At 37.9% G+C, this 455,000-nt stretch overlaps 9 protein-coding genes and 4 non-coding genes across 16 annotated transcripts; 6 read left to right on the top strand and 7 right to left on the bottom strand.

Moving 5' to 3' along the window:
• Positions 1-26,889: 26,889 nt before the first annotated feature.
• botv (exostosin like glycosyltransferase 3) lies at positions 26,890-79,478 on the bottom strand. Its single transcript, XM_071584460.1, has 20 exons — positions 79,306-79,478; positions 78,407-78,650; positions 78,202-78,328; positions 76,063-76,214; positions 72,837-73,046; positions 72,153-72,426; positions 67,488-67,708; positions 65,974-66,114; positions 59,568-59,729; positions 58,759-58,970; positions 52,364-52,487; positions 49,151-49,267; positions 45,706-45,799; positions 44,895-45,025; positions 40,834-40,959; positions 38,507-38,634; positions 37,308-37,432; positions 36,762-36,910; positions 33,583-33,687; positions 26,890-33,096 (listed from the first exon to the last, which is right to left on the bottom strand). The coding sequence occupies exons 2-20, from the start codon at positions 78,569-78,571 to the stop codon at positions 32,992-32,994; spliced, it is 2,868 nt and encodes a 955-aa protein (XP_071440561.1). The 5' UTR covers positions 78,572-78,650; positions 79,306-79,478; the 3' UTR covers positions 26,890-32,991.
• A 662-nt stretch (positions 79,479-80,140) lies between these two features.
• On the top strand, positions 80,141-87,268 carry LOC139687311 (mitochondrial nicotinamide adenine dinucleotide transporter SLC25A51). 2 transcript variants are annotated; one of them, XM_071584457.1, is made up of 5 exons: positions 80,141-80,353; positions 80,455-80,696; positions 80,781-81,047; positions 84,598-84,844; positions 85,884-87,268. In XM_071584457.1, exons 2-5 carry the CDS (start codon positions 80,460-80,462, stop codon positions 86,111-86,113), a joined length of 981 nt encoding a protein of 326 aa, XP_071440558.1. In that variant the 5' UTR covers positions 80,141-80,353; positions 80,455-80,459; the 3' UTR covers positions 86,114-87,268. The 2 variants fall into 2 exon arrangements, with proteins under 2 accessions (XP_071440558.1, XP_071440559.1); XM_071584458.1 differs by lacking the exon at positions 80,141-80,353 and having other exon boundaries at positions 80,404-80,696.
• A 12,145-nt stretch (positions 87,269-99,413) lies between these two features.
• On the bottom strand, positions 99,414-240,377 carry REPTOR-BP (REPTOR-binding partner). 3 transcript variants are annotated; one of them, XM_071584455.1, is made up of 5 exons: positions 240,249-240,377; positions 114,498-114,588; positions 112,878-112,999; positions 102,097-102,256; positions 99,414-100,080 (listed from the first exon to the last, which is right to left on the bottom strand). In XM_071584455.1, the coding sequence occupies exons 1-4, from the start codon at positions 240,312-240,314 to the stop codon at positions 102,158-102,160; spliced, it is 378 nt and encodes a 125-aa protein (XP_071440556.1). In that variant the 5' UTR covers positions 240,315-240,377; the 3' UTR covers positions 99,414-100,080; positions 102,097-102,157. The 3 variants fall into 3 exon arrangements, with proteins under 3 accessions (XP_071440556.1, XP_071440555.1, XP_071440557.1); XM_071584454.1 differs by having other exon boundaries at positions 240,207-240,372; XM_071584456.1 differs by lacking the exon at positions 240,249-240,377 and adding an exon at positions 116,380-116,475.
• Positions 240,378-240,598: 221 nt separating this feature from the next.
• Positions 240,599-245,244, top strand: LOC139687270 (stromal cell-derived factor 2). Its single transcript, XM_071584409.1, has 5 exons — positions 240,599-240,704; positions 241,255-241,450; positions 243,228-243,352; positions 243,466-243,562; positions 244,555-245,244. The coding sequence occupies exons 1-5, from the start codon at positions 240,620-240,622 to the stop codon at positions 244,721-244,723; spliced, it is 672 nt and encodes a 223-aa protein (XP_071440510.1). The 5' UTR covers positions 240,599-240,619; the 3' UTR covers positions 244,724-245,244.
• A 16,054-nt stretch (positions 245,245-261,298) lies between these two features.
• On the bottom strand, positions 261,299-264,463 carry LOC139687308 (elongation factor 1-alpha 2). The gene is made up of 7 exons (XM_071584453.1): positions 264,353-264,463; positions 263,437-263,617; positions 263,177-263,356; positions 262,667-263,095; positions 262,305-262,580; positions 261,939-262,226; positions 261,299-261,850 (listed from the first exon to the last, which is right to left on the bottom strand). Exons 2-7 carry the CDS (start codon positions 263,578-263,580, stop codon positions 261,779-261,781), a joined length of 1,389 nt encoding a protein of 462 aa, XP_071440554.1. The 5' UTR covers positions 263,581-263,617; positions 264,353-264,463; the 3' UTR covers positions 261,299-261,778.
• A 144-nt stretch (positions 264,464-264,607) lies between these two features.
• On the top strand, positions 264,608-294,059 carry mRpS14 (mitochondrial ribosomal protein S14). The gene is made up of 3 exons (XM_071584408.1): positions 264,608-264,720; positions 264,863-265,003; positions 293,633-294,059. Exons 1-3 carry the CDS (start codon positions 264,655-264,657, stop codon positions 293,813-293,815), a joined length of 390 nt encoding a protein of 129 aa, XP_071440509.1. The 5' UTR covers positions 264,608-264,654; the 3' UTR covers positions 293,816-294,059.
• A 15,986-nt stretch (positions 294,060-310,045) lies between these two features.
• On the bottom strand, positions 310,046-310,912 carry RpLP1 (Ribosomal protein LP1). Its single transcript, XM_071584406.1, has 4 exons — positions 310,705-310,912; positions 310,480-310,633; positions 310,290-310,397; positions 310,046-310,116 (listed from the first exon to the last, which is right to left on the bottom strand). Exons 1-4 carry the CDS (start codon positions 310,774-310,776, stop codon positions 310,103-310,105), a joined length of 348 nt encoding a protein of 115 aa, XP_071440507.1. The 5' UTR covers positions 310,777-310,912; the 3' UTR covers positions 310,046-310,102.
• A 69-nt stretch (positions 310,913-310,981) lies between these two features.
• Positions 310,982-314,475, top strand: Tango11 (transport and golgi organization 11). The gene is made up of 6 exons (XM_071584405.1): positions 310,982-311,116; positions 311,293-311,410; positions 311,490-311,594; positions 311,770-311,864; positions 313,202-313,404; positions 314,044-314,475. Exons 2-6 carry the CDS (start codon positions 311,293-311,295, stop codon positions 314,246-314,248), a joined length of 726 nt encoding a protein of 241 aa, XP_071440506.1. The 5' UTR covers positions 310,982-311,116; the 3' UTR covers positions 314,249-314,475.
• Positions 314,476-316,851: 2,376 nt separating this feature from the next.
• Positions 316,852-325,100, bottom strand: bys (Bystin). The gene is made up of 7 exons (XM_071584404.1): positions 324,884-325,100; positions 324,600-324,800; positions 324,380-324,527; positions 321,289-321,438; positions 319,997-320,223; positions 317,773-317,981; positions 316,852-317,122 (listed from the first exon to the last, which is right to left on the bottom strand). Exons 1-7 carry the CDS (start codon positions 325,013-325,015, stop codon positions 316,879-316,881), a joined length of 1,311 nt encoding a protein of 436 aa, XP_071440505.1. The 5' UTR covers positions 325,016-325,100; the 3' UTR covers positions 316,852-316,878.
• A 9,389-nt stretch (positions 325,101-334,489) lies between these two features.
• Positions 334,490-334,561, top strand: TRNAP-UGG (transfer RNA proline (anticodon UGG)). Its single transcript has one exon. It is a non-coding gene; the product is annotated as a tRNA-Pro (tRNA).
• A 331-nt stretch (positions 334,562-334,892) lies between these two features.
• TRNAP-CGG (transfer RNA proline (anticodon CGG)) lies at positions 334,893-334,964 on the top strand. The gene has a single exon. It is a non-coding gene; the product is annotated as a tRNA-Pro (tRNA).
• Positions 334,965-370,663: 35,699 nt separating this feature from the next.
• TRNAP-AGG (transfer RNA proline (anticodon AGG)) lies at positions 370,664-370,735 on the bottom strand. Its single transcript has one exon. It is a non-coding gene; the product is annotated as a tRNA-Pro (tRNA).
• Positions 370,736-420,443: 49,708 nt separating this feature from the next.
• Positions 420,444-420,516, bottom strand: TRNAA-AGC (transfer RNA alanine (anticodon AGC)). Its single transcript has one exon. It is a non-coding gene; the product is annotated as a tRNA-Ala (tRNA).
• Positions 420,517-455,000: the final 34,484 nt, after the last annotated feature.

Raw genomic sequence — 455,000 nt, 5'->3', positions numbered from 1 at the left:
CCAATAAATGAAAAAACAGCAGATTTTAATTTATTGCATTAGAAAGAGACTCGCACATCGCAGAGAAGTGAGCACGACCAGGTCAAGCTGAAGCTTGAGAAGGATTGTACGAGGGATTGATTGGTTGAGAGAGAATCGTTTTCCAATATCGACCGTGGATACAAAAGAAATATTGAGGTGGTGACATAAATGGACATAGACACTTATCAGGTGTATGGAGTAATTTTGAGCGAATCCACTAATATCGAGCATATTCATTAATATACATTTAGCATATCGACTCTGACGGAAATATTGTCTATCAACAATATCGTCAAGTGTATGGTCATCGCCTTTCGATGATTAGAGTATACCACAGTTGTCAACCCGAAAGTCGGTTTGATAGGTGAGGTTAGGTTTCACCCAATATAAAGCCCAAAGGTATGTGATATTCACACATTAGGCTAGGGGGGGGGCAGTTCCTTTCTCTGTACCGGTTATGGCTTCCCAGGAAGATCTGGTAACCGAAAAATCACATAGCTTGGGTGGAGCTGCAGGTGCCCTGAGGCATGCCCAGAAATCAAACACGGGCCTTCCGATGAGTAGCCCACCGCTCTATCTACTGGGCTACCACTTTTCTACGCTCATAAACTATGGAGATTATATATTCATTGATAATGATTTGGACGGTGCTCTTCCATATCTAAAATCATATTTTCACACTGTATGTGTATATATATATATATATATATATATATATATAATGGGCTGACACAACATAACAAATAGAAAAGAATAGACACATATAAAAGAACACTTACACGGTAAATTACTCAAGAGTCTCTCTTGAAGAAGGCCCCTGAGAGGGCCGAAAGCTCGAACAATTTACCGTGTAAGTGTTCTTTTATATGTGTCTATTCTTTTCTATTTGTGTTATGTTGTGTCAGCCCATTATTGTGCCGCTCGTATGAGTTTTTCCGGACAATCGTTATATATATATATATATATATATATATATATATATATATATATATATATATATATATGTATATCGTAACTTCACATCTTCAATATCCTTCGTTTCCTATGCTGACTCCTTCGATCATCACTTGTTTTAACTAGATCGTCCATGTTGACACATTTAAAGTAATTAGGGATTCTCGATACAGGAGTTCCGTATGAACAACAATCAGCATGATTCCGATACATTCCATCTCACGCAGCCCTAATTCTGTGTAAAGTTTGACCACGTCTTATTTGATCCTAAATTACAGCTGGCGGAAGTAAAACAACCTTCTCCCTCGATCCTTGTCCATGATTACTATTTTTCATTCCAGTTTAGTCAGTGAAACTCGTTTAAACCATAGCAATATGTTTTTCGGTATCTTTTTCGATCACGCTGAAATGAACGCCTAAAAGAAGGCTGAATGGAGTAGGACGAACGTACTGATGACTTTGCGCAATCAAGGCCAAAAAAAAAGAGAATTTTTCGAGAAATCAAACGATTCAAACGCTAAGATGGTTGGAAAAGTCGAGAAGCAATAATAGCTTCAATGAAATCTGTGAGGCAGTTGTTTGAGGGAAAGAATGACTGTGAGACAAGGGTGCTTCAATAAGACGGCTTCAAATGAGATTTCAAATACGTAAGAAAACGAATGAGAGTCCTCGGGGAAAGACAAAAGAAAGACGATTAGTGGAAGCCACAAGGAAAGAGTTGACGAGGAAAGTGGCTACCAAGGCAAAAAACATTAAACCAAGAGAATAAAATAATTTGGACGTCAAAGCAGAGAATAGAAAAGTAATATCCAACATCATCTCCTCCCTCACCCCTCTCATCAAGTCAATTTTCTTCTAATAAGCCTCTAATGATTAAAACTTACAAAACAAAATACTGCCATGGATTGATGCGGCAATGAGCTTGATCTGACCAATGTAGAACAAGATTTTGTAAATATCAAAAAGACATATGATAACGCTAACAATTATCAGCTAGGTTGTAACGGATAAATAAAATTGATTGATTTACATTACCTCTCACTGATTATGACTGACTTACCATCACTTGATGATTTCTGCATAGGCACCATAAAGATAACTAAAAGTAAAAAAAAACTGTTTGGAATCCTATAATCTGTTTCAAAACGTCTTTAACTTGCTTATGAGTAGAAATAATTTGTCGCGGGAGAAAGAAATAATTGGCCAAAGCACACGGCACATGCACAGAGGGAAAGCAAAGACGCAAATACCTTTAATCTTTGAGCCTCAAAAAGACGGTAAAGTTATGGCGTTTATATGCAAACGAAGCCAAGAAAAGACAGGGGCGTCAAAGAAGCAAACAGGATGGTCAAAACTTACGGTTGAATAGTTTAACGGCATAACAGAAAACAGCATAAGGAGAGCCGATTTGCAGGAATGACTTGGTGCCAGTTTTACCGAACACTAGACTATGGAAATAGAAGAGCAGAGGAGTAAAGGCGAATAGCAGCAGTCTCATGGAAACTGTCCGCTCCCATGAATAAGCCATGAATTTCCATAATGGAGCAGTGGACTATTATAACAGGAGCCACTTTGAAGTGGAAGATGCGATTCATAATGAAATGAAAACAAGGGATTCAAACTGCAAGCCCTGAAAAATAAATTCACTGCTACTTGAAACACCAAATTAAAAGACAGCCGAGCCTAACAAATGTCTCCATATCTTATAAGAATGAGGTATTAAAAGAATTCGTAATATATTAAAATTAACTGAAATATATCTCATAGCGCAGATGCAGAGGGTCCAATTAATTAAATACAATTATTCAAGGCAAAACATTCCATTTTCTCATATTATAATAAATTTAAAATGTAATGTAAAGCTACGTAAGACAATATTTCATTTTATTTTCAATCAATTAGCTTGTCAACAAAAAAATCCTTTATCCATGTAGGAAGGATATGATGAGCTATTGGAAATATTGATTGCTATCGATAAGAATGGCACTCAAATCTGGCCATCTTTAGATAAAACTATAACGATTAGTCTGGATGAAAAAAGAATCTGATTTTAGAGCAAGGTGAATGAATGCTGGAGTGGTATACACATCCCATCATGCTTAGAATGGCTCAGAAGTGCTTATGAAGTAGCTGCTTCATTGCCATTGCCATTAATTACCTATACAAGGAGATCAAAGGAAAATATATTTGGATATGAGCCAAAAAATCAATTCGATCGTCAATTTTCTTAAGCATGGAAGCATGAACGAATTAAATACACACCCTAATACAAACTACAAAAACTATATCAGACATATGAAAGGCTGATTATTAAGGAGTGCTTGCCCTTGGCTATTTTTTTAATCCTACATACATTCATTGAGGATTTTATCCGACATATATTTTTACTTTACTCAGAATACTGAAATATACTTTCACCACCGATATTTATGCACCGCGAAGCAGCGAAGGAGATATGATGTATTTAGAAGCTCCTAACTAAAGAGGACGGCTATAGCCATTCATCAAGGAAAACAAGTTTTGAAAGCTGAAGAAGACTGGTGGAGAATAGCTCCTCATTTTAGACAGGTTTTATTTGAAAATGTTCATAATTCCCATCGCATTAGATTCCAACATGATCAGGAATTTGGCTAAATTGAAGAATACATAAGAAACATGGATTCAATGATAGCATGTACCCCATATAATTACACAATATGGTACTTCAAAAAATGATGAAAATAAAATATATATACAGGATAACAATTGACAAATTCCTTCAAAGAAGAATTGGGTGAATGAGATAGCTCAAGGAGATCAGTTATAAAAAGGGAGACATTTATTGGAAACATCCTAAGGCACGATAGCTATCTGAAGACCTTCCTTGAAGAAAGCATAGGGGGGAAGAACTACAGATGAAGGCCAAGGATGAACTGCGAGGAGTCGGTTGGTCGGTAATAGAAAATGACGGTGCAAGGAGCTATGATAGAATCAATAGATTAGCAGGAAACAGAATCGTTTGGAGAGCTACAAGAAACCAATTATCGAACTAATTACCCATGGGGACGATAATTATATGGGATCTTGCAAGTCCAATGAATTTTGAGCAAAAAGGGAAGGCGAGAACGCCAAGAACTTGGATGACCGTAAGTCAATGATATACTACCTTGAACAAAAAGTTCCCGGAATAACCACCGTGTGGCGCTCCCATCGTTCCGATTTGAGTTCTGTTTTTTTTGTTAAATTGGTACATCTGTTGTTGATATTCCCTTTAAATCTTAGTGTCATAACTTGACATTTGCAAAAGTTACGTAGCCAAGAGTACATCTATCTCTGTGTGTGTTGGCGATTTTTTACAATTGCAGAAATGGATTTAAATTTGCAACAACGAACTTGTATTAAATTTTGCGTAAAAAACGGATTTAGTGGCGCACGGACGTTGGAAATGTTGGAAAAGTGTTTCGGCAACGATTCTCTAAAAAAAACGGTCGTTTACCAGTGGCACGAGCGGTTCAGAAGTGGTCGTGAGTCAATCGAAGATGATGAACGCAGTGGCAGACCATCGACATCGAAAGTCGGTGAAAAAATTGATAAAGTAAAAGAAATGTTGGTCAATAACCGCAAATTAACCATCAGAGAAATAGCGGAGGACTTGAACATTGCCTATGGATCCGCCCAAGACATTGTGGTTAATGATTTGGGTTTCCGTCGTGTAGCATGCCAAAAGACCTCAATTTCATGCAAAAAAGAGACCGTGTTGACGTCGCAAAAGACATGATTTGCGAGGCTGAATCCGATCCCACATTCATCAAAAGGATCATTACTGGAGACGAGACGTGGGTTTATGAGTACGACACGCAATCCAGACATCAGGCAAGTGAATGGCGTTCACCAAATGAGCCGAGACCAAAAAAACCACGTCGTTTTCAGTCAAAAAAGAAGGCAATGCTGACGGTTTTCATGGATTACAACGGTGTAGTGCATCATGAATTTTTGCCAGAAGGCCAGACAGTAAACAAAGAGTATTATTTGGGCGTTATGAGACGTTTGCGTGAAGCAATTCGCCGAAAGAGACCAGAAATGTGGGCAGAAAACTCGTGGATTTTGCACCATGATAACGCACCGTCGCACAGTGCTATCATTATTCGTAATTTTTTGACGAAAAATGCAACAAATACCATCCAACAGCCACCGAATTCAACTAATTTGGCTCCCTGTGACTTCTTTCTGTTCAATCGAGTTAAAAAACCATTACGGGGAACGCGTTTTAGCAGCCGAGAGGAAGTAATGGAAAAATCGCAGGAAGCACTGATGGACATACCGAAAACCGACCGTAACTTTTGCAAATGTCAAGTTATGACACTAAGATTTAAAGGGAATATCAACAACAGATGTACCAATTTAACAAAAAAAACAGAACTCAAATCGGAACGATGGGAGCGCCACACGGTGGTTATTCCGGGAACTTTTTGTTCAAGGTAGTATAATCGTGAAATGCACACTAAATTTTATTCACTTCAGTGAAGTTGCACATTTTCTGTTAAATTCCAAAAATCTCTTGAAGCCAAGGGACAAACTTTGAAGTACCACGTCACACCCAGAAAATGTACTATTATGAAAATAGAGACAAAAGGAAGTCCTGTGGCATTTAGTCTATTTGTTCTCCCACAAAGGTAAAAATCATTGGAGTTACCAAAGGTTGAGTGATAGCCTCTAATGGCCTTCATTCCGGCAACCAAGCATCCATTACCTTCCATTCTATCGCAGATTAAGATAACCATGCACTGTGAAAGGTAAAGAGACAACGTCAAAGTCGCAAACAAGGAAACTCCTAATTAAATATGTAGTTTCCCGAATCAATAAGATAAGATATTTCAGTTTGTCTTTCGGAAGATATAGTCCTCAGCTTTTATACGAATATTTAGTTTTAAAATTACCATGAAACTATCTATACAATCAAAAGAGGTGTTGCATGTACTAACATATGTTTTAAAATGCATGAAACGTATACGTGTGTCCGTGTGTACATACATTGATTTCATGTGAACAGATAATTTAAAACGCAAGAACTCGCAGAATTACAAGTTTCAAAATGATTATAAAACTTAAATTTGCTATGATCTCAGAAGACAGAATGGCTTATGACTCTACTTTTCAAGTTCTTCAATTTGCTGGGTATTGAGATAAAAACGTACGAACCGAGTAGATTGGTATGGTGGTCACTCAAGTGCGATTTGAAGTGTTGTCATTTTATGACCAAAACTCTTGGCAGTGGGGAAGAAAGTGAAATGTGATTGCAAATCTAAGTAAACTCTTCCAACCATATCATATTTTTCAATAGTCTATACATCAAAACAAATTTATCGGTATAAATCATACTTATTGAGGGGTCAATAGAAACTAGAACAAAAAAATTATGAAATAGCGATATCATGAAAAATAATAGAAATCAGGTTTTTTTTAACGCAATTATTCTGAATTAAATTGATTCGATGGGCACACCGAACGGATTTCATTCAGAAAGTATTCAAGATTACATCAGAAAATAATGGAAAATACTCAATCATTCAACCTGCAACAGAGGTTCTGTTGGCTTTCAACTCCTTGATAAGAGGAAACCTTTCCTTTCTCCCAAAAAAATTTCATTCAGAAATTATAAGAATGGAAATGTATTTCATCACAATAAAGAGATTCTTTGCAATCATGGTAGCGAGATTCAGGGTTTTTCATTCGGAAATTCTTGAGGAAGAAATATGGTATGTTATGCCACAGACCAGAATCAGACTTCAACAAAACGGAGAAAACACTATTTTTAAGTATTCTCAAACCTGAAGCAATCTGCTTCTAAGGTCCAGAAAGAATATTTTACCAAAAAAATTCAAAATTTCACCTTAAAAATTGAATTTAGTTTCTTTCGAAGGTTCCCGCGGCGTGGATTAGATGAGATCTGCATGCTTAACGGGTTTTCACCGCGTTTGCCGACTTAGACTGATGACAGTTTTGCCAGCATTCCAGCTGGCATCTTCAGGTCGAAGGTTATATTTTGCAATTTTGGCCACAAAGATAGCAAAAAATGCAGAAATCTACCTTCGATCTGAAAACGCCAGCTGGAATGCTGGCGATACTGATGTCAGTATAAGTCAACAAACGCGGTGAAATACAGAAAGGCATGCATAGCTCAATTGGCATTATCATTATTAAATTACCAATGATTGCATGTAAGCAACCCATAAGACTGACTTTTCGTGTACGTGAGTAATCCCGATTATGTTTTAAAGACTATTAGCTGATAACCATCAAAATAAACATAAGTATGCATTGTTTCTGAAGAAAAAGACAGTTTTATGCCTTAGCTCTTGGCTTCCAACTTTAACTTCCAAAAATCATGTTTCACGACACATTGAAAGGATTATTTTAATTGCCGAAAGATCCCATCTCATCTAATTATGTCCTTACGGATGACCCCAAATTAGTGATCACAGGGTGGTGAAAAACATCATTGACAAGGAAATTTATAACTCCGACCTTATTTTTCGATGACGCAAGGGAGGTGCCCCTTTGGATCCAGCAACCACCTACGTTATGTTGGTGGCATAAGCTTAGGGATGCGCGAATAATCTTATACCTACGCAGCAGATCCGCTCAACGCACCGGTATTGCCTCGTTAATTAGCGCCCCTGTAGTTAGCGACACGGTTACCGCTGGGGTGATATGGGGTGAGTAAATGAAGGAGGGAAATGTGGCAAGCACCCGATTGAAAATGCACTTCCCGTGTTACCCAAGAAAGGGCCGGGTGAGCCACTGCAAGGACACAGCACACATAAAGGGCACGATTAAAGGCGACGATCCACAGCGTGCAGTGGAATGAGCTGGATAGAGTTTCAGCTGGTCTTCATTGCTAGTAATCCCTGCTGCACTCAACTCTCCCCCGTTTTTACACGTATTCAAGGGGACGCTTGTCTTCTCTTTACCAATTTACCAAAAAAATAGGCACATGATAAGCCTTTCAATTAATATTTATTTCATTGGAATGTCATCTTCATGTTATAATTAACTGGCCTGTCAACTTTAAAATACTATTTCCCTTCCCTATTCAGGATCATCGTAAATAATCATTAATCCTTGAATCGGTATGATTCAGCTCTCCACAAGACTTTCTACTTATCTCTCACTCTTACTCTTTTCGAGATGTACTTTAAATCTAATGAGAAGATAAACCCGTTTTCAGCCACCCAAATCTCATGAAACGAGAATAATATATTTTTAATAAAGCCAGACATATTTTCATTCGAAAACTTCGAATAGTGTTTTGTTATTTTTATTTTCGGAGGAGTTAACCATTATATAATCTATATATATATATATATATATATATATATATATATATATATATATATATATATATATCGAATAGATAAACTCAAAGTTTCCCGTTACGTAGTTGTTAACATTATAAAAATCCTAGGATTGGATTTAGGGTAGTTTATTTTAAAAGCGTTATCGCGACAAGAGCCGTGATACCTTGTGATTAAGTTGTACAAATAAAGTTTTACCGAATTTTCCCCGAGTTTACATTTCTCTCTAAAAATCCCAAAAAATATATTATTCTAGAAAAATTCATAGATTGTCAATTCAAACTAATTTTTCTCACATAACTGATCAATTATAATGTATCTAATTTGGTAAAAACAGTCAAATTTTATTCAAGAGAAATTTACACTAGCACATAACACAGACGAAAACCCCGCTGAGGAGGTCAAGACTTTGTATTATACCGAAGTTATCAACCCGATGGTCTGCAATAGCATTTCAAAAGACAAAATACCTTTTTTGGTCACGGCAACATTTCTTTTAAATCACCATCATTCACACATACATATACGCAACTTTCCTCCTCCAATGAAACAGACTTCACCTCAACTCTAGAAAATATTCACGAGGATTAATGAAATGCTTCGCTTTAAGAAATAAAAACACTCTATGACACTTGCAAAAACATTTAGAACGAAAAAAGAAAAAATATGGTCCCAAACCAGATTTTTCGTTTCCTCAAATAGAAAACGGACCAATTGGTAAAAATTCCATTCTCTAGGTCAATCAAAAACAAAGTCACTAACGCTCATGAAAATGAGCACATCAAGCAAGCCTTTTCTAAAAAACTTCGCGATAAAAACCATATATGCAATAATACATATGAACCCACCAATTTATCTAAATCTGGCATTCATAAACTCGAACCAATGTTACGGAAAGAAAATTTTTTAATTTGTAATTTCACGTAATGTTTTAATCTTACGACCCGGGTTTCAATACATACAATAGTATAGCCTTCGGGTACATTTTCAAGCTTTACTTTCCTCAAATATATACATTCTAGTCATGGGGCAAATATATGGGGGCAAGAGGATGAGTTTAGGGATTGGGCAGGAATGGAGTGAGGGAGTCTCCGAGGAAAAAGTTTTGCTCATCACATAAAATTGAAAAATCCATACTGCATTGTTCTTTTGAAGACATTATTAAATTACACTGTCAAAGATTAAAACATTATGTGGAAATAACAAAGTTGCAATTTATCTTTCCGCAATAAATAAGCTCCACAAAGCAAAGCCTGAAATACCGATTGTATTCGATCTACTCCTGAACTTGTACATTTTAATTAGAAAGAGTTAAATTAGCCATCCTGGAAGAGATCGAAATCACCCAATGTCATTTTGACCCTGAACACATAACTACTCTCCTTGGCTCCTCCTCACGAGTTACTTAAATCTATCCAGAATTAATTCAACCCAACTATAAAAAAATCCACCTCACCGTTTGTTACCCACCCTCTGCAACTCGTCTTCCTCTCCGTCCCAAATAATTCCCAGAGAAAATACGCTTGCCCTTACGGCAATATATTTATCAGATGGCAATACTCTTTTGAACTGGTGGTGAATATTGTTATGGGGCAATACGACGAGTCATAAATACACTAATACTTTTTCTGAGTACAAACGCGGGAATAACTTAAACGAAAAAGGCTAACAGTAACCTTATCCTAGTGCTCCATTAGTGAATTTTTTCTCAGCAATTACCATAAATAAAGACAACTTTACATTGAGTGAATCGACTCCTGAAGTGACATCGAACTCGCGGTTTTAAAGGTAGTCGATGAAATATCCCATAGATTAGCCGAACACTTATATTTTCTACATCTAGAAAGCAGTAGCATTTTATAAACCGTAATTGAAGTATCTATTTGCATCTCAAATGTAGAAAATTCATATTTGTCACGTGTTAAGAGTCTGGAAGCGGAAGAAGCCAGCGATAGTCCTATATACTATATACTCATGCCTCGCATGAAACACGGTCTGATGCTTGCTCAACGACAATATAAGGGAAATATATCAATATGTTAAAGCTTAGACACTATATATACATACTCCCGAGATCGCCGAACATGAATTTAGCAATTATCTCAATAGTTTCAGCCTCAACTTTGTGGAAGTTCATTTATTAAAATGAATTTAGCGTATTACAGCGAATAAACTTCCCAAATTACCCCGCTGAATCTCTTTTACTGCCGTCATATTATTAGGGATCGTAATTATGGTGTTGAAATGGTCTAGTATTGCAGAGATAAATGAAATGAAGAATAATACTTCCTTTATTGCTTCGTAATAATGAAGTATTAAACTAAAACAATTAATTATAAACTAAAAACAAAGCGCATCGTCAAAATTTTGATAGATTTCGGGCATTGAGTTCAAGAGTTCCAAAAACAATTCTTTTGAAATTGCGCACTTGTCCATTCCATTTGTTAGGAAAATATTCTTAATAAGTGCATAATTAAAATGGTAAAGGCAGCGATAAAATAAATCAAGTGACGTTTATAAACGATTAGCATTCTCTTATATAAAATATGATATACATTTGAAATACTTATTTATCAAATGTACATATAGCTGATAAAAAATTCCTCTTCTGAAAATGTATTATGATTATTAGTAACGGTTATCGACTAAAACGCTGTAAATTTCAGATAATATTTTTTCTACGCTTTGATAAATTTTAAAAAAATTTACATCCGTGTAAAATATAATGCATTATGCATAAATATATACATAGATACGATAGATTCGTAACTTTACACTTAAAATATTCTTTCTTGCTAATTAACATATTATTATATATTATAAAAATATACATACATACGATAGATTCGTAACTTTATACTTAAAATATTCTTTCTTACTAATTAACATATGAATGTTGACAACGGATGACTGTACTTCTAACAGTGGAACTCATTAACTACAAATTACATGACATTATTTCAGTTTAAACCGATATCAGAACGCATTTTAATCTCGTCTCTTGGCATATTGAAAATGATATACGAAAAAAACTCCCATTTCCTCGAACATCGATAAATTGGTCATCACAATCGATTGACGTCAATCCTAGAATTGGCTCAATGCTCAACTCTCCAATTAATCCTCTAGCCGCTTCATGAATTAGGTTTCTTCGCTTTTACATCTTCCTTTAATATGTACGTAGGTTTCTTCGCCAATTGTACTTTCCAATTCCTTTGCCTTCCGCAATTAACATCAACAGTTTTCGTGGCTCTAATTTCCAGTGAGTGAGTTCTTCCCTTTTTCAATATCTTTCATAGGTTATTTCATCTACCACCATTCATGAAATGTTTTGTTATTCACTATGTCCATCTCTTTGATCTGTATCACTCTCCGGTAGCATTGTTTTTTCAATGCTTTTAATGCTCTTTTCTCTGCAGTAGCCCATCTATCACAACCGTGGGATACACATCGGATATGACTCCGTACTTCTTAACATTATACTAGCTAAAGCCGATAGGAAAGTTTTCCTCTTGTATAAATCCTTTTTATCTTAAGGTATACTGAAAAATACTTCCTTTTTCCCATTGCTAGAAAACCTTGTTTCCCAAATAGCAAAGTAGTTCAGCCCGTGCTAACATATCTTCGCCCAGTTTAACACTTATTTTGGCATAATTTCTTCCTTTTTTTAAATAATTTCTTCCGTGGTGGCTTATCCTATCCGTTACATCCGTTTTGCCTATCATAAAGTCTCCTTTTTCATTACCATCAAATTAACAAGGATTCTCTCAAGGCTCTCTTCTTTCATAACCATAACAGTAAATTGCCTGGAAAACACGACAGTCTGATTTTGTTCTCTACACTTATAACCTCATAGTTTTCATAAACTGCCTTATTGATGGCGACGACTGCCTTCATAAAAAAGACTTGACAAATTTCATATCTTTTCAATATCCATTTATTAATTAATTCTCCTATATGTTCTATTTTTGCAGCCACATGGTCTTCCAGGACGTTCACCCCTTTTCCGTCATTAAAACACCCATATATCCTTAAGAATATTTGTATTTATTTCCGGTCAATGTTATCGATTTCTTTCACCGAAACCACAATTGTGATGTAACTTAATGGGCGTTTTCCTTTATTCTTCTGTGTAAGAATATTAAGGGTTAATATCACTACATATGAGTCTCTGTTTTTTCTAAATCTAAAATAATCGTATCCAGGAATTCCTACCATGCATTGCATTTTTTCGTACGCGGTTTTTTGCCGGATTTTCGAAGAACGTGTCATCATCCAAATAGCCTGAACATCTTCGCATTTACCTGGTCTCTTCTTTTCAAGGATAGTTATTATTATCCTTGGAGGTCCACGGGTATAATACGTTATATATAGGTTAGAATACGTGGCGCATTATTTTATACAGCTTGATTGACTTTCTCTCTCGTGGAATTCCAGTAGCTCCTCAGGGATTGCATTAATACCTGTGTCCTTGTTTACCAGCAAGTGCCCAATCGCGCTACCACATTCTATAGTCAATTCATCTCCTTGTTCTCACGTCCTCGTCAACAGCAAATCCCTCGTCAATTTGGCCTCGTAGTTAAGCTCTTTGCAATTGTAGATTCAAATTTAATCTTTCCACTTCTTCACTTTCCTTTAACCTCACCTTATAAATTCAGATACCTCATTTTGAATAACTCTGTAGCTTGAATTATTGACTTTGAAGTACTTTCTCGCTAACCTTTAAGCTTCCCTCAACTTTCCCGTGGAAGATTCCATTGCGTGTCTTCATTGAAAATTGAATTTTCTTTCATTTCCTCACACATTTTCATTAATCATTCATTCCTCTCGGGCTTTCCTCGTCTAGGCCTTAATTTTGCTCACACGACATTAACCTTATTATGTATACCACCACCAAGGACTTCTTCAGTTCAAGTTACTGCATCTTTTTCTCTCCCCGGTCAGCTGCAGAACTTTCTCAAATATCCAAGCCTCTCTGGAAATTGTTTAGCTGATTTGACAGCTTGTAGTAGTCCACTTATAATATTTTGTCGTTTTACCTTCTATTGTTTCAGTGTCATCAATTTAATTTTCATTAATATTTTACAGCACTTTGGGAATCTAGTCATCATTATGAAGGAGTGGTCAACGCTGCTGCACCTGAGTAAATTTGAACGTTTTTGAATGTTTTAGATAAACTCAAAAAACTACACCCGACCATCTTAAGAGATATTTTCTGCGCGTATTAAAATTTTCATATATCGGAAATGGTAAGGACATGATGCTAACCTATTTTATACTCGAATTTAAATTCATATTCAAAATGAATTTTTATAACACGTTCAATTGTCGTGACATTTCACAGCTTGAAGTAACAGTACACCATCCATAAAACCTCCTGGAATACATGCAAAACCAGCAGAGCGATGAGATACGAGTGATTCGATGAGCCGAGCATCCAATTCACGGGTCGTACATTATCGGGATCACCTCCTATCCCGTTCGTCAAAAAGATTAGAGAAAACTTTTACCCCACCTCTTTCTCCTGCTCTCTTAGTACACCAGTCCAAAGCTCAAGGTCTTCCTCCAAGTCCCTCCTGCTTTTTCTTCAAATTGTATCAACTTGTCCACTCCATTTAGACATTTCAAAGCAAGCAGGGAGCACCATGACTCCATACAGCTCCTCTTTGTCGTCATGTTCACTTGTTCATTCTGAATTTATTTCGGGCTTTTAATTTTCAGGAACCTGTTTCGAGTTGTAGTTCAAGAGGGTAGCCAAATGCATGTGTTATAAGAAGGGAATTACAGGGGCAAGAGTATTTAGATTGAGGCGAATGAGGTGAGGAATACCCCGAAGGACGGTAGCGGACTCTGGAAGGACTAGTAATTTTATCTATATTTTCATAGCTCACAAACGGATCGAGTATTCCTTCACACCCGTAATGAGGGCAAGGTATAACGACACATTGTGTAAAATGTGAGAAGAGTTTCATTGTTTGAAAATAGTCTCATGTTACTCCAGCCCTTCTAAAAATACCCAAAGCGCTAAAGAGACATGGTCTCTCCAGGGCGCAATGAGCAGACATAGTGCTCGAAACACGTTTATTTTTTTACAGGAAACTCTCGCTGACTCCGGTGGTTCAGCCAGTAGCTCAAACAATTTGTCATGTTCTGTCTTTAAATGATCCAATTTAAGAACTAGAAGGAATTTCTGCAAACAACTGTATCGCAATAATTTTTATGGCATATTCATGCATCATTAATCCACTTCTGTTTACCACTTTAGTTTCCTTTTAATAATTGTTATTTTTAGCTATTTGGCATAAATCATCTCGAGAGCGTCGAAATATTCACTCGTTTATTGACTATGAACTATTTTGCTTTCATAAATTTTATAGAATCGGTTAAAACGAGAATACTGAAGATGGTCGGGGAAAGCACAAGAATTTGGTAAAACATTCATAAAAGTTTAATCACATCAATACTGAAAAATATTTAGCCCTATTATTTTGTTCATTACTTCAAAAATTGGCGAGTACAGGCATTCAGGGTGTCATGAGGTGTTTTTGTTTCATGGTGTAGCCGTGACCGAATTAGGCGTCAATCCTCTTTGAAATTTAATTTTAAATCGTGCATGCAAACCCTTTTGGAGACTGCTTCAGGGTAAGGAAGTAAGTATACAAATATGGAATTCCAAAGAGAGAGAAATTATGTGAAAGTGTACGATTTTTAGAAATTTTTTCACTCTTCCTGTCAGAATGGTAAAATAGAAAGGGGCTTTCATGCAGATTTTTCTCAATTGAATTTGTAATTTTAATTGTTATATGTTAAAAAATTACTATCAATATTACCTCATGAGACATATCTTCCTGTTTTTAGCTCACTTCCCTCATTCTTGAATTCATTCCTTATTTCCAGCATCTTAGTGCTTTTCCGTTGACAGTGCTGTGACATTGGTATTGGCAGTAGGGAGTTTTTTAAAGGCTATGGTGAACTGATGGCTTCAGGATGTTCTCGGCATTGGCATCTACATATTACAAAGATACTCTCTTAGGGAGGTCTAAAGATCAAAGTTACATTTGAAAAATAAAAAAATTTGTAAGTTCCACTAAATTCATTGCAAATTTTCAGGCATGATATGGTGGAATTTGAACATTTTTTTTTTTAATTTTTATCAGAATTACATTGAAACCAGCAATGGATTAAATCAAAATCTAATGGAAAAGTGTTTTTTTTTTGTTCATAATTCCTCCTCCCAAATCTCCTCCCACCAAATACATGCATATATATACATATGGCAAAAATTCTGTATTTCGTACCTGATGATGTTTACTGCTGTTTAAAAAAAACAGCTTTTTTAAATAAAACTCTGTGGAACTTACTTTGTTTTTATTTTTCAAATTCCATCACGAAGTTCCATAAATTGAGCTGAGTACCGTAGCATTTGTCAAAGTTAAATGCCTTTTGCATTACAACAACATCCTGGAAACACCATAAGGCTAAGCTTATGATGCAATCAACATTTAGAATGGCATTCACACAAAATATTTTATTGTTGCAACCTATTTCTGGCTTGCTCTACTTCATACCTTTCAACAAAAATTGTTCTTGGATTTCCACTGCAATACGTTAACTTTTAATTTGTAATTTATAGCAATAAATGAAATGAGAATAATAGTACCAGGGAGATACCTGAATTCATCATAGCAAATTCCATTCTCATAATGTAATAAATCTATATCCATTCAACTCACGGCCATGCATTAAATTTGTTGGTGACCCTTAGAGAATGTGTTTACTCATGTACCCAGCTAACAAAAGCTTTCAACGCAATTATAAATGTATTCTCTCATTAAAATTAACAGTTTATTAGAAATATTTTAAGTTATTTTTTAAGGAATAATGCACTGCTATTGTCTCTGGGGCTACAATTGAACAATTGAGTTACCTCCAACAGCTTTTATGCCTTAACACTCAAAACAAAGCTGATTTGGGACATCATTTCATCAAAGCAAAAATGAAATCTACTAAATTAAGAGCAAAAATTTTTTCATTCTCAACAAATAAAGGAAGTTTTAGAAATTTAAGAAAAATCACATAAAATTTGCATTTTTAAACATTTACATTTAAATATTTTCAACCTCAGTTTTTCTATGGTGATTCTAACGTAACCAGAAAAATAAGAACTAATATTAAGCAAATTTTAGAAATGTACATATTTGTTTAAAATATATAGATAAAAAGAAGCTATGTAATAAGTAATGTAATAATCATGAAATAATGTCAATCAATTTTAGGTTCAAAAAAATTAGACCTAAGGGCTCAGCACAAAAGAGGAAATTTCAAAAGAAATAATAGTTAGGTGAAAGAGAAATACAATAAATTTATGCAACTCAATTAATAAGATGTTAATTTTAAATTTAAAGTAATAGAGAGACAGGGTACAAATCTAGTAACTCTAAACTTGAATTGCACATGGAGGAATATTTGCATAATTCAATAAACGCAACCTATAGGCACTGGGTGCTTCCTCAAACATTTTAGATGGATTTCCCCTTGATGAGGAAAAGGCAGAAAGAAACCAGTGTGACATTACCTTTAGCCTAATGTCTCAGTAAAATAGACATGCCAAAGGATTCACAGTTTTTGGCACTCATTTAGGAAAGAACCTCTCAATTCCAAAATCAGAAGTTTGTGCTGAAAGTTAGAGCTGCCATTGTTACTGAATGTGAAAACAACTATGAAAATTTCATTTTCCTTCAATCCATTCATTCATGGGTTTCTGGGTACCGCCTTCCTTCCAAATACACATCTTTCTACCTATTTCCTGGATCCCAAAATGCAGGATATTTATTTATATATAAAAAAAATATATATATACATATATAAAACCCATAAACACAATAATCAACCCGAAGGTCGGTTTGGTAGGTGATGGTGGTGGTAGGTGGTGCCAATTTCACCTGCTGTTGGGCTTAGTATTGGGTGGATTCTAAAGCCCTGCGGGCTTATTGCTGTTTTATAATTTATTTTATATATATATATAAACCATAAACACAGTAATTAACCCGAAGGTCGGTTAAGTAGGTGATGGTAGAGTTCATCCAGTACTAAGCCCGACGGCGTGTGAATATTCACACATCAGGGTAGGAGGGCCAGTTTCTTTCCCTGCGCTGGTTATGGTTTCAAAGGAAGATCTGGTACCCAAAAAATTACATAGCTTGGGTGGAGCTGCAGGTGCCCAGAGACTTGCCCGGGAATCGAGCCCAGGTCCTCCGGTCGGTAGTCCAACACTCTACACCCTGGACTACCGAGACCCAAACATATATACATATACACACACAATAATATATATATATATATATATATATATATATATATATATATATATATATTAATATATGATTTCGTTAACGTAATATGGAAGTGCCGAATAATGAATTGGACAGCAACAAACAATATAGACACATAAAAAGATCACTCATACGTTAATTCTTGATCATTTTTACGGAATTCCGCTCCATCTTCATCGGAAGATAGAGAAGTAATGACTGCTGGAATAGTAGGGGTGAGGGGTGCAAGAGAAAGGGGAGGGGGCCAGGGGAAGGGGAGAACGGGAGGCGGAGGAGGGGTGAGAGGAATGGTTGGGGAGAGGAAAGGGAGAGGAGAGGCTAGAGGGGAGCAGAGATAGGGAAGGAGGGAGAGGGAGGAGGTGGAATTGACACAAAATCGGAAAAGAAAACAATCTGCTCACCACAACTATTGCAACATCTGAGGCCCAGGTTTCAACTTACCAAGTCGTGATCAAGACCCTGCAAGTTGAAACAAAGGCCAAGCACACCAAAACTCATACGGAAAAACAAAGTATTCAACTCTCCGATATGTATCGCTTCCACAAAGTAACAATTTTAGGCCATTCCCATCAGTGAACAACATTCAGGCCCGGATGCCTATAGGCCATACAGAGGTAAATGAATGCCATTTCAAGAGTTTTTAATTCTATAGGGTTATCGGATGTGGGAAGGGACGCTAGCACGGAAACATTGTAACACTGGTTGAAAGGGGTATTATGATGGGAAGCATGTTTAGGGATGGGGAGACCCGCGGATGGGGAGGAGGGATTGCATGAGGCGCGGTGGTTGTTAATCCTAAGGTTCAGTGGTGTGGAACATTGGTCTATGTAAAAGGCCGGGCAGAGTTTACAGGTTAGAAGATAAACAACATTCTTGGAAGTGCAAGAGGAGTGGGAGAAGGGTGGGAGAGAGTTAAATGGAGGGATGGAGTGGGGTGGAGTGGTGAAAATAGGGCAGGTTTTACATCTTCCTGGATGACATGGAGTGGGTACGGCTCTGGGGATGTGAGGGGATTATGAGAGCAGCTTGGTGGATTTGAGGATGATTGCCCCTCTGTCACCTTCAAATGGCCTGCTAGGTTGGCAAGGAGGTTGGAGGAAGTATTGTGATTTTTGAGGATGGGGAATAGGTCTTTGAGGATGAATAGTACAGATTGAGAGAGGCTGGGAGTCTGTGGTTGAGGCAGGCTTGCCCTGGGTTGTTGGGTTTGTGGATCTTAGGAAGGATGTAGAAGTGAGGGGTGTGTGGTTGGGAAGGGGAAAGGAGGGAGATGTCCCTTGGGGATAGATTCTCATTAGGGCCATTGTCTCGGAGGAAAGCGATTATTTCTTTTTGGAATGCGGGGTTAGGGTCAGCAGGAATATATTGATAGGAGGAAGTGTCAGAGAGTAATCTGTTACACTCTTGTAATATATATTTCTTTAGAAATATTCAACTAGATTCCTCAGCATTCTGAAACTTGCCAGAACTAGAGAAAATATAGCCAAGCAAAGAGCTAAAAGTTAGTCTTTAACATTTCAATACTGAAAGAAATTGTGGTATTATCACAAAATATTGGCTGTATGCATAGATATGTATTTTAGCCTGAGATTCAAAATGTACAGCAATTGCCACTTGTGAGTTTGATTGCTTCTCAGCATTATATTTGAATGTAACTATTTGAACGAAATTATCAAGTACCCTATGCAGTACTCAGGAAATAACTGATGCAACAAATGTAGTAAAAGTGATGCATGATGCAATAGCAATTTCCCTAGCTTGTTTTATTCACTACCAAAGAATCTAACTGCAGTCAAGGCTGTCATTAATTACCTAAGATCTGCTATCTCAAAAAGTATTAATGATGTGCGAAAAATTCTAATAATAATACTTTAACAATTCATGAGTCTTTGAATTGAAACAAAAAATGAGTAAAAACATGACTTACACCTTGTATACAGGCAGTAAAAGTCCAGAGATCATCCTATGCCTGTGCTGAAGATAAGAGCCATTTGCTGCAGAAATCACCTCGGGAGAAATCAGCAGTTAACGGGCAGTAGCACGAAGTCTAATCAGCAGGAATCCTCTAGCTCACTTTGAGTCTGTCCAATGAGTCCAAACAATGCAGGAGTTTCTTCAAATTGATGTGGCCTTTAATGCTGGGTATCGATCATAGAAGATGGTGTTGACCACTGTCATCAACCCAAAGATCAGTTTGATAGGGGTAGGTAGATGTTGCATAATACCCAGACCAGCAGGGTGTGTAATTCACACATTAGAGTATGGGACTCAATTCCTTCCTCTCTATTGTTTTTGCTTTGCCATGTGGGTGATACCCAGAAAATTACTTAAACTTTGGTTCAGCTTGGGATATCCAAAGCTACCACCTGAGAATTGCTGCTGGGCTCTCCAGTTCTTTTATCCTGGCACTCTAACCCACACCCAGATAATGATGGATGAATGATGCATGATATTATGATCATGTACTTTGCCCACTTTGATGGCTGACCACACCGTGATGGCGGGAAAGGAAGAGTCATCCTAGGCACCCAATCCTGAATTCCTCAAATGGGTGAGGGGTACATCCACTTATCCAAGGGCCCAACCTAATGAACACAGTTGTCAACTTATTCTGAAACAAAATAAATATAATGAAAAAGAATGGATTCATGGGAAAGAATGAATTTTGTCATTTTGAAATTAAACAATAGCACTTTTTAAATGTTAAGAAAAAATAATTTGTCCTAAATGTATTGTAACTAGAAGTGATACAAGGATTTGCAATTACTATTCCTTACATTTGTAATACCTCATTTTGCATCTAAATCTTATGGGATTCAACCAAAAAGAGTTTCACCTGAAATAAGAAGAAGATCCAACTTATAGGAATCATATTTATTAGGAATTGCTAAGAGAAGATAAAAATTGTGATTCATTGCAATGCAACGATTCCAAAGGAATTAAATGCATCAGAGGAAAATCATTCACTTGAACTCTCCTTGGCAAATGATTTATGCACTTTGGAATTTTTACATTTTAATTCACATTAGCGACTCAATTTAAGTATTATGACTCTGTTAAATTTACTGCCATGGCATCTCCTGCGATTCTTATAATTGATATTTCTTTCAGAAATGGGGTGGAATCATTGAAGAATATTAAATGTAGATATCACTGAAGTTAGCTTGAAGTAGGTGGGATAACATACAATCAATAGATGGCTCAGTGAAATGCTACCCTATCCCATACTTAATCAAAGTTGAAAAATATGTATTTAAATGATAAAAAAAATCATAAATCTGGTTGTTCAGAAAGCCCATCCACTCATCTTGTAAACAGATGAGAATATCCACAAGGATTCTTTAGGCTTGAATTGTTTCATTCAACTAATGCAGGTTTGCGACAAATCAATACTTTTTTCATGAAATTGCTTAATTAAGGCTAGGGGTATACCACACCCAAGGTTTTAATAGACACTCTTTAAACAATTAGGGATTTACCCGCTTGTGTTACTTCTTACAACATTTGCACTTGTACAAGAGTCATGAGGATGGAATAAGTAAATATTATCCCAATGTATCAGTTATATAATTGGTTATTATAGATACTGCCCCATTTTATTGATTTCCTTTAAGTCCACAGTTTATACTGTGTGACATAAGGAAATTTTCCTAATGAAAGAGGTATCCTGAATCTGTGCTGATTGTTACTTAAAAGGTTAATACTATCGAGGTATCTCATTATCGAACTGACAATAATGTGTTCCAAAATTTTTCAACTAATAGAAGTGAGAGAAATGGGTCTGTAATTACTAGGGTCCTCTCTGCCACCACTTTTAAAAATACGTGTTATCTTGACGGTTTTCCAATTCTTAAGGACTTTGCTCTATGCGAGGGATTTATTAAATATAACTTCAAGATACAGAGCTAAATGTTTTAACACCCCAGCTAGAATATTGTTGGGACCCAGGGATTTGTTGGGTTTAAGCTCTTTGATAATGCCTTGTTCATCTGCTGTAATGTTAGCCATGAGTTCAGTACGTATTGTATCTGTGAGATCCACGGTGGCAACATAGTTCATGAAACTGCTTTGGAAGGATAGGTTCAACTAAATCTGTGGGAGAAAAATTATTGGATTTCAAATATAAAATGGCTTTAACAGTCATCAGAAAATTGAATGCATCAAAAATATTTGAAAAAGCCTTTGTGGGATCAAAACAATGGAAACGATGAAGAGGAGGCAGAGAACTTATGAGTCATACAGGCTAGTGAGGGGTATTTTGCTACGAGATGGAATAGTTCAACTTGGTGAACTACTGATACAACAAAACCATAAGAATGTAGATAGATAGATAGATAGATAGTGGTCTTTATTTGGGCGAAATGTACAGATATAAGAATGTACAGATTAATGTGACGGCATAAAATGCCCATTCAACATAAATTTTTGATTTAAGGTTTCTGCCATCATAATAATGAAATAACAAGAATAATGCCAACATGAAAAGTGGAATTCACTACTTTCAACCAAGGCACTTAGAACAATGACTCACCATGAAGAATCACTGAATGAAGACCAAATTACTCAGTTCCACAGAAAATGACATCCAAGGGATTTTTAAGTAAACTCATTTCAGAGCCTTGCATGGCTTTGAAACCTGAGTCATTGAGGAAAGAGGATAAGGGAGAGTTTGGGGAAGTGGAGATGGAGAAAAATGAAATAAATAATATAGGCAGAAAGAAAACCAGCGATGAAGTTCTAGTCTGGATGGGAGAAGATAGATGGCTGTTGGGAGAAATTCAAAGGAGGTACAAGTGAGTAAGTGGGATACTAAGAGGCAATGAGATAAAGATGCTAACATTGAGGATAATATTGGGAAAGCAAAGTTGAAGGAGGAATAGAATGGAAGTTAGGGATGTAGTAGTATGCAAAGCTAAAGAATAAGTTATTGCAAATTTAACATAACTTATGATTCCTTCAAGCAAAGTTTTATTGTAGGAAACGAATATTCATGCTGAGATGACAAACATTTTAAGGTTGATTCTGGCATATTAGATACCGGCAAAGGAATGTCCCATATCTTTTATCATGATTGCACCATCATGTAACACGATTTAAAATGTAGTAAACACATAATGAGACATGTATTTTTTGTGGTGCCGTAGTAACCAACCCAAAGGTTGGCTTGATAGGTGAGGATAGAGCTCAGATAATACTATGCCCAATGGCAAGTGAAATTCAAACATCAGGACAGAGTTCCCTTACCTGTGATACCGACAGTTTCCCGGGAAGAATCAATTCCTGAAAAATCACAGCTTAGGTGAAGCAGAGGGTGCCCAAGGATCTGCTTGGGAATGGAACCTGGGCACTAATGTAAGAAGTCCAGCATTCCATCACTGGAGCAGTATGTCCCATTTTTGTGGTAAGCACATATTTTAGAAGCACATGAAAATTACTGTGTGTTAAGTCCCTTGCTTGGAAACTGAAATGATACAGCATCAATGCCATTCTCTCGCTCATGCTTAATGCCCTTTCACTCATGCCTAGTTACAATCATGAAGAGCAGACAGTAACAAATAAAAACTATTGATGGGAAATACATAAAGTTAATCTCAGATGCTTCTTGCCCTCAAATTAATGCACAATGGGAGCATAAAGACTTTCAGCTCCCAGCTGCAAGCAGTCTCATGTTCGAGTATGATTCCATATACTTTCAAGTCATTTCACATTTATAAATTTTTTTTATTGCAACTCAAAAGTATTGAAAATCATATAGAAACATTTGATAGCAACAAAACGTTAAGGGAGGTCATTATTTGACATTTGTAACAAATACTAGTACTTGCAAAATTCACTATTACAAAGTGCCGATAGTATAATATAAAGTTGGTTTCCATCCATAAAGTTAAATTTACGAACAATGTGATTAATTCAGTTCCTCATGAGCAGATTAGGATTTAAATCATAAGTTAGAACTAATGAAATGCAATGTCAGTTTCAAGAAGACAAAGTGGTAATATGAAGATGGTATGAAATGGGAGAGGATATGGAACGTACAAAAATTAAATGGTACAAAGAAAGGAATGCCAGGAGGCAGTGTAAAAATTAAAAAGTTAGTACATGGAGGTGGGTGCAGTAGAAAAAAGACGGGAAGACACCTAAAAAGGGATACTGAAAGCTAAAAATAAAATAGGAGCAGTTGATTGAAGAAGCACTAGGAAATTAGGGATGGCATATGAGATTATGAACTAGATAGAGGAGAGAAGAAAATGAGAATGCACAGAAATAAGTAGACAAAACAAAGTATAAAGAAATAAATAATAAAATGAGGCAGAAAACTAATAAAGTGAAAGAAAAGAGAAGGAAGACAGTTTTCAAGGATTTGGAGAGCTTACAAAAGAAGAGAGAAATGGGTGTGCAACACAAAAATTTGAAAGCATTTACAGACAACAAGAAGGAATATCGAAGCACACTATTAAAGATAAAACCATAAGCACAGTAATCAACCCGAAGGTTGGTTTGGTAGGTGATGGTAGAGTTCACCCAGTACTAAGGCCGACGGCGTGTGAAATTCACACATCAGGGTAGGGGGGCCAGTTCCTTTCCCTGTGCCGGTTATGGTTTCCAAGGAAGATCTGGTACCCGAAATATCACATAGCTTGGGTGGAGCTGCAGGTGCCCAGAGTGCCTTGCCTGGGAATCGAACCCAGGCCCCTCAGGTCAGCAGTCCAACGCTCTACCCCCTCGACTACCACAACACGATTAAAGATATGGCAAGAAAATTAATTCAGCAACAAAAGATTCAAAAGAGATAGAAAGACTTCTAGGTAGAGTACCTCCTATCTAAACCCCCTTCCCTTTCCCAAGCTCCATTGAACCTCAACCCATCCCCCCTCACCTCTTTCCCCTCCATCCTTTCCTCCTCCAGCCTTCACATATAGATATAGTCTACATCTACATCTACATCTACATAATACCCCGCAAGCCGCCGCAAGGGCGTGTGGCGGGGGGTGTTAGGTCACCAACCGTAAAAACGAAAAATACCACATGCAAAAAACAACACGGAAAATTACACCCCAGCAGCGCACACACTCATGCAAAACTCCCTCCATCCAATACTCATGCAAACACATACACCGCCAAACAACAAAAAACTGCACCCCAGGATACAGCACGAAAGCCATCCTAAAACACGCAAGCCAGGACACAACAAGCAAGAATGTGAAACATCACTACCACATGAAAATGCACCACAAAACACTCAACCCCCCAAAGAGACAGTAAAAGGAAGGGAATTCGACCCAACGTTGCAGGTAGCAGGAATTTCCCCCCGCCGGGAGGGAAGAGGGACTGAAAGGGAAACTTAAAAACAGATGAACAGAACACGAATGATATCATGCGGAAAGAATGGGTTATTATAACAAAACACATAAGGTTAGTGGAGGAGCATGCATTTAAGTAGAACTAATTATTTTTTAGACACTGAGGGTGGCAAGTGGAATTTTTACTATCTATAATCCTACAGTAGTCTTGCGTGCTGTAAGAAATTTGTATATGAGTAAGTCACCTAAGCGATGAAACTGGTAGTTTCATATTAATAAATTTTTGTGAATTTACGAAGTTTAACTTATTCCTTACAATGAATTTTCATGAGGTTGAGCTCGATATCAATGAAATACTATGAGGGTCTATATTGTAAAGATTATAGGCCAGCCAGGTTACGCATAGAGAATATGGTGTAGATGGAGATAGCTTAGGTCCAGGCATACTTGAATGCGAGAGAGGAGCATTGAGAGAATTGAAATCACAAAGTCATGGGGATGAATTAAAATCTTTGAACAGCTACTTAACGGTATACGAAAAAGTGGATGGAAGAGTTTTTCCGGTGGCTAATTCCTAGCATTTATGAGGGAGGAATTGGATCAGAAGATTTCATTAAATCAGGTTTAGTTCCATCCCTAAAAGGGAAAGTACGAGGGTACATATGCTGCTATAGCAGTAATGAGGTCAATAATTAAAAGGAACACCAGAGTACAAATCAGGATGCATTTGTTGGCTTCATAGACATGGAGAAGCATTTGATATAGTAAATGGGGTACAATTAATGAATATATCACAGAAGATAAGGTTAAATTAGAGGGATGAAGCACTTCATCTGCAACCTGTTCAAGTCTATGACTGCTTAAGTGCATGCGGCAGATTGCGTGCAGCGAGAGTTTGAATCAGCAGTGTTAAAAAGAAGAGTAAAATAGGGTTGTCATTTAAGATCCTTAGTTTTCTAAGTATACATAGAGGAAATGGTAAAAGAGACATATAAATACCTTGAAATAGAAATGTTGGTCAGGGGGAAATTCAAAAATTTCAGTTAGGTTTGCAGATAATCCAGCTTGAGATGACCAGGCAGCCAAAGGGTTACAATAATTTCTGTGTGGATTAAGGAATTTGTCTGAAGGATATGAGATGAGAATAAATGTAAACAAAGTAAAGGTGTTGAAGTTTTTGAGAAAGAAGATGGATAGTTAAATCTTTAAATACTAGGACAAATACAGTTTACCTATCTTTGCAGTGTTTTGGACAAATATGATCAAATAAGTAAGGACATTAAAAAAAACTGTATTAGGCAAAGATGCTTTCACAAGGTGGTAATTTAGGATAGGGACATTACATAAGATGCTAACAAAAGGCTCTAAAAAAATTAAATATGGATCACGGTTTTGTTTTACATGAATATGACCATTAAAACAAGATATTAGGTGTAAATTGGAGGATTTTGAGAAGGATGGAAAAAGCAAAATGGACAGAAAGGAAAGCAAAGAGGGTAGTGCCAGGCATGGTGGTGGAGGAGAGGGGATTGGTGGGAGAAATCCAAAGGAGGTAGGAAAGGTTGATGCAGAGGATTTTAATAAATGGGATGTTGAAGACTTTGATTTAGGGGAGAATTTTGGGCAGCCAACTTAGAGATTGGAAAAGGATAGTCAAGTTGGATAGAATGAAGATAGATAGCTAGGAAATATGTAGAATTGAAGAACAGCTGAACATTGTTTGGGATTTCAGGATGTCTCTTGTAAGATAGAGTAGAGAGGGATGTAGAGATGTTCGGTCTGCCTGTATCCAAAATCTGTCTTAATGGCAGAATATTTAAAATAATAAACCTTCAAATTAATATGACTCAGTTTTCCCAAAATTAAAAAAAAAAATGAATGACACTAAGGATTTCAGTAAATTATGATAAAAACATAGCACAATTTCCATGTGTACAACCATTTATTGCCATTTCATTTATATTATCTTCATGTTAACAAAATGGCCTCTTTATACACTCAAAATCAGAGGAAGTCCAGCTGAAAAAATACTAACGACTACATTAGGATTCACAGACATCCAGGACATCCCAAGATTTTGCATTTTCTGTCATGATGCTCATTAAATCCCCAAAGAATTTCCCTGAATGCAATGATAAAAGAAATTTTCTACAAATACTTTCAACTGAAAAGGTAACAACTTCAATTAATTAAAAAGGAAGTGAAAATATTTGAGGTAATTGAAAAATTATGCCAGCAACTGAAAGCCACTAAAGTAGCCCCATTGGAGCTACAGAGTGACAACTTCCACTCCCTCCAATGCCCTCTTCCCCACGGGATATTTTGAGTAGAAAAATGTCAGAATTTACCACTCCATAAAAACACCTTCATTTTTGTTTCAAGTTATCAATCCCATTCATTCACATAAACACTATGCATATTTTCCCAACAGTTAAGATTTATTCATGTAAACAAAAAGAGGCCATTGCCTCCATTATGTATATTAGAACAATAATTGGTTCTTAAAAAAGTATACTTTAAATAACAGGGCAGGCAGTCACTTTAAGTAACAGAACTAAAAAGAGTAAAAATGTACTAGAAATATTTAAGAAAAGGACATTCTATGCAAGGCCACCACAGTCATGAGTCATCTCAAACGTGGATCCTTACATGTTCTTCGAGAGAGCAAGTATTTACATCAGAGATTTACAAAGTAAATAATTTATTACAAATCACGGAAATAAAATATAACATAAAATTTGCAGCAACCAACGGTTCTTTAAAACTTAAGGAAGTTACCATTGTTACAATGGCAAAGCTTCATTTGTAAGAAAACAATCAATTTGCTTGACGGTTAAACGCTAAAATAAATCTGGTTTCACCAACCCACAGGCCCACCATTATTTTATCAGCAAACACTACAATTGTTATAAATTGTTACAAATTAAACCCAATTTCAATCAGTCAATGATTCTTGCTTTAATGGAAATTTTTTGGCAATTAATTGGACAAGTTGATCGGTTGCTATTGATTTCAACTGATGGAACACAAGGAAAAGTGCAAAAATCAAGCACTGGTTGTAGCTGGCACAACCAGGCTTTATTAGCACTTTCCTTTCGAAAACAATCATTCAGTATTAACTTAGTTTATCTTTGTCACGTCGAAATCTGCCTTGGAAGGGCATAAAAGTTCAGGAATTATAAATTCGTACACCTTTTCCTTCTGACTTTTCCAGACCAAAACTTAAATTTTAACACAAGATGTAATATTTTCATGTTGGATCCTTCCAGCAGGAATTTGACCTGCCACTCTTTTAATTAGATTACTGACACAAATCCTTATCAGTGCAGTTTATAGAAGACAGGAACATATTTTGTAACACAAACAACTGCATTTGCTGCACTATGTCAAAAATATCAGTCAACCAAGTAGAATTTCTTGAATGGTCACATGTGAATATTAAGGATTTTGACGATTATATTCATAACATTTTCAGAATTTCAAGTTATTCAATAGAGTCACCTGAATTTCCACAAGTCCCAGGTCTAATATTTATTTTCCCATGCTTGACCCATATTTCCAGGCTTGAGGCAACCCAGCAGTTATTTTGCAGCTATTATTGGAAACAGTACTGAATAAACAGCAAAGAGTAACACATAATCAGAGAGAATATGGTGATAATGGGAGCTAGGCATTCATTTAACCTCGTATTTTAATTATTGGCAGAATAAAAATAATAAATGTCAGCACGCAGCATATAAAAAAAATATTGTAAAGAATACAATTAATGAAATCAAAATTAACTTATAAAATTTGAAACTCACAATATTAAATTTTTTTCCGATAAATGATATTTCAAAGGTATGACATGGCCAACTGATTTTTTCTACCAACTGAAGACTCGAAGGACATCATAATTCCAGCTTAATTTTGCAGCTACTGGATGTATCCGCTAGAGGAACAATTGGTTTATACAAGTATTCATATCTTGGACACCTTTGATACAAAATATTAAACTCCCTGGATAATTAATATTCCTTTATGTACAAACACTCAATTAACATAGTCAACAGGGCACCTCAAATTGCTATTGTTGTGCCTAATGAGCTTTGAATAAATACCTTATTCACTACCCTAGAATGCAAAATTAATAGCTTTTTTCAACTTTGCAACAAATTCAATAATATAATTCTTCAGTATTCACAACACATATCATGTGAAATAATGAGCACAGGGCTAAAATTTACACAGGTATACCCCAATTTATATTGGACTGGTTCGCATTCCTCTACTCCCGGGATACATCATATTGCATGACTCTTTAAACATTCAGGAAAAACACGAGTAAAATGAGCACTATTCTTTACATCAAATGAGCATAAGATATCTACAATCAAACAGGTCTGGAGCTTTAATAATTATTATTTCCAATTCGATCAAAAATGCAAAAGTAGAATCATTGTATTTCACTACGGCTCAACATTTTTGATGCTTGGCACTAAAAATATAACGCCTCATAACACCAATAAAGGTATGATTAAATGCACATAACTCATCCCTCTTTGCTGATAATTAATAGTATTGTATAACTTCCCACAAAGCTTTCCTACTCTGGCCATGGATCATTAAAAAAAAAATTCACAAAACCTTTACAGTTAAAAACAAGGTTACAATCATAGATTGCAAAAATGGCACCAAATAGTCACCTGCCATCATTTCATGCAGTGAAATTTTAATAATGGTGATTGAACCATACAATTTCACAACACAATGTATCTGAAGAAAATATAGTGCTTCAAATTATTGGCTGTTTTAAGTTAACTAGTTAGCTATTAATGTTGATATTCCCGATGATTCCTAGCAACAAAACTATTTGATAAAAAATCCTATGGACAGATATTGTGATCACATTTGTCGCAAAATAAAAAGTTAATATATATTTGATGCTGATCACAAATGAACATTTTACAAATTTTCCTCTGACAACATCTAGTTTGCTAATTTCCTCCATATTTTCAGGGTCCGTAGTTCTATAATAATAATTAAAATTGAAAAAGTGAGGAAGAGCACCTCTTGTAAACATTTATGAAAAATCCTTTGAAAAAGTTGAAATGGATAAAACATTCTTAAAATCAAATATGATATCAATGACAGCTCTCACTTACTGGCTATTTTCTTGCATTTCTATTGACTTTGCCAAAGTTCAACTCCTGGCCAGGTCATTTTTTTCATTTATTTAAGTTTGCTGAAGAGCATAACAATTTTGCTTGGCCATAAAGTTGACCCAAAACAATACCTGGATTGGGTCTTTCTGCCTTAAAAAAAGTTTTCAGTGCCACTGCATAGTCCTCGCACTCCCCATAGCACAAAACCAATTCCATTTCTAATTCCTGTTTAATTAACAAATCTTCATGGCCCTAAAATGCAATTTTATTTCCCTGCCCTGTTTAAGTGACATTAAATAACCACAGTAATTGACTCAAAAGGGTGGCTTGATAAGTGAGGGTAGAACTCACCTAACGTACTAAGCCCTACAAAGCACGTGAAATTCACCCATCAGAGTATGGAGGTCAGTTCCTTTCCTGTGCCCCTTGAGGTTTCCCAGGAAGACAATATCCGAAAAACACAACTTCAGAGGTATCCTGAGGCATTACCAGGCATCAAACCCAGGCTTCTGACTTTCACCTACCTAAATAGTATACATACTGATAACAGTAAAACCAAGTGCAAAAATTAATCTCAGCAATCTTTTCATGATCTGTAGAAAAATAAAATATAAAAAATATTTTCAATGGGCAAAGCCCCACCCATGCAAAACCATACCACTGGACCATAGCCAAACACAAGAGCAATTATTTATCAGAGGTTTAAGAAATCACATTTCATTTTTAGAATTAATAACCAGCTCTATGAATTCATATGGCTTTTACTAATCTCTATCTCAAAATTTGCATGGACAGGTGCTTTTTCACTTGGCCAGTTTCAATTACAGGTAGACTTGTCTTCCTAAGCCTCCCCTTTTACATGCGAGACTCTTTAAGATAAACCTTTTGCAATTAGATTCTTCTTTTGTGATTTATATAAGACTGAGGAATATGTGATTATCACTTCCACCACGTGACTTTGTAATAAAGATCCGTGAACATTTGTAAATAAAAGATTAACATTTCTGATCAACAAGTGAAGAAAGCATACCAAACAATGGGCCAACTATAAATTAAACTTCCTCACGACAATCATGAACATCTTCATCCACATTACTGCAAGTTTTTCATTCATGGCTATTGGCAACCTGACGTAAATTCATTTTCTTATTTTTATGTGTCATTATACTGTATATTTACTGGAAATATTATTTTTCTATGTTCTATACATTTCAGTCTGCAATGTTTGTCCCTGTGAGTTAGGAATTCACCAACTCTATTCTCCAATTTTAATGCATGTAAATTTTAAATCCATTTTATTACCTCTATTTCATTAACCATCATTTTACTCTTTCTTTATTTTGAAGAGCCCTTCCCTAAGAAGAAAAATTACATCATATTAATTTTCCAGTGGGTTTGGAATTAAACCCTATATTTCCCATACCATTGGTTACTTCTCTTTTGCGGTTTTGTTTTTCATGGAGTTATAAGGAAGATAACCCCATGAATGACAAGATCTACTTGTGTATAGTCCTTAATACACAAACGCTGCAAATAGTTATTCAATCATACACTCAACCCTATTTCCAATATTCATTCTTAAATGGAAATTTCATTAATCCAGTAGCTTTATATTGCATATACTCCACATAAATCAGGGTATACCTGCACTAGTTATTTGATATTAGTGAAAAGTATTAAAGGACCCCAGAAGTATGGACAGTGGGAATGAAGTATGCCATAGAGAATAATCTTGGACCGTATTAAAATGGCAAAGATTAATCTACATCACATAACAATAAGTATGAATAGATTCCAGAATTTGTAACGGACTGCAACATGCTAATAACTGATGGGCTAGATGTCTCTATATGATGATAAAAATCCACATATCACAAAAGCTTTTGATTGCTCAACATAAATTAGCAATGCAACCACACGGTACAAATGTCATCAAAATAAAAACTAAAAAAATACAAGGTCCCTGGAAAATTTACAAAATGTTATGACCTTTGGTAATAATATATGTAAAGCACATACATTAACACAACAAATTTTTACACACTGCACTCGCCATTGACTTGAGCACATATCCTTGAAAAGCAGATGTACAAAAAGAAATTATGCTTAGCATTTTTATGCATACACAAGATTAAAAAAGAATAAAAACTATTATAAACAAAATTTAAACTTTACAACATTAAGATAATCTTTGAAATTAAAATAATTATAAAACTTTAAAAAAATATCTACTGAGAATTTGCAAACATTCACTTTCTTTGGTTTTTGTTCGCAGGAGTTGATGGATTCACTTGGCTGTATGTGCTGTCCACATTACAAAAAAATGCAAAGGATATTTTATACCTAACAGAATGAGACATGAAAAAGGCACAAGGTCATTGAACACAATGCTTTTTCCACTCATTTCATCTCCAATATAAAAGGTAGAATAAATATTAAAAGTAGAATGAATTGTAATTTTCCCACCCACAATGACACAGAAAGCCTTGGTCTCCATTAACTCCCACCTCACTCCAATATCCTTACATGAAAAGACACTCAAACATCCCTAAAACATGTTAAATCATCACCCCTGTTACACTCATGCATACATACTACATAGCACCACCATTATCTACCTGCATCAATTACTATTAATCAGAATCCAATTCTTTTCATAGAGCGAAAATATTTAGAAGCCTCTCATTTTTCGAAAAACTGTGAAGGATGAGGCTCTCTACTCTGCATCAAACAAAGTCTCACAACACTTAACATCCATTGCTTGTGAGGTAGGGAACTTTCTTTCGCATGAATTGTTTGCTTTTGCTCACTAGAGCAACACCAGGTCCTAAGGCCAACTTTGTTGAACCATTATGGGATATAAATAAAGGTAAGCAGAAGTTACCCACATCAGCACAAGCTCAGATCATATGAACTTGAAACACTTCTGTTTATCATGAGGAATGCGTGTCTTGAACAATATGGAGTCAGCTCGAAACTGCGTGTTGAGCAAAGGAGTGTAGCCATAAACCTGAACACCATGGGGAAACAAGATATTAATTACAATGGACAGGTCATTCACAGATTCAATTTGCAAGTAAGCATGCCAGCATTGACTATGATAATAGAAAAACTAGAAAATGTGCTCCAGCTACTTCCATAGATGACAGCAAGTATTAATCAATTGGCTCTGTTTATAGTTCATTCATTTCACAAAACCTCAAGAAGTTACATTTATGACTGCCAGCAAAAAATCCTTACCATGTACATTTCATTTAACTATGACAACAAAATTATAATTGGAAAACTTCAATTAACATGCATCAAATCCTCCGTACTTCTTCAATTTCACTGCCTGGTGAGTGTCAACATGTACGACCATGTCTCAAACTATAGACTAATGACATACATACATGCATGTGACATTAAATTACCTGCCACAAGTTGAAATTCATCCCAAGCCAAGGATGGATTAGCTAATATCTTTTATAGATTACAAAAAAAACAAAATACAAACCTCTGAGAAAAAATTTATACATTTATGCCTCTCTTGGAAGTGAGTGTCATCCTCAGATAAGGAAACAGGGCAACCGGGGCACCGGAATGTCCAACGGGAGGTTACCTTAAAGATATCAAAATTCAAAGTTTTAATGCATACATGCAGTTTGTTCAAAGTGGTATTCTCCATTCTGAAATACACAGCTTAATAATATTAAATAAAAAACCACCATTGTCACCATACTCGCAATTTAAATTGGCTGTTTGCACCATAATTTATTCATTTCTGTGGAAGTTGGCTCATTGGTTGACCAAGCAGTTCTCAGGTGAAAGACAATCTCTCTAAATAACCTGATCTGAATCTGTAAGTTTCGATCATCAAAGAGTCAATCAAATTTCTCTCCCCATGAACTAAAAGCTTGATGCAGTGAATGGGCTTTCTGATTGACCCTTAATTCTGATGACCCCTAGAAGTGTGCAGGCAGGAGAAGTGGCAATTTCTCATCACAGACACACCCATGCCAAATTGCTCAAAGGGTGGGAGCCAGACGAAAGATCTGTTCCTTAGTGATACAATCATAAAAGGCATCTGTCCTAAGTGATGGTGCCGTTTGAGTGACAGTACTACATTAAATACACCATTGAGGATGGCAACAGGAAATGAAATTAATTAATTATCCTACAAAATAATCATTGACATAGATTTGAGCATGATTCCTGACAAATATGGGATTTGGCATGCTTGGCCATGCCCATCAAGATTCTGCGGTTGTCATCCCACAAAATCCTTGCAAAGAAGAATAGATATCAGAAGCAGTGAAAAAAGCACAGATGAGGACTCTACCAGTTAGAATAGGGACTTAGAATGCTAACAAGATAGAAAATGGGAGATAGAGAGAGGAAATATAAATATTTTTGGGCTGTCTGAGGTAAGATTGAAGGATAGCAAGATTAATAGTCATAGGGTGATACACAGCAGAGAGGAAGAACACCAGTGAGGGGGGAAGGGCAATAATATTGAACAAAAATGTAAGCAGATGTTTAATGAACATAGAGTAGGTCAGTGATACTACCTTGATCAAAAAGTTCCCGGAATAACCACCGTGTGGCACTCCCATCGTTCCGATTTGAGTTCTGTTTTTTTTGTTAAATTGGTACATCTGTTGTTGATATTCCCTTTAAATCTTAGTGTCATAACTTGACATTTGCAAAAGTTACGTAGCCAAGAGTACATCTATCTCTGTGTGTGTTGGCGATTTTTTACAATTTCAGAAATGGATTTAAATTTGCAACAACGAACTTGTATTAAATTTTGCGTAAAAAACGGATTTAGTGGCGCACGGACGTTGGAAATGTTGGAAAAGTGTTTCGGCAACGATTCTCTAAAAAAAACGGTCGTTTACCAGTGGCACGAGCGGTTCAGAAGTGGTCGTGAGTCAATCGAAGATGATGAACGCAGTGGCAGACCATCGACATCGAAAGTCGGTGAAAAAATTGATAAAGTAAAAGAAATGTTGGTCAATAACCGCAAATTAACCATCAGAGAAATAGCGGAGGACTTGAACATTGCCTATGGATCCGCCCAAGACATTGTGGTTAATGATTTGGGTTTCCGTCGTGTAGCAGCAAAGTTGGTTCCGAAAGACCTCAATTTCATGCAAAAAAGAGACCGTGTTGACGTCGCAAAAGACATGATTTGCGAGGCTGAATCCGATCCCACATTCATCAAAAGGATCATTACTGGAGACGAGACGTGGGTTTATGAGTACGACACGCAATCCAGACATCAGGCAAGTGAATGGCGTTCACCAAATGAGCCGAGACCAAAAAAACCACGTCGTTTTCAGTCAAAAAAGAAGGCAATGCTGACGGTTTTCATGGATTACAACGGTGTAGTGCATCATGAATTTTTGCCAGAAGGCCAGACAGTAAACAAAGAGTATTATTTGGGCGTTATGAGACGTTTGCGTGAAGCAATTCGCCGAAAGAGACCAGAAATGTGGGCAGAAAACTCGTGGATTTTGCACCATGATAACGCACCATCGCACAGTGCTATCATTATTCGTAATTTTTTGACGAAAAATGCAACAAATACCATCCAACAGCCACCGAATTCACCTGATTGGGCTCCCTGTGACTTCTTTCTGTTCAATCGAGTTAAAAAACCATTACGGGGAACGCGTTTTAGCAGCCGAGAGGAAGTAATGGAAAAATCGCAGGAAGCACTGATGGACATACCGAAAACCGACCGTAACTTTTGCAAATGTCAAGTTATGACACTAAGATTTAAAGGGAATATCAACAACAGATGTACCAATTTAACAAAAAAAACAGAACTCAAATCGGAACGATGGGAGCGCCACACGGTGGTTATTCCGGGAACTTTTTGATCAAGGTAGTAGAATATTATTGGTAGAGGTAAAATCTGAACCTTGGTCATTTTTCCGGTCTACATTCCACCAGGCAATCACGGAGAGGAAGAAGTCAACAGGGCACACGGCATTGGAGGAAATCATTAGGAAGAGTAGCTGGGAGAAAAAATTGATACTGATGGGGGACTGGAATGCATTGCTGGACGAAGGGAGAGATAGGAATGATGCGGGGGACAAGGAACAAATGATGACTGGGTGAGGAAAGCAATAGAGTTCTAAGGTGACATGGTTTAATAATAATGAACCCTTTTTTCCTTGGTTTAAACACCTTGTAGAAAGAGAATAACATGAGATGCATATTTAACTGAAAGATAGAAAGGAATCGTAATCAAATAAGGCTGTCAGGATATATAACCTTCCATCAGAACTACTTAAGGTTCTCTTCCCAGGACTGATTTTTTTAAGGATTTCAAGAATTTTAGGACAGCAGGCCACAATGCTGAAATTTCAAAACTCAAAAGTTTGCAAATACATCACAAAGATAAAACCCAGAATCAAAGCCAGACCTTCACGTCAGTAGCCAAGCACTCTACCCATTATATTACCCTGGCCCCTGACCACTCAAAATCTAAACTGGGCACCTTTCCATAACTAGGTCATTTTTTTATGCATTGTAAAACTTTCAAAAATGTCCGACAACTTTACCAGGGTGCACAGGATGTTCCAAGCCAGCATACTCTCTCGTTGTAATTCCATTGTAGGACCACGTAAGATTTACAATCACCAAAATTTGTCAAAAATGGAGTTAACTACTGAAACAACTTACCTTAACAGGAGGTTTTCTAGTAACATGGGAAACAAGGAAGTTCATGGCAATGTCCTCACAATTCATGTATTCGTCCACTTTGTCTCGAATTGCCTGAGGCATGCCATAACTGTACAGGTACGCGAAGTATTTGTGAAAAAAGGCTGCCCCTAAGCAAGAAGAAAACCAAAAATAATATTAGAAAGGACTGAAATAGAAAATACAGGCACTTTTAACACAGTTACATTTAGGTTTAAATAATTCTGTTGTCATATTAAATATTGAAGCAATTATATGGTCATTAACACTTTTATTAGGTATTATCAAGCTACCAAGTAATACTGAGGCAATGATAAATATTAAATTACACTCGTAGATAAAATACAGCATTTTAAAAAGTTCACCAAAAGTAATATTCATGTGCTTTTTAAAATGCCACAAAATTCTCTTATTACACAATGGAGTTTTGTTGCAAATGCCGGCAATCCTGCCTAGTAGTCTCCTCAACAGACAAATTAATAATTACACAACTGTCATTATGTTTTCCAACATGTTTACCGTACTTACCTGTAAGTACCATTGATAATTCACAAGAATAATTTGAATTATACAGCCATCCACCATATTTTAAATCCCATGCATGAAATCTTCCAGGAAATCCAACAACTCTGTCCCTTTGCTCTCTCCATACCCTGTGCAAATTGGAAAAAATATTATAAAAAATCACATATCAAAGGATGTGCTCATGGCTTTCATTAAATCAATGAAATTAGTAGTCACTTTTGACGATACAGTAACATTTTTACTTTTTAAGAAGGCTGGGTTGGTTCAGTTTTTCAGTTCCCAGTTCCATCAGTTCTTGAGAGAAGAACTAGATTGGAATCTTAAAGTGTATCAGCCCGTCTTAAAGAATGTGCTCAGAAACAATGAGGCAGCTACATGAAAATTACTAAGTGTTTGCACTCCCATAGCTCCCTAACAAAGGGGTTTCCCAAGCATATGTTCATATGAGAAAAAAATGTTCACATTTTAATTGATAAATGATTCTGAGGGTTATCAGCCAAAGCATGTTCTTAACTCTGATGAGACGGTGCTCATCGCGAAGAAGATGCTGAGGCAAACTAACATTTGGGCACATAACAGTAGAAGAGAATGCATTGCCAGACCACAAGGCAATGTAAGGCAATCTCACGCTGCTATTTTGCACAAATATGAGTGGTGATTTGAAAACCAAACCCTTAGCTTGTTGACCATTCCGAAACTCCACGAGCCTTCAGGGAGGCTTAGAACAGCAGGCTAAATGTGATGTGGAGGTCGTGGGAAACTTTTGCATCCTACCACGGATACAAGGCATCACCCTAATATGTAAGGCAGTGGCAATGGGTGCCATAAATTTATTTAACGATCATCCTGAGTCACATTATTACCAAATTTTGAAACATCGGTGAAAATTAATGTCTCTAGACAATTTTCTAGTAAAAAGGAATTAAGTACATATCATACATGGTTAACAATTTATTAAGATTCTTTTTTGCTTTTACAAATCGAGTTCGCATTCCCAGTTGCTCCATTCCACTATAGAAGAAAAATTGGACGTGATTCACGATCCTAAATATTGCATGCATTATCACATTTTACATTAATTTATAACCAAAAAGTTGTTTCACTAAATTAGTGCTCATAAAGCCCTAGGCTGTACCAAAAGAGAGAATAAAAAGTTTGTCAGGACATTAACCAATTAGTCCTAAGCACCAAAAGTAACTCACCGAAATCCGAACATGATCTCATCATGTCGAAGATGTGCATCATCATCCACAGACAGTATGGCCTCAGTTTCAATGGCATCAAATGGAAGGAATCGATTATTGAGACTATTCCGACTGGCTTTGACAACCTGAAAAATATTATTTGCAAATATAGAGGGCAGCCACTAAAGAGATAACTAACTGCATTAATGATCAATTAAAAATGAAAACGAAGGAATAAGAGTCATATGCACATTACATGAACCATTTCTGAGTTGAACAACTATTATAGCAGAGTACAATTGGATATTTTTAGAGTGTGGATGGCTATGATCTACGTACATATGCCAGGGATGAAAATCACAATAAGGCCAACAGTCACAACATCACAATCATACTCCACACCTGTGTTGAATTAACGTGCATATTCTCTGAAATGTTTTCTAACAAACTAGAAAAATAAAAATAGGCTATAAATAATTATAGAATAGAAATAACTGTAGGATATAAATAAAAATAAAGGACATATGAAATATAAACATTAATATAATTAGATATAAACAAAAATGTCTGGTCCATTTCAAAGAATGTTTTGGAATTATACCATCTAATGGAAATTATGAAGTGTACTTGATGAAATGTTTGTTTTGTCAATGCTCTGAGGGTTTATGAGGATATGCTAATTTGAGAAAAATATACAAAATCACATCCTCCATTACATCAAGAAGTTACCCATCTTCCTCCTGAATCACCCTGTATGCCACATCATGTCCCTGTTACATCACGCTGAATTGTGCGTTAATATTTCTGGGGGGTAATTTGAACAATTAAGGTAACTTAGCTTTGCCAATTTCTCCTTAAATAAATATATCATTTACTTACAAAAGTCATGGTCAATGCTATTCTTAAAAGACATTGTAACTAGATTCTCTATTATGTAAATAAAATGACCCTGAGTCCTATGAGTATGCTGAGGAATATAGTTCCTATTGGAAAATTGTCCAAATTCCCTTTGAAAACCCAATTGTACTCCCTTCTTAACAAAACTGATCAAGAATTGTTTACGATTGGGGATATAATCATAAAATTAATGTTAAAGAATATCATAGAAATGACAATATTTTTGTTTTAGACATTTATTTTAGCAGGCTTCACAGAAAATGACAATAATATTTATACCAGGTAAGATATATAACAGGTAAGTTCCAACCCAATATTAAATTTACCTAAAAAACGGCCTTTACGGCACAGGAAATTTAAATGAAATGAAATTATCAGTTAAAAACAAATCATATTTTGCTATACCATTTGGAAAGCGTCACCATACGTAGAAAACATTAATGTACAATGAATCAGGGACATAAAAGGATTGATATCAAAATAAATATGATTGAATTTTGTTTAGCAAGTATAATAATTTATTTAGTAAGAACCTTGGATAAAATATTCTTTTCTGAACAAAAAACACAAAACACATCATTAGTCAACCACACAATCATATGAAATTCCTTTATTTATTTGGCAATAATAAAACATAATGATTGTTTTGGTGAATTATAATGCCTACTTAAAATGCATAAAAGACAAAACCTAGCCAGGGTTGCTTTTTATTCCCAAAAAGAGTAAGTCACTATATTTTATCAAACTCTTTACATCAGTCTTAATCACCAAGATAAAATTGATAAGAACTATTGCTTTACATTAAATAATTTAGGCATGGCACCTTTTAAAAGTATTTTTAGACAATTAGGGCGATATTTTATTTTTATCGCCTGACGTTTCATCCTGATGGATAAAGTCATCAGTAATTTCTTCAGTGTAAAAATATGGGACAAAAATTTCAATATTTTACCCATGTGGCAAGTAGTATGCAAGATATGGCATATTCAAATGAGGATTGGAGCGATAAACACAAATATTAAATTCCAGATTCTATTACAACCAGAAGACCAGGTGTAATGCATCATGATGAAAATCATGATGCTTGGTATTTTGGTCAGTTTAATTCCATAAGATTTAACATATAGCTGTCATTTTCCATAAGCTTTTTCCGAAGTGATTCCGGCATTTAAGACAATCAAAATTCACTTGTTTCAGCCATTGAACAAAACTCATTCATTATAAAGAATCATTACTAGTCAAGAACCACTTTACGCTAATATTATTAGAGATTGGAAAAAATCTCAAAGGACTCAGTTTTTAGAGAGAGAAATGTGCCAAGTGGAATTAACTTGGAAGCAACTACAGAGATTTCCACCGTGAAAACATGATAAAAATTTTATTCAGAATACTGAAATGGGTACATGCTGCTTATAATTTTTAATAGGAGTAATAATATAGTGACTTACATGTATTGGCACACCTATATCTGGCCACCGTAAATCTTCCAACGGTGGCTTTGGAGAGTTCCACACCACAACTACTTTATTAAGGTAAGGAAGTCCATAGAGGCGACTAAGGGAATTAATAAGTACCTGGAAAATTCAAATTTACAGAGATAAAATTTTCTCTCCGTCACTAAAAATCCAACCCCTTCCTCCACAACTTATACAAGGAGCGGCAACAAAACTTCTTTTCTCACAAGGCAAATTGAATTGAAAAATGGAAGTTATGTTGCCGCACCCTATACTTCCCCTCAATTAACATTAAAATTTCCATAAAACATTACGATAATAGTAATTTTATCATCTAAAATACACTATCAAAATATGTTTCCTGCCATACATGTAGAACGACATATATGAAAGATGGTGGGTGTCATACCATTCACAGCATGTGATGAATGAGAGTGTGATCATATTAATATTAAATCTCATTATTTGAGAGTAATGCAATACATCATTAGTAGCTATTTCTACAAAATATGCATAAAATTTTATTGAATGTAAGTGTTATCCAAAAACAAAGTTAATTATAAGTTGCCATTCACTTATGGTTTGACAGAGCATAGTAGTGCATAAGGTATTAAGGAGTAACTTTATATTAAACATGGCATATAAACAGGCAGGAAAAACTTTACCACAATTAAAATAATAAGTAGATAAAATAAGAGTGTGCAATGAGTTAATTCTCCCTAATATAGACAATATATCACCCATTACAAATGCACAATAAGGGTCATTTAAAACATCTAACCAGGAATCTATTAACATTTGTCAGGAATTACCTTGTGGTACCAGTAGTGACAACATTAATGGAATATTAATGTTAAAACTAGAGATGTCATGTCACTGAAAATAATGAGTGAAAAATTAATACTCATTTCTTTCATGTTTAGATGATGATGTTCAACGTCAAAACCTGGGTTGTGTTTAAAATAAAGTGTGTGGAATTACAAAGTCAATAATTTCAATTCATTTCAAAATGTTGTGTAAATTCTATAAACTTACATGCAAAAAAAAAACAAATTTTACAACAGCAAAATTGACAAAATTAACAGACAAGTATCCGCAGTTTGTTGGTGATAATAAGTGGTTTGCTCATGAGTTTTTTGGATGAATCGGTAACAATTTAAGAGGATTCTTCAACAAACAAAATTAGATCAAATTACTTAAATGGGGCCTAATCCAAGTATGACTCAAATTAGTTAAACCTCAAAAATAGTGATGTTTCAATGCCATAAAAAAAGCCTCATTACTTCATTGATATTCCCTAGGTTATTTTGGCTAAGGAAAATCTATGCCCACACAGAAGTTGGAATTGATAGAATCATCTGAAAAGATGAATCAACACCGAACACATCTGGGGTTTTATTTACTGAAAAAGGTATTTTGCTCAATCAACAAATATGCAAACATACTTATCATTCATGGTTATTGGGCATCAAGGTGATTTACATACTTTATGGTTCCAAGTCAAAAGTGTTTAGAAATGTGCACAGACAGTTACAAGAGACTGGGCCATTCTGAATGGCATCAAGATGCAGGAAGACTCTTCAGGAAGGTATTATTCCATTGATACAGCTTTCCCTTCAATGACCACTGAGGTTTTCTGCATGCCTATCAATGAGTATTATTTTTTGTTTAGATGTGACTTTCTGTGACTACTCATTAAAAAACTAAAAAATTAATATTTTATCAATACCACAAGCTCAATTGATGCCCTAGCATGTGCTTTCCTGACAAATTTTGTTAGATTCCTAACCAAAATTCATGAAATGGCTTCCTGAAATCTTGGCTTGCCTTGTGTGCCAAGTGATATTGCTCATATTGTGCAGAAAGTTGTGTTGACACAATAAAATGCATTCTAAAATCCAATTCTTCCAGCCTCTCTACCCTAATGTAGATGATATATGAGGGGAAGGTGAAAAGTTCTTGGCCTGCTACAGAGATGACGTTCCAATAGGTGAAAATTTATGATTCCTGCCTGGGTGCAGGTGTCATTAGTTTGTAAAAAAAGTTTAAACTTTTTCTCTCAATTAGTTCGTTTATACATATTGTTGTAGTAGATGCCTTTCGTGTTTTTTGTTAAAATGGAACAACTTCAATTTCATGCAGTCATAAAATTCTTCGTTTTCGATGGATTAACCCAAAAGGAAATTCATCCAAAGTTCACAGAAATATATGAGGACTCGGCTCTTTCAATGTCAATCGTTAAAAAGTGGGCAGCTGAATTTAAATGTGGTCGACACCTCTAAAAGATGACCCATGTAACGGACAGCCAAAAACCACAAGCACACCGAAAACCTTCAAATAGGTTCACAATATCGTGTTGGATGATAGACGAGTGAAGGTTAGTCAGATAGCTAAGGCCATGGTGATATCAGAAGAAAGTGTGGGAAACATCTTGCACAAAGAATTAGGGATGCAAAAGCTATGTGCAAAGTGGGTGCCCCATTTGCTGAAACCCGATCAAAAGTAAATGCGCAAACGATGCAGCAATGTTTGGACTGATTCAAGAGGGGAACCGACCAATTTCCTGCAGCGATTTGTCACCATGGATGAGACATGGGTCCACCACTACACACCAGAAACAAAACAGCAGTTGATGCAGTGGGTGGAAGCCGATGGTTCAGCGCCAAGAAAGCAAAGTTGATTGCAATTGCTGGAAAGGTCATGGCCAGGGTATTTTGAGATGCAAAAGGAGTCCTGTAGATTGATTACCTTGAAAAAGGCAGAAAAATTACAGGCGAATATTACTCCAACCATCTTGACCAGCTGGATGCCAAAATATGCAAGATTAGGCCAGGCTTGACGAAGAAAAAAATCATCTTTCACCAGGACAACCTGCTGTCACCTGCTCAAAAAGGTGTGTTGGAGATGGGAAAACTATGGGATTTGGGGTACGATTTTCTCGGCCATCCTTCCTATTCTCCTGATTTAGCACCCACAAACTTCCATCTGTTCCCAAACTTGGAGAAATTTGTTTCTGGAAAGCACTTTGCATCCAATGAAGAAGTTGAGAGGGCCATAGATGGATATTTTCACCGCCTTCCAGACTCACTTCCGGAAAGGCGTACTGATGTTGGAGAATTGCGGGACCAAGAGTGCTGAAGTCAAGGGAGACTATATAGAAAAATAAAATAATTTTTTAACTGAAAATAGCAGTCTTTCACTTGGACCTTTTCACTTAGTTCACTTTGCCTTTCACTTAGAGAACTTTTCACCTTACCCTCGTATTTGGTTGTGTCATCCCAAGACTTGAGATGCATACATTTATAGAAGTAATGAAATATTCCTTAAAAATAAATAAAGACTATTGCTTTAACCATCAGTGGAAATGAAACTGAATGTACAACAGCAATGGTAAAATATTTTTCATACATTTGAAATTACAATGTCAATAACTGTCTCTGTCAATAACTAGCATTTTACGAAAAAAGAAACAACTAGTGATTTCAGAAATATTCAAAGAACTGAGGGAGATACCAAGACATTAACTTTAGCGGAGTCATCTGTTAATGTGCATTAAAATTCAACAATTCCATTATGTGAAAATCATTTGCCTTGGGTGCCATCTTGAAACTAGTGAATCACAGAAAAAAGTAACAATTTATAAAAAACATTCATGTTTCCCAAAATGAATACAGTTATATCATCCATCTCAAAGGCTCTTTGCAACATTTAAACACCTTTATGAAAAGTACGGAATGTGTTTGATGATGTATTTGCCCCACTGTAACCCCCTACAAGGATTTATCAGCATATGTTTATAAAAGAAATAATGTTCACAATCACATAAGCTATTACCTCCAGTAGTATTGCACCCACCTGGTGGGAACACCCAGCGTGTGCTCATGAATGTGCTCGCCATATGCACAAGCACATAGTTGCGGATAACAAAAGCAATATTTTTGATTAATGATTTCATAAAAAAGGAACAAACAATTTTACTATAGTAAATGCAAAAAAGAACTGATACACATGCAATGTCAGGTGGATCCTCATGGTAAAACAATGCAACTGCTCACCTGTTCTCTTTCATAAGTTAACATCACAATGGTAAACTGCTCTCGTGGTACATTGCCCCCTAGGCTCTCACAAAATTCCTTGCCAGCTCCCCCAGCACCACGACCAATTGGTCTGAACCCAAGACCAGATCCTGGAGACCAAAAACATTAGAAAATAACAATTCTTCAAAACAATATTGAAAAAAGATGTTTTCAACATAAAAATTCCACATAAAGTTATGTATGTAGACAACTATCACCACCTCCGTGACTTTCATGCTGGCATAGACCAAGACTTTCGTATCAGCTAAGATTAAATCTTTTGTACCTCAATGCTTCCTCATGTCACTACACTCGTACAATGAAAAAATTAGCGGGATTAAGTTTTTTTTCCTTTTTAATCAAGGTAAGATCAAGATTTCTCTTACAATACTGGAAACATGAAGTAATTTTTAACCTTTTTTGCAAGAATAAGCTTCAAGAAGTTTTAAGCTTTCACCATGATGTGGCATATGAATTAAGATCAATCACGATTTTTCTGTAGTTACTTGCACACTGGCCTGGTGAAGGCTCTGGTGCCTAACATTTGTTTCTGACACTGTGTAATTACAACTAAGTTAGTTTAATTAAGTATAGTTGATACTATCAATAGATATGACTACGAGTTTACTCCTATCACAGATTTCAACAAGTAATTGGCGACTATTTTAAATTCATAAAATTCTAGTCAACAAATGCTGTACACTTGATTATTGTACACACAGTCATTTTAGAAAATAGAAATTCTTGCCATCTCAATCATTAGCTGAGAATGCAATCAGTAGATACTGACCTATGAACTTAGCATCAGATGGCAGCACAATGTCAAAAGGAAGCTGGGGATAAAGTCGAAATGGATCAACCCATTCATTCCATACTTCATGCCCCTGAGAAAAAAAATATCACCATAATTAAAAAGTTTTCTTGCAAGAAAATATTTCTACCTTGAATTGAATTTTATAGCACATGTTTCACATTTCACCCGAGACAAAAGTTATTTGACAATCATTAGACATCAAACATGATTTATATGGTAAAAATGCATTTGTCACCGAAATAGAAGCCAAGAAAGAAAGAGGGTTTTACATAAATTCAGTTCCTTGGCTTTGATATCTCTACCCCTCCTATAAGGCAGAGCACACGAATACTTGTTCAAGGCCATCAAGCTTTAGTTTTCAGTCTTTTACATCAATTTCTCACAGCCATTTATCACATTACTGTGATGAGTTTACAAAGGTGTAGGTTTCTGAGATTGGGGCAATGCCTAGGTGGACAACAGGCACACACACTACCTATGTATGCATCGCCAACCTAGACATGTATAGTTTCCAAAAATAATTGATGTAAAAGTTATTGTCTTTTGCTAGTTCAATAAAAATTACAATTATTGCATCGAAGATAATAATTATAGTTTGGTGACAAAATATCTTTTTCATACTTATTGTTACCTTCTTCTCCATTATTAGCCATGAGATACTTTTGAAATGGCTCGGATTGTGAAAATCATTTCACTACCTGCCAGATGCTGTCAAAATTAAAGTCAAACCTTGAAATTAAAAAGTGGCAAAGGACTGAAAAAACAGGGTGTTCATTCAATGAAGGTTCTTAGTACATATCAGCAAAGTAAATTGCACAATTACTGGGCCAGCCCATTCATATGCGAGTGAAGCGTACGAAATGTGCTCATGCTACAAGACATAGAGCTAATTAATTGAATATGCAAGTTACACCATGAAAATAAATGCACATATTTTGATTTTATCCATTTTGTGTGCCATTAAAAATGTGCTCAATATATGCAGTCAATGCCCATGTTTTAAGTTTAACGGGTAGCTTACATATTCCCTTAACTTTATAAATGATTAATAACGATAAATACCAATTTCAACCCATTATTAGATGAGCTTGTATGTTTTTCCAAACAAAGGTACAGCAAATCCTACATTTTCCTGAGATGAATCCAGAAATTCAAGAAGGTAACCAGGAATGAAGTTTATCTTTTAGAAGGTAAAAAAAAAAAATGTTCAGTATTCCTACTGACAGAACATTAATACTGTTATTCCAAAATACACTTGGGAATAGTAATCAAATTCATCTGGGGTAAAATTAACCTTTCATTCATTTTACACTGAAATCTCATTACATCAATTACACTTCGTTCAAAATGTGTAATTCAAATATGAGATCCAAAAAAAGCATAGAACTTTACATGATTTTTAATACAAACGGATCAAAAAAAGTCTACAGTAAAATTCAAACCCATGACTTGCACAAATGCAATTTATCAAAAAAAATGCTTTTGATGCATTATGCTGTCTGAAGTCCAACTGAACGCAGAGCATGTTGGAATAAGAAGAAGCCAAAGTCATGCCAGTCATACCACTAGCCATCATTGTGATGGCACTTTATTGTACCCCTGTCTTTCTCACTCGAGCAGATTGGAAGGCCAAATGAGGGGTCAAGGTTACAGTTATATTGATACTGGGATTTCAGAGGGAGGGCTGACAATGAAAGCAGAATTGGTAGCCTCTTGAGGTATGGGAGATGAAAAGTAGAGGTTCTTAATATCCAGAGATGAAGAATAAACAATGAAAACTGTTTACAATGTCAAACTCTCACTCTTCTCTTGAACCCCTTTTGCTCCCAAGCAGAGCGGAACTAATGCCTATGTCACCTGGTGCAAACATACATTCCAGCACCATCCCCTGGTTTCACCCTGCCACGCCACCACACAAATTTTTCATTTCATGGAAATTATATTGACTGCCAAAAAAGCATTCAGTACGCAAGTAACTATTTTGCCAGTATTTTAGTACCACAGAACTCAATTTTGCCAGTGTTTTGGTGACTCCCAACAGAGGCCACGTTTCCCCCACTCCACTTGTGGCTCCATGTATATTCTGGAGTGTTACCATTTAGTGTACGGAATTTTTTGTATTGCAGTTCCCCTCATACTCTCTCCTGGGAATGCACATCAGGAACAATGCAAGGTAATAAGAGTCATGCAATGACTTTTGTCCAAAGCTAGTCTCCTGCCTTCCTCCCAAGTCCAACAATGATCATGAAAAAAGTAATTAATACTAGAACAAAGTTTTAACAGCCCACACAAGTGGTATTATGGGTAGCATTTACTGGATGCTCCAAAGGTTGAAGTCACATCACAATTACTTAATTATGGTGGGTGAGATTAATACGAATGGAAAATATATAAGGATGTGGCAAATCAAATATCCCCCCCCCCCCCATGTGAACCCCACTAATCGCCTTTCTACATGCTTAATACCCCTCTCCTCCTTCCCATCAATGCTGATAACAACCCCTCCTCTTTCCCCCATCTCCTTGCCCCTCTTACCCCTCTCTCGCCCACCCCTTCCCCCACAAGAATGGTATATAAATGGACCGCAACTTGACTCATTTTTACCTAATGATGGCGCCTAAGCATTTAAACTAGTAGAACCAAAATAAAGAACAGGGGAAAAATACATTGTGGTCTACATTTTATCTCGTACAGTTCTTTGAATTATTAATAACCTTAGTTTTATTTGCAATTATTCTCATCTCATACCTATCACACTGATTTTATTTCAGCAATTAAACTCAGCAATTTGTAACCACTTAGCTGACTAGCAAACTAAATCTTGATCATCCGCAAACCTAACAGATGGTATGAACTGACTCACTGACTTTATTTCTTATCTCCAGTTCTTCCCAAGCCTCCATTTCTTCTGCACACACCATGAAAAGCTCAGGTGATATGGGACATTTCTGTCCAATTCTATCTTACCAAAATTTCCCATCCTCTTTATCCACCTCTCACTCCTGAACTGTCAGCGACATACAGGTTGATGATAATCCTCTTATTCCTCCAATCTACTCCTACTTTCTGCAATAAATTCATTAATTCTACCCAATTTACTCTATCATATGCCTTGTTGAAATCTATAAAACAAAATAATAAACCCTGATGGTACTAATTCTAATATAATTGAATAAAGATAAAATTTATGTTCCTTTCTATAAGTGATCTCACTAAAGCTATAGCATCACGTGGGTCTCTCTCCACCCTTCAACCAAAATGAGCATCCTCTATTCAATCATCTCCCTTCCTATACATTCTCTTATTGGTGATCCTAATAATTATCTTATCTATGTGTGATATCAAACATTTCTCTGTAGTCCTCAACAATTAAATATGGCCAGTTAAATATTCAACAGTCAAAAATAATCAATCAAAATACCTGAGAGACATAAAATGTATAATTCCTCTTGAACTTTGGTGAAGGATAAGGTGGTTCAATTGGTCCAAGGCTCTCATCAGGTTCAGTCTCTGGCAGTACAGCATCCATTTTAAGTGGCTGAAACAAAATGGGATACTTATAAATATCATCTAAAAAATATATACTAAAACCTTATTTCAATTCATCTTTGAAATTTGACAAAATGATTATTCAGAATTCCACTGTAAAAACATATCAGAAAAAAGCAATATAAGCTGCATACCAAACTCACTTTTTGATACAAATATTCATATTGGAGTGAATTATAATTATTAATCACAATCTATTCATTATTCAAAAAATGTTCTATTGAAGTCAAGATCCCCAAGTCCTGAGAATGCACACCCACTAGAAAACCTGACCCATTCGGATTGAGTTCAATTTTTTAATCAGCCAAAATTTCATTACACAATGTGTCTAAGTTAAAAAGTGGCTTCTAAAATAAAATGTATGCAAATATAGATTGTAAAGAAAGATCCCAAGAAACATGGTTAGTTAACATAGTAGTTATCTTCCCTCCTTAATTTATGTTCCTCTGGAAGGTTTTTGGCCAACCATCTTAATAAAAAAGCATTCACGATATAATTCTTCTAGCACCTGTTAATTTCAAATAGCTGGATTTTTAAATACCAGTGATGACACATTTCAATGTTATTACTGCCATAAAACAAGCATTTTTCCCTGAGGAAAACCTGTTAATACCCTTGGCCCAAATGCTCATCAACTGTAGCTATGGTGGTAAACAAAATTGATACAGTTATGAGAAGATGATGCTTCTTGCAGCAAATATTGTAGTTTTTGTTTTTTTTAAATTTATGTTAATACGAAATTCTCGCACAGATTTTGCCTCAAACATAATGGAAATACTTTACAAGGAATGAATATACATTGAGCCAGGCTTGCCCTGATATTGTGTACTCAAGAAAAATCAACTTTGATAATATTAAAAAAAAATATTCTTTGTTAGTCTAAGCTAAAACAAGATGCCATTCCTTGCAATGTATTTTTCTAATTATGCCAACTCATAAAAAACTCTCCCATCAGAAAATAATAGTCTTTCTGAGAACTCCTACAAGTAATTTACCAGTTACTTAGCCACTGCTTCATAAAACACATTCTCTTCCACATTCTGCGGAAAACTAACAAGTTATGTAATGAAGTAACCAGCTATTGAGTACTCATACCATGCTATCCAAAAAGAACCCTTTTTTGTTGATTTTTGAATTCGTCAACCCACTGTAGTGCATCTGTTGCTGCCCCTGTTTGTCAGTGCTATTTAACTTTTGGGCAATTTGGTAAAATTTCTGCAACTTTTGAATGCCTCAAAGATGAGCATGAAGGAGTCTCCCTAGCAAGCAGGAAACTTGAGTTGAGGAGTGTGCTTAATTGCTTTTAAAAGTCTTTGAGATGGAATAATTCACTGTGCATTTCAGGAAGTATAAATTTAAAAAAAACTGAATTCTTTTTGTCTACAATTCACTATTTTCCACAGGACACCCTGAAATTCTATGTCCTTTCAAAATTTGCATTTTACAAGAGCTAAATGTCCAGGTCAAAATTTTGTTTTACATATGTATTGCATTGACTGCCATATTTTTTGCCATTGCTTACAGAAAAAACTTTAATTACATAAATGTATGTATCATTGCAATATCCTACTTTTAGCATTACTGTAATGAATACTAGTGCTGATGAATCTCAGAGATAGCCAGATGGCACATAATAACATGATTTGAGAAACAAGATATTTCAATCCACATTCTCCAAGGAAAGAAAGGCAGGCAGGGCTTTTCTGCGGTTACTACCACAACCATCACTGTAATTCCAGCAGCTATCCTTGAGGAATCATCTTATGAAGCAAATGGCCAGGGGCCAAGGGAAGGGGGAGGAAAGAAAGAGATGTGATGTTACCAGATCTCATCCTAGAAATTTGACTGAGGTAATATAGTTGAATAAGTCAGAGGACAATAGGCCACTTAACAAGTGCACCCAAATAAAGCACGTGTATTATCAGAAAATATTATGAACTCACCCATTTCCCTTGAATGCTATACCTCAATCACTCTAAAGTAGGTTATTCTCTTGCTAAATGCTGTGAATACATGGGCAATTTATCCTTTAAATAAACTTTTCATTTAGCAGCACCCTGTTGCATCTTAATTTGTGAATCCATTATGATATGTTTATGCCAGTTTTGTGATGTTACAAAACTTTAAAACTTGTAATTCATTGGATTATCAATATCTTTAATGTTGAAGAGACTAAAAGGGTCACCAGAACATGTGTGGATGTTAGCAACTCTCGGGCACTATATCAATCTACTCTCAAGATGCACACTTAGCCACTTCTTTCTAAATGGGCTTGGATATCATGTTGCTTGGGGATGATGGCAAAAGTCAAGTGCTATAAATTTTTATTTGCACCATAAAATAGCTCTGTGCAACCTCAGGATTACTGGCCCTTTGAACAAAGCAGCATCTTAGACATGAGAGGCAATGGCATAAGAAAATGGACATCTATTGGTTTTAGTTTTAGCATCTAGTTTTTACCCTGTTATCAACACATTTACAGATTCTCATTTTGAAAAACTTCTTTAATGTTTGCTACTATTTAATGGTGACCTTATGTTTGCAATGTTTGTTTCATATTTTAGAATTGTACATTTTGAAACAGATGCAGTATGCTATTTAATAGTTACTTATCGCTTGCGATTAGATCATGAAGTAATTGGGTTGAATTTACTCTCCTCATCAAAGCAGACACTGTCTATAAATGGGGGAAAAATTAAAAAAAATACTCAATAGACGGGGCTTGAAAATGTATATTACCCATGGTGTCATCTCAAACAGAAATAATTAATTATGAGGAATAAATGGGGAGAGTATGAAGACAATTTAGAATTCTACAGCCCGAGACATTTAAAAAGAATTGAGTATGAAACCACCCTTACAATGAAGTCATTTCTTAGGTTTACTTTAACTCTAGGACCAGAAAACAATTCACTATATTGCACATAGAGGATCTGACATACCAAGGTCTTTTTATATGCAAAGTCCCATTACCAGACATTTGATTAATTAAAATATGGATCAAGGTTTTAATTTAATTATCTTAACTCTAGAGCATTTTCCATGTACATTCCTAAGCGTAAATTATCACTTATTCCAGACGCACCACAAAAGTGCTGTTGAAAACACTGGGTGATGGTTCATCATCAACAGGTGCAGGGGGAACTCCAGCTCTGCATCGAAGTGCTGCAATTGCTGCATCAGTGACAGCTTGAACAGATGCCAGGTATCTGAGGGAGAGAGAGGGGGGGTTTATTCAAGGAATATTACTTTCATTACTTATATTTTACTTACTTGCTATTAAAACTTGAAGCAACTTTACCCACTGAAGATTTTAGCTGGACCTTAAAGCTCCTGGATTTACCTATATCCCTCAGGTTTTCCAGATGTAATGAAAACTTTCTCATCCTGACCCTGCCATTCTAGGAGTTTCGAAACAGTTGAACAAATTAACTTTTTGCCTTAAACTCAGAAATTCATTGTTTTCTCAATGTATCATTGCCCAAGAGTATATTTACTAGCGGGGTTAAAAAGATGAAGCAGAAAGTATTTGCCAATAACCATGCTGCCAGCTTTCTAAAAAAATTAATTTTCGAAGAAGAAAAATTGCAGAAATGTGTATTTTTTTTTTAAGGTAATCTACCGGTTAAGGTAGGTTTTTGGATGGACACAACTACCAAACAAACATTTTATTACTCCCAACAAAACACAAAATCCATCATCCTACTCTATATCAGGTCCCTCTTCATCTCTGAGTACTTTCTTCCTACCTTCATCCCGCCCAACATCCCTATCCTGTTCCTTCCCTTTCCTCGTTTGCCTAACATTCTCCCCTCTATTACAGTCTTCAACATCCGACTGCCGGTCAATACCCCCTTCAGCCACTTATCCTGCCTCCATAGGATTTCTCCCAACAAACCCCTCTCTTCGCCCACCATACCAAGTACTTCCTCATTTGTTTTCTTCTCTGTCCATTTTACCTTCTCCATTCTTCTCCACACCCACATTTCAAAAGCCTCCAGTCTACGTCTATCCTCCTGCTTCAATGACCACGTTTCCGCTTCGTATATAGCTACGCAATTCCTAGCGCAATTCTTCTCCTTACGTCCCTACTACTTTGACCGTGTTGGTCAAAAACACTACCGTTCTACATGCTCTAGTTTTTGCCCTCCTATTTTAATGTTAAGCTTAGCCTTTTTCTTTCTAGAAAATCGCATAACCTTTGTTTTATTAATATTGATTCTCATCCCATACCTGTCGCACTGAATTTCCAATTCAGTGAGCAATGCTTAAAGCCCCTTGGCTGACTGACAAACTAAAGCTTGGTCATCAGCAAACCTAATTGATTTTATGAATTCCCCACCCCTACCTCCAGTTCTTCCCAAGCCTCTTTAATCATTTCCTCTGCATACAGGTTGAACAGCAACGGTGATAATGGGCAACCCTGCCTTACACCTCTTCCTAACACTGCCCATCCTGACTCCCCGTTTCCCACCCGCACCTGAGCAGTCTGAGACATGTACAGGTTGCAGATTAGCCTCCTTTCCCTCCAATCTATTCCTATTTTCTGCAGAATACTCATTAGTTTTTCCCAATTCACTCTATCAAACGCTTTTTTGAAATCTATGAAACAGGCAAATACCTCCTGATTGTGTTCTATATTCCTCTCGATTAATAATCTCATTACTGCAATGGCATCATGCATACCTCTCCCCTTCCTAAACCCAAACTGATCATCCCCTAAGTAATCATTTGCCCTACTCTCTATCCTTTTGTTTATGATCCTAAGAACAACTTTAGCTGCGTGGGATATCAAACTAATTGTCCTGTAATCCTCACATGACGTGGCCTTTACCTTTTTCGGAATAGGAACTAAAACTGATCTCACAAAGTCTTCCGGCCAGATTCCCTCCTCATAAATACTACGGATCAGCCCATATAGCCTCTTCCTCCCACATTTTCCTAAACATTTTAAAAGTTCCACGGGAATGTTATCTACCCCCACGGCCTTATTTAGTTTCGTCTCCCTTAATGCCCTTTCTATCTCATTGTCTAGTATGCCTGGACCTAAGCTGTCTTCCTCTACGTCATTTTCTTTTTCAATGTCTAACTTTGTTGGTCTGAGTTCTTTACTATACAGTTCTTCTATATACTCCCTCCATCTCTCTTGGATCTTTCCTGCGTCAACTATTACCTTACCCGCCTTATCTCTAACGGTTAGCATAGCTCTTCCTTTCTTACTTCCCGATAACGATTTAACTTTGCTGTACAGCGCACCAATTTCACACTTCCTCTGCAGACTTTCCATATCCTCGCACTGCGTCTTCCACCATGCTTCCTTTGCTTTATTTGTTGACCGCCTCAATTTATTGTTCAATTCTTTGTACTTCATTTTGCCTAATTCTGTATTGACATTCTTCCATTTTCGCCGCTCATCCATCTTTGTAATCATCTCATCCGTGATCCATGGCTTCCTAGTCCTTTTAGCATTAACGGTTCCAATAGTGTCTTTTGCGGCTTTAGACAACCCTTTCTTGATACTTTCCCATTTTTCTTCGATAGTACTTAGCTATCTCGACAGTACTATCTCGATAGTACCTAAGTACTATCGGAGAAATGTGTATATATTCTAAATAATATAAACAGTTATTACAGTGATAGAATGGTGGGAGAATTGTAATAAGGTTGGGGGAGAAAAACAAGAGGCAAGTTAGACGGAATATAGGGAGGAAGGTATCATGCAGAATTGAAGAATTCTAATGCAGTGTAGAGTGTCACTTTCTGTCTTGCTAGGCTAAGCTTAAAAACATTGTCATCATTAGTCTATGTATATGCTAGTCTATGCGTATATAGTTTATATCCCCAAACCTGCCTTAAACATTATACTACCATAATAATAACACAAAAAGGATGACTTTCTTTCATATGGGAAATCAAAACTTTATTAATGTGGTTTAATCAGCATTTCTAAGAATTTTGTGGGTAGAGTCTGTTTATTTTATTTTGGGATTCCAGAGACGCCTATAAAAAAAATTGCTTTTTCTCTATTTCACTGAAAAATGATGTCCCAGGGAAAGTTGTTTAACTTCTTCATGGTTTCACATTTGTCAGGACTTTTATCAACTGGCCACTTTGTTAGCCTTGGCATTGAACAAAAAACAGTGAAACCTCAGTTTTTGTAATTTGGGATAATTAAAAAATTGGCTTGTAAATTATGGGTTTGAAATAAATATACTCAAAAAATAGTCTTCCAGTTTAGTACTTGGGCAGTAAAATTGCAATGCCTTTTTCATTATATCTGACCTTAAAATCCTTGGCAAATTGACTTGAAAAAATTTTAATTTGATGTTTTCGATATACAAACATATTTAGGAAGGTAGCACTTCCTGCAGTAAGCATTTAGTAAAAAAAATAGGGAAATGAAAGCCTATCCATGGGTATCAACCACCAAATTGTAGACTTATATCCACTGGCCACAAAATCAGTTTTACTGTTTTCGGGGCAAATATTGATTCACCATATCTGGCCCAAAATGACTTTTTCTTCTTTCCTAACCTTTAAGTTTCACTTGAATGACAGAGATTTTCATTGTATGAGGAGGTTATTTGATACATAAATGCGTATTTTGCAGAGAAAGATGTCAACTACTATTTGGAAGGGTTAAAAAAGTTATCGGTGAAAAAGTGTATCGACTATGTTGAAAAATAAAAATAAATTCTAAGAAAAAATGACTAGCTTATTTATTAGGTCAGGAAACTTTTTTTTAGACTACCCTTGTATGTGAGCACTGATTATAAATAATAAAAGAGAACTAAGTATTACGTGATTTTCCCTTTCTTGTAAAAATTAACCTTTCCATTAAACTTATAATAATAATAATTTATTTCCCCAATTGGCAAATACATAGTATGGTACAGAATATCATACATTATGTAATCACATAAGGTACGTCAAGAAGTACAGTAACTTAATAATTACTAGCCAGAAAAAATAAAATTACACCTACATGCATAATCATGTGAAAAATATAAAATTCAATATTACCCAGAATTCAATCACACTGTAAAAACATTTTTCATTTAAGTACATGAACAATTTCTTTTTAAAAATAGAGAGTGATTTCTCATTTTTTAAACTAATCAGAAGCTTGTTGAACATTTTGATGCACAGGGAATGAGGGCCCATGGTCATCATTGTCATGCTAGCAGATACTACACAAAGATGATTCCTTGTCCTAGTCTCAGAGGTGTTTGCGCCATTATTTGACATGAATACAGCAATATTCTTTTTTACAAAGATTACTGAATTATAAATTAACACACAAGGGACTAATAATATGGTAAGGCTTCGAAAGCATGGTCTGCAGTGAGCTCTATAAGGTTTATCGTACATGGACCTAAGCAATTCCTTTTGAATAATAAATATTTTAGTTAACTTGGTTGATGACCCACTTCCCTAGATTATGATACAAGAGAATAAAATAGGCCATAGTCGAGTGTTTTAAAACATCCATACTAACAGTATGCTTCAGAATTGAAAGAAGATAGTACACAGAACTTAATATTTTACTTAGATGTGTGATGGTCAAGTCCCATTTCAGGTATTTATCAAAATATATTCCCAAAAATTTATAGTCATTAATAACTTTACAATTACTTGTCATAGGCTGAGAAGTACTTTTATTAGAATGGCAGGTTTTTGCAAAGAATATCATGACCTGAGTTTTAGTTTCATTAAGAATAAGGTCATTCTCATAGCACCACGTGCCATGAATAACGGATTCGCCCAATGCCATCAGACCTTCAAAGGATTTCTGATACAGCACAATGCTCACATCATCTGCAAACAAGACACAGTTACTGAGAGGATTTACACGTAATTTTCTAGGTATATCGTTTATACATGAGAAATAGAGTTGGACCCAACATTGATCCTTGAGGAAAGTCTTGATCAACACCTAATGGTGAAAAGAGGAAGGTATTCCCGTTCTTCTGGACAACTACCCTTTGTTGACAATTTTTGAGGTATGTTCTCAACCACTGCTGTGCTGTGCCTCTAATACCCATTAAACCACATTTGTACAAGAGTTTATCATGCTCAACCACATCAAACGCTCTGGATAAGTCAAAGAATACACCCATTACTTTTTGCTTGGAATTAATGTTGCATGATGGTGTCAACTGCATTGAAAATTGCCTGCTCTGTAGACTTTCCTTTTCCAAATCCAAATTGTTTAGGAGATAGCAGGTTATTCCCTTCAAGGAATTCCATTAATCTTTTGTTGAACACATACTCAAATATTTTTCCTAGCAGGGGTATTATTGGTAAAAGTCGATAATTTCCCACTTCATTTCTTTCTCCTTTGTTCTTATATATTCGTATTACCTTGGATACTTTGAGGGCGTCGGGATGGACACCATATCTCTGATTCTGATTTACAAGTGACAGTGAGGAACTTAAAATATTTCTACACAGTTATGTATTATTTTTTCTGATATACCGTTTATATCAGTGGAGGCTTTCTTCCCTACCTTGGTAATATGTAAGCAAAGCTCTGATATGCTGCACGGTTTAAGCAAAATAGACTTGAAAGACCCAGCAAAGGAAATATTGATATCATAAGGATCTTGTACATTTACCATTGGTAGCTACTTTATTAGTAGCTGTACTTAATTAATATTTTATGAAATTACAATTTCCAAACTCCTCAGTCTTTAAAGTGCATTAACATATTAATTTTTTTCAAGAAAGTACAATAGAACTCATTAGTTTTTTCTTGGTATTTGTTCATACATTGAGGATCACTAAAAGCCTAATTCCTAAGCTTAAGACTACCAGAGCATTTTTCAGTATGTTGTCAGAAGAATGTGATTCTTTTCAAAATTTTTGCCATTCAATTTTGCTATAGTAATAACTTGTAATGAGGGAAATGAAGAAAAGTTCTGCGATCTGCACACAATACTTTAAAATGGGTAAAAATGTCAAAATATTTCATTTAATAAAAGTTAAATTGTGGATGAAAAATTAAATGTGTCACAGCTGACTTAACAGCGGCTCACGGATTTTACTCATAACTCAAACATCAAATGATTCTATGATGGAAGTGATTGTTTACAAAATTACTTTCCAAAAATAACAACTAAAAATTATGTCAATAAAAACTTAATGGATAGCAAATAATAGCATCAGACAAAAATGAAGTTCGGTTTGCATAAATGACGGAGACAAAATGAGTGGCAAAGGAGGAGGATCAAAGAAAATTAGAAGGTAAAAAGAGCACGGCAGGAATGGACAGCATGAGGAATTTGGAACAGGCCAAAGTCAGGGAGACATTTCATCATAGCTGGGTTATTCCAAAGTGGGTAGTTTCATAGCTTGGTTTAAGAGACTTGAATTTGACCCATGCTGAAAATAAATTCACATTAACACCTGAATTTTCCTACAAACTAATTTATTAATCTTGATTTCGAATTAGGATGAGCATATAATGCTATCACACACCTTTCACGAAGCAGCCTTCCCTGCCTTCGAAGAGCAGCCAAGTCAGGGTCAGTAACAGCCCGAAGCAAAAAATGGAGTTCTGGAAGGCGAGCAGTGGGAAGTAAGATGGCAGCCCTTGCCCAGTCAACCCATTCACCAAATGGAAATGATAACCTATCACCACCAAGCATCACAGGGACTGCTCCAGCACGTAATGACTCCCACAGACGAGTCTGTAAGCATTATCAAAGAAATACATTTTCAAAAAGGCTGTTGATTCACTACTACTCATTGAATGCTGACATTAATCATCCATCAACATCAATTAACTTTCTTCATGCTTTCACTTCCCTTCTGAAATGTATACAACAAAGACTATGGATCTTATCAAATTAAGCATGCCATTTTAAGCTTCAAATTACCAATTTTCAACCTTCTGACAGTCAGTAAATTTACAATAAGGCGATAAACTTCCTTCAAGATGGTGCATTCACGTAGTTGCTAGGTTAATTTTGACATTTATAATGCATTACTTTATCATTACATTCCTTCAAAAATTACTACGCTTAATTACTACAACTATATCTGAATGTAATGGAATGGGATTGGATAAATCTTACAGAAAAAAATCATCACTGAGTAACAATGAGATAAATTTTTACAGTGGCGTAAGCTGTTAACATATCCATAAGATAATAAAAAAACAGGATGAGTTAAGGGTTTCCCTATTTTAATACATTCCATTCAATTGGGGCTAAACCTTTGTTATGATATTATAAAGTTATCAATGAAGCCAGGTTCATTATACTGTTTAATTGCATTATAATTACCTGAACAAGAGTGGTTGAAGCTATGGATGGGTCACTAGGTGCAGGTATCAGGGTAAAAGTTGAAACAGACAAGAAAGCCATTCTGGAAGAAGATAAGCCACACAATGTCCACTCTCCAAGGCTAGGGTTTTTCTCAGCTTCCATGTCAGGACCATCGTCTCCCTATTCCAAATGGAATCAAAATTCATGAGTACCAGAAATTTTCACGTGTCATCTATCTAAATAAACTGTAAATTTACACAATTTGAACACAAAAGGTACACGAGACAACTAACTAAGCACAGTCAACTATAATTACTCAACTTAAGATTTATCATTGTCCAACACAATAACAACAGAATTCACACAAAAGAGGATGCAATATTATGAATGGAAGGGGTATTTTTTTTACACAGAAAAATTCTGTGTAAAATTGTACGACAATTTTCAAAAATGGACAAACACAAGAATAGAACTATGTTCTCTTACAAAATGTTTTCCCCTCCTCAGAATTCCCATTAGATTACATTCTTCTAAACAATATAGGTTAAAAGAATTTCCATTACAAATTATAGCAACAGAATACAAACATGACAAAATATTGGCTGATGCATGAATGAATAAAAAATTAATTTGATCAGCAAAATAAAAGCAGAATAATTGTTTAATGATCTTTTTAACACATTATGATGATTTTTTTATTTAACTGTCACTCTAGAATTGTGATGACTTGTTCAATTACTCAAGAAATTTCTAAAAATTTGTTATATAATATACAAATATGGATAAAAATATCAGGGTTTTCTAGTGACACCCTTGCTAAACCCAAGATGTGTTATTTACAGAATATCAAAACTATCAGAGAAACTGTCGGTAGCACAGGGAAAGGAACTGATATATATACTCAGCATGTATAAATTTTACATTCCAACATATTCAGTAACACTGAGTTCTACAGTAGTCTCTACAATTAATGCATCAATTTTACAAAGTGAAAGCTTAAGCAAGGTGGCTTTACCCTCCATGATCAATTCAACCCTAGATGATAACTGTGACATCGATAAATCAAATTTTGTGAAGCTGTGCAGCATCTGAAAAGAATCATTCCAGGACTTATCTTTCAAAATAGAAACAATGGATTCACGGCAGGGACTCTGGATGGGGACTACTTAGAAGGTCAAAAGACTGAGTAGCTTCTGGATTATTCTATTTTATGAGTTTGCTAACTTTCCAGACGGGACTAATTTTCTAAGATTGTTTTCACACATGTAAATCTCATAAAATATGGTAATAACCATCTAAGAGTATCAAAGATCCATATAAACATAACAGTTTCAGGTTTAACTTTGTGGAATTTCTTCATGATGTGGGTAAAAAAAGAAACTTTGCACTTCCAAATAAAGATTTGTGGGCCCACCTGATGGTGATAACCAGCATTGAAACCATGGTCGTGTGAAGTATTAAATCTTTATGTGGAAGTACAAAGTTTCTTTTTCCACCCTCATTATCACAGATCCCATGAAACATTTATACATCAAAGTGTGATACCAAATTACCCTTTATAAATAGCCTCTAGATTGAATGAAATGCCTCCAAAACAGAGCTAATCTCGTAAAACTACACAACAATTTGGTGCCTGAGAAAATGATTCATTAAAATCTAATGAGGCTATTATTATCTATAATCATACATGCACAGTTTCATTTATCCTGTCTGTGAGGGAGATATTTCTAGTATTTATTATGCTCATATTTTAGTCGTAATATTTCACATTATATGCACTTCAGACATAAAAAGCATCTCTGACTGCAAGCAAACAATTAGAATTTTGAAGGAGGCACTGAGAAAGATGTACAAAATCCAACTGTACTTATATGATTTCATCTACTCAATGTATGATTGAGTTAAGCATGAACTTACTATATTTTATGAGCATCGTCCATAAGAATCACAGAGATTGCACATAATTACCTAATATTGTTTCCTATCATTTCAGTTTGTGTCTGGAAAGGTGGTCATTAAAAAATTGTGTGCAGAAGCTAAGTCATACCATACCTATCTATATTCTGGTTTGTCAATTTCATCATCAAAAACACTATGAGAAGGAAAAAGTGTTACATCACAGTGCACTTAATTGGTATAAGGAGCTGGTTTTTATGTTGAAAAGTTCAAACCCAAATACCACTATTAAAAATAGATAGATGAAAATCAATTTCCTCTCATGTATGCAATCTGAATTAATTTCATTTCATTTTTAAAAATACGAGGGTAATCCCAGAAGTACCCAACACTACAAAGAAAACACAAAAATTTTGGAAAAAATTATTTATTTTTCAACATAATCTCCTTTCAGCTCAATACACTTTCCCAGCGATGTTCAATACGTTTGATACCCTTTTTATCATAAGAACTGTCTTGCTCCTGAAAATAGCCATTAACTGCCGACATCACTTCTTCACATTTGGGATATCTTTGACCACCGAGCCATTTTTTAAAGTTTGCGAACAGGAAATAATCCGAGGGGGCTAAATCTGGAGAATAGGGTGCATGAGGTAGCAATTGAAACTATAATTCATGAATTTTGGCCATTGCGATAACGCATTTGCAAGCTGGCGCATTGGCTTGATGAAACAGCACTTTCTTCTTAGCCAAATACGGCCGCTTTTGCTTGATTTCTTCCATCAAACGTCGCAATAAGTTAGTTTGCATAATACTCGCCGTTGATAGTTTTTCCTTTTTCAATATAGTCAATGAAAGTTGTCCCATGCATATCCTAAAAAGCGACGCCATGACCTTGCCTGCATATGAAACGTTCTTCGCCTTCTTTGGAGCTGGTTGTCCCTTGTGAATTCATTGTTTTGATTGTTCTTTGTCTCGGGTGTGAAGTAATGGACCTATGTTTCATCCATGGTTATGAAAAATTCTGCTTTACTGCTATGAAATTTTGTTAAACACTCAATGGAAACATCTTCACAATACTAGTTTTGCTCGAGTGTGAGCAAATGCAGCACCCATTTTACACACAGCTTTCTCATGTCCTAATTTTCAGTTAATATGCGATGTACCGCACTTTTTGAAATGCCAACTAAGTCTGCTAGCTCGCGCACTTTCAGTCAACGATCATCCAGTATCACTTTGTGTATTTTCTTCACCGTTTCCGGAGTCATCACCTCATTTGGTCGACCAATGCGATGCTCGTCTTGACAGCTCGTACGGCCTCATTTAAACTCAGCTATCCAATATTTTACTGTTTTAAATGAAGGAGCAGACACCCAGAGTAGAATCACAGAGTTATATTTTTTGAACAACAACCACCATCTCTAGGTCAAGCTGGGTACTTATGGGACCACCCTTGTATCATCTTGCTTCAATAACCATGTTTCTGTATCATACTGAACCATGCCCCATATAAACTTTTAATGAGTCATTTCTCAACATCATTAGGCAATGCCCATAATTCATTCTCTCCTCTTTGTGGAAGCTTCTTTGCCTAACACTTCTCTGTCTCATGATCTTGCTAAGGAAAAACTTTCTCGTCCATTCAAAGAAACTGCAGGATATACCGTGACAGCCAGTCCATTTTATTAATTAATTAAATAATATAATTTGAGTCACGGCAGTTTTAAGGAACATTAAACCCATGCTATGGATTATTGTATTATTGTCCTCAGGTGTGCAGATTTATTTGCCCAGTAAAGGTAATACCTATGCAATTCATAGACTTCAAAGTATTTTTTCAACAGCAGAAAAGAGAGATAGTGTTTTCTTTGTTGGGTGGGGTACTTCTGGGATTACCCTTGTAGAATAAATTGAAAGTATTGGAGGTGTGGGTCTGCAGAAGGATGATATACATAAAATGGACACATAAGAAAATAAACAAAGAAGTACTAGGTATAGTGGGGGAGGAGAGAAGACAGTCGGGAAAATCCAAAAGAGGGAGGAGAAGGGGTTGACGAGAATTTGGATCAATGATGGAATGTTACTGACTGTGATGGAGAGGATAATGTTAGGCAATCAAATCAGAATAGCAAAAGGATAAGCATGTTGTGTTGTTGGGTGAAGCTAAGTAATAAAGCAATGCTCAGTCTGTGTCCATCCAAAATCTACCTTATATGGTAAACTACAATATAAAAATTAATAATTTGTATAAAGGCTCTTAACATGAGTCTAAGAAATTGACATCAATCTGTCATTCATGCTAATTTAAAAATGTCTTCGCAAATGTTTATTTACAAATTTAAAAGCATAATGAATAAGTTTTACTGCAATATAGTAATCTGCCACTCCTTTCCAGCCAATTTCATGCATGACAGAGGCATAAGATATTTATCCCACTTAGCTGCAAGTGGCCTCATGTTTTGGTATCATTTCAAACTCCAAGCTTCCTATTAACTTTCTCCATGCATACAAATACATTTATTACACTTGGATGTGATAGAAATAGAGATTACATTTGCTAATTTCATTTTATAAAATGATCCGTACATATTATAGTGGAACCTTGTTTAACGAGCATCTTGTACAGAGTGATGGGCACAACAAACAAAAATATGACAGAAAATGATTCGCTTAAAGAGTAATGTTTCGAATAGTGAGTGACGAGGAAAGGGCCATTCCCGGATTCACTGCATTCCTGCTACTGCAATTTGTCTCTAGCACTTGTCCCGCTAGCATCTTAGCATTGCTAATGATCTCACATTTTTCCAAACTTGTGTTCAAAAATATGATTAGTGATTTTTTGGGTCAGAGTTTATTAATATTTTGTTCATAGTTTTAAAATTGACCCCAAAGAAAAAATTGTAAGAGGAAAGCCATAAGAGAATAAAAATAAAAAATAACAGTAGAAATTAAAGTAATATCATTGAAAATTGGGGACAAGGTGTGAGCATGGCTGATCTAATACACACATCAACAATTAGTCAGCATCAATGATTGGCCTTTTCTTCAAGAACACAGTCAAGACTTAGGAGACAGGCAAGAGTATCTATGCAAAGGTTACATATTCTCAATGATGTTAAAGGTTGCTTCTCACATAGATAAACGAAAAGCATTTGCAATCCGGCATCATTAATTAGAATATAATTTGAGAAGGGGAAAGTGATTTTCGCTGATCTCGTTAATACGATGTCAGGATCATCAATGGCCAAAAAAGTATATAAGGAAAGTCATGCGTGGTTAGAGAAGTTAACGAGAATCATCCACGGAATTGTGAGGCATGGTGAAGCAGCAAGCTCTGAGTCAAAGGCAGCAGAGAACTTCATTGGTGACTTAGAAAAGCTTGTAGATTCTGAGGGTTACTTCGAACAGTATATTTTTAACAGTGACAAGACTGTTCTCTTTTGGAAGAAAATGCTGATGCCAACCTATATTTGTGCACATAACAGTAGAAAAGAATTCATTGCCCGGACACAAGACAATGAAAGGCCTTCTCACGCTGCTATTTTTGCTATCTTGCTATTGCTATCACGCATTTTTACCAAATTTTGATTCATTTTTGAAAATCCATTGTTAAAAAAAACTGCTTTTTTCAGTCATGTCAGTACCTAAATAACAAGTTTTCTGTGCAACACTTTGAATCAGAAAACTAAATTGAGAAAAAATTAAGAGAATTGCACTCTCATATAAAGTAGTTGGAGTAGCTTTGGGGAAGGTGACCGACAGCTGAGGTCATTTGCACCATTTGGGATGGATGGGAAAGGAAAAAGGGTGGAGAGAAATCCATCATCAGCATTACCCTACTCTTAATGAAAGGCGCCAAAGGATCTGCAGCTTAATGTCCTATCCAACAGATGGTATACTCATTAAGAGTGCCCTCCGCAAAGCACTTCAAATACAGATCAGGACACCATCTGCCATCTACAGGATTCGAATCCAGGCCCTCTGGGTGGGAATCAAGTACGCTAGCTACCACACCATCTTGATCATCTCACTTTCAGATGAAAGAAACTATGATGGATTATTCATGTTCAAGCATCCTCATAATTGGTGATGACACAAACAAATTGGAATTAATTGGCAGAAAAAAGTTGCTAATTTATATCAAAGCAGTATTTTTTACTTTTTAACTACTGTTATTTTGGTTTAATTTTTGCATTTATTTCAAGGTCATGGTAGCCCAGAGGATGGATCTCTAAGCTAATGACAGGAGGGTTTCAGGTTCAAATTTACCACAGACCTCACATCATCCCAGGCTAAGCCAAGTTATGCAGTTATCAGGCCAATGACCTTCATGACAAACTGCACGTGGCACAGGTAAAGAAACTATCCTCCTTACCCTGAATGCAAAAATACTGCATGTCAATCAACTAAAATAAGTTCTGGATGAGCTCTTCTATCAATTATGAAACCAACCTCTGGGTTGCATAATGTGCTATATTTTGATGCTAATTGTTAATAACCACTCTTATCATCAGTCATTTTCACTAACCTTATCATCATCATTCTCCCCACAGTCAAACTGAAAGAAGAATTCATCAGATGTGGCAGACCTGGACATTGCTCTAAGATGCATATCAAGCAAGGCAGGTTCAGATGAGCTTGATGTTGCAGGTCCAGGAATATATTCCCCCTAAAACAATAAGGGAAAGATTATATAACTGCAACAATTCAGAAAAGTAAAAGAATAGTTCCGTATAATGCTTTAAAGCACTAATTGAAATTTTCTAACCAATGAATTTAATAACTGAGATTATGCAGCTTTTACAAATGATCTCTGAAAGACATACTGAAGATGAGTTACGGGGGAGTTCTGGACATTATTTTCAATGTGAAAGAAACAATAATGTCAAAACTGCAAAACAATCTGATGATAAGTAAAAACAAATATACCATGATTTAGAGCTAGTGAATTCAGGTTGCCAATGGCAGCCAAAATGAAAATTTTCAGGCATTCATAGATAAAAATGCCAGATTTTTCAATATCTTTCCTTTTATTTGCTATACTTTCACTACAATTATTGTGTTGTTTCTCATGGGCATCTGATTGCACTCCGCTTACATTTTCTGGCATATGCAACTCGGAGGGCTATTCTAGTGATACTTGATGAAATAAATGTTACAAGCAAATACTGAGCATCAGGAATGAAGAAAAGCACCTCGTCCTTCCCCATTTAGATCAGGAAATTTTATATTCATATTGTTACATACTTCCTTATGTTGAATTAGCAGCTTGAAGAATTCCATTTCAAAGCTATTAATAATAATTGGTCAACTATTTTTGAAGGTTTGCCCATCAAGGTCAAAAATATAGTAAGCCAATCCCTTTCAAAATTTTATGTTCACTCAAAAAGCCTAATATTTGATTCTGAAAGTGTATGTCATGCCCTATACACTTTATATTGCACATTTCAAAGGTAGGTAAACCAGTAATGAAGATGTAGAGTAAACAAACAGAAAATGTAAATAAACATTCACACTACTTGCTAAAATGCAATAATAAGATACGGCCACACAATGGATTTAATAAGGAACCATTTCCCCCTTAGGTGTGAGACATTTTGTTTTATTGGCATGTTCACTAACTGTTGGTCCAAATTTAATAATTTTCCAGTTCAATTAATGAAGTCCAAAGTGGTTTCCCTATATTTGTACAACTGAAATATTACTGAAAATTTACAAAAAAACTTTATTATATAGCAATTCACATCACTTCATACAACCTCTTCAATGACAAATCCTATCTCCCAGGACTTCAAAAAATGAATCAATGAAAAATATGCTTCGAACGATGAAAATACAATAATAAGTCTTTTCAAATTATAGTACATATGGATATTGATACTTAAAAGTGATTAAAAGGATTACCAATCAAGACAATTAATCTTGATTAATAAAAATACAAAAATTGAGAGAAAAACTTAACAATAATATATTATATTCATTATTATAAATGATTGAACTAAGGTTATAATACATTGTAAATTTTTTATTCAGAGTATTTACTTGAAAGGATAGCAGAAACTGTCTCCTAGCTGGAAGAACAGGAGGGACTCCTTGCCAAACATCTCCGCCCGGGGGTCCAAGAAGAGGAGGAAGTACTAAATCAAACCGGGATCGAAATGTTCCAGGTGAAAACTCAGACTGAGCCACCATTGCTCGACCAGTGTTGACCCCTTGGAATAAATCTCCAATAATCCTTCTTTGTCCTGTATTGTGGATAGAAGCTGAAAAGTTGAAATTTGACATTATACACTTATGATGGCATGGATATTCGGAAATAATATCAAAAATCTAAAGCAGTTTATCAATATTATTCAAGAAAAGTATTTATTACTGCATTTTAACCATTACTTGTATTACCCTTATGCCAATTACTGGATTTTCCTACATTCCACAATAAACGTGGATACATGGGTACAACCAAGCATTTTCTCTCATATTTCTTGATTCATTCTCATTAACAATGCACCCTTGCATAGTATTTAACAGCCAAAGAGCAGATATTAGTACTCAAGTCATTTATGTTCCACCCCAGCCCATAATGCTGACTAATCCACTTAAAAATCAATATAACAAACCTTCACAAACTCCTACTGTGGTACCCCTGGTTACTGCATATATTATTATACTATGGTTATTATGTATAACTTTACCATCAATAATCACAAAACTTCCAAAACAATGAATGAAATGATAATTTACAAAAGTATTCAAGGGCAAACTTTGAATTTTGCCTTAGATTTGTCAAATTACGAGATACAATCAACGGAGCTCTATAGCATCTTTCTGAATGGTTAAAGGATATTGAGGAGCACATCTCCAAGTGTGATTACCACCTCGATGATCTTGAACAGTACTCAAGAAGAAATTGTCTTCTTCTGCATGGTATCAAAGATGAAAAAAGTGAAGACTACTTGCATTTAGCCGCATGTTTCTTCATTAATAAACTAAAAGTAAGCGTGAACCCGATGTCCCTTGACCATGGCCACAGAATAGGTCCATTTAAGGAATCGAACAAACATCCTCAACCCATCATAGTCAAGTTTGTTTCATATCAAGACAGAGATCAAGTGGGAAGGGCAAAAATAAACCTAAAAGCAAGTGGATCTCTCATAACAGAGTGACTCACAGCTACCAGAAAGCGTCTACTACTACTTGCCATCCAATATCTCACCGGGCCAATGAATGTATGGACCCAAGATGGGAAGATAACTTTCTTAAAGCCTGATGGCTCTAGGATTTTTGTCTCAAATGAAGGAGACATGCAGAAGGCAAGTATTGATTATAACTCTCGCAATATTTCATCAAGGAGCAGATACCGCTAAACCCAGTGGGTGAATTGCCTTCCTTGCCTACTGCAAGTATTTTTGACCAACTGCTTGCAGATAGCATAAAATAATTTAATACAGTGATTTGTGACCTGCCAGTGCTCTCTACACTACCGCAAAAACATTACTCCCTTGTACCTCACCGCACTGTGCTCTTATATATCTGTGCCTCTTGCTGCTCGAAATTCCTGCCTTGTGTGCTTTGTGTCTCTACCTTCTTGTGGTCCACTATCCAGTAATTGCTCCTGATCTGCCGTCCTTGATTCTGTGCACGTGACTTCCCACCCTATCCTATTCCTGCATCTCTTACCTTCTATATCCTGCGCTCATGTATCCAGCTCACCTGTTTCTGATCTACATTGTGAAGTCAATTATTGAAAAGTGATTTAGTGCCAGTGCCCTGTGCTTTTCCCATAGTTACGAGTATCTTAAATGGTGCATCCCAATTAAATAGCGTATTCTGTTCTTTTCCCCATTTGCACGATCATCCCATAGTACTGTGTTTAAAAAGAAGTTAGTGAAAAGTAATTAAATGCCAGTGCCTTGAGCTTTTCTCACATATCACCAATAGTGCCTTCCTTTTCAATAGAGTTTACAGGAGTTTTATTTATTAGTTTCCTGCAATTGTTTAGTCTTCCTGCAGTGCAGTGCTTAGCAGCTATCCCATTTGCGCTGATTAATAGTGCCTCTCAGTTCCTTAGTGTTTTATTGAAAGATCTCGTAGACTACCTCAACAATTACAGATTATCGCAGGTAATTAGTTCCTGGAATTATCAAAAAAATTAATTCAGATCTTGCTGCTTTGTCAATCTGGGGTATAAAAAATTTACTGAAAATAAACCCCATCAAAAGTCAATTCATTATTTTCGGATACCATAATCTACATTCTAAAATAAGCATTGATAACCTTCCACCACAAACATTGCAAGGATCTATCATACCATACCTAAGTACAGTAAATATTTTAGGTGTAACCTGAATGAAACATTATCTTGGACTGATCATGCAATTGCTATCTGCAGAAAAATAAATTCATCCCTGAATTCACTGAAAAGGCTAAAGCACATTGCTCCCCCCTCCTTAAAGATGCTTCTTGTATTCTCTCTTCTGATACGCCATTTTGATTATTGTATTGTAGTATACCAAGACCTTTAAGGCAAACTGAAAACCAAACTCCAGAGAACCCATAATTCCTGTGCGTGGCTCAAATGTGATCTTAGAAAATACAATCATATTTCTGGCTCATTTACAAGAATATCCTGGTTAAAGCTAGAAGGTCGCAGGCATTTACATATTCTTTCAATTTTCTACAGGATATTTTCAAACCACAAACCTAATTATTTCTGCAAAAATATCCTCCCTATTAGCTCAATCCACAACAGGAATACTAGGGGTAATGATAAACTTCTTGTCCCACTCCATCGCACGGAAATCTGTCACAAATCTTTTCATGTTACAGCACACCATCTGTGGAAGTCTCTCCCAGATGACAGAAAACTCTCCATCCACAACAAGATTTAAGAGAGCACTTCACAAGTTCATTTTCCTCAGGTGCAAAACTTAACTAGTATACCCTCCCTCATTTCACTCAGCTGCTATATAGATCACTGCTTCTACTTTTTCTTTTGTCATCTCCATTAGTGGAATTTTGCATCATTCTTTTTAGTTAATGTTATGTTTCTCATTAATCCTCATGTGTTGTCAATATAATTAATTTTTTCATTTCAATTTCAGTAACTTAATAATATGTATACTATGAGAAAAATGATTGTTACAATGTATATGTATCTTCCCTCTTATTCATAAGGTTTTCGCAGGTTTTTGACACCCCCCCCCCCCCATCTCTTCGTGGGTATTTTCCTGCATGCTTTTTTACTAGGTGAGCAATGCCATGCTCTCCCTAGCTTTTCCCACGAACCTCATTCTATGCTTAGACTTTCCCTATTTTATTGTTCTCTTCCTTCACTGTCATTTACTTTGAGTACGTGTGTGTGTTGAGGTGCATCCTTAATTTATACATGTACATGTATATATGGATTATATCACCATTGCTGTTCAACCTGTATGCAGAGGAAATGATTAAAAAGGCATGGGAAGAACTGGAGGTAGGAATGAAAGTGGGCAGGGAATTCATAAAATCAGTTAGGTTTGCTGATGACCAAGCTTTAGTTTGTCAGTCAGCCAAGGGGTTGCAAGCATTGCCGAGTGAATTGGAAATTCAGTGCGACAGGTATTGGATGAGAATCAATATTAATAAAACAAAGGTTATGCGATTTTCTAGAAAGAAAAAGGCTAAGCTTAACATTAAAGTAGGAGGGCAAAAACTAGAGCAGGTAGAACAGTTAACATACCTCGGTAGTGTTTTGGACCAACACAGTCAAAGTAGTAGGGACGTAAGGAGAAGAATTGCACTAGGCAAAGAGGCTTTCACAAGGAGGAGGGAGTTGATGACAGGGACGTTGAGTTAGAACGTTAAGAAAAGACTCGTAAAAACTTTGATATGGAGCGTAGCTATGCACAGTGTGGAAACATGGTCCTTGAATGCTGGAGGATAGACATACCTGTAGACTGGAGGCTTTTGAAATGTGGGTGTGGAGAAGAATGGAGAAGATGAAATGGACAGAGAAGAAAACAAATGAGGAAGTACTTGGTATGCTGGACGAGGGGAGGGGTTTGTTGGGAGAAATCCTATGGAGGCAGGATAAGTGGCTGAAGGGGGTATTGACCGGCAGTCGGATGTTGAAGACTGTAATAGAGGGGAGAATGTTAGGCAAACGAGGAAAGGGAAGGAACAGGATAGGGATGTTGGGCGGGATGAAGGTAGGAAGAAAGTACTCAGAGATGAAGAGGGACCTGATATAGAGTAGGATGTTATGTTTTGCTAGGAGTCACAAATTATTTAATTAGTAATTATGTCCATCCAAAAACCTACCTTAACTGGTAGATTACCTAATAAATAAAAATATATATATATATATATATATAAATTTTTAAATGTGCAAATCTGTGCATAATGAATGTGTGTCTATCTATATGTATTTTTATGTGTATGCATGTATGTAATTATAAAGTTTATGCCTAATATAGTACAAACATGACAATGGTTTAAGTATATGCAAGTATAGTTTATTATTTTCTAAATATGTTAGACTTCTGTAGAAGCTACAGAAAGTGAATAAGCCAAACCATCCTTTAATCCAGCATGGCAGAGGGTTTTTCTAAGACCACAAGGACATGATATGATTTTTCTTAGTGTAAAAAGTGATACGACCAGAATATATAGCTTAAGGATTAGAAATTACATTTACAAAAAAATCAGCCTTGGTCCCTAACCACCTACCTTCAACAGTAGCTCTGGCCAGATTTAAGAGTATATGATTTCTTCCATCACCTGCCCAGTAAGGTAACTGTGCCAACCGTTCTGCCAACAATATTTTAGGAAGAGTGAGATTGGACTGGGGAGTCACAAGGCCTATGTCCATGTCAACAGCAGCTAGCTCCCCAACAAGAACAAAGAAAATGCAGGCAGTAGACGGGTCATCAGTGAAATGTGGGTTGTAGCCAAGAGTTTGGCGAACAGTTGTTTTCACAAAACTTTCAACTTCCCCAAGAACCTGCAGAAAAAAAGTCAATACATAAAGGGTTCAAAAAAGATAATAAATTCCAATATAAATTATTAAAATTAAATGATTGCCTATCTACATTTTATAAAAATTGCATTATGTATTAGAAATAAGATCAAAGTTCAACGGGGCATGAATAGTATCATAGCACTTCATGGGTTCGTCAATGGCTATACCTAGCATAAGATGATTGCACTTGATATTGGTAATGACTGGGTTCTGAAACCTCATTTATATTGCTTGTAAATGCATTTATCTTTATATGATTTGCCATTTTAACCTGCTGCTAGTTCATTCAAGTTCAAATTGTGAATAAATAACTTCTCAAATGGTAAGAAACCTACACATTCTACAGATATATTAGATACAGCATAATTGTTAATGAAATGTCAAAGACATACCTGATGCTCATCGGGGTCATAGAGGTATACAGGGAAACCAGAAGTGAGGGAGCATCGGGAGTAATCAAAACAAAGATGCATTGTACAAGATGACCTTTCCTCCAAGCCAGGCGGTGAGAGTTTTGGTGCTTTAGAAGATGGATACAAGCGATGTGGAAGTGCTAGGTCAGGGCTGTTTCGCTCCATTGCTTCTCTCCTTGCAACTTGAGCCTGGGAAAATAATAAAAGAACATATTACTTACCACAACCCACAGAGACACAAGAATGCCCTTCAACACCATTAGCATTTACAAAAACCGTTGAGAATCAAAGAAATTTACTGGTACACTTGTAGTAACTACATTAATGATAAAAACATGGATGGATCACAAAATTTGTGAGGATATTATAAAGCTTAGAAGATGAAACAGATATGTTTCATATGGCATCATTTTTTTCCATTTTCATCCTGATATGTGATGAAAATGCCTATCCAAATATCCAGGGATGCTAATCTCAATATTTGAAAATTAATATGCATTTATTAAGATTAAATAAATTTTAAAACACTACTCAATATATATTAACTATGACCAATTTTCAAATTCCTACTAAATACAAAATTTTGCCATAGTGAATGACAGCTGTCTTAAAATTAGTGGTTACTAAGATCTCAATCATTTATCAGTCAAAAGAGCAACAGACGGCTACATCGAAAACATTAATAGGTTGAATCACTAGTTTTAAGACAGCTTTTGCTTGAAAAAATAAAGAGAATACGAGGGTTGCTACAAAATTTTTTAGAAAGACCACCATGCAGTCTATAATTGCCTTTCCAAAAAAGTGAGCTGACAGCGGTTTCCTTTCCGAGTAATGCACACAAATTGAAACTTGCTCGGCTTATCGCTGTCAATAAGTGACCTTTCTTTGTTTCTGTTTACATGACAGGCAGGTGTTGCGGGAATAGAGCCGTCAATAGCATTTTTGGGCAATGATTCTTTATGACTTTAAAAGTAGTTCAAACAGATCTGAGAGCCTTGATCATTTGCAATGGGCCTTCAGGGACCTTTGCTCCTTCCCATGCAGAATTTTTTGGTGCTTTCAAGAATTTAGACGAGATCAAACTTGGCTGAAAGATGAGGAGAGGAGAAGGGGTCCAGCAACTGCAGTAACTGAGGAAAACAACCTCGCCGCTTTAAAATAACTGGGGCACGAAAATAATTGTGTGACATCCAAGGATATTGAAACAAACTTCAAATCAGGAAATCTTCATCCTGGTGGGTGTCGTGCACTTTGACAGAAGCACAAAAGGGCATCTGGGTTAAATGTTGCAAAGAAATGTTGAAAAGATTTGACAGAGGCAACTCTAAGTGCGTTTCTGAGATAGTTACTGGTGACGAAACGTGGATTATCAGTTTGATCCTGATAATAAGCGCCAGTTGAATGTATGGATTTTTACCGATGAATATCCACCAACAAAAGTGGAGCAGCCTCGAAGCATCAGAAAGAAAATGGTAGCAACCTTCTTATCCAAAATTAGCCCTGTAACTGTTCTCCTGGAAGAACAAAGAACTCTTACTACTCTGTGATACACAACAGTGTGTCTACCGTAAGTTTTTGGAAAACTTCAAGAACAGCAGCAGAACACAGGACTGCAGGAAATTATCCTGCACCATGAAAATGCATCTGCGCACAAAGCGAACCTTGCCATGCAGCTCCTGGAGTCCACAGGGGTTAATGACTCACCCACCTTGCTGTTCTGACCTGGCCCTGTGTGATTATTTCCTCTTCCTTACAGTCAAAAATCGCATGCATGAAAGGAGGTTCTCCAGCCCTGAAGAAGCCATTAAAGCCTACCAAAGTAAATTTTCAGCACTCAAAGAAAATGAATGGAAAAACTGCTTTGAGAATTGGTTCGCAAGAATACAAAATTCTATAGAATATCATGGCAAGTATTTTGAGAAAATGTGGTTGACAAAATTATTTAAAGTTTCTTAGTTATTGTGTATCTCAAAACTTTCTCAGTGACCCTCGTACTTTTCTGCTTTCTAAGCATCTACTTCCCAAGTTTTAGAAGGCAAAAGGTACGTCCAAAACATTGGAGTAACCTTGCCACAATGAACCTCACTTCAGAAATATACTCTTTCTTCTTCTTACTCTCATCCAAGCTAAATGGGCAAAGAAACTAAATTCTGTGATGATACCAAATAGTCACCAAACTTGGAAGTTGAGATAGAAGGATAAGCATAGTTCAAAGGCCTACAGTTATCAGATGAGGAAGTGAAGAGGAATGCAAAAACTTATTTGATGGAAAGGAAAACAAACAATTAAGTTCTGGGCACGGTAGGGAAAGAAAGATGGCTTTTGCCAGAAATTCGAAGAAGGCCGGACAAATGACTGCAGACAATACTAAAGAGCCAATGGGCTTGCGAAGAAGGTAACAGAGGGCAGGATGCTGTGAAAGTGAGGGAGAGAAAGGATAGGAGAAGGATGTGGATGGATGTAGAGTTGATGAAATAAAAAAAATTAATTATTGTAACATGGGTTTCATGGCTATTTTGTGTGATGCTAGATAGGCCTTAGGATTCAAGTACTGTATAGTGCCAGGGTCCGTCAAAATCATGGCCTAAGGCAGTAGACCATTACTAATAATAATTTTATGATTGAATGAGCCATCTCAATATGTATTATGATGCACTTTTACTAGGAAAATAGAAGTACAAATCATTGATGCACACCACTTGATGCAAACGCTAGATCATTCACACTCACACCTCATTCTCATTATTCAATGATTTTACTTTTCATTTCTACAGTTATTTTAATTTTTTACTGGCTGTCTTCCATTGGCTTTTTCTTTTAGAACATTTTTAAAACTATGCACAAAATATTATTAAGCATAGCACAAAAAAATCACATCTACTACATCTGAACCTAAGTTAGGTAAAATGTGTAATCACTTGTGAGACTAAGATGCTAGCAAACAACTGCTAAACACAAACTGAAGCAGCAATAATTCCGGGAATTCACCTCTGATTAGCCCTTGCAATGTGAAAAGTTGTTTGTTAGGTGAGTAATTTTGTATTAAATATTTTTGCGCATTAAATAAATTACAGGCTATGCCAGGTGCTCATTAAGCAAGGTTCCACTGTATTAGATGCCCTAATTGCATCACCTATTCTTTGGAAATATAACAAAGTTTTCCAAGAAAGCTATATCCAAAAATGAAAAGCAAAATAACACCTACCTGTTCCACAGATATCTTCAGCCTTTCTAATTCAGTTTGCTGTCTGAGAAGTTCACCTTTGAGTTCATCAATTCTCTGACTGTAAGTTACCACTTCCGACTGCAACCGCTGCCTCCTTGCCTCCAAATCTCTCAACTCCATGCTCACAGACCCTTAAAGTAATAAAACATTTTCCATTGTCATTTGCAATTTCAAATATGTTCATATTCTGATAAACTAATTAACAGAGCTAAACTAATGTATTTGCAAGTAAAAGCATTTTTACTTTTTGGGTGGCCACAGGTCATCATCATTACATCTCAACCAAACAAATATTCCAGCTTAATTTCACAACAAGCATTGAAAGAATAAGTCAATAAGTTGGTAAATTAATTTACAAGGCACATCCTAGTCTAATAACAGTTTCAATATGCATGCATAATTGTCAGAGGACTCCAAATGTATTTATTTATTATGTGTTCCATGTTTTTATTTACTTCTTTGCCCCACCTAACAGAACACAGCCTTAAATTGGGCCCTACTACAGTAAGCCACTCTTCATATCTGTATACATACATCCTTCCTCCCTTCATTCCATTCAGATCCCTGTTCTATTCCTTCCCATTTCTTTTTGGCCTAATGTTCTCCCCTCTATCACAGTCTTGGACATCACATTGCCAATCAAAATGCTTTTCATCCATCTTTCCTGCATCCTTCGGAGTCCTCTCAACAATCCTCCCACACCATGCCTAGCACTTTTTATTTTCCTTTCTATCTTTTTTACCTTTTCCATCCTTTTACACACCCACATTTCAAAATCCTCCAGTCTACACCTAATGCCTTGTTTCAACTACCTTGTTTCCATTCTGTACAAAACCAAGCTTCATATCAAATGGTAGGGGGGCCAGTTCCTCTCTTTATTCCACCTATTTGTTACCACCAGATGATGTTACAGTGTAAACTAAACTAGTTGACGAATAAAGTTTATTTTGTAGAAAGCAAAGATAATATTATTTTTCCTAAGTTTCTAAATCAGGTAAACTTTTTTTGTTTACATTTATTCTCTTCCCATGCTGACTTTCCAATATGCTCAGCAATGCTTGTAATCCTTTGGGTGAGTAGGAAACTTAAGCTTCATCAATTGCAAACATAATTGATTTTATGAATCCTACACAGATTTGCATTCCTGTCTCCAGTTCTTCCCATGCCTCTTAACTATTTCCTCCAGATATACCGTTTTCATGGTTTCTTTGGATTTCTCAATCACACCTGAGCAACCTGAGACAAGCACAGATTGCAGATAAGTCACTCTTCTCTCCAATCTACTCCATAAATGGAGTAAAAATGGGAGAAGCATGCATTATACCATATGATACCAATGATAGAGAGAGGAACAAAGAATACAATGCAAAAAGGTTCCATATTTTTTCAAATATTTTTCCTGATTTCAATAAAGCATTACATAGTGTCTAGGTTAGAATTAATGAATTTGTTGTCGAAAACAGGAGTAGACTGGAGGGATAGGAGACTTATCTGCAACCTGTACATGTCACAGATTGCTCAGATGCGAGTGGCAGATGGAGAGTCAGGATGGGCAGTGTTAGGAAGAGGGGCAAGACATGATGGGTGCCCATTATCCCTATGCTTATCAACATAAATGTGGAGAAAATGTCCCAAGAGAAATGGGAAGAACTGAAAATAGAAATGTAGGTGATATATTGCTTTAGGTTTCCTCCCAAGATTCACATCCAACTATATGAACAAAGTGCATATTTGATGAAGCTGGAAGTTTTGTAAGAAAGTGTCATTACATAATTTCTATAGTGCTCAGACCACCAAAATAACAAAGGTAATATGGTTGTGCATATTACAATCAAAATCTTCAGAAACATACTTTATTACTCTTTCCTTAATAATAAAGAATCAGAAAACATCTTTTGAATTTAACTTGCAGCCTTGAAAAAGTATTCGTAATTTCAGACAATCCAGTAATTTTTCATTCAAAAATTTAAAACCTGCAGAGGAATTTACTGTGTTTCTAATTACCCTACTCATGCAGCACTTTTCCCCGGTAATGTACAGTTTACATTTCTTCTAATGAACTACAATGAACCAGAACAAGTGAATATACATATCACTTGATTAAGAAATGTTAGTTACCTCTAATCCTTAGCATTTCCTCAATTCTAAATTTCAAGTCCGAGGCTTTGAGGGATGAAAAATCTTCAAATGCTTCCAGTTTAGACCTCGTACGATGAATGTCCGAATTAGGAGCATCATTTTCCACCTGCAAGTATAGGATATGCAATTAGCCCTTAATAACATGGCTAGTTGTATATGCATATGAAAGTGCTAAGATACCAACCTTTGAAAGGTAGTAATAATTAACGAACACAATGGCAAATAGTATGAAAGGAAACAGAATTAGTATGCGAGATAGCTTCACATGGCTGAGAGTATGGCACATAATCTCTCTGGAACCAGCCGCAGAGGTTCGGTATCCAACCGAATCAAAAGATGCAGTTGTCATAATAATAACCTCGCTGCATACATCTGCTCAATTCTTGTTTTCCGCAGACGTTTCATGGAATGTATCTCATTTTTAGTTCCTGTAAGTCAATTAATGAGGAATTTATTACCAGTCAAAGTTTTAAAAATAGTATATTCATAGAACTTTGCATGCAAAGATGTTTTAATAGAGTTAAAAATAAACCAATAAACTAATTAGATGATCGTTCGTCAGTTACTGAGAATAACAGAATGGAAACAACTACTAGTGGACAATTTGTTAAATCATACGGTCAATTTAAAAATGTAGGTGGAAATCAAATTACGAGACAGGATATAAGTAATGCATGGGGAATATGGTTATTCTTTGGAAAATTAACTATAATACAGTATAGTATCGAAAAAATGTATGCACAGGGTACCTTGTTAAATGTACTCTATGCCCGATGAAATTATTCATGTGGCGTCCCCATTGCAAGAAATGTAAACAAAACTATTAAACATTTTCCAATGCATTCTGAATTCATTGATATTTCCATAAGTGTTCCCCTTCTTCATTGAAATTAAAACACATCATCATACACATTTTGGCAACTTCACATCAATGTTGCCCAAAATTTGAGATTACTCCAAATATCCGACATTGACCGAAAGAGTATTGTTTGTTGAAAAGCAAACAGACATATGTTAAACAAGAAAAAAATATAATTCTATCAACCAATGCCTGGTAAAGTTAAATTTATAAAATGTGCTAACCAGAAAATACTGCTACGGTATCAGGCTCATTCCTTGGTGGGAATGCTATCCTTCGTGTAGAACAGAGATAAATTATCAAATACTACATTTTAAATTTGAGTGCTTTATGCTTCAACATTGTGAAAACACAAAGAACTATTAGAAGTCGAACTAAACCTCATTCCGTGACAGAATGGTTCTTCATTGCCGGATCTTTCGTATAATCCAAAAACAACAACGACCTTCGCTAATAAATTTTGTCTGTCAATTGTTCTCATACAAAATATGTTGACGTTGTTCGCGTGTACCATCGGTATCGTCATTAAAATTTGCGAAAATAATATGTAATGTTTGGAAATTCTTAAAATGGGAGAAGCTGCAATTTTCTTGCTTCAGTCTTAAATTAAGATAAACTTCCGTAAAGGTATTTCGTTGAAAGCCATGATTAGGCGGCAGCAATACTATTGACATTTTTCAGCGTCATATGTTGTTAATATTAACGTTTCATGATAAAATTTAAATTTTTATTTTCACGCATTTTTTAAATAAATTTTGGGACTAACAAATATTGGAAACGATGTTAACGCTGTGATATCCACCGAAAAATGTTACAGATTTGTCATTAGATGACATTAAGGCAACTCTGAGAAAATCGCCATGTTTCAGTGGACTCTAAAAATTATATTTATGTTTCTCGTAAACAGCCGTGGACGAATTTCAAATACTTCAGATATAGCAGCACAGATTTTTAGGCTATTCTCCGTGTAATTCATTTCGAAGATTCTCTTGCGAGCAAAGCACTGGCGTGAGAAAATGTAGAACTAATTATTGAGTTGTTTCCACTTGTGCTGCCATCTATTGTCGGCTACGAAACAATAACAGTGGTAAAATGTACGATCTGCAATTATCGCATGAGAATAGGAGTGTAAGAAGTCGATGGGCATCGGAAGTGGTCGAAGCAATGAATTTTGCTTCGTTGTTTTGTTCGTGAATATTTGAATTTCATCCTGTAACAACCACCCGCTTTCTGAAACTGTAATGGAGGACTTCGGTGTTTCTTAATGATAAGGTTACAGTGATTAAATCTTTCTGATGGATACCTTTAAGTGCGTCTTCTCTATTTTGCCTTCATATTAACGTACTTATGTTTCTCTCGTTGGCTGCATATAGGCAAAATGAATTTGGCGGCTTCCTCCTCAGAAACATGCGAGGTAATTACGCCTACCGAAACAAGCAGCCATAAACATCATCATGCACTGGGAACTCCTCCTATTTCTTCCTTCGGACCAAGTCCACCGATATCGAATCCAGGATTTCAATTGAAAGACTGGAAAGAATTTGCTTGCGGTTGGGGGGCCGCTTTCATTAATGTGACCGTCACCTACCCAATTAATAAAGTAATGTTCAGACAGGTATGTTTTTTTTGTCGTTAGCCGCTGTGTAAATGCATTGGCCCTGTTGACTGAAACAAATAGTGACATGATTTTCTTCGCCAGATGCTTCATGGCGTTAAAACTAAAAGTGCTGTTAAGCAACTTTACACCGAGGGTTTTTTCTACTTGTATCGTGGAATCCTTCCACCCCTGTGCCAGAAAACTGCTTCAGTTTCAATTATGTTTGGTTGCTATGAAGATTACCAAAAACGGGTGCCTGAGGAGATACGGGAATCTTATCCAATGATGACTAAAGCAGTGGCTGCTATTCTTGCCGGGTGCACAGAAGCTATACTTTCGCCGTTTGAAAGGATACAAACACTAATGCAGGTACGAATTTGTCTTTTTTCCACGCTCTAATGTAAACATTTAAGTTTTCATAGCAGTTCCCTGTGTTTCTTTGAAGTCGTAACAAATTTCACAGCACAGTGCCACCTCACTTTTTTGAGAAAGTTAAGTCTCAAAAAATATATTTTTTTGCATCTCAGATTCCACATGAACCTCGTTTGATATCTTCTGCCTCCCTGAATCCTCGTAAGCTCTAATTGGGTTGCATAACGTATACAATGCGGGTATTTTGAGACCATTGATATTTCAGGGACGCGGTCATATTCACAGCTGAACGATATGACGTAATGTGCGTTTGAATATAGAGTTAACGTACAACTGTTGTAACTCTATGTGGATCAGATCGCCAAGAAACTGTCAACCAGAGTTCGATCTTTGTTGAACTTACGTTTGCATCTTTGAGCAGCGATTAGGAGTCGGTTATTCATAGTAACCAGGTGCTTCGTGACCACACTTAACAATTGTTAAAATACCGTTGATTATATTTGCCACTAAACTTTGGGTAGAGCCAACATTGTGAGTCGGCATTCATAGCTGTTCTTGTAATGGATTTTTATTTACGCTCGCTCATCCGAGGTTCGGCAAAGCTTCGTCTTTTGGAGTATTGAGAGAAGGATGAGATTAGTTTCCAAAATGCACATACATCGTATCAAGATTCTTGATGTCAAAAATTCCAGTTTGCCGTTTCAGTAATTCATTTCCCGGTCTATTGTGTCATCTATCGTTGGCGACTGCATAAATGTTGTGATTATCCCCTGAAAATCAAGCATATATTTCACTTTTTAATTCTTAAGATCGCTAGATCATTTAGTTTAAATTTAATTCGTGAAATACCTTACCGCACATTTTTTAAATTGAAAATTACTCAATCCTATTTTATTCCGAATACCACAATTGTTATACTTCAGTCTTTAGATAGCAGAGGGTGGTGTCTTTGGCAATTGACTTTGTGCGGCCCTGCCACCATGTGCCGATTTATTCTTGTTTTAATGCCAGCAAGTTTAAAGCAATCCTTGAAAATGCGCAAGAAACATTCGTCATGGATGCCATCGAGTTTTTGTCGCTGTGGTTTTCTTTTAGCTTTTCCAACCCCAACCAGTATCTTGAATTTAATCCAAATTACCCTGTGATTATAAGCTGAGGAAATGTGCAAGTTAATATCCTTACAATCTAAAGAATTGTTATAAGAATAGCCTCATGTGAAAGTAAGTTTTTTGTGTGAATGAGGTTATGAACATGGTTTTCATTGGTGTATTGAAACACATAAGTGCTCTTAAGAGAGAATCCAAGAAGCAAAATGAGGTCAATTCATCCACATCACATACTCTGTGCATTTTAATATGTACAGGAAAATCAAGGAATTAAAATCGACAAGAGATTAGATTCGTGAATCAAAAGATAGATACAGTATACCTAATCCCATCGGAGTTGTTTCCTAGTTGCCGGCTGATGGCAATCAAAAAATAATGTCTACAAAAAATTAGTGCATACTTTTTCCTTTCAAAAAATTCCATCACTCGAACATGAGGGTTGTATTTTTGAAAAATGCCATAGTTGGTGTGCCAAGGTTACATGGTAAACTATGGATTAAGGCAAAACAAAAATTCAATGAGTATATGTTTAAATCATATTAATGTTCAATTTAGATTGAATGTTGAGGAATATCATGATTTTTTTGCAATTTCCCGAAAGTGGATGCAGATTCAGGTCATAATTTAGCGCGAATGAAGTGTAACATAAGATTCAAACAGATCGAGCAGCAGTAGTGGAAAAGGAAATAGGATGTGGCTGCTGCTTTACCTGGGGTAAAAAGAAGGGAGTACCAGGAGGCAGCAGAAAAATAAAGTTGGGGCAGTAGGATAAGTACCATAGAAGAAAGATGGAAGCCTAAAAAAAAAAGAGCTTGGAAGAATGTAAACACAGAGGTTGAAGAAAGTACTCATAAATAGTAAACTGAAGCGGGAAACTAACTGTGTTGAAGAAATATGGTGGAAGACAGTGTAAATATATGGGGACTTGGAAGAGGTTGATTGAAATGGGTTTGCTGATCAGGAAGGTGAAAGGACTAACAGGAAATAACAAGGGAAAATCAATGCAAACTATCAGCCAGTAGCAAACAAAGCAGAAAATTATTTATTGACACAAAGAACTCAAGATAAATGGAAAGAATGCAAAGAGAATCTCTATGGTAAGGAAGATCAGGAGGCTTACACAAATAAAGAGAATATGGCTAAGATGAGGATAGCCGAGGCATGTAAAGGAAGAAGGAAAGATGGAGAGAGCGTGTATTGAATGGCAATTGGATGGTTAAGACAGTGATTAAGGGGAGAGGGAAGAATAGTATAGCCATGTTGGATGGAATGAAGAGGGGAAGGAAATATGCTGAATTAAAGGTTGTATCGCCATGTTGTGTGTCAAGATGAGATGCAGAAATGCTTTGTTCTTCTGTCAGTATCCATTATAAACCTATCTTAAATGATTGACTACCTAGTAATAATAGATTGGCTCAAAATATTTAAAATTGGCTTTTGTGAAGAAGACTCGACAAAGTCAATGAAAAATTACTTGTTTTTAATTTACACGATAGCCACTTATTTCTAAAAATGCTTGCTTATTTTCAAATCATTATGTTTTAGCAAAGTCAAAGCTTGTGGCATGTATGAAGGGAAGCATGTGTTCCAGATTGATTAAATGAAACGGGGTTCTTTCTTGTGCACTTGGAATGGAAACATTGACCTACTTCTTAAGCCAAATAAATAATCTGCTCCAGCAATTTGCAATTGGAAAGCATTTTTTCATTGTTTCTTCAATGACTCCTTTGAGTTTTTTAAATGCAGAATACTTTTTGCTTAATATTCTACATGAACACCAACATTCAGATTTATTACTGAAATGGTGTACTTTTGTAACTTCCTCGTTATTAAGCATGTGTCCAAAAATTCTTTTGGATTTCTTCTGTACATGACACCTAAATAACAAATGGAAATTTAAGGGAATCCTACAGTTTTTCTCTTTTCAATCCAAAATAGTGCAGCCTATCTATGAAACCTTTCAAGGCTGCAAAATGTCCATCCCTTCCATGGGTAGATTAGAACCTGTAGGTGTATGTACATATTTACTTCCATGCCATCCTATTTAACAGTTCTCAAAAAGCACATTATAAACAAAAAGTCACTTTAAAAGTCTAGTCCTGTGGTTGACAACAAAATATTATGACATAAAATCTGTTAATTTGAAATGGGACTTTTTGGACATTGATGTGATAAAAAACATAAAAATATTGGTGAAATAGCTTCAGTCACCGTCAAGTCTTTCATCTAAAGTTGGGTTAAAATATCTGCTGATAATCCAACATTACTTTGCTGTTGGGTCACAAATTCACTCATCACTAGCTTTATTAGTGCTTGGAAAGTGTTTGTCATTAATGATCAGTGGGAAAATTTTAAGGAATAGTTCATGTACAGTCAGTAAATGTTTCACAAAAAACATTTCACAGTCATGTTCATTCTTTCCTTTTTATTTCACCCTGTAGGACAAGTCGTACCATGGGCGATTTGTAAATACTGCTCATGCTTTTAGAGAGGTGGCTACACAATATGGTGCGAGGGAGTTCTATAGAGGCATTGTCCCCATATTATTTCGAAATGGGCCCAGCAATGCAGCATTCTTCATACTGAGAGAAGAAGCTCAGAAACCAGGTGTCTTATTTTGGCTCTCTTCTCCCAATCCATCTCCAGCTGCTCGTGCACTGGCAGATTTCTGTTCTGGGGCCTTAATTGGTGAGTTCAGAATGGTTTTCTAAACACATATTTAAACAGTGCAGTTTGAATGGACCAGTGACCGATATGAATTTTTTCCACGAAGAAATTTACTAAATATTTGCCTTGGTCTAAGTAAATACAAATTCTAATGCTGATTAATGCTTTTCAATTCTTTAAGTGACAAGTAAAGTTGCAAATTGTGTATTGTTTTATAAAGATCTGTCTTATATTGAATTTTCTTCCCCTTGCATTGAATATACTATAGTGATGCATTAAGATGACTGAAGTTGAATTACAGTCAAATAATGAACATTCCACTTACCACAAAGCTATGTAGTTCAAAAGATCCCCGTCAACACTGGTTCCCAAAAGAAATCTTGTTTAAGACTTCATCACTACCATTTACAAGGATAGCCTCCCAGTTAATCACTCCTTCTTTTGGAATTATCGACACTGAAATATGAGAATTCATAGAACATCGGGCATCGGAATTTAAATGTTTATGATTTGGCCCCAAAAGATATTTTTTGAGGATGCCCAAAAAATATTGCACCTGACTTTTTTTTAATATTAAAAGATCAAGAGCTTACCTGGAATATGAATGTTAAATTTCAAGGGCAAGGCCTCAGTATATTAGCAATTAACATTTTTTATTGCCAATAACAGCTCAAATATAACATTTCCCTGACTCATGCATGAGAGAGAGGATCTTGCAGTTTGCAGTTCTAATTAGTAATAGTTATACTGCAGTATAATTTGCTTTTCATCATGTTAAATAGTACAAAATTAACTGAAAATCCTATATTTTTTTAACTTCAGAGTACAAAATGTCACTATAAGTGTAGTTCATTGTTAGTCTCAATCAACTCAATCGTCAGTTACCCTTTACCAAATCCAACACTAATTTCACCTAATTTTCCTCAAAGTGTTAGATTAGTTTGAACTTATACAAAGATGGCATGTGGAAAATTAGTTTTATTCGAGAGAATAAAATAATTGAAGACTAATACACTTGTGATAATTATGTCGGCTAACTAAATCTTTTTTTTCGTTACAGGTGCTTTTATATCCACTGTCTTTTATCCTCTTAACGTAGTCAAGACACATATGCAGATTCGTCTTGGAGGTCCATTTGTGACGCTAAGAGAAATATTTTCCGAAATATACCATGAACGACAGTCATGGAGGAAGATGTACAGAGGGGTTCATGTCAATTACACTCGTGCCCTAATAACATGGGGTGTGATTAATGTGTCATATGAAGCTTTGAAAAAAATGCTCACATAATGAAAAGTTTGCTTTATGAGAATGATTATGTGATATTGAATTTGAACACAAGTATAGGTGGATGTCATTGTGATATATCTCGCCTTGGAGTTGTCCATTTCACATTGTGGATTCAGCCAGAAACAATAGCCAGTGGTAGAAGACAAATGTCATTCCAATTTCTTCACAGTTTTATCAACTCGTTGCTTACAATTGATGTACAACCTAAGGAATTGAATCTTTGCTTGCATGAAGTTCAAATCTTCCAATTTCTAATTGCAGATAAGCTACAATTTTCAAAAGCACAAGAATATTCAGCATTTGATTACATTTGGTAATACAGATTTTAGCTCAATCTAACAAAAAGTCCTGATTGGTGTACAATGAAGTCTTTCAGTATATATTTTGATGTTTAAACTTCCTAAATTAATTTATGCATGAATTAAAAGTAAATTTGTGTGTGTTTGATTGTACCCTTTTACTACTCATTTTGTGATACTTTTGTTATCCATGTTGTGATCATGTTGTTCATTTGGATTGTTGGGATGATGAAGTTGTTGGTTGTTTTTTTTAACATAAATTGTGTAATGATCATCAAACTGTGAAAATCGTGACTACCTGTTATGAAGTGTTATTTATTTTTACATGACACTTGAAAGAATGTTAAATTGCTTGGCTAATAAACTTGTAATTTATATTTTTGAATGGCTCACTAAGTTCATTTGTTGAACAATGTCATTTTTCATAGTTTTTACCAAATACTTTACAGTTGTTTTATTTTCATAGCAGCTTCTCATTGTATTCGAAGATAGTTGTGCGTTGTCAATGATATGGACCAATGCAAAGTGTTAGTTACTCTGCTGTTCAAAGGCAGAATAATGTGTATGGAAGGGAGAGACTTGACTTTCAATAAAAGGGTGAAACAAAAACTGTTGTGGTGATTAAAGGATGCACTTATATATTACGTTGTTCAAGTTCTTAAAGTGCATTTGTGTATTGAATATTTTCTAGTCAGGTTAGTGCTATGTGAAGAGTGTGAACTTTTCCTTAAGAATTTGGAACATTGTATGAATAAGTTTTTATTCTGTATTCCAATTTTTATGAGAGAATCACAGACAAGAATGCTTCAAAATGGTTTTAATGATGTTCTAATAAAAGAATTCTGTTTTAAAATAATTTAACTTTTTATTTAGAAACTAAAGGTATTTTACAGAACTGATTCACATGTTCAGTTGTAACAAATGTGAAACAAAATCTTTGATTTCATCGAAGTTATTGGACATTCCACATTTAAATCTATCCTATCCCAAACTATTTCAAAATAGAGTACAATTTTGATGTAATTAAACAGTTGCATCAACTACAAATTAGGTGTTACCACTTTCATTTCTCTCAATTTATGATACAACCTTCCATCTGATTTTTCATGGGAGTGCTGGCATTGCATAATCATCAACTTACCATTATGAAGAAAAACAAAAGATCTTAATTTTAAGCAATACTAATTGTTGTCATTGTCCTGGCGGCTACGCATCTCTCTCAATCTATCATTCATCATTCATACTTTGTAACTAGCTAAATATAAACATTCATTATTCCAAAGAAACTGCGGGAGATGCCGCAACAGTAACTTTTAACGGAGTCATCCGCTAATGTGCATTTCAATGCAACAATTTCAGAGCGTAAAAATCATTCGCCTTGACTGGGACTCGAACCCAGATCCCTCAATATCCGGTCGAGTGCTTTAGCCACTTAAGCTACCGAGGCGTCCTCTTAAACTCTGAAATTTTGGGGCTTTTAAAGGAACTAGATGTTGTGACGAAATACCGTACATACAATGTCACATGTATTCGTAGTCGTGCGCGAGGCGCCACTGTCCACGAGGTTAAAGCCAACTTTAAACACGTATGGTGTTTTCCCTTTGACAAATTCCAAAGAAACTGCGGGAGATGCCGCAACAGTAACTTTTAACGGAGTCATCCGCTAATGTGCATTTCAATGCAACAATTTCAGAGCGTAAAAATCATTCGCCTTGACTGGGACTCGAACCCAGATCCCTCAATATCCGGTCGAGTGCTTTAGCCACTTAAGCTACCGAGGCGTCCTCTTAAACTCTGAAATTTTGGGGCTTTTAAAGGAACTAGATGTTGTGACGAAATACCGTACATACAATGTCACATGTATTCGTAGTCGTGCGCGAGGCGCCACTGTCCACGAGGTTAAAGCCAACTTTAAACACGTATGGTGTTTTCCCTTTGACAAATTCCAAAGAAACTGCGGGAGATGCCGCAACAGTAACTTTTAACGGAGTCATCCGCTAATGTGCATTTCAATGCAACAATTAAAAGTTACTGTTGCGGCATCTCCCGCAGTTTCTTTGGAATTTGTCAAAGGGAAAACACCATACGTGTTTAAAGTTGGCTTTAACCTCGTGGACAGTGGCGCCTCGCGCACGACTACGAATACATGTGACATTGTATGTACGGTATTTCGTCACAACATCTAGTTCCTTTAAAAGCCCCAAAATTTCAGAGTTTAAGAGGACGCCTCGGTAGCTTAAGTGGCTAAAGCACTCGACCGGATATTGAGGGATCTGGGTTCGAGTCCCAGTCAAGGCGAATGATTTTTACGCTCTGAAATTGTTGCATTGAAATGCACATTAGCGGATGACTCCGTTAAAAGTTACTGTTGCGGCATCTCCCGCAGTTTCTTTGGAATTTGTCAAAGGGAAAACACCATACGTGTTTAAAGTTGGCTTTAACCTCGTGGACAGTGGCGCCTCGCGCACGACTACGAATACATGTGACATTGTATGTACGGTATTTCGTCACAACATCTAGTTCCTTTAAAAGCCCCAAAATTTCAGAGTTTAAGAGGACGCCTCGGTAGCTTAAGTGGCTAAAGCACTCGACCGGATATTGAGGGATCTGGGTTCGAGTCCCAGTCAAGGCGAATGATTTTTACGCTCTGAAATTGTTGCATTGAAATGCACATTAGCGGATGACTCCGTTAAAAGTTACTGTTGCGGCATCTCCCGCAGTTTCTTTGGAATTTGTCAAAGGGAAAACACCATACGTGTTTAAAGTTGGCTTTAACCTCGTGGACAGTGGCGCCTCGCGCACGACTACGAATACATGTGACATTGTATGTACGGTATTTCGTCACAACATCTAGTTCCTTTAAAAGCCCCAAAATTTCAGAGTTTAAGAGGACGCCTCGGTAGCTTAAGTGGCTAAAGCACTCGACCGGATATTGAGGGATCTGGGTTCGAGTCCCAGTCAAGGCGAATGATTTTTACGCTCTGAAATTGTTGCATAAACATTCATATTATTCACTTCATCTATCATATTGCATATATCTATTAAACATTCAAACTGAAATGAGATGTAGTGTGTTTTAGACTTTGCCATTGGAACCCTGATAAGATCATTTTCAGGAACATCTACCAGGATCTTATTATATAACATTTTATTCAGGAATGGAAAATCACACTCGACCTTGAATTACTCATAATAATAGCCTCAGAAGGGTTAGCTTTAGGGGTCACACTTTCAGTGGCCCCAGTACATGTAGCTATGTCCTCATTTGGGTTGATTGCCTACCAAATAATGTTTACTCACTAATAACCATGAGATATTCTAAGGACTGTACCCAAGTTGTTCTGAGATTGGTTTTAAGTGAATTAATCCATTGAATTACAGTGAAAGTCTCAACATATGTGTAAACAAAAATTTTGAAGAGATTAATATACATATGGGCAGGTTCCCAATTTATGTTAAACATACAAAATTTGAAGTAATTCCTTATCAAAGTAATCCCAGGACAGTAAGTATCAAGCCAGCTGGGTTAATATTAACTTCAATTCTTTTTGATACATTTCCCCAGACCAAGTTCAATGAAACTGTTACGGTATATCATTCATCAAACTCAATATTTAATGGGCAGTAATTACATGCAGCAGCAATAAATCAAATTATCTCCAATATCTTGAATAAATCCTTGGGCAAAAATTTAAAATATTTCAAGTTAAATTACTAGTTCTACAATTCATAAGTAACCTACACTATATGATAAATTGTGTCTTCATAAAAACATATAATTCACAAACATTTACCCAACCTTAGCTAGCAGTTGCTCAAAAATTGTTCAATGAACAATATGTTTCCGAATGCATATTACTTAAGGGCTTTCAATTTTTATAGCTACCTTTTTAATAACTATTTGTAACTCTCCGTAGCATCATTTGGACAAAATTGCTTTTTGTAGTGACTAATTATTACATGTCTAATTTCAAGCCATTTGAAACTACATGACAGGGAAGGAAAAATTCCTTCTGTCAACAGATAAACACCAATCTTCTATCGAATAAGTAACAGCTAGCTCAAAAAGTGCTGAATCCAAAGAGTCTGACTTCTGATTACATGTGGTATACCTTCAGGTAATTGGTTTTAACAGCAGCACATATTGGCAATGATTAAATTTTTGGTGATATTTTAATTTGATGAGGAAATTTAAAAATATTTGTTTTATTAATTACCAGTCCATTCAACGTGATCATTGGAATGAACTCAGGATTTCTTATATTGGCGTTTATCCTTTGCCCAGTCATGCACATCAAAGTTAAATTTACACTAAAATCAATTCTTAAGAAGTTAATGGTGCTTTTGTTTCATGCCTGGCTGTTCAGTTAAATTATTATTGGAAATGATATGTCTAGTAAAATCCATTTATGCCTTTATACAATGAAGCTTAATAATCACTGGCACAATTTAGGGTTCTGAGGGCTTTCAAATTTCTATTGGTAAGAATAATGAAAATGAAAGAACCATTTTGATCAAATTAGCAGCCTGGGCATTAGTTATTATAACAATATCCACCACAGTGCCACCAAACTGGGTTTTAGTTAATCGTCTGCAGGTTTACGGACTGAATCTCCATATAACATAAATCAATTAATGTATTTGAACCCTTCACAAAGCAGTCTGAATAAGTCACTACACTTGATCATTCATTTACTTTGCCTGTATGACCTCTTGTCATTATAAGGTAACCTGTGACCTATTTTATTATCTTTAGGTACAGCGTTTAGTAAAAATCCAAAAAAGGTCACAACCCTGATTCCCACTTAATTATGGCCTCAAGCCAATAATAATACATCCTTCATTTAGGAACTTTTAACATAACAAAATTAAAATAAATACTATTATCTTGATATGACTTGTTATAGGGTATTATGGCATATTTAATCATATTCATGAAGAACTATACCAATAATGAACATTTTATATGCTTTTATTTTATGAACGGATAATAATGTTAAGGACTAGCTTTTGAGTCATGGAGAATAAAAATGATTTATCAAGAGAGATAAATTATATTGGGCTGATGGAATATTGCTCGAGTTATTTAGAAAAATAGTACTCCCATTGGTATAACTGAAAATAAATGTCTTTTTCTTAAAATTACAAATCAAAAAATGACCATGTCACAAATATAAAATATGTTATCTTAAAGGCAAGAAAATACAAACTAAATACCGAAGTATCATTCAAACTTGTGAACAGTAAATATAAAGGGAGGATAACTGTAGCCCTAAGGCTAAACATCTGAATTTCACACACTATTAGTTTTATTACCAGTGTAGGAAATACAAGCATTTAGGCTATTTATCAGACAGACCTCGAGTCCTAGCTGATAAATGAGACTGGTTAGTTAATGATACCATTAAGTGTGGCTGTCTACTATTTCCACCTACACAGCAAGCTTTTAGTGAAGTCTCACAGAAAAGTTAAGCAAAAAATAATATTTACTTTATAAATAATTGTTGAAGATCAAAATAAATCACATGCCAAGCCAAACTATGATGCTCTAAATGTGATATAGCATTATAGTGTTAAATAGTTCATATATAGACATTTTATCTCCTTCCATGCACAGAAATATGAATTACCAACATTTCGTGATGATAGCAAACTGCATTTTGTTTGCATCACTATCATGATGCACTTACCAAATGAATACATTGTTGAATTAAAAATGTTATGTGGTAATGGAGATAAGATAATCAGTTGTATTAAAATGTAATTAGTAATCCAGTAAATGCACTCTGGACTTCAATTGCATACTTAACCTTAGCTTAGAAGGAAACTTATATGAGAACAACTAGAAATTGTGTAACAATTTCAGAACTTTTCATAAGTATTATTTTTAAAATAACTGAATTTGTCTAGCTTCATCTACAGAGAACACCAAAAGCTGACATTTAAGATCAGTCAGATTGCTAATGATTGCCATTAAAAGCCATTTCATATTATCCCTTGAATATATTCTAAGAATGCACTCACATATCTGGCAATTTTAAGGACTGCTTATAATATAATGGATAATTAAAAGTTTGTATAGCATTCTTATTTGTTCATACAAGCAAATAATTAAGATACAATCAGAAGCTGATAACAAAACCAATATATTAATAAACTAGGCATAAAACTAAACTAATTGGTATTAATATTGGCCAATATTCATTTTTATTGTCATATTTATGTACAATATTTCAATAACAAAAAACCTGAGTTGCGGCTGAAATACCTACACAAAATATATGTACACTTTACAGAATACAATTTTGTATTAGATATGTATATATTAATTTTTTTAAGAACATGCACTAGAAAAAAAATTATAAGACAAAGAAAAACCATCATGCTTTAATGAATAATCATGATAATCATACCATATTAAATTGCAATATCTGGCTAAAATTCTTCAGCAATAAGCAGTGAAGTTACTTCATGCATTAATACATATGGCACATCAAAGTGCCTGAACCAAAGCTATATCTATGCTGAAATTTTAATGCCAGTCTTATGAAACATTATGGTATTTTCTCTTCTTAACTGACTTGACCGGATCTCCAATCCAATTGCGCTACAGAAAATGTCCAAGAATGATGAAAAATTATTCTCTGTTCCCCAGCCAGGTGTGTGCACAGGAGGGGAGAGAGCATTGTAAGGACCCATATTTTGAGACTATGATATTTTCCTACTTATCACTTCTCAATAAACTAAAATAACAGGGGAGCACCAGTGGCTCCTGCAGTGTCCAATCCTATCACTTCAGCAATGATTCTAGTCTCAACATATAAATTTGTAAGCAAACCAGAGAAGTCAGTTTTACATTTGTTTTATCCCTTTCATGAAGACTGCCAAGAGAAAAGCCCACACTTGATTAATTTTTTTTTAATTACGGCCAAGGAGGGAGAGAGGAGTCCTGACATGTATTTTTGAATCCCTTTGATACCTCTGTGCCCCTCCACTGACAGCTTGTGCATACCTACAAGCAGAATGAATTTGCCCACTTATACATTAATGTATTAGTTTGCATACATAAATAATGTGTGCTTGCTGTGAAATCATGAAAAATAAACTTTGTATATAAAATTTTCATATTACACTCTCTGACAAAAAGAATTTTCTCTCCCTCCTAAACTTCGTGTTAATGCTAATGGGTATAGAAAACTTACATAAAGGGGTCAGGATACCAGATACATGTATTATCTTTTGAACTGTTACAAGACCCATGCTTGATTTAGGGGAGTTTATTATAATTTATCCCCAGTAACTTACTGTATGTATTACTTGGTTTGCTAAGAGTAAGATGTCGGTGGGTGCATGGGTTTGTCAAGTTTTAGTAATGGCCAAAATTTTTGTGAGCATGATTAACAATTTTCCCTTTTTAAAAGAGTTGACAAGATGTAAAGAATTATTATATCATGATAACTTAAAAAGAGGACAATGCACGTTACCGCACAGCCTGTTAGCTTGTCATAAAAGTATTTAATGAGATACTGGCTATACCTTGAGGCAATACCAAATGGACTGGACACACTTTGAGATGTATTGAATCAGTTATGAATACAATATAGACAGGAAGTCAAAATAAACAGCTCAAATGAGAAAAGTACAGTGGCAAATTCATTGGCCTAGAGAGGCATAATACAGTACTATTAGGGCTAATAAATAATTTAAATTTGGCAGGAAAGTATGTAGGGTTGGAGTCAAACAAACTTCAGATTTAAATACTGCAGATGCAAATTATTTGACAAGGAGAATACACAGATGCCAGCATGCCTTGGATCTACCCCGGAGAAAAGTAGTGACAACTCTGGAATCTTCTCCTACATTCCCCTCTTCCCCATTTTATCACCCAAACACAACGGCAGAAGTGAATTCGCCTCATGAACACACTTAACAATGCACAATACTGCTATTATATCAATTTTGAAATAATTTAACATACCAAATTACTGGTGGCATCTATCCCAAATCATTCAAGTGTTACAGTATATCCTACGAGGGGGAAAAAGAGAAAAGAAAGGAATGAAGGAGGGCAGAATAGGGCAAAGAAGTGGAAGAATCAAAAGTTCATCCAACGCATGAAGATGGTGATATTGAATCAGAATATGGCTCATGGAGAATGGGTTCAGAAATCAAATCTCAACATTCCAAGCATAGGCAATGATCAAACAATTCAAGTACATACATATGTACATCCAGGTACATATGTATGTACTTGAATTTTATAATGCTATTGTCCAGAATCAAAACATGCTTAAAAATATAATCAAGAGCAGGGCTATACCTCAACTATGAAACTTTAATGTAATCAGAATTTTTAAGACTTTTAAAATGATACAGAGGTGAGTTAGGCATATTATACATGCACTACACATTTAAAGTAAAAATAACTGCACTTTATCATAGATGTACTAACATATTGAATTTTTATCGAATGCCTTCATATTTACACATGCAAATACGTATTATGCAAAAAATGCTTATTCAGATAAACTGGCATGGCTAATTGTATTATTAATTCTACTTTGGTTCATAAAGATTAATTACTCATTATGGAATAAGAAAGCTTTAAAAAATCCATAAATATTCGATTAATTTTCAGAATATAAATCCACATTAATACGAGCAAGCCAGCTCTGCTTGCAATAATATATGAAATTGTATTTTTCTTATATCATTCATAATATACACCTATTTTACAATAATTATCCGTCAAAATTGCTACGAGATATGAAATTCACATATAATTAATAGAAATTAACTATACAAATCAGAGATATATATGCTATCACATACATTAGTATTCTAACAAAAATCATTAAAAATGCAATCCACTGCAAATTAACTATAACAACAATCTTCCTATTAATTATTAAATTTTTCACAATCTTTGAGCAACTGCTATTTGATTCAGTTCCGGTACTAATATATATAGACCTATTTTATGTATATATATATATACATTTAATGCACGTATCACATCAAAGTAACTGATTATTAAAATTACTTAACCGGCCATAAATTTACACAAACCTTCCCATCAAAGGAATACAATTAAATATAATAAAAGTCTTTGTTAAAGGATATAATCAATAATGAGAGCAAATATTATAAGAATACATGCACAACATGCAATGTACAGTGATTCCTGAACAAGTACCAATTAGACATTATCACCATCATTGAAAGGGTCAGGCTTTCAATTATGGTACACGATGATGAAACGCATTTGCTGCTTGAACTTACAAACTATTTAAGGCTGTGGTAATTCTGCACTACATTTAATTCTTATGCACATCAATGTTCAAAAATCTCTTATTAAATTTCGCCAGAAGTTGAATTTGACAACATATTTCTCTTCAATGTCAACTGTACACAATATTATCCTTCTGAGAGCATTATATAAGAACACCACAAACAAAGCATTGTGAGCATTAAAATTTTATGAAGGTAGCAGACATGTATATTATAGTGGAAAGCCCACCTTTTACAGGAAGAGACTTCTGAAATTTGGGCTGGTGCCAATTGAATTATTATTTATGAATAGATAATGATTCTGTCCTAGATTAGAATGATAACTTCACACTAAGGAGGTTAAAATATACTATTTACAAGATCTTTCGGAGGTAAAAGGGACTTCTTAAACTTGAATAAATGGATTTAGTTTGTTTGGCCATAAACAATTACCTATTAATTAATTCAAGCAATAATCAGGGCCACACAATGTATACAGAACACATAAGTAAACTTAATTCTACACAAATGGACTAAAACCATCTCATAAACTCATTTTAAAACTTTTGTATAAAATATTCAACTATTTTTGTTAATGAAGTAAATAATTCTTTTTGAAACTCGAGTTATTTCTAGCTCAAGTAAGCTGGTTGACTTGATATGCAATTTGATTTCATATGCCTGTAAATCATTCCATAAAGAATTACTTTTGTACCAATCTCAATGGAGAACTTGAGTGTTTGCTCTGGACAACTAAATATATTTAGAAGATGCGACATTTTTCCTGTTATTATTTCCACTTCATTCCAAGTACTAACCTATGATAAAAGGCCTACACAAATGATTTCACGTATGATTTCAACAAACTTGAGAATTGAATTAACATTAAAAAGAGCTCAACTAAGCATAAAGCAAATAATAGCATAACAAAGACTACAGTAACAGGATTACAACATTCCTGGGTTTATGAATATCATTAGATGGCCATGCCTTTTAGGCCAAATTTCAATTTTTCCCAATGAAAGTTTCAGCAAGACCAATTAATCAGCATTTAAATTTCATCTCCCAATCCTCTCATTAGTCTATACTACAAACACAACTTTTAAAATCAGGGCTGATTTTGAAGGAAATGCATATATGAAGTGGCAATGATTATTCCAATTAAAAAACTTCTAGCAACATATTGCCACAAAATTCTTATAAATCACAAGAGCTGCAAAATTCAATGTTCACAATCGTAATAATTTTAAATATTTTCATGGGAATAATAAAACTCTTTCATCTGTGTTTTTTTCAATATTCAAAATGTCAGCAATTACATCCTAATATGCAAAAAGTAAATCATATTTTTTAATACTTATTATTGAAGCACAGTAAATAATTGAAGTTGAACAATTTACATATGAACTTTTTTCCTTAGAATAATCACTACCACCCATCAGAATATTTATTGTTCCTTCTGCATCAGCCTATATTGAAGTCAGATGAGATGCCATGTAAGTATACAATAACATTCCTGGCCAAATCCTGGCATCATGAAGTGCTTTCTAAATATTTTCCTCTAAAATGTTTTGATACTTTAAGAAATTCAGCTAACTTTCTAATATATCCAGTAATAAACCTTTGAATGTCTTAATTTTCCAGAGTTATTCATATTTTCCAGGACTGCAGCAACCTTGTCCAAAACCACAGAAGCACATGACCTAGCTTAATTCTACGTGGATTTTAAACTTACGATAGCTCTTTAGCTATCAGGAAGAATCCACTTTACAGTAATTAATTTTGCGCACCAATGATTAGCAAGTACTTGCATACAATTTACAGAGAAATGTTTTACATTAATAGTCGTTATAGGTTTTAAGAAATTGAATCCATTTAGTAGAATTAAAAATGGGTTGAACGGCAATGAATTTAAACAAATCACATTAATATATAATATCTGCACAGTGCTATGGTATTAAATAGATGAAATCCATAGAGAAACTTTAATTGCCTAAAGCTAACTGCCATCTAAGGGCCAACATTTGCTTTTGAATTTCAATGCCCATTGCATAAAATCTATGACACATCACTTGAAAGACACATTTCTATAAAAATTATCTGCATTTTGTTAATTTTTTACATGCATATTTAATATTCAAGGTCAATTTGTGTTACTATCACAGCCAATATGCATATTTTTAGCAATAATTAATTGTTTCAATTACTTAAATGAAAGTTGTATGGTATAGATGACAGAACATTTAAATCTTAAAATAACCTATGACATAAAATCTACACATGAGGTAATAGTATCAGTTAGTAGAAAAATACATTTATAATTTCAATGGAATACCATAGTTCTGGTGAAGTCCTTCAAATTGAATATTATCTATTGCTATAAAAGTTACTGTCTTAAAAGACACTTAAACCTACCTTATCATCATTTTTATTCATATGGTAAGATACAGTAACAACGATAATTAGAGCAATGCCAGGACCCTCACACACACTCACACAAGGACATGTAAGGTACATTAAAATATGTGGATTATGCACATTAGGGAAACGTTGAACATACTTACACCTAATGCCAAAAATTATGCTCATACATAATTGTCCACACAAAGACATTTAATTACTAATAAATTAAAATTATGTGATTTAAAGATTATAGAAAACCTTATTTGAATTTTCAAATTTTGAAGAGCTGAATGGCAAATTAACATAATCATAAGCATAAAAGTGCTACCAAAGTAATATATAACTTTCACAAATTAAAATTTAAGAAATGTTATGCATGCATGTGTTCATGTACCTTACTTAGTGGGAGAATGATGAATACTAAAAGCTGTCTGATCACATGTCAACCTAATAATAGCCTGAAGAGCTGGTTGAGTAATCATACGTAGCAAAAATATCAAATAATGAAAAAAGTTGCATTAATAACAATATGAGTGTTTGACATTATTTTGGATGAGATTCCATCAATGCTGACCACCTATACTACATGTTTAATTTAGGAAATATGATGAATATAAGTTCAACTAATTAGTGCATATTTAAAGAATTAACATAAAAAATAAGCAGAATCTTAAATTCAGAGTAAACAATTTGTAACTAATCCTCCTTGCCTCCACAAAAAGCTTTAAAAATAGCTGGAAAGTTCTTATCTACTCGGTTTTGATTGAAATATCACAACATTAGAGATGCATAATCCCTAGAGTCGACACTCAGTTTGTTAAAGAGTTAATACCTCCTCTAACTGTGAGAATATTACTATCACCATTTCATAAGACTGACTATGGGCAACATATTATATGCTTCTGTTTATAGCCAGAATTTGGCAAAAAAAATATTGGCAAAGAACTGCCTTCCTTGTGATAGACACTGAATATGATCTAATAAGATAAAAATATAATCTAAAATATTATAAGATCTGAAAGTAATAATCAGAGTCTAATGAGGGTAGGACACTTTTCTCGCATGCTAATTTTAACAATGGGTTAATGGGTAACAAATGAAGGAGATTTTGAATAAGACTTGCCAAAGGGAGGGCACCAATATTTCATACACATATATAATTTAAAAATGATAGCTCAAACTTAAAAATCACAAAATAATATTATCTAATATAAGATTTTGTAAATAGAAATATATGAACATTTTAGTTCTATGTAAAAGCAGAAGAAGAGAAAAGATTAAGATATTTAAGCATGTTACACTCAATTAAGTGAAAAATAGACAACAAATACTAGGTAAAAAATTTATTAAGCTAATCAAAAGTCATGATAAATAAGTGGAAAGTAGGTAGGTACAGAGAAAAATGCAATTTTTGTCTTAGAGGCACTACTCAGTAAAATTAAAACAAAATTTTCTAGCAAAACATGAAGTGGAAATTACAATAAGAAATAATATTATTATTTTGGCAAACTTGAAAAAACATCAAAGTAAAACCTGCATTCACCCTCGTTTTCTCAAGTCAAGTGAGATTAAACCTGAACACACTCCACAATATCAATAAATCTTAATTTTTGCACACATTTATCTGCAAATACACATCTCATAAAATATGTTCCATATCACTTAAAAATAGACTGCATTTAATAAAACTTATATGCAATTTCATGGAAAACACCAAATATATTTTTGTACAAATACACAAGCCACTTTGTGTAAAAGATAACTTCAGTTTAACAAAATCTGGATGACTTAACAATTATTGCAAATAAACTATAAAATAATATTTCCTCTAAAGTAGGAATTGTTCACATTTATCACATCTAGCCATCACCTGACACACTAACATATGAACTAATAATTCATTCTCTCAATTAAAACACAATCACATCCCCATCCTTCCATTCCCATCTCCTTTTCTTCAATCTGCTCCAACTTCTTAGTTCCTCTTGACAGTGCCTGATGAAGTAATTTTAATGTGTCATATTATTATAAAGTGATAAATAAGCAGAAGTGTTTGCTCAAAGGAATGATAAGCAAAATAAATTATTTCATAGCAGAAACGTCCTTCACAAATATTATAATACAAATAAAGCATTTTCTTGGGTTGAACCAAAATTTGATTAATTATTAAAAATTGAAAGTAGAATTTAACTCCTGAATATTTAACTTATATGATTCCTAAAGGAAATAAAATGAAAACTTTAAACTAGTAATGAATAGTAAACATATCACAAACCAAAATCTTGTTCAATTTTGCAAGCTCTGATCAATGATAGCACAAATTATAAGCACACTAAGGTCACATCCTCTAAGTCCATAACTTACACCATGGCGTGAAATACAAGATTCATTTCAATGCATGTATATAAATGACTAGCACCATTGAACTCCCAGAGAACAGCAAAGGGAGTACCCAAATTTATTAACATGTAAAATTTTCAGAAACATGCACAGTTTGCTGAATTTAATTGTATTGAGTCAAAAGCTACTTCAAAAAGTGCAACTGAAAAGTGTATTTATTTTAATCCTAACCCACTATTAAGGGGAAGACAAATATCACTGCAGTTAATACCTAAAATTTATGTATCTCAGTTACAAATGTGGGCAAATTTCTCTTATTCATAGACTAAGACCCATAATTATTCCATGATTAATCCATATTTTAAAGTATATATGTCACTTTATGTCATTTGCTAAATTCATATTATAACAAAATACTAAAAATAAATGAGACTTAACAAATAAATTAGTTATTGAAGCATAATATAATGAATTCCTCAGAAAATGTTCACAATTCAATTACCCAATATAAATGTTACAAATTTTTATATCTTTTTCTAATAAGAGTGGATATTTCATATTTTGTTAAGTGATCCGTAAACTTTTAATATATATTAGTTTACTATTTAAAAGATTTGATTTTCAAAATTTTTTATTTTACTTATAAAATGGTATGGAATTGAAAATTGAGTAGATGTTTGAAATGATTTAAGAAGAACAGACTTAGATTTTTACTTCCAACAGTTGAGATTCAGAATTAATGTTTATTTCTCGGCTCAACAAGTCCAATTCTATCTGTTACATACAACTATAGTCTGCCAAAACTCGTGCACTTGAACCCACACGCTAAAACATGCAAGTGAAAATTTAGGATTTACAGTTAAATTACAGCTTTTAAGGTATTTTTTTGTCCCAGAGTTTGCACTTTTTGATTTAATGAAACACTATTCCATAAATCTTCAATCAAAATTCAAATTAGACTTATCAATCAGGAGACAATATCTAATCAGTGCTAACAACCGAATCTAACTGCCAAATTTCTCATTTAAAAACTTCTATTGGGTGGACTTCTTCATTGGCATAACTTCTATTAGGGTTCTTTCAAAGTTCATCTTAATTTTGAATACCAGGCAATTCTTTAAGTTAAGCAAATACTGAAATTTGATGGTAAATTCTTTAACAAATTACAATAAAAATTAATATAATATGATGGTGTTACCGGTAAAATGAAAATCTTCTAAGGCTAAAGTAAAAATATGGCATACTCTCAGTAAACACATTGTGAGAATTTTGGATTATCAATTAAAATTTTTTGAAATATCAGAGACCAATCCAAATTAATGACATTCATTGATATAGCAATTAAATAATTTAACAAATTTATAAGGATTTGGTCTGAATGAATTTAGTGGAGGATAAGCTCACCTATTGCAATTCATTGTTAAAACCGACCAGATGATCTACTCATTGCCTTTCAGGCATTTTTCACTCTTTCATCGAGTACTCATATTATCTAAACATATCAATTTCCATTAAAAGCACGACCTTTGTCAAATATAACAAAATATCATTCGAATATTTAAAAAAAACATCAAATAAGCCTATTTACTTCTTAGCCAAACATAAAAAAGAAACTAATCATATTTAATCACTCATTATCATATGCACTTCTATTTTATTTTTATCACATACCTGTATCTTGAACTTCCAAAACCCATTCCAGCTGTTCATGGCTTCAGTTCACTGAACCAACTCACTGTTTTTCCTGCTTCATCCTTCCCACCTCCTCCAATAGAGCTTCCATTTCTTCTGGCATTTTGCCTTCATCCAGGTCTTTGCTCCACTGCTTGTACTAAGGGTTGAAAAGAAAATCAAAAACAGTAATTAAATATCTTACTCTACTGATTATGATAATCATCAGCAATAACAATGAATATTTTTATGCAATGCATTAACATCAAAGTATTTCTAAAGAGGCTTGGGACTTGAACTATGGTACTACAATAATTACAATTTAAAACGTTGCCATTCCAATGATAAGAAAATATAAAAATTAATTTTGTTGAAAATTTTTTACTCCTGTAACTTCAATAATGAACCATTAAGTCATTTATTTCCCAATTCCCTACAGTATTACACCAGCCAGGATTAAACATTTCCTCCCTTCCAACTGAAATGCCCTCTTCGTTTTTCTTTTTAAAGAACTGTCAAAAACACTTTTTTTTAAATCTTGCTCAATCTCATCAAAATGGACAACAAAAGATACAAAAAAATGAATCACATATTTTCCCCTGATGCTGACATTTCCTTCACTGTTAGCAACTAGTGAATAGGCCGTTACATATAAGTACACAAGCTGCTGACTCAATTTTATGTTTGTAAATGCCTAAATGCATTTAGCTTTATCTGGGAATCATTTCATTTTACCATTGCTTTAAAAAATGATCCTGATCAATTTTCCTTCATTTTAAAAGAAATGCATGAAAAATCTTTAATGCAATCACAAACATCAGATTTAGTCAAAAAAATCTGTATTGAATCTGTATCTGAATAATAACAGGGCTCTGTGCTTGGCCCAGTACTTTTCATTATCATGATTAATGATTTGCCCTGTAATATGAAACCTAGATCTGTTTTATATGCTGATGACACTACTTTTGTGCAAAAGTGTCAACATCCAGAAGATGCAAAGTTACGATCTAGCGCTACCCAAAAACAGGCTAAGGAATGGTTTGATGTTAATCATTTACAATTAAATACTAACAAAACTCAGCATATTGTGTGCAGTCTTAAATCAAAAACAACTGATATTGAAACTGCTAAAATACTAGGAATTTATATTGATACAAAACTTAATTGGGAGACTCACATCAGTCAGACCTGTAATAAACTTAGTAAAGCTGTTTATATGTTAAGAAAGCTCAACTTTATCATTTCAAATGAGTATCGTTTAACACTTTACCATGCCTTCTTTCAATGTCATTTGAATTATGGTGTTGAGTTATGGGGTCATTCCCCTCATGTTAAACAAATTTTGCTACTGCAAAAGAGAGCTATTCGCTCTCTTGCTAATATACCACCACGTGATTCCTGCAAACCTTTTTTTATTAGGCATAGAATCATGACTGTATTTTGTTTGTATATCTTTAAGGCTCTGATTCATGTGAAAGTTAATCTAGAAACTTACCAATTAAGATCCAACCTCCATAACTATTCCACAAGAGGTAAATCGAATCTAAATACTACTTATTGTAGATTGTCATCAACTTACAACACATTTCACAATATGAACATACGACTGTATAACTATCTGCCTACTCAGTTGAAATCAGATGGTATCCAGAGTTTCAAGAATAGGGTATATACCTGGTTACTTGCTCACCCACTTTACTCATTGGATGAATTCTTTTGTGACAACCTTCATCACATTTAAGAACTTATGTTTATATATTAAGTAATATTATGATTGACGACATTTAATATGGTTGTACCATTTTTAAAATGAATAAAGTATTATTATTATTATTATTATTATCTAACTTTAATATAGATTGAAAATTCACCGAAATTAGCCATAAATGAGGATCGCTAGCAGGAATCTAACTGGGTGATAACACAACTTGCCAGCAATTGTGATACACAAGTTTAAACTTTTAAGATCGGCAACAAGGACGAAGTGCTGATCTATAAAAAACGCAATTTTTTTCTATTACTCTGTTCACAAGCCATGGCATATTCTTTGCACTGAAAAATCTTACGCCCAAGAAAAAAAGTAGCTCACAGCTATGCATTCAATTTCACTCACATGTATGCATTATTTGCAATCCCAGCTTTTAATGACAAGGTACAATTTTAGTAACGCCATAAATATTTACGTCAATTATCACTTTTATCATCTAGTACATGTAAATATATACAAAAAACATCAAAATATTTACTCGTGCATCGTCAGAAAAGTTGAGAATCCAAAAAAAAAAATAATCATAAGTTTTATGAATACTGGTTGCCAAACAAAGGGGACTAACCTATCATATTACCTATTGTTGGTACACAAATAAAATAAAATAAAAAAATAGAAAACATGAGTTTTCACAGTGAATCACATCAATTTCATTGGGCTCTATTTGTACAAAAATTGAGTTTGTTAGGAATTAGGTATAGGAATTATCTATATAGAACCAGATGAAATGTGATGCCATTCATTTTTTAACTGGTCATTATATTTTCTCAATATAAACATCTAAATTGGGAATATAATTCAGGGGAAAAAAGTAACTATACCGCAAAAACTACTACTACACATACTTAGTTAAAATATTAATTGCTTTCATGAAGGTAATAATCAAAACAAATATGGATAAAATATGTGTACTAGAGTTTTATTCAGTTTTAAGACAAAAAAGTGTGAAGGAGAGAAGCGAAAGTATACAAGCATTTTTTAGGCAAATCCTATAAATTAATTTTATTAATTTTTCAGGATTTTTTTGTGGTTTTTGTGCCTGTTGCCTATGTGAAATAATATTTTGAGATTCATGCAACACTGCCACAATTAACCATTGCTCTAATTCACATGTACAAAAAATGCAGCTAACATTGCTTTGGTGTTTATCACCTAAAGATATGAAGTTAAAACATATGACAGATTCAAGATGCATGGTAAACTAAGAATAGGTGTGCAATAGAATGTTATTAGAAGAAGCTACAACTTAACCAGTGAACTTGGTCGCTATTCAGGTCTACATGCCAACAATCAATTAAGAGTACATAATTGCGGGTGTTCATGGAGGGAAACATTCGATAGTGATGGAAGATTGGAACACAACAGTATGCAAAGGAAGCAATGGCGGTGAGATAGTGGACTATGGTTTAGGAGGAAGGAATGACAGTGGGATTAAAGCAATGGAGTTCTGCAGGAGACAGGAATTAACCATAACGAACACTTGGTTCAAACACCCCAAAAGGTAGGTACACGAGGACAAAATTAAGAACAGCGTGATTAATTTGCACAATTTCCTGGGAGAGGATTTAGATTATAAATTAGTATTAATGAAGACTAACATCCAATTGAAAAAGATAAAACAGGGAAGATGTTTAACGAAATAGAATTTGGAAGCGTTAACAGGAACGACAAGAAAGGAGTATCAGCAGGTGTTAGAGAAACTTATGAGTTAGAAAATGGAGATGCATATTACACAAAAAAAATAGGGGAACACACTGAAATAGGGATATTGAAAGCCACAAATGAAACTATAGGAACAGCTAATGGGAAAAGGAAATCATAGATTTAAGATAAGATGGTTAGAAAGATAGAGTAGAGAAGGAAATGGAAGAATGTAAATACAGAACTAGACAGAACGAATTATTAAGTGACAAAAATAAACTAAGGCGGGATACAAATAGAGCAAAAGACGCATGATGGAAGATGCAGTGTAAGGAAAGTTTACCACAGAAGGGTTAAGTTGGTGCACTGCACAGGAAGGTTAAAGCACTGCTAGGATGAAAGAAGGCAAAAACCATGCAAGCAATCAAAGATAAGTCAGGCAAATTATTTACTGAATCCCATATAAATTCAAGAGAAATGGGAAGAATGTATATAGGATTTACATAGTAAGGGAGGTCAAGATGGTTAGAAATAGGAAGAGGATATAACATAAATGGGGATAGCTTAGATCTAGATCCAGAAAAAATTCTGGCAGAACTACTTATGGGCCTTGTGAAATATGGAAGGAAGAGTTTGCGTGGATTAATATGTAGCATTTATGAGGGTTGAAATTTGGCTGGAAGATTTCATCAAATCTACAAAAAAATTAGATCAAAAAAGGGCCTTAGGGTTAGTTCACAACCTAAAGCAGGGAAATACAGTCATATTTGAGAACTATAAAACATGTTTGATTTCACAAAATATCTAGGCTGATCAATAAAAGATGGAGAGGAGGGCAAGTGGCTACTTAGGGCATGATCAGTTTGGACCCCAGAAGTGGAGAAGTAAGCATGTTACCATAGCAGCAATGAGGGTAATAATATAAAGGAACAGAGTGCAATCAAGATTTAGGTGATTATTTCATGGATTTTAAGAGGATTTCAATAGTCTAAATTCAGTAAAATTAATGAATGTATTGCTGAAAATAGGAGTTGATTCAAGAGAGAGATAACTTATCTACATCTCAGACTGCCCAACCTCACACAGCAGAGGAGAGTGCCTGTCGGATGGGATGTTAAGCTGTGGACCCCTTGGTGCCTTTCAATAAGGCTAATGCTGATGCCAGGTTTCTCTCCACCCTTCCTCTTTTATCATCCATCCCTAATGGCGCAAATAACCTCACCTTTCGGTAGTAGTAGTGGTTTTTATGGGAGGCAACCGACAGGCTAAGGTCATTTGCACCATTAGGGATGGATGGGAAAAGAAGGGTGGAGATAAACCCGGCATCGGCATTAACCTACTCTTGTTAAAAGGTGCCAAGGTGTTTGCAGTTTAACGTCCCATACCACAGACGATGAACTCACTCAAAGTGCTATCCAAAAAGCACCTCAAGTAGAGATCATGATAGGGGAGTAAGACAGGGAATGTCCAGTATCATCTCTTTGTTTCAATATACAAGTGGAAGTAATAGAGGCATGGAAAGGGTTGGAGGCAGCAGTGAAAGTATTTGGGAAAGCCATAAAATCAGATTTGCAGATGATCAAGCTTTAGTTAGCTAGTCAGCCTATGGGTTAAAACCATTGAGGAACAGATTAAAAAAACAATGTGATAGGTGTAAGATGAAGATCAACGTAAACAAACAAAGGGTATGAGGTTTTCAAAAAGCAGATAAGTGAAATGTTAAAATTGGAGGGTGAAAACGAGAGCAGATAGAACAGTTTACATTATCTTGGTAGTTTATTGGACCAAGTAGAGACATCAGAAGGAGGATTGTTTTGAACAACAAAGCTTTCACAAGGAGGAGGGAGTTGATGAGATACGGCAAAGGATAAAATCAATGTTTTGACGTAGCTCTTACTACTCACTCCACCCATACTTAGGATAATGATATCAGAATTTTTAAAATAATTCAAATTGAATATCTGGAGATGTTTTAAACTCATCACCAAAATCTGGGGCACGAACCACCAATGGACAGTTAATAACACGCCTCGAAAGAACAACAATTACATTGTAATCCTTTAAAGCTGGTCCATTAACATACCTAATATACTACCAAAGATGGTCTGATTGCAAATACAAATTTCAGATAAAAATGGAAAAAGTTCACTAAAATGTAACTTTTGCAAAGTTTATGATTATAACATCAATCTCTCCACTTGGATAAATTCCTCAGCTGTTACTCTGTTTTTACTATAATTATGGATTTATGAATCCAATTACTTTTGGAGGCTGACGTCCCTTGTAGTAAAAATTATCATTACTCATAAACGAAAAGTCCTCAGAAGGAAAAAAGTTTCTATAACCACATACTTCAAATCCTGAGAATTGCATAAGATATCTATTTTCTGTCATAAAAGATTAATCTTAAATCTAAAATCATACTTTAAGGTTTAAATGCTTAATTAAAGATGTTTATACAGGGTAGGGCATTAAAGGTCACAAAAATAATAAGTTGCCACTTCTTTTTACGCACTTCACCAAGCACTTCTGGCAAATAAATGCACGTGTACCATTCAGAATTCCTGGTTCTATGTTGCTCTAATCGTACAGTTTCCACATGTCCAGTTATTCCAAAAAAACAGGCAATCATTTGCTTCAATAAGCTTCGTGCACGAATCACTTTGTTGGATTTGGCTCGTCTTGGATGACCCATAGAGGGAATTGCAGCTTTGTTTTGGGCTCATATGCATAGATCCAAGATTCGTCACCCGTGCAGATGTTATACACAGCTTTTGATGCACCACGATTGTATTTCTTGAGCATTTCTTCGCACCAATTGACACGACCATCTTTTTGAGCTTTTGCCAAATTATGCGGGATCCAATGCGAACAAATTTTTTTCAAAGCTAAATGTTCATGCAATATCTTATTGATGTTCATCATACTAAGCTCCAAGGATGCCTCAATCTCACGATAAGTCACATGACAATCTTCCTTCACTAGTTCTTGCACAGCATCGATGTTTTCTGCACAACTGATTTTGGACGACCTTCACAACTTTTGTCACCGAGCAAATGGTGGCCATGATGGAAATTATTACACCAGTGTTTCACAGTGGCAAAGGATTGGGCTTCATCGCCATAAATAGAAGTAAGCTGATCGATGCACTCCTCTCTTGATAATCCATGTCGAAAGTCATAAAAAATCATTGCTCGAAAGTGTTCACGAGTTAACTCCATTTTTTCACTGAGACAAAACTTTCGAGTCACTGTACACAACACAAGTTATGATCAAATAACAAAATGTACTGAAGTAAGTTAGCATTAAAAGGGTCAAACTTTCAGATGGCGCCTAGGCACTTAGTGATGTGAAGGCTCAAAACATAAATAGTAACCCTTGTAGGTAATCCTTTAGGAGAAAAACATAATGTGTCATTGCTATGGGAAGAGATCTGTACATGCATTTCTGTTAATACTCGCGTGTAGAGATTGGTGAAGAAGGAAAAAATTGGTATTTGAGCAGTGATTAAATACTTCGTAAAGAAAGGCATGAAGGCAAAGGAAATCCATGCAGACCTTTAGAACAAACTGAAGGACTCTGCTCCTTGATATTCAACTGTTACCAAGTGGACAAACGAGTTTGGTCAAGACAGCTTAGATGATGATCCAGGAAGTGGTCAGCCAGCCCCAGATATTATTACAAAAGTTCATAAAATGATCATGGAGGATTGCTGACAAAGTACGAGAAATCGCTGAAGCTGCGGGGATGTCATCTGAACGAGCATTTCACATTTTAACAGAGGAATTGGATATGAGAAAATTATCTGCTAGATGGGTGCTGCGAATCTTGATGCAGAATCACAAACGCATCAGAATGAAAATTTCCAAACGATGTTTGACTCATTTTAAGAGCAGCCAACAGCATTTTCTGCACCCGTTTGTGACCACAGATGAAACTTGGTCACTTACTATACCTCAGAGACCAAACAACAATCAAAGCAGAGGAAACTTGTTGATTCACCACCACCAAAGAAAGCAAAGGCAATACAGTCGGCCGGAAAGGTGATGCTCAGTTTTCTTGTATGCAAAAGGGATTCTTTCTGGTGATGAAACAATTACTGGGCAATACTACGCTAACCACCAGGGTTGTAGTATCAGACTAGAGCTAAATATACATGAAAAAAGGCCAGGTTTGGCAAGTAAGAAAGTTATCTTTCATCAAGACAATACACACCCATACACAATTGTTGTTGCAATGGAAAAAATAGGTGAACTAAGATACAAATTGTTTCCACACTGCCATATTTGCCCGATTTGGCTCCATCAGATTTACAACTCAAACTAAAAATTTTCCTCGGTGGATGGTAATTCCCTTCAAACAAAGGACTAACAGACGAAGTAGAGGAGTTATTTTGCAGACCTGAAGGAATCTAATTTTTGAAATCGGAACAAGACATTGGAACATTGCTGGACCAAGTCAATTAGTGTCCAAGGAGAATAGATTGAAAAATAAAAAAAGTTCACTGTGGTAAGTCATTTACTTCTATTCCATTCCGAGAAGTTTTCTAATTACCCTCGAACATAATTATTAAAAGGATTGCGGTAATCCAGGGGTAGAGCATTGGACTACTGACCGTAGGGCATGGGTTCAATTCCCAGGCCAGCATCTCTGGGCACCAGCGGCTCCTCCCAAGATATGTGATTTTTTGAGTACCAGATCTTCCTGGGAAACCATAAGCGGCACATGGAAAGGATCTGGCCCCCCTACCCTGATGTGTGAATTTAACACGCTGTCGGGAGTAGTACTGTGTAAACAATACCATCACCTAGCTAAACAACCTTCAGGTTGATTACTGCGATTATGGTTTTTTAATTATGAAGTGCTACGTTCAAGGACCAATGCCATGACTAGGATATCATTATAATCAGGTAACACGAGGAACTTCTCCAATTTCAGCACATATCTGACTATGCCTTCCCCAAAATAATAGTGTCATACCAATATTAACACTTTTGAGAGTTCAATATCCAATGCCTACATGATTAAACCCATTAAACTGAATATTTTGGTGTGGAATATTCATTTGAGTCATATTTCTCATGAAAACTGCCTAAGTCTACTGGACTTGGCTGTAATACATAGGGGCTATTGCTAACTCACAGAGCATATTTGTCATTGTTATTAAGAACATAATCTTATATTTTTTGTGCGCAGTCATTACTGTAATTTATTTAGTAAAGCAAAAAAAATCCAAGTTTAGTTTAGCCTTTTTCTTTATAGAAAATTGCATAACTTTCGTTTTATTAATATTGATTCTCATCCCATACATGTCGCACTGAATTTCCAGTTCACTAAGCAATGCTTGCAGCCCCTTGGCTGACTGACAAACTAAAGCTTGGTCATCAGCAAACCTAACTGATTTTACGAATTCCCCGCCCACTTTCATTCCTACCTCGAGTTCTTCCCATGCCTCTTTGATCATTTCCTCTGCATACAGGTTGAACAGCAACGGTGATAATGGGCAACCCTGCCTTACACCCCTTCCTAACACTGCCCATCCTGACTCCCCGTTTCCCACCCGCACCTGGGCAGTCTGAGACATGTACAGGTTGCGGATTAGCCTCCTTTCCCTCCAATCTATTCCTATTTTCTGCAATGTACTCATTAGTTTTTCCCAATTCACTCCATCAAACGCTTTTTAGAAATCCACGAAACAGGCAAATACCTCCTGTTTGCATTCTATATTCTTCTGAATTAATTATCTCATTACTGCAATGGCATCACACATGCCTTACCCCATCCCACACTCCAACTGATCATCCCCTAAGTAATCATTTTCCCTACTCTCTATCCTTTTACTTATGACCCTGAGAACAACTTTAGCTGCGTGGGATATCAAACTTATTATCCTGTAGTGCTCACATGACGTGGCCTTTACCTTTTTCAGAATAGGAACTAAAACTGATCTCACAAAGTCCGCGGCCAGCCTCTTCAATCCATTTAATGCTTCTAAATTCCATTTCCTAACCTGTCGCCCCCGCCTTATCTTTTTGAAACGGACACTACATTTCATAACAACTAAATTGTGGTCAGAGTCCACATCCGCTCCCATGAAGCTGTACGAATTAATCACACTGTTCCTCAACATGTGCCTAACCAGGATATAATCTAGTTGATACCTTTCTGAGTCACCTGGCATTTTCCATATGTACCTGCGTCTTTTGTGGTGTCTAAACCAAGTGTTGGTGATGACTAACCCCTGTCTCCTGCAGAACTCAACTGCTTTCTCCCCGCAGTCATTCCTCGTGCCTAAACCAGGGTCCCCCACATCATCACCATCTCTGCCTTTGCCTACTGTCGCATTCCAATCCGTCATCACTATCACATGTTTCCCTGCTGGAACACACGCGATTATGTCCTCTAACTGATCGTATATCCTATCGTCCTCTTCCTCCTTATGGTTGATCAGGGGCATGTATACCTGAACATTAACCAAGTTTGTCGTTTCTGCTTATATCTCTACTATTAATATTCTATCTGCTGTTTCTTCAATGCTGACTTCACTTCTTCCTACCTCTTTATTTAATATGAAGGCAAACCCCTTGTTGGCTCTTGTCCCCACCACTGTATATTATTCTATAATTATTACTCCAGTAATCCTTGCTATCCTTCCATCTCACCTCGCATAGACCTAAAATATCTAAATTTCCTCTTTCCATCTCTCACTTAACGTTCTCCAATTTCCCTGTCCTCATCATTGCCCTAACATTCCACGTTCCTATTCTAACTACTTTGGTCTTCTTCTCCTGGGTCTTCTGTCCTGCTGCTGCTGGTTTTCCCTTGCAAGGGTTTCGTGGGATGACCACCATGGAAGCCTTGCCTCCCCCGCTGCCGGGCACGACACACGGCCGATTGGGCCAAGCCCCGTAGTTGCCAGGACTCAAATTCTCTGTATTGTCCATCATTTAAATGTTGGGAAGGATAACTGAGGTGGTTTCCCATTGCCTTCCATAATAGTGTTTTTAACGTGACACCATCACTCAATGGCCACCCCACTAGGGTCAGATGCCTTCGCAGCCACCTCACTGAGGAACAGATGCTGCGTGGACTACCTTTCGTCGGCTCCTAACATTTGACCTATCTGGTATGGGTGAAAAGTATTCCTTAACTAAAATATGCTAGAAATCTCATTTAGCAGATGACATGTTACTCAGAAGTTAACTATATTACAATTCATAACATGAAACTTGACTGCTAGCAGTAAAAATTACATGAGAATATTAGACAAACTAAGACCAGATATTTGCATTTGAAAATTTTCCATAACATGCAACCTAAATTTTTCCACCCAGAAATGATGGGAAAACATGCTGCAATATATAAATATTACCTTTTCCAACTCCTTTCGTAAGGCAAAAACAGCTTTTTCTCGATCAGCCACCAACTCCTCCAAATATTGGTAACGTAACTTCTTCCTTGCTCTGCATTCCCGGGCACTTTGCCTGCTTCGTTCTATTCTCAGCGAATCAAATCAGCAACAGAACAGTAGTGAAAAAAAATTAAAAAGAAAAATTAGCAACTCAAAGAGAAAATAAAGAAAAAAGATTCATGCATTATTGATAAATAAGGAAATTAAATAAATGATCTTAGCTACAGATCATTGATGTAAAATGAACAGCTTAATTATTAAGATTTGAGAAAATTAACGAGAAAAATAAATTGAATTTATATCTTAATTTTATAATTACTGTTTTCAAAGCATGTTATCTTCCAATAAAAAGAACTACCTATCAAAAGTAAGAAAAAGCACACAAAATGGGCTAAAAGCTCTAAAATGACATTTTGATCAAGAAATCATCAACAACCTTCATCTAAAAGAGCAGCGTAAAAATACAAAACATGAATTTATTTCACTGAGATGCATTGCAATGATATCATTGATTGTATCCTACAGTTTGATATCACAGCGGCTTTTGATGGAATAGTCTATGGGTCAACATCGCCATCATTTTACACCAAGTGACTACCCAACTGACCAATCAGAGATTACCACTGGGACCAGAATCTCAGATGTGAGAAAGAATGTATGGCAGGTGGCCCAGCAAGGGTTTCCTCGTTTGGCACTTCTTTCCGTTACTTTCCCTAACTTCCCACAATCCCCTTCTTCCTTCTCCTTCCATCCCCACATTCCCTAACGTTCCTTACTCCCCTGCAGCATATTTCAGGGTCATTAGCCTAGGTTTGGTCTATTCCATTTTTTTACCATTGGTTTTAGCAGTTTTTTTTTGGTGTTCACAGCCATTTAGCAACATCAGAAAAGGATGTGATGAGGCTGCAAGCATGTTAACAATGACAGCTACAGCCAATGGTCACAAAAGATGGGAAGGGGGCACAGTGGAATGAGCTGCAAAAATTACCTCCCACATGAGGATGGTTGTTGTTCCATCAGATAAACACAGCTCGGCAAGAAATGCTCTACACAGAACACAATGCAAATGCTAGACAAGTACTCACACTATCGATGATTTGTTACAGAACTATTCCCTTAGAGGAAATATCTCATTATTACATTAGTGTCCGAAGATCGCATTACTATTTTTTTCAAACCTTTTCACATTCCATTAATAACAGTGGTTAAACAAATATCATTCCGAGAATTTCTTGCGATAATTGGCAAATACTGAGATTCTCTCGTAAAAATAATCATGTATGTGTGCAAAAACCGGGTGTTAAAAAATACTATAAATTCAAATTTTACTCTCCCATCACAAATATTCTCATTGTAAGTAAAAGTATTGGTATCAATATTTTCTAGTGACTTGAGAAGGAACTCTGCAACCCCAGCTTCATAAAAGCTAGTGAGTTAACCGCCTAGAGGACGGATAACTGATTGCATGGAATTATCATGTTACCGAATAATTATATTTTTCGTTTCGAAATAACTGCACGAGAAGAAATCAAATATGAGAAACGACTATTTAATGTAAAATTAATGTATTTTTCCACTTACCAAGTTTTGCCTTCATGTCAACCTTATCTGGCTTCCTTCCCGGCTTCCGACCTCGCTTCCCCCCCTCCTTCCTATCTCCTCTGGAACCGTCCTGTATTACATTAAAAAGACAACATTAATATTAGCATCTTTAAATGAAATAATACATCCAACATCTATACCCTTAAGAGTTCATTTCTAAATGGAACCATCAATGATTTAGAAGAAATATACTTTTTATCAATAGTTACAAGTTAAAAAATTACATTTAAGTTCCACATAATTCATAATTTGATTTTTTTAAATTTTCTATCAAGGCAATTACCTTCCTGCTGAATGTTTACATGTGTATCAACTTTACACGTGATTATAAAAGTTATTTTCAACAATAGCCTTGGTTAGACCCAATGAAAAAATGTCGTGGAACACGAAAATTTTGTACTTCAAAATTCAACTTTAAAAACTTCAAAAGGTTTTCTTTCCGTCTTTCCTTCGATACAAGGGATGATTTGGCTCATCGCGTACTACTAGATAGGCAGATACGCCGTTAGATAATGTGACACAGGCGTTGCCATTGTCACTGCACAGACTTCGGCTGCCCCTCCGGCTTAGCCTTTCCCCAACTCTCACTACGAGTATTCTCCCGAAACGCTTGACTTTTCCGACGAACCGTTATGGGATTAATAAGAACGGCACATTAGTGCTACACGGCAATCCCTCATACGATCTATTTGTAACATTTCTATAGTTCCAGAAAAACCGCTCGAATTTCTTAAGTATTCGGCTATATTTGTGTACAATTATTCCTAGTATATTGACAGTTAAGGCACATTTTTAAATGGATACAGCAATACAGCATAAAATAGAAACCATATTCATATAATAGAAATAAAAAGCGTCGAGAAGAAGATGAAAAATTATTTCCCGTATAGGGAGCCGCAATAAATATCCAGACGGATGCATTTCGATAACTCGATCGGGAAAAAGTTGTCTGCGCAATCAATTCCGGCTACACTTTCTTCCATCACAGTTTTCTGGTGGAATATTAAAAAAATGCTCTAAAGAAAAAAATGCACCAGCGACATTCCGTCATCACGCAGGAGGACTCCGAGAGAAAGCGAGGGAGAGTGGACACTTGTAGTGATTTACAGTTACCGCTTCACGTAATAGCCGGGGGACCGTTTGCGGAGTGGGCACTTGGCGTCTCCGCGTGAGGAGAATCGGCGGCACGTTCGACGCTCCGGTGGACCCGGAGAGGCAAAATAAAAACTGGCACGCAAACCCAAATTAGAATCATCACCCCAAAAACTTTCCACGAGAAACCGGCCCCGAAGGACAGCATAAACGAGCAGAGGATTGCGGTGGGAGAGGAAGGGGTGCGGGGGAAACAATTAACCCTCACGTCATAAGAACGAAGCCCCGCAAGTCACCCACTCCCTAATTCAACTTTGAAACGGGATGAAGCATAAGAACGAAGAGAGCTCGCGGTTAGTTAATAGGTATCAACCGATTTCCCTGACTGACGAAAAGTACGACCGAGCGGAGGGAATATAATCACGCGTATTGGAGAGTGAAAAAAAACGTGCGGGGGTGAGGGGTTCGGGAGGAAGGAGTACACTGAGGAAGCATCGCTGCGGACAGCTTTCTTTCTCTCTCACGCAGTCGTCGGCCAGAGAGACTGGAGAGTCTGGAGCGCGGAGAGTGGCCGGTTGGTAACCAACAAACGAACGGCTCGCTCACGCGACGGCTAGCGCTCACACGCAATTAACGGGCTCGTGACGGAACGCCGGAGGAAAAGACACGCCATTTCGAGGCTTGCGCTGGTGCCCCCCGGTAACTTGCGTCGAATCGAAAGAGATAGCTCGCTTGAGAAGCCGGTACACGGGACCGAATAGATACTTACGTCCAACCTCACCCTGCGCTGCCGCCAGACAGACAGGAGACAACTGCGCATGAAACGAAGAGTCGGTCGCTGAGGGAGAGGGGCGAGAGGGGAACGGAGGGGGGGGGGGCGGGCTCCGAGGGAGAAGAGAGAGAAGCGGAGTGGAAGGAGGGGAGGGGGACCTACGAGGGAAGAGGGGAGCGGAAGGGAACTTGGACAGGTCGAAGAAAAAGCCAGTACCTACCTACCTACTACCTATTGCTATGGGCATGTGGAATCATGGCCGAATAGATCGGGTACGGTGAGACAGAACATATTAAAAGTAGAGCACGAAACGCAACACAGAGAGAGAGAGGGGGGAGGAGACGAAGGAAGGTAGATCACGCGCGATAAAAAGATCTGCATGACTGACTGGCCGGTAACCGGTCTACAGGTGACATAATATCTTGACCGGCGAGTTTACGTCCAAAAATTACACTAGGCGCAGAGCTCCACGTGTATAAAAGACAGCGTAGTGATATAGGGCTTTACATCTGTTGAGGATGGTATCTGATCCGGAATGAAAGTTAATCCCACCAGTTAAACACCCGGTGTGTAATGCGCAATAGCAGATAATCTTTGCTCAATTTCGGAATGGTATCCAAGATAAATGCCACGGCGCATTCTAGGCCATTTCAGAAAGAAATATGAGCTAATTATGAATTTTAACTGAAGAGGATGACATTCTGTTAATAATTGGGGGGGGGGGAGATATATTCTCATGCAACATACCAACAAAGCATTGAAAAAGTCATAACAGCAAGTTAATTACCGAAATGAAATGGACCATTGGGATCGTCCATCTCACTATCCTACGAAAATACTCGTTAAATTAGACTTAATGAAAGGCTGAGAATTTTCGGTGGCTAAAAATTGTCGTCACAATAAAACCGATACTGCCTGTCCTATAAAGGAGAGGAAAATGAATCTAATCGAAAAAAAGAAACGACTCACCTAAAGAGGTGCCGGTAGAGAAAAATTGGCAATTATGCACCAACATCAAGATAGTATTCGAAAAAGAAAGAATCTTTGCGGCGCACTTGGGTGGATATAAGACTTCCCACAACGAGGAGAGAAATTCTTTCGGAGAGAGATACCATCAATCCGAGTACCTCTTTGTCAGATTAGGCCTATGCATTAACTGCGTTCCGGCAATCAAGGATCCACGCGATGAAAGTCCACTGGATTCCCGGAATCAAAAGGTAGCGTTTCATGCACGGTCAAATGTACCATTCGAGAAATTTGAGGCGGATAACTTGATGCGCACAATTGGAGGAATTTGGAGCAGAATATTTAAGGTGCTGTGCGGCTGTTATCAAGAGAGAATTTATAAAGACTTCTCACATGACTGACGAATTCCGCTATAAAAATTACGGCAGAAAACAAGTAATTTTCAATTATCTTCTTTGCACAACCTACTGCAAATACTCCAGAGCGTTGTTAAGTCAATGAATTAAAATCGTTACCACCAGGCATTCCGCAAGCACAATGAGTGTATCGAAATAAATATGTTCATCACATTTAACTGCGCATTTTAACTGCGAATAACTAAACAATGAAAAAAGAAATACAATGGAAAATGAGAAAATTTAATGTATTGTAGGTAAATTTAATGCATGTATTTTTATTGATTTTTAGAATTCATAAATACTTATTATTGAATTGAGGGCGAAAGGGATTATTTCTAGCCAAATGGGAGTAACATTAGGTAGACGGGTTGTCGATTGTCAATGGCATTATTTGCCGTTGGCCATCGGCAACCCGTCTACCTAATCTTATTGAATAAATGGTACTTTTCAATTCTACGTCATTGTCTTTTTATTTATAAAACAATGGAAAATGTAACAGGGTGTCCATTTAAACCTTAACATGCATTAATACCCATTCTGAAAGATGTTTCTCGTTACCAGACCTACTAAACTTCTGTAATCTCCCACAAAGCGAAACCTTATTAAGAAGCCAAAAGTTCAAAAGACACAAGGGGCACCCGATGATCACTATTAATCGCAGCCTCTTGAACTCAAAATCTTTACCTGAAACTTACCCTAGTGTAGCATTCGTTGCAAGCTATTCAACGGAGTAGGACACCATTGAAAAGGGAAAGGTATTGCGAAAGAGTGGGAAATACATAGATTAGATTAAGAGATGGAAATTTTAAAGTATTGATATTACTCGGAAAGAAAGCATCCTTAAATCTACTGACCTTGGAAGCGAATTGCCTTATTTTATGCCGCGGTAGGATCGCAAAATAAATGCTGGGCGACGTACGTTTGATTGAATTTCAGAAAAATACATATACACGCCCGTTCTATACGTCAGATTAATTTCCATTGTGAGCTGCATTTCCTTTTTCTTTGATGAGTGTTGGAAGGCGAAAGGGATTTTTGTTGACTAAGCATTAACGATTTCCCATGCATCCTACTGAAACATTGAAATTGAGTTTGTACATCAATCGCGGCGACTCATCAGCCATTATACGACATCTACTTCCCCCATCTTTTTGCACATTAACGGAAGCCCATATACGAGGTCGTGAAGTATGTGAAGGGGCCTTCAACCATGACCACGCCGCATGCAATATCGCATGATTAGGACACTTGCCATTCTGCCTGGCATACAATTCCGTTACGGATACGCAACTTATTTATGGCTGCGCTCGGAAAAAATCGGCGATTAAACTTTTCAGGGCCAATGAGCAGACTGTGGGGGAATTATGCGCTGCGAGATAATCAAATAATATGAACTACCGTTCTTCCTTGAGATGAGATTGACCAAATCTCGACGGAAAAAAAACAAGTTAAATTATTATTCAAATACATCTGCGTAGCGCAAGCTTGTTTTCATCATGAAGATGCTCGTTGCGACGCGTGAGATACTTTTGAGTCACAGATACCCCGCGACTGAAAGGCAACCTCAATATCATGCGAATTCCCGAGAAAGTCAACAGTCAAAATGTTATCAAAATGTCTAGAATATTAAGGCGCGACATCAGTGTGTTTCATCCACTCTAATACCCTTACAAAAAACCTGGTTCTACCATTTGTGACAAATGGGGGAATAGATTCGGGCAAATCATTTTCCAAATAATGCCAACAGAAGTGCCTGCTGGAGACCTCGCTGCGAGTATTCTCGCTCGGCAAATCAGAGAGAGAAGTTCATCATGAAGCCTCAGTCACCTGTGCTTGTTTCCGTCGCACTCACAGCTCAAGCGATAAGGAATGCGATAAAGACGTCTCGGTCCATCTATTACGACGCTAACATTCGCCCCGAGTGGGCTCACGCGTTAGAGACTTATAAAGGAGTGGAACGGGTTTTTAACGAGTTAAAAAAACCGAAAAACAAAATCTGAAGCGCTACGAAACTTCATTGTAAGAGTTATCTACGGGGCACTTGAAAACACGTCGCTGTAATTCCTCCTCAATCTAAAGAAAGCTGTAAAATTTTGCGCAGTATCTCAAAAACTATCTAAACTATGAGAATGAAACGTACTTGAAAAAGGCTGAGTGCCTACCCGTGAGAGCACGAGGGAAATGAATCACTTGCCAGCCCCAGTAAACTTGTGCACGTAATGCAGAGATCTTTGCGTCTGTGAAATGGATGACATGTTTCTTCAGGACAATTTGATGGCATCCGGAATCATTGCGGGTCGCATCAAGCAAAACACGAACGTAAAGGCAGCAAAGGCAACCGCGGCATAGCAGAAACAACTTGTACCAAATCATACAGAGCAGTACCATTACACATTTTTTGTGATGGTAGCGTCGGCGCAAGACCGTTTTGTCACGATACCTAAAGCTCATGCACTAATGTTTACTCGAAATTGTATATTGCTAAATATGATAATAAATATGAATCAATATATACTCAATTCACCGTTTTAAAAAAATATTCCAGGTGGTTGATATTTGAACCATTTTTTCATGAAAATTAGTTTTAGACTACTGGTATAATGTAGCTTTTAGATTGTCCTATTCAATGCCCTGGTTTCCTAAGGAAGTTAAATACTTCAAAGAACTGTTTAATGCCATTTGCGATCCACACTAATTCATTCTTCTGGATTAAATATATTTTATAGCCCCATTCATATCATCCATAATCCCTTTTTTCCACCCTACAAGCATCTGCCTAATATTATTCGTTCGTAATCTTTAACATCATAATGGCATTTCGTAAGGATTAGATTTCGGGTTCACGAAAGCTGATTGGCCAAAATGTCCACCAAAATACTCGAATATCGCCCTTTGCTTGTCAATCTTAATGTGGAAATAGTACACGAAACACCTTAAATAAAGGTTGATTCAAATTTAAAAAAAACTTTGGTCAAGAAATGAAATCAAAAACTGTCGGCCACTCACATCAATTCCGAAGCATGACCTTAATATATAAGTGACAAAATATTTCGTTCAGAAGCCTAAACTAATTAAACTATAAAAACTCGAATACTTCAGGCATTAACGGGGCATATGCATCGTACTGAAGGCTAAACAGACGGTTCGGTAATAGTTTCACTCGATCCTCTTAATGGGGCGGAAAATAAATCAAAAACAATGGCGTATTAGTTACTAATTAGCCGTCGGCGATCGGGTGGAGAGGGAGGCAAATCACTGCGAAGCCCACGCTGCCATTGCGTTCACCGTTGCGAGGTGAAGCCACGCCAACGAATATTATTACGACGCACAGCACCCGTTTTCCAAGGAGCGGGGGAGAGGGTAGCGACGAGGCCAACGGGCGGAGAGGGGGATTTTAGGGTTCGGCCCCCAACGTACGTTCGCTCGGTCCTATCCCCGGCTTGAGATACACGCAGATCTATAAAGAAAGAGACCGATTTGAGAGGGGCGGACGGAAAAAGGACAGTGGCCTGATGGGGGAGGGCGACTCGAAGCATGATGTATCCCTACCCCGCTGGGTCTTCCGCGTCCCTTTTAGGCTTCCCTCCTCCACTGCAACGTGGGGCTGCCTATATCACGTAGGAAGGTGAACACCGCTCAAACCATTAAACTTTCAAATTTTCAGTGCCGCAGGGAACGAACGTGGATCCACTCCAATCGAACGGGGCTTCACCGAAACGCGCGCATTGCGTAAGGGAGGCGAGGTTTTTGGTTGCTGTGGCAGCCGGCTTTTCGGGAATTAATTCGGCAAATTCCCGCCTTTGCAATTTCCGCTCCGAGAGGTATTTTAGTGGCGTTGAGAGACGAATTGCTCAATCCAGTTAACAATGTAGAGCTCTCCCCATTCTATTGTTTTCTATGGTCAAAGATTGTAAAGGAAAAAGATCTGTCTCTTCTCACAACCCACTAATCAGTTTTATTCGTATCAATCTTCCTATTTATACTTCGCCAATATTCAATAAAAGAAGTCCTGCTAAAACTAAAGTTATATTTTTCTATTTACCCACTTCACACCAATGAAATTTAAATATATCTTAACAAAATTTTTAATAATGCATTGATCATTGAGGTCACTTGGCGCTGATTATTCAGTTACCTGTCAATTTAATAAGCGAAGCATTAATTTTAAGGGTCAAACTAAAACACTAGAAGATGAGAAACGTAACTCTGATCTATCGACCCCCGACAATTCTGTCGGCTATTCTTTATTATCTCGATTACATTCTTCCTATTTTTAGGAATTTTTACGAATATTTTCGGAAGAATACGGCGCTTAAATTTCGCTGCGTAACATACCATTTGGTGATCAATGGGAAAAATAATTGCAATAATTCTGATAAAAAATTTAAAAAAATATATAACCTATGTAAATTAAATGAATCTCCACAAAGTTGAGCCGGAAACAATTGAATATAACCTATGTTTATCCCTAGGATTGGAATGCAGGTGTGAGTTAAATTTTAGGTTTGTCGCAGACGTATATATTGAATAATTAATAGTATTTATTAATAATTCCTTGGCAGTAGAAAGAACTCACTTAAAGATGAAAACCCCACGAAAACTAAAACACATCAACTGGAATGCAGCAATGCAATTTTCACTCCTCACATATGGATCACATATATGGATAGAAATAATACAACTCGCGACAACTTCAGAGAGAACTTCGGACAGTAAGACATACACATGGGGATACGCTGTACTTCTCCGTTGATTACAACACAAGCACACTCGTATGACCAACCTGCTTTCGGCACTTTCATTAGTTGCCGAGGTTAGTGATTAGCCGCAAAGCTCGCATTTAACACGAGGGCACAGGAGACAAAATTAACAATTGGGGAGTGAAACCAATAAGAGTATATTTAATTTTTCCGTTCGCACACGCCCAAAATCTCCCATCTGCGCACGCCTTTCGGGTCATCCAACACCAAGGTCCTTCGTCTGCTGCGCAGTAGGCGGGGAGCGACGGTTGTATGCACGTACACCGCGAGTGTCGCATTATTTGCGAAAGAAGCCGTTTGCCCGTGAAACGGAAAGTACAGAGTAGGCGGGCGCGGATTGCAACGCGAGGGCCCGCGACTTCTGCACCCACCGAGTCCACCACGACGGCGAGGGAAATAAAAGGAAAAAAATGTATATGCCCGGTAAAAAAAAAGTATCGGACGCGCCCATAAAACAGGTTCTCGCGAAACAATGGCGCGGGCACGCGCTACGGGTTCATTCACACGCGACGACGAAATATTTCGACTGGTGAATGCTTCGCCGCCGACCGGCGAGTAGTGCGCAGTTGGGGCAGATGGGCACGGAAGGTCCCCGCCGCCGCCCCTCGCGAACAACCGACCTCGGCGATGTCTCGAAACATCAGAAAGGAGCCGGGAGACAAGGACTCGAATCCCAAGGGCCCGTCCCACCGCGATTACGCCAGTCAATTTGCTCTTTTCTTCTGTTTCCACACAGCCACAAACTATCAATCAATCTAGAGACAAAAAAAATCTGCGAAATCCTGTTTTTTTTAAGTTTCTATCCGTTCCTAATTATGCAACTGAGGAAGGCATAACGCAACAAATATGAAAATAGATTATTTATTATAATTATTTCATGTACCCTGCAAGCAACCGCTAGAGTGTGTGGCAGGGGGGTGAATACACACCAGAATAATTTTTACCCGAACATGACACTACCGCGGTCGAACAATTTTATTATGATCCCCTATCGTTCGTGGAAAAAATTACATCTTAAATTAATCTCTTCTACACTTAATCTCTCTAATTTTATTTACATGATCTGTCCTACCGTAGTACGATGGGGGTAATAATACATTTTCAACATCACTGCTGAAGAGATTCCCTTCAAATTTATTCAAGAGCTTCAAACCGTAATTTAACCTTCACTCCGAGAGTGATTCCCAGCCTATGAACTGGCTAAAGCACTCGACCGGATATTGAGGAATCTGGGTTCGAATCCCAGTCAAGGCGAATGATTTTTACACTCTGAAATTGTTGCATTGATTTTGGATACGATACTAAGTTTATCATAACAAAGTTTTGCAAATCTAGCTCCTCTATGCTGCACACGATCCAATCCGGTAATTAATGCAACTTTATGAGGATCCCATATACTTGCATCATATTCTAAATGAGGCCTAACCAACGACACATAAAATTTCTCTTTGACCTTTTCATCACATTTACCAAGTACTCTTCCAATAAATCTTAATTTTTTGTTAGCTTGTCCACTTATTCCCCGTATGTTTTTCACCCAGGAAAAGGCGAGGTAAGGGTAGAGGTAGATAAGAGGTGAGGATAGATATTTATGATTCCCACACAAAACGGATTCACAGTGAGGACAGAATAAGAAGGCACGAAAACAAAAAAAAACATTCCCATAGAAACTTGCAACGTAAATCGTACAAATTTTAAAATATAAATTGCACATTCATCAATGGGTAACCTAAAATATCTGATTAGACGCTTTCCCTAATCCTTGGTTTCCACAAATCTTCCCAAAAAGCCTTTTCAAGGAAAATATCGATGAATAGATACAAAAGAGATACAAAATAAACAGAAATTTTTGATTTGAAATATTTAGCAAAAAATTTAAAAAAAACAGACAGTACAATTAATCCCACGACGTATCGTAAGACGAGGAACTAGATAATAAAGATCGAAAAGTTTAGGTTGGTTCTTCACACTTTCCTTTTCTTACTATTCGGCGCCTCCCTCCCTTCACTAACCCCGTTTTCTTCCAAATGTCATCCGTAGCAGCATTTGGATTTTTGCTCCTCCAATTTTGTGTGTTCCCCACTTTTAGAAAATATTATGAATAATCATTGGCGCATTCACAATTTTTTAGAACTAAGGCACACTCCTTTAATTTTTTTATTTTTTTCAATCAAACAATAAAAAAAATAATGAGTTCTGCGAGCGAAGATATTTCACAAGCTCTTCTGGCCGAAAGAGCTGTGACGACATCGCCCATCACTATATTCTCACTTTTTATCAGCCCCTCCTCTCTCAATGCCTTGACATGCAACGCGTAAAATATCTTTCCCCGCCATCAAGTATTATTTTTTTTAACAGGAGAACTCCCCATGAAGACTTTTATACATCACTGCGAATTTCTAATCTGAAAAAATGAAAACACCTTTTTGATCTTAACATCTACTTCGATATAGCTCCTTCAAAATAGATTAACATTAATTAGTAATTGCATTTGTAAATTTACCCTCCGAGTTTTCAAAACCAGGAGAGAAAATAACAGACATAAAATAAATACATTAAATTCCCCTACAATTGCATGAAGGACTAAATTAATATTATCGGTACGCAGCTATTGTAAATGTTTTTCTGAGCAAACATTCATTAACTTTTGGACGTGGGAGCTCACCTATCACGATACTTTGAATTTTCTTACACGGGATAATCTCACAAATCTGAGAAAAAAGAAATTAAAAGCAAGCGTTAAATAGCAAATCATTTCTAAAAAGGTCGCAGTGACTTTGTTAAAGATGTCCAATAACAACTTCCACCTCGAACGACGAGACGAAAGGAAGTTTCAGTGGACTTCACTCAAAGGAAGATATTGACTACTTCGAGCTAAAGAATTTACTCATATTTCTTTAACATTTAGCCCAAGGAAATGTAATTACTTTTGATATTCCGTTGGGAAAATTGTACGATACGTATGAAGGAGAAATAATCGCTGGGATGACGATACATTTCTTAAGAGGAGGGAGTCAATCATAACTTCCATTCCGAACAAATGAACTGAAGCAACATTTCATCCGCGAAGTACGTACGGTAATGGGTAAGGCGTAAGGGGGCGGGAGGGCGGTGCATAGAGCAGAGTGTGCTAATGGAGTAGGGGGAGTCGCATGTTGCAGAATATTAGCACACCAAATTTAGTTTTAGGCGCCACTCCCACCTTAACATGCACACCCACATGTTATCATTCAAGTTTTTTTTTTACCGCTTAGTTAAGAAGGCGTGCTCGGTGCTTCACGAGTGCGCGTGTAAACTTGAAACTTTATGAGCCCGGTAGACGATATGAGGACACGATTGGTGGTGCCTTTACTTTGGAAGGTCGAACCGGTTTCGTGACAACTTTCTACACCTCTGACCCGGAGTCTCGGAAATGTCCAGGACCCCGTTCATTTCTTAAGAACGCGGGGACGCGAATAGCGCGGACTCGTCTGGTCCAAACATTTCATCTCAGAGTTATGATTTACTTAGATGATTCCGGAATACACTAGCAAACAAATTCACTGTAACTAGCGCGCTCCGGCGAGTGAAATTTTTTCAGATATAAAAATCACTCTCGGGTAGGAAATCCCCCGGAATTGATGGCATTGGCGGAGTTCTTCTTGAAAGACTTGAATGTCTAAGGGGCCCCCGTTCTTAACCACGAGTACAATGACTTCCGATGGTGCATTTCATCCAGATCTTATAAAAGCAGTGGTCCTCCAAATCCGTAAAAAAGGTATATATGATAAGACTGGAAAACTACAGACCAATTTCTCGCTCCCAATCCTCTCAAAAATCCGAAAAACTGGTTAGAAAAAGAGTGATAATATCTACTTCTACTCAATACCCCGCAAGCCGCCGCAAGGGCGTGTGGCGGGGGGTGCTAGGACACCACCCGTAATTAGGAAAGAAAAAAAAAGCATGACACATGGAGGCACACCGTGTCAATATCCTTCAACACTACTAACTTCCTCACCCCTCGGCAGTTTGTATACAGGAGGGGTATGGCCACTGAAGTTACATCAATTGAACTTTCATGCAGAATAGATATTTTGCCGTTAATCTTAATAGACACCCGACTAGTTAATTCACAGATGTCAAAAAAAGAGTTCGGTAGACTGAATCCAAACATTTGGGAACAACTATTTGGGAAACTGCAACGAGCTGAAATTCGAAGCACCGTTTCGGACAGGTTTGAGCGTTTCTCAGGTTTCTATCGTAAATTCGCCCTTTCAACATATGTGCACCAGTTCAAAACTGCAACAGTACACAAAACATTAATACGGTCCCACAAGAATTCGACCTTGGACTCCTTTTGTTTTTAGTGTACATTAATGATTTATAACATTATAATTTTATGGTTATCTGCATTATCAGATGACATAGCCTTAGCATAAAAATACATCAACGGCATGTTGTGAAAATGAAACTATAGAAATACGAGATTCTAAGCTGAATGGTTTCATTTTAATTGGTAGAAAATATGTGATAATACTATATGTATACTATAAAACTTACTTCCCCGGAATAATATCACGGTTCTTTGTAAGATAATTGCCAATAAATTTTACTACAAGAATGGGGTAGCCATTCATTCCCATTTTGCGGGTACGACCTCATATTACAAGTAAACATTACCTTCTGCGAATAATTATTAAAATTCAAGTAGAAGTCCGCAATTCGCCAATTTGAAGTCAAATTAATAAATATCTGGTAATGATATTCATATATATATATATATATATATATATATATATATATATATATATATATATATATATATATATATATATATATATATATATATATATTTTTTTTTTTTTTTTTTAAAGGTAATTTACCGGTTAAGGTAGGTTTTTCGATGGACACAACTACCAAACAAATATTTTGTGACTACTAACAAAACACAACCCTAAATTCTACTCTACACCAGGTCCCTCTTCATCTCTGAGTACTTTCTTCCTCCCTTCATCCCGTCCAACATCCCTATCCTGTTCCTTCCCTTTCCTCTTTTGCCCAACATTCTACCCTCTATCACAGTCTTCAACATCCCACTGCCGGTCAACACCCCCTTCATCCACTTTTCCTGCCTCCATAGGATTGCTCCCAACAAACCCCTCTTTTCGCCCACCATACCAAGTACTTCCTCATTTGTTTTCTTCTCTGTCCATTTCACCTTTTCCATTCTTCTCCACACCCACATTTCAAAAGCCTCCAGTCTACGTCTATCCTCCTGCTTCAATGACCACGTTTCCGCGCCGTACATAGCTACGCTCCATATCAAAGTTTTTACGAGTCTTTTCTTAACATCCTTACTCAAAGTCCCCGTCATCTACTCCCTCCTCCTTGTGAAAGCCTCTTTGCCTAGCGCAATTCTTCTCCTTACGTCCCTACTACTTTGACCGTGTTGGTCCAAAACACTACCGAGATACGTAAACTGTTCTACCTGCTCTAGTTTTTGCCTTCTTACTTTAATGTTAAGATTAGCCTTTTTCTTTCTAGAAAATCGCATAACCTTTGTTTTATTAATGTTGATTCTCATCCCATACCTGTCGCACTGAATTTCCAATTCACTAAGCAATGCTTGCAGCCCCTTGGCTGACTGACAAACTAAAGCTTGGTCATCAGCAAACCTAACTGATTTTACGAATCCCCCGCCCACTTTCATTCCTACCTCGAGTTCTTCCCATGCCTCTTTGATCATTTCCTCTGCATACAGGTTGAACAGCAACGGTGATAATGGGCAACCCTGCCTTACACCCCTTCCTAACACTGCCCATCCTGACTCCCCGTTTCCCACCCGCACCTGAGCAGTCTGAGACATGTACAGGTTGCGGATTAGCCTCCTTTCCCTCCAATCTATTCCTATTTTCTGCAATATACTCATTAGTTTTTCCCAATTCACTCTATCAAACGCTTTTTCGAAATCTACGAAACAGGCAAATACCTCCTGGTTGTGTTCTATATTCCTCTCGATTAATAATCTCATTACTGCAATGGCATCACGCGTACCTCTCCCCTTCCTAAACCCAAACTGATCATCCCCTAAGTAATCATTTGCCCTACTCTCTATCCGTTTGTTTATGATCCTGAGAACAACTTTAGCTGCGTGGGATATCAAACTAATTGTCCTATAGTCCTCACATGACGTGGCCCTTACCTTTTTCGGAATCGGAACTAAAACTGCTCTCACAAAGTCTTCCGGCCAGATTCCCTCCTCATAAATGCTACGGATCAGCCCATATAGCATCTTCCTCCCACATTTTCCTAAGCATTTTAAAAGTTCCACGGGAATGTTATCTACCCCCACGGCCTTATTTAGTTTCATCTCCCTTAATGCCCTTTCTATCTCATTGTCTAGTATGCCTGGACCTAAGCTGTCTTCCTCTACGTCATTTTCTTTTTCAATGTCTAATTGTGTTGGTCTGAGTTCTTTACTATACAGTTCTTCTATATACTCCTTCCATCTCTCTTGGATCTTTCCTGCGTCAACTATTACCTTACCCGCCTTATCTCTAACTATTAGCATAGCTCTTCCTTTCTTACTTCCCGATAACGATTTAACTTTGCTGTACAGCGCACCGATTTCGCCCTTCCTCTGGAGACTTTCCATATCCTCGCACTGCGTCTTCCACCATGTGTCTTTTGCCTTATTTGTTGCCCGCCTCAATTTATTGTTCAATTCTTTGTACTTCATTTTGCCTAATTCTGTATTTATATTCTTCCATTTTCGCGCTCATCCATCTTTGTAATCATCTCATCCGTGATCCATGGTTTCCTAGTCCTTTTAGCGTTAACGGTTCCAATAGTGTCTTTTGCGGCTTTAGACAACCCTTTTTTGATCATTTCCCATTCTTCTTCGATAGTAATAAGCCCTTTACCATCCTCCATTATTTTCTCTACCGCCTGTTTGTATTCCTTCCTTTTCAACCCATTTAATGCTTCTACATTCCATTTTCTAACTCGCCGCCCCTGCCTTATCTTTTTGAAACGTACGCTACATTTCATAACAACTAAATTGTGGTCTGAGTCCGCATCCGCTCCCGGAAAGCTGTGGGAATTTATCACACTATTCCTAAACCTGTGTCTAACCAGGATATAATCTAGCTGATATCTTCCTGAGTCACCTGGCATTTTCCATGTATACCTGCGTCTTTTGTGGTGTCTAAACCAAGTGTTGGTGATGACTAACCCCAGTCTCCTGCAGAACTCAACTGCTTTCTCCCCGCGGTCATTCCTCGTGCCTAAACCGTAGTCGCCCACCTCGTCACCATCTCTTCCTTCGCCTACCGTCGCATTCATATCCCCCATCACTATCAAATGTTTCCCTGCTGGAACACACGCGATCATGTCCTCTAACTGATCGTATATCCTATCGACCTCTTCTTCCTTATGGTTGCTCGGTGGCATGTATACCTGAATAATAACTAAGTTCGTCGGTTCTGCTTTTATCTCCACTAGTAGTATTCTATCCGTTACCTGCTCTATGTTGACTACGCTTCTTCCTACCTCTTCATTTAATACTATGGCAACCCCTCGTTGGCTCTCGTCCCCACCGCTGTATATTATTCTATACTTATATCACTCCAATATATATATATATATATATATAATTCTTATAGAATTTTTAGCAAAGTCATCCAAGTAAAATCAGCGATAAGCAACGTAGGATGCATAGGCTGCGCAACTCTTTTTTTTATTTATTATGAAAAAAGGAATATTATATCCGACAATGTTATGCAGTTATGTAATGTTTTTTGTTTCTAAAAAAAATGACAAATAACCTATAGGTCGGGTATGATACCTCTTCTTTATCGCATGAGGGCGATTTCATTTTTAAAGCCTCATCCTCATTCCAGAAGGGCAAAATATGGCTGCTACAAACAAAACCAAAAGATCATACGCAAATAGCGAATTTTTCGATTACTACCTTGAAAATAAATGCACTGAATGCGCAAATATAGTTTACATGAGCAAAACATTTATCATTTCCTACCAATATGGCTAAAAATATTTTAAAATAGATAAATACAATAATGTGAATGGTCGTCATTAAATCTAAGTCAGTGACTGTTATGGAGGAAATACGAATCTAGTATCCCAAAGAATCTCCGATAAGCAAATTGATTTCCACCGACGAGGAAAGAGAACAAAATAAAACTAAATGTCAACACGCGGTGGATCTATCAGTGTTTGGTATGTATTAGAATGTCGACAGCGGAAATGCCATGCCTCTTAAAGAATGGAGTTCGTTGTTTTAGGCAAGGTTCTCTTTCAACATCAAGTGGCAGACCTTGTTCAGTTGTTTATGTTGAATATTACGAAGACACTATGGTACGCATGGCCTATTCGTCCGCGGGGAAGTGACAGGAAGTCGCTTAATCCAAAGAATATTAATAACGAAGTCATCTGAGGGTCTACTGTTCCAGCTGGATAACCTCGGGGGCTCGATGCTGACACTAACGCTGACGAAGAAAACATGTCCCTGGTGACTTTACTTTAGACTGAGAAGTTGAAAGGCGGATTAAAATTAAATGCATATTCTGTAAAGGAAATTCAGCTTAAAAGGTGAGATCATACTCGAATATTTCGCCATTGGGATATGCTTAAATTACGTTTGTAGCAATTAATTTATACATTAGACTGCAGTAAGAAAATCAGGAATTGCTCAATTTCACTGTACACTATTTTACAAAAAAGGTTTTCTAAGTTTTCTCAACCCAAAGATACGCCATATATTGTTTATTTTCTTCCTCATGCCTATTCAGCTTCTACACGCGATTTCATACAGCTGTAGTAATATCAAACAAAACCTCGTAGACGCGCAATCCATCAGCGTGATGCAGTTGATACATCCGAATCATATGACTTTGATTCTGATTATGGAAGAAATATTCTAGCCCCACATTACATTGACAGGAGAGACCACAGAGAAAAGCTTAAGGAACTCCACAGAACGAACTGTACGGCAAACCGACATCAAGAATCATCCTGCATTCGCGCTATGTAGAAAACGATAGATGAAACAATTCAACTTAGATGAACATAAGATTATACCTGATGGCCCTCTATATTTCCTAACTAAAATCCACGGACGACTTAACCAGTGATGAAAGATAAAGAGGGGATTGTTTCTGGCAATTCGATGCGCCCGTTTATGAACGGTCGGGGAATTATGACGAAAAAAAGAATGGAGACGCGAGGGACATCTGTGGAAGCAGTCTTCAAAGCAATGAATGCAGCAAGTATAAAACTATCATTCGCCTTGACCGGGACAAGAGCTCGGATCCCTAGATTTGTGATCGAGGACTTTTAAACCAATAAAGCTACCCGAGGCGTTCCTGACACCCTGACCCACGTTCGAGTCGCAGTCACGGCGAATAATTTTTTTCCACTGAGAAATTCCGGCATTACGGCGCATATCCGCAGTTGACTCCATTGAAGCAGAGACCGCGGCATCTCCCAGCAGTTTTTTTTACTTAGAAGCAACCTTCGGCAACTACCGTCTCTGTCGTATTTTAGATCAGTTATATCCACCACCGAGAAATGCACATATAATTTTACCTATATCTCACGAGAAATATGAGATTTGGGCCCTCCTCAATGCCCTGATACAATCATCAAGAAGCGAAAATGCACGCACCTGTTGCACTTCTTAGCTTCGTGAACTTCTGTCCAGAAAAAATAAATGATGCATCCAAAACCCTTAAGGTGGACGGCAGGAGTAACTGGGCGAAAAATAAACTATTTTCGATATGATTCACGATCGTGACATCCAAGCACACGTCGAACTCGCGGCGCTAAACACGCGAAACACATAATTGAAATTTCATCAGAGAAAATTATAAATTAAAGAGTGACTCTCAAGAGTTCGGTTTAAAAAAATTCTCAGCATCCGAATAATTTGCTGTCGATGTTATCACAGATATGAACTGTGTCCCGATTCATGGACTTTTTCTTGCGGTGCATCGAGGTAAATTTATGGGTCTAGGATTCCGGAAAAATTGATAGTGACGGAATAATGCCGAAGGTGCAGGAACGTGACACGAAGATGGTAGTTGAATGCGCGAGTTTGGAAAGCTGCCAGGAGGTAAGGCAATCGAAGGGTCAAGGCTAAAAATTCAACCGCTGCGTTTAATAAATGGGATGCTGCTCCTACAAGATTCGATGAAGACAGTTTATGCACACGTCAAGCTCATTATAAAAGAAGTTGATACGCCATTGAACTGGAAGTTAACAATTTAAAAAAAAAACACAAGTGTGACTAAATATCAGCGAGCGTTCGAGCTTTAATTCCCACACAAAGCAGACAGACAATGCATTTACGACGCTTAAGTACCGAGACCTTGACTTTTTGTTCTGCTTCTGCATATCCTCAGGAATTGCAGGGAGAAAATGATATTCGCGTCGGTTTGCATCAAAACGAATAACCGCATGAGCACAGTGTTCCACAATACCAATTGTTTTCTAACAGTAACATACAATACCGGAGACATCTTTTATTACAGCCTACCGTTAAATAAAGGCACTTGCAATGTGAAATAAAAATTCGCACGTGGTATGTAGCTTCCAGGACGTACCTTCATTCGTAAGATAAGAGGCTCTTTTGAAACAAAAACCAATTCCATATTCTAACAGATACCTTGCGTCCAAGAAAAGTAAAGCTATAAGAGATTTAAGACTTTCCTCTCACAATACTGTGATGAAAAGGAGATAATGAACCACACACCTATGGTCACGAAACACTAAGAAGCGACTAATATCATATTCAGGAATGGTTCAATCAAAGGGGGAATTTACTTTCACGCTAAAATTGCACGGTAACATACGTCTTCCAATAAAAGGAAAAAAGAAAATACCTTTTCTTGATTACTCGACAACGTTAAAATGAGCGTTTTCGACATTTCAATATGACTAAACGTCAACAACGCCTTGTACCTCACATGGAAAACAAACGCTTGTTGATAGTATGACACTCAGTTCTGCCTCGACGAAGTAAGCATTTGTCAAACACAAGAGTAGGAAAATATAGCGACGAAAAAGTAAGTGATGGAGACATTCCGAACCTCATTCTTTAGATTCCACATCGAATGAGAGGCGAGCATTTTGAATCCAGGGCAGAAAACATTGACTCAAGAATTGATTAAAATACAGAGAAATTCCGCATGGTTCGTGAGTAACTGCTATTAAAAACAAAGCGTCACACGAATAACAAAAATAACGCCTTTTCAGTCTCTGGATCAAGGATAAGCCTAAGCTAGATTAAAGGAACAGAAAAGCGTAGGGGCCATTCCGACGGTTTTAGTTGCGAAACCGAGGAAACAATCGAACCTCCGCACTATAACGTCCGTTATGACGGTTAATGCCGAATGAAGAGCGAAGGACGGTGGAGGATTCAAGGATGGGTCGTTCCTTTACAAAACGCAGGACCATACTTGTATACACAGTTGGAAACAACAGCACGTTGAAACTATTTAAATCCGTTTTTCAGCATTTTCCCTAGGCAACTGAAATAAACCACTCAGACACACGCATTCGGGGGCGGCGAGCGTTCGTAGCATCACGTGGATGCCAACGTGAAATTTCGGTTTCTAAATTCTTTAGGGAACAACTCCGCCCTTGCACCACTTTTTGGACCATGCTACTGTTCTCATTCCGCGATGCGGTGTTCCATTCCGACCAAAAAGGAACAGATCGAATAGTAATTGAATCGCAAATCTACATAAATTTGCAACCAGGAGAGGAAATCATCCAAAAGGTGCATCAACCGTTGCGAACTAAGGCAAAATTGAAAATTTCCTCTCCGATGCCAAAGGAGTAGAGATAAATACTGCCTAAGAAATGACTCTTCGATAGAAATATAAGTACTGAGTTTATATATAAATTGTATCAATATAAAGCTGCTTGAAGAACTTCTAAATAATATGTTCGTGGACCAAATCATGGTAAAAATCCTGTAGAGCCGTTTCATTTTTAGCACGCGGAAATTAAGCACAATATTATCATTTTAGTAGATACATATATATTGTGCCATATAGTACTTTTCTTCAGGCTATCATGAGAACCCACACACACGTCGAATGACACTAAGAGGACAACTAAAGCCTTTTCGCCAGATTGCCTTTTTAAATAGTTTGAATGCATTGATAAAGCCCTTCCCTCCTCTCAGAAGGTGAACTGTTTCTTAAATTTCCGAGGGCAAGAACTAAAATGAAAAAGTGTATTACACAGCGATTTTTACCAAAGCGATCATTTTCTGTTTGCATGCCTCGTATCACATAACGAGTTTGTCTATACTATGTTCAGCACTGCGGATAGAGCGGACTACCATTAGAATTATGGGAGAAAACAATTAATGGATGTATTTTTTGTAACCTTCATTACATTTTTGAACAAAATAGACCTGACAACTCCGGAAACTATTAGATGCTGACAATTTCAAAACTTTTCATAGTTTTTTATTTGCCTTGGACTACTAATCGAATTCAATGATGCGACCCAAACAGAAGGAATCCTGAGAGATTGCCAAGTTTTCTATTAATTTCTTTCCTCTAATTTCATCACGACGAGAAACCACTGTCCAAAAGCACTTGTGACTAAAAACTAAGAGGGCGTTCTGTACTACACAGATCAGGTACCAAATTAGGCAGAAGTAGAGAAAATAGACGAGGGCTGAAGCCTTAAAAATCGGTGAATCGCCACGTGACCCACACCATAGAGAAGAGAAAATGAGCGTTCGGAAAAAATAAGGAGACCAAGGCTATGAGGACGACGCACCTTGGAGCTGGCGTTACGAAATCTCTCATCCTACCTGGACGTCTGTATCTTTCACATCGGGAACCACTGAGCTACGCTTTTGAAGCCAATCCGAAGAATAGCCATGGATTGCGATGGCCGTGTCACTAACCGTGAGGCAATACTACCACATGGTTTGCAGCCATGGTATGATTCAATCCAATCTCGAAATAATACAGAAGGCCCAACTATCAATTATTATGTCAGCATTTTCCCAAAAATTCGTAATTGCGGTAGATAAATACAATTTTAAACCTCGGTAAACATTGGCAATTCCAAGACAATTGTGATAACTTAAAGGCATTTATCACAGAATAACCAACAGTCATTAAGTTTCTGACTCTGACTAAGAGTTGGAGATCAGCATGAAGTCTCAAATTAGCATCAATGCCGAGGCTATTATTAGTCAAGTGTTTCCGGTTAATGCACCAAAATTGTACGAGGGTCATCCGGAAAGTAGTACCCGTTCGTGCCGCATGAAGTGCTGACGACGCGAGTAGCCGCTGGACGAGGTCAGATAGCTTCAGTGGCTTGTCTGCCTTCTCTGAGCCAAGTTGCGTGACGCTAGCATTGCCTGTGTTGTTTCTGTGATTGTTTACAATGTTTAAAAAAATTGAGAACGCCGCCAGTTGTGAAGTGAGGGCAGTGATTAAATTCCTCAATGCAAGAAACGTTCGCCCATGTGATATTCATCGCCAATTAAAGGAGGTGTATGGAGACAATGTAATGGACGAGTCGTCTGTTCGGCGGTGGTGTCGCAACTTCAACATGGGGAGGGGGAACACACACGACGATGAGCGTTCGGAGAGACCGTCTGTCATTACAGACCAACTGGTGAGCTCAGTTGACGAATTCGTGAGGAACGATCGGCGCGTCACAATTGATGACATCTGTGAGCATTTTCCCAATGTTTCTCGAACAATTGTTCATGAAATTGTTAAACACCATCTGCATTATGCAAAAATTTGTGCAAGATGGGTCCCTCGCGTATCTCAATGAGCTGGCGGCGAAGGACTATGCAGCAGGAATACAGAAACTTGTCACACGTTATGACAAATGCCTTAATTTGCTTGGAGATTATGTTGAGAAGTAGTTTAAAGTATCCTCTTTCAAATAAAATTTTTTATGTTTGTTAATATTTACTTTTGTGTCTTTATTTCACGAACGGGTACTACTTTCCGGATGACCCTCGTATAAATGAACTGGGAAGTTAAAAACAAAAACAACAGGTAAATCATTGATTCTTCTTTTTTACTATATATACGCTCTTAATTACTTTTAGAGAACAGGTATTCTTAATTGCTGTTTCTGGGGACTTTACCCGTTTTATCGCCTTGACGTTCGGAATGAGAACCTTCACATTCCAGTTGCTATTTTCAAACTCAAACTCGGAAGCTTACAGTGACCAATGAATCTTATAATTAAAGTACTAATGAATTGGAATATCATTAAAGGTTCATTTACGTGAAGCTACGGTTTCACGAAAAATCCTCAACATTTTTTAATCCAGCATTGCATCCCAATCTTAGCAGACTTTTTGATTTGTGCACAAGCAGATATGAATACATAATAAATTTTTGGAAAGTTGCTAGTTTTTTAATAATAAGGAGAATCATGAATACGTAATAAGTACTCAATTGTAGAGAATTCATTGTTACTTTCAGCTGTGCAGAATATCCTGGAAATTGCATTGATCACGATGAAATTGAAAAGGTTTTACATCGAAATAATTAATCATATCAATAAATCAACTACTGTTTCAATTATTGATAAAAAATATACATAGAAACGAAATGAGCGCGGTTTTTGCTTCATAATTTTAAGTACTGTAATAACCCCTACAATCTACTACATTTCACAATTTCATTTCATGATGTTTTGCAAAATATATGAGCAAGGTAAAAGTATCGTAATCACTCATTTTTACCCATTAAAAACGGATATTTTGGGAAACTTTCCACAATCTTGGTTGTTCTTAGGGAATTTGATATGTTTTTCATTTTAAATATAATTATTAGAATACGTATGAAAGACTTGCAATTTTTATGAAAATTCATTACCGTCCTTGACACAAATCAACAACCAAACCACACAAATCAACCCAAGGTTGGTTTGATAATGTGACAGTAGGGCTCACTTAATACTAATCCCATTGCCGCATGATATTCATACATCAAGGGATTGGGAACCATATCTTTTTTCCGTGCCGCCTATGGTTTCCCAGGAAGATATGGTACCCGACACACAGCTTGAGTAACACTTAAGGTGCCCGGAGGCGACCCAGGGAATCGAACACGGGTCTTCATGTAGTGGCCCATCCATCCACCCAACCACCACCCACCCCTCATTCATCAACAGCACATCCAAGATTTCTCAAATGAGTATGGTGAGTGATATTCACTTATGTTTCGTGGATCGGTAGATATCATAAAAATTAAGAAGAAATGAATAAAATTATCGAAAAGCCGTTTGAACTGGCATTCGACAGCTATCATGAAATATTTGCCAAAATAACTTCAAGAAATTTATGAATACTCACTCTATGAGTAGTCCCCACAAACTAAGAGAAAACATTAAAAGTTAAGATAAGGGGAATTTGCGTGAATATACAGTTTTTCGAAAAAAATACTTAAAAATGTTCATTGAACCTATTAAAATACTCCAGATATACTAATTAAGAAGCCGTTATGTTCTTAAGACTTTTTATAACAGATTTCAGTATGGTCTGACCTTTATAAGAACACAGCATGTCACCGCATTAAAAGGCGCCTATTTGAATATTCATAAGGCAGTGAAACGCGGGTAATGAATGCTCGTCATCATCACATCAGTGCGCCTTTTAAATATTCCGTTGGCAGCAATTGGCATATCTAGGTACGGTGATAGTTAGCCTATTGCACGCTAATCTTAGGAGGCAATCCCACCCGTTCCGCGCAGGATATGCAATACAAACTATCAACACTTGCATCATTTACATCGATAGGAAAATGCCTATTTACGATTGAGGCAGACGTGACAGGATTGCTCAATGTCTATAGTCCCAGGGTTTTGGATCGGAAATCATTTGAAAAGTCACCTGTTTCTGTTTGTGAAAATAAAGCTGTTAGATCGACTTCAAGTTACGGCATTAGATATTTAAGAGCCCCTCCTCATCAAAAGAATTTTCCAAGGCTTCAAATAACATCCGACAGAGTCTATCTTTTAATTATTAATATACATATACAGAATTCTACTAAGAATCGAATGTGAAGAATTCAATAAGCCTCAACTGCTTGTAAGTTTGGACACACTACGTTACAAATGAATTCATCGGCATTGAAATTATAATTTAATTTTTGTTCATCTGACGCCTGAAATCCTTTCGTAACTCTAACATAGTCGAAGAAAAAAATATGAAATTACATAAAAAATACAATATCCAAGACCGATTCGGAATTTTAACACGAAGCTGCAACCTTAAAGTGACGAATGCGGCGCTCATTGGACGACTCTGGTCGGCGAGCGTGCTCCGTGATTGAAAGCACGCATCCGCTGCCAATGAATCAGTCCCGGGGGGGCAGGGGAAATTGCACTCGTTGAATAACGAAGCAGTTCGGGATATGATTGCACTCTTCCCACACAGAGACTGCCCAAGGGCCACGTTTAATATGTCCATCCTCACACACAGGAAAACATACGCGCTTGCACTTTCGAGGGCTAACAGTACATACGTAAAGCATCTTCAAAGAATGGTTGGGAGAATTGTCGAAGCAAGAAAATACAGATGTAGGTAATCACCATCGAACTGGTTACTCTGAAAGGAACTATAGTATTCTCGCCGACTAACCTAACTCTACGCCTACAATTAGAATTCCTCCTATAGACAAAGACGTTTTTCTCCCTATAACATTCTGAAAGACTTTTTACGTTACGATAGCCGGCCATGTGTCTCGATCAATCGAACGACAAAACAAAAATACTATACTCGTAAAACTAAGCGATTGCTTTTTGGCAAATCTCCCTCGCGTTAGTTAGTGTTTAACTTCCACTAGAGCGAGTGAGTGCGTTGCGGGCTCCTTGGATGCATTTCCCCCCGGTTTGTCGTTTCTTTAATACATTCCAAAGTTTTGTACCTCATAGCGAATTGGGTAGTGCAGCATACTTGGGAGAGCTTGTGCCGCTTGTGCTGTAAGGAATTTTAGGCAGCTATACTCTACTCTTCATCATTACTTATTGGGCACCATTACAACATGAATTTATACCTTAGCTCCATACAAAAGCAAGTACTTCATTGAAGGCAATAGCTATGAAGAAGAGCGTTCGAGGTCAGAGTAACACTCACTCTTGCAATCCCCGTGTATGACTACGACGCAACAACCGTAGAGATATTAATAGAACCATGGCTCACAATTATAGAAGGAGTCGGCATTTGTCTGACGCAAATACGACATAACCCAACAAAGAAGAACGCTACATTAATAATGGATTGCAGCGTCATTAAATCTGCTTCAAGGGATTTTACATGCAAATATGCACAACGAGTGCATGATCGAGCATTCACAATTCTCACAGAATGCCAGGGGAAGTCCCTTTTCATCCACACATTTAGATACGGTTTTTTTAAACTAGGGTAAATTTCCAAACAACAGTTCCAATGATCCCAATACTGTTCACCCCTTTCTTCGATATTTATTCATATTGTACAATGAGCAATGGTAAATTAAATGGCAGGTTCCGTTAGGCAATCCCTACATCCAAACCTGTACGGACCATTATTTCCCAGATAGAGAACCAAACTAGAAACACTTCAGTTAGGTAAAGGGATGCCTAAAGCCATAGGTTGAACCAGAAGCCCGGACACTATAGTCTAAATGATACGTGGCCACGTCATTATTCACTTACATCCCTTCTTGAAGTAGATCATTTACTATTTCAGGAATTATGTCATATCTTGTCTATTGGCCATTCGGACTTGTATGTACATGGCACACATGCCCATCGATCACCATAGATACCGTAGCTTTTACTACTCCCGAGTAATATATATGTGCAATGCAGCGTCGCGTTGTAAGTATAAGGTACAAAAATCCCATCCATATATCAATCCAGTCTAGGTGCTCCCCATAATTGTGGCCGAACAGGCTAGATGCGGCTATCGTTCGTACTGTGAACCTGACCAAACGGTACACTCGAAAGAACAATGCTGCAGAGGGAAATCATGATAATTTCTTGGTCCGTAGAATTTTATCAAGCTTCTGGTGGCGGCACGCCCTGCCCGAACCCAATCTGTTTTGTGACTGCCCACGCACCCGCCCAATATATGTCAGCGATGGCCAATGTGGCCAGCGCGCACATACGACGGTCATCCGGAAAGTAGTACCCGTTCGTGCCGCATGAAGTGCTGACGACGCGAGTAGCCGCTGGACGAGGTCAGATAGCTTCAGTGGCTTGTCTGCCTTCTCTGAGCCAAGTTGCGTGACGCTAGCATTGCCTGTGTTGTTTCTGTGATTGTTTACAATGTTTAAAAAAATTGAGAACGCCGCCAGTTGTGAAGTGATGGCAGTGATTAAATTCCTCAATGCAAGAAACGTTCGCCCATGTGATATTCATCGCCAATTAAAGGAGGTGTATGGAGACAATGTAATGGACGAGTCGTCTGTTCGGCGGTGGTGTCGCAACTTCAACATGGGGAGGGGGAACACACACGACGATGAGCGTTCGGAGAGACCGTCTGTCATTACAGACCAACTGGTGAGCTCAGTTGACGAATTCGTGAGGAACGATCGGCGCGTCACAATTGATGACATCTGTGAGCATTTTCCCAATGTTTCTCGAACAATTGTTCATGAAATTGTTAAACACCATCTGCATTATGCAAAAATTTGTGCAAGATGGGTCCCTCGCGTATCTCAATGAGCTGGCGGCGAAGGACTATGCAGCAGGAATACAGAAACTTGTCACACGTTATGACAAATGCCTTAATTTGCTTGGAGATTATGTTGAGAAGTAGTTTAAAGTATCCTCTTTCAAATAAAATTTTTTATGTTTGTTAATATTTACTTTTGTGTCTTTATTTCACGAACGGGTACTACTTTCCGGATGACCCTCGTATTAAGCGAGTAAGGCCCGTGAGGGCCCGTCGGCCAGATTAAGGTCGGACGGGACGTACCAACACGTCACGTCTTGTGAACGTATCTCATTTGTTACCCTGAACTACAAGGCCAAGAGGACCGGAGCCATTGAGAACATAAGACCATTGCCTTTTCGTAGAGCATCGATATAATGCATGTAAAATTTCCTTTAAAAATAAATCAAATGACAAGAGTAATGATTTGTTGCACCATAGAAAGCCGCGCATATCTCCGCTGAATTAATTGACATTTATGGGTTGATTCGTAGTGCCTTGCGAAAATGTTGTCGAGTCTACACGCCACGGGCAAAACAGCTTGAACTAAGGCGAAAACAAACAACGACAAATCAATCGAGGCAGATTGAGACATTTCTATTCACACGGCAACTGAGATGAAGCACTTCCTATTCCAATCAATCCTTTGCGCTGAAAACAACATAATTATCTTTCAGTAACATGGAGAAATAGTTTTACACAAACCTAAAGAATCTGTCGTTACAAAAATATGGCCACCATGAAGTTAGTTAAAATTTAAATTGTCCTCAATTAATTTCTTCAATGATTTTTCTGAGATAAAAAGGGGAGAACACAGAACATTCACCATTATCTTCGTCGACCGCACCTTCTCCGACGTGACGGATTGAGAATCGGAATGGCCCCAGCGAGCGATGCAACATTCGAGAGAGGATCACGGATTTGAAACAACCCATAGCATACGGCACCAGAAAACATTTAAAACGATTTAACATATTATTGGAGAACGTGCCTTAAAAATTAGGAAAATTTTATCCCCCAGCCCGACAGAAAACCCATTACGTTCGTGACTTTGAGAGATTTCAATGTATGACGGACTGATTGGTTGAAAAACTACCAAGATAAAATGAAAAATCCAAATTATACATTACTTTAAGGCCAGAGTTGGGAAAATTAGGAGAATTATTGAAGTTAAATGAAAAATTTTGAAATATTTCGTAGCAGGTAGGTTCACTGAAGGCGTAAAACTGAGCAGTCGAAATCTAACGAACACTTGCCAATTGGACCACAAACACTATATGAAAAATGAAAATTTCTCGCGCAAAAGTTTCCGCACCAAATAAATGAATTCGTTTCACAAACTATAGAAATCAAGTGAGACGGTGATGTCGGGCACACTCGGAGAGTGATCTAATTTCTTTCCCGCTGCCCCCCTCTTCAGCCCAAGCCCTTCCCGCGCCCAAGGAAACAAAAACTTACGCAGAGGAACATCAAAACCTATACCCTACAGCTTCACACCATTGTATAATGCATTGTGTTGCTAACGCATCGTATATGTGTTATTTCACACAGTGTTTTTCTGTCAATGTTTTTCTCGATGAACTTTTCAATAATTTATTGAAAATGATGAAAAATACGCATTGCAAAATTGCATATGTGTAAATAAAATCATGTAAAACAGTTATTGTTCATGAGAAGGTTATCAGTACCAAAATACGTTACGATTTCCTTGTATGCCGACATCGCCTAAATTATTAACTATTTCATACGAATCAATATACATCACTCGAACCAATATTTAAAATCCACGACATCACGAAAAATCACAAAGGCACGGAGAGCTTATGAAAATAAACATATCTGTTCAACTAAGGATGAATTGCCTAATTAAATACACTGAAATGAATATGAATGACCTAAAAAGGGTAAAAGAACAATTAATACGCCTAGGCTATTACAGTTAAAATTCTAACTTTGGCATTAAGAATAAGAGAAAAAGACTTAACTAGTTTCTTTTTTGTTTACAATACCATTTTGACCTACGAAAATGTCATTGAGTAGTTCTACCACAAAGGTTACGTTGAATAGATTGTGACATAAAAAATTCGAACCCGTGACCTCTGGGTTGCCAGGTGAGTACGTTACCTCACGATGACTGGGCCCGGCTAATTCATGGTATCAGAGATTAAATATTTTATTAATTAATCATAGTTTGAAGTTCAATTAGCGATTAGAAATGTGAACTGTAACTAGTAATTAATAGTATTTTTACGTTTAATTAGAAGTTGATAGTTATTTGAATAATTTTCTATCTAAACCATTCAATAACATTCCGTTAAATCTATATTAAGTTAGATAATCATTGTGAGTAAAAATATGGAACCGCTTGACAGCTACACGCTTAATGTAAACCACGAATTTACGCAAAATACAAATTGCGATTATCCCACTAGTTTCTACTATTCCTCTCTATCTGATTGAGATTCGAATTCGACGAAAACTTGTTTCGAAATAATTATTTTTCATTCATAAACTACCCCACCCCACTTGGAAAGTGCATAGCCCCCCCCCCCCACGAAGCCACTCAACCCTGCCCGGGCGTGAGTGGCCCGGCTGATAGCAATTTTATGCTAATGAACATATTTCACGCGATTCAAACCCTATTAAGTGGAACGCCTAGGGTAGCATTCCCCAATCCAATTAAGTGGAGCGTGTATGGCAATATCTTCCACGTCGAGGAATTGGGTTCTTCTCCGGGAAAGCAAGGATCTTTCGATGAAAATTCAATCCTTTGCAAGCCGTGAGCGCATCGAGTGCACTCTACCGTCCGCATGAATTAAATCTCGTCCCAACCAACGCCTCTCATTTGAAGTAGGCTTATGTTAAATCCGGATTTCCTCTTCCAGCTCAATCTACACACACACACACACCCGTATCCATACCGCGCCCTGGTTGCCAACTACCATGTCGTGAATGTGAAAAAAATACTCGGGACGCTTCACGCCTCTCTCATATCCAGGGATTCGTTACTTTAATAAGTGAATATTTTGCTCCTCACATTAAACGCCACCCACCATCGATCCTGAAACACAACGTAATCGCCCGATACTGTATACGCCATTCGCGTCAAGCCGTAAGAATGAAAATTACCGCAACCTTGGACAAGATCTGATTTTAAACGGACGCGAGCTGCGTGGGTGGACTGCGCAAAGACGGATTTCAGGTGAATTTAACAATACGTAGTTGTCACAGAAAAAGTAATTTTTCGGATGGCGGTTCTCATGCCCCAGAACTTGGAAACCGTTTAAAGAAATTCAATATTATCTCTCAATGAATATTACGAAAATATGGAAGTTTCCCGTCGCGGCCGGAACAATTGAATGTCAAGGCTGAAGTATACCCGCGGGCTTTATCACTCTCTACATGCATAAACCTCATGCCTGCCTCTCTTCTCAGCGGAGCGCGGACCTTAAGACTGAATGAAGTCACCCGCTTTCGCAAAAGGTGTCACTTATTATTTTCATGCAACGGGGAAATATTTGCCATTTATTAAACAATGAGTACAGCAGTGACCAGATGTGATGACCTCGCCACAGAGTATGAAATATTGAAACCATTTCCTCCACTTCTGCAATCCTAATAGATCTCTCTCTCTCTCTCTCTCTCCCTTCTGCCTTGACAGTTCGTTTTCATGAAAAAAATCAGATCTAAGGAACGATATCGAGATATCTGACTTACGCAGGAAAGTTTTGAACCAAATTTTTTTTGCCAACGTAGATGATCAAAATGGCCAATTTTATTTATTATATAAAAGCCAACGACTTCGCATTCCGCAGATCCGGATTAATTTAAACGTGGCTCGGGTTAGGGCATTTGGAAATATGTGCTCACATTGCGAATGCGAATAACCGTCAGATCCATTAATAGGCGCGGTAAATATTCCCGTATTTCCTGTGAGCCCGTTCCCTCAGAGAGCATCGCTGCCTCGGGAGGATATTCATTCAGGGTGAAAAACTTCCTGACCAGACATCATAAAGAAATTATCTTCATTTGCTGAGTTCTTCAAGAACTCCACACGCAACGAGTTCTTTTTCGGTCCCACAAACGTTCAAGTCGCTGCAAAATAGAACACCAAAGAAAATGCGATAACGCATTAACTGACGAAATATAACGTGAGAATAAACTTCACATTTTATTTCCATAAAAAGTCATTCCAGTTATTGTTCTTCATGAGATTCATCTCACCGTTAATCGAGAAAAAAATATAAGTCGCAAAACGCAATCGAATAAATCAGTAGGTATCTTTTTGAGGAATCATTAGTCGCCGACGCCTCATCGTTTCACTATATCTCTCGTGAAAGAGAGCCTTAGCAAGAAGGTAAAAAGAAACATGGAATAAGGTTAACAAAGTTTAAAAAAAAATCAGAGAAGACGGCGTAAACTAATTCCAAGAAACGAAATGGCTTGGTGTCTGAAATTTAATTCAATCAATTTTTTCATAAAGACTTGGGGGTTTTACGCACTCGACGGAGCAGATTTAATGTCGTTCTTTGTGCCAAATTTACAAAATCAACTGTTACTAAGTGGCCACAAAGAGCATACTTGAAATAAGCTCATTTTGACCATCGGTCACTTCAAAGTATATAATTCGATATAAGTACCTGACAATGGATAAATTTGTGGAATAATTACAACCCTAATTAAAGTTGCAATTGTGTGTTGGTGGGATAGTCCAAAGACACTTAAACAGACTTCATTTAATTGATAGCAACAATGATAAGTTGCACAGCGAGAACTCAAAGACAGCATGAGCTGAATTTAAGACGCAAATGATGGCAGGCTTAAAAAGTTCTCTTTAATTCAATATAGTTGGAGGCCAGACGAAGTGACGTAATAAACTCTCCCGTGACATTTTAACGCGGACGCCCAACCGAGCCACTCACGTACGAAGTGTCTTTTTAACCAACACAATGGGTAAAAAATTTTGATTTTGAAAAAATAACGTCTTTTGAAATCTAGTCCGACCCAGATTTCGGCGCATTGATATACGTAGTATAGCGCTTCTTAGTCATGTCGAAGTGATGTTGGGGAATATTGTCCGTTCTTTTTTGAGCAAATATGCAGAAACGCAATTGGGAGCTTTTAGCTAATAGTCACGTCATTCCACTAGTCTCTGCTGGCTATGCGCCAACTGTTCTCAATTTAATAACAGAGAAGTTGTCACTGGGGGGCTCAACATTTTGTTAATTATGGTAGATGTGAATATTTAAGTGTGAAATTTAGGAATGTCTATCTTAACTCTTATATTTTTTAAACACAATTACAAAAAGCTAAATGCACCTTGAAATTATCCAGTTGCATAGATCATGCGATTTTAAAAGTTACCTGGACAAACAATTCCAATTCCATTACTTCTTTTTCGGATGAAATACACTTATGCTTCCATGGACAAATGTGCTAAAAATCTAGCGAAATAGCGTAAGACTTAATATAAATGAAGGACCATAACATTTTTCATTCGGTATTATTAATTTTACTCTTGAGTCAGCAACCAATTAAGTGTCAGGCCATACATTATTGATGCATTTATCAAAGGTTGATTTTATTCGCCACCTATAGAGCAATAATTTGGTAAAAGATGGAATGTTCTCCTCTTCATTGAACCTCCTTCTGGGGATTCTCTCAATACGGATATTAATTACGTCCATTTCTAGTTTTTAACTAAGTACCATGCAGAGGTCACGCTGTGGCCATTATCACATATAGCAATGGGATCCACGTGTCTACCCATGCATCACGTATCACGGTCGATCAACTACGATAAGGAATGAAACCAATACCTCTGATATGGGAGGATTAAACCCCTAATGTATGGTACATCACCAATTAATTGATTTTGACAAGTAAACAGCTTTTGCTATTCTACTTGCTTTATTGTTGGATAGCGAATATTTTATAGTCAGGGAGCCAAAACTATACTTCATCGCGGATGTCGCTCGAAGTTGAGCGGAGTGTGTAGGAGCCAATGCGGAAATTCAAATTTGAATGCGTCCCCCGGGGAAGAGGCTAAATTTGATTTCTCATCAATAATTTATAACTTCATTCCGCATAAATAATACCGCACACACTCGGACGCAGCGTACGAGGCTATCTCGCTGGTCGTGGTGGCCGAAACACCAGCCAAACAGCATACGCGCATCATCGAATTTTAACGAGCCCTCCCAACTAGTAATCGCAGAGCGATCTTGATTGCATCTCCGTACGACGATTCCCCGCGCATGTGTTCGAAACTTGAGGCGACGAGGTTAGGTGACTGTAAATCTGGAAGTGGATTCTGAACTTGGCGACGCCGACCAGAGCTGTGCGACTTTTAAAACCTTAGTGCGACGCACGAGCGACTATGCTTTCTTATTGGGTCCCTTTGATGATATTTATGCTGATTACCAATTTTCAACGCCCTCTACTCGGCTCCAGACACAATTATAGAAATTTAACGTGTCGAGATAACTTGAAAAATTCATCTTCCGTACAACTTCATTAGTCGTACGTTCTTTGTAATAATAAGTGAAAACCTAAGATTTCGGGATAATCCTGACCACATCGATGAGGATGCACAGAAGTGCATATATATATATATATATATATATATATATATATATATATATATATATATATTGCACATCGATGTGGTACAAATCAGCACTATCCCATAATCTTACGTATTCACTTATTATTACAAAGAACGTACGACTAATGAAGATATATGACTATATATAAAACATATATATATATATATATATATATATATATATATATATATATATATATGTTTATATGTATATGTATATATATAGTATATATATATATATATGTGTTTTTATATATAGTCATATATCTTCATTAGTAAAGATATATATATATATATATATATATATATATATATATATATATATATATATATATATATATATATATAGAGAGAGAGAGAGAGAGAGATAATTATACATGATCATGATGTCGATTTCTTTAATTTGTGGGTCGAATCAATTGGAAATCTTAATATCGCAAAGTTTATTCATTCATGTTTACGAGAATCAAGACATCACATTCCTTTGGGATCGATATTTGACATCTCGGTCGATGCCTCGAGGCGCAATATCGCACGGGCCTTCACTCTTTCATCGCGCAGACATATCCCGGACACGCGAACTCCTGAAACACAAGCGCCGTCGTCCGACCCATTGTTTACCCGGCCGGTAGTAAAAGCGTGGCCCGTCGCCGCCCGCCGTTCCGGGGCGACGGAATCCCTCGCCGTGAATGTAGGTCAGGCCGAGAGCGCGCGAACACACACACACACACCTCATCCGAGTTATAACGCGATTTTTTGGCGATACACGACCGATTTTCCCACCTATTATCAATCGACCCTAAGACTTGTTTTTCTTTTATAATTCTGTAACAGAAGACCCGTCGCCGGTGGCATCGTCACCCTCTTCATTCCCTCCCTTAGTCCTTCCGCTCTCTCTCATCAATTTATCCCACTCCACCGCGATCCCGAGACCATGAAAACAGAAACACCAGTCTCTCTCTCTCTCTCCTTCTCTTCCTCAACTCCCGGTGAACCGCTCGAAGAAAACTTCACGGCACCTCAAATACGTGCGACGCAGTAGTTCCCCCGAGTTTTTGAAAGGACGGCCGTGATTGGTCGGCTTTCGCCGGCTCGATATTTCGCCGCATCCGTTCTTGTTTCTCCGCCCGCCGCCATGTTGGAGAGCGGCAGTCGAGAGGGGGAGGGGTGTGGGGATGGAGTGCGACGGGTGGACGAGAGGGGTTTGGGGGTGCAGGAAAGAGGTTTAATTCGATGGGCCGGGGGGATGGGGAGGTAGGGCACCGAGAGCTGGGTGTCACAGGCCGAACAACATGACGCGATCTCCCACTCATGCCCCCTCGGCTCATCCTCAAATCCAAACGCACAACGGACCCGTCTGCGTTCAAATAAAGGCCCATCTTTCTTTCTTTCTCTCTCTCTCCAACGCACACACAAATTTCTTCGTCCCCACTAACCCCTCCGCCTCCTCGCCCCTCCCCGTCTGGGGTCTTGGGTGGATGGATGGGACGGGACGGAGGGTGAAAGCCGAGCCTTCCCTCCCACTCCCAGCCCCAGGGCCACTTGGTGACATAACAAATGCGGCGGCCGCCCGCGTGTTTTGAAGCGACCATGGAAATGGTCCATGTTGACACGCGAAAGATGGAAGCGAAAGTCCTCTCTCGTGGCTCTACTGCGGACGGCCACCCAGCTGCGGCCCGGCGGTTGACCATCTACTGCGACGCGCGCTCGGGTAACTCGAGATATGGGCCGAAGAACTTCTGTTCCCGGGGGGTATGTGGGTCGGTCGCCCTGTCTGCCTTTTGTTTGGGTTGCCTTGACCCCTTCAATTATTACCGCACGTCGTTGGTGCCCACAATTGAGCGTCGCGACTCGAAGGGGAGGCAAGGCATTGAGGTCAGGAGTCACAATATTTACATCGAGGGTAATTTGAAATGAAAATCCTAGAGATTCTAATATTTTTAATATTGAAGTCCCATTCCTAGGATTCGCCGTTGGATTTAGTGTCTCTGAGTGAGCGCTTTCTTCGCTTTCTTTTATTAATAAGTCCATTAAACACCTGTGACATCGTTTTAAATCGCTAAATCAACTTGGAATAGATTTCTAAAAAATTATAAATCCTCGATACTTACAATTATAGCATTCTTTATTTCGCAACTTATTATTTTGTTACCAAAAATTTCGTAAACCTACTTAAATATTTTATTGCCAATCTGCGCAAGACGTCGGGTTTCTGGTCAAAGGGAGTCAGATTCGTAATTTGAGATTTCCAGTCATTAATAATGAATATCGGAGACAGCATGAATTATTTATCTTATTTTAAACGCAGCCAAACATTTCTTGATTCTCTCGAGAGATGGATAAACCGGAAAAAATTGAAGAGCAAGTATTGAGTTGTAATATCCTCCCCGACCACGACGTTCCCTTTTCACCCTGTGACTCAGAACCTGAACTCAATTACCCCAGTCCCACACCCTGAATTCCAATTCGAGTTTATAATACTCACGATTCTAAAAACCACAGAGACATTAGCCGCGGCCATAATAACAGAAATCCTAAAAATATACCGCACATGGGTTTTTCCAAATTTCCCAGGGTTGGATCTCCCTCATCCCGATCGAAAATTGCCGATTCCTTCGCGTCCAGCTGAACAAAAAGGAACTGATCATTTCAGATACGCCGATTCCGGAGCTACTTCCGTGTCGTAACAATCCCCTCAAACTAGTAAAAACGGTCAGGGCCACCGAAATTACGAACAATTTCAATCAGAATAGTCGCTTGTGAATTTTCCCCGCTCCTCATTCCGTTGAATTTCCTATTTTATGGTAACTAGAAAGCCGATTAAAACTGCATGAAGCAGAAAACTAACTTGGCATAATTGTAATCGTAGTTATTAGGGGAGACAATGAGGTCATTCGTGTCATGATTCGTGGATTTTCACGGAATGGAGAAAGGGTGGAGAGAAACCCGGTACCGACATTAGCCGACTCTTAACGGGTCCAGTTTAGCGTCCCATCGGACGGACAGCGTACTCACAGTGCTCCAACCATATGTGTATAGAACTCCAAGTAGGGGGATCGCTAGCAAACGTAATAGAACGAAGAGGGTGTGAACTACTATTGCCTGTGAATCTGTAAGGTGCCAACCTATGGTCAATATTGATTTTTTGTAGAACTCTATAACGATATTTCTGTCAACTAGGTGGTCATCAATGGGAGAGGGAATTTAACTACGGAGATAATAACAGCAGCGAAATACTGCCCTTGACACTTGAACCCGGGCAGTACTTGACTACTGTTGCTACCCCGTTGTCAAATTCTCATTCCTGCTCATGGCCACCTAGTTGAGTTAAATATCAGTAAAGAGTTTTGAAAAATCACTATCGGCTACATGATTAACACCTTACGACCTCGAATATAGATATATTGTTTTTTGTATCTTACCAGCTAAGGTATGTTTTGGATGGACAGTCTATGTATACTATTTCTCTTAACCAAAACTGCAAGTACGAGTACACCCCAAATCGGGAAATTCCCTCTTCAATTCCGCATATTTATTCCCTCCCTTCATTCCGTCCAAGATCCCTACCCTATTCCTCTCTCTTCCACGTTTGCCTTACATTCTCCCTTCTATCACAGTCTTAAACATCCCTGGCTATCAGAATCTTCAGCATCCATCTTTCCTGCCTTCTTTTGATTTCTCCCAACAATCCGCTCTCCTCCCCCACCATGCTATAACTAGCATTTCCTCGTTTGTTTTTCTTTTTGTCCATCCACTTCACCTCTTCCATCATTCTCCACACCCACATCTCAAAAGCCTCCCATCTATGCTAAAAATCCTGCTTCAATGGCCACGTTTCCGCACCGTACAAAACCGCGGTCCATATCAAAGTTTTTAACGAGCCTTTTTTTAACATCCTCGCTGAACGTTCCTGTCATCAATTAGCGATTTGAAAGCACCGCTTTTGTCCATCTATTTTTCGAACATGGATTATGGATATTTTTCATAATTATGGCAAATGCAAAAAATAAATCATTCTAGAATTTATTAAATGGCAATTTCAGAGAATAGAGAGTATATTCTAGAGACTATTTTATTTTTATAGTTCGATAATTCCAATACATAAACTGGACAGCGTACGAATTAAAAGTATCCGTCCTTCATTAAGTCGACCACGATGGTGAAAATGTAGCACCAAATAATTATGGCAATCACGGAATGGGACCGGACATTTTCACCACAGTTCGTCTTCGTGGAAACCTACAGTAGTCACTGCATAGAGAAAAAGTTAAAATCGATCCCAGTCCTTTAATAATAATTTTTAGGGCAATTCAGTTTTAAAGAAGTTTTATTTGTTTCATGAGATGATTGAAATGTGACAAAAAGCACCATACAACGTCGACTTCATGATCCTGCCTCACCTCACACAGGGGCGGGTTCTGCAGTGGACGTGGGAGAATTTGCAGAAGTCCAAAATAAGATGCGGCGATAGCAGCATGGAATTGGATCGCTAGACTTACACGGGTCATCGGGCGCTCGTATAGAACAACACCCGCCATGCATTGGCGTAAGGGACACAAGAGAGTACGTAAATATATCTTCGGCAATCGCATTGATCGAAAAATGCCGTGCCGTTATCTGTATTCAAGTTCGGCAGCAGTTTGGCGTTTGAATTACTGTACTAATCAATTCAACAGAATCAGTCCACAGCCTTGAACGAAGATTCGCAAGAAAATGGGACAAGAGCGTGGAAAATCCACCAATCCGGGAAAAATACCCTGCTCGTAGTAAGTTCTTTTTTCGATGGCATAATCATTCTTTATTTTTTTCCTTTTTTTGATATTCCATTCTGCAAATACAACTTAATAAAGTTAAATTAAGCTAGCATGATGGATTGGGAAAGTTTACCTCAATACAGTGTATGGAAAATCTACGGCGAAGGCAAGAAAAATCACACACATGAAACGAAGGTCGACAGCTATAACAGTCGGCATGAACCCACGTGATTCCTCAACTCGCTATTATTCAAAATTTTCTGCCCTTTCCCTTACCTTCTCGTAATTTATATCGATGCTAGACGCCCAGAAAAAAAATAAAAATAGAGGCGAAAAAAATTAATTAAGGTGGGGATTTGGGGGGGGGGGTAGCGCGCGGGTAGACGAAGACACGCCCAGGCGCGATAAGGACGCGGGCAGACACGCAAGCGGACCAGCCAATGGAAAAAGTAACGGAAGGTTTGTCGATTAATTTTAACTCTTCGGTAATTAACATCATCCGAATTGTAATGCAGATAACTATGCGCCGCATTTACGACGATGATAAGTACGAAACGACAACGCAGCCTATGAACTACAGTAGAGGCGTGATAAATGTGTTACTGTGCCACTAAAACACCGAGGATAGGATAGGAGGCCTAGAAACCTCAAGCTGCAACATAAGTCACAGCTCAGATCCCGATGTGGGTCAGATGCTAGACCTTTGAAATTCACGCTGACACTGTTTCTAATCTTTTATTATGCCTGCAACGCGGTCCACAAATAAAAGATAAGGAATCCAGTAGCAATAACACAATTCCGAAACCTCTAACGTTGATAACTTCGTTTTAATGATATAAGCATGGCTCACCTTCTAACGTTGATGAGACGCAGGTGCACGAGTGTTTTACTATGCATTTATTTTAGTGTAAGAAGTCCTGTAGTTCCTGTTCACAGTAAAATAAATGTCATTATTGCTAATTTCACATTAGTTTAAGGCACTATAATCAAGAAAAAAAACTTAAACACCATGGCTTAAAATCAGAGGAACTGGTCAGTTGTAATGCATAAACACACTCTTCCCCGACTGGTTGTCCCTCCTGGGCAAAAAGCCATAGGAAGAGAAAATTTTCAAAATAATTACGAAGGAAAGAATTTTCTTAACTTGAAATGGGATAGCGAAAACGGTAATTAAGAAAACACCTTCCTTCTAGATTAACATTGTATTTATCTGAAAAGTGCGTGCTTTTTATTGAGGGTGTTTTTCTTCTTTATGAAAAGGGTAAGGTCGCCTACGATTCCAACCCACATAGGCAACTTTTACCACTTCCTTGCCAAAGAACATTAGCCAATAAAATTTAATAGACACTTAACCTCGGTGAGAAAGACAATGCGTAAGAATTCAAGAAGTCAATTGAAATTTGACGCTAACTAAGGACGTGATTATTACAGATTTTTTAAAAATATCGAAGTTGTTACTTGACCGTTTAATTTACGCCAATAAAATACAAAAAAAGGGAAAATAATACCAAAATAATCGTCGAGAGGATACCTGTGCTTAAAATTAAATATCAAATTGGATCCATCATTTTTGCATTATTAATTGAAGTGAAATATTCAAGATGCATCGATAAAATTCAATTTCCACAGCCCGACTAAATGATTTTAATAAGAAAAACGGCATAAAGATTGACGCCACTTTCCCCTGTAATTATACCAGCTTTTGGAAAACGGTGATTAAGAAGATGTTTCATCTTCGTCAGAAGAAAATTTCTCTCCATTACTGATTAATGATACGTTCCCGACGAGAATGCAGTCGTTAACTCTAGTCCACTTTCTATCGGCCTTGTTATTTCCACTAAGTTAATCTTGAAATGGAAATGAGATTATTTTCTTTCTTGTTGAATATTATTCACTTGCCTTCCATTAGAGCTGCGTTTTTGAGGAAGTAAATCAGTGAAAAATATACGCCTTATTGATACGAGTTCTTTTAAATCAGGGGGGTTTAGGCTCTAATAACTATTCTCTCCGTACATTCCCCCCGTTACATGGCGATCGACCGACAGCCGGCAACTCAAAGGACCTCGTGGAAATAATTGCAGACACGTCGAGGTGAGCACACAACGACCGAGCGTCTTGATATCAGTAGGCTTCGAGGATTGACTTTCACTGCCGTGTCTCACAGAACACGGTACGGCCACGTCCCCGCTTCAACCGACGCAGCGGGAGGGAGAAAAGAATTTGGGACGGAGGGACGACATGTCGGTGAGGTGGGCGGCAGGCGCGCGGAAGATAAACGTTGGTAGCTGCTAAGGAGCAACGGCCAATGATTACCCATGCGAACACTTGTAGAGCGATACCACCCTAACGGATACCTACGCGCACGTGACAGAAGCCTAGTTCAAAGTTGGTGCAATATTCCTCTCTAATCGTTTTGAGAAAAAACGGCTAATGTACGACACAAACGGCAATGGTGGCCATCGAAATTAATGTGGAATGAACCCATTCTTCAAGCAATAGAGAACGGGAAGTCTTTTCAATCCTATAAACTAGGCGCTTCGACGAATTAAGTTATCTTGAAGTATAAAAACCGTTCTGCCATTCATCGCACAATTGAAAGCAAGGAAAAAGAGTATGCTATACACCGGAAGTGAGAGCACGGGAATTCGCACAATGGAAAGTGTCCACCAATCTCCAAAACAGTATGCAATCAGTGTAAGTAAATAATCACCCCACGTGACAGAGCAAATGTTCACGCGGGTTTGAAGCTTCAGTCTTTGCGATAGTAGACTTTGTATTAAATTGTAGACATATCAGGGAAAAAAAGAACAACCGTTTGAAGCCGAGAAATTTGTTCTTAGGGGGAATGCGAGGGATTCTCCGCTAGTTTTACTGAAACCACCCGACCATGTTCAATTCTTTCTGTTCTTCCTTCGACAAAATCTTCGCTTCGTCTAATCTGAGACGGTGACGAAATTCTCGTCATATCCAGCCAGCGATCGCAGTGCGAACGCGAAAATGTAGAGATAATCTGATTGGAGTATCGAGAACGCCAGAAAGTGGTTTTATCGCATGTGAACGGGGACACACAATACCACTACTACATAGAACTTATAAAGAAACGCTAAATTACGCGTGAACTTAGCTAAGTAGAATCGTTCAGACTCAAAGAGTCCTTAACTTCAGGCTGGTGGTCAACATGCTCGGACCGTTCTGCCTAAACATTTATACGACTAAATAAATGAGCCGTCTACGTTGAAATGGTACAGGGAGACTTTAACGATTGCAGTAAACAAGTTCAAAGATAGCCTATTGCCATCAATCGACTCTTAAAAAATCAATTAAAGCAATTAGCAAGAAAGAATTCAACGGGAGAGAGTGAAGTTATTTTCTTGAAAATCCCAGGAGGCAATACCAGAATCACTCTCTTTAATCAAGTACTAAAAAGTTAAAAAATAAAAAAATCACGACAAGAATGCATATTGAATTTATCGTCTCGTGAAACACTCGGAGGAAAGTAACTGATTATTATTTAAATAGCACTAAAGAGTATTAATCCATAAGATGTTGTGCTACTGACGTGACATGATTTACAAAAAATAAACCAAATAACAATCCTTTCGACGATCAAGGGCCGCAAATAAAGTAGAATGGAATGGAGTAGCATGAAGGCAAAGGCCTGATAACATTAACTACACCATTAGTCCGAATCTTCATGAATACCAGGATGCGATACTGTATGGATCGGAAATTTGGCATTTAGAGTAACACGACAGACCAGCTAAATCGACAAAGCTACAATCTCGGAGCACGGTGATGCAAAAAACGATTCTGATAGCCAAGCGAAAACGATGGGCGTGGGGAAAAGTATGACATTGAGAGACTTATTGATGAAGAGAAGGGAAAACAATATAAAACATCTAACGGCGGGGAAGACACCTAAGGATTGGAAACGCCAAGAGACGCAATTAATTCTCAAAGACATATAAAAACACCACAGTTATTAACCCGAATGCCAGTATAATAGGAGCATAATGGAGGAAAATATTATAGGGAAGACTAAAGAGAAAAAGGTGTAAGGATAAAATCGATAAAATAAAATTCATCATTTAGTGCGCGCAATGCAGTGATCAATGAAAATGTTGATTGATAATCACGGTTAGAGATCAACTCGTACTAAGCACACGGCGCGGGAAAATAGGACATTATGAGTAGGGGACAGCTTCTTCCGCTTTGCCGCCTGTGATTTCTCAACAAAATCTGGCGCCCGAAGAATAATAGAGCCTGGGTGAAGCCGAGGATACCTTGGGCCATCACACGGGAATTGAACCCGAGCCCTTCGAACGCTCTACCCACGGGGCCACCAACTTCCCATACGAGGTGAAGGAAACGGGAATCATGGCTGCAGGGAGTAGATGGTAGCAGTAAACAAAATTCCAGTGGACAACTTATGATGACGGAATGAGATCAACGAAATCTCAATGAAAATGACATAACCACTGAAACTTGTGGATGAACTGTCACCAGTTATCAAATTAGTAGGGCTCCCCTGCAGCCGCGGGTAATGTGGAGGAGAGGGAAAAGTCTTCGCAGGACGCCAGGGGGAGGAAGTCGCCGAAAGAAACGGTGGGTGGGGGTTGTGGTCGTGGAGCCGAGTAGGCAGTGATGCGAGGAGGGAGAGAGGGGGGAAGAGAAATCAACGAGGCAGCGGCGCTTAAGTTTCTCTCCGATCCGAAGCCATAGTTCACGGCTCGACGTGGCTCACGCCCGCTGCAGCCGGGCACATTTCCCTTCCTTAGCAACAAGAAGGCATTGTTGATGCGGGGGAGGGGGAGGAGAGAGTCGCGAGAGGGGGGTGGGGGAGAGAGATGCAAAGAGCCGTTTTAACAACGGTTTGCGCGACGAGGGACGACTTATCCGGGAAACGGGGATTGCCTTGGCACGGACGCGGCCGCCGGGGGAGGGGAAGGCGGGGTGCAGGGGAGGAGTTGAGGGAGCGTACGGCACTCTTGCGAACGTGGCGGCCGGGCTATTGGTTCACCCGAGTCCCAGGGAGTGCGGTAGGAATTCTCTCGGAGATGTACTGTGGCTGTATGTGCCATGATCAAGACCGAGCATCACCGCGCGTCGGGTGAACCGTACGATATATCGCACAAAGTGTCGGTTTCCTTCGCCGTGCAAATGGATGGATTGGTAATTCATATCGTTTTTTTTCCAATATCGACCGAATATAAAAAAGAAATAACATCGAAACGGCGATATGTCTACGTGACCTTAATCACTGGTACGCCGAGCAATATCGGGTCCAAATCATCCATTTTTAATTTCCAATTAATTCATCGACATTATGGTTGGTTATATACTACGTACTAGGATAGTACGTATCTCCACGGTGGCAACATGAAAGGGTGCTCCTATTCCTCCCATTACGATGGGTATATTTGAATCGCCCGAAATTGTCAACATAGTTTCGATCACCAATATCGGCCATATAGTACATTGATTGTATCTTCCACATTATCAAGCAGAAAAACTCATTCATACTGATAACAGTCATTAACCCTTCTGCGTTTGCCAGCGAGCACAAAAAAGACCCAACTATAACGCCACGAAGCATAAAAACAGTTTTCCCATACATATTACTTGAGACGACATTCTCAAAGTCTCCATGATTTAGTTATAACTTAAAACACACAAAAACTGGCCCTCACCTTCTCCACATGCCGCAGTGGGAACCCAAGCGACGCCTTCACGCGTCTGATACAAGTTTTCATTGAAATGCATTCATAAGTTAACCACAACCAAGGCACAAGGGAGATAAGTTTGAGTTCATCATTTTCATTATGATGGTAGCAACAAATCATACGCACATTATCTGAACGGGATGATGAATATTACCTGCTGAAAATAAAAATACATATATATTTAAATTAAAGTGGATGAAGGGGGTGTTGACCGGCAGTGGGATGTTGAAGACTGTGATAGAGGGGAGAATGTTGGGCAAACGAGGAAAGGGAAGGAACAGGATAGGGATGTTGGGCGGGATGAAGGGAGGAAGAAGGACTCAGAGATGAAGAGGGGTCTGATGTAGAGTAGGGACTGGATTTTGTATTTTGTTAGGAATCACAAAATATATATTCAGTAGCTGTGTCCATCCAAAAACCTACCTTAACCGGTAGATTACCAAATAATAAAACTTAAATTCAAGCTAAAGTGATTTTTCGGGTACCAGGTCTTCCTGGGGAACCATAACCGGCACAGGGAAAGGAACTGGCCCCCTACCCTGATGTGTGAATTTCACACGCCGAATAGGGCTTAGTACTGGGTGAACTCTACCATCACCTACTAAACCGACCTTCGGGTTGATTACTGTGTTTATGGTTTTTTTAAAACTTAAATTATTCGAAAGTAGACGAAGGAGAAAATTTATATAATTTCATGAATCATTTGGAAGATGTACTGAATGCACTGAATAAATGTGGTCGAAATATTTATCATTTAAATTCATATACGTATATTTGCCTAGCGTACTAGTGGTTGTAGCTCATTTTTATTATACTCTCCTTTTTGGTACACCCGAGAACTTCTACATACAGTAGGAGTGTTAACATTTGTTTGGAACTTAAATTTTCCACTTGCATGTAATGTAAATGTATTTGCGCGGCTTTTGCGGGATTTTTAGTGAATATTTATTTCCCTTTTCCTAACCCTTCGAACGCCCTTCCTCCCTCCACTAATACCGATACATGCACCGCAAACGTTTGCATTCGGCGCAAGGAAGGCAGTCATGTGTCGCGTAGCTGGCGATAACGGGTGATTGGAATGCATCCGGGACAAAAACAGCTCATTCGGATGTAGGAATCTTTAAGGCGAACTATGAAGTCGGAGCGCCAAGCCCTATTGATAGGAATGGAAGGGAAAAGTCAGGCAGAGTCTTATCGTACTAATAATAGGTCAGCCGCGTAGTTTTTGAAACGAGTAACAGCACTTCCGCGCCACTTTTCATTTCATTTTCTCGGAGGAGAGAATGTGTGTTGGTGGTTTATGTATTAAGTCTTTGGAAGCAGTTATTTATGTGCGCACATCAAACCGACAGCGAGACGTTATGAAGACAATTTCCGCGAGAGTGGCAACTATTTATTGTACGACACCCCAGTACGTCGTAGCAATTTAAAGAATCATTTAGCGAGAGTAAGATTTATAAAAGATAACACCACATCGTTCAAGTAATGATTGAATTTCAGGGTATGGACTTAACAGAGTAGTTTCTTTAAACACACTCTTGATACTTCATTTTACTAAAGGAAAAAACGAGCAATTACTAACAACTCGTATACACAGCCGGATGGCACACCACATAGGGAAAAGCTACTGTTTATCGACCCATACAAATTGAATATTAGTTCACTTTTTTAATTAGATGTCATTTTTTTTAGACGATTGAGCAGTCGAGGTATTTGGGTCCGCTTATTTCTAAATCAAAATGATCGATCCTAACGAATTAACAGTAGAAATAAATGAGTAAATCTATCTCGGTAACACAGGTAAAGTCATAAAGATGAAGAAACGTCTATCGGTACACACATATTATCACAAAATCCAAAAATGTCAAAATATATCAAGGTTTCATCGATTAACTTTGAATATTAAGTCGCCTTTCCACCATTGAAATCTGCAGATCATACAAAAAAAACCACATGGCATCCCAATCAGGGAATTTTTCCGGCTTCCATGTCGCTTTACGTGTTAATCTTCGACTAGATTGATCCGCTCCACTACACTAACTCTGCATACAATATATTTGCAATTACTGTTTTTTTTATAATTGTGTCATTGACTCCGACGATGTGAATAGAAAGCAATAGCTAATGCCTCACATACAACCCTTCATCATGGGTGGTTTTTTAACTACTTTTCCCAGTTGGTACTAATTTTAATCAGTAGAAGCATTGGGTTGTATGGTAATCTTCGATTTTCCAGAATACGTGAACTTATAAGGATGATTTTACTCATGGAAGTCACTCAAACGGCTGTATTAGAAGTAGTCAGGCAAGTAAATATGAAGAACGTGGTCCCACAGAATTAAAAGATATCGCTGAAAAAGGAAAAAAATAGATGTCTTAATGATAGGGAAATCCAATTTAAACGGATGGAAATCGGGATTACAGTGGATGGCAATGATTGCAATTTCTTCAGGTACGTACTCTTTTAAAAAGACCAGCACAGGCATAATCGGAGATGGAATACGGGAACATTTACTACGTCACACATTTATCACTGGATGGAGTCATTCAATTTTCATGTCCACTTTGATAAGATGTCTTCCACATCTTGCTTTCAATTTAAACTATCATTTGAATATCTAAAACCAAAATCACAATATTTTAAGATCGTTATGCGGGGAGGTACAGGTTCCTCAGTGAATATATAACTCGTCTAACTTGAAGCGTTGTACCATCGTTTATGGTATTTTTTGCATAACTGGTGTCACTGATACGAGCAACGGTTATGGAGAAACAAAAATGTTGAGGGAAAACTCTATAAACCAGAAAATAACGGGTTCGAACACCGCCTCGGACGTAGCTGTGTTGCCATTTGAGGGACTGCCTACACATGAGTTCAAAACGTGATATGACCTCTGCCATGGGAGCCCATGCAAACCTAACCGCTAATTTTAAAGGAAAATTAATATATTTAAATCCTTAGATAATTGCCATTGCTTAAATTTATTTTTTATAATTCGATAATATTTACGGTGAGTATCAGATGAGGATGATTTAACACAGCACATAGTAGCATTAAGATACTCCAAATTCCACATTGTTACGTAAGTTTAATTAGAATTTAAACTATTCAAATGTCAGTTTTTTTATGAAACGGAGCCTCGAAATTTAAGTTGATAGTAATTTCATCACCAACCTTGCTCTTTCAAAAACTGCTCTCTAATGACTTTCGTAGCAAACAGAAATGACTGATTGATAAAAACTTGAAAAAGCACTAAAAACGTACGCCATCTTCGTTGAATTTTTATGAAATTAAAGAAATAACCGGAATCATGACTAATGAAGCTACTCCGTTTTCATGAAGAAATATCGACATACTTCGCTTTATTTCACAGATATTTCCATCAACGCAAACCAAAAGCTTCAGTGGATTGTTTGATGCGCAATTCACCCAGCCTTTCGAGGCGGAAGAATCGGAATACTTAATCACACTGGCTCAACTAAGGGCGTTGTAATTCTGCCAGGATATGCCTCTGAGCAACGCTCCGTACGCTTCAATGCTTTCCTTTCGAATGGACTCTTTTTATCTTAGGCAGTAATTGGGAAAGGTGAGGGAGCATTCAAAGCCAGGTCATGAGTAAAAATGCAGAATAAAATATTTCAACGCTTCACTGAGCCTATTGAGAAATGGATAAGGAGTCAACCGGTGGAACACTCTCCTTCCTCCAAGTTCCGTAAGCGTGTCATGGGAAAGAAATGAACATTTTGAGACACTGCCTTTTTAAACAGTTTTTCTCCCGAGCTAAGACGAAATAATCTTTTACGATGCGTGTTTAGACGTGAAATGAAGCAGAATTTGACGGCTGAGGCATAATAATTCATCACATCAAGTCATCGCAGTAATTAACGCTATGGTTGGAGCTGATGGGTGAGGATAGAGCTCACCCCAGGCTTCAAGCTCCAACACGTGTGAAATTCACACATTCAAATTGCCATTCACTTCCTCCTACCACCACTTGCCTTTCGACTAAGCTCTATTAACCAAATAAATCGCATCGCTTATGAGTTTTACGTTGAGTTGTCAATTGGGATTTGAGCCCTATGCCCTCCAAACAGCGACTCCGGATACTCTAATCGATTGAACTACGTGGCATCAAATAATAACTAACCCATAAACATGAAATTTCCGCTTTTTTTTAATAATCACAGTTCTCAGATAAGTTAAGAATCAAGAAGCTTTAGAGAAGAGGATTTCCCGTCAGATTCAACCGGGCGAAGTCAATTTGTTCGACACAATCACACTACTACGCGTAAAGAAGGGGAGGTCGGAAAGAGAGGTCGTTATGGATGAGATCTGACAGTCCAAATCTTCAAGTTGTGGAAACATTTTCAAATATGATTCAAATCTGACCAAAAGTTTTAAACAACAGAAATATCAAGTACGATTCCAACTCTCAAAAGACTTAATCGCTGAAGAATTTCTAAGTGCTTTGAGGAAACAGGCTTCTTGCAAGAACACAGCATATATCCCAGTTGATTTGCGTCTAAAGAATTGGAGAAAAACGTAGATACGCGACGGTCTCCCGGGAATATAGACCTACGAAAGCGAATTCATTCCAATGTTCTGAAGAGTCCCAATGCGCTTTACTCTTCTTGACCCATCCACCCACCAATCGGCAGACATTTCAACAGTGAAATATCATCGAGTTAGCTCATTACATTTCTCATACAACATATATCAATTGTGAATTTACTATCGGTATCACTCGACACAGCAGGCTTACATGATAATGGCGATATACTCCAGTACTAAAGTTTATCGGAGGATCAACACTGGTCATGAAATGCCGCATAACTGTTTCAGGTGTGCCCCGCGCTACACGCGAGAGAGGAGGAGTATGGGAAGGTAAGTGCGGTGGCAGTATTTCGATTGTTTTACTCAAATGGACTCCATTCCTGGCCCAGAAAAGAATTCAATCTTGATAACGTTAACATTTCCACCACATGAAGACCGTTCCCGTAATTCTTTTATCATGAAAGGAAAGGAATTTTCCCACGCTTCTTAGGCCCTTGACAACGACAAACCCAGCAAACCAACACATGTAAGTATTTTGATTTCCAATACTGACTTTCGACAGGAAGTAATTATAGTGGTCATGACGATGTAATCGTGGTTATGGCGATATAATCAAGGGTAATGATTACTATCGAGGATGTAATCAGAGGATATAACAGTACTATCTTCGGTACAGTTCACGGAGAGATGCGGTTATACAGCAATTAACACGTGGGAGTTGGCTTCTAATGGAGTCCACGTATTCAGTCGAAGTTTTCTGTATTCCTCCATGCAGCCTTCTCTCATACAGTTCCTTTACGAGTTCACTATCGACCACTACCGCGTGGATGCTCTCTAGCCTTCCATCGTTCACGAACGCCGTCCAAGTGATTTCAATTATATCGAGGACATTCACTGAATAGGATAGTTTAAACGGCGCACTTTTTGTCTTATTCGAGCATCTAGTTAAACATTAATAATTAATTTTATGATTATATATTGTAGGAGGTGGTTTTGATGTTGCTACCACTGCAGCTATGTTAAAAACATTTTCGGAAATATCGACAAAAGTGATCTTTCAAACAGAGCCGATTATTTATTCCAACTCGATTAAAATCGATATTACTACGAGTAAAAGGTCATTTTTTATCAATTACCACAGCCTAACTCCATATGTACATGGGAATCTTGCAATAGTTCGTAATAATTTCCAACATTGACGAGATAGGTGGGAAAAACGTGCCTCCAACACGCAGGAAAGGTAACAAAATTCTTCATATCGATTTTTTCATCCGCACTCCATTTATCAGTTTTTCTCAACGCTCGATATCGAGTATTGGGGGCAAATTATCGAGATAATGTCTACATTACGGCATATCACACGGGCGTGACTTAAATTCATCGCCGATGCAGTCACGTCCTCCACTCCCAAGTAGATTTCACCCGTTTAAGCCAGGCGAAGGAAACACGGCAACCGGCAACACTTTCATTGCGATAAACATTTCCGGAAGTGAGGGAGGGTGAGACCAGAGGTGGGGTTAACGGGGGGGAGGGGAGGGGGAGGAGGAGGTCGGGTGGAGATTACGAGTGTGCGAGGCGTGGATGCTCTCTAGCCTTCCATCGTTCACGAACGCCGTCCAAGTGATTTCAATTATATCGAGGACATTCACTGAATAGGATAGTTTAAACGGCGCACTTTTTGTCTTATTCGAGCATCTAGTTAAACATTAATAATTAATTTTATGATTATATATTGTAGGAGGTGGTTTTGATGTTGCTACCACTGCAGCTATGTTAAAAACATTTTCGGAAATATCGACAAAAGTGATCTTTCAAACAGAGCCGATTATTTATTCCAACTCGATTAAAATCGATATTACTACGAGTAAAAGGTCATTTTTTATCAATTACCACAGCCTAACTCCATATGTACATGGGAATCTTGCAATAGTTCGTAATAATTTCCAACATTGACGAGATAGGTGGGAAAAACGTGCCTCCAACACGCAGGAAAGGTAACAAAATTCTTCATATCGATTTTTTCATCCGCACTCCATTTATCAGTTTTTCTCAACGCTCGATATCGAGTATTGGGGGCAAATTATCGAGATAATGTCTACATTACGGCATATCACACGGGCGTGACTTAAATTCATCGCCGATGCAGTCACGTCCTCCACTCCCAAGTAGATTTCACCCGTTTAAGCCAGGCGAAGGAAACACGGCAACCGGCAACACTTTCATTGCGATAAACATTTCCGGAAGTGAGGGAGGGTGAGACCAGAGGTGGGGTTAACGGGGGGGAGGGGAGGGGGAGGAGGAGGTCGGGTGGAGATTACGAGTGTGCGAGGCAATACTGAGCGAGGCAAGGCATCCTATCTCCTTACTACTGCGCCGTGAAGAAACTCCGCAGTTGAAAGTCGGTTCGCGCAAGATGCGGGGCAAGGAACTCTGCCGTAGGAATCCTCCGAAGACGCTCCCTCGGAGACTTCCTGCGGCCACCGACGCCTCTCGCCGCGCCGAAGCGCGTGATTCCATGCACAACGGAAGGGGCATTACGATAGGGAGAGACAAGACAGGGTGGAAGTAGTGGGTCCTCGCGCAGGGCCAGCCGTATTTTGATGTTCTGGGAATGGCCTTCCTGCGCCGCCTTTCCTGGAGCAAGGGGTTCTCCTCACAAGGCAAAGTGAGGGGCGGGGGAAGGTGCCCGACCAACCATCCGTCATGTCAATTCGGAAGTAACATATTTTACTCGAAAAAGAACTGGACCGGAAGCAGGAAACTTTTTTAGTGGAGGCAGGTGTCGCAGTGTCGCAGGTGACAACGTGGAGAGGGAGCACCAAAAACGTATCACAAATTTGGTAAAAAATCTTGCCTACTTCTAACCCTTGGAGAAAAAGATGAGAAATTTCACCGATGATCCAAAGATAGAGTAAGAGATTTGCGACTGTTAACCTGATAAATGAACCGGAGAGCAATTAATAATATTTTAAAGGTCGAATACCTTATTAAACTTCCTGTCAGAATAAAAATGTATACGGCCCCAGCTATCAATAAATACAAAAAAACCATAAACACAGTAATCAACCCTATGGTCGGTTTGGTATGTGATGGTAGAGTCCACCCAGTACTGAGCCCGACGGCGTGTGAAATTCACACATCAGGGTAGGTGGGCCAGTTCCTTTCCCTGTGCTGGTTATGGTTTCCCAGGAAGACTTGGACCCGAAAAATTTCTCAAAGGAATGCGCTCGCAGCATTGCTCTATTAGAGGCGACGAAGTCGATATCTTCGTGCCTCTTATCGATGATTCGTCTGGAACAAGGAACAAAAACCGGAAACCGAAATTCATTCTCTTTTTAGACTCCCGACTAAATTTTTCCAGAAAAGTGGTGTAGATACACGGGGAGTACCAAAACACCACTCAATCAAGGCGAGCCATTAACACACAAGGATATATCAATGCGTGGAAAATATCAGGCACTTTGAAGCCAGGACTCCATTCCCTGAATACGAGCATTCATTGGAGTGAATTGTTGGGATCCTTTGGGAAGAAGGACTGCATTTTTGTATTAATGATGGATGAACTTAAATCACCGCCATTGAGGTTTTGATATCACTCTTATCCGTTTCTTGAAATGAACTGAATGAAAACGGAATAATTAATTACGTCTTGGTAATAAAATAGTTCGACGAAACGTTTGCCATGATTACAAATGAGCATCCTTTTCTTATTGCAGTTATTGTCATTGAATCTTGAATTCAACATAAAATACATTTGCGACGGATAAACCAAAAATCATATTTTTAAATATGTTCCCCTTAACAAACAGCGAACTAATGACAACCGTTATGATTTCCGTGGTGGTTTTCTTACTTTTACCCGCTTGGCATAAATACACTGCGTCGGAAAGGCAGGCCTTATTACGCGCAGACCTTTTTTTTAAATAGGGCAACTAAATATAAACCAGGAAACAGATCTTCCGTTGTGCATTTCGATTCAAATATGTTTACCACCGCAGCGACTACGGCTTTTCCTCATTTGGAAATATCAGCATAGGCGCTGAGTTCCGCGTGATCATTCTAGTGGCATCAAGCACATTGTTCTATCGTCGTACCTCCCTTAAACCAAGGATAAACAGTTTTTAAAGAGCAATGTGAAATTATCTGTTTCGACCGACATTTCATAAAACAACCGCCAAGTTAATTTAACACCGAAATCAACAATATTTATACATACTAATTACAATATTTGCTCACGACTTTCGGAGACAAACTTAAAAGGTAAAATGCGCCTCCACACGTTAATACTTATACGTTTATATTCACAAATACAACTAATTACGATGAATTCTTCCATGAACGAATTACGCTTTAAATTTAAGTCAGAGATTTTCTCAAGCTATTCTTTGGTGAAGTACTTTGTTTCAAGAATCACAAATGACCCCGTCATAGTCGTAAAAAGACATGCGACCTTAACCGCGAGCCTCTTCAAGAGATTATTTTTATTAGATGTGGTGTAGAAACACGTAATGCGTACCAGGTGTGGAAGAAGAAGCGCAACGTCAATCTTGAAAACAACGAAGTGATATACGTTTTGCCATCTGCCGCACTGAAACAGACGGAATTTCTGCCATAAAAATCACGTCTCAGTAGATAGAAAGCACGAGTGTACGAGATAATTCTTTCCCGATTTGGTGTTGCGTGCTGACATATTGAAAAAAAAAATGAAAACGAAAAAAGGCGGGAGAGAAAGAGTGCACGAGAATAATTCAATGCACATGGAAGTTCAAGATAAATTTATTCTCACCGCACTAGGAGGCCACATCGTATGTACTATACATTTCCTTAGGTACTTAAAGGAAAAACTGTACCAAGTTATTTATTGTCTGCCGCACGAAAACAGCCTATGTTTTCGCTAATGCGAGGGCTTCGAAACTAGTACTGCACCTGTGACCCCAAAAAGTTGTAAGAAGAAAACCGTACCACGTAATCCACGATATGAAACTCTTATAAAAAAACAAGATTAAATTTTCTGCTCCTCCCTCAATCGAGGATTTGGGTTTTGGCAATTTCCTCGTGGAAACAGAAAAACGCTCCGGCAGTCTCTCGCAATGAATTGCAAATCGTCTCTCCACATCCTGAATCTAAAAGGGCAATCGGAGGGCAAACCTCGATTCGTCGTCTAGGACAACTCATTCCTGAGCGCCACCTGACGAGAAAATTCCCCACCCCTCTTCCGGCGGTTTTTTTAATCAAACGAAGGAATCTCTCCAAAATAAATAAACCAACAAATTTATCCAACCTTCGCGTCTCGAGAAATGTGAGATTGCCGAAGGTTTGCCTGACATGCTAAAAAAAAAGATCTTTCTTGCAATTCTTAACAAGTGAATTCATCCAAGGAATCAAAGGCGATAAATTAAAAAAATACGAATGTATCATCAAGGGGTGTAGCCAAACGTATCAGACGAGAGGAAGCCTCTACGATACAGAGGTTACTCCTCATCGAGCAGCGAAACAGCCGTGCGAAAGAAAACGCGTTCAAGTGGCTGTCCTCTTCTGAACCTGGTCCACAAGGACGAATATTTTCGTAAAACCCGCCGGGAAATCACCTCGATTGCGAAACTTTTCTTCTAGTCTCTTCGATTTCCAACCGAACCAAGAGAAAGGAAACAGGATGACCCCACACGACGCTGAAATTAAGGACCACAAGCTATGCAATCAATATACATAGTGATATTCACCGCGGGGTGAATAAGTCAAACAACCAATCTGTTTAAGAAATCCGTCCAAGTTTAGTTGGAACTATTCGCATCTTTGCTAAAAGGAAAAAATATGGCAATCTCTCCTTCGGGATTTTTTCCGGACCTGCACTCCGTCGCGCCGTTCCAGATAACAGCGAAGCTAATTGCTCGCGCTGAATTGCCCGGGAGTTTTCTTCCTCCGCGAAATCCATTGCCGTTGCATATACTGCTCGGGTGACGTAAATGTGTTACGGGCGGAGCGGTGTTGCCACGCTGCCTCCAACAGGTGAAGGCAATGGGGATGGAGAGAGAGAGAGAGCCGGTTTTCTAATCCAGGAGAGTTCACGGAGAATGCTCGCGAGCGGAAAAAATGCGTTCGCGACAAATGAGATAAAAGGTGGCGGTTCAGAGAAGAGCGCAAAGAAGCATAATCGACACTCCCTCGATGAATGACGTTCCTTGCTCGCCAATGAGGATGCAGTTTGCGAAGCGCACGTGGTCATTGAAACAGCATTTCATTCATAGTTCAACTTCTCCTCAATCTTTTTTAGATTCTAAAAACATCCATCCAACATAATCAACCCGAAGAATTGATCTGACAGACAGAGGTACAATTCTCCCCTGTCTAAATCTTAAAGCGAGTCAATTTCATTCCTTCAGAGTTGGGACCCAGTTCTCTGCGCCCACATTTGATTTTTCACGAACTTCTACGAAGCATAACATAGCACAGCTTAGATTTTAACCCGTGAACCTCCATCAAAAACACCCGGAACCCTTTGGAAAGTGTTTACTCTCCAACCGCGTCTACAAAATAAATATACTTCGAAGTAAATTCGATTTTAAAGTTCCAAAACACACTTTCAGATAATGACGCTCATTATTTCAACTGAGGTCTCACATGTATAAGGTTGGAATATTTTGGAAGCCTAACACGCGTTAGCATACGCTTTCCCGGGAAAAAAAGAAAACCTGATTGGTGTGTCAAGGCTCGGCCAAAGCGGAATCGGATCAAGGCGAAAGGCGTCCATTCCGAAAAAAAATCTAAAACGAGATCAATGTAAAAGCCTTCGCGACAGGAAATAAAAACAAATGTGATCGTTGCTCCTGGTACATGTATACGGACATGACCGTTTCGATTGCTTCGGTTAAAATTCAAACTCATCAGTAAATTAATAAATTAAACGGAGGAATAACGTATTTAGCCTCGACAATTATTTCCATCGAAAAATAATTCAAAGGATAATTTAACATGGCGTAAGCAAGGCGAGAAGTTGGAAATGTATGTACGTAAAAGGTGAATCGGAAAACCAAAAAGTGATGCACATGGCCAGGAAATAAATGAAATACTCGCGGGGTCAGATTATTTTGCAATCTCAGTCAATGTAAGCGTCTGCATAAGGGTTTGATACCAAACGTTTTTTTTATCAATTAGTAACAATTCCTATTTATTCTGTCTTCAGCAATAGATATCTCATTTCATAGTATTTCGAGTTTCGAGCAGACTTAAAAGGTGGACACTGAGACTGTAATACGAGGCAGAGGAGTGCTAAAGAACGTGAACACTTAGGACGAAAGGTAAGTGGGAAGAAGGGAGACAAGAATAGGGGCGCATCTTGGAACATGTCAAGGGTGGCATCAACGTCTTGGTATTGGGATTACAATACGTTCACTTCGCGGAGGTGGAAAGCATTTGGAACCTCAGAAGCTCAAGAAGAGAGGAATAAATTGTGTCCGCACAGGTATCGTTGGAAATACGAAAAAGGAATGGCTGGAAATGTGGGCAATGCAGCAGCACGAATTTATATTATCCTTCAACGTATGCAACGTACACTGCTCGAACTGAATCAATTTAATAGCTAGCACGCATGGACCAATTAGATCATTGAACTATCTTCATTACCGCGCCACTTTGCCGGCCAGCCAGAAAACCCTGGCTTCATACACGAGTGAAACACACTGTGACGTCACGGTCCCGGGAAAAAATCCTCGTTTACTTTTGAAAAAAAATGGCTTGAGACGTCGCCAATGGCAGAAACCTCATTATTGTTGTTACATGTTACGACGTAATTACTATTTCCAGCACCGCGGCGCGTTGGGTTAAAGCGGATATGAAACACTCGACGGGATGTTTGGGGCGAAAAACTCGAGAAATAACATTCGGAAGTATGAAATTGCGAGAAACGACGCAAAAAATTCTTTCCTTACTCTCCGCATTTCCACATCGGGACAACACTGAGTAATGACTTGTCACCTTGTAACACTCTAACGCTTGCCTACTCCAAAAACGCGAAACCAGATATGATAACTGAAAGAAATCAACAGATTTTATAGAGACCACATGTAGATACGGTGCCGAACCCTCTAGCGACGACACACTTTTCGAAAGCAAATCGGACGAAAACTGTAGCAGCAACTTCACAGGATCATTCAATGGATAGATGTGATTCTAACTCGAAATTCATAAGAGAGACGACATAGGTCAACGAACAGCCAACATTGAAGAATTGCTACGAGAATAATATTTTAAAAATTCTCTCCGTGCTGATTTTATCCTTAGGACATCTATTAAGCCATACTAAAAAAATACGACGAAGAAGAGTGGCACGTCCTTCAAATGACTGGAGGCCTGGAGTTCAACTCCGCGTAACGCCTCTGAGTACACCTACCCTCAACTAAACCGTATGGCCTTTTGGCTACCAGATTTTCCTGGAAATTACATTGTATAGGTAAAGTATTTACCCGCATCCACTCACCTAAATAATTAAATGTACTCATTGTTTCAATTTTAACGCAGTTAGTGGGTATTTTCCATACACAACTTGAATGCTTCCCTTCAATTCTGACCCCTTGGTGGACGCATTCGTAAATATGCTTTGTATGGAACTGAAACTTGTGTTGCTGAAATATTTTATTAACTATATGTCGATAATAAGCTTTAGCTATCACGAGGCAGACCATAAAAATGGTTCATCGGGAGCGCCAAGTCCGATAGCCCTGAAGTAAGTGCATTGCATAGGACACCCTTGGTACTGGAGGAGCGCGGGACAAATCAGCACGCACTGGATGGCTACACGAAGCCACTTGCATGAGCATAAAAAATAAAAGGGATTAAAAAATGGCGATGAAAAGTACTCCGCTCGCAAAAATTGCTTCTACTTGTAAGGCCTGATTATCCTAACCTAATTTCTCATTGCTCATTCAATGATCCCCTTCCTTCAGATGATTTTTACAACTCTTAACGAAGAACAACAAAATTCGCCGGGGAAAGGACTACCATTTAATCCTTCCCGAATGCCAACTACATCAGGAATGCCGAAATATGAAGTGTGGACTGGATTAAATATTTAGGCGCTCCCTTCGCTCATGACCTCTCCTGTGTGAAACATACTTGTCTACGGGGAATTTGAGGACAAGCTAACTAATATTTAGGATTTATTCGAAAATTGCCGGAGATATGTAATGAAAAGATTAAAGAGAAATGTCATCTTTCGCTAGCTAGGCCTCATTTAGAATATGCTGCAAGTATATGGGATCCTCATGAAGTTGGATAAATTTCCGAATCGGACCGCATGGAACATTTAGGAGCCAGATTTGTGAGACGATGTTATGACAAATTGAGTGGCGTATCGAAGTTATTAGCGGATCTAGGTTGGAATCACTCACGGAACGAAGGTTTAACTACAGATTAAAACTCTTGCATTAATAGGAAGGATGTTTCTTAAGCAATGATGTTGAAAATGTGTTATTGGCCCCATCGTACTACGGTAGGAGAGACCATGCCAATAACATTCGAGAAATTAAGTGCAGAACAGATTTAAGATGTCATTTTTCCCACGAACTATAAGGGATGAGAATAAATTAACGTTCTTAATTTTTTCGGGAACAATTTGCTAATTTTTTCGGACGGGACACCATAATAGGGCAATTTTACCCACTTAAGTTTTCCCATAATAGTTATCCCTGAATTGTAAAGTAGCCGTTGGGCTCTTATGGAGCGTTTCTTGCCGAGCATTTGTGAGCAAGTTGAGGCTGAAACTATTGAACTAATAAATTAACGTTATTCCGACCGCGCCAGGAGGGTTAGGTGTTTTGCTTCAAAGTTAGTCTGGTGTGTAATCACCCCCTGCCCCACACCCTAGCGGTAGCTTGAAGGGAACCAAAAAACTAAACTGCAAAAAAACACAACCAACGCCGGATAGTAAGACAGATAGGAAAATGAAAGGATGACTCTGCGAAAAGTATTACAGCCGTATCACAGTAAGTCTCAGCTATAATGAATTTTATATACAATTGAGAAGTGAAGAGGCTCACGCGATACAGTCGTTTAAACGGAGAAAACGGTTTAGGGCGCTATTTTGTGGAAGTTTTCAATCAGGAAGGTGATCAAAGAAGACATGGTGTCGAAACCTAGATCGTATTAATAACAATCATGAAGTGGATTTCACAATTTTTTTTCTTTCACCTGCGTCCATGCCTTGTTTTGAAAAGCTTCTACAGTGAATACCTCATATTTAAATACAAAATCAGCGTGAGAAAAGTACGAAGGAAAGTCATTCGTAGCCAGATATGCTCTTTCGGTAATCTCCAAATTTAAAAGTCTACGTTTAAATGACTAACCTGCATGCCAAGTAGTTGCTTTCTAAGGCAAATGCGCGATAGTCATGTCTAGTATAAGAATGGGAAAATTATGTTGAAAAGATTGCAAATTGTAAATAGATGTTTATTAATAAATGAAATAAGGAAAATTTTCCAATGGCCTTGAACTACCTAAACGAACGTGATATTCTCCATTTTTTTCACATCGAAATTTCTCATTTTTCCCAACCACTTTATCACGAGAATTTCCCGCCATTCTGAATTCAACCTCTCCAATCAACAAACAATCCCTTAGATAGTTAATATTTAATAGCCACGGCGACTGAAAATGCGTTTTTCTCTTTGAGAATTGCGGATTTAGTAGGGATTGAACGGGTTCCCACACATATTTTCCAACCATAAAAAGGTACCCTTTAAATCTCCTCCCTAATGAACCCTAATACTGTGCGCGTGAAATATTTTAATATAAGAAGGCACTTTTAGTTGGAATATGAGTGACGGGTCGTGACGAGGGCAAAGGCAAATGCTTCGGCCTGTGGGTGCTTATTAAAATCGATGGTCTCCCCACCCTTGGATATTGTTGACGGTGCAAGTTGAAAACGCCAAGTCAAAACGCTAAAATGGCGACACAATCTGTTGGGAAGGGGATGAGTGATGTTGAGCAATGGATAAACTGTCAACAGGGTTCAGGCCGCAGCGGAGTCAGGATTAATTCTAGCGTCCCTCGGCAATTGACTGGGAGATGACAAATCGAGGAAAGGAGAGCGTTTATTAAAACGGTCGAGCATCTGGACCAAGGGGCGGGTGGGCACGTCACCGGATTTCGTTCATTTTTCAACTCCACAGTGGTTGGCATCGGACAATGTTCCCATGCCACAATTTGACCAAGAAGACCAGTAGCCTCGAACTCTTCAGCCCAACGTCAAGCATGATGCCAACGTAATGCATGATGCCACTCTTAAGATCGACGACTTACAAGAGATATTTTAAAGCCCACTCGCAAGTGAGTATTTGTATTGAACCCGGCAGACGCCAATGAGATATCGATATCTTCGTTTGCTATGGAATTTACCGGACGACAGAGCACATACTGCACCCGTTCCACGACACGGGCTTCGAACGGGAGGACTAGCCTGATTTTAAATTGACACTTTGACACGTACAGCGTGGGGAAATAAATGTTATTTTTATCTAACACATTACCATTCATTCGCTCTAAAAAGATTGCACACTGCGGCAGCTGTCCTCTGTAAAACAGATGAATCCAATTAATGAGCAATGCTAAGTTTTAACAAGTCATTTCGAAAAGCCGACGAAATAATTTGGCAAAACAGGTGAATGCTCCGAGATCACATGCACCCTTTGCGTAGAAAAAATGTTTTCATTTATTTTAAAATGCATGTAAAATTTATATACACACATATATATATATATATATATATATATATATATATATATATATATATATATATATATATGTATATATGTACACGCGTATATATGTAAAAGTGTATATGAATACATATATATGTATGCATGTATATGTATCTATATATATATGTATATATGATGTATATATACGTATGTATGTATATGTATGTATTTATACGCATATCCTAAAGGCACAAAGAACGTGTTCGAATCCCAATTCCAATTATAGGACCGACCACAAGGATAAAATAAGAGAAACCCCATCACTGGCAAATTCAATAACTCTTTCTCCCCTCGCACGGAGCACTTCATTTACATTTGTGTGTGTCCAAATATTTGTGAAAATGTACATGCATATTTAGATGTAAGTACATATTTATGCATAATGACTGATGCACTAACATCCCCCAACTAATACTATTGCTTCGAAGAAGACACCCCGCATGCTATAGTGTTTAAAACCATACAACTTTTTGAAGTTTAAGCTCTGCTTTTTATTCCTAATTAACTATTATTTACGAGAGCATAGTGCTTTTTTTAAAATAAGAATGCTTATTGGACTTCCCAAGTTGTAAGAAAGAGATATGATGGCCTTAAAACATTGCGTTTGGACATATTTAGAAGGAGTTCATATTATGCCAACAAGAGTCAAACTATAACTTTCTAAACTTTGATTTTATATACTTTCTATACGCTGATTTTGAATTTGAGCACTGCCACGGAACTATAAGAAATTTCAAAAAATGCATTACTCCCTAAAGATGTGCGACCACGAAAACATTCAAGTATTCATGGTTTAAAAAATAAGGATAGGAAAAAAATAATTTAAGTCGCAATTTATTTCATTTAATCTACCGATTTAAATGCTATCCAAAAGGACGTGAACGTTATATCAATAAATGATCATGTTTCCCTACTGAAGAAAAAAACGGCTCTGCAACGGACTAACACCCTACACTGCGGCCACACCTTTGATCCATCCTTGCATGAAGTACAGGCTTGAAGAGGCAATTAGGCCAACAGGTTCCTGAAAATAGAAACCTGAATTTTGACAAGTTACTCTCAATTAACACGTGGCTGCGAGAAAACGGATAATTTGTGCCCTTTGATGACGAAGTAACCCGGATTAAAAGAAAACATATTTTTGAGCACAATACGTTGGACCAGAGGCGAAAACAACGCGGAGAAGGTACGAAGATCCGACCTCTCCTCTCCCCGTTCGACTCTTTCAAGTCGGGCACTTTCTTCCACCACTGGTACTGGGCAGAGGCGAGGGAAACGTGACTCCAGCCACGCCGTTATCTCTTGGAAGTTGCACGATTGAGAGTGCGCAATGCCCGCTTGCCTTCCCGCCGGCCTGCCACTCGTCAGGGGAAGAAAAAAAACGCACAGCCCACGCGGAGAGAGGCGAGGCGGGAATGATGGGGGAATCGGGGGGGTGGGGGAGGGGCGGGCGCTAGAGAACAGAAAATATGACGACTGCCATTGTGTCCGTTGGCAAGGCGGCAATGACCCGCTACGTGAGGAACAAGAGCCGTTGGCACTTCTGTTTACTCCCCTCTAACCACTGCCAGGCGACCACGAGGACCTGGGCCGCGATCATAGGACTTTACTGAGCCTTATCGCTTGCTCTCCGCGTAACGCGATTTTCCTCTGCAGCAGTGTACGAGCGCGGATCTTGAAATCAATCTCCGTGGTAGCGCCGACTCGCGCGAAGTAGAACGTCTCGCGTTCCGGGCTACGCGGCTCCGAGTTTAAAGAAGTCATGTATATTCACCTAATAATGCAGTTAAACAAATCCAAAGGGCTCCCAATTTTGAAGGGAGGAGAGAAGTATGCGAAATTGAAGAGAGACTTCCTGATGTGTCCGTTTTCAGGTTGTTTTTGGTTAGAAGTAATTGTACAGTGGCATATGGAGAAAACGTGAAATATAGTCATTCATACGGCATTATTTATAGTTAGGTACAGGTATATTAGAATGTTTGCTAAAGGCAATTTCTGCACCTAGAAAAAATGTGAAGTTTTGAGAGACAGGGCCCCTTTACTGTCCGTCTGAAAACCATGATCTGCAACTCATCGACATCCTGCCATTGAGAAATAACAACTGAGCACAAACACTGAAACTTCCATTCAATAACGAAGGATATTTGTGATGATAAACGATGGGGAAGAAAATTTATTACAATACCACAAATAGAACAGAAAATCAGAACATTATAATTGGATCATTTATACATATCAGATCATACATACGTATTAATATCCTACGAAATGTTTCTCATTACATTTCTCGTACTTCCCATGACAGGCTAGAGAGTCATAACCAAAACTATGCCAAGGATTTTTTAATCTTATGGGAAGTCACTTGACGCGTGTTACACCTAAAAATGCAAGGACAGCGAATAATCTCAGTTTTTATCTCATTTCCGCTGACCTATGCTCATTAAGAAATATAATATGAAGAAAAATAAGACAAAATTGTAAAATATTACCATATGGAAAATTATTCCATAGAAAGTAGCGAAAAATAATTTACAGGCACGCATTCATCTAAGCTATTAGAAACTAGAAACCATTAACGTTCCCAGGTGAAGTCCGAGACAACTCTACTATGGTGCGATCCAATATATTTTGAATGCGACACAATAAATAAACATACAGAAAATATGAAAATAAATTTTCAAAAGTTTCCGTACCGCACTTTGTCATAGTACTTATATGAGAAATGGGTGCTTCTGCCACATCTACCAATAGTAGAGTACAAGCATAACCAAATGAAAAGACGCACCTTGAGAAATATGACAGAAGACGCTAGTTTTTGGAAAAACAGTAATCATTCCACCAATTGTAATTTTCACACATAAACGCATTGTTTAGGCGCTTCAATTGACAGCTGATCCGAGGAACTGAGCTAGGAATACTCTCTACACGGGAAAATGAGTTAGAAAGATTATTCTGCAATCATTTTAATCCGCTAGTCGACAGAGACGATGCGATCACGCGGAGCCAACTTCAGAAATACCCTAGATCAATTCTCTTAGTCAATTTCAGCTTAAGGCAGAATATTCAATTCATGCTTGCTATGTAAACCTCATTTGGCACCTTATCATACATCAGAGAGTAGTTAGGATAATGGAATGCTAGTACGCGACTTTATTTTAAAGAAAGATGACCCCGTACTTAGTTGAAGCATTTGCTTTTCAGTGTTTTGGGGGTCATCGAGGGAGGTAGGAGCATGGGATAACCAGAATTACATGAACGAATAATAACTCTTTAAGTTTTTAAGAAATAAAATTAGATGAAAACACGCATACCATTTAAGAAATTCAATCTTGGATTGTTTCAACTCCACTTATTAATAATATTTGTGCTTCAGTATGTTGTAATCAGTAGTATGTACAGCAGCATAGGCTCGTCAGCCTATAGGCCCGTCAATGACTAGCGATTATCAGCACTCGGAAGAGACACGGACGCTGTCTAAAATTTATCTAAAATGTTTCCCTTTCAAGCTGGCCCTTGTTCATAAATACGCCTTTGGACGTTGGGAAAAAACTGAGAAACGCTGCACTGAAAAAGCACAGAGAAACTAATTGATAGCAGTAACCTACAAAAATTCGGCATTATGAGACTGCGTCAATGGTTCCGATTTTAATACCTGCCTGAAATCCAGATTATTTCCATAGATTTGGTGGAATTAGAAAAATATTAACTTTAAAATATACATTTTTGAGAATAAATGCTGACAATAAGGTTTACAAATTACCCATCAAAAGAAATACCTTTTCGTATTGTTTACCAAGATAAGCACATCTTATCGTACAAAACGAAGATCAACTATTATCAGCTGTGGTATGGCTGAATATAAAAAAAACCTCTAACAAAATTAGGCTTTTTAGCGTTCTAAAACAAATTTTTCAACTCTATTGTGTGCTATGTTCGACGCTTTCAGGCTCAACTTCGTGGAAATTCATTATCAATGAAGTAAAAAAAACTAAGGTATCTTTCCACTACATTTTTTATTCGGTACTCGAGGTAATGTACCGAATAAAAAAATTAGTAGAAAGATGCATTGTTTTTTTTTACCTCGGGTCTTATTTGTAATTAGACCAACAAGAGTGTAGCTCTCTCCGATGCATGATATATTGCGTTTTCTCCAGCTTGAGTTGTAGTTGTGCAAGTATGAAAGTACAATACAATGTCACCAAGCAACATGTCACTCAAAATTTATACGACTATCGGTATAACTTTTAAAAGAGGAAATGCTGGTTAGTTAAGCATCGTTAGCACATGACTGGTCAAGACGGACGGACGTGTTCCACATACTTATTTCACACCCTCAATAAAGACGCAAATTGTGCGGATAAAAACATTCAAGAACAGTTTTTTCTAAATAATAAGCCATAACTTGCTCTGCATCATTGCTCATTTTAAATTTACCACGAATTTGATTGGCAAGTCTGAGGACGAAAATTTCCTATATAATGTTGACTTGCCACAAAATAATTAGAAAATCCAAGGAGAACAAATAACATTTACTGACGGTAGTAGGCGACAGCAATTTACGATTACTTGTACCACCGTACCGATGAAAAATAATATGCTAAATATATTCACCGAACGCTCTGTGCGCAACGCCGGTTGGTATAGGGAAAGGCGCGAATCAAGATCGAAGTGCAGCGGAATCGCCCTCGTTTCCCCTCTCAGCCGGGATAATTGCACATAAGCGGGAGGCATCGGGATGCTGCCCAGAGTTGCTCTTCCATGACATCGTCATCGATCGAATTCCACGTTTGCATGCCTCCTCGTGGACTGGTCGGGAGCCCCGAGAGAGGCGTACGGCCCCACTAATGATCCATTAATTGACAAAGAGGCGAGGCCAACGAAGGGCGACCGCCATGGCGTTTCGAGGGAGGAACACCTGAGAAATAAGCACACTCACGTGATGTAGTGTGCGTCGAGGCCAAGATTTTGGTTGCGCTCACACGAGAACAAAGCGGATTCACTCAAGCAAAAAGGCGGGCATAAGGGCCTTTCATGGAGAAACTTCGTTTAATGAAAGAAGAGTGTCCCACCAAGATTTGGGGCTCCCAATAAATGTTATCCCTCATGTACAACAAATGGCGACGCCGGAGCGTACTCGTGGATATGGCGTTCGGCTACTGACCGCAGAGTCCGAGTTGTATACCCGATGAACTCGGGCAACCTCTTCTGTGCGCGTGAATTTTCGGATAACAGACCTTCCTGGGAAACCCAAGGCAGTGCAGGGTAAGGAATTAAGAGTGACAATGGGTGTATGTCACAAACCTAATTCCAGGCAAACTCAAGCGTTGCCTATCAAAACCATAATTCGAATTGAACCACTAGCATTTTTAGTGATAGGAATAAAATAACTAAATATATCTATAATATATGGATGAAATTATAATAGCACAGTAAGCCCTTCCTCTGATAGATCACTATAAAACCATTAAGAGAGTAATCTACCCTAAGGTCAGTTTGGTAGGTGATGATAGAGTTTACCCAGTGCTAAGCCCCACAGCGTGTGAAATTCACACATCAGGGTCGGGAGACCAGTTCCGTTCCTTGTGGACTCCGCACTTCAGTGGATGACTGCGTTTAACTGTAGCGGCATTCACTGCAGTTCATTTTATGTGCTCAGATCAATTTCTGCAAGTCTGGCTAAATATCATTGACCCCAAAACCATTGCGTTCTCACACATAGCTTCCTAAGTCCCCGCTGACTTGTCCCGCAAATTAGAATCGCTGCCACCTGAGAAGAGTGTCCACATGGGGTGCCGGGGGGGGGGGGGGAATTCCTCTCGCGCGTGTGAGCGCGTGCCTTGACAAAGCCGCACGTCGGTCGCTTGCGAAACTGCGACGGACTAGGTGCCATATCCGAGATTTGCCGGAAGAACCTTGTGTCATTTCCGCCATTTGATAACGTGGCTCGCAAAAAAAAATAGGTTTAAAGGTGAACACGCTCATTTGCCTCGTTTGAGGCAAGATTTCCCCCCATTCCAATTCTGTGACAAAAGAGGTCAATCTAGGTTCCTGACGACGCAGAATACCTTGAACCGAGGAATCGTTCCACGTTGTGACATGCGCAAACCACCCAATGTTGTTCGTTCTACGCCTAAAAAGGCACCGCTCAGAAATGAAAAATGGGAAACTCCATGCTAACTCCCACCGCCTAGTTCGTACCAATGACGCCGAAAAACAATTCGTGGGAAGGAAACCATATCGCAGAATATAAAGTGGTGTGTCTTAAAGGGGTATATAATTGGATTTTTGGCGGCCCGCCAGTCGTTGCGTACTTTGGCACCCCAAAAAACGGCTTAAATATTCATCGAGTGAGCAGCAAAAACTTGGAAGAACAACCAATTGATTGTTGTTGAATATTTTAGGCTTGGATAACAATAACTTTGTTTTTAAATCAAAACATATTCGTTTTAATATAGTACGATTCAATAATGGCTGATCTACATATAACAGACACTGTTTGACATAGCAGAAATATAAAAGAGAAATGAAAGCAATTCCAGAGAATACTTGAAATCAATATAAATTAAATATTAATTGAGAATTTTATTACTTACAAAACACTAATTACTGCAACCCCTGAGCAAAAAGCATTTTCAATCATTAACTAACGCTAGTTTAAAATTAATGAGTGAATTCAGAGCAACTGCCTTTCCTGAATAAAGAATTTCACACGTTTCCAATGTAATAAAAATATTTCAAGGTTTTATAGTTATTTTAATATTTTTTCAGCCCTTTAATTTTATGCAATGTGCACTTTAATGTATATTACATATATCGCTTCGTTGGAATGAGCAGTATCCCTAATTTGAGTGAGATAATGTTTTACGAGGATCCCCAGAGGGAAAATAAAGCGGAGAAAACCGTTTTTAATTCGCGTGATCGATATTTCGCCGGTCTAAAATGATGCTCATATAAATCTATATTTTCAAATCGAGTTCATCCGTTCAGTTTAAACCGAATTTGCACCGATTTCCACACATTTAAGCATACCGAGAGTCGGTTCTCAGACGAAAATAGTTGTCTATCTCCATAATTCATTCTATTTGATTGACGCGTTAATGAAATCTCGTCGTGTCGAGGCCACTTAATCACCCTAGAATTCAAGCGCCGACGAAGCGACTCGGTTTGGCTAATTAGGACGCTGAAACGCATGCAACGAAAATTGAGTTAACACTTTTTCCTGGCTTAAACTCACACTTGGAGCAAGAACATTTACAATACTCACTGGTTCGAAGCACCAAGCATCAAATTTTTTCTCGAGAAAAATATGAATCACGGGATCACGGAAGGAGGACTTCGCGATGAATCCTGTTCCTCGCAAATTGTAGATTAATCAATATTCAGACGTAAACTGATTACATCGCATTTTATATCGCAGAAAAGTTCAGGGCTGTGACAGATACATCAGCATTTAATCAAGTGACGATTTGCATATTCTATCCCGATTCACTCCGTCCACACTGAAACGATTTACCCATATATACGACACTAACAGCAATGCAAAAGAGAAGGCTGGATGTACTGAAAATGTGGACAAGCAGAAGAATGATGAATATCGAATGGGAGGGTCGAATAACTAATGAAGACGCACTAAGAAGAGTATAAAAAATATGATGAAAACGAATAAAAAGGAAGGATCTCCTAATGGGACACATTTTGAGATACGCTGGTCTAATGGAGACAGTCGTCGAGGCAAAAGTGAACGGAAGGAACTGCAGTGGAAGATCCCGGATTACATTTACGGAACAAGTAATGGCCGCGATGAGAAGAAATCGGCACGAAACGGTTTGGCAGATCGGAGAACTGAGTAGAGGGCTGAATCCAATCAATCTTTGGGTTCAAAGACTTGAAATGACAAACGTTTATAATAACGATTTTATCGACACTTCTTCATGTACCAAATCTATATTGTTTAACTTCATATATTATTCCGAGCTGAGGATCGATTGTGCAAATGGAACACCGACCGGATTCATTAACATCGCAACTGGGCAATGTTCCCGCATTGTTTGGTGTTGCGACGGTAGCATTGTTTGTTATTGCGACGGTACACTGCATCCATAAGTGAGGTATTGAATGAACACCACAGCCTACCCCTCAAAACAACGTACGCCCATAAATGTGGCTAAAATGGAAACCGGTTAAACAATTTACAGAATGCTAAATCACTAGCGGTTAACATTCGCAAAGCCGGTTAACCGGCTCATATTATCTTATATCCATATGTAAATAAATAAATACACATATTTATAATATAATATCTAGCCAAACTATTGCCCGTTCTCCAAGCATAACCTCTGCAACTGGTCTTCACCTCACGTAACTACCTGGCTCAAGCGCCACACAATTTTAACAATCTCGATCATCAATCACAATTTTGATGGAAAGTTCCTGTCATCTGACATTCCTTTTTTGAACATGCCTTCGTCCCCCCACAGCTACAAACTCAAAGGGTGACGTCCTAAAATCTTTAACAGGGGCCCACGTGACGGATCACAGGTTAATGACCCACACGTTGGGAAATGAAAAAGGATGACGTGTACGTCGCATAAAGAATCTAATCCACTTTCGCTTTTCCGCTCGCCCTACGATGCCCCCGGTGGCTGCGTAAACGCATGATTTGCCGACCGCACACACAAAAAAACACGTCGAATGTGCGCCGGCGGAAATCGATAGGACCCCCGAAATGCGTCGCAATGTGTGAGTCGCTCGCTCAGCGGAGCACGCAAAGGAGGCTCCCGGCCGGCCGGAGGAATGCCTCCCCACCGACGCGCTCCGAAATAGCGAGGGGAAGCCATTGCCGACGGCGGCGGAGGATTGTGCGTATTGCACTAGGGTGGGCGATACGGTAGGCTTCCTCTTCTAACGGAATAGTACGCGAACGCACTGTTCAAGTTGAGTTTTCAATGCCAAATCTCGAAAAGTTCACGGCCAGACTATGATTTCGGCGCACACGGACCACCCGATACATTTTCATGCATATACACACGTGTAGTGGGAGACGCACAGAGTTTAACAAAACGAAAGAAGAAATCTGATCTGGGAGAGGAATTCAAAAGGTTTCCTAAAAGAAAAAAAGGATTACATTCTGTTCAACTTCTTGTGAAAGTTGCATCTAACCACAAATCTTCTCTCACTATTTCAGACAATCAGCGTTCCTATTGTGTTCTCTATTTCCATCTTGAATATCAAAGGTTTCCGGCCTCATCATTGTGAAATTTCAATAGGGGAAGAAGAATACGAAAAATTAAAATTGTTTTCTTTTGTTCACCGACCACGGCATCTACTAAAGAACGCCGTTCTCTAGGTATTCCACAGACTTAGAATATCTCAATAATGAAGGTCGAACGCTCAGGGATCAGTCTGCATTGTTAAACTAAGTCGCAGATCGCAATTTTCTTTGTTCCCAGACAGCTTTAAAAGCTACTGTTCAAAGAGTTATTGATTGAAATCTATCGCATTGTTCTGATGGAAGTTGCCATCATTCGCTTGAGTGTTCGAGTACACGCGAAAAAGAAATATGAAAAGCGAATTAAGGATCATTATGCTGCGGTCGAATACGATTTGCATGTTAAAAACAGACTGGCTGATGGTAGAATTCTGGGTAGATCTGGGTAGGTGGAGTTAAAATACATGAACGAATGAGATAACGTAAATGACGGCATTTTCAAGATTTTTTTTTCTCCCGGACTTCTCTGATGGTCTGTGTACCCCTTAGAATCCCAACTTGCCACTCTTGGTTTGTCATCAGGTTTCCAAAGAGCCGAATCACCAGAATTGGCAAACAACGACGCCCCCGGAGGGATCCGAACCCGCGATCTTTTAGTTAGCAGGTGAGCGCGATACCCACCTGACTAACAGGGCCGACAAACAAGCTAGGCCAATTACCAAGAATAAATCTTCCATTGAATCATACGTACGACAGGAAATAATGTGGAAAGGAAAAGTGCCAGAGAAAATAAAAAGAGCTTAGATTTTGTGTAAAATGAACAAGATTAACAAAAATAAACTTAAACCGAATGAATTAGCCAGCGAGTTATTCGCTTCAGGAGCAGGATAAAAATTACAGTAACCCGTTAGGGGAATGATAACTCATTTATGATTAATCGTGAGAAGTGATCGATAGTATCGTAAAAGTTGCACTACAGCTACGATGAATACAATGATTTCTTTCAAAGACGCAATATGATATTTCTTTACAAATATACATGCCATTAGTCGACAATAACTCAACCATAAAAGGGTTATTTTTCTCAGTTCATGCTACCAGAATGTGGACAGGAGAAAATTGGAAACAAGTTGAAGATAGAGGACGTTTTGCACGTGGCTAGGGGAGCGAGGAAGTTGCGAGGTGAAATCGAAGAAGGCGGACAAAGTGGAGGGAGGAGGGAATATTGCGAGGCAGAGGGATCGTGAAAACCCTGGCAGGACAGTTTCAAGTAAGTGGGGAGGAGAAAGGCAGACACTAACGTATGCCTTTTGGATGACATGAAGGTTGGCATTTAAGTATGAAGAACTAAAAAAAAATAATAATGTTGAAACAAACAAGGATTAAGCATGACAGGAAATCCACGACGAAAAAAGAGCAGTTAATTAGTGAGCGTCCGATACCAAGGTAATCGGAAGACTACCTATGAAGATGAGTTGTGAGTTTTCACCGCAGCGGGCCAAAAAATAATATTGCTAATTATCTGGACAGCATAAAATCAAAAACTATGACGCACGACAAGATTTAACTACATACTTAATCTGCACAATTTTATTTTCCAGAATGGACTATCGGCATCATTTGATTTATTCATATATTTAGCAAAACAATACATTTTTGTCATTGATCATGGGCAGCAAAACATCCACTTTTATGAAAAATAACCAACTTTTATCGGAATAAAATATGAGTCATAACCACATTAAAGAGCCAAACAATACGAAATATTCTGCTATTTTTCTGTATATTGAAGACGTTGCACATTTTTAGTTCGTTGAGCAGTAAACTAAAATTTTCAGAATCTAAGACAAACATTTTCCAATAAAAAAATTAGTTAACAAAATGTAATACTTTTTTATCACATAAATTTAATATATATTTGATTACATGTACTTCTAGAACTCATTTAATTCGTATGCCGCAAATGCCAAAGGAAAAACCCAAAGGATATACCCTTACCCCATTTCAGTTAACGATGGAATTCTGGACACATTACCAAACTCAGGAGTCTATTTTCCTCCCTGGGTTGGGTTATCTGACAAGAATTTGACAGAATTTTCTTCGGATGCGCACATTTGCCCGCCCAGGATATTTAATATACTCCAAAACTACTTCAACACAAAACTACTTCAACACAACCTAATTATCCCATTGGCAAGGTGTTTAAGCAGCATAATTTCCAACGCTGACATTCCAGCATCGATAAACGATCGATTTTCACGACGGATGGTGGGAACGAAACTGAAACGTCGAAGCTCTCCTCCACAAGGGGCCGACATTAACGAGGCTATACGCCACCGCAAGGATCTGGGGTTTTCAAATTTTGAAGCGTTGTTGAAATATGAAAGTCAAATAAACGACCGAGATTGATTCAAATTAAAGGCGTAATCCACCGGACGCTTGATGCGAATAAAAACTTAAAAACCTCAATCAATGTTCCCAATTTCGGGGAACACGAATTTCCTGAACGAGTCCTTCCAAATGCAGATCTAATAGCAGAAAAACTGAAAGCGAATAATTTACACTTTCACCCGCACTTGGGGCACATTTCATTTTCAACTGCTGGAAAGAAAGAATTGAAAAAAACAACCGAATACCATACCATGATACGTGTTTGAAAAAATAAAACAATTACAAACTAATGCTTAATTCAGAAGGGAGCACACCATTCCAATTTTATTTTCGACTTGTTTTTCAGTTCCTGTCAATCACAAAGTATAAATAATGGAAATCAGAGCATTCCTATGGAAGGGAGCGGAATCAAAGGAAACTTAACGACCGTTAAATCCGTATTAATTCACAATTAATAAAATAATAATCGGCATTACTAAACTTCATTACTTCAGGTAATTAAAAATGAATACCAAGTAAAATCGGAATGCTACCGGCAGTTTTAAGATCAAATTAATGTAGGAAGACGTATTGAGATACTTACAATGCCTTAACATACGTATGCGTCGTTTGAACTGCAACGGGTATGTTAACAAGTGACTGACTGTTAAATACTGAGTCTGTAACCGCGCAACGATCTTCCCACGCTGAAATATTAAAACGGATACTTGCCGCAGGCAGCTTCGCGGACATACGTGCGTATTATGGAATAGAAGAACACTGTTCGAAGAGAGCCATCGGTATTCCCTTGGAGGGCAAGGAACGCCTCCCCAAAGCGGAGGCACAGAAACGTAATTCTCATTAATCCCACCTCGATGTGCAGAGGAGAAAGTAGAATATAATCACCTTTATTTTTTTCTGCGGCAAGCGATTCGATATCTAGTAGCACGGCCCCTCAGTCCAAACAGCACCTCGCGACAGAGTTATCTCTCGGCACTCTCCTCCCTTTCCTCCTGTGGAAACTTCTCGCCCGGGAGAGAAAATGCACCCCGTGGACACAAGCGCTCACAATGGACACACTAGCCAGCACTTCGCAATGCAACGCGGTCCGTATTCGTCCCCTCTCCCCTCCCCGCGACAATAAACGCACGTCCCCGTAACACTTTTCCGTGGAACCTAAGCGAGGGGATAATTGCGAGACGCTCGCTCGCCTCGGGAGAAAATCGAAGAAGACCTTAACATTGCCGCCTCGCATTGCATTCGGACTGGCGACCACGAGGCTCCGTCGCCCCACTGCGTACACGCTTTACCGAAGGGAGAGAGAGAGAGAGGTCTTTGATCCGTTCCAGGGGCATGGTTATAAATGCTTTCGTTGCATAACCACAGTGTTTGGTGGATGTGGAGGGTGGAGAGGGGCGCGAGGGAGAGAGTTGCCTCAGGAAAAGTTCACCTGTTCGGGCGTGCGGGGAATAGCATTACGCGAGTGTCTCCGTGTTCGCGTCCCTCGCCATAGGGTGTCCCTCCTTTGGGCTCCCCACTCGAAGGGGAGCGGGCGAGAAGAAATTGAGGACGGATAAGTAACCAGCCCAACTTGGATACCACTCGAGAAGCCGAGGCATCGAGGTCCAATTGGAGATCTAGAAGTAAATCCATTGACGGGATGGATTCGTTTTGAAGACAACAGAGGAAAAGTCCGACGGGGAAGATCGAGTGACAAACATTTGGGACCAATAAGGACGGTTGTGAGTTACACCAGGGTATCGGTGAATCACTATTCCGAAGAGTGATTGAAGGGACAGAGCCAACCAGTCAATGGAATGAGGGACGAATGAATGAGAGTAATCCTTCGGTTACGGCTGCAATGCAATGATAGCCGACCTGTAACCCTTCAACTACACGTACACTGCATTCCATTTCTAATCCAGAGTTCATTTAAGTTCAAATCAAGTCAACGCTTGTACTTTAACATTGACATTTTAGAAAATTAAACGACAAAAATATTCCTAGAAGCCCCTCTTTACTTTCAATTATCCTTAATCCAATCGACTTCCAATGCCACCTCATTCTTACACTGTGCCAATCAAACGGGAACAAAACGATATTTCTATTAGGGCAATTCTTTTAACCATTTCTGCCAATGCCCTCCATGCTATGGTGCCAATGCCCTGATGCAATGGTGATTTGCGCTTAACTCCATGGTTAAGGCTAGTTTCAGCTGATAACACCTTTATCAATAAGTCATCTGGGTATAATTTCATCACGTGGTAACTCAGGCGGGGTGGACTTTCTTCAAGTTTCAGTATGTCTTTATAGAATATAACCGCACCGTGTTTAATTAAAACCATTACAGCAGGTGCCCTATATTTCCCCTTTAGCAAATAAAGATTCATAGCTTTACGATAGTCAAGTTTATAACTAAAATAAAATTCATTATTATGCTTACAAAATTCCGATCTATGTAACAACAAATGTCTGCTGTGAGGCTTAACTACATAATCCTTGAGAGCTATTTTATCGTAGCTTTCAAGTAAATCAATTTCATAACGCTGCACTGCCAAGCGGAAGAGAGATAAACAGGATACAGCTAGCCACCGGATACTTTTGGGCTACAGTCTATATACAACTAGCCACGCTGGACGAAATAATCAAGACAAAGTCACTGAGATCCTAGGACTGAAAGGGTATTTTTCTAAAGTCACTGGTCATAGATTCGAGGTCATAAAGAGAGCGAGAACATTGCAAGTGAGTGAAAAAATGCCAACATGACGACAATTGAGAAACACTAACGCGAAGCACAGGGTATGATAGAGTAGTTGTCGAGAGGAAGCCAAAGGAACATATGTTCAACGCTCCATCCTAAATGCAGCTCTGAGAAAATTTCTCAGAAACCATTTCCGGAATAACCAATTACCTTTCTCTTTATAACATTTGTTGTCTCCGGCGTAACTTTATGGAATTTTCATAACATATTGAAATGAAATTATTGCTTTTTAATCCCACAAATAAGTGTGTGGAATCACAAAGTCAATAATTTCATTTCATTTCAACACCTTACTCTTGTATAGGAACTACATTGGTATAGGACCGAGTCTCGCACGTTACGAGCTCAAATTATTTGTATTCACCACTATGAATTCGTTATAGTCCACGATTACACTTAGCACATCATTTTGAATCCATATGTCTTTGAAATATTCGTGGAACCCTCAGTTAGATTCGCTAGAGATGCAAACAGGAAATTATTTTTTTTGAACCAACAAGATTGGAGCACAAAAGAAAGCGGTGACCGGATTTCGGTCGACTGCTTAGCTTAATTTGGTTTAGGTCGCCCTCGACAAGTCACGACAGCAATTCAAAAATACTAAATTTTCGTGAGCTTTTAGCAGGCATGGAACGCATAGAAAGGAAAACAATTACATTTGTGAGACCGGATCACGCTAGAAGAAGCCATCCCCACATTAGTTTTAAGAATGATCATCATGTATACGTGAATCTGTAATAATACTGGAGAAAAGGCTGTCAAAACCATACGGCCAATAAAAATGAAAGTTTAATACTAATTCTAACGGGGAAGGAGTTACGCAATGGCATAGGTGGCTTGTTTCAAGGAACACATGGGTAAGCAGATTACCAAAGAACTACCGTCAAATGACACTTTCACAAATACAACGAAGTTGCAAACCTCGGTAGTGGGTTCGAGGATCTCAGTGCACAGACCTCTGTGAATCTTATGATTGTGTGCAGTGCATCTGTGCATCGTATGTAAATTAACGGCATCTCCAGACCTAGAACCTGAAGTCTACATGCAGAAACACTAGCATTGCTGAAGTCAAATAAAATTAAAAGTTCGTAACTCAAGAAAAACGTTCCACAGTGACGAAAACACAAGAAGAAAATTATTTAGGAATCAATAAAATTTCTTAGGGTACATGATTTTCCTTATTTAAAAAAATAATATTTGCATGCAACTGGAAAAAACAGAGAAGCTTGACGTCAATTTCATCTCGTTTTATCGTGCTATTGCAGTTAAAATTAAATATGCTAATCTTTTCAATTAAAAGTTATCACAGTTGAAAATTAAGACGATGACCCGTATATGCCCATACCGATCAATCCGCATTAAACTTAATGGCACATATTCTCAGCATCTACCACATATGATAAGTGACGAATATATCAATAAAAGTTACTTCCACGGCTTCAAAAGATTCAAATAGTCTGACATACACAACAATAAACAGAAATCACCACCGAATTCCCCCATCAAAATAATAATGATTTTGGAGCAAGCATAAGAGAACTCGACTATTGAAATGTCGTGAGGAGCGTCCGAAATTGGCAGTCCCCTTTCCTTCTGATGAAATACACGAGGGACAACTCTTTCAGGCACCAATGGACCATCAAGAGGAGATCGAATGGGGGGAGGGGGGTAAAGACATAATTCGCATCATCACGAACGATTCCTCGATCTAACGGTGGCCTTCGAGCTGCGACGTCACATTCCCGGGACATAGAAAACTCGCCGAGTCGTGAAATGACTTCCTCGTTCGCCCGCTTTGCTGCGGCGGCCGGCTGGGCACGAAAAAGAGCAAATGTGCACAGCGATGGGAAGAGAGAGAATCATGTTGTCTGGATGACGGCATCAGTTCCCTATGCGAACGAGCAGAGCCCAGCGAGCGGGGCAAGGGACGACGACGGGAGGAAGGGGCGAGAAACCCTTGATGTCCAGCCAACTTCCGTTATGTACTCGTTCCTTTCGCTGTCGTTCATTTTCAATTGACAACTAAAAGAATAGCAACCTTCGATCCACACGTTTCTTTTAACTGAGAAGTCTTTTGCCCAACACTCGGTCTGCAGGAAACACTAACTTTGGGGTAAGAAGATGGTGTACGTCACCTGGAGCGATACCAGAAGTAAGGATAATTGGGGACTTAAAATTATACTACAAACATTTCAATGCACTAATAACTCTAAACATTAATTACAATAAATATAATTCGATATTAATTGACCGCAGGTCTTTAAGCCATTCTATGAAAGAGAAGTTTTAAGGTAAAACTTCATACATCGAAGGAATTACTGAAGTTTATTTCTTTATCGAAATCCGTTTCTGTTATTTTTCATGATTTCTTACAAATATTACTCGGAAACTAAAACTAGGTACTAAGAGTCGTTGCTGCATTGAACCAATAAATGAAAGCGCACATACATATTTGCGAAATATTTACTCTGAACAGCGGCGATGAAAAATTAAATCATTTGAATATCATGTCGAGAGGTCAAATAATCGACGAATGATAAATTTGAAAAATTATATTACGGAATTTTGGATATTGAATTAATGAAAGTGAGTGACTCATTCTGAAGTGAACATTTTCAAAGACTTACCATACTATTTGTCTGCAATAGATACGATTTACCTATGCACCTTTGCAAGGAATAACTAAGCAATCGTTTCATTTATCCTATTCGTCATCACAATGGGGTTTGATGTTAGGCCATTTCTTCCCTTTACTTATAAAATGGACTTTTGGGAAAAGGAATTGGTAAATATAGTTAAATATTTGTTTTTTAAGGGTAACTGTAACGATTACATTAACTGATAATTACGAAACCCGATGGATTATTAACTAAACGAACATTTATGTTGTATGAACGGGTCAATATGTTATCGGGAGGAGGGAATCCATTATTTACACGACTCCGACTTGCCGGTGAATCCCTTGGGTCCTCAGGCAGACTGAAATACGGGAGTGTTTTCGTCCTATGGCGTCGGAATGATGGACGACAGGCCATGACTCATGTCGGGTCCTCCGATCCATTGCTTTCGTTCCTTCTAAGACGCCTACATCGCATCTTTGACCTCTATTATTCCGGTTCCTTTCGTTCCTTTGGAAAGAGATTTTTATTCGTTTCGCCCCGTTCCTCGAGTGGGAGTCGTTCTCTTGGAACGAATCGTTCCGGAACACCCGTCAGCAGGATATCCCAAGGGATTACCCTCCGAGACCGCTTCGGAAGAGAAAGAATTACCCTCTTTCAACTTCACTGCGGCGACGTGAATTAGAAGATGCCTTGGGATGGACGGCCGCTTGCCTTGGGATGGAGCAATGGCAAAAGCACGTGCTGGGAAGGGAAGGGCCGGGCTATTCCGGACTCTCTTAAAGATTGAGATAGAGGAGAAGGGATGATTTCGGCTTCCTCACGAACAATTAAAAAGCTCATTTGAACTCTGTCTCTTGTCTTCACTGCATACAAATTCGCTGTCGGAAAGAGAGGCGAAACTAGTTAACTGAGTCTCCAATTAAATCTTCAATACCGTCACTGGCTAGATACTATGCCATTATAAAAAGAATACAAATAAGCACTATTTAGTATTCATTATCTAAGATTTACGAAATCGAGGACTCAAATCAGAATGCTGAAATTTCGATACAATATTGGAAGCAGCTGAGCGATAATCGCGGGATATCTCAAATATTCAATCATAGTTAGGATGCATTCATCATTGTATTCGTATATTTGCCATGCTATACCCTCCTTTATTATAGTCTCCCTATTATGAAAACTTCTTCAAAGCACCGATTTACGTATTTGATACATATTACCTCAACAACGGGAGCTTTATTAATCGCCAGGGGCCCACCGTTATATGGTCCACTTATTCATTGTTAACTTAGGCACTCGGCATTTCAGCAGTTGACGTTCTCGCTAATACAATTTTTCTCAGTATATATTTCGCAAAAACGTTCCTCGTGCCGATATGAATAATATTCTTGCATAGTACTTACAAACGTGAATCCACCGACGAGAATAGCAAACTTAACATTTGAATCCAAATCTCTTAATACATTTGCACCGCTAATTTCCGATTTGTGGTTTTACCTATTAGTCCAGATCACTAATAGCAGGATATGTCTAACAATCAATGCCTAAGGACACAGGTTATTAATTCTCAAGAGATATTTCATTCACTGAGACGTGGTCGTGAAATCAACCATCTAGAGGACTTACAGGTATCATGAACTTTCAGTCTCCACTGCGTACGAGAATCTAATCTCGAGTTTCCTCCGAACGGATGATATCGAAGGTAAAACATGATATTAAACAAGTTATCTCCCGAATCCACAGGCGTAAATACGCATTCCAACAGAGTCGTCGAACCGGGGACCGCCGAGGAAGAGGACGAGGCCCATCGGCCAATCGACGCGCGCGCGAGTGGGAAGGAGGGATAGGTCGGACGAGGAGGGCATGAGGCGGACTGGGAAGAGAGAGGATGGGTGTCGGGGTGGAAATTCCTACCTTCGGGATCTGGGCATGGTTGGGAGAGTGACAAGGAATGTCTGGTACCGCTATCGCATGCGACTTCATAGCCCAAGGAACGCGCCAAGGATCCCGGGAAGTAGCAAGATGGAAGAGGAGATGATGTAAACGTTGATGGGAGACTGAGGGGGTGGGGAGAGGGTTGCCGAGGAAGGAGAGGCCATTCATTGACTGCGACGTCCAACTAATAATGCACAGAGATGTTGAGCCGCGGAAGCGGCGATTACGCACAAAATGGCCTCTTTTGCGAGTCTAAATAAAAAAGGCCTGCTTCAGAAGGCATTAAATAATCTGTTGTATAAGTTTGAATATTGACTACGCACTATTTAGATATGCAAATACACATCATTATTACGAGACCAAATCTTTCGAATCGAACAACAACACGAGCCGCATTTGAAGTTTGAAAAACTGAATCTTAATCAATTAATATAAACATTATTATAATTATGTATACACCCTTTGGCACACCTTAAAGAAACTCTAGAGGAAATGCATGAGCATAGGTTGGATTCGTTGATACATTCCCTGAAAAAGGTGTTTTTTTTATGATAACCTTCCTTCGATCGGTGGACGTATTTACGAAAATGCATTCGATTTGTAAAACAATTTCATCCAGCAATTTAAAAGTACTTTTACGGAAATGCATCATCGTTAATTAACGTTTACCAGTCATTTCTTTCTTACCTAGCTATGTTGTAAATTTTTGGGTGAATTTCGGCAATAAATTCGATCGTAAAGATCAACGACATATAAGACAAATGAAAATTCATTTAAAGAATTAATTTTAATTTATCATTGCTGACATGAGTTTCAATTTTTTTATGGGTCGCACAACCGAATTACATAGATGAATAGGAATAAAAACGCGAAAGTAAGAGGAACATACAGGGAACATCAGAACTATGAATTGCTAATTGATGCTTGATGCTATAGATTGGTAAATAAAGGAAATTCATTGCACAGCTCTGAAAAATATCCAAGTATTCCCACCTTGGAGTGACCATGTAAAGCAAATGTTGAAACATGGCATGCAATTTGAACATCGTAGAGGACAAAATGTCGACCGACCCCGGGAATAAGAAGAACGAGATGATGATGATTTAAATTACGAAACGCACCCCAAAGAACTTTCACTTAACGAGAAGTCTCATCACACCACGTCACCCATCAATCATTCCTCCATGATTTAAAGTAATTCATAACTCCATAATCCTAATATTATTCTCTCCGACATAATGATCAGTTCGTATATAACCCGTTAATTAACTTAAAAGAGAAGACGACAAATTATAAGTCATTTTTTTAACAGGTAACAGTGACATAATTAAATTTTCAATCGAGAATAAAAAGATGAAGGACACTGAAATGTCGTGAACAGAAGGTTAAGATTAAGCCTTTTTTTTCTTACAAATCCACAAAGTTTTAGAGAGAAAGTATGTGTATTGGCCTTAGGCTATTGTGGATATTACCAAAATTAGGGACTACTTTTTCAGGAAATTGAGCAATACCTAAATAAACTCATAAAGGTGAATGGACAAAAAATGTAGAGAATCTTTATGAAAACAAAAGAGAAAAAAAACGGATACTGGAAGGAATCTCATGAAAAACACGTGGAAAACACACTTTTCTGACATGTTACCATAGTTTATTGGTTGTCGGCTGTTTGAGGCATGTTATGGGGGGGCAGAACAAGATCATGACCGCACTTCCTAGCTCCGTCTAAAAAGCCAAAGCCTGACAATTCCACACTAGGTTAAAATGTGCCTCGATTTCGAATACTTATACGCCGTAAAAATAATAATCCACCTCCCTTTATTCTGTTCCACTTGCCCATCACATTTCTACCCCTTCCTCGTTTGCCCAATGTTCCCTCCTCTTTAAGTTTATGACCTCCTATTTTAATATTTCAGTTATCTTCTTCCTTTCTCGAAAACCGCATAACCTTGATTTTGTTAACGTTTATTCGCATCCCACATCTATCACACTGATTTTCCAATGCGCTCATCAATGCCTTCAAACTTTGGCTAACTTGCAAACTAAAGCTTCATCTGCTTATTTATGTTGCCTTGATATATGTAAACAAAAGAATTTAAAATAAATCCAACTCACTAGAAATGTTTTTTTCAGCTTTGGCAGCTAGGCATCCATTCTAATATTTCGTCCGACAATCTAGGTCAGCGAAAGTCAGTATCCAAGGATATTCGTAGGAAAAGTTTGTTCAAATTTGACGAAAATTTTAAAGGATTTTCTACAACCGGTGATCACGGATGTTTCCTCACAATGCCTTGCTTCAATACACGGCGAGCCTTTTAAAAATATACCTTGCTGGATCATACTGAGGGTTGGTAAGTTCGAGCTGAAAAACTCAAGGTCAAGGGTTAGAATTCCGCCTCGGGCATGAGTGTGGTATTTTCCCTAGGATTATTTACCTACTTAAATTGGACAGCGCGATTCAATCTTGGTCGTCTGACTATACATAATTTATTACCCAACCGCTAGAATTTTACACTTCCTTCGGGAAACAATGGCGAGGGACGTGTCCCGCGAGGTATGTCGAGGAGCAGACCACCCATGCATTCGCGACCGGCGGGTTGCGTGCTTCCAGAGCCATTGAGGACAACGCAAAATCCCCTGGCCCACCTCTGCTCTGACGAGTGATGCGACTCACAGCGATGATAGCCACACGTTGTATTTTCAGAGGCGAAAGAAGATATTTTCCAAGAGAAGGCTGACTTTCGTCAGCATCTAATAACTTTCACTCTTGCCCCTCTTAAGACGATGATTGAAAAATTGTAGAGTAACCTTTCCCCGATTTCCAGATCCTCGCCCGCGGAAAATTGACGAAAGCATCAAACAATAATCAATCTACTTCAACCATGAAACACACACTCCATTTCATGAAGGTCATGCTTGAGGATGAAGTTCTTAAAAACAGAGACTGTATAGTCGTGTACGATAAAATACATCTTCCTCAATTGAATTAAATGTCTCGTGTCAAGGAAGATAGCCACTGACATTTATTTGTAAGATAAATATACTATAAATGACCCATCCGTAAAACATATAAATATCAAGGAGTACTATACAAATCCAGGGATACTCAGCAATGGAATTACAGTTTGAGTTTTTATTTTCCAGTTTAAACGACTAAAAGGCTTCTTTTAACGAGATGAACACATCACAAAGTTCGCTCTTCTTTACATTAATATACAGCATTTTAATCAATTTAATGAAATAATTTTCAAATTTTTACTGAGGTAACTGGGGTTTAAAAATGTTCCAGAGGCCGGAGATATATTTTACCGCCAATTCACCCACATGAATATCTAATATTATTACATGGCAGCAATATCCGTGGCCAATCAGGATTAAAACCATCTAAACGGCGGAAATTTTACCCATAGAGGGACCAATATCGGCTGATTTTCTAAGAATACCTTCCTTATTTACCGTAAAAGATATGACAAATCAAAAAAAAACGACAAATAAGGTGTAAATAGAAAATATGCGGGCGTAAACAGATATGGCATCCAACTTCCTGGGAAATCGAGAATCGATAAGCTCTCGCAAACACATTTGAAAGGTGGGTGCAATGGAAAATATTTAAACGCATGGTTTTAAAAATCCTTCAAATAATAACGATCATTCTCAGATCATGCACCGAGCGAGTCCGACACTGGCAAGATTATTTTTGGAATAAAACATTCAAGTCGCATCTCTCAAGTAGGCTCTGTCATAAATTCAGAAGGAAGTTTTGATGATCTGCCGGAAAATACGAAGGTAAAAATTCCTAGTGATCTCAAACAAAGGGTAGACATTTCCGATGAATGGAGGAAAAATAATACATCCAATTTTATATAAAACATTATCCACCAAATGCCAGGAGAATGTTTCCAACAAGCCACTCGATACATGTCGGAGGAGATATGAAGGAGAGAATATCCGATTTGAATGCTTCCAATCTTCCTATTCTACAATATCCTCGAGCATCACCGAGGTGGTTAAAAATAGAGTAGGGGTCGAATCGTGTTATATTTTTGATCTCATCAATCAATAATAAAAATCTACATCCGGACCCTCGGCGGAGCCGTAACTAAACTTTGCTCAAATCGACGAGTCGATCACACAAAAGGGTATGGACGCAATACGAAACGAATCCTAAATTCCGTCAGGGGGTGTTTGAAATTTACTCAATTATTCTCACGAGATGCGGCTGGACTCATCATTGGTATTCTGGCTACTTGGGACGTTTCGTGAGCACAAATACCCACACCGCTTACGGGATGACAATACATCAAAGCGTGCTGGTGCAATCCCGTAAAATTTTCGACTCCATGCCTACGGTGCTTCTCTCATAAGATTAATGGGAACTCGTCTGCCACGTGATATTAATGGAGAGAAGAAAAGAATTTCCGGGATTTTAGCACCAAACCAGGAAACTCTAAGAGATAACAGCATCTTTTTATGGTATTCTCTAGACAAGGTAAACAACCGCGTGAAAACCTCATCTGTCCGTCTTCAGTCATTCTTACCCTGAGTTGCTACCCATCATAAATGTATACATCCCTTCTCTTTCGTGGGAAGGGTCAGCATTATAAAATACCGGTTAGACTCACATATATTTAAGCTCGATAAAGAGGTATGATCGCACCCATGAACGGATCAAAGAGGGTGAAGGAACTAAATCTCCTTTTTCTATTCCAATTAAATCTAGGTTTTATTAATATAAGCCCATATCCATGGCATACCAGCGAAATCTACTCCCGCGATGTCCCCCATCCTCCTTCATCAAATAACGAGCGATTCGTAATTTCTTTGACCCCGGCGAATAACTTGATGGGTCATAAAATGCTAAATTACCATAAAAGCTTTTCAGAGAATAAAACTTTGAACTGATGAGCGTGTAAATCTAAGCAGTCGACGAGTCGAAAACCTGTTGGCGCCAAAAACTTTTTCTCCTTTGTTACATATTTCCTTTATGCAAAGACTAAAAAAATTAAATTTGCCATATCTGACCAATACAGAATCGAGAGTAATGCATTCATTTCTCACTTTCAACAATTTAGCGGACTTGACAGCATATTCGCACAAGTGTATTAGTATATCCCAACATTTTCCAGAAATAAAGGTGATAAATTAGGAAAAGCATTACCGAGGTCACACAAACGTTGTGGCACGCCCATGAAACCTTCCTAAGGGCCGCACAAAATGGCGAGTGCACTCGCCACTTGCATTAACGAACCACGGAAATAATCACAACCAAGAGGGGAGACGCCCTTCTTCCTTCCTGCACCGGAGAAAGCGATGTGAAGTTCAAGTTCAGAGAGCCGCTAAAAAAAAGCTAAACGGAGCAGGCCGTTTTCTGCGTCGCCACTATCTTGCAGAGCGAGACGGAAGCGAGTGTGGGGAAGGGGGCAGGGAAGGAAGGTGGTTGGGGGTGCGGAGGGGAAAGGGGTGGAAGGGAATGGACTCGGTGGAGATAGCGGGGGTGATGGGGAAGGGGAGGGAGAGGGTTTGGAAGACGAAGGGGAGGGAGGAGGAGAGGGCACGGAACGGATAAGGGCACGGAGGGGGGAAGTGACGAGGGGGGGGGGGGGGGCGGGAAAAGAGTTGGTGGTGGTGGTGGTTCGTGGTGAAAAATGGAAAGTGTTTATTTTTAGACTCACGCGTCGCACTTGGACGTTATACCATTTCTGCACCAATCGGGTCGACGACCTGCACTTTCCTCACTGGATGAAATAACTGACAAAGTGACGATTGCTCGAACGGAAGTCAATAAAAGGACAACGATTGGAAGGCCCCACGAAAAGTACCAAGGTGAAAGAAAGGCCGTTCCCAAAACCTAGTCACCCAGTCGGCATTTTAGCACACCAAGGTAAGCACACCATTGCCGATGGCATCTTTCGATACCTCGACCCCACTAGGTACAATGAAAATTTACCGTCGGTGGTTTGTCACCATGGAATTCGGACGATAATGGGGTCATTGACAACGAGCTTACTATTAAGTCGTCTGGTGTGTACGCTATTCGGTAATTACGAATAGATTTTTTTAACAGAAATTTCATTAGCCGTCTTTCTCCCTCTTCTTAAGTTGGCGAAATGCGAACAAGCGAATGCGAAATAACACAGACGAACGAATGTGTTGACAGGGGAGGATAAAAGTGGAGGCAAAAGTGGCAGAAGAGGGAACAAGCCGCATTCCTTACGCAGCTAAATCGGTAAAATCGATACGAAGGTGTTGCAGAAATGAAAGTGGAAACGAAAATTTGTGATATCTTAGCGTAACTGTTTACGAACAAACTTCTATTTTTATTTTCATTGCTTGATCTTGTTCCGCGTAAGGCTAAATTTTAAGTTAAAGCGTTAAAATCCAAAAGCGCGCCTATTGGGGAATGAATTCATGCTGAAATATTTCTACCTCTTCAATCTATGTCCTAACATATTAAGGACGTTTGATACTTATTACACCAGTTCAGCAAAACATAACAGCTGACTTACCAAGGAATCATTAGTAACAGAGTAAGCTCTGTTTAAAAGTCGCTCAAAATCAAGACTGATCCGCTAATTGTAAATAAAACGATTAGCAAACGAACCGTATTCTTCGTGTTGATTCTGTGAATACTTATTGCAAGTGTCGTGAATAATTGTACAACCTCTCCGTGCCTACAAATCGTGTCAGTGTCCGTTACGCGGCTTACACCTCTGATATATAACCGAAGAATCATTTAAAAACTCAATTAGGGCAAGCAATATTCAAGAAAAATTTGGTAATCCAATACAAAAATTCTCTAAAATTGCTCTTAACTTTTACTCTTTCGTAAAAACTTTTTTCGATTTTGTTTCTTGATAAAAGACTAAATGAACAATAAAACGAAGCCGTGCATTAGAAATAATTTAACACTTCGATCATACCATTGATTATTATTTTTTTTAATGGTTAAATACATGTAAAAATCAAGATGTAAAAGACAAGGGATATATTTTTACCTACACCTTCCATACTATGAATTCACCAATGTAAAACATTGTTTACCGGCTGAGGAGAGGGGATATAAATAATAAACGACATCACCGAACACCCGACACTTTTTAATCATCACTAACGGGTAGATCGCATTACATGGGTGCACGCGACAAATAGATTTCGCAATTAGAGTTTTAAAATTACTCTAACGGCAGATGTCATTATCTTTAAAGTTAAACTTCAATTCGGAAAAAAACCTCGACTGGCAGCCACGTCTTCATACCCAGATTGGGATTCGAACCCGTAGCATTCGCGTTTCCCGCCGAGGTTGCCACCCACCGGCCTAACCCGTCTGGCTCGACAAATATCACCCCTTCCTCCAATCCCCACGATGACTCCTCTGCGCTCACCGTGCCACGAGAAATTTCATATCGCCTCAAGTGTTTCAAACAGAAGCGAGGGATTAATCCACGAGGGTCTTTTTACGACGCACCGCACGGTCGAGTGAAGAATATTTGGCAGCGGCGTAAAAGACGCCCCCAGCAGAGACACCTCGAAAACACTCGACAGAGAGTCCCCGACTCTCTCTCTCGCAGGCAAATACTACACACTTGACGTCTTGCACTCGGCTCCCATTGCTACGCCAACTGGCACACGTGAGGAAAGCGCACCGCTAATTAAGCATTTTTTTGCGTTTTTTTCGAGGACGCTCAGAGGAGCAGTTTTTCCGTAAGGGCATTGGGAAGGTGGGGTAGCGAATGAAACAACGGTGTGAGAGTAGAGGTGAATCAAACTCGATGCTGAAAACACAAAGAAAATGTCAATAAACGAGTGTAATTCCCGTATTCCTACAACCTCACCTCATCCATCTGGCGAGCTGCTGAAAGAGGCGCAAGGGCGTGTGGCAGAGGATGTTACCACACCAACCATACATCAATTTTCAATTCTATTTTCATTTATGCATGTTCCATTAGCCACCTGAAGTGAAATATTTATATCAATGACAGAAGGGGGGACAAAAAAATGAATAATGATAATGCCAATTTCTGCCACACACTTTTTCATGTCATAGGTCATGTTTCCGAGTATTAGATTATTGATCAAGTCCCCCACACAAATCTTACAGTGACTACAATAGGAAAAGCGTGTTATGTTCGGTATAATGATTTCGCAAAATGATACCCCACACAGCTCTCTTACCTGAATGCATTAACAGGTGTTTAAAATTAGGAACTGATTGAATTTGCCGAAACGCCCTTCAAGGTGGCTTCTCCAATACGCGGATTATTATCCTTTCCGCTTCATTTGCAAATGTTTCCATCGTGTTCATCACTGAGTTTTCCTCCAGATTTATTTCAGTGTTTTTTTTATGCATGCACGAATTCACGATCTGAGAACCGATCCGAAATTGTATTTCCATGTTTCAACATGAAAATGAGCTCCCTAGAAATTATCCCATAAAAGCCGCCTTGGTTTTCTACGCAGTGGCGCGTTGGATACGGCCAACTGTCGACGCCAACACATAACTCAAGCCAGCGCCTATATATAACGAAGTTATAAGTCAACCACGCCCCTTCTCCATTAGCTCGAAGGAAAAAAAATACCACGCCCAATGCCTGGAACGTTCTGCTTATTTTATTAATACTAGAGCACGCAACTTTTTGACTCCTGGACTGGAAAAAAGCGGGAAAGCGTCGCTAGAAAGAACGGAGATCGACTGAGGGCTAGTGTTTTTACTGCTTCCCTTTCCGCTGCCTATAATGACCCACATAGTATCAACTTTGTTAATGCGTTCCAGTCACTGTCGTAAAAGACATTCCTAGGATAGGGAGTTAACACGATGTTTACTGGGTGTCTCTCGCTGAAAAGAGTTAATCACACGATGCATTCGTCGGGCGCCTCCTTCCCATTGCAATTTCCCCCATCTATACCAAACAGTTTCATCTGACAATGATAGCGTAGACAATCATCGTCCGAAGCCAAATTAAGAGATATGAGGATAAATGCTACAAATATAAATATGAATATTGCGTCGGAATTAAGAATTACGACCTTGAGTTACTTCAAATTTTAAATCTTTCCAGCGAACTTTGAGCGGAAGGAAAGATGATATCGAAGGCTATGAATCGCCCATCGATTTTGAAAAAGACAAAACCTGAATCGTCGCTAAGATTTGAAAACAAACTGATTAGCTAAAACACCGATAGTTCCGTTCTGCACAAAAGAATGTAAAAATAAATCCTGCAGTCTGGAAACATTTTGTCCTCTTAAGGGTGGGGATCAAGGCATGAATAGGATCAACTTCCGCATAAATCGATTAGGTCGCAATGTAGTCCGCAGGGATCAAATGCCGGCCGCTGACGGGTTAAGATCTTTGCCCGCTGTCGGTGTTGCGCCATCTGTTCGGCAAACAATCGACCCCCGTCATCGGCAAACGGGCACGGGAAACAAAAAAGGAAGGAAATTGACAAGGAGAATCACTACCGACCTCGTACTTGAAACGCAGGATTGGAAAGAGAGAGTTGGAAAGAGAGAGTTGGAAAGAGAGAGAGAAAGGGGATGAGAAGGGGGATGCAAAAAGACGGGAAAAGGAATAAAAAAGGATAAGAGAAAGAATGACTACGCGACGGGGAACGAACCGCGTCGCTAAGCAGTCTTCGAACACATTCGGCGAGAGAAAGAGCGAGCCGAGGGCCGCTTTAAGTATCCCGAAATGCAAGGAAGAGAGCGACGTCAGAACGGTGGGGAGTTGAAGATTGAGGAGAGCGAGGGGAAGAAAACATGGAAAGCCGATAAGTTGGAACGGGTGGGAACGCTGAGAGATGACGAAGGAGAGGGGAGCGAGAGAAAGGGAAAGGGAGGAAGGGGAGGAGGCCGCCAATGGCCACCTCTCCTCCGCCCGCTATTTCGACCACTACTTCGATATCATGCATTGCTACAGTCAAAGACCATACTCGCTGCGTTCTCATTGTGCGTGCTCACGCGATTTATCGATTGCGATGCGCGATATCGAGCGCTCATGAGATATGCGAATGCAATGCCTCGGTGCGATTGCGATATGTCGATTTTATGCGATGTTTCACGAGGGTGAACGTGTACGCGAAATTTAGATACTTCCGACTGGAATGCGGTCTGAACAGGAGGATTTGTTTGTTCCATGTTGAGGGGCGGTTACGATGCACAGCCAACTTTGTTGGCCATGGGCGTGCACCTCAGCAATGCAATGCACCAAGGACCAAATATTGCGGTGCCGAAAGGGGAGCATCGCCGTCGCTTTTCCTGCGACGCACTAACAAGTAAGCGGCGTAGTTGAGTGCCGTTCCTCCCCCACCTGCCTTTCTCCTATCTCCCCCAGTCACACCCCCCCTCCCCCTCAACATTCCTCCCCTCCACCCAACAATGCCCCCACCACTCCTCCTCCCTCGCCGCTGCCTCCTCTCTCTCCCCCCCCCACCAACCCCCTCACCACACGCCCTTACGCGCGCACATCTCCCTCGCTACCCACGAGCGTACTTTTTCAGAATAGTTTCGTGCATCGTACACACACAGACATACATCCCTTCAAATCATTCGCGTCCCTCCCGACATGCGCCTCCGCCGGCAGTCCGCTCCTCCCAGTCACGAGGGAAATGTCCCGAGCGGTCAACTGAGAGCATCTACGTCCGCGTGGGGCGGCCGTACATAGATAAAGGCAGCGGCAATTGTCCGTGAAAATGTTTTCATTTCGCTTTAAGTCATCAGTGACGTTGGTTTAGTTGAATAAACTAGCGGGGCAATTTACACCGAATAAAAAAAATCTGCATTTAATTCCATCCAATCCATTTAGAATGCCTATCATTTTACGGAAAAAACACTTGCTTTTACGGGCTTAAGTCCAATTTCCACATAATCATGTCCACTTGCACATTACTCAAAATATACACTATTGACCTTCTGTATCTTACTCGCATAACACATGATTACTAGTAAGAAGATACGCTTTCTGGGGATAGAGATAATATTAAGCCAAATAAGCACACATTCAGAAAGAGCAGACCATGCGAAACATAGTCGGATCGTTTTACTCGCGCGCTTTTGAAACGAAAACACAAGCATACTCGTATAAAGTATTTTTAGATTTTCAAGAAGGCTTTCGACAAGGTCCCTCGCAACGAAATCATGCAGAAATTTCCGCTGGCAAGGCACCAATGCGGTCGCACGGAATTAATGACACGTTGATTTGCTACGTAATTTATGGACTTTTGTTTCATATTAATCAAAAAGTAGAACATGGCGTCAAAGGTTCGTGAGGCGTGACTTGGGCTATGTCACCAGGAAGTGCGATGAGGTTATTTCCAAGCACACTTTTTTATCAAATATAATATATATTGACAATATAACTTCTCGCGTAATAAGCGAAATAAATTATTTTCCGACAACACATTAATATGCGGAGATAGAGATAGCATTATGGCAAATGGTGAGAAATTATCCCACGCGATTTTCATGTGCCGGATTGACGAAAATATTAAGGATTAGAATTAAACCTAAAAAAATGGTCTGTAATTTATATTCTGAGGGATGGTACGCGCGGCATCACGTAGAGATGGGATTGAATGAAGTAATACGTCAGGTGCTAAAGACTCCTGCCAACAACCTCTCGCTGGGAATGCATGGTTGTCATTTGAATTTCACAAAAAATGTTCAGGAGAATGAATACTGCACAGTATAGAGGGAACATTCAGAACGTTCGGCATGTATTCGAAACATCGGAGTCTCAACTAAGGAACCGCATTGCAATTTCAAGAAGCATCCCACAGATTCGCGACGTTTAATGAAAAATGTAAGTTTCACACGGTTTTGAAGGAAACTTGGCTAGGAGACTACCTGGTTACCGGGAGTATAATTCGAACTACTCGGTTTGACATCTAAATGGGTCGTTCAATATTTTATTCGGAAATGCAAGATATTGGATCTCGTAGTATCATTAAAGGTTTGATTTTAGGAAGCCTCACATCTCACTAGATTTCTTTTTAACTTTCAGGTATAGCCATCACGAGGTTTCATTTTCATAGTCGACTGACGAAAGATAAGACGAAGAGTATCTTTACGGTCTCATGATATAACTGCAGATTGGACCGCAAGAATAAAAATATATGAATGAGGCTAATGTATTGATTAGATTAGATGGCTTGTTTCAAATTCGCTCGAATAGCGAAATCACATCAAAACAAAGAATGTTCCTTCAAACATTTCCGAGCGAAAGACCCAACTGTTAGCCCTCCTCCCTTATACTAACACCTTGAGAGGACGAACTCACTATTTCTAAGAATATATTGAACGTCTGGTTTCCTAACAACAACAACAGACCGTGTGGATATGACTCACACATTAACAACTATTTAAACAAATGAAAGTTTTAATTTATCATATGTAACAAACAACTCTTAATGTGACTTGAAACTTAATGAACTACGACAAGACAAAAGTTTTCCTCTTTTTTCAATTAGAATATTGTGCAGCCCATTCGTTGAGGCACACTTCATTCGATATAACTCGCAATGACAAATAATATTAATTAAAGCATTTAGAATGATTTACAATTTTACTTTAGCGGCGTGGGGTCAGCTCAATTTAAAAAGAACTACACAGCTATAGAAAATATCGCCATATTAAAAATCTCATTAAAGCAACTTACATGTAATTTATTACGCTTCTTCATATTACGTCCATTGCCATTCACTAGATATTCACAGTGGATGAAAAAATTCAGCATTTACAAAGGAGACGGCTTGTAAATGCTCTTTTCTGAATATTTCACACGATATTAGCTTCCTGGCAAAATGCCTTCGGTGGCTCTTTCGCAGAGATTAGCCACAGGATGAATTAAAAGCAGGCCAGTGTTCGGATTCGATTTCGCGAAGAAAAAAGTTTTCAAAAGCTGGTGGATGGTTATTCAGTGAAGGCCGGAGATACCTAGGTTTTCATACTGCAAACTCTCCGAAGCCCACCACTTAGCTCAGTAGAACCGGAAATCGGGCAATTTTCACTTCGCCTCGGCAAGTTGACTATCCACCTCCGGGTTTTCGTCTATGAGGATGTGGGCTGCGTATGTTCTGTAGGGTGACTGCAATTTGCGGATCTCTGCTCCGCAACCACCGACTAGATTGGCGGCCATCGTTTAAAAACCATCTGAAGCATCAATTCTTGCAATGATCCTAGCGGGGAGAATTTCAACGGGTGCCAAGAATAAAATAATTACGTAATAACCACTAGGAATTGTACAAAAAAACCGTCGGCAATGGGTAAGGCGCCACCCGTAAACAAATTACCCAGACAAATGAATTTTGGCTTGACCTTCGTGACGTTATGTGACGAGGGAGGAAGTCTCGGACTCCACGTGACGACACAGAAAGGATAACCAAACTCAAATGTTTATTTTTTACCGTCCTACTAACTGGACCCTACTAGGATGAAGGCAAAAAGATGTAAGAGCCAGGTAATGGGTTAGGAGATTTCAATACGTAATTCCTTACCCAATTCCGCAAATATTATTGGGTTTGCTGATTCGAATTCTGCTAGCGGACACTATGGAAACATAGTGTGGGTTCCAAAACCCCCGAATGAATGATCGGACGAATTGCAACCCCCATGCTACATTTATTATGAAAGGACGGAGAGTAGTAAGGGAGGATCTTACGGATAGCAACGTGACTTTGATTAAGCGGAAGGATCGACTCGAGCATGACAGTGTGTGACAATGGGGGGGGGAGGAGGAGTTGGAAGATAGCGTGCCTATATTTACGGGTGGCGCACAACAGTTGAACGCAGTCACGTTTCCAGATATATAACATGGAAGAAAAAAAAGGATGCATATGTGGAACGAAGAGATGACAAAGAAAGTAGGGAAATATATCAGACATGTCGAAGAAGGCGACGGAACGAAAGCAGCAAAATATACTAAGACAGAGAAGGCTGAGAATTAGTATTTTAAATTAATAATATGAATGGAGGGATCGCAGATGCGCAGAAAATATGAAACATTAGTGGACAGTGATAAAATGTAAAAAAAACTCTGCACGTGGTGTAACAGAATGACCAAATAGGGACCTTGAAAAACCACAGGAAACCTGAGAAAATAGTTTAGACGGAAATGCTGAGAGTGAATATTTTGACAGACTTCGACTCACATTTCGAACGCGACCTGGATATACGAGTACAACATGGAAAAATTTGTGTTTCATGCGAGCAAGAATATTAAGATTAGCCAGCACTGCCATTTATAGATGAAGAATCGAGTGTCGAATTGCGCTCGATGAGAGATAACACCGAGACCACCAAAGATCAGGGATTAACTCTTGCCTTTGTTTCACACAACCTTTGCGAAATGGTAATGCCACCAGGGGCCCAGGTCTGTAACTAGTTATCTCCAGAGAATAGCGCTTACGAATCTCCCAAAACAGCAGATTCTCCAAACCCAAGTCTGTAACTTGTATTCTCCCGAGATAGAGAAATATGAGGCTCTCCGAGAGAAAATAATCTCCCAGCCCAAGTCTGTAACTCGTGAAGCAACTTCCAGGAGACCCTGACGGTAGAACCTATCTCGTCCGTCCAGAAAGGGGGTATTTAAAATTTTCTCGAAAGGAAAACTGCGTATTTCGACACGGATTTGTCCATTTTTTACTAAAATTTGAAGCACGATATAGACAACTGTGGTTAATTTCCGCATATTAGGAGTAGTTATATGGAAGCAATTATACACGACTCTGTGGAAGATGGTTCTCAAATATTTTTCATGGATTACTGAAGGAATCCCTACGTTACCCGTCAAAATGGTACAGTGTTTTGATGTTGTGTTCACCTGCAGCTTGTTTGTTTCCGATTTTAAAAGTTCAGTTACATGTAAACAATAATCGTAATTTATCTTCCGAGTAGTAAGTAGTTGATGTGTATTGCTAATTGCTGCATGCAAATTGCGATCATATAATGCCTGCGGTGCAAACGAGCAAGATTGCAGCAGTGTAGATGAAGTAGGTACTTCAACTTTAAAAATTGTTGACCTTTTAGACAATCCAGACTCCAAAGCTAACGCCTTTTTTGTTGGAAAATGGTTAGGTTTGCGCATTTATTTAAAATAAATTGTTATTCCGTTTAAAATTGATATAGATTGGTTTTAGTCGAGGTACTTTATAGGCATAAACCATATTCCTTCTCACTTTGACGTGGAGACAAAGGCAAACACTACAGGACTATACAAAGGTAACTTCTTCAATTTAATCTGACTTCTTTAATCTGTTGCAGTAAATCAATGATAGTATTTTGTTGTACCAGGTTATAAGCTAATTGGTTCTGTTGTAAACATTTCTCATAAAAATAACGAAATGGATGTATTAAATTATTGTGTCATGCCACAGTTTGATTGGCATGCATCATTGACTGTCGTTGCTACTTAGAATTTGAGTTTCCAATATCCATGTGATTGAAATATAAATATTGGAGGCATCATTTCTTTTGTTAGTAAATTATTGTTTTCGGGTGAATATTGCACTGATATCAATTGCTCGCCATAATATGCATAATGCATCTTTCCGTTTATAAAGTAATCATACATTAAATATTGTAATCATATGTTTCCATTGACTATGCATACGAAAAGACTTAGTTTAGTCTAGGAGTGAGGAAAGAATAAGTAATTTTATAAGTGCCGGTTTATGAAGTTTTTTCATTGAGAAAAGAGTGACTAAGCTGAAGCAGGTTAACTAACTAGTTAGTCTGGTGTGAATTTGCATTATAATGGATGAAAAAAAGAGTACTTTTATACATTGTGTAGATTTAGTCTGCTACCTAACCCTTGGAATGCATTATCAACAAAGATTGATATGGTCAACTAGTTACGGGAATTACATTTTCTCTTCCAGCCGAAAAGAGCTCTTGCTAAGACTTTTAATGATATATGGTCTGATGATATGATAATTGAGGACAGTGACCTTTCATTAACTAATACAATTATGCACTATCCGTAGAATGCGTTTTTAGGAATTAATCTTCCTATCAACGCAAACGTCCTGGCAGATTTTTGCAGTAGCATCCTCAACAAATTTTATTCATCAAAATATTTATTAAATGTGAAACATACAAACGATACAAACTCTTTCATGCCCCGCATGATACTCGTCTGCACTATATGGATTCGTGTGACGTTATACTTAACAAGTAGTAACGAAATATTTCACTGACTCGCGAAGCACTTCCCACGAGAACTTCTCATCTTCCATATTCTTCTACGAGTCTAGACTTCTCTACCTTTTAGTCGACAGAAAAAGTTATCTAGCCCAGTTGCGGACTTCCATCCGGAGGTATCAAGGAAAGAAAAATTTTTAACGTTTCTCCAGGAGAGAAAAGTTACAGACTCTACCCCCTGGGAGATACACGATACACGAATTAAATTAAAATACATGGTTTTAAAAAACGACTACAAAACCCACAAGGGATCCATTTCTCCAAGGCTCAGTTTAAAAATCATTGTAATTCGCACATGCCAAGTCTAATGATGGTAATGTAGTGAGCATAACGTGTTACTAACCTGATTACGTAAGCGAATTAGATATTTTTATACAATAACATCCAGCTGCAAGCAATCAAGCGAATTAATTACAAATTAATGACATTTCAACAAAGCGAACAAGCATTTCCGAAAGTAAAACCCCGAGTATCTCTAGGTCATATTAAGGCCCAATGCAGACAAGCTTCGAACCTGTTCACGAAATATTCTTATCCGATGACGCACTGCTAAATCATTTGAGACATTGAAAATGGACGAAACTCAGCACTGAAGAGAGATTTACAGAATGATTATTATGACACAGATTTTATTTTATTTCTAACTCACTGAAGCGGATTAATTTTAATTAAGCGGCGAAATATTCTGATAATTGTTTCCATGACAACCCTTTTCCCTATGCTTGAAAGAACTATACAAATATTTTTTAACAACATAAAAAAACCGTTTTGTTTACATTCAGCCACGCGAGGAAAATATTTGAAATTTGAGCGACAGTAAAATTGATATTTAAAAAGCAAAACGAATGTTGGTGTGTCTATAGGTCATCGGGAGTGTTACCGGTAGAAAAAATATTAATAGCACGCACACGTTTCACATAGTTATTGTTTATGTAAGTCGCGAAGAAACACCTGTTAATGAGTGTAAAAAGCGCCCTCCTGCATCCTTTCGGAAATAAGTGAAAGGGTATGAGTATGAACACAACTTTCGATATCACCTTACGAAGAAGAAAAAGACATTCAATTGAGTAGACTCGGGCCGAAACAAAGACTAACACCGAAGAATTACACCGAGACGCTTACGACAACCACCACGGAAGAGGATAACGACAAGAAACGACAAACACGGACGCTGAGAAACGGAATTGGATTCCACGCATAATGTGAGGATTTTGAAGATGTTTTCTATCGACCGGAGTCGATAACTCTACACGCCTCGTCGGAAAAGCAACCGTTCTCCTATTTCCTCCCACGCAGAGAGCGAGAGAGAACCCGGGAGGGCCAGCCAACAAAGAGCCTTTCCACTCGCTTGGTCCCATTCTCCCACCTCTCTTCACTCCGCCGGACCATCGTGAACTCTTAACCTCTCGCGGCACCCAAGGCAAAACCTTTCTTCAAAAGGCTCTCGCCTCACCATTCCTGAAGACAAATTGACTCCGGCGAGATTTTTTATTTTTATTTTTTAAAACTCTCACAACACACACAGAGGTATGTGTTGTGGAACCATGGGGAGCGCTTTAAAACTAACTGCGATCCACAGAGTGGAAGAATCTTGATTGAGGAATACTAGCGCTTCGTTTCCTTGGGGAGAGGCCTGCCCTCGAGACGGAAATATCTTAAGTCACGACAATAATATAAGTCATCGAATTTATTACTTCAACAGCAAAAAAATAATCGCACATAAATCCCAGCTCTCATGTTTTTATCTTCAATTCAGAAATCAGCGTCTTGCGCGCCACTCTGAGTTAGCACTTGGCTCCTATCTTTATGCACTCCAAATGACTGCGGGCACTGTCGATGCAGAGGACATCCGGTGGTCGTTAAGTCGGAAATTTAGCGCGTTCACTAGTACCGACGGCATTTGAAGACGCGGCGAGGGTGGTTTAAACGAGGAGTGAACGGTTGAAAACCTTCCGTGAGACCTGCTCCAACGTCCATATCGAGGCGCCAGGGTTAATTCAAAGGGAGATTCTTCTCCGCTCGCCTTCGTAAACTCTTTTCCTCAAGTCCTTCCCCCTCCAGGGAACTCGAGGGGTCGTCTTTTACGATTCCCTCCGACACGCTTTCTTCCCATCACCGCGGGGGAGGAGAGTCTCCCCACCCATCCGACACCAACGCCACCCTCGGAATCTCGGCGTTCCCCCGCGGCACGGCCGTCGCCGGTGAACGCACGCCCCGCCGCCGTCTTTTGCCTCATTGCCGGGCAGTCCTCAAAATGGAGTCGTCTTGAGAGTCATGCACATACGCCAGGCACGCTTTCACTCGTCCAATCGCTTTCCGGCATTCCCTCTCCGGCCTGACTTCGCTCCCTCCATCGGGCGATCGAGAATCGAAATCCGGCGTCCGATTAAGGTCCACGGTACGAAACGAACAGTATCTATCATGACTGCCACCTTCCAAAGGACAACTGCGATGCGGAGAGGGGTGCGGAGGACGTGAACGAAAGGGGCGGGAGGAGAAAGGGTCGTCGAGGGGTCAAACTGTTCGGCGTCGCGTCCGACGTACGGTGATCTGAACGCGAGGTGCTCACGGCGATCAGGTGCGGGCGTGGCGACGCAGAAGTATCCTCCCAAACCCGGAGCAGGAAACGGCCCGTGCATAGTTGCCAAAATTACCCCTACAAACAACCTGACACATTGCAAGGATTACGGAAAAGTTTAGCACCCACTAGAGGCGACGACCCTGAAGAGAGGGCATCAAATTCGTGAGTGACGAAGTTACGATACCATGCCATTACGAATGCAAAATCGTCTTCGAAAGAGCCAGCTAAGCAGAAAATTAAGGACAGTCGTAGGTGAGTAGAGCCTTACTTATGAATCCACTTTCAGCTGTTTACTCTTCTATCAGTAATGATTCTTCAAGATTCGATAATCTGTAATTTAGAGTTTCTAAAAAGCAAAAAATGGAAGCAAGATCAAAATAACGAACAGAAAAATCCACCGATCTAAAAATTGTTGATAGTATTGTAAATATTTTACATATTAAACCTCAAAACTCATTAATTCTATGGTTTTAATATCACTATAAGTGGACGTGGTAGTCAGGTGGGTAGAGCGTCGCGCTATTGACTGAATGGCCCCGGTTCAATTCCGAGTGACGACTCTGGGCACCCTCAGTTTCATCCAAGCTGTGTGAGTTTTCGGATACAAGATCTTCCTTGGAAACCATAACAAGAACAGGGAAAGTAACTAGCCTGGGTTTAGTATTAGGTAAGCTCTACCTTCACCTATGAAACCAAACTTCGGGTTGATTAATGCGGTTTTGGTAATACAAATATTATTATACGTAATGCAAAATGTATTGGATAGTGTACCTCTTTAATTTAGTCTTCGGCAGGTAGACGTTGGACGCATCAGGGTTAAGTCAAGAGGTTGAACAAATAAACTTTAATAATTAATGCACAAGTCTCAACCAAGTAAGCGAGGGCATCCAGGAAATTGTGATGGTACCGCTGCGCAGTCATCTGAAGGAGCAGACGCAGCGTCTGATCCAAACAAAAGTGTCGTATCTCTCATGCCAGTGAAATCTCATACTTGTTATGTTTCTTAATGGGACAATAATGTACTTGCTTATCAAAATGGAGGTATTTTTCGAAATTTATAAGATCAAAAATAGGTCGTCAAAAAGTTTCATTTTAAGCGATTTCAGTAAACTTACCCCATTTTACTCATTTATTCCATCTCTATCCTAGCATACATCTTCCTCTATCACATCCATACGTGCATGGTCTCATACATGCTGGTATGTTCCTGAGACTTCCTAGATTCTTCCTCTCGAGAGCCTCTTTCGCCGCACACCCATAGCCTTCCTCGGCCTACCCCATCCTCTTCTCTCATGTAACGTATGTCCGATTTGAGACTCCATTCTAATCGATTTCTCAAAATGATCCGAACCGAAGAAACGCATTTCTTTCATATTTGTCTATTATCGGTTCATCCAAACCACATTATATTATTCCTTATCCTCTCTCTCCTTTTTTAAATCTATTTTATCAATTTATTTTTCGTTTCCTTACTATATTTGGGGAAAATTACACTCTTATAAACAGTCATTTTTGCTTACTTTGGCAATCGTTCCGTATTTAATGTAACCCACTTGCCACCAAAAACCATTCTGCCGCCATTCGCACGTCACACAATCTCGTCATCAATTCCACATAATTTTGAAATTAATATTTTTTTTGGAAAACATTCGGCCAGGATATTAAAAAAACATACACAAGTTAGTACATTTTGTCCTTCAATTTTTCCACTTCTTATTCATCCAATCTTTTCATATTCTTCTCCTCACCTAGAAACTTTATTCTTTCGTTTTATAGGCATTCACTCGTGAACTCTTATTCTCTCAGTTACCTTACTAAAACCACCCCGGACTCTTATCGATCGCGAATTCTGTGCGGGGCTAACGATTATTTAAATCTATTAGAGCGGGAGGTTATTTTTTTCCTATACCGAAATAATCTATTCTACCGAAAAGGTTTTGGCCTAATTTATTCTCTCAACGTCTAACATATATGCGACACGCAGGGGGGAACATACCAACTGCCAAACTGCTAATTTGAACACTGATAAATAATTGACGTGGTTTTAGTTCATGTGCGAATCGTCGATAGTAAATGACTCTGACTTTTTGCTTGAACGAGACGGCGAGGAGGAGAAATTCCGCGCCGCGCCGAGCAAACGATATTTCAAAGAATTTAATGCGACCACACCGAAGGTCACAAGTTCGATTCGTGGAAAAGGTGAATTTTGGACTGTACGTCTCTTCGCCGCTTCCCTTACGTTCTGCATGCTTTACATTTCAAGGAGTTTCTGAAACGAAATACATTCCATGGGGGGTTTGGAAAAACCCTCGCTGACACTGTCCCATGTGGAAACTGGCGCGCCAGTTCGATCTGAGTGAAGAGTACTGGTGCTTAGTGTTACGGTGGCACCTTCCCATGGGAAGCACCAGCATACGGTGCACTGTAGTTCCTCGCCGAGTAATTTAGAAAGGCAGCAAGCAGAAACAAATCACCAACCCGAGGAAACTTTACGAGGAAAAAGTTTTACCATACGGAAGAACTCGCGCAGAACACCGTTCTCCGGTGGGACAAATGAGAATGACTGCACCGCATCTCGGAAACCGTTGGTAGGATAAGGACGGTCGGCACTGAGAGAAATATCAACGTCACCTGTATGATTTCATGAAATTCCTCAGGCATATAGGGAACAAATGGTGCAAATTCAATGAATTTCCTTATGTGAAATAACAAATGTACAAACAACGAGGATTCGGAGTTGTAGTCCCAATTTTGACGGAATATCTTAGATACTGCAAATTCTAAATTTTGTCAATGCATTCAAGACTTGCGCTGTAATTAAATACTATACTATATTTTCAAAATGCTGATCAAAACGCCAGAATATATCATCGAAAAACATCTCACTATGTTCAAGCCGTCAATGGCTAAAAAGTAAGGGAGCCAAAACTTTATGTCTGCTGTAAACAAAATATCAAAGAAAACTACTCAAAAATCATGTGTGTGAGGCTTCCCCTCTTTTGATTTCATGAATTTTCCTAACTTACAGCTTATCCAGGTTAATATTTCAATATCTTGTCGTAAACACCATTCAGCTCGCCTCAGCAAAGTGCAAGCTTGTCCCTTAAATTTTCTGAGTAGTAATTAATTCGTACTATTTACTCTTTCGGAAATCCATTAGCAGAATTTAATAGAAGCAATTTCTTACAACCTTCTAATTGAAAATTCACGGATGGGGATTTCTGAAAAACTCCATCGACAGCGCATTTTTTGACATGCAACTCCCTATGATGAGAGTGGATCGAATCGGTACATGGCCAAGTGGAAATAAGACTAGGCAGGCGGGATGACAATTGATGACCATTGACAATCTGCCAGCCTAATCTCACATGCTCCCAGAGCAGCGGAATTTAAATGTAATTCAGCAGATTTCCCTAGTTTCTCAGCTTTTCTAGGATTTGTATGAAATTGCGCGGCTATCCGCTCTTCCATATTTTCCGGTATCTTAGCGATCCTAACACGACAAACTAACAAAAACTTACACAAGTACGACCACTCTTCAAAAGGCATACTACTAGCCACCAGAATTCGCAACTCGATTGCCAATACGTCGATAACCATCTTTCTTTGTGATAAATTACTGGTCTTACTATTATCATCGAGTTTTGACGATGTTAAGGCCTGAAAAATAAGATGAATGAATCATCTACAAGGAGGAATGCATTGGTAATCAGACGGATCGAATGCCAGCACCCGATTAAAATCCATTAAATTTCAGCTTCGTCTGCGAAAGGGGAAGTGGGCCAGACCACGCAGTGACGAGGAGAGGTCTCTCGGCGGCGACGAGAGGGTCGGACGCGAGACCTTCCACATAGGGTCCTCTCTCGCGCCCTGAGTCGAGGGACTGAGCGACCCCGGACGGCGATGACGGGGTGTCTGGATTCCGACTCCCACCCCAACCCTCTCCGGCTTTCGATCACCACTCCACCACCAACGACGAGGCTCGTCCGAGTTTCTTTAATTACCAGCCGTGACTGGTGTTCGACGATATCGACCCGGACCCTTTGATCGGGAAACATAAAACCGGGACGGAGGAAAGATAAGTTCAACAATTTCTCATTTCTTTTGTCACGGGAAAAAGGGCGGATTATTCACTCGCCTGCTTCCCTCGGATGTCGAGTTCTGCTTTCTTTATGGCTTCCAATCTCGTCCCGGTCTCAAACGTCCAGACAGAATTCCAATCCCATCCAAAAATTAATACCCCAAGATGTTGCGCCCACTTGAGTTCGAAAGGATCGATAGATATGCGAGAGAGGGGGCGGTGCTTGTGTTGACCCGAGCATCCATTCCGGAGCATCTACCGTTCACCCTCCCGTGAATTATCGAGTTTTCTCCATTAACGCTCGTCGCAAACGATAAAGAACATTCGCCAAATGAAGTACGCAACACACCGAAACCATCATTCATTGCCAAAATTATTCCTTCTCAGACAGATAAGGATTGGTTTTAAAGGTATCATTATCACGTATCACAGTCATCTCCCGCTTGTCCATTCTTATTCAACCGCGATTAACCAAACGAGGGAATAACACCGATCCATTCAATACAATCGTCGATTCTTCATCACATGGCGGGTGATTCTGAATTAGGAGTAATCTATTACGGAAGAAGTATGCGGCAGCAAAACAAATGAATATCGGGTCTCCGAAACAAAGGGTTAACAACGACTTGCCCTGCAGGATAGGCAACAAATCAATTTCAATTTCATGATTTGTTGAGACAAACGAACGTGAAAAACCGATCCGCGATAGCGAACGCGTCAAAGCATCATTTATAGCATCACCTACATCACTTTCTCTCACTTCAGTTCCTAACTTAGCCAGGCTTACGCGTCTAGGTAGCATGGAACTTCATTCCGCCAACATGGAGGGAAGTTACACTTATACAACACTAATTATGAACGATTATCCCAGAAGGATGGTACGTTTAAAAAACACTAATGCTTTTGAAATTGTGGGAGAGTTTCCCGCATATTACACGTGAAAACGGAATGGTAGCTTCGTTGTTTGACTCGAAAGTGCCTTAAATTGAGATTCATAACAGCAATTTACGTGCGAAACACTAAATTCACATAATAATTCCGATTAAATGCATGACGACAAAGTCAGCATCATTCTGTACGTGCAAAACATATACTTTTTCATTTTAGGTTCATTTTATAACTATTCCATTGCATCAAATACATTTAAATCAGATAATTTAAATAAATAAATAATTTTTGGAACATGGGATATATTGTTCACACACGGAATAGGTATCTTCTTTGCGATGCGCGATGTCCTGCTATTTCAAGAAAGTATTTCAAATATTTGTACACGTATAATTTCAAGAAAGGAGTAAATTACGCCCTGACTGATCCCGATAAGCGCGTAAGCCGGAGGGAAGGTCGCAAAAGCCTGAACCCCCCACCCCCACAATACTGCCGGCCTGGATACACCTCTAAACGGGCAAAGAGAAGTTCGAAAAAACGGGATTGTCATACAATAGATGCTTGAAAGAAGCCCTAACGGCTTCATCATGTATTTCATACCACGAGTGTAACCATATTACTCTACTCGACAAGCTTTACCCTCGCTTATTAAACCAACATTGAGGTTGATTGATGCCTGGAGGTTATGATGTACACTTAATATCGGATACCTATTGACAATACAACATTACGATGCCCGCGAAATGCCTCCGAGAGATTCTATTTAGGGTCGATTAATTACGTTGGGGTCGCCCACAAAAAAACAAAAAGACGATACCATAATAATACCATACCAAATACCATTATAACCATAAGACTCAAACTTTTGAATCAAGAATTTGTCTTCAAAATTCGTTTGATGCGATCTCGTCACAGCGAAATCCCTTAAAATTTGAGCATAAAGTCTTAGGATAATGCATCATGGACATAATATCCTTCCGAAAGATCCAACAAATACTAACCACTGTACAAATAAACAACCTATGCAATGCTAGAATTGGTATTTCCATGCTCCAAACACGAGTAACTGGACAAACAAGAACAATCATGCAATGCGGTCGTACGAGCTTGTTATGCCAACTGATTAACTTTTTAAGAAACTAACAGTGTGAACAAATATCAAATAGGAACATATTTTTCAAAACATTTTCTCCAAAATTTTCTAAATTTGGCTTGCCTCGTTTTTCTCCAGGTATTTCCAGGCTGGCTGAAACAATATAAATAGCACCGACAACAGAATATCGAGTTTACATTTACCGAGTTTCCTCCGAGGTAAAAAAAATGGGTTTCCGGCTGCGAAGGAAAACGCTTATCCCAAATATGGCTCTCCTGAGCAACAAGAAATTTGAAGTTTTCCGGAGAGAGGACTCAAGTTCTAAAATGAGCCCTTTTCAAGACTCTGCGTCTGTGCGACGAGGAAACTTCCCTCAAATACGAACTTCTCATCGCAAGAGTCCGTGAGTATTTCGAGCACATCTTCTTGAAAATGAATCCATTTCCGTCGACTTAGGGAACATGCTCTTGAATAAATTTAAAACAACTTGAACTTTGAAAAAAAGTTGACATTTTTAAACGGATTCGAAACTATTCCGCGAGCTCGAGTTTACGACATTTACCACACCCATCGTCCAACTCCAAGGTCACGAGTTCAAATCCCATCAACCCCTAGCATGCAAATTTTATTCATAATGAAATTTGTTTGGTAAATACAGTGTAGCATTAGCTTTACTGCCAAAGGGCCTTCAATGATAACAATTAAGGCAACATGAAACTATCTCCTTCAGCCCACCGACGTAATAATTCTATGGTATTTTATGACGTGAAAACATTTATTAAAAAATGTATTTTGGGTGGGCGACATAACCTCACAGGAATTTCGATCAAGCCATGAAAATTTATTCGAAGCCTATATTGAAATTCTTTCGAGGAAAAGGATTACGAGCAAACATAAACCAATGCTGAGGCGGATAAGCTCCTTTGCATAACTTAAGCTTCTCCCACGAGATCCATTTTATGCGCATTTTTTAAATACACCAGGAAAACTCCCTCATGAACAAAGGGGTTATCAACGATGGAAAAATTGCTGACAACCGACAAGGATCCACTTTATAAGTTATTAAATATTATATACAAAGGCTTTTCAAGTGAGAAAAACTACGACGAATCATGCCTCTTGAATCACACAACTACGATGCATGACCAATATTACCCAGCAGATAAAAATCGTCTCGCCAAGTGACAACGTAATGGTCGTGCCCCTCAGCAGGATAACGGCAAAAGTTGAAGCATTAAAAGCAGTAAACCATTTTATGACCAATTTTAATGACAGAACAACCCTTACTCGAATGGTAATAATGTAATCGTTCAACTGCTTCCATTGATTTCCAGAATTTCACAGCACACCGTAATGAGTTTATAACTAATACATAAAATAAAATTTTTCCTCGCACGAATAGGATAGCGTTTTTAAAAAAATACTTTATATAGTGAATATGTTTTTGGATGTAAACTTGTCAGCTTTTTATTACGAAAAATAAAAAAGATCTAAGTCGACGAATACATCAGTGACTGGTGCTTCGCTGGTGTTTTTCGATTTTGGCATTTCTCACAACCGTAGGGTGAAGGTAAACCAAAGAACGATCATCGAAACTTGAAAAGGCAATACAGAAACAATACTAACAAAATTAGGTGTGATTTACAGTCGTTATTCTGGAGTAATTAGTGATTATAAATTAGGAATGATTGTTAACGGAATATAGACATTCGGAAGGGATTGAAAAACAGATCCACAGCTCAGTCACCTTAGGCCTCTTTCGGAACCACCAAGTTGAAGCCGAACGCAAAGACGCAAGCAAAATTCGCGGCACCGCGATGGAAACGCACTGCGATGTTGAGATACTCGTGCGTCACCAAGCAATGCAACACATCACACTGGAATGTAAATACCGCGGCGCGACTCAAGATCTAGGCCGTAGGATATTCCATTAATAACGTCGGCCCTAGATTGAAAAAATCGCAGTCATGCAAAGCATGTACTTCGTGCGATGTCGTCCTAATGGAGACAAAGGTTGGAGTGTTCGCAAATCAACGAACCATGAAAACATCACACAATCATTCATCCCTTAAGTAAATGCAATCAATATACGGATATCGCGGGCTCCGATGCGAAATTGATATAAAGCGCGAAGACTTAAGTGGATGCAGGTCACTCTGTGATGTTTAACTTCGACCGTCGCACGACGCCATGAGCAGGGAAGGGTGGCGTGAGTGTGCCCTTTGCGTCGGAGTCGGGGCGAAGGCAGGGTTGAACGGTCCGGGGTAAAGGCAGGGGTTAAAGTGAACAGGGGGGAGGAGGTCTCGGGGGGGTAAGGTTTTGGAGCCAGTGGTGGATTTTCCAGGTGGGGGTGTGAGCCGAGGGGGAGTGGGGGGTTGCGGGATTTGGTGGAGGGACGATAGAAACGTTAGAGAGGGAGGGGGGAGAAGAGGAGGAGGAGGAGAGAGAGAGAGGACAGAAATGGCTGCCTCAATCGATCAGCTGCTGCAGCCCGGAAGTGAGAAGACCTGTGCGTCTCTGATCAGACAGACCAGGCCCACCGAGTCTGTCTTTCGCGGAAGTAGTGAAATTAAAATTATCTTTACTTTCACAAATCCGACGCTAAACGAGGCTCCGGGGTGGACTAGGGTGTAAACCGAGGCGAGCGAGGTTGGTGACAAAGGGATCACGTGATGCGATCACGATGCGGTTCGATAACTTAATGTGCTCGAATTGAGGCGTGCGCGACTCGAAATTGCTCGCCCTAAGTCACTAATACATGCTCTCTCGAACAACTTCAAACATATCCGCTACTTGAGAGAGCGTAATAAATTTTTGCGCGACATGTTTGCAAAATCCGTTCTATGGTAGAAGGCAGGTGCGTCTTCGGTATACCGGAGACAAGAAGGAAGAGGAAGGGGGGGGGGGGGAATGAACCAGTCCTGCATGTATTGCGCAGGGCTTAACAACATTAAAATTATTGGTCACTTTCTAACATATACATCACTTATATACGCTTACCCTAAGTACCAAGTAAAAGCAAGTGACTAACAAGTAAAAAATGAGTAACAGCAAAAATGGAAGTATTTAACTTAATGTATAATTCTCAACTACAAAAAAATTTTGGTCAGTGTACTAAAAAACTTAACAACAGACAGAAATAACGATTCAAAAATTAATTTATAGTAAATAAGTCGTCCAGTGCAAATCGAACCTCAACTGTGATTATTTTTTTAAGTTGAATATCTTATGATTTTCTCTGTAAATGACCAATAATAATATTTTTTCCCTTAAAGCTAGCCAATGATGTTGTGGTATATGTTTGACAAAGTGATATAAAACATTTCCTTGACTGATAATACACTATCACATTGATAACGTACCTTTTTTGTGAAACAAGAAAATTCACTTTAATAATTAAAATGTACAATTTGTAAAATGCCACCAAACGTCATTAAAATTAAAACATAACCTGATTTCAGGGATATATTTCAGTGAAAATACTACCTAAAAACTATTAACTACAGTTTCCACCTGATGACTGCTGTAAATAGCAACTTCCAACTAAGAGTACGGACGGTTAAGTCGTAAAAAACTATCACTTCTTCGCCACAGTAAAGGAGGACAGTAATCAACTCGACCATTATTTCTATATCGGTAAAGTAAACCCACAGATTAACCAAACTATGCGCGAGACTCACCCGAAACCAAAATTTTCACAACCAATCGTAATTCCAAGCAATAGTCATAAAAAGTTGTTTTGCTAAGAGAAATATATGGGTTTCAAGAATCATTCCACCGAATAATTTCACAAGCCATTGGAACTTGGAGCGCATATGTTGACTGAAATCCGTGTTCATTACTGCCCAAAATAAAACGACTGAGACCGATTTCTTCAAATCTCAGTACTCAGAAAACTGTAAATGCAACACAGAACTTTTAAATTCGCATTGCGTAATGAGGGTAAGTAACAAATCCTGGTTCGTTTGTTAACGCCAACAGACTATGCGTGCGAATTACGAGAGAACGGACGTGTTTCTGACTTTGATAATCGGACCCCGGTGTTTTAACGTTTTCTGAAAATATTCAAGGATAAATAAGAAGGCCTTGGGCAAATTAAATAAATTTCGTGAAGCTATCCAGCACATCCCACCAATGTGCCTTCACTTTCATTAATGTTATTCTACAAAAATATAAGTACCAGCGTCGTAATGACTTAACTAAATGCAATTTGTGCAAAAGGTTAGGAATAAAATAACACTCATTGGTTTAGACAAGTCGATATCAACTAAAACGGTCATAAATAACGAAATGATCTAATATTAATCATTCAAATTCTCTCAATAAAATGCATTACCACTCTAATTAATGACCTCAAAGATTTCCTAAAACAATAAATGCAGGAAAAAAATCCATTAACCTTTAATTTAAAAAAAAATTATAATTCCCGATAGCAACGATGACTTTCTTCAAAATAAGTCTAATGCAAAAGAGAGTGATGTAGTCCACAAACAGCGTAGTTGATGGCACTATGATTAGACTAAGCCTCGGAGCACGTCGCGAATGTGCGTTCGAGAGTACAAACAAAGCCACGGGATTGGTGACGTCATTCCAAGGACCGCGGATGCGAACGCGCACGTAGAATTTGGCAGAGGAAGGCACCCAGGGAAAGGGGAGAGAAATACCGCCAGTGATCGAGGTGAAGGCGTTGGTTGAAACGAAGAGTGGGACGAAAATATGTCCTCGGGGCGACAATAACATTGAAGGAGTCGGGCCGAGAAGATCCGCACGACGCCGTTGACGCTATATATACGTACCTACTCCGCTGAAATCCTCCAAAATATTGCTCCACCCCCACGACGCTTTCAATTGTAATCGAACAATATTCCTCAGACGTAGCACTGATCACCTCATAAGTCCCTCCACGTCCTCGCTCCATGGCCGAACGTGCTTTTTTTGACCTGCCCGAAGGCAGAAATCTACTATTCCAGAGGCACGCTGCGTAAAATCCGAAATTACAGCGCGGTAGTTCACATGGTGAGCATTTTTTTTTTATTTCTCCGACCATTATAGGCCAATCACACCATAAAAACTCAATACAAGAATATCCGTAATTTAAAAGCAAAAGGTCGATGGGAATAGAACCTGAGATATTCGCGGTAGACTTACTACGCCGTGGCTACGTCATTTCACAGAACATGACGACAGCGTAAAATGTGCTCTTATTGTCGCATTCGCATTATTCCTATCCAGGAAATGGGGACTGCTGATAATGAACTGCGACCGTTTATGTATATCCCTAACCATTTTGAGTTCAATGCTCAGATACGAAGCGTCGAATGTCAAAGGAGACAGTTACAATTTAAAAACGTCAGCAATTTTGCCTTTGACGACATGGTTGCGCAGTAGTGGAGGCTCAAAAGTCAAGGCGAAGACGCATTTGGAGAATTACTATGTCATTTCAATGAGGCTAATGTAACTTACATGACGCCCTGGATTGGAGAAAAATAATCTTCAGCTGCTGTTTTGTAGATAACATCTGACGACTAAGTTCATACAGCTTTTCCTGTAACGTGATAAACGAAATGTTGAGTGCGCAACACAAGAAAAATAAACCAACTGAAAATTATCAGGGCGCGTAGCGGAAAGATAAACTTCAAATAAGTACAGAAAGATACCTTGCGCATTTGTCATCCCCGAAAAATTAAACATGCAAGTTTTCAAACATTGATAATTAGTCGCAATAAATGTTTACTTATAATTGCACGCAATCCCCGGATAAATTATTTGAAAATTCAGAAAACATCGTACACTCGTACCATAGACTTAATATAATATATTCCTTAGCAATCCCGTGGGTAGAGTGCTTCACTGCTGACAGGAGGGGCCAAGTCCAATTCTCGGGGACGCCTTTAGGCACCCTCAACTTCACCAAAACTGCGATTTTTCGGGAACCATAACTTCATGGGAAAGCATAGACGGCACAGGGAAATGAACTGGGTCCCCTGCCCTTATAAATGAATTTCACATACCATTGGGCTTTCGCACTAGGCGACTGGGGAGATAGATTCCAGTACATATAGATACAAATACTCATTCTTTCCCCGAACAATCAGAAATCATAATGGTAAGAAACCGAAGTCACTTCAGAATTATTACAAACATTGAATTTACAAGTCGGAACAAAATTAAACATTGCAAAGATGTTAGGTATACTTTCAAGTGCATGTGTATGTTGGCTGGTAGTTTGAGTGTTTGCATGTGTGTGGGGTGTAAGTGTTCTTGCATGAATGTATGCCATGTTTTTTTTGTGGAAGTATGAATTTGTGGCTTTTGCATGCGGTTTTTTTTCCTTCTTAATTACGGGTGGTGTCCTAACATCCCCCGCCACACGCCCTCGCGGCGGCTTGCGGGGTATTAAGTAGATGTAGACCCTACCCTCACCTATCAAACCAACCTTAGGCTTGATAACTGGTGATTTCTATGCATGCACACTTTTCTTTATATTGTAAAAAGATATGTACTGCTTAATACGGATGATATAATGTTTCTTGAACGGTGTACAGTAATTGTGATGCGCGAATTATATTTAATAAAAGTAGTGAAATTAACGAGCACATTAACCATCACCACATTCTTACGCTCGAATACGGTTCAATTCCACGATATAAAATCTAACTACGTACAGGTATGAATCCCCGCGTAGCGTATACACACTCGGGACATACGCAGGAATACGCCTGAGCCGTCGATTTCCCAGAATGATCAGCCATTCAGATAATTAAGCTAATGGCGTCTCCTCTAAGAAGCCCAAACGAAGGCCCAGACTTGAACTTTTGACCCTTCCACTAAACGCTCTTCAATAAGTTACCATAGCGACGCTAGTTCGCAAATAAAAGAGCTAGCAAGATGAATTTCGATGAAATGATGATCTCTTTGGAAGATCGTTAGGTTAAAAACGTTCAGGTTACCAATCACCCTTATTTCGTGGCTACGGAAAATAATTCCCTGGCTTTTATTTAAAAAAATAAAGTAACAACGCTGTTGATGTTTCATTTAAACCGGAGAACTTACCTACAGTAAAACGGGTAAAAAATAAAGACTTGGGTGCTCACGAGTATTTAAGAATAAAATAAAATCTTAATTACGAGCGAGAAACTTTATTTACAGATAGCCTCTACAAAACCAAAATCAAAACAAGAAAATAATAAAAAATATGAAATATTTAATTAGTTGGGCCACATTAAAAAATCGTAGCTGATGTCACGGTCGTTAAATAAAAATATAGTATACTACGGAATGTGACCAAAACTTTCGACTTTCGTAAATTTGAGGGTTCGAATTTTTTTGTGTGTTCTTTCGTGTTTCCCAAATAATAAAATATTTTCAAATCGCCATGAACGTGGTCTCAGGCAGAAGAACGCATTTATCCTCGCGCAAGAGGATCAACGTTCAAATGCCGTGAAAAACATTATTCGCTAGAAAACGTACGAAACACTTTATATGTTAAACCGCTAACGCAGAGTAAATACTTTTTTACTGCCACATTTCATACATGAAACATACTTTTATTTATTCACAAGGTCATAATCTAATTACAATAGCTGCAGTTTTGAGAAAATAAACATTCAAGGATGAAAAAATGTTCGCCCTGTGACTTGAATAGTGTAGTGACAGTGTAGCACTGATATGATAACAGTGCTAATATCGTATCAGTGCTTTAGTTCATTGGTTATCGCTCAAGGTAGCAGTGACTAAATGGGTGAGCCACCGATTCCCCGCCAGTGTTGCCACGATGAACTCGTAAACATGACGCAGACTCTTGCAACAACCCTTCTTCCTAGTGGTCCACGATCCGAGCCTGCCTAAGCACAGAAAACAAATTTGTACGGCGCCTTAAGATGTTTACATGAATCTGCGTAGCGAAATTTCGACATGAAGGTGTTTGTCTGGTGGCTAACGTCAAAGTAGTCTATAAGCACGGGTAAAGGTTGACATAAACTAACAATCTAAGAGTCTTGCTGATGGCTATGATATACGTGATGGAATATTTAGAGCTAGCTCTATTTCAAAATGTTTAGCGGAGGACCAGTTTTGTCGTAGGTTTTACAATGCTAAGCCAAACAATTATATTTCGAAATACTCTCAAACCTCTAGGATACATAAACATTCAAACACAAAATCCCGCCATATAGCAAACAAATCTTCAATCACATGGAACTAGTTATAAGGAAAAGGGATAGGAACACATAAAAATGACGAGTACAGGAGAGGTGGGGAAGGCGAAATCGAGCAGATCACAAGCGCAAAAATATTTCCTTCTCCTGTGTTTGTCCTTTTTATGTGTTCCCATCCCTTTTCCTTAAATCTATTTCCATTTTGCTACTTTTCTACTTCCTGCCCATCAGAATTTCTTTATTAATCTTCCCTTTAATACGTCCTCGCACTTGGTCCGGAGAACCATCGCTTCAAACCAATGATAAACAGCATGAGCCACAGCTAGATTGGCAATTGCTAGGATAATCACAAGATATTGAAAATGGACGGCCATATACATTAACGGCCCAATTTTCCGCAACTGGGGAACACTTCCTCATGAATCACAATCCCATGGCCAAGAGCAAAATTTGTCGCATTCCCTGGCCCTCTCCTTGGCGGTTCTCCATTGTATTCTTGCAATCAGCGAGTCTCCGTGTCTGATGCAATCGATTTCCTTTGACCCTTCAAGGCTAACTCACCAACGCTCGGTTGAGAGACAAACCTAACCCAAATATGGAAAGCCTTACACCCAATCCCAACCATACGTTTACACAGGAACTTAAATATTCTTTACAAAAATTGTTACCCCTTTCATCTCTTTACGTTTCAGATTTCGCGAATACTTCCAATCATTTCCCTTAACGTCGTACTTTCAACGAATTATTGAGCCCCAGCAATTAAAATTTTCAGCTATTCATCAATATTTTACGGTGACAACGTTAACGAAAGAAAATTATTATAAAATAGACTGTGCCCACTGCCATGACTACATATTTTTCAGTGAATTTTGAACCCTTGGACGTGCGAAGCAGGCAGGGTATTCATATTAATCGAATACTCCTGCCTTTTTGAAGAGATTACAGACTCACATCTCATCATAATATTTACCACTAATATACATATAACATAATGAAACATCTCTGAATGAAGACGATTATCAATCCGACTTAAAGGCCTAAATTCTGTATTCATTTCCAACAAATATATATTTAAATAGATTTAAAGACTAACATTAAGATAGCAATGCATCAGTAATGTTCATAAAAACAATCCAACTGCCCACACTTCATAAAGAGTAATCTATTACGAGTCTTAAAGTGCAGGCGTGAGTATTATCCAATCCACAGGCGGCGCTGACGCCGGATTACTGCAGTTATTTCAAATGGAAACACCAATTCCAGAAAACCATAACAACAAATACCCGAGACTGATGCGAGATTTGAAATGGGGAATTTCTCGTTCGAACCCATAACAATGCTACAATTGTTAATAAACTGAAACCTGCCAAAGGGGGAATTGAAGGGGGCAAGCGGCTTTCCCCGAAGATACAGGTTTCCCATCTTAAGTCGAAGAAATGATCATGAACGCCCCAACAAAAACTATAAACACGAAAGACATAGCTAAATTTATATGAACTGAATACTTAACTTTTAAAAACACATTAATGAAGTTTTCTCGGGTCTTCCACCGGGTCAGGGGTTCCATGTTGGCCCGACTCGTGCATCGTCTTCAGGGATGATGATCATCCCTGAAGACGATGCACGAGTCGGGCATCGAAACGTCGGCCAACATGGAACCCCTGACCCGGTGGAAGACCCGAGAGAACTTCATCAAGCAGATACGCCGGGAAAGCACCAAATCTTACTTAAAAACACATTAGTTCAGAAAAATATTATAGAAACGGAAACGGGTTTTAACAACTCCAAGCCCAAGGTAAGTTAGCTGAAAAAATTTCCTCCAGAAATTTTAACTTGACATTATTCGAGCTACAATTCAACCGATTCATGGACATACAACCGGCGACTATGAATCCTTCCGTGTTTCACTGGCTCGATCTTCCTGAGGGACTTGAGAATAAATCGTCTCTTATAAATTCCCACAAATCCGACTTTGGCACGGCTTGGACAGGTTTCAATATATTATTGATTCTCATTTGTCAAAAAAAATATCGCATATCTTGCATCCATTTATCTTGAGACCGCAAAACGAAATAAATTCAACAATGTGCTGAGGGCTGCATTGACTGGCCACACGAACGGGATTGAAAAGAACGACTCCCAAATCTTTCCGAGCACCCACACACACGCACACAGCCATAAGCCGCGCGTTGGATTTTCGGGAGTGAGCACAGCCAATGCTTCCGTCTCTCCTCTTCCTCCCCCCCCCCCTCCCGCCGTCCCCCCAAGGCCATTCTCAACTACGCAGCAAAAGGCCCTCGGATAATATTCCCACCATCTTTTACGTAATATTACGCAAACCGTTCCGATGATGATGGCTGCAGTTGTACCGTGCGATCGCAAAACGCTGCCTACAAAAAACTTAAGGCCATCGTAGTCGACACCTTTTCCGTAAGAGCCCTTGGTGAAATCTAACCAAGTAAGGTTGTCTGGCGGTGGGAGACTCCCGCTTTCTGCCTCATCCATCTCCGAACGCACTTAACCCTGGCGCCAAGTTACCGTCGAAGAGTCGTGGGCAACCAACCTACGCCCTTCCAGTGTCCACAACTCATGTGAAAATTGCATGCCTAAATAGAGTAAAAAGAATTATATATATAAATCAGATATAAAACAATATTCAATTTCAATTCGAAGTTTGGTTGGTCTCTCGAAGCATCAGAAAGCTAGTACGTAGAACATTTCGACAAAAATTTAATTACATTTATATATACCCTGCAAGCCACCGCTAGGGTGTACAATTCCGCAGGGCATAGGAATTATTATACACGATATTATCAACATTCGATATATTGAACATCAGAATTGGCCTAACAAAAACGAAGACCGAGAGATACCCCACTCCTCTAAATGAAAATGTACTAGAATCCTGTATAACTTCACACACTCCGATAAAAATTGTTCGGAAAGATTTAACAATAAACCTTATCATCTTAGCTTTAAATCACATTAGCTGCTGATAGATTACTTGAGATTTCATTGGTTGATAAAAAAATAAGAGTATTCCAAAGACAAGAGCAGTAGAGGGCTTACTGCCGAAACTCTCGCCTTAAAGTGAATTAGTCCATCACTCAACTGTAAGAAATAAAAGAGAAATTAATTTTTTTAACGCTAACTCCGTTCGGATTCTCAAGAGGAAAGAAAAAATAGTAAAGATGGCGACGAGGGGAAAAAACTTACCATTCGCGTGTACGACAATTGAAACGTATCAGGATAGCTGCAGAAAAACAGGTGAGCACCCAAATTGGAACGTCGCGTGGTGATGTTTAGACCAAGCACGAAAAATTCTCCCGCGTCTAATAAATCTGCAACCGAGGAGAGAAGCCCACAGCTGACGGCAATATTTCTCTTCCTCTCTCTCGTGCAACGCCGGCTTCAATGGGGGCGTATTTGGAAGGGCTTTGGTTTTCATTTCGCCGTTCGTAAATATTAAATAAAATATTCAATGGAGCTACTTTAATCATGGGAAACTGCGTAAACAGACCGTTATGACTTCATGGCGTCGGTGGGTAATCTAGGAATAATTTGGGATCATTAAAATTCATGAAATGGCTATTTAATTGGAACTATTTTCTCCCTCTTTTACATAAAATTGTTAATCAACTCGTAAACCACTAAGAAATTTAATAAAACCGTCACGAATAAAATTTGGGGTGCTTAAGACAATCAAATGTTTATAGCTACACGGACTAAGCTATTTCAAGCTTCCACCAGCACGGAACAACAAACATTCCTTTCTGGGTCTTTAAAACGAAGTGAACTCGTTCAATTTGATAATGCGTCGTGAGACGGAGATATCACAGTCAAGTACGGAAATAACTGCATAATAATGCATGAATTACAAACCATCGCTGTACACAATGAAACTCATAACAGCTTTATTGATTTAATTAATCAATTAAGGTTCATTCCTTTCGGAGCATTTACAAAAAAACAAATACGACATCAATTTAACTTCATCGAAGGAGTATGGTTTTATGCGATGGGATCTTCAAGGAAATTTCTCCAGTAATTATCGGAGAAGTGATGAAAAAACACCACATGTAGTTTAACTGCTTTCTATCTACATACGGGGGAAATGGTTTGTGTGCATACCATGCCATGCTAGGTAAAAGCGACTTCTACTAACAATTCATGGGAACGGATCCTCACTAAGACTCAAATGAGTAGATTCGAAATGTCACTGATTATGACCTCGCTTCGGGAGTCATTATGAATTGGAGTCAACTGCCAATTAAACAGTTAATTGGAGTAAACAGGCCATGCTCACCAAAAAAGAAGCATCCCACTTCTAGCCCCACTTACAAAAGGCAATATAGGACTGAGCAGGAGGGCTACAAGACGAGGGCATACAGTGACTCTGCGATAAGAAGGGAACTGGGGCTCATCGGGTGCGGCAACATAACTTCCTTTTTTCAAACGCAAAACGCTATCAAAACAGGAGGTTATGTTGCCGGTACCCTGTATTTGAAAAAAACCCAAATGTATCAAAGATGAAATTTCAACTTTTCCGACAAGAATCATTATCCGCAGTACTAACACATGGAAATATTTACGTCGGCAAGTCGCAACTTAATTGAACGAGTCTCAAACGCAAGCAATATCTGTATTACTGAAAATATGGGGTGAGCTGATGTCTATGACTGCCATGTTCGCCTATTTTTGTGCAGCGAAACCTACGACACTTGCAATATCAGCTGACACGTATCAACACTTCGCCAAAGGGAATCCAACACTCCGTGGCGTAGCTTTCATTTGGATACTATTCGCTAGTTTTTAAATCTATCAATACCTATAAAATACTAATAAACTTTCCTTCTTTGCAGAAATAGAAAATTTACTCTGGTTAACCAAATATTATGTGAGATATTCAGATAATACGAGAGCACCTATATACATATATATAAGAATGAATTCCTACCTATATTCCGACAGCTTTAACGGGCCGAACCGAAAGATTTTTCGAGGCCTACTCACTTCTACGGTCCGCAAACCGTACGCTATTATTCACTGGCATTGTCCCTAAACTGAAGTGGAAATACCTAAGCATAAATAAATTGAAATATATCAATTCTTTCAATAAGTGAGATATGCTAATTCATTCTTTAAAAATCACTGGAGCTTATCGTTATTAAAGCAAAAAGGAATGAACACCACGGCCGATTAGGGGTTATTTCTATTATATAAAAACGTTCTAAATTATAAATTGAGTTATTTTATTTATAATGGGATTTGCAGTGTGACGAGGAAGAGCAGAGTACAGAAATCTGTCCTCCACCGCCTCTGTACCTAAGTAGGCCTACTCAGCAATAATTATAGATACGTATGCCTATAAAAAATCCTGCTGCCAATCCTAAAAAATACTAGAGTTTAATAATATAAATAATATAAATTTACAATTAAATATATTTGACGAATAATAAAATTTCAATAAAATGCTACAAGGAATGTAACCCTTCCCTCAATGGAATTTTCTAGCATGAAGAAATAAATTAAATATTTTATCATTAGAAATTTATAGAAATTATTAGGATTATTATAATTACGAATTATGTAAATTTTTAATTCTAGAAAATTCCATCATGGGAAGGGTACCATTCCAGATACCGTTTTCTTGAAATTTTTTATTGGTCACATATTTTTGATAGTTTATCTTTATATTGTAAAACCCAAGGATATGATTAGGATTGACGTAGATTTGAAGAATCCAAAATATCATGAACCGTACAAGATTTGGACTGATCTCTACCAAAAATCAATATCGACTCATGTATAACCTATGAGCCTGCCAATAACGGAATGAACCACATCTAACAACATTAATTACTTTAACTGCACGGACCACCATCACTTTTGTTGAAATAGCGGACCAATGAGAAACATATTAACATTTTCCAACACCTTCGTTTCCAGGAAATCGCAGGACTGATTTATCTCGTCGCCAGACCAACCTTGTTAACAGGATGGTAATTCAACATAACCCCCCAAAAAATGCAAGGTTATTAAATATGAGCAGCTAACTCGCTTCTTGAATAAAAAACCAAATTAAATAATAAACTACATCCCGCACTTTAATTAGGCAGTATACCAACGCGCCTACTGGCTTTGTGGGTGGTTCACAAGCAACAAGTTATGTTACAGACCGCGTCTCCTCCTTTACAAAGAGGAAGCAGTGTGGAATATGAATGATTATTATGATTTGAATAATATAGACAGGACTGAAAAAGACCAATGATTAACGTAGTCATGTTACTTGCAAAAAGGATTTAACTTTACTTGGGAAAATCTAAGAACAGAATTCTCTCCGAGTGATCAACAAAGAATTCCAATTGTAAAACATAAAAACTCGTGGAAGGGGGAAGAACTTCGTTAGATCTACTTGATTTTAAGGAACACAAAGCGTAGCTTTTAGGTGGTGAAAATATGCGTCCTCTTCAAGCACAGAAAACTCTATCGATTAACTACTTAATTGCGTACAACCAGGTATGAAATTTCTTTAAAAGAACACCTTTCAAACACATACGAGTACATTAGTTCAGGGTCTCCCTGGTCGCACCGAGAATATCACATTCAATCTCTCGTCATCAAATTCAGGAATAGCGAAATTACAAAAATATATCTTCAAAACATATTTTAGCAATAATAATTGATGATGCTACGAAAGTTCAGCTGCCATTGGTTCTCGGGCACGTTACTGAAGATGGGGTAGTTGAAGGAACTCTTTATCTCAGACCGGAGAGCTTCCATGCGCCGAAATGAGGGAGATAAATAAGCTGCCTAAACATATTATGGAGATGTGCATGGGTGGAACGGGAGCGGGAACGGAGGGCTACGGGGAAAACTACGCGAACATGATTCGTTCATACGCTGCTCTGCTCATAATTAAAATGTAAAACATAATTTCATTATTCTTTCGCTGGCAGGAGTAGTTTTTTCGGTAAATCAATCAGAAGGGCTCCGCCATTGGACATCTACGTGAAAATATTTTTAACACAGATGTCTACCTCCATACATACTCCATCCCTTACTCAAACACGTAAATTTGGATGGAGCCAAAAAATACATCAGGGACTTACTGAAAATTTAATTTTTTTCGTAATGCTTGTCGGACCTACTTCAGACCACCAGATGACATAAAAAGTTTTTAGTGCCGGGTGAACTCCATCATCAGCTACCAAACCGACCTTATGGTTGATTATTGTGTTTATAAATATATATACTAAATATAAATCTTCCCACCTCTTGAAGAGACAAAAATATTGGAAACCACGAGCAAGAGTTTAATATCGCAAATATTTCTGAAACTACTGCATTTCAAAGTTGGTGGTTCATTCATGCTCAAAAATAAAAATACCCCAATAACTTAATGAAACCTCCAGCGCCAATGCTCACTGAATTGGTCCTATGCATCACCATGGTCCTATGAATTACCACCCCAACAGACATTCTCGTTTTCGCCATATTTCATTCGAAGTCTGATTTACAAATTCCCCTTGCTAACTTGAATTACAATCACGAGACTCCAATGCCATGCTTGATTCCCACGCCCAGGGGAATACCCGACGAAAATACGTCAGGCTAAAATGTTCGCAATAACAATAGCAACAAAACCGGTGTTTACGGTTACTGCACGCTAAGAAGAGGAATCAAAAACCACTTTCTGGAGAAAGCTTTGTTCCCTTCCATGTCTACCCTCAGTGAATCTGCAGCGAGACACACAGTTCATTATGACTTTCGGTCGCTGATGTAACATAGTCAGGGTTTTGGCTTCCTCGAAAGTAAATGCCCGTTCTAAATTAAATGAGCAATATTTAATTGAAAGTATCAAACCTGATGATGTTGAAAATGTATTCTTAGCCCCATCGCAGTACGGTAGGAAAGATGATGTAAATAAAGATAGAGAGATTAAGTGTATAACAAATAGATTTAACATGCCATTTTTCCAAAGAACGAAAAGGGATCAGAATAATTCTAAGACTCTGGGGGAGATGCCGCAACAGTAACTTTTAACAGAGTGATCCGGCAAGTGTGCAAAACATTGCAACAATTTCATGGAGTAAAAATCATTCGCATTGAAGGCGAAAGATTTTTACATTCTAAATTGTTGAATTGTATCATAATAACGTTGTTGGTCCGCGGTAGGGGTAAAACTATTCGGGTCAAAACTAGCCCGTGTGTATTCACCACCTGCCATACATTCTAGCGATGGCTGTGAGGGTACGATGTAATAAAGAGAAATTAATAAACCTCAACGCTGAAAACGCTGGGACAAAATGCCTCCATGGACATGCGACACACCTTTGGTGTAGCCCCATTGAATTTAAAGGCACCTTAGTTGTCCTAGCCTTGATTCCCCCTTCGATAACGGATAGTGTACCGGAAAAGTAAATAAATCCAGATGTCAAATGAATACGTTTAAGGGCCATGCGCACTCGTAATACGAAGTTTGAGCATTTTAAAACCTCAAATGTTGAATTACGGCGCTAAAAACAACCGAAGGACCAGAACGACCTGAAACATTAAAACAATTCATACGCCATGTTAAAAATATTTACGAATACTTAGAAGGATTCCATTTGCGTTAAAACGAGTCTCTTTTAACACATTAATTAGGTCAATCGGCAGATGTGGAGGTCATTTTGATGAAGACACGCATGTGCATGTATAATTGCTTTGAGTCATATTGCAGTCACGAGGAAAATGGAATGACACCAACATATGACATATACAATATTAACGACTAATAAGATTCTTACCAATGTTTTTCTCCTTACTTAAAACCATTTAAAACCGGATTCCACGGAATGCTTGAATAACCCTGAGGCTTTTTTATTTACAATGCGCAAGCGCTGAAAATAAGAGGACTGCATCAATCTGAGTGAGTTTCTGATAATAATTCGTAATTATTTCCGTCGCAACTACATTACACGCTGTTCAACACCCACTTTGTTCGCCTAGCATCAAACGTAAATCTCGGAGAGAGGCGGTTCCCGACATTTCTGGGCTGTGGGCCATATAAAAGAGTTTTCAATTGTATAGATGAACATGAGCAGGGATCCCTGCTTCACTTAACATAAGAAAGAAAATACTTAAGAGAACTCACCCGATGAAAGGTAATTTTGTTCAATACCCTTTTAGGCAAATTGTGCAGCATGACTCACAATAAACCATTAATACAAAGTGGTTGTACCAGTTCCCATTCCGTTGCATTCTTAGGCGAAGGAATAAGTAACCCGCTACCCTTTTTATTGGAAGATTAAATTGATAGCCGAGCATTTATATGATCAATCTGTGGTCTACGACGATTCCGCTCTTATACACACGAAGTAGCTAATCAAATCAGAATTCACGCGAGAGAGTGACACTACCATGTCCCGTTGCCTACTGGCGTCCATTGAAAATCCAGAGGATCGTGTTCTCTGAACTGTTCGATAGTGTTTGTATTAGAATTTGGAACGCTTTCTAATTTTCCAAGTTCTCTCCAGATGAACTGAAGATAATAAACGCATTTTCCATTTTAAAATTCAACCGTTACCATATTTGGATTCGGGAAAAATCAGGTATGAAGACAATACACACCGCGGTCACGTTACCACAGTCATGCTTCCCTACTACCAGGCACCATCTCGAAACGCATGAGCTATTTACGAGCCGCTCTCAGTGGTATTTTTTGTCCCGCGCGTTGGTCGCATAGCCCGTGAAACTAGTCTCTCACTAGCGGTGGGGTTGGCAGGCGTGGGCGGGAGGCTAAAGGGAGGGGGGAATAGCGGGGTGAGGTGCAGTAAAGAGGCGCAAGACTTTTTTTAAATGGAACGAAAAAAAAAGAGTGAGGATCCACGTGCGTGGGGGAGTTCGGGAAGGAGCCGCGAGTCGTTCAGAACCAGTTCGGGAAAGATACTTTATTTTTTTATTAACTCAGAATTTTTTTCGGTCCATTATTACCCCGAGTCCGCCAGAGCTCTCTCCACAACAACCCTTCAACTTATTATAAAAAAAATGTCTGAGACTGGGTGAGGGTGGAGAGGAATGCGAGAGCTACGAGGTAGACAGCTAAATAAATTTCATTCTGGGCATGTCTCCTCGAATACCATCACCCTTAAACAGGCAGCAGAGAATTACTATAACTGACATTGAAGAAAATATATTTTTACATGTTACCTCCAAATATATTTTTTGCTTCGAATAAATCGCATACTAGAATATTATGCTACCTATCAATTACTAAGTACGCTGGGGCCATTAAAAAATTACGTCAATAAGGGGTGCTCGTACAATGCATGCATACACATCAATGCTCACAGTCACGCTCAAAATGTATTTAACGTTAATGCAACATACCAACTTTAACATTTTACAGGTCGTTTTAACCATTTCTAACGCATCCGTAGACTACATTACATACGTATTACAAATGTTACAAACTTTCTCGATAATATTTTTTAAGATTGCTGAAACAAAAAATAATCTTGCAGAAACCAGAAAATATGTTCAGAGGATGGCAGGAGAGTGCATGCATTTCCAACCTTTGTAGCTAGTGGTATTGAGAAAAGGGGCCTTCAAGGGGAATACAGATACAATAACATACACACACAACTCTTCTACTGTGATTCCCTTTTTCACGCTCTTCTCTGATACTAGCCCAACCCTCAACCAGGGGCTTTTCCATGGGTTACATCCATTGTTTTTTTTGGAAGTACATGACGAAAAAATGCCATAAACAAAAGTAGTCGTTACTTACTAATTTGGACCAATATTTTGGGAATAATTACTGATATTAAATAATGTGATTATAATACAGTTAAAATCATAGCACAGCCTACACGAGTTATTATCTCAAAGGTACACATCACTTCATCATTCTGAGATTGCTGAAAAAATATTAACGCTTGAAAATTGTTTGGAAGTAAGGAATTCAAAACATGTTGACTGTGCTAATGTGATACCCTACCTCACTCCTAACGCATTCATAATTCTAAAACTGATGAACTATTTAAGATCTTCCATTGATGAATTAACCCCACCAAGTATGGTAGCCAGGCAAGTGAAGTGTTCATTAATACCTCAGATGTGCCTTGGGCTCTACAATTGATTTCTGTATTCAAATTCAGGCAATGCATCTAGATACACCCAAATAAAACAAAACTGATTTTTTTCCAAACCAGACGAACAACCAAAAGGACTAGATCCAATTGCCATGAAGATGTGAATTTTAGATTCTGCATGACTGGTTTGTTCTGATTGACTTCAGTAACGAAAGTAATTACACCAAAGGCTGGTTGGATATTTGAGTGTAGAGCTCACCTCAAACTAAGACCTATGGCATTTCTTATTAACACAACATGATAAGAGGGACACTTACTTTCCCTATGTCACCTATGGCTACCCAAGAAGATATAGTGCCCACACAATCTTGGGTGAATCTATGTGTGCCAAGAGTCACTATGAATCAAACCTGAGCCCTAAGGTCTGCAACAGAAACTCTTTTATGAGATCATAAATAAAGCAAATGAAACATGGGCCTTAAATTCTTCACCTGCCACAATGTGATAACATCACTAGGCTACATAGCATCCAATGTCTCACACTAGTGATTAGCTAGTGACCATATCATAAATAACAACACCATAATAAACAAAAAATCAAATTGTTCCATAAGTAGGAGATGCAGCCTTTAATCTCTGATCATCAGCATCAATTTCTCCTAACAACCCAAAACACTCAGAAGAAAAAGAGAGTTGATATAAAATGTGGATGCATTTCCTACTGAATGAGAACTCAAATATATCATCCAAAACAGGGTTTCCAAACTGCGTTGCTATTGCATAAGGCGGTAAAGCTTTTAAAATTTCAGCCTTTGTATAATTGCATTTCATTTCTCACAAACTTTGAACAGGTGAATTGTACTAAAAAAAAGAGCTTTAAATACCCCTTTAATCAAAGTTATTATTTAAGCTTATTAATTTCTGAAACATATTGAATTTCAATTTATTTAAACTTCGTTGCTTTAGGCTTGACTTTGTCATCCATTTAGAAAAGAAAAAAAATAGCTATGTTAATTCCACTTTTTTTTAATTTTACCAGACAATAAGACTATACTCTGAAACCTGGGTCGTCAAATTTAAAAACATAAGTGGAATCAAAATAGCTATTTTTTCTTGTCGTCAATTTATTTAATTAAAAAATAGCTAAGCAAAAAGTGGAATCCCAAAGGGTGACTGACATTTATTCGCATTAGCAATTCTAATTTCAACAAAACTATAGCTAATTGACTAGTGCTATTCTTGTCTGAATTTTTAACGCCCAATCTTATTTTATAGAACTCACACCTGAAATGTCACAGAGAAACGGGGAGGCTAAGTGTAAAGTATTTTCAGTTTAACAAATTAAATATAAAAAATAATAGTATGCAGTGAACTTGTAGCAAAATGTTAAATTTAAATTTATCCACCATTCAGATCTTTCATTTGGTCGATATTGCTCATGTAAGGGACAAACGCTTCAATTCAAGTAACCTGTACATTGCATTAAATTTCCTATTGGGCCGAGGTATTATTAGCATTACTGTACCTCGTTCAACGACAAAAAATACCAAAGAGAGTAAACAAGTCACCAACACGGAAAAACTAATTGAGCTTCACAGTAAAGAGCAAGTCGAGTTGTGTCGGAGAGGACCTTACATAATCAAGACAAAAGGAAAACAGTGAAACTAAAAATTTGCAAAACTCAGGAATACAATGAATAGAAGTAGAACGGATTTTCTCTCGTAAAACCTGATGAGTAGAATAATTAGAGCGATCGCGGATATCTCACTAATAGAAAGGTTTCATAGACATCCCTAATTTCTGGAGATCGCTATATTGATAGAACTTACTACGTTGCAACTATTTCCCCGCGAGTTATAGATGCAAAATCCAAAAATGTAATGTATTCAAGAGCCAAAACATCACTTCTTCCAGGGAGAAAATTATAAATGGCGGCACTCGTACCTTTCATCTACCAGTTATAAAAGTTAACACAGATGGCAGCACAACAAACGCTACCAACTAAGTCCTTGAAGTACCTGTAGATGGCGGATATGAAAAAAGTTCCTTCTGCAAGGACGTCACACACTCAGCAAGAAGTAATAATAACTTTAGATCAGCTGATGTATGATTAATCATACTTCTTTTTTAAGTGCTCTTACGTAAACTATTTCGCATACATGTAGGTAGTTCAAAATGACAACCATAATCGTTAATACATTTAGCAACATCATGCTTAGGTATGAGATCACATGCATCAACTTTTAACTTCAATTTTAAAGTTTCTCATACTTAGAAGAACGATGACAACTCAATAACACTACTCTAACATGTCTGATATCAACAGATCAACAAATGAACAAAGTAATCAAATAAGATAAACGCTGATACGATGCAAATATACACGACACATTGGAGGGTTTCATATGATGTAAAAAGTAATGTATATCACATTCAGGAGTAAAAGCAAGTGAATTAATTATTGACAAATAAAATATGAAAACTTCAAAGGCCAAAACGAAACTCAATAATGACCTACCTCTATTCAGGCAAAAACAAAAGCAACTCCTAAAAACGAACCAAGGGCTGTAATCTACAAGGTTCGTAATCAACACACCAAATCCCTTGCAACATTCTTCCACCATTTTAAAAGATGGTGAAGTACTCACGTTTTTTCCACCCTTAGCCTTTCTTCTAGGCCTATGTCTTACCATTTCTTCACTTTCACGAGAAACAGCACCAGACTCTTCGACATCCATATTGTCGACGCTATTCATCCAACAAAGATAATGCGAGATTTCCACTAGTTTAACACTAGTTATTGTTGCACAACGTGTATGTGTTTACAAACATCAAAAGGTCACTCGTTTACGTCACATTCCTCAACCTACGGAAAGCTAAAACCACCTTTTCGATAAAACGCTAACTATTTCAATTATATATATTGAAGATTTCTGTTGAATATACATTCTCACGTGACATCTAACAGTCGATACCTCAATTACGAGAACATACCAGAAAAATATCTAGTTTCATTTGTTATCTTCTGCTGCCCAATCGGAAACGCCTACGTATTCATACAATGGTTGCGCTCTATCTGAGAGAGATGAGGTGGAAATTCGCTTTAATAATATGGTGTTTATTGATGATTTCTAGGGCTGTTATGGGTGAGAGGTTTTATGTGAATTCTTATATTTATTTTGCAACATGTTTTGATAATTATGATCGGATTTTTTGCAGTAAGCAACTTATTTCGTGTAAAACTGATATCACCCAATGACATAAGTTTTGTTTGACTTATCTCTTGTAAATTTAACTCATCTTAGTAATTTTGAGTGTTTAGATCCCCTGGATCTCGGTCATTTTTTATCCAATTAGTAAAGAATAAGTGCAGTACATAAATTCGATCCCGAGCATCGAAATTGTGGCTACCGGTACTCAAAAATGTTTTTCCCCTTCTTATTCTCATTATATAGATAGTACAGGTTTGCTTATTTTTATGAGGGCAGTGAACTTGTGTATGTTATCATAGTGGGTGCATGGGCCTAAAAGTTACTCTTTCCCTTCTCATTCATTTTTCATAATGAACTAACTTCAAATATGTACCTCCAGGGTATCAACGATATTAACTATTATGTTGACTCATCATACTCCATTCTAATTAAACGCCTTACTATAATTTTAAAGGAATCGCATCTTCCCTTACATTTTATACAGGTCGTGGCAATCAGTACGTTACATGTGGTTCTGTCGTGAAGTTAATGAATACAGCCCACAAGGTTCGATTGCATTCCCATGATGTTAAGTACGGAACTGGGAGTGGACAACAGTCTGTCACTGGTACCGAACTAAAAGAAGATGTCAACTCACACTGGGCGATTAAAGCAACGACTGGGAAACATTGTACGAGGGGGTAAGTTTGAAATTATTTTGTATCCTTCCTTGGACTCATTTTTGGAAATCTTGATTTTCTAAAAAGTAATTTATTTGAAACAAGTTAACTGTAATTTTGTGGAAATTGTGTCTATGTTTGATAAATATTAATAATTTGCTGGTCTTGGGCAGGTCGCACTACGTTGAAGTATATTGAGAGTTGATAAGTCCCCTTAAATCTTAAGTATGAGTGTGTACGAGGAGCATAATGGTCACTTCGGATTACTAAACCGGAGCGTGGAGTTAATGCTCCTATTTTGTGTTTTGTCTTCATTTTATTCTATATTTTAGTGTGATTGATGATTCCCCTGCTGAGGCAGTAAAACCCCCATAAACAATGAGCGAGTTAGACTCTGAACTCGAGAAACTGTGAATCACAACTCCAAGTAAGAGTATCTTGTTTTAATATATTTACAAATCCCTCCATCTTCACCAACTCGTACCCAAAAATATTTTGGTTTTAGGCTTATTTTTTTCATTTTTTCTTTGGTAAACAGCTGTAGATACATTCTTCATCAATAAGGTATTGAGTTTAATGTACCCTGTGCAATTTAGAAATTGAAGGATATCATCTAAACAAGATCGAGAATTGCCATTCTATCTTACAAAGACGGCCTATTGACCACTACATGGTCATTTAAGTGCAACGTGGGTGTTAGATGTAGGAAAAAAATTGTATCAAACCCAGCAGTCAATGTAGTAAAAAATTTGGAAATTTTTCATGCCTCCTATGCTAGATTGGTGGTTCCTACAGAGTGCACATACAATCCAGTCATTATGAAGGGAGTTGGATGCTATGGGAGGAAATGTTAGGGTTGGAGCCTGATTTGTTAATGTAATGTTTGCAATTTGAGGAGTGACAGTCGAGAAAGTAATTTGGGTGCTACATTACTTTAGTTCCAATGAAAAAGTGTTGGAGCTATGGAAATATATGTATAGTCAAATTTAGAACCACTGAGTAAGAGGAAATTGTTTGTTTTTTAAACGCAGCGAAGTAAAATATATGGTAATTTGATTATTTATTCAGCGGAGATGTTATAAGATATTTTTGGATATATTTGTAATAATGCCGAAGTGTTTAATAGAAAATCAATCTGAGGTCATTAAGTCCAGATAATAGATTGAGTCAAGTACACACAAAAAAACTTTTACCTTTTACACAATGGTCGAAATTGCTTAACGCAACTTTTCATTTTGCCAATCTCCTATTTAAATCAAACTTTAAAAAGCCATTCATATCGTGGTGTTGTGAAATAGGAATTGGAATATGGAATACCTCTCTTTGATCTTTGCATGTTACCCCAGGCATTGTGGTACATACCCTTCTCCAGTTGTCAGTGATTATTCTTTCTCCAGAGAACTTGCTAATTCTTTTACCATGAAATGCTTTTTAGGGTTAATATTGAACAAGTGCAATTGCTATGAGTACTTGTAAACATCTGCAGATTTATGTAAATTTTATGTGAATACATGCATAGTTTGTATTCATGGTCTTTGAAATGTACTTGTATAAATATTTATGTTTATGAATAATAAGTATAGGAGGACCTAACATTTAAATCCATAGTAATATGAGTTTCAAAAGAATGTCATTGTTGAGAAGTTCAATGATTTTTACTTCAAAAACAAATATTAGATATAAATTTTTTTAGATTTAGTACATATAAAATTGACAGATGTTATCAGATAGTTAATTTTTTAATAATAATTTTCAATGAGTGATTGAAAATACTAATGAATTATTTATCTCCTTTCAGAGAACCAATAAAATGTGGAGATCAAATTCGTCTGGAGCATACTACGACACAAAAGAACCTCCATTCACATATCTTTGCCTCTCCATTGTCAGGAAATCAAGAAATTTCTGCTTACGGTGACAATGGTAGTGTAGCTTAATTCATTCTATGGAACTATTGCCTGTTCTCACAGTTTCTTAAAATGTGTATCTTTCTCTTTGTAATTAAATAATCGCTTAATTTTATTCTATTCCTTAAGGTATTGGTGACACTGGGGATCATTGGATTATTGTTTGTGATGGAGATCACTGGGAAAGAGATGAAGAAGTCATGCTTAGACATGTAGATACCAACATGTGAGTACATAATATAATATGGAGCGTAGTTACCACCACCAGCAGTTTCCCATTTCTTGCCATTCACTTCTATAAGAAATTTAATTTGGAATTCCTTTCTCTTTAATTGTTTTATGAAATAATTACTTCAGGTTTACCAATGCAATAGCGAATGCCCATTATCCCTCCAATCACTTTGTGCCTGGTTATTCACTTTGCTTTACTCATAGTGTGGTGTATTCGATGGTTTCTGGATCAACTTTGTTGAAGTTCATGTCCATGGAATTAAGAACACAGTGTATATTTCAACTGTTCTTTATTTTGGCCCTACTAGTTTCAACACTTAGGCATCATCATCATCAGTTTGGTGCTTGGTTGAGATCATCTCTACCTCCCTGTACTCTTGACTCAACCCAATAACGTACTACTTTACCCCATAATGAACTAAACCATAAAAATGATAGTCCTACTCATAGCATGCCTCTTCTCCTGGCTTTCTCACTGCTTTCCTAAGGTCACATATGTAAATCCTTGCATGCTCTTGCAGTTAAGCAGTTTGAATTTAATTTCCTTCATGGCAAGTGTAAGTCCATTCATTATATACTGAGTCTATGAATGTCTGAAATCTCTATAATTTTTTAACAATATCATTTGAGAAAATTTGCTCATTTGAGATGCAATATTTCAAACATGAATGAAATTAATGTGTAAAGTTAGGAATGGCATTTGATATTGGTTGCCTTTTTCGTACAAAGATATTAATCACAGATGTAAATCCACCTCTTTCCCATTTATTCCCAAAGATTTATAGATGATACTGGGTATATAAGCTCTTTAATCACCACCAGGTGTTTTAAAGTTTTATGTATACAATTAAACTGATGATAAGAAACTAACTTTTGACTGCTGTTCACATGACATTTTTCAGCCTGACCTCGGTGAGATTAATAGAAATAAATAAGGAAAATGTGTGTGTGGTAAAATTTGCAGATGATTTCCTTTTGTATTTTCAGGTATCTATCAGTTTCTGGGCGTTCGTATGGAAGACCCATAAATGGACAAGTGGAGGTTGTAGGGATAAGTTCACCAACGACCAACAGTCGTTGGCAAACTGTTGAAGGACTCTTCATCCACCCAACAGATTTCAACCCAAAACATAAGCATGAGCATACAGAGCTATGACCAGAAATCTATAGCTTAATTTATTGACTGCAAAATAAGTTGAAGTTGTGAACTGCAGTTACACCTAAGACCGTCACAAAGAGCTGGTCTTATAAAGTGATGGTTGCATTTTCAAGTTTACATACTATGTATGGTGCAATTGTGAATGAATGATTGAACTTTTATAACCTCCCAAATCAATTTGTACACCAGACTGAATTTTGATCAAATTACCATCTTCACGAGTATAAAAAGTAAAATCTTTGAATGAATTGCATGATTGATTCTCATGATAAGTTCGAATGCTTTCATTATTTTTGAACAATTTTTTTGTACCATCATTTGTTGACTTTTATAATTTTGACAAAAAATTAGAATGTGTGCACGTCGACCCAAAAAAAGTTTTATAGCACTCATGTAAACTGTCCCAGTGTGAAATTTAGGTTTATGTTTCAATGAATTTGATCAATGTTCTCAGAGAATAACTGCCCTTTGTGTATAAAGTACGAATAAATGGTTAATGCATTTTTGTTGTTATAAAACTGGGTTTATTTTCATTACTCTACTAAAGCGCATTGTAAGAACATACGTGTACTCTGTGCTCGAACCTTCCCATCACGTTAGTTCATTCATTGAATAACAGTAGAAAAAAGCTCATTTTAGTCAACATATTTGAAAATTAGTTTAGGAATATCTGTAACATCATTGCATTGAATGATGATGAGTAAAAATAAGTACAATGTTTTTCTTTTAGGGTCCTTTTCATTTAATTATTATAAACTTAAAAGGAAAGTTAAATGTGTGATCATCTTAAAATTTCATGGAATATTTTTTTTATCAGGGATGCAGTAAATTTTTCCAAGTCCTGTAGAAATGATAGCCTGACAAAATGCAAAATTTCCAATAATAAATCTTTATTTCAAATGGGGATCACTGGAAATGACCTTCGAATTTATTATAAATATTAAAAAGAAAAGTGTATAGTAAGATGGGAATTAAATTCTAAAAACTTTCAATGGCAATGGCCACAATTTTACAGAATTTATATTCAGTACCCGCTTATGCTGGTTGACATAATTCTCATTAGTGGACAATTACTAATTAACTTAGTAGATATATTCAAATGAAAGCTCAGAAGAATTCTCATGGCATGAACATAATGACTAAATAGATAATGCAGCCATTACATAACTTGTAATATGAGATATCGTAACATACATAGGAATACTCTCAAACTCGGATTTTAGTATATAGGTAGGTACTAATTGGGCTTATTTGTATCTTACTTTGACATTTTTATATCATCATATCATTGTGCATGCCTTCATAATATCGTAGCTCTGGTAAGATATTAATATTCCTTGTAATGTCTCTTAGTGATGGCAGAATACATGACTGGAAAAGAGCACTTTATTTGGATGGTTGTAGTTAGTAGTGCCTCTTTCGTTCTGTCATTCAAAGTATCTCTGTTTATCTGGCTTCAGGATATATAAACACTTGCAGATGGACTAAAATATAGCTATGCAATGTGAACGATGGTGAACATTTAATTGCAGCTTCAAAATAAAGATGGCATCAGTATTCTTCTCTGATCACAAAATACAAATAAGGAAAAGTTTCCTAGCAACCACAAAACATAATTCATTTTTTTTTCAATTGATTCAAAAAGATGGTGACTGGCTACATATAAAATTATAGTGCTAACAGTAAATTTGTTGTGAAACCCTAAATCTGAGGCTGTCATTCTTTTAATGTTTGAATAGAGATGTTCAAAATTGGTCCTTTCCTGTGTGGTACATTTATTTTACACTCGTTACATACAAATAAACTATTATTTTTTATTTGCATGTTATTAAATTATAAATAGACAGCTTAATTAATATTGCTCTTTGTTTCAGCCTCAACGACCAAGCTCATGACTTTAAGAAAGGAATGATATCATCCCTGGCATTAATCTAATTGTATTAAGTTTGTAACATTTTTCACTATAGACTATACTGTATTCAATTTCATTTGGGTACTGATAAAAAATTATCAATTAATGGTGTTTATATATAAAATTATATCAATGCTGTAAAATTTTTTCCTCACCAAAATTTTCTATTGGTTATAGCAAGTTTCAGCCATAGTTTTCCAAATTTAATATAGCACCTATTTGAAAATTTGTTGTAAAAAATGGAATGAACTACAATGTGGCATCCTCAAGAACACCACTTAAAATCCCGGCATCAGCCAGATTATCTAAAATGTACATCTTGTAGTTATGGAAAAAACTCTGTCAACCCCCTATGGATAGTTGCATTTCGAAATGGTGATGAATATCATAATGGAACTCGTGTGTTAGTGAGTCCAACACATCAAAAGAATTTTGGCAACCTGTTGGAATCCCTTACAAAACGCCTGGATCCAAAATTTGGAGCTGTTCGACAGGTAGGAATCAATTTTTTATTGTGCGATCATATTTTAATAAACATTTAATACAAAAACAAATCACTCAGTAAGTTACAAATATGAATGAAAGAGTATATGAGCCATTTAGTAATTTTATCTTTTTTTAAGATTGGTGTTACGATGAAATATAATATTATTTCTTAAATTTCAACAATAATTATATTAACGCAAGGAATAAATATGAGCTCCCAAAAGTCAGATAACTATGACATATTTAGTTCTGGTTTATTTTACACTTAAACAAAAACCTACAATCAATAAGAATTGGCCTGTATTCTTTCCATAAGAAATTTCTTAGGTAATTGAATTAAGGTGGTGAATTAATTTTTTTTTAATGATCTGAGTTATATTCAATACTAAATAAAAACTAAATAGGCTCACATTTCTTGAGCTTTGGGAAATTAATGACTACCATAGGTCATCTATTAAAATTGATTCACACTCATTCAGATTTTGAACAAAATAAAGTTTTTGTAGAAGAGAATTAAATATTAGGGATCTGAAAACCATTCCTTCTATTATTAATAATAACATTTATAGTTTTTTAGTATTTAACAACTCAAAGTAGAATTACTATTCACATGATTTCTTTTGCAAAAGACCATACACATGTAAGGTTTTCTTATTTCCAAGGTGTACTCCCCAGTGTCTGGATCTGCAGTACGATGCCTCAGGGATCTTAAGCCAAATCACAAATATGTAGTGGCTGGGAGAGAGAGGCTACGAAGAATACCTCTTGGGTAAATCTTGAAAAGCCATATATATGCATTACAAGAATATAAATGCTGCATTGATAGTTAAAACATAACTTAAGAGCATGAATAAATGAGGTCTTGTTTTATATTTTCATCTGTAATGTTTACATTTTTTCATTTGGCATTAAATATTATTTTTAATTAATTTTTAAAAGCCATGGCTAATGCTACAACAGGCTGGCTAATTACCTAAAGAAACTTTATGTTTTCATCACAAGTCCAGTAAGCTCTTTTAAGTTCATTTCAATTCCCTTAGCTTAATTATCAATGGAAATAGATCATCTTTCTTCATCCCACATCAGATACCTGTTCTATATCACTGATAATTAAAGTAATTTGATCTTCAATTTCTATACCAAATTCCTTTTGAAACGTAGATACCTCACGGAAGAAGAAAGGAGGTTCAGGTGCTCTAAACACAATATGAAAAGACAGGTGAGTAACTGCTGTTCTTTAAATTTCCATTCACTACATCTGTACCAACTCATGAGCATACAAAGAAACCACCACTATTACTGAAAGGTGAGAACATTGACGTTCTGAATATTTTACCCTGAAAATGTGTAACTCTGCTGCATATACATAATTGAAGTATTTTCAATGGTGTTTCATTGTCAATGTGCCCAATAAGGAAAAGGCATTGGCTGCCTAATGATTAGTATGATGGACATCTATCAAAGAGTAACGTTTGTAAATACATCTACAATATATGTCTGTTAGGTGTTTGAAAAATCCTCTTAATGATGTAGTTACAGTGAAGTAATTACTACCTCAAATCAGTTGTCAACCTAAAAATTAATATGTGTAATGAAGGTATAAATCAAATCTCACATGACCGTGATTTAAAATTTAGTGTGTTCTTAATAATTTTTATTTCATATACCTACTTCCTGAATGTGCCTTTGTTTGATTTCCATTACAACTACCTGACCTGCTTAACGCCTGTACAAAAATCCATGTGGCCCATGCATTTTTATTTTACTTATCTAAGGAGACTTTTGATTTCCCCAGTTTATTTGGTGCTTTATCCTCAGAAAATGAACCTTCTTAGGTACCAAATGGTGCAACTTCTGTGTATCAACAAGATAATAAAAAAAGGTACTAAACCGCAAGCCATAGTTATCCACCTGAAAGTCAGCTTGGTAGGTGAGGGTAAAGCTTACCTAAGACTATGTCCAGTGGCTCATATATCAGGGTAGAGCTGACGGAAGGAAAACTGAAGCTTGATCATCTGCAAACCAAACTGATTTTGTGAATTGGTCACTGACTTTCATTATCTGGGTAAAAAGAAACGTAACACTTTCACAATAAAGATTTAATATTTCACGACCATGGTTTCAATGCTGTGCATCATCATCAGGTAAAATACATCAACATTTTTTCAATTTATAGAGTCAGGCTCCAAGAGGGGAGTGAGGGAGAGGAGAGGGGGTAAGGTAGGGGGATTAAGGGTAAGAGGGTAAGTTGAGTTTATGTGCTGCAGCCTATTAGTGGTCTAGGGGAGGGGGAGGGTGTGAATTGGAAGGTTACCAGCTCAAATTTGTGAAAGTTTATATTAATTAAATGAAGAACACAATGTAACACTCAACCATTCTCTGAAATAGTAGTGGAAAAAAAACAAACACATGTTGTTCTACATTTAATTAGGGGGGTATTTGTCTACAATGGTTTGACCTTTATTAAGGTATGGTCGATGATCATCACTGCCTTGGTGGGGGTAGGGTTGGTGCGGAAATATAAAAGATAATGGAGTCTTTTAAGAATTCTAGGAAGGGGGAACGGGAGAGGTATAATGTTTCATTGACCATCCCAAAACTGTCAGACTGAAGGGATTGCCAAATTTCCCACTCCTCCAAAGCATTCAACCTGCATCCTTTCATTTCAGTGTGAAGAACATTCTTAATTCATGTTTTGAATCAGAACACAATGTGTTTGTTTTTTTTCCACCACTATTTCAGAGAATGGTTGAGTGTTACATTGTGTTCTTCATTTAATTAATATAAACTTTCACAAATTTGAGCCAGTAACCTTCCAATACATACCCTCCCTCTCCCCTAGACCACTAATAGGCTGCGGCACATAAACTCAACTTACCCTCTTCCCCTTACTCCCCCTACCTTACCCCCTCTCCTCTCCCTCACTCCCCTCTTGGAGCCTGACTATATAAGTTGAGAAAATGTTGATGTATGTTACTTGATCATGATGCGCAGCATTGAAACCATGGTCGTGAAATATTAAATCTTTATTGTGGAAGTGTTAAGTTTCTTTTTACCCTCATAATGAAGGAATTCCACAAAGTTAAACCTGAAACTGTTATGTTCACTGACTTTCAGTCCTCTCTTCAGTTCTTCCCACACCTCTGTAACATTACCCTCCACGTACACATTTCAAAGCACAGGTGATAATGGACACCCCTGTTTTACTCTTCTTATTATTGCCCATCCAAAGTCCCCTACCACTACTCGCCCTTGTGCAGACATGTATAGGTTGTAAATAAGTCACTTAACCCTCCAATCTACTCCTATTTTCTGAAATATATTGCTTTGTACCCAAGTCACCATATCAGAAGCTTTCTCAAAATCTACCAAACAGACAAATACATCCTAATTGTGTATTCAATTACTTCTGGTTCAACTTTGTGGAAGTTCATGTTCATTCAGTGGAAAAATACATTGTGTTCTTCATTTAATGGACATCCTGATTTTATTGTATGTTCCCATCTTTTAGCGACCCCATTTCTGCTATGTCATTGCATGTGCTTCTTCTCTTTCCAGACCCAAACTGACCATTGTTCATAGCTTTCAATATATTCCCATTATTCTGCGATAATACTCAGCTCTCTTTCCTCATTCTTGACATCCCCTTCAGCTTGCTGATACTCTTTTCTTGTCGTTCCAGCTAATGTTTCTACATTCCACCTCCGAAGCCATCTAGTCTAGTTTATCCCTTTGAATCTTATGTTGCACCTGATTAATTCTAAATAAAGATCTTAAACCTGAATCCACTCCTGGGAAACTGTGCGAATGCAATAGCCGGGCTCAGCTACAGTGAATTCTTCCAAGCAGAGTCCAGTGGAAGAAAACACAGTCAAATGATAAATAGCTCTGAGAAACATTCATATTATAAACTTTAAAATGCATTGATGAGGGCAGGTGATACTGCACTATAATAGGGGAAACTTTGCTCCACTGATGGCTTGGGACACTTGGCACTAGGTTCCCAATGCTGTACAAGATCAGCAGGCATTTCCTAGGGGGCACTTTTTGGAAAATGAAAGGGCATAAATCAGCATAACTCTTCATACCATGCACTGAAGTGAAGAAAGTTATATCAAAAAATGAGTGCTGAGTACTTGGGCTAATTCATGTGAGGGACATGAGATGCTGAGCAATACTTGTCTGATAAATATGTCTGTTTTTGCATTTTTTGGGCAGTTGAAGTGTCTTTAGAACCAAAGACAAAGAAGTCAGTAGGCCTTCAGGCTTTATTTGTTTGTTTCAAGGTTTCTTTTATCTCATTTTGAAAGTGTAAGATAGGATCTTTGGAGTATTCGATTATGTCTGGTGCCCCTGATGATGTTGTTATATTTCTTTTAATATCAGATTTTTCTACTTGCTTCTTACATGACAGGTTGTGGGTATTGACAGTTTTTGTGAGGGATATGAGAGCAACAAGGTCACATGAGTGCATGTTTTGGGAGAAGTGGTGGTAATAGTCGAGATAGAGCATCAGTGACTTTGTATTTGAGGTCTATGTTTTTGTTCTTTAAGGTAACTTCATAATCAACAACTAGAAATTAGAGGTCATTAAACTTAACTGGGAGATCAGGCATTTGTTAGGCCGTCCTGCCACAGACATATCTGCCCTGTCAAAAGAAGAAATTAATGATTCTATTTTGGAATCCTGTGTGTGCTGGTTTCTCCCTACAGTCATAGGAAAGAAAACAGTGCTGGGAGTAGGAGCATGAGGTTAACCGCCTGCGATTAGTGGAGCAATTCACTTTTATCAGGATGCATGGTTTTTCAGTGATGTTCAACTCCTTCTGGAAGGAGTTTAAGTATATTGTTGTACAAGATCATCCAGGAAGGCCCACCTAATGCAATGAAGCTCTTATGCCAGGCAGGTATTTAGCAGGAACAGATAGCGGCCAATGCTGCTATCTTCAATGAACTAAACCAGTGGTGAAGATCCCTACTGATCATTGATGAAGTCACTTGACTGGACTTCAATCATGCATACTTTCTACCTCCTTTCATTCCATTCCACAGGCTTTTTCTCCATCTACCTTGATTACATAAGGCCCTTCTTTCTATCACAGTCTTTAGCATCCCATCGCTTACGAATTCGCATCAAAACACACTTCCTACCTCTATACATATCCTGCCTTCTTTGGATTTCTCCCAACAACCCTCTCTCCACCCTAATCATACCTAGCAATTACTGATTAGTTTTACTTTCTGTCCATTTTCTTCCTCATGACTTCTCACTTTTGGGTGGATATATTTCATGTTTCTTTCTTTCATTTTCTGTCTCTTTGACATCTAGCCAGACCATATGCCCCTTTTACCAAGTAGGCGTACAGCCAGAGCTCTGTACTATATGGGTGGGCATCAATGCTGTTTTGAAAAGAAATTTCCATGGAGTAATTTTTTGTTCAAGTGTTTAGAGAGCATATTAGCATGAAAAAGTACACATATTTAAGACAGTCAGGGGAGAGCAAATATTTTGGCCAAAGAGGATCAAAACTGACTTTTCAGTTTGATATATGTACTAGTATAACATGTACCCAACAGAGTTTATGGTTGTGAGTCCAATGTAACCTACAATCTACTTGTTTAAAACCAAAGAAAACATAAAGGAGCCTTTTGAAAATGCCATGCGAGCATTAAGTCACTCCAGTTTGACATCTTAAAAAAGGTTCGAGAAGCACCATATGTAAGCACTCATTCTTGGAAGGGGTTACTTAAATTCTCTCCCTCTAATTCATTGAACATTTATCAGATATTCACTGTAATGAAGTATTTTCTAGAATCAAAATTTGACTAGAGAACTTAAGTGAAAATTCATATTAGGATCTGTTTTGTAATGAAATTGCCGATGCTTAAGGCAACTACATCATCATTTCCTCAATCACCAGAGCAGAGAAATTAATGAGGATAGAATGCTACCAGACTTATCCAAGACCACACCAAGGTATTGGATTGATGCAGAAAGAAGAAGGAAGGGTACAATGGTTATATTTGTCCACCGAAATGGAGATTCATTTGGACGCCCACTTCGCCTTGTATTGAGTGAAAGAGATCGCCAGAGCCAAATGTGGTGGGGTCCAACAATTCAAATGATAGCAAGACGACTAGGTACAAGTCCAATTAGAACGTGAGTCTAATTCATTCCCTTTTCCTTGAAGTCATATACCTCTGTGACAAAATAGTAAACAATATGAAGAATGAAAATAAAAATCCACTCAAAATTTGTTGTCTTCTGCATTTCATATTAAAGAGCTGAGCATTTCCTAAGCCAAGCCAAACTCAAAAATTAGCCCAAGCAGTGAAAGGAATTACATATTTTAATTATTGAAATAATTTAATACCTTGCCTTGAACAACAGTTTTTATTTTATAAGCAAGAAAAAGTATATAGATCATTGATATTTATTTATTTTTGGGATTGAACTGCTGGGAAAAATTCTAGATTCTACACCAGATCTGGGGATGAGGTGGGCACACCTTACAAACTGAAAAATGGACGGGCCTATGTGGCAGTCTGTAAGACAGAAAAATTTATCAACGTACCATACAGGAGTCCTGATGGAGTACCATTTGCTTGTTGCCTGGAAAAGGACTCAATATGGTAATATGGCAGTAAATAATCAATAAATGATTTTGGAGACAGTGAAAATTAATGGTACTCTGAAAACTCATTATTTCAGCCCCACTTACTATGAAATATCATGAAATTCAATGTTAACAGTGAACCCCATCCAAAACCATAGAACTTTGTATAATTTTTATTACAGATAAATTGAGTCTTCTGTGAAATTTGAAATCATGGTCTGGTCCCCTAACTTAAAAATGTTTAGCAACTTTGTAGTGCTATCTCAATCTAGGGTATTCTTTGTGATAATAGAGGATAATTTTGCCACAACACAAGAAGGTAGACCCCTTCAATGGAAATGAAAGTAGATTAGTGGGTGAAAAAGATACTGGGGTATATGACTTTCATTTGTGGACGAACAACAATTGAAATAATTTACTCGTTTAATATCAACTCCAAAAACATTTAGTTCACTTATCCTTTCTAGGCTCTGGTTCATGTGAAAGTTAATCTAGAAACTTAGCAATTTTGATCTCACATCCATAAGTATGCCATTAGGGGTAGAGCGATTTTGAATACTAATTATTATAGACTCCTCAACTTACAATTCATTTCTGAACTAACGACTCATTTGTCATTTGTTTGTACAACTGGCTGCCAACTCAGTTGAAATTGGACTGCATTCCTAATTCCAAGAATATACCTGGTTACTTGCTAACCCGCTTGATTCAATTGATGATTTTTTCATAAATATAAACTCATAAATGTGATAAAGGTTGTGACAAAATACTCATCAATTGAATAAAGCGGTTCAGCAAGTCACCAGATATATACTCTAATCTTGAAATTTTTATGTTGGCATTTAATATGGTCATACCATTTATCTAAATGAAAAGGTATATTATTATTGACGAACATAAGCAGAATAGCATAAAAAAGCATACCGACATGGATAGTAATGGAAAGCACTGATTGAACACCCAGTCTATCGTATCCATTCCATGTCTTCATCTGCCCCCTGCAGTAGTCAAGTTTGAGACCTGTACAGGATTTGCTTAAGTTGTGAATCCCCAGGCTACTCCTTTACTCCCTCATAAATGTGAATGAACCCATAATAGCTTTTCCTTCAACATTTTACTGGCTGAGTATCTCTACACTGGTCTTCCATACACACACTTGTTCATTTTTATTTCCTTCAATGATTTTTATATCTTGTAATCAAGTATGCCAGGATCTAAATTGTCCTCCTCTACATCAAAATCTATTTTTTCCGGGTATTAACTTATTGGCCTTCCCATATAGTGCTTTTATGTATTCTTTACACCTTGTCTGAATCTTTCCTTGTGTAACTAACACTTTTCCTACAGTGGATTTTCTTACTTCCTACCACTGTCTATCTTGCACACCATTTCTTCACAAACTATCAATATTTTTGCACTGGTCTCCTGGCAGCTTTTTTCACCCCATGATGGTTTCTTGTTTGCATATTTTCATTTGCTTCTCCAAAATGTTGTCGACATTTTTCCATTCCTCTATTCCAAATTGCACTCCGGTAACCTATGGATTCCCATTTATTTTCCTTTTTTTTGTTTGAAGCTTTCGATATCCCCTTTTTCTGTCATAATAACACCTTTTCCTGCTGTACCATCTCCTTGTAATTACTCACAAATTTTGAACTTCTGGCTCCTATTACTCCTACCTTATTATCCTATTTAAACCTTCTACATTTCATTTTCTTGCCCTCCTTCACTTATCTTTTCTATTGAATTGACATCCCTTTAAAGTTATTGAATTATGAATGCAATCAACATTTACTCCTGGTAAATATTAACCGTATGAAATATCTGAACCTTCATCTAAGCATAATAATGTAACTGAGATCTCCATGAATTTTTTTAATGTTCACCTTCATTTAGTGGTGTTTATACTTCATATGCCATTCCTTCTGTAAAACTCTGTTTACTCCCTGTGGTCATTCCTTGTTCCTAAACCACATGCTTCAATCTTGCAGCTGTTCCAACCCTTTCCCATCACTATCAAGTGTTTTCTACCAGGAACACCTGTAAATATTTACTTGAAAACACTTTTATCTTCCTTTCTACTTTGAGCCAGAATGCCAACGTGAATATGAACCAGTTCATCGGCTCTGGTTTTTCCTCTGCTGCCCTCTGTGCCTTTTCTGGTGCACTGTGCTGCCCTCTGCTGTGCCTTTTCTGGTGCAGCCAATTACGCTGATATATCATAAATGTATGGGAAAAAATGGAATCACTAAATTGTCAGGCATGCAATAATCACATTGTTTTCATGGACAGAGGAAGGGGAACTCTGATGTTAATATCCAAATGCAGAATTGTTTTTGTTTAAATGAATATATTTAGCCTTAGACCAAAAACAGCAAATTTTGGCCTTTAACAACGGACATCTAATTAACAGTGATATCAATGGACACGATTACAAACACCCAAGCCAATCTCCAAGTGGAGAAAAACCCACCCAGGCAGGAATCAAACCCACGACCCTTGGATTCGCAGACAAGGATGTTACCCCGCCGCCACTGGGGCTGGCCAACTTTTAAGTCTTTTTATTTACTTTTAAAGTCTATTTCATTTGGCCCCTTGAATTATAAAATAATGAGGTTCAACTGTGCATGACATGCCTGGATCACAGATGCTCTAAATAAAAGTTTAGTGAACCAAACATTTTTCCTGATGCCACTGCACAGGTATATCTCATTAGCAAATGCACAAAGGCACTTATTGATTGTTCACGTTATAATCCAAGATGAGATGCAATCCCTAAAATAATTCTTTGGTAACAGTTATCTTATGAATAATCATTGGTCCCTAAAAGAGAAGATAATCTCACTGGTCAAGTTTCTAAGTCAAAAAAAAGTTGTTTGTTTTTGTCACCCATTTTAACAAGATACAAACTCATTTTGGAATAGAAAGCAATGTATTAAACTTTGACATTTTTATTCTAGTCATCTTGTTAAATCTTTGCCAGCATACTGTAGAGATCATGACTTAAAGGAAATAGATATAGAAATGTTTCAAGAACAATTTTATCCAATGGAAGAAATTATGCCAGCAGACCAGGCAAAAATTGAATATACATGTTACACAGCAGAAGTAGAGAGCCCCTATCAAGATGAAGTATTTCAAAGTATGAGCAATCAATCAAAAAGCACAGAAACACCCTCCGGAGAAGGCATGGAACCAATAAAAAATGAGAATAGGATGGCATTACAACAAAGCAAGCCCGTGGATTTCAAGAAAAGAGACTTTTCAAGTGATATTGAGGCAGAGAGCAAGCAAGAAGAACATGGTCGACCTATTAAAAAATTTACAATGAACAAACATACCAGTGAAGTTGCCACACAGATCCCTGAAAAACAAAAACTCAAAGATTCTGAGCTTGATTTATCAGCTACAAACTCGAAATTGCAGCCTGAGAACAATGAAAACAGTAGTGGAACAAATGTGAGATGTTGTCTTCCCTGTGGACAATCTAGAAACTCTAGGAAATCCAAGCAACATGACAAATCACTGGACACAATGAGGGAAGAGAGACCTTCTTGGGGGGACTCCAATAAGGGACACAACAGAGAACTACAGAAAACACAAAACCTGAAGACAGAGAAACAACAGGGAGCTCAAAGGAAAGGGGAAGATAAAAAAAAGAGATGCTGCATTAAACAAGAACCTGAGGATAGAAAACGGAAACCCAGGCCACTGTTCAAATTAAGAAAGAAATTACATTCCAGAGTATTCCCTGCATGCAGAATGAAAACCAGGCCTGTAAGTCAGACATTTTTCTACCTTGACAAAAAATAATGGAAACCCATATCTTACCCTGCAATGTTTTAGATTCCTACAGTATGTTGTATTCTATTAATGCTGATTTATTTATTTGTTGACATTTTGATTAACAAGCCCAGAGCTAACAAAAATTGATATTGCTGTAATTATTAATATTGCTAAATTCCATACTAATCACCCTCATCTCTTCACTCCATCATGCTTATCCATTTTACCTTCCAATATCTCATTACTACGTCAATTCATTTATCAGGCCATTAAATTCTCTTGCCTATCACAAAATGACCAAAATTATTTGTCTTCCTTCCTCACCTGAAATTTAGGAAATTGGTAGTAAAAGATTGGTGGGATTACATTCTCCCCACGGACTTTCCCGCCCTTTGTTACAGAACATTATACCAGCTCAATAGTTACCTTGAAATGAGGCTTAGCTATTCAAAATGCTAGTTTTAGGGATATGTATTTGACTATACACGGGATTTCAATTTGGATAAGCAATGTGACATAAAAAACTTGGCTCTATTTCCAATAAACATAAGCCCAAATCTGTTACCATTAATCAGTATAAACTTCATTTTCATTACAGCACATGCATCATCCTTCACAATACGACCACAATAAAATCATCCTTTCAAAGAAGTCTTCCGTACCATCTGCTCCAAGCAACCCTAAGAATGCCAACAGCAATGGAAATCAATCATCAGTCACTACATATGATGAAAATAAAGTTCTCCGTGAAAGAGTAACAGTACAGAAGTACCAGCAGCTAAGTGAAGCAAATAAAAACCCACTAGAAGAACAATCAAAATCAATAGAACATGGAGGCAACAGGGAACATTCAAAAAACAACACAATGGAAGATACACAAAAAAGACACCCTTGGCAGAAGAGAGGAAGAAAATCAAGATTTATTGTAAGCATCCAATGGAAAACGGTTGAGGATGAAGCAAGCCAAACAGGAACAGATGAGAATTCATCAGTGGAAAGTGACCGTGAGTCAGTTTTTTCGAATGCAACATTTACAGTCCGTTCTCCTGACTTTGCGGAAGTAGACTACAGTACGTGGACATTGAAAGGAGATACAGCAGGTGAAACTACACTCACAGAGGGATGGCTTTGTACAACAATGGGCTGTCAACGAAAAAAAAGAAACAAAAAATTCCAAATTGAAGACGCTCCTAAATCTGAATTGAAAGAGCAAGTTAATGCAGCCGAAACTAAAATAGCAGCTATGACAGTTGCAGATGTTAAGTTACCAATGAGCCAAAGCCTTTGGATAATGAAAAACACTCAATCATGTGAATTACATGACACCATCACTTTTCCGAAAAATGAAACAGGTCAAGGAACACTCAGCTCACCTGGTCAAAATGACGACATGAAACTTTCAGCGGAAGACCTGGCTCTTGAGCAAGACTATCTAAATGAGGAATTTGAAAATTATAGTGAGGATGAAATTAATTGGTAAGAATAAAATATGCCTAGACATTTTGAGTCCCCTCGAAACATTAAAAGTGCTAAATGTAGTCTTAGCATAAGATAAGGGAAGTCAATTAGGTTAGTTTGTTCTCACAATCAAAGGTGCAAAAATTCAATTTTGCTAGCGTAGCACAGAATGAATCTGTGGTATAAGTTCGATTTGATTCCAGTATTTTACCTACAAGACACAACATAACACAAGTCACCACAAAATGAAACATTCTTTCATCTGAACAAATTGACGTGAGCTAAATTGATTCTCTCCTTCCATACAGTGCAACAAGATGGTTTGAAATTTCTCTCAAGTGTGTAAACTACCAATTACAAAGGTGGAGCCTTAGCTCCACTGCTATTCTAGAGTAGAAATTAATTGTGAGAGACGTTCTAAGAACATGAGAAACACCTCTATTCAAGTACTAGGCCTCCTTCAGTTCACTATTAGTTTTTGTCCTCTCTCTCCAGCTACTTCTTACTATCAGATTAAATGTTAGCTCTTGTTTCTTTATACAGCACATTTTCCTTCCTTATCTAATTGCTTCATCTCACAGCCCTGGTTACCCATCTGTTTTTCTTGGACCATATCTGTTTTTGCTGAAATTAAATTTTTTTATCTTGTCTTTCCCTCCATGTTGTTAACATCTGACCCATGATCCATTCCAATCTTCCTGTACTTTCAACCAACTGCCTTCCCTTTATGGTATCTTTCTTATCCCCTCGGCCTTTCTTGGTTCTTTTAGCTTTCCTGCCTCTTCTTCCTTGAATACTTATTTTCTGACATATCTCTGTAATTTGTGTTGTAGAGTTGTGGTCAGAATTAATATTTGTTCCTCAACAACTTTCTGCACTTTTCATACCACTTGTCATTTTTTATTAGAATAAAATCAATTAGACATCATTCCATCGTGTTAACTTCATTTTACTAGAGTTGTCTGTGCCTAAGTGAATGTTGTTGTCCTTCATTGTTCCTTCTTTCTTATCAAGATATTGCACTTACTGGGTACTAACATACTCCTGGGATAGTTTGTTTTCAATCACTGTTCCAAAAGAGTAATTTTCTACATTCAAACCGATAGACTATTCTGGTTAATATCTCAAAAAGTTTAATATTGCCAACACGAAGACTAGGAAGCAAATTCCTCCCGTCTGCTTCCAACCATTTCACCTAACCAGACTACTATTCTGATTTTAGTCATGAAATTAAACAATATCGATTACCACACTTTTCAATTGAGCTCTTGACAAGCACATTCTCATTTTATGTCCACTTTAAACTCAGCAAAATGCTTCGGCAGTACCAAAAGAAATTCTGTTGCATAATCTGACCAATCTTTATTCAGTACAATGGTGGGCAAAATACATTATACCAAACAAGAACATTTCTGGCCACATATTAAGGGCTTAATCGATTAGTTAACTTAATACTGTTTTGATAGCCATTCTGGAGTAGATAGCCAAAACTTAAGGTAAGCTCACCTAAAGCAACCTTTGATTTGTGTGTGCAATACGAAGGACTATGCAGAAATCAACAAGGATGATAAAACCATTCATTTCTTTTCCAGATTGAAAAATTTGGCAAGAATAGCCACTGCTCACTAAGCTGATACTTGGGCCTTAAAAGAATCTATCATGGAGGACAAAGGCCCACAAGTATTCCTGTACCAGGTAAAAAAATGCCAAGCCCCTTAGAGGAAATAACCCTGATCATCTACTATCCTATTACTGAGAGGAAGTCCATTGCAATCATGTTCACAAAATCAGTTGCCAAAGCAACATTTTCATTTATGCCAAGCCTTAAGATTTCACCTAAAGACACTCACTAGAGCCATGTTTAGAATACTGCAACCCAATTAATCAATCCTTGATTTAATTATTCTCAACCCAAGTAAATCTGCCATCCCATATTCATGGCTGCAAATGAATTTACATGAAAATAAGCATTATCCATTTGTATTTTAACTACTTTAAATTTCAGTCTTCCAGTACATCACCCACAAAAATTAGCTGCCATCATTCCTGCACCCATTCACTATGGCACAGTCATTTCAATTTAAATGTACAAACTTAAGCAATAAATAATATTTAATGCCCCTTTTAAGAATTACCAGGAACAAGTAAGAAAACTTTGCATGAGACATGGTTCAAATGAACCAATTAATTTAACACTTATGCAGCCACCTAATAACAAAGGCTCTCAATTTGAAAAAGGATACTATTACGCCTGCACAGCACCCAATTTAGCTAGAGGAATTTTCCAGGAAGGAGTGACTCAAATGAAAAGTGTTATTCCATGGTTCAAAGCTTCTTTATTGGCCCTTCTTTTTATACCATAAGTTATGTACAGAAGCTGTTGCACTGTAGATATTAAACTTTATGCCACATCGAACAAAAGGAATGAAAATTAAAATAAAAGTTCGTTCCCCTGAAACATTTTGAAAATTCTGCCTCCACTATCCACAAGTTAACGTAATAAAATTAAAACAGCCGGGCTAGGGACAATCCTGCCTTTTTCCTCCGGAATTCCTTGCGGTGGCAACAATGCTTCAGCAGCCACTTGGAAAGAAACAAAAGCAAAAGTCGGTGTAGACCCTTGAGGACCTCTCCTCCATGTCGTAGGGCCATATTATCCATCTCCCCGGGCAGGTGCGGGCACCTGCCACGCCCCTTAGCAGGGCCATATCCCAGTGTGTCTAATGCAAAATTCTGATGTTTGATGGAACAGCAATGGACACACTGCACACCAGCACCCAGGAACACAGCTAGTTATTTCTTCTTTTGGGCCTTCTCTGCAGCCTTGGTGACCTTACCTGTCGTCACCTCCTTATGATTGACACTCTGAAAGTAATCAATGACCAGAAATTAAAGTTTGAAAAACAGAAGATCCTAAAAGACGGGTGAGTGCAATATCCTTCCAAACGCTCACCTTAATGACTCCGACGGCAACAGTTTGCCTCATGTCACGAACAGCAAAACGCCCAAGAGGGGGGAATTCCTGGAAGGACTCCACGCACATGGGCTTGCTTGGGACCAGGTTGACGATAGCCGCATCGCCAGACTTAATAGACTTGGGGTTCTCTTCAGTTGTCTTACCGGTACGACGGTCGCACTTCTCCTTGATCTCTGCGAACTTGCAAGCAATGTGAGCAGTGTGGCAATCAAGCACTGGTGTGTAACCGTTGGCGATTTGGCCAGGGTGATTAAGCACGATGACCTACAACAGAATTGATGTAAGTTAAAAACCAACAATTAAAATGAAAGAAAGGGAGACGGGATTATCCCAATGCAGTACCTGGGCGGTGAAGTCTGATGCTGCCTTGGGTGGGTTCGCTTTGCTGTCTCCACAGACGTATCCACGACGCAATTCCTTAACGGAGACGTTCTTTACGTTGAAACCAACGTTGTCACCAGGGAGGGCTTCCTGCAGAGCTTCGTGGTGCATTTCCACTGACTTAACTTCAGTGGTAAGGTTGGCGGGGGCAAAAGTGACCAACATTCCCGGCTTCATGACACCAGTCTCAACACGGCCAACGGGCACTGTTCCGATACCGCCAATTTTATAGACATCCTGCAAGAAAGAGTATCCATTAATACAATAGAACTGAAGAGCAACTTTTAGTATTAACATAGTATTAGCGCAAAACAATGACATACCTGCAGAGGAAGCCTAAGAGGTTTCTCAGTAGGTCGGCTAGGTGGAAGGATGGCGTCCAGAGCCTCGATGAGGCACTTTCCGTCAGCATTGCCATCCTTACGCTCCACCTTCCATCCCTTAAACCACGGCATTTTATCGGACTGCTCCAACATGTTGTCTCCGTGCCAGCCGGAGATGGGGACAAAAGCAACCGCCGCAGGGTTGTATCCAATTTTCTTGATATAATTCCCGACTTCTTTCTTGATTTCCTCGAAACGAGCTTCACTGTACGGAGGTTCAGTTGAGTCCATTTTGTTAACACCAACGATTAGCTGCTTCACGCCAAGAGTGAAAGCAAGAAGTGCGTGTTCTCTGGTTTGCCCATTCTTGGAGATACCGGCTTCGAACTCTCCGGTACCTGCTGCAACGATGAGCACAGCACAATCGGCCTGCAAAAAGAGGAGTTAGTGTTAATTCAACTGACAGAACAATGCAATGTTATGAGACTAATGATTAAAGGGTTAACCTACCTGCGAAGTTCCGGTAATCATGTTCTTGATGAAATCACGATGTCCGGGTGCGTCAATGATGGTGATGTAGTATTTAGCGGTCTCGAACTTCCACAGGGCGATGTCAATGGTAATACCACGCTCGCGTTCAGCCTTCAGTTTGTCCAACACCCAAGCATACTTGAAGGAACCTTTGCCCATCTGGAATTTTCAAAGTTCACAGTTAGAGAAATAACCGCGGGAACTTTACCTTAATATGCAAAATTCCAATAAAAACTTACTTCTTGGGCTTCCTTCTCGAACTTCTCAATCGTTCTCTTGTCGATACCACCGCATTTGTAAATGAGATGACCAGTGGTGGTTGACTTTCCAGAGTCGACGTGGCCAATGACCACGATATTGATATGAACCTTTTCCTTTCCCATTTTGATTTCAGTAGCTTGGGTTACTCAAGATGGATAACTAAAGAAAGAGGAAACATTCCATACGTTAGTCCACGTGGTCCACCTAACCCACTACTTCAACTTCCGTCATCCAGGCCGCCATCTTGTTGAGTCATTACCAAATAAAACAATTTTGCGCTATATCCTACTTTTATACTAATGGGAATTTGACATCTGCCGCGAGGGAAAAATCAATGGAAACATTTAGAAATGCCGTTTTAACAGTTAGAAGCTCTCAACTTACGAGTGACGTGACCAAAATTTCTAAGTTACTCACAATATAATGACAAGAAGCCAAAAGATCAAAAGAAATTGCTTTTCGGGGGAAAAACTTAATTTAAAAGAAAAATAATTTAATTACGCGAGCTTTGAGAACACTAGTTGCAATGGCCGACCAAGCACAACCACGTTGTCAGGCCAAGTTTCGGTTCGACTAATACGCAAGGAATAATTATTCAAAACATAAACCTTAATTTCCTTAAGACACTAAAAAGCAAATTCTATCACCAGAAAGAATTAATTAAAGGATAACCTAACAAGTATGAGAATCGCATGCTGTTATGGCAACCGGCGATGCCGGGTTAGGGTTTTACACATTAGAGCGAATTAACTATTAAATACTAAGAAAAAATATACCTCTAAAAATAAAGTAAGAACAATTACCGAGAAGTGAAGACTAATTTAAGGCTCGGATGGCTAAGAGCGGTATGGAATATCCTTAGATTACAACCACAGAGAGAACTGTGCTACTCACCTCCCGATGCCACGACAGAAAGAGAGGGATGGACGAAGTGACATGCGTTGTAGGGGGTGCGTATGAGGTCCTAGGGGGGTCAGCGAATTGGTGGCTATTCCATCTTGAAACCTTACCCCCCCTAAAAATTTTATTAATATTGTTTTTTAATGAAAAGTTATTTAATTTTAAATATGGATACGTATTTTAATAATTATATTTACATAAATATTTAAGTTATTTAACAGGATTTTATATTTCAAAATAAAAAAAGCATAACGTTAGTCGCCCGGTTTGGATTCCGGTACCTGTATAAGTCTGCTATGGCTTTAAAGTTAAAGAATTTAGCTATTCCAGTCATTCATTCTCATTCAATTTTTGGATTCGGGGTAAATTATGCTTATATATCTACAAATTAATTGTTGAAAATTATGCTTGATTAAAAAACCAATACATCATGGAATGCAAGTCTTCTTTTGTACCCGTACATTGTTTTACGTAAACCGAAAATGAATTCGTACTGTCATTTAGTTGCAGCAAATCAGAAATAAATGGGCGGATTGGAGAATGATAAAAGACGCGAAAAGGAGGAAAATAGTGGCGCAGTACGCAGAAGAAAGATTGCGGATACAGGCAATTAGAAAGTGTGACGTTTTACCTCCAGAAATTAAAGTAAGTGCTTATGTTTCCTTTAGCTATAATTTTCAGAATCGTTTTACCTCACGGATTAAAGTATTATGCATACAATTCTCTAGCAGAGTTAACGATGGTGTTAACGAACACCCAACAGTGTTCTTCTGCAAATGAACTTGCAGAATTAATGTTGCATTCATGCTATGGAAAACATCTTATTTCAACTTGTTAACAATTAAGGTAGGGAATGTAACTGACGATTTACGAGGAATTAAGCATGATGTTGTCCCTGTAGTTGCCCTTTCATTTTAGAAGACATTTTTTCAGCTGTTAGTATTGCGTGAGATGTACGTGTAGAAATCAAGTTGAGTGAGGCTGGGTAGGTTTGTTTTGTAACACCATATCTGGCTCTCTTAACTAGGAGGCATATTAGGCAACAATTTTCACAGCCCTAAATGGTAGAGCGATGGGTCACAGAACTGATGGTCCAGATGATTACTCTGAGGGCCCTCAGCTTCATGTTTAATATGATCAACAATAACACATTGGTAACCACTCGAGTCTTTCTGACCAGTGTCATGTTCGAACCGACGCTCTTAAACCATGCTCGTAATCTTCCTGGGTGCTTGTCATATATATCTTGTTAATCAATGGTGTCTGAGTCACATATTGAGAACCGCCATGAAGATTTGAAACTGAGGGCATAGGAACACGAGTTTTCTCTCTGCAGTTGTTGGATACCTAGGAATTTATAATGGCAAAAGTTTTTACTAACTAATTGTGGGTAACTTTGACCTTGCCATAGCCATGCCGTCGCTGTTATGGAAGAACGAGAATCTAAATATCTTAGTCCTGTAGTTCACCTCCCAGATACTCTGTTCTAGAGCGGTGGCCATATAATTCTCTGGTGCCCGAAGTGAGCACACATTGGTATATTTCTTAACGCCCTAGTCTTGGACGCTTCTGGATGTGCTTCAACCCTAATTCTTGCAACTCCTTCACACCCAGTTTCTTTATGCGAATACTTCTCACTTTTTCTAGAAAAAGCTTTCTTGATTTATTGAAAAACCTTTGCGAAATTTGTCAAATACTTTAGTATTTGTTCAGCCGAATCTCAATTTCATCCTGAAATTGCTGTAGGAAGGACTCAGTTGTACTGAATGTGAAGACGCACTTAGTCCAAAACAAACCTCATTCATTCACTAATCAAAAACATTACCAGATTTGGTGACTGAGGTTTATTGATTATTGAATCAATTGCTACATTAGGCAAGGTGTTGGCTATTCAGCAAAGGCGGGATATTTCACGTAATTCTGAAAGATTAAATTGGGATCTCCTTGCAGTGCGATACATATATTTTGTGGTAGTAGATGACGACATTCCCAGAACTTTCCTCTGTCTCTATCCCCTATTTCCATGGTTAATATTTCTGTGAGCGGCTGAGGTAGATCAGCTTGCTCTTCCTAGTAGTCTTCATGACCTCTCCCAAAGTCCTCTGCCCAGGGTTCTCATTGAACCTCTTCCGCCCCATGGTGAATGGTCACTCATACAAACATCAATGCAAAACTGAAACCACTCATCGAGTAATTTAACCCTGTCTATGCTTGGTTGGTTAGACTTGTTGACTAAGAATTGAGTTTCAAGTTTTAAAATGAATAGTCCATTGAGGAAATGACCATGTTTTTATTTTTAGTTTTCTAATACCAGTGTTTACACAAAGAATGTGTCCCTTGATCATATTAATTTGTTAACTTAACAACACTTTGGGGGGAATAATAGCCTAGTGGATAGAGTATAGGTCTACTGACGTGGGGGCTTGGGTTCGATTCCAAGGCATGCCTCTGGGCACCTTCAGATTCACCCAAGTTGTTTCATTTTTTTTGTTGCTAGAACTTCCTGGGGGACCATTGGTGGCACAAAGAAAGGTAGTTGTCCCCCTGCTCATGCACATTGCTTTTTTAAGTCAGTCCATTCTTTTCCAAGCTCGTTAGTGTATGTTTAGTAAAGTATATGATATTTAAATAATATGCACTGATTGATCTGAATTGCAGTAATTATCTTTCTGTACATGTCTCTCCTCTCAACATTTGCATAAATCAAAACTGTTTTGTGGAGATCCGTGCTGTAGTAGTCTTAAGAAACATGTTTCTCTTGTTATTTCAAGCCTATACATGTAATATTTTACGGTCTTTTATTGGAAAGGGGACAAGACATGGAGTACTTCCAAAGATAAACTTTCATACAAAAATAGCACCATCTTACCTAGGCTCACGGACTACATCTCGACTCATATAATGCCTAAGAATGTATGTGTGATTTTAAAATCTCAACTGCCATTTTAATGATGATTTTAGGATAAATTGCTTTATCATAACTCATTTGAGTTATAAATTTATATATAGCATACCTGATGTGACAGTAAACTACGTCTGATATGTGATGGCTTTTTTGTAACATTTTATCACATATGTAAGATAATAGAAGAATAAGAGATATAAGATATCTTATTTTTCAGTGACATTGTACCTTATCCATAGTTATGTTTCTCAAAAAGAAATTGACATTAATATTGGCTGTTGGTCAGGGTACTAAAAGTTTTGGAAAAATTATCGACATACGTAATCAGAGGCAGTAGGGAATTGCAATTTTGCAAAGTTGGACAGTCAGTACATTGCTCATATATACAGTCATTATCTAGCATGTTGAGATGGGGCATATCCTGCCTTAGCATTTATAATATTACAATCCTTATACTCATTTGTTGTTCCATTGCATCCAGCTATCTAACAGTGGTCAAAAATGAAATCAAGAAAGAAAGAATGGTATGAGACTTATTTGATAAAATTCATATACATAATCTATTATGTGGGTTGCGGTAGTCCAGTGGGTAGAGCTTTGGATTGCTGACCGGAGGGTCCTGAGTTCGATTCCCGGGCAAGGCACTCTGGGCACAGGGAGAGGAACTGGCCCCCCTACCCTGATGTGTGAATTTTCACACGCCGTATAGGGCTTAGTACTGGGTGTTCTCTACCATCACCTGCTAAACCGACCTTCGGGTTGATTTTTGTGTTTTTTTTTAAATCTATTATACGCATTAAATTCTAGTTTTGTTGTTGATTCTGGAATAAAGTATGTTTTGTAGATTGCATGAAGGAAATCAATAATTTATGCTTTAAGTCTTGTGATCTGTGGTTATGTATTTGCGTATTTGTTTGAGATTTAAAATGTACTAGATAGGATATTTGGTATAAAAATTTGGATTTCCTCAAATTTGCACTCTTCGTTATTTGTCATAAAATAACTTACATGGCCTATGGCAGCATGGCCAGGAGGGATTTGCGTCTCTGACTACATATTCATTTAGGATCTTACGTTTTTAATGTGGAAGTCTTTCTTCATCCTGTTTTGTCATTGCTCCATCGTTTCAAGACACTGCAGTGTACAGCAATGGAGGTTGTATGAGAGACTGTCAGAAGCCATATTACCGACATCCATTTTAATCAAAAGTATCCCTTAATAAAACCCACTAAGCTGAGACATAATAAGTAAATATGAAGTTCTTCTATGCTCATAAGATCTCAGAGGTATTTATATCAGTGTACATATCTATGATAAAAGAAGGAGCTACCTACTATTCCACAGAATTTTACTATTTGGTACCTACAACTAAGAAACAGCCTGTAATCGTTAAGTTTAGTTTCCGTGCATATTCTTTTTATGTTTGTAATCAAGTAAAGATGCAAAAGATACACTTTTTACATCCCTTTTCAATTATTTATGGTAATTTATATTTATTCTTCTTCCCAATTTAATTTTGGTGCTGTACCCATTCATTTGGCCTTCTCCTGCATTCTCTTAATCCGCAATTGGAAGTGACTGACTTATGTACCTTTTGCCTTATGTAATTTTTAAATGTTTTGTTCTCCAAAATTGTCTCTTTTTTATTTCAATTTAACTGCATGTGTACGAAGGCAGTTTTGGCTCTGCAGTTTCCTGCTATTTGAGGTGGAGTACTGGAATCCAGAAGTTTCAAAATGAGCCTTCTCCAAAATGTTTAAAGTGCTGTAACTAATAAAATGCTGGTGAATGATAGTTTATTTTTGAATCATTAAATTAGTTTAATTGATCAGTTAGCATAATTACCATTCATCTTTATCAAAATGAATTCATCTTTCCTTAGAGCGTATTATTTTGGGCACAATCAAGAAGAAGGGAGAATTTTGATATAAAATTCCACTTTCTTCACAAATACACCCACAGAGTACAAGCTTGAAGGTAATCTCCTTCCTATATTTTTTTCAATTTTAGATATGTGCACCATTTATTTATTTCAATAAACCTCTTTTATATTTTTAGCTTTTTGTTTAACAACAGAATAGCAATGTTTTCTTCCTTTCAATGCATCATATATTCAACTTTAAATATTTTTATATAAAAACTCCACATGTAACTTAAACGACTAGTTACTTAAAAAATGTGATTTCTGTTTGCATCAGATCACAAATTTTGAAAGGTGTATATGTAACTTAGCTCAGTTAGGTTTTTCAGTTGTATTCCCATTTCTGATTTTACGTTGTTGCATTATCATTTCTTGTTACAATAAACATCACTGAGATTTGTCAAAGAGAGAAAGTATTATTCTAAAGCCTATATGAAAAATATCGTTTGTATGACTTAGGTAATTTATAAGTCATAATGGGTTGTGGGAATTATTGAAGTTTCTCAGATTTAATTCTTGAGGTTTAATTGATTCTTTTCAGAAGTATCAATGTGAGCAGTTTTATCCTCTTGACATTATTTTAGTTCATGGGAATACGTGGATTAGGAGGTTGGAAAAATGTTACTGTTATCTCTAAGAGTGCGTTTATCTTGAATTTAACGTGAAATCAAGAATTTTGTTACTGGCATCCTCTAATATCCAGTTTACATACATGCACTTTTTAGTTCTTATTGCCGTAATTGCCTTTGAAGGTTTGGGTTTGTACACTGTTTACTATGAGACATTGCATACTCCACATAAATCTCTTGAGGAAATAAAAACCCGGAAACACCTGTGCTAATCCTGCTTAGGTTGGCACCCAATGATGTTTTATCAGTGACAGTGAATTGTGTTCTGGTTGTAATTTTAATTGAGGTAAACTTGTGGGAATTAAAAAAAAATCACTGAGTTCATGCCATTATTGATCTAGTTAAAAAGGTTTATCTTACAATCATATTTCCATTAATTCATTTCCTCATTTATTTCAATATCTGAGTGCTTTTACTATATCTACATCTACTTAGTACCCCGCAAGCCGCCGCAAGGGCGTGTGGCGGGGGGAAACCTTTTAAAAATACTACCTTTTAAAAATTCTGTATCTCAACCAAATTGATTTTCATTTAGTCCTCATGATATCCCTTGACTTCTCCAATGAAATATAGGGTTTTTATGTTGTTATATTATTTTGAGATTAGTAAAACTTGCTGCTTCTACATAGTACCCCACAAGCCTGGCGTGATATTAGAAATGAGATATCAAGACAACCTTATTGTTTTTTATATTTTAGCTTATGGACAATGCTCACATTTTCATTTGATGTTCATTGGCTGGCTAACACTATTTTTTGAAAGGATACTTAAGTTTGTCGCTGTAGGGAATTTTTTTTCCCTTTAATTAAATCATTTTTAGATGAAACCCCTTTTTAAAGTGGTTCAAATTTTTTAATCAAACAGACCAAGGCACACACATTATTAAAATGGACAATAAAATTTCTTTCGTTATGCTGAAGTAAGGATCACCTAATGATGTTATGACTGCATGACTTTTCAGATGCCTAACGTGGTGACTAAATTGACTTAGTCTGTTAGAGGGAACAGAAAGGATGATTTCGTTAGTTGTCCAGTCACATGGCACTTATCTTGTTTTTCAATGCAATGTGGGCATGGGATTTGTGTTTTGCTTAGAAGAAATCCCTGGTGATTATTAAAATTTTGCACTTTTGGTGCTACTTGTTGGTACTTATATTATGGTCTTAATGTCAGGGTTGGCACTATTTATTAATTATATGTGTGAGTCAGGAACACTTTTGACTCCCAGATTTGAATGTGAATATTATACTGCTCTGTGAGCTATTCTAATACATGGCCAGCCTATAGGAATTGTAATGACCTAGCCTGGGTGATTGTTTGCTGTAAATTATCGAGAAAATTAAATAGTGCTTCTATTTGAGCAAATATGGTGGGGAAAATGTTGAGAATAAATTTATATACATATATATATATATATATATATATATATATATATATATATATATATATATATATATATATATACATATATACATATTTTTAAACACATTTTTGGTCCATATTTTTGTGCACAATGTTCTTCTTAGCGAATATAATCTTCTTTCTTTGGTAGTTTTTTAATCATATTGTAGTCTTCTACTTGATGTTTTGGTTAAAATATTTCAAATATGTTTCCCAGGAAGATATTGTTCTCTTGTTCTAATTTGGTTTGAAGAATTGGAACTTAGGAAAAATTTGGCTACGGCTTTAATTTGTATTGCGTTCGCTTCCGAATGTTCGTCAAATGCTATTTCCACCGGCGCCAAGCGCGTGCGTTGGAAGCAATCTTCAAGTTATTCCAATGTGAGAAGCGTTTCGAGCAATCACGATCTCGGGATTCGTAACAGCATCCGATCGCGTCAACTCGCGGAACGGGACGTTCAACTACTTAAGCACGCCGCGTCGTCTTCTCGCACGTCCTTTTGCGTAACCCTTATAATGTGTTTAGATCCTTCCCTTGTGGAGTGCTGGGTGCTCTGCCAGGGTCCCCCCCTCCCTCCCGGTGTGGGCGAAGTGGGGGTTAGGACCGGGGGCCTTAGAGGGTGTGGGAGATGGAGAGCCTTTCATTTCGCCGCCAAGCGCATTGGACGTGAGCATCGGCAACGGGTGAAATTTCGCGTCGGGCGTGGCGGCGCAGACGGCATTTATTGATCCCGTCGCCATAGGTCCCGGCTGCGGTAAGGAACCAAAGCCTTCGCAGCAACGGGAGTTGACAGGGCGGGAGAGGCGGGTGGGAGGATGAGGTAACGGGAGGGACCCTGGAACCTTGTTGCAAGGGTCATCAAACTTTACGCCCTTGCACTCGCGGTGGGACGTTGATACAGCTGCGAAATGGGTCGTTGAGGTGTCGAATGCCTAAATCGAGACGCCTGAATTTCGGCCTCCTTTGCGGTTTCAACCTTTCAAAGAGAGTGATGAGCGTCATCCTTAGCTTCAAGAGGGCGCTCTTCTTTCATTTCGTGAAATCTTGTTTAAGTGTAGGCGGGTCACGTCCAGTAGGCAAACATTCCCGTATGAATACTTCCATAATAATTACATCTTGAGCAACACCATTAACTTGTATGTACGTGTTGCTATTTATTTTGAGCGGATTATCATTCACCTGTCAGCTTCAGTGGTGTCTGTTGAAATGAAAAATTAGCTTACCCATCGTTAAGCGTGGCGTTCTGTGACGCTCTTCTGGATCAACACGTACACTCCGGTACCACCATATTATTTTATATTTTTCCTACTGCTTCAGCAGCCTGTGAAGGGGTTCCTTCTCTCCTCTCCGGGGGTGGCGAAGGGGTTCCATTTAGCGTGTGTGTATATGTATGTGTGTATATATATATATATATATATATATATATATATATATATATATATATATATATATATATATATGTGTGTGTGTGTATATTTATGTATATATAATTTTAACGGAGAAGTGAGATAGCGGTAGCGAACAAAAACACATGCAAGTGAAACTCACGTATTCCGAATTTTCGGTGGCCAATCCTCCTTTTTCTAGAGAGAGAAGGAACTGATTATATATATATATATGTATGTATATATATATATATATATATATATATATATATATATATATATATATATATATATATACATAAAATTTATTTTTAATATCGTGTGCCCTTTCGCTGTGCTCACAATGCAGCCCATTTATTTTCCGACTTGCAGTAATGAGGAATGTCCTCATTAGGAGCGTAGAAAACATCTTAGAATGGTATCAGGATAAAAGGAAGCAAAATCTCATCGTCGGTACATTAATGATGTCCCTCATTATTTCATTAATATTGGAAACCTTTACATTTGCTCTTGGCTCTATTTCTTAGCCGGCATTCTCTTTTATGCAAGGCCTTCATCAAACCAATTCATTTAATCTCTTATCAAGTAAAGCAGTGACGACTGTAAATAGAGGGACCAGTTTTGGGCATCTTTGCTTATATTTTGGAGGAAGTTTAAGCGTTTTTTTTGACAGTGTATTGTTACATGTTTTACATAAAATAAAGTTCCAGGCGTTGAGGTATTGATTTTCCGAAACTAGTGATTAAGTTATTGATTTACCTGTGAAAATAGCGCGTCATCCCATTTCTCTGCTGATCCCTTGGCATGAATTTTATTAGCATAATGCCTCAAATATTTCCTGTTTTTTTTAAAGGTTTCGCGTCACTTTAGAAGTTACTGATTCATTTACTTCAACAAGGGAAGAATGTGAGCCACCACTATAGTGTGGCAGTGTCTGAATAACGCCGTGAGATATTCTAAGATCTCATTATATAAGGGGCTTAGAGCCAACATGACGTAACTCTACCTACCACGGGGATGGATTTGTTCGTATATTATGAAGAATAATTCCCCAGACATTTCAGGACTTCCAACAAGTAAACCACAATTATATATATTATTGTCTGTATTTCACCGCATTTTTCTTTGTTTCGCCTCCAAATGTCATGGCTTTTATGGTGTGTGTTAAATCTGGACCCAGGTGGAACCACTTAATTTGTACGCTGAGTCCTATGTGTAAAGCCAGTTAATTAATTTGTGCAACACCCCCCATTGAAATGGTAATCGTGTGCATCTTTTTGTATGGCATTATGCTTGAGATACATTTTGAGCCATTTGATGTCACTAACATAGCTCTAAAATATCATCAATAAAGCTCGAAATGGCTTGAAAATCATTCTTGCAGGAAATAATTGTGTTGCGCAACACCTGCCCTTGATTATACTTACTTGAAATTAGGTCCGCATATGCATTTTCACTTCTGTTTTTGTCTTTTTGATGATGATAATTATCTGAGATGGCAAAAAATAATAAGTCTTCAAAAATTCGAAATATTAAGATAAATTGCGCAGTGTCTCCGTTATTGAAATGTATCCAGCGAAAGTCCGCGTCGGTGCACATGGCTAAAAAATGCATGTGCGTTTTAACTGTCTAATTTTCGCTGATAAGTGCCAACAATTTCCGTTATTGTGACTCGACGGTGTGCGCTACTAGTAACACGATTTGTAATAAAATGTAACTTGAGTATTTACTCATGTCCAAATCACAGTAATAACCCTTTAGCATCGATCCAACTGATTCTTCTTGCACCCATCTTTTAAAAGTGGAAGAATACATTTAATGTGGAAAGGCAACAGGAATAATGTCACTAGACTTAATGTGTTACGTCGGATAACGTGTTCGCTAATAATTCCCGCCTCAGTGGCCGTCACTTGCTGAATTTTAAACAAATGCTTATTTCATACCATATTTATTTAGTCACGACCCATTACCCCTGATGATGACATTTTACGGAGAAATCCAGGCCCTGTTTAAATAAATATTGTGTGGAATAACTTAAGATTTGTTTTTAAATTCAATATGATGAGATTCCATAAGGTTATTGCCTAAAACAACGACTTTCATTGTACGTCGTCAATTGCATGTTTCATTACTTCTTTCTTGAAATTCAAATGTCGATATAATTTTTTTGTAATTATAAAAATCAGTGTAAGGTAGTTTCAACCATGCTTTTCCGAGCATCATATTACATTAATGTAGTTTTTCCTAAATTATTAAGACGTTCATTTTTGTCGTTTTGAAGTTCTAAGTAAATGCTCCCACTTTTTCAGGCGTGGCACTAATTGCGAATCTCTTGAAAAGCATTACATTTTTGGTTAATTGCCTCCCCTTCATGTCTGTAACCTCAAATAAAATTTAAAAGTGAGATTCGTTTGAAGTAAGGGACACACCAATGGGCATTGAAATGCGCGGAGGAATTATGCTCCGCGACGTATTTCATTTTTCGGATTCGCCCGAGGCATTTTTGAATTGTTTTCACATGCAGACTCCATTATAAATGCGCACGTATAAAATTATTTGGTGCAAGTAAATAATAAGGCTATGTGATTCGTTATAATGTCACTGTTAGGCACTGATGCCTTTTTTGCCGTGCTCCCATTTTCGAAAATTATTTTAATTCCCATCAGATACGATTACAGCTTGCGCAAAAGATTCCTGTCAACATACATAGTATGCTTCATGGCAAATATAGGCTATCGATGCCTTATCGTTTCGTTGGAATTACATGGCAGGTATAATCATGGCATGACAAGGTGTACCTATTGGTAGTATGTATATATCTGCAGGTACTCTTCAGGAAAAGGTCAAAAATGAGGACAGCCTTCTCACGAGAGGATCTTTCGTGTGTGCTGGCAGAGTTATTTTCAGTTCATCCCATGGTTCCTTGAGGAACCGGCTCGATGCTTCGGAGGGTCGTACTTCCTCCCTCTCCATCGATTTTTTGATTGGTCGTCCAATGCCCTCCGCGGGAAGTGTCAAACAGACGAGAACCTAGTTTTTTCAATGGATAATCGATTAAATATATTAGACAACATCGCTCGATATCTAATAGGATAATTTTCTTGAAACTATTCAGGCTGCATATATTTTTCGGAGATGCGTCCTTCCGGCAGTGATTGGGTTTGTGCAAAGAGTTCTGAATTACCTTTTTGTAATACTGTATTGCTGAGAATCCGTATGGTATCGATCGGAGTGAATCGAAATCGTGTCGATTTTAATAGCGGGTAGTCATTAATTAACTTGAATTTTTGCTTAGGTGTCTATGTCTATGAATGAATGAACCGCGCATTCATAAAGCTTCCGCACACATTTGATTCACGTAACTATATCCAAATTTATAATATCTCCGGGTGACCGGAAATGCTAGTATTTCACGATTTCTGTGATATATTTTTGCATATAATTATATCCCATTATGTGCATGTACCAATTTTAATCAGTTAGCTCACCCTTAACATTTTGGGAAAACGATTCTAAACACGATTTTCAAGCGAAGCAAATATGAATCGTCATAAAGTAAACCACGTGGACATCACCGTCGTACATTACCACTCATTCGTGCCTGTGACCGCAAGATCATATCTCTCGATTCAATTTCAATCTCTCACCCTAATGCCATGCGACCAAGGTACACGTTCTCATTCGAATCGAACACTGATTATTGTGGTGTGAGAGTGGCATTCTAGTCACGGAAGTAAAACCTATCCTTTCAGTCTGACTGGTATGCGTCATTTTCACCAAAGTATCGGGAGCATGCATTATTTAACGTGGACAAGTTGTGGACTTTCTTACGTGTGCACGCTTTGCAGGTAGGCTTTATTCAAGATGAAATGTAGGATGAACTCAACGGGGTTTGCCTATGGTTTATTCCTGTGTATGGTTCAAGTACTCGTTCTTCCCTCGCGCGATACCCAACCGAACAAAATCGAACGCGAGCACCCGAATATTTGTTTAAATAAAATGTAATGGTTTATATTCAAGCTCCGCTGTAATATTATGATGTAGATAGGCATGTGTATGTACGTGTGTATGTGTTTATGAACCAGTGCATGTTCATATTTATGCATGAATAGCTGGTGCCATTCAAAACCCTCGCCACAAACTCTGATGGCTTACGGTCACTTAGTACCTGCAAAACCATGACTCATTTCTGTTGGTTGATGTAGATAACATATTGTCCCTCATTCATATGTTTTCTCGATATGTGAAATTAATAATATTTCATAAAGATCCCATTTTGATAGAAAGTCATTTTGTCTACTTGTTATTTCATTTTTCATTATTTATCACTATGTTGGGTTATGGCATAACACTATTGTCAGCAAGTCGATGCAGTATTCTCAGATTTCAAGAAAGCCTTCGATTAAGTCCCACACAGTAAATAATTAACCAGACTTAAATATGATGTTATCAATGAGAAAATAATAAATTGGATGAGAGAATTCTAGTCAAATCAAATCATCATGTTAGTCATCGATGGGTTGTGCTCAGCAGATATAGATAGGGTCGATTCTATTCTTAATGTGCATTAATGACTTAAGCTCACACGTTAGTAGCAATCTCAGATTATTTTCTTACGACACGGTGGTATACAGGGAATTAAGGTGCCAACTAGATCGCGAGCTACTCTCTAGAGACTTAGACACAATCTCGGAATGGTGCAAGAAATGGGTTTTGATACTTAATATATACAGATGCGCAGTTTTGAAATTTTGGAAAAAAGGAAGTGGCGAACTGAATGTAAACTACGAAATAGAGCGCTCAGTATTAACTACGGCCAATCAAGTTAAATATTTGGGGGTAGTTCTAACACCACGATATTCATGGGTGGCACATATCAGGACAATATGCGTATCCGCTTCCAAGAAACTCGGCTTCATTAAACGGGCGGTGGGGAAATGTAATGAGAATGTTAAAGAGAGGTGTTATTTAGCTCTAGTTAGACCTCATTTGGAATATGCCACAAGTATTTGGAAGCCTTAGGAGAAAATTTGGCAAAAAGAATTAGTTGAAGTCCAGGGAAAATCCGCCAGATTCGTTAAAAATTGTTATGATGAGAACACAAGTGTGGCAGGTCTCTTAGGAGATTTAGGCTGGGAACCACTTGAAGTGCGGAGAGAACAAGCGAAACTTAGACTTTTAGAAAGGTTCAAAACAAACAAATTTAAAGATGTCTCTGAAGGAATTATAATGGCCCCACACAACTTATCAGGCCCCAAAGATATAAGGGAAATAGATTCTAGTACAGATAGATACAAATACTCATTCTTTCCCCGAACAATCAGAAATAAAAATATCAAGAAACCGAAGTCACTTTAGAAATATTAAAAACATTGAATTTACTTGTCGGAACAGGCTTAAACATTGCAAAGACATCAGGTATGATTGTAGGTGCGTGTGGGTGTTAGTTGGTAGTTTTTGGGTTTGCATGCGTGTGGGGTGTAAGTGTTTTTGCATGAATGTATATCATGTTTTGTTTGTGAATAGTATACATTTGTGGCTTTTGCGTGCGTTTTTGTCTTAATTACGGTTGGTGCCCTAACACCCCCCGCCACACGCCCTTGCGGCGGATTGCGGGGTATTAAGTAGATGTAGATGAATTGCAGCGGTCAACAAGTTACTGATTTCTAAAAAATTGCTGTTTGATTTTTCATGTATATTTTTCAATTGAAGCGATAAACAAATATTTTTTTTATTCTAACGTTATAAAAGTAATTATATGGATGAATTAATTTCTGTATTTACTACAGTTTTTCTATCAAGAACATATCTGTTGTGAATCATGTTGGCTGACAAAGGTTATACATCATTGCCTTAGCGAAAGGAGGACAGGAGTTTAGTATTGCAGTCCTGTTTTACAAGCAAAAGATGTATGTGGGATGGTTGGAAACCTTTGGCGTAGGCGTGAAAAACGTGGAGCAGAGCTACGAGAGGGGAGCATTCGTATGCGACGCCTTTGCCCCTGTTCATTCATGGGGCTGCGTCAGTTGCGTGTGCGGAAGAAGCGAAGAAATCTTATCCTGCAATCCATCTCGCCTTCTAAAACCCATTGCCCTTAAAAGGTGACGGCAGAATCAAAACAGCATGCCACCTGTAAGCGTTTTGAAGGGGCGTAACGAATTCATTCATCAGTTTTTCATGCATACGTGGTATACTGAGAATGGTTATTTGTATGTATAGTAACCTACAGATGTACTATTTGGTAATTTTTCGTTATTTCTTGCTTTTTTGCAATGCTAATGATTATAAACCCCTTCCTCTATTTGAGCTGTCAGTTAAAAGTTAAAATGCAGAATTATGTTTATTATGCGTAAACGAAATATTAGATTTGATAATTTTTTTCAAGTTCTGCGTTAGTTTACAGTGTGAAATACTTGTATGTGATTCAGCTCTGACCTGCGATTTTAATTTAGCAGTGAAATATAGCGTATATTTGTGCCAATACTTTCCTTGTCTCACTTTGTTCATGTCGCAAAGCATACGAAGCTCAAAAGATATTCGTTTAAAGAATCCCTTCTGGAATGGAATGGAAAGATGGGAAAAGAGATCGAAGGTTATTTAAGTACAAAATATGATTTTTATGTATCAACATAATACCCGCCAACTCATCGGCATGATGCGTGCCGGGAAGACTCCGAAAAAGGGCCATCAGGAAGAGAAAAGACTTCTTCACTACCTGGCAACTCCATCACGACAACGCGCCACGAGTTCCTGGCCAAACACCAGGTGTCAATGCTGCCCCACTCCCCCTATGGTCCTGACATGCACAATGCCGTGCAAATGAAGAATTAGACGAACTCTTATATTGAGTCTATATTTCATCATTTTCAGGGGCTGTCGTCCCAACGTAATTGATAATTTGAGAAACTGTAGGTTCTATTGTAATAGTTTTTCACGAGAGTTCATGTAGGTTTTCTACAGCTATTAACCGTACCTTCATGTGGGGATCGGGGTGGTCCGGTGGATTATGTACTGGTTTCCCTCCCCGAGGGATCAAATCCTGAAGGCGGCCGATATTTTTCAGAGGTATCTCGATCCCTACTTGAGGTGCTTTGTGGAGAGCACTTCGAATGAGTACCACGTCCATCGGATGGGACGTTAAACTGCGGACCCCGTGGCGCTTTTCGTAAAGAGTAGGCTAATACCGACGCCGGGTTTCTCTCCATCCTTCATCCTTTCCCGTTCATCCTTATGGGCGCAAATGTCCTCAGCTGTTGGTCGCCTCCCATAAAACGTGTACTACATAACTACATTTGGAACAGCCTGCAAATTACCGCGGAAACGTTATTTCGGTTAATCGCAAATTTGGTGTCCCCTGAAAATTCCAGTGATTTTCGAACGAAACCAATTCGATGCGGAAGTGAAGAAGAAATGTTATTTCGCAATTATATGGCCACATTTGTAATCCGTGCTAGCCTTTGGTGACCATCGGAGAACATGTTAATTGGATACAATTTAAAAACATTCAACCAGGTGCGTGAAAAACATTTTACGACAAAAAAGGTGGTTTGATTAGGTTATTGAGTAACACTGGAACGGTGGTCCCTTCAAACGCGAAGGACGGGTGAAGCATTAGTAATCTGCAGGACATTGAAGATTCGAATTCACTTGTGACTCTGATGGAATTAATATTTCCCCACGCTTTTTCGCCTGGGCAGACTGCTCGGATAACATAAGAGAAATACTCCCGAACAAACGAATTTAATTAACGAATTTAATTACTCTTTTCCTCCCATGCAATTTACGCAGTCACAACAGAAAGCTTCAGTATCCGCAAAAACAATGGAAGAATCTAATTATTTTATTTAGTTTACAGTTGTTGTCCTTGCACCTCCCGCCACACGCCGTTTTGGTGTCTTTCGGGTCATTATGTAGATGTAGGATTGTAATCTGACATAAATCCTTGTTGGCATAATAGCTGCAGGTATCATAAAACCCTTTGCCAAACATGTTCCCTTCGAGGATCACGAGGCATTAAGTCAATGCAAATGGTGGTATTTAGTCTGGTATCCACATCTTGTAAAAAATCTTATTATAATAAATTTTCCATAAACCGTTATTTCTGATACGCCAATGGTTACATTTTTCTTGCATCATCATCTGCGCTCTACAGAAATAATCCGCAAGCCGCCGCTAAGTCGTGTGCTAGATAATATTAGGAGACCAGTCATTAAAATATTGAGGGTGAAATCTCTAAATTGGGGATATGCATTAATATGTTTGTGTTTCACTCTCACCGTCTTAAGGCCACGAAGTGAACGAGGGAGATAGGAATACATTAATTAATCCGTGCGATAGTCCATATCTTTGATTTCGTCACTGTTCCACCTGCTGATATTGATTGTGACTTGGATTATTTCCTCTTTATATAGCGGGTAAAATCGCATGAACTTAGGAATTGTCTACCTTATTGCGTAGATCTAAATTGCCTATTTATAAAATTAAGTTTTAATCAGCGAGGCATCTAGTAATCCAAGTATATGCGAGTAATATCCTCCGCAACGCTGAAAATGTCGCTCAATAAAGACAACATGAAAGGCATATTCATTTTCTTATGAAAAAAGTTGACTTTCATGAATACTACCTTGGTCAAAAAGTTCCCGGAATAACCACCGTGTGGCGCTCCCATCGTTCCGATTTGAGTTCTGTTTTTTTTGTTAAATTGGTACATCTGTTGTTGATATTCCCTTTAAATCTTAGTGTCATAACTTGACATTTGCAAAAGTTACGTAGCCAAGAGTACATCTATCTCTGTGTGTGTTGGCGATTTTTTACAATTTCAGAAATGGATTTAAATTTGCAACAACGAACTTGTATTAAATTTTGCGTAAAAAGCGGATTTAGTGGCGCACGGACGTTGGAAATGTTGGAAAAGTGTTTCGGCAACGATTCTCTAAAAAAAACGGTCGTTTACCAGTGGCACGAGCGGTTCAGAAGTGGTCGTGAGTCAATCGAAGATGATGAACGCAGTGGCAGACCATCGACATCGAAAGTCGGTGAAAAAATTGATAAAGTAAAAGAAATGTTGGTCAATAACCGCAAATTAACCATCAGAGAAATAGCGGAGGACTTGAACATTGCCTATGGATCCGCCCAAGACATTGTGGTTAATGATTTGGGTTTCCGTCGTGTAGCAGCAAAGTTGGTGCCAAAAGACCTCAATTTCGTGCAAAAAAGAGACCGTGTTGACGTCGCAAAAGACATGATTTGCGAGGCTGAATCCGATCCCACATTCATCAAAAGGATCATTACTGGAGACGAGACGTGGGTTTATGAGTACGACACGCAATCCAGACATCAGGCAAGTGAATGGCGTTCACCAAATGAGCCGAGACCAAAAAAACCACGTCGTTTTCAGTCAAAAAAGAAGGCAATGCTGACGGTTTTCATGGATTACAACGGTGTAGTGCATCATGAATTTTTGCCAGAAGGCCAGACAGTAAACAAAGAGTATTATTTGGGCGTTATGAGACGTTTGCGTGAAGCAATTCGCCGAAAGAGACCAGAAATGTGGGCAGAAAACTCGTGGATTTTGCACCATGATAACGCACCGTCGCACAGTGCTATCATTATTCGTAATTTTTTGACGAAAAATGCAACAAATACCATCCAACAGCCACCGAATTCACCTGATTTGGCTCCCTGTGACTTCTTTCTGTTCAATCGAGTTAAAAAACGATTACGGGGAACGCGTTTTAGCAGCCGAGAGGAAGTAATGGAAAAATCGCAGGAAGCACTGATGGACATACCGAAAACCGAATATAAAAAATGTTTCGAGGATTGGATCAAGCGCTGGCATAAGTGTGTTGCAGTCGATGGGGATTACTTTGAAGGGGACAATATAGATTTAGATGAATAAACTTGTATTTTTAATTTTCTGAATAAATTCCGGGAAATTTTTGATCAAGGTAGTATATTGTATTTATGATGGTCGATGGAGAAATTTTATTATGTATGTGTGTATATATATATATATATATTATATATATACATATACAATCACACACACACACACACACACATATATATATATATATATATATATATATATATATATATATATATATATATATATATATATAACACTTTTTGAAAGTCTCACGGACGTGAACTATAATATATAAAATTTAGCACTAGTGGACGCAGACAAAAACACAGAAACGCACAAAAAAGAGACTCACTATGTTTCGAATTTTCGGTGGTCGTAGCCACCTTCTCCAAGGAAGAGAGGGATAGAACTGCAGGGAATACCAGGGCTGGAACGATGGATGGAAGGGGAAGGTGCGGAGAGGTTTCCGGGGGGAAGAGGTTGGAGGGGAAGCGTTAGAAGGGGGATTTTTAGAAGGGTGGGGAAAATGTGAGAGGAAATGTGATGGGGTGGAGGGGAGATGAAAATATGTTTAGATCAGGGTAATTAATGCCAAATATTAACACCTGGGCAATTCCAGGAATCTAAGAGCCAGATGAAGGATTGCTCTAATATTTTGGGTTTCAGTGGAGGATCAGATGGTGGGAGGGATGCTAAGATAGATACACTACGAGTATAGCATTTATCAAAGGGAGTGTTGTGTTTTCGAAGGCGTGTTTGGGGATAGGGAACATATCAATCAGGGAAGAATTGTTGCATGAGGCCCGGTGGTTTATATTCTAATATTAAGGGGTGTGGCACACTGTCCAATATGAAAGGCAGGGCAAAGTTAGCACTTCAGCAGGTGAACTACATTGCTAGATGTGCAAGTAGAGTAGGGAATTGGTGGGAGAGAGTCAAAAAGCGGGTGGGAGAGGGATGGGATTTTGGTTTTGAAAATAGGACATGTTTTGCATCTAGGTTTATTGAATGACATTGGAGTGATTTTGGGACGGGGCGGGGATTTAGGAGTGGATTGGTTAATTTGAGAAGATCTGATAAGTTGGTGGGGTGTTTGCAAGTAACAGAGGGACATTTGGGAAAAAGGTTGGCGGTGGCATTATGATTTTTGAGGATAGGGTAGAGGTCTTTTAGGATTAATCGCAGAGATTCTAAGCTCGGGAAGTATGTGGTGAAAATTGAAAGAGGGTGGGGTTCCGCGGCGGAGGAAGGTTTGGGAGTGTAGGCATGTTTTCGGATCCTTTTGTTCAGGAGGAAAACGGGACCTCGTTTAAAACCTCGTTTAAGGAGGGAACAGTTAAGATTTGAAAGGAAATTATCAAGGGAGTCGGGGTCATTGCAAATTGTGTCCTCTTATGGACAGGCAATAAGGAATGGAGCGTTTGGTGTGATATGGGTGGCAACTATCATAATGTAACTATTGTTGTTTATTAGTGGGTTTTATATGCACAGAAGTGTGAAATTTTTGGTCTATTATTGTTACGCTTAAATCCAGGAAGGTGATTTGGGAGGAGGAAACCGTAGAATTGAAGGAGACAGAGTTCCTTATTCCCTGTCCATTCCTCGATAGTATTCAGCTCTTTACCCTCATCCATGATTTTCTCTACAGCCTACTGGTACTCCTTCCTTGTCAATCCATTTAATGCTTTTACATTCCATTTCCTGATCCGCCGCCCCTGCCTTATCTTTTTGAAACGGACGCTCCACGCTCCAAATTGTGGTCCGAGTCCGCATCCGCTCCCGGGAATCTGTGCGAATTTATCACACTGTTCCTAAACCTGTGTCTAACGAGGATATAATATAGCTAATAGCTCTCCGAGTCACCTGGCATTTTCCATGTATACCCACCCCTTTTTTGGTATGTATACCAAGTGTTGACAAGTGATGACAAACCCCTATCTCCTACGGAATACAATTGCTTTCTCCCCGCCTCTTTATGGCCGCAAAGTAAATTGGTTGTTTCGACCACCGAGATATTAAGGAGAAAGATAGACACCGTGAATGGCAGATTCTTCTCTCGCACGGTACACAATCATAATAACATCCAAACCAAACAACCGAATATATTTACTAAACAGTTAATGGTTTAGTCATTTACTGCATGATTTATTTAAACAGAGACAGCGAAAGAAGAGGGCTGTCTTAAAACTTACAGCGGGGGACGTTTCGGGGTCCTTCGTAAGCAGAATCAGTATGAACATTTGAGTGTGCCGGACATAAATTAATATGTCAATAACCTTTCATGTATGTCTCGCGCCTTACCACACTCCCTTGCAGCTACTTGAGGGGTATCACATCGATGTTATTAGATCACTCGTATAAATAAATGTTTTTTGTCTAGTCTACATAGTTTTCATTCAATCTTAAAAATGAGATTGTACATATTTGAGCAAATTTCCTAGATGTGGGCAGATTTTGTGGGTCGATTTGCATCAGACTTTAATATGGGCCAAACGTTATGTTTATTTGACTGGAGTAGAACGATTTTCGGCTTGTTTTTTGTTAAACCTATCGTTGATGTTTTTTTTGTGGAGGTATGAATTTGTGGCTTTTTCATGCGGTTTTTTTTCTTTTCTTTCTAAATTATGAGTGGTGTCCTAACACCCCCTGCCACATGCCCTTGCGGTGGCTTGCGGGGTATTAAGTAGATGTAGATGTTTCGACTTTAAGGCTGTAAATATACTAGTTCATGGTCTGTGGGTGTTAGATAGATGTATTCAGTCCTGATAGAAGCTAAAGGTTGGTATTTCTTTTCGTTGTCATTGACTTTTCGATTAGACCTTTGCCCATAAGTATGTGCTTCAATTTGATTATTGCCATTAAATTGCTGTTTTTTTAAATATGTAGTGTGTGTCAGCAATGTTTGTTTTTATGTTTGTACAGTTTCACTTATCTCCAGCCGTAACGTCTGTTGTGAAGAGTTACGGTAATAATCCTAACCTTATTTTTACCCCTATCTTTGTAGACTTAAGCAGGATAGTAGAAAAATGCTGACGCTGTGTTTCTCTCCCTCAAATCCTTCCTCCACTCATTTATCCTTTCCCAGTTCTGAGCACCCACGTACTCTTTAACGGCGTAAATCACCCAAACTGTTGAGTGTCTTCTGTTCTTCGTCACCACCACTCGGGAAAGTCGTTTCATATATTGGCAAAGTTTAAAGTTGAACAGCACCTTTCCACACTATTGTTTGATATCATCTCTTATCTTCAAGAATACTTTAGTTATAGCACAAGCACCCTTGAAGCCTTACCTCTGGGAGGAGTATTTTTTCATTTAAGTGGTGTTTTATTTTAGGAGGCGGGGAATGAGGAACAAGTTATTTAAAAAGCGATCTCCCTTCGGTGCGCTGGCTGGTTACATGGAGTTCCCTCAACACTTCAATGGCATCAACGTGTCACTTTTTAGAACGCTAACTCTCAGATGGTTACGTCAAACCCGTAATTTATTACGTAAATACATGACTGAATCTATTGACCATATCCGTCAATAATTATATATTGATTCGTAAATGCATTCTATCCCTATTAACTTTTAAAATAAAAATTAATGCATATTGAGTAGCAATTAATTTAAATTGTCCTTAAATGTAGAGTTATGTGTATGGAATTATTTACCGCTTGGACATTAATCCAGTCGATAATTTCCTTTTATACTCGTACTAACTCATTTTAATTTCTTCTTTATGCTAATCCTAAGCATTGGTTGAAGTGTATAACACATGTAGCCATGGGGCAAATTCCTGCTACCTGCAACGTTGGGTCGCATTCCCTGCCAATTAGAGACTCTTTGGGGGTAGAGTGTTTCGTGGTGCATTTTCATGTGGTAGTGATGTTTCAATTTCTTGCTTGTTGTGTCCTGGCTTCCGTGTTGTAGAATGTCTTTCGTGCTGCATCATGGGGTGCAGTTTTTTAGTTGTTTTGCGGTATATGTGTTTGCATGAGTATTGGATGAAGGGATTTTTGCATGAGTGTGTGCGCTGCTGTGGGTGTAATTTTCCGTGTTGTTTTTTTGCATGTGGTATTTTTCTTTTTTACGGTTGGTGACCTAACACCCCCCGCCACACGCCCTTGCGGCGGCTTGCGGGGTATTATGTAGATGTAGATGTAGATCTCTCTTCCAGATCTCACAATTTCCTGGCGCATGCGCTAGAAATTTTACCGGCGGGGATCTCCGTGATAGAGAAAGTGTTTCCGCGAAGATGACGTGTCAGACGGTATGCGTCACATTTCCGTTGACGACTGCTCTTTTAACAAAGGCATTTGCCCCAGAATTGCGAAACTTGTCGCAGGAAATTACATTAATGCATCTCGGTGGTAGGGATCATGACACCGATAAATGTGTGTTTGAGTGGAAAGTATTTCAAATGTCTTGCAGGTGAATAGAATATAATGTAAATTCGGATGCATCTTCAGGTTGACGGTATGATTCCTCGCATTGTAAAAACTTAAGATCGGCTTTACAAGCACTAGTGTCCTGGACTACTTCCGCATTTTGTATTGTCTTATGTGATACTGGGTAACCCTGCAGTGTTGGCGACGTACGTTTTACGTTAATGTATACGCCACTGTGGGTGTAGGTTTGCATGGTTAATTTGATTTTGCATGTGGTTTAGTTTTCTTTTACGGGTGGTGACCTAACACCCCCCGCCACACGCCCTTGCGGCGGCTTGCGGGGCGAATTGTGTAGATGTAGATTAGATGTAGATGAAGATCGTGGCACTAAGGTAATGTGACCCAGACGGGCTGCATAAAAGAGTAATGACCAAAAAATCCCTCTTTCTCCACTCCAAAAGCAGTTATGTGGCTTGGGGCATTGCCTACTTAAGTGCACCGGAGGAATGGGAATCGATAGATATCATAATGAAAGAAATAGATAGCATAATGAAAGAAAACTAAAACAGAGAGAATATTTAAGTGTGTAGAATGCTATTTTATAGAAAACACTCATGTTTCGTTTGAAAATAGGTTGTTACAATTCCGACGTGCTTGTATGTCAGCCCAGCCTTCAGTACATGTTTTAACGAAGATTCATACACTTACTGATAAACATAAGCGGTGTAAATCCTTAAGAATTAAACACTACATTTACACAATACCCCGCAAGCCGCCGCAAGGGTGATTGGCCGAGGGTGTTAGGTCACCTCTCGTAATAGAGAATAAAACCGCATGCAAAGCCCACAACTTCATGCCAATATGTACACACACACGCACAAAATCGTATATATTCGTACACACGTACTTTCGTATTCACGCGCAATATCGTATATATTCATGCAAAAGCCTTTATAACTTACACACATGCAAATGCATTTATTGTCAACTAACATACACATGCGCCTCTGAATATACCTAATGGCTACGCAACTTTCAATCTTGTCCTGACTTGCAAATTAAATATCTTTAATATTTCTGTAATGAATTTTGTTTATTACTAATATGATTCACGATGTCCCGGGTAAAGAATGAGTATTTGTATCTATCTGCACTGGAATCTATTTCCCTTATCTTATTATTGTGGTCTGATATACCTAAGTAGTTTGGGACCATAATAATTCCTGTAGTGTCATTGTTAAACTAATCAATCGTCATCACTTCGTTGCCGAAATAAGTTGAAGAATTAGTTTCGCATAGGAAATAAGTGAGAGATAGTAATGAAATCTTAAATGTGGGAGGTAACAGAATGTGGATTTTCCTTCATCATCCAAATCCATGTTTGACGGTGTTCATTTCTCTACATCCTCTGCCACTCGCGACGAAAAACGGTATTTATGGAACGGTATTAGTCACCCCTGCTGCGGTGTGAAGGCTTGAGGGTGTGTGGGAGCTTGAAGGCCTTCTCCTCCATTGATTTACGCGCGCCACGTACATGTAAGTGGTTAACGTTTTTTTGGTTATCCATAGGATTTTGCTCCGTTCGAATGGCCCGCGGGTTAGTATCTCGACCGTAGCGCAATGGTCCCGAAAATAACGGAAAACGTAAAAATACACCACACACCGTCTGCGAGCACCATGACAAATTGATTCGCCAGCAAACGGACTCTCAGGCCCAAACGCAATTACGACAAAATCTTCTTCAAGAAGCGCTCGAGTAGATTCACCTTTCACTACATTCAAGGACCTTGGCGATCCGGGATTTTTTTCGTAGCTTAATTTGCGTCTTTAGGAAATGAAACCGTTTGAGTTTGGTTACTCTTGTATGATTCTAGCACTTTCTTCCCTTTCACGATGCATAATACTAAAATGCAAAAAGTACAGCAGAATCAGACGTAACCACTCCTACGTTCTTAATTCAAGAATAAAATGTCAAAGCATTATTCAATCGCACCCATTATTGATTGTGTGTGTGTTTATGTATGTGCAAGTACATGCGTCATATAAGAGTGTTTATAAAAAAAGGACCTCCTTGCGGTGGTTTGCGGGGAAATGTGTACACTTAGATAACATATGAATGGTACTTTACAGATTTAAGTGAAGATAGCGGACTTTTGTATCGCGCAAGAGTGAAAAGATGTTTCGTTTGATGCGCTTCTCACTCACTGCCTCATCATCAGATCAGATCATCCTTCTCAAAAATACGCCCTGTGATGTCTACGTAGTCCCCGGGTGAGATTCTTATCCAAAACCTTTGTTAAGTACGCCCCGCACCCCTGTTAAGGAGGCCAGCAAAATATCAGTTGCTCGTTTAAAGTGATTCAAATCATGATAAAATACTGCTGATCCACAGGTAGGAGTTCTTTCTAAGGCGGACTATTGCTGTCCTCTCACGTGCCAATTACTTGAGGGATTTAAATTGCCCAAACTCTTAACCTGGAACTAAAAGATGGGTTGAGGTTTTGCGGGCAAATATTCTTTATAGCGGCGTGTAAACAAACGTAATTCAGTTACAAAACGGTTCACCCCCTTACAAAATAACTTATCGACATTTTTATGAGCATTGATCCGTCCGTGACAAAACTCAGCAAATTCTAGACGAGCGTCGTGGATCCAAGGGGTGTTGCGATCCCCCCACACGCCCATTTTTTTTAACAAGTAACCTCCTCCGGAGCTACGCGCCTGGGTGGCGGTGACGTTACGCTCGCAGCGTTTATTGCAAGGTTCGCCCCCACCCCTCTCCGCGCCCCTCTTTGGCGTACCGCTGCAGCGTAACATGCAATCGCCGCGCCTGTGGCGAAGTAAGCCGAAAGCGGCGGCTGGAGGGGAGGCCAACGGCCGATATTAAAGACCCCTGCGGGAAGGACCCAAGTTCGATCGCTGCGCCGTGCTCCCTTAACGAAAGCAGCGGCGGACAGTTGGCTCTCCGCGCGGAGGGTGAGGTGAACGGGACCGGACGAAGGTCGGGGTCAAGATCCGCGGGAGGTATGCCCGCGAGAGAGGTAGTGGGTTGGGAGGACAGCTGGAAGAGGTGGGGGGAGGAGAGGGTGGGACGGCGACGAGAGGGTGGCTGTGGTCGTGACACACACAACGGTGGGGCCTCCTCCCCTCCCCGTGCAGCGGGATCCTGTTTCCCTCCTTATCTCGCGTTACAATATTCTTCCTTGCAGGTAGACGCGATTTCCCTTCGCGATGAAAGTGGTTCGGGTGCTAGAGGAAACCGTGGAGGGGGAGCCACACGGAGATTTGTCTGGCTCTCCCCCCTCTCATCTACTGGGATCAAGCGGGTGGAACGTTTCGGGGATGCTCAGTATAGGAGGGGAGTCGTGAGAGTGCAAGAGGGAGGGGGGAGAGGGGATAATGGATTTGTATGTAGGAGTAGGTAGTGTGATGCGGTGGATGGGGAAGCTGGCGTCGCGGTTCGAGACCCTCGGCTGCAGCGGCATCGACTTGCTCTCTCGCAAGCTCGTCTGGGCTGCGTACGACACCAGAGGAGGGATTAATGCCCCCTTCCCCTTCCTTTACCACCTTCTCTGAATGACCTTACAGTCTCCTTGGCCTGCAAGTGCTTCGGCGATGGGTTAGCACAGGTTTTGCACCTTCTCCTTCCCCATACCTCGGACAGTGAGATAAGCCGGGAATATACGTCCCTTCCTTTCAACCCATAAACAACAAGATGAAACTGTTGAGCTAATCGGTATAATGGGCATAGGCTCCTAGGGTCTTAATGAAAAAAGCGATTTTACGGAGTGCTTAAGGAAATGGGTTTAGCAATTGAGGCGACATTATTTGAAAGGCTAGTCGTTAAGAGATGGAGCTGCTTGGAGGATTTTTTGAACGAGAGCCAAAAGACAGCCACGTGTTTCGTGGGCTGGACAAGATTTGAATTTCGTAATGCAGTCATGTACGAGCGAATAGGAAACGTATCGCGAGAGCTTGGTTTCGATAGCGAAACTCGATGCTTTTTGGCGTATTTCTTCCGTTTGGATTCGTCCATTTCATACGTGGAACTTGATCATCTCGAAGACGCAGCCGAGAAAGCGATTTAGTAAAGCTAAATAATTTTCATGCGTTTTTAAGGGGCATCAGCGGGAACCGCGAACGCGATAAACCAATTCCGGCCAGATAATGGGTCGGTGAGAAATAATTTATCTCAACTGGCGTACCTGATAATGTCTATCTTTATACATTTTGGAGATTAGGTATGATCTTTGAAATTAATGAATATAATGTTTACATCAATAATTAAGAATTGATATTGCAATTACATGTATAAATCGGAACGATAGATGGTGCATAGAAATTACAATTTTTTGGCTGAAAATTAATAAAAATATTAATCTTGAAAACACTGATGATTTTGTTGGATGAGTATTTCGACTGAGAGTACTACAAGCAATGGCACTGAAATATGTGCGTGGATGTACAAATAGGAATTTGATTGCATTCTTCCAGAATTATCGTTTGATTAAGTCTCTTGGAGAATGGAGTAAGAAGCTACTAGGGTTTTCCACCTATTTTACTAATGGATGGAAACTTCAAGGACAAACAACTACTCCCAATACTAACACTCATGAAACTGCTTTTATTTCAAATTATTGCTTTGGCATAATAGCCTGGGAGTTAGTTTCCTCCTCCCCTCTGCAGTGTGTGACGGGGGGGGGGGGATTCCATACCGAGTGCAAATTATCAAAATTAAATATCATTAAGGTGATAGGTACTAAAAGGGAAGTTATAAAACCCAATGGCTAGGAACAGTTTTTTTACAGTCAAATCCACATGTACAATAGTATCTATATTTTAAGCACTGTTAAATAATTGCTGAATTAATTGCTATTCATGGATAACTGTAAAAAATATTGTTAGAGTTACTTTTTTAAATGACTCTGATTTCTCTCTGTGCACTTGTTGTATGGCGTGATGGAAAGAGTGATGGTAAATTGTGGAATACTTTCACATGAAAGCTATCCCTTCCCAAATTGGCATGACAGTGATTGTGAAAACTCAAAATTAGCATTAAGTTGAATTGGAGAGCATCATAATCCTTTGCATATTATTGGCTGAGGGAGCGAGTGCTAGCAGACAAAACGTAAGATGAAATAAATAGTCTTACAGAAATGTATTCACTGCTTGTGATTTTTGTGCTAACTGTAAATCCTCACTCTAGTGATGTTCTATTGGCATAAATTACTTGCCTGATTTATGCACTTAGTACTATTTGTAACTGTGAAGATAGAGAATAGTTTCAAAGTAAATATGCCACTGTAGAAATATACTACTATCTGAGCAGGAATTCCAGATTTGATTTAAGACACCCAAAATGAGGAACATGATTTCCTAACTTTTCAGAGCCATGCTACATGTTGTATTCATGGAATCATAATCCAGAGGGAAGCTTTTTGCAATACTATAATTAACATGATTCTCTATTTCTTAACTGTAGATCTTCTTCTATGCTTATGGGGATGGTTGCCCCATTCTAAGACATGCCTGTTTTCTTGTGGAACCCAAGGGAGCATCTGGTGAACCCTCATACAGAGCAAACAAAATCATTTAGTAAACCCTTCTCTGGTAGGGTTTCCTAAACGTTAATACTATCAGCCATGTATTAAGCCTTTGGGAAACATCTTTATGGATTTTTTAATATTTATGTGTTTTATTATCAATTTAAATTATATATTTTCATGAAATTTTGAGTTGGTACAGTAAAAGAGCAATGGTTTCTTAGCTCAGATAGCTACAAAGGAAATTATTTTTCTCATTTTGATAATTTGATTGTGGTGGCCAAAAAAGTGACTTTGCATCATTACCCAGCATAGTATGATATGAAATCTGAAATGGGGTGCTTATTAAACCAGACCAACCCTCTAGCTCACGTACTGAAAGGAAAGTTGTTTTAGTTACTGATAAGGCTAAAGCTCAAACTTGTGATCTGTCAAATGTTGGATGAGTATTTAATTGGCCAAATTTTTTATGATAAGAATGTTTCTGACTCAAATTTCTTAGGCATACATTTAAATGTATGCTCTGGATCATGTTTACACTTGTACAGTGCCTTAGCAAGACAATCTATTGTAAAGGGCTTGGGACCTCAAAAATGTTTTGGGAGTGATAATGGGGAGGATTGTACATTATCACCTCTGCTTAATAATGCTTGTCCACCACAAATTGTAAGAGATGCTTTAGAAAAAATGATGTTAGAAATAAAAGTGGAAGCTAATTTCATCAAATTTTGCAGTCAAACCGTTAAGGAAATCCAATCATTGTTGAATATACTTCAGAATCAATACAAGAATGAAGATATATCACATGAAAACTTCCAATATAGTAAAGTGGTAATAAAAATGATGTCCCTGATTTGAAACAGGTAACTCATGTTTAGTGAAATTAAATTGGCACCAATGGAAATAAACTCTAAAAATTTTGACACCGGACTGCACCGGTGGCAACAAGAGTTGAGTTTCAAATCAGGAACATTCCGTGCAATAACCTAGTACATCCATTTTACTCATATCTTTATTTCAATTGTGTCACTATGTATAATTTTGCATAGGTACTTGAGGTAGTTTCAGCTTTCAGTGCATAATATTCTTCATATTTCCTTAATGTTTTTATGCTTCATAGTATTGAGTGCTGGGCGTAATACACATTTCAGTGTGTGATGTATTGATTACTATTGATCTATTATTTTTGTCATGACTTTCTTATTCTTGAAATGTATTTAATCTGCAATTGATACTTATTTATTCCTCCAGGAAATAGCAGATAAAGAGATTGCAGCTCAACCGAGGGATGCATCACAGTCCAGACTTGTTAGAAGATGTGCCATTACATCACGCCCACGTGGTACAGTGTATAAGTGGCGACTCAGTCGGATAGTTTTTCGCCATTTAGCAGATTATAACAAACTTTCAGGAGTTCAGAGGGCTATTTGGTGATATATGAATCTGCTGGGATAATTAAAGCCTATGTAATTACATAGTATTATGATGCAAGTGAAATTCTTTTTAAAGTGACCAGCAAAAGCAACACAAGTTGAAAATTCATTTTCACTAAAATGTGATTACTGTGTAATTGTGAGAAATTTCATTCATTTTTGTGGGTGATGCGAACAGATAATTTTCACCCAGGTAGGGAATATCTTGTATAGATAGTGGAAATAAATTTTTGGTCTTCCTTGCCATTATGTCTTTTCATTGCATATCCCCAAATATGTTACAGCTACAGCTACATTTTTATTTTGAGAATATGCTGACTCTGTATTACAGGTATTACCTGTATCCACACTGTGATATCTGCAAGAATATGAGCAGACAATGTGACGTGTTCCATACTTTTTAAAAATATGTCTTATAGGAGCCAATGAATAATATTATTACGTGAGAAATTAACTTGCAAAATGTCAAATGCTTTTCATATTTTTTCATACTTTTATTTTTAAGAAATAAAGAAAGGCTAAGCTTTTTCAAGAAAGAAAAAGGCTGAGCTAAATATTAAAATGGGAGGGCGAAAACTAGAGCAGGTAGAACAGTTAACATATCTCGGTAGTGTTTTGGACCAACACGGTCAAAGTAGTAGGGACGTAAGGAGAATAATTGCGCTAGGCAAAGAAGCTTTCACAAGGAGGAGGGAGTTGATGACAGGGACGTTGAGTAATGATGTTAAGAAAAGACTCGTAAAAACTTTGATATGGAGCGTAGCTATGTATGGTGCGGAAACATGGTCATTGAAGCAGGAGGATAGACGTAGACTGGAGGCTTTTGAAATGTGGGTGTGGAGAAGAATGGAGAATTGAAATGGACAGAAAAGAAAACAAATGAGGAAGTACTTGGTATGGTGGGTGCATAGAGGGGTTTGTTGGGGGAAATCCTATGGAGGCAGGAAAAGTTGATGAAGGGGGTATTGACCGGCAGCGTGATGTTGAAGACTGTAATTGAGGGGAGAATGCTCGGCAAACGAGGGAAGGGAAGGAACAGGATAGGGATGTTGAATGGGATGAAGGGAGGAAGAAGGTACTCGGAGCTGAAGAGGGACCTGATGCAGAGTAGGATGCTGGATGTTGTGTTTTGCAAGGGGTCACAAATTATTTAATTAGTAATTATGCCCATCCAAAAACCTACCTTAACCGGTAGATTACCTAATAATAATAATTATTTTTTTTAAGAGCAGTTCTTCAGGTTATGGGATGTTTATAATGGACTCTGGCAGTGTGCCATATTGCTCTTTTAAGTCTACCTAAAGTGGCACTAAATATCTATACTAACTGTTACGCTAACTTATTCATTGGCCCTGCATATTTTCTTCCTCCTTTAAGTATCTCCTTTTGTCCTGCTTTCTTTGAATTTCTCACAATATCCACCTCTCTTTCCCGACCATGCCTAGAACTTCTTTATCTCCTTTTCCATCCAATTTACTTTCTCCATTCCTCCCTGCACCCATATCTTGAAAACTTAGAATATATGTTTATCCTTCTTCTGCCCAATAATGGTCTTCTTACTGATCTACATGAAACTGCTTCTCGTAAAGTTTTCACTTGTATTTTCTTTACATCTATACCTAAGGTGCCTGCCATAAAACCACACCTTCTTGTAAATGTTTCTTTACTGAATTCAATTCTTCTTTTGATTTCCCTGCCACTTAGGCCACCCTCATCTGAAACACTGCCCAAGTGTGTGAACTGCTTTAGCTGTTCTAGTGTCTCCCCCAAATTACATTAAAACAATTACAAAACTATGAATCATATTACAGCGTACACGTATTTTCTTTACTTATAGTAGCTGTCAACAACTCCCCCATCTTTTAAACTCCTCTTTACCTAAGAACAATTCTTATTTTAACATACCTATTACTCATCATCTTCCTCCAAAACATTCCCTAACAAGGGGAACTGTTCCAGTTTATGTCCCATCCATTAAATGTTTATGCTTTCATTCCTATTTTGAGAATCTTGCTACATTCATTTTCTTATGGTTAATTCTCACTCTGTACTTATCATGCTGAATCTGTAATACAATCAGTAATTACAGTAAATTGTAGGCTTACTAACTTCATCATCCATAAATTCAATTAATTTGAGGAGTTACCCACCAACTTTCACACCAGCCCTTTCCATCTCTTGGTTACCACTTTCTCCATACATGTGTGTGCGCCCAGATTACTCAGTCTAATGCCTTATCAAAAACCATGAAGCATGCAAGCACATCCTGGTTGTACTCTATACTCCTTTTTCCTAGTGACATTAATTCTCTTGCATCATGTGTGCTCATCCCCTTTCTAAATTTGTAACTGATTGTCTCTTAGTAGTCATTTGCTCTCTTATACACCCTTTTATTAATGGTTCTAAGTACTTACTACCTTTGCCACATAGGTGATCATACGTATACCCTTAGTCCTCAGAGGACTACATGTCCTGTGAAGACTATAGGATTGATGGTGAGATGTAATATTTTCCATAGCAGAATCTTAAAACTCTTATTCTTGTGTGAGAAATTTACAGAGGAGATATTTACATGTGATATAGGTTAGTTAAATTGATTCTCACTATTAAAAAACATAATTAAAATATGCTATTTCACAAGTGATCTACATCTACATCAATACCCTGTGAGCCACCAAAGAGGTGTGTGGCAGGGGGGTGATGCGACAGTCCAGCTGGTGTAGTGCCAAGCTACTGACTGGAGGACATGGATTTGATCTCCCGGTGAAACCTCTGGGTAACCTTAGCTTCAGCCAAGCTGTGTGATTTTTTTAGTTATCAGAACTTCCTGGGAAGCCATAAGTGGCACAGGTAAAGGAAATGGCTCTCCTACCCTTATTTGTGCATTTCACATAGCATTGGGCTTAGTACTAGGCGAGACTTACCCTCACCTTTAAACTAACCTTCAGGTTGATAACTTTGGATACTATTTCACAATTCAGCAGATTATATCAAGCTTTCAATCATCCAGAGGCCTATGTGGTGATGTATGAATCTGCTCTGACAATTTGAAATCTGAGTAATTACAAGGAATGTATTATTCATTTGCTATTTCAAGTGATTTGAAGGACTAACTGATTTAATTCACAAAATTTTTATCACTCGCTTCCCACACTTTTGATTTATTAAAGTAGGAGGTTTATAAGGAATTCTTTCTGAATTGATGTGAAGAAAATATAAATAAATTCCAAATGGAGTAGAGAAAAATATTTTAAGCTTGGCTGAAGAATAAACATTTGAACCATATTAAGAAAATACTATGGAAAACCTTAATTTCTTTACTAGCAAATGGCAATAATTGTACATAATGCTTCCACACTGATGTTGCTTATGTTAAACTACTAAGTTTGCAAATGGAGTATACTTGGGAAATTTCCATAACAGAAGTCATAAAATGTTGGATTTAAGATCAAGTCTGATTCCCATGGTGAAAAGCATATTTTTATTTATTGTTACACTAAATTTTTAGTTATTTTGTTGTCACACATAGATATCACATTTTCAGTTTAAGTCAGCCTCAACATGTTAAGGGATTCTCAGGAAATAGCTGAGATTGGGAAATGAGATGGAAACATTGTGAAAAGTTGAACCATCTCTTTGACCCTTTATAGGTACATTGGGATGGAAATTTTTTAAGAAGAATTAAAATACAAGAGTTGAGGTTAATCACACATGCCCCTTCCTTCGGGAGCTATTTTTTCTAAATAGTATGAAGTGTTCTTTATCAAGATGAAGGTGAATCACATGCGTTGTGCTTAGGTATTTATTGATACATATTCAAATAACAATACTAGATGGGCAAGTGACCACACAGAAATGACTTCTTCATTCCCCTTTTATTAAAGTTGTTTTTGTAATATTGGAAGCCCTAGGATCTTTAGTGCAGTGGTATTGGAAAATATAGACATTGAAGTATCAAGTCTTAACATAATTGTTCTTAACTTCAAGTCTGGGCCATTATACATTTTAGAACATTTTCATTTCCTTAATATTATAAAGACTACTGCAGAGAAGTGTTTAATGAATAGAATAAGTTTTCATTTATGGAAATAACATGTTAATAAAAGTTAACAATGATTAATAGGAAGTATTCATGATGTCTTAGCCATCAGTCTACTGTGCAGATGAGTGTACTGACAATCATGAATTATAGTGGAGATATATGCACAGCTATCTAGAAAAAATTAAGTAAAAGGAAGGGGGATCTATTTATATGCCTATAAAATGCAAATTAATTCATGAATATGTACAGGTACAATAAGCACTGCAAATTGGGCAAAATATTTGTGTTCCATCATCCTCATTAATATGGACAAAAATATAAGATTAAAAATGAAATCTTTGTTTTATAAATGGTTCACGTTCCAATCTAAAGGAAATCTTCTGAATTTAGAAAATAATCCAGGTTCAACTCTACCCTCAACATGACTGCTGCATTCCACTCAATCCTTGAAGTCAATATCATTGAAACATAGAATCACAATCTCTCTGCATGTCTTAAATTTTCCACTTATGAACTTTTATACATTTATTTACACCAATTTCATCCATCAGCATTTTAACTTGGCATTCCTTCTCAAGAGGAAATAAATTTGAAAAACACAATTGCCATGTGAAAAAACAAATACTATAAAATGAACTGGGAAGTATATGATAGTAATGCTTAGAGGTGAAAATTCCACTAAAATCAATATTGGATTGACACATCACAGTGCTGTAAGTTATTGATACAGCAAAAACTCATCTCAATAAGATTAACATGAAGGATCTTTCACCTGCATTGATTCAATCTAAAATGGTACACATACTTGCATAGCCTTTGAAAAGGAACAGTATTTACAAACCACAAGGACATTTAATGGTTCAAAGAATTTTGCTCTTTTTAAGCACCACCTGATATTAGGCTGAAGAAACATTAGGTCTGGGCATACAAAGCATGGGTGGGTTGGAGCAATACAACGGTTGAACACAATATGCCAAAACATAACGGGCTTTCACACACATAAACCAACAAGTGTAGAGCAGAAACTTTATTGGGTGAAGTTGTGGGGGAGTTCAGGAGTTTGGAGTGGCATAACAAAGTATTCCAAGGAGGTGGTTAGAGGAAAGAGCTCAACTATGTACATGTTTGCTGTCAGGGTTAGGTATTAGAGATGTTGTTCGCAGGACAGAAAATCAGAGGGAGAGAGGGCCATTGTCTTGGCAGGGACAGCTGAGCCTGGCTGAGGAGGCAGGGGACATGCTGCAGAGGTTAACGTTTGCATCTATAGATGATCTTACAATTGCAAGTTGTTCAAAAGCATTAATCCCTTTAGAGGTACATATTTGTAAAATTTCAGATACAATGTGGTTTTGTGAATACAGTCCTGTGAACATAATGCTAAGAGGTGAGATCTGTCCCTAAGACTTCTGCATGTTTCTTAAACCTTCTGCTATTCTGTTCCACATACACCTTATTGAATGGTTACAAGTATATCCGGCAACCTTGACTTAGGTTACAAGAGTTTGCCTTGTGTGCCCATTAGCTTTATTAAATTATTAATACAATTGTACGTGGTTAATTCACGTGTGAAAAAGAGGAAAAAAGGTTCCCTCCATTTCCTCGACCTATCCATTTCTAAAGACAAAGACGGGTCACAGTATTCCATTTTTAGGAAAGAAATGTATACAGACCAATTAATTAATTCCTCTTCAAGGCATTGCTTCACCCAAAAGCTTTCAGCATTTCATGCAATGATCCACCGTTTAACCGCTATCCCTATGTCAAAATTCAATGTAAATAAGGAACTTAATGTAATTAAAATGTTAGCAGTAAACAATGGTTATTCAGAAGATCTAATAAATAAACTTCACTGGAATAAACTTACAAAAATAGCCTTAGGCCACATTTACAACCCCGAACATTTAAAAGATCCCATTGCCAAATGGCGGAGAATACTATATCTTGGGACTATTCGTCAAAAAGTAATTAAAAGTTTTCCTAAAGAAAATATTAAATGTGCCTTTTACAGCGGATCATGCCTTAAGAACCTGATCTCTCACACTAAAGTCAAAGTACCCAAAAACAAGAGGAGTGTATGAGTTAAAGTGCTCAGATTGTAGCACAAAGCATATTGGGCAAACAGGACGGAAATTTAAAGAAAGGATTAAAGAACCCCAACATGTGTAAAAAATAATAACATAACATCCCTCTTTGCAAAGCACCTCATCGAAAGTAACCACAACAGTGACTTTGTGACAAAAATTATTCATTTTGAAGAAAAAGGTCAAAGGCTCGATGCTTTGGAGCAGTTAGAAATTTTGAAATGTGTCCGTTGGAAAGATGATCTTGCCAACGAAATTTTGTATCCCTCCCACTCCCCACTTCTAGACCTACCACTCTTCTAAGTCAAAAATGTAATTCTCTTTTCTTCCCAGCTACATTGTAACCTTTTTACCCCTCCAACCTCCCTATCTGACCAACCCCCCCTCCTATGATCAGAAGGTATGTATAGCCAGCGTGCTTCTATGAGGACCACCTGATGATGACGTTCCACGTTGAAACCTGGTTCGTGTTTTTGAAATAAAGTGTGTGGAATTACAAAGTCAATTATTTCATTACATTTCAATATGTTGTGCAAATTCCATAAAGTTACGCCAGATACAACAAATCTTAGGACAATTGCATGATCTTAAATATGGAAATAAAAGTTAAAAAAATAATGTGGAAGGAACTACCCTTAGTCTCCAGGGTATTTTTTTCTCCTATAGAATATGATTATAAGGGCGATATCTACATCTACATAATACCCCGCAAGCCGCCTCAAGGGCGTGTGGTGGGGGGTGTTAGGTCACCAACTGTAAAAAAAGGAACAATACCACATGCAAAACAACACATGGAAAATTACATCCACAGCAGCACACACACTCATGCAAACACATACCATAAATTATAATTGATTATATAATTGATTGATATAATTAATTATACCAATTCTGGATTTGAATTTCGAATAATGCCCGAAGATTTCAATTACTGAGCAAGTAGGGCATACTAGAAGACTAAATGCCTGACCATGATTGTATTTTAATATGGTAATGTGGTAAATTAAGCCTCTCGAACACTGACTTGGATGATGCACCTTCAATTTTGAAAGTTTGATCCTTTAGTATTGACTCTGATGGCCATTAGAAATGAACTCAAAAGTCATAATTTCCACTACACTTGCCCAAGGTGACACAATTTCCAGCACCTGTATGATACGATCTTTCTCTTTCATGGCATTCTGCAGCCACCCATTGCCACAGGGTATTCAAAGAACAGGAAACTCCTAGCTCTCCAGTAAAGGACCACAAAATGGCTTTGGCAAGCAATTTATTGATGTTCGATGATTCCTTTTGGAACCCTTGAACCATGTAGTCAGGGGCTAGATTTTTAGATCAGGTTCAGAAATTTTCCAAGGAGCAGTATAATTCTTTTAGATAAATGAAATTTGTCCTCCCAAGGACTACCTTAGGGGAAGAAGTAATGCGTGGAGTTTGCATCAACAATCTTTGTGGAGTTTGATTAACAATCTTTGTTAGGTAACATTTTACTCGCACACTCCTTAACAATGCCCACAAACATTACCTACCTCTCAAAATAACTACTAGATTAAGTCCCATGCACAACAAATCAAGTGAGTATTGTTGCAATAGTATTATTGTTCCTTTCCAACAGATATTCAAAGCTTCAACAAAATGGATCCAAAATTAGTCTAGATTTATTTACATTTAACTTTGGAAAGAATTAGAAAATTTATTTTCACTTACTTGAGGACTTGGACAATACTGCTTTACCTTTTGTCATACACATATATGCATTACTATGTAGCACTTAGCATCTTAATGCAAGTTTACTGCAAGACAGACGCAAATTTGAATTCTTAGTTTAGACTGCCAAATTGGTGTAAAAAACTGGCAGCCAACAAGCAGTGATATTAGCTTAAAACTGGAATGTCTGAATAGAGGAAGTATTTATAATTGGTTAATTGTTAACGGGTGTTTTGTATATTTAATACCATCTGAAATGACTTTTTCTGTAAGTTTTACTTGAACTTAAAAGGATGACCATCACTGAGTTTATTTAAATTGTGATGCAAATTATTTATTTTGAGACCTTGGTACATAGTTTTACACTTATTATGCTACCAGTAGACTTGTTACCTCTGTGGTAAATCAGTCTTTCATGAACGGGTGAGAATATGCATGAGTTTCTCTCTGGTCAACTTTCAACTACAGCTAATTTAAATGAAAACCCAACGGAGAAAAAAGAATGCATGCTGAAAGGGGCAATCCATAACTGTACAGATATTTCACAGTCTCTCACGTGGGTGCAGTATGCAAAAGAATCTCCAAGGAAAAAAAGAAGTTCAATGTCGACTAGAAGTGGTTACCCAGGAAATTTATTGATGAAACAAAAGGGATTCAAAGTATGTGGAGAGAATGCAAATGTTTCCGACCTTAGTACAATTACTTTGCACATGAAAGATGTAGTGCAGGTGAAGAAGCAGGCTTAGTTTCAGGAGTAACAGATACCAAGACAGAAAAGAATGCCAGAAGAAATGAAGGTACACAAAGCATAAAAGAAATCTCTCCGAATTACTCAAAACAGCAGTGTTTGTTTTCACCTGCACCTCAACTAAATGCAGGAGGAATGACAATGGAAGTGAGAAGGAATAACTTGATGGGAGATGAAGAAGTAGGTACTTAGTTTCCAATGATAAGGCTTTACCTTCATCACCAGCAGATCCCCTAAATCAAGATCAAGTTTAGATAATTTTGTAACTTTGCATCTTCCAATATCTCTTCTGTTTAGGAATGAGAAGAATATCATCATATATCAATGTTTTAAGCACACGTCTTGGTACCCGCGAATATTCTTTCCTAAATACTGTTAATTCCACTGGGTGTGGAAGCTGATACTCCCAGAGAATCTATTGCACAGCATCTGTGGACTCAAAAAGTTCTCAAGTCTAGCTTCAACCTGGTTACATTCAAGGATTAAACTTCATGCATCAGTGAAATAATGTAATTATTAATTTCCACAGCCATTTATTCGTATGAAATTCACATGTTCATGCACCATTGTCAGGTACAATAAAAGTTAAATGTTTGCATTTAGGCACATATCTATACATAAAAGTAAATTAAAATGATTTTCATTTAAAACATTATGTAGAGATTAAAACCCAAAGGGCAGAATGATTGAATGAGTTTTTATAGGAGTAGTGAAGTGACAAAGTGAGTCAAATGCACCATCTGCACTCTTAGCAAGGCATCCTAGGCATGCTAGTCTTCACTTTCAACTGTTTTTCCCATAAATCCTTTATAATGGCTCTGAAAGCCACACGCTCAATATCTTGGAACAACTGGAAAACATACATCAGAATAAGAAAGGCACTTATAAATGACTTGGCAATTGTCAATTATTCTCACTTTTCATACCTTCCCTGACTCTCACATGACTGACACCACTCTTACCCACACCACCTCTCCCCTCAAACTTACCCTAATTTTATTACACTTAATCAAGTTTTGTAATTACTGAAACTTGAATGGAATTACTAGTTTTGGAATATTACAATTTTATTGTTAAAATATGATTAACATACATGAATTAAACCCCGCTACTATTTACAGGCAGCACTGCAGAAATTGGTTCTATAAGTACTTACCATTACTGTGTTCCTGTATAAATGTTTATTTAATGCAACAGAAACATCAAAAAAATATGACTACCATGTGCCATTTGAGTTGCCATACTATGGTATCTACTATTACTAAAAGTAGGCAAAATGATGGTAACATAAGGATTTGAGTCACCAATAACTGTCATATCCAGAGAAATATATCAATACTTGCCCAAAATTTAGTCCTCGCTGTGGAGAGGTGCAATTTAATGAAAGAGTTATATTAATAAAGAAAATGTTTAAATAACCAATAGAGGTTACCCTTGAGTAACACCAACTGAGTAGCAGTGACACTGATACAAAATCAGCTAAATCTTTTCAAGACAGAGAGACAAGAAACAAATGAAAAAATGTAAGAGCCATTTCAGCCGGTGCATAAATCATGACTAAAGTTAGATCACATGCATTGCAAGCTGCGATATAAAAAAATGCTGAAGGTAAAACTGATATTAAGATGCAAAGGCAAAACCAACGAAATATCACCGTGGACAACAATGAAACACTGAAGATAGAAATATTAATCAGCACACATGGTAAATGCAATAATTCATGGAAGAATTTAATTAGAGAAGAGCAACTAGTAGAAAGATAACACCAGGTGACCATGGATGAAAATGAATCTGAGAGAGTACGCGTACAAAAATGTAATTAATCAGGAGGACGTATGATATGAAACTAAGACATATGAGATTCTAAGATCCATAACATCTGAGGATTACGGTGATAGAAGGGACCTATGACCTTCTACATGGTGGGGCAGATTGGACTGCCTAGTTTCAAAAATCACTGAAGAACGCACAGGTGAATTAGTGGAAAGGGAGTAGTGGCGTTAGCTGGGGGAAACAATGCCAATTTCAGTAATCACCATTTAGTGGTCTGGTGAGCATCAAGGCTGTCTTAGTAACGTTCTTTAGGAACAATAATAGGGTGGTGGGGACGCAAAGGGCGCTGTGGTCTAGCAATGAAGTGCATTTTCACCTCTTTGGCTAAGTAAATAAGCAAAATTTTTATTGCTGGACGAGGAGATGTTCCATGGCCCCCTCGTACGCCGTATTCGAACCTATGTGATTTTCTTTTTTGGGGATATCTCAAAACTGAGGTTTACAAAGTTCGACCAAGGACCTTGGAAACTCTAAGGATGCAATTACAGATGTCATCACTGGAATAATGCAAGATATGGCGAGAAGAGTTTTCAAAACCTTTATGAATGACTCAACATGTGCATCACTCACCCAGGTCATCGCCTGGATGAAATGATTTTCAAAAAGCTCAGCTGTGTGGCAGGTTCTCTCAGGGTTGACCACCCTTCACATCTTGAGCAATACCCTTCATTTCTTCAAATTTTCACCAAATCTTAACCATGTAAAACATCATATGCCTCTTTCTCCCTTGTATCATTCCCTCAAACACAGTCAGTAATGCTGAACTTAATTATAACAGATTGCACATAGAGAAAACATATTTATTGTGTCAGTTACTATGGCAAGTATTTGCTGGAATTAGGAAAAAGGCAATCGTTTTCATTTTGAAAGAGCTGTGGGTAATTAGTAGTTGAAAATGGTCAGATGTGGGACCAAAATTCGGGGAAGAATTGAGGAGTTCACATTCACTAATTATAAATTTAGCTTACTAATCACTTCAGTTCTTCAAACTACTTACTTCAAGGACTGCAACACACAGGAAGCATTGAATTAAGGTGTATTAATATCAAGGTTGCCACTTCGATATTAGAAAAATATAAAATATCCATAAAACACTTTTGACACTTCCCTAGCAAATCAATTTTAATGTAAGGCATTAAAAAAGGGGGGGGGGGATGTTTACTAATACTCATACCATACTAAAAATATACCAAACCTACCACCTCTAATTTTCACTCTATTGATTCTAGTAACACAACCACTTTGGAAAGGTCCTATAAGACACTGAAGTCCAAAAGAGTTAACAGCTTTCAACTCTTCTCCAACCCTTACAAAGTCATTAAGAAGCGTTTTCTGGGCTCTTTAAGATTTGAAAATTCATACCCCTTCACATACTTGAGAGCTTAATCAATTTTTTCCATTTGATTGTGAAAGGCCATGCTTGATAAGGGAAATAAAGGATAACATTTGACCCAACAATAATTTCCCAGAAAAATTTGGCTGAATTGACTTCTTCACAATCCTCATTTCAGAATTTGTCCACTTCTGGGGCAGAACATGGTAAATGCATGCGCTTGAAGGCCTAAAATTTTTAAGGCTGGAATATGCATGGAATGGAAATATCAGTCTTTTCAACAAAGCACCTTATAATCCAAATGTATACACATATTTGCTTGAAGGTGCACTTGCAAAGAGCTGATGCATTGCATACTTCACCTGTTTTACATCATAAGTTGAAAGTGGATCGTTATAGTAATATGTAATATCAGTATGCCCTCCTGTACTTTTGAACCTTGTTTATAAAAAATATAAAAGATTATGGGCAATGTCTGTACTATGTTAATAAGTGTTTACTTGACACTAAGCATATTGAAAAGGTACCGCGATATCAAGATCAGTCAAAACATGACCGACCATGTGCATGAAAGAAATCCAACAACAGAATCTTAATTGTCCATACTCAAAAACGAATTATCTTTTTCCATGTAAAAATGTAGTAACTCCATTATGAATTTCCCTGAAGTTTATTAAATGGACTATGTGAAAAAGAGGGCTACACTGTTAATTTTCAGCACGAATTAATTTCACCCAAGCATCATAATGTTCAAGAGTCCAATACTTAGTAAATCCATCTCCACGGAATAGTTCTTCTTGGACTAGTTTTACTACATTGTACCATCTTCAGGAATAGATAACCACTAAGTAGGTGGACACTAGGAACTTGTCCCTATGATAGTTCAGTAACATTAATCTGAAATGAAAATGCTATACAGGAGTTATTTGCTGCTTAAAATTTCAGCGCTTTGTCTTCAGAATATTACTATTCCATTAACTAAAATTTTTCGGCATAATGTTACTTATGTTTCCACATGAGCGATTTTTCCTTCAAATAACCATCAGTACTTGTAGGACTGTCCTTTTCACCAACACCAAATGATTAAGATCAATAATTGCAAATTATGAAACTTTGCTAATACACCTTAAAAATTACTTTCGTGATAAAAAAGTTGGGGTCAATTAGCTGAAGACTATGCAGCACATCTATGAGTAAAACATTATACATTGCTATAAACCAGAGACTCACTACTGCAATATTACAACCGAGATCCAACCTAATTATGCCAAAAATTTCAATGCTAAAGTTGTCAACTTTAACTCAACATAAGATTTCCATTTGAAAATCGCAAAATACGTGAACAAAAATATCCTTCTGCTTTCCCTAAGATCACAAAGAACAATTTGCACACAGATAAAGTCAATATTTCTTTCCAATGGTTAAAATAAATGAATGATTTTGGATAATATGGGTGGAATTGACTTCAATCAGCAACATGGAATTACATTAAAACCATTATTTCATAATTAAGGCTAATCCTTCAACAATGAGGCATCTCCACATTAATTGCAGAGCAACAACATAGCTTCTCTATCTACAATGTAACAAACAACATGACCAGGAATTCCACTACACTACTTCTGAGAGCTCAGGTGAATTATGCAATTAGGTGCACCCCCTGCACCAGCCAGGAGAGACCATTTTGGCAAATGTGGAAAATCATAATTTTTACTGCCAGGCAATTTTTTAACAATTAAAAATATGAAGTTGTCTTTAGCTCATGCACACTCTAGCAACATCTTTGAAGATAGTAATTTCTCATTGTATGTACCTGTATGATGAAAGAAGACACTTTCCTTTTCCAAAACTTTCAAAAATTTTTATTATTATGTTACATTACAGTGCAACATGCTCAAGTTTCCACCTGCATCGAAAACTAGGTCGTAGTAAAAAAATGATATAGGGAATAGCAGTGTCTTCTTTCCTCATGAGGGATTCCTACCACAGTACGCCTGATACTGTCAGTTAACAAATATGATATCCAGCTTTTTCATAATTGCATGGGATTCAGCAGTTGTTTTTATTTAGGCATTTTTGATGCAATACAACCTGGTACACAACACCCAATTCTTACATTCAACCCCAATGGAGTAAGACTATAGATTTTCTATATTCCCCCACCTATTAGCTGTCACCATCTAGTATTTTCAGTTAAATCACTTCCTCACCAGTCCTAACATAATCCAGAAATGGAAGCCATTACTACACAAAAACCAGAAGACTCATAGTCTCCTAAAATGATATAAATTCAACTAAATGATACGTGATAACTAGTGATGTTTTCAAGACTAAGTGGATTACCACTGAAAATGTATGGGCTGAAACGAATCATCAACCCTCTTAGTGCGGCGGGCCGATATATCGGCTCTTGCGTAGGCTTTTGTTTAAATCCCTGTAACTTTTGGTTTTTTCTTTAATAATTTATGGTTTTTATGCTATCAATAGGGGGAATTCCATACAATTATATAACACATTTTTTATTACCAATTTTAAATGCTTTTCAAAAAGTATAATTCTTACTATAATTTTAGGTTCAGTTTTGTACATGTCGGGAAGCTCAGCCTAATTGTCTGCTCGTTTTTTTCTGAGTGGTCTTTACACTATGAAAAGCCACTGAAAGGCTATTAATCTGTGTTCATCTGAAATCTCTGGAATGTGTTATGGTGTTGATATATAACTGCTTATTCAGACTCAGTTGATACGATGGAAATGAGAGCACTGCTTTGCAATCATTTTGGTTTCTCTTGCTTTCCATCCTATCTAATCATTTGTGCCCTGTGGATTGGTATATATTGTCAGTAGTTCTCTGTGAGTTATAACTTCGTTTTTTTCTGCCTTTAGAATGTAAGCACATTGCCACAGTCTCAAGGAAAGGGGAAAAGTCCCAATTTGACTCAGTGAGATCAGCCTTTTCACCAAAATCGAACTATGCAGAGGCTGACAAAAAAATTTGCAATTCACTGGTTTTTCTTTATTTATTTAGAATTTTTTCTACATGTTTTTTTTATTCTTTCTTATACTTAAATATGCTAGTTTTATCGAAAAATGTTTTTAAAAAGTATTAGTATTGTCTAAAAATCGAAATATTATTGCTAAAAAAATATTCTTCAAATTTATAATACTGTAATAATTAAATTTATTTTTCAGATGATGTAAATGTAAACCATCATTATTAACTACAATATTTTATTTTTAAAATAAAAAAAACTGCATATGGATATCTAAACAAATAACTTAATGTTATTTTTCCTAAGATGATACATTTTCTTAAATTACTCTTCGCACTTCTCACTAGTACCCCTGGAATCCCCACCGCACTAAGAGGGTTAAGAGCGAGATAAACTTATTATTTAGCAGCTTTTGATAATAATACTCATTTCACAATGGAATTGAAATATCCTAAAATTACACCACCTGCATCAATCGTTACTGAAGTATGCCAGTAGCAGCTATCTGTTAGTGGTATCCATCTTTCTAATGAACCTTCTGCCTATGTATGACCAGATGAACCAATTATGAGCCAAGTCTTAATACCAATGGCGTCAAATCCAAACAGGAGTTAATCTAAGAAAGTAATTGATCAAAAGAAGAACTCCGTTCATTCAAATCAATTACACTCTGAAAACATATTTTCGTTCCATTAACAAGTAAGGGAACACTTCTATAACTAACTAAATACCCTGCATTACAAATAGGTTAAATTAAATGTCTAACTGCCTTAAAATCTATTTACTTCATCTACAAGCCAACATGCACAGCTCATTCTGTCCAACACAATCTTTTACCACGCAATGCACATCAGAAGGACAATATTGACAGCAGATGGAAAATGTGGTATGTAGTTCAATAAATACTAAGTAATATCAAAGACAAAATATATTGAGGAGTTTCAGCGTAATCATTTGGTAGCTTCAACCCTCCAGCATAGAAACCTTACCACAAATCAAGGCCAGCAATTTCAATGCATGCACCAAGCAGCACATAAATTAACATGTTGATATGCCTAATTGCAGCTAAGAATAATTTCACCCTCCTTAGGCAAAGGGATTACTAGATCAGAGATAACCAAACGGTTTTCTCTAAGAATAAGTGTTAACTTCCTATTAATTCAGTAGAACCCAATGAAATCTAGGGGCATTTCAAAAGTACTTCAAAGAAGTGCCTTTAACCGACATAAATTAGTTTCTTTGAATCGTCTAATATTTATGACCTAAATAATAACAACAGAAAATTATCCCGGCAAAATATAATGAATGATCTTCAAAATGATCCAATCCGGACAACTTTAACTTCAAAGCGTAAGGATTAGAACATTATTTTGAGAATTATCGTGTTTCTTTGCTAGAAATACTGTTTCCACTTAACATTGTAGAAAAACCCGGGGTAACAATCAAACACCAATGGATACGAGGATATTGGTAATATGGCCAAATGACAGGCATACCTTTTTATAAAATCATTTATTGTTCCTTTACAAAAGAAATAGTCAGGTACGATGGGAATTAGTCAAACAGACCTGCAATGAAATTGAAAACATTGTCAATTTATTTCCAAAGAAAAACTATTATAACCATCGAATATATTAATAAGCCCTCATTTATAGTAAACATCATGGGTCAGTAGCTAATACATGTAATCATAAGGTGTGCAATCAACGTAAAAACCTATGCAGATTTCGCTCAAACTTACCGAAGCCCATGTCATCATCTGATTCTTCCTCAGGCTCCTCCTTCTTGGCTTCTTCCTTCTTCTTCTCAGCAGGCGCAGCAGCTTCAGCCGCACCACCTGCAGCAGGCGCTAAATGAAGAAAATTTAAATTAGTCCCGCAAAATTTCAGAACAAACCATTGGCACACAATTCCTTGTCCTCAAATGCTTACCCGCGCCTCCTGATGGAGCAGAACCAACTCCCGCGCCAACGTTTGTGATGAGATCTTTCACATTTATTCCTTCCACAGCCTTAGCAAATAGTCCTGGCCAGTATGGTTCAACGTCAACTCCTGCTGCTTTCAATATTGTTTGAATTTTTTCTCCCTGCAAATCAATACTTAGTTAATTCTGAAATCCCTGAAAGACCACATGTCTCCATGCTTCAAGATATTTACCGTAACTGCGACATCATCATCTACCAATATTAAGGCTGAATAAACGCAAGCCAGTTCTGCTTTGGACGTCATTTTAAAATCAAATGATTTATAACTTCGGATGCAAAGATGTTACGGTGCAAGTCGCCGATTTGGCCTTAGCTCGTACGAGAACAAGCACCACGTCCCTGCTGTACGCTAAAAGATTCTCGTAACACTTCCGGTTGAAAGGTTTGGCTCTCGATACTAGCGATATTTGGTCGATAGTAAAGTTTCGATTCATCGAACCGATGGTCGACCGAAGTAAAAGGTTTTTGCTTGGCTCGATAGAATTTCAAGAAATTCAACGATCTCCAAGTTCAGTTATCACAAATAGCATCACTATTTAAACGCTCATGACATCACTGGTGCTAAATCATTAGTTATACCGAATGTAAGTAGTCAATGACATGGAGCAGATATTAATGTGATGTTATTGAACCCTCAATTATTGGCAGCCAGAGTACGAATTGCGTTCTGCTCTCGGTTGTACAGTTCAGTTTTAGTTATAATCTCTATAAAGTTATTACACAATTAATTATCTTGTATTTATTTGTTTGCGACTGTTAGATGGCTGATGTATCATCCCCGAGCCGATTTTCCGCAGATGGGGACCACTTCTATGATGCTGATAGAGCGGACGATGTCAGTTACAGTATGCGAGTACCCAAAAGAATTACTGTGTCAGGTATAAATAAAATGTATAGTTACAGTAGTTTATTAAATCTGAAGGATTTTTGCCTGAATAAACACATTATTCTTTTCAGGAGCTGCTGGGGAAGCCGAAAACTATAGATCAGAAGTTAATTGGGATCAGAACCTAAGGAATGAAAGTCTAAATATGCATGTTCCAGACAGAATAATCCTCGTTGGTGAGTGTACTTGCATGAAACTTGACATAGGAGCATTGCGTTACCTAGGATACGATATAATTATTAAATAGTGGTTGTTTACTTAGACATGAAACATCAATTTTATTTACCATGAATCAAAATTGCATTCCATGTACTTCCCAATTCTTGAACTGTAACGGACAAAATGGAATAGGGGAGGACAAACACATAGGTGTCAAAGAACCATTGAGAGAAATGAAATTGGAGAATGCTGTCATGCCTCCCGACCCCGGAATGGTTAAAATAAAGGTACCGCTTAAAAATTTTTTCGGAATCCATCCTGAATTTCTTAGGGTGTCACTTTAGCAGTGATGTTGAAAAGGTATTATTACCCCCCATCGTACTTCGAATCATGTCAGGTAAATTAGAGACATTTCGTGTAGGACAGATTTATTTTTTCCACGAACTTGAGAAGGGGTCAGGATAACATTGTCCGACCGCGGTAGGGTCATAAAAACACAGTAATCAATCCGAAGGTCGGTTTGGTAGGCGATGGTAGAGATCACCCAGTACTAAGCCCTATACGGCGTGTGAAAATTCACACATCAGGGTAGGGGGGCCAGTTCCTTTCCCTGTGCCGGTTATGGTTTCCCAGGAAGACCTGGTACCATTGGGGTAAAAATTAGTCTGGTGTGTATTCAACCCCTACCACACACCCTTGCGGTGGCTTGCAGGGTTAAAAAATAAATAGCAATAAAAGATTTTGCCTCAAAATAGCCTTTGCATAATAAGTATTTGCAGGCGCATCTGATAAACATTTCAGTATTTATAAGAATAGGGGTAATTTTCGCGTATCTTAAAAGTTCAATGCGTGTTGTAAAAAATATGCCATTTTTTCAAAAGCCTATAAATTTTCCAACGTGAAATTGTAGTAGACAACGTTTTATGCACTTTGACTTGTGATGGCTGACTCAGTGAATGTCCAACGAATAATAATTTAGAACACTGAGGAAAACGATAGGCGACAGTTGGAAAACATTATTATGTTGTCATGAAAAATTATGCTTCAATGCCGTATTTTCCATTTGAAAATATTTTTATTCTTGTAAATGTATGTGTAGTTGGCTCCACTGTGAACCATATCCCTGGCATAGGAAAATAATTGGGGATCGAGATGGTCGGTGGCTACCGTACTGGCTTCCCACCCATAAGGCCCGGCTTCAAATCCCAGCGGTTTTGAATATTGTTGAGAGGTATCTCGATCCCTACTTGAGGTGCTTTGTGGAGGGCACTTTGAGTGAGAATGCCGTCCGTCGGATGGGACGTTAAGTTGCGGACCCCTTGGGGCCTATCGTTAAGATTAGGCTAATGCCGATGCCGGGTTTCTCTCCGCCCCTCATCCTTTCCTGTCCATCCCCTATGGCGCGAATGACCTCAGCAGTCGGATGCCTCCCCTAAATACTACTACTCGGACTTCTTGTACTAGTATACAGAGGAAAATAGTTTCCTCCGTATACTTGTACTAGAATGTTGACATTGCATTGAAACTAAAAAAACGTCCCAAATATTTACCTGTACGTTCTTTTGTAATTAAGTATTAAGTTTTTTAAAGGATAATGCTCATTGATTTCCATCACATTTTTCAGACTCCTCCACGATCCATAACGTTGGATGATGATTACTTCCCTCCGGCTGATGAAGTCCCTCACCCTTCACTTGTTAATATTCCGTATGGAAGAGGACAGGATGGTTATTACAATGGGTTTACATTGCATGAGGACCAGGAAATTGTTGTTACTCCAGGACGTCCTATAAGCAAGACTCCTCGTAACTTCAGAATTGGTGTCAGGTGAGCAATAAGTTATTCTAGATTTAATGTATTATTTTTTTATTTTATGCTTGTCTAATTACATGTTAAAAGGTCTTTTATGATTAAAGAAGCTATGACTAAAGGAAATAAATGGTATAAATTGGTGTTGCTGTTGTGTGGTTGGATTCATCTTTCCTTTTCACTTGATAAAAATGTACTCACCGTGTTTCTTTAGATTAGGGACAACACCCATTTAGATTGAAAACTCTTAAGCCTGTGAAATCGCCAAGTAGATACAGGATTAGTTCTTGTTCTCATTGCAGGTGAATTTCGACTAATTGTATTCATTCCTAGGAAACAATAACTAATGTCAGTAAAGTTAGATAAAATTGTCAATGTGATATGTTCCATACAAGTCTCAAATGTCCTATAGGAACCAATAAACCCCTATCAATTTATATATTCAGGGCAATAGGGGTAGCTCCTTACCATTTTCCATTGTTGTGAAGTCTTTGTAGGAGTAAGTTTCAAAGTATTAAAATATTTTGTCTGTCTATTATTTCAGGTGTTCTCAGATGATTTTATGATGAACTGTATAATTTACAAAGCATTTCCTTAGGAGACTTGATTTTGTATAATTAGTGTACACATAGTGTTAACTATTCTTTTTTTTATTAGAGAGCTCACCCCTGGGCCTGCTGAGGGCCTGTCAGTTAATGAAGAAGTTTTTCACCTTCGACGGCAAGTGGCAAAACTTCATCGGCGTGTGATGAACATGGAACTTGACAATCAACAGAGGCAACAACGTGAAACTATAGTGCGCACCATTGGGATAGCTTACTTTGTTATTAAGGCTCTCTTGTGGATTTACCGGTCAACATGAAGTGTTGGCTACTGAGCTTTGTTATATTATTCTAGCAGTAACGCCCATAAAGCTCTTCACAAGTTGTAAAATTGACTGCCATTAGTTCCACCTAAAATATCCACACGAGTGGAGAGTTAATGGGCCAATATTGGGGTTTCTGTGTTTCAACCAACTGTAGAAAGACTGTTACTGTTGTAATTTTTTTCTTGCATTGTAAATACATATATCCATATTTTGTGACTTTAGAGATGTTATTTTCTCTTTTCATTCCTTCTCCCAAATATCCTTTGTTTATGTCCCATTGTCTATACCAAATGAATTTCTTTTCTGTGATTTGTAGAAATGAAGGAAAACCCAAATATTTGGTGAGTGATGATAATACTGTCGATATTAATTAATTTTGTAATTTCTAATTTAATATTTTGTGGCTTCTGGCTTATTTATACTTTTTTGAAATGTGCATGTAAAATTAATTTATCATGGCTCATTTATTCTTATAGACTTCCTGTATATAATTTATCTATTCTCTTACATGCATTGTAAATAAGTTTTATTAATTAATATGATTGTGTTTGATGCCATCTAAAATTCTAAAAAGGTTAATAGTGTTACTTGTCAACCGATATTTTACTCTAGTGTCTGTGCATTAAAATTGATGGCTTTGCCATTCAAGCAGATAGCTTCAAAAGATTTTGTCAAGTCAATCTAAGTGAACTTTGCTAGGTGTGTTTAGTCAACATTTACTCAATTGTTCAAGGATTTGTGCAGAAAAAAATGGAAATTGAAGTCTTGTTATTCGCATAGGAATGACTAACAATAAGTATTAAAGTGACTGAATCAACCAGTGAAAATTAATAGTGTATAAATTGTCTTTGCTGATTTGTTAAATTGTTATGGTACTTAACTTTAATGTGAAAATTAATTCTGAGGCAATTGCTGGACTTAAACCCAGTGTGTACTATTTCCAACATTTTTTTTTGGATTGTGTGTTGTTCAATTTGCATTTTATTTTATGCCATCTTTTCAGATTGATTTTTTTATTGTGTGAAGTTTTATCTTTCTTCTATTTTTCTGTTCCATGATAAGAATTTTTCTAGCCATGTAGTGCACTTTTTACACTCAGCACTCCTTAATTTAGTCTTAGTATTTGTGAAAGTCTACTGTAAGAAATATGGAGAAAACAAACTGTAATGTACAATTGGTTCTGAGTTGGCTATTGTTGAGCTAAAAATAATTATGCTCATGCATTTTAGTGAAGCGTTTGTACATTTGAGAACATTTTTAAGCTGCGAAGGAATAATTATTAAAGAAATGCTTTTATAAATTGTTTTTTTAGTATTGTTTGTTTTTCGTAGTATTTTCAGTGAAGAAATGTGCTTATCAAATGGCATCTTCAGCAGCGAAATTTATGACCTAGTTTTTGTTTCCAGAACATCTTGTCAATGGTTATCTGCTTACACAGGCCACCTCATGAAATAGTAGTCATCATCATTGATTGGCTTTGAATGTGGAAAATGATAACATGGAGTAAAAGAGAAGTTGAAAGCAGCAGAGGATATTTGAATTGGACTTCTCTTATATGTTAACTAGAACATACTCTATCAGTATTTCGGGAGCTGCTTTTTAATTTTCCCTTTTCACATATTAGTCTTTTCAAAAGATTCTTTATATGATGAGTTGGACATAGGGATGTAGTCAATAATGGATGTAGTAACCAACACCTTGTATTACGGGAAACAAGTGACTCCCCAATGGTGAAAAATCCATTTCTTCGCCAATGAAAACTAATAAGGGACAAAAGAAATATTTTAAAAACTGCAACAGAAGAAACGTCTGCATTGGATATATGGATACCAGGCATTCAAGGCTCTACAATTTTAATAAATGGTTGGAAAGAATGAACAACAATTCTATTCATGGAATCTACTTTAGATGATGGGAAATAAGAGGTATTTCAGGAGATATGCACAAAATTTTCTTAGAGTTAATACCTGCTTATGATGTGATGCATGGTACCTATCGCCATTGTTATGCGTGTTACATAGAATCTGTACCTATTTCAGTACTAAGTATTAACCAGCTTTTTTGCCCTATACATAAAACCAAAGGACTTGTATTTCACCAAATTTTTAAGTTCTTATGCTATGCTATAAAATGTGCTATAAAACCATGAACACAACAATCAACCTGAGGGTTGGTTAGGTAGGGCTCACCCAGTAGTACTAAGCCCAATGGCCTGTGAAATTCACACATCAGAGTAGGGGAGCCAATTTCTTTCCCAGTGTTGGTTATAGTTTCCCAGGAAGACCTGGTTCCTGAAAAATCACACAGCTAGGGTGGAGCTACAGGTACCCAGAGGCTTGTCCAGGAATCAAATCCAGGCCCTCCAATCAGTAGTCCAATGCTCTACCCTTAGACTACTGCAACCACAATATGTACTATACTAAAATAATGATTGTACTTACTACACATGTTTTGCCATACTTAGAGTATATAGTCGGATGCAAATTGTGGGTTTAAGTTTAGATGATTTCAGCCATTATATAATATGATGTTATCATATCAAGTATTCTGATGAAATTTAGGAGAAATATTTTTTTTTAATTTCTAATTTTATTAAAACTTAATATATACAATTATTATGAACATTAATCAAGACTGGACATTTGTTCATCCAGCCCATGTTCCGGTTCCATTGTTTCCTCATCCCTGCATTTTGCACTTTGAAGCTCCCGTCTCACTTCTGGAGTTATTTTTGGATGGCACTGATGTCGGAGAAGCCCCAAAAGTGCTTCTCTCTGCTCCGAACTAACATCCCCTTTGTAACGCTGAACAAAAGTCAGGAGTGCCTGGTGCCACAAAACAGGTAATTCACGGCGGTCTCTCTGGAATCTTTAATTAAGGACAGAATTTAAAGGGACAGAATGTAACTCCCATTATTTCAAATGAAGAAAACATGCCAATTAATGAATTAAAACTAAGCCAAGTAAATAAATTACAGCTTTTCCTTCAGACTGCAACAAACAAGCAAGAAAAATTGACCTATCCTAAATTATAAGAATAATTTACAATGTCAGTCATACATATAAATTTACTTTGGGTGTTATGGTTGTCCAAATTGTTAATTAAATGTGTCAAAGGTCTTATTCTGATTCCCAAAATTATGGCAAAGCCTTGTTAGCACACATATTTTCCACTTTTTTTTCATTTCAGGAAAGTTTTTAGAAAAAAATTAAGAGTAATAAGTTACACAAAATATTCAGAATAGAATCCAAAATTTATTTTTTATCGCCCACAAGTCTTCCATAATTATATTACAGCATGCCATATACAATATGTGGAAACCGCCCAGACATGCACTTTTAATATTACTTGGGCTAGTTTACGGGTGTCCTCCACATTGACAGCCACTTGGCCTGGCATGAGGATGCCAGCATCAGAATAGGTGAACCATTGTCATAAATACAGAGGAAACATAAATCAGGCTATTTCATCTGTAAGCCCCAAAAACCTTATCTAAGTATCTATACCATGTTACTTACCTGAGAAAATGAAATACAACTGCATCAACAACTCTATATGGAAGTGCATATTTTTTGTCGAAAAAAATTCGGAGGAATATTGAATTGGCTCCATTATAATCCATTTCTGCAATTTTGAGGATGGCTGCTGCTGAGTGAAGCATTGGTATTGAATTCCGTGCAATTACAGCCCCCACAATAATGGCTTCTCTTAATGTACAGTTTCCACTCTGATGGAAAAAAAATATGGATTACCAAACTACAATTTCAAGAAAAGTAAACACACCACTACACCTAATGTATCACATGAGATTTTATCTGTGAACCTGGAGTCAGATAGAATCTACTAAGTATTTTCCAATAATATGTTAAATAGTAGTAATTTTGTTTTTGGATGCTTCAATTACTGAGGCCACTTACACAATAGACAGATTTATACATAGAAAACACCCGGAAATTCAGAGAAATATCAGTAAGACTGTATTATTCTTAGGCAGAGTTTTAGCAACATGGCAACGAAATTACAGTTTCCATGGGGCATAGGAAGATTAAGAACACAATATAGTGCTAATGAAGTGTAACGCCAGATTCAACAGGTTAGAATATGAAGATGGATAAGGAAATGGACGCATAAACCCAAACAAAAATAAATGACTGCCAGGAGACATAAAAGATTTATGAGGGCGCACAAGTAAACAGTAGAAGAAAAATGTAAACTTAAAAAAATGACAGAGAAAGCTGCTGAGGAAACCAAGTGCACATTCAATAGGAGAAGGACAAGGAAGCCATGGATTAGAGAAGTGATGACTAAGAAGATTAGGTTCTTCTCTTTCACAACTTGAACTATCCACAGCTTCTCTTAATTACTACTACTTTGAGCATTGATGATCCTGGCATCTTTTTATCAAGGTCAGCAAAATATCTTCTGGCTTCTCACAAATGATGTTCTTTTCATTAAATGAAGAACATAATGTATTTTTCCCCAGTTCTTTATTTTCGTACAACTTGTTTCAATGCTTACATATCATCAGGTACACATTATTCAAGTTGTAGTCCATTATATACCATTCATGTGAGAGAAGGGGTGGGTGGGTAGTACGAAAATAAAGTTCAGTGGAACATTGTGTTCTTCATTTAATGAATATAAACTTCCACAAAGTTGAGCCAGAAACAATTGAATACAATTATTTTCTCATTGATACCATCACCTAGCATTTGCTTTTCGTTTATCCATGTGAAAAGCAATCTTTCAATGCCATTGAGAATACATAAACATTGCCATGATATTCTTGTCACCACCCTTGAAGCATTTATCTCATTTATTTTGTCCATTGCATGATTGCGCAAATCGTTGATGCTTAACTCAAGAGGACAAAGAAGAGCGAAATTAATTGGACATTTACCAAGGCATAACCAATTCCTTAAGAACATATTTAAAGGAAACGTTGTAGGGAAGAAACCAAGAGGACGACGTCCCAGACATGGAGCATGAGATGGACTTCAGATACATACCTGATCTAATCGCAAATAATATGCCTGAACTCAAGTTTGGAAAAATGCGTAATTACTAGCCACACTAGAATGATAGAACAAGTGCTAAATACAAACTGAAGAAGCAGGCGTGCAATCATTACGGGAATTCCCCTCTTCTTGCCACTCGCTATGTGAATAGTCACTCGCTTAGCCAGTCGTTTGAAATACTTTTACATGTTATTCGAATTACGACCTGTGCGAGGTGCCCACTAAGTAAGGTTCTACTGTATGAGGAACAGATAGACAATCTATATGCTAAAGAAAGGAAAGGTCAGGAAGTTTAGACAAGGAAAGATTATGTGATGTAGATGGAGTATAGCAAGTATACCTTAGGTGTAGGTATACTTGCTCATGAGATAAAAAGGGCATTAAAGGAATTGAAATCAAATAAGGACACATAAGTAGGGATGCATAAAAGCCCTGGGGAATAGCCTTTAGGTTTAGGAAAACATGGAAGGAACAGCTTTTATTATCTAATACGCAATATTTATGAGGGATGTATTTCTGTGCATTTCTTAATTCAATTATTACCCCATATTTCCTTCCAACCAAGATCTTGCCTTCCACATAAGTATGCAACAACCTATGGAATTGTTACCATTTAAGCATTTGCGTTAACCATGGATGGATAAAAGATAATTATAGAAAAAAGCCACTTGTAGCATCCTCATACTTATCAAAATATACTTCAAGGGTTCTTAGATTTACTTACCTCACACAAAGGCAACAGAAAACCTTTCATGAAGGCACCAGGCTTGTAAAGAGCTTTTCGCATGGCTTGAAATAAGTGAAAATTCACTTTCTTGTATTCCGCAATGTCATCTCGAATTCGTGGTAGAAGCACAAGATTATAGAATCTTTGTGCCATTTTCTCTTTTAAGTTAGAGGCAAAGATTCGAGTAGCCATGTACATGGCTGATGCACTCCATGAGGTAGGATCTTAAAAATATAGAAAAGAGATATTAGTTGTAGAAAACAATACACATATATAAAAAGTGAATAGATTATCTTAAAACTACTTTCAGGTAACAATTAAACACACTTCAGAATGCTTATGGAAAATAATATTGCATCTGAGAAATATCTATGTACTTGTACCCTGGAATTAAATATCTGTTATAAAGGTACTTTTGCCGAATGATTTAATTCCTATCAGGCTACATTTTTCCTTGAAGAAGCATTTTATTTAACTAGATTTACACTTTTGCAAATACTGAATAGATGCATATTCTTGAGATTTGTGATTCACTGGGTTGGCAATCACATAAATAATTTATGAATTTCCCAATGCGCAATTTATGCTTTGTAGCAATAAAAATTTTTGCACTTTTGCACCAGAAACACTAAAAGATATTTCCAGTTTCTACCACTTCCTCATGTCTATGACAACCCTGACTTTTTCATGTCCCTATATCATTATGGCTTCCACTAAGCAAATCATCATTGGACTTTTACTTTATTCAATGTGATATGGGAGTTTTGAGGAAGAAATGAAAAGGGCATGAAATCTCATATTTTGTGGACAAATTCTAGGTGTGCAGCTTTATTAGGCACTTATGCTAAATTAATAATCTCTTGAGCTTTTCCACTTTATAGAACTAAGATTAAATAAGAAATGTAAGAGGTTATTTATTCTTTTAAATCCTAGAGTTAAAAATAGTAAATAAAATCAAATTGTTCTCCCTTAAGTAAGTACGTCAAAGCAAGTTTTCCCAGACAATGTATAAACTTAAGCAAAATTTAAGTTACCCCTGAAGCAATGATTTGAAATTCCATCATGGATTAACACATGACAAAAGAGTTCAAGAATCAAATAATGCACAGCGATTTTCCATTAGGGTCTAGTTCTTCAATTGTTACAATGTCCATAGAATTTCAAACTGAACATATATGCACTATTTGTTTGATGGAAATTTGTTTTGAAAAACAATTCAATTAGCATTTACATGGATTCTGACACCATTCAAAAACATGATTAATTTAGCATTCAATAAGTTTTTCTACCTGTAATATATAGAATCTGCTCCCAATTCTGAAGGCGTGGTATGATCTTAAATGCTTTGGGCAACTTGCCGGTTCTGTATTTTGAAAGTACCTCCCCAACACCTTCATACATTTCTTTCACCCGAGGGTCAACATCTTCAAGCTGTGGATCTAAAAAAGAAAGTTTAAAAACTAAATATACAAATATCAAAATGATGCCCTCAACCCAAAAATTAGTTCACAAGGATTACTTTCAAGTGGAATCTGAAATTCTTGCATGCAGAATTGGGGCCCAGTTCCTTTCTCACCTGTAGAGTTACAGAAATGCCTGTTACCCTAGAAATTACGCATCCCAGGTGTGTCATTAGATCTTATCTAAGTTTGGTCCCAGAACCCTCCAGAGCAGTACCCTTCACACTACCACACCCTCTTGGTAAATCACTTTTTAAGGTCTAACAAGTTTTCTTCCAACTGCTAATATTTCACCATTTATACCATTCACAATAAAATGCATATTCACACTTCTATGTTGCTAAAGGCTCTTCGAGTTAAAGATTTTTTAAGCCATTCTAATACCAGGCACATCCATGACATAATATATTGGTGCTACTTTCTATCAAATTACACTCCATTTGGTAAAATGGTAAGCAAGTGATGTTTGACAAATCACAGATGTAATAATGAACCCGCCTTCATGCATTTGTGCATATAATCCAATTCAATAATGGTATCAATGCTAAAATAAACTGACAAGTTAAACAAAAACTGAAATCAAATCGATAATAAAGAAATCCAACTTTTGATATCTTCTTTATTCAGTTGATTTAATGTGAAATTGTCTGTTTAGTACTTTTAATGGCTTGGAGGCTATCATAATCATGTACAAAAACTTGAAATATGACAAAATATTACACAAGGTGTTTGGTACTGGGGTCACAACTTTGGTCTCAGTCATTCGGGGCAAATTTGGATTACAGCATTCCCCTTATCTCCTACCCCGAACTCACATAAGCATCTCCCCGAGAAATTTTTCCTTTATAATTATTATTATTATTGTTAAAAGGTAATCTACTGGTTAAAGTGGTTTTCCGATGAACAAAACTAACAAATTAATATTTTGTGACTCCTAACAAAACCCAATATCCCACTCCACAACAAGTCCCTCTTCATCTCTGTTCTTCCTTTCTCATTTCATCCCGTCCATCATCCCTATCCTATTCCTAACCATTCCTCGTTTACCTAATATTCACCCTCTATCACTGTCTTCAACATCCCATAGCCAATTAATACACCCTTCATCCATTTTTCCTGCCTCATTATGATTTCTCCCAGCAGACTCCTCTCCTTGTCCACCATACCTCGACTTCCTTCTTTGTTTTCCTTTCGGTCAATTTCAACTTCTCCACACCCACATTTCAAAAGCCTCCAATCTACGTCTATCCTCCTGCTTCAATGACCACGTTTCCTCGCCGTACATAACTGGGCTCCATATCGAAGTGTAGAAGTCTTTTCTTAACATCCTTAAAACGTCCCTGTCATCGCCTCCCCCCTCCTTGTGAAAGCCTCTTTGCCTAGTGCAATTATTCTCCTTATGACCCTACTACTTTGACCATTTTGGCCCAAAACACTTCCAAGATACATAAACTGTTTCATCTGCTCTACTTTTTGCCCTTCTATTTTTATGTTCAGCTTAGCCTTTTTCTTTCTGGAAAATCGCATCACCTTTGTTTTATTTACATTTATTATCATCCCATACGATAATCAATCCCACTGAGTTTCAAATTCACTCAGCAATCCTTGCAGCCCCTTGGCTGACTGACAAACTAAAGCTTGGTCATCAGTAAACCTAACTGATTTTAAGAATTCCCCGCCCACACTCATTCCTACCTCCAGTTCTTCCCATGCCTCTTTAATCATTTCCTCTACATACAGGTTGAATAGTAACAGTGATAATGGGCAACCCTACCTTACATCTTTTCCTAACATTGCCCATCCAGTATCCCCATTCCTCACTTGAACCTGAGCAGTCTGAGACATGTACAGGTTGCGGATTAGCCTTCTGTCCCTCCAATCTATTCCTATTTTCTGCAATGTATTCATTAGTTTTATCCAGTTCACTTTATGAAATGCCTTTTCGAAATCTACAACACAGGTAAATGCATCCTGATAGCATGCTATATTCCTCTAGTTTAGAGATCTCATTACGGCAATGGCACCGCGCATGCCTCTTGACTTCTTACACTGTAACTGATCATCCCTTAAGTAACCATTTGTCCATTCTTTTGTTGATGATCCTGAGAACCACTTTGTCGGCAAGGGAAATGGAACTTATTGTTCTGTGATCCCATATGATGTAGCCTATATCTTTTTCAAAATAGGAACTTACACTGATCTCACAAAGTTTTCCGGCCAGATTCTACAATTCTCATTGATACTACATATCAGTCCATATATTCTCTTCCTACCACATTTTCCTACGCATTTCAGTCGTTCCGCAGGAATGTTGTCCACCCCCACGGACTTATTTGATTTCACTTCTTTTAAATGTAGGAATTTTATTAGCTTTAAGTTATTTGGTTCCTTGCCCACATTTTCAGATGCAGGCCTGCTTAACTCAATATGTGTGGGAAAACTCAATAAATGTAATAAAATGCTTTAATTAACACAGTGGCAAAGCATTACATTTTATGATTGAAGAAATGTGAGGCTCGAGTGCTCATAGATTCCAAATTAATTCCACTAATCACCAATTACTGACTTACGAAAGGCAAGAATATTTTCACAGTTTATACTTAAGCTTCCTCAAAATTTTATTAGGGTGCTCAGTACCTGAATTAGTAGATCACAAAATGGTATAAAACTAATTAATATTACTTGCCAGACTGCGGAATCAAATGCAAAGGATGCAAAATTAATTTGCAATGAACTTAGTGGACTGACACTCATGGACTGCATTGCATAATTGCTTCGTAACAAAGTGCAACTTGACTTTGCTTGGGATTAAATTTTCATAAAAAATAAGCACATTGAGAAATTAATATCTGGCTGTTTTTCTGGAAACTGTACTCCAAAATTAATAAAGTATGAGAAAACAAGAAAAATAATAACATACTTCCAGCATCGGAAAGTTGCGTTGCAAGTTCTGTCTGCTTTTCTGTTATTTTTTCCGCTATTATATCAGCCAAGGTTCTTCTGACCTCCGGGTCTTTACTCATAAATCGCTCAATTGCCTTTTCATCTTCGGGGTTGATCTGCGACAGCTATAAAGGCAATAGTTAATAAGACTTCACACAACGACTGCACATAATTAGTTCTTAACGGTGAATTCCTACCGCGTTTTCATAATCATATGCTTTTAAGTTTGCATCATCATCTTCTTCCTCGTCATCATCAGACTCGACATTTGTACCACTCAGGCTGGATGAAGGCTTAGACAAGGGCGATGCATTACTTATCCCAACGTTTTCCTCTAACTCGAGTTGCTGTTTACGAGCTTGTTGCAATATCTTCTTTGACAACTGCGAGTCTACGAACTGGAATACCCATTGAAAGTGATTGCCATTAATATTTCAAGATAAACAACGTGTCAACAAAATATTAAAAATATTTGACTTACACTTTCCTCGTCATCCTGTCGTACTCTTGACTTCACCCGACCGGTTGGCTTGGCATATCTATCACCTTCCAATTGAATGTCCAGGGGCACTTTGGCTTTAGAGAACCTCTTATGCTTTTTGGCTTTTCCCATTTCAAAGATAACTTACAACTAATTAGATATACTACGGTGGCTGGGTAAACACGTGCGTGTTTGTGTCACCATTGGTGAAGTTGTATCGGAAGTACAACCCGAAGTTAATTCAGTACTGCCAACTGCAACTTACGATGATATTCGTAGTAAATGAAGGAATACTCAAGAATCGACATTATTAATACCTAATTTATTAAATAATTTGATATGAAAGTAATTAATAGTAATTGTGAAATTTACACCTTTCATTTATTAAATATTTAAACAGATGCTACTTAACTTTTACTTCAAATATTTTAGACGATAATATTTTCTATTGGTATTGGTCAGAATATCGTCCAATCGAAAGATACCAATCGACCTCCTCCTGTGGCGGGCGCGCAAAGTGAAATGGTCATGGAAGATGCACCATAATATAATTTGATCTAATTTACTGGTAAGCCTACAACCTAACTTTTATTAAGCAAATACAATATTTGAAATATTTAAATATATGTAATTTTTTAATTTGCTACCTTTCGCTTACGGCATATTCCCTCAGGAATGATATAATATCTTTACATTTCCCGACGCCATTTTAACTCGATATACATATATTTCATCATTTGTGATATTATAAGTCCTTCAAATTTATACCAATAAATGGCAAAAAGGTAAATTCGAATATTTAAGAGAGTTAATGATATTTCAGAAAATATAAGTAACTGGAGATCGCGAATACTTTTTTGTTTTTTCTTAGTTTAAGAATGCTTTGTGAATCCTTTGCAAGAAATGTTACTTGGTTACCGTAAGTATTATGGTCGTCGGCTTCTTATATTTCCTGATTTTTATTGATATTCTGTTAATGTAATACAAATGCTGCCATTTATTTGCACAACTAATAAATCGCCGTCATTGAATACTTAAGAAAACCCTAGAAAGAGGTTGAAGTTTCATAGTAAATATATTTTATGATAATTGTAAGAAAAATGAAGTATTGCCAGTACGTTATTTATTTTCAAATAAATTTTTGTTTTTAATCAATATTTTTTATTTAGAAAGATAGTATACGCACACTTCCAGCAATCAACCAAGAATCTCATTTAACAAATGAGCTATAAGAATCTGAGGACGAGTTAGTTACTTTATAAGTCACCTTTTTTCATTGAAGATCAGTTTCTTTCTATGCATTGCAGTTTATGAGAAAATAGACTGAATTCAATTTAAGTCTTTAACAATCAGATAGCTGGTAATTCAGATTCCAGTGGTCACTAATATAAAAATACTCAATTAACTTAATTTTTAATTGATTGCACTTGGGTTTGATTGATGTGTTAATTCAAGTTTTTTTATGAATAAAATTTGGCGTTCTTTTGAAGTACCTATTTGTAAGAAATGCTTGTGAATATGAACGCATGCCATAGTGACATTGATTGATTGATACCACGTTGGATAGCTAGGAATTAAATGCAATTTCTCTTTGGCAGTATTTGTTTTTTATTTGTAAAATTGAAATCATGTGGTAGCTTTAAGTTTATGTCTTCAAAGAGAACATTATCACAATGAAATATTATGCTTCATAGACCATATATAATGTTGATATTATTTCTTAGTGTTGTATTAGGTACCATAGGGACACTCTGAAGCAAATTTAGGACCATTTGATGTTAGTGAAACTGGATCTCGTCTCGAAACAGATTATGGAGGAGTTCACCCCCAGAAAGAACCTTGGCATGCTTTATTAGATGGCCCCTTGACATTTGTCTCTAGATTTGTTCTTTTTTACTGAATGAAAGTTCACAGATTGGGTGGATGTTCATGGTTTGCATATATCCTCTGCTGCTTACAAAAGACTTGTACACATATATAATGGCATGCATCGGCTGAGAATTTTATTTTTAGCGTGTGCTTTAGCTTCTTTTCAAATATGGAACATTAATATATGTATCGTCATTTTGATTTGAGTGGATATGGAGGTATCTAGTACAGATATGATAGGCTAATGAAATCTCCACATAATGTCCTAGATGGTGTGCATTTTGCCCATGCTCAAAGAATTTGAATTTATCATACCACATCATGGGCTAATGAGGTCAGATTCAGAGACTTTATTGGTAGTTTTTAGGTAATGAGTACAAGAAATGAAACCATTTATTTTCCACAGCTGATTGTCTTTTGATGTTTTATGAAACTTTTGTATCTTTTCGTCACATAGTTAATTTTCTGAAAGTCATACACTAGTATTTAAAATAAAATCGTGTACATGTAGCAGGAGTTAATACCAGGAGACTAATTTGTCTTAATTTTTGTGTTTACTCATTCTATCATTGCCTAAAAAAATGTGTAGTTCTGTTCAACTTGAGGCTATAATTATTTTTTCTTATAATATGCATACTTTTACTAATATTATGCATGCTGCCAGTGTGTGTCTACTATAGTTCAACTTACTGTATTGTTAGGAGAAATATTCTGAGGGTGGCCTTTCACTACCTTTTATTTGTCCATTGTTGCTATTTGTTTGCCCAGCATGGCCTATTAGTGTTCTGACCTTGCAAAAACATGTCCTTATAGCATCCATAGTGAACACTCAATGAATTTCTGTAGGCGGTTGGTTATACTGATGTATGGACATACAGTGGACATTTTATGGAGCCATTGTAAAAAATGTGGTCGTATAAGATGTCCTTTGTGAACTTCATAATGATAATAGTGGTTTATTAAGCATATTGGTTAGTTCCCTGCCTACATAGAACTTGTCACATTTAAGATTGTAATGGACAGAGCTTAAACTGGTGTATTCGTATTAAAAGATACAGAATCAATTAATATAATATTACAATATCATAGGAAATCTTTAATATAAATAATTAGTATTCAAGATACTGTTCAATTAAATGAAAAGCTTGATTCATCAAATATTTTTAGACATTTTCAATATCTTGAAAATTATTTTAGCTTTTTATTGTTAAGGAAAATGCGTTATATGTTTTGTTTGAGCATTAATGAGGGCTCACTGGGTAGAGTATTAGGTACAAAGGAATATTTTGTTTGGCAAAGACAATTGACAAAAAATTGTTGAGATTTTGTGAATAATGAATAATGGTCTACATGAAGTGTGCTTTTCTAGGCTCAAAATGCTACCTAATACTTTCTTTTGGCATGTAAATAATTTCAGTTGTTGGGAACTTTGGCCACAGAATAATATGCCATATTTTAAATGACTATATATGTGGTCATAATAAAACAATAGCTTAGTTTTTTGATTTAAAGTGTACTTTAGATACCATAAAATGAAAATTGAGCTGTTTATTTTTTTATTAGAAGAGTTATATGATTATTACAACCAGGACTCTCACTAATGGCTAAACCAAGAAATTTTGTTAATGATGACTTTGGTATTGGAAGGCCATTAAAATGTATTTAAGATTGTAGTTGTTTTGGCTTGATGTGGGTGAAAGTGGAGAAGTATTGTTTTTTGTAAATTTAGAGAGAAGAATTTTATCTTGAGCATTTAAATATTTTATATGAACAGTAATTGGCCATCTCTTGGCCATTGGTATACATGGCCCTGGGTTTGACTATAATGGAGAGTTTTTGGCCATCCTGAATATGTCTGTATGCTGTGTGGGTTCTTACCCAGATAGGAACATGAGATGGAAGATTCATGCCAAGGGATTCCTAAACACACACCAGCCATGACCAATTAGTACAGTTTATTGTTGATCTTTGGAAACTATTGATAGCAAATATCACGTTATATCTAATGCATGAATTATAATTTTACTCTCTAATAAATACTTGTTTAACCTTCATTTATTCCATGTAATTACATGCATCCCACGCCATCATTACCTATAATACCACGGGTTGTCTTTCTCCAGTTGATAAATGTCATAATTCACACCATTGAATATGAAAGTTGGAATTTAATTGGTGGAGGTAGAGGTTAACCAAAACCAAGTCTTAAGATGTGAGTAATGTGAGCATTCATGGTAGGGGGTTTTCTCTGTGCCACCATTCCGTATCCCTCAAAATTCTAGTGACATAAAAAATTGCCTGGGATTTAGATGAGGTTCACCAAAGGCAGTACCTGGGATTTGAACCCAGGACCCTTCAGCAAAACCCACTTGGCTACGTACCACTTGATGGCATTTGCATCATATGATTACTAAAGAATGGGTTAGGCTTATCTCAGTTCAGATATTTTATGTTACTCGTATAATTCATTTATTTTTCTATACTTCTGTGCATGATCTGTTGTTTTAAGAACTTGTTACCTTTTTTTCATCATTTGTAGGAGTGTGAAGAGAATACTACCATAACTTGAGATTGTATGGACAAGTTATTCAAGGCAGTTTGAACACACTTTTTGAGCCACTGATTTATTTCATCGAAGTTGAAACAATCATGGTAAGTGATGAATTTACCAATGGCATTGGAATTGTTCTGCATCATCTCAATTGAATTCATTTTGTTAGAGTGGTTCTTTAAAAACAATCCATTGAATATGCTCTAAGAACCAAGAGTGTAGGTATACTTTAAAAGTCAATATGTAGGCACAAAATCCCTAATTGTGATGCTTTTATTTAATTTTGCATGTATATATTTTTTCATGTGAATTAATTCACACTACAGTTATCTTCCTTGTTTTTAAGGTATAAATTTGCAGAGTGCATGTGAGACAATAAACCATTTAACTGAATGTCCCAAAACGAAATCAAAAGAGAGTGTCTTATATAATTTACACTTTCAGGCTTCCCTTTGTGAAATTGTTTGATGTCCATATTAAAAGAGTTTGTAGTATTCCACAGCCAGAGAATGTCTTATAATCTGAATTTGTTGTCTCTCAATAGTCATAGCTTCATTTCTAAACAATCATGTGTCTGTCATCTTCTTTTGATATAGTTAGGAAAATTCTGATACTGACTTGACGGTCGTGGAATCAAATCATGCTGATGCCACTGGTCATCTGCAGCTAATATCATAGGTATTTCCTGGGTATTAGAACATTATGAGAAATTGCAGAAGCACATGGAAAGTATTTATTCTTCATGATCTGTGTGTGTGTATTGGACCACAGTTTCACTGATGATAGAATTGTCTGGTGCTGAAATTGGCCAAATTCAGAAAATATTCATTGGTTTATTATGCCAGAGTCTAGGTTGGGGTAAGAAGAAGTTCAAAGGGGAATAAGAGGGAGAGAAGTATAAAGTATGAAAGCAGATTGTATAAATTACTTTCTTCTGTTGTCTTTCTGTGATAGGAGATGGTTCTTGGAAGGGATGAAATGAAGATGAGGTTTTTAAATTCAGGAGTTTGTTGAAATAATGGTTAGCTGAAAGGGAAAAGTTATTTGGTTAGATTAAAATTCCTGATGAAGATGATTTTAAATAACTTGCGACAGTGATGTAGGCAGGACCCTGGGGGACTGCTCACCCCACTAAGGCAAATCTATATGGTAGTTGCTTCCTTTATCACTGTGGGCCAATTTCTGTCTTCTGTGCCACTTGAAAATCATTGGATGAGCCTCCTCAAATGTTTTGGAAAAATAATTTACAAAAATATTTCTATTTAACAATCAGCTTCCATGAGTAAATAATCATATTACCTACTTGTGGACCCATTCAATTTCATTGCTTAGTATTTGATGTAAATTGTTTGCAGGTGTTTTTTCTGAATGTATATACATGAATGTCTGGATAGGCGAAGCTAATAAATGTTGGGTTTTTAGTTTGTGTCCAACCAAAATTAAACTTTCCTTAAATGGTGGATTGCCAAGTAATGATTTCCATGAGTGAAGAGAGGTTGCATTAGTATTATTTGAAGATGAAGTCCACATGCACATGATAGTCCACATTTAAAATTTAATGTTACAAACATAGTCCATCCCTCCACATTGACTACAGCCTTGAGGTGGTGGAAGGGTTTGCATGTTTCTATGACCCACGAAGCTGGGCTGGCAGGAACAATGATAATTTTCCCTGTTAGGGTCATGCATTCAGGATAGGTTGAAGAGTATGAAACAGACAATAGTTAATCCTTACAGCTGTTTTTCCTTAGAGAGATGCTTGCAAAAGCATCTGACCCCAGTGGTGTTGCCATTTCAGTGATGGTATCATGAAGTGTAATGATACCAAATATGTAGGTGGGCACTAGCAACTGCTGGACTCTTCTCACAGGGCCAAAGTTGTGTCCAGCAGTGGAGGAGCCAAAGCTTCTATGGTCATCATCAGACAAAATTCTTGCATAACTGAGTGGATGGCAGCAGGAAGGATGACATGGAAGAGGAATGCATTCATGGAAATGGGGATTTCAAATGATTGGAAGATGCTGAGGACAGGTAAGTTGGAGAATATTAAGAGAGAGACGGAGAGAGGAAATATGTAATTATGTTAGGCTTATGAGAGATGAGTTGGAAAGATACCAGGCATTATTGGATTGATAGTTGCTGAGTAATATAGATAAGGGGTAGAGCATCAACATTAGATACTCCAAGTACTAAATAGGTAACTGGGGAGAAGGATGGTGAATGTGGAACCGGTGATTGACAGAATATCAATATAACATATTAGAGCAGTCATGGTCAAACTACTAGTAATCTAGGTGTACATGCCAAAAAGAAGCCATATGGGGTAAGAGGTAGATAGTGTATATAGAGAATGGATTGAACAGTAGTAATAGATGAAAGGAAATATAGGAGTGAGGTAAAAGAGTGTGGTTTAGGAGAAAGGAGTGATTGCAGAGAAAATTATAGAGTTTTGCAGAAGAAATACCTTAATTAAAATAACTCGTTGTTTAAACACTACAAAATATCAGGAGATACATCGAGATAGATATCCATTATATTATATTATGGTTAGGCAAAGGCATAGGAATAGCATTATCCACTCACTTAGTTTCCCGGAGATAGATTGGATCACAATTTAGTGTTTTTGAAGTGTAAGTAATTTTAAATGAAAGAGAATGGGAAAAGGAAGGGTTTAAGGAAATGAAATATAGAAGACTTAAATGGGGGAAAATGGAAGGATTATCATGAGGTAGATGATGAAATTCTGAGGGAGCTTAAAGGGATAGGTGCAGTGGGAGAAAAATGGGAATATTTCAAATAAGGAATGAGAAAAGGGGTAAATAAGACAATAGAATATAAATGGTAAATATAAAAGGATTGGGATAGGAGGCAATAGTTTGCAGACAGTATAATTAGGAAGATGAATGAAAGAAGGAAAGGGAAAAATATGAACACAGAATTAAGGAGAAGAAAGCACAAATATCTAAACAATGAACTGAGTTGAGAAACTAAAATGGCAAATAAACATGTTGAAAAGAACAATGGGAGGATATGGAGAGTTTACAGAGACTTGGAAAGGAAAGTGAATTTCTAATATTAAAAATGTGATAGGTAAATTATTATTCAAAAGAGAGTGGGTTGTGGTGAAATGGGAAGGTTATATAGAGGATCTCTTTTGCAAAGTGCTGTAGGCCAGTAAGCTTTGATATAGAATGTGAATACGATTTCAAAAGAATGATTGTAATAGGAATACTTAACTATTAGATAAAAAAACATTCAAAATCATGAAATTTAAGAAGGCTCTAGAATAGGTAACAACTCTGCATAACTTTTCAAGAATTAAGGAAAATGAAGAAGGAAGAGTTTTTAATGACTAATTTGTGGCATTTATGAGGGAAGAAGTTGATCAGATAGCTTTATTAAACAGTATTGATACCCATCCAAAAACGAGAAAGCAGCAGTATGTGAGAACTATTGGTTTGTTATCACTCATGATCAAGGTATTACTTAAGAGCATCGATAAAAGAATGGAGAGGATATTAAATGATTATTAGGGGATAATCAGTTTGGTTCCAGGAAGGGGAGAAGTGCTCGTGATGCACTAGCAGTAATAAAGTCACTAATAGAAAGGAGCATATAGCACAACCTGAGCGCATTTGTATTCTTTGTGGCTTTTAAGAGGTTGTTTGACAGAGTAAACTAGGAACCATTGATAACTTTAGAACAGGGGAGGAGACTGGAGGGATGGACGAATTATCTGAAGCCTGTACCATCTCAGGTAGCTTAAGTGCAGATAGTAAATGGAGAATAGGGGTGGGCAATGATAGGTAGAGGAATATGACTGTGATGTCTTCATTATAACCTGCTCTTTTTAATATATTTGTAAAGGTAATGGTAAGGGAGTCTTGGGAAGGACTGGATACCAGTATGAAAATAGGTGGGGAACTCATGAAATCAATTTGAAATTGCAGATGATTTAGCATTAGTTAGCCATTCAGAAAAATAGCCGCGATCATTACTTGGTGCTTTTCAGAATGTGTTGTAGTATGGGATTATAATGTTAAATATGAATCTGTAGAGGTAAGTTTCTCGAGGGTGGCATTTAGAATGGCTTGAGTGCATAGTACAGGTTGAGTACCCCCATAGTATTTTTTCAAGGGTATTGAAGAGTATTAATACTAAATAAAATGTGGTTTAGTTGAATAGCATAGAAACTGTGATTTTATTGAAACATACATATTTTGTTTGACTGTTCATTTTAATAGTGCTACCAAGTACTCTGTTAATATATCATAAAATAATAATAATACATTTCATTTGTCGAGTGATCAAGTTGTTACAACTGTTACACTTGATATAAGACACGTCAGGGTAAAGTTACAAAATACATACAATGGATTCAAGACACATATAAGGCATTATTAAGAAGTTCAGCAATTGAATAAAACATTTTTAATTTCAAGAATCTAAAGAGATTGACTTTAAATGCAGCCCCCACTTTTTGGGTTTTAATCTCAGCTGGGAGTTTATTATACACATACATTTGAAGGCCCATAAAGTTCTCCTAAGTGTAGTGCACAGAGAAAATGTACTGAAACAGTGGATTTAATGGACCTTAGTAAGAAGCAGGCTGAGCTTAAGTTACCAGTTAAAGTATTTATGTGTTCATTCCTATAAATTGGAAAATCGACATTGAAACCCAAAAATTTGGTATTTTGTACATGTGGGATCACCTTCCCATCAGCTTCAAGAGGAAGTACTTTGTCTAATACAACATATATTGTAAATCTCGATTTTCAATATCAAGGGACTTATGAAGTGATTGGCCAGGGTAGGGACCTCATTTTGCTGCGATAAATAGGAGGCTATTGTCAAAATCCTCAAGATGAAGTCACTTAGATTAAAGGTTTTCTAATCAAAATCGCCCAAATCCCTGTATGTGCAACGTGTGTATGAAAAAAGGAAAGGCAGAAGAGCATGATAAAATTATCTGCACCTTTTAATCTGCATGCTTATGCCCTGAAAAATTAATGAATTTTTCATGAATTCATTATTCCAGAGTTGATTGTTCTATGCAGCAGCTGTGCTTTCATTCGTTTATCCTGTGAGTTAGGCGCCCATGTGTGCAATTTGCCATTCCGTTGAACCGCAAGTATTTTTAGAACGGAAAAGAAATCTAAGATTTGTCATTTTTGATATTTGTATGTGGCCTGTTGGTCTAGGGGTATGATTCTCGCTTTGGGTGCGAGAGGTCCCGGGTTCAAATCCCGGACAGGCCCAAATTTTTTCATGATCGAAATGGTCTAACGGAATTGGATGAATTTCATTGCATATTGTCCTTTTCATCAGGAAATGGAAGACATCAATTAGTGAATTTGTTGAAAGACTTTTAGTTTTGAATTCAAAGGGCTATTCATAATTTGCTATTACATATAATTTTAAGAATATTTTCAAGCCAAGGCCAGGGAGCCGATAGTTTTCGGCTGCTTTCTTTACAATTGAGGAAACCTTCGAGCCGCCGCCGTAGCAATAGGTTTGATCAATAATAATTTTGTAATACACAAGCAATATTTACTAATATGTACTTTTGAATTTGACATATGAACCAGAGGCCTGTTGGTCTAGGGGTATGATTCTCGCTTCGGGTGCGAGAGGTCCCGGGTTCAAATCCCGGACAGGCCCTCCTTTTAAGCAGTGTTGGGTATGTTGGATATTTATGTATTCTATTTTGTTATTATATTCAGTGAAAGAATGTTTTTGCACGTCGTTCTATTATCTGATACTTTTCTCAGGTTGCGTTCTTATCTTGTTGCCACGAACCAGCCCGATTTCGAAATTGGGTCTGGTTTATTGATTTTTTGTCCGTGGCGCTTCATCGGGTAAAGCGGTAAAGGTATGTGTCACAAATCAGCACGTAGTGAGAAACTTCCTACTAAGTAGTTGTCATTCTGGTGTTTCCAGCATTAAGCACTAAAATATTATCGTAAAAGTCTGAACATTGGAGCAATTAATAAAATATTTACATGGACTGATTATAATAGGGCCTCCATTATGCCGGAGTAACTTTGAAGCGTCGTACTCAAGATAAAGTATTCCAATGGTATATGAACTTTCCCCATTTAAAGTTTTTAATACTTTTATTTAGTAATTACTTTTTTCGTTTTAAAGAAAAGATTTCAGCAGGAGTGTTGCACACAATATTGGTGGGGTCAGACTAGAGAATCTGTTGAATGCCGTCATTTATTGAATTATTTTGTTTTATACCCAATTTTGAAGCTATGAGATCTCTAAGTAAATGTCATGGCAAATTGATAGCAAGTTGGAATTATTAAAAACTCACATAATGTTGCTTTGGTGCTCTTTATGAGACTGCATATTCATGGATTTCAGTCGAAAATGTTTTATTCTCGACATCGAGGAAATTTAGTACGTGGAATTTCGATTATTTTAAAAATAAGATGAATTTAAGCATAAGAAACCGTGATGGCTTCATCTTTCTGTGATCGATTGAGAGTATTGAAATAAATGACTCGGTTTTACATTGAGTGAACGAAATAAAGGTTGGGTGGTTCACATTTGAATTACTATCTCAGTCTGACTGATGCGTGTATTTGGCAGTGAAGCCACGTACATTATGTTAGAGATATGGATGCTAAGACTAATAGCTTTAGGGATTCCTTTCTCCTAGTGAAAAACGTAATGGTGACAACGCAAGGTCCTCACTCTCTAGACCAATCCCACTGATCTCTTTCCACTTGGGCGTGCGTTACATGTCGTGCACCATTGGCGATAGCGGGCACAGAGAGAATATTCTCAATTAATTGAGGGATCCTTTAATATTTTTAAAATAACCCCTAAAGCATTTAGCATTTTATGAACATCATTCATGTCATTTTTTTGAAAAACTTTATCTCCAGCTGGTGACTTGTCGTGCTTTTGTTAAAAAAACACTTGTATGTATACAAATACTCTGCGTATCCGTGTTTCCGCCAAAATTAAAATTTTACCCCCGCAATCCCCCACTTGTCTCTTCTTATCGTAAACCGAGTAAATTGGAATTTTAAACTTCGCCAAGATGTTTCAGTTCTAAAATATGGGGTCAAAATTGGAAGGGAATTTATTATCGTCACAAAAATTTCATGGTTAAAGCGGAATAGATAAATCGAGTTGGAAATTAAAGGTGGAAATTGATTATTTTTCTCATAAAAATTGAAATAAAATTTTATGATCCATTTATACGTTCTAAAATAATTGTATCCCTGCCCTCTTCACACTCGCTTGTAGGATTCATTTCTATACTCTTTGAACAAAAATTATTTTTAGTTGATTTTACCTTTTAAATTTATGTTTAGTGATTGTATTGTGAGTTAGCCTTTTTTGTAAAATTTAGCTCGGATGAAAAACTAATTCAGTTCAGCACTGAGGGTTTTTCACGATTTGATCAATGGCTTTACGTATTGTACCATTGTTAGAGGTTGAATCTTAGAAGAAATATTGTTTATATTCGGATGTACAATACTATATTTGGGTTATATACTATAACTCAGTGTTTGGGTAGTTTTAGAATATACCTTATATAAGACTTTTCTTTAAATGTGATTGACAGGGTTTATGTGAATTTGAACTTCGCCTTCCTTGAGTTAGTTCACTACTTTCGCCACCATCACAAGAAGCGCTCAAAGCTTAAGATACTGCATAGTAGCGTTACCTTATCGAACAAATATGTAACTGTGTGAGGAACGTCATAACTGCCGCGAAAATTCCTCTGGAGTAAAATACTTGATTAATCATTCAGTAAACAAGTATAATTTGAGATTTATTTTCGAAATATCAGCCATGAATATATTTTACCAAAAGACAGGAAATTTTCAAAGATATTAATAAATCCTTGAAATTGGACTATGATGTGGATTTACTGCAAAACACCTAAATGCTGTTGTAGTTCCCTTCTCTTAGCAATTTTCATGTTGATTTCTTATAGTATGAGAGTCTTAAGACGCGATTTGTCGCTAGAATTATTGTCGACTATTATTAAATTCAATTTCAGCTATGAAAGTTTCCTTGCACGAAGGTCCTATGCAAGATTTTGATGAGTAGAAACCAGTCCAATAGGTACCCTGACCAAATCTAAGAAGAGAGAAGAAATGGGCTGGGATAATACTGAGGGTCAGCGAATTGCAAAATGCTGTGAAAAGGGAGACGTCGTTAACGGGCTGAGAGGGGTGGTGGATATTTTGAGTGGCATGATTGAGGGTTGAAACTGTCATGAGGAACTACGAGAACCCGCGCCAGGTATCAAGATTGCATGCTATTCCATATCATGCATGCTTTGATATTTAGCGAAGGAATGCTAACCTAGGATGTGAAGCATATTATTTAGCATTGGTTACATTTACAAGGTGTAATCAATCTCTTAAATTTGATATGGATCGTTATGCAAGCAATGCATCCTTTTTATTGCAGGAACATGATATTAAGCCGATCTGGTTTTTACTTTATCCAACTAAGATTGCAATATTGATGGCAAAATTTGTAATCAATCGTCTCGGTCAGTGAATGCAGTGGAAAGTGTTCTCGTGAGGATTATTATCGGACGTTATATTTAAACACAAAGTATCACAAGTCAGCAAATTTGAGCCTAAAAATGAATTTCCTTTAATTTTTGAGATGCCAATTTAATAAATTCGTTAATTTAATTATATTATCATAATTTTAAATTTACATCACCCGAAATATATTCCGAGGGATAATTAATGACACAAAGGATCCTGAGGTTAAAAACCTTTCTTCTCAATCGTATGCGTTTAATTTACTTAGTTTACTGCGATTCATGTCTATGTGTATATTTATATAAACATAGTAATCAACCCGAAGGTCGTTTCGGTAGGTGATGGTAGAGTCCACCCAGTACCTATACGACGTGTGAAATTCACACATCATGGTAGGGGGGGCCGTCCCTTCTCCTGTGTCGGCTGTTTCCCAGGAAGATCTGGTTCCTGCAAAATCACACAATATGAGTGGAGCTTAAGGGTGCCCAGAGAGGCTTGCCCGGGAACCGAACCCGGGCCCTTCGGTCAGTAGTCCAACTCTCTAACCCTGGACTACCGCGACCCCCTTATACTCGTACATGTGTTGTGTGTGTTGCATATAGTAGTTATAATTTATTATGGGTATGAAAATAACTTTAACTTTGCCCTGGGAAAAGTTGAAGCAGCGGTCATAACCGCGAGGCACAATTTCAATAAACCCAGAACCATTATCAGCATTATTCAGGATATTAATGGTGAAATTATCATTGAAAATGAAAAGCGAGGACAGTTAAACATGAAGTGGAGGGGAAGAATTACGGAGAAAGGCCTTGGATAAACCTTGAAAGGCAGATCATGGAAAAGGACGGCGCAAGGAACTATGAGGGATTGAAGAGATCGGTAGGGTACAGGATAGTTTGGATAGCTGCTACAAACCAATCCTTAGGTTGAAAAGCCGTAATGATGATACTAATATTATGATCTCCATTGTTTTTTTTCTGTATTATAAATTATAACTACGTTTGGATGAAGGGCGGATATAAGAAGCACTCGCTTTTTAATCACAACACATCTCGAAGAGTAGAATCCTCAAAGGACCTTGAGTGTGAGGTCTTCCTACGAGTTTTAATTGTTTCAGTTTAAACGACCTGCTGATAACATTGAAAGTCAGAACCCGGGTCGTGTCTAAATAAAATTCTGTGTAATAATAAAGTTATAGTTTTTCATGAAATGAATAGATGCCATAAAGTCACGCCTAAAACGACCAATTGTTTAAGTTTATTATGGAATTTATTCGACTTTGTTGTGGGCTTTAGTTTGATTTCTCAAACTTGGAGCTTGCGCGGATACGCCATTGTGGTATGAAAACTCGATAAATGATGGCATCTATTGGTACAATGAAGTGAATCATGAAGCCTGGATTATATTTACGACGTTAGAGATCTGTACAGAAGATGAAAACGTTGCTCGGTACGAACAGCATTCTTTAAATGAGTTTCTTCTCCTTAATCCTTGTACTACCCTGAAATATGTGGAGCAACCAGTGCTTTACGAAGAAATTATGTTCCCCATCCATTTCTCCTAAGCGGTTCTAGATTGATGGGAATCGAATGGAACCGAGTGATTCCCTTCCCTACGTCGTTCAGGGAGAGCAGCAGAGCTGTTTATAAAGTGGGATTAAGCTTAATTTAATTAGAAGGCTCGAATGGATGGAGTCAGGAGTAGGCACGTGACGGAGGGGAGGAATACTTTTAATAAGGGGCTAGGGATTTAAGGGCGGGAAGGGGAGTTCATTTTCTTAGTTTCGAAGTTTCATGGTCCTTTCTTTAATGAGTCTTAAAATTCATTCGATAGAATAAATGACTGCGGAATTCTAAGGGGAAAACAACCCGAGTGATCGAGGCTTTAATTCTGCACGCGCTTAAAAATCATTCGCCCGTAAAGACTATTTTGAGAATGCTTTTCTCAGCGTGGAATGGGGATGACGTGGAGATGCTTTCTCTCTAAAAACATTGCGGAATTCTTCCGTCATGCTGCGATGTTCGAGACCTTACTCGTCATCCTAATGCACCTCTATTGTCGTTCCGTCTTTTCTGTATGGACCGCCAGGGGGACCAATGATCGCACTGCCTCTTTCAGGTTCTCACTCGTAGGATTGTGTAATCTTGAATGAAAGCATGCTTCATCACTTTGAATCATCATCTTCATACAGAGTTGTTATCATCATGGTGCCCTAACCTCTACGCAAAGAGCATACAAGTCCACAATTCACATTACTTATTAGTTAAAAGAAAGTGGTCATCAGAAAAATGAAATCTTTACTCTGTTCTATTTAGACTGTGCTTCGTGCTTTTCACTTTCGTCGTGATTAAAAAAATACCTACCGTTTTCAAATTGTTAAATAATATTTACTATTCCGTAATCATACGTATGGTTATTTAACAAGCTATCACTTGCGCCTTCTATAGCATCTTCGAATCTACTATCTATAGCAACGCCTGAATCTACTCGACTGATGCATATATTTTTTTAATTTCGTCATTTCTGATACACTCTAGGAATACATTAAAATAACCGTTGTTAGCCTATCATTATATCGTTTCACTGGATATCTTATATGAATTGGTTTCCAAAGAACCTAGGTTAAGATTCTGCTCACAATGCGAATGTTAGCGATTTTCATAGTAGTGTATTGATCAAGATTGGTCTTTGATAGACACAGGAGCTAAAAACTGATACCATTATAGAGTCTTCTAATCACGACTCTGACTACGGTACCGCCTTAGATTACAATAAATCAATTTATTACTCTACCTGGTATCAATCTCCTTTCATTCCATTCAACTCGTGAAAACTTTTGCCTCCTTATACTTTGTTCACCTGAAAATTCCCTTCTCTCAGACTTTCCAATGCTTCTCAATTTTTTTCTGCATCCACTTGCCCTTCCCCCTTCTTATAATATCTCACAGCAACATTTTCCCCTACTATGCCGAGTACTCCGTCATAGTTGTGTATGGTTCATTTTATTTCTTTCCATTTTTCTCTCACATCTTAAAAGCTTCCAACGTACTATTATCCTCTAGGCTCAGTGACTAAATGTTTGAGTCATACCAAGTTACGCTTTGAAAGTTCCATACCAAACCATATCAAAGTTTTCGCTAATATTTTCCATGTATTTTTACAGGTGGTCCTTATCACAAACTCCCACGTTTTCCACTCTCTCCTCATTGCTAAATTTTTTAGATGACGTAACTCTCGCTTTAATATCCGTCCTACTTTTTCCCATGTTCGCCTAAAGCTTTTCTAAAGAGAATGAAGTTCCAACTGCTCCAATGTATATTTAACATATTACCAGATCGCTTTTTCTTGAGAGATCTAAACCCATTATAGCGTGAAGAACAAAGTGAGTAGCTTCAGGCGTGATGTGGTGGAAGTCGAACATAATGAATAACTGATCGAAGCACTTTTCCAATTGATAGTGATCAAGTGGAAACGTGCTTCGATTAGTTATTAATTACTCCCATTATTATCTTATGATTTATTCTCATCCCATTCCTATTACAATGGATTTATAATTCACTCAACAATGATTGTAATCCCTTGACTGACCTGCCAATTAAAGTTTCATCTGCAATTCTAACTTGCACGTGCTTAATCAATTTTCGGAAAGCTTACAATCATTTTACTAGATTTTCCCATGCTTCTTGTACCATTTCCTTCTCGTACGAGTCGAAAATCCCAGTAATTATTGACCCTCTTTCTTTCCCCATGCCTAAAATATCATTTAAGCAGTTTTTTCTCATAATTTTAGGTGTGTTAAAATATCTTGTGAAACGCAACTTGGTTTTTTCATCCACGGTATTCTATCAACCGATGGAATTACTAGCTCCGGTTATAAAATGGTAGACTCTGCCGTTCCGCATAGATAATAGTGATTAGTCCCTTATTTATTTCTAATTTCAATCAATGGAATTCATTGATAGGTCAGATTGTTCGCCTATGATAGGCGGTGACATAAGCAATGAAGTGGACTCTATCTATAGATTCCTCCAATATGAGCTCTATGAGTGGATGAGCTCTATTTAGAGATTCCTCCAATATTAGTGCTCAGTGTCAGGAGTTTGGTCACGAATCTATTTTTATCTCGGGCTTCGAGGCTGCAAAAATGTGCTGTCATGAAATTCAGATGATGGAAATCTTCACACTATCAATAGAAAAAAACATGTACAAAACCCGATAAGAACATCAACGGAGCTGCGTTAAGGAATTTCGGATTCATCAAAAGAATAGTGGGAGGGGGGGAACATTTGGATGAAAAAGTTAAGGAGTGGTGTTGTTATTACGCCTTTTTTTAGACCTCAACTTGAATACACTTTGGTTGTTTGGGACTCTTTGCCGGAGGACTTGATTTCGAAATTATACAGAATACAATGAAAATGTATCGTTTCGTGAAGACTCGTTATGAACGGACAGAAAAGTCCTCCCTTTCACCATTTCCTTCACATGCATGTTGAACTGCACAACTTATAATGTACACCACTGTTTTACCTTTTCCTAACACTACCCATTCGGACTTTCCATTCACAATACGCAGCTGAGCAGTTTATGACATATAAATGTTGCATATAAATCTCCCATTCTTCAATCTACTCCTTTTTTCTGGCAGATATTCATTAATTCTTACAATTCACTCAATCAAACGCCTTATCGAAATCTTGGGAACAGACAAATACGAGGAGTTAGACAAATACGACTGACTTTAATGAGTTTTATTTACTTCTACAGTATCACGCATACCTTTCCCATTTCTGGACCAACACTAATCATCTCCCAAGATGTCATTTGCCCTGCTCTTCATCCTCTTGTTGATCATCCTGAGAACCACTTAAGCTGCTAGTAAAATCAAACTTATTGCTCTGTAGTCCTCACTTATCACAGCCTTTGCCTATTCTGGAAGAGGAACTACTGCTGATCTAACGAAATCTTCTCCCCAAATTTCTCCCTCTTAAATACTACGAATAAGCGTATAAAATCTCATACTCTCCCATTTTCCCAAAACTTTAAGTAATTCAACTGGAATGATGTTTATCACCACGGCCATTTTTGATTCTCTTTCTCTCAATCTCGTCAAGTAAGTTTGGACCTATGCTTTCCTCATCTACGTCAATCTCTCCTATGTCTAGCCTTGCTGGCCTAAGAATTACCTCCCATACAATTCTTCGATATATTCCTTCCATAATTCTTGGATCTTTTCTGGTTCAACCAATATTCGTCTATACATCTTTATGTTTGTCTATATAACTGTATAACTTTTCCATCTCTTATGAGTCTTTCCTGGGTCAATTATTTATTTTCCTGAGTTATCCTTGATAGTTGCAGGGATTATCCCTTCTTACTTCCAGAAAATGTTTTCATATTCTTATGAACCATAGTAAGGGTTTAAATAATGATACGATCTAATTTCATCAACAAAAAGGAAATGAAAATAGGCTTGTAAATTAAAAGAAACTGGTAAATTAATAAATAATATCAAAGAAGAACAATGAAATTAGATGGTAGGCTTTCGGTTATTTTTATGTAGGAGATATTGTTAGATACCCAATCGACAAAAGAGGAAGTTGGGCTCTTTTTAATCAATGGATATTCGCAGTGTTAGTACCTACGTGTACTTTGAATTAAGCAAGGCAATATATTTGACTAGAGTATTGATATTTTTTCTTGATTGAAAACGAAAACATGCCAAATATTCTCAAATTTAGATCACACAATTGAAAATTAAGGAAATGACAGGGAGGGGGGTTTCCTTGAATTTAAGACCCTCGGTCATACAGGGGGAAGGAGGGGGTATCAAACAGTTAGCTAGGAGAAGTACGAAGCGGTGAAATTCTGGGAACTCGGGGAATACCGAAGAAACTTCGGATTCCTACCCACAGCCAAGGGTTCCTTCCGATGGCAAAGGCCGCCAAAGTGTACCGGCTCTTCTTTGTTTCCCCATCTTGAGCTGGGATGGATTTCAGTAGGTTTTGCGACCTTTCCACCTTGGCTCTCGGTGCATTTTTAAAATTTTTTGTCGTGCAGTCGCCTATTATTCTACTCTTAGCTCCACCACTGTTCTACGAGGCAAATTGGGCCCACGTGCGCCTCTTGGTGTAAAGCAATGAAAAAAAGTTTCGTATTTTTACCAACAACTTTGATTTTATACCTCGAAGGTATAAAGCCTTCTTTTTGAGGCATTTATAAAATCTTGATATTTTCGTCGGTCGTACCTGATATGTTTTGTTGGCAAATAATGAGAGAGGCTTTTGCGATGAAAATTAGCTTTAAATAAAAATAAACGAGAATGCCTCAAGACATACCTGGGATGAGTTCAGGATCGTCAAAAGAGTATTTTAAAATTGGCAGAAAAAAATGAATGCTTAGCATATAAAGTGGCAATGCCATGTTTAAAAGAGCGATTAAATAGAGAATGCTATGTGAGCGACTTAGAGGCAGGAAAAAAACGGAATGTTGAACGAAATGATGGCCGGATATGAGTGGAGTTTAAGGATGATTTATTGTAACGTTAGGTGTTGAGTGAAGTGTGCGATAGGGCTTTGGTAGTATGGTAGTGCATGGGTTCATAAAAAACCTTCATTGAGCGGTGGGCTACCTTAATAATAATAATTCGAAGATTTATTTGTGCGTCGATCTCTTATGAATAAAAAAAAACAATTTAGACCTACTTAACGATTGCGAAACTTCTGTTCAATGGCAGAAGGAAATAAAAACTCGTAAATTTACTGTGGGCAACTTTCAAATTCAAGAGCTGAAGAACAGATTTCTGTACGGTCCGGTTTGCGGTCGCCTTGGAATGTTTGAACAGTTATGGGCCGAGAAATAGCTTGAGCGTCGCCTTTCTCAATGCGTTAATGTCCGCGGTGAACCGAGAGAAATATGCTTTTGAGATAAGAGAATGGAGAGAAGATTAATTACAGTGGGAAAAGAACTGGCAGGCTGATAAGCTACGAATTGAGACAGTAGAAGTGGGATAAAAAAATGAGTGTTCAGTAGTAGAGATACTGGACGAATTAGGAGTGGGTAAAAGTAGCATATCGAAAGCAAAATTCGTCGTTTGAAATTAGAGAGGGTAGAAATAACGAATAGAAAAGGAAATGGAAAACTAATGCTTTCATTAAAATACCCATCAGGAATGCTGTGCTGCTAGATCATACAGATTTGGCGTTCCTTTTATTCCGACGTAATATCGCATCCGAATAGAACGTCGTCTGCTTTTATTACAGAATATCGTAATTTACGCAGCTTTGGTCCTATTATTTCTTATGTTTTATTTTATTTATAAATACCCGGCAAGCCACCGCCAGGGTGGTAAGGGGTGAATACACACTAGAACATGACCATACCGTGGTCAAACAATGTTGTCATGGAAAAAATTACATCATAAATCTATCTGTTCTACAATTAATCTCTCTAATTTTACTAGCATGATCTCCCGTACCGTAGTCCGATAGGCGTAACAATACATTTTCACACCTCTAAAGAGATTCCCTTCCAATTCATGCAAGAGCTTCAATCTGTAATTTAACCTTCGTTCAGTGAGTGATTCCCAACCAGGCTGCTTTAATATTTTGGATATGCTACTAAGTCAATCATTATGTTTTACAAATCAAGCTCCTTGATGCTGCATACGATTCAATTCTTCAATTAATTCAACTTTGAGAGGATCCAATATACCTGCAGCATATTCTAGATGAAGCCTTACAAGCGACAGATTACATTTCTCTTTTGACTTTTTCATCACTTTTACCTGTTACTCTCCTAACAAATCCCAAGTTTTTGTTAGATTGACCACATATTCCCCACATATTTTGAGTGAGAGTAACGCCAAGGTATTAAATTGAGTCTACGCATTCCATTTCGGTGTTCCCAATGCAGTAGGCGTTCGGGTGGGAATTACTCTTTTTCCAAAAAATTATGACTATGCACTTTTTTAATTTTAATTCTAATTGCCAAGTGTCGCACTAGCGTTGTATAGCGTCAAGGTCATCTTACAAAGCTACTGTGTCCTCAGGATTACGGAAATCATGGTAAACCACTGCATCGTCGGCAAATAAACTCATCTTACCAGTGACTACGGAGTCGATGTCGTTAACGTAAAATAGGAATAAAAGAGGTCCAATGATACTTCCCTGGGGAACACCTGAAGTAACATGTACTGCATTTGAGCCAACTCCATCTATCGCTACTCTTTGAAGCCGACCATTCAAAAAGTCTTCAGTCCAACCACGGATATTATTATCCATGCCATATGCTTCTAGCTTTGCGAGTAGTTTACTGTGAGGTACTTTTTCGTACTCTTTGTACCCGACCATTCAAAAAGTCCTTTAGCCAACCCCGTATATTTTTATATTTAGAGCCTTTTAGAGCCAATATCGGTTAAATACGTTTGTTTTAAAATTTGCATGATTTACACGGGAGTAGTGAACGAAATACGAGAGGATTATAAAGTGGAATTTATATAGCTTTTGGTAATTCTGAAATCATTTAACTATCGTGATATGGTCCAGGGACTGTGCTTAATTTTTCGCGTTTCGCAGTTTGGGCATACTCGAAGTGCTCCTGCGAATTTCGAGCGATATTGAGAATCAAGGGCATTCGGCTGAAAATAACCGGGCTTAATTCGGAGTAAGTGTGGCCATTGTGTGAGTGCCGTTCTCAATTCATTGAGTTGCGTGCGTATTTCAGGATTCTAATAACTACTAACATTTAGGATGTTGAAATAATGGGAGATGTTTTCAGAATATGCTTGCAATAGAAGGAAATTAATCTCGATTAAACGATGTGAAATGTAATGTGGAGTTCGACAGGAAAATTATCGCGCTTTAATATTTGCACAGAATCGAATGAATAAACGATGTGTAGTCTGTTGCAGGATATTTCAGCTATAAAACTGAAATCTTTTCACTCAAGATACTATGTAGCAAGGAATATATTGTTTACCCTTTATATATAAAAGCAAGCAGACTTGTTACGCCGTCAACTGAAAGACGAGTGAATGGTACAGTGCTACAGGTATAACGTATGCGAAAAAATGAGGATTATCTGCTTATAATTCCCGCACAATTGGCGATGCCTAAGCCACTCAACCTTATTCATTTTATTTCAATCAAAAATGAAGTACGTGTACACTATTTTATTTATGCTCACATTAAGGATCACTGCGCGTTGGCTATCATGTTTAAAACACTATAGGGCCGCGATTCGAATTGAAAGGCGTGGCCTACTGAGTTCTAGCGTTGTTGCCTGCCAACGCAGGAACGCATGCCGCACCCACGAGATGACAGGAGATGCTCACCTCATTTCGCTGAGGACAAATCACTCCTACCACGAGCAGTCCCAACTGTAAGCCGAGCGATATCCATCTCGTATTTACGCACCTTGAGAAATTCCTTGACGGACACAAGTTCGCCAGTGGTGATGAAACAATAGAGAGAGTCCAGAAATCGTGCAATTATTGAGTAACGGTTCAAAGGTGGTATACTGTGAACCGGATAGCTTCAAATGAATACGTAGATATAAGTGTCTGGATGATGTACGATGACTATGTTGAAAAGAAAAATTTCGTTTTCCATTGCAGTAAAACTTCTGCCTTACAGCCTCAAAGCGTTTGGTGCGCGCATGATATGCTTCGGTCTTTGAGTGGAGCATGCCTGCTGCAGAACCTCGTAGGGAGAGAAAGCATTGATGCGAGAATCGGAACGTGCCCTTATAATCTTCACAAATAAGCAGTTATTTGAAATTCATCTTATAATTGATTGAAACTTTCTCCCAGAGGTTCCAAATGCTTCCCGTATTTCCTGAATGCGGATAACAGATGTGAAAACACCTCTCCTATACTTGTTTTTAATTCATCTACTTAATACTTCTCTAACGAAGATAGAAGTCGTTATGGTAAGCACTATTCGAATATAGGTTTCGAAAGAAAGTTTGGATGTAAAGTGACACCTGATTACGTGAAGAGTTCCTGGGTGTTCAACATCTTAATAAATATACAAAGTTATCTATTACTTTTCTTTTGCGATTTGTACTTTTTTACACCACAATACATTGGTTAAGGTTTAGTTTTTAGCCTCATTCTTTGCAACACTCAAATTAATATACCTTCATCGTGTGAGGATCTTCAATTCTTTGTCGGGTCGTCTCCACTCGTTCTCCGACACTAAAATCTTCATTAACACAGGTTGTCAGCCTGTTATTGATTTATAGCAGTTTTCCAACCTATCAATTTACTCACCAGTCTATTCTCGTCATTCCTTTGTAGTTATATATATATATATATATATATATATATATATATATATATATATATATACACACATATAATTATTTATTGTAATTAGGGTACGTGGTAGTTCCATGGGTAAAACATTGGACTACCGACTGGAGGGGATCGGGTTCGACCCTCACCCTCGGGCACCCTCAGATTCATGGAAACTGTGTGATATTTCCGGTACCAGATCTTCCTGGGAAACCATGGGCGGCACTGGGAAAGAATCTGTCCCCATTCAATCCTGATATGTGAATTTTACACGTACTTGGGCTTAGTTCTAATTGGGATCTATCCTCATTTATCAAAAAGCAACTTTCGGGTCGATGACTGTTATTTTTTTGGTTTTAGTAATATTGAATATTTCCATTTTAATTGAAAGACGTTTCAACTATTTCAATTCATATATATATAGAAATAATAGTATAAATTTTTATTTGTATTTTAAGATTCACCTAAATATAATAACAATGACAACAGGTACAAAAGTTCGTGACCTATAGTTTGCTTCAAATTATCAATGCTAGTTCATGTTAAAAGGCTCTTCAACCAGCTATTGTTTCCATTATACTTATTGTATATTATATAATCTTTAAGTAACTTGAATGATACTATATTTACCTAGCAATCATAACCAATGCGGATGTAATTAATAATAATAATCAACTTTTACTCTCGAAAACACTTCTCGTTCACGGTATACGACATATTTATATAACTTACACGTAGGCTTTAAGCAGCTGTATCTTTCGACAAAAACCCGCTAATTGTATAGCACGTGGTGTAACGTTAACCATATTGCAAAAAAAAGGTTGAAATGCTTACATGTCTGTACACGCTACACAAGGACTATCATCAGCTGTCTCCCCAAAACGCATTCTGTTTAGGGATTTCTTTCTTTATTTTAAAACTCGCTTAGTTGCATACTAGTAAATATTAATGCGAATGTTCTAGTTATTTTTATGCATTACTAATTTTCAAAGTATTCGTTTATTTATGATATTTCTTTTGACACGTTACTACTTATCGTAAAATAGTTGAATAACAATTGCTGTCTATCTTTTTGTTTACAATTGCGTTTAAGAAGTGTGCATCCCTTCCATTGTGTCCTGACTGCCTGATGGAAAATTAAAGAACTATTCTGGATATTTTTCGTACCGCAAACGGCGGAACTAACTATACTGACAATTTTGGCACGCCAATATTAGCTAAGACGCGATAGTCGCTTTAATCTTCGATGGAATTGCGAGAACAATTTATCGCAATCCTTACTCTGAATAGCAACCTTGGAAGATATTTCTTCATTAGGTACTCGTTTCATCTATTTTATATTTATCATCCTGCATGGATCCCCACATTTTTGTCGCTTCTATCGCATCACTTTTCCCCTGCTTCTGCTGTCGCCCAGTTCCCTCAGGCATTTAAAATTAAAATTCATATTTACATTTATATGAGCCGTTTCCTGACGGCCAACCTGTTGTTTTTCTAAGGCTAACACTTATTCGCTGGTTGTTATTCGCCCTACGTTTTCCACTAGCCTCTTACGTACATCGCTGGTTGTTTGCTGCATAGCTAGTAAAACCATTCCTCTTCTTTCCCTTAATTGCATTTAGAAATTATCTTATTTTATTTGACCACCGAACATCATATAGTCCTTAAGAAGCTCAATTTATCCTTTCCAGTTTTACATTTGTTTGAGTTTTTAATTCAAGGCTCATTTTGCCTTGAGACTCTATCTGAAACCCAATCTATCAATTCCTACTGGATCCAATGACCTCAGCTATCGTTGCCCTCCTCTCGTTTTATACTAATTCTGCCATGCTCTTGTAGAACGTGGGACCGGAGTATGAAATAAGTCATGCTCTGACCTCCTTCTCCCTCTCCTGCCCACCGTAGGCCGTAATAGCTCTGCCGACTCCGTCACCGCCGCCTCCTTTTGGCGATTAATGCCGAGGGAGTCAAGGGAGGCAAGGACTTGGGGCGGGGGTGGGTATCCGGGTGGCGTAGCGGAAGGGGAAGTCGGGGGTGGAGGGGATGTTTGATTTTAGCCCGCGAGCACAAAGGGCCGGAGGGAGGGGGAAAGTGTCGGCGGGGAAGGGGCCTGGAAGGGGCGGTCGGGTTTTGGGGGAAGGGAGACAAAAGGGGGAGCTCGGGAGTCATGCGAGGTGTGCCTGCTTCGCGGGGAGGGGGCGTGGCCGGAGGGAGAAGTGTGGGGGGGGGGCGTCGAATCCCGAGTCTCTCTCTCTCGGGAGGCTGTTCGGCACTGATTTTACCCCTGGGGGAGAGTTTACGTAGCATTTAGCGTCATGGGCACACGCTCGGATCGACGGCATACGTTTTTATTAGGGCGGCAGGGTGTGGGTTTCCCACTCCCCTCACCACCCCTCCGTCCGTCCCACCCTCAGTCTTCAGGCCCAACAATGCACAATGCATGACCCTTTTCGAACTCCGTCACGCGCAATTCCCAATGAGTAATTCAATGGGAGTTCGTAGCATCCGCATCCTCGATTTCGTTTTTACTTTTGGATTCCGCAGGGCCTTATAATGACAATTAGGCCAGTTTGGCCACCAGCATTTCAAGAATCCTTGAGAAAGTCGAGATGGAAATTGGCAGGACAATGGAAAGCCAGCATAGACTGCTTCGCTTTTGCGGTGTAGGCATATCCGTCATGGTAGTTGTTATTTTGAGGCTCGATATACCAGTATGATTTTACGAACTTTTATCTTATGGAGGTCATTGAATTTTTCCCTCGAATAGCTTTTATGATCGTTAATAAATCAGATTATCATAGTGTACTACAGGAAAAAAGTGTGCTGTTATACGTGTCACTGTAAATTGGCAATCCTGCTGCATGTGCACAATTTTTACTTAATAAATAAATAAATAAATAAATCGAGGCATTTGTAGAAAATTATAAAATAATTTATCCAAAAAATCAGAAAGATTTACCTAAGAAATTTTCTGAAGACGGTAATTAGTTTCTTCTCATTTGGTCGAGTGTCAACTTGCTGAAGGCATATATATTTGCATAAAGTTTAAGCTGTTTTCATTATAGATTCGAAATTCGCTTTACTAATTTATCCGCTTCCTTCTCGGTAGCAGGGACTGCTTTCGCGCCGTCCCTAAATAATAGGTGTCCAAGGAAATAATGCGTAAGACTGTATATCATATTAAGTATTGATATTAAATTTGGCATTTTTAAAGAAAATTTGTTGGATGATAGGAGTACACATAGAAGGAATAAGCGTTATCTTAAACCTGCATCTCTCAGACTGAAACTGTATGGGTTCTGTATGGTTATGTGATGGATTTACACTTCCTATGACTTCTCACAGTTTCATACCACAGTTGTATTCTTTAGTTGAATCTACATTTACAGCCAACCTTGAATTAGCATCAGAGTTCAAAGAATAATACAAATTCACACAGGGCTGGTCAAGGGAAGTAAATTAACTCAGTAACCTTGAAGCATTTTTAGAGCATAGATAGAGAATGACATTGGTTGACTCTTTTAACGTATTTTCTAGTTCTCTTTGTGTAGACATAGGAATAACTGCTAACCACGCGACACTCGTAGTATATGTAGGCATGTTGCATGATTGGTGTTCGGCCGCCCCCTTTCCACGCGGTTTTTGGTGGATCGCGGGCTGCCAGGTGCATGAAGAAATAGAGTGAATGCATGTAGAATGGCTGGTGACCTACCACCCCCTGCCACACGTCCTTGCAACGGCTTGCAAGGTATTGAGTAGATGTAGATAGAATTGGAAACAATATCAGACTGGTGCAAAGAATGGGGTTAGGGCTTAATATAAGCAAATGCACAGTTTTGAAATTTTGGAACAAAGGAATTGGCGAACAGGACATAAATAATGAAGTAGAGGGTTCAGTGCTAACTACGGCCGATCAAGTTTAATATTTGGGGGTAGTTCTAACACCACGCCTTTCATGGGGAGCACATACCGTATCAGGACAATATGTGGATCCCCTTTAAAGAAACTCGGCTTCATTAAGCGGGTGGTGGGGATGTGTATTAAGAATGTAAGAGAGAGGTGTTATTTTGCTCTAGTCAGATCTCATTTGGAATATGCCGCGGGGATTTTGGGTCCTTGGGAGCAAGTTTGGCAAAAATAATTAGTCCAGAGAAAATCCGCGAAATCCGTGAAAAATTGTTATAGTAAGAAGATGAGTGTGACCGGCCTTAAGGGTAAAGCCACCTGAGATACGAGGAGAACAAACGAAACTTAGACTTTTAGAAAGGTTCAGATCAAACGAGTTTAATAATAACACCAAAGGAATTATTATGGCCCCACACTAGTTAGGTAGATGAGACCACAAAGATAAAATAAGGGAGATAGATTCCAGTACAAATAGAAGCAAATACTCATTCATACTCACTGGTATGAATTTGTGGGTTCTGCATGCGTTTTTATTCTAATTTACGCGTAGTGACCTAAAAGCCCCCGCCACACCCCCTTACGGCGGCTTGGGGGGTACTATGTAGATGTAAAATCCACTCCTCTGTTATCCATGGTTAATGCAAAAAAATTCTCTTCTAAAGCTTTGGTATTATTTCTTTACCTTTACAACCTGGTCATCAAGTGTCATCAACAATCCTGCATAGTTCATAGCATTCATATTTTCTTCATTTTCTTGGAGTTCCTTGATTTACCTGGTTTTTTACTATAAAACATATCCAGTAAGAAGATCTCTTTTCTTGACTTTATTTTACACATTTATTTTCATACCCTTCTCATTCTAGGGCTTAATTTTCAACTAATTCCATTTTTTCTTCGTTATTTTTCTCTGACGTCACACCTTTCAATCTCCAAATTCCTTTCAATCTTCACTCTGCTGGTGTAATCGTTCATTACTCATACCCACAGAAAAGTACTTTCACTCCACCGGTTTCCTGTTACAAGCTTTGAGCCCACAGTTGTGTTTCTTATTTTGACAAAATACATTCTTTTCCTGGGTTATTCTGTCCACCTGCTTCTTCAAATGACTTGTTATTTACCTTTCTATGTTAAAAAATACTCATACAGTGTTTCAAATGTTGTTATCATTTTTGCATGTTGATGGTTCCTAAGCTGTCCCACGTTTCATATTGATATTCGTCTTCGGTCACATGACAGGACACGTTGATTTTTATTTCACAAACCTTCTGGCAGTATTTCTTTAACGCACTTTTAATGATCACCAACATTTAGTGAATAGAAAAAGAAGCGTGTAATTGTTGTGCAAAACATTTCAGGTTTAAAGTTACTAAGGAATCCGGTTCAGTCAATTCAGTGAATTTAATAAGCTATACAGTTTATGATATTCACGTATGCGTATTTTAACATTTTACAAAATTAATTACATTTTACCTAGTATTACACATGCATAAAAGTGACAGAAGGGTATGGCACGGTTAAATTGATCGAACTAATCAATTCAAAGGTTGGTTCTGATAGGTTAGGCTGGAGTTCAACTTATCAACAAGTCTTATGGCTTGAGAAATTCACTCCCCAATGGGGAACGGAGACGTAGTCCCTTTCACTATGCCGCCTGAAGTTTTCCAGGTAAACTTAATGCCCGAATACAGTTTGAGTTTCATTTGGCTTTTTATTTATTTTATTATGTTATTAATTGATTTGGTAGTTTTATTTTATTCCGCCCTGGCCCATGATTTGAAAGCGGTTCCCCCCGTCCGGCTTCTCTTCTATGTGAAGCGGAGATTATATATACATACACGGTGTATGGACGATTGTGTTTTGAAAAGTAAGAAATCTAGCTATTCCGACTTTAATTATCAAACTGTGCGAAATCAGCGAGGCTAGTCAATTTTAAAAAGGGATTCCGATTTCCCATCAGGAGTGATTAATCTTCCCTAAATAGGATTTGCATTCGCACTGGTTACAAATTACCCGTTTCAGTATACGAAAGGGGTAAGTCTGCGTGTAATTTCTATCGGCAGTGAAAGACAGTCGATATTACGCCATCAACTCGCCAATGATAAGCTTTTCTAAACGATGTGGGTTATTCTTTAATTTCATCATAATTGATCCAAAGTATATCTTTTTCTTTTCATTAGATACCCGACTCCAGTCATGCGCGACTGACCCCCTTTCCCAGGAAATGGACCGAGTAACATTTTGTTTATACTTTCCTTATTTGCAAGTTTTATTCTATTTATTTCTAAATTGATGACCTCTCTCCGTCGCCGAGATTTTAGGTTCTCCAAAGATTCTGTAACCCTCAGATCTTGTCGGAACCATAATGTAATTTTCTCTATGTAGTAACTAATTAATATGACTTCAATCATTTCAAGTCTATGCCTTTAAGCCTTTAAACTTATATCAACTCCACCCAAAAAGTGCATTTCCTTTCTGTGGATCTGAGATGTATTTTAAATGAATTTTTACTATTCTCTCTTATCATTTGTCCTTAAATTTTATTTGATCAATTATCCAAATTGATAAATAGTTAGTCAATTTTATTTTTAATAATTAATTTCTGTTGAGATTTGGAAGGAGCCATCATTACCATTCATCAATCCTAAGATTTGTTTGACGAAACTCTCAATTGTTCTATTGATTTACCTTTTCACATTTACATAATTTTACTCTTTGACCTTTATCACTTCTTGTTCTATGCATCTCATTGGTGGTCTTCTTATGCAGTTAAAACCGCTCACCTATCCCTCGATGTGAACCATTATTAGATCATTGTGTCAGAGTATATAAAACAAGTAGTACTAATTCGTAAAATACGAATGTGCTCGCGTGAATGCTGCAAAGCGCAGGCCAAGTGACGGACAAATAGAATTTTCGTTTGTGCTTCCAACAGGATTTCACATATCTGAATCCCATTAACCTTTTCTTCTGAGTCTCCCTCTATGTCAACACTCTCGCTCCGCCCTCATCTCCATTTTCTCACCGCTCTGCAAGTGAAAGGGGTTGGCGGCCTCAAAACTCGTGTAGTTCCCCTGGAAATTTAAGCGTCTTGTTCTTGGCCGAAAACACTCGCGAACTTCCTTTCAGTTCACCCGCCTCGTTTCCCTCGGTAAACTTAACTTTTCCCTGTCACAAGTCTGCTTTTGTCTCCGAGCAGCCCTCGTTTTCTTGTGAGTAGACTCACGGTGATTATTTTCGGATCAAAACTTTGTTCCATAAAGGATATTAGTTTGAAAGCAAAGGGATTCATAAGCGAAGCCTTGTTTACGAATTTAGGTATGGCGCGATGGAAACACCTGGGCTATTCTATGGAATTATAGGATTTTTCCTGTCAAATATTTGCTAAAACTCTGTGGGTTGTTGTTTAACTTATTACTCTTGGTAAATTTAGTTGTCATTCTCTGTGTGAAAGGATATTTGCGGTTATATTTTGGTTCTTAGTTTGAAACGTAGAAATTTCAAATGGATAGATTAAATCGTAAATTTATTGAAACGTCATCATTACTTAATTCTATTTAAAAGTTGGATTTAAAGCGTAGTGTATTCATACTATTTATAACTCGGCTAATTTCAAGGTAGGGTAACTAATTGAGTAGGTAAATGCGCTTGGCACTCAAATTAGAAATATCGAAGAGTAGTGGCTGAACGAGATTGATAATATGTTTCATAAAAGCAATAAGGAAAACTAGGACTGAGACAAAAGTGAGTTAAACTAACATTGTTTCATATTGGTCTACTCTTGATGATTGATGCTAAGTGACTAGTGCACAGTTCAACACCCTGTCACATTAGGTACCTAATCAGTATTATAAAAGGACTGTCCTCTCTCGGAATCGGCATGAAAGGCTCGGCAAAGGTCACTGCTCCATTCCTATCTCAGATTGGAATTTTTATATCTAGGAAACGTAGGAAAATAAACATATTCGATGATAAAATCTGATGAGATTAGTTTACTCAAAAAGCAAGTGTGTAAATAATTGCTCGAGAATTCAGCTCTCGATGAATTAGTTTTATCTATACCCAGACCATGGATACATATTCACCTCAAGTACATTCCTTTTCAGAGCCCATATTTATGCTTCAAAACCTGAAAGACTGTTACAGATTTTCAAGTAAACTGAATTTGTCAACAAGGCTGATCACAGGCTGAAAAAGGGTAAGCAGATAATTATTTTCATTTTTATTATGCTTATTTAAGGGTTTACAAAGTATGTGTGCAGAGACTTGAAGTGGTCCTTGGTATTTCTGTGTTTATTGTCTTTTTGTTAGTTAATTGAATGTCAAAATACATTTGTGAGACTACGCAGGGGTAAAATTGTCAGACATTTCAACGTCAATGGTCATTGGTCAGTGGCCATAGTCCTTCATTCGGCTTTCCGTGTTGGAGAGTATTTGTACACCATCAACTTCGGATTCGTGTGGGCATTTGTTGAATCATTCTCCTTCAGCACATTGTGATATTTATAGTTATAAGTGCGCGCTGAGCAGCCTGTCCCTCTAAAAAGCAGATTAATGATTTTAATCGGATTCATCACTGAAGCTCATTGGATATTCAAGGTACTATTTGTTCAACTCAAACACTATTCGTTATTCCTTTCACTTGATTCACTTAGGGAAATGCATTTGCGGCTAATCTGTTTTTCTCCACCAAAATGATCGTCGGCGATGCTCATGCATTCGTTTGATTATGTCGAAGAGCGTCTTGAACCATGTCGCCCAGAATCGTTTTCCCTCCAATTCCCCCTTCCCCTCTCCTTAAACCTATTCTTGCTTCCCTCCTTTCCCAACCTTAACCCACGCCCCCCCACCACCCTGTTCCCTTGACACGTCGGCACGCCCTGGCTGGCATGGCCAAGTCAATTTCGTAGGAAGAGGCGGTCTCCAGACGTTTAATCAAGTCCAGCGCCGAGGGGATGTTGATGCTGTAGGGCGGCGGGAAGAGGTGTAGGGCGCGGTGCGGGATCTAAAGGGACGGAGAGGGGAGGAGAGGTTTTCAGAGGCAAGGGTTGCCATGGAGTAGAGGGAGGGAAAGGGGCGGGGAGGGGGAGAGAGAGAGGGAGGGAGGCACGGAGTGGAGATGTGGGGGGGGGAGAGGCGGTGGGCAAAGTTAAGCCTCGCAAGGGGTGGCTCTGACGTGGAGTTAATGCGATGGAAGGATTGAGGGCCTGGATCAGATTGATTTATCTACATGAATCGCATGCGAAATCGGCTTATACACGGCCGCGGGGTAGAATGAGCGATCGAAACAGAGGGAAGGGGAGTGTTGAAGCAATAAGCAATCTGAGCTCTTCATTGTGCCGCGTTTCAAAAACAATAATCCAAATTCGACGGGACTTGTAAGTTATTCGAGGTCGGTTTGAGTGCACTTCCATGAGCATGAGTGTTTTTTAGAGCTTGTTAGCATGATATTTCTAGCAGAGTAGTATTTAGAGCACGTGTTTTTATCTTGCTGATCATTGAAATTTTTTGGATTTTTCCGAGCTGATAAATGATGTCGTTTTCTCCCGGGTAAGTTGGTAATATTTTTTCCAGATGGCATTAGTAATAATGGCATCAACGGCAGTAAAATTTTCGTACAATTGCGGAATAAACTGTGATCATTTCATATTCAAAGGATAACATGATTAATTGTCTTGAAAGTATGTATGTCGGTTTCTTCAAGGCTGGGAATGCGTTGGGGTCGTATTGGATGAATGGTACGACTGGATTTATGCAGATGAACCCCGAGTTACATCTTTTTCTTTAGGTCTGTTAATTAAATCAAGTGCGTGAAAATCTAAGCCACAGAGTTTGATTCATATCGATAAATGTGCTGAAAATTCTGGCTGGTTTCTATACTTTATTCATACTTGTGCCCAAATGAGTTAGCCTGATTCTCCTGATTTTATTAGCAGCAGAGTGAGGCTTTATATTGATATCGACATCATCTTATTTGGTATCTAGTCGCATGCAATCAACCACGTGCGCCGAGAGCTTTTGACCCCAATCCACTTATCCCTTAAATACTTGTATCGTAGAGCCATAATAAGGCCAATCTGTACCCATCAACCTTTTATGTAGTAGTACTCGTAGTTATAGAGATTCTATCAGAGTTACCGATGGCGAGCTGGATAAAACTGAAGCCCTGTCGGCGGTGTCAATGCTACTCATACGCGTACCCTATCAAGGAAATAAGTGGTTCGAAATGGCCCTCAGCATCGTATGCTACCTACTTAGGGCGGGTTGTTTAGTGTGTGACATTAAGCCTAGTGTCAGATAAGACTGGGCTGTACAAAAAGTCTACGCGTATGTTACTACATGACGTGTGCATGTTCCTGTATTGTATATTCAAGTTATGGAGCCAACTATAATAGTTGATAGATTACGTATGGTTTCAAATTTACGAAATAAAATTGAGCCCATTGCTAGTGCGTGATTTCCTTAGTTATAATAATTAATTTATTCAATGCGATTTAATTCTTAGATTCATTCAGTCACATTAGTGAACAGTTACTTAGGAAGGGACATTGTCACGCTTGAAATTTCGTTTGTTGCTATTTAAGAATCATTTCTTACAATTGCAAGTGCTGCGAATCCTAGGATATCTTATATGCCGCTTTAAAATACATCTTAGAGAACTGATTTCCTCCTACTTGCTCCTTCCGATGACCTGAATTACATGCGATGCATTCAAGCAGCCATTATCGTTACGTGTCGATCATGTAAGCTGCCATAATGGCTTTATTCACTCTTTGAGCTGAATTTCAACACCGAGTTGACAAAGTGAGGTCACACATTCACACTCGTCTTCGCATATGCTAATTTTTCATACTTCGATGCACAAGTTATTATTCAATTTTTTTATAGTGGCTTGAATCTGAGGTTTAGAATTCCGGTTTGAATCCCCTGCTGAATTTGAATGCTGAATTAATGAGATTTTAGGTGTGCAAAGATGTGCTTTTCCATTTTGTGGAGTAGACCCTCACAGCGGATAAAGAAGTGGTTGACTTTTTTCTTCTACCTACTCACTTAAAAAAGGGTCAGCGTTTGATATAGCATTGACTGGGTCTCAAGCCGTAGAATAAGATGTGCGCATATATTAAGTTTAATAAAAACTTTAATCAAATACGCGATGCATTCTGAAGACTCTCTTCTTATGTAAATATTTTACTCCATCTCCAAACGGTAACTCGTGCTACGGGGTCCTTTCGCGTGGCCGTTTGATTTACTGGTAATTATGGCGCGTGAATATAAAAAAAACATGTAATTGTGGACCAGACGGCATGAAATGAGGCCATTCGCAATGGCAGTTGCAATTTAGGTTTACTCGTGGTTGAAAAAATGTGTAAATGCATTAATCAATTAATCTAATTACACATAATTGCTTCATTCTCTTAACATTCTTCATTGACATATTTGCAGCGTTTTTCTTCAAGTTTTTCTCTGACATTTTTATTTTTTTCTTTATAAAATCGCACTATGACAAGGTTGAAGAGTGTACCTACATTATCCGCGATTCATTTTTCTCGCCTTATGAGATAAAGCAAGTTATTCTTTTCCTTAAGAACCTATGAATGTGCCCACATTTATAGTTTCTTCATCCACCCACATTTTACCGGACATTTGGGGATAAGCACTGCTATAATTTATTTACTTTGAGGCAAACTGGACTCCAGCCTTACATCTGATATAATGTATTCCAAATTATTAGAATATTGCGAGAGGCAAAGTGTTTTTCTCAAATTTATTGCTGCTGTGAAGTAATTTATCTGGAGTTTATCACATTAGGTTTTATAGATGGAATCATGATTGAATGAAGCAATTTAAATGAATTTCAAAATTATTTTTCAATTCGACTGAAATTGTCATTGGTCATCTCAAGAAATATTACAATTCATTTGGACGAACTCTATCAGGAATGCAAAATAAAAGAAGAAACCATGTACTATCCACGAATTCGTTAAGTGGTTAGCACAAAGCTCTTTCTTCATCTAATACGATTCTGTTCCAGCGCATAACGGCAAACAATGTGAATTTACTATGTGAATTTACATCTCCATCTGCATCTGGATTTACACTCATGGCACTTGCTCAACTCTGCCTGCTTATCTCTTTCATGAATTACACAACGTATCCTGGTGAACGTAGTTTAATTACTTTCAACCAGTAATTTATTGCTGCGGCTGTTAGTGCGTAACATGATCAAGTCGTCTTTTCAGACTGAATTTTCAATCATTCTTTCTCTCACATGTTCATAAAGACGTAGTAAAGTCATTTTCAATCCTTTCGGCCAATAATTCCTGGAAACCGAAAGGCATCAGCGAGGATTAAGGCTGGATAGGGTGGAGGGGAAAGAAGTGGTGTCGAAGAGAGGAGACGTGAGTGGAACGAGTTGGGGGAGTATCCTTATTGGGAGATGGGATAAAAATCTATCCCTCGATCCCTTTGCCCACTCTTTGAATACCGAATTTTCCCTCTGGGAGACCTTGCCCTTTTTCTTCCGAGTGGCAATATCTAGCTTCCGGCAATCTCATGGCGTCAAGGGTTGGTTGATGACAAAAACGATTCATTAATGTACTTTTATTGATATTCTCCCCTTGGGTTCATGTGCATGCATGGGTGGTTGGAGACCATTTGGGAGGGAGGTGGGGGGAAGGAGGGTTTGATGTTTGTCACAAGGGTCGTCGGGCGGTTTAAGTTTCGGGAAGGGGGACAAAGGGGTGCGTATCGATCCTGCGGGTAAGGACTGCTGAATTTTTTGTGTGTGCTTATGAGACCCTTGGGAAAGGTCTGGAGCATTCGCGGGAAATATATGTGCATGTTTGGTTAGTGAGTTAGTGGGAGCAGGAGAGAGTGTTAAGCAGATTTATTCCATAAAGACAGTTCCCACACACACGCGCTAAAACGTTGTCTTGGTCACGTGCTTGATTTACGTCCTCCTCCATCTTCTCTTTCGTATTCACCCCAACCACCACTTTCCTTTCCCCTTGTAATCCGTTTTTGCTCGTCAGTTCAATTGACATCCATCGTTCTGGAGTGTGTTCCCCTATATTAAAAGTTGTTCTTTTTTATACTCTTGCTTGCTCAGGGATCGTTTGGTGTGCACGCGTTGGTGTGCATTGGCGATCTGCATTTGTTCTTTCGGTGACCATAGGTGTGGGTTGGTTCCCTGGTGATTACTGTCGTATGTGGGTGGGTATCAATGCGGGGTATGGGTGCTTCCTCAATCGTCCGGCCTGGCGTCTGATGTAACCGCGTAATAAATCTCTAATGCCATTAGCGTGATGGAATTGTATGCGGTGAGAGTGAATGTAACGAGAGATGGAAGATTGATGATGTAATATTAAAGGGTTAAATTTGGCTTTTCAATGCTGAAGTTCTTTTGTTATGCGATTTTGAATGAATCAGTGTTCAAACGGCGGATGTCAAATGAACTTTGGAGACTACTATAAACATTTTAAAAACATTTCGCTTAGTTGCCTAATTGCATTTAGCTATTACCCCGATGTCAATGGTCTTTGATTACTTTAAAGGTTGAGACTGAATGGTTCAGTTGGGGCAAGATTAAACGTTCGTTCTTTAAACTTCTTAAAATTAAATAATTCCATACGTTTCCTTCATTGAATTAATTTGATCCTTCACTGGTAACAGTGAGAAAAATACAGCGTCCTCGTATCTATATTTCAGGGTTTTGGAAGATTCTGGGAATTAATATTTTTTTCTTTCTACTTTATTCTCTCATATTTTGTAGCTAAATTACCATTTGGCGTAGACGAGTATTTATTCACGAGAAACCTAAATATTTTATTCAGATCTTATTTAAAAATAGATGTACCTTTATGATGAACTGCTCTTTTAGAATTATTCATTCTTTAAATGTAAAAAAACGAAAACAATTCCTTCCCGGTGATTTATACCTTCCCATTATATTTGCGCTATAAAGCGACGTTGGAGGGCGCTCTCGTCTGCAGCCGTAGGTCTTGGGAGTGGAACATGATGAGAGGACCACGTGAATTATATTCGGTGTAAATTCCTTGCCTATATTGCAAGTAAACAATACTCGTACCCCCTGCTGTAATAGTTGTTGTCCACTGTCGATCTCGAATGGGCGTTAAATTTTCTCTTGACTGTTATACATTTCCGAAATTTGTCCTCATATCATTTTCTGTCGTCCGAATTAGAAAATCTCCATTAAAGTGGCTGATTTGTGCACTATAAAATTTTCGTTGGTTTTGAATTTTTTCAGGGATTAGTTTAATATTTTTTTCTGATGAAAAGGGATCATGTACGCAACAATCTCAGCTCTTCAATTCTATGCATATGTATGTCAAATTTCATCGATTAACAGTTGATACTGCATAGAAATAATATAATAGCAGCATCTTTCACTACACTTTGATCTTAGCCAAATGACCTTAGCTGTCGGTCGCCTCCCCTCAAAACTACTACTACTACTACTAGCAGCATCTTTGAACAACGTATATATTTATAAATAGAAGGCTGTTTACTTCCTTAAAAATATCACGCAGTCGTAAGTGAACCCATCGGCCAAAGCATTGCTAAAGACTAGAAGGGGCAACATTTTGTGGCATTACCTCGGTAGGGTGTTATTGCATACGGGCTAGACGTATTTATGCTCTTAGGTTATGCGGTGGCGCAGAGGGAGGGTGGGGTGGAATAGCAAACAGGATTTGAGCGCCCCTTTTCGGTTAAGGGAACAAAAGTAGACAAGGGGTTGCAGAGTGTAGGGGGTTCAAGGTCCCCAACCAGAACGAGTGAGTGACACGTGGCTTTGGGGGTCTTAATTGAATTAATTTCTGAACTGCTTCCCTCCCAGGGCATACGGCAAGCACTAAAAATTGGGTAACGGCCTGCTCCGTATCTCACTTCTAATCATGGCCAGGGGGGGATGGACGATTTGGAACAAAATAAAGCCTGATTACGGTATTGGTAATCGAGTTGGCGAAGTCCATGCGTAGACTTAACTATGCGGAAGCGATTGACGTCGTGCAATCTAAAGTTTCCACTTAGTTTCAGATAAAGCTTCATGGGAGCGAAGTTCCATGCCAAAGCTTTGTTTTGAAGTCTACAGAAGCTTGATTGATGGTATAATGATGGATCCCTCTGGTGAACGGGCATTCACATATCAGTTGGATGAAATAAAAACCAATAGAGCTACACTTTTCATTAGGCTAGACCGATATTCCTTAACGAAATGCCCGAAGATGATACTACTATTATTAACTTGGATTGATGTTGTGAAATGAACTTTTTGTCAATGACTCCGCTGATTATGAACTCTAGGCAGGGAATCTTAAGGATCCACACTTAAAATCTGCTGTATGACGGTAGAAGAGACGGGTAGTTTCTTGGATATGGTTTTCCTCTAGGGTGTACCTGTAATGTTTTGTAAAATGGATGTTTGTACTTTACATTTTAGGGACGTATTACATGGTGCGTAATAAAATATTGCATCATGCTTAGTGGGAAATTAATCTCACAGTTTTTTTACTGCAAGAATCGATTACTGCTTTAGGGTACATTTTCGTGTGTGTGATCTGTGCACATGCGTAATTTCATAAAGGTATTGAGTAAATATAAAATTTACGATATCTAACCATTAATTAAACATTCATTTATAGCAGGAATTTTCCTTTCAAATGTGTCATGGATTTATTATCTCAGCAAGACATTCATATCATCAAAAATTAGAACACACTCATATCCGTTCGCCACTTTAATATTTAGCTTGTATTATTTGAACATAAGTTAAACCAGAGTGATTAGGAATCAATTGCTCTACGTAAAAAGTGAAGTATCTAGTGGTTTACCGTTCTCTCGGACTGAATAATGGAAAGCTAGGAGTGATGGGAGACCAAAATCACCAAGCATGGTTCTCAAGTGGGTCACGAGAGTCCATTTGGAAGAAGTACTTGTGCAGGATTCTTCAAACACTTGCTCTCGAATTGCATAATATTCACTCTGTGATGTATCCATTCGACACACCTGCTGAGGTAGGAATGTTTGTTTAACCTCATTATTTCTTTAGGCGCTTCAGGCCATTTACATCTCCTATTCTTCTACGCTTTGTAAAGCTAGGAAGATTCTTGAAGACCAACACTGTCCAAAAACTAGTGATGTGATCCTAAAAAGTGTATTTTTGACTGAATCCAATTAAGGGCGGCGACCCGACTTACTAAAAAAAAGAATATTAATTGTTATCAATTGGAATCGGATGGGAAATCATCTTGTGGATGTAAGGCTTAACCTCAAACACGAATTATATCTTTAGTTTCTGACTTATTTAAGAGGGTTATACATTTTTAACATTGAGGTAAACCATTTTTTATTGCTTTTATTTAATAACCTGTGAGTTTGAATGTACACATTTCATAAAAATATCTATGTAGATGTGATACTTTAAAAGGACCAGACAGCTTAAGTTATTTTACTGTAATAAACACATTTCTTTGTTTCACGATTGTCGACCGTAAGGTATGCTTCGCATTTAGGTATATTTGATTGAATTAAAATTACTCATCGGAGAATGTGCATTCGTGTTTAAGGTATGGTTGATATTACAGAGCTAAATAGTTCAATTTAAAAAATTCAATTAATGGAAAACTAATTTTCTCAAACAATAGTTTTTAATGGATAAAATTATACTAAGTTGACTATGAACGTTCAATAAATGGCCGATGAAAGACTGTTAATTGAAGGTCGTTATAACTTTGGAGTGTGGTGCACTCATCAATTTTATTCGGCTCATCAAAAACATTTTACTCTAGGGAAATAATAATAGCTATCTTTTTCATGTGCATTTATTTCTAAATGCTACGAACTGTATTGATGAGTAGAACGTTTCAACATTTAAATATCCAAGCAAACAATTTACACCAGTCGAAAATATTGTAATGAGTTGGAAATCATTTAAAGAGGAATTTTATTTTATAATTGTCGCAATAGTATAGTTGTATTATTAATACTTTAGCCATGGAGGACTGAATTTGTTTCATTTTCTCCAGAAATTCATATAGTAATCATAGTAAAGTCAAATGGATATTGCTCATTAACTAAGATAAAATTGAGATTACTCACTAATTTAATTTTTGGTGGAAAATAACTGGATGAAAATTGATCATGGTGCCTTATTTCTTTTATAAATAGAAGTCTTACATTATCTCAACCATTTGAAACCCTTGAACGTAAGTAACTACGTAATGTTAGTTCCTGACCTAAATGCTTAATTTTCAAAGTTAAAAATAATAATAAGCATCGTTACTAGAGCTTACGACGGTTTTATCATTATTTTTATTTCTTTCATAGTTCCACTAATCATTGAGGTCTCTGCGCAACTGTTATCGTACTTTATTGCCATTAGGAACTGTGGTGGTGCCTCCACTTTGCCCGATGTTGGAGCGTACGTGCTCTGGTTTTACATTTGCTGAGCTAATCTTATCCCATTGTTTGTGTCACCACCGTGAAATATTTTTGCGCCTTAATGACTTGTTTTCAGTCGTCAGGAAAGTATTCTGTCCCACATAGCAAATTAGGCTTATCAGAAGAAAATTCAGTTAGTTAAAAATCAGTATTGTTTATTGAAAATTAATGAGTCGCAGTCAGGGCTTAAGTCTAGAATCTTTTAATCGAAATCTGTTGCATGAAAACTTGAGCGTTCATATTTATGAGTTTCAGAAAGAATATGCTCCAAGTTTAAATGTGAAGCTTCTGAGAAATAATTTTCTTACTAAATCGTGTGCAGCTCACTGTAATTATTATGATTATTGTAACAATGGACTAATTATTTGGATGTTCTTGTTTTTTGATTATATCTTCCTAATATCATTATTTCATGAACATTCAGTTGACTTGCTTTATCATATATTCTTGATTGATAACAGTCTTCTTTTGTTGGAGAGAGTATGCTCGTGGTGGACTGACAGGCATCCACGTAATGCAGGCACGGGTCAAAATTTCTTGTTTTGACCATAAAATATTCTTGAAATAGGTGAGGAAGAGTTTAGTCTGTGTCGATATTACCTGGGTTTTCCTCACAACACTTTATTTTGATATTCACCTGGAAATACTTTAAGCGTGTCTTTATTGAAGATAAAAAAAATAAATTTAATTTGAAATTTAAATTAATATTAAAAATTATATTCTGATATGATTTAAAGCCGCACTAATGGATTTATTGATTTCAAACGACCTCTCATTGTTCTATGCTTAAAAACCCGATGAACACAATGAACGAAAAGACACTATTGCACTGTGCCCTTATTGTGTTAGCCTATTAAATTGACGCGTCGCACCGAAACTATCTGAAGTAAAAGCCCTGAACGTTTGTAGTGAGTCATCTTGAGGTAATGCCCTGCAATTAATATCTTATATCTTGAGCTCTGAAATCGTCCATCCAAGCACGCATGCCTTGGAAGAAAGTGTATTTCCTCATCAATGCCATGACTAACTGTTTATTGGTTTTAATGAATATTATTTTATTGAAACATTATAAATTTTAGGATGTTTAAATTTTCCCGGTAAATTATTAAGTTTCATCACCTTCTGTTTTACTAGTGACATAACCAATATCAAACTACAGGGTCCTATAATATTGTTTAGAAAGGAAATATGGATATCTACAGGGCTGTAAATTTCCCATTATTTTGGATGGAGACCTGTTGGTGTAACATGATGATCGTGATTTTACGATAATTAGGAAGTTTCATCTATTCCACTGCATGAAGTGAATGTGAAGTAAGATGTTGTAACTTTAAAAATGGTACTTTGAACGACCAATGGAAATTAATGATCAAACCTAACTTTGATTGCAATTTCTTACTCTCGTCATAATGTAAAATGAAATATAATTTGCCTACTAAAATGACTAACGTGGACAACTAGTCCCAAGCTTTGTACAATTAAGCTAGAAAATAGTTCAAGTATAAAATGAAATGATAAAAAAGATTAAAACTAACATTCTGCGTTGTATTTTACTACATTATTTTGCTATACTTCTTTTCTCTTGTTGATACGAGTTTGAAATTTTAAATTATACCATCCATTAGGTAGCCTCATGAAAACCTGGAGGTGGAATTAGACATTAATCGTTATGTAATCTGAAGTGCTGTATCAAGGAATATTTTTGAGCTACTAATAACAAAAACAATCGTACATTGTAAGCTATAGTTTTCAATCATAGAGTTCATTTTCCTCTCACTCAAGAAGTTGTCTTCTGGTACTTTGGATGATGATTTAAATACTGCAACAGCCAAAATCACATGAAATTTGGTAAAACTACTTTGCCAGTTATATGAAGTGGATATATGGAGGGTGCAATGAAAGGAAGTAGGGAATCTCATACTCGTAGTTACAAAAGGAGTAATGCATTTCATTTCCAAAGAGAATTGGTATTTAAATTAAACCAACACCCGTATTGTCTTGTGTCCTCGTAATATTTTTTGTTTTTACATGGTGTCATTTTTGTGCATTGCAACATTTCTGTCCATGCTAGTCGATTTTTAAGGCATCGTTTAAAAAAATTGAGCGGTGAGTGTTTTCACAAATATTCCAGGTAGTAATTGTTAACTTAATGATAAAAAATTAATGTTCAAAATTTCGCCATATCACGACAACCAATTGTATTGCATATTTAAGGAGAAGAGAAACAAAATGAAAATTAAATTATTTAAGGGAGGGCCATAAACAATATAGATACTTTGGATACGGCATTGCATCCTCTGAGACGTCTGGGATGGGCAAAAATATGAAATTGTAGCAGCACCATAACAGTGAACTCATAAATTATAAAAAAGAGGGCGAATAAGTGAGACAGATGAAATTTCAGTTAACCAACTCAAATTGGGTGGTGGTGGCACCACATAAATCTTTTATATTTTGCCACCATAATTAAAAATGTTCTACCTAAAGATTGGAATGAGGTACAGGACTGTGGAATTACCGTTCCCATCAATACAGGCAGTGAAATTAGAAGTCGATGCAATAATGATTGACCTTGAAAGGCATTTGACGAAGTTGCTCATGATCAGCTAATACCAGTGGGTTAAGGGTGAAGGGTCGTAAAAGGTAAAAGTGGAGGAAATGTGTTCGAAAGACACGATAGTAGAATCTGGAGTTCCTCAAGGTAGCGTCCCAGGACTGATATCATATTAGATCTACATACATGATTTTCAGGATAATAGCAATGCTCAAATACGACTCTTTGTGGATGATTGCATTATGTACAGCCAAATTGAGAAGGAGAGCGATTGTGAAGTTCTTCAACGAGATATATATGTAAATATAACTTCTGGTAGTGTAGCAACAAACCGAATGGATATCAATGTTACTAATATAAGTTTAATTTCACTTCTTTTAGTAGAAAATCAAATAAAGCATGGATTAAAATTTCTGGGGTAAATCATCCCTGAATGTGATAGTTTTAAGCATTTATGCGTGCGTGAATTTTACCAAAGATTCAGGGGGAAGGATGCAATGGTGTTCTTGCCAAATAAATATTGAAAGAGACCACATCGGGTACTGAGAATGTTGAAGGGGGGACAGCGCAACCACTAAGGAAAAGACATAGGAGACTCTTAAGACACATTTTAGAGTAATTATCGATAGTGTGGGACCTGCATGTAGAAGACCGTATTCCAAAACTAGGGAAAGTAACAATAGGCAGCTAGACATGAAATGGGGAGACATGGCGAGCGTGTCAGTACTGGGCTGGGAATCTTTAGATAGTGGGAGAAAAATAAACAGGCCCTCTGGAATGTTCCACATACTAATGGGGAACTGACGAATGTCGTTGGAAAACCAAATTTCATTGGGCGGAATGACCCTGAACACCAGGTGAAATGCTGGCCACAAAGGACCGATGTAAAAGGTTTCCTATCATTCTATCACAACGCACGTGTTATTTTAAATCTTAATTGAAAGCTAGAACGTATCATGCCCTGAAACTTATGAAAATACACGCAAATGACATTGAATATGTAATCTTGAGGACAATGAAATGTAGCGTTCTAGTTTCCCACGCTCCGTATCTCGGAGATAGCCACCCTACCTTACTACCTAGAGTCATTGAAAAAGTATGCCCATTTATTTACTTCGTTGTATTGATAAGTACAGTTTATCATTTATGCATAAAAATTAATACAATGGACTATATTTTTTCCCCATGCCAAAATGGTTCTTTATGCGCACTCCACTTATAAACACTTCTTTGAGAGCCGTGACTTTCTTAAGACCACCAGTTTTCAACTTAGTAGATATTTCAGATGGCTCGTCCATCTGTTTTAAAGTGAAACACTAATGTTGCTGCTAGACTAACCGTTCTAATGTGATTTGATTTGAATTTAAGTTCGTGTTTTGGGTGTATTTACATTCAATGATGGTCCTCCGACAGAAGAAATTTGATAAGCACTATTCTAGAGTTTTTATTCAGAGAGTCAGCTGCTCCACAGAAACTCCCTATCTCGTTAAAATATCGAAACTTTTTTTAAAATAACCTCCCATTAGTTTCCTTATCCATATATTAATTAAACTATATGAATGTGAAAAAATAATCATAATGACATTTTAAGTCAGGAAAATGAAATTTTGCTTCAAAATAGTAGTAATAAATAAAATATGAAGGTATCCTCTAAGTCGGTGGAACGTTACTACGGCCGGAAAATAAATTATTGGTGCGATTGCCATAGGCCGAAATCTTTTGGAGGAGGGGCAACGGAATGTGAAAAGGGTAAAATGGGGTGGAATACACAGTCATAGAAAGGTCTCATGTTTATACAAAATTCACTGGAACGTTTTACTAAAAAAAAAGTTGCAAATTCGAAAGAGTCGCCATTTTAGTTTTACAAACTAAAGCACTCTCATAAATATTAGAAACAATATGTAACCAATCTCAAAGCTATAAATATGTAAGCGAACTACATTAGGAAAACATAAATTGCCCGTTTTCACGGTGGAGAGAAATGGAAGAGCCAGTTAAGCTATCGAGGCGTCCTCCTATACTCTGCTGTTGCGGCATCTCCCGCAGTTCCTTTGGAAGAAATTTCATCTTCACACGTCAAACGATCCACAATTCAACCGACTCTTGAGCACATCCACGTTCCTAAGTTACACAAGTCCTGTTTACATTAGAATTCAGTACTTCCTTTATTGTGATGTAACATTAGCCATTAATATAAGTCGCAATAACGTTTTGTAAACCGTAACTTTAAAAAGTATTCGAGGGAAGGACATGTACACTCATTCGTAAGAATATAATTAGGAAAATATTCATAAGAAAAGTAAATATTAGTATTTATTCAACGTCAAATATGATGTCATGTCACGATAAGTAATGATCATGGGCATCAGGTCTGCCCAGCCTTATCTCATTGACGCTCAAGCATAAAAATATTTATTTCCTCTTATCTCTCCATAATTTTGTAATCTCCTATCTCCCATAATTTGGTCTCAATTTCGCCCAAATAAAGACCTCTGTCTATCTCTCCATAATTTTGTCGAATAACCAATTTTGAGATGAATAAAAGGCCTCATCTTGGAGGAATCATGGTCAAAATATATTGGCTACTAAATGTACTATATCCAGTATGTGGTAAAAAACCGGGCCTGTCCGGGAGTTGAACCCGGGACCTCTCGCACCCTAAGCGAGAATCATACCCCTAGACCAACAGGCCAAGATATTAGTGAACAAATCATTATATTTAATATATTTCTTTCTTCGCAAATGACGTAATTATTTTTCGCATCTTCATTATGTCAGACTGATAAATGGGCCTTTCTATTAGTCTAATGATATGGTTTGGCACTTGCTGTCACGGTATCTGCTTCCCATTGGAGAAATTACAATACTGCTCACGATCTGGCAATAAAATCAGAATATAATCCTGGAATTTAGGAAACCGCTAGGGAAGAAACATGCCACTTGCATGATTCGACTTACGCAGCAGCGAGAATTCAACCTCTCTTTAGGCCAGGAATAACAGTTATTTTATGACAGAACTCTAGGCTTTACTCGGTGTTTCGATTTCAAATCGCTATTTTATATTTATATTCCACTATATATATCTGTGGTTTTATTGGTATAATTACATTTCATAACCTTCCAAGTTATTATTTGGTTTCTCATTGTATGTACTACCCCACTTTCTGTAGGCGATGACTACGTAGAGTCCCCTGATTAGCATGGTTATATATTCTTAAGGAATTGTATTAAGTGTGTATCAATACTTGAGATCGTTCTGCATTCTGTTTGTTCTCACTCGCATAAGAGATAAAAAAATGGCGAGCAAGCCCTTATCGTTCTCCTCGACCGTGTAACCCATACTTCGTTGATCATTGGAGATGGGACCCATGCCTTCCTCTCAAATGGACATGAAATGAGTAAACGGATATAACATCTTCTGTTTGAATAAATGGAAATATATGCGAGTTTTTGCAGTTTATTGTGATCGTCGTAGGCGTCCTCAGTAAAGACACTGCATCCCATTTAATGTGTGTCAACGTGTCGTGCGAATGCGCAAGCGGGGTCTATGATACAAGGATGTTTTCACTATTTTCCTCATTGCCCTGTAGGATCCAAGTTATAGTGTTGCTTTTTGCTAATCGCGAAACTTCTATAAATTCTTCGGCTGAATTGAGGATCATGAAGTTTGATGTGTTCCGTTACTCGAAGTGGGGTTAGTAACATAATAGCCATAATTAATTTAATAAGGCATTCTTCGGCTGATATGAGGATCATGAAGTTTGATGTGTTCCGTTACTCGAAGTGGGGTTAGTAACATAATAGCCATAATTAATTTAATAAGGCCTTTAACCCTTTTTAGAGCCAATTAAAATTTCTATTTTTGGGTTTGGCAGCCAATACGAGGATTGCTATTTATATATTGAGCTATTTGATGGCCTCCGGCCAATGCCAATGCGTATGCAGTTAACCTTTGCTATTCCCTCGTAACTTGATGGAATCAATTCATATCGGAAATGAAAAATAGTGACTTGGTGATTCCACTGATAATTTATTACGATGCGATCCGGGTTTCGACGTTCAGACGTTCACACCTGAAAATGATGTTGAACCTCAAAACCCGAGTCGTATTGTAATACATTTTCTTTGGAATCACAAAGTTACTATTATTTTATTTACAATATATGTTGAGCCTTGGCAAAACTTAGTGCTTTAGTCGCCATCTGACGGCTTTTGGGCTAACTTGTTTCAGAATATTTTGTCGTTTGATCATAAACATAAACAACTTGTGTTGTTTAAAGAGACTGGAAAATTTTGTCTCAGCGAAAAAATGGAGTTAATTCGTGAACACTTTCGTGCCATGATATTTTACGACTTTCGACGTGGATTATAAAGAGAGGAGTTCATCGATAAACGTATTTCCACTTTTGGCGATGAAGCCACATCCTTTGCCACTATGAAACGCTGGGATAAGGAATTCCATCATGGCCACCGTACGCTCAGTGACCGAAGTCGTGAAGGTCATCCAAAATCAGTTGTTGTGCCAGAAAACATTGATGCTGTATAAGAAGTATTGAAGGAAGATGAGATTGAGGCATCCTTGGCGATTAGTGTGACGAGCATCAATAAGATATTGCATTAAAATTTAGCTGTGAGAAAAATTTGTTCACGTTGGATACCGAATAATTAGACAAAAGCTCAAAAAGATGCTCGTGTCAATTGGTGCCAAGAAATGCTCAAGAAGTACTATCTTGGTGCAGCAAAAGCTTTGTATAACGTCTACACAGGTGACAAATCTTGGATCTATGCGTATGAGCCCGAAACAAAACAGCAATCCAACCTATGGGTCTTCCAAGAAGAGCCAAATTCGACACAATGATGTGATTCGTGCACGAAGCACACCGAAGCAAATGATCGCTTGTTTCTTCAGAATAACTGGACGCATGGCAACCGTACCGTTAGGGAGAGCAACGTAGAACCGTGAATTCTGAATGGTATACGAGCATTTGTTTGTTAGAAGTGTTTGGTGAAATACGGAAAAAGAAGTGGCAAGGAAGGATCGCTCTTCATCATGACAATGCAAGTTCTCACAGATTGGCTGAAACAACTACCTATTGGACTGGCCAAGACGTCGAACTGATGGGTCATCCTCTGTACAGCCCTAATTTGGCACCAAACAACTTATTTTTATCCCCGTGTATCAAGAAAAAATTGCATGGCCAACGTTTTTCGGCGCCTGAAGAAGCCGTCGATGCGTTCAGAAACCATGATTTGGAGGTACCTCAATCGCAGTGGAAAAAGTTTTACGAAAATTGGTTCGAGCGCATGCAAAAGCGTATTGATTATCATTCAGGAATACTTGGAAAAAACAATAAAGCCATTTTCAACAATAAATGACTGTCTTTTCATCATTAGGCTGAAAATATAAATAGCAACCCTCGTATATCCATTCTCGTTCCTCGGAAATTATGCATGATCAATTTTTGAAACTTCATTTCTTGAGTCACTACAAATACTAGTCCTACTGTAGCCGGGAAAGGAGTCTTCATTGATAGACGGTTCCTCTTTGTGGGTAGCATGGAATGATAGATCTATTTTGAAGTAATGGACTGCCTTCTCGAATTATTCGTGAAAAATATGCCGTGTAGTTCTCAGTCAAATTTGCACGGGGAGTGTAAACTTCTTTCTTATTGAATGGATGAGTTTTTCCAAAAGTTTTTACTTTTATCATTTACGTATTGTAAATTCCTAGTCTGGGAAAGAGGGTGGAAAAGATTCGCCATGTAGGACTAGATGAAGGTAGGTAGTCTGTGGAGTCCAAGAATAGTTAATTTTATTGGAGAGTGTTATGTTCTTACTAGAGTTGTCGTGTTCGACGGTACTTAGAAGTGTAGTAGTGCCTCTGTCAAGCAAAACCCTCCCTTGGCCGGTAAACTTCAGCTGATAACAGTAATAATGTGCCGTTCTATGCTGTACTGCTATTTCGCGCTGGTTTAAGATAAAATAGGTATAAGTAAAGTATCGGTTTAACAATTCCTTAAGCTATTAATTTTTTATCCGTGTCACTTCATCGTAAACTCAATATGATAATAGTCGCTTTGGTAACTATTGCACACCATGATACCATTTAAAAATCTTTATTTCTCGCACCTAGTGTTATTCATCTATGAGATGATTTCATAACCGAAGCAATTTCTGTCCTTTCTACTTTGCATAGGGAGCTTAATTTCTGGTATCTGGTATTCAAATGCAACCGTTTCTTATCGCCCGTAATTGGCAAGGCACTCATGGACGTGAGCCTCCCTGACCTTTGGAGAAACCTATTTCCGTCTCGGCGAGTGGATTCAGCGATGGCGTCAAGCATGGTCGAGATAAAGGGTGACAGGGGGGACCCTTAAGACGAAGGGCCCGTTGGATTGGACACACCATAATTATCCCACCTCTTCTCCGCTGGGTGTCCTTTTTACCGTATGTTAGTTGTTCGTATCGTAACCTGCTCGTCTCCTAGGAAACTTTTGCGGAGGAGATGCTCTATTTATCAACCTTCCCTCTTCCCCACCCCAAAAAGGATTACTGCATTTTTTTCTCGCGTCAACGCCATCGTCGTCCCGCTCAGGGTGTTGATTACCTTACGTCACTTATCCTACGCGAAGTTGCCTTCCTGTTCCTTTCCCCGTTTTTTCGACCCCTCGAATTTGTCGCCCTTCCCAGCGTGCTCAAAGGGCAACCGCCCCTGCCTCAAAAGGCTGCCCCATTTCTGCTTCCCTCGTGTGACTATTGCCTCGACCGAAGCACGTTTTCCTTCAAAATGGTTCCTTTTCGTCGTTCCGGCGTACTCCGACCTTATCTCTTTCTCCGCGCTTTTATTTCGCCCTTGTGTCGACGCGAAACACGAGCGGTTGCACGGGAGCGGAATGGGATTAGGAGGCTCTCCTGGGCCTTATGTGACTCCCACCCATTATCTCTCTGAACGTGAGATGGATAACTGCGGGCCCGGAGGAAATTGACAATTTTTTATCTTCTCCTTTTATCCCCTTCCCTCAGTGGTCGCTGTTTTCGTTGCGGGAAAGGCGGCGACGGGGACGACTGCACGTGAGGGTTTTTAGCGCACGGAATCGCTCGATTTTTCTTTACCTTTGCACTCCGAAGCTGTCAGTAGAGATAACGGCAGCAATGAATTTCGGGGTTCAAAAAACGCTTTGGTTAAGGGTACCCTCGTATCAAGTGTAATGTGGGTAAACATTCCGAAATGGATAGTTGCACTTAGGTAAATTTATCCGTTTTTCATAACTGTTATTCTACTTCAATAGTCCTCCCATGATCAAGTGTGTATTCTTTACTCAAGGACTGAATAGCTAGTATTTTTTGGGTGGTATTTGTGAAATTTCATTTTTAGTTTTTGAATTCTGTCCTAAGAAAAAATAATGCCTCATTATGCAAGCATCCATGGTATTTTTCTATTCATTGGTTCGCCTCGTTATCTACTTGTATGACCAATATAAAAACACGTAGGCAATACCTACGTTTGCTCATTGAAAATTATCCGGTAGTTACTGATTAAGGGCAAAATGCGTAGCATGCATCCCTCGAACTAACACAGAAATAAAACAGTTTCTGGCGTCACTCGGTGGAAATTCCTCATATTGAACTTAAAATTAAACCACTTGGCTTTTCCTCATTGAAAAAAATATGTGGAAAAGCCAAGTGGTTTAATTTTACGTTCAATAACAGAGGAATAAAATAATTCTTCCTTTCATTTCCTTTAAAATTACATTCCCATGATTCTGGTATTTTTATTAACTGAATTTAGTGAAATTTGAGAATGATATGACTTTGATGAAATGTTTATTAAGGTTTGGCCATTTGAAATGAGTCTCGGACTTTTTATACTTAAAATATGTGATTAGAATACATGCATTAGACATATTTTTTGAGGAAAGTAAAGTAACTGATATTTCGATCTTGAACTTAATTAAATATTCATATTATTAAATTAGGCAATTGATAATATAATATTAAATATGGTAATTTATTCTTTTTTCTTGCTGAATAGATCTCCTTCTCTGTAGTAATTATAGCATGCTTCCTTTGGCTGAATTTCTCGCCAGCCGTCGCGGATTTAATATGATGAAGTCGAGTTGCTTACTTTTTTTCACTTTCTTGCATATTTTGTACAAGATTGTAATAGCTTTTGAGATCTTAATATGATTTCATGTATCTGCTCTTCTTAATCAAACAGACAGCGGATGACAAAGAACCGCGACGAAACTCCTAAGAAAAGGGAAGATAGTTGGCATGTATTTAGTGTTGGTCACGGTTAGGAATTTGCAAGACAAAAAATACTATCTTGTAAATCTGTGAGGGGCCGTAAATTGCGAGTAGAGTCCGCGGACAGAGAGAGAGAGAGAGAAAGAAATTAATGTGTGTAGTAAAATTAATCGTGTCAAGAGAGTTAACTGAGGGGTAGAGAGAGATCCGCGTATGCAAATGGACACGCATAATAAACTGCATTCTTTCGGGACTCGCCGAACCGCTTGCGTTCAAGCGTCTTGCCTGCGGTCAATTTGAAAGAATTTATTTCAGCTGCTTACAATTAGTGCTGGTAATTCGGTACAGAGAACATTTTCCACATTTTATAAAGGCGATGGCCGAATTTCCTACGAATTTCTAAGTAAATTTCTGTCAGTTACTTCCAAAGTTGCTGAAACACAAGTAATCATATTATCTTTTTATTTCATTTGATTTCATTTAATATATTCGACACAGACCTGTATACACGATTGAATTACACGTTAAAATTAGAGTTAACGCATTAGAGTTTCCATTTTCCATATTTCTCACCTTATCTCCTTATTCAACTTCCATCAATGTTCTTTTTACCTCATGTGTTAATCCAGATATACTTGTATATCGTATTTTTACTACCAAACATCCCAAACGTCTACCACTATATCGTCTTGAGGGATGGAAGGCGAAATAAATTCTCAAGATTTGTGATCGCCTATTAAGCATTGTTTATTTATGATTAAAACAAGTTAAATGTGCTGCTTAATATTACAGTATAATTTTCGAGTGGTAAAATTCCTTCAATGCTTTATTTACAATTGCATATATCAACCTGATTTTTTATCGATGAGTGGTGGATAAAACAAGTGGAGGGAAATATTAAATGATGAGGAAGTTTTAAGCACCGCAAATTTATTGCATGAGATGAGTTTTCCGACCTTTTTATATTTCAAAGAAGAGGTTAAATTACTGTAAAATACTTGAATACATACACTTGTCACAAAAGATTCGTATTGGGTAGCCCCTAGAGGACGCAATGCCATGTGTCATGTTTATAGCATGCTGTTTTGAAGTAGTAGTAGTATTTAGGGGAGGCGACCGACAGCTGAGGTCATTTGCGCCATAGGGGATGGATAGGAAAGGATGAAGGGTGGAGAGAAACCCGGCCACGGCATTAGCCTACTCTTTACGAAAGGCGCCAAGGGGTCCGCAGTTTAACGTCCCATCCGACGGACGGCGTACTCACAAAGTGTCCTCCACAAAGCACCTCAAGTAGGGATCGAGATACCTCTGAAAAATATTCAACACCGCCCTGGATTTGAACCCAGGCCCATGCCGGGGATTTGAACCCAGGCCCTCTGGGTGGAAAGCCAGTACGGTAGCCACCATCTCGATCCCCATGTTTTGGAGTTATCCCTCTGAAGAGAAATGTACTTTGGACTTAATCTTATGGCAATTCCTGTGTAGTCCCTCACGACCAAATTAATATATATATATGGATATTTTTTAAAATATATACCATAACCGGTACAGGGAAAGGAACTGGCCCCCCTACCCTGATGTGTGAATATTCACACGCCGGGCTTAGTACTGGGTGAACTCTGCCATCACCTACTGAACCGACCTTCGGGTTGATTACTGTGTTTATAATTTTATATATATGTATTGTTTATATGCATATATTTATATATTAATATATACACACACTTAATAGGACTATGATTGAGGGATAATCTCATGAATGACAAATTAAATTATATTCAGTGCATTTCCTGAGTGAGAGTTAGTTGCAAGCAATTTTTACAATATAATTAAAAGAGAAAATATTTGCTGTAAAAATATCCATAAAATATTAGAAGCATAATATTTATTTACCTGCAATCACTCTTCAATTATAAAAGATATAACCGTAATCTTTGGTAAAGTGCTACAATAATCAAGTAAGAATAGCTGCAGTAATAAAATGAATACATATAGACATTTAACTCTGTATAACCTTTTAATTTTTCTCATCTCGAAAGCAATCAAAACGTGACGAAGAAGATAATAAGATATGAACCGACTTGCCATGGTATAAGGCCATCCTTAAAGCGGAGCAAAAAATCTTGAATGAAGTTTCGTTAAATGATTGATGGACAAAACTTGCTAGTCCAATTTAAATTTTTTATGTCATCAACGACCAGCTTATGGAGGATAAAAGTTGAATTTTTAATTTGCTTGAAAAAATTCTGTACAGACATTTAACGTGGTCAGTAATAATCGTGTGTCTATATATGTGTCATTATCATTATATGGATCATAAATTTGCAAAGGAATGAGCGAAGTTCGAGGATTTTGAGAAGTGGATGTAGAGAAAAGTGGGAATACTTGTATTTGGGAACAGAATAAGGATAGATAGGAAGTTTCAAGTTTTGTTGGGCGAAATTCGAGGAGACCCGATAAGATTTTTGGAAGTAGATGTTGAGAGGCTGTAGGATGTTAAAAGTGAAAATAGAAATTAGAATATAGGGTAAGCAGAGGAAGGAAGGCTATCTGGACGGTATATAGTCCGGTAGAAGATAATTGAAAAATGAAGGAAATCAAGAAAGGGAAAATTAAGGAATTCCATACGATGCATAATATGTAAAATATTTTTAAGGTCGTCTTATATTGTTAGCTAACCAGCAATATGAGACGACCTCTAATTGCTTTAATGTCCTCCAAGTACTTTTTAATATTTAGGACTATTTTAGAAGGTGTTGTAAATTGACTTGTGCCTTTGGGAACTGGCTTCGATGAATATTTACATTTCAATGTGACTAATAATAGTCATAGTATTTATTCAGGCAAATTTTAGATGCCGTACTGTGTCCATTAACTGCTCTAATCAATTTCAAATCCCCCACCTTCCTCCATCACGAAGATTTAGCCCACGGACTAAACGAGAGCTAAATATTTCCTGCCACCTTCCACCGGAAAAGAAACTTTCAAAAGAAAGGGAAAGTTTCGAAGCTGTATTTTTTCTCCTTAACCGGGTGTAATATTTTGCGCGATTATGCACATTATCGCGGAAATCAATGCGTATTATAAATGGGAGTGAAAGGGCTGATCGAAAAGAAAGCGATGAGGTTGAGGTAAGGGAGGTGGGGTGGCGCTCTCAAAGGGAGGGCGTTAAGGTAAGAGGGGCTACGGGTGAGGCGAAGAAGGAGTGGCGGTCGAGGGCGAGGGGGGATTGTTGGTTTCCCGGGGCAACGACTGAGGGGGCCGCATTCGCCTCCTCATAATGTCCTCCATTTGTCAGCCTTCTTCATTTGAGAGCACTCGTAACTCTCTCTACCTCCCTCCCTCCCCTGCAGAATACCTCCCTGCCCTCCCATTCCTCCCGCTCCATGCCCTCCCCTCCTCCTCTCGGAATGAAATGTCGCCCGGGGGGTTGCGGTGCGGGGGTTGGGTGCGGGGGAGTATGGGGCGGCGGGGGTGGCGCGGAAAGGGTGCCGGGCTGGGGCGTTTGGCGTGGAGTGGGAGGAATACTGGGAGTTGCGAAAGGTGCGAGCCGCAGGGGGTACCCCGGGCGGCGGCGATGAGGGAGGCGGGGTGGGGTACAAGGGGAGTGGCGGGTGGTGGGGGGGAAGATGAGGGCGGAAGGGTTTCGGGAAGGAGGGGTAGAGGGGGTAAGGCTTGATAGGAGATGAAAGAGTACGGCAGGTTCATGTGAGGGACTTCGCCATTCATTTTTCCTTCATACACTCCGCCTTCATTTCTCCTCTCTCCCCTTCCATCCTTCCTAATTTTTTTACTCTGTCGGGAATTTTATTTTATTTTCTTCTTTAGTCGTTGTACTTATTCATTGTTGGGAGAAAAGAGGTTGGGTGGGTGGAAGTGTGAGGGAGTGAGCATAAAAGGAGGAGGGGATGAGTTTGGTCCGGAGACAAAAGGTAAGTTTTCCATCTTCTCCCATTGCCACCCCATCCTCCCGACCCTCGTGTCTCCGAGGGAGTGGGGTTGTTGGTTCTTGTTCATTAGTTCGTGAAAACCTGGAATGCCCCTCGCTCCCCATGTTGGGTAAAGAGGAAGAAGAGATAGTATGAAATATTAAAAAAATCCATGGAATGTGTTTTTTGAGCGAGGGGATAGTAAAGAGAGGAGGGGAGAATTGGGGATTACATTGAGTGAGAGAGAGGGAGTGAGAAGTGGGTTGTGCGAGAGAGGTGTTTGTTGGTGGAGAGAGGTTGAGTGCCTTGGGAGGAATAGGGAGCGACTGAAGAGTGCCACAGGAGTAGGCTATGTGTGTGCATGTGCCTATAATGAATGGCTCTTCAATGGTGCCCACCTTTCCGAAAAAGGACCCATACCCTTCTCCTTCTCCCCTCTCCCTTTGAAGTTTTTGAACACGACAATGAAGTGCCGTTGAAGAGATTGGATCACGCGATTTCTGATTAATACGTCCTCGAAATTTGATTGTCCGAGAAAAGGTATATGCATAAAAGGAGCGTTTCGTCCGCCGCCGCGGTAATAATTCATTTTCTCCTTTCAGCACAGCGCATTTTGTTTTCCTTCTTCCTTCGCTCCTATTTAAGTGTTTTACGACTCCATTTGTACTCCTCTGCAGTGCTCAGGTGAGAATACGCTTTCTTTCGAGGAGCCATTTCCTTTCTTGGGCGTGCAGTAAGATTCGTTTTCTTCTCATTCTTAAAAAAAATACTTGTTTGTTTGGAATATTTCCTGGATGAGTGCTTGAGGGGAGAGTTCTTAAGCATAAAGGTACTCACTTTTTGAACGATAGATTTTCTTATGTTAACGGTGATTTTGGAATTTAAAAGCATACGTGTTATAATTTTAGCCCTGGCTGATTTAAACTACCATTGGGGTGAGATTTTCACCTTCTTATTATATTTTGGAGATCCTTTAGGTCTTTGCATTGCATTTGAAATTTTACCGTTTTTCGCATTGCTCAGGGTAATCTGAATATATTGCAGGACTATTAGTTAATTTATTTTACAATATATTCGTATTTATTAATATTCCCTTGATGCTTGGGAATAAAATGCAACTGATATAAAAAGGATGCTTACCAGCACTTGGGCTTATCATGTTACTTAATTTGGCATTAAAAATTAACAATTCTTAGTCTTAAATTTTCGAACTTTCATTCGAAAGCAAAATTATGACGACTTAGGTAAATTATTTTCTCGCTTTCTAGTCTATCAAAACCTTGAATCGGGCAGTCTCATCCTCAGTTACGTAAAAATATTTGTTTATTCTATAACATCTCCTTCTGTGTTTTATTCCAATTATCTCATGATCACAATTGAATTTACACAATTTAATACCCAGCTTCATCGTAGTGTGCCTTCGATGGATTATGAAGGTGAATTCTTTCAAATCATCTGGATATCAACCTATCGTACCCTAACGGAAACCTATTGCTATTCTACGAAAATTACTGCAAAGTATCAGCACAGGCAACCCTTCGGTCTTAATAATTTTAGATTAAGCGTTTTTTAGAGGAAAATATTTTTTAATCAAATCATCTTATCAGATACCATCAATTTCCAAAATTTCATTGACTGATCATTTGACATAACTGATTTTATACTAATGAAATTCAAATTATTTAATTGGTAAATTATTTTCCAAAATCTAAATTAAACATTAGTAATAGCGCAGAGATAATTATTGAGGAATAACTAGGAAGACGTACTTTGCTATTTAATACACTGTTGATAAGTTTATTCCATGCCGGTGCCCCTATTGTAGAAAGTAAAACTCTACGCAGAGGAAGAAGCAGAAGAAAAAATTTTATAATTGTAACTGAAAAGTCAGCTATCGCCTTGGATATAACTCGTAAAATATTACCAAACGAAAGCTCATTTTTTTCGCTTTACATCTCCAAAAATTACATTTACACTGTGCCATGTTACATGTCTTGTTTTACATAAATGAAATATCTGAAGGTGAATCAGTCATTCCATGAAGCTTCACCTTTTGGAATGTACAATGAGAGTAATAAAATATTTAGTAATTGTTCTCACATCTACTTATTGCTAATAGATTTGAGCTTCGTTTCCATAGAAAATCACGACTACTTCTCAACGCTAATATTGCAACCCAATTGTCTATTAAAGAGTGGATTAGTTTCAAAAGAAGTTAAAGTATTTGAGAAATACATTATGTTTATATTTTAAAAATCAGTGACGGTTGTGGCATTTATTTGGTGAAAGGAGAAAATTCAGTTTGAGAGTAAATGAATACAAAATACGCGTAAAAATAAAAAAATCGTATTTAACCAAATATTTTGTAAATTGTAGCAATTAAAGCCTTTTTCAATTAAGCTGATTAAATATTTTGGAAAAAATACTCTGGGGTATCGAAATCTGGCGGAAAGAACTATAAATAAATATAAGAATACTACTTTGACTACGGCTAACTCATATAAGTTTTCAATGCAAGAATTCTTTCAATTTCACACTGGGGTGACGGATTTTGACGGATATGCGTAACGATTTATAATTTTACCGGATGATATGCACAGAATCATAAAATGGACAGGGTGGGCAACGATTCTTGAGCGCTCAACATACTGAAAATGAAATAACTAATCGTCAACCCGAATTTTGGTTGCATAGGTGAGGGAAAAACCATTTTATACATTCTTACGGAGCCTCACGCATTCAATTTAGGGTAAGCAGTGCCTTTTTCCGCGTCTGCCCAAGATTTTCAAGGAAAAACAATGACTCCTAAAAAATCACATGGCTTGGGTTCAACAAGGCGGGCCAGGGTCATCAAGGTTTGGAACCCGTTCAGTTTGGAATACTCCACCCAGTATACTCCACGCCACACCAGGAATAGGAAGATGAGCGAAAATACTTGAGTTATGCTCAAATAGTCCTGGATTACTGAAAACAAAGATAATTACATTATTTTCCCGCAGAAATAATCAAATAGTAGTTATTGTTTATTTTCAGTTGTAAACCGGGTTAGTTATATCAGAACTTCTTGAGCGCTCCCCAATACTTATTTAAATGCGCTTAAATCCAATCGCCCCAAGCGTGTAAATATAATATAAATGATAATGATATGATAAAATGATAAATGATAATATAATATAAATGTAAATATAATAACGTATTTTTCAGCTCTGTATACTTCCTCTTGCATCAACAAACAAGTTCCCCAGCCATACAAAACTACCAGTGTACTCGCACCTTCCTTACAAATATTTTCGTTGGTTTTTTCTTTACATATTCCTTATCACCCGTCATCAATGCGTTATCTTTTTGAAGGCTTCTTTAACTAAGGCGATTCCTCCTTTAATGCCCTCGCTACTTTTCCCTTCTACTTATAAAACACGATCTAAATTGGTGAACTTTTTCTACCCACCCTAGTTCAAACAACAATATTGCACTTAAATTATAGTTGCAATAAGTGCAAAGGAAGCTCTTAATTGCGATTTTAGTATATGAAATGAAACTAGTTAAGAATGATTAATAATAATCTTTAAACCAATCTCGAGGTCATATAACAACCACGACATCTCGTCTATTTACATTTTGAATGAGAAAACTAATAGCTGGCCACTCTATGACGCGTCCTGGGAAAAATCATCTGTGGCGGCGAGGCAGCTCGGATAATTCTCCTCAGGAGAGCAGTCCAAATACTACCTTGATCAAAAATTTCCCGGAATTTATTCAGAAAATTAAAAATACAAGTTTATTCATCTAAATCTATATTGTCCCCTTCAAAGTAATCCCCATCGACTGCAACACACTTATGCCAGCGCTTGATCCAATCCTCGAAACATTTTTTATATTCGGTTTTCGGTATGTCCATCAGTGCTTCCTGCGATTTTTCCATTACTTCCTCTCGGCTGCTAAAACGCGTTCCCCGTAATGGTTTTTTAACTCGATTGAACAGAAAGAAGTCACAGGGAGCCAAATCAGGTGAATTCGGTGGCTGTTGGATGGTATTTGTTGCATTTTTCGTCAAAAAATTACGAATAATGATAGCACTGTGCGACGGTGCGTTATCATGGTGCAAAATCCACGAGTTTTCTGCCCACATTTCTGGTCTCTTTCGGCGAATTGCTTCACGCAAACGTCTCATAACGCCCAAATAATACTCTTTGTTTACTGTCTGGCCTTCTGGCAAAAATTCATGATGCACTACACCGTTGTAATCCATGAAAACCGTCAGCATTGCCTTCTTTTTTGACTGAAAACGACGTGGTTTTTTTGGTCTCGGCTCATTTGGTGAACGCCATTCACTTGCCTGATGTCTGGATTGCGTGTCGTACTCATAAACCCACGTCTCGTCTCCAGTAATGATCCTTTTGATGAATGTGGGATCGGATTCAGCCTCGCAAATCATGTCTTTTGCGACGTCAACACGGTCTCTTTTTTGCATGAAATTGAGGTCTTTTGGCACCAACTTTGCTGCTACACGACGGAAACCCAAATCATTAACCACAATGTCTTGGGCGGATCCATAGGCAATGTTCAAGTCCTCCGCTATTTCTCTGATGGTTAATTTGGGGTTATTGACCAACATTTCTTTTACTTTATCAATTTTTTCACCGACTTTCGATGTCGATGGTCTGCCACTGCGTTCATCATCTTCGATTGACTCACGACCACTTCTGAACCGCTCGTGCCACTGGTAAACGACCGTTTTTTTAGAGAATCGTTGCCGAAACACTTTTCCAACATTTCCAACGTCCGTGCGCCCCTAAATCCGTTTTTTACGCAAAATTTAATACAAGTTCGTTGTTGCAAATTTAAATCCATTTCTGAAATTGTAAAAAATCGCCAACACACACAGAGATAGATGTACTCTTGGCTACGTAACTTTTGCAAATGTCAAGTTATGACACTAAGATTTAAAGGGAATATCAACAACAGATGTACCAATTTAACAAAAAAAACAGAACTCAAATCGGAACGATGGGAGCGCCACACGGTGGTTATTCCGGGAACATTTTGATCAAGGTAGTATATACGCCACTTTCTTCTTTTACCCAGTTTTCCCCGTCCCGGAACGAGTGGCTTTTTCCTGCTTCTCCCTCACTTCTCCTACCCCTCAACGTAATTTGAATGACAATGGGCTCCTGATGAAGAGGAGGCGGGGATGGGATCAAACCTTACCTATGACGTGAGAAAAAGGTGCTCGTTTGAGGAATCGGAGGGGGAGTCGGAGGGTGAGCCGGGAGAGGGAGTCGTGGGATGTATATACGAGGGTCATCCGGAAAGTAGTACCCGTTCGTGAAATAAAGACACAAAAGTATATATTAACAAACATAAAAAATTTTATTTGAAAGAGGATACTTTAAACTACTTCTCAACATAATCTCCAAGCAAATTAAGGCATTTGTCATAACGTGTGACAAGTTTCTGTATTCCTGCTGCATAGTCCTTCGCCGCCAGCTCATTGAGATACGCGAGGGACCCATCTTGCACAAATTTTTTCATAATGCAGATGGTGTTTAACAATTTCATGAACAATTGTTCGAGAAACATTGGGAAAATGCTCACAGATGTCATCAATTGTGACGCGCCGATCGTTCCTCACGAATTCGTCAACTGAGCTCACCAGTTGGTCTGTAATGACAGACGGTCTCTCCGAACGCTCATCGTCGTGTGTGTTCCCCCTCCCCATGTTGAAGTTGCGACACCACCGCCGAACAGACGACTCGTCCATTACATTGTCTCCATACACCTCCTTTAATTGGCGATGAATATCACATGGGCGAACGTTTCTTGCATTGAGGAATTTAATCACTGCCCTCACTTCACAACTGGCGGCGTTCTCAATTTTTTTAAACATTGTAAACAATCACAGAAACAACACAGGCAATGCTAGCGTCACGCAACTTGGCTCAGAGAAGGCAGACAAGCCACTGAAGCTATCTGACCTCGTCCAGCGGCTACTCGCGTCGTCAGCACTTCATGCGGCACGAACGGGTACTACTTTCCGGATGACCCTCGTATATATATTTTTTTTTTCTGTGCGTGGGAAGGTTTACCGTGGAGAGAAACAGGGAGGGGGAGGCGTGGTCTTAGGCCTTCCCACTGCCACGGAGGGAGAAGTTTCTTTTGCCTGGTCTCTCTACGTATCTTCCGCCCGTCCCCGGGATGGAGGCGCAAAAGGACCATTTCTTAAATTGGGACGGATGAGTTAAGGCCCCTCGGTTTTCAGAATAACAGAGGGAAAGATATCCATGACGTCCTGGGACAACCAGCCTTTCGTGAAGAAATCGGGTCCGGTAGCTTTTCTCGAAATGCCTTTAAACTCTTGAGGTAGGCGTGAGAAACTACTTTCCTGTACTCCTCCATCGCATCGTCGTCGGATTCTCGAGCGGCTTCTTTGTTTCTTAGAGTTCCTTAGCGGTGCGATTCCATAAAATAGGTTTAAATTTCCAAGTTCCCTTACCATTTCATTCTCAAGAAAAACTCCGATGTGCTCTCATGAAAAAATGAATTAGTTACGACATAGGCTGTGGCAACATCTTTCTCTACTTAGATATCTCTTTTACCTTCAAATCAATAAATAAATATTTATGCTCCGGGTATTCGCACTTTCTTCTCCTAAAATGAATCGGTATTCATGTAATCAATATTTTGTCGTCAATTTTAGTTATATTTATTTTATGTGCTGAAAACTATCAATTTACATAGGATAGTTACTGTTTCAGTATTGTAATTATTACCAACAATCTGGTACAATCCGGTAATTTGCCGCATGCTTCAAATTACGGATTCCATCTCAACTTTTTGCCCCATCTCTACTCTGTCGCGGGACCGTGACTTAATTAATGAGTCCTTTCGTGGTCCTTTTCGTCTCTTATGTTTTAGGCGGCGAGACAAAGAGAATCGCAAGGAGACAGAATGCGTGATAGATGTACCGGAGTAAAGATAAGACCTTCGGTCGAAGGTAAGAGGGTGAAATTTGTTGCATTCATTCGTGAGCGGTAAAAATGAGAGAGGATAGGTCACAGACAAATGAGAAATTCAAAGTTCGTTCAGTTCACAGAAAAAATGGCTCAAGGGACACTCGAATCCTACCTCCATGGAGGGGGAGGGGGTGTATTTTTGAGGATTCCCATCCTTGAGTGAGGGACGGGAAAAATTCTAAATTTAAAGAAATGGCATCTTCCGACAGTTGACAGCTATACAGCGGATGTTATTCACTGCCTTTATATGCCTATATACTTTTTTCATCTTCTTCAAAAGTAGCATTCTCACTCTCTCCACAGATACCTCGGTCGCGCCCTTTCGCTTTGTCATTTCTCTGCTCCGAGGAAACGGCAGCTTTGTAGGTTCCGTGAGGGTGGGCTTTCCTTGACAATGGATTTCTTACATGCGTCGCTTTATGGTGAGCAACAATGCCTTTTCATATTTCTACAAACTTTGCATTGTTGGCATTTAAGTTCGAAAAATATTGCTCAGAACCAATGTGCCCCTTTCTTGACTCGGAGCAATGAGTCTTATACCTTGGAAACAGCTAAGCCGCAAATATTTATCATAATCATTCTCATATCTGATGTCTCCCTCGGTCTTGCTTAAACAATAAGTAATTTCAACTCCCTACATTGCATCCATAAGTATTATGGCATAAAATTTCTCGTATTTATTTTCTACTGTACCATTTTTTTATTCTAGCCATTAGCATTAAAATATCAACTAAATGTTCTCATGCGTAAATCTAATGCCCGGTTTGGTTACAATATGTCATAAAAATTATTTTAATTGAATTTAATCAGCTTACCACCTGCAAATTCTTTTCCTTGAACTTGAAGTTAAAATCTTTCACTACCTTAAACATTCTGATTATTCCTAACAAATGAATTATGAGTAAATTTATATAAAAATGCTGTTTTATATTATTAAAATAAATGAAAATAATGCCTAAAAGTATTTGGACCTTTAAGTGTTAATAAAGTAACTAAAGATCACATTGAATACTTTGTAATATGTTAATTTTTGCTTTTATAATGTTTCGTTAAACAGAAGGCTCCATTGCGACTGAAACTTAAGTTTCCAATTAAAAATCGCTATTGAACTCTAAAATTACCCTTAAAGTGTCATTAACTGGTAGGGGAGGTTACTAAAGTCATCATGCTGGGATAATTTCTGTCTAATGTTTTCATAAAATCAGACTTGTTAAATCACGGTTACATTTGATAAGCCACTATGATTACACATAAGTATGGGTTTTACTTTCAAACAGATAAATATTTGTGGAAGTTTCTTTTTTCTCAAACCTACTCTTTCCTTAATTCGTGAATGCGCAAATGAACAGTTTTCCATCTCCTGGGGGGAACGGTTTTCCCATGTCCTGAGGAGTGCCTCCTAAATAGGTAAATGGAATTCATCCCAAAGACTTAAGTGTCGTTTGAAAAATTGTTTCACACTCCTTAAACAAGGGTGCTACGAAATTCCTACAAGTAATATCCGTCGAAAAAGGTCGGCCTTTTAAGAATTTCCTTTGCGACGGCATTCCTCCGAGGACCCATACGGCATGCATGCATGGCTCGCTTTGAAGCTCCAATATCTCAAGCATCAAATTGTTGTCCGACTGTCTTGAATTGCTTGTGAAGATTGGCGATCGTCTCGGGTCAAAATCGTTCGTAAAGTATCTAATGTATGAAGTGTCCCAACTGGCCTTAATGAGCTTGTCTTCCAGAATGTCCCGGGCCACCTCTCGTCCTTTTTCTTAAAAATGGACCTCCTCTCTCTCTCTATCCGTAGCAGTCATAAAAAAACCTTTCCCCCATCGCACATCCATGACACACTAAACAAAAAAGAAGACAAAAGGAAGAAGAAAAGAAACGGGAGATAAAAAAATTGAAGGCGCGAATCGCGTCCTTTCATAAGACAGACCGTTGTTATTGTTGCCCTCCCAATCCCTCTCTTCTCGTATATGGCGTATTTTTTTCTCGAGAGATGTTTAAGGTGGGGTGGGGGATGAGGGTGGGGGGATGGGGTGAATCATTAATCAAGGCTGACGCCAGATGAGGAGGGCAAAAGACTGTGACATCGGTTCCATTGTGCCGAAGGAAGATAAAGTGACCCGAGAAAGACACAAGCCGGAGGTGGGGCGGTTTTGGGACGAGTCGGGAGGGAGGATGGAAGGATCCTTGAAGGGTGTGAGAGGGAGGGAAGGAAGGCAGAGGAGAATGGGAAGAAAGGTGGCCGAGGTACTACATTCCTGAGTGACCCAAGTTTCCTCTCTCTCTCTCCACCTCTCCCACCACGGCACCCATACCTTCCTCATCTTGTGCATGGGTTTCAGCCTCGCGTACTCCCTCCTCTGTCCCCTCCATCCTTCCTCCTGTGTCCTCCGATTTCTCATCATTATCATACGTGTTCACATGAGAGGAAAGGGTGTAGCAATATTGTGCGACAGGTCTTTTACTTGGCTCGTGTCATCCTTTATCGCCTTTGATGGATTTGTGCCATCGCGGCCCCTTCCATTTTTTTCTCTTGCTTACTTTCCCCTCTTTTTGATCCGACCGCGAGAGAAAGAAATCTTAAGGGTTCAAAATTCATGAAATCTCTCTGGAAATTTCAGGGCACGGTTGAACTTGAAGTCGTTTTGACACATAGGGGACGGCATATTTTTCTAGTTCTGAAAAATTCTCTGATGTTGGATCTCCATTGCGGCAAAATCCGATTTTCCACAAGTGAGCAGAGGTGAAAAATACCAACCGTGCCAATATACAAAGTGAAAAATTATAAAAAATATTGCAGTATAGCGTTATGCTTACCATATCAACGGCATAAGACATGACATACATATGACATTTTTAGGAGGACCTCTGATATCTACACCTATTTTTGATAACTTTTAATATGTTGCTGCAGTTTCTAAAGCCAGTTTTTGTCGATCATGAGTTGAAATACGTAGAACTCATTTTGAAATTGACTTCGACCCCTTAAACCTATTCTAAGCTATAGTGGTCTTATAAAATTGTACTGAATACTCGAAACAGCTTTTTTACAGTCGGTTCCCTTCTTCAGCATATCATATTTGATACTTATTTTTCATCATTCCCCCCTCCCTCTTACCAAACATCATCCCTCTGTTCCTCGCAGACCGTAGCATCTGTAGTCTCAACATTTATTTGAATATAAATACGTTCCAATTTTTCCGTCTTCTTTGGATTTACTCCGAATTCTACCTAATATTTCTCCTATTAGCTAGAGTTTTGGTGCAATATAGCCATTTGATATAGAGAAACAGAAAAATGTAAGATTAAAGAGGACATATGTTTTACTGTTCACTCATTTATTTTTCAATGCTTTGATTAGCAATGGATTGTTGAAGACAGTGATAGAGGGGAGAGCGTTTGGAAAGCTAGGAAGGGGTAACCCTTTCCTAACGCTTTACCTTGGATGGAATGAAGGGAGGTAGGAAATACAATATGCTGAATTGAAAAGGGACTTAATGTAGTGTCTTATGTTGGGTTGTGTTTTGTTTGGGAGAGGCAATAGAGTTTTCGTTGTATCGTTCTGTATCCTGTGTCCGTATAACGCCTACCATAACTTTATTTGTATTGTTAGTCTACATGTTGCTTAGAACACCAAAAATAATAATAATATGTGTTATCACCAATTGCACAAGTAAACTTATATTTTCCTTTTACACCTGATAGTCAACCTAGTTGTAAACGTGCGCATTTGTAAAAATAAATAAATGGACAGAACCCCCTTTGATATCATTACATTTATAATATTTCTAAGTTTCTCTTCCTTTCCTCAGTTTATTTTAGTTCCCTTTCTCATACTCTAATCTTCAAAATAATTGTACGTAGCTTGTAATCCACTTTTATCCTCTTTTCTCAAATTTTGGACCTTTCTCTACTACATTTCCTATTTCACCAATCTTAAGTTGAATTTTCTACTTTGAGTTCCGTTGTTAGTAACCTCATTTCCGTGATAACCTATTCAGTTTGCTAAAGAAAATATTTTCCTAACGTCCGTAAGAGTATGCTGATCATTGAGGAAAATAATGTTTACATACGGAAATAATTTCATCTGTTGTAATCTAAGCCACTTTGCGTGCTTATTCACTTTCTCCACACCCACATTTCGAAAGCCGCCAATCTATGCATATCATCATGCTTTAGTAATCATGTTTCCACGCCGTCGAAATCCTCGTTCCAATTAAAAGTTTTCACCAACCTTTTCTTAACATCCTTACTCAATGTCCCCGTCATCAATTTCATCCTTCTTGTGATACTTCTTTGTCTAACGCTCTTCTTTTCCTTATGATCCTACTACATGGACGATTTTGGTCCTAAACACTTTCGAGATAGGTAAACTGTTCCAACTTCTCTAGTTTTTGCCGTCCTATTGCAACGTTTATCTTAGCTTTTCTCTTTATCGAAAACCGCATAACCCTTGTTTTATTTACATTTAGCTACTGCAAAATCCTTCACCCTTTTCCACTCCATATCTCGCATCAGGACTTTCCAATAATCTCACAACCTGCCTTCTAAGCGTTCAGGTTACCGAGCCTTCATTTACCCCATTGTCTCTGTTCGTTCTTCTACTTGACACTAATTTATCTTTTCTCATAATATCCTTACATTTTTTATAGTTATTAAAAAAATTAACCTAGCCCATTTTCTCATTTTACCCATAGATTTCTTTTCGCACACTTTTTGTTTTCAAATCTCATTATCTTCGTCTTATGACGGTTTTCTTTTGTTCTATACGTTTTTGCATTGCCGTTTTCTGCACTTAAAATACCTCGGCTTACTAAGTCACTCATTGAATCAATAGAAAACTCGATCAATCATCATGATATTTTCCCTTTTTAATTATTATATCCGCTCTCCATAGGCTATAACCTTGATGAGCGGATGGGCTTTCGCGTTCTGATGATCCTTAGAGCTCTTCTAGAGGCTGAAATAATTATTCCTCCTCGTAAGCTCACCCACACCAGATCGATCAAAGGGTCAAACCCAGACAAAAGGTAGTCCTCACGGCGCCTGTTCCTTCGTGAGGCAAAAGGCGTCTGTCATCAGGGTATTTGCGAGATGGTGTCATGTTAAAGACACCATTGAGGAAGGTAGTGAGAAACCATCTCATTTATTTTTCCCATGCGTTATGATGGACACAGGTAAAGAAATTAATCCTCGCAACTACGAGACTCAGCCCATACTCATGTGGCCTGCCCGTCAGCGGGGGAGGGAAGGCTTCCACGGTCGTCATCACGAGAAATTCTTGCAAAGCGAAATAGTCCGCAGCAGCAGAAAAGTCTCAGCGAAAGAGGATCAAACCATTTGAAATAGAGTATAGAGTGAGTTAGACGAAATAATTGCGGGAGTCCTTGGGAGGAAACACTTGATAGTTAAGAGGGATTGGCCTGGAGTACTAGGGAGCAGTGGAAAAATTCATGAGTGAGACAAGGAAACAGATGAGAGCAAATAAAAAAAGAAATATCGAAAGCCGCACAACGAACAGTGAATAGGAAAATGACAAAGAAACCAAGTATTACAGATGATTATATTAAGAAGAGAGAAGGTTATGGAGGAATGAATACATAGAGTATGGAGGAAGGAATTACCAAGAGTTGAATAATAAACTGAGACTGGAAACATAGAGAGCCTGAGAAGCATGGTGGAGGATGTAGTGCCAGGCAATGGAGAGTTTACAGTAGGCAATTGAGATGGGTGCACTGTACAGGAAGGTGAAAGCACTATTAGGTAATAAGAAGGGAAAATCCCTACGACTATCAAAGATAAGGCAAAACTTATTAATTAACCTAGAAAAGAGTGAGGAGAGATGGGAAGAATACATAGAGGACCTACATGTATATGGTATGGATGTTAATCAGCAAGTTTGGTCGTAGAAAGAGATGAGGATGTCTGATGCTGTTCAGCTCATCTTATTTCACTTGTAGGTTCAGGAATTCTTGATTGTAAGTTATTAAGAGCATTCAGAGAATTTAAATCAAATAAAGTCGTGGAGATAGATAACATTCCAGCAAAGCTACTTGATTGTAATGGAAAAAGTGAAAGGAAGATATTTCAAAGGTTAATTCGTAGCATTTATGAGGGAATAATTTAATCGAAAGATTTCGTCAGATGTATAGCTCCCACACCAAGAGAAGTGATAGGTGACGGTATTTGAATATTATAAAACAATGTTTTATTTAACCCACAGTTAATAGAGGAATTAAGATATCAAACAAAATGACAGAGAGGAGAGCAAGTGATTACTTAAGGGATGATCAGTTTGGGTTCTGGATTAGGATAGATACGCTTGATGTCATGGCAATGACGAGGTCACTAATGGAAAGGAACATGAGTTACTGTCAGGAGATTTTATTGTTTCAAGAATTTCTGGGAAGGGTTTAACAGAGTTAATTGGGTAGAATTGACGGATGTATGGCAGAGAATAGGAGAAGATTGGAAGGATATGCCACTTTCCCGCAACCTGTATACTATGTTTCAGCCTTCTCAGGTGCGTGTGGCGGATATGGAGTCAATATTGATAGTGCTAGACAAGAGATTGAAACAGAAACAGTATTATTTATTGTAATTTCCAATATATATGCAGAGTTAATGGTAGAAGAGGTATGGTAGGGCCTAATAACTCATTTGCATTTGTAGGTGACAAAGCTAGCCAGTCAACCATGGGATTACAATCATTGATGAGCAAATTAGAAAATCATTGAGATCCTAATGGAAAGAAAATCAATGTAAATAAAACAAAGGTTATGAGATTTTCGAAAAGGAAAAGGTAATGTTAAAAGTTAAAATAGGATGGCAAAAAATGAGCAGGTGGAACAGCTTATCTATCTTGGAAGTGATTCAGACCAAGATGGTGGAAATAGTGGAGACATCAGATGAAGTATTGCGTTAGGCAAAGACGCTTTCATTAGGAGGAGGTAGTTGCTGACAGGAAAGTTGGGGAAGAATGTTTAGAAAATATTGGTGAAAACCTTAATATGGAGCGTGGTTTGGTACGTTGCGGAAAGATGGTTATTGAAGCAAGATCATAGGCGTAAATGGGAGGGTTTTGAGATGTGAGAATGGAGAAGGATGAAGAAAGTAAAATGGGAATGAAAACAATCCAAGAGAGATTAGATTATGGTGGGGGAGGAGAAATCCAAAGGAAAGCAATGGAAGTGGATGCTGAGTATTTTGATCGGCGATAGTGCTGATGACTGTTATAGAGAGGAGAACGGCAAGTAAGCGAGGAAGAGGGTGGGAAAGGGTAGGTATGTTGAATTAAATGGAGGACAGTAGAGTGTATGTGGCATTGAAGAAGAGTTTAATGTAGATTGGGTTGTCAGGTAGAAATAGCTTAGAAAGGTAGGGATGTTAAGTCTGTTTGCATTCAACTTGCACTGAAACGGTGGACTACCATATAATAATAATAAATGCTGTATGCAGGGAACAAATTTTCAATGAATGAAAATAGCTCTCCTAATTTCAGATGCGACAATAAATTAATACAGTATGACACCAAACTAAAAGCGCATTGAGGCACGCCAATTGACAAGTGTTCCAATATTATATTTATCATTTTAAGTATAGGCTGCATTGCACGATTAAAAAAAGGTATCGTGACGGCATTTAGCAGCATTTTATCACGTAACGTAATTTCTCCGTAGACAGATTTTGTCAGATGAGTATTGTCATTTTGAAGAGTCATATTTTCACTGGCGAATCGACATATTCATTGTCATACAGTACTAATCTGACATGAAGAACTTATTTATTTCCGTAAGGTAATGGGATTTTAAAATACTTTCATCCCAAACAGTTCTTCACAGAAACCCTGTATTCCCCTCTTAATATGTTTTAATATTTGAAAATGAACAGGATTTTTCTCTTGAAATTCCTCAAATTCTCAATTTGCTGTTTCGCAATTCTAAAGATAAGGAATAAGAGGAGACGAAATAAAACTATTCCTACAGTAACCAACATCGTGAGACGTCGGATTTATTTTGAGGAACTGAATTTCAGGAAAAATTTAATAGAGTATGTAAAAGTGAAATCTTGATGTCTCTCACCGCGGTATATTGTTTCCTGACACCGCTAATCGTTAAGGGCAACTCAGGAAGGTCAATGCATAGTTAGTTCGTTACTTCGTTATTGAATTTCCCCCCGAAAATATTTTGATTCCAAGAAATATTGCGGAAGGTGTGCTCACAAATGAAAGGTTCTAGTTTTACTTTGAGTTCGTTCGGTACTTGCGACGGATGACAGCGAAGGCGTGGCTCTCTCTCTCGGCTCGCTACGAAAAGCAGAGAGAGGTGCGTCTGGTGTGTGTGTGTAGAATGAGCCATCACGTCATCGCGTGACGGTGTCACCACAACTTTTGCTTTTGAAATGGAAATCCACACTGTCCTCCCCTCTCCCTCCTCCTCGGTCACAAACAATTTCTTCCCCCCCTCCACGCCTCCTTGTGTTGGATTACCACCACCCCCTATCAATTCCGCTCCCCTCCGTCCTTTAGCGTCGCCGACGTCCCCCGATTCTTCTGTCCGAGCCAACGACGGGACGGTGTGGTTGGTCGTTCGGTATTGTGGACGAGGGGGGGGAGGCTAATGAAATAAGGGACCCGGATGAGATACGGTGGTCTAGTTGCCCGTGCGATCAAAGGGTTAGCAGAGTGCCCTCGATGATTTTTCTTTCCCATTACACCGCGATTGCGCGGCGAGAAACGTGGGAAAATATAGGTAGTAACCTAAAGCTATGGAGGTTCTTCAATTTATTCCGTCTCCTAATTGTCGAGCAGTATCCTGTCAGTGGCAGTAGTAGGAAATTTTTTCATGTACTCCGCAAGCTGATATTCAAGTGCATCTGTGCCCCACATTAGAAAATCAATTGTTGTAAACAAAAAAAAGCCTTGGCCGAAGCGTGGCCTTTGATCCCGCGACCTTGGCATTCGTCGACTATCCTATTAATCATAGGACGACCCATCTCTGGTTTAAGTTCATTTTCCTCTATCATAGTTAACTTCAGATGCATGCACAGGGGGGCCATCTTCTTGTTCGTATTTTGTTTTGCAATAGACACCAAAATAGCATGGTAACAAGCAATATAAATTTCCCCTAAAAGAGAGGCTTAAGAACATAAAACACGGGAGAGTACTATAGCTGTTAGGAATGCCATATAGGTTAGTTGTGATTGCGTCTTAGGTAAAATATGGGCATCATTTTATTGAGCAGTATCGAAAGCAACAGAGGTTCAGTAGAGTCTGTTAAAAGGGTCGCGGGCTAAAATCTAAGCGATGCCTTTGGGAAATCATATCCAAGTAGGTGTTAAAATACTTAGTACTTAGGGATAGTATAGTTTAAATATACTCGTATGAGAAATACGAGAGTATTTCAAGTAAAATCCTTGGTAAAGAATTATTTTGCGATGACAATTTACTTTCGATTGCAAAGGTGAATATTTATCTAAAATTAGTACCACTCAATTATATTTTAAGTTTCTATTGATGAAAATTTAGATACTTAGTTATTATCCTAGTGCTGTTCAGTTAATACTTCTCATAGTGAATTGTACTATGTTTTGCAGCCACGAGCTCAATCACTGGGAAAATAATGTAAAGATGCAATACATGGGTGATGCCATTATTTGAAAATAAAAATTATATTCAGCTAAAGAAAAATATGCAAATCGCCAGCAAGAAAAAATAAACTTAGGAAATCATATAAATAAATAAGTCACAGTATTTGCTGTCATAAAGGAAAATCAGCGGCAGCGATTAATGCGTCTATTGTGTTCTGAGTTAGCCAAAGCTGCTCAAAGGTCCAAAATCAATGTCACCTTAAATATCTGGTCCTGAATTCATGGGAGTTAGGTAGTTACTATTTTACAAAACCATCCCATGACCATTCTGATACAGTTTTAGCTGGCTTGAAATCTTTGAATGGAAGGCAATAGAACGCCAGAAAATGTTACATATGATACGAGTACGTAGTTAAGAGTGAAAACAATGTAAATATTTAATTACACCAACCAAAAGAGTTAATTACTTTCTGTATGCTGAAATAGGATATATAAGATTTAAAATTAATCAATTATGCCTCTTTGATTGTTAATACGTTATAATAGGTTCTGAAACGAAGTAATAACACATTCGATGTGGTAAATGTGGACATTTTCCTCCCAGAAATCAATTCTCTGATTTCCTCTGGCCTACAGCATCCATCGCTGTTCCCCGTATTTCACTGTTTCCTTTCCACTCTTATCTTTCTTAAACATACATGATTTTGTTACGATTTTCCAGCCCTCCCATACGGACGCCAGCCGCTCTTATGTGGTAGTCAATTTGGTGTGTTCTTATCTTAGCAATGTTTTGATAGATAAATTTTAAGTAATGCTTGATAATCCGGAAATATAACCAATTTGATGAATCTGCTTTCACTTTTGCATAATTCATACATGTATGCACTAAAAATATTTTTGTAGTTCATTAATAAATATATTTTTTACATATTACTCATAATATGTTTCTTTCATAGCACATATCGCCTTAAGCTATTACATTTGGTGTGCTTGTTTTAAATTAGACATATTACGAAAAAGTTAACTTGAAAATTCACTTGATGAAAAAAAGCAAAGCAGATTGATGCTAATGACATAAATGCTCACATTTATAAGTATTCAATCAGTTGGTGCCGAGAAAGTTTCACATGACATTCTAAAACCTTTTTTACATGAAATAGAACCGTTCGAGCTTGAGAAATGACGTAACACTGAACATTAATAGGTATATCATAATAAATGACTTTATTAATATCCATATTTCCATCATATTTCAATTATTACTATAATATCAGGTACAGTAACCAGACGATTCAATTGATAAAAAGTAAACGTTTCTTCTAATGCTCTATATATGTTTTGTTGCACAATGGTTAGGTATTTAGCTGAATTAGAACTGTCACTGTTTCAATCAATGCACTAATAGCAATGACGTCAGATAGTGGAACACAGCTCATTGCACAAATAGGACCGATTGTTATAACACTTGATTATTATTGAGTAAGAGGCAAACTTTCCCGATTTTGATAACCACGGATGCACTGCCCTGGTCTTTCCGATACAGGACTTTTCCACTGTGGACAAATATGACATTTTATTTTACCTTGCCTCTTCAAAATATCTTGGCCTGTGAGGAGAGCTAGCTTTTTAATGGGTTAAGGTCACATAAATGTAGATGGGAGGCTGTCCACACAAGTCGAGATGAAAGGCTGCGTTTCTTCCTACGTTTGGCCAGTGATTCTTCTTTCTATACCTGTCGTACAATCGGAGCCACTATCAGAGGGTTACAATGAGGGCAGTCGCCGTCAGGAAGAGGGCGAAGTCAAAAAGCACAAGCGATATCCTCACGTGCCAATTTGACACCGTAGTATGAGTATATCTCCGATACCAAAGGCCGTCCGGATACGTGGATTCTCTTGTTGCGCCACCGGTATGCTGTTCATTTCAATCACATTTCTGTTCTCATCCCTCTCTAGTTGTACCTGATCTTATCTTAGTATATTGTAGTTTTGTATAGTTATCTCCGTTTTCTGTTCTAGCAGTTCTCCTTTCTTGAAAAACATGTCTGCCCCGACGCCCCCGCGAGTTAATTTTTTTGTGAATTCAACTCGCCGAAATTAATTTCTCGAAAATCTCCGAATCGAAAGAAATAGATTTCAACAGTTCATTTTGATGACTGTGTAATTTCTGTGAACGATCTCATACCTCTTGTTACACGCTTTTTGAAACCTGTTTAGCATATCGCTCACTCGACAGAAATTCATCCGCTACATGGATAGCGAGTCACCAGAGAGTCACCACGTTCCCCAACACATGCTTCACTGCCCAAAATACACTATAAAATATGCGGGGAATATGTTCGCACACCGTGAGCACAGTATCGACACCACAATTCGTGAAACTACGCAATCGCATATCAGATATAGCATCGTGGTCGACTACTTCTGCTCTAGTCAAGTGCAGAAAGGAAATTGATGTCTCATTGATGTTATCTTCCATCTCGTGGCCATCGCATCTTGTTGAATGAATGTGGGGTCGTATTAATATTTTTTCGTATGAATTTGTGTGGCATTTTTTACTGCCATTCCGATAGTTTTTTTCGGACCATTTCAGTTCTCTACGAATATGCTGTTATAGCTTATTTCATGCTTTTCTACTGGAATATTCTTAAGTTTCTATTTGTGCAAAATATTTATCATTTCAATATACCACTCTCTCGGGTATTGCCCATCTATAAATCCGAATGCGAAACTAGTTTACCTTCAACATTTTTTCCTAAGGTAAACTCTTTTGTTAATGAAAGCAGAAATAATTGGACAAGATACTGCTCCTGAGTATATTAATTTGACAGTCTCCGGCGAAATACATCGTAGAACTGCCCTTTTAAAATAATTTTATAATACCTGGAGTGAAATGAATATTGCGGTAGAATACTGATCACTTTAATTTCTACCTTACTCCCTTGATGGAGGGTTGTTGCTCCTTCTTATGGGCTATTGGCTGTCTATTGGTTGGCTGCACTCACTCCCCTCGGCAGCTTCATAGTATTTTGTGGTGATTTTTGCCCATTTCACCGAGAATAGATTCATATACACGTTTATCATGAAGTTCCCTCGTTTGAAAGCATTTACTCCATAAATAGCGATTGGCCCTTCGTCCACAACTCCATGTGCATACTCAATGATTTTAAGTTCAATCGACGGCACTACGAGTATTATGCTACGCTCCTATTTTTATCATCGAAGCAGAGAAAAAGACAATTCAAGATAAATGCTCGTTTTTTTCCTCAAATACTCTCTTAAAATGTCTAAGTATAACCAAAGTTTTGCATAAGGAGAGGAAATTACACAATTGCCTGTTTTAACACAAGTTTTTAAAATACACTTTGACTTTTTTTAAATTTAATAATTTAACAAAATTAGTATTCTCAATTGATCTTCATTTTATATAGCAGATGATATAATCGTTGTAGTACCATCGTGCAAAATTGCACACCCTTCAAGCAGGTATTGCTCTAGCAGCTGTTTTCGTTCGAATGACTTCCAGTGCAAAATGCATTCCAAGATAAATATGGTAGACGTGTACATTTTTTAGTCACTATTTCCATGTTCTATGTAGTTTTTAGTTGGCATCCGTGTACCGTGAGCGTGGTTATACTGGGGAGGGGACTGTTATTTCTCCCTTGAATACATAATTTCGTCTACCGAATCCTTCAATGAGTGCCGCTTTGAATTTGAGGATGCTCGTGTTAAAATTAATTACATGTATGTAGAACAGTCGAATGACACTGTAAAATTTCGAAACCACACAGTTGATTTTTTGAAAGATCTTCCTTAAATGAAATAATTAGTTGTCGGAATCTATTACTTGCGTATTTAATTGATTTCTCATCGTACACCGGCTCTTTAGAACTCGTACCTCACCAATTTGTGGTGTATTTATCAAAGTCACTTGCGGGAGCAGAATCTGATGGTGTGATGCTAGGCCTGCAGCTTATCACTAATCCAGTAACAAAAAAAGAAGTGTCTTGCTATTAATTCTAAAATGAAAATATCCTACGTGGGTCTATTCAAATCCATTATTTGCAAAATATTATGATAAAAAAGGAAAGTTTTTATTCTTGATCTCATGATCATATTCAGGACTTTTAATTCATGTTATATTTTTCTGTTAAATGGTCGTATGGTAAATGGTATGCTCGTAATACGAATTAATTATTGAAAGTTCGTATATAACCTTATGCCTCATGTAAAATGAGAATGGAGAGATCACCTTCTTGTCTTCTAAACCTTTCTGATTCAGGTCTTACGTGCATTTACAAACTTCATGTTGCTACGAAACCGCAGCAAGCTTCCAAAGCGCGTTTACAGGAGGCTTACGAAATAGATTTTTACACAAAAATTTTTATTCAATCGTTATGTGTTTGATGACGGCAATAGCAAGAGGATTCCATGGTAACAACAAATATTCGAATCATGATCTACAATTGTTAATTTTGATATCTTGAGTTGAGTCTCGCTTATTATTACTTTTGTGGTCACATGAATATAAAAGTCATACTAGTCACCAAGAAGGTGTACGAGGGTGGTCTGAAAAGTTTCCGACCTCAAAAAATTTCAGAAAAAATATCTTGTATCTTCATTAGGTCGGAAACTTTTCGGATCACCATCGTCTAAAAGAATTGTCAATTTTACTGGAAATTTGAATTCAAAAAGCCTTCTCCGATATTGTGAAAACATACCGGCAAACATCCTGTAAAACTAGCGGTGTTGCCAGTGATTTAATTTTTCAACTTTAGCATTCTAGTTGAAGCCAGGTATCTACGACCGACAAACGTGATAAGTTCATACTTTTCACGTAGCAAATTTGTAGATATTACCCCTAGGCGCTCACGCTGTTATCATTGGTCGTGCTGTCGTAACTACCTCTCACCTGCGAACACCTAAACGAGCCTTAAATTGCTGTGAACATTGAGCTACGAAAGTTACACCGCCCCTTTCAAATTTTCTCCATGAAATTTCTCCTAAAGTTATGTCATTCATAAGTTCCTCCCGATAGTTCAATTTATTCGGAGCTTTTCCTTTACGCCTGGTTGAATCGTTGCAATGATTCTTTCCGCATCGCTTTTCTTACTCCCTCGAAAGATAAACCAAACTTCGTTTCGGGCAACACGGGACACATGAATCGGTGTATATATATATATATCCGAAAGGAGAAACACAATCGCAATAAAATGTGAAAAGAGACGAAGAGGCGGCAAAATTTACTGCCACGATCGCCATGAATTAACCCGGTAGAAAGTTGAAGGATGCGAGCCTTTTTTGATGAATAATTCGAGATAAGGCGAGGAGGAGAAAATGAGGAGAATAAAAAACGGAACAACGTGATTAAGGGGAATGTCGCATGAAAGTTGTTTACGAGCGCGTCGGGAACGTGTACGAATTATCAGCCAGATAAAAGGGGCCAGCGAGAAACCTCCGCCTCCCTTAACTGCCACTTCACCTCCACCCATAACTCGTGACTTTTCCGCTAAGGCAATAACACCAATGGGCAAGGATACCTAGCTGGCGTCATTACATATATATATATATATATATATATATATATATATATATATATATATATATATATATATATATATATATTTATAAAGTTTTTGTCGAAACGTGAAATAGTTGGAATAGAAAACTACGTTTGAAGTTGCTGGCGTAGATTGCCGTGTTCTCAGCTTACTAAGTTTTCCTGGCTTCTTCGGCAAGGAAGGACACCGCATTCGTTCGACGTATCAACTCATTAGAAGCGACCGCGCGTAAAATGCCCCGTCACGGTGTTGCTGTCAAAGGCTTATGAAGAATATGCCTACGCGCGGCGAAGTGCTTGCTAATGAATGTTGTCGCGGCGTATTCGGGAGGGTACAAGAGTAGAGAATAAAGTATATCGGAATTTCCAATTAAGCGTTATTCCACGTGATCGGAGCTAATAGTCATAAAATGAAATAGTAGGTTCTGTAGATGGGGTTCTAATATATTGCATGACTGAATATTAGTTTGCCGAGTAGTGGCGTTAATAAAATGAAAATAACATATTGTGTTTTTGGAATGCGTATCCCTTCTCATAAATATATGCAAATCATTGTTTAAGGCTGTCAGTATGTTGTCATTTTGCAATATTCAAGTATTTGATTATTCCCTTGATTATTCACTTTAATTATATTTTTTATAAAACACCCACTTCTAGGAAATCGCAGAAGTTTCCTTGACCTAATTTCGTTCGGAAGAGTAATGTGCAATGGAATAACAAGCCATTAGCTTATTCTTCCATCCATTGAGACAATTAGATGAATGAGTAACTTTAAAAATATTTGTGAGATGCACCGGAGAAAGTGTTAATCAGTGTTAAGATTAGATTACATCAAAAGTAGATGAACTAGATGTGCGAATAATTGTTCTAACAGGAATGAAAGTGCTCAGGGCTATCAAATCTACTAAGATGAATGTCCCTTTCACCAGGAAGAGAACAAGCTAGATTACGAATTTTATGTATGTACAGGATTCTCAAGTCCTCTTGAACAAATTTCAACTAGTTCGCTTCTGATTCTGGTTCTGAAAGCATAAAGAAATGGCACTAAATCCGAAGATTAGACCGGAATGAATAAGTAGAACTCTGTACTTGAATATAGATGGATTATTGAGATACTTTTCTTTCTTCGCACCGTTTAAAATCACAATCAAACCATAATTAATAACCCCAAAAATTGTTTGGAAAAATCATTTTCCATCTGCAACATATTTTATACTCACTTGCCCAGTCCAAATTATTACAAATTAAAGGCCCGTGTTCTTAAATTTTCTCATGACTCGTACGTGCATCGTAGGTCGCAGAGTATGGCGTTAATGCACACATTAAAGTCTTTAATCAAGTCATATCCCAATATTATAAAACGAGGATTTGTCCTCTGTCAAAGTAAATAGTGATCACCAGGATCGGTAAACTAAAGGCTATTGAGAGCGTTTTTTTTACATTTCAAATCATAAGAAAACACAATTATGTGGTAACCGACGATATCAACCTTCCAAATTTTTCAGTGGAAATCTTAACTGTAGATTACTTTCTTTGGTTAATTTAATTGATTCAGTTTCTTTATCAATAGAAAATATTTTAAAGTGTTCGCAAAAGACGTATTGTATGGTTTAAAGCTTTGAATTGTACAAAGTTTGCTATCGAATGAGCATTGGTTCACCCATTCTCATTAAAGCCGACTTTTCTCCTTTCGCTCTCGTTATTTTACTGGGTGTTGGTTCTAATTTATAAGGCTTTAAAGAGCACGCGTCAAGCATTCAGGAAAGGCTACACATGGAAAGAAACCCCCTTTTGGATCACTGGTATGCTTCTGCTATTTGGACAGCGCGAATGCAGAACAGTCAGGTTGGTATATTACTAAGAAATGTAGGCTCTTCGATATTTGGGTTAATATATTCAAGATTATCGAAGCATGACCACAGAGCTCTCAAGCCAATTCTTCTTGAGACTGATTTCTATGGGAAGCAGCCTTAAGAAGACGATTGTGAAACGCAAAAGGTAGGGTTCGTTTCCAGGACGAACCAGAAAGAAATGCTCTTAAATCCTGATTTATACCTATTTCCATTTAAATATACATGTTTTCCCACCCATTTGAGTATAAGTACATAGAAATGATAACCTAGCTCTATTTATAACGAAGAACTGCATATTGGAAATTTATTATTTCCCTCTTAATATATTTTTTGTCAATTATTGTGATTTTTTAAGACGTTCAATTCATTCCCCCCCTGCCATTTATTTAACAGGTATTTTCATTACCTTATTTATTTTTACTATCACGGGTTTTTGGTTATTGGAATTGTACGTATTTACGGATTGCCTTATACTAGATATGATATCATTGATCAATATGGATCATACTATATCTATATGCCTAAACTATATGCCTATATGCTCTAACCTAAAAAAAGAATTAACCCCTTGGAAAACATTTCAATTAAAGTTTAAATTGAATTCCTGATCATATCACACATGAGCCGGTCAGATCATATTGCACATAAGTAGGTTAGTGGGTGTAGTGTTTGGTCATTGGCTTGTTGTCTTGTGTCCCGGGCGCTTACTATTTCTCCTGCCTAATTTAAATTTATTATCGCATAAATGCCAAGGCTTAACAGTAAAATAAAAATGATCAATATCAGCCTTAAAGATCTAGCGAAATGATTTCTATATTTTCATAGGTTTCCCTGGACAGATTTTAACACCGACTGCATTGGTGTCAAATAATGATGAGCGCTGACTGATAGGTGGCTTAATCGATCATTTTATATAGTAATGCATTCATAAAAATTTCACGAAATGTTCGCGTGATTATTCATTTCCTGCCTGAGGAATGCTCTTCAGTATGCAAAAATTATCAAACCATTTTGAAGTGTTTAAAGCAAAATATTTGAGAATTTAAGTGGCTACTTTTTATATAAATTTTTGTTGTCTTTGGAATATTTTCAACCAAATGAGAAGAATGAAGTGACGTTCATTAACAATAGTATTTACACATATTTTAGAAACCTATTTTTAATTTAATTGATACTGTGACCTATAATATAATAAACAATACAAAAACCTTTAGCTAACGAAAAAATTGGGAATTTATGAAACAAGAATTGCTATAAACAGTGCTTGTTGCAGGCTTAACGGAATTAGCATGATTCCTGTTGCTAAAGTTAAAAAAAGAACAGGTTGTCAACCTGAAAAGACTAATGGATTCAGTGCGGATTCATATATCCGCCTCCATTACTTAGCATTGAATGAATAGGTTTAAAGATCCTCCAGGTATGAATGGGGTGCGAAACAGATGTGACGGCAGCGGGGCCAATCATGGGATTAGGATGTCGTAAGGACTTACTCGACTGCTTGAAAAGAATGCTGGCAATAATACTCGTTTATCAGGCGGTGAGAATGTTGTCTGGATACATTTGGCTTCTCTAAACCGAATTGATGCACTAGAGGTTGCAAATATGTCATATAGCATGCCGCGCAGTAATCCGGCCAACTTAAGTCCTCACAGGATCATATTTGTCACTGCTAGGAAACATCGATTAAGATTATATCGAGTGCACGGAATCATTGTGAATTTACACGCATGTTGAATACTAAGAATTTTTTCCCTCAGCTGAAAATAAATTGATATATTTGCGATGTATTTAGTAACTGAGTCAAACGATTTACTACACGTAATACTACCTTGATCAAAAATTTCCCGGAATTTATTCAGAAAATTAAAAATACAAGTTTATTCATCTAAATCTATATTGTCCCCTTCAAAGTAATCCCCATCGACTGCAACACACTTATGCCAGCGCTTGATCCAATCCTCGAAACATTTTTTATATTCGGTTTTCGGTATGTCCATCAGTGCTTCCTGCGATTTTTCCATTACTTCCTCTCGGCTGCTAAAACGCGTTCCCCGTAATGGTTTTTTAACTCGATTGAACAGAAAGAAGTCACAGGGAGCCAAATCAGGTGAATTCGGTGGCTGTTGGACGGTATTTGTTGCATTTTTCGTCAAAAAATTACGAATAATGATAGCACTGTGCGACGGTGCGTTATCATGGTGCAAAATCCACGAGTTTTCTGCCCACATTTCTGGTCTCTTTCGGCGAATTGCTTCACGCAAACGTCTCATAACGCCCAAATAATACTCTTTGTTTACTGTCTGGCCTTCTGGCAAAAATTCATGATGCACTACACCGTTGTAATCCATGAAAACCGTCAGCATTGCCTTCTTTTTTGACTGAAAACGACGTGGTTTTTTTGGTCTCGGCTCATTTGGTGAACGCCATTCACTTGCCTGATGTCTGGATTGCGTGTCGTACTCATAAACCCACGTCTCGTCTCCAGTAATGATCCTTTTGATGAATGTGGGATCGGATTCAGCCTCGCAAATCATGTCTTTTGCGACGTCAACACGGTCTCTTTTTTGCATGAAATTGAGGTCTTTTGGCACCAACTTTGCTGCTACACGACGGAAACCCAAATCATTAACCACAATGTCTTGGGCGGATCCATAGGCAATGTTCAAGTCCTCCGCTATTTCTCTGATGGTTAATTTGGGGTTATTGACCAACATTTCTTTTACTTTATCAATTTTTTCACCGACTTTCGATGTCGATGGTCTGCCACTGCGTTCATCATCTTCGATTGACTCACGACCACTTCTGAACCGCTCGTGCCACTGGTAAACGACCGTTTTTTTAGAGAATCGTTGCCGAAACACTTTTCCAACATTTCCAACGTCCGTGCGCCCCTAAATCCGTTTTTTACGCAAAATTTAATACAAGTTCGTTGTTGCAAATTTAAATCCATTTCTGAAATTGTAAAAAATCGCCAACACACACAGAGATAGATGTACTCTTGGCTACGTAACTTTTGCAAATGTCAAGTTATGACACTAAGATTTAAAGGGAATATCAACAACAGATGTACCAATTTAACAAAAAAACAGAACTCAAATCGGAACGATGGGAGCGCCACACGGTGGTTATTCCGGGAACTTTTTGATCAAGGTAGTATATTGAGCAATTTCTAATTTCACATTGAACTGTATTTGTTAAATCAAATTGCGGATTGTATAAATATCCTAAATACTTTGGAATTCGTTCAATTCTTGGGCATTCTCTAAGCCTGATGGATAGACTTACCGGAAACTTATCAACAGACCATGGCTTTTCATGATCATTGTAGTCACAAAAACGATTATCATGCCGTCCAGAAAATATCTATTATTTTAATCGAAAGTAGCCCGCTCTGTTTAAGTGTATTCTTATATATAAGGTCACTCTTTCGATAGTAATAGATCATTTTTCTAACTTTAGTTAATCCTGTCAATTAAAATTTGTAGAAACGAGTTTATGAATTGGAGAATACGTGAATGAAGGATATACAGACATATGTATTGACAACAAATTTGTTCGGAATAATTACCAATGAAACAGTAATTTCTCTTTAAAGGTATGAGATAATTTTAGAAGTAATTGAACATTACCAAATCACCTAAACCTAGGCATGTTACCATTATTCCACTATTCTTACTCTCGCATATTCCAGACGTCGTTCAATTAAGGTAGTGTGATCACATTTCGACAAATTTTCGTATTCTATGCATCGCATGTAATTCATCGCAAAATCCAGCCGGCATCTCCATCATCATCACGACCTATTAATTTGAGGATTGGTTTGTAGTCCTGTCCCGATAATCTCTTCAATCCCTGATCGCACCTTACAGCAACCGTTTCCATTACCTGCTTCTCGTAGTTCAACCTACTCCTTCACGTGTGTTTCTTCCACTCCATATTTCCATCAATTATAATATTCAGTAAACTATCTTGCCCCAAGATATATCCAGTCAATTATGCTCAGCATTCTTCTCTAGAACCACATTTCCATCACCTCCGATTTACTTTCCTCTATTGCTCCTATTGTCCAATTCTCACATCGGTAAAAAAATATATTCCGTATACGTATAGCTCTTAACCAATCTCTTCCTTATATCTGTGCTAATACTGTTTACCGTTGGTAGTTGTTTCTTCTCACTAGTAACCATACTGTCTAAATAGTAAAACCCTTCAATTTGCTTCAGTGTGTCTTTTCCTGGCCTTACTCGAAAATGTTCTACCCTTCTTTCACTGTAGACTTTAGTTATAAACTTGTTTATATCACCATTTATTGAAAATGGTTAAAGGTGTATTTTTATTGAAATCTTTATAGTAATGCGTCCGATGAAAATTCGACTTTTTTACATAGGTCTAATGGGAGAAGGACAGGATATGCGCGTGCATATCTCATTAGAGATATTTTAATCAAATGAAATGATAATGTGATTTAAAATCTGACTAAAGGTGTTTTTGAATCGATAATAAATTATCTGGGAGAGGTCTATAACTCGAACGTCAATTGCGCGTTAAACTAATGGAAAACCAACAATTTGTAGCAGTACGCAAAAAATTATCCTTTGGCCTATTATTGCGCTTGGCAACACATATTTCAGATGACGTGTGTTCAGATGAGAGACCACTATTTCATGCGTTAAAAGTGTACACGCACGTCGAAAAGATTGCCTCCCTGGGCTAAGATCAGGTACTTGGAATGTTGTAAAAAACTCAGTGCATATTTACATTATAATCATGTTAAATTGACTCATTTACCAATGATCAGAAGCTGAACTACGTCCGGTACATACTAAAGGTTTAACTAGCATTGAAGTTCATAAAAAGTTTATTGGATCAATAATTTTGTCGGAAATCATTTTACTTCGCAGTCCCAGTGCTCAGCATTACAGTACCTGGTCATGTACTATCCGATGAGCAGTTTAAATAAAGTTAAACATTAAATATTATGTGAAAATAGAAGAACAAGTTCGCTCGCTTCCTTTTGCGGGATAATAATTGCTGAGAAGAAATATTATCGGTTGAAGATACGTCTTATTTGGGAATTACGCAAAGATGTTTCTGCAATCATCAATCTCCAATTGCAGCCACCAACCCATTAGTAGGATTGTACAAGTGTTATATCAAATATAAGAAATATAGTAAACAATACTGATCTGTTGGTAATGGAAGATAGATATGGTTCGGAGAATAGTGAGGAAGGAAAATACACAACTGGTGATTCTTGCAAAAAACTTGCGATTCTATGAGTAGGATCGCAAGAAATAGTCTAGGGGGCATTGTGCAAGCAAAGTTAACTCAATCAGAATAAACGATTTCCGACGGGAAATGGTACTTGCCTGATTAGTGATAGTGATAAATAGATTAGTGATTAGTGATAGATATTTTACTAATGCGCACTATCACGATTCTTTACTTTGACTAAGTGCAACTCTGTGAAGGAGATGAGGGGCCATGGAAATCTAATTCTGGAGAAGGAAAAATAAAGAAGTTTTTCGGAGATGTAGTGGGGGAAGAATAACATTAAAGATATGAGGAAGAAATAATCGGGACATATTGTAAGGTACATAAATTTATCGTAGAACTTAAAAGAAGACATTTTGGAACACATACGAGATAGATTCCGGGGGTGAATTAAAGGTAATAAGGTCATCAATGAAGTAAAGAACCCTGATGGAAGAGAACAGGATTACTCGGAGAGTTACATGAAACGAATTCGATAATGGGAGGATGATTGTGGGATGTTTGAAGTAATTCTTTCCTTTCAATTAAGCTTCAAAATACTACCTGTGCAGTCCATTATTCTTATCACCTTTGCCTTAGAAGTTATCCTTCGAAACTCTTTTTACACGCTATCTCCCTCCTTAATGGCAATGGTCCCCGTTGTTCCCCGCCACCACCCTCTCCAGTTCCCCGATAGTAAGGTCAGCAGGTTCAAACCGCAAAGTTTAATACCCTTCCCACAATTTCCGCCAAATAAATGCGTTATTAGCACGGATCGATCGAGCTATCCCGCATCCTTTGATATCGTAGGTCCACGAAAAGGTATGGGTGACCCATATGAATGCATCCTGCGAAGAGAGGTTCGGTAGAGTCGGGCGAAAAGAGTATTTTTTTATATTGTATTTTTTTATTTCACGGCTTTACCCTTCCTTTACTGCTCACCCCTTGAAGGCCTAGGTCGGGAGTCGACAACAATGGACCCCCACGGAGCAACCCGAGAGAGACCCAGGCGGCCGAAGCAACAATGGGGGGGTTTTAGTGTCGGGGGGTGGGGAGGGTGTATAGGTAGAGGGGGTAAGGAAATGGGCAGAAAGGGTGTCCGGAGCATCTGCTCCGGGGGAGTTGTCGGATGGGGGGGGGGGGCGCGGGGATGGGACAGGAAGGGCAAGGGGAGAGAATGTGAGAAGTGTGGACTGAGATGGGTAGGGGGTGTTGGGAAGGGTGGAATGGAGTAGCCGGAAGGATGTTATAACTTAGCACAGGGGAAGGGTGGAAAATGGGGTGGGAGTGTAATAAAAAAAATCTCAATCGACGGAAGGATCCAGTATATTTACTTTTCCTAGTTTTTTCTAAAGTGATTCTTTCTGGAAATACGATTGTGATTCAGGCGGAGGTGGAAGCACGCTCGCGCCGAAGATGAAATAGTGGCAGCGATATCTTTGGGTGGATTCTTCGTATGCTACATGACTGACCAACTGAACTCATTTTATATCTTAAGCAATTGGGAAATGTCACCGTAAATTAATCATATTGCTAAATAATGGCTTTGTCTTTCGAATTCATGCCGTTAAATTGCCTTCCCAAGCTACAAATAATGTTAATATAAAAGTGCCAACGGGATCCAATGCTTCGAGTGCGTGCCATACTACGAGTAGTATCGCGCAACTTTGGAGGAAACTAACCTTGTATTATCATAATATTTTATTTCATAAAACCGTCCTTGTTGTATGATTAAAACACTGCACCACCTGAAGGGAAAATATGTGATGTGAACTCATATCATTAGACGATCCTCGAAACTAGTACTGTGCATATTTAATGAAAAGTGCATATTTTAAAATTGTATAATGTATATTGAAATTAAAATCAATATTAACCACTTGCAATACATTAATTATCATATTTTGAAAATATTACTCAGGGTGAATATTTTGTTGTTTTTGCTCGATGTGATTTCTCATTGTAGACTTCACCGAAGCATCATCATTTAGACCTTTCTTTCATCCCTGTGTCGTCCCTGAAGTTGTCTTACGGTAGTCTATATGCTCTATTTGTTCCAGTGCTGTAGTTATAATATGTATTAAAGGCCCGAAACACGTTACTTCAATGATATAGGGACGAACTTTCACTGAGGATGCAAAACGAGAAAACACTTCAAATATGGCTCCCAAGCCCATGCTATTAAAAAGATTCTGAGTCAATCGATTTAGCCGTTGGATATAGCAAGCCTTTGAGCCAGAGGTAAATGAATAGGATTTCGATATCACTGTTACACGTAATTAATGATGAATAAATTAATCTCGTAGAGGCCAATCATTATATACCCTTTCCGATGTTAGCCTAACTGCTCTTTTGAGAAACCGTCGCTAACAAACATGATATATATATATATATATATATATATATATATATATATATATATATATATATATATATATATATATATATATACTCCCAGTTCGTCAGAGATTCCTTTGGCTAAGATGTGAGTTTAGAATTTCAACGGTATGTGTGAAATAGAAAAAAGAATTTCTTAGACTAGAGCGGACGTAAACATTAAGGAATCCCGAGGTAGTAGCATGTATGGAGATTTCCTGAGGGAGGTTGGATAGGAAAAGCTGATTAGCTTGAAGACTTCTGGAAAGAAAGTTAGTAGGCGGTACAAATTGTAACTTGGGGAGTTCGAAGAAAAATGGAGTGTTAATTTTGCTGGTTTTATAATTAATGCGTCTGAAGGTTTTACTTTGAAAATCGCTTAATAATATAAGAAATTGATTAAAGATAGAAGTTTATAAGTTTGTTACACGTGTAGTTGCAGCGTTGCTCTGGGAAAAAATTATCATATAAACGCCTTTATCAATGAATATTCTGTATAAAATTCCTTATCTTATTTTAATTTTCATCATTGGAAAAAATTAAAAGGGCTTAATTTATGGTAAAATTGATTTTCACAACAATTAGGGCCAATGTTAAATATTTTCTGAATTGAATAATGTTTATAATCCCGCTGAGGGTACAAGTTGTGGACTGTGGTGTCATGCCTGCTTGCTCTACCGTATTTACCGCTATTAGTTGCTTAGTCACAGTGCACTACCATTTAGGAGGGAGTAAAAAATATATACTGCATTGGATACGGCTAAGAACAAGGATCTTCGATTAATTAATCCATATTTCAAGAGGTTTACTTTTCATTCTTCGTCAATTTTATCCCGTCTGTTGCCAATTGGCAAGATAGCTACACAGGGACGATGGTGCACATAGGCCCAGATGCAAAGTCATTTGCCTGCTGTGCCCGAAGTACCCCTCTGCTCACTCGGCGACGACACAACCAGTTCACTTTCCTATCGTTACTTTCGCTGTGCCCCTGCCTCTCTCCTTTCCCCCTCTCACCCATCCTCCTCTGCCCCTCCGTTCCCGCCCCTTCCCTACCCACAATGCCCCACGTCACCAACAGGAGCCCGTTTGGCGGTGGTGGTGTTACGCCGGGTTCGGGAGGGGAGCGGCCGGGTGACGCGCGCGCATGCGGATGTGTTCAAAAGAGGAGTGGTGGCAGAAGGAGTTTGGCGGGGTTGAGGGAAAAAATTAAGACTTAAGAGGAGGGGATGATTGCCGAAGGGGTGGTCAGAGTTCAGATTTTCACCCCGGAAGTGCTAGCGTTAAAGGTGGCCGTCCGTTTACATCCTGAAATTTTAATTCTGGAGTATGTTCCAGAGCATGTATAACACAGCTCCCATTTACCCCGACCAAGGAGAATCTTTCCAATGTACAGTTTTTGTTTATGCACGATTTGTTTGTTTGTCTGTTTTGCTTGTTTCACATTTCCCGCTCATTCTGCTTGTTTGATCTACATCTCGTGTGTTGAATTTTCCTCCCTACCCTCAACCAAATTGAACTATTACGTAATTTTTTTTCAGATACTTAGTTCAAATTGAATTTCATGCATATAACATGTGTTCTCTGAGACATTTGGTCTCTGATTACTAACCATTTTACATGATCCAGCCAAGTCTTCTTCCAATGTCACATTAGAGAGCTGACATGCTAGAGAGGACACATTACAGGCTGAGATAAGGGTATTATTGAATTTTTGTATTAAGTCAAGCAGGCCCCAAGCAAGTATTATAGCGTATTTGGACTTGTAGTCTTTCCGAATTTCCAAATAATTTTATGTTTTATAAAGCAGAAATATATTTTATACATTTTGAATAGTTTAGTTTTTTCCTCAAAAAGAATTTCTTTTATATCCTTTTATGACCGGCTGTATGACTCGTACTTAACTTCTTCCACTACCTGGAAGCAGCGAATTTTCCGTTCTGTATTCTCATGGAAGAATCCCGCCACTTATTTTATATTTCGATAATTTTCGCAATCGTTGAGTGGTGTAAGAAAACCTTGGTTTTTTTGGGAGTTCTCTATTGCCCTTGAATTTATGTACCTACTACATAACAAACTTTGAGAACTGTGCAGTTACTTAAATATTTGTAGAAAGATATCTGAGGTTGGGCTTAAAATTTTCATCCATTTAATTCTCCTACTCATGCCAATTATTATCATACACAGTTTGCCGTCGTCATATAAGGCATGTATGAGATTTAAGTATGAGATTATGCATAAAATTTAAGTGCGATTTCTTTCTTTCAATAATGAATTTCACTTCCTTAGACAGCAGGAAGCCGAAACGTATCTTCGGGGGAATTATCCAAGCCAAATTAGGTGTATCCCTCGATTGAAGTAATACGTTTTCCATAGTGAAAAAACACTCTAGTACGATCTTTAAAAAAGGGTATATAAACCAATTAGAAAGAAATTTAACCGAGGAGTGGGCTTCTGAATTTATTCCACAGAAATTGAAAAAGCTTTCTTTCACTCCATTCTTCAAACTTCATTCCAACTCATTCAGACTTCCGCTTCTCTATTGCGTTTGATTGCACATGAAATGGGGTTTACAGTGTGATGGACATTTTCTTATGGCATTAAATCACCAAAGATGATAATCAACTTTTGTCTTCATCTTAAATATATACATCCAAACGTCTACGTCACTCAATAGATAAATAAACAATGCATTTTTTTATTGAGGCGAGTTTGAAACAGAAATGAGTCCAGCTGCGATCAAAAGTAAAGGATTGCAACTAAATATGAGGAAAATGAAAAAACATACAAATTATTACCATGATTGTAGATAACATAGATTCGAACGCGTCAGTTTTACCTGTATAAATTAATTTTGTTCACGTCTTAATGCAAAACCATTAGGAAATTACCGACGTCTTCATATTTTCTTGAATCCCCTGACACAGTAGCGATTGGGGGTTTGCGTGTTTCAGTAATGTCATTAAACAAATGATTAAAGTTGAAATATAGCAAAGTGAAAGCATTATAGCATAAATTAAAAAGTTTAAAATTTTCATTTTTCGTTTTTTTGTCAAATATGGTTTGTTGAACCCACTGCACCTTTTGACATTGTTTCGACCAGGTGATCATCTTGCCATCACATTATGCGTGAGATTGATGTTCATGTCCGCTCATAGTGAAGGAATTCTAAAAAGAAATCATTCAAGACATTTGCAGATACAATTTATCCTTCTCGGGAGAGGCTTAGCGCATATATTAATAACTCCAGGTCTAATCCTTTACCCACATGGTCATGATTATTCATTACAAAAAATTCAAATCCCATCACCCAGTCAGTATCATCGTTGGTACTCCTTTGAGGTTTCCTCAATCCCTTGCATTATGCAGTTTCTTACTCCGTAGGCATTTCCTATCCGGAGTGCACAGCAGGGAGGTCGAAGGAGACGGCAGGTTGGGTCTGGTGGGGAGGGTCGGGGGTCAGGGGACGCGTGCTGCACAATGGAGGGAGCGGAGGCAGTCGAGGGGTGGGTGGAGTCTAGTTCGGTCAGTGCGCGTGGGGTTTGTGTGGGTGAGAATGATGGTCTGGCGATGATGGCGGGAGTAAGTTTTCGATGTGCCGAAGCGGTAGTGGGATCTTGGAGTTCGAGAGATAATGTGATGAGTTGCAATTGCCGCTTGGGGTGAGCGCAGCAAATGAAGGGAGAGGAACCATGAAAATAAGTTGTTTTGCCATGGTTTTTTATTGCTCTTTAATGCGTATAAAATATTTCTCAGTCCTTGGAAAATGTTGATCCTCTGTTGACTTTGTAAACTACTTGGTTATTTGCTTTATGTGCAGTATATAGCCATCTATGCATATGGCTTAATATATTTAGCTTTAAATTATTCCATGAAAACATCCCTGTGAATTTCTATAGCAACTTCAGATTGAAGTATCATGGATCCATTCTGCAGTAATCTTTTTTTAACGTATGGGTAAAAATATTGAAATTAATTCAATATATTTTTTCTTAAAATTAACTTAGATTATTATAACTACCCCTTATTTTATTGATTGTCGGATGAAGTTGGGAAATATAAATTGACACATTCGAAAAATCTTCATCGTGGAATTTTAAAACACTTTTAGATTTTTTAATGTGCGTCATTTGCTTTTAACTAGTTTCTGTATGCCTATTTGTGGTGGCCTATGTCTCCATTTCTTTCAGAATTGGAGATCACATCATGCTATTTAATTACGAAGCTGTTGAATTTCACTTTCTTTTTACCTCATGTAGAATTGGGCTTAGGCATGTATATTTCATGAAGGACAAAAATTGTTGTTGCTTTAAATTAGAGATATCCATCCGCTTAATCTAAAGAGTTCTAGCACTCTTAACGAACCGTATAGTTTCAGGCCTAACTATGTTGAAATTTTCCATATTGGAGAGAAATGGTAATGAACAATGGTTCATGAAAGTAAAACCGAGCATCAATAAGTCAAAATATCAGTACTCAGTGAATTTGTCTGAGTGCACTAAATGATGTGATTTCCATGTGAAGACATAATATGAACCCTGGTGCTCTTCACATTGCACATTACAATTAATGCCGCGTATAACTTCTTATGTAAATATTATTCGAATATTTAGAGATCGAGAGGTGAAGGCTGTGGAGCACACTGCAGTTAGACGGGAAAATCGAAATGAAATAACCGAAACCACGATGGATGTAAGGAGAGGGAAGTGCGGGGTGGTGAAAGTTGGGGAATATCTGCGCACGCGCCATCGGGCGTAGGTATTCTCTACGGTACTCCACCTGCCCTCAGTGACGAAGCGGAAACGGCCGCGCGGGGTGATGGATGAAGGATGGTGGATGTGCAGATGAAGATAGCTGATGGGAGGGGGAGGAAAGAGGCGTTATAGGTCGAGAAGGGTAGGGCGGAGAGGGAGTTAGTACGAAAGAATTGGGAGTACTTAACCGCATTAGAAAAAGGGTAAAAAATGGTCCTAAAGCAATGATTTTTTTGTACTCGAGGAGTCAATAGCGATACCATAAAATCGACCAGTCGTTCCAAGGAAAATAGGGGTGACAGTAAGCGGCTGCTTTTCGCTATCATGACGGTCTCCTCCAGTCGGGAAAATTGGCTTGATTTTTCATCATAGTAACATCAGCTCACAAAGCAGCACTCCCTGAGATAGGTCACGGTTTGGTTCATTAATCATGACACTAACAACCGTTGGTCGAAAATGAACTGCCACACCTGCTTGCCTATAGGTTTAAGTGAGCATGGCCTATTATCGATTTCCTTTTATAAGATTGAATGGAGGATCAGCGGTAGATCCTAGAAAAGTGAGCACCATATTTGGTTGGCTAAGTTAATGTTATGATGAGTTGTAGGGTAATCACATTTTGAACTAAAGGGAGTTATTTTTATCACCTTCTACTTAACATCTTACGATGCTGTCTCTGCTGAGGATTCCAATCTTAAATAGTGGTTATTACCATATGAACCTTCCCAAAATTTTGCGGCCGTCCACGATCATACTGATATCGCTGATGACGAATGACGATCGCCACACGCTCCTCCGAAATCAAGCCTCACTTACAGGGACGAGATACCTGGCCGGAGGTGATATTAATCTATAATCACATAATCCATAGGTTCATATGAATGTATCTGTAAGCACGGGGGAAGTAATGCCGAAAGAGGGAGCACAAGGAAAGCACGAAATATAACCGAAAAGTCAACTGGACTGAGCACGGATGTTGTTTAGTGGATTCCAGGCACATATCCGGCTGCAACCTTTAGGTATTCCCAGATAAAACCGAGTCGTGGGCTTTTTTGTGCACCAACATTTCTTGGGACACCCCAGAGGGCAAAGTAAAAGTATGAGGTGAATAATAAGTACCCATACATATCAAACCAACATTGAGATTAACTTTTTTTGTTATTACTGAATGCACAGGTTAAAACTAGCTGCCAAATGATATGTGGGTGAGTGAAAATTCCGCGACTGGAAGAAGCGAATACAAGATATTGGTGGCCTCTTTCACATGTTTCCTCCTTCATTCAATGCTTTTATATCCATGGCATATTGAAGCATATGGGGCAGTATTCATATCACCAATAAAATGCTATCGAACAGAATATGCTGTTTCTGTCGTCAAAAGAGAGATGATGAGAAAATTATTAGGCTGCTGTTTGTCAATTACTGTAGCTCTCTCAGATGCTGTATTACATTACTACTGTCCATAGACGCAAACAACAGGGTCAAAGTCTCAAGGGGGATGAAAGATCAATGAAACTTCATCATAAAATATTGCGTTCTATAATCTTCAATACCTTTCTCCAGGGTTGCCATTTTCTTCCACGAAATATGTTTGGTGGATTTTGAAGGCCCGGTTAACAAAATAAATCATGGCATATTTTAAATTAAGGAGGCCATCAAAAATCCAGGGAGAGTCGCGCTGTCGATTACCACATTTACGTCCCGTAAAATGATAAATAATTGATTTAAAGAAAACGTCCTCAAAAATTTCACTGAGAAATCGCATTGCCAAAAATCATTTTAAAACACATCTTAAAGGCAATTACTAATGTGATGCAGCAATGAGTTTTGACAGCTGTGTTAATTTTTGGGCAGAAATATGCTGAAAATGGTAATTGAATGAAAACTAACATTTCTTTAAATTGCTTATTTTATATTTGATATCATAGACAACTGTTTTACCAGCCAATAGTCATTGTCATTAAAGTATTAGTGATATTGTGAGCTTTTTAGCTGTTTATTTATGTCAATTAAAATATAAAAAAACGCACGTTCAATCGGGTGCTATTAAAGCAGTCTTTATTCCCTTTGCGTGTTGATTTGAATACGGAACGCCCAACACCATTCACGCTAACTGAACTATTGGAGTACTTTAAAGAGCGTGCTTCAAAATGTGCTTGTAAAGTTTCCTTCAAAGTCGCATTTGATTTTTTTGGGCACAGGTGCTCTCGGAATATCTTTCATTATTGAATTTCCGCCCGGATGTCGCCCTCAGGAACTTCTCTCTTCTTCTTCCCGATCGTCCTCCTCCGCCTGATTGGTGACTCAGCGCGTCATCCTCGTCTCCACCCGCTACATACAGATCTTCTATCTCCTCGGCGGGCATGGCGAGGTGTTGGCATGACGTCTGCTCTTTCTCTTAAAGAGATTGGACCTGAAAAAGATTGGGTGAGTGAGTTATCAGTAATATCCTATTAAAACAACCTTGACCCCTGACAACAGTGTGTTTTCAATTTAATACCATGAAACATCTTAAAACTATCCATTCACGACAGCTCTCAAAAGGTTACCTCGGTCACGTATGACACGCCTTTTAATTTAGAGCATTTAGCAGCATTACAAATCGCATTGTCGTCCTATTTGCGGTTATAAAAAGCACGTTGTGATATTTTATTTCCGGCGGAAAATCTCATAAGCTTGCGTGGAGAAGACTAACATGGGGTGTTTCAAATCTTAATAAATTTTCAATTTTAAATGTTTTAAACAGATTTTAGGCTTCCTGGTTCATGCCCGTACTGCGGAGCATAATCAGACGATTCGCGGTCAGAGTGACTTGGATGAATTGATCGCGAAATATGGCGTCCGTTGTGAAATCAGCACTATCAGCTGCAGGGACGAGTGTACACGCCGAGTTGTTCCCATGGCAACGACGGAGGCGTTCATTTTGTTGCCAGGGGAACTGCTTCAATCTTCCTTCGAAGCAATCCGTCCCGAATAGCTTCGTTAGGAATGAAAGAGGAAGCTTCAATTAGCCTTGTTGTGAAGTCAATTGACGGGGTAATAGTGAGTATATTGTGACAGTTATTACGCAAAAAATTGATACCAGCCTTGTGTAGGACTTAAGTATTTGCTGTTAAAGGAGCACGTGCGAGTTTTTCTTAATTTAATTGGTACTTTCAAGAGAATTTGGATTCATTCATCTCTGATCAACATTTTGAACAACATCATAAATTTGCTGCATTTTACGGAAAGAAAAAATGCAGTTTGTAAATTTCACTTCTTATTTTTAGGAAGTTTTTCTTCAGTTAAATTAACAAAGCTGCATTTTTTTCTCTCCGTAATGGACAAGTTCCACAAAGTCAAGCTTGAAATCATAAAATTTACGCTGCATATTAGTTTGTGATTTTATCAATTTGGTTTTAATGACATCTTAGGCTATCCGAATTCATAAAAATTAAGCCTCTTTACAAATGATGATTCAGGTACATATTTTCTAATGGTGAACTCCTATATTTGCAAAATTGCAAGTTTTTAACTGTATGACTCTCACTTGTATGTTATTTCTCTTTCTAAATATTTTTACGGTTCAACGCTTCTCTCATTCGTCCTTCGAGGAACCATAACCGCATACATCTCTAAATGATTTTCCAATTATTTCCCCAAGAGATGCGTAATAAAATATATGCACGGATAAATAGATGCGCGGTTTAAAATAAACGGACAAGCTGTGAAAAATTAAAAAAAAACCTTGGCATTAGAAAAACATTGGCCAACCTATCACAGTAGCGTAATATATATATAATAGTGTACAATAGTATGTATATATAATTTTGCGAACGAGCAAAAAATATTTGGAGGCGCCGGGTATCGATCCCGGTACCTCTCGCATGCTAAGCGAGCGCTCTACCATCTGAGCTACGCCCCCAGATGGTCTTCTGCAGGTCTAAAGCAAAATTCATTCTCACCCCGTCCTAAGGGTGACTGCCAACAAAGCCTGGCCGGGCTCCAACCAGCCCAAGCTCAGGATCCCGCTGTCTATGCTCGGCGTCTGGCAAACCTACTGGGCAACTTTCAGCAGCGCCTCTTATACCAGCAAACGGCTACTCACGACAATATCAATGGAATTCGATTCTTTTTAGCATAAATAGTGATTTTGGCCACGTTGAATCTTCTTGTATGAGAAAAGATCTCACGTCAACACAGCGCGTAATATATATTTGTGAATTGATCGCAGAACTCATTTTTATCGAATCTGTTATATCATCTAATCGCTTGATAACGAGTGTTCGGTGTATTGCGATTGGCATAATAAGAATGACTTTAGTATACGAAATAGACAATTTTCGTCGCAAGCAACCAATGATCGCAAAATATCGGGCTCTTTTCTAAAATTGCACGTCTGTAAATCATACAACTACTGGTCCTTGAGGTGCCTCGGTAATGTCTTTTGATTCAACCAGACAACACTGAAACATGTAAAATGTTGACAGTATGAGCGATCCGTTTCCAGTTAAAAAATAATTATAACATTTCGACAGTTTGTGCTTGAAATTGCAAACTCAATCCTTTTCTCTCGACTAGAGATTCATTTATGTGTATCGGCGTTTTCTGTATTTTTTCTCAAATGTAATAGTCATTTGGGAAAGATTTCTTCCCTATTTTTCTGGTCCAACATTTATCTAATTTTAAATGCATTATTGTCATTAACAATGTAGACGACCGGTCAAAGTAGGTTTGCAGGATGCAGACTGAACTGCTGCACTTATTAGTTGCCTATTAAGTCTGACAAGCTATTATATCTATTAAGACACTAATATCGACTTGCTCTACTAAAAACGTTCCACAACTCCACATGCTTCGTACCTCCCTTCATTCCGCTCAGCATGCATATTTTTTCTGCTCTTGCTTCGCTCTTATCTATAACTCTCAAGTCTCTCCTCTGCCAGTCTTCAACCTTTCATTGCCACACAAAAGCTCAGTATCCAATTTAACTGGCTTCCTTGAATTTATGGCAGCAGACTTCTCTTCCTATCATGTCCAACATTTACTTTGTTTTTTCATTTCGCCCAGTTTACTTTTTCTGCTCTCCTGGACTCCCACGTGTCAAAGTGCTCTAATCTACATTAATCCTCTTGTTCCAACGACCAATTCGCAGATATATACGACTTACGCACCATCGAAGTTCCTACTGATCTTTGATTTGCATCTATACGTAAGAATATTGTCCTAGAATCCCTAGTTTAATACATAAATAATATATAATTGATAAAAAATGCTATATTTTAATTCTTTTTATTCCGGAGAACAATTAGGAAAAACCTGAAATAAAAGAAAATTCGTTATAATGAGTATTCACCAGGGAATTATGAAGCAAAATCTGCACAAGGAGTATGATTCCACACTAACTATTTTCATTTATTTACTTATAGTGTTCCATCAATAAGATTATACGAAGAAACATTTGAGTTGAAACAAATAGAATCTTTGACCCGGATTCGGACTGTTCTTAAACAAAATTGTTACGCTTTATGTCAATAGATTCTGCACACCGATAGGCAACTACACCTAGGAATAGGCATTGTGTGCCGCCATATAGATGTGTGATGGGAATCGACGGCATTCATCAGGGAATGGAAGCGTGGTTGAAGGTGATGCGATTATTATACAGTGGTATAGCGCGTTAGGGTAGAGTTTTGATGGACTCTGGCAATGCACAGCACTGTATCCCATTAAAATACATATCTTGATGAGAAGTACGCCACAATTAATGCGTACATATTTATAAAAAAACTGGAAATTAAAAAGTAAGGCAACTAAAATAATTTTCTTAGTGCAAAATAAATCAACAATTTTTCGCTGGAATAGGAATTTTATAATAAAGCACTATTTTTTTGTTGAGTTTCATTTTTTCAATTTCCTTGTATTATTTTTCACGTCTACCTTTACGTATTAGGGATTTGCAACCCTGCTCGGGATCAACTGGCACACATCCTCTCTGTGATTATGATTTTTTAGAGTTTAATTGAAATACACGAGCTACCAATTGTCTTCATGAAACTTGGCCTTCGGCCAGGTTTAGATTCAAATAAGTAATATGAATGGTGAAAACAAAAGGCTAATGGGTTCCGAATATAAGAAAAATATGTACTAAATAGGCGAAATATTCTGAAAAAGGTTATAAGTCATCATGTAGCAAGCTATTATCATTCTGATGTTTTAGCTACCCGGTGTTAGATTGTTCTGAATTTTGTTTAATAAATGCATGTGTTTTACTATAACTTTGGCATTAAATTAACATCTATATCATAATATTCTTCTACAATAGAAGTAATTAGCCGACAGGGGTGTCGGGCAGGGGGTCACTGGGTAGCAATCACGGAGCTCACTCGGTGATTTAGACATTTAACTTGGGAGAACGGTTCATTAACTAGAAGTTGGAATGAAATTGTCTTCTGTCGCATAATCTATTGATATTATCGCCCACGCTGAATGAAAAAAAGAAATATTTTAGGTTTAATTATGTATTTTTCTTTGAACTGTGGGTTTGCTTGCCAATATATTTTGTGCTTAGAAGTTTCGCCTCAGTTTCTGAGTTATATGAGCAGGATTGGTAATTTTCCATTGGGTGCCAGCATTTTATCTTCATGCAGCTCAAGGCTCCCATATGACATGCTGTAATAATTGCTTGAATAATTCTTTCAATTTGCATATATTTTTCATGAATTTGGCTAATTTGGAGAAAGTCCTAAATGATTTAGGTGAGTTGTAACTAATGAAGAGCAAATTACTTCAATGGAAAAAGTGATAAGGCGTGAGCTCTTGTCATTTAAATTATCGACACGTGTTCTGCTCACCGTTCTCCTGAAACAGAGCTATTAGAAGGCATCAAACGAGCTGCGGAGAATGATGGATGTGCACCAAAAATCACAGATTAAATAGGGTTAGACGGAAATTTGAAAGTCATAATAAAAACTCTGAAAAAAAACACTCATACGCGAAACTTATTAATTGCATTCCTCTATTATCGGAAGATGAACCAAGGGTGTCGACAGAATATTTAACAAAGTGAAAACAAGACTACAAATGCACGTACAAAACACAACACACTTAACAACTCTAAGAGTCCCATAGACGAGACATTAGAAAAATCGATGATTAGATAATTGATGAAACGAAGTGTAGCGCATGTCAACTTTTATAAATAGGGCACTTACTCTTATCAGTGACGACTGCACATATATTAGAAAAATGGCAACCCCGTAGCACATACATATTTAATGTTAATAGAAGAGAAAATATCGGACGTCAGAGAAAGACGAAACATACATGCAGGCATACATCACACACTGGTACATGTATGCGATCGTACACCCAGACTGAGCAATAGACAACGAACCCGTCATCATAAAACAGTACACTTTCCAATTTAATTTTCAAAGTAAAATACCGATCCAAGTACAATTTCTACCTCCTTTTCTTTCCCCCCATCCACCCCCCTTCTTAACTCCCTTCACCGGCCCCTCAAACCTGTTAACTTCCCCCTCTCTCTGCCTGTACACTCACTTGACAGGGGAATGTGCAATTGGTTTTGCATCATCCAAATGTCTAGACCTAACCCACTAATCCCTGTTGACGGTTACCCTGTTGGCCGAAATATCGACGTAGGAGCTTCTCTTTCCCTTTTTTCAATGATGGGCGCAATTTTCTGATAATGATGAACTGCTCAAGGGCACTGAGACTAAAACTTAGTGCGTGTGCATATGAATTCCGGGAACCCGAGAGTTTATACGATTTGTGACCTACCGGCACCTGGGTGAAAGATGGCCAGAGCGATAAGCATGCTTTGTTGGGATGACACGAAAAATGTAACCTCCAACCCGAAACAGGAGTGCACTGGGCCCCTGGCCCGCCCCTCTGCGGTCTCTCGTAAGGACTTAAAAGGCCTAGAAGGGGACCCTTGTGCTTCTTATCTCAAAGGAGGATCTAGGGGCGCGTTTTGTATGCCCCAAAAGTTAACATTTTCTCCTTTTTCTGGCATTTAAAAATACTATCTATTTCGGATAAAAGTAGCAACCTTTTTTTGTGGCACCGGGTCGCTCAAAAAATAGTTTTCGAAATTATTTCCCTCTTACTTTCGGCTTATTGTGTTTCAAGGAGAAGGGTTCTCACCGAATGATAAATAGTTTCTTTTCCTTTTGTTTGCCGCACATTTTTTCGTTACGATATGATATTTTACTCGTATGGCTGGAATATTTTTATGGTCATTTCAGTAGTGCAATAAAATATGGAGAGCATGATGTATAAATTTTATTCTGGAAGAAACTTTTATTTTTTTTAAACAAGGTCACTAAGATTTAGGTGTATCTTTTTATCATTGCTACCCAGAAGAAGCAAGTTCAAGTGGTTGTGATTTTAAAAGAAAAAGATAAAAAAAAGATTTTAAGATAAAAGTCCTGAATTTTTATTGTTTGATTTGATGACTAAATTTAAGAATCCAATATAGTTATTTTACGAAATTTAGCATTTCTTCAGAATTAGAATTTCTCAGTTAAACCCAGTTTAGAAATTTGAAAAATAATGGTTTTATAAGTTCAATTAATTTTCATTTAACATCCAGTTTATAAATCCAATATGATAACTACTGAATACGGTGATATTAAATATGCAGTATAATCCATGTTATAGTCAGGGTTCGTTTTATTTCATATTTCCTTGCTGTACAGAATCGATCCATTCATTAAATGCACTCACCAAGAAAATTATGAATAAAACTTGTACATGTGTGCGACAATAGTGTCGTGGGTTAGAGAATGCCATAGGACGACGGATAAGCATGATTAATCACTCTCTGAATGAAATAATAGCATTCGCACTGCTTAATCGTTCCCATTGGAAAGAATCGCGAGCTCTATATTTTATATTCATGAAGGTCGGGGTTACACTTTGACGCTGTTATCAGTCAGGGAAATGTTCTTTCATGAAGCGATTGACCTTGGAAACAATTATTACGGCTGCCAAAGAGTTTCACGCTGTTTCTTAAGTATTTATTGTTAGTTTCTCGCCCCCTTGGAAATTAGTTTCTATAGAAATATATGAAAACGTGATACTTTGTATGAATCGTTTAGGCAGAAAATGTAGTCCTAGTATTGAATTACCTTATTTTTTTATTTTCCTGCCATTATTGGGTAAACCTACTACACTGACAATCTTAAAATATATTATATCTTATTTATTATTATTCAATTCATAATTAATTATTGCGTTTCATTGATTATCGGAACAATGCCGTCGTGCAAGTAAGCATCTGTATGTAACCATTGTTCCTTTTAGTATATTCCTAAAATCTAATCACGTATAATGCGTATTAGTTCGGTGTACCGAGCAATATTCTCATCTCTGAGCAGTATTTCCGGAAACAATCAAGCTCGTAGGTATGTAGAATTATATTTGTCTGCAAATTTGAATCTTCTCTCTGACCAACTGTAAATGTGTATGTGCGACAATGTTTATTTGGACTCTTGGAAGTTCTATTAGTCGAGGAACGGTTCTTTAAAACCATTGGAATTTTGAAGCCGTTCCAAAGGGTAGTTGATGTTGTTACTCAGGTACATATCTTGATCATTTCAATGACATTCGTATAATTAGTGAGCTTTAGAACTTACAGATTATTATTAAATGGGCATGTAAACATTGGCCTTTCAAATTGTTGTATCGATATTTCGTCAAATTATTCAGGGTTAAGAAAATTAATAATGAGTAAAATGAAGGAAATATGTAAGTTTTGTTTGATATATTAACCTCCAATTTCATATAGAATTTGCATCGTTTTGCAATGGACTTATATTTAATAATTAAACCCAACTATACATGTATGTTTACCATTTTATTATATTAAATGCACTATCTCTAGTATGAATTAAAATCGTTCGCATATGTTAGTGTTCTTCGTTGATCATGACACTTTCATTCTAATTTGTTGCTATGCCATTCTCTCAATTATTGTCTCTTGAAAGGGAAATTCACTTTCCGTTTATGAAATTTGCGGCTCATCTCCTCCGTTTCGGACTTCAATTGCTCATTAGAAATACTTGCATGCAGTTCTGTATGATTTCATGCAATCTGCGATATTTGCAGGCGATGAATTCAATTGGGATATGCCTTTCATAAGCATTTCTTCTCCAATCGCCTTTCCTTTCGGTACCGACTGAAAGTTTATGACTGTTAAGTTTCAATATTCCACCCTCTAACACGTCTTTGTTAGAACAAACATCTTAGTTTTCTTCAACGAGTGAATATATACAGGGTCCTTACAAAAGGTATCGGGACTGGTTCTAAAAATCAAAATTTATTGCAGTTATCATTTTAATTACCTAATAATCTTCAAAATACATTCCTCCTACATCGATACAATTAGTTCGGTTCATCTGCCACTCGTCAAAAGCCCGCTGGAAGTCGGTATCCGGAATACTGTTGAGAGCCTTTGTCATCGCCACTTGAACCGCCTCGATGGAGTCGAACCGATAAACTTTGAGCTCCCTTTTTACTACTTTATTCCCGTAGATTCTCATTAGGTAGGCAAAAAATATTGGACGAAATTCAAGCCTCAAAGTGGGCATTGTAGCAACTTTCTTAGCGACGTGTAAACTGAGTTTTCATGCGACTAGGAAATTCCCTGTACTAATTTGATGTACGAACCACTGTTTAGATAAACTGAAATCTTGAACATAGAATCGATCACCTAGTACACTTCGTTAGCTGTAGCATGGTAAACTATAACGTAAAGCTGAATCTCCACTGTGATTTGTATAGTTGCCTAAATAAATTGCATAATCTGGAGAGTTTCAGGTGTCTTTAGCCTAATGATCACCTCAAACTAAAGTAGGTACTGCTGTATAAAATACCTCAAGTGTACACAAAATCTCCGAAATCTCTATCCACCAAAATAATTCATGACAAGTATCATTGCCACAAGAGGCAGTGATCTAATGGATAGAGCGGCGAACCACTTATTGCAGAGTGCGGGTTCGATTCCGGTTGACGCCTTTGGGTACCCAAGCTTTACTGAAACCGTGTTTTTTCGGTTAGTAGATCTTCCTGGAGAACCACAGGTGGGACAACGAAAAGACCTGAACTACTCTAAATATTTTCGTTTCATAAGCCTCGCCGTACAGGGATTAGTACCAGTAGTAGAATAGTGGTACTTTAGTAGTAATACTCATAGTAGAATAGATGAGCTGTGCCCTCACCAATCAAATCAACTACTGGTTTACTAGTTTGGTTGGGTGATCATGGCATTAAATCGTCCAAATTACCTTTCTCTAATTTTTCTTGTTTAAATTTTTTTAGAGAAGCCGTGAGTGTATTTTTTTCAATTTCATAGTAATGGATTCAAGAGTAAGACCTATTTATATTGCAGTGGTTTTTCATATAAACAAACCAGCTTTCTACGAAGTTCACTGTTTTCTTCTTAAGTGGATTCTCAAATTGATCCCAATTACCTGCCACTAAAGTTGTTCAGTGCTATATAAATTGTGTGGAAAGCCATTCGTCAGTAGAGATCACGATTGTTTTTCATGGAATGGCTTGATAATATCTTACTGGGCAGAAAAAAAACTCTTCATCGCTTTGTTCTACCTTGTCACTATGCCCATCCCCACAAGATAAGGTCTCCGAACAAGATCCTTTTAGTGGAGACGATGGTGGAGGTGGCGGAGAGGGAAAGAACGGAAGGTTGAGAGATCTCGTTCTCTCGCTGTGGGACAGGTGTCGCGGAAGGATCTCCGACCAAGGGAGAACAAAAGAGGCGCGGCGGGGCGCTGAAACATGAAAGCACACGCAGGACACGCGCGCGCACGCGGAAGGCGTTTTTCTTCTTTTTCGTTCCAGTATTTTCTTCTTTATTTTCATGACACGCTTCGTCCCTACATCCTCCCGCACACTTTTTAAAAGGACCCCTCCCCTTGAACCGCAGGTAAGTAGCTGTTATTTCCTCCACTATCTTCTCCTGTGGAGACTTCGTTGGTTCCAACGGGAATATAATTTTCAAGTAGGGGCGGCTGATGGAGACCTTGTCTCGGATTTTTTATGAAGCACCTTTTTACCAGTTCTGGGCCCAGGAAAAATTTTCCTTTGTTTCCCACTTCGAAATGTTTTCGGTACTAACGAAATTGGATTTTCTGGATCCAATCTCCTCCCGCTGCTACCTAGACATATTTTATCACGTGAAACAGTATCATTATTGACTAGGCGTACATTTCCGCTGAATTTATCCTAGTATTACTCGATAAAACAACAAGCTATTTCGTATTGAAATGTAATGAAATAATTGACTTTGTAATTCCACACACTTTATTTAAAAAACACACGACCCAGGTTTCGACGTTGAACGTCATCATCAGGTCTTTTTTAAATAAAGTGTGTGGAATTACAAAGTCAATTATTTCATTACATTTCAATATGTTATGCAAATTCCACAAAGTTACGCCTGAGACAACAAAGCTATTTCGTGTTTTAAACTCTTGGCGAGGAAAATGGTTAGCATATCGATTTATCAGAATAGCAATCGTTGCCTGAAAAAGGACTGAGAAATTGCGTGTATTGAATGCATTTTTTCTACTTGATTTTGACGACTCAATAATTCACCTAATTATTGCGTACAGTCCGGACAGTTAGTGAACCTTAAGTGGGTAAGGTTTATGAGAACCACTGATCAAATTTATTTCATGGTCAACCAGTGAACATTATGTGTAGTATTATTTTTAAATGCACTGCCAGGTTATAATTAGAAGTCATTGGTGTCAGCAAATATCTCCTTACATCTTCACGTGAGTGGGCGCGTATTCCATCGGTTATTTACCACAAAGTGAGAAAAGTATGATGCCGATCGTTCAAGGAAATATATATAAAGAGAAATATGATTCATCTGGTATGCATATATTTTTAGTTAGCCTCGTGTAAATGTTTACGTTAATATGCACGAGTCGGTATACTATGCGACCGTATTACGCATGAAGTAACGGTAATAACTATAAAGCCAAGGTCATGAAGAGGTTTTCGTTACATTGGTGAATAAGGTTCCCTATAAGATACTTGAAATAGTTTCCTAGTCATTTAGTCAGCGAAAGATATTTTGTGTGGAATATTACAACGATAATTGATTGATAATTGATATTGATAATATTAATTTAACAGTTAAAACTTCCCACCATTATACATCCTAAAACCGTACCCTTTGGCGTTTATGTCAATTTTTTTACTACTTTTAAATTGACGAAAAATAATTCTTTCAAATGGCTTGAACGATTTTATTATTTGGGCCTATGACGGATTGAAAAGTTATGTGATAGAATCATTTTTGAAGCTTAATTCAAAGAACAGATTCCAAACGGTTTCGATGTCGGCAACCATGCCGTGCTGCTAAAGTCTTCGGAGTAAGCGACAACTGCTTCATCCCTCTTCAAATAAGCGGCATTAACCGGCTGTTATCCATCGGTGGCAGTCCTCAACCCTGGGCATCCGTTGGGTTGAAGAAGTAAGGAGAAAGGTGAGGATGTGCGTATTGTACTTGGTACCTATCGGCCGGTCTTTATATGCCGCCGGACTTGGGCCCACCATTCGCCTTATCCCTTGACCATTCTTCCGCCATTCTCGCCACCTTCATTATCCGCACTTCTTCTCCAGGCCCAAGGTGCGCTACGGTGTTAAATCCGTGCAGCTGCCAAGTTCCCCACTAACCTCTCGTGAGGTTTTTAATGGAATGGGAGGAGAGGGGAGGGAGGGTGTGGTGGCATTCCGTCTCGTGGTTTCCAGGGAAAAAAAGGAAAGGAGCTATCCGCGCTCTCACCCTCGCACATCCCATCCCCTGGGCACCTTTCCACTCTTTGACCAGTACCTTCCTGTTCCTTCTTCCATCTACTTCCCACGAAGACGGAGTGCTTCCTTCTCGCAACTATCTTCTCGTCGAACCTAAAAAAAGAGTGATTTTTCTGTGCGACCTTCCATCAAGTTCATTTCTTCTCGAAATCGAGACATTGCCATTACGACTATTGGCGAGTCGAGCAAATTGTCAGGCCATCCAATTACTGGTCGAAATCTCTGAGGTTCAAATCCAGGCGATGCTGAATTACTCTCAACCAGCACGTATTAGGTACTTAATTAAACTTTAATGCGCACAGTTTAGTCAGACTTGTGTTTCTAATGCTCCACGTTCTGAAGGCTTGAATGCTGATTCACGTCTTATCATTTGTTATCACGATTACGATGGGACCTCTCCCGTTAGAGAATATCAGAAAATTTTAAAGAATCCATATAAATTTGATATCATATGAATGAGAAATGGTTTAAGCTCAAACATAAAACATTTTAAATGCATTAATTTTTATTTTACTAATCAATAAAATACCAATTCAGCTGTATGCATGTATTACCTCTATGGAATCGTATTAATAGTCAAGTTAATGACCTATGTATTTTTCACCAATCAAAAACAGCAAAGTTTTGGCCTTTTAGAATAAATTTTACTCATGAAATAACATCAAGAACTATTACAATCACACGAAGCTCTAGGTTGAGGAAACCCTTCCAAGTGGGAATCGGTATTCCGATCTCTGGAGTAACTGGCAAGGAAGTTACCCTTTCGGAATCGAGACCAAATGCTAATTTTGGGGCCAATGAATTTGATTCTAGCTGCAATAATTTTTTATACTATTCTTATTTTTGTAAGCATCCACATATTTCTTTTGGACTTCTTCCGTGGGTTCTTTACAAACACATGAATTACATCAACCCACATGGATAATAACGTGGTTCCTACACAAACCACAGTAATTAGCCCGAAAGGTGGTTTGATAGGTGTGGGCAGAGCTCACCTATTACTTATCTCAACGACGGGTGAAATTCAGTCATCATGACAGGGGTGGCCAGTTCATTTATATTGGTCGCCTAAGGTTTACCGGAAAGACCTATCACTCGAAAAATCACAAAGATTAGGTGGAGTTTATGTTTGCCAAGAGGCGTCGCAAGAAATGAAAAGTTCAGCACATATTCTACATGGTTTATCCGAAAAGAAGTGGTACTGAGTCGATTCAAAATATTATTTCTAGAAATGATACATTCCCGGAAAAGTCTTCGAAGTAGCACTCTTATGCGTCCGCACACCGCTGCCAGCGGTTTTTCCAAGCCTCGAACGCCTTCTGGAAGGCGGCGCCCGGAATGTTGCTAAGCTCCCTCGTCACGGCCTGTTGTAACGCTTCCACCGAGCCGTGGTGACGCTTTTTCAGCACAAATTTGAGGCGGGGAAGAGGAAGAAGTCTGGTGGGGCATTGTCTAAAAAAATTGGATCCTCACTCATATTGTCGAGAAGCTCTTGGCAGGTTCGCGTGCGAGTTCTCCTATGCTCATCTTAGAGGACTCGCGGCACCAACTTCGCACACACCTTTCTCATGTTTTAGGTCACAAGTCGATGCGTATCACTTTTAAGGATGTAAAATTTATCAGAAACTATGCTATCTGCGATCCCTGTCCAAAAAAGTCTTCACTCTTGCAAGATTTTCGTCTTTTTATGAGGTCGAAGGGCGTCCCGAACAATCGGCGTCTTCAACGTCTTCTTTACAATCCCAAAAAACATATGTCCCTCAAAAACACCCAATATAGCCATAAGGTTATCACCATAAGCTGCTTTGAGCATGTCATGAGTCTCTTTCCCAGTAATACCCAATTTCTCGCAACATTTGATAGCGTACCGCCGTAACGAGGTCACGTTACAGAGGTTTCGCAAATGAACGGTCCGCACTCCGCAAAGTCAGGGAGCCAACAACCAATGACCTCCAGCCTTTCCTGAGACTCCTCTCCCTCGAACCCAGCCGGAGAAACCGCCACCCGTCCGTCCGTTTATGCGGGGAAAATATGTTTTAATACTTATGGGACAGAATTTGTATTCAATTAAATTCTGGACGCCTACGGCTCTACCTAATGCACCACCACGTCCCCTATATCGTGGATATAATTATCATAAAAACCGCCAATAAAATGCCAACTTGATTGGCCCTGAGAAAAGAGCGCATACCATATGATACAAATGCTGCGAATTCTAATCACTCCTTGATTATGCATGTCATGTTGTCATTTGATCAATTTTTGTTCTTTTACCTAAACCTAAAATCATCTTACTTGATTCGAATCGTAGCATGGTGTCACTTGAGGAATTTCTAAAATGATCGCAAGACATCCAATTCCATTGTGGGATGCGTACCTGTGGCTATTTGTGTTAGTAATACAGTGCCGCGCGTTATATACCGTGCTACCAGGTCAGCCAATAATTCTGAAAACAGTTTTGAACCTATGTTAAGAATTAAATGTGAATAACCAAAATTTATTTACAGTCAACGTTTATCAGCAGTCTCATTTTAGTGCCTCTATTTATCTCTAGAAGAGTGATTTTTACGCATTTTGCGTGCTATCTTTTCCATCTCATCCCACCCTTACTTTTTTCTCATCTCTTCTCCCTTTACATTTATTCAATTTTCATTTCGACATTTTCCATTGATGACCACCCCATTATGCCGTATCGTCTTTCATCATTCGTTCTTTCTTCATTTCCTCATTGCTCCATCACGGTGGATAAACGAGGGAATCAAGATAAGGATCTCGCCTTCCTCACGTGGGCCATTTTTCGGGAATGGTACCTACCCTCAGAGAGCCTCTCCAGGAACATCCTACGCTTCCTTCTCTCCCTTCACTTTCGTCCTGGGTCGTAGCAGTGATTTTCATTGAGGGGTCCGAAAATGCCCTCTTCCAGAAACACGAAATATATGAGCCTTAAGAACTCAGGGAAAGAATGGACAAGTCCCCTCCTCCTCATCATCCATCAGAAGAAACCTTCAGGCACAAATCTCTCGCATTCACCGCAAAGTGAGTCGGGGAAAATTCAAGAATCTCAGCACTTCGATTGGTCCCCGGTAGTAATTTTGCCATGGACTCTTATCTATTATTTGCCTTCACTTTCCCTGTTTCCTTTCTATTAAAGCTTGTTCATTTGCGTTACGTCTCAGTTCTGTTTCTGTTAAGAACTAAAAGCTATCACTCAGAGGATCTCATTTCTAATGCCAAAAACTAGAAAACGCTTGCCCGGTAGTTAACGACCTCATATCCCATAATCGCTAAATGAAAAAAATCTGTCTTATACGAGGCTAAGCCTTCTGAGAGAATTTTATTTTTATTTTTTTCTACTGCTAATAAGTATGGTAATTAAACTCAGGTATATATTTAATAACACACACGCATTGCGTAAATATCGGCTTAGTGTCCTATTGGAAATTGAAAACCTAGAAAATGAAATGTTTTGGTACTTCTCTTCCATGCCCGCAATTTATAAGTGACAAAGGAAAGTTTGCTCACGCCTACAGAAGAGATTTCTGCGTGTACCATCAACAGAGATTGTTAAGAAACAACATTATTTCCTTTCAAGTTGCTTTCCAAGGAATTAAACCATTGTCAATTATTACGATGGCCAAGGATTTGAACCTCGCCTCTGTCAAGACAAGTATGGCCGTGTTTGTTATAAATTTTCAACATTGAAGTTTACGGTGCGTTACGGCGTCTGCCGCGAATCTTAATTCCAAGGCATGATTTCTCCAACATATTTGAAGATTCACAGGCGCTTCTCAAGAGCTTCCATAGCTGGTACTCATGGAATCAGAATAAATTTAAGTTTATTCTTAGAAACTAACGTAACCTCTTTGGCACTGTGTGCGTACCATCCGACTTGTTAACCTTCGAATTGTGGAAAAGAAACCAGTATCCGGCCAGAAATCGATCGTATAAAAACAAAGGGAAAACCGATTGCCCACAAGGAAAGTAAATGATGTAACTTATGTTTCCATTTTAATTGGCTGTCAAAATCCAAAATATTTCCCCTTCCCTACAAAATTATTCGATTCCGCCAAAGTCTGGCCAGTTGTTTGTGATGGTCGCTGAGTGTGCGTCGGTTTCTGTGGTCCCCGGCGATCATTTTTCGCTCCTGGAAATTATAGCCCCTTCAATCCACCTCGTTTTTGAGGCTGAGACTCTTCCCACGAACAATTACTCTCCTGGAAGTCTTCTTCCACCACGATCATAATGGGGCCTAATTGGGAAGATATTCTTCCGGCGATCAAACAGATTGGATGGTAATTCGCCACCCCCCCCCCACACCCTCCCATGTCCTCCGACTCATTATAGAGCTCCTCGTTGGTTTTTCATTGGCTACTGCTCTCGTGTTGGCGGTCGCCGGAGTTATAGCCCGCCCGCCATCTTTCATGCGATCCCCAAGCTCCGGGAAATCCTAGGGACTTGGCAACACCGCGGGTGGCCTGAATCCCAGGGGGCGAGCAACGGAGAAGGTTGGAGTGTGGGAGGAAGAAGGGGGAGGGAAAGGGAATCTCCACCCCGCCCCTCTCTAAACTCCTGTGTACGGCGGCAAGTGGATGAAGAGACGAGGGAGAGGAATTGGTGGGTGGATGCGAACGGGAGCCGGTGGATGTCGCCCCGCTACAATGCGAGCGTTACAGGCCCTTCTCGAGATTCGGGCAATAATCGTTCTGAGGGGGCTCATCTCTCCTTTAGTATTTCCCCCTAGTGATTCCAGAATAATTTAGGTTCAGCCCTTATCGGGGTCTACATAGCTTATCATAGCTTGCATGGCTCGGAAGCTATAATGACATTGGTTAAATGCATTTTTCCCTCAGGAAAATAACTAACCGTTCTATGATACACTTCCTGCATCGATTTAATATACTTTTTTGATGAAAATGTGCAGAAAATTTCTCTCGCTTACTAGAATTATATCACATTTATTTAAAAAAAATGCGATTTGTTTAAAGGGATCAACATTTGTATTTCGGAACGTAAACATTTGGAAGCGTAATAATGTTTATACGAAATACGCTTATTGGTATTGGAGGTGTGCCTAAAAAAAGTGCGACTGATTAAATATTACGATGATATAAATATGCTCTAAGAGAGCTGCCATAGTGAATAGTGAAAGTATATTCAGATAATATTTATTCAAATACATTAAATAAATATTGAACCTCGAAATGTAAGCATTTGCGATTATCCTCTTATTAGTTAATAAGATGAAATATTTATTGCTAAAATTAGAGTTATAAATGTATTCATATTGGATTTAAAGAAATAATAGTGTATGAATTGCACATAGCTTTTGTATTCCTTTTTAATTCTTGCCACTAGTTGGATCGCTTGTCACTAAGGCCAATAATGTTTTGATTTAAAAAATAATCATCCATAATACAAATACGTCATTTGAATTCAATCAAAATTAAAGTTTCATACGCGACTTATCGCATTAATGAAATGAAGTATTTCGGTTACTGGGTTATGAATATAAATGTGAATGGTAAAGAAAAGACATAATTATCACGGCTCTAATTTAAAAAAAGAGTCGCACAATGATTAGTAACTCAGTAATTCAATGAATTTATTGATGAGCATAACGATCTTTAAGAACTCAGAATGAGTTTGTCATTTAGTTTCAAGAAAATCCTAATGGGTTAGTGGCATATAATGGTATGGTATGGCATTAGTATGACACTCGAATACTTATCAGCGTTTTGAAATTTTAACTCATATGCATGCATCAGGAAATATCTATATTCTTTCTAAAACATGTCATAGGAACTAAGTTCATAATAATTATCTCAAAAGATTGCATAGAATTATTTCTTTACTGTTACGAAGAATAAAGATAATTAATTGCCTTCCCCGGTACGGTTGCTGCATTCTAAAAATTGTGGCGCGTAATTGTGTCGCAATTCAGCATTAAAATATTAGTGTAAGTCATTTTCTTAGATTTCGCGAGCTCTTATCATGACGTTACCTTACGACTAATTCTTTTAAGCATGCACTTCATTTTTTTCATCCTACATTTCTTGATCAAATTTGACGAGTGATATTAACTTTTCTACTCATGTCAGGGCACTTGCTTATAAAGAGAATATTTAATACCGCATATCGATACTCCAGAATATGCAAAGCATTCAATATTTAAAGAGTAAACTACACCTAATACTTTTTGTTTCACATTGTCGTAAAATCTCTTAAAGAAAAACAGTTCTTTTTGCATGTAAATGATCCAAGTGAGTGAACGGTTATTACCGCTGTTGCAGTGTCTTATCCCTAATTGGATTCTTCCTCTTTTTAAAACAACTTTTTTGATATTCGTCATATTTTATGATAAACCTATCAATGAATGATTGGGTTAATATTTTATATCCCTAGTTTTAATTTCCTATGCAATATTAATCGGCACATGGTGATTCTTTGATTCGCTTTCCCTTTAAACGAATTATCTTTAGCATTAACATTTTTTCGAGGCACGTTATTTTGGATCAGCATGGGAATAACTTATATACATTTTCATGTTCTGGCTACGTTCGTTCCTTTGCGTCATTCCACATGGTGTCATAACCATATGATTTTTATGAACTTCATTGGTATAAGTACAAAAGTCAAAATCTTTCAATATAAATTGATTAGTTTGATGAATCACGAGCAATTTTTTCATGGTATCGGTATTAAAATCTCACATTTATCTCATTAGTTCTTACTCCGTGTCGGTTTCTGATCAGAAGCACTAGCAGTAGTTGGAATACAATGATGTCGTGAATTCGGAAATATTCTTATTTGAATCAATTCGAGAGCAGAAACCAATATTTGGGAGAACGATTGGTTATATTTTAATTTAATTAGTGTGTTGAAGTTGATCAACTATTCAGTGATATTTTGAAACTAAAATTTATATTGGACCTTAATGGTCCAATTGTTCTTTATATAGTCGCAGTTCCGATTAACTACGCTTTCGTCGCATTTTTAGTCTAATTTATAGAGGAATTCTCTTCGAGGAATGGGACCAATATATATATTCGCAGCCATAAATTGAGCGAACCGTATTAATATTGGAGCAATAATAATCCATTTTAGGTATTCCGCAAAGATGTTTGACATTGGAAAGAGGGAAGGCATCGGAGAAGGGAGAGGGTTATATAATTGCACTGCATTCAAAGTAAAAAAAATTACGATGCTCCAATTCTATTGAAAAAATTACTCTCCTTCATACACACACACATATTTATATATATATATATATATATATATATATATATATATATATATATATATATATATGTATATATATATGTATATATATGTATATGTTATATATATATTTTATATATATATATATATATATATATGTATATATATATGTATATATATGTATATGTTATATATATATTTTATATATATATATATATATATATATATATATATATATATATATATATATATATATATATATATATATATATATATATATATATATATATAAGGGCGTGTCGGATGAGTTTTTTTATAGCCGTGTTCCTCACTCGTTTCCAACGCCACCTCCGATACCCTTTTCATCTCCCTCCTCTCTTCGCTCGCTCGGGCATTCTCTCTCCATCTTTCTCCTTTATCGCCCACTCACCCCCTCCTTCCCCCACCCCACTCCTTCCCTCTCTTTCGAACTTCCTCTCCACCACTTTTCAGCGCCATTTTAGTAATCCACTCCAGTGCTGCCCCCCGGTGAGCCGCGGTGGTTGGCGGTAGTTGTGCGGCTCAAGTGAGGAACAGGAGTTGTTGGGATGGAGGGGGGGACTGGGGGTACAAGGGGGGGAGGGGGAGATGTGAGTTACGACTAGCACTATGGAGGAGGGAGCCCAGCTTCCCTTCCAACCCACCCTCTCTTCCTCCTCTCTAGCGCCCTCCCTCTTCCCACCCACCCGATCTCCCCCATTCCCCCAAGCTCACCCCCCTTCCTCTCTCCGCAAAATCCACTCCTACGCTCTTCCGGCGTCGCCCCTTCCTCCTCCCCCTTCCTCCCTCTTCCTCCCTCTTCCTTCCTTCCTCCTCCGCCTCCCTATCCCCACTCTCAGCCCCATCATTTTTGCCCCCGCTCATATTTTTCATCTTTCCCCCTTCCCAGTTCCTTCCTTCTCCGCCCCCACCTCCCCCAACCCTCTCTCCCGAGCCACCTTTTTCCGTCCAAAACGACGCTCCATCCACCCATGAGTCATTGTTTGAGTGTCCGTGTGTACACGAATTTCGTGCTCGTCACCCTCAACTACACTCCACAAAGAAACGGAATATTTCTTGGAAGAATCTCAACTCAAATGATATGCATATATTGCCGAATGCACAGCACATATTGCCTATTGGCTATTTGGTCAGTCGATTTATGAATGTATGCACGATAAAATGCATTTTTCCAGTGTAATTTCATTCTCATTCATCACTGTATGTGAAAAGTCTCGGAATATGTATTACAATTCTTCATAGAACGGATATTCATATATTACGAATCCACTGTGTCAAAGGGTGAGCTAAACCATTATGAGCACCTTAGAGTGATAAAGAAATTTCATATGTATCCTCCATTGCAGGGATTTCCTCATGTTTTGCGCGTGGTAAACGTTCTCAAGATTTAAAAAATAACAATGCGCTCCAGTATAAGTTGTGCGGGAATAAATATTAAGTTTTTAGCAAATATAATGGACTCTGAATAAATCAATAGATATGAGTAATACTGCTATGGAATTAATTTTCGGCACCACGTGAATGCTAGAGGAAGCACCAAAAATGTGTAGCATCCTCAACAGGGAATGGGTCTTCACCAACACAATTCTAGTGATTCATTGAATGTCAGCATCTGATTTTCATCTTAAACGACGTTTTCTTAATTTTATCCAAAGATTTGACTGCCGCAAATGATAAGCATATTTCTTCGACATTACGTACTTGTGAAAAGTATCTAATAGGAATTATCGGCATTGAATACGATTTGAATTGAACAACTGTTCAAGCAAATTAACACTCGTCAATATATATTCTTCATTTTGGAAAAATAAAATTTCATTCCTCATTAAACTGTCACTAAACTGATGGTTTAACTAAGATCTTTTAGTAGAAATTGCTTGTTGAATACCTACTGTTTGAAAGACATCTTATTGGTTAAAGATCACTTGTTTCATTTTGTCGATATAATCTACAAATTGAATTATGATTACTTATTGAAATTGAATATGTCGAAAACACATATATAAAGCTTGGTAAGTATTATCACTCAGGCATGATGGTGTACATATGTAAAATCAAGACTGACAAAAAATACCTGCTTGCGATGTTTTTAAAGTAATAGGATTAGCTGTGCACGTGGGACCGCAAACAGCTACCCTTAAAGATTTCACTCGGCGTAAACTGTATAGAAATGAACTCCTGAAGAAATTTCTACTCTCGATTGTATTTACCAGCCATATTTTCTGGAAAAACTAAATAATGTATAGCGAACAATCTTTCTATTCGATGAATCTCCGTTATACAAGTCCTTTTCATATGTGTGAATCATTTTTATCTGCCATGGTTTCTTTTCGTACTATCTCATCCAATCTCATCATAAAATGCACTGCTTCGATATCACATTCGTTGAAAACTAAGTCAAATGTTGAAATAGCGGCGTTGTGGTTTTTCAGATCTTTCAAGATTGAATCGGTGTTGTTGTTGCATTGCACTTTTTAGAGTACTGCGCGTCACGTCCAATTTCTGCTTTCGCCCAAAAAGTGAGCAAAATCTTCTCAATGGTAATATGAAGGTCAAAATTTTTATCAGCACTTTTTTGGTTCGGGAATGTGAGTATTCATGTTCCGCCTCGCCTCGGCTTTCGCTGATATCGATACAAATATCCCCATCGGCCCCATTGGACCCCCCGCTCCATAGCATGGATTCCGGGGGAAGTGTATCTCTTCTCTTGGTTTATTCATCGACCGGACGGAGGACCAATCACTCAAGATCCCCAGGATCCACCCCTCGCTTGCCCTGCGCGTCAAAGGACTTACGAATGGGCAAAGCAAGAGCTGAACCTGGAATCAAAAGCCCCCGTAACCAACCGCCTCGCTTCCTCTCAGCCCGTCTCTCCTTTTTCATTAATGCCTCAAAATATTTATTTGTATTCTTGTGTGAGAGAATAATAATACGCGTTTCTATTGAATATTCAAATATCTACCTATCATACAAGGCAGGCATATTAGATACTTCTTTACGATCTATGATGACGGCGTTTATTCTTGAGTCCCCGCTTTTCCCACCATATTTCATGTTGATTGAAGCATGAAAAATAAATACTAATAACAAGTCAAAATAATCATTGTTAGGTACCGAGACTATAACACATATTGGAATGTTCGTTTAACCAGAAAAAAAATTTCAAACCAAAATAAGCCATCAAGGGCTAATTATTTTTGTTAATATTAAATTAAGGTATTAATGACTATAATAATATATTAATAATAGTTATATGTCCATCATCGAAGGAACCGGAGTGGGAACATATATATGTACGCAGTAAGATCACAGATGAATTACGAGAAGTAGGCGATGGATGGCTTCAGCGCTAGGGTTGAATCATGAGTTAGGAGCATTAACTGTGAATTGAATAATGTACTTAACTTGCTATTTTGTGTATCTCCTAGCTGCATATCCGTACTAGTTTTAGAAGGCAATTTCTTGCATTTCGATTTCTATGAGTGCGATGAGTTTAGTGTCTCTTCGTTAAACTAGAGAACTAGATAAATTGAGAACATTGAAAAGATAGGACTGGAAATAGAAGACAGCAATATGTTTGAATTAACGCTAGATGCATGGCATTAAACTGCTCATGGGCCATTTTCTCATTTTGTTCGACTTACACTAAATATGTTTCCAGCATGCAGGTGTTCACTGAATCTATTATTTTTTAATGTTGTTATCGATTTTTGGAACATACCTGTATTACCCTCACCTGATCACAATTGAAATTCTTCTTTATAATCGCAACCCTCTAATATTTACCTTTTCATTGTTCAATGCATATAAACCTGATGTTCTTATTTGCAATTCTTTTTAAATGGATGCATAGCTACGGCGAAGTTCTTGCCATTACAAGAGAAAGTGCGATTCGAATGAGTGAAGTAGTTTGAAAAGAACTAATCAGAATGAAAAGGACAATGGAAGCAGCATTTTACGAAGGACATGCGGAGGGGAGCAGTAGAACTGAGTGGTGGCCTTGGGCACCATAAAGTGTAGAGGGCGCTTGGAGTGGACGCTTAAATTAGGCACGCTCGAAACAAAGGAGAGATTGAGATCATGAAAAATATATAATCCCGCGCGTCTCTGACGTTGATTGGCCACTACCGGGTGGGCGCACTCGTCCCATTGGTCCATTCGATCGGCCGCCACCTTGGTCTTGCGCCTGCGTGCTTCTTTTATTATTTATTTCCGTGCGTGATCACTCGGAAATACCTGGAAATGATTAATCGTGAGCTTTGGAAAACGGTTTGTGGGCGGTGAGAGGGGTGTCCTCAAAGCCGAAACTGCTGATATAAAGACAGCTGAGTATTAAAAATAGTAGTGAATTCTAAACGGTACATTATCGGAAACGAATATTTCACCTACACACATTGGCCTGCAGTGTAAATTAGTGTTTTCACCGATTACCTACCAGTATAAAGAACATGGTTCTGTTCTTAAGGAAGAAATAACAATAAGGTATGAGTAATTTTAGGCGAATCTCTGACTCCCTGTAGCATCATGGCTGGAAGTCTAAAGTGCTAACAAATAAATTTACATACTAAGATTAAGTTGAAAACTAATAGCTGATTTTCCAAATTACCGTGGGCCAAACTAGCGTAGCTCGAACTAGCTCTTGGGGATGATTCTTGAAAACTTGTCAAGATTTTGCAAGCAATAAACTTAATGATAATGAAACCAGGGGGGCATTTATTGACATGTTTAAGCATTGTTTGATTTACGATATCAAACTCTCGAACTATTTACGAAAGAAATGATTTATGGCTACCTTATTTTGCATTACTATCGTGGACTACCTTTCAGGAGGTGTGGTTTTGATTTACATAAACCACTTTAAGCAGAGAAACTATTTCTTATTTTATGCAGGCAATGTCTATAATGCAGCAAGGAATGACCGTGTAATATCTAAAGAGAATTTTCTTTCGTGAAAATTGTAGCAAATAAATGCCGTGGAATTAGAAAATTATCGCAAAATTTTGCGCACTTAATGATGCGGGAAAATTTGATATTAAGCTATTATTCTATACCGCGGTAAAACAAAATAATTTCTCATGTGTAGGTTTAGTACTCTGAAATTGATAATGATGTATCCAGCTTTCGAATCTAGACGTTATTGTTTGTTTTTGCGACTCATTCAAAGAAATGAATTTTCAAATTATAGGGAATTTGCACGGGAGTGAATTTCCTTTTATGCACGCAGGCTTGTCCTTGAACTCCGTCCATAACTTCCATTACTTATTACAATGGCAATAAAAAATGTAATGGAATATATCGCTTGAATCTCCTCGCCGCCCGTTATGCAAATAAACTGTACAACATTCTCATTCCACCGCATTGACTCCGGGATTGAATCGCCGTGCCAACTGCCAGCCGTCTGGAATAATACTTTTTATTACCCATTCGGGTAAGAGGCAGTGGTTGCTTTGCGGAAGTGGCGAGGCTATTAATATCTCCTTTCCATACTATTTCTTCTTTTGGAACGAATATCTAATGAGTAGCTATTTTTTATCTTACCATTTTATTTTTTTTCTCCGAGAATGAAGCAGTGGTCATTAATTATCTCTGTAATTTAACTACAGGGAAGTTTATGCTGAAAGCCATTCCATCTGAGTTTCAACAAAATAATGAATAGAACATGAGAATGAAAAGTGCCATGTTTAGAAATTAAATGCCAATACTCATTTCATTTATGTCTCTTTTAGGGACACGATCCTAAACATATTTCCATCAGTACAATTTCTTTGAATATAAGGCAGCATTTCTTTAGTATTTTTATGTCCACGTCAATAGATTACTTTTAGTATTAGTTGGTGACTGTGGTAACCGTCAAAGTACTTCCTAGTGAATAGGAGCATCTGTAGAGCACAGATAATTTCACGCCTGTACATCTACTTCTGTATCATAATACATTCATATTCTACTCTATAAAGCTGACATTAACATATTTCCGGTCTTGTAGACCAAATATTATGATTCAGGAAGTTCTCTCGGGTTTCCCACCGGGTCAGCGTGGTGTGCACCGACGTTTCGACGGCTAACTCTGCCATCGTCTTCAGGGTGAAGTGCAGAGCAATGAATTCGCCAAGTATTTATACCCTGTCGTAGGGTCAGGTGTCATCCGATTGGTCCGATGTGTTCCCAAGTGCCGAGCCGCCCCGGTGACGTCTCGTACTTTCAATTTTTCTCAGCACAGGTCTCCACGTGCTACGTGTCTCAAATATTATGAGCTTAATTCTTAGTAAAAGCACTGCCAATTTTTTTCTCATTATGGCAACATGATAAATTCCCCATGAAAAATAATAGAAGAAGATGAAACCTATTAGAAACGTCTTGTACACCAAAATATGGGAGTAAACACCTGAAATAACGTCAGTAAACGTTGTTTTTAGTCAGCTCCCTCAGTGATCATAATCTGTCTCCCGAACTATTTGTTCCAAATAAAAGAATGAAAGTGCTGGGCAGCTTCTTATTCTTTAGCTAAATCGAAGTTCTTGAATTGTTGCCAACGCTTTGCCGAGAGCGATATGGCCATCATCAAAGCACTCTACGGTGTTAACCAGTTTTATTTTCCAAGCGGAAGGTTCTCTCATGGGGCCGGAGTGTGTAAGAAAGGGGGAAGGAGGAGATGCTCGTGGGTTTTCTTTTCTTCCTCTTCCTTCCTTTTGCTTCAACTGGGACCGTTTGCCTCTTTCATGGCTGCCCAACACCGTAGGGTCCCAGAATCCTAATACACCTCCAATCTCTCTCCCTACCCAAACATCTACTAAAACCATCCATCCCGAGAAGACCTGGCCCGTATCCCCAGCCCCTCGCACCATCGAAGATTGATGGTGCATCGCGATAAGATAATAAGGTATTGTGGTCCGATGAGCATCACAAAACGCCAGGGAGAAGATTCCCTCCCCATCCCCACCCTCCGTTACTCCCGTTTCATCTTCCTTCACTAAACTCCCCTCCCTCCCGCCGCCACCCATCCAGCCATTCTCCCACCCCCTCCCTCATAGGAAAAGGACCAATCACCTCACCCTTTCGCCCTTTCAAATCTTTCTTCGGGAGGACCTATCTAAACATGACCTCAATATCCTCCTCCAAATAGTTTACCACGCCCATTTCTCAACACCTCGACCCGAATCTTATTGTTAGAATCTATTGAGGGAGGTTGCGGGAGTGAGCGCCTGGACTCGTCCGTCAAGGAATTGCTGGCAGAGTGACGTGAGGAATACAGCGATACTTGTTCCCTGGTTCGGGAGAGACGTATCTACGATGTCCTCGGATAAATTTGAGGTTTTTTTTCGGCCCATTAAGAACCTTTGCGTTTTTGCGCTGTGTTCTTGTGGCTTCAATGATATGTTTTTAGTTATTCGTAGTTCGATCAGTTTTCACATAAAGCTCATTGGATGGTTTAAATGTTTCTGGAGAAAGAGGTTTGTTTAGAATCTCTCGGGTCCTTAGCGTTAGGGGAAAATTTGTATGAGTTAAGAGATCGCTCGATTGGAAATACCTCTAAATGGTGCATTTGCTTAATTCAACGCACCATATTTTAATTTAAAAATGAATCGGAATCAATTCTTGTAGTTTCTTAACGGTGAACTTCCGCTGGGTGATTAGGCTAACATATTTTTCTTTTCTATACACCATCATTGCTCAGTGGAAATCATATCCGTGTTTGTGTGCAAATATTTTTGTGCATATTAAATATATGCATGATAAAATATATAATTATTATGCTAAATATATGAATATATATATTCACACGTACATACATATACACATGTACATGTGCATATATATATATATATATATATATATATATATATATATATATATATATATATATATATATATATATTGTGTGTGTGTGCATTCTTCTAGTCAATCTTATCGAGGTTTTCCAGCGCTCAATGCGGATTTCTAAGAAGTTTACGTTTTTGATCCCCTGTAGAAATCGTGCTGCAAGTATCGTAAAACGAATGGCATTAAGATTTTGCTACACACTAACTAGTATATTATTCTGTAAACTCTTCGGTGGCCTTTTTTCAATAGCTTTACAATATTCTGTTATACGCTTTCGGTGCCTTCAGTAATGGTTTAATTATCATCGACTTTGGGCAATGTAAATGTTTTCTCATTAGGATTTGCCCGTGGATAGCTACACAAAAATCATGTGGAACAAAAAATGCGTATTTTCCGTGCGGGAGTAGGGAGAGATCAATGTAAGCACATGGTGCACTGATATTGGTGCATGTTGAAGATTTTATGAATATGAACCCTTGGGACTTCTTGGGAATCTTCTTTTCGTAGTGCCCATCACATTTTATGCAATTGCTGTTGGAGTGAGCTGTGATATGATCTATGGCGGATAAGTTGGGCTTAAAAACTTAATAACATCAGGCGTGACTTAGTAAAAATTATGGATATGCAAAATTTAAATAATACCTTTGTAGTTTCCATGCATTTTTATTGGTGGTAGATGACACAACGCGTTTCGCTATAGTGTAGTACATTCATGTGCTTGATTGATGTATCATAATCATGTGTTTCAATGTCGAAATTACAAAGTTATTCTTTTTGAATTATAGGTAATTTAAATACATTTAAGGGGATCGAGGTGTTGCGGTGGCTATCGTACTGGCTTCCCAACCAGAGGGCTCGGGCTCAAATCCCGGCGGTGTTGAATATTTTTCAGAGGTATCTCGATCCCTACTTGAGGTGCTTTATGGAGGACACTTTGTGAGTACGCCGTCCGTTGGATGGGACGTTAAGTTGCGGACCCCTTGGCGCCTTTCGTTAAGAGTAGGATAATGCCGACGCCGGGTTTCTCCCCACCCTTCATCCTTTCCTGTCCATCCCCTATGGCGCAAATGACCTCTGCTGTCGGTCACCTCCCCTAAATACTACTACTACTTGAATATATTTAATTTCCAAAAGCTATCTCGCAAATTTGCTTGCTAACTCATGCGTTAAAATCTTCTTTGAATTTATTTTCGTAAATTATCTCTCATGGATACCACCGTCATTCGATTGCTACTACACTCTTTTTTTCTGCAAATGAGTAATGAAAGCTCATAAGAGTTTTGGCATATTTTTAATTGATAGCGTACGTTTCAAGTTCAGTATAAACGAAAATATATTAAAAGTAAGTAGATACAAACTTACTAATGCGTAGGAATCACCATCGCGACCCTTGTAAGAATGTATCAGTCAATGAAGGATGAAGTTCATTTTTTAGCTAATGCCACGATTTCGCCCTCTTCACTGCAGGATTTTCCTCATCAAGCTTGTATGTATGTATTCAAAAGTCTGGGGATATAACTGCAGATATATATATTTATGTAATAATATACAATCGTTGGTACTTGTCTTGTTGTTAACTGGCGTGAAGCTCCTGGAAACCATTATTGGCTACGGAGCGTTCTTATACCGAAGTAATTGGATTAAAAACCTCTTCATCTCCAGGAAGGATTCGATGCACATGGTATTCTAATTTTGCAATTTGAGGCATTCTTTCCGCTCTTATAGTTACGCGCGCATGCCTTTAGTTTCGCCTCGCAAACCATTCAGTGATTTTGAAACCCAGCGTCATTACTTCTTTTTTTATAAGCTTGATTGGCTGATTGTTGTTGACTTACAGGCGAGCTTCCCCTAAAGAATTTCTATTCAGTTCTTTATCCCAAGCTCATAAGGCTCGATCGAGGTCCTAACCAAACAAATAAAAGTTTCCATATCATTATTCCTAGAATTTTCCAATTAGCGTAATAACGTCCCTTTCTTACATCATTTCCCAGAAGTGGTTACGCCATCGAAACTTAATTTTGGGCGAGGAAAGGCTTCTTGTTTGCTTAATTGTGTTTTAGGATATAAAATATTTCAGAAGCTTTTCCCTTTCTATCCGTAGGGTTATTATTTTATTTCTTGCTCATGAAGTTCTGACTTCTGCGATCACTTTAAGAGTGATGTTATTACTTCATAATTTTAGTCAATCTGCCTTCCACTTCAAGCTTGTTTGAATTTGACGGAAAATACTTCGTTTAATGCATATTATTTCTTAATAATATACATGCAATTACATTTATAAGGAACCGTAAAAGCTCCATCTATTCACATTCCAATTAACAGGTGATTTCGCGTTTGATTTTATCGATTTCCTCTAAAAGGTCATTACGATTCATCAGGACTTACTAAACCTTATTTATCACATATAGTTAAAATAAAGTGGCATTATTCTAAAATATTGACTGTCGAGCTTAATATGAATGACTGACTTCATTACGCTGCAATTAAATCAGCCATTCTGTCGTGATTCGATTCTCGCCCATTCTCTCAACAGGGTTAAAATAGCGTAAAATGAATTTAAAAAAACAGCGGAAGATGCCGCGGCAGTTACTTTCAAGGAGTTATCTACTGATGTGCACCGAAAAACAGCAATTTAACAACGTAGAAATCATACGCTTTGACCAGGATCATCCGGGGCAAGGCGAATGAAATTGGCACAATAGAATTCCTGAATTACAGGACTTCTTCAGTAGAGCATACCTATTTCATATTTTTCCACCACCGGCGAATGAAATCCACATTATTTTGCATTACTTACGAAGTAAATCCTCACCTTATTTCTTCTATTTTTAATACAAATACTCGTCAATTCTCCCATACCAACCGCATTTAGTTAAAGTTGATTCTTCTTTTGGAAAGTAGAAGTCCCACTTCTATTCGTAGAGTAAAATGAAATACAAGGTCAATTTCTCCTCGTGAGATTAGGATTCGTACGACTTTGAAACTCTTCATGTATCCTAAATTCGACTTTCACAAATATTCTGCGAAGCTAAACAAAACCATTCAACTATTCCATATATTCGTAACGTAAACTCATACAATAATTCTTTCCATTGGAGAATACATGTAATCAAACAGAACCGATTTCGTTTTTGACGCATTTAGCGTCTTCACTCTCTACTTGCTTTACTGACGCTTCCCTGGGCTCTCTGTAGTACTCTCAGTAAACAGTTATTACATCTTCCCGTTCCTACCCATTTCCAAACGGCATACAATACTTCAAGATTATTTATTTTCTTCTGCCATTAATATTCTATCCTTACTTTCTTTCGCTTAACTTCCGCTGTAATTGTTTTCTTATCATCTTCCTCACTAGTGGCAGAAATCAACCAGTCTTTCTTCGCCGTAACAGAATCCTTCACTTCAATCCGCTAGACATCACTTTTCATTCTCCCAACCACACCTTTTCCGTATACGCACAATTTTAGCACATTTAACAATCAATCCTTTCAAACTTTCCCTAGAGTCACTCACTCTTTCGTTTGTCTCTTTCTACCTAAATCGACTATAGCGTACGTGCACAAGCTGCATTTACACCAGCGAATACGTTTACATATCCTGTACATGGTTGTGTTGTAGCTTTTCGACTTTTTCTATCGATTTCCTCTTAAATATATTCTTCCCTTCTACCAAAATTTTCCCTTGATCCGCTTGCAAACTATCAAATAGTTGCCTTTGTCTCATTCACGACCACTCACTGCCATTGTATCCTTCAATAATACTTTAATTTTCTCATAATATGCGAAAAATCAATTATCGTCTTAGAATCACCCCTTTTCCTCACATACCAAGAAATAGATTTATCCTTAAGCCACATGTTTGAGACAATTAATCCTTTTAATGCACCTACTCACCAAATGTTCTCCATGATCATACACCTGGAGGTACCACATGAGTTTGCTGTATTTTCAGAGGCATCCTTTCTTATAACTACTCAACCATTCATGAAAGCTAATATTATTAATGTTTCACTGAAGGTCAAACTCATTCAAAACTTCTATCAATTTTCCTCAGAGAAAATTTATCACTCTCCCAATCTCACCTATTCTAACAAACTGCAATCAGAATTCTTCGAATATCATTTCTTTCGCTAGATTTAATACGAGGCTGGAGCAATCTCGGAGGCACTAACTCATATTTACTTTCTGCATATTACGAGTAGGACTCTCATTTAGAATCAAGTCCCAACTGTCTTGCATTAAATGATTAACTCCGTAATACAATAGCAAACCACCGCCAGCAATTCCGACAGCTTATTTCTCCTTCGCTTCATTTTACATGCTCTGAAGAAAAACATTCACAGCGCAATCATTTCATTCACCAATTCTCTTTCCTTTCCATGCAAACGCCTCGCGTTCCAAACACCAATTGTTCAGATATTTCCACGTAAGTTTCTTAATCAATCATTTTCCAATGACCTACGCCGCTCATAATCTCTTCTGTCCTCTGATGCTTTATGATTGTTGAAATATAGGGTTGTCAAGGTCATCAGCTTTTGTGGTATCCATGCCACTCGTACCATTCCCTGCTATGGCACTCTAACAGTCTTCGTACATTTTCGTTAGCATGCTAAAAATGATGACAAAGTCTAGTAATATCTCAAACCCGCTTTCAATATTCTTATCAAGCCAAAATCCCCTCTGAAGGGGCTGATGACCTTGATGGCAGGCACATCGTTTCCTGTACCCCACTTACATGTATAACAGAAATATGCAATGAACTGATGCACTAGAACGCATAATAAAAATGAAAGGAGAAATAACTGCAGTTAGGAATCTCTAATTCCAAGCCCGGTCAGTGTTTTTTAATTCTACATGTACTTTCAGTGTATTTTATTGCCTGTTGTGTCTCCTGAGTGATGGATGGGGTAAAAACAGGCAAGAATAAGGAAGTGAATAGGTTTTTGCACTGTATCCGAACAAGCATAAAGTATGAAGAACTGAAAAAGGAAATAATATCGTTCGAATTTGAGGAAGTTAACCAGATACGCGATGAGGGCGTAATAGTCGTTAGGGATCGTCCGAAACCTATCTTTGATACGTGGGTTACCTATGACGTGCTGTTGTATTCTGTGCACGCTAAGGTTTGTCTCGCGGCAATCTGTTCCACACCAGTTAACACTAGTATGTATGTGACTTTTTTTAAGTGAAGTTCCTTCTCAACATTCGTAACGTTGTTTTTAAAATAAATTAAGAGCAGTAGCAACAATAAAACTATCAGCGATTGTAATGTGGAATTCAGAAGAGATCGACAAGTCTCAGAGTCCTGGTGTGAATAAATTACTTCCACTACTCTGTAAATTAATGATCAAACTCTTCCAGAAATGTATTTTTAACTTATGCTTATTTTATACATAATTCCTATGAACGGAAGCATGCCGTTAATCGAACGTGGGAAATATGTAATAAATAAAATTGCATACAATATATCAATGGCATGCAATATTTTTTAACTGCAACTGATGGCTGAAAATGACTGATGGTACTTGATATATAAATACGTATAAGCGTTAACATCATAATCAAACACAGAAGAAATACTGTTTACGCGGAAATAAACAAATTCCTCTATTACCATGTGTGTTTAGCATTCAATTTTTATAGTACCTTATGCTATGCTGAAGGGTAACATGATAAAAGCATTTAAAGCTTGCGGTGCTGATAACTCTATCTACTCTACTTTATAATTGCTTTATGAGATTACCTCATTCCAATATGATTAAAATTTGAGCTTAATAAAAAAATATATCAATTCATGCAATTGATTATGCATTTGTCGAAACCATATATATAGATTAAAAATATGATTATATCCGTCCGTCAAGGGCCCAGCATTTTCCCAGACACTCAAAACTTGCCCTTTTATTAAAGGCGGCTCAAAAACCTTCCTCCATCTGACGATAGGTGGCAGCTTCCTGACCCTCCCCCCCTTTCGCCTCCGCATCTTTTACCTCGAGAGCGGGAGACGCCTCGGATGGGGGAGCCATCTCTCGGCTGGAATTGCGTACGCGCCTTTGCTCTCGGCCCGCTCATTTGTCATCGGCCTCCACCTCTTCTTCTTCTGCTTCCCCGCATTCATTCGCCGCCGCGCCTTTCCACCTCTCCCGCCCACCCTTGTTCTTCTTATTTCCCCCACCCTCCCCATCCCTTCCTCGCTCCTCCCCTCACGCCCACCCTCTCTCTCCACTCTGCTCTCTACATCGCACAACGGACATAACTCAGTCCAGCCGCTCCCTCCCAGAGCATTTCTCTCTCTCATCTCGTTTTTATTTCTATATTTTTCTTTTTTTTTAACCTCTCAACCCCCGCTCTCCTCCCTTATTTCTTCTCCTCTCCTCGCTTGCACATCTCAGCTCTGAGGATACGCCCTTATACCCCTTGCCCTCCTCACCCTCTACAATCTCTTTACCATAAAAATATCTCCCCTTCACCCGTTTGATATTCTCCTCCGTCCTCTCCACTTCACTTGTTTCCTTCCTTTTGGCTTCATTCGCCTCCGTATAGATGAAGCATTGTTTCCATGGCATTAGAGGCACGTTCCGGATCACAACAAAAATTCTGGTTTGCCCATAAATGCTTTTCGATCGTATTCTTAAATTCCTCGGTGTCCATATCAGTAAAGTGGAGAGGGTGGTCCAAGGGGGCGGGAAGGCAACGGGTGCATTCTTCACCTCTCGGATACCTTTCCGATCAAACATATGGGCCTTTTCCCAATCACCTCCAAGTCCTCATGATCCATGACCTATCTGATATCCTCTCAATCTCTGTTTAATTCTTCTGTCCGCCATCTTGACCATTTCCACGTTTAACTCGTAAAGAAATGAAAAAAATACTCTATGATTGATTGAAAATATAAATAAAATCTTTGAATATTATGAATTCTCTCCAAGAAACATTTTCAATATAATAATTATGATAAAGTTAGAGTTAAGCGTTACGATAACTCCGTAATTTTATCTCCTGTTTTAATCCGTTCTTCAGCTTTCCTATTCTATTGCATGATGCATGAAACATGAGCGTCTGTCTGCTCGTAACCCGCCAAGAATCACATTTACCCGAACCAACTGGCAATGCATTCACTTACCAAGCAGTATCAAAAGAAATTTGATATTTTATTATAAATTTACACTCACCAGGAATCTAACTAATGGCCTTGGCATAGAAAACCACGATAAATACCCACCTTCCAGCCTGCCACTCAGATTTGATGACTAATTGAAATTTCCTAGTGCCCATACCCAATACCCATGAGCAATCTTTTCAGTATACGATTTTAGATGTTGAGGAGAAAGAGCCATTCTTATCGATTAATGGATTGAAACTTAATGTAGTTAAATGACGTCAACTTTGAACATGAGCGTATTAATGAACTAAACATGACAGCTCTTAAACGTATGGTCCACTTAATGAATAAATCACATTCTATTCAATATACAGTTGCGTGTGTGCATATGTCGAAATCATTTTTACGCGTGGCTTCATTTTCTGTGATACTTAAGCACCAATCTCAATGATTTTCTAATGAGATTAAACTGCGACCGATCCGAAAGAAACCAATAGAATCCGAAAATGAGGTGGATTTAATGTGATATTATCCCTGTGGGATCTTTTGTATTCCACGCTCTAACACTTTTTAATCATTTGGAATCAGTAATTAGTGGAGCTGAATCTATTAAAAATGTGTTTTATTATCATTCCTAGAATATGTTTTCATCATATCAAACTAAATTTTATTTTAAGAATTAAATTCAAATAAAACATTAACTTAATAAAAATACATGGTAAAAATAACAATCAAATTAAGTGTATAGTATATGGGGTAGAAAAATATGAATTACTTAAAGGTTATTACTATAATTTTGAGGTTAATTGTATCTTTCTTCTTATACACCGATTCTTTTTTAATCACAATAGACAACGAAAGTACGCGAAACGATACTCGCTCGGTTTTATTCAAAATTTCTCGTAATCTTTTACGCATACCCAGCATCAAAATCTTACACGACTCCAACCGATCAGTTTTGGAACCATTTTGTGCCTGGAAACCTCTGATCCATATCAATCATTCACGGAGCAATGCTGGGATGGAGTCAGAATCTTAATTTAGTTTTTGAGAGAAACGCATTGGTAAACAGGAAAAGCATTCAGTTGCCATAAAGGAAACTCGTGCCCTTTTAAAAGCAGTAAGTACTTCTCAAGAAACTGGAAAAAATATGGCTTTTGAATAATTCCGGAGGAGAAGGAATGAAGAAAAAGCAGGATCACATCGTTCTTGTTTCGCCTCCCTCCTCCCCTCTTTTACGCCCGTACATTTCGTCGAAAATGGGCGGAGGTGGCCGAAGGCTTTTTTTTCCCTTCGGAGCGGAGGAGGTAGCCGGGGAGGGAGAGAGAGGAGGGGGGGATAGATCCCTCGGGAAGGATGAGTAGTCTGGCGGTGTAATTATTGGGAGCTCGCAAGGTGACTGCCACGGCCACGGGGGGTAGTCATGGAGAAGGGGCCCAGGGAGAAGGGGGAGGGCATAAAGGGACGGGGATGTGGTGGGGGTGAGGTGAGAGAGAGAGAGAGAGAGGGAGAGAGGTGGAGGGGGAAAGAGGGAGAGAGAGAGAGAGAGAGAGAGAGAGAGAGAGAGAGAGAGAGAGAGAGAGAGAGAAATATAGTTCCTTCATACCCTGACCCCTGCTTCCACTCCATCACATCTAAAGTCCCTCAGCCCCTCCCCCATCCCCCTCACTCAGTTCCTTTGCTCTCCCGTATTCCCAGGTCTCGCTTTTTCTCATTTTCCTCCGCCCTCTTCTTTCTCTCTTTCTCTGCTACCCACCCTCTTCCCTCTCCTCCCCCCCATCCTCTCTCTCAGGTGCCCTTCACAGTCGGGTCCTCGTCGCGCTATCCCTCATCCCTAATTTAACTCCCATCCGACCGCTTCGGTTCTTCCTTACTTATTTACTCTCTTTTCCTATCTCTCGCTTCTACCCCTTCTGGAGTATATATTTTCCTTATTTCCTTATATTCTTTCATCGTGCTTTGTTGCTCGGGTTACTTTATTCTTATTTTTCTTTAAATCTTATCAACATCCTTTGACATCGTCTTACGAGTATATTCTTTTCAGCGATAATACTTGAATTTAGGACACACTGAGTATCTTCTCGGGCTGCTGTGCTTGCATAAGTGTTCTTCTTATTAATTAAATTTGCCAATAAGGATAATTTAGTTTCTTTACTCATCTGGAATTACAAAAGTTTCCTTTGCTATTATTTCGAAGTTTTATTTTAGAATTTGTCAATTTCGAATGTGATTTGTCAACATGTATATGTGAAATGTCAACAAGGACGTTTTATTCAAAATCGAGAATAGATTGGAGATCATATGGATAGTAAATTCTTTTAGAGTTGTCAATTTGTTTTTATGGAATATTTGACGGCTAAG

This window comes from Hetaerina americana, unplaced genomic scaffold, assembly GCF_022747635.1.
Source record: "Hetaerina americana unplaced genomic scaffold, ioHetAmer1.1.p SCAF_19, whole genome shotgun sequence".
In the NCBI taxonomy this organism is placed as follows: Eukaryota; Metazoa; Arthropoda; class Insecta; order Odonata; family Calopterygidae; genus Hetaerina; species Hetaerina americana.
Note: the sequence above shows the minus strand (reverse complement) of the source record. Positions and strands in the feature narration are given on the sequence as shown.

Bases quoted from the DNA above. Each gene is read 5' to 3' on its own strand.
- botv (XM_071584460.1), bottom strand. From the start codon at position 78,571: ATGACAACTGCATCTTTTGATTCGGTTGGATACCGAACCTCTGCGGCT. The intron at 59,730-65,973 runs GTTAGTGAAAAT...CATTTGGAATAG, and splicing joins GGGAGAATGATGATGATAAG to GGAGACGATGGTCCTGACAT. The intron at 36,911-37,307 runs GTAAGTACGGTA...CTTCTTGCTTAG, and splicing joins ATTATCAATGGTACTTACAG to GGGCAGCCTTTTTTCACAAA.
- LOC139687311 (XM_071584457.1), top strand. From the start codon at position 80,460: ATGAATTTGGCGGCTTCCTCCTCAGAAACATGCGAGGTAATTACGCCT. The intron at 80,697-80,780 runs GTATGTTTTTTT...TTTCTTCGCCAG, and splicing joins ATAAAGTAATGTTCAGACAG to ATGCTTCATGGCGTTAAAAC. The intron at 81,048-84,597 runs GTACGAATTTGT...TTCACCCTGTAG, and splicing joins GGATACAAACACTAATGCAG to GACAAGTCGTACCATGGGCG.
- REPTOR-BP (XM_071584454.1), bottom strand. From the start codon at position 240,314: ATGAATAGCGTCGACAATATGGATGTCGAAGAGTCTGGTGCTGTTTCT. The intron at 114,589-240,206 runs GTGAGTACTTCA...AATGTAATACAG, and splicing joins AGGCTAAGGGTGGAAAAAAC to GACGGTTCCAGAGGAGATAG. The intron at 113,000-114,497 runs GTAAGTGGAAAA...CGCTGAGAATAG, and splicing joins TGACATGAAGGCAAAACTTG to AACGAAGCAGGCAAAGTGCC.
- LOC139687270 (XM_071584409.1), top strand. From the start codon at position 240,620: ATGGTTGCGCTCTATCTGAGAGAGATGAGGTGGAAATTCGCTTTAATA. The intron at 240,705-241,254 runs GTGAGAGGTTTT...CATTTTATACAG, and splicing joins GATTTCTAGGGCTGTTATGG to GTCGTGGCAATCAGTACGTT. The intron at 243,353-243,465 runs GTAGTGTAGCTT...CTATTCCTTAAG, and splicing joins TTCTGCTTACGGTGACAATG to GTATTGGTGACACTGGGGAT.
- LOC139687308 (XM_071584453.1), bottom strand. From the start codon at position 263,580: ATGGGAAAGGAAAAGGTTCATATCAATATCGTGGTCATTGGCCACGTC. The intron at 263,357-263,436 runs GTAAGTTTTTAT...TGAAAATTCCAG, and splicing joins TCGAGAAGGAAGCCCAAGAA to ATGGGCAAAGGTTCCTTCAA. The intron at 262,227-262,304 runs GTACTGCATTGG...ATTCTGTTGTAG, and splicing joins CATCAGACTTCACCGCCCAG to GTCATCGTGCTTAATCACCC.
- mRpS14 (XM_071584408.1), top strand. From the start codon at position 264,655: ATGGCTTTAAAGTTAAAGAATTTAGCTATTCCAGTCATTCATTCTCAT. The intron at 264,721-264,862 runs GTAAATTATGCT...ACTGTCATTTAG, and splicing joins ATTCAATTTTTGGATTCGGG to TTGCAGCAAATCAGAAATAA. The intron at 265,004-293,632 runs GTAAGTGCTTAT...TTATTCCTCCAG, and splicing joins TTTTACCTCCAGAAATTAAA to GAAATAGCAGATAAAGAGAT.
- RpLP1 (XM_071584406.1), bottom strand. From the start codon at position 310,776: ATGACGTCCAAAGCAGAACTGGCTTGCGTTTATTCAGCCTTAATATTG. The intron at 310,634-310,704 runs GTAAATATCTTG...ATTGATTTGCAG, and splicing joins ATGATGATGTCGCAGTTACG to GGAGAAAAAATTCAAACAAT. The intron at 310,398-310,479 runs GTAAGCATTTGA...TTCTTCATTTAG, and splicing joins TGCTCCATCAGGAGGCGCGG to CGCCTGCTGCAGGTGGTGCG.
- Tango11 (XM_071584405.1), top strand. From the start codon at position 311,293: ATGGCTGATGTATCATCCCCGAGCCGATTTTCCGCAGATGGGGACCAC. The intron at 311,865-313,201 runs GTACCGCTTAAA...CACATTTTTCAG, and splicing joins CCGGAATGGTTAAAATAAAG to ACTCCTCCACGATCCATAAC. The intron at 313,405-314,043 runs GTGAGCAATAAG...TTTTTTTATTAG, and splicing joins AACTTCAGAATTGGTGTCAG to AGAGCTCACCCCTGGGCCTG.
- bys (XM_071584404.1), bottom strand. From the start codon at position 325,015: ATGGGAAAAGCCAAAAAGCATAAGAGGTTCTCTAAAGCCAAAGTGCCC. The intron at 321,439-324,379 runs GTATGTTATTAT...TTTCTTTTTTAG, and splicing joins GCAACTTTCCGATGCTGGAA to ATCCACAGCTTGAAGATGTT. The intron at 317,123-317,772 runs GTAAGTAACATG...CCTTAATTAAAG, and splicing joins GTTGTATTTCATTTTCTCAG to ATTCCAGAGAGACCGCCGTG.